The sequence below is a fragment of the Hemitrygon akajei genome, chromosome 6, assembly GCF_048418815.1.
Source record: "Hemitrygon akajei chromosome 6, sHemAka1.3, whole genome shotgun sequence".
Taxonomy (NCBI): domain Eukaryota; kingdom Metazoa; phylum Chordata; class Chondrichthyes; order Myliobatiformes; family Dasyatidae; genus Hemitrygon; species Hemitrygon akajei.
In genome coordinates this window covers 147,891,399-148,379,002 of record NC_133129.1, presented here as the reverse complement: position 1 = coordinate 148,379,002, position 487,604 = coordinate 147,891,399, and the positions used below count along the sequence as shown (strand labels likewise).

General features: G+C 40.2%; 5 protein-coding genes and 1 long non-coding RNA gene across 10 annotated transcripts in view; 2 read left to right on the top strand and 4 right to left on the bottom strand.

Moving 5' to 3' along the window:
• Positions 1–24,182: 24,182 nt before the first annotated feature.
• copb1 (COPI coat complex subunit beta 1) lies at positions 24,183–77,040 on the bottom strand. Of its 2 annotated transcripts, none has more exons than XM_073049504.1 (22): positions 76,864–77,040; positions 70,538–70,668; positions 68,014–68,243; positions 66,626–66,795; positions 64,027–64,141; positions 63,269–63,361; positions 60,208–60,345; positions 59,530–59,649; positions 59,218–59,325; positions 58,974–59,120; positions 57,963–58,108; positions 56,732–56,828; positions 53,403–53,560; positions 52,507–52,627; positions 51,041–51,268; positions 49,918–50,097; positions 48,677–48,821; positions 46,140–46,259; positions 45,489–45,634; positions 43,363–43,452; positions 25,028–25,183; positions 24,183–24,889 (listed from the first exon to the last, which is right to left on the bottom strand). In XM_073049504.1, the coding sequence occupies exons 2-22, from the start codon at positions 70,626–70,628 to the stop codon at positions 24,830–24,832; spliced, it is 2,859 nt and encodes a 952-aa protein (XP_072905605.1). In that variant the 5' UTR covers positions 70,629–70,668; positions 76,864–77,040; the 3' UTR covers positions 24,183–24,829. The 2 variants fall into 2 exon arrangements, with proteins under 2 accessions (XP_072905605.1, XP_072905604.1); XM_073049503.1 differs by having other exon boundaries at positions 76,868–77,039.
• Positions 77,041–113,954: 36,914 nt separating this feature from the next.
• psma1 (proteasome 20S subunit alpha 1) lies at positions 113,955–134,506 on the bottom strand. Its single transcript, XM_073049502.1, has 10 exons — positions 134,370–134,506; positions 132,219–132,263; positions 125,743–125,844; positions 124,391–124,494; positions 117,658–117,746; positions 116,789–116,859; positions 116,178–116,307; positions 115,984–116,063; positions 115,632–115,736; positions 113,955–114,196 (listed from the first exon to the last, which is right to left on the bottom strand). The coding sequence occupies exons 1-10, from the start codon at positions 134,370–134,372 to the stop codon at positions 114,137–114,139; spliced, it is 789 nt and encodes a 262-aa protein (XP_072905603.1). The 5' UTR covers positions 134,373–134,506; the 3' UTR covers positions 113,955–114,136.
• A 6,239-nt stretch (positions 134,507–140,745) lies between these two features.
• On the bottom strand, positions 140,746–146,526 carry LOC140729583 (uncharacterized). The gene is made up of 4 exons (XR_012099363.1): positions 146,416–146,526; positions 145,461–145,544; positions 142,166–142,358; positions 140,746–141,022 (listed from the first exon to the last, which is right to left on the bottom strand). It is a non-coding gene; the product is annotated as an uncharacterized lncRNA (long non-coding RNA).
• A 1,658-nt stretch (positions 146,527–148,184) lies between these two features.
• On the top strand, positions 148,185–351,580 carry pde3b (phosphodiesterase 3B). 2 transcript variants are annotated; one of them, XM_073049501.1, is made up of 16 exons: positions 148,185–149,150; positions 276,938–276,991; positions 299,683–299,940; positions 300,415–300,572; positions 320,410–320,528; positions 326,144–326,351; positions 332,854–332,933; positions 333,428–333,582; positions 334,849–334,986; positions 337,062–337,173; positions 341,807–341,920; positions 344,963–345,162; positions 346,404–346,607; positions 348,314–348,475; positions 348,922–349,186; positions 349,488–351,580. In XM_073049501.1, exons 1-16 carry the CDS (start codon positions 148,275–148,277, stop codon positions 349,724–349,726), a joined length of 3,342 nt encoding a protein of 1,113 aa, XP_072905602.1. In that variant the 5' UTR covers positions 148,185–148,274; the 3' UTR covers positions 349,727–351,580. The 2 variants fall into 2 exon arrangements, with proteins under 2 accessions (XP_072905602.1, XP_072905601.1); XM_073049500.1 differs by having other exon boundaries at positions 348,311–348,475.
• Positions 351,581–368,682: 17,102 nt separating this feature from the next.
• cyp2r1 (cytochrome P450, family 2, subfamily R, polypeptide 1) lies at positions 368,683–404,126 on the bottom strand. The gene is made up of 3 exons (XM_073049499.1): positions 404,048–404,126; positions 375,633–375,962; positions 368,683–370,851 (listed from the first exon to the last, which is right to left on the bottom strand). Exons 1-3 carry the CDS (start codon positions 404,061–404,063, stop codon positions 370,676–370,678), a joined length of 522 nt encoding a protein of 173 aa, XP_072905600.1. The 5' UTR covers positions 404,064–404,126; the 3' UTR covers positions 368,683–370,675.
• A 78,222-nt stretch (positions 404,127–482,348) lies between these two features.
• The window catches only part of calca (calcitonin/calcitonin-related polypeptide, alpha), a 7,009-nt gene continuing 1,753 nt past the window's right edge, over positions 482,349–487,604 (top strand). Inside the window, exons 1-4 of one of the 3 annotated variants that reach the window (XM_073049496.1) lie at positions 482,349–482,472; positions 483,842–483,931; positions 485,217–485,351; positions 486,125–486,600. In XM_073049496.1, the coding sequence (XP_072905597.1) occupies positions 483,846–483,931; positions 485,217–485,351; positions 486,125–486,323 (420 nt within the window). In that variant the 5' untranslated portion in view covers positions 482,349–482,472; positions 483,842–483,845 and the 3' untranslated portion in view covers positions 486,324–486,600. Of the gene's footprint in view, positions 482,473–483,841; positions 483,932–485,216; positions 485,352–486,124; positions 486,601–487,604 lie in introns of those variants that run through there. The other 2 variants (XM_073049497.1, XM_073049498.1) reach the window with 2 other exon arrangements.

Sequence of the window (487,604 nt, the reverse complement as noted above, 5' to 3'; positions counted from 1 at the left end):
AACCTATCATATCCGCCTCCACCACCTTCGCTGGCAGCTCATTCCACGCACTCACCACTCTCTGTGTAAAAATCTTACCCCTGACATCTCCTCTGTACCAAATGTTGGTGGAGCTACAATCATTCAGTTAAACTGAGAGTAGACCATCACATTCCATATGCATGCTTTGTGAAAGGTGAACAAGTTCTGAGGTAGATTGAGTGACATATTAAGGGATGACCAAGATCTGATCTCCTTTTCAACATGCAATATTTTGTAGCTAGCCCAGGTTCTGCTGAAAATGTCAATGATGGATTCATGATGGCTGTACCATTGACAGTGAAGCTGGAAGTTGGTGTTCTTGCTACAATGCCTGAATATTGTCCGTGTTGTTCTGAACTGGACTGCTTCTGTTTCTGAAGAATTGAAAATGGAATGGATTTTTGTTCAAACAACAGCCTTATAATAAAGGAAATGTCATTAATTAAATAATGCTAGGAAGGTTGAGACTTGTATTTAATACAAAACTCAAAATTGAATACAAGACTTAGTCTTGCTAACGTTATGTTCTGTGATTGAAGTTGTTGGCTTGTAGCTTGTTATGACCTCGTCTGTGGTATGCAGAGGCAATAAGGTTTGTTTGATAGATAGGTCTTCACAAATTTCTCTGTGAAAATTCAGCCCTAAATGGAATTTGCATTACTAACACCTTCAATAATATAGTGATGGTATACTTTGTGGGGCACTAAGGTATTGGCCTCAATACCTCCTTGTGCAATTGGATTCTCAATTTCCTCACTTGCAGACTCCAGTCAGTTTGGATTGGCAACGACACCTCCTCCACGGTCTCCATCTGCATCATAAGGATGTGTGCTTAACCCTCTGCTCTATTCACTTTACACTCATGACTATGTGGCTAAGCACAGCTCCAATGCCATATTCAAGTTTGCTGGTGCCATCACTGTCGTGGGCCGAACCCAAGGTGGTGATGAATCAGCATGTAGGAGGAGACTGAACATCTGGCCGAGTGCTGCCACAACAACAACCTCTCAATCAATGTCACCAAGACCAAGGAGCTGCTCATTGACTTCAGGAGAAAGAAACCAGAGGTCAATACACCAGTCCTTGTCAGAAGATCAGAGTTGTAGAAGGTCAGCAACTTTAAATTCCTTGGTGTTATTTCAGAGGATTTGTCCTGAGCCAAGCACGCAAGCTCAATTATGAAAAAAGCACCGCAGCGCCTCTACTTGCTTAGGAGTTTGTGGAGATTCCACATGACATCTAAGACTGTGACTAACTTCTATAGATGTGTAGTGGAGAGTATATTGATTGGATGCTTCACAGCCAGGTATGGAAACACCAATGCCCTTGAGTGGAAAATCCTACAAAAAGTAGTGGATACAACCCAGTCTACAACATGTAAAACCCTCCCCCCACCATTGAGCACATTTACATGGAGCATTGTTGCAGGAAAGCAACATCCATCATCAGGGACCCCCACCACCCAGGTCACTCATGCTCTCTTCTCGCCGCTGCCATCAGGAAGAAGGTTCAGGAGCACAAAGACTCACACCACCTGGTTCAGGAACAGTTGCTACCCTTCAGCCATCAGGCTCCAGAACCAGAGCGGATAACATCACTCAACTTCACTCACCCCGTCACTTAACTGTTCCTACACCCTGTGGACTCACTTTCAAGGACTCTTCATCTCATGTTCTCGATATTTATTGTTTATTTATTTATTATTATTTCTTTCTTTTTGTATTCCGACTGTTGTTTTCTGTATCCTGCTTGAATGCCCAAGCTGGGCAACCTTTCATTGATTCTGTTATTCTATAGATTTATTGAGTATGCCCACAAGAAAATGAATCTCAGTGATGCATATCATAACATACATTACATGTACATGGGGGCAGTTCGAGAAATCAATGTTCATGCCATCAGAGCAATACCTATGTCAGGCTGCTGTTTATTGTTTACAGCTCAGCGTTCAACATCAACATCCTCTTAGTATAAATCAGCAAGCTTCGAAACCTGGGTCTCTGTACCTTCTTCTGCAACCGGATTCTTGATTGCTTATCTGTAGACCACAGTCAATGCAGAGTGGAAATAACATCTCCTCCTTACTGACAATTGACACCTGCACACCTCGAACATGTGTGCTTAGGCCACTGCTCTACTCTCTCTATACTCAAGATTGAATGGCTCGGTACAGTTCAAATGGATTCCATAAATTTGCTGATGCCACAACTGTTGTTGGCAGAATCTCAGATGGTGATGAGGAGGTGTGCAGGAGTGAGATAGATTAGCTTGTTGAGTGTTGACACAACAACAACCTTGCACTCAATGTCAGTAAAACCGAGGAATTGATTGTGGACTTCAGCAAGGGAACGTCGAGAGAACATACACCAATCCTCATCAAGGGATCGGTAATAGAAAGAATCAACAGTTTCAAGTTCATGGAAATCAACATCTCTGAAGATCTATTCTGTGCCCAACATATTGATGCAATTATGATGAAGACACAACAGGAGCTATACTTCATTAGGAGTTTAAGGAAATTTGGTATGTCACCAAAGAGTCGAGCAAATTTTTACAGACATGCAATGGAGAGCATTCTAACTAGCTTCCACTGTCTGGTATGGAGGGGCCACTGCACTGGATTGGAAAAAGCTGCAGAGGTTTGAAAACTAAGCCGGCTCCATCATGGGCATTAGCCTGTCCAACATTGAGCACATGTTTAAAATGTGATGCCTCATAAATGCAGCATCCATCATTTAAGACCCCCATCACTGAGGATATGCTTGCTCCTTATTACTACCATCAAAGAGGAGGCTCAGGAGCTTGAAGTCACACACTCAACATTTTTGGAACAGCTTCTTCGTCCACTATCTGATTTCTGAACAGACTGTGAACCAACCCATGAACACTACTGCACTATTTAATGTATTGTACTGTACTGCTGCTGCAGCACTACAAATTTCACAATGTACGTCAGTGATATTAAAGCCAATTCGGATTCAGATACTAATTCTGACCTTTAACTCAGGCATACTGTTTTGTTGTAATCTTAACTGGCTAATTCTGAGCTCTCTTGAACTTGGAATGGAGCTATAATGCTTATAACTGAAGTTATACCAATTTACATTATTAATCTGCTCATTTACTTTAATCACCTACATTCAAGCTTGACCTGGTCCTTGGCAGATAATTTAGACAAATTCTGCCTGCCTCTGTCTATAATCTGAATACTAATTCACTGGGTTTGCTTCAGCAGCAATTGTCTCCTGAAGTTGTGGGAGTCTGATCTGTATCAATATAAAATCCCAATTTAATGATCTGACATATTTATAAAGGTGAAAGAGAAAGGAAAAGGAGAATAATCGGCCATTGTTCTTCCATTCACACACACAACTAATGCATATTTTTCATTTTCTTTTGAGATTGTAGGAGCCATGCATCTGTTCTCCATCTGTATTGTATTCTGTGTTACGCGCTTATTATGGTAGCTAGTCATGTGGGTGGTTGTGTGGTAAAAGAGAGGAATACGTTATGTGCTCATGTTTTATTCTGGTTAGTTTTAGAGCTGGGACTGCTGGGTGTCATATCTTTTGTTGAACGTTTAATTCTGCTTAACTTCGCTTAATTACATTTGCCATCACTTAATTCTACTTAACTTCAACTAAGCCCGCTTAAGTATGTTTAATATTGATAGTTTCATCGTTTCAAGGTTGTTTTACTAGTTGCTAAAAAGGAGTGAATGAATTTCTTTGACTTTTTGGAACATTGGATTGATCAGAAGGCACATCATATGAGATAACTATCCGTGTGGTCACCAGCAGCGGCATTGGTTTGTTCAAGTTGCCGCTACAGATATTGTTCAGGCTTTACCCTGACTGTTCCCTTTGGAGATCAATTTTGTAACAAGTCTGGAACTATTTTTTGGAATTACTTTATAGATTGAACAGAAGATCTGAAAATGAATTCAAAATGACTGTAAAACAATTGGTTAAATATTCCATGGAAACATAATTAACAGGAATATACGGTAAGTAAATAAAAGTAGCAGCTATATGGCTCTTGAACCAAAGGGAATAACTTCACTTGACCCAAGACTGAACTGATCCCACAATCTATGGATTCACTCTTTAGGATTCTTCAATTGATGTTTTCCATATTTTTTGTTTATTTATTATTATTATTATCATCTTTTTTTGTATCACACAGTTTGTTGCCCTTTGCTCATTGGTTGGTTATCTGTCTTTATTGTGTGCGGTTTTACATTGATTCTATTGTGCTTCTTTGTTTCTACCACGAATGCGCGCAAGAAAATAAATGTACTTTGATAATAGTTATACTTTGATTAAAACAGGGATAGGGCTGTGAAAATGAGCATGATAACGGTGCCAGGTTACTGCCTTTCTCCTTCACCCGGCCAAAGAGAGGGCTTGAATAGCTTTATGATGGGTAGGTTCTCCTTCAGGTGGTTCATAATCCAGACTTGGATGGCACCATTCCTACACTGCTGCTGCAGCTAAAGACTGGAACTCCCTATCCACTGCTACTATGAGAATGCAGTCATCTTCTCAAGGACAAGTTGAGATGTCATTATTAACTAGCTTTGCCAGTGCTATCAATGCTCTGAAAATAAATAAATAAAAGCAGCAAACATTTAGCATAATTCTGTGTTTGTTCCAGGATTAACTTTTTTTCGGTTAGTACCTTCTTCAGTCAAGAAGCATTCATCGTTCCTCTTTGACTGCCTAACCATTGATGAGCAATACTCTTTGTGTTTGTTGTTTTTTTAACCTTTTACAACACAAAGAAGCGTGGGAGGCTGAAATGAATCACTTGGAGCACATAATAAAAGATGAACTCTCAATTCATTTATCTGATGCATATCAAACTGAAAGGCCAGAGGGAATAATTGGTTGCTGCCTTTACTTTTTGTGATTTTTCAGTTAATTTAAAAAAAATACTCTGTACAGTTTTTGGCTTAGATCAGTCATATTAGAAGCTGGCCTAGAACACAGTGGAAGCCACATATTCCTCCATCTATCTTATTAGCTTATGAATTCAATGCCTATAAAAACTTTTCACCTACTTCCTTGGAAGTTTTCATGTTTTATTGTTTTACAACATTGAATCACAATGGGTTTAATTTGGCTTTTTTGACACTGATTAGCAGAAAAGACTCTTTTGTGTCAGTGAAAATGAATTTCTACAAATTGGTTGAAATTTATTACAATTATTAATTACAAAATAAATATTGTATAATCACTCAGCTCTTCAAGTCAGTATTTAGTAGATGCAACTTTGGTAGCAATATTACAGCCTTGAGTCTGTGTGGACAGGTCTCTATCAGCTTTACACATCTGGACTGTAATCTTTTCCCATTCCTCTTTATAAAACTGCTCAAGCTCTGTCAGATTGCATGGGGTTTGTGAGCAAACAGCCCTTTTCATGTCTAGCCACAAATTCTCAATTGGATTGAGGTCTGGACTCTGACATTAACTTTGTTGCTCTTAAGCTTTTCTTGTGTAGCTTTGTCTTTATGGTTTGGGGTCATTGTCGTGCTGGAAAACAAATCTTCTCCCAAGTCGCAGGTCTCTTGCAGACTGCATCAGGTTTTCCTCCAGGATTTCCCTGTATTTGTTGCATTTAATTTCCATCCATTTTTCCTGTCGAAGGAGATTACATTTTTCTATTTGGTAGCGATGTCCAGGGAGGAGCATCACCTCTGGTGGTGGGCTTGACGTATTCAGTGCTCATGCACCTTTGGTTCCCACCTGCCACCCAGCTCTCACCTGTGGCTCCAAGTAACTGTTTCCATGCGACAGGGGCCACATCCCGGTACACCATTTCGACAGGCGGGCTAAACCAGGTGAGGGTAGCTGGGAACCTCCAACCCCAGTGAGATAAGGATATCCTTTTCCCAGCATGCAAAGTCAGATCCAGTGAATTGGGCGGATGAGATCAACTGCAAGATGCAATGGCCAAGAAGGTGGTGCTCCCACACTTCATGGAGTGTGAACGGCATGTTAAGGCACAGAAGCAATCGTGGTAATCCACTACAGCCAAGGAAGTCTTTAGTCATGATGATTTTTTTGTACTATCAGACCAATGTTTTTGAGGCCGAGAGAGTGGAATTGCCCCAGTGCAATGGCTTTTTCACTATAAAACTCCTCCTGCACAGGTTACATCATCGTCGGAAACGACAGACAACCAGCACCTGAGGCCAATGTCAAACAGGCTCCAGATGCAATCAACATGCATGGAACAGCACAGCCCGACACCTTTCATTTCACCCTTCATCATCTTGGGGGATTTTAACCAGGCTAGCCCGAAAAAGTCACTAAACAGTTATCATCAAGAAATTACTTGTAGTACCAGAGGAAATGACACACTGGACCACGTTACGCTAAGGTCAAGAGTGCTTACCGCGCTATTCCACGGCCACACCTCAGACAGTCTGGTCACCTGGCTGTACTTCAACTCCCTGAGTATAGGCACAGATTGAAGACTGCAGCACCAGTTGTGAGATCCAGGAAGATATGGACAAAGGAAGGACAGGAGCGCTTTGAATTGGTGGACTGTACAGTATTCAGGAATTCTTTATCAAATCTGGATGAGTATGCCGCAGTTGGTACCAACTTCATTAAAACCTGTGTGGATGAGTGTACGCCTATGAAAACTTCATGTATATTCCCAAACCAAAACCTGGGGATAAACCAGGAGGTTCGTCATCTGCTGAGGGCTAAATTTGTGGCATTTAAGTCTGGCAACCCAGGCTTGTACAAGAAAAATGGTGTGACTTACGGAGGGCTATTTCGAGAGCGAAGAAACAATTTGAGCAAGGTTGGAGGTGACGTCGAATGCACGTCAACAGTGGCAGGGTTTGCAGGACATTACTTCCTACAAAGCAAAACCCAATGGCATGAATGGCAGCTGAGCTCAATGCCTTTCATGCCCGCTTTGAAAGGGAGAACTGTGAAGATCCCTGCTGCACCCAGTCACCCTGTGATCTCTGTTTCGGAGGCCATCGTCAGGCTATCTTGCAGGAGGGTAAACCCTTGCAGGGTGGCAGGCCCCAATGGAGTACCAGGTAAGGCTCTGAAAACTTGCTCCAACCAACTGGCAGGTGTATTCAAGGACATTCTCAACCTTTCATTGTGACAGTCGGAAGTTCTCACCCACTTCAAAAGGGCAACGATTATACCAATGCCCAAGAAGAGTAGCGTGCTTTAATGATTTTCATCCATTAGGACTCACACTTATGACAATGAAATACTTTGAGAAGTTGGTCATGGCCGGAATCAACTCCTGCCTCAGCAAGGACCTGGACTCACTGCAATTTGCCTAACACCACAATAGGTCTATGACAAAGAGAATCTCAATGGCTCTTCACACGGCTTTAGATCAAATACAAACACCTATGTCAGGATGCTGTTCGAAAAACAATAGCTCAGCATTCAACACCATCGTTCCAACAGTCCTGATCAATGAGGTACAGAACCTGGGTCCCTGTACCTCCCTCTGCAACTGGATCCTCGACTTCCTAACCAGAAGACCACAATCTGTGCGGGTTGGTATTAATAATTCCTCCTCACTGACGATCAACATTGACACATCTCAGGGATGTGTGCTTAGCCCACTGCTCTACTCTCTCTATATCCAGAAATGTATGGCTAGGCATAGCTCAAATGCCATCAATAAATTTGCTGATGCAACCATTATTGGCAGAATCTCAGATGGAGACAAGAGGGCATACCAGAGTGAGATATATCAACTAGTTGAGTGGTGTTGCAGCAGCAACCTTGCACTCAATGTTAGTAAGACCAACGAGCTGACTGTGGACTTCAGAAGAGGTAGGTGAGGGAACACAAATCAATCCTCATAGAGAGATCAGAAGAGGAAAGAGTGAACAATTTCAAGTTCCTGGGTGTCAAGATCTCTGAGGATCTAACCTGGTCCCACCATATCACTGCAGCTATAAAGAAGGCAAGAAAGCAACTAGTTTGAGGAGATTTGGTTTGTCACCTAAGGCACTCGAAAAGTTCTACAGATGTACAGAGGAGAACATTCTGCCAGGCTGCATCACTGTCTGGTATGGAGGGGTGCAGGTGCTACTGCACAGGATTGAAAGAAGCTACAGAAAACTGTAAAATTAGTCAGCTCCATCTTGGGTACTAACTTCTGCAGTATCCAAGAGAACTTCAAGGTGCAATGTCTCAGGAAGGCAGTGTCCATTATTAAGGACCCCCATCACCCAGGACATGCCTTCTTCTCATTGTTATCATCAGGAAGGAAGTACAGAAGCCTGAGGGCACACACTCAGCAATTCAGGAACAGTTTCTTCCCCTCTACCATCCGATTCCTAAATGGACATTGAACCCATGAACACTATCTCACTTCTATTAATTCTGTGTTTGCACTATTTTTTAACTATTTAATACGCATATACTTACTGCAATTGATTTGCAGTACTTACTTTTTCCTCAGTTATCATGTATTGCATTGTACTGCTAATGCTCAGTTAACAAATTTCAGTACATATGTCAATGATATTAAACTTGATTCCCATTCTGATCTGGCTGAGTGGTGCCATAACATCAACCTCTTACTCAATGTCAGCAAGACCAAGGAGCTGATTATTGATTCAGGAGGAGGAAAACAGAGGTCCATGAGCCAGTGTTCATCAGAAAATCAGAGGTGGAGAGGGTGAGCATCTTTAAATTCCTTGGGGTTATCCAGAGACAGAGAAGCAGTTTCAGCGACAGGTTACTATCGATGCAATGCTCCTCAGACAGGATGAAGAGGTCAATACTCCCCAATGCCATTAGGCTTTACAATTCTACCGCCAGGACTTAAGAACTTTTTAAAAGCTATTAGTAATGCTTTTTGAGATAGTGATTTAGATGCATATCATATTTTTTACTGAGTTAAGTATTGTATGTAATTAGTTTTGCTACAACAAGTGTATGGGACATTGGAAAAAAAGTTGAATTTCCCCATGGGGATGAATAAAGTATCTATCTATCTATCTATTTCAGAGGACCTGTCCTGCAAGTACGATTATGAAGAAAGCATGGCAGTGCCTCTAGTTCATTAGGAGTTTGCATAGATTCAGCATGATGTCTAAAACTTTGACAAACTTCTATAGATGTGTGGTGGAGAGTATATTGACCGGCTGCATCACAGCCTGGTATGGAAACACCAATATCCTTGAACAGAAACTCCTACAAAAGTAGTCATTACTACCCAGTCCATCACAGGTAAAGCCATCCCCACCATTGAGCATACGGCCATGAAGCATTGTTGCAGGAAAGCAGCATTCATCATGAGTGATCCCCTCCACCCAGGATGTGCTCTCTGGTCAGCAGCATCTATGAAAAAAAGTACAGTCGATGTTTCAGACCAAAACCCTTCGGCAGGACTGGAGGGAAAAAAAAGCTGAGTAGTAGATTAGAAGGGTGGGGGGGAGTGGAATTAAAATGGGTGGCCACTGGGAGATCCTGCTTATTCTGGTGGACAGAGCATAGATGCTTGGTGAGGTGGTCTCCCAATCTACATCAGGTGTCATGGTGTGGCCTCTTGTTACTGTGTTCATGCTCCTGATGTGGCCTCTTGTATATCGGTGAGACTTGATGTAGATTGGGAGACCACTTCGCCGAGCATCTATGCTCCATCTGCCAGAACATGCAGGATCTCCCAGCGGCCACCCATTTTAATCCCACTTCCCATTCCCATTCCGATACGTCCATCCATGGCCTCCTCCACTGTCGGGATAAGGCCGCCCTTTGGTTGGAGGAACAATATCTTATATTCCATTTGGATAGCCTCCAACCTGATGGTATGAACATCAATTTCTTAAACTTCCAGTAATGCCTCCACCCCACCCTGCACCATTTCCCATCCCCTTGTCCGCCCATTTCTTCCATATAGTGCTCCTTCCCCCCGCCCCCTGCCCCCTCCCCCGCCGGCCTTTTTTCTTTCTTCCATGGCCTTCTGTCTCTTTCACCAATCAACTTCCTAGCTCTCGGCTTCATCCCTCCCCCTCCAAGTTTCACCTATCGCCTGGCATTTCTCTCTTCCCTCCCCTCACCTTTCAAATCTACTCCTCAGCTTTTTTTTCTCCAGTCCTGCCAAATGTCCATAGATGCGGCCTGACCTGTTGAGATCCCCCAGAATTTAGTGTGTGTTGTACGGATTTCCATCATCTGTGGATTTTCTCTTCTTGCTGCTTCTATCAGGACTCAGACCACTAGTTTCAGGAACAGTTATTACCACTCAACCATCAAACTCTAAAACCAAAGGAGAGAACTTCACTTGCTCCATCGTTGAAACATTAGGGATCTGGAGCAACAGCTAGATGACCATCGTCTTGTATGGGAGAGTGAGAACGCTGATCAGAGTTACAGGGAAGTAGTCACCCCTAAGTTGCAGGAGACAGGTAGCTGGGTGACTGTCAGGAGAAGGAATGGGATAGTGAATTGGCAGTTCACGCAGAGTACCCCTGTGGCCATTCCCCTCAATAATAAGTACAGGTATACCGTTTTGGATACTGTTGACCTTCCAGGGGAATGCCACGGAAACCAGGTTGCTGGCACTGAGTATGAGTCCAAGGTGCAGGAGGGAAAGAGGGAGAAGAGGAGAGCATTTGTGATAGGGGACTCACTAGTCAGAGGAGCAGACAGGAGATCCTGTGGACGTGGACTGGCTACCCGGATGGTACATTGCCTCCCAGGTGCCAGGATCAGGAACATCTCGGATTGCATCCACAACATTTTCGAGGGGGAGGGAGAGCAGCCAGATATCTTAGTACATGTTAGTACCACTGACATAGGAAGAAAAAGCAAAGAGGTCCTGAAGAGAGAATTTAGAGAGCTAGGCAAAAATCTGAGCAGCAGGACCCCCAGGGTAGTAATTTCTGGATTGCCATTTGTGCCACGTGCCAGTGAGAGTAGAAACAGGATGATTTGGCTGAGAAGCTGAGAAGCAGGGCTTCAGGTTTTTGGATCATTGGGATCTCTTCTGGGGGAGGTGACGGGTTGCACCTGAACCTGGGGGTGACCAATATTCTCACAGGCAGGTTTGTTAGAGTTTTTTGGGGAGGGATTAAACTAAATTTGGTAGGGGGATAGGAAACTGAGTGAAGGGACTCAGGATAGGACGGATAGTGAAAAAGCACAGACAGCATGCAATCAGACTGTCAGGAAGGGCAGGCAGATGATAGGTCATAATTGCAGCCAGCAGGGTGAGTATCAGTGCATTAGGGATGTAGAATCAAAAAGGGTAGCAAATACACTACACAAAATGTTATATCTCAGTGCATGGAGTGTAAGAAACAAAGTGGATGATCTTGTTGCAGTTTTACAGATTGTCGGATATGACGTAGTGGCCATCACTGAATTGTGGCTGAAGGATGGTTGTAGTTGGGAGTTGAATGTCCAAGGATACACCTTATTTCAATGGGATAGGAAGGTTGGCAGAGGGGATCACGTGCCTCTGTTGGTAAAGAATAGCATCAAGTTATTAGGAAGATGTGACATAGAATCGGAAGATGTTGAATCCTTGTGGGTTGAGTTAAGAAACTGCAAGGGTGAAAGGACCCTAATGGCAGTTATATACAGGCCTCCAAACAGTAGCTGGGATGTGGGCTACAGATTACAACTGAAAATAGAAAAGGTGTGTCAAAAAACAATGTTATGATACTCATGGGAGATTTCGACATGCAGGTCAATTGGGAAAATCAGGTTGGAAATGGATCCCAAGAGAGTGAGTTTGTTGAATGCCTACGAGATGGCTTTTTAGAGCAGTTTGTTGATGTGCCTACTGGGGAATCAACTGTACTGGATTGGGTGTTATGCAATGAACAAAAGGTGATTAGAGAGGTTAAGGTAAAGGAATCCTTAGGAAGCAGTGATCACAATATGACTGAGTTCAACTTGAAATTTGATAGGGATAAAGAAGTCTGACATAGCAGTATTTCAGTGGAGTGAAGGAAATTACAGTGGTACGAGAGCGGTGTTGGCCAAAGTAAGTTGGAAAGAGATGCTGGAACGGATGATAACAGAGTAGCAATGGCTTGTGCTTCTAGGGAAAATAAGAAAGGTGCAGGTTAGATGTATTCCAAAAACAAGGAAATACTCAACTGGAAAAACAGTACAACTGTGGCTGGTGAGGGAACTTAAAGCTAATGTAAAAGCGAAGGAGAGGGCATATGACAAAGCAAAAATTAGTAGGTAGATAGAGAATTGGGCAGCTTTTAAAAACCTACAGGGAGCAACTAAAAGAATAATCTTTTCTCTCCTAATGAACTATGAAAGCAAGTTAGCAAACAGTATCAAGGTGGATAGAAAAAGCTTCTTCAAGTGTGTAAAAATAAAAGAGAGATGAGAGTGGATATAGGATTGCTAGAAAATGAGGCTGGAGAAATAATAACAGGGACAAAGAGATGGCAAATGAACTAAATGTGTATTTTGCATCAGTCCTCACTATGGAAGACACCGGCAGTGTGCCAGTGTTAAAGAGTGTGAGGGAAGAGAAGTGAGTGAGTTAATATTTCAAGGCAGAAGGTGCTCAAAAAGCTAAAAGACCAAAGGGTACACAAGTCACCCGGACCAGATGAACTGCACCCTACGATTCTGAAAGAGGTAGTAGTAGAGAATGTAGGGGCATTAAAAATGATCTTTCAAGAAACATTGAACTCTGGCACGATTCCAGAGGAACAGAACATTGCAAATGTCACTCCACTCTTTAAGAAAGGAGTGAGGCAGCAGAAAGGTTAGCTTGACCCCAGTAGCTGGAAAGATGTTGGAGTCAATTTTTGAGGATGAGGTTATGGAGTACTTGATGACACAGACAAGATATGACAACATCAACTTGGTTTCCTTAAGGGAAAATCTTGCCTGATGAACCTGTTAGAATTCTTTGAGGAGGTCATAAGTAGGATACAAGAGGGGGCCCTCAGTACCTCCCTCTGCAATTGGATCCTCGACTTCCTAACCAGAAGACCACAATCTGTGCAGATTGGTGATAGCATATTCTCCTCGCTGACGATCAACACTGCTGCACCTCAGGAGTGTGTGCTTAGCCCACTGCTCTACTCTCTATATACCCATGACTGTGTGGCTATGCATAGCTCAAATACCATCTCTAAGTTTGCTGATAATACAACCATTGTTGGTAGAATCTCAGGTGGTGATGAGAGGGCATACAGGAGTGAGATATGCCAACTAGTGGAATGGTGCCGCAGCAACAACCTTGCACTCAATGTCAGTAAGACGAAAGAGCTGATTATGGGCTTCAGGAAGGGTAAGACGAAGGAACGTATACCAATCTTCATAGAGGGATCAGAAGTGGAGAGAGTGAGCAGTTTGAAGTTCCTGGGTGTCAGGATCTCCGAGGATCTAACATGGTGCCAACATATCGATGCAGTTATAAAGAAGGCAAGACAGCAGCTATACGTTATTAGGAGTTATGAAATTTGACGTGTCAACAAATACACTCAAAAACTTCTATAGTTGTACCGTGGAGAGTATTCTGACAGGCTGCATCACTTTCTGGTATGGGGCGGCTACTGCACAGGACCGAAAGAAGCTGCAGAGGGTTGTAAATCTAGTCAGCCCCATCTTGAGTACTAGCCCTCAAAGTACCCAGGACATCTTCGGGGAGCGGTGTCTCAGAAAGGCAGCATCCATTATTAAGGACCTCCAGCACCCAGGACATGCCCTTTTCTCACTGTTACCATCAGGTAGGAGGTACAGAAGCCTGAAGGCACACGCTCAGCGATTCAGGAACAGCTTCTTCCCCTCTGCCATCCGATTCCTAAATGGACATTGAACCCTTGGACATTACCTCACTTTTTTAATGTACAGTATTTCTGTTTTTGCACTTTAAAAAAATCTATTCAATATACCTATACTGTAATTGATTTACTTGTTTATTTATTATTATTATTATTATTATTTTCTCTTCTTGATTATGTATTGCATTGAACTGCTGCTGCTAAGTTAACAAATTTCATGTCACATGCCGGTGATAATAAACCTGAGTCCGATTCTATTCTGGGGATGCAGTGCATGTTGTATATTTGGGCTTTCAGAAGGCCTTTGACAAGATGCCCCACGTATGGCTGCTTACCAAGTTAGGAGCCCATTGTATCACAGGAAAGTTACTAGCATGGTCAGAGCATTAGCTGATTGGTAGGAGTCAGTGAGTGAGAATAAAAGGATCCCTTTCTGATTAGCTGCCAGTGTGTGGTGTTTTGCAGGGGTCAGTGTTGGGACTGCTTTTTCTGTAGTGTATCAATGATTTAAGTAATGGAATAGATGGTTTTGTTGCCAAGTTTGAAGATGATATGAAGATTGGTGGAGGGGCAGGTAGTGTTGAGGAAACCGGAAGGCTGCAGAAGGACTTGGACAGATTAGGAGAATGGGCAAGAAAGTGGCAAAGAAATACAATATTGGAAAATGCATGGTCATGCACTTTGGTAGAAGAAGTAAATGTGCAGAATATTTTCTAAACGGGGAGAAAATCCAAATATCTGAGATGCAAAGGGACTTGGGAGCCCTTGTGCAGAACACCTTGAAGGTTAACTTGCAGGTTGAGTTGGTGGTGAGGAAGGCAAATGCAATGTTAGCATTCATTTTGAGAGCTCTAGAATACAAAAGCAGGGATGTGATGTAAAGGCTTTATAAGGCACTGGTGAGGCCTCACCTTGAGTATTGTGAACAGTTTTGGGCTCCCTGTCTAAGAAAAGATATGCTGGCCTTGGAGACGGTTCAGAGGAGGTTCACAAGTATGATTCCAGGAAAGAAATGATTATCATATGAGTGGTGTTTGATAGCTCTGGGTTTGTACTTGCTGGAATTTAGAAGGGTGAGTGAGAGATCTCATTAAAACCTTTCTAATGTTGAAAGGCCTAGACAGAGTAGATGGGGAAAGGATGTTTCCCATGGTGGGGGAGTCTAGGACAAGAGGACACATAGAGATTAATTGAGTACACCCACAAGAAAATGCATTTGATGGTTGTAAATGGTGACATATATGTGACTTGTTAATAAATTTATTTTGAACTTTGAAAATCAGCTTCAGCAATAGCTCCCTATAAGTGAGCTGATCCATTAAGTGAGGATTCAATAATGGCCAATGACATGTTCAGGAGTCTATATGCATTGAGGCAGCCCTGACACTGCACAACACACCAGTGTGGAGAACTGGGTTTTCTGCAAAAGTGTTAGTGCTTCTCTGGCAGCAGCAGCAGCCTGGCCACTGACTCGTGGTCAGACTTCTCCAAATCCTACTCCATCAAGGGCTGGGTCAGAGTGGGAGGAAGAATGGATTTCAGTTCATGGGGCATTGGCACCAATGCAAGCGAAAGAAGGATCTTCCTGTTCAAACGTGCTGAAATCTTTCATTTTGTGAATCAAATTCACATGCAGATATGCCTTAAAATTCTGTACTTGGGGGCTGGGTTCTGGTGAGAGGAAATGAAATGCGGGCCTGTCAACAAATACAACCCCACTTATTCAGAATCTGAAAACAAAACTTTATCCAAATATACACATTCTTTAACAAATTAGATAAATTAATGCCAGAAATAGAATAAACAAAATCTGATCTATTGTCATGGTTATAAAACAACTAAGATCGGGAATTAAATGTTCCAGCATGTTTTAAAATTCTAGGATGGGCAGACTGGAAGAGGAACAGTAAAGAATGGGATAAAGTTAGCGAGAGAAGGATCCAAGTTCTGAAAATTAATCCTTAAAATCCATTTGGGTAGAGCTAAGGACCAGCAGGGAACAGAGGACATTGACTGAACTTGTCTGCGGGTCTCCCATCTGTAAAGATAATGTAGGGTGTTGTATTAATCGGGAAATGAAGTGACAAGAGTAAAATTATTAAGGGGAGGGCTTCAATCCGCATATAAACTGGGCAAACCAAATTTGAGAGAAATGATGTAAAAGGCAAATTCATGAGATGTAGAACATGAAACAGTACAGCACAGCAACAGGTCATTTCATTCACAACGTTGTGCCAGACTAGTCACATTAGTAACCAAATGCCCAAAGGAGCTAATCCCACCTGCTGACTATATATATACTGTGCGTGTGTGTGAGTGTGTGTGTGTGTGTGTGTGTGTGTGCGTGTGTGTGTGTGCGTGTGTGCGTGTGTGTGTGTGTGTATGTGTGTGTGTGTATATATATATATTCTTCCATTACCAGTACATCTGTGTGCCTTTCTAAGAACATATCTTATCTGTCTCCAGAACCTTTCAGTGGGTGAGCAGTTAGGGAACAGTGACCACAACTCCTTAATTTTTAGGATAGCTATAGCAAAAGGTAGGCATGGTCCTTACGGGAGTCTTAAATTGGAGTAGGGACAATTACAAGGGCATTAGACAGGAACTAAGAAGAATTATTTGGAAACACCTTTTCTTTCTGGCAAGTCCACATCAGACATTTGGAGGGTGTTTAAAGATTAATTGCACAGAGTACAGAAGAGGTATGGTCCTGTTAGAAGGAAGGAAGGACAGGGATGGAAAGATAAGAGAATGTTGAATGTCCAGAGAGATGATGAATTTAGTCAAGTAGAAAAAAGGAAAAGTGTGTAAATCTTTGGAAGTTAGGATCAAACAGAGCACTTGAGGATTATGAAGAAACTAGGAAAGAACTCAAGAAGGGAATTAGGAAAGCCAGGAGAGGCCATGAAAAGTTCTTGGGAAGTAGGATTAAGGTGAACCCCAAGGCATTCTATACATTCATCAAGAGCAAGAGGATAACTAGGGACAAGGTGGGACCACTCTAGCAGAAAATTTACTTGGATGTGGAGAATGTGAGTGAAGTCCTTAATGGGTATGTTACTTCAGTACTTGCTAAGGGAAAGGATGTGGAGAATCAGGATACCAGTGCTGAGTGCACTGAGGGCATTGAGAGATCAAGGAGGAGGAAGTGTTGGTTCTTCTAATGAGTATTAAGGTAGGTAAGTCTGCAAGGCCTGAAGGAATTTACTCCAGGTTATTGAGGGAGGCAAGAGACGAGTTTGCTAGGGCTATGACCAGTATGTTCATGTCTTCTCTAGCCACAGGCAAGGTCCCGGAGGACTGGCAAGTGGCTAATGTTGTATGTCTTTTTAAGAATAGAATAAAGGAAAATTCTGGAAACTAGACCAGTGAGTTTCATGTCATTTGTAGGGAAATGACCTGGATGAAAATGTAGATGGGCGTTTTAGTACATTTCTGGATAATACCAAGATTGGAACAGTTGTGGATAGTGTAGAAGACAGGCAAAGGATACAACGCAATATAGATCAGTTGCAGATGTGGTCAAAGAAATGGCAGATGGAGCTTAACAGATATATGTGAGGTGTTACACCTTGGTAGGGAAAATCCAAGGAGACGGTATACTGTTAACGGCAAGACCTTAAAAGTGTTGTTGAGCAGAGAGATTTTGGGATCCAAGCTCATAGCTCCTTGAAAGTGGCTACACAGGTCAATAGGGGTGGTTAAAAAGACTTAGGGAATGCTTACTTTTATCAGTCAATGCACTTAGTTCAAAAGTCAAGAAGTTATTTGCAACTTTATAGAACTCTGGTTGGGCCACACGTGGAGTATTGCATACAGTTCTGGTTGCTCAACTATAGGAAGGCTTTTGAGGCTTTGGAGAGGGTGTAGAGGAGGTTTACCAGGATGCTGTCTGGTTCAGAGGGCATGTGCTGTCATGAGAGTCTGGACTAACTTGAGTTGTTTTCTCTGGAGTGGCGAAGGCTGAGGAGAGATCTGACAGAGGTTTATAAGATTATGAGAGGCATAAATAGACAATGAGTATCTTTTTCCCCAGGGTAATACCAGAGGGCATGCATTGAAGGTGAGAGGGGATGTGAAGGGTAAGTTTTTTACATTCCAGTGCTGCCTGGGATGGTGGTACAGGCAAATACATTAGATGCTTTTAAGAGATATTTGGATAGGTACTGCACATGAATATGAGGAAGATGGAGGGATACAAACATTGTGCAGGTAGGAGGGATTAGCTTTTGGGTGCTTTTGATTTGCTTTTTAGCTGGCTCAGCACAACATTGTGGGCAGAAGGGCCTGTTCCTGTGCTATACTGTTCTGTGTTCTAACCACCACAAGAAGTGCATTCCCAACACCCATCACTCTGTTTTAAAACAAACAAACTTGCTCCACACATCTTCTTTGAACTTAAATCCTCAACCTTAAATGCACGCCCTTTGGTATTAGACATTTCAACCCTGAGTGAAAGATACTGACCACTCTATCTATGCCTTTCATAATCTGTAAACCTCTATCAGGTCTCCCTTCAGCCTCCGCTGCTCCAAAAATAGACACAACCCAGGTTTATCTGACCTCTCCAGAAAGCACATGCCCTCTAATTCTGGCACTCTGATTAACTTCTGCACCCTCTCTGAGGCCTCGACTTCTTTTCTATAATAGGGCAATCAGAACTGACTGCTGTACATCAGGTTCAGCCCTACCTGAGTGTTAGAAAGCTGCAAGATAACTTCCCAACTCTTGAACTCAATTCCTTGAGGAATAAAGGTAGGCATGCCATATGCCTCCTGTACCGCACTCTCAACCCATGTAACTACTTTTAGGTAACTACTAACTTGGACCCCAAGAACCCCCTGCATATCAACATTGTTAAGGGTCTTGTCGTTAACAGTGTACTCTGTCTTTATATTTTGATCTCCCAAAGATCAACTCTTCATATTTGACCTTGTTAAACTCCATCTACTATTTCTTCACCCAAACCTGCAACTGATATACATCCCGCTGTATCCTTTGCCAGTTTTCTACTCTATTCACAACGCCAATTTTTGCATCATCTGCAAACTTACTAACCCACCCATCTATGTCCTCATCCTGATCATTTGTATATATGACAAACTCCAGAGGTCTGAGTACAAATCCCTGTGGAACACCGCCAATCAGAGACTTCCAGACAAAATAAGTCCTGTTGACCATAAGACTTAGGAGCAGAATTGGGCCATTCAGCCCATCGAGTCTGTTCTACCATTCAATCATGGCTGATTTATTTTCACCCTCAAACACATTTTCCTGCCTTCTCTCCATAACTCTCGAAACCCTTTCTATTCAAGAACCTATCAATTTCCATTTTAAACATACCAAATTACTTACCCTACCTACCTGCATGGCAATTAATTCCAGATTCACCGCCCTCTGGCTAAAGAAATTTCTCCTCATTTCTGTTCTAAACAGATATTAATTTATTCTGAGGCTGTGCCCTAGACTTTCCCCACTACTGGAAACGTCTTCTCCACGGCCACTCTATCCAGGCCTTTCATTATACAGTAGTTTCAATGAAGTCACCCCTCATCCTTCTAAATTCCAGCTAGTGCAGGACCAGGGCCGTTAAATGCTCCTTGTATGTTAACACTTTCTTCCCTGATGTCGTTCTCATTAACCTCCCTTACATTCTTGCTTTTATATTTTAATCCACTTGAAATGAATACTGACAGTGCATTTGCCTTCCTTAACTGGCTACTCAACCTGCAAGTTACCTTTGAGAATCCTCCACTAGGACTTCCAAGATTCTTTGTACTTCCAGTTTCTGCATTCTCTCCCCATTTAGAAATTAGTCCGTGTCTTTATTCCTTTTCCCGAAGTACATAACCATACACTTAGTGCAAGGAGTGATGTGCTGGCGAGGAAGGCCCCCTGAGGTGCAGACACTCTGGCTAGCCACAGCTGACGTGAGCATTTCCCTAGCCAGATCCAACTCGCGTAAAGCTGCAGAGCCTGATAACGTACCTGGTCGTGTGCAGAGGAACTGGACAGTCAAGTTAACATAGGTTCAAACAGACATCTTCACTATCTATCTGGAATAGTCCACTGTCCCACAGGCTTTAAGGCAGCCATCATTACCCTGGTGCCCAAGAGGGCAATGGTAACCTGCCTTAACGACTACAGTCAGAGGCACTGACTTCAATAATAAAGTGCTTTGAGCAACTGATTATTGAATGCATTAAATCCCAAATTCCTGCTACACTGGAGCACATTAAATCCCATCTTTCTGCTTCACTTATTGTTCAGATGAGTCTACTGGTGATGTCATAGCCTCCACACTCCACTCCGCCCTGTCCCACCTAGAATTAATGCTTCTTTCACCAGGATGCTGTTTACTGACCAGCTCGGTGTTTAATATGATCATCACTCAGAAGCCAGTGGGTAAACTGTCCTCCTTGTGTCTCAAACCTCTCTCCGTAAGTGGATCTTGAGCCACTTGACAGAAAGACCAGTCAGTTCATTTTGGCAGCAACATCCTTAGCTTCATGATGCTGAGCACTGGCACCTCCCCCAGGAGGTGGAGCATCAGGTAGGATGGTGTGAGGTTAAAGACTGGAGTCTTAACGTGGACTACAGGGGTGATTGTGGACTTCAGACAAGTGCAGTCCTCATTGCACATAAATGGCTTCTGCATGGAGTTAGCACACATAACAAATGATCTCACTTGGTCCCTCAATGCCACCTCTTTAGTCAAGCACAGCACCGTCTCCACTTCCCGAGAGGAAAGTTCTCTCTCTACCCCCTCCAACTCTAACCAATTTTTACAGGAACACATTCCAAGGCATCTTAATCCAAGACCCTTCAAAAGATTGCAAGAACTGCTGAGCAAATCATTGGGCTCTCTCTTCCCCCATCCAAGATATTTATCAGCGCACTGCATACAAAGGGCCCTTAACATTGTCAATGAGCCCTCCCATCTGTCCAACAATCTCTTTGACCCCTTACCATGATGCAGGAGGTACCATAGCTTCAGGATAAGGATTGTTAAAATAGGACAAAGCTTCTTCCCTCAGGCTGTGGGACAACTGAACTCCCTGCCCACATCAAAAATGAAGCACCAGTAGTGTTATACTGTCGTAAATGCACCTTTTATTTATGAAATCATTTGTGGTGATATTACTTTGTGTTGTGTACCTTGGTCCAGAGAAGCACTGTTTCTTTTTAATGGCAACAAACTTGAACTTACCTCTGTTCTATTCCCTAAATGGATGTTATGAAGAAAGCTGGTGGGGTGAAAGTTGAGAACCAGAGGAACCTTGTAATTGCTTTGTGTAGGAAGAAAGGCAGACAAAACAGAAATGTAGCAATTAGAACAGGTGATAGTGCCATAAGTAGAGTGGAGAAAATCCAGTTACTGAAAAAGTAAGATACTACAAATGGAAATTTTGCAGAATGGTTTCAGCAAGTATGGTGACAGGAGGCATAATTGAGGTAACTGTGGCATATTACAGCTCTCTGGACTAAACAACAAATTTGATTATTTCAGTTAACCAGCCTTTCCAAGTTGTCTGAACTGGAAGAAACATCATCAACTTGCAACAATAACTTAATTTTACCCTTCATGACTTCTCTCTAAACTGTTGGATAGTTGTAGTATTTTTTTTATTTGTTTTCAAAATGCAGACTTTTGCATTTCAAATTCCTCCTCTCTCCTTATTCATCTATTTTAATTTCATTCAAATTGATCAGTTGTAATGAACATAACCTCTCCTCTTTCATATAGTTAGAACACAAATCATTTGTTGTTCTTGGATCCAACACTGTTAAAATGACCTAATAACTTGTCGTTGGCTTCACAAATCCAGAAAAAAGATCAATACATGATAATTTCCTCAGCACGTTGATTAACAACATTATACTTTAGTCTCAGACGAGATATTCTACTGCAAGAATGGCCTAATTTACCTAAAAGACATTCAGACGCATCATACAAGTTTTTGGCAAACTTCCAAATATAGTGCCCTGCAGAACTTTGTGAATGTCTTAGTACTGAACCTCTGCATGCACTTTAGATGAGACTGCTGCACTCTTACTTTCCTTTATCATTGATTATGAATTTTTGTTCATTTGGATGCAATATAATGTAATACTAACCAATTTGGAGTGAAGCACAGACCACTGGTGATTCATGGTTAGTCAACATGTTTTTCAGTTGGGTATTACTTAAAAGGAGTTATTAGGTATAGGCTATAATTGTAAATCTATTTCAGATTTTCTGTAATATTGATCATGTTAGCATGCAATTTGTGATGCTATATTTAGCTGCCAGCCTGTCTTTATAACCTATCCAGTTCCTTCCTCTAGGGATTCAGGATAATGTGATGCAAAAGTCAACTGGAAGTACCTGATAAAAGGTATATCAAAGATTGCCAAGTGAGGTCAGATCCGTATCAGAAAGCAATAGTAATTTTTTTTTGCATTTCATTAATCTGGTGTGTGGATTCAGAAATGCCACAAATGTTGATGTACATTTCAAAGCTGTGCTGTAGTGAAGGAAATCGAAATATAGCATTCAATAGTACATCACTGAAAAGCAAACATTTCCATTGAGAAGACCTCAGAAGAAAGTAATAGCTGAGCATTGGAAGATGAGGCATCTTTTACAGATAGGATGGAAAGTATATTTAAATATTTGGGAGAAGAGCAGGTTGGAATTTGTGGGCAGACAAGAGAAAAATAAATGAGCAGTGTAAAGTAAGGGATGTAAGTAGAGGGTGTCATGGAAATATATTCAAAACATTCTAGAAGAAAAGGCAGGTTTGCAGCCTATTGCAAAGGCAACACCACTACTGTGAACAAAATCAGAATAAATCTATGGGTCAAAATTTCACTGAAAAGAATGGACAAGAACTTGGAAAATACGAAGGAAACTAATGACCATATGGTTATTTTTATTGGAATATCAAAATGCAAGCTTCCTATATTTCACTGTGTATACTGGGACTTGATGAAATAATTTCTGTAATGAAAATTTATTAACATTCAAATTGTGAAGTTTTAAAATTTGTCATTAAAACTTATCTGGTTCACTGTTAACCTTCAGGGAAAGGTTTGCTATTTTTACCTGATCTGACCTATTTGAGACTCCAAATCCAGAGCAGTGTAGTTGATTCTGCCACTGCCCTCTGAAATGACCGAACAAGCATTCAATTAAAAGGAAATCAGTGACATACAAAAAATGCTGGCCCAGCCAACAATGTCCTCATTCAGCAAATGACCAAGTAATCCTATCAAAGCCATTGATAATTTCAGCAAAGGAAACATAATTGGAATATCTCCAGGTTAATGAGTTGTTCTGTATGATTACAATCTGAAAATGCTTCTGAAAGCATTTTTTTTTCTGTAAAAAAAAGAGCAAAGGGAGGGAATATTAAAATACCAAGCACCTGCAAGGCTGAAATAATTGAATATGTATGTATAAAATAATGAGAGGGTTCTGCTCTAATGACTCTGGAACTCAAATTCCAGTTAAAAGAGAAACTGATCTTCAGACAAAGTGAAAGGATTAATTGCTAAGATGCTTATTCTATTTCTTTTCATAATTGCTATTGAAACTTAAATTTAAATAGTATACTGTTTGTTTAGTTATATAATCACATCCTAGCTGTCCTCTTACAGACTGGCTAATTCCTTATTTTTGATGTACTTTTAAAAATGAAATGACTTGTACAAATTGATCAAAAGGCTTCTTTTTAGATAAGGTTATCTACAAACAAAGGACTTACAGAACTATTTTTTTACAGATACTTCCAATTTATGAAGTTAGTTAATTATTATTAAATTTCTAATTAGACTTAAATTGTTATGTTTTTCCTACTATCACACCACCATTTACATTGAGAATCTTTAAATTTCAGCCAAAAATCTTAGTGGGATTGGAAATGCTGCTGAGCACAGGGCAAATGCAAGAATTTTAAGTCATGATCATCAAAATATCTACAACTGAGATACATCTAAATTTTCTGCACGTAAAATGGTGATTCATCTTAATAATCAATTATTGCTTTTCTGGTTGTGCGCAAAGAAGGGGACTCGAGGGCAAGCATATGAATTTAAATGCGCACACTTTGGGAGGGGCATATTAAGGACATATTATACAAATATGTGCTCCTAGATTATTTTCGCATTTGGAGTGGATTGTTGCATGCCTCATCTGCTCCCTCTTTCCTGTGCACATGGCTGTCAGGACAGGACAGATATCGTTAAGAAGTATGCCAGTGAGTAGACTGATAATTATGTCTGAACAACAAATACGTCAACACAGGGTGTAAATTATCAGTTTATGGTGCAGTTGTGGAAGAGTTGATACTGGTTTGATTCGGACATACTTTTTGAATGAGGTAAACAAACATAAGTTCTACAAATCAGGTAAAAGCTCTGCCCTTTTTTTTATTATAATATGTTGCATCATTTATATAACATGTAAAAAAAGGTTAACTCCTTAATATTTGAGATTGCTATACATTTCAAAGTAACCTCAGTTACACCATTTATCCTTAATACACTGTGCAGATGGCACTGCTGTCAGAATGTAGTTTGAGATTCAATAAATATCCACTGTATTGATTTTAAGAGGTGGGGGGGGGGGAAGAAGAGGGAGAAAAAAGCACTTTCAAACTGGATTGTTACATCTTGGCCAGAGGTAAGTATTCACAAGTAATATGGGCATGACAATTTTCCATCTTTTGGTAACCACATTCTTCACAACAAATATTCATATAAGTATCTCAACTCCCAACACCAGATGAACAATGAACACATTGAGAATTTATCTTTATTATAATGGATAAACTTTAGTGTAAAACAAGAATGTCTGCAGCAAGACAAAAAAGACAAAATGAAACGATTCTACAGTCTTTTGAATTGTATAATAGAAGCTTCATTTTATGGAAAAGTCAACAAATCACAAGCTCTCTTCAGCATATTCAGCATCTATGATCTTGTATTAGATAAACTTGTAGATATTGATGGATTAAACTAACATTAATTTAAGCGCACTGGTGTTTGAAAAAACTGCTATGCTTTTACTTTCTTCTGGGACAGGTTGATCTTATCACCCAAACTGAGAGCCATTCCCTGCAAGATAAAGTGAACATAGTAAATTGGAAATAGTTTACTAGGTACAGATATATCAGTGTTTCATTTTAAACCTAAATGTAGCTTATGTTTCTTTAGTTACAAGAATCAGACACAAGACTTCATTTTACAACGTACCTGACTCTTTGCTCGAATGCGTATGTGACCAGTCACGGGAGCATCAGGTCCAAGATGAACTGGACTTTCTATGCTAACATTTGCAAGTGCATCTTCTCCAAATATGGATCGTGCATAGAGGTTGGCAGCCATAAAACCACAGTAACCAGAAAGTGCCTGAAATTAGAAAAAATGTAACAGTATCAAACAATTAAATGTATCTAAAAAAAACACTACTGCAAAGAAAATCCCTGGTCAGAAGAATAGGTTGATGTGTAATTATGAAGTCTACTAAATATCTGGGAAAATTGGAGAATAAAATGGTTATAAGTAAATGTAATTTATTAAAAATACAGTAAGAAATTTACACCCAAGTGAATTTCTAAACAATGCCTTTTAAATTCCAAAATATATCAGAAAGAATACTTAAGAAAAAATATTCCATACCAGTACCTCCTTCATCAAATAAAGATTCCTCACTGCCATATCTGACAGAGTCCTTGACAATTAGTCCTGTTGCCTATATAACTTCACTTCTTCAGCCTCTTCACACCAGAATGATATTAAGATTCTCAACCTCATCTTCTGCTGCAGTCTCCATATTCACCACATTTCTGGCACCTTCACTAAGATATCACCATGAACAGATAAACTCTCCTCTCTGGACACCACTCTAACAACACTGTTCACTTTGCAAACCCAAACTCATTCCACAAGCCAAATTCCTTTGTAGGCAATGACAATTTTTCTAACTTATCTATTATTTATGGCTCCAAAATATTACAGAAGGAAGAGCAATTAATGATTTCTTCTTTTAGATTAGTGGAATGTATTCAATGTTCACAATATGGTCTCTAGCACATTTTGGCAACTTCACTGAAGACAGAAAAAAAGCATTTATGTTACCTAACTTGCAAATTAAAAAAAAGAGTGGGATGCCTCTAGCGTACCAGCAGAAAGCCAGCTATGTAAATAACCACCCAGGTACATCCTGTTCACAAGATAATTACAGTTTAGTCCATTTATAATCAATAGCAATACAACAATGACATTTACTATTAATTGCTATTGAAATTCACTTGGGTGTCAATGCCTAGTTTGGGTTTAACCTGAACCAGGCAGTTCCAGATCTCAACAGCTTTGGTCCAAACATTCCAGAGATGTGATTACAGTGACTGCCCGAATGTAGCAGCAAAATGTAGCAGCTTGATAAAGTTGAAGTGAAGAGGCAGAATAAAACATTTGAGTGGCTAGAGCTATACTCTGCACAAGCCCTTGCACATCGCTACAGACATTTCTCTAAGCAGAGTTTTAAACCCAGCCACCTCCAGGTGCTGCACTAATGATACTTCTTCCATCATAAGGTTAGAAGTGAGGATGTTTATCGATTGTTGCACTATGTTTAATTATACTTGTAACTGCAAAGGATGTAACCACATACATAGTTTTCACATTCAATGGCATTACATTCACCAGTTAGGTCATCTAGTCACAACTGATGATAAACTTTGGAAAAGAGTACACTTTATGTTTCGGGCCCGCCAAGACCCTTTGGCAGGACTGAAAGGGTCTTGACCCAAAAAAAAAATCGGCTGCATTCTTTTCCATAGATGCTGCCTGGCCTGCTGAGTTCTCCAGCATTTTGTGTGCTTTGCTTGGATTCCCAGCATCTGCAGATTTTCTCATTTGTGATGAGAAACTTGATTGGACCAGGCAAATACCATGGCAACAACAGATCAGAAGTTGGGTAACTCAACTCCTGACAAATTAAGGCTTTTCCATCACTTACAAGACTGAGCCAGAATGGAATACTCTCCACTTGGATGAGCGCATGTCCAATGATTCTCAAGAAGCTCACCACCACCTACACCTTAAATAGCACCCCATTGCCTATCTTAAGCATTCACTCACTCATTGCCAGTACAAAATGCATTGCAGTTATGTGACAACATTTCCCATGCCCACAACTTTATCATCAAGACAGAGCCTGTAGCTGCATGGAAATATCAAGAGCTGCAGCTTCTCTGCAAGTCGCACACCAAACTGAGTCAGGAACCCATCATCGGTCCTTCGTTATCACGGGATACAAATCTTCTAACTCCCTGCCCAAAAGCATTCACAATGACAACTGTAGCTCTGCAAGATGACTTCACAAGATTGTGATATGGGCAATAGATGTTGTCCCTGACAACAATACCCAGATCCATAAAAATGAACTATCACAGATTAAGACAGGATGCCCTTTGGTTTAATCTTATTAATTTCTTCCCCTCCTCTCCCCCCTGACATCCGATTTCTAAATAGACATTAAGGTCATCACACTATCTCACTTTTTTATTATTTGTTTTTGCACTATTTTTAATGTAACTATTTAATATGCATATATACCTACTGTAATTTTTATTTAAAAATTTCTATATTTATCATGTATTGCATAGTACTGCTGCTGCTAAGTTAATAAATTTCGTGACATATGCTGGTGTCATATGATTTTGAATCAGAATATACTGATTCTGATTCAAAATTATGTATATTGCAACTAATTTGAAAGTCTAATAGAAGCAGCATGCTATGCATTCCACTGCATTTAAAATCTCTATCTCTGATTCTTCATCTAGGGATTTAAATTCTCAATCTTAATTGCAGAACTAAGTTATCCTGTACTGAACTGAGTAGCTCTACTCAGGTCTTTTTAAATGCCCATATTATATTTATTCATTCCTAATTTTCAAAGCTGTATAAAAGCACAAGTGGACCAGTGTTGTGGTTTTTGTATCAACCTGCTGTCATCCACAGTTACTCAGCCATATAAAATAGGAGAGGGGGGGGGATTGATTTTTGCAAATGACTACCAAGCACTTTCACAGCCCGTACTTTAATTTATCCTTGATTCCTTTGGCTCTATTCTAAACATATTCCCTACCTGTAACATGTAATCGAGTGCTACTCATCAAAATATACAAAATGTTCAGTTTTAAAAATAAAATTATGCAAAATATATTTCAAGCCAAGAATTGATCTTTCCAAAATGAAATGGACTGAACACTGCCAATCACAGAAATTCATTGTACCAATCTCAGAGTCATCACCCTCTCACCTAGGTTTAGGAGAACCCAAATAATTGCCACTGTAACCAGTCAGCACCAGCCCACCACTCCCAACAATGACACCAGCCCAGTTATAACCGTTTCTATTTCCTGTTTACTTGTGCATGTTCACATATTGCTAAAATAACAGGTCACAAACTCATCACACAAAACCTGAAATTATTAAATTGGACTCTTATTGTCACAGGATAAAATGCATTAATGTTACTGATATCAGAATGACACTCTGTTACACTTTTTACTAAAGCCAAAGCTGAAGGCCCATCAAATTGACAAGTTCAAAACCAATCTCTCAAATCGAGTCCAGCACGCACTTCTTTAACAAATCCACTGGGTGGCGGTGCAATACAATGTTCAGATCAACTATACACATGCACTCAATGGCCACTTTACTGGGTACACCTGTACACTTGCTTATTAATACAAATATCTAATCACCCAATCATATAGCAGTAATTCAATGCATAAAAGCATGCAGACATGGTCAAGAAGTTCAGTTGTTGTTCAGACTAAACATCAGAATGGGGAAATAATGTGATCTAAATTACTTTGACCATGGAACAACTGTTAGTGCCAGATGAGGTGGTCTGAGTATCTCAGAAACTGCTTATCCCCTGGGATTTTCACACAGAACAGTCTTTAGAATTTACAGAGAATGGTGCAAAAATCTAGAAATTTCAAGCGAGTGGCAGTTCTGTGGGTGAATACACCCTGTTAATGAGAGAGGTCAGAGGAGAATGACCAATCTGAATGGTTTCCACTCCAATTTGCCTACCAAAGCAAAAGATCTAAAGCAAATGCCATCTCATTGGCTCTTCACACAACTCTGGAACATCTGGACAGCAAAAATGCATACATCAGGATGCTCTGTATCAATTACAGCTTGACATTTAACAATATCATCCCCTCAAAACTAATCAGTGAACTCCCAGACCTGGGCCTCAATACCCCCTTGAGCAATTGGATCCTGGATTTCCTCACTTGTAAACCCCAATCATTTTGGATTGGCAAAAACATCTCCTTCACAATATCCATCAGCACAGGAGCACTGCAGGGATGTGTACTTAACCCCGCTCTATTCGCTTTACACCTATGATTGTGTGGCTAAGTACAGCTTCAACACCATATACAAGCTTGCTGATGACACCACTGTTATGGGCTGTATTAAAAGGGGTGATGAATCAGCATACAGGAGGGAGATTGAAAATCTGGCTGAGTGGTGTAATAACAACAACCTCTCACTCAATGTCAGTAAGACCAAGGAACTGATTGTGGAGTTCAGGAGAGGGAAACCAGAGGTCCATGAGCCAACAGTTACTTCCTCTCAACCAGCAGGCTCTTGAACAAAAGAGGATAGGTACACTCATTTAAGGACTCTGTTATATTGTTATTTCATGCTCCTTATTTATTGTTATTTATTTATATCTGCATTTACAGTTTGTTTAGTTTATAGTTCCTGATGTTTACAGTTAAAGTTCTACAGATTTGCTAAGTATGCCTGCAGAAAAAGAATCTCAGGGTTGTATGTGGTGACACCTATGTACTCCGATAGTAAATTTTACCTTGAATTTCGAGACTGGTTTGAGCTGGCAGGAAGGCAACAGTAACTCAAATAACCATGTATTACAAAGTAGTGTGCAGAACAGCATCTCTGATCGCACAATGCATCGAACCTTTGAAGCGAATGACTACAACAGCAGAAGGCCACAAACATACTTAGTGGCCACTTTATTAGGTATAGGAAGTCTTCTAATATTGCAGTATTCCTTCAATCCGGTTCCTAAATCGATTTTCAAAACCACCCATCATAACAGCATTAGTCCCATCACCCAATCACCCTCAAAAATGGCAAAAAAATTAATGCCTTTTTATTTCATTCCACAGATCTTGGTATCTAATTATTAAATTCAGTTCCCAAGTAAAGTTCCTTGGAATCCCACAGTTAAAGAATCTCCTCATATTTTCCCTAGGTACAGAAGGAACAGAAATTACATGCTAGAGGGATATTTTTCTACTGCCCATCCAACTCTTTCATAGCTCATCGAGTCTGCTCTGCCATTCCAACATGCTGATTTATTATTTCCTCTCAAATATATTCTACTGCTTCTCCCCATAATCTTTGACACCCTTACTAATCAAGAGCATTTAAACCTTGGCTTTAAATACACCCAATGACTTAGCTTCCACAGCCATTTGTGCTAATCAAAGTTCAAAACATGGATTCAAAGTTCAAAGCAAATTTATTAGCAAAGTACATGTACGTCATCATACACATCCCCGAGATTCATTTTCTTGCGGGCATATGCAATAAATCCATAATAGAATAATAATGTTAATAGAATCTTGAGGACATGCCTGCCCCAGCACGCAAAGTCAGCTCTGGCGGACTGGGTGGGTGAGATCGACCACGACATCCGATGGCCAGCAGGGTGGTTCTGCAATGCTCTGTGGAGAGCAATGGGCTTGACAAGGCAACAGAAGACATCATGGTCATCCGCTGCAACCAAGGAAGACCTCAGTTTGTGAAGCTTTACTGTACCACTGAACTTGGACTTCTGAGGTCATGAGAGTGGAACTACCCCAGTGCAACAGCTTTTCTGCTTTTAAAAATCTCTCCTGCACAGATTTCCTGTCAATGTCGGACAACTACCAGAATCAAAGAAAGACCACATCGGCTTGGGCGTTCAACCAGTGTGCAAAAGACGACTGTGCATATACAAAAAGAAAGAAATAATAATAATAACCAATAGATATCGGGAACATGAGATGAAATGTCTTTGGACGTGAGTCCACAGATTTAGGAACATTTCAGTGATGGAGTGGAATTATCCCCTTTGGTTCAAGAAGCTGATGGTTGAGGGTAATAACTGTTCCTGAACTTGGTGGTGTGAGTCCTGAGGTACTTTCTTCCTGATGGCAGCGGTATGAAGAAAGCATGGTCTGGGTGGTGGGAGTCCCTGAAGATGGATGCTGCTTTCTTTGGCAACGCTCTGTGTAAATGCACTGTGGTAGGGAGGCTGATACTCGTGATGGACTGAGCCATATCCACTACTTTTTGTAAGATTTTCCATTCAAGGACATTGGCGTTTCCATACCTGGTTGTGATGCAGCCAGTCAATATGCTCTGCACCACACATCTATTCCAGTTCATCAAAGTTTTAAATATAATGCTAAATCTTCGTAGACGCCAAAGGAAATAGAGGCGCTGCTGTGCTTGCTTCATAATTGCACTTATGTGCTGGGCTCAGGACACGGCTCCCAAAATGGTAACACCAAGAAATTTAAAGTTGTTGACTTTCTCCACCTTTGATCCTCCAGTGAGGACTGGCTCATGGACCTCTGGTTTCCTCCTCCTGAAGTCAATAATCAGCTCCTTGGTTTTGCTGACAGTGAGTGAGAAGTTGTTGTTGTGACACCACTCAGCCAGATTTTCAATCTCCCTCCTAAGTGCTGATTCATCACCACCTTTTATCAGCCTATGACAGTGGCATTGCCAGCAAACTTGAATACAGCACTACAATTGTGCTTAACCATACAGAGTAAAGCGAGTACAGCAAGGGCTTAGCACACAGCCTTGTGGTGTACTTGTGCTGATGGATAATGTGCAGAAAATGTTGCCAACCCAAACTGACTGGGGTCTGCAAGTGGGGTAATCAAGGGTCCAATTGGACAGGGAGGTATTAAGTTCAAGGTCTTGAAGCTTACTGATTATTTTTGAGGGGATGATGGTATTGGATGTCCATAAAGAGCATCCTGATGTTCAGATATTCTAGGGCTGAGTGAAGAGCCAGTCAGATGGCATTTGCTGTGGACCTCTTACACACCGGTGGAAAATTGGAGTGGATCCAAGTTGCTTCTCATGCAGGAGTTGATATGTTTCATCAACAACCTCTTAAAACACTTTGTTACTATGGTGTCTACTGCTACTGGACAACAGTCACTGAGGCAGGTTACAATGTTCATCTTAAGCACCGGTATAATTAAAGCACGTTTGAACCAAGTGGGTCCCTCAGACTACCGAAGTGAGAGGTTTAAGATCTCACTGAACACTCCAGCCAGTTGATCAGCACAGGTCTTCAGTACTTGGCCAGATACCTGTCTGGGCAGGATGTTTCTCAGGGGTTCACCCTCCTAAAGGCTGCTCATGCATCACAGAATCATTGATGACTGTGGGAAATCATGATGGTTGCACCATTTTTTTTTTGTAATTTATTTTTTGTTGAAGTTCATCATCAAACAAACATTTCCATAAGATGTATTTCAGACATTGTACATATATATCATATAAATCACAAATCTCCACAGTATTTATCTGAGGTATACACTTATAGAAAAGAGCGGAAAGAAAAAACAAGCAAAAGGAAAAAACTATGTACAAGTAGGGAGTGCTTTTTTTTACAACATATTCATTGATCTGTGAGAATAAAATCAGGCCTATGAGGCATTATGTAGTTAAACCATTTTTCCCAGTATGAATCAAATTGTTCCAGCTTATGATTAACAGATGCTGTTATCTTCTCAATTTTGTAAATGTCCATTGTTAATTTCCATCCATGCATTTAAAGTTGGGCTCTCCTGTGATAACCATTTCCTAGTAAGAGTCTTTTTACCAGCTACCAACAGTATATTCATTAAATATTTATCTCTTTTCAACCATTCTTGAGGTATATATCCAAAATATATAGTCTTACTCTCTAAGGGTATTTCACATTTAAAGATGTCTTGTAGGGCATTGTGTATCCCCCTCCAATAGTTTTTGATAACAGGGCAGTCCCAAAAAATATGATAATGATTTGCATTTTGATTTCCACAATTTCTCCAGCAAACAGGGAGGTTACTATCATAATGGGATTTCTGAGAGCGTGTAATAAAATATCTTATCAAGTTTTTCCATCCAAACTCTCTCCATTTCTGTGAACTGGTACACCTCCATTGATACCTCCATATTATTGTCCATTCTTCCTCAGATATAATTATCCCTCCTTCCTTCTCCCATTTTGTTTTAATGTATGAAGTCGAATGTGTTTTAAGATTTGACAACCCCTTATACATGCTTGAAATGATTCTACTACTGTTATCTGAATTATATGCTTTTCTAAATAGCTCTATCAAGCATGTACTTGCCTTGGTTACATTTTTAAGCGTCTTATTAACATATTGTCACATCTGTAAATACCGATAAAAATTTTGTTTTTCTAATAAGTTTCTCTTTAAGCATTTCAAAACTGAACTGTGTTCCTCCTTCTATTATGTTGCAAAGAACTGTTATTCCTTTAGCTGTCCAGTCCTTAAATCTAGCATCCAATTTTATTGGTGTAAAATCCGAGTCATATGCACACCATTTAAGAATTGCAATATCTTCCTCTAGATTATATTCTTTAATAGTAGTTTTCCATATTTTAAGAGTCAATTTCACCCATGGATTATCAATATTATTTTTGTACCTTTGCCGGTTGTTATCAGCCAACATTGCTTGTATGGGGATGGGAAGTACCGGCTCCTCAATGTTTTTCCATTGAGTGTCATATGATGGGTTGCACCAACATATCACAGCTCTCAACTGTGCTGCAAAATAATAATCTCTAAGAGAAGGTAGGCCCCATCCCCCCTTTTCCTTTGCTAATTGCAAAGTTTTGAGACGAACTCTAGGCCTTTTACCCTGCCAAATATACCTTGATAGCAACTTGTTCCATTCATTGAATTGATTTTGATTAATCTCTATTGGTAGGGTCTGAAAGAGATATAACAGTCTGGGCAGTATATTCATTTTAATAGACTCAGTCCTTGAACTGAGACTGAAAAAAGGAATCAGGTTCCATCTTGCCATATCTTCCTTAATTTTTTTATATAAAGGCTGATAATACATTCTGATAATTTTGCCAAATCTTTTGGCATAATGATGCCCAAATATTTGAAAGACTCTGTGTGCCATGCCCAGGGATATCTACTTTCAATTTCTCTTGGTGGGCTATAGTAATATGAAAGTAATTGGGTTTTATCTATGTTGATCTTGTATCCTGATAATTGACCATATTGTTCAAAGGATTGCATCAATTTAGGTAAACAGTATGTTGGTTGCCCTAGATAGATCAAAATGTCATCCATGTAACAAGCCAATTTATGCTCTGTCCCTTTAATAGTAATTCCCCTGATACCTTCATTTTGTCTGATGTATTGAGCTAATGGTTCCAGATATAATGCGAAGAGCAGCAGTGACCATGCACAACCCTGTCTCGTCCCCCTTTCTAAGGTAAGACTAAGGTAATACAATTCTATGAATTGTATTTACTGCTTTTTTTTTCAGTTTCCATGCCAGTATTTTCATAGATTTTGATCCACTTTCATAATGTCTCTGTTTCAGAAACATTAAATTTTTCCTGATTTATTGCGTAGCCGAACTATTAATTTCATTCCTAATTCTTTTAATTTCCCCTAATGTATCCTGTGCCAAATTCAATTTGTGTTTTTCTCTAGTTCCTTCAGCCTATTTTGTAATTCCTCTAATGTTTTATTCCTTATTTTTTTCTTATATGAAGCTATCGCTATAATTTTCCCTCTTTAGACAGCCTTCTGAGTATCCTATAAAATGGGAAGTGAAACCTCACCATTATCATTAAATTCTAGGTAGAGACCAATTTCTTTTTTAATTTGTTTCTTAAAGTGCGGATCATTGAGTGGACTTGAATTTACTTTCCAAATAGTATTCTTTGGTCATAATCAACAAATATATAGGTGCATGGTCACTTATATCTATTGTCCCAACTCCACAGGTGTTTATTTTGCCCTTTTCCACATGTTATGAAATAGTCTATTCTTGTATATACAGAATGGGGAGCAGAATAATGAGTGTAATCCCTTCTGTCGGGGAAAAGGTCCTTCTTTCTTATGTAAGGATTTTGTTTCATAGGTTTTTCTATTGGAAGAGTCTAAGTTTGGTTGTAATTGTAAATTTAAGTCTCCACCACATATCAGGAGACCTTCTGTTTCTGCTACCATAATATCAGTAATTTTCTGAAAGAAACCAATATCACTTCCCGGGGGTGCGCATATATTCAATAGAGTAACTGAATTTCCATCTATATTTCCCCTTACCAGAATATATCTGCCCTCTTTATCTCCCATTTCAAATACTTTTTCAAAATTTAGCTTACTTGAGATAAGAATAGCAACTCCTCTCCTATGTCCTGATTTATATGAAGAGAAAAACAAATTAGTGAAGCCCATTCTCTTTAGTTTTCTATGGTCATTATCACTTAAATGAGTTTCCTGTAAATATACTACATGGGCTTGTTCTTTTTTCATTTTGGATAAAATTCTATTACATTTGATTGGATTTAATAGCCCATTGACATTAAAAGAAATTAATTTTACTCTGTCCTTAGCCATCTGTATTTATCTGTCAATGTATCATTGAAATTTGCAGAATAAAACTTAATCGATCTACTCCCTGAACAAATAAGAACCAAGAAACGCAAATAATAACAAAAATAGCAACGAACGTGTGATTCCAAGGCTGAGGTCTCTAGTAGATGACCCTGTGTCATCTACTAGATGACGGCGTGTCATCTGATGCGGCGCATGTGGAAGGGTATCCAGGACATCACCAATTACAGGACAACATCACCTGACTGTGCAGGTGATGCCTCCCTCCCAGATGCGCTGAATAACTTCTACGCCCGGTTTGAGGTGGAAAATGACGTGGCGGCGAGGAAGTCCACCCCTCCTACAAATGACCAGGTGCTGTGTCTCACCGTGGCCGACGTGAGAAGAACCCTGTGCAGGGTCAACCCACGGAAAGCTGCTGGACCAGACAACATCCCTGGTAGAGTGCTCAGAGGATGTGCAGACCAGCTAGCAGATGTTCTCACAGACATCTTCCACATCTCACTGAGCAGCGCCACTGTTCCAACATGCTTCAAGGCCGCCACCATCGTCTCCGTGCCGAAGAAGTCTTCAGTGTCCTGCCTAAATGACTACCGTCCTGTTACACTTACATCCATCATCATGAAGTGTTTCCAGAGGCTCGTCATGAGGCATATCAAGACCCTGCTGCCCCCCTCACTGGAACCCCTGTAGTTTGCGTACTGTCCCAACCTCTCAACAGATGACGCCATTGCCACCACCCTCCACCTGGCCCTAACCCACCTGGACAAAAAAGACACATACGTTCGAATGCTGTTCATAGACTTCAGTTCAGCATTCAACACAATCATCCCTCAGAAACTGTTTGGAAAGCTGAACCTGCTGGGCCTGAACACCTCCCTCTGCAACTGGATCCTAGACTTCCTGACTGGGAGACCTCAGTCAGTCTGGATCGGGAGCAGCATCTCCAACACCATCACACTGAGCACGGGGGCTCCCCAGGGTTGCGTGCTCAGTCCACTGCTGTTCACTCTGCTGACCCACAACTGTACTGCAACACACAGTTCGAACCATATCATCAAGTTCGCCGATGACACGACCGTGGTGGGTCTCATCAGCAAGAACGACGAGTCAGTTTACAGAGAGGAGGTAACGGACTGGTGCAGAGCCAACAACCTGTCTCTTAATGTGAACAAAAGAGATGGTTGTTGACTTCAGGAGGGCACGGAGCAACCACTCCCCGCTGAACATCGATGGCTCCTCGGTAGAGATCGTAAAGAGCACCAAGTTTCTTGGTGTTCACCTGACAGAGAATTTCACCTGGTCCCTCAACACCAGCTCCATAGCAAAGAAAGCCCAGCAGCATCCTCATCACATTCTACAGGGGTTGTATTGAGAGTATCCTGAGCAGCTGCATCACTGCCTGGTTCGGAAATTGCACCATCTCGGATCGCAAGTCCCTGCAGCGGATAGTGAGGTCAGCTGAGAAGATCATCGGGGTATCTCTTCCCGCCATCACGGACATTTACACTACACGCTGCATCCGCAAAGAAAACAGCACTGTGAAGGACCCCATGCACCCCTCATACAAACTCTTCTCCCTCCTGCCATCTGGGAAAAGGCTCCGAAGCATTCAGGCTCTCACGACCAGACTAAGTAACAATTTCTTTCCCCAAGCTATCAGACTCCTCAATACCCGAAGCCTGGACTGACACCTTGCCCTATTGTCCTGTTTATTATTTATTGCAATGCCTGCACTGTTTTTGTGTACTTTATGCAGTCCTGTGTAGGTCTGCAGTCTAGTGTAGCTTTCTCTGTGTTGTTTTTTTTAAACGTAGCTCAGTCTAGTTTTTGTACTGTGTCATGTAACACCATGGTCCTGAAAAACGTTGTCTCATTTTTACTATGTACTGTACCAGCAGTTATGGTCAAAATGACAATAAAAGTGACTTGACTTGACTTGACTGCGTTGAGCTAGAGGAAATGTCTAGCTGTGGAGGATAACCCCTCCTACTTGTGAATTGAGGGCCCCCATTGCAGTATTCATAAAAGTCAGTGAACAAATCCATTACACAGAAAAGATTTCCCTGTGTACTCCTCATATATATATATATATATATACACACACATATTACATACATACACATATATGCACACATATATAAGTGAGCGAATAATAAAGAATAAGAATTAAGTAATATAAAATCCACATTATAATAAGTATTTCTCAAAATAGGTATATCACTGTCTACTTTTGCTTCCGTTTAGCTTCTTAACATTTTTAAAGTTAGCCAAACCTTATGGCTCTTCTGGAGGGGGTGAGGTCTGTCTTTGGAAAACTCCCGGTCTCTTCCTGATATACTTCTCTTGGCCTCCTTCCGTCTCAATTCTCGCACTATTTCCCAAGTGGAGTGGGATAATTCCTCTGCCAGGCGTTCCCTCGGTTTGATCACGCTGATGGGCGACCCTCTGGCCTTCATGTCTGTAGTCGCCTCTTCCACTGTCTGGTACAACCGCATCCCATCTTCATAAAACACTCGAAGTTTAGCAGGGTACGGAGTTTGAAATCTAATCCTTTCTTGCTTTAGTACTCGCTTTACTTCAGAGTATTCTTTACATTTCTGCAGGACCGTGGGGGGGGGGGGGGGGTAATCTTGGTCGAAATATATTATCGTCTAACCTCTTCTTACCCCAGGCCCTTCGTAGAATCTCCACCTTGGTACTGTACCGAAGGGATTTAATTCTTATTGAGCATGGCTTATCTGCTCTATCTCGGGTTGGCTTCGGGATGATCGCGCGATGCGCTCTCTCGATTTCCAGCTCCATAACCGAGGGAAGATCCAGTGCGTCCTGCAGCAACTTTCCGACAAACTCTGTCATAGACAAGCCCTCCGCTCCTTCGGGAACATTGTATATTCTGATATTTTTCCCCCGTGATCTTCCCTCCAGGTCAAGCAGTTTACCTTCTTGGTGATTTAATATTTTTATCGTCTTACTCAGTATCCGTTCCACGTTTTGAACACGATCTTCCACCTTCTCAATTCGAGTCTCTGCCGCCGCTATTTTTTGATTGACGCTGGCGTGCTCTGACTTCATATCATGTAGCTGCTGCTTTATATCTTTCTGGAACTCCCTTATCTCTTTCAGAATTTCAATCATATTCGCCGCTTCGCCTGAACGAGGCCCAGTGTCTGCCTCACTAGCAAGCGGTCAGGTAGGAGAGCCGTTCACTGCACTCCTCTCAGCCGCAGGCTCAGCAGTGTCGCTTTTCATATTTCTATTCTTTTTCCCCATTCTTGCCCCTCTTTTCAGTTCAAATATTTTTTGAAAAATTCTATATTTGATGGGTTAACGGGGCTTAATACACGTTTTTCCGGAAGAGCTAGTGACTTAAGCTGCCATTCTCAATGATGATGTCACCGGAAACCCGTTGCTCCATGTTTTGACAAAGAAAGTGGGGATAGAAGGCATTGAGCTCATCTGGAAGCAAAACCCTGTTGTTGCCCATGTTGCTTGATTTTACTTTAAAAGTGATAACATTCAAGGCCTGCCACAACTGTCCTTCCTTGATTCAAGTTTAGTCTGGTGAAGGTGCCACTTCACCTGTGAGATAGCTTTCCAGAGATCGTACCTGGACCTTTTGTAACTTTCTCGTCACCAGATTTGAATTCCTCTGATCTGGCCCTCAGCCAATTGTGGATCTCATGGTTCATCTAGGACTTTTAGTGGAAATATACTCTGAATGATTTTGTGGGGATACCCTCATCTACAACTGCTCTAATAAAGTCTCTGACAACTATGGTGTATTCATTCAGATCTATAGATGAGAGCTTGAATATGGCCCAGTCAACTGATTCGAAGCAATCCCATAGCCACCTCTCTGCCTCCCTGTGACCATGTCTTTGTTGTCCTAGTCTCTGGAGTTTTGCTCTTTAGCCTCTGCCAGTATGCAGCTAGAAAGACAGCCAAGTGATCAGATTGCCCAAAACGCAGTTTGGGCATGGAACTGTAGGCATTCTTTACCCTAACAGTGGTCTAGTGTGTTGGGACCTCTGGTGCTACAGGTTATATGCTGATGGAAATTGAGCAGAGATTGCTTCAAACAAATCTGGATGATGTCCCCGACTATAATGTGAAATGTGCCTGGATGGATTGTTTCTTGTTTGGAGACAGCATCGTGCAGCATCTCAAACGCTTAATTGTAGTCAGCCGCAGGTAATATGTAAACTCCAGTGAGAATTACGGATGAGTACCTACTAGGTAAATAAAATGGATGGCATTTTATCTTTTTGTATTCAAGGCTGGGGAGCATAAGTTCAACAATACTGCCACTTTGGAGCACCAATAAGAGTTTATCATGAAACACACAACTCCACCTTTTGCCTTTTCTGAATCAGTAGCTCGGTCCTTCCTGTGAATTGAGAGGCCTTCAGGTACTGTATCTTGTATGCTGGGTGTAAGCCAGGTCTCAGTCGAACATAAAGCACAGCAATCTTTCATTTCCCTTCGATACAGCAATCTTTCCCTCAGGTCCTCAATTTTGTTCTCCAGCAACTGGACATTTGCTAACAAGATGTTAAGTAGAGGGGGTCTCATTCCTGTATTTCAGCCTCACTCCTAGCCAGGCTGATGAACCTTCGTCTGGTTAAAGGATACCATACCTGCTTGCTTGAGAGTAAAGTCCACAGAATCTTTCAGAAGATCTTGAAATCTGTAGTTCATTAAGTTGATTTAAAAGTACATTAGCCTGCAGAATGTCACCGTGGTTCACCAGCACCATCTTTCACCTCATCACCAGCTCTGGCTAAAGATATTCCTTCTCATCTCTGTTCTAAAGGGATGTCTTTTTATTCTGATACTGTGCCCTTTGGTCCTGGATTCCACAATCATCCTCTCCACATCCACTCTATCCCGTGCCTCCCAATATATCATATGTTTCAATGAGATCAACAAATCTTTGATCTAGTTACCAACTTCCCCAATTGTCTTTCCTTCCAGCCTTCAGAGTGAAATTATTCCCAATCTTTCACTTCCACCTCCAACTGGTGCATTTATGTGGATTGGTAGATGGGTGGCACGGTAGCAAAGTCATTCAATTCCACAGCTGTCTGTAAGGAGTTCGTGCATTCTCCCCAAAACTGCACGGGCTTCCTGCCACATTCCAAAGACATGCGTCTTAATTATTCACATGAGTGGAATTAGGCAGTGTGGGATCTTTGCGCCTGGAAGGCCTGTTACTGTGTTATATCTCTAAAATAGCAAATTTGGACCAGTATGAAGTGAATCTTGCATTTAGGCTTTGTACTTGAGAAATGGAACCAATTGCAATGAATTGGCCCAGATAATGCAGGCTAATTCTGTAAGCCCCAAACTGAATCACTGACAATCACTCATTTGATTGCATGGATAGAAAAGTCCATATGGTTTTGATCCAGGTAGAGCATTACAGTACCAAGATTTCCCAATATACAAGTACTGCAGGATTGGACTAAAAAAATTACTGAAAGAAGAATGCATCAGGTTGGCAGACAGTTCCTCTGCAAAAGCAGAGCATCACTATAAGTTTCTACAATGAAGCATTCCACCAACACCAGAACAATTAATTAAATACAACTCTCTTGGTGGTACCAATTAATTTCATATGTTTGGGTTGGTCTTCTGCATCTGAATTGGCTAAATAAAAATGAGGCAACTCAACCAGCAAAATTTCATCTGTTGCAACACATACAGTAAATAGAACAAATAATATGGCTTAGCCAGGGGAAGTTTCTTGGTACCAGAATAACTGCCTTCCAACAACAGAATGTGAAATGAATCCTGACTTAATGAACATGAACAAAAAACATGTTGACTGAAAGATTTAGACATGCAAGTTACAAAATTCAGTTTCACTGTAACCAAGAAACAACTTGCTCACTGTTATTCACAGTCTGACCTTGGAAATGCTCCTTTAGTGTTTTAATAGGTTCTGCCTCAGATGGTCATCCTGAATGCAGTATTCAAGAGCCAGGATGTTGAGAAAACTATAAAGTCAATTAAAAGTTAAATCATGTCTACTGCTCTGCTCATGCTGTTTTATCTTCCTTATTCATAGGACACTGCAAATGCTGGAATTTGAAACAAAACTCTGTTAGAGGAAATACAAGAGATTCTGCAGATGCTGGAAATCCAAAGCAACACACATAAAATGCTGGAAGAACTCAGCAGGCCAGGCAGCACCTATGGAAATGAAAGAACAGTAGACATTCTGAGCCATGAGCCTTTGTCGGGTCTGGAAAGGAAGAATAAGAAGATGGGGAGGGGAATGAAGTAAGAAGCTGGGAGGTGATAGGTGGAAAATGTAAAGAGCTGAAAAAGGTATCTGATAGGAGAAAAGAATGGACCATGGGGGGAAAGGGGAGGAGGGGCTCCAGGAAGAAGTCAGAGACAGGTGGGGAGAAGAGTTAAGAGGGAATTGAAGAGAAGAGACAGGGGAGGGGACATAATTACTAGAGAATGGAGGAGCAACAATTCATATTCCATCTGGATAGCCTCCAACCTTACAGTGGCTTCATTGTGGAAGAAGAGGAGGCCATGGACAATCTGTTGGAATGGGAATGGGGATTGGAATTAAAATGGTTCACCACCAGGAAATGCTACTTTTTGCAGATGCAGCAAAGGCACTCGACAAAGCGGTCCCTTAGTCTACATCCATCTCATCAATGTAGAGGAGGTCACATCAGGAGCACCAGATATAGATGCACAGGTGAAGTTTTGTCTCACCTGGAAAGATTGTTTGCGGCCCTGAAAGGAGGTAAACGGGCAGATGTAGCACTTTGGCTGCTTGCAGGGACAAGTGCAAGACGAGATTATTGGGGAGAGACAATGGACAAGGGAATCACAGAGGGAGTGGTCCCTGTGGAAAGTGGAAATTGGATAGGGTGAAGGGAGGTAGAGATGCATTTGGTGGTAGGGATCCTGTTGAAGATGGTGGAAGGTGCTGGATGAGGAGGCTCACAGGGTGGCAAGTGAGGACAAGAGGAATTTTATCCGTTAGGGCGGTGGGAAGATGACATGAGGGGAGATGTTTGTGAAATGGAGGAGATGCATGTGGGGGCAGCATCAATGGTGGTGAAAGGGAAACACTGCTCTTTGGAGGAGGAGGACATCTTTGACATCCTGGAAAAGAAAGCCACATTCCGGGAGCAGAAATAAGAGGAAATCTGCAGAAACTGGAAATCAAAGCAGCACACACAAAATGCTGGAGGAACCCAGCAGGATAGGCAGTATCTATAGATAAGAGTAAACAGTTGACATTTTGGCTGAAACCCTTCATTAGGGCAGATCCACCAGGGATGAAGGAACTGAGAAAAGGGAAATTCAACCTACTGTGTTCCTCCAGCATTCAGTTTGTTTTTCCAATATTTATTAGCCTTGTTGATTCCTGTTAATGATAGGTTGATTATGCTATTTAAGATTTTAGCTACCTTCTTGAGTTGAAAACCATTGTAGTTCATGTGTTGCTTAATTTTTCCTTCCTTCTGAAGAATTTGACACCTCTCCATTTTGATAAAATAACCTTTCACCGTAGTTCTTTGCCTTCCTTCACAACCAAGGTCATACCAATGTTACTATTACTTCAGCACTTTTGCTAACACTTTATCAAAACTCTCTTGAAAATGCCAATGCCTAATTTATGAAGCATAAGTATTAAAACAAGAAAATTCAAATCAGGTATTTGCTCAAATTATCAGAATTGTGCCTCATGAATCAACTGCAATGAACTGGTAAAATTGGGCATGGACGGATATAAATGGCAAAACGAACAAGGAAGAGCTCAGACTTTCCAAAAAGCGAAAAAAACAAATCACACCCGAGTTGCAACTCAAACATCTATGTAGTACATACCTTCTCTGGAGTCAAACACTTCATGTTGGTAGATTTAAGAATGTGCTGCAAATATTCATTTAGATCAGTAATGTTCGTATTAACTGTAACCTTGAAACAAAACAAAAACACAAATTAGGGATCATCCACTCAGTTATCCAAGAAAAGTCATTTTAACCTATGCAAGTTAAAGTACACAGAGTCTACAGAAGTAAGGCAAAGCAGTATCAAGTTTGTGGACCCTCTACAGATTACAGAGGAGGAGGTGTTTGTTGTCTTGAGGCAAATTAGGGTAGATAAATCCTAAAGGCCTGACAAAGTGTTCCCTCAGAACCTGTGGGAGGTAAGTGCAAAAATTGCAGGGGCACTAGCAGATATTTAAATTATCCATAGTGAAAGGTGAGGTAACGAAGGATTGGAGGCCAGCTAATGTTGTTCTGCTGGTTAAGAAAGACTCCAAAAATAAACCAGGAAGTTATAGGCCAGTGAGTCTGACATCAGAAGTGGAGAAGTTATTGAATGGAATTCTTAGGGACCAGATATATGAGTATTTGGATAGACATGGACCGATTAGGGATAGTCAGCATGGCTTTGTACGTGTTAGGTCATGTCTAACTAATCTTATAGAATTTTTCATGAAAGTTACCAGGAAAGTTGATGAAGGCAAGGCAGTGAATGTTATCTACATGGACTTCAGCAAGCTCTTTGACAATGTCCGCATGGGAGATCGGTCAGGAAATTTCAGTTGTTCAGCATTTAAAATGTAGTAAATTGGATTAGATATTGGCTTTGTGGGAGAAAGAAGCCAGACAGCGGTAGTAGATGGTTGCCTATCTGACTGGAGGCCTGTGACTAGTGTGTGCATAGGGATCAGTGCTTGGTCCATTGTTGTTTGTTATTTACAATGATCTGGATGATAATGTGGTAAATTAAATCAGCAAATTTGCAGATGACACCAAGGTTGAGATTGTAGTGGACAACTAGGAAGACTATCAGAACTTACAGTGGGATCTCAACCAGCTAGAAAAATAGGCTGAAAAATGGCAGACGGAATTTAATGCAGTTCAGAATGTTGCACTTCAGTAGAACCAACCAGGATAGGTCTTACACAGTGAACGGTAGAGCAATGAGGAGTGCTGTACAACAAAGGGATCTGGGAATACAGGTCCAAAATTAATTGAGAGTACCGTCACAGGTAGATAGGGTCATTAAAAAAGCTTCTGGCACATTGACCTTCATAATACAAAGTACTGAATACAGGAGATGGGATGTTATGTGTAAGTTGTATAAGATGCTGGTGGGGCCTACTTTGGAGTATGGTGTGCAGTTTTGGTCACCTACCTACAGGAAAGATGTAAATAAGTTTGAAATTGTACAGAGAAAATTTACAAGGATGTTGCCAAGAATGGAGGACCTGAATTATAAAGAAAAATTGAATAGGTTAGGACATTATTTCTTAGAACGTAGAAGACTGAGGAGAGATTTGATAGAAGTATACAAAATTATGAGGGGTATAGATAGGGTAAATGCAAGCAGGCTTTTTCTACTGAGGTTGGGTGGGACTACAACTAAAGGTCATAGGTTAAGGGTGAAAAGTAAAAAGTTTAAGGAGAACATGAGGGGAAACTTCTTCGCTCAGAAGTTTGAGAGAGTGGAGCAATGCGAGCTTGCTTTCAACGTTTAACAGAACCTTGGATAGGTACATGAATGGGAGGGGTACGGAGGGCAATGGTCCCAGTGCAGGTTGATGGGAGTAGGCAATTTAAATGGTACAGCATGGACAAGATGGGCTAAAGGGCCTGTTTCTGTACTGTACTTTTAGAACCATAGAACACCACAGCACAGAAACAGGCCCCCCAGCCCATCTTGGCTGTGTCAAACCACCCCTCCGCCCAGTCCCACCGACCCGCATCCAGACCACACTCCTCCAATCCATGCACCTGTCCAAGTCCCTCTCAAATGCCAAAAGTGAGCCCACATCCACCACCCCACCCAGCAGCCCACTCCACACTCCCACCACCCCTCATGCAAAGAAGCCCCCCCCCCCCAATGCTCCCCCCAAACACCCCCAACCTATGTCCTCTGGCCCTTCCTTCCCCCAGCCTCAATAGCCTTTCTGTGACTATGACTCAATATAATTTCCCTACCTTGTTTTCCCATTCAAATTCTGCCCACATCTGACGGAACTCGGCATCGGAGCACAATGCAGGCTGAATATAGTCCATGATGTCAATGTGAATGTCACTCAGTACCACACAATTTCGGTCACTTGCTGCCCCAGATATATCATAAACTGGAAGCACAAATAAACAGAATTCTGTCAAGTAGCTCAATTCTTGAAAAGGAAAAAAAATCTTTCCTATCAGCATCACAGAGTAAAGGGGCCAGATTACCTGTACCTACTATGAAGCACCCATTTCAATGCATAGTTATCAGCTCTCTGCAGATCAAACCTTACTTACAAACTAGGGGCATTTCACAGTGGTTTCTTAAAATACTAACCCATTCTTCTTAGGCACATGGGGGGGAAACTTGTGAACCCTCCCTGTGGACTGTGCTAAGTATTGATGGACCACAAATTGATGTCAACAGTGACCTGACATTGTTCCATCACCAAATGCAAAAAGCTGTCTCCTTAGATCACAATTTGAATCTCTCAATTCTTTTCAAAGTACTAAAATAGGTGTTAAAGGGAATCCAACAAATCATCTGTCAACGAGACAGGAAATGTATCTCCCAGTACATTTCTTCAGATAATAACACACCAATTGTTCTGATTAAAGAAAATTCCTTCTCACCTATATTACCAAAAATGATGCCATTTTCTGTCGAAGCTACTTTGACATTTGCCTTGATATTAGCAAAATCGTGAGGAGCAAGAGTCAGGGGTGAAGGCTTCTCGACAAGCTTAAGATCACCTAGCAAAAGAAAAACAAGCAGAATCCATATCACAAACTCAGGAAATTCTACAGCTGCTGGAAATCCAGAGCAACACAAAATGCTAGAGGAACTCATCAGACCAAACAACATCTATGAAAATGAATACAGGGCCTATAAAAGGTATTCACCCTCTTAAAAGTTTTCACGTTTTATTGTTTTTGCAAAATTGAATCACAGTGGATTTAATCTGGCTTTTTTTTTTACGCTGATCAACAGGAAAAAAAAGACTCGTGTCAAAGTGAAAACAGATCTCTTCAAAGTAATCTAAATTAATTACAAATATAGAGCACAAAATAATTGATTGCATAAGTATTCATCCCCTTTAATATGACACACCAAATCACCATGGGTGCAGCCAGTTGGTTATACAAGTCACATAATTAGTTAAATGGAGACCTACTTTTGGAGACTTGAGTGCAGTCAAGGTGTTTCAACTGATTGCAGTAAAAACACACCTGTATCTGAAAGGTCCAACTATTGGTGAGTCAATATCTTGGCAAAAACTACACCATGAAGACAAAAGAACACTCCAAGCAACTATGTGAAAAGGTTGTTGAAAAGCACAAGTCAGGAGATGGATACAAGAAAATTTCCAAATCACTGAATATCCCTTGGAGTACAGTTAAGTCAATCATCAAGAAACACAGCTGTAAATCTGCCTAGAGCAAGCCATCCTCAAAAACTGAGTAACCATGCAAGAAGGTAAGTAGTGAGGTAGGCCACCAAGAGACCTATGACCGCACTGGGAGTTACAAGTTTAGCGGCTAAAATGGGAGAGACCGTACATACGACAATTGTTGCCCAGATGCTTCACCAGTCACAGCTTTATGGGAGAGTGGCAAAGAGAAAGACACTGTTGAAAATTCTCATGTATCTCAGCTAGAGTTTGCCAAGACGCTTGTGGGAGACTCTGAAGTCAGCTGGAAGAATGTTGTATGGACTAATGAAACCAAAATAGAGCTTTTTGGCCATCAGACCAATGCTAAGTTTAGTGCAAGCCAGACACCACACATCAAAGACACACCATCCCTACCATGAAGCATGGTGGTGGCTGCATCATGCTGTAGGGATGCTTCACTACAGCAGATCCTGGAAGGCTTGTGAAAGTTAGAGGGAAAATGAATGCAGCAAAATACAGGGAAATCCCGGAAGACAATCTGGTGCGGTTTGCAAGAGAACTGCGACTCGGGAGATTTCTTTTCCAGCAAGACAATGACCTCAATAACAAAGCCACAGCTACACTTAAAAGCAAAAATTAATGCCTTGGAGTGAACAAGTCAGAGTCCAGACCTCAGTCCAAATGAGAATTTGAAAAGGGCTGTTCACTCACATTCTCCAAGCAATCTGACACAGAGCTTGAGCAATTTTGTAAAGAAGAATGGGGAATAATCACACTGTCCAGATGTGCAAAGCTGAGAGACCTATCCACACAGACTCAAGGCTATAATTGCTGCCAAAGGTGCACCTACTAAATACTGACTTTAAGGGGGTGAATAGTTGATGCAATCAATTATTTTTATATTTGTTTTAATTTAGATCACTTTGTACAGATCTGTTTTCACTTTGAACAAACGAGTCTTTTTCTGCTTATCAGTGTCACAAAAGCTGAATTAAATCCGCTGTGATTCAACATTGTAAAACAATAAAACAAGAAAACTTCCAAGGGAGGAGAATACTTTTTATAGGCATTGCAAACAGTCAATGTTTCGAACTGAAATCCTTCATCAAGATTTGAAAGCGGAAGATGCTAGAATAGAAAGGTAGGGTAAGGAAAGCTAGGTGACAGGCAAAGCCAAGTGGGTGGGGAAAGGAGGATTGAAGTAAGAAGCTGGGAGGTAATAGGTGGAAAAAGAAAAGGAAGGAGTAGGGGCACCAGGGGCAGGTGATGGATAGGTGAGAAGAGGCCAGAATGGGGAATGGAAGAGGGAATGGGGAGGGGAAAATAAACCTGAATTTAGAGAAATCGATGTTCATGCCATCAGGTTGGAGGCTACCTAGTAGGAATATGAGGTGTTGCTCCCCCACCCTGAGAGTGGCCTCATCATGGCAAAAGAGGAAGCTATGGACCAACATGCTGGAACAGGAATGGGGAGAGGTATTAAAATGTTGGCCATCAGGAAATACCGCTCTTTGTGGACTGTGCAGGTGCTCGACAAATTTCCCTCGGGTCTGACCAATGTAGAAGAGGCCGCATCGGGAGCACCAAATATAGTAGATGACCAACAGATTTGCAGGTGAAATGTTGCCTCACCTAGAAGTGTTGTTCATATCCACATCTCTAACAATTGTCTTTCTTTCTTAGGCTGTTGTTCATGCAGCAAAGTATCTAAAAAAGTTAGGTTACAAACTGCTTTTCAAACCAAAATAAAAACTTGCGTTAAGTGTTAAAACCTACCCAATGTAGCTAGTTCCAGAGTGCAGTTCTGAAGTGTGTCACTTGTTTGATTGACCACAAGTACATCAAGTACAATGTCATACTGATTAACATGTACGTATGCTTCTGCGTATACCGGATCTGAGAAACCAGTCAACTGTGTAACCTATAAATTAAAAATAAAAATTATTAACCTAGTATTCCTTTAGGGATGGAAACACTCTGAGCATTCAAGAAAATTAATTACTCAGTTAAATTTGGTTGGATGGTTAAATTCAGTGTGCAGTGTCAAAACAAAGAGGTCACAGGCAGTTACGTAAGCAACTCAACATTACGACTGTTGTTGGTTAGTCCAAAATTGAGGCCTCTCGATGCAAAATTTTACAAATTATTTATGCAATGGCATAATGTCTATAAATGAAAAGGAAAATCTAAATTTAATGAAAGAAGTGACAAGTACAATATTGCTTGCTATCAATTTGTGCATATATGTCACACAAACTTCAGGCAATTTAGAGTATGGGAACAAAATAGAATTTCGAGATTCAGCACTCCATCAATAACTCATGGAAATGTCACTACAAGGCATCGCCAACTGCACAAGTTGGTATGTTTAAGGCACTGTCAGAAAATGATATAAATATTCCCTCAATATTACTAACTACATCACAAAGCCTCTGCAGAGACATATTTGTGACTGGTGATTGCATTTATGCATTTCATTTTCTTCTGTTGTAACATCTCATTAAATACAAATTACATTCCTTAATGTTTTTAATTGAAAACTAGATTTTTATACCTTTTCTCTCCCCAACATAACTTAAATTTATATTTCTTTCTAGAAGTTATATGAGATCGTATTCAACAACTAAAATGTTTCCTTCTCAGTCCTTGTATTGCTAAAAGTTAGTCCTCCAGACAACTCCAATTACAGATTTGGTTGCAGTTTCAAACACAAATGGCAATGTAGCTTCAGGTGTACTGGAGCACTACCAGTTGCAGGTTTCCCTCCAAAGGACACACAATCCCACTTTTGAAGTATTTTGCTGTTCCATTATTGCTGTTGGGTCTAAATCCTATAACCCACTTCCCAACAAGATTGTGGGAGTATCTTCACCTGAAGAACTGCATCAGTGCCACAGCAGAGCATTGCTCTTCTTGCCAGTGATAGATAAATAAATAAAGGGGGCCAGGCATTACCCGTTGCAAGGACAACAGGCAGCTTCCAGTTAGAAATAATCAATCAAGTACTTTCATTGTACCTTACTGAGCTTGGAGGCCAAGGGGTCAGAAGCTTCTTTTCGTTGTGTGTTACCCATTGCAGCTAATAAGCTGAGCTGAAACTGGTCTTCTTTAGAAGTCATTTCATTCTTGGCCATCAGCTGCACGAAGGAAATGGGATCGTCTGCCTGCACAATTACATTTCTCTTTTCTGACTGTTTCTAATTGGAGCAAAAGAAAAAGGAAGAAAATCATCAGAAGACATTTAAATATACTTCATCAGTAGTGAAGCTATCCATAGCATCAAGTACCAACACACAAGAGACCCTCTTAGTGAACTGTAACTCAATGTATTTAAGTAAACTACTTAAGAACTTTTTAAAAGCTATTATTAATGTTTTTTGAGAGGGTGATTTTAGATGCATATCATATTTTTACTGAGTTAAGTATTGTATGTAATTAGTTTTGCTACAATAAGTGTATGGGACATTGGAAAAAATGTTGAATTTCCCCATGAGGATGAATAAAGTATCTATCTATCTATAAATATGATTATATTAATAATAACCCTCTCTTACCACCTTTTGTTACACTGAAACATCTCAAAGCACTTGACCAGGGACATTTCACTTTTTAAATGCTAATTTTCACTACGGATCAGCATGTTTCAATTTAGATGAAAATTCTTTTTTCAGAACTCTACAGAAAGAACACTGTAATTTGAATTCTAGCTTTTAATTTACATTTGGAGTTTTTAAGATTAAAATCACTTTACTAGCATGTATATTTGCCTCACAAGGGATCACCACATTATAGAGGGGTTATGTTCCTAGAATATGGCTACTTTCACAATTTTCTGTAACACAAAGCCACGTTTTCTGCATATGGGTCAATAAATGTGAGTTGAAAATAATCTTGTATGAATTCATTATAAATTCTGTAAGAGCAAAATCTATTCTGCATTTAAATTTCTAAGTAGTGATTTGTGATTTCTGAAGGAGTGAATTTCTATAAAGAGCATAGAGGGGTTACTAATAAAAACAGAACTCTTTGACAATAGTGACCTAAATCAACAGCACTGTACTTTCTTTCAGTACAAAAATACTCAAGGGATTACGCAGGAGAAAATCCAGAAATGTTATGAATCCTCCATGAAAACTTTACCTTCTGAGAAAGTTTCTCTTCTTCCAGTTTGGCTGACAGCATTTGAGAGAGTGATTTTCTGCATTCTTTATTGAAAATATCACTCATCAGAGGGGAACACTCTGCAAGAACTTTGAGGCAGAGCGAGATACGGTCCACATCATCATCAGTGATTGGTTTCTTTGGGAGTGATGATTTACCAAGGTGCAAAATGGTAGCCATAATGAGCATAGACTCTGCAACAAAGCTCTTAAAAAAAAAAATGAAAATTATTTAAGACCCAAAAAACAGAAGGAGGAACAGGCCAAATTATTTAAGACCCAAAAAACAGAAGGAGGAACAGGCCATATCATTCAATATCATGGCTAAATTTCTGTATCGACTACACCTTCTTGATCTATTTTCACATTTCTCTACGCCCATGGTGGCCAATCATTTGTCAATTTCACCTGAATATACTTCTCCAAACATCCACAACCCTTTGTGGTAAGTAAATTTCAGTGAAGCAATCTTTCATTCCTCGTTTTCAAGTGTCAACCATTCGTTCTCAGCTCCTCATCCTATACGTAAACATCTCAAGCCCTCTGAAGAACTGAAGTCTTAATGTAATTACCTTTTCCTTTTTAAAATCCACAAATTGTTGGCTCATTCATCTCAATGTCTCTTCACTGCAGCCTACTATTGCCTGGCATCTATCAGATGAATCTTTGCTGCACCCATCTCAAAGTACTAAAGCCAAACTTTGTACTCCAGGTCCAGTGTCATCATAACTCCATATAAATGAAATCAGACTTTCTGGGACTGGAACCTCAAACACCACTTGATATTCTTCCAGCCAAGCTGAAGATATATGCTAAAGAAAGGATCTATTCTGTATAAGCAAACTACTCTGGCACAATAAGCACTTGGGTTACCCAACAATGTGGAAAATAAGCCAGGTAAATTCTATACATAATAATGTAGTACAAACCCAATGTTAATCATTACAGTCCGTAAGTCTAATTTTAATGACCAGAAAAATGCTTAAGCAGTCTTGACATCACTGATTAACACCATTAAGCATCACCTTAGCAACGACCTACTTCTCAACGCTTAGTTTGGATGTTACTATGGCCACTGATCTACAGGCCATGTTACAGCTTCACTCCTCAATTCTATTGGTGAAATTACAGTGAATGCTGCACCAATTCCTTTTTCCAATATGTCTGCTTTATCCACTGCTACCTTGTTCATTCAGTTTCTCCACCCTTACTTCCAGAATTTTAAAACTGCGTACTTCAAATACAAATCCCTGCAGATGGCTAATGTTTACCAAAAATTGACAATTAACACATATTTTGCTGATAATATTCAACACAGATAAATATTCTTTCAATATCATGCCTTTAAAAAACATATATCAGGTTTAAATACTTGCAGCTTATAGAGACAGTGGAAATTAGTTTCCTATTTCTTGAATTTTCAAAAGAATCCTGATTATTACTTACATTTTGCTTCTTTTTATCTTGCATAAGTACCATATAACGTAAAGATATCTTGGTCAATGTAGTCGCAAGGGCACCAGCCACGAAGAAATCCCCATCCAGCAGGAATCCACGGAGAGGTGGTCTTTAAAAATTCATACATATTTATATAAAATTAATGTATCCCAATAAATATAGTGTGGAAGGAATTATTATAGCATATAGCAATGCCCAATTAAATATTAAATAAAAAACAAATACTTCAGAACTAAATATTTACTGCTTCTCCATGTAACAGATAGCATGAAAACAGATTAGAAGACTGAAATCTACATGCCGACTAACATTAAAAAATGAAGATGTGTCCATTGAATAAATGTATGCAATACAAGCCATTCAGTTGGGAAAAAACACATAAAAGCAACTTTCTTTGACCAATAAGTCCTCAATGCTTAAGATTATACTTGTTCTCAAATTGCCAAGATGAAGATCTTTATGCAAACAGTTACGTTTGAAACCCTTGGATCAATCAGTAAAATTATGCAAACACAATCAAGTCCTTACATGTTTTCCAATGAATTGTACATTGTTACTTCCATCTTCAGTATCTCCTCCACCAAGAAATTTCATTCATTGTGCTCAATAAATAAATTGTTTTAGATATTCTGCACTGTTTCAAAATTAGTATGAGAGGAAGAGTGATCCTTGAATCCAAAAGCAAAACTTCCACAAATTTGACAGATAAACTGCAGAATACAGATACAAAATATTTCTAGATCGTTTGCATCCAAATCTTCAAATTACTATTTTAATGGATGGGAGGCTGCTAGTGTCAGAATCAATTTCAGAAATGAGTATTTAACTTTGTCCTTTTAATATGATGGTAGTTGTACACATATTAGAAAATATTCTAGTTTTACCTGTCTTCATCCTTTTTGGAAGGCCTTGCACTAAGGGCACTCTGAGTTGCATAGGTTCCCATCTCCGTCACAAGTTTTTGTGTGGGAACTACCTGAATGTCATCGTCCATTTTCAGCTCACCAGCTTCCTTCTTTATCTCAGAATCAACAATTGGAATCTAAAACAGATTCAGAAAAATGCAAATAAATTGTTTTATGGTATCAAGTGCCCATATGTATTTGCACGATACTTCTATAAAGCATTTCTGCATAATGTTTGTTTTTAAAGAAGGGAAATCACTATTAGAATCACATATTCAGTTTAACTGAAAAAATCTTCCTTCAAGATGTTTCAGAATCAGGTTTATTATCATTGGCATGAGTCATGAAATTTGTTAACTTAGCAGGAACAGTACAATGTAATAAATGATAATATAGAAAGAAGAGTAAATCAATTACAGTACGTATATGTACAGTGGCATGCAAAAGTTTGGGCACCCCTGGTCAAAATTTCTGTTACTGTGAATAGCTAAGCAAGCAAAAGATTACCTGATTTCCAAAGGGCATAAAGTTAAAGATGACACATTTCTTTAATATTTTAAGCAAGACTACTTTTTTTATTTCCATCTTTTACAGTTTCAAAATAACAAAAAAGGAAATGGGCCTGAAGCAAAAGTTTGGGCACCCTGCATGGTCAGTACTTAGTAACACCCCCTTTGGCAAGTATCACAGCTTGTAAACGCTTTCTGTAGCCAGCTAAGAGTCTTTCAATTCTGCTTTGGGGGATCTTTGCCTATTATTCCTTGCTAAAGGCTTCTAGTCCTGTGAGATACTTGGGCCGTCTTGCATGCATTGCACTTTTGAGGTATATCCAAATTTTCAATGATGTTTAGGTCGGGGGACTGTGAGGGCCATGGTAAAATCTTCAGCTTGCGGCTCTTGAGGTAGTCCAATGTGGATTTTGAGGTGTGTTTACAATCATTATCCTGTTGTAGAAGCCATCCTTTTCTCATCTTCAGCTTTTTTTTTTGCAAATGGTGTGATGTTTGCTTCCAGAATTTGCTGGTATTTAATTGAATTCATTCTTCCCTCTACCAGTGAAATGTTCCCCGTGCCACTGGCTGCAACACAAGCCCAAAGCATGATCAATCCACCCCCGTGCTTAACAGTTGGAGAGGTGTTCTTTTCATGAAATTCTGCACCCTTTTTACTCCAAACATACCTTTGCTCACTGCAGCCAAAAAGTTCTATTTTAACTTCATCAGTCCATAGGACTTGTTTCCAAAATACATCAGGTTTGTTTAGATGTTCCTTTGCAAACTTCTGACGCTGAATTTTGTGGTGAGGACACAGAAAAGGTTTTCTTCTGATGACTCTTTCATGAAGATCATGTCTGTGCAGGTGCAGGTTTTTTTGGTCTTCCAGACCTCAACTTGACCTCCACCATTCCCGTTAACTGCCATTTCTTAATTACATTACGAACTGAGGAAACGGCTACCTGAAAATGCTTTGCTATCTTGTTATAGCCTTCTCCTGCTTTGTGGGCATCATTTATTTTAATTTTCAGAGTGCGAGGCAGCTGCTTAGAGGAGCCCATGGCTGCTGATTGTTGGGACAAGGTTTGAGGAGTCAGGGTATTTATAAAGCTTTGAAATTTGCATCACCTGGCCTTTCCTAACGATGACTGTGAACAAGCCATAGCCCTAACAAGCTAATTAAGGTCTAAGATCTTGGTAAAAGTTATCTAAGAGCTCAAATCTCTTGGGGTGCCCAAACTTTAGCATGGTGCTCATTTCCTTTTTTCCACTCTAAAATTGTACAAAACAAGAATAATACACTAGTCTTGCTTAAAATGTTGAAAAGACTGTTTCACCTTTAACTTTATGACTCTTGGAGATCAGTTCATCTTCTACTCACTTAACTATTCACAGTAACAGAAATTTTGACCAGGGTGCCCAAACTTTTGCATGCCACTGTATATTATTAAATGGATTTATAATAGTGCAAAACCAGAAATAATATACATTAAAGAAAGGTGAGGTAATGATCGTGGGTTCAAAGTCCATTTAGAAATTGAATGGCAGAGAGGAAGAAGCTGTTCCTGAATTGCTGAGTGTGTACCTTCAGGTTTCTTCTGAATCTCCTTCCTGACCATAACAATGAGAAGAGGGCATGCCCTGGGTGATGGAGGTAGTTAATAATGGACATCCTGTGCAGTAGACGCCAACCGCCCCCCCCCCCCCCCAATACCAGACAGTGATGCAGCCTGTCAGAATGCTCTCCACCATACATCTATAGAAGTTTCCAAGTGTTTTAGTTGACAAACTAAATCCCTTCAAACATCTATTGAAATATAGCTGCTGGCTTGCCTTCTTTTTAGCTGCATTGATATGTTGGGAGCAGGTTAAATCCTCAGAGATCTTCACACCCAGGAACTTGAAATTACTCACTCTCTCCACTTCTGATCTCTCTATAAGGATTGGTTTTGTGTTCCCTTGTCTTACCCTTTCTGAAGTCCACAATCAACTCTTTCATACTGACACTGAGTGCAAGATTGTTGCAGTGACACCATTCAACAGCTGCTATATCTCACTCCTGTATGCCCTCTTAACTCCATCTGAGATTCTATCAACAATGGGTATAGCATCAACAAATTTATAAATGGTACTTGAACTATACCTAGCCACACAATCATGGGTATACAGAGCAGAACAGTGAGCTAAGCACACACCCGAGGTGCGCCAGTGTTGATCATCAGCGAGGAGGAGAAATAATCACCAATCCGCACAGACTGTGCTCTTCCAGTTAGGAAGTCAAGGATCCAATTGCAGAGGCCAGGCTTTGCAGCTTATCGATTAGGACTGTGGGAATGATGGTGTTAAAAACTGAGCTATAGTCAACAAACAGCATCCAGACATAGTTGTTTGTATGTCCAGGTGATCTAAGGCCATAAGAGCCATTGAGAATGTATCTGCTGTAGACATCAGGTGACTTTGTTCAATGCTGTCTTCTCCCTTGCAATCATACTTAGAGAATAAGAGCACACAAGAAATAAAACTGCTATCTGAATTAACAATTATTAATACAAATAACATTTTGCAACTGTATAATTTCAGATGCTTCTGTAGATTTTTGGGTTTTTTTCATTTCTGAACTTCAGTTACTAATTTCAGAGATTGGGCTTGGGTCAGAAAGTCAATTCTACACATGAATTTAGATTTTAACTAGTAAAAGGGAAAATCATGAGTGCCCTGTATTCTTTTTGTGAATGTCCTGGTACCTTACTTGTAATGCAACTGGAGCATGGCATCCTAGATAACAGAAAAAGCATTTGAGTTTTCCCCACATACCTCACCTAATGACCGACGAACTTCAGTCATTACACTCTGAATGTCCTCTTTAGAGCTGCAATATTCACCCAAAATCCAAAGCGCTCCCCTGTATATCCTGCAGTAAAAACAAAGAAAAATCCAATGAAAAAGCAAAACTGAAATAAAGAAAGATGCTGGAAAACTGAAGTTAAAACATTGGAAACACTTAACAGTTCAGTCAGCACATGGAATAACAGAATGAACTAAGATTTAAGGTCAGTCAGAACCATATATGAAATAAATTGAGAACCACAAAATGGTGCTTCGCTTTCTGGCATGTCCAGTCAAACTCTTGGAATGACTACTTTGTTATGAATGTTCTTTCCCAGCAATAAAATCCGAGGATACTTCTTGATTTAAAAAAAACACCAGTTGCTGAGGAGTGGACTGAACCAAACTTAGTTATTCGGTCAAAAGTTAACTGAAATCAGAACACACTTGGCACAACATGGATCATGAAAAGATCAAAAGGTCTGAAAACGACTTCAGAGTCTCTTCACAGAAAAATTCGAACAGTTTATTTGAACTTGTTCATTGGTTACAGTAATTGTCAGTTTCTGCTTTTTATGTCCAATTTTTTAAACAAGTGAATTTGCTGTGGATTATAATTTCATTCATTTGCTAAGCAATGTTTGTGAAGATTAAAGAAAAGCAATCTGGTCCCTAACTACAACATCTATGTGGACACAAAAGACAATAGATGCTGCAAACTAAAGGAACAATCTACTGGAGGAACTCACTTGATGAGCTATGTTTCTCCAGCAGAATGGTGATTGTTACAATGTCTGTGTTACTGGACCTACATTTCACACTCCAGTTGTAATATCCAGATCACAACCATCTAAAAAAAAATTTCTTTGAATCCTGAATGAAGAGCATTACACGAAAGCAAATATACAGTATGTCATCTCAACAAATAATTTTGGACAAATTAAGGCAGGATTTTCAACTAAGCATCCAAATGGCAATTGAACATGATCCATCTACAACTAAAACTTTAAATCACATAATCAAATGATTAATTCAAGCCTGGTCTTACAAGAAATACTTGAGGTGCACATTACCATGTAAACCAAAAGTTTACACCTTTGCTCAGCCATAGTTTAAACACAAATATATACTGCAAGAATAGAAGTTAAATTTTACAAAATCAATAGTAAGATACATTTTATTTCACAGATAGCTTCTATTGCAAGAAAACTTTACTTACTTGACGGATTTAATGGCATGGAATACCTCCAACATTTTCTCCACAATAACTGGACGAAGGCCTTCAAACCTCTGAATGGCTTCTCGCACAAACTCAAGAACGTCAGCAGCAGCTGCCTCATTGGTATCACTAAGGAACTCCATTAGCTATGGTAAAATCAAGTTGGGAAAGTACATATTATCAGAGCAGCAAATTAAATTACTCTGCAACTTCCTGTTGCCTCATTTAATACAGCTTGAAACATCCATTAGTTGTGAATGTGTTAAAACAGACAGCATCATTCTGTGAGATATTTGTATAATCAGTAGGATGTTGACATAACTCCCTTTGTCTTTCAGTTCTTTGCACCTAAACACCAGAGCCCAAAAGGGTCAGGAACATTCAAGATCTACAACTAAAACAACATTACTTGACTACACCCATCAATACAGTTTGAAGCTCTTTAGTTTGTAGTCAATATATTGAAACAGAAGATGCTATTTTCTCAGTATTTTTAATTATTGTAACAAAATGTGAAATATGTGCTTGCACAGACCCTATGATGATCCTTACCTAAAAAAAATGCAGAACTGCTGCTTGTTGTTAAACAACTTAACAATAGTAATGCGTCCATATAAATATATGTACTATGTGAAGTGCACTTGAGCTAAAATTCTGTTCTCATACTATCTACTCTAAAGAGACTGAACACAACCCTTGGGTGGTGTTGGCAGAGCAGATCTTGGTGTGATGATGTAGAAGCAATTCTTGGACTTAGGAAGACAAAGGCAATTACGAGCTACACCCTGTCCTTGACATACACCCAACTGATCACACAGCATAATGGCCAGAGAATAAAATCAGGCTTGCCTTTGAGGCCTACAAGCAATGTCCTTGCCTCCAATCATTCCATGGCCAAGTCCAACTGAGAATACAAGTACAATTAAACACTTTTGGCTAGACTAATATGAATTACTAAGAGGTATCCTGCGGAAGAAGTTTTTAGGAAATAAATAACTTATGCTCACATACCACTGGGATAACATTTCCAGCCATGTCAGGAAAACGGACACTGCATGAATGTAACGTCCTGACTAGAAGCTGTCGGTATTTGTCGGTGTCTTCATGTTCTGACACATTATTTGTTTTGATGACTTCTTTCTTTAGAACTATGACAAGCTGCAGAGAACAAACACGCACTGAATTTGTCAAAAATGAATCTCTGAGATTTGAAGTTGACAATAAGTAAAATGACTCAGAAGTTCAAAGTTTGTACCTCTTCAACGTTACGAGAAGAAACTAAATCTAGTGCCAGCTGCAGTGTTTTCTTGCGAACCTCCAGGTCTGTGGAGGTCAGAACTCGCAGGACATCCATCACCAAATCCTGAAAAGATTTTTTTTAAACTTAATTAGCATGGGGAATGAAATTTCTTTATCTTAGTTTTAAAATGTCCATGAATAAACCAATTGGAAAACAATTTCATAACAATAAGTTCATTGACATTGATTTGCTATGGATTGTTCACAGTGTTTGAAGCAATAAAGAAGCATAATGGTCTCAATTCAGCCGAAGCACTAGGCTTATTACCTGTAGCACCCTCTCATGTGTGGGATGCTCTCGTAGTTCAATCAGGCGATCAAGAACTATCAGTTTCACATTGTTGTCACTCTCTTTGATAATCAAATCAATGTAGCACTGAGCAGCAGCCTAGAAAAAGGTATACCAAATTCACAATAAATTATAAAATGCCAAAAAGAATTTTCCTCAGAACTGTCAACTATGCATGCATTTTTATCACACTGGCAGAAAATTGAGAGGCCATGGATGAAAAAAAAATTCTGTTTGGAATTTTGTACTGGAGATTGGGAAGAGTTAACTGCCTGGTTGTCTCTCCAATAAACAGAAAAATGCATTTTGGCTTGCATAAAACAACCTATTCTTCGTAACAGAATGTGAAAATACACTATATTTTAAAAAATATGATCAATGCACTTTGTGAATAATGATTGGAGAAATTTAAGTTTAACTTTTACAAATGCAGCCAGAATTTAAAAGCCTTCCTTGAAATGCTTTCTTTATAGACATGCACAAGGCCACTTCTTCTCCTCTACCTTTCAGGAACTAATAAAATAGCATATTTTGGAAGAAAATTTGATTCATTCAACATAGATTAACATTATACTTTCTTTGGTTGATACCTATACTTTCAATCATTATACCAAAGCTTTTACGACTTTTCAGCAAATGTACCATAAAATTCAGTACCTTGATAGCAGTTGGGGCACTTGAGAGGGTAACTAAAGTGCCAGCAGCTTCATACTTCACTGCAGGGCTCGAGGACTGGAGTAAGTTATAGATGCAGCGAATGAAACGGGCTCTCTCTGTGGGATTGGCATGGCACACCTAAAACAGCATTAACAATTTAACTTATATGTACTAAACATTGCAGCTCGGCTTATATTGAGGAAAGCCTGTTACCAACCATCTGCATGCATTCCCCCAAATGGACTTAGCTAATCCTGATAGCCCACAAGTAAGTGGACAAGCCTTGGGTGGTTCACAGGTCTTAAACCTGGATAACTTTCCTAGGTTACATTCCTTTGTCATGGAGTGCCTTACATGTAGATATTTTGAAAACATTAAAATCAAGCAAAACACTAAAAAATTTTTCATTTTAGGAGTTCACCAAAACATTAAACAAACAGGCTAACTGATTTAAATGGTGATAACTAGTGAGAGGACAAAGCTAAATCCTACTCAAGTAACGGGACAGGACAAGTTACCGAGGTAACAATGGGAGAGCACTTTGGGATATGTGACCAGGTTTCAAATTATTTCAAACTAGTTATGGAAAGGGACAGAACTGGGCCACAGGTTCAAGTGCTAAACTGGGACAGGACAATTTTTAATGGTATTGAGGCAGGAACTTGCAAAGTTGATCGTAAAAGTTTTTAAAAGTGAGATAATGAGAGCTCAAGATTTGCATATTCCTGTTAGAGTGAAGGACAATGTTGGCAAGATAGGAAAACCTGGTTAATGATGAATACTGAACTCCTGGCCAGGAAAAAGGAGACAGCATGAGTCAGGTACACGCAATTGTGATCAAGAGAACCTCTGGACTATCGAGGACGCAAGAGTGTACTGAAGAAAGAAATCATAAGGCAAAATGAGGCACAAGATAATTCTGACAGTGATCAGGAAAGTCCAAATGAGATTTTATGCATTTTAAGGAAAAATGAAATCAGAGAGGATATGGTCCATCAAAAACCAAAGAGGACAACTTTCTGTGGAGCGCCAGGAGATGGGCAAGACCATTCATGAATATTTATCCTTAATGAATACTTCTCCTGTTTTTACCATGGAAAAAGACATGAAGACTTTGGCACTAGAAAAATTCAAAGGGGAAATTTTGGGGAAAGTCTATATTACAGTAGAGGAGGTACTGGATAATTTAAAAGACATAAAGGTACACTAATCTCCGGGGCATGACTGGGAGGTAGCTTGATAAGAAATTACAGGAGCCCTAGCTGAAATATTTGCATCATCATTAGATATGGGTGAGGAGAGCAAATGTGATGCCATTATCTAAGAAGATTGGCAAGGAAAAACATGGGATCTGCAGACCAGCAGGTCTGATATCTGTGGCAGGAATACAAATACACCTAGTGAATAGGGCTTGTCAACATTTTACAAACGGAATTGAATTTTTTGGTGATGTGACCAAGAAAGCCAATGAGGGCAGGCACATGACGTGGTTTCTATGGATGTCAGTAAGACCTTAAGTAAGTTTCCACAGGGTAGGCTGCTCTGGAAGGTTAGATAGCATGGAATCTTGGGAGGACTGGCTTATTCAATACACAGTTAGCTTTATGGTAGAAAATAGGCAGTAATGGAGGAAGGTTGATTCTCAGACTAAAAGCCCAGTGATATGTCTCAGATGTCAGTGCTGGGCCCATTATTGTTTGTCAACTATATCAATGATTTGGATAAGAATATACAAGGCATGGCAAGCAAATTTGCAGATGACACTAAAATAGGTTGTACAGCTGACAATGAAGGTGATTATCAAAACTTACTGGAGTATGTTGCAACTAAGTGGGCAAAAGAATGGCAAATGGAGTTGAATTTGAGAAAGTCGGAGATTTTGCAATTTGGAAGTTCAAATCTGGATGGATTTAAGAATGAACAACAGGGCCCTGGGGAGGGCTCTTGAAACATAATTACATTATTCCCAGGAAACAGAGTCACAGGTAAACAGAGTGGTGGGTGGTAAAGGCAGCATTGGGAACACTGGCTTTCATAAGTCAGGGCACTGAGTATAAAAGTTGGGAGGTCATAGTGCAGTTGTACAGGGTATTGGTAAGGCTGCACTTGGAACACTGTGTTTAGCTTTGGTCACCCTGCTATAAGGAAAGTGCTATTAAACTGGGAAGTGTGTAGAAATGATTCACAATACTGCTGGAACTGAAGGGAGTGAATAATAGGGAAAGGTTGGATAAGCTAGAAATTTATTCCTTAGAGCATAGTAAACTGAGAGACGATTCTTCAGAGGTATATAAAATCATAAGAGGCATGGTTAGGGTGAATACACTCAGTCTTTATTCCAGATTTGTTGAATGAAGAACTAGAGTGCATAGATTTGAGGTGAGAGATGAAAGATTTAAAATGAACTTGAGGAGGGACACACACATTCACACCTTTGTGGAATGAAATGCCAGAGAAAGTGGTTAAGGCTGCTACAATAACAACTTATAACAATTTTAAAATAATAGTTGTATAGGTAAAAGGACTGGAAAGATTTATAAGGTTAAAAGGCCAAACACTGGCAAATAGAACTAGCTTGGATGGGGATGGGGTACCTTGCTCAGCAAAAATCAGTGTGCCAAAAGGTCTGTTTCCATACTGTGTGACTCTATGCGCAGTGCAGGAGTCTGGTTCCATGTGAGCAGTCATAAATCTGCCAGTAAAACTCAGCAAGCAAGATAGGAACCTCTGCATCTGCATTCAACTCCCAAAACTTGCCAGCATTCCTGACAGACTGAACAGCTGTTACTCCCTTTTATTTCAAGGATCATTTGTTTGCATATTCTTCAACTCCAAGCCAAAAAAAGGTCAGATTTTCCTTATTCCATATAACAATTACAGCACGGAAACAGGCCATCTCAGCCCTTCTAGACCGTGCCGACGCTTACTCTCACCTAGTCCCAGTGGCCCACACTCAGCCCATAACCCTCCATTCCTTTCCTGTCCATATACCTATCCAATTTTACTTCAAATGACAATACCGAACCTGCCTTTACAGTTCATACAATTTTTGATTATTTACCTTGTAAATCAACTCAACTATAACCAGTTGCAGAATGTCTCCAAAAGTATGAACCTGATCAATGCAAGTACTCAGGTAATCCAGAGCTCGGTCCTAAGAAAACATCACAAAATTATATTAAAAATTATTTGCAGAATTCCAGTAGCTAAATCTAGATCTGATAACATTGCAGCAATAGTTTGCAGATTCCTTACACACAAAACAAATGTTTTTTGAATTTGTCTGTTAAATATTCAAAATCTCTATTTCTTTCAATTTTATAACATATTCACTATGGAGAAAGTATGATTGAATGCATTTTCAGAGCAAAGTATCCAAATTTAATGGAAAAATAAAATATCAAAATTTGGTACATCATAGAAGTGAACTTTTCATGTTTAGATGCACCTTGCTCCATAAATACACATCACCATTTAGTCACATTCCTGACCATTTAGCAATATTCTTTCCCAGCTCAGGGAATCAGAGTTCAGGGTTCAATTCTGGCACCATCTGTAAGGAATCCCTCTCCCTGTGGAATATGCGGGTGTTCCCCACGTGCTCCAGTTTCCTCCCACAGCCCAAAGCGTATCGAGTAAGTTAATTGGTTATTGTAAATTATCCCATAATTAGGTTAGGGTTAATCAGGATTGTTGAAATTGCTGGGATGGCGAGGCTTGAAGGGGTGCAAGGGCTAACTCCGTGCTTTGTCACTAAATAAAGCTTTCACTGACTTAATAATTTTTGACCATAATTTGTCAAAGACACAAGTATTTCACCTGATCAGCATGGATAAGCATCATGAAAGCATTCCGTTTACAACTGGCATCTTTTTCATTCACCAAGAAATCATGAATCAACTCAGGAGCGTCAGGAATAAGGTTTTCAAAGTTCCTACAAGAAAGAAAAAACAAAATGATATCCAACTTCGAAATGCAATGAAAACCTAGCTTTTACTTTTCCAATTTCTTTTCTCACAAAAAAATAACATGTTAGCCTTCAATATTTTGTGAAGCTTGCTAACAAAAAAAACTGAAATTAATTGATCCCACAAGGGAAAAAATAGTTCCCAATTTTGTAAGCTATCCTGGTGAATCTTTTCTACATCGTCTCTAGCTTTATCACATCCTTCCTGCCCAGAAGTGCACACATTCTAAGTGCAATGTGCCTCAAATCTTGTATTCAACGCCCCAACCAATGAAAGCAAGCATACTCATCACCTTATCTGTCTATCTCATTGCTCTCAGGGAACCTATGTACATGTATCCCTAAGCCTGTGGTCCTCAACATTCTCCAGAGCCCTGCCATCCCTGCCCTGGTTTACTTGTCAAAGTGCACTCTGATTTAAATTCCCTCGGCCATTCCTTTCATCAGTTTTGCAGGTCTTGATCCTGTGGTAACCCTAGACAACCTTCATTGTCCACCACACCGCAAATATGACAATCATGCCACATTAATTCCCATCCAGATCATTAATATATACTCAGTGGCCCCATTACTAGGTACCTCCTGTATCTGTTCAGGAAGTTCGTGGTCTTTTGCTGTTGTCGCCCATCCACCTCAAGGTTCGACATGTGATGCTCTTCTGCACACCACTGTTGTAACATGCAGTTACTTGAATTACAGTGCCTATAGAAAGTATTCATTCCCCTTGGAAGCTTCCATGGTGTATTGTTTTACAATGTTGAATCAGTGGATTTAATTTGGCTTTAAGGTGCCACGAAAAAGATTTGACACTAGCCGAAAAAATACCATACTGGATCAAATTAAAAGCCTGCCAACACTCATCAATTGGCAGAGATAACTGGAGTGCTGCAATTGCCAATAGCACGCTCGATACATCAACAAGATAAACTGCGAGAAGAGTGGGCATTATAGAAGGGAAAACAGAGAACATCCCAAAAACGAAAGCGTGAACGTAAGGATCCTCAATCAATGGTTTCCTATTGTAACTGGATAAGGTGTGTGCAGCAGTGGACCGATTTAAAATCTGAGGAGCTATCTAAGAAGCTGGTCATGAAATTTTTAAAGCAACAGATAGTTGGGTTTTCTTAATGGAAATATAGGCATCATATTAAATTCAAGGAAGTACATGGCGAGAAATATGGTACTGATGCTCTAAGGGCAGAAACATGGAAAACTGCAAAATTCCTGAAATTGCTTCAAAATTTTGTGCAAATGATATTTACAATGCCAATGACACTGGCCTTTTTCTTTAAGCATGCTCTTGTTTCTCTTGGCTACAAATATACACCATTATCACTTCAAATAAAGCAATGTAACACATAATGGATTGATTATCTTGCCTAGCGCTGATTGTTTATTTATTGAGATACAGCACAGAAATGACCTTTCTAGCACTTCAAGCTGCCCTGCCCAGTCATCCCCCAATTTGACCTTAGCCCAATCACAGGACAATTTAAAATGACCAATTAACCTACCAACCCATTTGGCTTTGAACTGTGAGACGAGGAAACCCACACAGTCACGAGGAGAACATACAAACTCCTTAAAGGCAGCAATGGGAATGGTTTATTTACCAGCAATCAAAAGAACACGGCAACGTACACAAGATGAACTCCTCCGTCGATAACTTTTCAGAACTAATACATAGTTTTAAATTACTGTAGTTTTGCTAGCGTTCTTTCTTTTTGTGTATTTCATTTAAATACATAATTTGCTACACAGTTAGATGGCAATTTGTCTTTTTGTTTTACTTTTCCATAAAACTTCAGCTAATTGGGGAAGCTACTTAATTGGTCCAGATGTGTCCCAATTAACCGGAATCCATGTATTTGCATTAACGAGAAAGTGTGCAAGTGATTCTAATGAAGTAGCCACTGAGTGTAAATTGATGACAAACAGCATAGGACCCAGCAATAACACCCGCAGCACACCACATGTCATAGGTCTTCAATCCAAAAAACGTACTACCCACTAACTCTGACCACCAAGCCAACTTTGTTTTCTATTAGCTTACCCTGAATACTATGTCATCTACCTTTCTGGTACAGCCTACCACAGAGGACTTCATCAAAGGCCTTGGTCTACAAATAAATTGTACTTCAACACATCCTAATAAATAGTTTAACTTCAAGCTAACTAACTAGCAAATTTAATACACTAGTACCATCTATTTCAAAAAATATATATTACTGCATCATTTTAACCAGAAGAAAAAATTCTCTATTTATCAAATCATAAGAAATCATAAATTAAGACAAAGTAGCCACATCTGTAGTGCACAATTTTAGCTGAAGTTGTTCAAGAAACCCGATAACCAGATCCTGACCAAAGTGACATCGGATGCACAAACAATTAGATCCTCAGTTCAACAGCTGTCACCAACTTGCCTCACCTCATGCTGTATTATTTTACCTGTATATGGTGTAGATGGCCAACACAGCATTTCTTCGTACGTAACTGTGTCGATGTTCCAGGCAGGCACGTATAGCTGGCATCAGTGGCTCTAAAAGCTCTGGTTCTTTCAATTTGCACAAAAATCGCAGAGTAGACCCTCGAATAAACTCATTTGGGTGTTGTAGGTCCTAATGAATTTTAAGCAACATCTTATTAGTACTACTATTAGATGCTCAATTACATTGGCACTTATTCAGTAAAAAGAGCCATGGGGTCTTCAGTTTCCACAAAGCTATCATTTGTCACCCAAGGTGAGTAAATTAGCATAAAAGAACAAGAAACTTCAAACAAAAATTACATTCTGAACAAATCAATTTTTAATAAACTCTGATACTCACTTAAAGCCATCCCACATCCCAGGTCAAATTAATTGCTATGACAAATTTCTGCTAATCGCTTACCTTCAAAGAAAAATTTTGTTCTAAAAATTTTTTTTAAGCAACAGGAAACATACAAGTTTTATTTTATTTTTAAGAAAATCTAAATCATAACCACTCATTGCTTAACATGCTCCCCATTTTGATTTTTGAGTCTGGATTTCTTAGTTGTTCAATGTGGATGGGTATTGCTGCCTAGGACTGATTACTGTTGATGAATATACTGCATACAAAAATGGAATTTCCCTTTAATTGTATCATCAGAGATTACAATTAGATGGATCAGTTATTGGCTATAAACTTATACATTCTAATTTTTGAATGTTTCCAGAACTCTGCCATCTTTCTACCCTTGTATACAACAAATAATGTGCAATTTTTAAAACAGATCAAAAACAAAATCAAAGATTTCAAGAAACTATCAATGTACAATTTTAAGTATTTTACAAATAACAGTACCAAGGACCAGTTCACCAAGTTTCCTCAACAAAGAACTCTCATGAAAACTTCAGATCCTGGCAAATCCTATTTTCTGATGAAATGTGGCTTTAGTCCAAAATTTCAAACTGATCTTTTAATAAATCTTTCATTTCAAAACTCAGTCTTTGTTATTTTAAAGCAAACTAAAATAAAACAACATTTTAGCAACAACATTCACTAATGCTGGAATTTCAGCAACTCATTTTGATTTGTTAGATATCAAGAATAATCTGGAAACAAAACTATACACTAACAAAATGTGCTTTTGTAAGATCAAAGGTGGCAGTTGTTTTTCCACATAGTGCAAAAGGTCTTGCAAACGCTGCCAAACTATTTTAATGCATTCTCACCTTTTTCTAATATTTCTTAGAAATTAAGTTTTAATGAAAAAAACAACTTATGATACAAGTAAAACTGATGCTTTTGACAGTATACTATTCAAATTTGTATATTTCAATTGTTACACTGAAAACAGAAATATTAATTTACCTTTCTGTAGGCATCACACACAAGTATCATCTCCTGCAACAACTTGCCATCGGCAGTGGTCTTAGGAACAATCTCCCAAAAGACAAGCAGCAGTTTTTTGATTGTATGATCTTGTAGTGGCAACACAAACCGAATGATTGTCATGAGGAGCCCTGGGAGTTTCTCGCCATTCAAAATCATGATGATCACTTTTTTCAAGGCATCAGTTTTAGTCTTCACATCTCCCTTTTCTAGGGTGGTGGGACAAGTGATGGAAAGACGTAGGGTTAGGTTAAATAAAAAGCCTTAAAGACTATTTAGTTTCATAAATCTCTGCAATGTAGGAGACCATTCACTTCATCATGCCTGTACCACATCTTCCAAATAACTTTGCATATACTGCTTCCAATGTTCCCACAGCAGATCTCCTTATATTATTCACAAAGTGCTTTTCAAGCAGCACATTCTAGCTCATAACAATTCCAAGTATCTACCCATATTGATTCTGGTCCAAATTCACTGCCAACTCTAATTACAGAAGCAAACATTTTCATTGGGCAGTTAAAATCCAATGGTTGTGGTTGCATACAGGTTACATATGGTAAACATGGGAGCTGTCTTTATCAAGTAAGATGGTTTTTATGACAATGCTGTCGGTAATCCATTATCAGGTTCTTAATTCCAGACTAATTTAATTAAGTGAATTTAAAATCTCCAGGCAACAAGCTGATATTTAAACTACCTTGACTTGAATTTGCAAAAGTAACTTACTCATTAAACAATCATAAATCTACTATAAAATTCAAAGTCTGTATACAGCTCAAGATAATTTTGGTGAACTAAACAACAAAGTCAAGATCCCAACCTCAGATGGTACAGCTAGAAAGAGTATACTGTTCTTCCTCCCCCTAGAGCACAATACATGATCATGCACAGTAACTCACTCTCAAGTAGTAAAAACAATGCTTATTCTGAGGCAAATATGACAGGACCCAAATAAACTAAGCTTCAGACTTAGAAACATAAGAAACACAGAAAACCTACAGTACAATACAGGCCCTTCATGTGCTGAACATGTACTTACTTTAGAAATTACCTAGGGTTAGCCATAGCCCTCTATTTTTCTAAGCTCCATGTACCTATCCAGAAGTCTCTTAAAAGACCCTATTGTATCCACCTCCACCATCATCACCGGGCTTCCATGAAAATCCAGTTATGCAAGACACCAAAACGTTATACAAGCTAGCCTCATAAACTTAATCCCAATACACCTGGAATTAATTTGAACTTATCCTGAGTCACAATAAAGCAAACAATTGCTCAGTCATCCAAGAAACCCATATGGTTCATTCATGTTATTTGGGTATTTGCTATCACTCTGGTCTGACTTTTATCTGGTTCCACACCACAAATATGGTTGCCTCAACATCCACACTAGATGAATTAATATAATTTAAACTATTGAAATATTACACTGCCACAAAATATAAGCTTGACTTAATATGCAAAATACTGATTTCTAGCTGCCCCACATGATGAATAAATATATACAGCTGAACTACTTATATTTTTTCTTCCTGTATTCACCAGAGAGATTTCCAGGATCCTTTTGTTTGTACAATTAGAATTATTGCCTTAAATAAATATTTCACAAATTTTAGAATACCCAGATGGTCCCTTTATCCAACCACCAATTCATTATAGTAATAAGGTCTTTTAGATAGATAGATAGATACTTTATTCATCCCCATGGGGAAATTCAACTTTTTTCCAATGTCCCATACACTTGTTGTAGCAAAACTAATTACATACAATACTTAACTCAGTAAAAAATATGATATGCATCTAAATCACTATCTCAAAAAGCATTAATAATAGCTTTTAAAAAGTTCTTAAGTCCTGGCGGTAGAATTGTAAAGCCTAATGGCATTGGGGAGTATTGACCTCTTCATCCTGTCTGAGGAGCATTGTATCGATAGTAACCTGTCGCTGAAACTGCTTCTCTGTCTCTGGATGGTGCTATGTAGAGGATGTTCAGAGTTATCCATAATTGACCGTAGCCTACTCAGCGCCCTTCGCTCAGCTACCGATGTTAAACTCTCCAGTACTTTGCCCACGACAGAGCCCGCCTTCCTTACCAGCTTATTAAGACGTGAGGCGTCCCTCTTCTTAATGCTTCCTCCCCAACACGCCACCACAAAGAAGAGGGCGCTCTCCACAACTGACCTATAGAACATCTTCAGCATCTCACTACAGACATTGAATGACGCCAACCTTCTAAGGAAGTACAGTCGACTCTGTGCCTTCCTGCACAAGGCACTTCTGAAGTTGAATATCTTATTACTGCATAATTCTGGTGGTTGGAGAAAGGGGAATTTCCTGGTTTGGCATCATCTACAGATCAATATAAAAACAGAATCCACTCTCCTACCACCTATTAGAAGGCTTTCTCATCAGAATAGAGCATTTGCTTGTTTCTCTTATGGAAAAGATCCAAGAAAATTGGTGCTTCTACCATTGCTGATAATAGTACGCAAATACTTACCTAAGTCTACTTTTAGATTAATTTCATTTGGAGGCTCAGAGTCCAATGAGACATTTATGAGTGTATAGCAGACATTTTCTGCAGCTGTCATGTTGGCAGCGTTTGGAGACTATCTCAAAAACGTAGACAATCTATGGATGGAAAATAAAATAAATTAACCAGTTCTGAGGGAACAGATAAAAACAAATCTATAAACTCACTACCTCAGTAAAACTTCTTCAATCCAGCACAATTAGAATTTTAGTAGTGCCAGATCAGTAGATTTTCCAGGCGTTATTATTTTAATGGCGCATCACATATTTAATTCACTTTTTTTTTTAAAAACTGTTACACAGTCGAATGATACATTTTCCAGTCAATCCCAAGTTTAAGGGAAGAACGGGAAACAGAACCAGAAACATTTTATGGGAGTACAGCAACAAAAAACAGCAAGTTTGAAGACAGCACAGAAAATGGAACCCTGATGATTGGGGAGTGTGGGATACAGGGCCCCAGTGAGTACTTCAGTTGTCAGCTGGGGAGTAATAGGTACGTAATCATTGGTGCCTTTTATCCTGAATAAAATACGAGAGTTGTTGAAGAAGAATGACAAGAACATCCATGTCAAAGTCTCTGAGGAAAACAAAGAGAAATATAAAGCAATGGTCACAAATCACTCAGTTTTTACACCTTACAGTTGAACTCCACCGGTTTAGTGAGATTAGGCATATTTTAGAACAAAGACAAAGACAAAAATTTAACACAAGGAAAGAGAGATACCTATTTAAATACTCTGTGAAACAGAGGCCAAAACCATTCCAAATTCTGCTTGGTTGAGAACCTTTAGCAAGATGGAGAATTCCACAGTATGCCAATTATACTCTTTTCCATAGACGCTGCCCAGCCTGCTGAGTTCCTCCAGCATTTTGTGTGTGCTGCTCAGATTTCCAGCATCTGCAGATTTTCTCATTTGCGACCAAAGGCATACGGGTTAGTAGGCTAATTGGTCACACAGGTATAATTGGTGACAGGTGGTCACTGGGCCAGAAGGGCTTGTCAGTTAAAATAAATAAATTTCGCAACCTATCAAATATGAACTGTCACATAGCAAGCAGGTTTCTCTGGACACCACAACAGCATACATTAAAAGAATGCACAATGCATGCCCAGTAATAATTGGCAAATGTTATAAATCCAAAGGATCTGCAAAAGGTAAGGGAACTTTGTGGTGCCACAAAAGCCTTGACATTCATTTTAATGAGGCCCAGTTCATTGTTTCAGGTAAAGACAACATTCCCAACAAGGTAACACACATTGGGTTTGAACCCACATCCTTTCATTTACTGTAGATCATTCAAAATGTAGCATTCAAAGGTATACAGAGTTTCTGGAATTCTCAGCATAAGGTTTTAGAAAAAATACTACTTTTGACGTTTATATGTTCTGTGGATGAATGTAGCTGCTCAACTGTATTCAGAAAAAAATGGCACAAACACCTACATATATTTGTGATTGGAGCTGAACGATGACAGCAGCATGCTGAAAAATCTATGTGATGGAATTTAGATTTTTCCCGTACTCCTATACATATTTAAATCACTCATCTGAAGCATTTACATTACTGTGCAGTTATAATTTATAAAAAACCTATTTATTCCAACTCAAAAATTCTCCACTATATGATTTGTAGCTCCTCTATCAAATAGCTTAAACTTTCTCCAGTTTTGCAGCATTACAAGTAGAAATAAGGCCACTTGTATTGATCCTGCATTTTCTAAATTCCATTCCCTCCAGTTTCCTCATGCTTCCAATGGAGGTTTGAATGATTCATTAGCAGTGACCAACTAAAAACCATGTCCCTTTTATCATTCTCCTTTGTACAACCAACAGAAAGTTGAATACAAAGATTAACATTTAAGTATATCCTGACTGCATAGAAACATCAAATTCCTGAAGAATTATGAAACTCATTAAATTTTCATAATTTCTCAAACATGCTGAACAGAATCTCAATGGGGGGGAATAAGAGGAAGGCAAAATTTGAAATGGGAATTGAAACAAATATCATTATCTAGGGCAATAATTATTCTCAGTGAGAAAAGATTCCAGTGAAAGGCTTAAAGTAGTTATCTTGCTAAATGCTACCTGATCTGCAGATCTTGCAAAATTTCTCTCCCCCCCCCCGCCATTTTTCATCTAATCAATACTAAAATCAAATTTTAAAAATGAAATCTATTGTCATCTTCAGAACCTTTGACCAAGCTCTATTTCAAATCACATCCTGTAAAAAATAAATGATATAATCTTGTACATTCCACTATTTTGTGTGTACTACTCCAGATTTCCCATATTTTTGACTTCTATTGAGTGCCAATTAAATAGGCTGCTTTATTCTAGATGGTATTGAGTTCCTTTGCTCATGCTGCAATCATCCAGGCAAATGAGATATATTCTATGATGCTCCTAAGCTGTCCTTTGGAAATGGTGTCAGGATACTACACAAGTCTCCCGCTGATGGAGTTGCAACCCCTGGTATGCTCCTGTAGTGCTTGTGTATGGCTGGTCGACCTAAGCTTCTGGTCACAGTCATCCCCAAATACTGATGGTAGGTGACTGGACAATGTAGAGCCATCAAGCCTTGAGAGGAGGTGGCTAGATTCCCTGTTCTGAAGATGGCCTCTACCTGGCAATGTTGAATTGTTACTGTTACCTTCCAGTTATCAGCTGTTGCCAGAATGTTATGTCTTGCTGTATGCAGGCAACAGCTATTTCAATTTTGAAAAAATATGCAAATGTAATTGATAATAGTGCAAATTGTGCAAACGTCCACCTCTGACCCTGTGATGGGAGGGAGATCACTGATGGAGCAGCTGAAGATGGTTGGCCTAGGACATTGCAGATAGAACTGCAATACTGTACTGCGGTTGATAGACCTGCAATAATCACAACTATTGACTCCAGTCATTGGACCTCTTTCTCTGTTGATCTGAGTTTTACCAGGTTGCCCTGATGCCACACATGATAAAAAAAAAAGCTGCATTATTTTAAATTAAAGAGTATTTTAAAGTTAAGGTGTCATTAGATCCAATGGAATTCAGCAAGCACAAGATTAATGATTTAACAGGACATGCTGCGAACCAGAATATGGCAGGAGAGTTAACTCAAGTTAATGCAGAGTGCAAGACAAGAAGTTAAATGGGACCATTACAATTACCATCTATCCAGTGGTAAGTGGGGTACAGGGAATGGCTTTCACAGTGTGCAGAAATGCAAGTGGACCGGCTTGATGATTTAAGATGAGGATTCTAAAACTCATTTTAGGGTCAGAAACAAAAGAATTTGATTTAGCCTTGGAAATGTTAGGGAGCAGGCTGGCAAGGTTGAAATAGAAGAGATTCTACAGAAGCTGGAAATCCAGAGCAACACACACAAAATGCTCGAGGAATGCAGCACAATTAATTTGTTTTTCCCAATAGTTACAACATATCCTCAACACAACAATCCATTTCAGACTAACAGTTCTCCACTCTATAGTCATATGCCTCACTAATGATCCCTTTAACACATTTTCACCCTATATCCTGGAGTAGGTCTCTCATCCCCTGATTTCCAAACACAAGCAATGAAGTAAAGGATTCATCAACATGGCAAAATTGGGGCAGCTCTAACAGCATTCAAGAAACTTGACGTAATTCTGAAAAAGATGATTTAGCTTGATTGGCACCTATCAACTATTCTAAACATTACTCAAACGACAATCAACATATTACGGCTATAGCAACCCACCATGGTCACTTCAAGAACATCTCTTCCCCATAAACACAACCAATTGAAACGGTCAAAACTGCAATCTGATGGTCATAAATAGGACAGAGAGGGACAGAAAGCAGTGTTTAATGGAGGTAGAAAGGAAGGTCAGACAGATAAAGAACAATATAAATTCAGGACAAAGGCAAGGGCAATCGTGAAAGGAAAACTGTTCCAATGAACTCCAGGAAAGGTTCAAAGTTAAAAGTACATTTATTATCAATGCGTGTATACATTATACAACCTCAAGATTCATCTCCTTACAGGCAGCACAAAACAAAAGAACCTATAAGAAAGGTACCGACAAATACCCAATGTGCAGAAGGAGAAAACAAATCATGTGAACAATAAAAGTATGCAAAAAGCATTTAGATGCCTGGAGTACTGGGGCAGGACAACAACATCAGCCTCAGTTCAGCACGTAGCGCAGAAAACATCACAGAGCCTGCAGACACCAAGTCCGGAGCAGGCCAAAGCTTCAGCGCAGCAAGTAGCAGAGTAAACATTGCAGAGCAGCGAGCAGAACCAGCCCAACCCTCGCCTCTGGTCCCGACACCCTGCCTTTTCAATCCATCTGGTCTGGCGTTTAAATTGTCCAAACACCGGGCCATTCCTTGCTCTAGAACCCGGCCCTGTTGCTTCAAAATATTCCGGCCCTGGATCACGTTTCGGCCCTTAGCCAACCTTTCTAAATCAGCCTGGCGCTTAGATCAATGAAAAAAGTGTTATTAATATTTAGTTGTATTTCTTGTTTTGTTAACTGCTAGTATTTTGTCGCTCACCTTCAGCAACGCCAACTTAAACCAGAGGAGCAAGAAACAGATGAATTCAGATACAAATCCTCGGTACAAAAAGATTTACTAATTCATTACATTAGCTCACCGCACACAAGCAAAATAAAGCATATTAGACAATGCATTTAAATACACAGTGGGAAATGCAAACAAATCCAGAATTTGTCCATATGCGACATGACATTAAAACAGCCATTAGCCATTTGTGAACTAGAACACACTAAATGGTGGAGGAACTCAGCAGGTAGGCAGCATCTGTGGAAAAATGTACAGTTGACATTTCAGGCTGAGACACTTCACAGGACTCATTATTGATTAGCCGTTTGCGGCTCATCTCATTACGGACTTCAGCACAACCTTGACGAAACACAGAAGTCTGGAATGATGTGGATGTCAGATGCCAAGTCATTGTCAGTGCATCTGATCCCACTCCAGCACTGGATGTGCTATTAAGCCTGCTGTTAGATGATTAACACACTAGAGAGATGGGCCCAAGGCACTCTGTGACGGACTATTTACATTTGCGCCAAGTCTTGTCAACAAACTAAAATACCGCGAACATTTCAATGTGGTCACCATTTCCATGACGGACATCATGCAGTTCTGTTTGAATCGTTTTACTTTATTTATACTAATTTGCTAAATTTCAATATATTATTTTAATACATGAATAGTTTTGAAATCTCTGACATCACAGAGCCTTGGAGTACAGCAAGCTGTCATGAATCAGTGGGAAATATCAATAGATCTACAACTGGAGCCTCTGCAGCACACTGCACAAGGATCACAGTATTTGCCTCTTGCAGGTAACTATACCTTTCACAGAATCATGATTTGATTCTCTATACCCAGGAAAGCTAAGTGCAGAACTGGTGAAAAATAGAGAAGTCTGGGCAGTAAACTGGGTTAAGTATGATCTGATCCATATACATAGTAAACAGAGGTTAAGTTGAAGTCTCAGAGTCTCCTTCAGCTCAGTAATAAATTTGTCCAACCAGTGCAAAAGAGAACGGAAAATAATGAAGAACAAAAAGAAACAAGAAAATACAAGCCAGAGACATGATCAAAATTGCAATGGTGGGACTTGATCACAACTTGAATCACCAAGTCACAAAGGAGTTATCCAGTGAAAAGAATTATTGATGCTAACCAATTTTATTATGGCAAATACAGAACATTTAGAAGTAAACTAAAGAAATATGAAAAACAGATGGGTGATTCAACATAAACAAGTCTTCAACAGAACGAATCCCACCCCCCCCCCCCATATAAGAAAGAACTCATGGCCCCCTTTGAAGAAAACGGCACTTTCACTAAATGAATGATAGGCTGGCAAAACACCTTCAGGTTTTAAGTTTGTTAGATGTGTTCTTCTATCCCACGATTCATCTCTTACAGAAGCTTGAGCTCGCCTATTTAATGCTTGCTACTTCTTAGGGCAAGGGACGGTTTTACAACACAAAATGTACTAGATCTACAAAGCCACATAAAAGCAATAACAATTAAAGAGTGGGGGTGGGGTGGGGCGTCTTTACTCCGGTCAACAACTTCTCACTGTAACAACACAGAAGAACCCTAGATCCTTTCCAGAGAGTCTTTAACGCACACCCCAGCTCCGGAGAGCACCGTTAACGCCGAGAGTAGGCCGCGGTTCCGAAAGCTCCACCCGCCACCTTGGGCCAGGCTCGCAGCCGGCAACAACCACTGCCGCCGAGGTGCGCACCGGAGGCCGCGCGATTACTGCACCTACTGTCAAGACTAGGGAGGAGGACAGAGTCACTCGGAGCCGCTCTCCCGATCGCCCGCGACTAGCACTCAATCCCCCGCCGTGTATCCGGACCCACTTGCCACCTCCTCCGGCTGACGTGGAACTGCAACCTCAACAAGGACGGTGGCCGGCAGACGCACGAATGCAACGCGTTGTTACCGGCCACGTCGCAGTTCCTTCAAGAACTCCGTCAGAGCCGGCAGGAGTGTCAGTCACTACGATTCGAATATATAAACTCGATGGCGTAACTTTTAAAACTCAGGTGCCTATTGATTCACTTTTTCGGATTATTTCTGTCATTCAGTGCAGTAGGAATAGGGATTCTATAGAGGAGGAGGGAGGAGTTTCTGTGAAAGGGTAAGAGACACTCGGATGGTATATTGCCCCCCAGGTACCAGGGTCAAAGATTAGGATCACAGCATTCTGAAGGCGGAGGGCGAACAGCCGGAAGTCGTGGCACGGTATTGGTACCAACAGCATAGGTAGAAAAAGGGATGAGGTCCTGAAAAGAGATATAAAGAATTAGGCAGAAAGCTGAAAAGCAGGACCTCCAGGGTAGTAAGCTCTGGTTTACTGCCTGTGCCACTTGCCAGTGAGGGATGATTTGGCAGTTGAATGTGTGGCTGAGGAATTGATGCAGAGGGGAAGGTTTCAGATTCGTGGATCATTGTGATCTCCTCTGAGGGAGGTATGACCTGTTTAAAAAAAAGGACAGATTACACTTGAACTCGAAGGGGGTGGGGGCAATATCCTTCCTGGCAGGTTTGCTAAAGCTTTTGGGGAAGGGTTTAAACTAATCTGGTAGGGGGATAGGAGCTAGAGTTAAAGGCTGAGGAAGGCGCAGTTGGTATACAAGTATATGCAATGTGTAATGAGGCCATGAGGAAGGGCAGGCAGATGATACGGGAAAATTGCAGTCAATGAGATGAAGTGTATCATGGGGGCAGAATCAACAAATGTGATGAATACAGGACTAAAGGTGTTATATATGAATGCACACCGCTTACGGAATGAAGTAGATGATCCTGTAGCGCCTTTAGAGATTGGCAGGTGTGATGGTGTGGGCATCACTGAGTCATGACTTTAAAAAAAGACCATAGTGGGAGCTGAATATCCAAGGATACACCTTGTATTGAAAGAACAGGCAGGTGGGGGTTGGATGGCTCTGTTAGTAAAAAATGAAATGAAATCCTTAGAAAGAGGTGACATAGGATCGGAAGATGTATAATCCTTGTGGGTAGAGTTAAGAAACTGCAAGGGTAAAAAGGCCTTGATGGGAATTTTGTATAAGCCTCTAAACAGTAGCCAGGATCTGGGGTACAACTTACAATGGGAGATAGTAAAGGCATGTAAAAAGGGCAATGTTACGGTAGTCATTGCGGATTTCAACTACCAGGTAGCTTAGGAAAATCTGGTTGGTGCTGGATCCCAAGTAACAGAATTTGTAGAATGTCAGAAGGATGTTTTTTTAGAGCAGTTTGTGGTTGAGCCCACTAGAGAAAAGGCAATTTTGGATTGGGTGTTGTGCAATGAACCAAATTTGATTAGGGAGCTTAAAATAAAGGGACTGTTAGGAGTCAATGATCAGATTATGATAGAATTCACTTTGTAGTTTGAAAGGGAAAAGCTAAAATCAGATATATCAGTATTGCAGTGGAGTCAAGGCATGAGAGAGGAGTGGAACAAGGTTGATCTGAAATACTAGCAGGGATGATGGTAGAGTAGCAGTGGCTGGAGTTTCTGGGAGCAATTCAGAAACCACAGGATGATGCATTCCAAAGAAGGTTTAGTATTCTAAAGGGAGGAAGAGGCAACTGTGACTTGACAAAGAAAGTCAAAGGCAGCATAAAAGCAAAAGGGAGGGCATATAATCGAGGCACAACTGCGCAAGCCCGTGGACATCAGCGAGTTAGACCGGCGGGAAGGATTTAAAAGAAGATAGTTTTTTTATTAGAGTCTTCGAGCACAACAGCACTGAAACCGGCCTTTCGGCCCTTCTAGGCAATGCTGACCAGTTTTTTGTTTTCACATCCACCTGCAACATAGCCTTCATACACCTCTCGTCCATGACCTCACCCAAATTTCTCTTTAGTGTCGAAGTCGAACCCACATCCACCACTTCTGCTGGCAGCTCGCTCCATCATTCCACACTCTCACCAAGCTCTGAGTGAAGAATTCCCCTTCAGATTCCCCTAAAATATTTCACCTTTCACTCTTAACTGTCCAATGCACTGGGGGGGGGGGGGGAAATGAAGACGGGGAGGAGAGGGAAGGCAGTAAGGGGAGGGGTGGCCAAGTGAGGAGAGGGAAACAGAGGGGCATGTTTATACTTACTATCTTTCAAAAAAAAGTAATTGTTTGAACTTACTTGCTGCAAACTGGAATACCTGTACATTCTCAACCAAATTGTTGATAGAGATGACAGATAGCAATGTTGAAAGTTCAAAGGAAATTTTATTATCAGAGTACATATATGTCACTACATATAACCCTGAGATTTTTCCTCAGGGGTTTGATGAGGCACAGCTGTGCAAGCGCATGGACAACAGCGAGTTAGAGAAGCGGGAAAGATTTAAAAGAACGACAGTTTTTTCCTCAGCAGTTTGATCAAGACATGACTGTGCAAGCACCTGGACGTCAGCAAGTTAGACAGGCAGGATGGATTTAAAAGAATGCATTTTTTCCTCAGCAGTTTGATCAAGGCACGACTGCACAAGCACGTGGACGTCAGCATGTTAGACCAGCATGAAGGATTTAAAAGAAGACAGCTTTATAGAGCAGGTAAAAGAGTAGAGGGACACAGAGTAGAAGGGCTTTGGTTCAATGGGGCTTTGATGATAACGGGTCAAAGTGTGAAGCTGGTGTTCTGTACTGGGTGTCAGATGTGTCAAACTGCAGCTCCTTAGGGACCGTGTTAGGAACTGGAGATACAGCTTGATGACTTTCGTCTGGTTGGGGAGAGTGAGGAGGTGATAGAGAGGAGTTATAGGCAAGTAGTCACACCAGAGCCTCGAGAGACAGATAAGTGGTTAACAGTCAGGAGAGGGAAGGGCAAGAATCAGATATTAGAGAGTACCCCTGTGGCTGACCCCCTTAACAATAAGTACTCCTGTTTGAGTACTGTTGGGGGGGGGGGGGGAACCTACCTGAGGGAAGCAACAGTGGCTGTGCCTCAGGCACAGAGTCTGGCCCTGTGGCTCAAAAGGGTAGGGAAAGGAAGAGGACGGCAGCAGTGATAGGGGATTCTATAGTTAGGGGGGGTCAGACAGGCAATTCTGTGGATGCAGGAAAGAAGCACGGATGGTAGTTTGCCTCCCAGGTGCCAGGGTCTGGGATGTTTCCGATCATGTCCACGATAGCCTGAAAAGGGAAGGAGAACTGTCAGAGGCTGTGGTACATATTGGTACCAACAACGTAGGTAGGAAAAGGGAGGAGGTCCTGAAAACAGACTACAGGGAGTTAGGAAAGAAGCCGAGAAGCAGGACCTCAAAGGTAGTAATCTCAGGATTACTGCCTGTGCCACGCGACAATGAGTATAGGAATAAAGTGAGGTGGAGGATAAATGCGTGGTTGAGGGAATGGAGCATAGGGCCGGGATTCAGATTTCTGGATCATTGGGACCTCTTTTGGAGCAGGCGTGACCTGTACAAAAAGGACGGGTTGCACTTGAATCCAAGGGAGACCAATATCCTGGCGGGGAGGTTTGCTAAGGCTAATGGGGAGAGTTTAAACTAGAATTTCTGGGGGGTGGGAACTGAACTGAAGAGATGGAGGAAGGGGCGGTTGGCTCACAAATAGAGAAAGCTTGCAGGCAGTGCAAGAGAGAGGATAGGCAGGTGATAGAGAAGCGATGCTTTTGGAATGATGGTTTGAGCGTTCCACCAGCATTTTGCCTGTGTTGCTTCTCCCTATAGATGCTGCCTGGCCTGCTGCATTCCACCAGCATTTTTTGTGTGTTGCTTGAATCTCCAGCATCTGCAGATTTCCTCGTGTTATGGTTTGAGATGTGTCTATTTTAATGGAAGAAGCATCATGAACAAAGTGGCTGAGCTTAGAGCGTGGATCAGTACTTGGAGCTATGATGTTGTGCTCATCACAGAGACTTGGATGGCTCAAGGGCAGGAATGGTTACTTCGAGCGCCAGGCTTTAGATGTTTCACAAAGGACAGGGAGGGAGGCAAAGGAGGTGGGGGTGTGGCACTGTTGATCAGTGATAGTGTCACGGCTGCAGAAAAGGAGGAAGACATGGAGGGATTGTCTACAGAATCTCTGTGGGTGGAAGTTAGGAAGAGGAAGGGGTCAATAACTCTATAGGGTGTTTTTTATAGACCACCCAAGCCAGCTGGTGGCACAGCGGCATCAGCGCCGGACTTCAGAAGCGAAGGCTCCCAATTTCGAACCCAGTCGGCCAGCCCCAGGCACGCTTTCCATCTATGCCAGTTGAGCACCAAGCCAACCACTTAGCCTCGTAAAAAACAAAGGTCGAGTCCGGAGTGTTCATACTGTGATTCGGTTAATCCGAAAGGAGACCAATCCTGACACCGAGCACCAGACAAGAGTGGCTGACTGTCTGGTGTGACAAGCTATGAAAATGAAATAGACCACCCAAAGGTAACAGGGACATCGAGGAGCAGATAGGGAGACAGATTCTGGAAAGGGGTAATAATAACAGGGTTGTTGTGGTGGGAGATTTTAATTCCCCCTATATTGATTGCCATCTCTCTAGAGCGAGGGGTTTAGATGGGGTGGGGTTTGTTAGGTGCGTTCAGGAAGGTTTCCTGTAGATAAGCCTACAAGAGGAGAGGCTGTACTTGATCTGGTATTGGGAAATGAACCTGGTCAGGTGTCAGGTCTCTCAGTGGGAGAGAGTTTTGGAGAAAATGCTCATAATTCTATCTCCTTTACCATAGCATTGGAGAGGGATGGGAACAAACAAGTTAGGAAAGTGTTTAATTAGAGTAAGGGGAAATATAAAGCAATCAGGCAGGAACTTGGAAGCATAAATTGAAAACATGTTCTCAGGGAAATATACAGCAGAAATGTGGCAAATGTTCAGGGGATACTTGTGTGACGTTCTGCATAGGTACATTCCAATGAGACATGAGAAGGATGGTAGGGTACAGAAACCGTCATGTACAAAGGCTGTAGTAAATCTAGTCAAGAAGTAAAGAAAAGATTGAAAAATCTAGGTAATGGTCTAGAAAATTATAAGGCTAGCAGAAAGGAGCTTAAGAATGAAATTAAGAGAGCCAGAAGGGGCCATGAGAATGCCTTGGCAAGCAGGATTAAGGAAAACCCCAAGGTAATTTCTAAAGTAAGTACATGTTTGGCACAGCATTATGGGCTGAAGGGCTGGTATCGTGCTGTAGGTTTTCAATGTTTCTGTAATATAGCAAAACTTGATGTGTAGTTAGAGGATACAAAGCTTTTAAAAACCAACAGAAGGTAAATAAGGAGAGAAAAAATGAAATATGAGGACAAGATGGCCAATAATATCAAAAGGTTACCAAATATATAAAGATATATAAAGAGTTAAAGAGAAGCTAGAGTGGATATTAGATGCAGGAAAATGATGTTGGAGAGGTAGAAATAGGGGACAAAGAAATGGCAGATGAACTTTATTTTGCTTCAGTCTTCACTGTGGAAAACACCAGAAATATGCCAGAAATTAGAGTGTCAGGGGCAGAAATGAGTGTAGTTGTTGTTACTAAGGAGAAGGTACTTAAAAAAGTAGAAAGGTCTGAAGATAGATAAATCGCATGAACCTGATGGATTACACTCCAGGGTTCTAAAAGAGGTAGCTGAAGAGATTATAGAGGCATTAGTAGTGATCTTTAAAGAATCACTAGATTGTGCAATGGTTCCTGAGGACTGAAAAATTGCAAATGTCACTCCACTCTTTAAGAAGACACAAGAAAGGAGATTATAGGGCAGTTAATTTCAGTAGTTGGAAGATTTTGAAGTCCATTATTAAGGATGATATTTCAGGGTCCAAAGTCAGCATGGTTTTCTTAAGGGAAAATCTTGCCTGACAGTTCTGTTAGAATTCTTTAAAAAAATAACAAGCAGGATAGACAAAGAAGTGTCAGTGGATGTTGTTTATTTGTATTTTCAGAAGGCCTTTGACGAGGTGCTGCACATGAGGCTCCTTAATAAGCTTTCACAGGAAAGATACTAATATTGATAGAAGAATCAATTTCCACTTTAGATATACCCAATGACTTGTTCTCCACAGCCATCTGTGGATACTAGCATTGATAGAAGAATGGCTGACTGGCAAAGTGAGAATAAATGCTGCCTTTTCTGGTTGGCTGCCAGTGACTATAGGAGTTGGTGCCAGGACCACTTATTTTCACATTATATGTCAATGATATTGATGATGGAATTGATGGCTTTGTGGCTATCCTTTTGAATGGTATGGAACTAAGTGGAGGGGCAGATCATGTTGTGGAAGCATTAAGTCTGCAGAAGGATTTGTGCTGATTAGGAGAATGGGCAAAGAAGTGGCAGATGGAATATCATGTAGGGAATTGTATGGTCAGGCACTTAATCAGAAGGAATTTACTAAATGGGCAGAGAATTCAGAAATCAGAGGTGCAAATAAACTTGAGTATCCTCATGCAGGATTGCCTGAGGTTTGAGTTGGTGGTAAGGAAGGCAAATGCCATGTAAGCATTTATTTCAAGAGGACTAGAATATAAAAGAAAGGATGTAATGTTGAGGCTTTGTAAGGCATTGGTCAGAGCATACTTGGAGTATTGTGAGCAGTTTTAGGACCCTTATCTGAAAAAAAAATGTGCTGGAATTGGAGAGGTTCCAGAAGAAATTCACAAGAATGATTCCGGGAATGAAAGGAATCATTCAGAGTATTTGCTGGCCCATATTAGAACAGTGATGGAGGATCTCATTGAAAACTATTGAGTATTGAAAGGCCTGGATAGAGTAATCCGGAGAGAATGTTTTGTATAGAGGGGATGTCTAGGACTTGAGGGCACAGCCTCAGAACAGAGTGACGTCTGTTTAGAACAGAGAGGAGGAGGAATACCTTTAGCCAGAGGGTTGTGGATCTGTGGAATTCATTGCCACAGATAGCAGTGAAGGCTGAGTCATTGGATATAACTAAAGCAGAAATTGATAAGTTCTTGGTTAGCCAGAGTGTCAAAGATTACAGGGAGATGACAGGTAAATGGGGTTGAGAGGGTTAATAAATCAGCCATGATGGAATGGTGGAGCAGACTTAATGGGCTGTAGGGTTTAATTCTGCTCCTATGTGTTATGTAGAAGATTGGCTAACTGGGAGGAGACAAAGAATGGGAATAAAGGGGGCCTTATTTGGATGGCTGCCGGTGACGAGTAGTGTTTTGCAGGGGACCATGATGGGACTGCTTCTTTTCACATTGTATGTCAATGATTTGGATGATTGATTGATGGTTTGTGGCCAAGTTTACAGATGATACAAAGAGAGGTGGTGGGTCAGGTAGTGTTGAGGAAGCAGGGAGTCTGCAGAAGAACAGGTTAGGAGAAGAAGCAAAAATGTGGTAGTTGGAAACAGTGAAGGGAAGTGTTTGGACATGCACTTTGGTAGAAGGAATAAACGTGTAAACTTTTCTAAATGGAGCAAATCAAAACAGGAGGTGCAAAGGGATTTGGGAGTCCTTGTGCTGAATTCTCTAAAGGTTAACTTGCTGGTTGAGTTGGTTGTTTGGAAGGAAAGTGCAAAGTTAGCATTCATTTCAAGAGGACTAGAAAAGAAAACCAAGGAAATAATGCTGAGGCTTTATACGGGACTGATCGGACTATACTTGGAGTATTGTAAGCAGTTTTGGTCACCTTACCTAAGAAAAACTGTGCTGATACTGTAGAGGGAATGAAAGGATGAATGTATGAGGAACATTTGATGGCTCTGGACCTATACTCACTGGAGAATCTCATTGAACCTTTATGAACATTGAAAGGTGTTAATAGAGTGGATACGGGGAGTCCAGAAATTGCAGACTCGGAATAGAGTGTGGAAGATAGCAGAATGAGCATCAAAATCAGGTTTAATATCACTTGCATATGTCATGAAATGTGTTGTTTTGCAGCAGCTGAACCATTGCTATACATATAATAATAATAAAACTATAAATTACAATAAGAAGTACATCTAAAAAATTAAATTAAATAAGTAGTGCAAAAAGAGAGGAAAAATAGTGAGTTAGTGTTCATGGGTCCACTGTCCATTCAGAAATCTGATGGTGGATAGGAAGAAGCTGTTCCTGAAACATTCAGTGTGGGTCTTCAGGATCCTATACTTCCTCCTTGATGGTAGCAATGAGAAGAGAGCACATTTGGGTGATAGGAATCCTTAATGATGGCCGCCGCCTTTTTGAGGCATCACATTTTGAAGGTGTACTTGATGCTGGGGAGGCTTGTGCTCATGATGGAACTGGCTGAGTTTACAACTTTCTGCAGCTTTTTTTCAATCCTGTGCAGTGGCTTCTCCATACCAGATGATGAGACAATACATCTGTTGAAATTTGCAAGTGTCTTCGCTGATATACCAAGTCTCCTCATACTCCTAATAAAATATAACCATTGTTGTGCCTTCTTTGTAATTGCACCAAAATGTTGGGCCCAAGATAGATCTTCAGAGATGTTGACACACAGCAACTTGAAACCACTCACCTTTTTCACTGCTGATCCCTCGATGAGGACTGGTGTGTGTTCCTCAACATCCACTTCCTGAATACCACAATCAATTTCTTGATTTTACTGATGTTGAGTGCAGAGTTGTTGTCTCAACACCATTCAACCAGCTGATCTGTCTCACTCCTATATGCCTCCTCGTCACCATCTTAATTTCTACCAACAATAGTTATGTCTTCAGCAAATTTATAGATGGAATTTGAGCTATGCCTAGCTATGTAGTCGTGGGTGTAGAGAGAGTAGAGTAGCGGGCTAAGCGTGCCAGTGTTGATTGTCAGAGAGATGTTAATTCTGATCCACACATACTGTGGTCTCCTGGTGTAGAAGTCAATGAGCCAAATGCTGAGGGAGGTACAGGGCCCCAGGTTTTGGAGCTTGTTGATTAGAACTGTCATGTTGTGTTGTAATGGATTCACACTCTGCAGGGTTGCATTACATGTATGTATTCATCCTTAATTTTTAATCGGAAGGCCACAGTCAGGTGCCTCTTTATCAAAAATTAATTGCACTTTAATGAAATTTTCACTTTTTCATCCAAAGCAGCTCTATCATCATTAAAATACATGTATTCATACTTACACTTTCCATCAAGGTTGAAATCTATATTGTAATATCTGGTGCTAACATTGGATACTACTGTCACCATTGAATAATCATTACTTATTAACAAGGCTGAATATTCCACACTTCTACAAGCTTATATTCCCAATAGACTTTTAGTGATGGAATATATATAATTTTTTAGTGTGCCATTTATAGAAATACACTGCACTGCCCCTCCCTTTAAAATAAATTTTACCATTTTTCATTTTCATTGAACTTATTGCTTCTATATATCACGAAAATGTATACACATGATATTAGAATTGAACAAACTTTAGATCTGTCTTGCCATGTGTTTCATGAAGTTATGTAGATATTCTATGAATCTAATTTCTTTTTCACCTCCATGTACAGGAAAAACTTCAAAACTTGTCTAAGCAAGTACAGTCAACATACAAGTTCTGAAGGCATGCTAACTTCTGCTGTTTGAATCAATGTTGCTCTGGAGGTATCAGTCTCACTATTGACTCTGGTGGAGCCCACTGACAATTCCAAATAGCAGTTTTCTATTTCTCTGCACCTATTTTATGAAGAAGTTCCACAACCTGGACACAATCATTGGCCTGAAATCTTACCTCTTTGAAACTTGATGAGATGACAAGTATGACAACGTTATTATCTACGCAGACGCAAGGAAATCTGCAGATGCTGGAAATTCAAGCAACACGCACAAAATGCTGGTGGAACGCAGCAGGCCAGGCAGCATCTATAGGAAGAAGTACAGTCGACGTTTTGGGCTGAGAGGGTCTGAGAGCTGCCTGGCCTGCTGCATTCCACCAGCATTTTGTGTGTGTGTTTCAATGTTATTATGTAGTTTGGTTTTAGTAAGTTCAACCTTGCTTGCTGTTGATTGTCATGAAATAACAAGCTCAAGTTTTATTATCATACAATCATACAGGAATATAGACAAATGAAATACTATTCCTCCGGGCCAAGGTGCAAAACACATGCCCAAAAGCACAGAACACATAGCACAAATAGCACATATGGTTATGACTAAAGAAAAAACATACTGTCACAAAGAAAAAGAACTCCTCCATCATGTACCCAGAGTATAATGTGGAGAAGATCAACATTTTGAGAGAAATTTTTCAAACACAGTAATACTTCTAATTAAAAGATTACAATCCTTTTAGTATACTCTTCATTAGAACTTCTTTGATTATTCTTACAGACTGTTCACCCCAAGGATGCCACCTGGTGATAGGGCTTATTTGATACTGTGATTGTTTCACTGCCACGATAAAATTGATTCCTTGCAAGGGTTTATTTCCTGTGGCAAACCATGTGTAGCAGCCATACATCTGTTTCTTGTCTGTACTGTATTCTGTGTTGTACATTTATTATGGTAGTTAGTGGGGGTGTGGTAAAAGCGAAGAGTTGCATTACTTATTCATGCTTTCAGTCAGCGTTTGAAAACATAGAAAACCTGCAGCACAATACAGGCCCTTCAGCCCACAATGCTGTGCCGAACATGTACTTACTTTAGAAATTACCTCGGTTTACCCATAGCTCTCTATTTTTCTAAGCTCCATGTACCTATCCAGGAGTCTCTTAAAAGACCATATCGTATCCACCTCCAGCACCATCGCTGGCAGCCCATTCCAAGCACTCACCACTCTCTGTGTAAAAAAACATACTCCTAACTTCTCCTCTGTACCTACTTCCAAGCACCTTAAATCTGTGCCCTCTCGTCTTCGCCATTTCAGCTCCGGGAAAAAGCCTCTGACTATCCACACAATCAATGCCTCTCATAATCTTATACACCTCTATCAGGTCACCTCTCATCCTCTGCCGTTCCAAGAAGAAAAGGCGGAGTGCACTCAACCTATTCTCATAAGGCATGCTCCCCAATCCAGGCAACATCCTTGTAAACCTCCTCTGCACCCTTTCTATAATTTCCACTTTCTGTAGCTTGGTTAGAGTCAGTCAGAGTTAGAGAAAACCAGGTAAGATTTCTTCTGCTTAATTACACTTCCCATTGCTTAACTTTGCTTGAAATAATTTAATTATGTTTAACCATGCTGAAGAAACCTTCAGTATGTTTAATCTGCTAAAACTGTTTAAAAATAACACAGGGGCAAGCAGAGCGGCCATTGTGTGAGTGGGCCAGTGTTCATTCCTCACCTGCCAGGGCACAGTTGGTGCAGTGAGAATGGCTCCAGGGCAGTGTTTTGTTCTGTGTGTGAGATGAGGTCTCCCAGATAACCACATTTGTACCAGTGCCCCCATCTGCTGCTCCTCAGGGAATGTGTTAAGAAACTGAAGCTGCAGCTCGATGACCTTTGGCCCATACTGGATACTTAGGAATTGACAGATTGGAGCTACTAGGAAGTAGTCACCTCTAGGTTGCAGGAGGCGGGTAACTGGGTGACTGTCGGGAGAAGGAAGGGTAATGGGCAGCCAGTGCCGAGTACCCCTGTGGCTAATATCCTCAATAATAAGTATAACACTTTGGATACTGTTAAGGAGGAAGACCTATCAGGAGGGAGTCGCAGTGACCGCGTCTCTGGCACTGAATGAATCAAGGTGAAGAGAGCCGCAGTAGTGATTGGAGATTCCATGTTAGAGGAATAGCGCGGAGATACTGTGGGCATCCAGGTGGTATCTTGCCTCCCAGCTGACAGGGTCAGGGATGTCTCAGATTGGGTCCTAGGCATTCCAAAGGGGGAGATTGAGCAGCCTGAAGTCTTGACACATATTGACATAGGTAGGAAAGGTGAGGAGATCCTGAAGAGAGATTTTAAGGAGTTGGGTAGAACACCGAAAAGCAGGATGTCCAGGGTAGTCATCTCTGGATTGCTGCCTGTGCCACACACCAGTGAGAGTAAGAACAGGATGAGTTGGCAGATGAGTGTGTGGCTGAGGAACTGGTGTGGCGAGCAGGGCTTCCAATTTCTGGATATTTGTGATCTTTTCTGGGGAATTTAAAGATTAGCATGGATGACATTGTGGGCATGACTGAATCATGGCCAAAAGAAGATAATAGCTGGGAGCTTAACATCCAAGGATACACATTGTATTGAAAGAACAGGCAGGTAGGCTGAGGTGGTGGGGTGGCTCTGTTGGTTAAAAAATGGAATTATTAGAAAGAGGTGACATAGGATTGGAAAATGTAGAATGCTTGTGGGTAGAGCTAAGAAAGTGCAAGGGTAAAAAGACACTAATAGGAGTTACAGTATATACAGGCCTCCGAACTATAGTAAAGATGTGGTCTACAAATTACAAAAGGAGATGGAAAATGCATGTCAAAAGAGCAATGTTATGATAGTCATGGGGGATTTCAATATGCAAGTAGACTGGCAAAATCTGATTGGTGCTGGATCCCAAGAGGGGGAATTTTTAGAATGGCTATGAGATGCATTTTAGAGAGGCTCATGGCTGAGCCCAAAAGGGGATAAGCTATTCTGGACTGAGTGTTGTGCAATGAACTGGAATTGATTAGAGAGCTTAAGGTAAAGGAAGCCTGGGGGGAAAGTGATCATAATATGATAAAATTCACCCTGAAATTTGAGAAGGAGAAGCTAAAGTCAGATGGATCCATATTACAATAGAGTAAGGTGAATAAGAGAGGTATGAGAGAGGAGCTGGCCAGAACTGATTGGAAGGGAACACTAACAGGGATGACAGCTGTGGTGAACTACATATACCTGTCTGGACACGCCCCCCCCCCCCCCCCGCTGACTGCTCCTGTGGCCCCTCCCACTGACCGTGGCTCCTCCCACAGACCCCGGTATAAAGGCGATTGAGGATTGAGCCCTGCCCTCAGTCTCCAGGATGTAGTATGGTGGTCAACTACTGCTTGTTCTTTCTTCCAGTCAATAAAAGCCGATATCTCACCTCACGTCTCAGAGAGTTATTGATGGTGCATCAACAGCACAACAGGAATGGCTGGAATTTCTGGGAGCAATTCAGAAGCACAGGATAGATACATCCCAAAGGAGAAGTATTCTAAAGGCAAAATGATGCAACTCTGGCTTACAAGAGAAGTCAAAGGCAACATTAAAGCTAAAGAGAGGGGATATAATAAAGCAGAAACTTAGTGGGAATTTAGAGGGTTAGGAAGCTTTTTAAAACCAACAGAAAGCAACTAGAAGTCATAAAGAAGGAAAATATGGAATACGAATGTAAGTTAGCCAATAATATTAAACTGCATACCAAAAGTTTCTTCAGATACATAAAGTGTAAAAGAGAGGTGAGAGTAGATATTGGACTGCTAGAAAATGATGCTGGAGAGGAAATAATGGGAGATAGGGATCTGCTAGACGAACTGAATACGTATTTTGCATCAGTCTTCAATGTGGAAGAGGCTAACAGTATGCTGGAAGTTTGAGAGTGTTAGAGGGAAGAAGTTTGATGAAGTTGCTAGGGAGAAGGTATTTGGGAAACTGAAAGGTCTGAAGATAGGTAAGTCACCTGGACCAGATGGTCTACGCCTCAGAGATTGTGGAGGTGTTAGTAATGATTTTTCAAGAATCAATGGATTCTGGCATGGTTCTGGTGACTGGAAAATTGCATACTGTATGTCACTCCACTCTTCAAGAAGGGAGAGAGGCAGAAGAAAGGAAGTTATAGGCCAGTTAGTCTAATCTCAGTAGCTGGGAATATGTTGGAGTTAATTGTTAAGGATGTAGCTTCAGTGTACTTGGAGGCACACAATAAAGTAGGCCAGAGTCAGCATAGCTTCCTCAAAGGGAATTCTTGCCCAAAAAATCTGTTGGAATTCTTTGAAGAAATCACCAGCAGGACGACAGAAGAAAATAGGTGGATATTGTGTACTTGGATTTGCAGAAGGCCTTTAACAAGGTGCCACACATAAGGCTGCTAACAAGTTAGGAGTCCATGGTATTATAGGTAAGATACTAGCATAGATAGATCATTGGCTGATTGGCAGGAGGCAAAGCTTGGGAATAAAGGGAGCCTTTTCTGGTTGACTGCCAGTGACTAGTGGTGGTCTACAGAGGTCTGTGTTGGGACTGCTGCTTTTTGCATTTCTTTAGCCAGAGAGTGGTGAATCTGTGGAATATGTTGCCACATGTTGTTGCCAGTGGGTATATTTAAGGCAGAGGTTGATTCATCGGGGCATGAAGGGATACGGGGAGAAGGCAGGAGATTGGGGCGGAGATGGAAATGGATCAGCCATGATGAAATGGCAGAGCAGACTCGATGGGCCAAATGGCCTAACTCTGCTCCTATATCTTATGGTCTTATAACCATACTTTGTTTAATCTTTCTTTATAATTTGTTTAATCCTTACTCATAATTTAACCTTTGGATTACTGGTATTATTCAATTATAACTAATATGCATTTCCTCAAGGCCAACATAACTTTCCTTAACGGTTTTCTCAGAACTACTGACAGACCTCTCAGCTTTGTTTAGCTGCCGCATAACATCTATCCTGTTGTTCTCCAGTCTACTAGATATAAAGTCCAGCATTCCCATAGCTACAGGGATTATGTTCTGCACATTGACTGTTTCTAACAGTCCATACGTTTACAGTATATCTTCATGACTATTTGGATCTGAACTGCTTGCTTTACATCATTTTGGATATAACCTGTTCTACAGTTTTATTAAACAGTAAAAAGGGCCCAAAGGATCATTGGCGGCCCGAGTCACCCCAACCACAAACTGTTCCAGCTGCTACCATCCGGGAAACTGTACCGCAGTATAAGTGCCAGGACCAAGAGGCTCCGAGACAGCTTCTTTCACCAGGCCATCAGACTGATTAACTCACACTGACACAACTGCATTTCTATGTTACGTTGACTGTCCTGTTGTACATACTATTGTTACGAATGTGCCACAACTCTGAGGGGCCGAAGGGTACAAAGTCGCCCCCTCCTTTTCGAGAATCACAAGATCGCTATTAATTCGGGTCTGGGACCCAGGAAATGAGAGAGAATCCTCAAGGTTTTTGGAATGTGTCCTGGCCCCTCAGCAAGACAAAGCCATGGATAACGGCCATTGTCTCTTGGAGACAGAATTGTGTATTGAGTACTGTACTATTCATTGAAGCCCTCAGGGAATGACCAGAGTGGGCTGGTTGAGGGATTGCATCATCCCAACCTGATTGACATCTGAGACCCCGTGAGTAAGGATAAAAGAGGGTCTGGGGAACAACCCCTTTAGACTCACCAGGAGAAATGCTAGAAATCCCGTGACAGCGTTTAATAACGACAGCCGGTGGAGGGCTCACGTGCGTCCTTTCCCGTTGCCTGGGATTGGGGCCTTACCACGGAAGAACGGCTTAGCTAAAGAAGAGGCCACCAACGAAATTTCGAAGGATCGACATCATAAAAAGGAAAAGCTGGCAAGTTTCTAAAATCTCTCTCTCTCTCCAACAATTGAAAACCCAGTGGTCCCCAAAGGCTGAAGCCTGTATGAACTGCATGAACTGAGTGACTTTTATATTTCCATCGGACAATACATTATCCCCTTGACAACGATAGAGCTATTTCTTATTGATGATTATTATACCCGCACTTTTAGATTTAGTATTGACGACGTATATTATCTGTATGTTTGCATTGATATTATTTTTGTGTATTTTTATCAATAAGTACTGTTAAAAATAGTACCATCAGACTTCAACAGACCTCTCTATCTTTGCTGGTAAATGACCCAGTTACGGGGTTCGTAACAACTTGGGGATCTCGGCTCGAGATTTGATACCAAATTGGAGGGCCAGTGAATCGGGCTTGTAAGTCCAAACTTGGATCTGGTTGCGCGGGTAGCCAGACGGGAAACCAGCAAAGATGGACGTGGGTGAATTTATAGAAAACCCGACTCTGGAGCGCTAGAGGCGGCCACAAAGTCGGAATTGATAAATATTGCGAAAGGACCAAACCTCACAGAGGTGAGGTTGTCAATGAAAAAGCGGGAGGTGCAGAGGGCCATAACTCAGTATTATATTGTGAAGAATGTGTTTTCGGCTGAGGTATTGGAAAATATCCCTGAAAAGGTACCAGCTAGTGGGACGGCTCAGTTAGAGTTGGAGAAATTGAGGCTGGACGTGGAACAGAGGAAGAGGGAGCATGAGCTCCAGCTAAAGCAGCTGAAAAGGAGAAAGAGCAGGACAGAGCTGAGAAACAAAGGGAGCATGAAATTCAGCTAAAACAGCTGGAAGCAGCTGAGAAAGAGAAGGAGAGAGAGTATGAGGAGAAAGAGAAACAGAGGCAACATGACTTGGATATGGAGAAGTTAAGGCAAGAGCGAAGAGTTCAAGGGTCAGACCGAGAGGAGCGGTTTAATGTTAGTCAGGAGTTGAGGGTAGTACCTCCGTTCGAGGAGACGGATGTTGATAGTTATTTCTTGCATTTTGAAAAGGTGGCAGTGAATCAGAAGTGGCCCAAAGAGCAGTGGGTGGTGTTGTTACAAAGTGTGTTAAAAGGGAAGGCACAACGGGCATATGCGGCGTTGTCCATGGAGGAGGAAGAGGCGGAGAATTATGAAAAAGTAAAGGAGGCCATTCTCCGGACCTACGAATTGGTACCTGAAGCGTATAGACAAAAGTTCAGAAATTTTAAATAAGGGTGGAATCAGACGTATACCGAGTTTGCCTATGAGAAAGGTGTGCTCTTGGATCGCTGGTGTGCAGCAGAAATAGTGGAAGAGGATTTTTGGCGTCTCAGGGAGTTAATTCTGATTGAGGAATTTAAAGGTTGTGTTTCGGATGATATCCGGATGTATTTGAATGAGAAGCCGAATAAGTCCATCTCTGAATTTGCTAGGTTTGCAGATGAATATGCCCTAACCCACAAGACAAAGTTTTCCTCGAATAAAAGTTACCAGAGAGACTGTGGGAACGGTAGAGAAAGCTCGCCGGCTGAGGCAGAGGTCCCGCCGGGAGCTAGTGGTAAGATTGAGGAGGAGAGGCAAGACGGCAGGAGAGGTCCTGGCTTGACCTGTTTTAATTGTGGAAAGGGGGGACATATTGCCTCTAGGTGCCTTGCTCCGAGGAAGGAGACAGGAAAATGGAAAGCAGCAGTCCCTATAGGATGTGCTGTGGTAATCAGTAAATCGACGAGAGAGCCCCAGGTAGACAGAGTACGAGAAGGGTCTGAGCAATGTATTTCAAAAGGAACCGTGTCTGTGAGAGAGGGAGACACACCAGTTCCAGTGCGGATCTGGAGAGACACGGGAGCGGAACTGTCATTGATTAGCAGTAAGGTACTGGATTTTGGTCGCAAGACGGGAATGGTAGCTTTGAAAGGAATAGGAAAAGGGACAGAAACGGTGCCCTTGCATAGGATCATTATAAATTGTGAGCTGGTATCTGGACCAGTTGAAATAGGGGTGCGATCAGAATTCCCGAGAACTGACGCGGACGTCCTTCTTGGTAACGATTTAGCCAGTGGTAAGGTTTGGTCAGCAATGAAGCTGACGAGCCAGCCTGTGAGTGTTGAGGTCCCGCCCCTAGATTCCAAGATCTACCCCGCATGCGCGATCACTCGCAGCATGTCAAGAAAGGCAGCTGAGAACGAGAGCAGTTTAAATCCGGCCAGTATCGATTTGGCCGAGACGTTTTTACCGATCCTGGTTTAGAGGGTGGTAAAACGGAGAGTAGTAAAGTGAAAGAGAGTAAGGGAGAGGAGGTAGTCCTGCCCTTAGCCAGGAGAAAATTTATAGAGGCACGAAGTAAAGATGAGAAACAAATAAGGCTGTTAAAAGGTCCAGAGTTGGACATGGATGATCTGTCTGGTTTGGCAGAACTGTTTGAAGAAGTTGAAAATTCTAAAGGTGTTCCCGATAATGAAATGAGGGCAGTCCTAGATGAAAAGGATGCCATTACCTTGAAGAAGTCTGCTGGGTTAGCAGATGAGGTTGTTTCAGCCCACGGGGTTGAGTTTACTCCGGAAGGGAGTTGCCCAGAGTGTAGCTGGGAGGATCAGGGGAACTTAGAATTTGAAAAGGGTACGGGTATTGAAAGCCTGGAAGAGGCAAATGTCCCATTTGAATGTGTTCAAGATGTGGACGCACGTGGTACTGAACCTAGTAATGGAGCTCAGAAAAAGGCTGAGGTATTTGATTCAGTTGAAAAGGAATGCAGTCCTTGTGGGTCAGATGGACTTGGTTCAGTGAAGAAAGGGTTAACCTTGGTAATAGTGGGAAATGAGAATTCCCAGTTGTTTGTGTTGGAAGGTGTGTTAAAAGTTAGTGAGGAGATAAAGGGTGGTGATGTGAATCTTATTATTGAAGGAAAAGGGAAAAGTGTAGTTCCTAAATTGAATGAAGAAAATTTAAAGTCTGGATTGGTGTCAGAAGCAGTAACCAGGCTACAGAGACAATGGCTTGGTAACGCAGTGCCTGCGAATCAATTACAGGTTGAGTTGGAATGTAAAGGTGCCCCACACACTATTGTTATTCAAGAGTGTGGTGTGAAAAAGCAGAATTCGAAATTCTGTTTGAACAAAGAGTTTAAACTGAAAACTAATAGCCTGAAGGGTCCTGAAGAGAAAACTAGCAATTTGCTTAAAATTAAAGAATTGTGTGGAAATTCGGAAAATGGTCTAAGTTTGGAACACATTGTTGATAAAATAACTCCTATGAAAGGAGCGGGTGAAAGCCTATTTCACCATGGTGCACAAACTCACCACGTGGGAGTTAACTGGAAAAGGGGCGAGGGTTGACGGGCTGCCATTTTTAAATAGCAAGATCCGGTTTTAACAGATTTTGACAAAGCAGGTGAATAATAAAGACAACCCCCATGGAAGATTGACTGTTAAGTTTGAAAGTAACATAAAGATTAGTATTTGCATGAACTTTTGTAGTATACACGTAAGCTAAGATCACAACTCTTTAGTTTTTGTTTGCTGAAGGAAAGAAATAAAAATAGGTGGTTATTAAATTGGAGTCTGATGCTACAAGACTTTAGTAAGGTACAAGATGTTAAGATATTAAAGGAAGTGACAATGTAATCATTAACTGTTTAGATGCTGAATTGAATGTATAACTGTATTACTCTGTAGTGAAAAAAACTCTTTTGTATTGTGTTAGATTCTAAAATCCTGTAAGACTCTGTATTACTTTGTTTTTACCGATGGTAAAAACGCTTTGAAGGAAGGGGGTGTTACGAATGTGCCACAACTCTGAGGGGCCGAAGGGTACAAAGTCGCCCCCTCCTTTTCGAGAATCGCAAGATCGCTATTAATTCGGGTCTGGGACCCAGGAAATGAGAGAGAATCCTCAAGGTTTTTGGAATGTGTCCTGGCCCCTCAGCAAGACAAAGCCATGGATAATCGCCATTGTCTCTTGGAGACGGAATTGTGTATTGAGTACTGTACTATTCATCAAAGCCCTCAGGGAATGACCAGAGTGGGCTGGTTGAGGGATTGCATCATCCCAACCTGATTGACATCTGAGACCCCGTGAGTAAGGATAAAAGAGGGTCTGGGGAACAACCCCTTTAGACGCACCAGGAGAAACGCTAGAAATCCCGTGACAGCGTTTAATAACGACAGCCGGTGGAGGGCTCACGTGCGTCCTTTCCCGTTGCCTGGGATTGGGGCCTTACCACGGAAGAACGGCTTAGCTAAAGAAGAGGCCACCAACGAAATTTCGAAGGATCGACATCATAAAAAGGAAAAGCTGGCAAGTTTCTAAAATCTCTCTCTCTCTCCAACAATTGAAAACCCAGCGGTCCCCAAAGGCTGAAGCCTGTATGAACTGCATGAACTGAGTGACTTTTATATTTCCATCGGACAATACATTATCTCCTAGACAACGATAGAGCTATTTCTTATTGATGATTATTATACCCGCACTTTTAGATTTAGTATTGACGACGTATATTATCTGTATGTTTGCATTGATATTATTTTTGTGTATTTTTATCAATAAATACTGTTAAAAATAGTACCATCAGACTTCAACGGACCTCTCTATCTTTGCTGGTAAGTGACCCAGTTACGGGGTTCGTAACACTATTTATTATAAATTACTATAAATTGCACATTGCACTTTTAGACAGAGACATAAAGATTTTTACTCCTCATGTATGTGAAGGATGTAAGTAATAAAGTCAATTCAATTCAAAGTGAATATATTTTAAGATATTAATACTGAAATCCATTTTCAATATTTTTGCTCAACTCATCAAAATGTTGATATCACTTATGTTTCCATCTAAGTGTTTATGATGTCAGATATCTTTCTTTCATTGTGCAAGTAGAACGCATGATTTCCTTTTTCAAGTATTCTTTATTTACATATACAGTGAACGGTTAAAGTCACAGCACACATCTATTTAGTATAGCTCAGGTCACATCTCTCACAATCTTGTTCGTGTCCATTACCCTTTCTCACTCTCTTCTGCAAGTCAGTCAAATTGCTTTCCACGTACTACATTGCCTTTACTGCAAAATCTTCACATTTAGATTATAGAGGGGAATATATTGTTCAAGGGAATGTATACATCAGAGGCAAAGCCAGCATTTATTGTTCATTTCTAATTGCCAATTTCATGAGGTAATAAAGAGTCTACCGCTCTTTACAAATCATATATAAATTAAAACAAGGAAGGGTGCTGCTTTACTGTCCTTGGAGAATATTAAAGTTCAAAGTAAATGTTATTATCAAAGTACATGTAGTTCACCATATACTGTGGTGTACTGTATTGTGGGGTATATAGGTTGCCCAGGGAGAGGTAGTACCCCTGGTGAAGGGGTTTGTTGTGCCCATACTGGGGAGTTCATTCACCTTTGGTCCCCACCGGCCACTCAGCTCTCAACTGTGGCTCCAAGTAGCCGCTTGCACGCGACAGCAGCCACACCCTGGTATACCGCTTTGACAAGCAGGCAAAACCAAGTGATAGTAGCCGGCGGCCTCGCAACCCGATGAGACAGGGACATGCCTGTCCTAGCATCTGAAGCCAGCTCCAGCGCACTGGGCAGATGAGATCTACAGTGAGATCCAACAGCCAAGCAGGCAGCTCTGAAACACTTTGATGAGAGCAAAGGACATGACAAGGCACAGATAACATCATCCACTGCAAACAAGGAGGACCCCAGTTTGGAAGGGTCTCAGCCCGAAACGTCGACAGTGCTTCTCCCTATAGATGCTGCCTGGCCTGCTATGTTCCACCAGCATTTTGTGTGTGTTGCCCCAATTTGTGAGACTTGTTCGTACCTCTGGACCTGGAGTTCGAGAGAGTGGAACTGTCCCAGTGCAATGGCTTTTCCACTTTAAAAACTTTCTCCTGTCGCCATCAGACACGATGGACAACGAGCACATCGTTGTATCGTACATTTACTTAACTATTTAAATTTAAACTCTTATTCTGTGTTTTGGACTCACATAACAGATCAATAGTTTAGACTTCTGGATGAGATCCCACACCTTTAGATAACCCAAGTGCTGTCATACTCCTGTTAGTTACCTTCTGGATGTCTACATCAATAATCTCCACAGACATTCTCCTTTTCTAAGAAAAATTAACGTACTTTACAAACACATGCCGACCCTCTGATAAACTGAATAATGTCTCTGTTCTACCACTCTGTCTTTACATAATGACTAAAATTTCCTCAAATTTCTGTTTTATGGTTCCTCACATTTTCCCTTACAGGAGGGACAGTGTTCATTCAGTCCGTCATCCCACAACTATTTCTCCTTTGTGTCACATTGCCCACACCCTTCTAATTCTGCCACCCAGGGCAAGTCATTTCTGCTAATTAACCTCCCAATGAACATGTCCTTGGAATGCATGCAGAAACCAGTGATTCCGGAGCGACCCACATCATCATAGTGAAAATATGCTAACTCCACTCAGAGAGTACTGAAGGTTAGAATCAAACCCATGATACTGTATCTATTAGGCAGCTAGACAACCTGCCACATCATTGTACCTTCTTGTCAGTTAGAATAAGTGATACATAGTCCTTAGTTTTTCTGTTTTTGTGTTTCTCGAATAGCACTTACTTGTCTAATTTTCTGACCTAAAGTAATAAGGTTATAGGGTTATTAAGAAGGTAAAGATGAAATATAAAAGTAAGCTAGTCAATAATATTAAAGAGGATACCAAAGGTTTCTTCAGATATTTAGTGTAAAAGAGAGGTGATAGTGGATATCGGACCTCTGGAAAATGATGCTGGAGAGGTAGTAATGGGGGACAACAAAATGGCAGATGAACTGAGTAAGTATTTTGCACCAGTCTTCACTGTGGAAGATACTAGCAGTATAGTGTAAGCTCCAGGTGTCAGGAAGCATGAAATGTATATAGTTACCACTACTAGGGAGAAAGTTCTTGGGAAACCGAAAGGTCTCAAGGTAGGTAAGCCACCTGGTCCAGATAGTGTACACCTCACAGTGCTGAAGGAGGTGGCTGAAGAGATAGTGAAGGCATTAGTAAAGATCTTTCAAGAGTCACTAGATTCTGGAATGATTCTGGAAGACTGGAAAAGTGCAAATGTCACTCCACTCTTCAAGAAGGGAGAGAGGCAGAAGAAAGGAAACTAGGCTAGCTAGTCTGACCTCAGTGGTTGAGAAGATGTTGGAGTCAATTATTAAGGGTGAGGTCTCAGAGTACTTGGAGACACATGATAAAATAGGCTGTAGTCGGTATGCTTTCCTCAAGGGAAGATCTTGCCTGACTAATCTGTTGGAATTCTTTGAAGAAATAACAAGCAAGATAGGCAAAGGAGAATTGGTTCATGTTGTATACATGGATTTCCAGAAGGCCTTTGACAAGGTGCCACAGATGAGGCTGCTTAACAAGCTATGAGACCATGGTATTACAGGAAGATTCTAACTTGGATAAAACAGTGGCTGATTGGCAGGAGGCAAAGAGTGGGAATAAAGAGAGCCTTCTCTGGCTAGCTACAGGTGTTCCAGAGGGGTCTGTGTAGTACTGATTCTTTTTATATTATATGTCAATGATTTGGATGATGTTCTGACATTCATTCTTCTAATCCCCAGAGAGTATTTATGAATGATTTCCAAATCCTGTGACTTTCAATGTATTATGATGAAGGGAGTAACCTGTTTACATTCTTTAGGTTCAATATGGTCAGATTCGATTTTTTTAACTGTATTTCCCTTTATTCTGTTTGTACACATAAATCACTTGTTTTTAAGCACCATAGTACCCATTACTTCCTCTAATGTAAAAATGAATATAAATTAAGCTTGCTAAAAAAAAGAGGACATGAGTTGAGAGTTAAGGGGCAAAAGTTTAGGGGTAACACGAGGGGGAACTTCTTCACTCAGAGACTGGTAGCTGTGTGGAATGAGCTTCCAATAGAAGTGGTAGCGGCAGGTTTAATATTGTCATTTTTTTTAAAATTAGATAGGTATATGGACAGGAAAGGAATGGAGGGCTATGGGCTGAGTGCAGGTCAGTGGGACTAGGTGTGAGTAAGCGTTCGGTACAGACTAGAAGGGCTGAGATGGCCTGTTTCCGTGCTGTAATTGTTATATGGTTACATAAATGCTTTGAATCAAGGCTATTTAGAAGGTTACAGCCATATAATGCCTGCTCCATCTCCAACAGTGCCCTTAGGTCAGCTGCAGAGCAGCAGAGCCAAGCAGGAAACAACATCTTCTTGTAAATCTCCTTGCTAACCTTTGATTTAAATAATCCTGGAAGCACACCGTGCGCCTAATCAGTCATCTTCAGTTGTCTCTCCCCCAGCCCTGACTCCCTCTGCTGGTTTATGGCAGGCAGGTCAGTGTTATCCAAAAACGAGCAAGCAAAGCCAATTGTATCTCAATCACAATCTATTACACTGCACATTCTAGGATGAAACCTCCCTGGACAGAATTACAGAGTTTACAACCACTCTGAAATATGGAATATAACATTCACCAACTCCTGGACTGACATATCCTGCTCAACCTCTGAAAAAGTTCAGAGAATTATATTGTACAATTACAGAACTAGTTTCTAACAAAGCACACAGATGTGTCAATTTACAGAACCAGTTACTCACAAAACACACAGATATATCAACTTAAAGTCACATTTCTGGTGCTTTTTTTTGCCATAAAGGGATATTAACTTGGGAGTAACAGATGCTGGTGAGGCTGGAAAATCATCACCAAGTAGAAAAGGTAGTGCTGTTGTCCCACAGGCAGGAACAAAGTTATCCCTGTCTCTGTCATGATCCAGAAGCAAACTGCGATGCTGGAACTAGTGTAACGAAAGGTGAACAGATCTATTTTCTACTTGTACTGTGTGAGTCACGCAGAAATTCACATTTTCTAGGATGTCTCAGACCATTATCAATTTCTATCCAGGAGAGAGTAATTGAACAAATCTGTTAATCTTAACATGAGCTCTCAATTATTGCACTTCCCTGAACAAAATTACTTCAGGAAAGTAAGGGAGGACAAATCAGGATGTTTTGCTCAGGCCTTCCTGAGGGATTGGAGTGCACATTCAACCACACCATTCGTTTCAAAGTACAAAGTTCAAAGTAAATACGTCATCACATACAACCCTAAGATACGTCTTCCTGCGTGCATACTCAGCAAATCTATAGAACAGAAACTATAACAGGATCAGTGAAATACCAAATAGACCATAGAAGATGACAAACTGCAAATGCAAATATAAATAAATAGTAATAAATAACAAGAGCATGAAATAACAAGATAAAGAGTCCTTGAAGTGTGATCATTGGTCATGGGAACACAGATGAGTGTAGTTTCCTCTTTTGTTTAAGAACCTGATGGTTGAGGGGTGGTACCTGTTCTTGAACCTGGTGGTGTGAGTCCTGAGGCTCTTGTACCTTCTACCTGATGGCTTTAGTAGGATTTTCTATTCAAAGGCATTGGTGTTCCCACATCAGGATGTGATGCAGCCAGTCTATACACTCTCCACTAAACATGTATCAAAGTTTGTCAAAGTGTTTGATGTCATGATGAATCTCTGCAGACTCCTTAAGAAGTAGGGGTGCTGTCGTGCTTTCTTTGCAATTTGTATGATGGGTCCAGGACAGGTCCTCTGAGATAGTAACACTGAGGACTTTAAGTTACTGACCTTCTCCACCTCTGATCCCCTGCTGAGGATTGACTCATGGACCTTAGGTTTCCCTCTCCTGAAGTCTACAACTAGATCCTTGGTTTTGCTGACAGTGAGTGAGGGGTTGTTGTTATTACACCATTCAGCCAGATTTGCAATCTCCCTTCCGTGTGTTGATTCATCACCACTTTTGATATGGCCTAATTCTGCTCCTGTGTCTTATGGCCTTATGGCACAGATATTTCATAAATGATGATGCAGTCCTGGCCAACAGAATGAAACTGGCTGAAAGCCCTCATATAATAAATGCCAGGGTGATATTCGCGTAGATTATCCCATAACTATTTGATGAAAATTGGAGAAACTATAACTCTGCAACCCTGCAGAATATAGTGGGTCCCTTTGATCAGACAAGAGTCATTATATTATGTTTTTCAGACTAGTTAGTCATGGTTTATATCCATTATATTTTAGAGACAAGATCTTGTATTGTTTCTGCAGGATGATTGCAAGTAGCTCCCCAAAATGCAAAAGAAGCACTTCCACCCTGCTTGTCTTTTGTAAGGTCCGGACAATTCAATTTGATATTTGGGCATTTAAAACATCAAGTCTCACTGTTCAACGCTGCACAGGTTAGATTCAATAACGCTGCCTTTGATTCAATAATGGTCGAAAGTGAACAGGCAGAGTTTTTGACCACGCTGATATTTGTGAAATTACGTAGTGCTTCTTCAGCAGTTTCACCATAATTTTTCTCATTTGTTTTCAAGGCACAGTAGCATAGTGGTTAGTGTAATGCCATTACAGGGCTAGTGACCTGGGTTCAATTCCACTGCTGTCTTTAAGGAGTTTGCACATTCTCCCTGTGACTGCAGGAATTTTGCGCAGGTGCCCTGGTACCCTCCACATTCCAATGACTTATGGGTTAGGGTTTATATGCTATGCTGGTGCCAGATGTACGGTGACACGTGCGGCTACCCCAGCACACCCTCGGACTGGTGGTGTTGACGCAAATGACACATTTCATTTTATGTTTCTGTGTTTCAATATGCACATGATAAATAAAGCTAATCTTCTTTTCGAAAGCAGTTGGGTATTCAATCCGTCCAGGTAATGCACTAACTCCGCAGAGGAATGAATTAGTGTCAGGTCGTCTGAATCACAGTGAATTAATCACCTACTGTTCTAAAGTCGGTGCTAGCGTTGCTGAAATGTATCTTCATTCTCCGGAAGTAAATTCCATTTGGCATCTAGCTGAAGCAAGATTGACAGGATGGCAATGAAATATTCGCAATAATTTAATTAACCAAAGAATTTCATGAGCTGTGCCACCTTGACTGAGACAGGTGATTGCATTCATTGTGCTCTCAGTCCGCTGCACACCTTGCCCTATCAATTTAATAGCCTAGTTATTGCAATGATCTTGGCAGGAACATGCCTTCAGCTTATTCCACCCCAATTCCAGATCACTACAAGCTGGACATCACGCTCTGTTATTGTAAGTCCTGAGATCATGAAGCCATCCATGAAAGGCGTGGCATAGTTTGACCCATGCAAAATCTGGCGCATGATGTGATGGTGCTGTTAGTCTAGACAATGACATCAGTACAGTTCTTTGTGGGTGTTAATGCCGAAGAAGACGTTTAATTCTGGATCTATCTCCGGCTGCTGGCATTATAAATACGAGGGGTGATTGATAAGTTCGTGGCCCAAGGTAGAAGGCGTCAATTTTAGAAAACCTAGCACATTTATTTTTCAACATAGTCCCCTCCTACAGTTACACACTTAGTCCAGCGGTCGTGGAACATACGGATCTTGGACCTCCAGAAAGTGTCCACAGCAGGGGTGATAGATAAGTTTGTGGCCTAAGGTAGAAGGAGATGAGTTATACAGCTCTCGTTACATGAACATCCAGTTCAACTCCTTGACTGATTATGCAGAAAGTTTGAAGTTAATAACTCATCTCCTTCTACCTTAGGCCACGAACTTATCGATCACCCCAATGAGTTATTAACTTCAAACTTTCTGCATAATCACTCAAAGAGCTGAACTGCATGTGCATGTAACGAGAGCTGTATAACTCATCTCCATCTACCTTAGATAACAAACTTATCAATCACCCCTGCTGTGGACACTTTCTGGAGGTCCAAGATCCGTATGCTCCACGACCGCTGGACTAAGAGTGTAAATGTAGGAGGGGATTGTGTTGAAAAATAAATGTGCTAGGTTTTCTAAAATTGACTCCTTCTACCTTAGGCCATGAACTTATCAATCACCCCTCGTATTCCACTTGTCAAGGTAACAAATAAATCTTTTGCAATGGATAAAATATAAGCTTTTAATTTTTACGCAGAAACTTACTCTGACCTCATTGTTGATGCGCAGCTTCATTGCCATGTTTTGCTTTGCAAAAGGTGCTGCCAAGTCATTCCTTTCCTCTCCACTCCACGTGTCTCGAGATAATCTAGTTCACGCTCAACTGTGGCAGATGGGAGTGGCTGCTGCATTCAAGTGAATCTTAGCTTTGATATTCTTTTTCTTTCTACATTTGCCTTGAAGATAGAAGATTGTATATCCAACATGGGGTGCATGTTGTGGAACACTTTTTTTTTGCTTTGAGAGCTGAAGATTTTTCAAAGTTCAATTGCATCTTTTCCATCCTGTTGTAGCCATATAAAACAGAGCCCTTTCCTTTCTCTTCCACCAGAGCCAGAATGTAACTACTGCCACCATACCTCAGTAGAAATTGAATTTCTCCCAAGCAGGAATTCTATCTCCTGCACCTGAAGAGATACCTGATAGATTGATGCAAGGAGGCACGTCATAAGCTTCTCCTTACATATGAGTAACAACACATACAAAATGCTGGAGGATCGCAGCAGGAAAGGAACAGTCAACGTTTTAGGCCAAGACCCTTCAACAGGTCTGGAAAGGAACAGCGAAGAAGCCAGAATAAGAGGATGGGGGTGAGGGGGTGAGTGAGGGGGGCGGGGGGGGGTGGGGGTGGGGAGAAGGGAAGGAATACAACCTAAAAGGTGATTGGTAAAGCCAGGTGAGGGTGAAGCTAGGTGGGTGGGGGAGGATGAATGGCAAGAAGTTGGGAGGTGATAGGTGGAAAAGGTAAAGGACTGAAAAAGAAGGAATCTGATGGGAGAGGAGAGTGGACCATGGGGGAAAGGGAAGGTATAGGGGTACCGGGGGAGGTGATATGCAGGTGAGCAGAAGAGGAGGTAAGAGGGGAGGCAGAGTGGGGAACAGAAGAAGTGGAAAGGGAAAGGTGGAAAATTACTTTAAGTTAGAGAAATTGATGTTCATGCCTCCAGGTTGGAGGCAACCCACACAGAATATGATGTGTTGCTTCTCCAACCTGAGAGTGGCTTCACCATGCCTGTAGAGGAGGCTGTGTACCAATATGTGGAATGGGTGTGGGGATTGAAATTAAAATGGTTGGCCACCAGGAAATCTGTTGTGGACAGTGTGAAGGTGCTTAACATAGCGAAGCCCCCAGTCTACACTGGGTGTCACCAATGTGAAGAAGGGTGCACCAGGGACACCGGCTACAGTAGATGACACAACAGACTCATAGGTGAAGTGTTGCCTCATCTGGAAGGACTGTTTCGGGTAATGAATGGAGGTGAGAGAGGAGGTGAATGGGCAGGTGAGCACTTCCTCTGTTTGCAGGGGTAAGTGCCAGGAGGGAGTTTAGTGGGGAAGGACAAATGGACAATGGAATCAAGGAAAGAATTACAGTATATACTTTATTTATGTGCACTGCCACAAGTTACACAAATGTCACTGATTCCAGCTGCAAAGTCACTGTTTTGTTTTTGCATGCTTTATCTGGAGATAAATTTCGTCTCCACTCCTTATTTTTCTTTCTCTAGTTCAATGTCACATTGAATGTTTTTCAACTGTTTTTCATAAGTAGAGTATTTTTGCACTATTGCATATCATCTGCAATTGACCTACTTTTCCACTAGTGTGACACTTCCTTAATAAAAACTACATGAAGGTTGTTGATGGTATCTACCACAACAGTGGATGATGGTTTGCGGTGACATCGCAGATTTTTTAAAAAGCATATGTTCTTTGCAATTTAATTCCTACAGATTTTAGACTTCTCAAAATCTGGTTGCACAAAAGCAGTTAGTGTTTTGCCTCACATAGAACTGTTATTGAGGATTTGAAGGCCAAGTCAGTTCCCGCTGCAGATCTTTTCAGATTGCAACAGCAGCCAAAATGGGTAAAGGAGCGGTTCTGACCACAAGATTAGATTGAAGTGTCTGGCATGCTCCTGTAATATTGATATCTTCATAGATGATGACTTCCAAAATCTGTTTGTCTTTGGTCTCTGAAAGGAAGCCTATCACAAATGCCAGTGGTTGTAAAATAATTTAACAAGAAAATTTGTAGATGCTGGAAATCCAAAGCATCACACACAAAATGCTGGAGGAACTCAGCAAGCCAGGCAACATCCATGCAAAAGAGTAAACAATCAATGTTTTGGGCCAAAATCCTTCAGGACTGGAAAGAAAGAGGAGAAGTCAAAGCAAGAAGATGGAGGGGAGGAGAGGAAGAAGTACAAGGTGGCCGGTGAAAGGTGAGACCGGGAGTGGGGAAGGGATGAAGTAAAGAGCTGGGAAGTTGATTGGTGAAAGCGATAAAGAGCTGGAGAAGGGGGGATCTGAGGGGAGAGGGTAGAAGATCGTGGAAGAAAGGGAAGGAGAAGGAGCACCAGGGCAGTTGAAGTGGTTGAGTTCGGTGCAGTAAACATGTTTAAAAGACAGCTGGACAGGTACATGGATTGGAAAGATTTAGAAGCTTATTTGTCATGTTCTTGAAGATGTGATTAGCTTGGATTCAGGCATCTTGGTCAGCATTTACCAACTGGGCCCCAGATGGCCTCTTTCCTCGTTGTGTAACTCTTATGGACTCACACTCTGGTTTATTATTACTGGCATGTGACATGAAATTTGTTAACTTAGCAGCAGCAGTTCAATGCAATACATAATCTAGAAGAGAGAAAAAAATAATAATAAATAAAGAAATAAATCAATTACAGTATACATACATTGAATAGATTTTAAAAATGTGCAAAAAACAGAAATACTGTATATTTAAAAAAAGTGAGGTAGTGTCTAAGGGTTCAATATCCATTTAGGAATGGATCCTGAATCACTGAGTGTGTGCCTTCAGGCTTCTGTACCTCTTACCTGATGGTAACAGTGAGAAAAGGGCATGTCCTGGGTGCTGGAGGTCCTTAATAATGGATGCTGTCTTTCTGAGACACTGCTTCCTGAAGACGTCCTGGGTACTTTGTAGGCTAGTACCCAAGATGGAGCTGTCTAAATTTACAACCCTCTGCAGCTTCTTTCGGTCCTATGCAGTAGCCCTCTACCCCATACCAGACAGTGATGCAGCCTATCAGAATGCTCTCGGTGGTAAATCTATAGAAGTTTTTGAGTGTATTTGTTGACATGCCAAATCTCTTCAAACTCCAAATGAAGTACTGTATAGCCGCTGTCTTGCCTTCTTTATAACTACATCGATATATTGGGACCAGGTTAGATCCTCAGAGATCCTGACACCCAGGAACTTGAAACTGCTCACTCTCTTCACTCCTGATCCCTCTATGAGGATTGTTATGTTTTCCTTCATCTTACCCTTCCCGAAGCCCATAATCAGCTCTTTCATCTTACTGACATTGAGTGCCAGGTTGTTGCTGAGGCACCACTCCTTGAGTTGGCAAATCTCCCTCCTGTACACCCTCTTATCACCACCTGAGATTCTACCAGCTCTACGAGATAGCATCAAACTGACAATGCAAACAACCGTCCAGGTATGTTCTGTTGACAGAAATGTGAATACAAGCGGACTGGTTACACCTGAACAGTCTATTCTCAGTCATTAACATTGTAATGAATCTATTGTTTATAGTGGTAGGAAGTGGAACTTAATCACCAATGACCAACTGACTGATGTCCACTTTAGGTTTTGCCTTTACCGCTCTGTTCCAGACCTCATGATAGCCTTGTTCCAAATATGATATGAAGAGCTAAATTCCTGAAATAAGCAAAGAGAGTCTGCCCTTGATATCAAGGCAATATCAAGCTGAGATGGCATCAATGTTCACCAGCAAAACTGAAGTCAATGATCATGAAAGGAAAAAACTCTAGTGGTTGGTGTCACAGAACATAGATCAGTGCAGCATCATTTGGCCCTTTGGCCCACAATATTGTGCCAACCAATTAAAAATGGCACCGAGATGATTATGCCTGCGATCAATGCAACCTACGGCAATGTTTTGCACAGTCCAGGAAACTACTTCTTTTACTTCTTCTTTGAAATATGATTCTACTACAATGCTGCATGCAATTGGATCCTGTGATTTACATTTTGATGGTATGTTTTCAAGCTGATTGAGTCATCTGGTGCTTTGCTGTTTCCGAGGCAGTTCTGTGAGGTTGGGAGCGGAGGGTGTGGCCTGGTTGCCTGGACTCTTTTGCGGTTCTTCAATTGAAGCGTTGAGCGAGGGTGAGGTTGATGAAGACAAGAACGAAGTGCGCTGAATCATTCACTTCCAAAATCCCCATAGCCTTCCCATCACTTTTAAGGTATGAACTGGAAAGGATATAAAATACTCTCCACTTTTATGGATGAGTGCATTACTAGCAGTTCTTAAACTGGACATCATCCAGGATAAAGTAAACCATTTTAGTTGCAGCACATCAGCAGGCAAGAATTTAACCCCTCCATCACCAGTGTGCATTAATTGTTGTGTATCATCCACAAAATACAGCAAGTTTTCTCACCCAGCAGAGTACAGTATTGCCTCTCAAAGCAAGCCAGTACCTTCTCAATTTGGAATAGCATTTCTTCTCCTTCATTATTCCTGGGTCTGCACTCCTGACTCAGCAACAAAGTGGGAGTATCTTAGCCAAAGCACAGCAGCAGGTCAAGGCAATAGGTCACCAGCACTTTCTGAAAGGCAATGAGGGATTGACAACAAATTTTGACCTTGCCAGCATTGGCCAGTGCACAGAATAGTGGATTAAAAACAAAACTTCCACTGGGTCCAACACTTCTGACATCCACAGCAAACTCTCCAGATTTTATCAGCTTTTCTTTTGAGTCATTGTTTCCAAATTGCATTTATGTTCAATTACTCTATCAGTCTTGATAACCCAAACATCTACATTGTGCAGACCAAATACATAACTCATTCTGTAAAATATTTTACTTCAGTATATTCCAAAATACCTTAAAACATGAATTTGCATTAAAGATTTAAAGAGGAGAAAATATCAAACATCCCTGCTACAATCTCTGAAACATGTTAAGTGGTAGAATTGACTATCTCAACAGCAAATTCCTGTGTAGAACAAATACTCTTAATTTCAAAGTTTCAAAAACAAGGTGATCTATGTATACCAGCAATCTAATTTACATCAGTTATGTCCAAATTCACTTTTCTTCCTTTATTCATTACTCTATTCAAATTTAATCTGTTCTAATTAGCAGTGAAATAAAGCTTAAATAAACGGTTGGTTTACTTTGTTTTGTAAAGTTCGGCATTGAAAGCTAAAATTAAATTTCAATCCAAGCCCTATTCAACCACCAGTTATCAACAAATCCACGCTGAGATGAAATTTTATTTTACTTTCCAAGGGTTCCATTTCAAATTGTTCTGAGGGAACAGTCCATGGTATTATCTAATGTACAATCTAATGCAGATTAATCTCCCATTATCTAAGGATTAATTTGATTTCTGTCCCACATTTTGTGTAAATCATATGGTGCTTGATTTGTGATAAAGGGTTTCAGCTCAAAGCATCAATTTAATTTCTGTGCGTTGATGCTGCCTGAATTTCAGAGTTCCTCCAATATTCTGTGTATGTTGCTCCAGACGTACGGGATCTGCAGGCTAATTGCTGTCCCTGCTTTTATTCTGTGCTAAATGCCTTACATTCAATGAAATCTCTGCAACTTCCCATACCTTATCTGTTTTTCGGCAATGGGACATACATTGCTTCTTTCAACTAGAGAATGTTTTTTTTAAATCTATTTGCTTCCAAAACTTGATTGCATGTTTAATGATTAATCAGTCTTTTCTTGGCTTGACTTAAATAGAGGGTTGATTCATCCTTACTTTTATTTTTACACGTTTTTTTGACTAATTCAGCCAATTATGCACTTCTTAGAAATACCCCAAATCATTTCCTTGTAAATGGAAGTATATACTCAACACACACTTTACAAACAGGATAACATTAAACCATTTGAAAATCAATGTCACCAGATTACTGTTGAAACAATAAAACTAAGTTTATTGACAACACTGAATTGGCCAAAATTTTGGAGGTGGATTAAGTCATGGGATTCCTAATAGTCTTCTGAGAGCAGACAATGTCTATATCCTCAAAAAGCAAACAACAGAGCAGAAACTACACTAATTTCAAATGGAAACAGAATAATTTATCCAAAATAAACAGCAATAATGAGGATACTTAAATGTAAGTTAAGTGCATAAAATCATTCTCCATCATTTATATCAGTGGGCCTTTAAGCATGAATGACAGAATCACAAAATCATCCTCCTACGCTGTTGTTGGAGATATCATTGAGGTAGCAAAGATTCCCACTTCCAAAATCAAAGCTGCTTACTGTTACCGCTATTTAATCAAGAATGAAGATCACAATGGGAATTTAGTTCTTTGTGACAAGCATGCTGCTTTTAATATTTACATAGTTTGTTTTTAATCAAGGTAAGGTTTATGACTGCAGGGCAAATGGCACCAATGTCAGTGTATGTAAATTGTGCAAAGACTTGAAAGGAAAAGCAGCAGTTCAATATGAACTTACAGGTTACACATCATAGAAGACGTATAGCTTTAGAATTTATTTGTCCAAAGAATACTAATCTCAAAAAACACAACAAGCCTCAATAAAATTTTATTTTGGTGCATGATTACAGCCAAATCCTCAATAGACATTCAGATATTCTTTCAGTGAAGCTAGCTAGACCATGATCAGAAACAGGAAATAATACATTCCATACCCTCCCACTCCCCCTGCTAAATGCATGGCACTGAGAACTGTCCTTTTGATGTCCTAATTGAGAGCTACCAAGTCAACACATACCTGCTATCTGGCTCAAATTTTATCTCATAATTCACAGGCTATCTATTCTTTTAATCTGTTAGCTCATTAATTATCTGGCAAATTTGAAATGCCAATTTGACTAAAAATGTCTGTGATAACTTGGTAGGCCAACTCAAATCAGAAGTAGTGTGGAATTATATTATTTTTATGATACTTGAGCTTATCTAGCACTTGCTTAGTAACATTGCAGACAAACTTGCACCATAACCCAATACAAGTGATATAAACGAGAGAATCTGCAGATACTGGAAATCCAAGCAACACACAAAAATGCTGGAAGAACTCAGCAGGCCAGGCAGCATCTATGGAAAAAAGTACAGTCGACATTCCAGCCTTGGAGTTCCTCCAGCATTTTGTGTGTAACAGTGATATATTTGTTTGCATATCCATTATATTATTCCAGTTGTATATTAATACTTTACTATACTGTATTAATCTTATAAATTCTTGCAGTGCAGTGATTTCTAATTTAATGTTGCCTATATCCTTCCAGTCTTTCACTTTTTATGTGCATTTAGGAAACATAAGCAAATATCTGGGAGCAGGTTGATACCAATGATGGAAGCTATAACAGGAGATAAGTAGTCACTGCACTAACATAAGATTCAACAGATTTTTAAACGGTACTTGCATAGATGAATAGGCAATATTATTTTCTCTGTGCAATAATCCAAATTACTTCAGAATTAAAGAAATACAAAGAACACACGGCTACGCCTCTAATTTAAGTTTGTGCAGATTCCGCAAGTCATCAATAACTTTGACAAACTTCTATATACGCACAGCAGAGAGTATCCTGACTGGTTGCATTACACTCTAGTATGGAGTTAGTATGGATATTCTGTTATATCCAATAACAGAAAAGCCTACAAAAATACAGCCCATTGAATCAGAGGAAAACCCCCCTCACTATTGAGCACTTCCACAAGGAGCGCTGCTGCAAGAAAGCAGAATCTATAAGCCCCACCTTCCAGGTCACTCTCCCTTTTCATTGCTACCATTGGTAAGGAGGTATAGGAGCCTTCGGCCCCACACCATCAGTTTCAGGAACATTTATTATCCTTCAACCATCAGGCTTGTGAAGTTCACTCACCTCAATGCTTTACTGATTTTACAACCATTGAAGGACACTACAACTCATTTTCTCAGCATTATTTACATATTATTAGTTTTTTGTGACTTTGCACAATGTCTTCTTTTCTACATTGATTCTCTGTCAATTTTTGTGTGTAGTTTTTCATTGATTCTATTCTATTTCTTTGTTCTACTGTGAATGTCTGCAAGAAAATGAATCTCAGGGTAATATAGAGTGACATATACACACTTTCATAATAAATTTACTTTGCAGTTTGAAGCCATGATGATAAATGATCAATCTATTTAATCATTGAAAAAAAATATAGGCTATGGTAAAATCCATTAAAAACATTGCTTGACGATGAAGCAATTCCCCAGAAAATATTGACGAGAAAAGCTACTTTAGGTTTTAAGAGGAGGCAAATATAGTGCTGCAGAGTGTAACTGAGGTCCTGGGTTTGCTTTTGTTGCTTCCAGCAAAAAAAAAAGCCCAGATATTCTTTTAGTGTAAACATTAATGGGTCTCTCCAGTAAACTCCTAGTGGAAGAAATGGGTCCTGAGTTAGAAATTACACGTTTATTCAGTAACTAGAAATGATAAACCCATCTTCTGCTGAAGAAAGGATGGGTATGGTTAAAGATAAAATTCAATGAAGTGGGATTCTTCCATATGTAGTGAAATGAAGAAATCAAAAAAAGCCTTAAGAAATGCCTGTTGAGAAGGGATGAAATTATAGTTCTTATAAAATTCAATGAATATTTATTTTGAGATACCGCATGGGATAAGCCCTTCGAGCTTTGCCACTGAGCAACCCCCAATTTAACCATAGCATAATCACGGAACAATTTGTAATGAGCAATTAACCTATACATTATGCCTTGGGACTGTGGGAGGAAACCAGAGCACCTGGGGAAAAATCCATTCATTCTGGCGGGAGGATGTACAGACTCCTTACAGATGGTGCCGGACTTGAACTCTGAGCTGCAACACCCTAAGCTGTAATACCATCATGCTAACTGCTATGCTACTGTGACATGAATAACATGAATGAAATTCTATGAAAAGGATTGGTAGCCTTCACTAAAACTACAGCTGGGTAGTTGTTCACTTCCTGTTCCTCCAGCGGGCTTATTTACCTGACAGGGCACTGAATACCTGTGCAAACCAGCTGGCTGGAGTGTGCAAGGACACCTTCAACCTCTCCAAGCTGAAGACAAATCATATTGATGCCCAAGAAGAGCAGGATGGGCTGGCTCAACAAGCTGTTTCCATAGCAGCAACCTCTTGTGCCCAGCTTAACTCGATATCGTCAGTCTGCAAATACCGGCTGCTAATCAAGGATAAAAGCTCAACACCAAGGGCAGGTCTACCAAAATTACTCCGATCCTACTTAAAATCTACTAACTCAAAAATAGGGCATTATTCTACTGACTCATTATTAGACATAGTTACTACGAGATGCAAAGTTTACATCTTCTCAGTTAAGCTTTGCAACTATATCAGATATGACTTTCATACAATAATTGTCTAACCAAACATTTGATATTCTATACCAAAAAAAAGCTTGCAACTTCCAGTAATACACAAGTTTATTAGTTTCACAGATGGTTTATGTTGATAGATATCAAAATCTGTATAGAAAAAAGTCAATTATAGTATTCTTTTATCCTCATTTTATTTAAGTACAAGTTTCTGAATGCCCTGCCAAAGCTGTGTTGTAAATACAGTTACAAAGCACAAAACAGACAATAGATTAATGTTCCATTGGTTCTTCTGGTTTTTCAGATGAAGGGGCATCATCAGATGGGGCTGCCTGTAAGACATTTTTCTGATATTAGTAAAGTAGAAAAAGTCTACACTTCAACTAAAACTTACAAACTTGAATTTATATCCTCAATCAGTAGAAAATATTTACAGTCATAATTCTTTATCAAGTATTTCAAAAGCTTTTTATAGTACTTAAAATTTATATTGAATCAGTAACAATAAAATTCACCACTACATATTAAAGTAAAAATAATCACTTTGGGATCAAATCAGTTACATAATCAACACATCAGAGATTTGAAGAGTCAATAATTTGTTCAAATATTTAAAAAACCAAAAATGTTTGAGCTGATAAAGTATGACACAATGCTGCTGATTGGTCAGGCAGGCTGCTTCACTGATAGGACCAAAGGTTCTTTTAAGAAAATTTTTGAGACAATTTTAAGAAAATTGTGTAAACTTAAGTCAGGAAAGAATAGTCTCAGTTGCTTAACAAACTTTCAGTGGTGATATGCAGTGCAATTTTCTCTGCAAAATATTTATTATCTAAACCTCTAATCAAGAGTCTCTGGTGTATCATCTTAATAAAGAGGACCTTTTGATTTAAAAATATACAGAAATTGCAAATAGTCTAATACATTTTTGGCTTGCAGTTTGTGACATAGAGGTATGCTTGTGCAAACATCTGACACTGATTGGCCATAGACAGTCCTTCCAGGCGAGGCGACACTTCACCTGTGAATCTGTTGGGGTTATATACTGTGTCTGGTACTCCCGGTGTGGCCTCCTGTATATTGCTGAGACCCGACATAGATTGGGAGACCGCTTTGTCGAGCACTTATGCTCCTTCTGCCAGAAGAAGCGGAATCTTCCAGTGGCCATCCATTATAATTCCACTTTCCATTCCGATATGTCTATCCATGGCCTCCTCTACTGTCGTGATGAGGCCATGCTTAGGTTGGAGGAACAACACCTTATATTCCGTCTGGGTAGCCTCCAACCTGATGGCATGAAAATTGATTTCTCTAACTTCTGGTAATGCACCCCCCCCCCCCCCAACTCTCCTTCACCATTTCTCCAACCCCTTTTCCCTTTCTCACCTGCCCATCATCTCCCTCTGGTGCTCTTCCCCCCCCCCCCCCCCCCTTTCTTCCATGGCCTTCTGTCTCTCTCACCAATCAACTTCCCAGCTCCTTACTTCATCCCTCCCCCTTCAGGTTTCACCTATCACCTTGTGTTTCTCTCTCCCCTCTCCTACTTTTAAAATCTACTCCTCAGCTTTTTTTCCTCCAGTCCTACCGAAGAGTCTCGGCCCAAAATGCTGACTGTACTCTTCCATAGCCTGCTGAGTTCCTTCAGCATTTTGTGTGTGTTGCTTGGATTTCCAGCATCTATAGATTTTCTCTTGTTTCAGAGCAGTTTACAGTATGCTTACAATTACATTTGGAGTGTGCAGCGATACCAATACTTTCTGTGCATACCTTTCTCTGAGGCCTTTCTTCTAAGCCTTCCAAAAATGGTGCGACATCTTCATCATCGTAAATAGTGAAATCAATGTCTTTACCCACAATTCCAATTGAGACATTCTGAAGGAAAGTACATTTTCAAATTCAGGCAATGCTGCATGAGCTTAACATTATTCAAACTCCAAGACTAAATTAAAATTTCAGAATTTTACAACTCAATTGAGAATTAATAGATTAGTACTTACAACTATTTTATGTTTTAGTATAAAATCAGTCCTTAGCTATAGCTTATGTGTAGTAAATTATATTTAATGTTCAATTTAAAAAAAACAAAAATATTTAATTATACTATTGGCAAAACTAATACCTTTGTAGCAAGATTCTGATCAGCAGGGAGTGTTTCCCTCAAGGCTTGAAGACCATGTTTAACCAAATCATTTAAGTCACCTTGTGAGTACGTGGAAGAAGAATAAAAACAATAATGAATAAAACAGTGAATAAAATCAGTGACGAATAAACAGAATAACAGAGAAAAAAAAACAACAAATTTTTCACACTTACAGTCCTGGAATTCTTCCATTTTTCGCTCAAGGTAAGTTCGAGCAGATTGTGAACGAGCACCAATTGACATAGCCTTACAGTCAAAGTAATTAGCAGATGGACATGTTTGGAATATGTGAGGGCCCATGTCCTTAAAATAAAAAATGAAGGTTGGTTTAATCAGACAAGCTAAAGCAGAAAGTAGCTCCCAGTGCACTATGAAAGCTTAAGTTGTTATAATTTTATTTTATTTATATTTAGAGAAAGCATAGTGTAACATATCCTTCTGCTCAATGAACCTGCACCACCCAATTACACCCATGTGACCAATTAATCTACTAACGTGAGTGTCTTTGGAATGTGGGAGGAAACCCACATGATCACCAGGAGAGCATACAAACTCCTTACAGACAGCAGCAGAAATGAACCTGGGTTAATGAAGTTGTAATAGCGTTATGTTACACTACCATGCCACCCACACTTGAAAACACATTTAAATATTCAAGTTCCTTTTCATCACATAGTCAGTGACAACATTAAGGCCCACATGCATTGAAATCAATCATCTTGCTCTCAGTATATAATTACTCTGCTTTAATTAGGTTAAAGTTAGAGCAATGATTGTAACTTACATCATAACCAGCGATAAGCAATCCCACACCATATGGTCGCCTTCCGTACCGCTGTGTAGGAATTTGAGTTTCCAAAAGGTTAAAGAATTGTTCAATGAATTCCACATCAACCCAACAGTTCCTAGTAATATTTATTTGAAATTCAACTGCACTTACCAACTACCAATGTAACAAAGAAAAGGAATATTAAAACATAATGTTACTTTTCACTTGGAGAGGACTAGAATATAAAAGAAAGGATGTAATGTTGAGGGTTTATAAAGCACTGGTGAGGCCTCACTTGGAGTATTGTGAGAAGTTTTGGGCGTCTTATCTAATAAAGGATGTGCTGACATTGGAGAGGGTTCAAAGGAGATTCACAAAAATAATAGCAGGATTGACAGTCTTGTCATATGAAGAGTGTTTGATGGCTCTGGGCCTCTACTCACTGGAATTCAGAAGAATGAGGGGTGGCCTTATTAAAACCTATCGAATTCTGAATGGCTTCGTTAGGATGTGGAGATGTTTCCTATGGTGAGGGTATGCAAGACCAGAGGACACAGCTTCAGGATACAGGGACACCCTTTTAGAATGGAGATGAGGAGAAATTTCTTTAGACAGAAAGTGGTGAATCTGTGGAATTCCTTGCCACAGGTAGCTGTGGAGTCCAAGTCATTGGCTATATTTAAGGCAGAGATTGATAGATTCTTGATTAGTCAGGGCATGAAGGGATACAGGGAGAAGGCAGGAGGTTGGAGCTTAGAGGGAAAATGGATCAGCCATGATGAAACAGTGGAGCAGACCTGATGGGCTAAATGTCCAAATTCTGCTCCTATATCTTAGGGTCTTATAAAACCAAATGTTTCAGTCCATTTATATCTAAAGGATACTGCTTCCAATCAGGCCCACAAGACGTGATACTGGCAGCGGTCTGTCAAACACAAACCTTGAATCCAAACATTCCTGACGCATGAAATTGCTGCAGCAAAAGGATACAAACATTATAAATTACAAGCATGGACCATTAAGTAAAGATATAAAGCATTATTAAATCAGTAATTTGTGATTGCTTTAAAGACAGATAGAGCAACTATTGTTTACCCCCGTCTTCCATTTTCACTCTACCCTAACCAACCTCCACTTTCTCCTTCCTGCCTGAAGCAAAAGTTGGCAAAGGATTTTGAGAAGAGCAATCAATCAACAATAAAACTGAAAAACTTCTATAAGCATAACATGTTAGGAGACAAAGGATAAAAAGAAATGCAAACTAGGTCATAGTTCAAAATGAATCATGTGAAAAGAACTGCTTATATCAATTAAACAGCTTATTACCCCTTGTCTCCATGTTCCCAATTTTCCTAGAATATTAACATATTTCACTTTTCTAACGCTGATTGACATTGGCACATCAAAAATTACCAACAGGTAACTTAACAAAAGAAAAATACTACATGAACGAAGTGCTGATAATTAAACCCTAGATAGCAATGTTAACACAATATTTTTATGACAAGTTATGTGCCATGTAACACTGTTAGGCCAAAGCACGGCCATTTATAGTCCACAATTTAATAGTAAGTTCTGAAGGAGGGTTTTCCATTTGAAATGTTATTCATTTCTCTCTACAAATGCTGCCTGCCAGTGTTTCCAGCATTTTGATGTATTTTTTTAAAATTATATAAAGTTGCAAGAAAAAGTTTGTGAACCCTTTGCAATTACTTTTTCTGTGTTAATTACTCTTAAAATGTGGTCTGATCTTCATCTATGTCACAGTAATAGACAAACACTATCTGCCTAAACTAATAACGCAAACAATTGTACCTCTCATTAATAACGTGGTGACCCACTTTCTGCGCAGGCTAACCAGCTCACAAATAGCCAGCATGCGGGGGAAGACTTTGGTAATGCACCTCTGATGTCATTTCCGCCCGGAGAGGGCGGGCGCTAGGGATAAGCGCCATGAAGTTTGAATAAATTAGTCTCGAAACGGCTTACCGACTGCGTGTCATTATTTCAGCGCTGTGTAGCACATCGCTACGTTGGTGACCCCGACGGTCCAAACGGGATTTGGACCAAAGATGACCGACTCTTCATCTGTTCACGCAGTTTCGCTAAAACTGCCGACTTTCTGGACGCTGCGACCACGCGTGTGGTTTAGCCAAGCAGAAGCCCAGTTCCACATTCGGCAGATATCTTCTGATTCCACACGTTACTACCACGTGGTGAGCGCCCTTGACCAGGAGACGGCCACCCAGGTTGCGGATTTCATACAGTCACCCCCGGAAGAAGGCAAATATGAAGCATTCAAAGCGCTGCTCATTGGGACTTTTGGCCTCTCACAGTGTGAGCGAGGTGCCCGCCTGCTTCACCTGGACAGTTTGGGAGACAGACTGCCGTCAGCATTGATGAACGAGATGCTGTCCCTGGCTGACGGACACAAGCCCTGCCTCATGTTCGAGCAAGCGTTCCTAGAGCGGCTGCCTGAGGACATACATCTGCTGCTGGCCGACACCGATTTCAGCGACCCCCGGAAGGTGGCGGCCTGGGCAGACGTGCTGTGGAAAGCCAAGAGGGAGAGTGTGGCGTCCGTCGGTCAAATTACCAGGCCACGCGCCCAACAGCAGACCAGACCAGGCCCGGCAGGGGGGCGCACACAACATAGAGGCAGGAGTGAGGAGGCCAGTGAACAGTGGTGTTTCTACCACCAGCGGTGGGGCACAAAATCCCGCTGTTGTCACCCGCCCTGCAAGGGCCAGGGCCAGGGCCAGCTGCCGCTAATGACTATAGTGGCTGGCCACCAGGACAGCCTCTTGTACGTCTGGGACAAACAGTCGGGACGCCGCTTCTTGGTCGACACCGGAGCGGAGATCAGTGTCTTGCCCCCGACGGGGTACGACACCCGCAACAGGAAGCCAGGACCCACCCTGAGGGCTGCAAACGGCAGCACGATACGGACCTACGGCACCCGCACAGTGCAGCTGCAGTTCGGCGCCAGCCCGTTCACGTGGGACTTCACACTGGCCGCCGTGGCCCAACCACTCCTAGGGGCAGACTTCTTGCGAGCTCACAGCCTGCTGGTCGACTTGCAAGGGAAAAGACTGGTAGGTGCCGAGACTTTCCAGACGTTCTCCCTGGGTGAAGCCAAGTTGCCGGCCCCACACCTGGACTCCATCACACTGTCGGACAACGAGTTCACCAGAATCCTCCTGGTGGACTTTCCATCGATTCTGGCTCCGCAGTTCATGGCAGCCATGCCCAGACACGGGGTACGGCACCACATTCCGACCCAGGGACCACCCCTCCACGCCCGCACACGAAGGCTCCCCCCGGAAAAGCTCCGCCTGGCGAAGGAGGAGTTCAAGAGGATGGAGGAATTGGGGATCGTACGAAGGTCCGACAGCCAATGGGCCTCCCTCCCTGCACATGGTGCCCAAAGCAGCCAGGGGTTGAAGACCATGCGGCGACTACCGCAGTCTGAACGAGGCTACCACTCCAGACCGCTACCCCGTGCCGCACATACAGGACTTTGCAGCAAACCTGCACGGGGCAAGAATCTTTTCCAAAGTAGACCTCGTCCGGGGATACCATCAAATCCCGGTGCACCCTGAAGACATCCTCAAAACAGCACTCATCACCCCGTTCGGCCTGTTCGAGTTCCTCCGAATGTCGTTTGGCCTGAAGAATGCCGCACAGACGATCCAGCGGCTAACGGACGTGGTGGGACGCGACCTGGACTTTGCGTTCATCTACTTGGACGACATCCTTATAGCCAGCAGTTGTCGGCATGAGCATCTGTCCCACCTCCGCCAGCTCTACTCCCGCCTGAGTGATTTCGGCCTCACGATCAACCTGGCCAAATGCCAGTTCGGTCTCAATACCATCAACTTCCTGGGCCACAGGATTACCAAAGACGGGGCAATACCTCTGCCTGCCAAGGTAGACGCGATCCGCCACTTTGCCCGGCCCAACACAGTCAAAGACCTGCAGGAGTTCGTAGGTATGGTGAACTTCTACCACTGTTTCCTCCCCTCAGCAGCCTGTATCATGCGCCCTTTGTACACCCTGATATCGGGTAAAAGCAAGGACATTACTTGGGACGAGGAGGCCGTGGCCGCTTTCGTTAAAGCCAAGGAAGCCTTGGCAGATGCCGCGATGCTGGTGCACCCCAGAACAGACGTTCTGACCGCCCTCACAGTGGACGCATCCGACACAGCAGTCGGTGGGGTGCTGGAGCAGCTCATCGAGGGGCGCTGGCAACCCCTGGCGTTCTTCAGCAAGCACCTACGACCACCCGAACTCAAGTACAGTGCTTTCGACCGGGAGCTGTTGGCACTGTATCTGGCAATCTGGCATTTTAGGTACTTCTTAGAAGGCAGGCCGTTCACCGCGTTCACGGACCACAAACCATTGACCTTCACGTTCACGAAGGTGTCCGATCCCTGGTCAGCTCGCCAGCAGCGACATCTGTCCTACATCTCTGAGTACACGACGGACATCCAGCCTGTCTCGGGAAAGGACAACGTCGTGGCGGATGCACTCTCCAGATCAGCTGTCCAGGCCCTATCCCTGGGGGTGGACTATGCAGCACTGGTGGAGGCCCAGCAGGCAGACGATGAGATGCCCAGCTACAGGACCGCAGTCTCGGGTTTGCAGCTGCAGGACTTTCTCGTAGGCCCAGGTGAGAAGACCCTCCTGTGCGACGTGGCTACCAGCCAACCTCGCCCCATCGTCCCGGCAGCCTGGAGGCGGCGAGTTTTCGACTCCATACACGGTTTGGCGCACCTATCTATCAGGACAACCGTCCCGCTGGTCTCCAGCAAGTTCGCGTGGCATGGACTTTGCAAGCAGGTCAGTGAATGGGCCAGAATGTGCGCGCAGTGCCAAACAGCCAAGGTGCAGCGGCACACTAAAGCCCCGCCGCAGCAGTTCGAACCCACCCACCGGAAGTTCGACCACATTCATGTGGATATCGTGGGCCCCCTAACAGTGTCCCGAGGAGCGCGGTACCTCCTAACTATGGTAGACCAGTTCACGAGGTGGCCAGAGGCAGTCCCGCTCACCGACACATCTGCCGATTCCTGCGCCTGAGCACTGATCGCAACCTGGGTAGCACACTTCGGGGTACCAGCCCACATTACCTCCGACAGAGGCGCCCAGTTCACCTCCAGCATATGGTAGGCTGTGGCCAACCTGTTGGGAACACAGCTACACCACACAACTGCCTACCACCCACAGTCGAACGGACTGGTGGAACGCTTCGGCTCTCATGGCCCGCCTGAGAGGACCTAACTGGATGGACGAGCTTCCCTGGGTCCTGCTTGGAATTCATACAGCGCCCAAAGAGGATCTGCACGCCTCGTCGGCCGAGTTGGTGTACGGCACGCCCCTGGCCGTCCCAGGAGAGTTCATACCAGCCCCAAGGGGGCAAGAGGAAGAACCCGCAGCAGTCCTGGACAGGCTACGCGAAAGGCTCGGCACCCTGGCCCCTGTACCAACTTCACAGCACGGACGGACCCCGACCCATGTACCCACAGACCTGCAGAACTGTAAGTTCGTGTTTGTACGAAGGGGCGGACACCGGGCACTGCTACAGCGGCCGTACGAGGGGCCATTCAAGGTGATCAACAACAACAAGTCCACATACGCTCTGGACAATGGGGGGAGAGAGGAGGTTTTCACGGTGGACCGAATCAAACCAGCCCATGTGGACTTGGCGCAGCCAGTCGAGGTTCAGGCACCGCGGCGCAGAGGCAAACCTCCCAAACAGAGGCTGATCCAGACTGTGGACATTGGGGGGTGTATTGCCGGTTCTGGGGGGGGGGGGGGGGGGTTAAGTGGCGACCCACTTTCTGCGCAGGCGAACCGGCTCACAAATAGCCAGCGCACGGGGGGAGACCTTGGTAATACACCTCTGATGTCATTTCCGCCCGGAGAGGGCGGGCACTAGGGATTAAATGCCAGCGCCATGAAGTTTGAATAAACTAGTCTCGAAACGGCTTACCGACTGCATGTCATTATTTCAGCGCTGTGTGTAGCACATCGCTACAGTACACCAGTTAAACATTCACAGTCTAGGTTCAAAAAAGTATGTGAACCTCTGGGGTAGTGCCCTCTACAAAAGTTATTGGAAGTCAGATATTCCAATCAATGAAATGAGTTTAGAGGTGTGGGTTGTAGAAGTGCCCTGCTCTATAAAAAGACTTGCAAATTCAGGTCATTATTGGTGCCTGCTCTTCTCAAGAAAAATCTGTTCATGTGCACCATACCTCAATCAAAACAACTTTCAGAGGACCTTGGAAGAATTGTAGAGATGCATAAAACTGGAAAAGGCTACTATAGCATTTCTAAAGACTTGAATGTTCATTAGTCCACAGTAAGAGAAACTGTCTACAAATGGAGGAAATTCAGTAGTTACTACTCTCCCTAGGAGTGGGCATCCTGCAATGATCACACCAAGAGCATAATGTGCAATGTTGAACGAGGTGAAAAAGAACCCAAGGGTACCAGCAAAAGACCTGCAGAAATCTCTAGAACTTGCTAAAATCCCTATTCATGTGTCCATTATAAGAAAAGTACTGAACAAGAATGGTATTCATGGAAGGACACCATGTAGGAAACCACTGTTCTCCAAAAACATTGCTGCACGTCTCAAGTTTGCAAAAGACCACCTGGATGCTCCACAAAGCTTCTGGGGACAATGTACTGTGAAACAGATGAGACAAAATTGAACTTTCTGGCAGAAATGCACACCGCTGTTTGGAGGAAAAAGGGCACTGCATACCAACACCAAAACCTCATTTTATCTCATCGTGGAAGGAGCATCATAGTTTCAGGCTGCTTTGCTGCCTCAGGGCCTGGACAGCTTGCAATCGTTAAGAGAACAATGAATTCAAAATTGTACCAAGATACTTTACAGGACAATGTCAGGGCAGCGCATCTTCACCTGAAGCTTAATAGAATTTGGATGATACAACAAGACAATGATCCAAAAGACAAGAGTACATCAACAACAGAATGGATTAAAGAGAAGAAAATTTGTGTTTTGGAATGGCCAAGTCAGAGTCAAGACCTTAACCAAACTGAGATGATGTGGCATGACCTGAAGAGAGCTGTTCATGCAAGGTATCCCAGAAATATTGAACTGAAACATTTTTGTATAGAAGAATAGTCTAAAATTCCTCCTTGCCATTGTGCAAGTCTGATCAGCAGCTACAGGAAACATTTGGTGAAGGTTATTGCCGCTAAAAGATGTTCTACCAGTTATTAAATACAAGGGTTCACATAATTTTTCAGTCTGGACTGTGAATGATAAAAACAATGCATTCAATAAAGATATGAAAAGTACATTTGTTTGTGTGTTACTAGTTTAGGCACATTGAGTTTATCTATCATTGTTTTTTGAATAATTAATGCAGAAAACCAGATAATTGCAAAATGTTTACAAACATTTTTTGCAACTGTATTTTTCCATAGAAGTTGACTTAATTGCTCTGTGCCTCGTTTCAGGATGAAAGACAATTATTACAGAATTGTAATCAATATTGTATATTTTAATATCATGACAAAACAATGATTGCAACTCAATAAATTATGGACAGATTGACCTAATGTTCAAATACTTACCATAGCAGTCGAGCATCAGCTGTGAGACCAGCAATGGAGATGCCAATATGACTGTCAACATGGAGTACTTTTTTTTGGTGAGCAGCCAATTCTGATTGAGCTCGCTGTAAAACAAATGGTTCAAAAGGTGACTACAATGAAAAATTAGCAGTATAAGGAATTATAAACAAAGAGGTTAACAAAAGGGAAAAAATGGTGGAGAAATTTAACAAGTTGTGATGTTTATTAAAAAATGAAGTAAAAGTTACAGATACAAATATATCCTTAATCTTACAAATCCCAGTTTCCTTAAAACTTGAAAAGGTGACTTGCCCAAATAAAGAATCCTGAGGAAGATTTGAGTTCTTGCCCTGAAATCCCACTGATTTCTATTTCTTAAAGATGGTCACTCAAATTGTTGGTGCTTTTAAGTACACATAGGAATCCAACACAGATGATAATGATGATCATTTTAATGTAAGTAACTGACCACGCAACATCTTCCGTTGGACTATGCTGCAATTGCTGTTTCACAGACTAATCAAAAGTCTAAATTTGGATTCTTAAATCTCTGCAATGGTTTGATTTGTTTTACTTGTTTCAATCTCTAAGACGAAGATTGGTAAACTGTTCATCAGATCTTCAGTTTGAATTTCTCTATAAAGACCCCTGTTGGAAAAGTATCCAGGTGGAAAGATTCCCTTTTGGCTCACTCATTAAGCACCAACATTTGGATCAGGAGTGCCTGATAAACTGAATTGTAAACCATCAAAAGAAAAGAGGGATAAATATGAAAGAGGCAACTGAAGGAAAAAAAAACATTTTAGATTAAGTGATACGTACTAACAAAGGTTTACAATAGGCATCCGTTAGTGTTGATGCATGACCTAGTTGATAAGGCAACGGTCTAGTGATCTGAAGGTCACTGGTTCAAGCCTCAGGTTTAGAATAAATTTGTTTTATTTAAACACAATGTAACTCGATTATGTTCGTCATTTTAGAATTATGTAACTATTTTGAGTAAAGCAGGCCCTATCCAAAAAGCACAGCGCTTTAAAGTAGGACTTGAAATTATGAGGTGGTCTTGTATATCAGAAACACTGCTACGGACTTGTTGGTCTAACTGGTGTATTTTAATGCTCTAAATGTGTAAGATTAACAATGATTGTTTTTTCTATTTTAGTTAGCCTTTATTCAACAATCCAAAATAATTACCACCTTAGATGCAAAACCATTTTGTCACCTTTGATTTTTGGAAGTTTATTTACATTTATTCAAGTTGCTTGAAACAGAATGAACCTCTTTCTGAAGCAAACAATTAGCACAGAGAAACAGTAAGGTTACTCAATATTGTTATATGTCCACATTTTTACCTTTAAAGCTACTAGAACCGCATGTGTTTTTGATTTGAGCCCCACAGTTGCTGAACCTTGTTTCACTGCCTCCATGGCATATTCAATCTGATGTATACGCCCCTAAGAAGCAAAACAGTATTCAACAAAATTAGCTTAAATTACAAATTTACACCAGTATTGATTCACACTATTTCAAAATAATCTTATTTCCAGAAACAGTGAACAACCATTCAAATCCATTCAAGTTTCAAACAACTCCACATTAAAAAAGGCTCCAATTTGGGTCTTTCTCATCAGAAATTACATCTTCTGGCATCCAATCCTTACTCATAATTCATCTCCAGATTAATTTTGTTATTCATATTATCCTTATTTGACTATTTCTCATCTGGAAATTTGGTAACTCCTTACCTGGTGGCAGTTTGCTCTTGCTGTTGCATTCAATCAAATTGATGCTGCATAGCTTACCAAGTGTGCCCATAGACTTATACTAGGCCAAGTCACATTTTTAATTTATATGGCCTTATGCAACATCATCCAAATGCATGACACCCATCGATGACACCTACTCTAGGCTCAATCTCACAATGTTGCCAAGCTCCACATCTGCACTTGTGGATGAGCCGCAATTTCCCACAATGAAATGATGGGAACATGGTGAGTGGAGAACTGGATGCTGGTTAAAAACATTGTGGCCTGTATCCTAATCCACAACAAGACCCATTGCTTCTTTGCTTGTGAACCAATACTGACCTCTGGATCATCAATACCCACATCATTCAATCCCAGTGGTTCTGTGCCTTCACCTATCTACACTTCACCATCAGGGTGATACATCACTTCAAACCCACTTAATGTCCCTTAAAAGCAATCAGGGATGGACAACATCATGCCGCGTAACCACAACATCCACATCACAGAAACCAAAAATAATGTTTCAAGAAAATAGTTGAAGCACACATTACAAAAAGGAATGATTAGTTGAAGAGAAGTGAGCATGGGGCAAAAACAAAATGCCAAAAAACTACTGGACCAAGTAGACGATTTGTGTGCTGTAGGTTCAGTGTAATTATTTACATCTAATTTGAACATTATAGAAATTCTGAATTAATATTTCTATGTTAAAATAATTACTGACTTACACATCTGAATATAAAAAAGATCTGATCCAATTTGCCTAAATTGTAGTCTTATTTTATATTATTAACTGCATGCAATTATTTAACCTTCATTAACAAGCCACAAATATTCAGTGAAGATGTCATCCAGTATCATTCATCATGCATTTTTTTTTGAAGAGGCAAGTCTTTGGATTTTCTCTTTAAATTCAGTGAGCAGGAGCTGGAACTTTGAACTTGAGGCAGGAGTTTTTAAAAGAGGCAGTTCTCTGTTTATGGTCTACATCAGTACCAATCTCATAAGGAGGAAGGATGACAAGGTAATGCAAAGGGAGTTGAATGCTAATTTAGAGGACAGGTCCTCCAGGGTGGTGATCTCAGGATTGCTACATATACGAAGTGCTTGTGAGACAAGAAATGAGGAAGTAGTGCAAGGAGCCAAAGAGATGGTTCAGGAGGGAAGGCTGCAGTTTTTTTTTACTTCATTGGGCTCTTTTCCAAGTAGGAACTGTACAAATGGGATAGTTTGCACCTGAACTGGAGTGGGACCAAAATCCTTGCAGGAAAGTTTGTTTGTGCTCAGAGAACTTAAGAGTTGCAGTAGGGTGGGAACCAGAATGGAAGGGCAGCAATGAAGTGGCTGTGGTTAAAGTACATGTTAAGCTTATGATTAAAAACAAAAATCAAATGGTTGATGACCATAATGGGACTAATGCTCTGAGATGGCTTTTTTAAAGCAAGGGCCATTGTAGGTAAGGCAGGTGAACATAGAACATGGATATTCATTTAGAATTAAGAGGTAGTAGCCATTAGGTTGTATGTGGGGCAAAACTGGCAAATCAATCTTCCGAGATTCCAATGTTTAGACATGGCAGAAGGTGGGGTATTAAAAGGGGAGGGGTGGCATTACTCATCAAGGAAAATATCATGACAGTGCTTAGAAGACATAGTGGAGGGCTTGTCTACTAAGGCAAATGGGAGGAACTGAGAAATAAAATCTAATGACCACATAAATGTAGATATTATAAACCTGCCATAATCAGTGGCATTTAGAGCAGCAAATTTATAGAGATTATTCAAGACTGTTTAATATAATTTCCAGTACACAAGTGTAGAGGACAAAATAATTGTTACTCCTGATCCAATGCAGCACAAAAAACACAATAAGATAAAGAACATAACAAAAACAATAAATATAAATACACTTTATATACGGTCACATACTGATTCTACACTCGTGAAGTAATGCTAGGCACAAGAGTGTATGTACAGAAGGTGACTCTCAGGAAATGATAATGTAGTGGTGGTGCGGGTGTGGAGGTGATGATAATCCTTACTGCTTGGGGAAAGAAATGTTTGCATCTGGTGGGCCTGGATTGAATCCTCCTTGATGGGAGAGGGATAAACAGACCGTGAGCAGGGCGTGTGGGATCATGACATAACTGACTCTTTTCTGGCATCTCTTTGTATATATTTCCTTGACGATGGGTAGGTTGGTGCTGGTGATGTGTTGGGCAGTTTTGACTACCCATTTTAGAGCTTTCCAGTCCACCACGGTGCAGTTTCAGTACCAACAGTCTCTACTCTGCATCTGTAGAAGTACATGCATATAGATGTGCATTGTCCAGCTCTATTCAGCCTCCTCAGAAAGTAGAGCGTTTTTGACTATGTAGAATATGATCTGGGACCTTGACAGGTCGTGCAAGATGTGCACTCCCAAGAATTGGAAACTGTTCACAGTTCCCACTGTTGTGTCACTGACAAAAAGGTGTGAGTTCTCCTGAAGTCAATTGCAAGAAAAATAAGTTTGACAGTAGGTGATTTTTAACATTCCGCAAAGGACTGGATGGGATAGTTTGTAAAATGTATTCAGGGAAGTTTCCCGAATCAGTATACAGAGATCCTAACTAGAAAAAGTGTGACACACACAAAATGTTGGTGGAATGCAGCAGGCCAAGCAGCATCTATAGGGAGAAGCGCTGTCGATGTTTTGGGCCGAGACCCTTCCTTCATCAGGACTAACTGAAAGGAAAGATAGTAAGAGATTAGAAAGTAGGAGGGGGAGGGGAAATGCAAAATGATAGGAGAAGACCGGACGGGGTGAGAGCCAGAAAGGTGATTGGCAAAAGGGATACAGAGCTAGAGAAGGGAAAGGATCATGAGACGGGAGGCCTAGGGAGAAAGAGAGGAGGAGGGGAGCACCAGAGGGAGATGGAGAACAGGCAGAGTGATGGGCAGAGAGAAAGCAAAAAAAAGGGAGGGGGAAAAAAACTAAATATAACAGGGATGGGGTAAGAAGGGGAGGAGGGGCATTAACGGAAGTTAGAGAAGTCGATGTTCATGCCATCAGGTTGAAGGCTACCCAGCCGGTATATAAGGTGTTGTTCCTCCAACCTGAGTGTGGCTTCATCTTGACAGTAGAGGCCACGGATAGACATATCAGAATGGGAATGGGACGTGAAATGGGAGCCTTACCACCATTCAGGGCCCCAGACAGTCCTTCCAGGTGAGGCAACACTTCACCTGTGAGTCGGCTGGTATGGTATATTGCATCCGGTGCTCCCAGTGTGGCCTTTTATATATTGGTGAGACCCGAGGCAGACTGGGAGACTGTTTCGCTGAACACCTACGCTCTGTCTGCCAGAGAAAGCAGGATCTTCTAGTGGCCACACATTTTAATTCCACGTTCCATTCCCATTCTGATATGTCTATCCATGGCCTCCTCTACTGTCAAGATGAAGCCGCACTCAGGTTGGAGGAACAACACCTTAAATACCGGCTGGGTAGCCTCCAACCTGATGGCATGAACATTGACTTTAATGCCCCTCCTCCCCTTCTTACCCCATCCCTGTTATATTTAGTTTTTTTCCCCCTCCTTTTTTTTCTTTCTCTCTCTGCCCATCACTCTGCCTGTTCTCCATCTCCCTCTGGTGCTCCCCTCCCCCTTTCTTTCTCCCTAGGCTTCCCGTCTCATAATCCTTTCCCTTCTCTAGCTCTGTATCCCTTTTGCCAATCACCTTTCCAGCTCTCAGCTTCACCCCACCCCGTCCGGTCTTCTCCTATCATTTCGCATTTTCCCCTCCCCCTCCTACTTTCAAATCTCTTACTATCTTTCCTTTCAGTTAGTCCTGACAAAGGGTCTCGGCCCGAAACGTCGACAGCGCTTCTCCCTATAGATGCTGCCTGGCCCACACATTTTGTGTGTGTTGCTTGAATTTCCAGCATCTGCAGATTTCCTCATGTTTGCCTAGAAAAAGTGTGATACTGTATTTTTAATCAGGGAGCAGTACAGAGCAAGTGACAGAGAATATGTAGGGGAACACTGGACCTAGTGACCATAATTCCCTTACATTCAAGGTAATTATGAAGAATGATAGGACTGGTCCTTGGGTTGATATTCTAAATTGGAGTAAGACCAATTTTGAATCCATCAGAAGATCTGGAAAGTGTGCATTGGGATAGGTTGTTTCTGGCAATGGGATGCTTGCTAAGTGGAAGGCTTTCAAAAGAGAAATATCTAAAATACAAAATTTCTACATTTGTGTTACAGCAAGGAACAAATAAAGTGCTTGAGGAGTATAAGAATCCAAGAGAACACTTAAGAGAGAAATCAAGGCCTACATAAGGTATGAGATTGCTCTGGCAGACAAGGTGAAGGAGAATCTCATGGGCTTCCACATATTTATTAAGAGCTGAAGGATAGCAAGGGAAAAATTGGTCCACTTGAAGATCAGTGTTGTCACCTGTGCATGGACATGAGAGATGGGGAAGATCTTAAATGGATTTCTTGCATCTGTATGTATTCAGGAGATCCACCCAGTCTACAGAACTGAGGCAAAACAGTAGTAAGGTCATGAACCATATCTGGATTATAGAAGAACAGGTGCTTGGTGAATTGAAGCAAATTAGAATGGATAAATTCCAAGGCCCGATGCCCCTGTGCTCCCCCCGAACATCGAAGGAGTCTAGTGCAGAAATTACAGGACCCTGGTAGAGATATTTAAAATGGGTGAGGTGCTAGAGGACTGAAGGGCAGCTAATGTTGTTCAAGAAAAGCTTTAAGAATTAGTTAGGAAATGATAAGCCTGTAAGCTTGATGTCAATCATGAGTAAATTATTGGATAATATTATGAGACAGGATATTCAAGTATTTGATAGAGAGAGCTAGCTAGGATTGTCAACATGACGTTGTGCATGGTAGGTCATGTTTTCCAAGGAGATAACCAAGACGGTTGAAGGAATGGTGGTGTATGTTGTCTATATAGACTTTATGAGGCCTTTGACAGAGTGCAGCATGGGAAGCTGATTCAGAAGATCAGTTGCTTGGTATTCAGGGGATGAAATAGCCAAATGGATTCAACATTAGCTGAGTGGGAAAAGCCAGAGAGTGATTGGCGGTCTGTCTTTTTGAATGGAGGCCTGTGACTAATAGTGTGCTACAGAGATCAGTGCTGGGTCTGTTGTTTATCATATGTATTAATTATTTAGATGATAATGTTGTAAACTGGATAAGCAAATTTGCAGACAACACCAAGATTGGAGGTGTAGTGGACAATGAGGATAGCTATCAAAGCTTGCATGGTTATCTTGACCATCTGGACAAATATGGTCCTATAAATAGCAAGTGGAATTTAATGCAGACAAATAAGAGATGTTGCACAGAGGGAAGACAAACCAGGAAAACTTACAGAGTGAATGGGAGAGCTCTGAGGTAAACAGTAGAACAAAGGGACCTGGAAATACAGATTCTTAACGCCATGAAAGTGGTATCACATGTTGGTAAGGTTGTAAAGAGAGCTTTTGGCATATTGGCTTTCATAACCAGGGCATGAAGCACAGGAGCTGGGATGTCATGTTGAAGTTGTGTAAAATTTTGGTGAAGTCAAATTTGGCACATTGTGTAAAGTTCTGGTTACTCACCTACAGGAAAGATATCAATAAGCATGAAAGAGTACAGAGAAAAGTTACAAGGTGTTGCCAGGACTTGAGGAGCTGAGTAATAAAGGCTGAATAGGTTAGGTCTTTATTCCCTGGAGTGCATGAAAATGAGGAGAGATCTTCTAAAGCTATATAAAATTAGGTAGGTGAAAGCTTGCAAGCTTTTCCCCATGAGGTTGAATGAGATCTAGAGATCTTAAGTTTAGGGTGAAAGATAAAATATTCTAGAGGAAGCTTCTTCACTCACACAGAGGTGCGAGTGTACTAGAAGGGCTTGATTCTGTGCTGTAGTACTGACTTTATAACAAACTGAAGCAAGCTTACTCCATTATGATTTACTATGCAGAAATGCATCATTGCATCCATGTATGTAACAATCTGATTTCACTGTAAAACTGTAATGAAATAGAACATGGCCGTAAAGGCACATTTTCTTACCTGTGGACTCCAAACTGTGACATCATTATCATACTGATTACGGAACTGTAATAAATAGCAAAAGATTAGTATATTTTTACAATGACTAGAAGATTAACAGTAACTATTTTTGAATAATTATTTTGTATTTAAAGATAGTCTGCAGGCCATCACCAAATTTAATTAATATTCAAAGTTTTTTATTTACATTTGGCAATCATATTTTCATTCTAGTTCTTAATAGTTATCCATGGAATCTAATCTGAAAACTGAATGTAGCAGTTTCTGAACTTGCTTTAGCACAATGACAAAACAATGTTAATATGCATAAAACTATATAACATTTAATCAAAACATGTAGCCTTAAAGGAAGTGTATCATTTTGCACGTGAAAACTGAAAGGCAACCCAGTTTGGATTTGGAAAGTCTGCAGTATTGGTGCTAGGTTTGTATATTTTAATTAATGCAAGCAGAGCTCAAGTCTAATAGAACTTGAAAGCAAAGTGGTTAAAAAGTCCAGTAGATGACTGTACTTCATGCTCCTTCCTTCAGAGAAGCCTTAGCCACAAACCTACCCTAACTTAATAAATCTGAAGCAAAGCAAAATAGTCCTGAAGGAGGATAAAATAAAAATGTATGTGTGCACGCATAAATAAATAATTTAATTGGAGGATTATCTCTTATGACGACAACTTACAATATTTACTATTATTAAGGCACAAAAAGACATCAAATTCCAGTGGCCACGTTACAAAAATCACAGGCTGAATCTATTTAGTCCTTCAGGCCTTGACCATTTTATAATCATAATTGATTATCCACTTCAGTAGCTTGATCCCACCTTTGCTGCATATTAACTTTGCACATTAAAGGGATCAGTGGATGGTTTACCTTCTCCTAGAAATATATATTATTAATTTATCTTGTCAACAAGACTAAACAACAAAATTGATGTATGGCTTAAATTGACTATACTCAGCCACTAGTTAACTAAGAGAAAAACTGGAACTGATATAATTGAATTTTGAATAAGTGAAATGAGTATTAATTACTGCCAAATAACCAATCAGGCATTAAAAGATTACTTCTATAAACATGGATAGTGCAGTGCAGTCAAAAGATCAATCCAGGTTTCTCTTTCTATTTCAATCAAATCTGGTTCCATCTTTTGCAAATTAACAATGTTTTCTTTCCCAATTTGGAGTTGGCAAGAATTTTTAAATGTGATTTTAAATGCTGAGTGTCTTCAGGGTCCTGTACCTCCTCTTGGATGGTAGTAATGAAAAAAAGGAGCATGTTTTGGGTGACGGAGAGTCCTTATTGATGGATGCCGTCTGTTTTGAGACATGGCCTCAACTAAACCTATTTATTTATTTAGTCTATACTGCTCCTAGACCTGGACCCGGAATTAGAATGCCTCATCATTCCAACGTGCCTTGTTGAACACCATAGTGCTCCTTCTTAAAACTTTACTTCAAAAGTCAAATTCTTAGGTGAACTAATTATTGACCAAGATACAACTTCAATGACGAGCAAGTTTTTTTTATTTGCTTATACTAGACAATACGATCCATTGAATCAAAACGTTAAAAAATATATAAAGTTGAAACTCCACATGGAGTACAAGTTGACAGTCGCGTTGGTCTACTGAAAAAAAGGTTTATATTTTGAAAATTAATTCACTGGAGGTGAAACAGACATTTTAAATGTAAATTACATGAGCTCCATAAGGAAACGAAATATGAAAACATCTTGATTGGGGACGAGTTAGCTTTCATTTTCACATTATTCACACCGAGTATTTGTTAAGTATTTCACGGCATTGCAAAAAAAAACCCAAACCAGGCAGACTTTGTTCCACGTCCCGGGTTCCGAATATCAAACAGCCGGGACGCCAACTTTCAGCGAGTTTCCAAGAACTGGTGCCGATGCCTAGGCCGTCGCCCCGGGTCGGAGGGAGAGCTTTGCGCCCTGGCACCGGCTCCCAGCCGCGGCCTAAGGCAGCCGCTACAACATGACTCGGCACAAATCCGGCGCCAGAGCACAATGCAGACCAAACCGAGCGGCCAACACCACTCAGCCCGAGCGGTCATCGCGGACGGTACTGCGACCACGAACTCGATGTCCCCCATGACTTGCAGACAACACCAAAACCCACCGCCCGCTTCCTACCATTTTACCACCGCTCCGCCGTTGCCTTCCCGCATCAATCGGAAGAGCGATAGGCTCGTCGATTGATTAATTCCGCCTGGGCGCCAGCCAGGAAACTAAATAGAGACGAATAATCGAACGTCCCTGTTCGCTCTCTTTCTCGGGATCTTTGGACTGGAGGAGAACTTGGTTCACTCTGCTTCTGTGTTGGCAAATGAAGTCAATGTGGAATCGACAGATTCTGTCACAGGTTGTGCAAATGGCGCCTGAATGGGTGGGTCATTGTTTAGATGGTGGTGTATTCCTGACACTGGGTTTCTCCTGAGCTCCCAGTGCCATCTCTGTAAATCTCAGCGCAGTACATGCCCTTCGGCCCAGAATATTATGCTGATCTTTTAACTAACTCCAAGATCAATCTAACCCTCTCCTGCAACATAGCCCTCGTTTCCCTTTCATCTATGTGCCTATCAAAGAATCTATTAAAAATCCTTAATGTATCTGCCTCTACCACCACCCTTGGCAGTTCGCTCCATGCACTTACCACGCATTGTGTAAAATAAAATCCTGGTAAATTTCCTCCAAAGCTTCTACATTTTTCCAATAATCAGGCGACAGAACTAAACACAATAATTACGTGTGGTCTAACCAAAGTTTTATAGAGCTGCAGTATTCCCTGTGGCTCTTGAAATGACTCCCCCGACTAATAAAGGCCAACATACCATATACCTTTTTAACCACACTATCATCTTGTGTGGCAACTTTGAGGGATCTATATAGGTGGATTCTAAGGTCCCTCTGTTCCTTCTCACTGCTTTTAGTCATGCCATTAACATTGAACTTTGCCTTCATGGTTGACCTTATAACGTGTATGAATTCACACTAAACTGGATTGAACTCCCATTTGCCTGACTGCATGCAGTCAATGTCCCTTGGTAACCTACAACTACTTTCTACACTATGTACACCACCAACAACCTTTGTGTCATCTGCAAACTTACTAACCCACCCTTCTACTTCCTCATCTAAGTGATTTATAAAAACTATAAAGGGCAGGGGTCCCAGAACAGATCCCAGCAGACACCTCTAGTCACTGACCTCCGGGCAGGATATGTTCCATCTACTACCACCATCTCCTTTTGCGGGCAAGCCTATTTCAAATCCAAACAGCCATGTTTTCCCTGGATCTCAGGTTTGTCTTTCTGAATGAAACTAGTATGGGAAACATTGTCAAACTTCCTATTAAAATACATATGCACTACATCTACTGCTCTACCTTCAACAATTTGTTTTGTCACTTCCTTAAAAAATTAAATCAGGCTCATGAGGCTCGACCTGTTCCTCACAAAGCCATGCTGACTATCTCTAGTCAGTTGAGCTTTTCCAAATGCTCATAAATCCTGTCTCTAAGAATTCACCTCAATAGTTTGCCCACCACTGACTTAAGACTCAAGACTATCCAACCCCATTTTCTGTTCCCCACTCTGACCTTTTACCTCTTCTCACCTGCCTACTACTCAACCTTGGGTACCCTCCTCCTTCTCTTTCTCCTGTGGTCCACTCTCCTCTCCTATCGCATTCCTTCTTCTCCAGCCCTTGAGATTTTGCATATGCATTTCACCTATCATTTTCCAGCTAGCCTCCTTCCCCATTCCCCCACCCCACCTTTGTATTCTGGTGTCTTTGCCTTTCCTTCTCAGTCCTAAAGAAGGATCTCAACCCAAAATGTCAACTGTTTATTCATTTCTATAAATGCGGCCTGATCTGCTGAGTTCCTCCAGCATTTTGTGTGTGTTGCTTAAAACTCGCAGGTCTGTAATTCCCAGGGTTATACCTATTACCTTTTATGAACAAAGGGATAATATTTGCCACCCTCCAATCTTCTAGTACTACTCCTGTGGCCAGTGCTGATACAAAGATCATTGTCAAAGGTGCAACAATCTCTTTCCTCAGTTCCCATGATATCCAGTGGTAGATCCCATCTGGCTCTAGGGACTTGTACAACAAAATGTTTTACAAAAGTTCCTACACATGACCTTGACATGTTCCAGAGTCAGGATCAGGTTTAATAACACTGGCATATGTTATAAAATATGTTGCTGTGCAGCAACAGTACATAATAAAAAAACTATAAATTACAGTAAGAAATACATACTGTACTGCACAAAAGTCTTAGGCACATAAAACTAGGGCGCCTTAGACTTTTGCACAGTACTGTATTTGTCAATGTGGAGTGGAGAGTGAGTTTATAAATCTGGCAGGAGCAAAGGGATGTTGAGAATGGTGAGGGTGGAGTGCTGTGGGAGAGGTGTGGGGCAGGTGGCAGAGAAGGAGTGCCAGGGCGGGGCTGGCACTGGTGCAGACACACCCAGCCCTGAGACACCTGGGAAGGTAATTTGGTTCCAAACAATTGATTTATTGATCACTACAGAATGTCTCTCTGGTGCTTCCTGCCCTCTCCTCTCTCCCTTCCCCTTTTCCCAAACATGATTCCCCTATACCTGCCCCCTTCCCACTCTCAGTGCACAACAGAACCCCATATCAGAATCAGATTTATCATCACTCCTATATTTTATGATTTTTTTTGCTGCAGCATTATAGTGTAATACATGAAGTTAATAGACTACTGTGCAAAATTTGTAGGCAACCTAACTGTATATATGTGCCTAAACCGTTTGCACAGCACTCTTCACAATTCATGTTCTTACTTGCACAGTTTGCCTCTTTTTCACTTTGGTTGTTTGTCAGTCTTTGTCTGTTGCATGAAATTCTATAGCATTGCTTTTATTTTTGGTAAATGCCTGCAAGAAAACAAAACTCAAGGTAGTATATGGTAATATATACATACTTTAATTTGGTATCCCTGAGACTTGGAAGTGAGGAAGTTCACACACAAATACACAGTACTGTGTTCTCACTCATTCCACTGCTGATCCCTTGATGAGGACTGATGTGTGTTCCCTCAACATCCCCTTTCTGAATACCACAATCGGTTCCTTGGTTTTACTAATGTTGAGTGCAAGGTTGTTGTTTTGACAGCACTGAACTAGCTGGTCTATCTCTCTCCTGTATGTCTCCTTGTCACCATCTAAAGTTCTGCCAACAGTTGTTGTGTCATCAGCATATTCATAGATGGCATTTGTGTTATGCCTAGTCACACAGTTGTGGGTGTATAGAGAGTAAAGCAGTGGGTTAAGCACGCATCCTTGAGGTGCGCCAGTGTTGATTATGAGCAAGGAGGAGATGTTATTTCCAATCTGCCCTAACTGTGGACTCCCAATGAGGAAGTCAAGGATCCAGTTGCAGAGGCCCAGGTTTAGCCTGTTACGTGTTAAACTAACATTTAGCCTATTTGTCCTAACCTCACATTCGCCAAAGTCCCTCTCACTGGTGGACATTGAAGGGAAGTTTCCATTAAGGAACCCCCCCACCTCCTCCAACTCCAGGCACATGTTTCATCTTTTATCCCTGATCTGTCCTACCCTCATTCTAGTCATCCTCCTGTTCTTCATATATGTACAGAACACCTTGGGGTTTTCCTTAATCCTACTCTCCAAGGCCCTCTCATGTCCCAGAAAATGTCATCGCAAAGAAGAACCAACAGTGCCTCTGCTTTCTTAGAAATTTGAATAGATTTGGCAAGTCATTAAAAACTTTGAGAAACTTCTATAGGGGCACAGTAGAGCATATCCTAACTGGTTGCATCATGGCCTCGTATGGAAATGCTCAGGAATGAAATAAGTCTACAGAAAGTGATGGATACACTCCAGTCCATCATAGGCAAAGCCCTGCCCTTCATTGAGACCAGTACCAAGAAGCGCTGCCACAGGAAAGCAACATCCTTGGATCTCCTGGACAATACCAATACTTACATTAGGCTGCTGTTCATTGACTACAGCTCTGCATTTAACACAGTCATTCCTAGAATTCCGATCAACAAGCTCCAAAACCTGCGCCTCTGTACCTCCCTCTGCAAATGGATCCTCGACTTCCTCACCAGAAGTCTACAGTCTGTGCGGATCGGAAATGACATCTCCATCTCACTTATATTCAACACTGATGTGCCCCAAGAATGCATGCTTAACTCTATGCTGTACTCTCTCTACACTCCTCCACGTGTGGCTAGCTATGGCTTAAATGCCATCTATAAATTTGCTGATGATTACAACTATGTTGGCAGAATTTCTGGGATGATGAGAAAGTGTACAGGAGCGAGATCAATCAGCTGGTTAAGTAGTGTCGCAGCAACAGTTATGCGCTCAACATGAGTAAGACCAAAGAATTGATTGTGGACTTCAGAAAGGGTACAACAAAGGTACACACACCAGTCCTCATTGAGGAATCAGAAGTGGAAAGGGTGAACAATTTCAAGATCCTGGGTGTCAACATCTCTGAGGATCTATCCTGGGCCCAACATATCGATGCAGTTACAAAGAAGGCACAACTGAGGCCATATTTCTTTAGCAGTTTAAAGAGATTTGGTAAATCACAGGTGGATTTAATTTGGCACCTTTGACACTGGTCAACAGAAAACTCATTTGTGTCAAAGTGAAAACAAATTTCATAAATTGGTCTAAATGTATTACAATTATTAAACACAAAACAATTGATTGCATAATTACTCACTCCCTTCATGTTAGTATTTAGACCTTAAGATAGGAGCAGAATTAGACCATTTGGCCCATTGAATCTTCTCAGCAAAATAGCAATTATAGCCTTGAGTCTGTGTGGATAGGTCTCTATCAGCTTTGCACATCTGGCCACTGCAATTTTTCCCCATTCCTTACAAAACTGCTCAAGCTCTGTCAGAAACACACAATACACTGCAGATGCTGGGGTCAAAGCAACACACACAACACGCTGGAGGAACTCAGCAGGTTGGGCAGCTTCCGTGGAAATGAGCAGTCGTTTTGGGCCGAGACCTGACGAAGGGTCTCGGCCCTAAACGTTGACTGCTCGTTTCCACGGATGCTGCCCGACCTGCTGAGTTCCTCCAGAGTGTTGTGTGTCAAGCTCTGTCAGATTGCATGGAGGTCGTGGGCGAACTGCACTTTTTAAGTCCAGCCACAAATTCTCATTTGGATTGCGATCTAGTCACTGACTTGGCTACTTCAGGACATTAACTTTCTTGCTTTAGGCCATACTTATGTAGCTTTGGCTTTTTGCTTGGGATCATTGTCTTGCTGGAAAACAAATCTTCTCCCAAGTTGCAGTTCTTTTGCAGACTGCAACAAGTTTTCCTCCAGGATTTCCCTGTATTTTGCTGCATTCATTTTACCCTCTACCTTCACAAGTCTTCTAGGGGCTGCTGCAGTGAAGCATCCCCACAGCATTGATGCAGCCACCACCATGCTTTACAGTAGGAATGGTGTGTTTTTGGTGATGTGCGGTGTTTGGCTTACGTCAAAAATTGCGTTTAGTCTGGTAGTCATAAAGTTCAATTTTGGTTTCATCAGACTATAGAACCTTCTTCCAGCTGACTTCAGAGTCTCCCATATGCCTTCTGGCAAACTCTAACAGAGATTACAAGTGAGTTTTTCAACAGTAGCTTTCTCTTTGCCACTCTCCCATAAAGCTGCGACTGTTGAAGCACCCGGGCAACAGTTGTTGTTTGTGCAGTCTCTCCCATCTCAGTCATCAAAGCTTGTAACTCCACCAGAGTCATTATAGGTCTCATGGTGGTCTACCTAACTAGTCCCCTTCTTGCAATGTCACTCAGTTTTTGAGGACGGCCTGCTCTAGGCAGATTTACAGCTGTGCCATATTCTTTCCATTTCTTGATGATTGATTTAACTCTACTCCAAGGGACATTCAGTGACTTGGAAACTTTCTTGTATCCATCTCCTGACTTGTGCTTTTCAATAACCTTTCAACAGAGTTGTTGGACCTTCCAGATACAGGTGTATTGTTACTACAATCAATTGGAACACCTTGAATGCACACTGGTTGATCTCCATTTAACTAATTATACTGTATATGTGACCTAAAACCAGTTGGCTGCACCAGTGATAATTTGGTGTGTCATATTAAAGAGGGTGAAGACTTAGGCAACCAATTATTTTATGTATTATATTCATAGTTAATTTAGATCACTTTGTAGAGATCTGTTTTCACTGACACAAAAGTGTCTTTTTTGGTTGATTACTGTAAAAAAAAACAAATTAAATCTACTGTGATTCAATGTTATGAAACAATAAAACATGAAAATTTCCAAGGGAGGAGGGCGAATACTTCTTAAAGGCACTGTATATATATTATAAATTATAGTTTTTATTATCATGTATTGCAATGCACTCCCGTGGCATAACAACAAATTTCACAACATATGCCAGTGATATTAAACTTGATTCTAATTCTGATTCCATCAACAAGGACCTCCACCATCCATACAATACCCTCTTCTCATTACTATCATTGGGCAGGAGGTACAGGAGGCCTGGTTCCCACACCACCAGGCTCAGGAACATTTAGTACCCTACATCCATTACAGTCCCAAAGTTCCACATCTCAGAACGGATTCCACAAACCACAGACTCTCTTTCAAGTTCTCATTACAATTCATGTTCTCATTTGCACAGTTTGTCTTCTTTTTCACATTGGCTGTTTGTTAGTCTTTGTTTGCTTATGCAGAGTTTTTCATGAAATTCTTTTGTATTTCTTTTATTTCCTGTAAATAACTGCAAAAAAAAACAAATCTCAAAATAGTATATGGTAACATACTCATATTTTGATTTGATATGCCTGATACTTTGGAGTGAGGAAGTTCACTCACAAATACACAGCCCCATATCTACCTCTAGGAAGAAGAGAATATGTCAGAAGATCTCGGAGACATAATCATTATCATTTTGAAGATAGGAAACAAATCCGAATGTGGTAACAGAAATGTCTCCATGATCAACAATAGAGAAAGTTATCATGAGGATTCTTCTCAATTGTCATCTCCAAATAGCCAAAGTTATACTTCCTTAAATGCAATGTCAATTCTATTGATCTGGAGGCACAGGATATGACTTTCACTCTGCCAACTCCAAGATGAATGCAGGGAGCAGCATCAACCACTCTAGCTGGTGACTAGCAACTTCACTAAAACTTTTGACTCTAGAGCACCCTCCTCAGTTTTAGCTATCTACAGAAATCCGTCACTTTTCCCCAATATTTCATGATGATATGCAAACTGATGCAAATAAATGTGTCCACAACAATTCCAGTTTGGTGTGAATGAAGTTGCCCCAACTGCCCTAACTCTTCTTAATGTTCTTTACAGTGCTAGACCTACCCTCCAACAATATTCCAAATGGAATGGAACTATTCCACAGAACAAATGGGAAGCTGATTACTTCATACTGCGTCAGGTTTAATTACCTGAGGACAGCTGCCTATTTCTGCTGCTCATCCAGAGGATAATTTATTGTTCAAAGCAATAGCAAGAATTTTGTGAAACTGGATGCGTATCAACTTCCTATGAAGTTCAACTTGTATGAAAGGACTTTCATCCCTGGAAGGAATGCTTCTAATGCTGACACAACCTGGCAATGAGTTTCAAAATAAATATAAAGTACATCACCAATGCACGGTGTAAAAATAAGTGAATGAAATACAGATGTCAATCGACATCTGCAAAAACAAGTATGAGGTGCTGTGCTCATCATTTATCAATTTAACATTACAATAAAATGTACTGTATCTGGTACAAGAGAATGTTTAGAAAAATGCCACTCATTGTGTCCAAGTCACAAAACAGATTATGCTGCTGGGGTAGGATGTACCACATGCCCATCAGTTTGATTGTGCAGTGATGTATACTGTTGGCATCTTACCTGAGAGGATCTGGAAGATCGTAACACATTACAAACATATAATTTCCAATTCCATATATGGCTTCCTCAGGTATAGTAAGGCATTCCATGAGTCTGTCCTCGAGAACTGTCCATTAAATGATTGTTAGAAATGAACAATTTCAATGAGGGTTGATGATAAGGAATACTTATCCATTGTGTTTTCCCTGTGTAGCTACAATAGAGCAGATTTGGAACGTTACATATGCTAGTTTTGATGGCCGTTAATTATCAACATAGAAACATAGAAAATCTACACCACAATACAAGCCCTTCGGTCCACAAAGCTGTGCCAAACACGTCCTTACCTTAGAAATTACCTAGGGTTACCCATAGCCCTCTATTTTTCTAAACTCCATGTACCTATCCAGGAGTCTCTTAAAAGATTCTATCGTATCCGCCTCCACCACTGTTGCCGGCAGCCCATTCCACGCACTCACCATTCATTGCGTAAAGAAACTTACTCCTGACATCTCCTTTGTATCTATTTCCAAGCACCTTAAAACCAACATATGATATTTAATACTTTACAATGTCAATGGAAAAGATTTGCTTTGCCAGTTTCCAAAGCAAATCTCATAATTGGCCCCCCAATCTGAACAAGCGGCTGTGTTCTTAAGGACAATGTACATGCTTGATTACCGCAGGGAAGTGTGTTACCATTTGTTTCTGGATTTCTTTTTAATTAACTTGTGGCTACTCTTATTCCATAACACCTGAAGACGTTTGCATTTGTGCAGCTAACTTAATTGAAAACTGCTTTAAAAACTTTTTGAATTTTTGTGAAGTCAGATTGCTGTCAGTTATGTTTTCTACATCCCAGGGAGCCATGTATTCACATCCATCCAGTAGCCAATGCAATTTCTTGCCAACCAAGGCCTTATGATTCCTTATGCTCTGAAGTGCCTGATGGAAGATGAACAGCACATGAGATGATGTTGAAGGCAACCTATTGGTGGTGGTTTTTGTGACGTATAAAAGCTCTGTGATTATTCAAAGTATTAAAAGCTAGCTGTTTACTGAAACACAATATTGCTCACTAATACAGTACCATTATACAGCCGTAACTTGCTTTGTTTTTAATATACACAAAATGATAAAGCTACTGAATGCAACTGTTGTAAAATATCTGAAAATATTTGTGAAAAACTAACCTTCCTCTCAATTCCTCATGAATCCCAAATGAACATGAAACATGAACAAAATCTGAATGATAGAAAATCCTTAGCAGCTCTGTTTTTCTTTATCAATTATCTGTTCCTGGCATCTGAAATTTATGAAATCTGGTCACAAGGACATTTAAGTTTCTTTGAGCCAAACGCAGGTCGCAATAAATGATACCACTTTTATGTCAGTTAACGCGATTGCGTCTAAAGTATGCGTCAAGCAGAACACAATGATTTGTATGATACCTTTGACATTCAATAATCTTTATTCAGTCTGGTAGTGCGTGGCGATCTGCAAATAAAAGCGGTAGCCTTGAACAAGTTACATGATGGAATTCTGGGTCATTCATGGAAACTTGGAAAGACTGAGTCGGAATTAACATCTGGGCAATCAATGTGCAGCGGCATCGATAACTCTGTATTCGCAATAGGCACTAAAACAAAAGGCCAAATGATCGTCGCTCCAGTGTTTCAAATTAGTAGAAGCCACCTGCTATTATTTTGCCTCATTTAGCATTATCTATTCGGGCTTTGAGGAGAAACCTCACACAAATCTATCTATGCTGTATTTACTTAACTCTGAAAAACAGGTGACTGAATAATAAACCACTTTTATTCGCTTCCTAAAGAACTGAGATGTTTGCTAAAAATCCAACAAATGTGAGGTTACACTTGTTGGGTCTTTCCTAAAGAAATGCCCAAAATGTGACATTTATTAAGTACGATATTGTGTTTTCGTTCAGCAAGTTTAACTCACATAACGTATGACAAAATAAATCACATTGACCTGCGTGGCATTGTGAAAACCTACTAACTTTAATGTGGTTCGAGGGACTACGCTATCTGAGCCAATTTCTATACCGAACAACTTTGGAATCCTCCTGGCGGCGCCACATACATTGCAAAGGCCAGACACTGGCCTCTTAACCGAAGCCCTTCCCTCTCCCCCCAACAACGTAGATTAAACCACGTTTAAAAAAAAACAACTTTTGATATATGAAAGTCACGCGATATTGACTTTAGCTGTCAGCTGAGCAAGCCAACTGAGGTGTTCACTTCAGTGACATTTCTTGAATTGCGTTCAATATAAATATAATAAACACCGAAATATTTTGTCTTTGAAATATTGGGGATTAACTTCATCATCCATCGGCGGCACAAACGTTAAAATGAATTTTAGTTCCGAAGTGCTGTGCACTTATTGAGGACTGAGGACACTTACGGCAGCAGGTGCAGAAAGAAGGCCTGGTAGATCATCGGGGACACCAGTCACCCCAACCATAAACTGTTTCAGCTGCTTCCGTCTGGTAAACGGTACCGCAGCATTAAAGCTAGAACCAACAGGCTTCGGGACAGCTTCTTTCGACAAACCATTTGACTTTCAAATTCACATGTTTGTACATTGCGACGGAGTCATAACGCAAAGATTTTTACTCCCTCTCTTTGTGGGATGGATGTAAGATTTAAATAAATTCTAATTAAAATGTATTCGGCTCATGCTCGTGGTTTAACAGAAGATACCAGCAATTATTCAGAATTGTTGATAAAGAGCAAATATGTTCCAAAATCAGCTATGTATGAATGCAGTTTATAGTTCCACTACAAATGTGCAAATTTCAAGTAAAAATCCATTTAAAATTAACATCGATTGAGTACCTATTTGAAACAAATTTATGCTGAGTAACAATCCTGATGGAGTATTCGAAGCATATATTTGAGTATTTAGATGTTTGAATATGTATTTGCATTCATTGTTCTAAATTACTGTATTGTTAGTACTGTATAAGAACGTTTTCGGTTGTGAAGGAGTAATAGGTTGAAGAGAGTTTTAATTGTACAGGTGGAATCCTTGTCGATACACTTTATAATAATTTGAAGTTTTGGTTATCCTGGTTTCAATCTTTTCGTATTTTTGACTGATTAACCCACTTTCTTGGCGTTTGTCTCAGCTACTTCCCTGTTGGCAATACCACATCAAGTTCTCCACAACTTAACTCAGCATTTGCATCCTAGGTCCTCGGACACATCTTTCCCAAATTCCCGCACGCCTTTAGCTGGCCATTTCAAAATTGTTGGGGAATGATTCATTCAGGGCGACATTGTCCGCTTACTTTAATTCTGCCACCAGCTTTCTCTCTGTCTTTGCTCCATTAACGGCATAGTTAGCGGCCCATATTTTAGCCATAGGATTCCACCTTATCATGAAAAAAAAACAAAAATTCAAATGACAAATCACTGACCAGTGAACTTTGTTTATCTCTCTGCAGACGCTGCCTAACCTGCAGAGTAGGCACTGCCTTTTCTGTTTTTATTTCACCTATAAAAGGCTGATCGGAACTTACAACTAATTTTGCCTTCAGTGTTCCTGCAAGGCTTCTTCTTTCTCCACCTTGCTCGCATTTTGAGTCTATTTTGCATTCAGCATTATATATTATGAATGTATATCCGCAGCTAAGGATGTGCAAAATCGATACAAGGCCTGAGCGCGCGGAATGCTATTTTTACGATGTCCCAAAAAATCACTGGAAGCTGGGTGCAACTGACTCTTCTAAAATCTTTCGTAGGCTAATAAAATTTGAAACGATTAAAAAAAATGCAAATGACATTTGAAGTACACATGAACTTCAAATGCAATTACCAGACGACATGAAGATCACGAAAATTGTAGATGAAATATTAGCTTGGACAATTAACTCACTGAATTTTTCTCATGAGCAGTAGCGAAATACTTAAAATACGTGGAAATATTTCACATTCAATTAAAAAAAAACACTCCGAACTGAATTTGTACCCCAAAAATACGCAGGGTGCAGTGGGCCACATCTGTAATTAGTCGCGGAGAGTGAGGATCATTACATGCACGTGTTTTTACCCTTTGACGCACTGATACCAGACACCTTAAGAATATGCAAAATCTAATATAAGCCGCTTTAAAGATAACTTCACTGACACCATGTTGCATATTTCGAAATGCGAAATGTACAAATAGCAAAGGTGAGGAAAGTGAAATCAACTTAATGAAAAAAACACGGTAGGTCAAAGGAAGAAAAAAAAAATAACCCTTACTCTCATTCCGTGTTTGAAAATGACACAGACTAGAAAGGGCTGATTCTTCTGTGAAATACTTCTATTTTCTTTTACATATCACCGCGCCTACAACTGTGGGTTTTTGGAGGCTTTACTAGATCGTACTGGCAACCTTATTGCGAAAAGTTTATAACGAGAATGTTTTACTATTCTAACTCACACACAAAGGTTACTGGCATCCTGACAACCATTCTGTAACCGATCGTTAGAACAGCTTGCAGCACTTTACACAGCGATTCAGAGGGCTGTAGTGATGAAATCGTTTACGCAAGCTATTGGCAGTTCACTGCAAACAGAATATTCCGTAATCGTGCAATCGAAAACGGCAGAACGTTCGTTCTTTTTAAATGTTTCACTTCCTTTTTCATCGCATCTTTTTTTTTCACTACACGCCCTGCTTGAGTTTAAAAAACAAACAGTATGTTATCAATAATAACAGTATTTTGAAATAATCGAATGGTAAAGATCTTTTTATTAATTCGACCAGTGTTGTGATTATCTTCGGACATTTTACAATTAGAGGCATCAATCATCAACAATCATTTCACAAACGAGAAGATCTGCAGATGCTGGAAATCCGAGCAACACCCACAAAATACTGGAGGAACTCAGCAGTCCAGGCAGCATCTATGGAAAAAAGTAGTTGACGTTTCGGGCCGAGGCACTTCGGCAGCGAACCACTTTGTCTTTGTCTACTCTGCTACCTAATTATACTTGTAACGGTTTAAATTCATTTTTTCAACATCCCGAAATTATGAGAGCCTGCTTAAAATACACGATTTTGTAAACTTTACTTTTGTTTGACATTTATCTCGGAAAACGCTATGTACTTCCGAGGTAGCATTCTCAGGGGTATTGACTTTAAGATGCTTTGTCCGATGGAATAAAAATATTCCATGGCATTATTCCCGACGGTCTTCAAAGCAGATTACCAGGTCACTTATATGATTGCTGATTGCGGGTGTTTGCTATGGGTAAATTGGCCACTGCCCAATAACAACATTTCAAAAGCTGTGACTCGCAATGAGGTTTCATCAGATGTGAAAGGTGATGCATAAATGGAATTTAGTTCGTATTTCAAAACATTAAAGGGACAGAATGATTATATTAAAGCTGATTTTCTTCAAAAGCAAATACTGTAATGGTTCATATTTGACCGCTTCCAAATTAAATCCAGAAGTTTGCCTTTCGAAATGTCTGACAACCCAGGTCAGAGAAGATATTATCACGCGGCGGAGTAGAGTTTCAGTTTTATTTAATTGAGAAAGATTTGAGTTGATTAAAGAGGAAAAAAAAACACACACACACACATTTAAGCTCTCGCTCCCATATCCGGAGGAACTGGCGCTGCCGAGGTCGCCTGTTCCGGAGTTCCGTTCAAGCGGGCGCCAGGCCGGGGACGGGGACGGGGACGGCCGACGCTCGCGCGCGGCCTGCTCGAGAGCTCCACGCGAGGCAGGCTCGCGCGGCTGCGAGGTGGGCGGGAGCTGGTGACGCACGCGCTGAGCGAGGGCTCCGCGGAGCTGGGGGCGACAGTGAGCTCGCCCTCTGTGTGTTTATGTCCGCGCGCCGGTGGGAGCGCAGGATGCGCGCCGCGCGCTTCCTATTCTTCTGAAGACATTTATTTACTTGATTTCTCCTTTGCCCTCGTGGAGTAGCTGAGCGAACTTGGGGGCCGGAGAGAGAGAGGGGGGGGGGAGAGGAAAATACGGAAAGGAGAAGACGGGGCGGGGTGAGGGAGGGAAAGGGGTTGGAATTGGGGGAGGAGACGGTTAAAGATACCCAAGTGCGTGTGCGTAATAACACACGAAAGGACGAAGGAAAAAAAACCCTTAAACATGGCGATGAGGAACGAGGGGGATTCGGCAGCGCACAGTACCAGCAACGCCAAGTGCCAAGAGGAGAGCAGTCGGAACGGTTATGTGAAAAGCTGCGTCACTCCTTTGAAACAGGACCGTGGGTTTTCCGTCTGCAGGTGGTGTAACTTGGAGAGGCTCGGTTTAGCGCGCCCGAAACTTCCAGCCTTTTACGTCGGGGGCGGCTGCAGCGCCTTTGCAATACTCGTGCTGTCCATCGTGGCTAGGAGATGCCTGGACGAAGAGTTTCTTTCATCCTTATTGCAGACTTTCCAGTCGGCGTGGGCGATCGTATTCCAGTCCCTGAGCCCTCTTTTTAGCATTTGCTGTGCCTTCTTTTGGTTGACATTTTATTTAAGGAAGAGCAAAAGGGAAAGTAACACGGTTTGGCTCCTGTCATTGCCACCATGTTGCTACCTCGGAGATTTTTTGGTGGTGCAAGTTTTATTCGGGGAGGACCAGATGTTTCTTTGCAGGTTGCTGGCTCCAGCTGCGGTGCTGGGTTGTGTGGGATTGTTGACATTACTCTCCACTTTGAAAGTGAAACAGAGCGTCCTGATCTTGCTGTTCTCCAGTGTTGTTAGGTTGGCATCCATCACCAGTTTGATCGCTCTACCAGCAGCTCTGCGACCCCTCTTGGCCTGTGGGGTCGGGATGGTGGGAGCTATCATTGCTGTGTATTTTGATTACTTATTTCCTAGGGAAGCCCGTCGCAGGACTGCCCCAGAAGAAAAAATACCTGTGATCAAGCCCCGCAGACGGTCGAGTTGTGTATCTTTGGGAGAAACGTCAACCAGTTATTATGGTGGCAGTAAGATGCCGAGGAGGACGTCTTTGCCTTGCATATCGAGAGAGCAGGTAACATTTCCAGACATCAACTTTTTTTTAAAGATCTGTGTAATTTCATTATGAAATGATTATAAACATTGGCGGCAATGTTTGTAAACATCTCATAAACAATAGCAATTTAACATTGGTGCTGTAATCATCAAGAGATCCTGCTTGCTTCTATAGTTTGCAAAATATTTTGTGACGGAAAGCTACACATTATGTTTTGATTATTTAAGTTAGGCAAGTGTATACGTGAAACCTACCACGAAGGAATGTTGTATTGAGTGGCAGGTTTTAATTTTTTTTCCAGAAACATTTTTGGTAAGGTACTACTTAAAATTACATTAAATTGGTTAAGTAAAAGAAAGCTAACTTATCGGCTACAGTTCCTGACTTGAAAGTATTATTTGAAATAGTCCGTATATTTTGCACAGAATACTTGTATTTTATTGTAACCCACAACTACAATTTAGTGAAAACTTACAAATTCCTGTCTACAAATCAAAAACAAAACATTGTCTAACATATGGCAATTGCCTTAATCTTTTGTGGTAATGGATATCTTTCCCTCTTCAGAAAGTAAGCTATTGCGATATACAGTACTGTAAAATGTTAAGTGTTAGCATAAGCTTTAGTTTGGGTATGTCTTATATCCTAAAGTCAACTTAAAATGCTGGCAAAATGTTGGACAATATAAACTTTGAGGATCAATTCAGTTGAAAGAAAGACTGAGAGCAGTGATGTTGGGAGATAGCATTTTTCATGACACCTTCTGTACTTAAATATGGTAAATTATTTTATATACTTGAGCAATCTGACAATTCAGTTCATTTGATTGGCACAGTATGGGCTTTGAAACTTGTGAACAAAGCAACTGAAATAACTTTTTAATAGTTGTACAGATAGCATATGGTGATGGCTGTGATGCTGGATGCTTCAGTGTCTTTATTTTGCTTCTCAGTTTGCAGTGAGTGTGAGATATTGTTAACTTAGCCATATTATAAGAGCTTGGATAGATCAATACTGCAATTCAAAGGAGTTGAAGAAAATAACTATTGTATCAGAATGTTATACTTCTGGTGTAACATTCTTTTTTTCCCCACTTGTCTTGAACCTGAGCTTTAGCAATTATAAAAGAATGTTTGTAAAAACAAGCTTTTCAGATATGGAAATAATTTTAAGATACCTTTTGTGTTCAGCATTGGGAATTGTCAATGCAGGAATCTTTGAGAAGACTGCTTATCCCATTGTAACCTGTCAGCCAAAAATGAACAATGTTGTTCTGAAGTTCAACCTTGTGATTTTCCTGCTAAATGTTAAATGTACTGAGAGTTTGTTTCCACCATCCCTTTAGGGCAATGTTTTTAGAACCCCACTACTCCTGAGTGAATCTTTTTGTCCTCAACTTGCCTCCAGTTTTCTCATGTGTTAACAGACTGTACCCCCCCCCCCTTGTTTAAACTTCAGTTAAAATAACGTTCAGTCCTGTTTGTTTCAAAAATATAATCCCAGTCTAGACACTCACTCATAATTTCCCAACACTGTCAAAAATTATCTGAGGTTTCTTTGATACTCTGGTGCCTTAGCACCCACATTTGTAGACAGAAATCTATTCGTGAATGTAATTAGTTTTTTTATATACAGTTCTGACCCTTGTACTCTTGTATTTGCCACCTTTGAGTCCACCTAAGCAGTCCATTCAAAGAGGTTTTTCTGAAGCCTCTCATCTTCATCCATATTAGTCGCTGTCAGTCAGTAAAATACTGGCTCTGTATTGTTCCTGTTTGTTCTGGAACCCCACTGCAAACGTTGGGGCATCTTGATGGCATTGAATTCAATGAAATTACTGTTCATCATTGCACTTTGCCTTTTTGCACATCGGTTTCTCACGGTCAATTTTAATCAACTTTCCCTTGGATCCCAAGAGGCTTTACTTTTCTGATTAATTTGCTACATGGATGAAAAACAGAAAATGCTGAAAAATGTTCATCAGTTGAAGCAGCATAAATGGAGAAAGAAACCCCACTTCAGGTCAGTTGTGCTTCTCCAGAACTACATGATGGGCTCTGTCAAATGGCTGGCTAAAATCTACGTACATGGCTCCAGATGTACCATCTTCTTCAACCCTAACATTCTTCAAAATGTGTAATCAAGTTCGTCAGTTGTGACCTTAAAATTCATGTTGTGATTAACCTTTTTTTTCCTCTATGTATGCTTCCAGAAATAGTTTTCCAGTGGTTTTCCTACAGCAATGTTTTGCCAGCTACTATCCAGAATATTACTCTTTAAGAATATTACTGTCTATCTGTCTCTCTCTCTCTCTTTCTCTATGTCAGTAAGACCAAGGAGCTGGTTATTGACTTCAGAAAGAGGAGATCCATGAGCCAATCCTCATTTGGGGACTGAGATGGAGAGGGTCAGCAATTTTAAGTTTCTCTGTGTTTTTATTTTGGAGGATCTTGCTTGAGCCCAACGTGTAAGTGTAATTACAAAAAAATGCATGGCAGCACCTCTACTTCCTTAGAAGTTTGTGAAGGTTTGGCATGACATCTACAACTTTGACAAACTTCCATAGCTGTGTGGTGGAGAGGAATTTGACTAGTTGCATCACAACCTGGTATGAAGACGCAATGCCCTTGAATGGAAAATCCAGCAAAAAGTAGTGGGTATGGCTCAGTCCATCAGGGCTAAAGCCCTCCCCACCATTGAGTACATCTGCAAGGAGCGCTGTTGCAGGAAAGCAGCATTCATCATCAGAGGTCCCCACCACCCAGGTTATGTTCTCTTCTCCCTGCTGCCATCAGGAAGAAGGTCCAGGAGCCTCAGGATCCACACCAACAGGTTCAGGAACATTTATTACCCGTCAATCATCAGGCTCTTGAACCAGTGGGGATAACACTCAACTTCACTTGCCTCATTACTGAATTGTTCCCACAACCTATGGACTTGCTTTCAAGGGCACTTCATCTTATGTTCTTGATATTTTTTGTTTGTTTATTTATTATTAATTTTTTATTTTGTATTTGCATCTTGGTTGTTTGTCCACCCTGTTGGGTGTGACCTTTCATTAGTTCTGTTATAGTTCTTGGATTTACTGAGTATGCCCACAAAAGAAACAGATCTCAAGGTTGTATATGGTGGCAAATATGTACTTTTGATAATAAATTTCCTTTGAACTTTGTTTTGTGCATTTAGACTTAGAGAACCAAAAAGTGTAACTAACCCAGTTATCTTATTGTTAACCTTCCCTTTGCACTGTACATGTATAAGAAAGATATGACAATACTTACCCTCTTTGCCTTCCTAATTTCCCCTTTAAATTTCACCTTTTCATTTTCAATAATCCTTTCAGCGTTGAATCATTTCATGACTTTTGCTTCTGTGTTTATACTTTTCCATAATTAAATCTAACAGAATTATAACTGCTTTCTAAAGCAATTCCCATTACCATTCATTCCTTGTCTTGTCTAGGTTGCTTCCATGCATTAGACTATATCAGTTTACCATATTTATTTACATTACTCCTTGAACATGGGTATAAACAATTATGCTGTCAAAACTACTTGCTCTTTTTTTTTGTATTACAGCCTTTTATTTTTTTCTGGCTGAAAACATTACTCTGCCTCTTTTATATTTCCTAAACCCTGTCCTTTTGCATCCATTTTTGAAATAGCTGACAGGTTCCCACTAATCTCTCTGCCAAATTGGGTTAAACCCATTTTAATGGCACTAATAAGCTGCCATTTCAACATTGATTCTTTTCTGTTGAGGTGTAGCTGTCTATTTCATCAAATCCCCAGCTTCTCCAGATTCCCTCCCAGTGCCCCAGAAGTATTAAACCCTTTCTCTGTGTTTGTCTTTTCTGCCACTCTTTCATTTGCCTTATCTTCTCAATCACTGTGATCATTGGTGCCTAGCACCTGTAATAATGTGGAGATCCCATCTTGGAAGTTGTTTCTTTTTAGCTCCTTATCTGATGAATAACATCCTTTTCATATAATGGATCCCAGTTAATTGGGACAAATTGGGACCAGGGCATTTTGACCCAGTTAAATGCTGCTCCACCTAGCTGAAGTTTCATGAGAAATAGTTAAAAATGTATATGAAATGTTTAAGTGAGTAACAAATGATGTATTTAAATAGAATAGAGATCAAATTAGAACACTACCAATACCCCTAGTCCTATAAAGCTGTATTAGTGTGATAATTATCAACAGAGTAATTCATCTGCACTGTTCTTTTGACTGTAAATTGAACAAAGTCAGCACGGACACCTTGTAGACTGCCTTCATGCAATGCTTTAAACAATTGCATCGTCCAAATCTTCATTTTCATTGCAACATTCAAAATGATTGTCAGTACCTTTGTAATTCCTAACTTGTTGAGGTAGGAAATTGTTGAATTTTATTTAATTAGTGAGACAGCGTAGAGTATCCCTTTCTAGCCCTTTGAGCCATGTCACCCCAGCAACAACCAGATTTAACCTTAACTTAATCATGGGACAATTTACAATGATCAGTTAACCTGACTGGTACATCCTAGGACTGTGGGAGGAAACTGGAGCTCCTGGGGAAAACCCATGCATTCATTCCACAGGAAGGGCAAACAGAGATTCTTTACTGAGGACACCACAATTGATGCCCCCAGTTGTCATAGCGTCACGCTAACTGTGACACTACTGTGGCTGCCGGCCATTTTTGGCATCTCCATGTCTGAATGTTTGAAATTGTGGTGAGCAAAACAGTTCTGAATTGTCTCGCTGCTTATTTCTCGCCAGCTATCAGTGATGACAATCACTGTTTTTTGAACACAAATGCACGCAACTGATGCTATTTAAAAACTGATTGATCTAAGCATGCTGTGGTGTCTTAGCGGCTACGTAAATGCATACAACTGACGCTAGTTTAGAAACTGTTTGGCAACAGTCTCCTGTCCCAATTAGCGGCATAGTGTCCCAAAGAAAGAAATGGAATCCCAGCTATTTACTCAATTTAGTTTTTTGTTAAGGTTTGTCCCAAATAAATGGCTGCCCCGATTAACTGTTGGCCCAATTAACTGGAATCTACTGCATTTGATCTTGGTAATGGTAATTGTTTTTTTTTCCTGGACCTCTGCTATTCATCTAAAGGTTCTGAACTTGCTCTGTGATGTTCTTGACCCTGCTGGTAGAAGGCAACAAATTATTTAGAATCTGGTTTATGGTTACAGAAATGTCTTCCCTTTGACTCTTTAATTGCTTCTTATTGAAGCTCTGTTCTTGCTGCTTCTTGGCTGTGCAGTTGTCAGTTGAGGGACCACAGAGCTGGCTCTGCTGTATTTCCCAAAGAAGTATTTCTTTTTGTATTATTCAGAGATATATATATTTTAGAGAGCACAAAGCACTTGGAGGATTTCTGCATTGTATGCCTGGTCCTTACGGTTTGCACCAGAAAAAGAGATGCTGTGATTCTTGTCACAAATGTATAAGGATTATGTCTTCTTCCCATTGCTGCACAGATGGGTTGCTCTGAGTCACCACGCAACACCTTTTGTGTGCTGCACTGAATTCCCTCACTTAGCAAGTTTCTAAATTTTGGATTTGATTCATGCTGTGATCTCCACAGCCTTTTTCCATAGGAGCCTTATTGAGGAGGGAAGTCATGACTTAAAGATAGCACTTCTGTTATGTTATTGCTTAGATTTAATGCATAGGAAATTATCTTCAGTGGAATTATTATTTGAGGACTTGCTTTGGAATAAAGTGAACAAACATCAACACATGCAACATTGTGGTTACAATGTTATACTGAATCTTATAATTGGAGATATGTCACGGACATTTTGCTGAACGATTTCTACTGTTAGTCATTTATTGGCCATTCCTTTCTCACTAAATTATTTCTCTCCCTTATAACATTGCAAACTGTTCATTTTATACCTGGCCATACCTGGCAGCTGGAAGTCCATCGGACTTGCGTTTGTCTTTGATAATTACGCTTTCAACTGCTATAGTTTTGCATACACTTCAAAGCTTTTTTGCTAAAGATCTTACCATCTTTTTAAAAACTCTAAGGCCTAACTCTAACCATATTTTTAAATTGGCTTTCTATGCTTTATTTGGCATGTATTTTCTTTTTACCTGTTTAAGTGTTACGTTGCTTTTCACAAAGATGTACCAGGTTAGTGGAGTTGAGCTACTCAAGTTTCTGTCATAGGTAGTTTGCATTCATTTGCTAGGAGAATGTTAAAGCAGATTGTCTGATATATAATTCTCCATTCTCTATTTGTGAATAAATGAATACCTGGCATCCAGCTTCGTTTAAACAACTTGAGGAAATAGCTTTGCATGCAGCAGATTTAATTGAAAATATTAGTATTCACGTTTGGGACTGTTTAAGACTAAATAGAGGAGTAAAAATAATCACAAACCTCTCAGGGTTTTTAGAAGGAATTAGACTAGCTTTGTTCGAAACATGCAGTGAAATGTGTTGTTTGCATCAAATTAAATCAGGAAAGATTGTGCTGAGCAGCTCACAAGTGTCACCGTGCTCCGGCACCAACGTAGCATGCCTACAACTCACTAACCCTAACTGTGCATCTTTGAAATGATGGAGGAAACCGGAGCACAGTGAGGAAACCCACATAGTCATGGGGAGGACTTACAAAATCCTTACAATGTTGGGAATCAAGCTCAGCCCTTACAATTGCTGCTGGAAGCATTTTGTGCTTGAGAGAAAGATGCTGTAAAACAATTGCACTAACTTTGATGCTGCTGTGCTACCCTTTGGCATTGGTAGCCTGTCTAGTGTAGCTGCTGTCATTGGTAGTCATGTAGGATTTTTCTTATTTGGTTTCTCAAGGACAATCTTAAATGACAAGCTGATCACAGCTGTTAAGCAAAGGGAATGAAACAATGGTCTTTGAAATCATGCTGCTGAATTAGATGAACTTTGTGATTGTGTAATTGATTTCACTGTCTTGTTCGTATTGTCATCTCAAGAAATTTTATTTCTGTTGGCCTGAAAATGAAGTCCATTTGGTGCATGATTTTTAAAACATAGTGAGCTTTGTTAGTATTTGGTGGTGTGTCTCTTGTTTCCACTATCTTGTAGTAGATGGACCAGATTAGAATAAACTAATTATTCCCTTTAGCTAGTCGATTGCCACTTTTTTTTCTTTAAGTAATTTTATAATGCAGTGAGGCCCGACCAACATAAGTCTGAGGTGAGATCAGTGTCTCAATATATGCACTCAATATATCTGTCACTATAAGTGATCATTGACTATTTTGATTAGTTTTGGGAGGAATATTTGGATGTTGCAGAGGAGCCAAGGTACTATTCAGAGATTCTAAAACATTATATGAAATGTGTATTTTAAAATGCATATTTGCAAGTTGGTTGGTTGCTATCTGTTGCAATGGAAGTATCTTCTTTATGTCACCAACCTTTCTTTGTTTTTGATAATTTGAACAAGTAATTACCAAAGTAAATACTTAAGCTATTTATAGAGCTACGTGGGCCTTTAGTCCTCATGAAGGGTCTCAGCCCAAAACATTGACTATTCATTTCCCACTATAGATGCTGTCTAACTTGCTGAATTCTTCTAATAGTTTGTTTGTGAGTGTGTGTGCGCGTGGTGTTCCAGATTTCCAGCATCTGCAGTCTCTTTTGTGTATCCCCATATTTTCTTTATATTTATCTATTCCTGATAAATGTCATTGGAATGGTCAGCATATTTTGCTTATCCCTGATTTATCTTTAAGTGCTTTGCTAAGTCATTGTGGAGGACAGTTAAGAGACATGTAGGCTGCATTGGGTAAGTTGTGTTAGTTTCCTTCCCTAAAGAACTTTGGTGTACCATATTGCTTTTACAACAGTGAAAATATTTCATGGTGACCAGTACTTATGTTATCTTTTCATTTTAAATTATCTAATTCATTGAACTTGTATCCCCACATACAATGTTGGGATTGAGAGGTCTTTAGATTATTCAATCAGGCCTCTGGCTAGCTGGTTGAATAACTGAAATGCTGTGCTTTAATATTAATTAATATTTAATTAATACTTTAATATTCTAATTGCATTTTTGTTTTTGTAAAAATTAATGCGGCAGCATTGATGAGGCTTACCTGACTGACATTAGTTTCTTCAGTGGTTTTTAGCTTTGCTTGAGTGATGATTTGTTCCATGTATTTTTTTTTTTTAAAAAGCTAAAACTGTTAGAGTATAAATTTTTTGGTGATATCGTCACTTTATAGTTCTTTGTAATTGATGGTCCAACTAGTGGACACATTTTGTGCTTGAGAGAAAAAATTCCTTGTAGGATCAGAAATTCTTGTGCGTGCTATTACTAATAAGTATAAGAACTCATTAAAGTATAGATAAGACAAGAGTTATGATTCATGGCAAATTGTGCAGTTTGTTTTGCAAAAACCACGAGTGTCAAAAAAGTTGTGGTATTTGTATTGCAAAAGCAAACTCAAAAGTTGTGACCACAATTGTGCAGAGATCCTGTAAGTGGGATAGGTTGCTATTAATGGCCTTATTGAAACTAGTCAGCAACTGATGCTTCAATTTAATGTTCTATGGAAAACTTCCACAGAAGTCTAAGTTAAACTGAGAATATTGTGTAAACAAAAAAAAAGCATTGAGGATCAAAGCTACGTAGTATGGTTGGCAGAGAACAAGTGGAACAAAAGCTTGGCCAGGGAGGTGATTTTTAAAGTGAACCAGAGAAAAGAAAGCGGGTTTAAAAAGGAATTTCTATAACCCTAGGCCGAGAGAGCTGAAGCATATATATCATTAGTAGAACAAAAAGATTATAGTGGTGTTTATTGAGCCAGAATTCTGAATGGCAGATTTTGGAGGACTAAAGATTATTAGAGATAGGCATCTCAATGAGAGAACCCATAATATTTTCAGAGGATTCAATAAAGAATGCACAAATTGCATCGTTCTCAATTGCTTGTGAATGATGCTAATTCTATAAATAGCTGGAAATTTGAGATGTGTCTGACAGCAGAGAGAAAGATTGTTACCTTTGAATTTGTTTATAAATTTCTTTAAAATTAGTTTTACCTACTGTTTTTGAATTTAAAGACATGAATTATTGGAAATAGCCATTGAGCTGAATGAACAATTGATGTGTTTTGGTGATGCCTGAGCAAGGGAAAATCTGGTGGAACACTGGAAAAATTCTTGATTTCACTTGAATGTTAGCATCTAATTTTAATGTGCACTTAAACACAACTGCTTCTAATGCATAAAGTTCAGTCCGCAGTACTCCAATGTACTGTGCTGGCTTAGATTCTGTATTCTCTTGTGTGGCTTGAACTTTGTCTTTTGAGGTGCAAAAGTAAATCAAAGTAAATGAAGTCTTCACAAGAGGTCAGAAAATACTATTTCTGGTAAAGTGGAATAATGCTTAACCTTGTCAGAAATGTTGTTACCTTTAAGTATGAAGTGTTGACCTGTTTAAGTGAAACCTTTGTTAAAAAATATACACAGTGCATTTATCTAGAAACCATTAAGCTGTTGAGACATATATAATCTTATATTTGTATTAAGCAAGCACATATGATAGACTGTGATATAATGAAGCAGTAATGAAATCTCTGGTTTCTTGGTGTTCCTGAATTATTCAGCTTTTCTCTCCACAATTTTTGAGATTATCATCAGACTGGTTCATCTGGTATATGCCATTAATGCTAACTTAATTGATTTTTGCATAGACTGTATCATTACTAGATTGTTGTATTTGATCTTCTAAACATAACGTAAGTTATAATAATTCATTTCAACTACATTTGGAATAAATGAAACATTCTGCCCCCAGATGTGCCCCCAGTATTATAACTTAAGAGAAATCTTCTTGGTGTTCGAAAAGTGACCTGTTTCCAGTGATATGCATTTTATATGATAGCTTGGCCTGAAAGCCACCTGTAATTGATTGTTTAGTTATTTTGCATTTACATTTCACTGCCATTGATTCTATTACCTTAAGCCTTCAAAAACTGTTTTATGTTCCATTAATACAATTGATGAAAATAATCATCTTGTGAAGTATTTGGACATTTCTCATTTGCATGAAGAATTTGTATTTTCTGATAAAACTGCATTTATAAGCTGTTCCTTTGTTATTTGTCAGTTATCTTCGTGTTTGTAATCATAAAGATTTCACATTTTTGTGTTCATTGCTGAACAATTTGAATGTATGATCGAGACTGGCATTCCATGGTAGCTTAAGAATATGCAGCACTACCTGAACCATTGTCTATTTGTTTCAGACAATAACCTGAAGTTTGTTTGTTTGTTTGTTCAGATGGGATAAAAACATCCTTAAAGTGTGTCAGTTTGTGTGTGGTCTATTTGATCGTATTGGAGTCAAATACGATCTTCTCCTTGTTTTCACCCATTGTGCATATGAAATTTGAACACAGTAACCACAGTAATAATGACCAGATGATGGCTGATGGATTGCTCTTCAAGGTCAAAAATAATAGTTGATCTGTTTGGTTATGATAAGTAAATTGGGTGTGTTCTCTGACTTTTGCTACTCATTAGAGAAGCTGAGTCATTGAAGGAATAAGAAAGGAATTTAGTTCACGCACGTGTGGCAGGTAGAAGAAAAATGGTAATTTTGTCATTATGTAATATGGTAACTGAGTTATATGGTCTCATTGTCTTTCTGGCTTAGCTATTTGCTTTTGAAAGCTATTATTCAAAAGCTATTTGCTTTTGAATAATTTTAATGTTATCAGGGTAATTGCTGTGCAATTAGCAATTTTAATTTGACTTCCCATTCCCATTCCAATATGTCTGTCCATGGCCTCAACTGCTACAATGAGACCATGCTCAGGTTCAAAGTCAATTTATTATTAAAGTACATCTCAGTCACCAAATACTACCCTGAGATTCATTTTCTTGCAGGCATTCACAGTAGAACAAAGAAATTCAATAGAATCAGTGAAAAACTACACCCAAACAAAGACTGATAAGGAACCTTTGTGCAAAAGGCAAAATGGCAAATAGAAAAAGATACAAATAATAATAAATAAGTAAATAAATAATACTGAGAATATGAGTTGTAGAGTCCTTGAAAGTGGGTCAGTAGTTCGTGTTCAATAATCAGCTCAGTGTTGAGGTGAAAAGAGTTATCCATGCTGGTTCAGGAGGCTGATTGTCAAAGGGTAGTAACTGTTCCTCAGCCTGGTGGTGTGGGACCAATGGCTCCTGTACCTCCTTCCAGATGACAGCAGTGAGAAGAAGGCATGGACTGGATGGTGGGGGCCCTTGATGATGGATGCCACCTTCTTGTGGCAGCACTCCTTGTGTATGTATTCTGTGGTTGGGAAGGCTTTTCCTGTGATGGACTGGGCTGTATCCATCACTTTTTGTAGACTTTTCTGTTCCTGGGCATTGGTCTTTCCATACCAGGCCATGATGCAACCAGTCAGAATACTCTCCACTGTGCATCTATAGAAGTTTTAAATGACATGCCATATCTGTGCAAATTTCTATGAAAGTAAGAGGCACTGTTATGCCTCTTTTGAAAAAGCACTTACTTGCTGACCTCAGGAAAGATCCTCTGATATGATAACGCCAAGGAATTTAAAGTTGGAGGAGGTTGAAGGAGTGAAACCTCATTCTGTCTGGGTAGTTTCCAAACTGTCATGAACATTAGCTTCTCTGAATTCCAGTAGTTTCTTTCCCTTTCACTTCTCTCTTTTTCCATTCCCAATTCTAGTTTCCCTCTGACCCCTTCTCTGCTCTTCACCTGCCCATCACCATCATCTGGTTCCTGTCCTTCCATTTTTTCCATGGTCCACTGTCTTCATCAGCCCCTTACTTCTTGCACATCCAACTTTTTACTTTATCCTCCCTTCCTACCCACCCACCTTTCCCCTCACCTTGTTTCACCTATCACCTTCTAGCTTGTACTTATTCCCCTCCCCCACTGCTGCCTTATTCTGGCTTGTTCACTGTTCTTTTCGAGTCCTGATGAAGGGTCTCAGCCCGAAATGTTGACTGTTTATCCCTCTTCTAGATGCTTCCTGACATGCTGAGTTCCTCCAGCATTTTTGTCTGCTCAAGAGTTATAGCATCTGCAGAATCTCTAATGCTGTTCTCTAATATGTTTAGAATAAAATAGTCTGTTTGTTATGACAGTGTGTATAATAGTTTCTCATCCACGTAAATCTACTTTTACTTTGATTATTTTTACCTACCTCCTCTTAATTTTCTTTCTCCCATATAACTGCATAATTCCCCTTGAAAACAATAATCTCTATCACACTAGTTTGATTGAATCAACTGGAAATCATGGTAACCGAATATTTTTTGATCTCAAGGCTACTAATGGGAAGGGCAGCTCCATGAAATGTTTTCTTTTTGTAGGTTGTCTAATATGTGTAATCAATAGGATGGATTAATATAACTTTCTGAGATCATTTTTAGTCTATATTTGTGTTAAGATTTATTGGGTTTATTTGTATAATTATGAAGAAGAGTAAGTTTAAAATAATATGAATAAGTCATTGAAGCAGTTTGAGATTTGCTTTTTGTTGTTGCTGCAGGAAGAGTTGAGTGATTGTCTGATTATGGTATTCTTTATCTCTCATTGAATGCAAAAACTGAGTTCTCTGGGAGAACTCAGTAAGTCAGTCAGCATCTTGGAGGGAAAGAAGTGTAAGTAGACTTCAGGATTGAGACCATGCATTGGAACTGAGAGGAAACAGGAAAAATTGCCAGTATATTGCAGACTAAAGTGGAGTGGGATAGAGGCTGGTAAGTGATGGGTAGAACCAGATGAGAAGGGGTTGAAACCAGGTGGAAGAAGGAATATTGATGAACAAAGGGGAAGAAAGCTATTTGGACACATGCAATTATGTGGGAGAAGTGGGTGTGAGTTGCCTGAAATTGAATTTTCCAGTATTCATGTTTTTGCATTGTAAGGTGTCAAAGTGAAATATGTAATGTAATTTTTTCCAAATTGTGTTTGGCCTTACCATAGCAATGGAGAAGGCACAGGGGGAAAGAAGGTTGTTAAGTGAATGGGAAAAGCTAATAATACAAACTGCAATCTTCAGATTTGTATTGACAGGAGACTGAAAATCTGGTTGTGATGCCTCAACAACAACCTATCAGTCAACATCAGCAAAACCAAAGAGCTGATTATTGACTAAAGGAGGAAGAAGCTGGAGGTCCATGAGATAGTCCTCGTTTGGGGATTGGAGGTGATGAGAGTCAGTAGCTTTAAATTCCTTGGCATCATCTATCGGGGACTAGCATGCAAACATCATCACAAAGAAAGATTTTGCCTCTAATCTCTTAGAAGTTTGCATAGATTTGGCATGTCACCAAAAATGTTGACAAACTTATATAGATGTACAGTGGAGAGGATCCTAACTGGCTGCATCATGGGCTGGTGCCCGTGAACGGAAAATGCCGCAGTAAGTGGCGGATGTTTTTATTTTTTTTGTAAATGCCTGCTAGAAAATAAATCTCATGGTAGTACGTGGATGGTAATGTATTTGTACTTTGATAATAAATTTACTTTGAACTTTACCATTTATAGTATTTCAAGATCATTAAAGCTTTTAATTTAATTTTCTTCATCCAACATTATTTTGGTGACTTATCGTATCTAATATTAACTTTCACAAGTTTTATTCATATTTGAGATCTGCACATCATTAGTGAGGCAGGGATTTATTGATCTGCACTTGGTGGCTCAGCCTTGATGCAATTAAGTCTTTTTGTTGGCATTTCAGACGTTTGTTAATGTGAATGTTCAGAACCAGCTGGGTTTTCGTTAGTAATTTGTTAGCATTATAGTTTTTGTTTACCTCACTTGATTACAAGTTACTTTTCCAGATTTGTTTTCTAAATGGTCAGTTTTTGCAATTCAGAATTACCTAGGAGGGAAGTGCCAAAAGCAAGTTAAGCAAGGAATAAAAGAGGAAAATGAGTAAAAGTTTTGGATTGTAGTTGCTGATTGGAATATTATCTGTCTATCAGATAAACCAGTGAAATTATTTGTGTTAGATATGAGCTTCTAAATGATATCCCTGTCATATTATTAAAAAGATGAGAGTGAAATATACAGTTTAGGTTACTTTGGTTAGTATTGTTATATCGAGTGGGCAGTCAGAGACATTTTTCCCAGGGCAAAAATGGCTAATACAAGGGGGTATAATTTTAAAGTAATTGGAGGAAAGTATAGGAGGATGTCCAAGGTAAGTTCTTTGCACAGAGACTGGTGGGTGTGTGGAATCTGGCACCGTGGGTGGTGGTAGAGGCAAATACATTCAGGGCACTTAAGAGGCTCTTTGACAGGAACATGGATGGAGGAATGGAGGGCTACATTGAAGGAATGGGTTAGATTGATATTAGAGTTAGTTAAAAGGTTGACACAGCATTGTTTGCCAAAGGATCTGTTCTGTGATCTATATTACCGTATTTATTCAGATGTACACTTGAAAAGCTGTTATCAGGTGAATTGTTCAGTGACTTGACTATGTGAGGGTACTTAATGACTTGTGTAATATTTTTCTGATTTGATGTCACAGAGATCCTATTTTCACATTTCATCCATGCTTCAGAATGAAACATCCAGTTTTCAGGGGTGTCAAACTCATTTTAGGTCACGGGCCGGATTGAGCAAAATGCAGCTTCAAGCGGGCCGGATCAGTCGGACGCGTGCGAACGCAGCTTTCGTTGCCTCCGTTTTTTCAGCCTGCTCTCATGTGTCTCAGTCTCTGCTATAACTACAAAGTGTTTCACTTTACAAATTCCGTTTCTTATGAAGAAGACTGCCGAATAAACACTAAAAACCCTGAAAACTTGGTACCTGAATAAACTCAGCATTAGCCATATCATATGCCATAGGCGCTTCGATTACTGGGGCCAGCTTTAATAGTAATTAGATATTATCTCGCGGGCCAAAGATAATTCCACCGCAGGCCGGATTTGGCCCGCGGGCCTTGAGTTTGACATATATGATCTAGATCAATAGATAAAATCATTACACATTGAAAATATTCTCAAGTGCTTTGCAAAAATAATTTTTAGGAACTATATAAAGGTGTCCTGTACTTCTAAGAAAGTTTAGAAGGAAGTCTTTTAGCACCTTGTAAGGAAAGAGTAACTTGTATGATGTATCTGAATTTGAAAATCATGTTTCCTGAAATTATGCACCAGTCCATAGAAGAGGCTTATCAACTTCAACAAGGACATCTTTCACAGAGTTTACTTAGAAGTTAATTCTTGGGTACATTGATTACATTTCCTGAAAAATAAAATTTTTGAAATAAAATTTATGACACATACTTTTGACTGTAAGCTTTCTCTTTTTGTATTAATATCAAGCAAATATCCAAATATCTGAAAATGCTCTGGATTTGAATGCCATTTCATTCTTGCTGATATTCTTGATGCCCTATTCTGCAACAGTGCCTAAATTAAGTTTATAATTGGCTACATGGAACTTTAGACAAATGGTGGTTGTCAAAGACATTTCTATAAATGTCAGTTCATTCATTTTAGTGCATTATTAATGATTAGTTTTTAGTCATTTAAACTGACTGAATACTGAAAGGTCTGGATAGAGTGGATTTGGAGTGGACATTTCCAGTATAGGAGAATCTATAATGCAAAGGCAAAGCTTCAGAATAAAAGAATGTTACTTCAGAACTGAGATGAGGTGGATTTCTCTGTCCAGAGAATGGTAAATCATTTCATGAAGTGCTGTGGAGGGGAAGTCATTGGGTGAGTTTAAGACAGATTAATAAGTTCTTGATTTGTCAGTTGGCTAAGTGTTTAATTGGAAGAATAGGATTCAGTTACAAAAAAACCCAAGATTGAATGGCAGAGCAGACTAGGTGGTTGATTTTATATCTTAGGGTCTTACAGTCTCATCAGTAAGTCACCTTGTTTCATATTGCATAGTTTACTGATATCTTCAGAATGTAATGTTAATAATTTTCCATATGCCAGTTACCTCATGCTATTGTTTCCTAACTCGTGATGAAACAACATGCTTTTCTTCTTCCTTAAGTATTATAGATAAGATGGGTATTCTCTAAGTACCACTTGCTGTGGCAATTAAGCTTTTTATACATTTGAAATTTTAGAATTACATTGGTTGTCATGCACCATCAGAATATTTCTTGTAATTTCTTCGGATGAATATTCAATGATTCCCATTTCTATTTTACAATAACGAGGTGGCCTATAGGGAAGAAGTCATCTCTCTGATACAGTGGTGTTAAGAAAATAACCTCTCCTTCAATGTTGCAAATGCAAAGGAACTGGTTGTGGAGTACAGGAGGAATGGAGACGGGCTAGCTCCTATAGACATCAATGGATACGAGGTTGAGAGATTAAACAGCTCTAAGTTCCTGGGCATCAACATCGCCGAGGATCTCACATGGTATGTACACACCAGCTGTGTGGTGAAAAAGGCACAACAGTGCCTCTTTCACCTTAAATGGTTGAGGAAGTTTACTATGGGCCCCCAAATCCTAAGAACTTTCTACAGGGGCACAATTGAAAGCATCTGACTGGCTACTTCACTGCCTGGTATGGGAACAGTACCTCCCTTAATTGCAGGATTCTGCAGAGAGTGGTGTGGACAGCCCAGCGCATCTGTAGTTGTGAACTTCCCAGGATTCAGGACATTTACAAAGACAGGTGTGATAAAAGGACCCGAAGCATAATTGGGGACCCGAATCACCCCAACCACAATCTATTCCAACTGTTACCATCCGGGAAGTGGTACTGGAGCATAAAAGCCAAGTCCAACAATATCCGGGACAGCTTCTTCCACCAGGCCATCAGACTAATTAACTCATGTTGATTTGAGTGAGTGTATTTCTATGTTACATTAACTGTTCAATTTATTATAAACTATTATAAATTACTATGATTGCACATTTAGAAGGAGACGTAACATAAAGATTTTTACTCCTCATGTATGTGAAGGATGTAAGAAATAAAGTCAATTCAATTTAATTTGAGGTACACAAACAAAATCTAAACAAGCATATACATTTGAATGGACTGAGGTATTTCATTCTAAGCTTTCTTGGAGCAACATTTTCATTTTCCTCATGTAGTAACTTATCTTTTTGCATTGAATGGGCAGTTAAGTAGACAGTGTCCCAATTTATCATTTTAAAAAAAAAAAAATTAGAGATATAACACAGTAACAGACCCTTCTGGACTAATGAGCCTTTGCTGCAAAATTACACTCACGTGACCTATTAACCTACTAACTTTATATAAATTTGAATACTGATCTATTTATTCTAAGTGAAAAATCAACTTCATAAAACCAATTTTATCGTGGTCTAAAATATAATTTACTGTTGTGTACAATTTAAAATCATGTGTGAATTTTTTTTTTAATTTTTTGATTAGTTTTTCAAAACATTTTACAAAATTAAAAACCCCAAATCCCAATGAGGAGCATTAATACAGTGCAAGATTAAGCATACAATAACAATATGCTACAAAGGAAGAGAATTTAACAAAAAAGGACCTAAATTAAAGACAAGTGAGCTTAGTGTCCTCCCCAAGCCCCACAACACAAGAAAAAAACAACAACTCCAGACCAACCACCACACAGTATAAAGAGTATAAGTCTGGACAGTCAAACTCCCAGACTGTGAATACACTTAGCAACAGAGGATAATAATGCCTACTACCAGGAAAAAAAGGGAGCTGAAAGCAAGGGACCGAAAAGAAGAGAAAAAAAAGAAAAAAAAACCCTAGTCAAGAGGAAGGTTATGAAAGTACTCCATAAAAGGTCCCCAGACCTTATGGAACTTTAGATCCGAATTAAGAACTGAATAATGAATTTTTTCGAGGTCCAAGCAGGCCATAATATCGTTAAGCCATTGCGCATGAGTGGGCGGGGCAACATCTCTCCATCTAAGGAGGATCAAGCGTCTCGCCAGGAGAGAGGCAAAGGATAGTATTTGGCATTTGGTCGGACCCAGACATAAATCTGTCTCGCCCCAAAAACCGAACAGAGCAATTAAGGGGTTAGGTTCTAGGTGCTGATTCAGAATACCCGATAATGTAGTGAAGACATCTTTCCAGAATTTCTCCAAGCTAGGACAGAACCAGTACATATGGATGAGAGAGGCCACGCCCCCTTGCATTTATCACAGAGCGGACTAATGCCAGGGTAGATTTGAGATAGTTTAGATTTAGACATATGGGCTCTATGAACAATCTTAAACTGTAAGAGGCAATGGCGAGCACGAAGGGAGGTTGAGTTAACCGATTTGAGAACTGAGTCCCAGCTTTCCTCGGATAAGGAGATATTTAAATCCTGCTCCCAGGCCATTTTAATTTTATCCACGGGGGCCCGTCGTAAGGCTGCTAGTTTATCTCGGATAATTGAAATTAAACCTTTACCTAGTGGATTAATGGAAAGAAATAGGTCCATAGCATTTTTCGCAGGCATTTCAGGAAAGTTAGGAATTAAAGGAGCAGTAAAGTGTCGGATTTGGAGATATCTGAAAAAGTGAGCGTTAGGCAGGTTGAACTTAACGGAGAGCTGCTGAAAAGAAGCGAAGCGATTATCAATGAAGAGATCTTCAAAATGTCTAATGCCCTTCCTGTACCAAACATGGAATGCTGAATCGTACGTAGTAGGTAAAAAAAGGTGATTATGTGCGACAGGGCTAGAAACGGAAAACCCCTGGAAACCATAGCATTTCCTGAACTGAGCCCATATACGCAAAGTGTGTCTAACCAGAGGATTAGCTATTGATCTGGGCAGACTGCTAGGGAGTGCAGAGCCAAGAAGTGCAGATATAGATAATTCTTTAGTGGAGCTCAACTCCATTGCCACCCAGTTAGGGCACTCGGGTTGACCGTGGAAGAAAGACCAGAAGGCAGCACAACGTATATTAGCTGCCCAGTAATATAAGCGAAAGTTAGGTAAAGCCATGCCACCCTCTTTTTTAGATTTTTGGAGGTGGATTTATGTGTGAATTTTTAACTGTCATGATAGTGTGTTGTACTAGAATCATACGAACATATGAACTTGAGAGTTAGGTGCAGCAGTAAACCATTAGGCCCCTCAGGCCTGCTCTGCCATTAGTTAGATCAAGTTTGATGTTATAAAGTCACCTTTATCTTCCAGTCTACCCATAGTAATTTTTGTTCCCTTAATGTGAATCTATGTATTTCTGCCTAAAAAATTAAAAGACTCTGTTTCCAACAATGTTAGGAGGAAGAAAGACCTCTGATCTTCAGGGGGAAAAAATATCATATCATTGACTTAAATAGGCGACTCCTTATTTTCAAATAGTGACCCAAATTCACAAAACAACACATCCAGCTTATAAAGACCATTTAAGATGTTTTGCATTTCAAATAGGCTCCCTTTCATTCTTCCAAATTTCAACAGATGCAGTACCAGTTGGTCATTTGATGATGTTAGCTTTGGGAGAAGTAGATCAGGGTTTTAGGGATGCAGGAATTTTAACCATTTTATTGTAAATCATTGTTTTCCCATTTGCTTGGAGGACATTTAATTTCTGGTTTAATCAGAATTTATAAGGATAGAGTGCATGTTGTTAGCATCTGTTTGAGTGACTGAAAATATAAAACAGTTTGCATCCTTATATACTGATTTTGAGAAAATGCTGATAATGCTGCCTTGAAGTGTAGACTTTGTGATGGAAGTGATAGAATGATTCTTTTGGATAAACGGTTCTGGGATTTGGAGACAGATGAAAGATTACATATTTCCAAGTCATAATTAAGTATTGCTTTGTGGGGAGCTTGGAGGTGGTGGTATTCCCATGTACCAGCTGCTTTTGTGATGGAAGTCACTGATATGGAAAATGCTGTGAAGTAACCATAGTGGAAAAATGCATTTTGTAGATGAAACACACTATAGCTATCGAGCTATGATGATGACAGAAGAGAAAAATATGTATTTTGCTAGATTTAAGTGGGTTACTTCATCTTGGACGTTGTGAAGCATCCCAAAACATTTTGTAGTGACGCTTATTCAAAACAGTGATGGTATTCAAAATCAAAGTAAAATTTATTGTCAAAGTTCATACTTGTTACCATGAGATTCATTTTTTTTGCAGATGTTTACAGGAAAATAAAGAAATAAATAGAATTCATGGAAAATAAACTACATAAAGACTGACAAACTAATGTGCAAAAAGAAATAAATTGTGCAAATAAAAAAGTAATATTGAGAACTTGAGTTGCAAAGAGTCCTTGAAAGTGAGTTTGTAGGTTGTAGGTTGTAGTTCAGAGTTGTGGTGAGTGAAGTTATCCATGCTGATTCAGGAGATTGCTGGTTGTAGGGTAATAACTGTTACTGATCCTGATGATGTGGGACTCAAGGCACTTTTGTCCTTATCTTCCCTAAGTATTTTCTAAAGTATACTTGAAATTTGGTACACCATACTTAATATCCTAAGGACAAAATGTTACCCATGATGATGCAGTTGAGATGCTTATTTGAAGAACACAATGGTGGTTAATTTTTAAATTAACTCTTGTTGCAGTTGCAATGAATCTGCGTATGTTCGATTTTTGACATTTTTTGCATCTTTAAAACAATTTGTGTTTAATGATGGTAGATACAAAAAAAGCTTGTCAATATTGAGTAAGGTAGGCAGCATTTTTGGAGTGGGAAGTAGAAATGTTTTAGGTTATTTACCTTTTCCTTAGTAATCTGTTTCCAGCAACTCAAACATAATCTGGTGATCATTTCTGGTACTTTCTATGTTCATTATATGCATACTTTGCTTTTATTTATGTAATTTTGTTACTTTTCTCATTATTAAATATATCTGTACTGTAATAGGATAATGCCTTATGAAATTAGTTAATTATTGATACAATCAACAGAATTTTTACAAACAATATCCTGACACTATTTTTGATACAGCCACTAAACCTTGCTTTTTCATTTATTGGTATAGTGGTTAATTTTATCTTTTGGTCTTGCTTATTTCAATAACCCATGATTCTCCACGTGGTCCAAAAAACTGTCATTTTCTTTAATTTTCTAGGTAGATTGGGATCTGTGGAGCATGTTTTCACCAGGGTAGTGGGTATATGGAACAAACTGCTGGTGGAGATGTTAGAGACGGGTACAATTACAGTATTTAGAAGAAGAAAAATGGTCATGGATATATATGTAAGGGGAATGTTTGGATGCATATGGGCAAAAGAGAAAAATGTGATCAGCTTAGAAGGGGATCTTGATTGATTGGATAAGTTTGGCTGAGGAGCCTTTTTCCATGTTGTATATAACTCTATGAATCTATAAATGTATTTAATGTCTTAGCATTCTTAGTTGTCTAAGGTAAAGATTTCCAAAGATTGAGATTCCTCTGAAGGAGGAAATTTTTACTAATTTAGTCTTCATTGGATAGCCCCTTGTGCTGCTCCTCATTCTCAACTTTCCCACCAGGAGAAAAATATTTAATGCAACAACCATATGAACACCCTGAGAATCCTATACTTCAGTATTTTGAACCCCACTAAGTAAAGGTTTATTTTGCTTCATTTGCTTACAATAGAAGCATGTTGTTCTTGCGGAATCACTGAAGAGAATTGCTCAACTGCCTCCAGTGCAACTACAGTCTTCCTTAAGAGAGGAAATTGCTGGAGTCTTGATAGATTTTTGTATTGTCACGGGTGAGGTTCCAGAAGATTGCTTAAGGAACAGCGAGACAGCAGAGACATTAGGAAATTTACAGATCAGTAAGTCTTGCATTAGTTGTAGGGACATCATTAGAGCAGATTCTTAGGGATAGGATCTACCGTCATCTGAAAAAGAATGTACTTAACAGAAATAGAATGGCTTTCTGCTGGGGATGTCATGTTTTAGAAGTGGTTGAGTTTTTGTGGCGGAGACAAAGATGGCTGATGAGGACAAGATGGTGGATGTTGTTTAAATGGACTTGAGTAAAGCTTTTGACAAGGTCCCGCCTAGTAGGCGGATCCAGAAGCCTAAGCACAGCAGATCCATGCTGACCTGGTAGAATGGATTCAAATTGGTTTGGCCACATTGAAGATCGTGGCACAAGAATGTTGTTCTGACTGGCGGTCTGTGACCCATGAGGATCAATGCAGGAACCTCTTGTTATGCATATATAAATAAATTTAAAAAAAAATATGATTTGAACAAACATGTAGGTGGGCTGATTAATAAGTTTGCAGATTACCCAAAATTTGGCACTGTTAGAGAAGGAAAGGAAGATTGTAAAATAATTTGGGTGATTTGGAAATGTGGCTAGAGAATAGGGAAGATGGAGATTAATCTGCACAAATATGGATCTTGCTCTTTCAGAGATTAAATATAAGAGGAAGGTATGCAGTGAATTATAGGATCCTGAGGAGCACTGATGTACAAAGGAATATTTGGTTGCAAGACCATAATTACTTGAAAGTGGCAACACAAGTAGACAAGCTGATAAAGAAGACATGTTGCATAAATGCCTTCATTAGATGAGGTGCTGTGTATTAATGTCAGGAAGTCATGTTGCAGCTGTATAAAACTTCCATTAGCCCACATCTGAGTGTTGGTCACCACATTACTGGTTTTGGAAAAAATGCTGCAGATGTTTACCAGCATGTTGCTCAGATGAGAGAATATTGGGTATCAGGAGAAGTTGTATGAACTTAGATTGTTTTCTCTGGAGGGCTAACCTGCTAGTACATAAAATTATGAGAGGCACAGACAGGGTAGATCTTTTTCTCAGGGCAGAGACATCAGATTCTGGAGGACGTAACTTTAAGGTGAGAAAATAAAAGTTAATAGATTTGTGCCGCATGGTTTCTTTTACACAGTGGGAGGTGCTTGGAATGCAATGCCAGAGGAAGTGGTGGAAATGACTACAAGAGAAATACTTAAGTGGCATTTCGATAGGCACATGGCCGGGCATGGAATGGAGGGGTATAGACCATGTACAGGCTGATGAGATTAATTTGGTTTGGTATTCTGGTTGGCATAGAGATGGTGCACCAAAGGGTCTATTTCTGTGCTGTGCAGTTCTATATTTTATGCAAGTAAGATGACCTAGATTGTTATAGTTACCCCGTTTTGGTTTCCCATTACAGTGTTGTCCTTGTTTTTCTCTGGTGTCTTACTCTTATCTTTCAACTAACAGCAAAAATTATTTTTAATTATCTCAATACTTGCCATGCTTTTATGTTTAATTACTGTGTGCCCGAGGACACCCAGATTATTTTGACCATGAGCACTTAATAATCTGGATATTTTGACCTTTTTTCCTTTGAACCAAGTAGTTGAAGATATAACTTTAAATACTCCTAACCTACAGGTTTTAGTTTTTACCTCTCTTTTAGCAAGAAGAGCAATCTTGCTTAAATGGAAGGAGTCTACCCCTCCTACACATCTTCAATGGCTACGTGATATTATGTCTTATTTAAATTTAGAAAAGATCCGCTGCTCAGTCTTAAATTCGAAACAATCTTTTTATGATATCTGGGGACCTTTCCTAAATTACTTTTCCAATTTATAAAGTTGAACAGTGCACAGGCTTTTATGTATATTTTTATCTTCTCTTTTTAAGTGAATGTCTATTTTTTCTAATTATCCATTGTCATCCATCAGCTTTTTTCTTTGGTAGTTGGTAGGGGGTTGACTTTTTTTTTTATATAAAGAATTTCTTTTGTGATGTATGACTTATCTTTAAATTTTTGATTACAGAGTGGTATACCTTTGTGTTATGCTATAACATTTTGATCAATTTTATTACAATATATGAATGTACACAAGTTATGTTGAGATGTATCTATGTGTTGCACTCTGTAAATCTTGTTTTTTTTTCTTCTGAATAAAAATATTAAGAAACCAAGTAATTAACTGCAATGTCTCAGAAACATAGAAACCTAGAAAACCTACAGCACAATATAGGCCCTTCGGCTCACAAAGCTGTGCCAAACATGTCCTTACATGAGAAATTACCTAGGGTTACCCATAGCCCTTAATTCTTCTAGCTCCATATACCTGTCCAGGAGTCTCTTAAAGGACTCTATCATATCCGCCTCCACCACTGTCACCGGCACTTACTCCTGATATCTCCTCTGTACCTACTTCCAAGCACCTTACAACTGTGCCCTCTTGTGATAGCCATTTCAGCCCTGGGTAAAAGCCTCTGACTATCCACACGATTAATGTCTCTCATCATCTTGTACACCTCTATCAGGTCACCTCGCATCCTCTGTCGCTCCAAGGAAAAAAGGCCGAGTTCACTATTCTCTTAAGGCATGCTCCCCTATCCTGGCAATATCCTTGTAAGTCTCCTCTGCACCCTTTCTATAGTTTCCACAACCTTCCTATAGTGAGGCAACCAGAACTGAGCATAGTACTCCAAGTGGGGTCTGACTATGGTCCTACATAGCTACAACATTACCTCTCAGCTCCTGAACTCAATCCCACAATTGGTGAAGGGCAATGTACCTTATGCTTTCTTAACCACAGAGTCAACCTGTGCAGCAGCCTTGAGTGTCCTATGGACTCAGACCCCAAGAACTCTCTGATCCTCCACGCAGCCAGGAGTCTTACCATTAATACTATATTCTGTCGTCATGTTTGACCTACCAAAATGAACCATCTCACACTTAATTGGGTTGAACTCCATCTGCCATTTCTCCACCTGTTTTTTGCATTCTATCAATGTCCTGCTGTAACCTCTGACTGCTCTTAACACTATCCACAACACCTCCAACCTTTGTGTCATCAGCAAATTTACTAACCCATGCCTCCACTTCCTCATTCAGGTCATTTATAAAAATCATGAAGAGAAGGGGTCCCAGAACAGATCCCTGAGGCACACCACTGGGGACTGACCTCCATGCAGAATATGACCCGTCTACAATGACTCTTTGCCTTCTGTGGGCAAGGCAGTTCTGGTTCAACAAAGCAATGCCCCCTTGGATCCCATGCCTCTTTACTTTCTCAATAAGCCTTGCATGGGGTACCTTATCAAATGCCTGCTGAAATCCATATACACTACATCTACTGCTCTACCTCCATCAGTTTGTTTAGTCACATCCTCAAAAAATTCAGTCAGGCTCGTAAGGCATAACCTGCCTTTCACAAAGCCATGCTGACTATTCCTAATCATATTATGCCTCTCCAAATGTTCATAAATCCTGCCTCTCAGGATCTTCTCCATCAACTTACCAACCACTGAAGTAAGACTCACTGGTCTATAATTTCCTGGGCTATCTCTACTCCCTTTCTTGAATGATGGAACAACTTCTGCAACCCTCCAATCCACCAGAACCTCTCCAGTCCCCATTGATGATGCAAGGATCATCGCCAGAGGGTCAGCAATCTCCTCCCTCACCTCCCACAGTAGCATGGGTTACATCTTGTCCGGTCCTGGTGACTTATCCAACTTGATGCTTTCCAAAGGCTCCTGCACATCCTTTTTCTTAATATCTACATGCTCAATCTTTTCAGTCCTCTAAGTCATCCTGCCAATTGCCAAGATCCTTTTCCATAGTGAATACTGACGCCAAGTACTCACTAAGTACCTCTGTTCTTTCCTCCGGTTCCATACACACTTTTCCACTGTCACACTTGATTGGTCCTATTCTCTCATGTCTTATCCTCTTGCTCTTCACATACTTGTAGAATTGCTTGGGATTTTCCTTTATCCTGTCCCCCAAGGCCTTTTCATGGCCCCTTCTGGCTCTCCTAATTTCTTTCTTGAGCTCCTTCTTGCTAGCCTTATAATCTTCTAGCTCTCTATCATTACCTAGCTTTTTGAACCTTTTGTAGGCTTTTCTTCTTGACTAAATTTACAACAGCCTTTGTACAGCATGGTTCCTGTACCCTACCATCCTTTCTCTGTCTCATTGGAACATAACTATGCAGGACGCCATGCAAATATCCCCTGAACATTTGCCATATTTCTTCCGTACATTTCCCTGAGAACATCTGTTTCCAATTTATGCTTCCAAGTTCCTGCCTGATAGCCTCATATTTCCCCTTACTCCAATTAAACGCTTTCCTAACTTGTTTGTTCCTATCCCTCTTCAATGCTATGATAAAGGAGATAGAGTTGTGATCACTATCTCTAAAATGCTCTCCCACTGAGAGATCTGACATCTGACCATGTTCATTTCCCAATACCAGATCAAGTACAGCCTCTCCTCTTGTAGGTTTATCTACATATTGTGTCAAGAAACCTTCTTGAACACACCTAACAAACTCTACCCCATCTAAACCCCTTGCTCTAGGGAGATGCCAATCGATATTTGGGAAATTAAAATCTCCCACCATGACAAACCTGTTATTATACACCCTTCCAGAATCTGTTTCCCTATCTGCTCCTCGATGTCCCTGTTATTATTGGGTGGTCTTATTAAAAACACCCAGTAGAGTCATTGACCCCTTCCTGTTCCTAACTTCCACCCACAGAGACTCTGTAGACAATTCCTTCATGCCTTCCTCCTTTTCTATGCCATGACATTATCTCTGATCAATGGTGCCATGCCCCCACCTCTTTTGCCTTTCTCCCTGTCCTTTCTGAAACATCTAAAGCCTGGCACTCAAAATAACCATTCCTGCCCCTGAGCCATCCAAGTCTCTGTAATGGCCACAACATCATAGCTCCAAGTACTGATCCACGCTCTAAGCTCATCCGCTTTGTTCATAATACCCCTTGCATTAAAATAGACACATCTCTAACCATTGGTCTGAGCGCATCCCTTCTCAATCACCTGCCTAACCTCCCTCTCGCACTGTCTCCAAGCTTCCTCTATTAGTGAGCTAACTGCCCTTTCCTCTGTCTCTTCAGTTTCATTTCCACCCCCCAGCAAACCTGGTTTAAACTCTTCCCAATAGCCTTAGCAAACCTCCCCTCCAAGATATTGGTCCCCCTGGAATTCAAGTGCAACCCGTCCTTTTTGTCCTGGTCACTCCTGCTCATGGCACAGGCAGTAATCCCAAGATGACTACCTTTGTGGTCCTGCTTCTCAACTTCCTTCCTAACTCCTTGTGGTCTAGTTTCAGGACCTCCTCCCTTTTCCTGCCCATGTTATTGGTACCAATATGTACCATGACCTCTGGCTGTTGTCCTTACCATTTCAGGATATCTTGGATGTGAACAGAAAAATCCCGGACCCTGGCACTTGGGAGGCAAACTACCATCCGTGCTTCTTTCCTGTGTCCACAGAATCGCCTGTCTGACCCCAAACTATAGAGCCCCCTATCACTGCTGCCATCCTCTTTCTTTCCTTTCCCTTCTGAGCCACAGGGCCAGAGTCTGTGCCAGAGACGCAGCTACTGTTGCTTCCCCCAGGTAGGCTGTTCCCCTCAACCGTACTCAAACAGGAGAACTTATTGTCAAGGGGTATAGCCACAGGGGTGCTTTTTAGCCTTTGACTCCTGTCCTTCCCTCTCCTGACTATTACCCACTTATCTGTCTCCCCAGGCCCTGGTTTACTACCTGCTTATAGCTCCTTTCTATCATCTTCTCTCTCTCCTTGACCAGACGAAAGTCATCTCCAGTTCCCTAACATGGCCCTTCAGGAGCTGCAGCTCGACGCACCTGGCGCAGATGTGACCGTCCAGGAGGCTGGGAGTCTCTCTGGCCCTCCCTCATCTGACACTGAGCACAGAAAACTGGCCTCACGCACATACTTCCTGTCTGTATTCTATTTAGGCCACCTACCTCACCTCAACCTGTTATTGCCGAAGCCCCATTGAGCCAAAGCCTTCCTACTCTGTCTCCCTCTACTTTGTCGCCCGGTCCTCAGATGCCCGCTCTATAAAGCTGTCTCCTTTTTAAACTTTTCTCGCTGTTCTCACTGGCTGACGTACACACGCTTGCGCAGTTGTGCCCTGATCAAACCACTGAAGAAATAATCGTTTCCCTTTAAGCTCTGTATTAATTAAATGTAAGATATTATCCAATATATTTGGTTATTTATGTCAAAAGGCAAGCCTTTTCATAGTTTTTATTTTGATTGAAAATGTTCAAAGTACTTTTCACTCTTTATTTAGTTAACATAAATTTTATCAAATATTTGTATTTAATTTGGGTTTGCATTAATCTTAAAAATATATTTTGACCAGTGTGATCATATATATCTGAGAATTTATTTGCTTGATATTTTTTTGACAAGAATTTGAATTTTCTTAAGAAATGAGATTGCTGGATGAAATACTATTTACAGTCGGTGTCTTATTTTGTCATTACTATGTTTAAGTTGCATGTAGAACTGTGAGTTCTGTTACTTTGTTTGAATTTATAAACTAATCTCACTGAATTTTGGGAATATTTTAAGTTAAAGAAGATGTCCCAAATCTGAGTTTTGGGTTAGAAAGCCATATTAAATTATGTTGAGCTGTAAAGAACTTTGTTGGTAGGTTTTAACACTGAAGGATTCAAATAAAGTATGGTAACTGCATTTGCATTGAGTTTGTGAAGATGAGCTTTTCTAGTGGGCGTTTGCCTTTAATGCAAAGCTTGATTTATTTATATTTTAAATTTTTTTTACCCCCCCCCCCCCCCCAGGTGTATCTAATGTCTTTCAGCCTTTGTTTAGGGCACCATGGTAGTGGTTAGCACAGTGCTATTACAGTTTGGAGATCATTTCCGGAGTCATCTGTGAGGATGTCTTCCTTATGGAACACCTGGGTTTTCTCTGGGTGCTCTGTTTTCCGTCCACATTCCAAAGATGCACCTGTTAGTAGGTTAACTGGTTGTTGTAAATTGTCCCGTGATTTGGCTAAGTTTAAATCGGGGTGGCTGGAAAGGCCTATTCCACACTGTATCCCAATAAATAAAATTAAAAATAAGCTTGATGATTTGTCTTCAATTTTTAAAAACATTTTTTGTAGTGTTTGATTATAGTCCTAGGAAGCTGCTTTACAATGTTAGCACTTCTTTAAAAGTGATTGATAGGAGGAAAACACTTGTAAATTGTTTACTTGATTAATAAACTTTTCTTGGGCTTCCAGCCAGGTACAGGTATTGATTATAACCAACGTTTTGATGACAAACTCTGTTATCTTCTCACAAATGAGAAAATCTGCGGATGTTGGAAATCTGAGCAACACGCAAAATGCTGGAAGAACTCAGCAGGCCAGGCAGCATCTAGGAAAAGAGTGTAGTCTCTTGGTGAAAGAGGCAGAAGGCCATGGAAGAAAGGAAAAGAGGAGGAGCACCAGAGGGAGGCGATGGGTGGCAAGGAGATGAAGTGAGAGGGAAAAGGGGATGGGAAATGGTGAAGGGAGAGGGGCATTACTAGAAGTTTGGGAAATCGATGTTCATGTCATCAGGTTGGAGGCTACCCTAATGAAATATAAGGTGTTGTTCCTCCAATCTAAGTGTGGCTTCATCACGGCAGTGGAGGAAGACTGCTACGCCTAGGGTCTACTCTCTGTCCACCAGTAAAAGCTGGATCTCCTGTTGGCCTCCCATTTTAATTCCACTTCCCATTCCGATATGTCTTGCAGGTATCACTCCCTATGCGACACCCTCGTCCATCTTGTCCATTTGTCCCTCCCCACAGATCTCCCTCCTGGCATTTATCCTTGCAAGCAGAACAAGTGCTACAGCTGCTCCTAAAACTCCTCCCTCAGTACCATTCAGGACTCTAAGCAGTCCTTCCAGGTGAGACAACACTTCACCTGTGAGTCTGTTGGGATCATATACTGTGTTTGGTGCTCCTGGTGTGGTCTCCTGTATATCGCTGAGATCCGACATGGATTTGGAGACCGCTTCGCCAAGCACCTATACTCTATCCACTAGAAAAAACGGGATCTCCCAGTTGTTAGCCATTTAAATTCCATTTCCTGTTCCCATTCTGATATGTCAGTGATTGGCCTCCAACACTGTCGTGATGAGGCCATTCTTGGGTTGGAGGAACTACACCTTGTATTCCGTTTGGGTAGCCTCCAACCTGAGGGCTCCTCCCCCCTTTTCTTTTTTCCATGACCTTCTGTCTCTTTCACCAATCAACTTCCCATCTGTTTACTTCATCCTTCCCCATCCAGGTTTCACCTATCACCTTGTGTTTCTCCCTCCCTTCCTCCACCTTATAAATCTACTACCTAGCTTTTCTCTCTAGTCCTGCCGAAGGGTTTCGGTCCGAAATGTTGGCTGTACTCTTTCCCTAGACATTGCCTGGCCTGCTGAGGTCCTCTAGCATTTTGTGTGTGTTGCTCTGTCATCATCTTCAGGGATGATGGTATGTCTAGACTGGTGGAATTTATACCCTCATAGTCCATCCCTCCTGATTGGATGAGGACAAACTATCTGGTTTCTTCTCTCCCACCTTGTTTATAATTGAATTCCAGTTCATATTTAGAACTAGACCTTCATCTTTATTAAAATTCTTTTCCTCTAGTTTTATTTCAATGACTTCTTATACCAAGCAGTCCCAAAAGCCATTGCTGTGGCACAGTAGCTTTGTGCTGTCGAAGTCAATCCTATGGCTATTGCGAATGCAGGGGTCTGTTACTGCTGATTTTCTCCAGCTAACCCAAACGGATACACCACCTGTACTCCTTGATGCGGGATTCCACAGTACGTCCCATCTGGCCGATATATGCTGCTCCGCATTCACAGCGAATCCTGTAAAGGCCAGCCAACTTGAGCTGTAGGCCATCTTTGACTCATGTAAGTTGTTACTTGAGTTTCTGTATCAATTTGTGAATGGTATTAATCAGTATTACTTAAGAATCCTGGTGATCCTTCCAGAAGCCGTGGAAATCAAGGGAATATAGGCAGTAGTGACAAGTTCCTCCTTGTTGTTAGGTTTCCTGTATTTTTCTGTCAGCCCTTTTAAGAGCTGGATTGATTTCCTTCACCTTGTAGCCATTCTGTAGGAACATTGTGCGTAATTGTCTAGATCCTTTGCTTGATTATTTGCTTTATTGGTGGTTTAGGCAAATGGCTACAAAATTTAACATTGCCTAAGTATGGCAGTGCTGGAAAGAAATTTGTCTTTTGTAGGAACCTCTGCCCCCCCGCTCTTACAGTGGAACATTTAAATGTATAGTAATTTGTACCTTCATGTATTAAGGGAAATCAAACATTTAAAACTGTAAGATATAGGAGCAGAATTAGGTCATTGAGCCTGCTCTGCTATTCCACCATTGCTGACCCATTATCTCACCAACCCCACTCTCCCATCTGGCTCTGTCCTACTATTCATTTGTTTTTCCACAGCTCTTGCAGTTGTCTTGCTTTTTATGGCCTTGTAGGTCCATTTTGTCCCTTGCTTGATTAGCACAGCCATCTGAACAGGAAATGTGAATTGGAATTCATTGTCAGGTGGCATACACTCTGGCCCATTCTTTGACAGCCCTGATGAATGTCTGAATCTGTTCAAAAATTCTTTTAGATCTAGAGGGACCTGAATAACTTTAAGGCTTCCAATTTTAATTGCTGATGACTTAAAAAAACAAAAAATAATTTTCTCTGATAGTTAAATGGCTCAAAGATCATCTGCTCGGTCTATTTCTCATTCCATTAAGGTTTGTCATGAAATTGAACAATTGCCAAATGTAGAACCATTTCCTTCAAAGCATCCTGAAGCCGTGTTCTTCAAGTCAGAAAGACTATTGACATAAAATAATAACGCGTAGGATTACCAAAGAATGGTAAATCATTTATCGCCTCACCAGCATTTGCATCTAATACTCTGTCTTCTCCCATTTCCACCATTTCAAATGTGATCCATCACCCCCCCCCCCCCCCCCACCTCTGCTGTGGGGACATGGGACTACGGAGGCTGGAATCTGTAGAAGCATGCAAAATACTGGTGGATCTCAGCAGGTCAGGAGCATCGTTTGTGTTGAGATGGGTCCTTGTTGAGAGCTTATTGAAATGGGTCAATACAGATGATGGGTTTGGACCAGAAATGTTGATGCCCATCATTCTCTCCATTTACTGGGGTTTGAGGATAGAGAGAAAAGGAAAGATTGCCAATATATAGTACCACATAATGGTATAGAATAGAAGTTTTGAGATCATAGCTAAGACCAGATAAGGATGGGATGATGGGCAGAAGTACAGAAAAGTTGGTTCTTTCAGAGTGCTGAAAGTGAAGGGGAAAGGAAGCAGTGTCTGCTGGCAGAACTCGGTTGAAGGTGGCAAAAATTGCAGATGGTTGATGGAATGGTAGGTAAGGACAATGGAAATATTCTTTTTTTCTGCCTGAGAGCAAATGGGTTGAGAACAGATGTGCAACATGTACAGGAGACTTGATCAACAGACAGAAAGGTAAGTTTGCAGTTAAGGCATAAGGAAGAATCTAACCGTTTTAATCAGGGAAGTCTTATCATTACAGGTATTGTGTCAGAGACTACAACACGGGAAATTGAATGATATCTTTAAAGAAAAATGTGTTGAGGTGGTTATGGGAAGCTAGGCTTATGCTGGATGATATCAGTCTTGAAATGGAGATCCAAAGAAGTCAGGGAAGGGGCAATTCGAATGCCGATCATCTGAAATTGACACCAAGTAAAAAATTGGTGATTAGCTTTCTGATTGATTTTAAGTGTAGAGAGCAACATCAATACTATTATCAATGCAACAGGAAAAAAAAGCTGATAGAATCAGCCTGAATAAGATTAGCATGAGCACTGTTCCACAGATCCAAATAAAGGACCAACGTATCTTAGCTGTGTATGGTCCCCATAGCTGCTTGGAGATGGTGAATTGAGTTGATAGTGAGTTGCTTAGAATTGAAGGGCCCTGGGACCACCCTTGTATATGGTTTGCAGGTATGAAGGTATGCACTAGGTGAAGTTAAGCCACACACACAATGCTGGAGGAGCTAAACAGGTCGGGCAGCGTCTGTTTGGGGGAAATGACCAGTCACTATCTTGAGCCAAGACAAGACCCTACATCAAAACTAGAAATGAACAGAAGCCATTTCCGTGAACAGAAGGTCATCTCTCTGTCTCTCGTCCTCTCCCCCTCCACCCCCCCGCCCCCTGATCTGGTGGGAACCTCATTTGAGCATTGTATTTGGTGTCACTGATGTAATTACGTTTTAGGCTTGACTGATTATGTACATGTTGAGAAGAAGACTGAAAATCAATAATCTTGACTGGTATTAATTTAGTGGATTGTTACCTTTACCTTTATATGATTTCCCAGTGAATTTGATGCATAGCAGAGGCAATTTATAGCAGTGATGCTGAATTAGGTGTTACATTTGCATTTGGGAATCATGATTGATTGTTCTGAGTTTCCAAAGAGGAACAATACATTTTGGTAGACTTTGGATGGAACTTGCAGGATTTGAGAGCTGCTTTCAGGAAGATTTTGAAGAATGAGGAAGGGAGTTAATTGAATCTGGTAGGGGTGGGAGAGAACTGTGAACAACTGATATTAAGGATAGCAATTGAATGGACCTGGTTTGAGGGATGGTTCCAAGCTGTGAAGCAAAGCAAGGGTTGCTAATAACAATAAAGTCCAGCAGTTAGGGACTGGCTTAAAATTGTTCTAAGCTAGTGAAGAGTGAAATAAAGATTTTAGTTTGTTCATTCAGTTCTCTTCTTGAAAGGCTCAGAATCAAATGAAATATTGAAGGCTAAGATCACCATTTGTCATGGATGTCAGCTTGGCTTGTTGAGCAGAGCTGGAATGGCACAAGTCTGGAGTTGAACTGTTTGAAAAGAGAATAGCCAACACGCATATAACCACACTGATTTATTTTTTTGTTTTTTCCCAACTACTGTATAACTGCATAGGTTTTTTTTAAAGCATATTTGCTTAAAGAGTTCATAAAATGCTTTTGGAATGTTTTGAAATATATGAAAGGTCATCTTTTCATGAATCGTATTTCCCCGTTCTTTTCTTGTTTGCTAAGTACACAAAATGTATCATTTTGATAGTTACTAATTGTAAGGGATTTAAAACCCTGTCAGTTGTGGTGCCAAGATTTTCAGGAGTTTGTCAGATGTGGTTAAAGTTAATGTAATAAAATATCTTGTGACACTTCAGTTGGTGAAGTGCCAGTGGAGGTTGTCCTTATTGTACTTGAATTTTTATTAAAACCTTTTTAGTGATAGTGTTTAAATATTATTTATACTCAGTTAACTACCCTAACATTGAAAACTGGTTTGGTGGTTGTCTAAGTAAGTTGTTTATTAATTCATAAATTAATACTGTAGATAATATTAAAATGTAATTTGGCTACTTGGGATAAACTAAATCATGTATGTTTTAAAAGCTGAAATTGTTGAATGTATAACTGTCTTAATATGTGGTCTTGTCTGTAATTTCATATTGCAGTTCATGTTACAGTGAGGGTTTGTCTTGCATCATAGTCTTCTATAACGTGAAGCACATCATCTGCGCCTGTGTCAAAAAATGCAAGTTGAAAAATAAAATGTTATGCTTTTATATTTTTAAGCAAACTCCATGAGTGTGGTTTATTTGGTATCTCAAATTTTTGGGTAATAATTTGTAAATTTTTTAAGGGCAAATTTCTATAACCTGAATGGCCATAACATTGGAATTGCCTGTATATTTGTTGATTCATAATATGGAAACCTGAGAAGAGTTTATTCATGTTTTGGAACTTAATATTTAAGTAAACACTGAAGTTTCTGTTCTTATAGCTGTTAAAATTAGTTTATATTTGTTATAGTGCCTCTTTTGAGTTCCTTCCACAATCTGCCATGACATTTCAAATTAGTTAAAATCATTAACCAAACTAATGTGTGTGTGTGTGTGTGTGTGTGTGTGTGTGTGTGTGTGTATATATATACATACGCACACACACACACACACACACACGTACGTGCACACACACACACACACGCGCGCACACACTCTTAAAGAACAATAAAAGAACAATAAACACCTAAAACATTGTGACTTGGAGTCGTAGTGTAATATAGCATGGAAATAGACCCTCCAGTCCATCTTTTCCATGCCAGCCAAGGTGCTGACCTGAGCTACTCTTATTTGCCTGCATTTGGCCCACATTTCTCTGAATCTTTCCTATCTATACAGCTGTCTAAATGTCTTTTAATGTTGCAATTGTACCTGATTCCACCACTTCCTCTTATAGTCTGTTCCATTTACCCTTAGTGTGGGAAAATTTTGCTTTCCAGGACCTCTTTAAATCTTTCCCTCTCATCTTAAACTTATGGGCTCTAGTTTTAGATCCTTTACCCTCTGCAGTAATCTGTAACTGTTCACCTCAGCTATGTCACTCATGATTTTTATTTATCAAGGAAAACAACTTGGTTTATGCAGATCAATCTAACGCTTCTGTCCCCAGATTGGCCTCCATTTTTCTTTTATCTGCGTGTCTATCTAAAATTTCTTAGTGTCCTTAATATATCTGCCTTTATCACCACCCCAGGCAATGCGTTCTGTGCACTTACCACTCTCTGTGTTTTTAAAAAAAAATTACCTCTGACTCCACCCCCCAGTTGCTCTACTCCAATTATCTAAAGATTATGCCTTCTCGAATTAGTCATTGATGCCCTGGAGAAAAAAGGTGCTGGCTGTCCACTCGATCTGTGCCTCCCATCATCATCTTGTACACCTCTATCCATTTACCTCTCATCCTCCTTCATTCAAAGAGAAAAGTCCTAGCTGGCTCAACTTTTCCTCGTAAGATATGCTCTGTTATCTAGACAACATCCTGGGAATCACCTCTGCACCCTCTCTAAAGCTTCTACATTATTCCTATAATGAGCCAACCAGGACTGAACACATTACTCCATGTGTGGTCTAACCAGAGTTTTATAGAGCTACAACATTATCTCATGGTTCTTAAACTTTGTTCCCAGCCAATGAAGGACAACACACCATATGCCTTATTAACCATCCTATCAACTTGTAATTTAATTTTGATGGATCTTTGGATGTGGATCCCAAGATCGCTCTGTTCCTCCACAGTTAAGAATCCTGTCATTAATCCTGTATTCAACCTTCAATTTCAACCTTCCAAAATCAACAACTTCACACTTTTTCAGATTAAATTCCATCTGTTACTTCTAGCTCAGTTTTGCATTCCGTCATTGTCCCATTGTAAATAATATAAGGGATCTATTTTTGGAAGAAAATAGCTACAGAAATTTTACTTAGAAAGCAAAGCAAGTCTGTATTGGAGCAATGACAGGTCGCAATGTTTTGGGTGTTTATTGTTTTAGAGAATATTGGAAGCATCATAATTGTTTAATGCTTATAATGCTGACTAATCAATTGGCTTTGTTTCCAGTTTTCTTATTATTTCAGTAATTCTAGAATATGTAGATTTTTCTCTTTTTTGACTTTTATGATTTTATTTCTGCTTTTAATATTTTGTTCACCTAGCATTGCTGCTTTTCAAGGTAAAATAAACAATTTGGAGCATTTGTGACACTGCTAAAGGCATATTGTGAATATGAAAGAGAACTGAGTATCTCTCAATTCAGTTGGATGCATAATTATTAAAGCTCTCAGTTTTATTTTCTATAAAGAAGGAATGCCTATATCTGCTGTTTGTATTTGTTGTCTTCATGCTGCTTAACAAGAAATGGAGAAAACCATGATTACCTGGACCTTTTATTCTGAAGTTTAAATAATCAAATTACAAAATAAAAGCAATTGTTTCTCTTTAATGTAAAGCGGAGAAAAGCCCCATTTTCTGAAATTAAACAGTAAAATTGCGGTCTCAGGATCAGTGAGGAAAGGCTAACTTTGAGGAGATGCGAAAGGATTTAGAAGGAGTGGATTGGGACAATTGTTTTATGGGAAGGATGTAATAGAGAAATGGAGGTCATTTAAAGGTGAAATTTTGAGGGTACAGAATCTTTATGTTCCTGTTAGGTCGAAAGGAAAGGTTAAAAGTTTGAGAGAGCCATGGTTTTCAAGGGATATTGGAAACTTGGTTTAGGAAAAGAGAGATCTACAATAAATATAGGCAGCATGGAGTAAATGAGGTGCTCGAGGAATATATAGAATGTAAAAAGAATCTTAAGAAAGAAATAAGCTAAAAGAAGATGCAAGGTTTCTTTGGCAAGTAAGGTGAAAATAAATCCAAAGGATTTCTACAGTTATATTAATAGCATAGGGATAGTGAGGGATAAAATTGGTCCCTTAGAAAATCAGAGTGGACAGCTATGTGTGGAGCCAAAGAGATGGGGGAGATTTTGAACAATTTCTTTTCTTCGGTATTCACTAAGGAGAAGGATATTGAATTGTGTAAGGTAAGGGAAACAAGTAGGGAAGTTATGGAAACTGACAATTAAAGAGGAGGAAGTACTGGCACTTTTAAGGAATATAAAAGTGGATCAATCTCCGTGTCCTGACAGGATATTCCCTAGGACCTTGAGGGAAGTTAGTGTAGAAATAGCAGGGGCTCTGACAGAAATATTTCAAATGTCATCAGAAACTGGGATGGTGTTGGAGGATTGGCGTATTGCTCATGTTGTTCCATTGTTTAAAAAGGGTTCTAAGAGTAAACCTAGCAATTATAGGCCAGTAAGTTTGATGTCAATGGTGGGTAAATTAATGGAAAGTATTCTTAGAGATGGTATATATAATTATCTGGATAGACAGGGTCTGATTAGGAACAGTCAACATGGATTTGTGCGTGGAAGGTCATGTATGACAAATCTTATTGAATTTTTTGAAGAGGTTACTAGGAAAGTTGAGGAGAGTAAAGCAGTGGATGTTGTCTATATGGACTTCAGTAGGGCCTTTGACAGGGTTCCACATGGAAGGTTAGTTAGGAAGGTTCAATCGTTGGGTATTAATATTGAAGTAGTAAAACGGATTCAACAGTGACGGGATGGGAGATGCCAGAGAGTAGTGGTGGATAACTATTTGTCAGGTTGGAGGCCGGTGACACCCTATATGCAGATGATACTAAGATAGGTGGCGTTGTGGATAATGAAGTAGGTTTTCAAAGCTTGCAGAGAGATTTAGGCCAGTTAAAAGAGTGGGCTGAAAGATGGCAGATGGAGTTTAATGCCGATAAGTGTGAGGTGCTAGATTTTGGTAGGAATAATCAAACGAGGACATACATGGTAAATGGTAGGGCATTGAAGAATGCAGTAGAACAGAGTGATCTAGGAATAATGGTGCATAGTTCCCTGAAGGTGGAATCTCATGTGGATAGGGTGATGAAGAAAGCTTTTGGTATGCTGGCCTTTATAAATCAGAGCATTGAGTATAGGAGTTGGGATGTAATGTTAAAATTGTATAAGGCATTGGTAAGGCTGAATTTGGAGTATTGTGTACAGTTCTGGTCACCAAATTATAGGAAGGATTTCAACAAAATAGAGTGAGTACAGAGGAGATTTACCAGAATGTTACCTGGGTTTCAGCACCTAAGTTACAGAGAAAGGTTGAACAAGTTAGGTCTTTATTCTTTAGAGTGTAGAAGGTTGAGGGGGGACTTGATAGAGGTATTTAAAACTATGAGGGGGATAGATAGTGTTGACGTGGATAGGCTTTTTCCATTGAGAGTAGGGGAGATTCAAACAAGAGGACATGAGTTGAGAGTTAAGGGGCAAAAGTTTAGGGGCAACACGAGGGGGAACTTTACTCAGAGAGTGGTAGCTTTGTGGAACGAGCTTCTAATAGAAGTGGTAGAAGCAGGTTTGATTTTGTCATTTTAAAAAATTGGATTGGTATATGGACAAAGCGTTCGGCACAGACTAGAAGGGCCAAGATGGCCTGTTTCCGTGCTGTAATTGTTATATGGTTATATAAATTAATGTTTTGTGGATAGACTTATTGTAAGAGTTCAAGTGAATATATTTTTAATTTGTGGTAATTTAGTAATAATTCAGACTGAAGATTTGGATAACATCCACTCTGGCATTTTTGAAAGTATATACACAAAATAACATTATCATAGCCACTTAGAAAAATTGTTGGATTGCAGTAAAAATGCATCTGGAAAATAATCCGTTACTGTTACGTGGCATCTATGCATCTGCAGTTCCACACTCTTGCATTTGGTTCTTTTTCTCTTTGAGCAACATGGTGGGCAGGAATTTTATCTTGTGACTTATTGTTGTCATTCACATCCCAAACATGCACTTTGTTCCTCCTGTTATTTTCTCTCTTGTATCAACTTGTAATATGGGGTATGATTGAATGAAATGGAAGGCACTCTGATGAACTGCAGAAAGCTAATTGACCCTTCAGCTTGCTTCTCCATTTAGGAAGATTTAAAAAAAAATCTTGACCTCCAACCACTACTGTCCTTCCCGTGTACAATTTGATACGCTAGTAGTTTAAATGTCTGTCCACCTCCAACTTGAGTATATTCAGTGACTCTGCATGCATCACAATGAAAATACTGGAGGAAATCAACAAGTCAGGCAACACCTAAGGAGGGGAATAAGCAGTTGATATTTTGGGCCAAGACCCTTCATCAACACTTATGTTAATAGTTTTAGTTTTGATGTTCCCTCTCAAACTTTCATTAACTTTTGTTGTATTCTGGTCTTGGCCTCCTTTTTGAATCCATATTGGAATAACAAAAGAACTAGAGCAGAGGGCCAAGAAGTAATCCAGATTTTAGTGTAGTGTTCATCTTTTGAATAGAACTGGACTAAGATTGGGAGAAAGACCTGCTTCAGTTGTACATGCACTTTATCAAATTTGTATTTTGATGATGTTCCTCAGTTAGGATATTTTGACCAAGGATGGAGTATGGTACAGAATTATTATTGTGACATTGGTCTGAAAGAGTTGAAGCATAGAAGAGTACAGCACAGCAAATGCCTTTTGGTCCACCATGCCTGTGCCAACCATGTTGCTATTTGAAACCAATTCTATTTGTTTGCATGTGGTCTCTGCCAAGTCACATGCCTATCTAAATTGCTACTGAAATTTTACAATATTATCTGCTGCTGCTGTGACCCCCTTGGCATTGTGTTCCAGGTACAGACCACTCTATAGAAAAATTAACTTGCCTGACAGATCTTCTTGAAACATTTCTCCTCTGATTTTAAAGCTATCTTCTTTTGGCATTTGGCATTTCCCACTGAGAAAAAGACTGATTATCTGTTTCTTTCATAATTTTATATATTTCTATCAGGTTGTCCCATTAGCCCCTGCCACTCCAGAGAAGACAATGTAAGCTTGTCCAATTTATCTATATAACTAGTACTGTCTAATCCAGGCAACATCTTGGTGAACCACTTCTGTATCTTCTCCAAAGAAATATTAAACATTAGATAAACATGTTATCTTATTTCTTATGTTTAGAAATTTGACAGATGATCTCCAAAGGAATTTCTTAAGAGTAAATGTAGAGAAGGCAATTCCTCTGGATGTGAAATGCAGAACAAATCTTAAAATGGAGGCAATTGAGATGTGAACGTGTGGTCCATACAAAGTGCAGTAGAAATGTTTTCCATTGTACTCAGAAAAAGCTGTGGATGTTGGATTTAGTCAGTTCCCCCACACAAGCTTTGTGGGTGACTGAAATTTATTTGGTTCAAGTATCAAAGACAGGTAGAATCTGTAATAATCTTTAAAAAATGATCAAATGAGTCTGAGTGACCAATGATCCTAGTTTTATCACATCATGAATATTTCTAAGTCTTTTCTGTAGTTCAGTCCATCCTTTACCTGGATCATTTTGTGTTTGGTGCCTCAGTGAATTGTTGTCCCTGAAGTATTGTTTCCTTTCCTAATATGAATCCCATTGTCTTCTAAAGTGTAGCTTCTCTTCACACACCAGTCTAGGCATATAGTCATGTGAGATGTTTATCCTTATGCCATTTGGTGTGTGAATGGGCAGTAATCCACAAATTATTCTAGAATTTCCTTCCTAGCTCTGGCTATATCTTTTACTGGGCCTCTTCCCCAGCTCTTCTGTAATTTGTGATTTCTGATGTTTACTATGACAGGTTGTTCTTCCTCCTTCTGTTTTAATGCCTTTTCCATTTAAAAAAAAGTAGTTACCCTGTCAAAAATCCTCCTGATTGTGTTTGCTGTTTTTCATAATTTAAATTCTGAATTAAACGAAGCTCTTAGCATGCTAATCACTTTCTTTGTATTTCCTCCAATTCACTTGGTCACTTAATTTGTATTTCAGCCATTCCTCTTACCCCCCCCCCCCCCCTTCCTCCTTGTCCTGTTAGATAGCAATGCAGTTTACTTTTGTGACACAGCTAATTTAGGTAGTTATTCCTTTTGGATTTCCTCTCATCATCCTAGGATCTTGTCACTTACACTGATTCTGCATCTGTGATTTCTTGAGTAATATATCCAGATCTTCCTCACAGTCTTACTGATATTTCAAATTTTTAATCATGCTGCACAGCTTAATTTGATTTTATTTAGTTGCTTGGTTTTTTGTATAACATACTCTCTCCCTTGATTACAACAAATTTTTATTAGCCTTTTTACAGAGTTCAGATTTTTTGTCATTTTGTGTGTTAATTCTTTATTAACTTAATCTTCATTTTAATTAAATATTAAACTATCTGTACAGGTAGTCCCCGAGTTATGAACGTCTGACTTACGGACAACTTGTACTTAGGAACTGAGGAAGGAGAACGCCGTCCGCCATCTTAAGTCGGATCGCGACGCCATCCGCCATCTTAAGTCGGATCGCGACGCCATCCGCCATTTTAAGTCATTGCCATTGAGTGTTTAACTTTGTATTTGGCTTAAATTTTTCTTAGTAAGATTCGCCCTGATACCGCCCTCCCATTCCGGTCGGCTGGTGGTGCAGTGAGATCAGCGCCGGGCTCGAGTTTGATCCAGTGACAGACCGCTCCCGTGCCGGGTTGATGTCGATCCAGTGTCTCCTGTACCATCTGTGCCGGTCGAAACTCGACCTCGTACAAAAAACACTGCCACCTCCAGTTTAAATTCCCACGCGGAATATTGTGGAGGATCAAATACCCAAACCCAGCGCAGTCCCCACTTGTCCCATTTAGCCTGTCTCAGTGCGGTGGAGTTTCGGACCTGGAGAATTCAGTACGGTGGTCCTTAGGACCCAGTGGACCTCGAGAGCCGGCACAGCCCAGGACCTGCCGCCCGCAGTGTTTGTTCCATTGACGAGAAGCGATCGTGATTGAAAATAAAGTGGAAATAATAAAGCGTTTGGAAAGAGGTGAAACGCCGTCAGTCATTGGAAAAGCATTAGGCTACAGTTGGTCAACGATCGGAACAATTTTAAAGGATAACGGATAAAGTGAGAATAATGGAGCATGTGAAAGGCCCTGCCCCGATGAAAGCTACAAATATTAAACAATGCAGTGGTTTAATTATTGGAATACGTACGTTTCTTAAGTGTTTTATATGCATAGAAAGGTAAAATATATACTATATACTAAGACAAACATTTGACTAACTGATGCTAAATAATACCGGATGTACTTGTTCCGACTTACGTACAAATCCAACTTAAAGACGGACTCAGGAACGGAACTCGTACGTAACCTGGAGACTGCCTGTATATAATTGTTCACTTTTTCAATGTGAGTCATGGTCTCCATTTCTTTCACTGTTGACACTGCTCTGATTCTTCATGTTTTAGACCCTTTCTCCAGTCCATTTCCCTTTGGTTGGTGGAAGTGAGAAAGAAAGCATCTGGCCATGGAGAATCTTTTTCAATTTTCATCAGTTCCAACAAGATTTCAACACTGGACATGCTTTCTTTTGCCCTTTCCTTTCACTACTTCAAAAGAATTGCTCTGACATTCCTACCAACCACTGTCATGGACCTTCTCATGCGTCCTCAGGAGTTGTCATACTTGTCTTTTAACCTCATACTTTCCCTCTGTCTAGTTTAGTGTACTGCATTTGTTGTTCACCAGGTAGTCTCCTCTGCATTTGCTTTCCCCAACATAGATTGGGCTGTGACTTTGTGGAACAGGTGAGGGTGAGATTCAAGGGATTGCAGATGCTGGAGTCTTGAACAATACAACAATCTGCTGGAAGTACTCAGCAGGTTCAGCAGCATTGATGGGAGGAAAGAATTTTTTGATGTTATAAGTGGAAATACTTCATCAGGGACAGAGAATGCAGGGGTGAGATGGCTCTCTATCTCTCAGTTCTGATGTAGGGTTTTTACACAAGATGTTAACAGTTTCTTTCCTCCCACTGGTGGTGCTCAACCTTTCTAAGTTTTTTCCAGCAGGTTGTGTGTTGCACCTGAGGGGTGACGTCACAAAGGTTGTAAAGTCCTGAGGAAAATAGGTGAACTTAGTCTTTTTCTTAGAGTAGGGAAGTCTGAAGGCTAGAGGGCATAGGTTTCAGGTAAAAAAGGAAAAAAATTAAAGCATACTTATGGGGCAACTTCCACACAGAGTGTTGTAGGTATATAGAATGAGCTGCCAAAGGAAGTATTGATGGGTACACTTAGCATGTTTAAAAGACAGGTTAGATCGATAGGAAATATTTTGAGGGATATGGGCAAACACCTGCAAATAGAATTGGCTTAGAAAAATACCTTGGTTAGAAACGTAGAAAACCTACTACACAATACAGGCCCTTCAGCCCATAATGTTGTGCCAAACATGTACTTAGAAATTACCTAGTGTTACCCATAGCCCTCTATTTTTCTAAGCTCTGTATACCTATCCAAGAGTCTCTTAAAAGACCCTATTGTATGCCTCCACCACAGTTGTCGGTAGCCCATTCCAGCACTCACCATTCTCTGCATTAAAAGACAAAAAAAATTACCCCTGACATCTCCTCTGCACCTCCTTCCAAGCACCTTAAAACTGTGCCCTCTCGTGTTAGCCATTTCAGCCCTGGGAAAAAGCCTCTGACTATGCACATGATCAATGCCTCTCATCATCTTATACACCTCTATCAGGTCACGTCTCATCCTCTGTCACTCCAAGGAGAAAGGCAGAGTTCACTTAACCTATTCTCATAAGGCATGCTCCACAATCCAGGCACCATCCTTGTAAATCTCCTCTGCACCCTTTCTATGGCTTCTGTATCCTTCCTGTAGTGAGGTGACCAGAACTGAGCACAGTACTCCAAGTGGGGTCTGACCAGGGTCCTATATAGCTGTAACATTCCCCCGGTTGATGAAGGCCAATGCACCATATGCCTTTTGAACCACATGGTCAACCTGCGCAGCAGCTTTGAGTGTCCTATGGACTCGGACCCCAAGATCCCTCTGATCCTCCAGACTGCCAAGAGTATTACCATTAATACTATATTCTGCCATCATATTTGACCTACCAAAATGAACCACTCACACTTATCTAGGTTGATCTCCATCTGCCACTTCTCAGCCCAGTTTTACATACTGTCACTGTCCCGCTGTAACCTCTTACAGCCCTCCACACACTCCACCCCAACCTTTTGTGTCATCAGCAAATTTATTAACCCATCCCTTCACTTCCTCCTCCAGGTCATTTATAAAAATCATGAAGAGAAGAGGTCCCAGAACAGATCCCTGAGGCACATCACTAGTCACCAACCTCCATGCAGAATATGACCCGTCTATAACCACTTTTCGCCTTCTGTGGGCAAGCCAATTCTGGATCCACAAAGCAAAGTCCCCATGGATCCCATGCCTCTTTACTTTCTCAATTAGCCTTGCATGGGTACCTTATCAAATGCCTTGCTGAAGTCCATATACACTACATCTGCTGCTCTACCTTCATCAATGTGTTTAGTCACATACTCAAAAAAATTCAATCAGACTTGTAAGGCACAACCTGCCTTTGATAAAGCCATGCTGACTGTTCCTAATCGTATTATGCCTCTCGAAATGTTCATAAATCTTGCCTCTTAGGATCCTCTCCATCAACTTACCAATCACTGAAGTAAGACTCTCTGATCTATAATTTCCTGGGCTATCTCGACTCCCTTTTCTTGAATAAGGGAACAACATCTGCAACCCTGCCAATCCTTCGGAACCTCTCCCATTCCCATTGATGATGCAAAGATCATCGCCAGAGGCTTAGCAATCTCCTCCCTCACCTCCCACAGTAGCCTGGGGTATATCTCATCTGGTCCCGATGACTTATCCAACTTGATGCTTTCCAAAAGCTCCTGCACATCCTCTTTCTTAATGTCCATATGCTCAAGCTTTTCATTGCGCTGTAAGTCATTCCTACAATCGTCAAGGTCCTTTTTCATAGTGAATATTGAAGCAAAGTATTCATTAAATATCTCCTCTGTCTCCTCCAGTCACATACACACTTTTCCACTGTTACACTTGATTGGTCCTATTCTCTTACGTCTTATCCTCTTGCTCTTCACATACTTGTAGAATGCCTTGTGGTTTTCCTTAATCCTGCTTGCCAAGGCTCTCCTAATTTCATTCTTAAGCTTCTGCCTGCTAGCCTTATAATCTTCTAGATATCTATCACTACCTAGTTTTTTGAATCTTTCATAAGCTTTCCTTCTTGATTAGATTTTCAACAGCCTTTGTACAGCATGGTTCCTGTACCCTACCATCCTTCCCATGTCTCATTGGAACGTACCTATGCAGAATGCCACACAAATATCCCCTAAACATTTAACACATTTCTGCTGTACATTTCCCTCAGAACATCTGTTCCCAATTTATGCTTCCAATTTCCTGCCAGATAGCCTCACTCCAATTCCCTTTACTCCAATTAAACACTTTCCTAATTTGTCTGTTCCTACCCCTCTCCAGTGCTATGGAAAAGGAGATAGAATTGTGATCATTATCTCCAAAATGCTCTCCCACTGAGAGATCTAACACCTGATCAGGTTCATTTCCCAATACCAGATCAAGTACAGCCTCTCCTCTTGTAGGCTTTTCTACTTATTGTGTCAAGAAACCTTCCTGAACACACCTAACAAACTCCACCCCATCTAAACCCCTCACTCTAGGGAGATGCTAATCAACATTGGGGAAGTTAAAATGTCCCATCATGACAACCCTGTTATTATTACAGTATTCCAGAATCTGTCTCCCTATCTGCTCCTCAATGTCCCTATTACTATTGGGTGGTGTGTATCTATGTAAAAAAAATCAGTAGAGTTATTGACCCCCTTCCTGTCTCTAACTTCCACCCACAGACACTCCGTAGACAATCCCTCCGACTTCCTCCTTTTCTGCAGCCCTGACACTATCTCTGATCAGCAGTGCCAAACCTCCACCTCTTTTGCCTCCCTCCCTGTCCTTTCTGAAACATCTAAAGCCTGGCACTCTTAAGTAGCCATTCCTGCCCCTGAACCATCCAAGTTTCTGTAATGGCCACCACATCATAGCTCAGTACTGATTCTCACTCTAAGCTCATCCACTTTGTTCATGATACTCCTTGCTTTAAAATAGACCCATCTCAAACCATCAGTCTGAATGTATCCCTTCTCTATCACCTGCCTATCCTCCCTCTCACACTGTCGAAAAGATTTCTTGATTTGTGAGCCAACTGCCCCTTCCACTATCTCTTCAGTTCGGTTCCTGGTTGACGAGGAACATTTGGGCCTAAGGGTCTGTTTTCATGCTGTTTATTTGTATGACTCTTGACACATCAGTTCAGATATCAGACATGATCCTGAACGTCTCCTTAATTTTCATCTCACTTTCTTGAATCTTTTTCAATGTTGTGTCCTGCGCTATTAAAATGAGTCCCAATGCAAGGAATCTACATTCAGAAACAATAACACCTCTTTTGTCTGGAAATGTAGTGTTATTAACTCAGTTTTGAATTGTCATACTTGGGTAAGACCTGATGTAAGTTGGGAGACTGGTTTGTTGAGCACCTCCGTTCCTTCCACCATTTAAATACCTGTCCCTGTTCCCATTCTGACATGTCAGTCCATGGCCTCCTCTTGAGCAATTCCTCATACTCTGTGTACGTATCCTCCAACCTAATGGCATAAATATCGATTTCTCCATTCAGTTATTTTGTTTTAATTTTCCCCTCCCCCTTCCCTCTTCTTCTATTCCCCACTCTGGCTTCTTGCCTCTTCTCCTCATCTGCCTATCACCTCCCTCAGGTACCCTTCCCTCTTTCCTTTCTCCCATGGTCCACCTGCCTATCAGATTACTTCTTTTCCAGCCCTTTACCTTTCCTACCCACCTGGCTTCACCCATCACCTCCTAGCTAGTTGTTCTTCCCTCCCCCCCCCAACCATTTTTATTCTGGTATATTTTCCCTTCCTTTCCAACCCTGAAGAAGGGTCTTGGCTGAAACGTTGACAGTTTATTCATTTCCATAGATGCAGCCTGATCTGCTGAGTTCTTCCAGTGTTTTTTTGTGTGGTACTTTGGGCAACTTGTGCTTGTCTTCTGTCAGTACTGTATCTGAATAGGCCATTTCTGCTTGTAATCCTACTTTACTCTTTTGATTAATATTGTCTGGTGGCATTCTGAACATGTCTTGCAGCCTTCCTGTCAGCCACATACCACAGGCAAGACTCATGGGTTTTTAATTTACATCTTATTATGTGGTCTTGCCTTATCAAAGGTATTCCTTTTCATTCTACCCAACCTTCTCTTTTCTCTGCTACAGGAAGCTAGCTTTGTTTTCTCACTTTCCAGTTCTGATAAAGGTTTTAGGACCTGAAATATAAAACTTTCTTTTCCTACAAGTGCTGTGTGACCTGAGTGTTTCCAGCAAATACTATTTTTGTTAACTTAGTCATGTAGTTCTGGGGCTTAACTGTGGAAAAGAAGAATTATTTCCAAATTAAATATGTTAAAACCTTGACAATGCTTTGTGGAGAGTATTATTACCAGTTAAAATAAAGTGTTTTTGAAATTACTTGATTGGAGGAGCTGTGGATTGTTTTCCAATTCTACAATAGTAACATACAGTTTACAAAGCTGATGTAAAAACTGAGAGACTCTATAAACCACACACACAAAATGCTGGTGGGACACAGCAGGCCAGGCAGCATCTATAGAAGCACTGTTGACGTTTCGGGCCGAGACCCGTCGTCAGGACTAACTGAAAGGAAAGATAGTAAGAGATTTGAAAGTAGTGGGGGGAGGGGGAAATGCGAAATGATAGGAGAAGACCGGAGGGGTGGGATGAAGCTAAGAGCTGGAAAGGTGATTGGCGAAAGTGATACAGAGCTGGAGAAGGGAAAGGATCGTGGGACAGGAGGCCTCAGGGGAAAGAAAGGGGGAGGTGGATAGCACCAGAGGGAGATGGAGAACAGGCAGGGTGATGGGCAGAGAGAGAGAGAGAGAGGAAAAAAAACAAACAACTAAATAGGTCGGATGGGGTAAGAAGGGGAGGAGGGGCATTAACGGAAGTTAGAGAAGTCGATGTTCATGCCATCAGGTTGGAGGCTACCCAGCCGGTATATAAGGTGTTGTTCCTCCAACCTGAGTTTGGATTCATTACCGGCTGGGTAGCCTCCAACCTGATGGCATTCTGCTGTCAAAATGAATCCAAACTCCGGTTGGAGGAACAACACCTTATATACTGGCTGGGTAGCCTCCAACCTGATGGCATGAACATCGACTTCTCTAACTTCTGTTAATGCCCCTCCTCCCCTTCATACCCCATCCCTGACATATTTAGTTGTTTTTTTCTCTCTCTCTCTGCCCATCACTCTGCCTGTTCTCCATCTTCCTCTGGTGCTCCCCCCACCCCTCTTTCTCCCAAGGCCTCCTGTCCCATGATCCTTTCCTTTCTCCAGCTCTGTATCACTTTTGCCAATCACCTTTCCAGCTCTTAGCTTCATCCCACCGGCTCCGGTCTTCTCCTATCATTTTGTATTTCCCCCTCCCCCCACTACTTTCAAATCTCTTACTATCTTCCCTTTCAATTAGTCCTGACGAAGGGTCTCGGCTTGAAACGTCGACAGTGCTTCTCCTTATAGATGCTGCCTGGCCTGCTGTGTCCTACCAGCATTTTGTGTGTGTTGTTTGAATTTCCAGCACCTGCAGATTTCCTCGTGTTGACTATATAAACCTGACTTGAATCTCACATTTCCAGCATTTAGTTTTACTGTTTTCTCCCTTGTAATTTGGACTATATTTGTTGTCTTCTGTTTAGATTCCAAAACATAATGGCCATTCCTTTTCAGCCTGTACTATCAGTTTTTTGGTTTCCACCCGTATCACAGATATTCTCCCCTATGTTTCTTTCTCCAACTTAACCCAGACAAACTGTCATATATTTGAAATGTTTACTTGCAATTTCTGCCACTTCAAGAATATATAACTAGCTGGTTTGTATTAAATGAAACTTCTTAAGAAAAAATTTCAGAAAGGTATAAATATTTTTTAATTGCTAGGAAAGCATATCCTGTGTGAAATAGCATTCCTTGGTCAATCAGGATAGCAGACAACAGTTAGTAGATGGAAAAAAAATGGCTGACAGTGGATGACTCTACAATTTAATTGACTTTCTTTTCTTCATTCACTCATTATGTAAGTGTCTTTAATTTGCAGCACATTATACACATTTGAGAGGAAAGGAAATTGTGGCTTTATCTATAATGCTCTTTGGAATTTGTTTAGAATCTCTTAAAATCTGAAACAGAAGCAAAGTGGCTAGTATCTCAATGGCAAGTTCTTAATTTCCTGTTCTGAGGGATTCAGCTAGTACTTTATGTGAAGCTAATCTTTCCAAACTAGTGCATATAGGGCTATTGGAAAATATTTGTTTTTATTTTCTTTATACATTGGAAGCTTGAACTTGTAACAAGTCAAACTTTGGAATGTTAGCTTTGATTGAAACATTGACAGAAGTAGGACAGGAATGTAACTAGAGAGTCAGTAGCTTATTGAAGAATGGCTTAATAATTTTCATTAGGAATTTCTCATGTAAATAGATCAGTTAGAGCACAAAAAGAAGTAAAATGCAACCAAGAATGCATTTGTTAAAAAATATCTTGATTTATTTAGGTTAAAATGTGTTATCTGGTTAACTGCATGAATAATTGGTGTAGTACATTCACAAGATAGAAACAGGATGCAGTGACTGCATTGTCAGACTGCTTATGTGAGTGCAAACAGATGAGGCATTGCTCGAGCAAGCACTCAAGAACTTCACTGTTGCCTTGGAAACTATTTGCGTCATGATCACCAGCAATTAGCTTGCTGGTCTGTTATTTTTGAAAGCACTGCAGGGCTTATTGAGACTGCAGTTGCTGACGGTGAAAATAAGTGTCTTTAGACGTGCTTGTAGCTCTTAACCTAGTTTCATAGTTATGTTCACCCTTCATTGCACTTTTGCCACTTTCTCTTCTTTCTCTGTACTTTGGCTTTGATCCTTTGAGCTTAGTCACATACCAGTTAGGTTGCATTGGTAGCAGCAGAATTTGAATTGAATCGGTGAGCTCTTTTAACCAATTCATGCCCAAGTCTAAAATAAAAGTCTTTTTCGTCTAAAATAAATTGTTCTGCAGAGATCTAGCAAGTAATTTCAAAAATAGCATTTACCTTCAACAAAAAAGGTTTAATTTTATGACTTTCTTGAAGAGTATAGGTAGTTATTGTTAAGTTCTATTCATTTCCTGAATGTTGATATTCAGGTCTGCCAATGCAGATACACGCAGAGAGCACTGTTTGCTATTTTCTAAATACATTAAGATTTCTAATGAAAAGTGCAGCTGGGAGGGTTTGTTTCTTCTGTATTAAGTACAACTAAAACACAATTTAGTGGCCTTTACAAAAGTTACACTCACAGACTTGACATCAAATGCATGTTTGTGGAACCACAACCATGCTCAGAGATAGTGATGCAGGGCTGCTTTTTCCAACAGGTGTCTAACATGATGACAGATTGCATTGTTTTGCCCTAATGTTTGGTTCATGCATAAAATTTTGTGCTGGCAAGTTTTGCCATAATCATATATATGGCAGAATATATATGGATTCTGGTTAATTGGGCCATTGGTTAATCGAGATAGCTATTTATTTGGAACAACTCTTAAAGAACAAAAACTAATCAAGAAAATAGCCAGGATTCCCTTTGTTTATTTGGGACACTGTGCCATGTAATTGAGGCGGGAGACTATTGCTGAAGTTTCTAACTAGTGTCAGTTGCATGGACTTGTTTAGCCATTTAAACATTACACTATGCTTTGAGCATACAGTTTTAAAATAGCATCAGTTGTGTGTGTTTGCATTCAAAAAGCAGTGATTTTTGTCATTGACAGTTGGTGAGAAATAATGAGTAAGACAGTTCAGAATTGTTTTGCTTACTGTGGTTTCAAGCATTGAGGCTTGGAGATGCCAGAAATGGCCAGGAATACAAATGAAAAACAATTACACTACTTCAAGTTAGTAACTATGAAAAATTTTAAGGTATTGACAGTCATCTTGAATATTACAATGAAAATGAAGATTTAGAGGATGCAGTCGTTGAAAGCATTGTTTGAAGGCAGTCCATTGTCTACACTGACTTTGATAATTTACAATCAATCAAAAAGCATGGCAGCATATACTAGATAAATTCCTCCATTGATAACTATTAGGAACCACAGTTTTAAACTACTGTAGTAGTATTATTAATGTTCTAATTTGTTCTGTATTTCCTTTAAATACATAATTTGTTACAAAGTTAAATGCTAGCTTGTCTTTTAGGCAAGTTTTTTACTATTTCCATGAAACTTTGGCTAGATGGGCCAGCGCTTAAAATTGGACAAAAATGTACTGGTCCGTATATGTGCCAATTAACCAGAATCCACTGTACTTTGTTCCAAATATTAAATTATAAATTAGTGGACCCAAACTGAAATTCCAAATCGTAATGCTGCTGAATTCTTTGTAGTAGTATTCCTTAACATCAATTTCTTTGTTGCAAATTGACTAGACTTGGGAAGAAATAGTATCAAAATCCTCAGTGGCAGACTCTAACTCTGAACCAGGCAGTTTTGAAGAAATGTGGAGTACTTTTCTGACATTTTCTATCATTTGAACCAGGAGGTGGGAATTAGATTTCTTCCCACCCCATTCTAACAAGCTTTGTAAGCAAAGCTGTACAGATAGTTATAAATGTTCTGCTATTGAATTGTGCAGCTTCAAATGGTTAAATTTGAGCATGATTTTGGATAATGCTCCTCATCAAAATATATTTAAATATTTTCTAATTTGGCTTGGATTTTATATAGTTCCTGTTAGGAGCTGAAGGTATGATCTGTGTTACTAAAACAAAAAAAAATCAACAGATTTCTGAGCAGTGTGGTTTGGATTTCAAAGTATGCTAGTTCATGTTTGATACGTTAGAATTAGTGACAATGGTTCCTAATTTCTAATAGAAAATTTGAAGGAGAATTGTATTGTGTCTGTATTTTTAAAAAAAAGTTAACTCTTTGAAGTTTCAAATATTTGTTTAAATCTACTGTTTCATTTGAGCTTCCTACTTGTTGTTCATATTTGGGGAATGGCCAGGAATGTTTTATTTTAAATAGGGACATGATTGCTTTTGAACAGCCCAGGATACCCAGATGATTATGTATTATCCTTGTTATGGAACAAGCGTTATTCAGGATTCAGTTTGAGATAATATTTGAACATCTTGCTTAAAATTAAACACCATAAGTGTTGGTTACAGAATGACTGTAAATTTACAAGTTTCTTTCTGTTGTCATACACTCTGGACTCAGTTTTATTTCTAGATCTCTTTTCATAGCTATCTAATGCTAGGATGCTCATAGAGGTAAGCTGGATTTGGCTGATTGTCTACACTTATCTGGGCTGGATGCAGAAAGCTAATGAATTGACCCTATAGATCCAGGAGGCAGAAGGCAACATGAAGTTAGTTTTCCTTGGGATATAGACCCAGCATTATTGCACTCTGGGAGCAGAATATTGTGGAGTCTTGTGATGGAGTGGCAGAAACGTTAGCTGAATTTCTTTAGAATTGATGGCTAAGCATCGATTGAGGAACCAGTGCACTTTCCATTGTTCTGAAAAGGAGAAATTTTGTGCAGATAATGTTTCCTGTGTTAATTTAAGATGGTGTAATTGAGGTATACAGTGTGTAGTTAAGTGTTGCCTACGTTTTGTCTATATGAATTTCCAAGGCTGTTGCTCTTTGTTATTAACACAGAATACAATATATTTTGGTCATCGGTGCCTCCATTAAGTGAATGTAAATTTTTTTCATTAATCCTTTTTAGCTTACTTAGCTGTGTTCTAATTGGCTTAGAATTTTGTAACTTTTCAATGGATGCATTTGCATTCTTTCCAGAGATTCTAAGATAACATTTTATTTTTTTTTGCCATTGTTTTGATTTCAGAAATTGTTGATGCATGTTATTAGTTATGGATGCTTCACTGGTTTCCTGTGACTCATGTGTTGAGTGTGTTTGTTGCATCTGCCAATGTCACACAATTTCAAGAAATAGATAATCTGCCAGAACTAAGTAGATCTCTTTCAATTATTTGTCGGCTTTAAGGCAGTCTTATAGACTGAATGAATTTCAGTTCTTTTCGGTACAAAGTGCCTTCATCTCTTTTCATTTGATGTTAATATATCCATTTGTGCTTTCAAATCCTATCCAACCAGAAATTTTAACATGATATTCCTAGCTAATTCCAAAAGCTTAAGCTTTTGATTCCAAAAACACTTTGTTTTTGATAGGCTATACAGGACGTTAACAAAAGCTGCAATCAAACTTACTGGTAACTTTCTTTGAATAGTATTATGAAATTCAGTTAATTTGACTAAATGATTACCTCTTTTGATTTAATTGTGTCTTTAAATCTTCATTGGTTGATAAACCACAGGAGGCCAATATGTCTGAGCTGAAAGAGCCAGTCCCACATCCCTACTTTTTCCATCAAAGTTCTTTTTACCTGGGAAAAAATTACAAACTATTGCTAAGGATGTGGTCTCTTCATGCAGTTGCATTCATTCATGTTGCATTCACACGATATGCTTTGAGGTTATCTAAATTTTCTTTTTTTCTCTCACCCTTGTGTACTGCTATGCTTGTTCTATTTGAAACTATTATTTCTTTAATAAGTGCTATTGACAAGTGTTCTACACTGTCTGCATTATGTCGGTATCAAGTATTGGCAGGAACAATTTTGAGATGATCAGCAATAAATAAAATTAAGTTGTTTTTGTTTTGAACTATAGTGTATCTAGCCAATTCGTTGATGTTTTCTTTATAATTTTCTTTAGATAATGTTGCAATTTTAAAATTAGAAACCAGAATTATTTATAAGCAGCATCTTATTGTATGATTCAAAAGAAAATATTTACATATGAATACTTTTAATAGTTGCAATCAACATGGAGTTTGTTTTCAAAGGAGATTCAGCTGAATGCAACAAAAGCAATGTTTGTCTCTCATTTGTTCTAAGATGCTGTGTGTCTGTGATGGGTGACATTTGGTGTCTTTTTGTAATTTGAATAATATTGAATGAAAAGGATATGATTCCTTAGTTTCATGCTTGTCATGTATCTGATTCCAATTTACTTTGTTTTTATTGACTCATAAATGGATAGCATTTACACTCTGAAGTGTATTAATTGAAGAGACGAAACAGGGCGAGAAATTGCTGAAAGCCTATGTTATGTCTTTGCACTTCAAATATAGCAACAAAATATGTACTGATAGTGTTTCTTTTGCCAAAAATCTTAATCTTATTCAACAAAGCTACATTCTTGCATTTTTTATATGTTCCTACAAATGACTATGATTTCCTCCATTCAAATATATTGAAGTATGTGGGAACAATTTAGTACTTTGAGATAATATCAATTGTCTTTAAAAACATCCTTCTTTATGTTTCTGTTTGCTTTAAAAAGTGATTAATGGTTTAAAGAAAAGTAAAAAATGGAAAAGCCATCAAAAAGCGGTGGATACAGGATAAGCTCTCTGCATCATTGAGCACATCTACAAGAGCGCTGCCACAAGAAAGCAGCATCTATCATCAAGGACCCCCACCATCCAGGCCATGCTCTCGTCTCACTGTTGCCATTTGGAAGGAGGTACATGATCCTTGGATTCTACACCACCAAGTTCAGGAAGAGTTATTACCCTTGAACCATCAGGCTCCTGAAACAGTGTAGATAACTTTAATCACCTGAACACCAAATAAATTGCATAACTTGTGGACTCACTTTCAAGCACTGTACAACTCATGTTCTCAGTATTGTCTATCTATTTATATATTTTTTGTGTTTGCGGAGTGTTTTGTTAGTCTTTGCGTATAGTTTTTCATTGATTATATTGTATTTCTTTGTTCTACTATGAGTGCCTTCAGAAAAGTGAACCTCAGGGTAGTATGTCGTAACATACACTAGCCTGACAATAAATTTACCTTGAGCTTTGGGTAATGAATTGGCTGAAGTTGAGAGGAGCCTTGTAAATCTTTTTTAATTGGATCAAGTGTTTGATGTGTCTTAATGGTAGCACATTTTCTTCCCAGATGGGAAGTTAGATATTGAGGCTTCATTGGATACCCGCATGCATAATTTACTGAAATATGACAGAATAATTAAGTTTGATCTTAATGCCTTATCATTGCAAGGGATATATGACCAAGGTTTCCTTAATATATAGCAGAGGGCTACAGTTTTTATGGAATAAAAGCCTATTGTAATTGCTTATTTACCATTAAATTGAGGTTTTTTTTCCTTTTCTCAAGGATCTTTGATACCCTAGGAATAATTCCATCCATGTTTTCCAAACTGAAAGCTCAAAGCTTTAAATCTTACTTCTATGCAGATTGAACAAGTTATCTGATGCTTCTGTTTAAATATTGTGTCTCATTGAAATAGTATGTAAAGGACCTGAATGCTCCCTATTTGTGTTTGTGACTAGTACTTCAGATTTGGTTAGCCAGAAGTTCAGTATAATCCTGTAGCTGAATACAGAAGTTTCAAACTTTAATCTTGGTACCAGGCTGATCTACAAAGGGTATACTGGATTTTTATTATCAAATCTAGGTTATTGTGGACTCAGTGAAGACAGAAGTTTCTTGGCAATTTTTAAAATGAGGTATAAGCTCTTTGCTTCAAACATCCTCCTTAAAAGCAAACAACTGAGTTTTCATCTCCATATTATGTCAGATTTTACAAGAAAAGTAATTTGGTTCGTTTAGTAATTTAGTCCAGACACACATCTGGACATAAAGAGTAACAATTGTCACCAGTAACAATTTAAATTACCAAGGCATAGCAAGCTGCAGACCTGGAGCTGATGGATGGGAATAGTATACGTAGATAGGAACTTAATGGTCAGCATGGAAGTAGCCTGTTACTGTATATTTTACTCTGGTACTAGAGTAACTTTTATTTTGTATGAACATTTTTGCAAATGATAACAAGAATTATCAAACAAATTTTGACACATGCTGCATGAGGAGATAGCAGCATGCAACCAAAGGCTTGTCACACATGTTTGTTTTAGAGTATTCTTAGATGGTAAAATGGATTTGTGTCTTAAAATTGAGACCTTGCATAATTTGGAGTCAATGTAGAATGAATGGCCTGAAGGTGAGTGCTGGGTGATTAGAACTTGCCCCTTAAAGGCAAGGTTAACAAGTTTTTGATAACTTGGCAGTGATATTTTGCATAAGAGCTACTGATGAGTTTCCTTGAAGTATTTGTCTAGAGGTAACAAAGTTGTAGAGTTTCTACAGGCTAAAAGAAATAAAATGATCAGTAATATTTTGAAATGTATATGCTCGGTAGTGCAAACTAAAAGATTTACATGTCCATATTGAATATAGGCTGACCAAATATGATCACTTTAAATTATACCTTTAAACTAAGCAATATTATTTTAGCTGCCACAATATCAAATTGCACCAAAGACAAATTTACATTATGTTCAGTATTGTTAAATACGTGGTGTAACTTTATTGCTGCATAATAATTTGTAATGATATAAGGATATCATTTATTATGGTTTGTGAATGTTTAGTGATATTTTGCAAAAGCAAAATTGTTGCTATTAATATAACAATAAATAGTAATCTATTGTCATGAAGTTTATTCTCTCACCCCCCCCCCCTTAGATTCATTTATAACTATGACTTTTGTTGGTAAAATGCCTTCTTTTAATTTTGATCCAGATTCGACTCATTACTTATATAAGCACTGGCCAGTTTTGAAAGTATTGTCTGTACCTCTATGTAACTTGGCCGTCTTCCCTGGCAAGCTGTGTAATGAAAATCTACTTTTCACTTTTGCAAAACTTCATCCAAACTCAGCTTGAACTATCTAGCAATATTATATTTGCTCGACGTTTTTTTTTCTTTGAATTAAACGATCTTTGGAAAGACTTTTATAGACCAAATTAGTTTTGAGCTGGATGATGATTTGGTCTTTCCTATATATTGGAGTTCAATTTACTGAATACTTGTATTGAAATAAATTTTAAAACAGTACACATGCAAATGATGTTTCATTCAATTCTTTTTTAGATTTAATTGATTCATTCAAGTAGTTAACATATATTAAAAAACACAAAGAAGAAAAGGGAGTCAAGTGGTTATGCATTTGCGTAAGTTTTCTCTGAATAGGACAGTCTGGTGGTTTGGAGACACCTGTTTCAAATCTTGGTCTCTCCTGGTAATCATGAGTTTGGATTAACCTGATTGAGAATTCTTTATGTGAATTAACTGGAATGGGACACATGATGATCCAACATAAAAACATACTGACAAACGAAGTAAAAGTTGCAAAATCCCAACAGGATGGGCAGCATCTGTATGAAGAGAAACAGAACTGCCATTTTAAATGAAATTTAAATAACCCAAAATGTAAATCTGTCCTTTCACACATGTTGCCAAATTTACTGAGTTTGCAGATTATTGGTTTTTATTTTAGGTTTCTGCAGCTATTTGCCTTATCGGTAGAAACATGCTGATAGCCAAAATGTTTTTTTATTTGTGTGGGAATACAGTAGTGTCATTGCCAATGATACAGAGGTTTCATTAGGAAGATAAAGTATTTCAATTCAGAATTTATTTCCTGATGGGAACAGTGATCATTTGTCACATTTCTTGGTACACTTTAGTTCATTTAGGAAGTTTATCTCAAAGGACTTCTGAATTAATTTTTGTTGGTATATCAAAGCAAGCTTGCCCCACATATTACTTACATCTATTTTTACCACTTTATTGTGCTGGTCTTTGTTACTCACTAAGTTCTGGAGTTTTCAAAGTGTGGGTTTCATTCACTTTATATTAACCTTCATTAAATTAAAGATTTTTCACATTTAGACACAAAGTATTTTAACTGTCAGGAAATTTGGTACAGAGGCAGGTGATCTCATTTGCCTGTCATTCATTTTAAAAGGTGTAAAAATGCCGCCATTTAAAAATAAGTGATGAATGGAACTTGTCCAATTTTGATATGTTTACTCATAGATGGCAAACTTGCTTTTCTCAGTGATATTGTTTATATCAAATTCTTTCTCTTTGGAAGTAGGTTTACTGAAAACTTGCACCTGACCAGTCTGAGAATGTTTTCATTTGAGCACATTCTAGATTTGTGTTGGAAAGTGCTGTACTTTTGTGAGTGCATGAATTCCTCTGTGCTGTTTCCAGAGGTCAGGGGAAAGGCAAGAATCCCTGCTGAGCAGAAAAGTTGGTTCATCAGGAGTCCATGATTGCCTTCAGTAAACAAACATCGACACTCATATCAACTTGTAAGTTTATACATTATAGGTAGTTTCACTTCAGTCATTTTGAGTACTAATGTAGTATTGGCCTGGACTTGAAGCTTGATTTCCAGTTTAGCAGGTTATCGTTGCCTGTGACCGAAGCTGAAGTTGAAATGTTGCAGCTGATTAAACTTGACTGCAAATACAAACCGAAAAACCATTTGTTGCAACCTGCTGAAAATGTTATTATATAAAAATATTAATCAAAGCGAAACAAATATTGTGCAGATAATCTGCCAGTTGTCTAGTGTACAATAGATGAGCTTTTTGACAATTTGAACACTTAAGATGTTTAAAAATAGTTGAATTGAGTTTGGAAGTAGAAATATTTATTTGTTGTTATCATTAGTTATGCAAAATAAAATGGTTTGGTGATAGACTTGTTGATTGATTTTAAGCAGTAAATTTACATTGATAATATCATATTAAACTCGGTGAGGGGGGATATTTTGTGAAAAGTTTTTAAAAATAGAATTAATTTACTGAACTATCAGATGACAAATATGGGCTAAGTAAATGTGTTGTTTACTTTTGGGATAGATGCAATCTGTTGTTTTCTCTACGTGGCAGCCCTTTAGGTGGAGCATTGATGACAGGACCAATTGACTGGTTTCATTTTTTTTAACGGCAATCTCTCTTTTGAGTTGTCAGTGCTCAATAATCACAGTTTAAGAATTCTACTTGATTTTTATCCAAGTGTATTTCTTAGCCAAAATAAATAAGACAATTTCTGCTCTGATATCTGATTGCTGAGCATTTCTACAGTATTTTGCAAGAATCTTCGACAAATTGGCACTCTAGTGCGTGTGCTCTCTCTATCTCTCTCGCTCTCTATCATGCTCTCTCTAGCTCTATCTCTATCTCTCACATGCACTCTCTCTTGTGATCTTGCTTGCTTGCGCTCTCTCTCTCCCTCCCCCTTCTCTCTATCTATATATAAAGATTTTTGCAAAGTACTGTAGTAATTTTATTTACATTGTACTGCTGCAGATAAAATGTGACATATGAGTGATGATAAACCTGATTCTGATATGTGTTTCTTTTGTGGCCTGAGAGTGGGAAGGGGGCAGGGTCAGAGGAATCATGGTTGAGGAAAAGTGTAAGGAAGAGGGAAGGGTGTGGGAAGTACCAGAGAAACATTTTGTAATGATCAATAAACCAATTGTTTAGAATTAAATGACCTTGCTTGGTGTCTCAGGGCTGAGAGTGTCTGCACCTGTGCCACCCCCTGCCCTCGCACTCCTTCTTTGCCACCTGTCCCACACCCCTGTGGTGCTCCACCCTCCCCATTCCCTACATTTTTTGCTCTCACTAGATTTACACAATTGCTCTCTGCTCCACGTTGACAAATACAGTACTGTGGAAAAAAAACCTGAGGCACCCTAGCTATATATATGTGCTTAAGACCTTTGTACAATACCATATGCAGAAGTTGACACTACATGTTCTGTGGTGGAACATATATATTTCAGTGACTTAACTTCAAAACCTCATTTTGGCTGTAAGGCACTTTGGAACACTGAGGCAATACAATTGAAAAATGTGAGGTACATTTGTTCTCGGTTTATTGAAGTTTGTTTGGAGGTACACAAGTATTCCAGATTACTCCTGTACAATGTATTAGCTTGGGAGTCATGAAATTGGTCTTTACACATACTGTTAATATCATATAGTTATTAGGTTCTGAAGTGTAAATGAATAGTCAGTTACGATTTTTAATTGAAAGAAGAGAACAGATACAGCTGAGAATTGAACTCAAGTTCAGTAACTCAAATTGTTTTTTGATGTGAATGTTTTAGTTTCTTTGAGAAATTCACTTGTGGTTTTAAGAGTTTATTTTTCTGCTTCGATTTTTTTTTGTTCTGAAGAATAGTTGGCCCAACCCTCCTGTGTTTGTCAGCTACGGGAACTACTGCAGAAACACTTCTGCACCAAAGGCTGTTACTAGGCGACTGCTGACGTAAATTCATGCTGGAGATGAGGTTTGTGTGTTCAGCTACTAAGGACAAATTTACTGAAAAGGACAAAAAGAGGGGCTATTTGTTATTGCACAAATCATCAACTTAACTTCCAAGGATAGTACTTTTTTAAAAAAGCATACAGCAAACTGTGCAGAGACCATACCATACTTTCTTCACTGATACCAAATTTGGTTTTGTTAGGAATAGCCTCAAAATAATTATTCACCCATCAGTGACGCAGCATAACTCCGGGCTGAAAACAACAATACCTTAAATCCATTGCAGAGATTAGTATCAGATTTATGTAAATATGCCTATTAAACTTAGACTCTTGAAAAGCAAAAGAATCTTATGGGGAAACACTTTTAACCTGGTGGCTTTCAATTAAGTTTTAGGGACATTTTTATGGGCATATAATGTGTGTATGCTTTTACAGTCAATTTAGCAAACACTAATTTTCTTAGTGCTTTGCATTACAGTGCATCAATGCAAAAAAAATTGCTATCAAAAATGTAGAATAGTTTTGAAGTCTGATGTCTTTTAATGTGATCTTAATGATCATATTCTCAGTTTGATTTCAATTGTGATTGTAAAAATGTGCGTATAATAATAGCCATTATGGTATTTGAGTTGCAACGATATGAACATATATAATTCAAGAAAATGAGATGATGTACAGATATTTTAACAACCCTCTCTACCCCATCATCTTTTCCCAAACCCCATTTTCTCCCAATAAACCACGTTTCTTGTCTCAGATAGAAAATTCCTAAATCTTTCATGTTTTCTCCATTTCTACTGTTAACATTTGAAGTTTGTAGTATCCTTTTGTTGATTATGTTAAGATGCCTTTTGGGGACAGTATTTAATGTTTCCAAGCTGTCTCATCTGGCTACATATCCCATTCACTATGTTATTCAAAGTGCTCCAGTGCCAACACCTCTTCTCATAAGCCACACTTCAATCACTTCCTACCCCAACTCTTAATCCCCTCCTCCTCCCCTACCCCCCACCCCCATTGCAAACTATGCAAATACAAAAAGTAATACTAAATAAGCAACAACTATCGAGAACATGAGATGAAGAGTCTCATTATGATAAAATGTGGGAACAGTTCAGTGTTGGAGTAAGTGAGTGTGATGTTGAGGGGTAATAACTGTCCCTAAACCTGCTGGCATGGGTCCTGAGACTCCTGTATCTCCTTCCTGATGGTAGCCTGGGTGGTGGGTGTCTTGCTGATTGATGTTGCCTTTTTGTGACAGCGTTCCATGTAGATGTGCTCAGTGGTGGGGGTGTGTGGGGAGAGAGGGCTTTACCCATGATGGATGGGGCCATATCCACTACTTTTTGTAAGATTTTCCATTCAAGAGCATTTGTGATTCCATATCAGGCTGTGATGCAACCTGTCAGTGTATTCTGTACTGCACATCTGTAGAAGTTTGTCAAAGTTTTAGATGATATGCTGGATCTTGACAAACTTCTAAGAAAGTAGAGGTGTTGCAGTGTTTTCTTTGTAATGGTACTTATGTGCTGGATTCAGGATCCATCTTATGAAATGGTTGTGCAAAAGAATTTAAAGTTGCTGATTTTCACCACCTCTGATCCCCCAATGGGGACTAGCTCATGGATCTCTGGTTTCATCCTCCTGCAGTCAATAATCAGCTCTTTGGTCTTGCTGATATTGAGTAAGAGGTTGTTGTTATGACACCACTCAGCCAGATTTCAGTCTCCCTCCTATATGCTGATTCATTATCACCTTTGATTTAGCCAATGGTAGTGGTGGTGTCAGCAAATTTAAATATGGTATTGGAGCTGTGTTTTGCTGCACAGTCATAAGTATATAAAGTGAGTAAATCAGGGGCCCACATGTGCTGATGGTAATTGTGGAGGAGATGTTAATCTGAACTGACTGGGGTCTGCAAGTATGAAAATTAAGGATCCAGTTGCACAAGGAAGTATTGAGGCCTTGGTCATGGAGCTTATTGATTAATCTTGAATGGGTGATAGTATTGAATGTGAAGCTATTTTCAGTGAAGAGCATCCTGATGTACGTATCTTCACTGTTCAAATGTTCTAAGGTTTAGTGAAGAGCCAATTAAATGGCATCTGCTGTTGACCTCTTGTGACAGTAGGTAAACTGGAGTGGATCCAAGTCACTCTTCTTGCAGGGGTCGATCTGTTTCATGACCAATCTCTCAAAGCACTACTGTATACAAGTGCTACTGGACGATAAACATTGAGACCAGTTACCACATTTTTTTGGGCACCTGTATAATTCCCCCAGTCTCCTGTCACTCAGACAGAATTTCCTTTCTGGCATTTTAGGGAATTAATAAAATTTGAATCCACTTTCCACTGCCTTTAGTTTGGAGTGCAACCTAATTCTTCTTATCTAATTTACTAAAGACCACTTTAATTATGACCACCTCTATTAAATCTCCCATTGATCTTGCCACTTTCATGGATGGCAACTGTAGTATCTCACAGCTCCTCCAGTAACTGAAATCACTCATTGCTTTTCCATTCTACTAAATTTCCTCTGCACCTCATTTTGAATTCTTCTGTGTGTGATATTGAATTGGACGCAGTGTGTCCAGTGAAACAAAATGTAATCAGGACTTTGTGGACTTCAAACATATTGTCTTTTGTAGTCACTGCCTCTATTAATAAAGCTGAGGATTTAAATTGTGTTTTAATGCCTTCATAATTACGTGATAGTGTAAATTAATGCATATAAACCTTCAGGGTTTTCTGATCTCTTGGCCTTGCTGAAATTGTATCATTCAGTTTATAGAGATTCTCATAATTTCTCTTGCTTGAATGGTACTTGTTTATGTTAAATTAGAAGTGCCAGGTACTGTATATTAACAGAATCCATTTACGATCTGAAGTCTTTAATTGTTCTTGTTTTTGTTCACTTAAATGCCAAGCTTTTATGTTTTCTACAAATTCTGAAATTGTGCCAGGAGGAACAATTAACTTTGACTAATATCAAAGGAAGTTGGTTGTCAGTAGTTCAGAGGCAACAGGTTCACAGAGTCATTAGTATATATCCAAATGTTTTAATGCTGACCGCTGCAGCATGTTGGTCACTGAGGTTTCCATTCAGTGTGATAAACAATGTTTCTCTTCTATGGTCTGTGTTTCATACCAGATCTTTCATCCACATTGCCACTGTCCCTTACTTGCTGTGGGTTTCTATCTTGCCAAGTGCTCTTTATTAAAAATAAAAGGCCTTTTGCGCATCTACATGCGCAAGATTATCTGTTGTTGAATACAATGAGTTGATCAAATGTGATTTGTATTCAGTAAATGTTATATTGGCTGTTCTATATTAACTCATGTTTTTTATAAGTAGTAATTTGTCCTGCCCATTATTCTTAATAAGCTTGTCACTAACATGTGCAGCCTGTATTTATCTGGTTTATCTCCCACAAATTAGGGTTGCAACTGCTCTTTGACGTCTCTCCTATATCTGAATATTGAAAGAAATGGGCAAGACCAAACTTAATTTTCAGTCTTACTTCTGGTTCACAGTAATTTTGATCCTCTTTAACCTTCAAGCTGATATTCAGAGTCACTAATAGGACCAAGCCATTATGACTGGGCTTCAGTTATGGACATGACTGCTCATTGTAAAATACAGTGGATTCTGGTTAATTGGGCAGTCAGTTAATCAAGGAAGATATTGATTATTTGGGACAACTCTTAAAGAACAAAAACTAATCGATCTAGGATTCCCTTCATTTATTTGGGACATTATGCTGCTTAAATGAGCCAGGTGACTATTGAACAGTTTCTAACTAGCATCAGTTGTGTGGACTTGTGTGGCCATTAGACACCACACCGAAATTAGAGCGATCAGTTTTTAAATAGGGTCAATTGCATGTGCTTGTGTTAAAAAAGCAGTGATCTTCGTCACTGATAGTTGGTGGGAAATAAGCAGTAAAGCCATTCAGAACTGTTTTGGTCCCTGCGATTTCAAGCATCAAGGCTTGGAAATGCCAGAAACTGCTGTGAGAGAAAATTAAATGATTTCACTACTTCAACAAGTTAGGAACTTCAAAGAATCTGAAGATATCAACATTGTCTTGAATGTTACAATGAAAATGAAGATTTGGAAGATGCTGTTGTTGAAAATTGTATGAAGGCAGTCCATTATCTACACTATATGTAGGTGTCTACATTGATTTTGTTCATTTACAGTCATTCGAAAGCACATGGCAGTGTCTGTCGATAACAACTAGGAACTAATACAGTTTTATAGTACTGCAGTAGTATTGATAGTGTTCTAATTTGTTCTATATTTTATTTAAATACATAATTTGTTAGTCAGCTAAACAATAGCTATTATTGGGACAGCTCTTAATTGAACTAAAATTTACTGGTCCTAATGAGTCCCATTTAATCAGAATCCATTTATATAGTTTAGTTTTCATGTGATATGAAAAGCTCAGCAAGGTGTTTTGCTTATTCTGGGACTCTTTATAAAAACAGCCTCAGGAACTCTCTTCAACCTGGATGACAATTAGTAACACAACACAATAGTTGAAGACCATTTTAGAAGAAATAGTATTCACAACCAAATTAAATAAAACCATAATTATTGAGTCTGGAACTGACCAATGCATAGATAAAGTTATCACCAACAGGTAGGCTGACGCACAAGTGAAAATGAGCAGTTCTATAAGGGTGAGAGGATTGATCTTTATGTTAAAGAATAAGGAGTCAGAAGCTCACCTATCACCAAAGAGGATATGGCCAAACAATCTAGAGTGAGTCAAGCGGTGTCACGGTTCAAGGCGGACAATTGAAGGAGATAATAAAATAAAGGAGATTTATATAATTAAAGAACATGTTTTAACTTGTGCATCTATAAATGGTGATTAAAGAAAACACTTCAAAATTTGAAGATTAATCAGTGTGAATATTGACATAACTGCACACTGCTGTAACTTGGTATGGAACCATAAGCCAGAAGTGTGTGAAAGCTCAGAATCATAGAAATAAATGAAGACAAATGAAGACCTGTTGCCTGTAGGTTTTAGGTGGCAGGGAATAATGGAAGAATTCGAATATATTCCAAATATTCCAAAGTATGGGGTCGGGCATAATAATAGAATGCATGACCCTGGAATGAATTTATTTTTGCTACATTGGTCATTAAGAAAATAATCTGATCGTGTAACATTCCATAGTTTCGATAGTTTCTGTTTGGACAAAACATGTTGGTATGGTGGCACAGCAGTTAGTGAAGTTGTTCATATTTGATTATGATTGGCACATGCAGTTTCTCTCTGTGACTGCACAGATTTCTTCCAATTTCATCTTGTAATCCAAAGATGTGTCGATAGGTTAATTGGCAATTGTAAATTACTCCTTGGTGTAGGTTAATGGCAAAAAGATTTGTGAGCAAGTTTAAGCAGGTGTGAGAGAAATTAAGTTTAATGGCAGCAGAGAAAATAAGAGGAAGAATTTGACAAATGGGATGGCTACCCAAGGAGCTGGCATGAACCTTTAGCATCATGTAACCTTAATCTTGTGTTGTCAGTATCAAAAAATGATGAATAGTAGAAGAGTTTTTTTAAAACTCTCATTGCCATCCACCTTCAAGTGGGAAAACAGAAAGGTCATCTAGCAGGTACAGAATGTATTTAAGGATTGAGTCATAGAAAATTTATTGAGCGTCATAAATAACCATTGACTTGGAGCAGTTTCTCTAAGCTATAAAATAATGATGCGCTCCATTAGAAATGCTAATGCATCAAAGATTCACGATGATTCAGTCTAATTCAGGAGCAAAAAGTGAAGGAACAGCAGTTAAAACTGCAAGTATCAAGCCACAAACTGCTAAGAGAGGAAAGGCTCATTTATACTTGTGCGCATGGGCTATGCCGTAGCCTACACTGTAGGTTTGATTTTCACTTCTGTGTAGCTCTATGCTGTAGTTAGCATGTGTTGATGTGCGCCAAATCGTTAGTTGGCGGTGGGGTTTCTTAGCCACTGTGTTGAGTTTCTTCATGAGAGACATGGACGAGGAAGTGCATTTCAAACATTTTCACATTGACAGGTAGATTTGATGATTTGGTTTCTCTATTTCGCATCAGTGTACAGTCATGGCGGAGAAGAAGCAATCGGAAATGTAATGCTACCAAGCAGACCAATCACAGTTGTTGTGGTCTGCGTCACCGCAACGCGTGAGTTACTTTTTTGGGGAGGTGCACATCACCATACGGCGTAGGGTACGAGGTACCTATGGTGTTGATGCGACGCACAAGTGTAAATCAGCCTGAAGTCAGCCTGCATTGCACTGAAACCTCTGGTCAGGCAGAATATACTTTGTGTCCCTCTGTTCCAAGCAGCCATATTTCTTTGGACTTGCTAATGAAGGTTCACCACTTTATCTGTCTGTGCAGCTACCGTTGGGGATGCCGAGTCATGTACACTGAAGTCACTGTTCCTGAGAACTCCCCAATGTTCTATCATTCATTGTGTATGTCTTGCCCTCATTACAACTCCCAGAGGGCATCAGTTGACAAATATCAGGATTAAATTCCATCTGTCTTTGTTCATTTGCTCAACAACTGATCAATAGCTTTCTGTAGCATAAGCTATCTTCCTCATTATTAATACCATCAATTTTTGTGTCATCTGCAAACTTCCTATGTTCAAATCCAAATTGCAAACATATATAACAGTGAGAAACCCAGTACCATTCCCTGTGATCATTTGTTATAGGCTTACAGAAACAAAAATGCCCTTTTCCATCACCCTTTTTAACACAAAGCCAGTTTTGAACCCAGTTTGCAACTTCCGTTTGATCCAGTTAGTTTTAATCTTAGGGACCAATTACAATTTTGTTGAATTTCTTAAAATGAAATCCATGTAGTTATTTCAGCTGCATTTCCCTCATTGATTGCTATGTCTTTGAAAATTCCATTCAAATTGCACCTTACATTTCTCTGTCAGACCTCGAGTGATTCACTCCTTTGTCTTTCTCAGCATCCTGGGATACATTTCAACAGGTTCTGATTATCCATCTTTCAGCCTTCTAATAAATCTCCAGCCACCTTTTCCATGTTAACCTGATCTAGAACTCAACCATCCTTTTCCCTGAATTCTCAGGCTACAATAACCATCTTCTTAGTGAATGCAGATATGAAGTATTTATTTCGGATTTTACCCAAGAAAGCCAATTCTGTGTATATTTTGTCCATGACCCTACTCTTTTCTGTTTACCCTCTTGTCATCATGAGCGGCATGGTAACATAGCAATTAGTGTAACGCTTTGCATTGCCAACAATTGGAAGACTGACGTTCCAGTCCTGCCAATGAGTGTAAGGAGTTTTCACATTCTCCCCATGACTGCGTGGGTTTCTTCTGGGTGCTCTGTTTTCCTGCTACATTCCAAAGACATTCCTGTATATTAGACATAGTAAGTTGTAGGCATGTCATGTTGGTGTTTGAAGCCTGGTGATACTTGCAGGCTGTCTTTAGCACAATCCTCGGACTGTGTCAGTTGTTGATGCAAGTGATGCATTTCACTATATATTTTGATGTGTGTGGCAAATAAAGCTAATATTTAAATCTCTTTAATCTGTCCTTAATACACTTAGAAAATGCTCGTGGGATTTTCTTTAATCTTATTTGCCGGTGATATTTCATGTTCTTTTTTGTATGCCCCTTTATCTTGTATACCCTGAAGGATCTTTGTTTCAGTTCTCTGTACATGACGATTCACCTCTTTCTATTTCTTTTCCCATCTCTTGATGTCTTTTGATTTTTTTTGATGTTTCTTGGAATAGCTGTTCTTGCTTTTTGAGCCCTTGGGGATAAATAAACTCAAATTTACTTTTTAAGAGTCCCACTTTTAACGGATCCACTTTATTGCTCCCAGTCTATTTCTGCTAAGCCCTGTTATGATATTGAAATGGATTTTTGCTCAATATGCAGACTATCTCGATGGTCACTATTTAAAAAACCATGATCCTCCCAATGACGAATTAACCATTTGCCCAACCAATTTTAGCAGCTTCATCAGTTTGGCACAATAGGTTTTGGTATACAATAAATGAGACTACTCTGAAGTCTCTGTCTTGGAGGCCAATGTCAGAACGTCTTTTGTGAGGATAAAGCTTTGCAAAGTTTCAGGCCCTGGTAGAATCTACATCAGGCTACAGCAAAATCTAAGACAGGTTGCTGTTTATTGATTACAGCTCATGATTCAACACCATCATACCCTCAGCATTAATCAACAAGCTCCAAAATCTGGCCTCTGTACATCCCACTGCTACTGGATCCATGACTTCCTCATCAGGAGACCACGGTCAGTGCAGATCGGAAATAACTTCTGATCTTCACTGAGAGTCAAAATAGGTGTACCTCAAGGATGTGTGATTAGCCCATTGCTCTACACTCTTCTGCACCCAGAACTATATGGCTAGGCCCAGCTCAAATGCTATCTATAAATTTGCTGATGACACAACTGTTGGCAGAATTTCAGATGGTGATGAGGAAGTGTACAGGAGTGAGATAGATCAGCTGGTTGAGTGGTGTTGCAGCAACAAGTTTACACTCAGCATCGGTAAGATCAAGGAATTAATTGTCGACTTCAGTAAGGTGAAGTTGAGGCAACACACAGTAGTTCTCGAGGGATCAGCAGGGGAAAGGGTGAGCAGTTTTCATGTTCCTAGTTGTCTGCATCTCTGAAGATCTATCCTGGGCCCAAGATATTGATGCAATTACAAAGAAGGCATGACAGCAGCTTTTATTTCAGTAGGAGTTTGAGGAGATTTAGTATGCCACCAAAGACTCTTGCAAATTTCTACAGCTGCACCATGGAGAACATTCTACTTTGTTGCATGACCGTTAGTTTTGAGGGCCACTGTACAAGATTGGAAAAACTTGCAAAAACCCAGCTCCTTCAAAGGCATCTGCCTCCCTAGTGTTGAGGGCATCTTCGAAAGGTGATGTATCACAAAGGTTATCACATTAGGGACTCTTACCACTCAGGACACACCCTCTTCTCGTTGCTACAATCGAGGAGGTACAGGAGCCTGCAAACACACATTCAACATTATAGGAACAGCTTTTTCCCCTCTGCCATCAGATTTCTGTATAGACAATGAACCCATGTACACTACCTCACTTTTTTCTTTTTTTCCTGTCCTTTTGCACTACTTATTACACTTAGTTCAATTTAATTATATATTCTTATTAATTTAGAGCCTTTTATGACACTTTATGACAAATTTTATGACATATATCAGAGATATTAAATCTGATTTTGATTCCGGTTGTGATATCGTCCACACTCCTCAATGATCCATGTTAGGTGCCATATTTTAATCGTTATGATAGACATGAGACAGCAGTTCATGAGGAATACAGATTTGCTGCTAACACCAAATGCCATTCTAAGCCGATTTTTGGTTTTCTACATCTACTTTGGACATTTAGTTAAAATGGAACTACTATATAACATTTAGGAGCAGCTTCAGAGTGGAGATTAGACTTTTTCATGTCTTGTGGCATCCACTCCTACCAGTACTGCCCAAGGAAGGTGGTTACTATGAAAGAACTCTCTCACTTAGGCTCTAGTGCTCTTTTGCTCTTGTGAAACACTTAGCAAGTTCCATTGGGCTAAGAATGATCATGGGATGTTCAATTCCAGTGCTTGGTTGATTTGGACTTGTTTGTCTCTTAACGTGAGTCAGCAAAGCAGTTGGATACAACTAAATGGTTTATTTGGCTATTTTAGAGAGCCGTCGAGATTCAACAAAGTTGTTTTGGGTCTGTAATCAGATAAATCAGGCTGGATAAAGTTCTTAAATTCAAGGATGTTGGTGTATCACCAATGTGTGCCAATTATCTTGCAATTTCATTATCACATTCATTCAGACCAGCTTGTTTGAATGATTAGAGGCTTCATTTGCAAGACAATCTGCAGAATATGGGATTGTTCTCCTTGCTGTGAAATATGTTGGTGTGATTTGATACAACTGTTTATAATTATGATGAATCTAGATTAAGCTGGAGTGATGAAGATTGCATTGTTGCTGAATGCAACAGACACAACAAATAACTACTTTAGATTTTGCAAACTTTTTTTGTACTTGTCCAAGTATTAGTGGACACTTAAATGGGGTTGGGGGAAAAGGGATAAAACTATCTTCATGTGTAAAATTATGCTGAATAATATAAAACGGTAGTGTAGGAAGGGTAATGGGCAGGTGAGAAGGAAAGCTATTTATCATACTGTAATAATGTGTTTCTTATATGTGTTTATGTATGAATTTTGCTCTTGCTTTTCCTTCCTGGCATACTTCCCCATTCACAGTATATCTACACACAGACCATTTAAAATAACATGTTTTTCAGAACCAAAGGTTTAAAAATCAAATTTCTATTTTTCTTTCACAATAAACAGTGGAAACTGAAAAGAAATGCCTTTACATTTGGAATGACAAGGTGCCATTGGGATGCACCCCATCAATTAATGCTTGAGATACATATTCAGCCTACATTTTCATGTTGAAGTGTTTTGTTAAACTATTATATCTGATTTTATTTTTGAGGCTATTTTTTTCTTTTGAGTCCTCATTTTGGCAAGGAAAGAAACTGATGACATATTTTAACTGACTTCTGTCAAGCAAGTTGATACATTTCTGAGTGAACAACATGTTGAGTGAAAGCATGTTGCATTGTTTTGGTACTTGTTTTCAAGTCAAAATATCTGAGAAGTGTGAAACCTCATAGTGCAGGTATTTTTAAAAACCAAAGCTTATTTGAATGCAATAGATCAAGCTGTGGATGGCTGTTTAAAAGCCACAATTCTGATTAAGTAGCAGGAATTTCATCAGTTCCTGTTTGTGTAGCAATGGGAATTCAAACCTGAAAAATAGGGCTAACATCGTAGTCTTAGTTTTCAAAAGTGTTATGTAATATTTCTGGGCTTAATTTTAGTTTTAATTATATTTTGAGCAGCCCAAAAAAGTTCTGTAAAGGTTATTTACTGGGTTCAGAGAAACTGTACTCAATTGTAATAGCAATGTATTTGCCATCAAATGTTCACAAGAGTGTTTCCTGATGAAGGATCTTGGGTTAAAATATTGACTATTTACTCATTTTCATAGATGATTTCTGACTTGCTGAGTTTCTCCAGCAGTTTGTATGTGTTGCTGTGGATTTCTAACACCTGCATAATTTCTTGTGTTTACATTTGACAGTGTTTATCACTTGTTTATTACTTTTTAAAACTGATTATTACTTATTTAAAAAAAATAATATAAAATTACTCTGATCATGGATGGTGAATTTCAAAGCAGATTTTTCGAGGTTTTTTTTTCTGAGGGATATAAATCTCTGTAAACTCCATCTCAGTATATCACATGCAATTTAATGATTTTATTTTAATTGTACCAACTAATTTGCTTGGGAATTGGTAGCAGCAAATATTTTGATCCTGGGTTTATAGAACATAGAACAATACAGCACAGTACAGGCCCTTTGGCCCGCAATGTTGTGCCGACCCTCAAAACCTGCCTCCCATATAACCCTCCACCTTAAATTCCTCCATATACCTGTCTAGTGGTCTCTTAAATTTCTCTAGTGTATCTACCTCCACCACTGACTCAGGCAGTAAATTCCACGCACCAACCACTCTGAGTAAAAACCTTCCTCTAATATCCCCCTTGAACTTCCCACCCCTTACCTTAAAGCCACATCCTCTTGTATTGAGCAGTGGTGCCCTGGGGAAGAGGCACTGACTGTCCACTCTATCTATTCCTCTTAATATCTTGTACACCTCTATCATGTCTCCTCTCATCCTCCTTCTCTCCAGAGAGTAAAGCCCTAGCTCCCTTAATCTCTGATCATAATGGATACTCTCTAAACCAGGCAGCATCCTGGTAAATCTCCTCTGCACCCTTTCCAGTGCTTCCACATCCTGTCCATAGTGAGGCGACCAGAACAAGACACAGTACTCTAAATGTAGCCTAACCAAAGTTTTATAGAGCTGAATCATTACCCCTCGACTCTTAAACTCTATCCCTCGACATGAAAGTTAACACTCCATAAGCTTTCTTAACTACCCTATCTACCTGTGAGGCAACTTTCAGGGATCTGTGGACATGTAACCCCAGATCCCTTTGCTCCTCCACACTTACAAGTATCCTGCCATTTACTTTGTAAACGTTTAAATGCCTGTTTGACCTAACAGGTATTGCCATGTTCTTGACAGCATATACAGGGATTCCTCTTTACTGTAGGTTTCTGGTCCCTCCCCATCATTGAGCCCATGGACATAAAGCATTGTTGTAGCAAAGCAACATCCATTATCAAGGACCCTCACCACCCAACTCAGTAGTCGGGGGAACAGATGGAAGATTCTGTGGGCATGAATGGGACACCCAGATGGTATGTTGCCTCCTAGATGCCAGGGTCGGATCACGTCCACAACATTTTGGAGTGGGAGGGAGAGCAGCCTGATTCTCAGTACGTATTGGTACCAATGATATAGGAAGGAAAAGCAGAGGTCCTGAAAAGAGCATTTAGAGAGCTAGGTAGAAAGCTGAGAAGCTGGTGCAGGGGGTAGGGCTTCAGATTCTTGGATCATTAGGATCTCTTTTGGGGGAGATATGACCTGTTTAAAAATAACGGGTTGCACCTGAACTGGAGGGGAACCAATATTCTCATGGGCAGATTTGTTAAGAGCTGTTGGGGAGTGTTTAAACTAGTTTGGCAGGTGGGTGGGAACTGAAATGAGGGAACTCAGGATAGGACAGATCATTAAGGAAAGCAAAGATAGCATGCAGTCAGACTGTCAGGAAGGGCAGGCAGATGATAGGACATAATTGCAGCTAGCAGGGTGAGTATCAGTGTATTAGGTATGCAGAATCAAAAAATGGATAGCAAGCACAGTACTCAAAGCATTGTATCTCTTGGAGTATAAGGAATAAGGTGGATGATCTTGTTGCACTTTTACAGATTGTTGGGTATGATGTTGTGGCCATTACTGAATCATGGCTGAAGGATGCTTGTAATTCGGAACTGAATGTCCAAGGTTACACATTGTGTCGGAGAGATAGGAAGATTGGCAAAGGGAGTGTCGTGTCTCTGCTGGTAGGGAATGTAATCAAATCAGTAGAAAGAAGTGACATAAGATTAGAAGATGTTGAATCCTTGTGGTTGAGTTAAGAAACTGCAAGGGTAAAGGACCCTGATGGTAGTTATATACAGGCCTCCCAATAATAGCTGGGATGTGAACCACAGATTACAACAGGAAAGCAAGGTAGCAAACAATATCAAAGTGGATAGTAAAAGCTTTTTCAAGTGTGTTTTTAAAAAAAAAGAGAGATGAGAGTGGATGTAGGACAGCCAGAAAATGAGGCCAAAAAAATAATAATTGAGCCCAAGGAGATGGCAGACGAATTAAATGAGTATTTTGGATTAGTCTTCACTGTAGAGGACACTAGCATTGTGCCAGATGTAGAAGGGAGTGAGGCAAGAGAAGTAAGTACAATTACTATTACAAAAGAAAAGATGCTCAAAAAGCTGAAAGCCCTAGGATACATTTGCAGATGATACGAAGATAGGTGGCATTGTGGATAATGAAGTATGTTTTCAAAGCTTGCAGAGAGATTTAGGCCAGTTAGAAGAGTGGTCTGAAAGATGGCAGATGGAGTTTAATGCTGATAAGTGTGAGGTGCTACATTTTGGTAGGACAAGTCAAAATAGGACATACAGGGTAAATGGTAGGGCATTGAGGAATGCAGTAGAACAGAGTGATCTAGGAATAATAATGCATAGTTCCCTGAAGGTGGAATCTCATGTGGATAGGGTGGTGAAGAAAGCTTTTGGTATGCTGGCCTTTATAAATCAGAGCATTGAGTATAGGAGTTGGGTTGTCATGTTAAAATTGTACAAGGCATTGGTGAGACCAAATTTGGAGTATTGTGTACAGTTCTGGTCACCGAATTATAGGAAAGATGTCAACAAAAATAGAGAGTACGGAGGAAATTTACTAGAATGTTACCTGGGTTTCAGCACCTAAGTTACAGAGAAAGGTTGAACAAGTTAGGTCTTTATTCTTTGGAGTGTAGAAGGTTGAGGGGGGACTTGATAGAGGTATTTAAAATAATGAGGGGGATAGATAGAGTTGACGTGGATAGGCTTTTTCCATTGAGAGTAGGGGAGATTCAAACAAGAGGACATGAGTTGAGAGTTAAGGGGCAAAAGTTTAGGGGTAACACGAGGGGGAACTTCTTTACTTAGAGAGTGGTAGCTGTGTGGAATGAGCTTCCAGTAGAAATAGTAGAGGCAGGTTCGATATTGTCATTTAAAAAAAAATTGGATAGGTATATGGACAGGAAAAGAATGGAGGGTTATGGGCTGAGTGCAGGTCGGTGGGACTACGTGAGAGTAAGTGTTTGGCATGGACTAGAAGGGCTGAGATGGCTTGTTTCTGTGCTGTAATTGTTATATGGTTATAAATCATCTGGGCCAGGTGAACTGCACCCTAAGGTTCTGAAAGAGGTAGTGGTAGAGATCGTGGAGACATTAGTAATGATCTTTCAAAAAATCATCGGACTTTGGCATGGTGGCAGAGAATTGGAAAATTGCATATATCACTCCACTCTTTAAGAAAGGAAGAAGGCAACAGAAAGGGAATTATAGACCAGTTAGCCTGACCTCAGTGGTTGGGAAGATGTTGCAGTCAATTGTTGAGGATAAGGTTATGGAGTACTTGGTGACACAGGACAAGATAGAACAGAGTAGGCATGGTTTCCTTAAGGGAAAATATTGCCTGATGAAACTGTTGGAATTCTTTGAGTAGATTACAGGTGGAATAGATAAAGGGAAGGTAATGGATGTTGTATATTTAGAGTCTTAGAAGACTTTTGACAAGGTGCCACACATGAGGCTACTTACCAAGTTAAGAGCCCATGGCATTACAGGAAAGTTAATGGCATGGTTAGAGCATTGACTGATTGGTAGGAGGCAGCGAGTCGGAATAAAAGGATCCTTTTCTGGTTGGCTGCCAGTGGCTAGAGGTGTTCTACAGGTGTTGGTGTTCAAACTGTTGCAGAAGGACAGATTAGGAGAATGGGCAAGAGAGTGGCAAATAAAATACAATGTTGGAAAATGCATGGTCATGCCCTTTGGTAGAAGAAATAAATGTGCAGACTATTTTCTAAACAGAGAAAATCCAAAAATATGAGATGGAAATGGACTTGGGAGTCCTTGTGCAGAACACTCTAAGGGTTAACTTGCAGGCAGAATCGGTGGTGAGGAAGGCGAATGCAATGGAAATTATTATTTTCACTTATTTCAAGAGGTCTAGAATATAAGAGCAGGGATGTGATGCTGAGGCTTTATAGGGCACTGGTGAGGCCTTACCTTGAGTATTGTAAACTTTTTTTTCCAGCCCTGCCAGAGGAGGTTCACAAGGATGATTCTGGGAATGAAAGGATTACCATATGAGGAACATTTGATGGCTCTGGATCTGTACCGAATGGAATTTAGAAGGATTGAGGGGTGGGGGGGGGGGGGGGGCGGGATCTCATTGAAGCCTTTCGAATGTTGAAAAACCTAGATAGAGTAGGTGGAAAGGAAGTTTCCCATGATAGGGGGGATTCTAGGACAAGCGGGTACAGCCTGAGGATAGAAGGACGTTCATTGAAAATGGAGATGCGGAGAAATTTCTTTAGCCAGAGGATGGCGTATTTGTAGAATTTATTACCTCAGACAGCTGTGGAGGCAGGTTTGTTGGGTGTATTTAAATCAGAGCTTGATAGGGTCTTGATTGGACATGGTTATGGGGAGAAGGCCGGTGAGTGGGGTTGGTGGAAGGATCAGCCATGATTGAATGTCATAGCTCTTGGATGAGCCAAATAGCCAAATTCTGTTCCCATGTCTTATGGTCTTATAATTTCACTCAACTTCACTTGCCCCAGCATTGAAATGTTCCCACAACTTATGGACTCACTTTCTAGGACTCTTCATCTCAAATTCTAAATATTAATTGCTCATTTAGCTATTTTTTTCTTTCTTTTAGTCTCGAACACTTATTGTATGTCCTGTTGGTGTGGTCTTTCATTGATTCTATTATGGTTATTGGATTTATTGAATGTTTCTTGAAGAAGATGAACATGTACAGTTGCAAGAAAAAGTTTGCGAACCCTTTTGCAATTACCTGGTTTTCTGCATTAATTACTCATAAAATGTGGTCTGATCTTCATCTTAGTCATAATAATAAACAACCACAATCAGCCTAAACAAATAGCACACAAACGGTTGTACTTTTCATGTCATTATTGAGTACATTGTTTAATCATTCACAGTTCAGGCTGGAAAAAGCCTCAAAGCACTCCGCTACTTTCTTGACAATAGACCTCACCAGTTCCCCAACACCACCACACTTATCCGGTTGGCAGAACTGGTACTCGCACTTAATAACTTCCCTTTTGGCTCTTACCACTTTCTCCAGACAAAGGGTGTAGCTATGGGCACTCACATGGGCCCCAGCTATGCTTGCCTCTTTGTTGGTTATGTGGAACAGTCTATGCTCCCCAACTTTTCCTTTGCTACATTGACGACTACATTGGTGCTGCTTCCTGCATCCATCCTGAGCTCGTCAATTTCATCGACTTTGCCTCTAACTTCCACCCAGCCCTCAAATTCACTTGGTCCATCTTGGACACTTCTCTCCCCTATCTCAATCTTTCGGTCTCCATCTCTGGAGACAGACTGTCCACTGTCATCTTCTGTAAACCCACTGACTCTCATAACTACCTCGACTATACCTCTTCCCACCCTGCCAAATGCAAAGATCCTATTCCCAGTTCCTCCCTCTCTGCCACATCTGTTCCCAGGATGAGGCTTTCTGTTTCAGGACATCTCAAATGTCCTCTTTCTTTAAGGATTGTGGTTTCCCATCTGCTGTCATCAGTGATGCCCTCACCCGCATCTCCTCCATTTCCCACACTTCAGCCCTCACCCCATCCTCCTGTCACCACAACAGGGACTGTGTTCCCCTTGTCCTCACCTACCACCCCACCAGCCTCCAGATCCAGCATATTATCCTCTGCAACTTCCGCCACCTTCAACAGGACCCCACCACTAAGCACATCTTTCCCTGTTTACCCCGTCTGCTTTCCGCAGGGATCGTTCCCTCCGCTACTGCCTGGTCCACATGTCCCTCCCCACAGATCTTACTTATCCCTGCAAGTGTAAGTGCTACATCTGTTCCTACACCTCCTCTCTTACCATTCAGGGCCCCAAACAGACCTTCCAGGTAAGGCAACACTTGTTAGTCTCTTGGGATCATCTATTGCATCCGGTGCTCCCGGTGTGGCCTCCTCTACATCGACGAGACCTGACGTAGATTGGGGGATCGCTTCGTCGAGCACCTCCGCTCCGTCCGCCACAACAGACAGGATCTCCCGGTTGCCACCCACTTCAACTCTGCTTCACATTCCCATTCGGATATATCCATACATGGCCTCCTCTACTGCCATGATGAGGCCAAACTCAGGTTGGAGGAGAATCACCTCATATACCGTCTGGGTAGTCTCCAGCCCCTTGGCATGAACATTGTTTTCCAACTTCCAGTAATTCCCTCCCCTTCCCTTCCCTCATCCCAGTTTCACTCTGCCCGACCTGCTGAGTTCATCCAGCTTGTTGTACGTGTTGCCTGGAAAAAGTATATGCACCCTTGTATTTAATAACTGGTATAATCTCCTTTAGCAGCAATAACCTCCATCAAACATTTCCTGTAGCTGCTGATCAGACTTGCACAACCACAGCCCTGACATTCTCCTGTAAAATGTCTTGATACAATTTTGAATTCATTGTTCCATCAATGATAGCAAGCTGTCCAGGCCCTGAGGTAGCAAAGCAGAATGTCAGGGTAGCGGTTTATCACCTAAAGCTTAAGGAGTTGGATGATACAACAAGGCAATGATCAGAAACACAAGAGTAAATCAACAACAGAATGGTTTAAAAGGACAAAAATTTGTGTTCTGGAATGGCCAATTCAGATTCCAGACCTTAACCCAAATGAGATGCTGTGGCATGACCCGAAGAGGGCTGTTCATGCAAGGTATTCCAGACGTTATTGATGAACTGATACTGTTTTGTATGGAGGAATGGTCTAAAACTCCTCCTCACAGTTGTGCAAGTCTTATCAGCAGCTACAGGAAAACGTTTGGTGGAGGTCACTGCTGCTAAAGGAGATTCTACCGGTTATTAAGTATAAGGATTCACATATTTCCCGGCCTGGACTGTGATTGATTAAGTGATATATTCAATAAAGAAAAATTGAGTGTAGTTTAAGCATATTGTGTTTGTCTATTATTGTGACTTAGATGAAGATCCAAACACATTTTATGAATAATTAATGCAGAAAATTGCAAATGGTTCACAAAGTTTACTTGCAGCTGTACATAGTTTGATATTCAATTTACTTTGAAGTTTGAACTGGTTTTATAATGTTGATTTGGGAAATTTGGTTGATTCTAGTATCTGCCATGAGGTGGCAGTGCTGCTGCAAGAAATATTGATCTTTTTTTCTCAAAATAAGTGAATCAAAGATGTTCTAGACTGTTTTGTGCAATTTTAAAAAATGTCTGATTATTTAAAATAGCTAGTTTCTGTTGACAATTTGTTCAGGTGCAAGTATGTGCTTGTGCAATATTGGCGACAGCATGGTGCAAGAGATCTGATTTTATTAGCACAACTGAACTGACTGCCACAGTTATATTACTGCCTTATTATTTACATTGAGCTATATTTATGAATTGGGATGTTGAGTAAGATATTAAAATATAATTGAAGACTAGTTGTACAATTACTTTAAAGTGAGAAGTATGCCAAATTTAAATTAAATGTGTTTTAAATCTATGGCTAAACAGTGATAAATGGCAATATTTCTGAATGTTGCAACAGAAAGCGCTTTGCCATTAAGTGCTATTTTATTTACAATAATTATCATGTTGAAATCCCTCTGTGGGCTGAAGTCTTCCTTTCTAAAACCTCACCAAATCTACTATTGTCAGTTTTATGTACATCTCTAATTTACGGTGGCAACCTATTGGTAATCATAACCAAAGAATTTTTTTTTTACACTGATTGTTTTGCTTGTGCACTGAACTGACTGACTTCAGTTTATTTTTTCAGATATGGATTTAGGCGGATCTGTAAAGCCACTATGATATAGGTTTTCATACATCCCACTGCTTGGGAGTTATTCCAAACATGTTGCTGCCCAAAGAAGGGTTTCTCATCACCTGCAGGTGCTCCCTTCCTTCATTTTCTGTCACCTCTTTCCTTGCCCCTTTCCCCTATCACGTTCTTGCTTAGATCCATGCCATGTGGAAGGAGTATTTTTGAGCAACTTTTGAGCTTGTTCATTTGAAAGAAATTGTAAGGGGTTAACACATTAAAATGGGGGATGTTGGCTTACAGACTGTGTATGAGTAGAGAGTTTAGTTTTTCCATTTCAGTGGTTTCATCCTTTTGTTGCTATTAATATTTTGACAGATTTATTGGGACATTGTGCAGAAATAATCTGGACAAATCACCAACAAAATAAAGAAAGGCAACATAACTGAAAGAGTTGGAGCAAGATTAACAATGAAACATTAAGTTGAATGGAATGAAAAATTCAACAGTTTGACACTTGCTATTGGAAGAATTTCATGTAATAATGCATTGTGTTTATGAAACGGATTGACTGAATTAGAATGTCATTTGTAGCATTGGATGTTTAGGTATGGTGTCACTACTGAGACAAGACTGCAACTTGCCTGTGATTATTAGTTAAACATTCCAGTTACGCCTTTTGAGAATATAGAGAAGGGAAAAGAGTTACTGGAAGCTCTTGAATTAAGACTAAGGGAGGACTTAATTTTCTTATAAAGGTTGGTTATTATTTCTTGGTTTTAACAGTGTATTAGCCGCATGTACCTATGTAAAGATTATTGAAGGAGTTACTTTAATGTGAGAATTTCATCTTACCTACAGATGTTTAATATATTTATACAGGAAATTTTGCATGCCAGTTAATCTCAGCAGAATGGATGTACATTATATTCTTAGATCTTCTAAAATCGCCCAGTAGACCAAATAGGCTTAATTTTAACTTTCCTCATTGAAAATTGATTAGATCCTTTTGTTTTCAGATCAGTTTTTGAAGTGGACCTGACACAAGTACTTTTGCTCTACCTGAACTACAAGAAAAATGGTATTTTAAACTAGAGTTGCAGGCAAGTGGGAACTAGAGTAGCAGGTCAGCAAAGGAGTGGTTGTGAAGAAGGTAATGTTAAGCATACTACATTCAGAGACAGAAACTGAAAAGCTGAGTATGTTAGGATGAATGTTCTGAGGTGTGCCTATTTCAGGGCAAGGACTATTTTAGGTAAGGCAGATGAACACGGAGCATGGATAAACACATGGTGTTAGTTTCCCCATGAATTTCCCCATGGGGATGAATAAAGTATCTATCTATCTATCTATCATGATGTTGTCGCCAGTATTGAGATTTAGTTGCGGCAGGGGCAGGATTGGCATAATTTTCTGGCATTCTGTTGTTTTAGATATGATGGGAGGGAGGTTATTAAAGGGGGAAGAGAGGCATTACTCATAAGCAAAATTGTCATGGCAATGCTTAGAGAGGACATACTGGAGGACTCATCTACTGAGGCAATATGAGTGGAACAGAGGAATAAGAAAGGGATGATCACGTTAATGGGTTCATATTATAGACCTCCCAGAGGAGTAAATTTGTTGAGACAGTTGCAAGAAAAATAAGTCTGTGAGAGTAGGGGATTTTAAATTTCTGCATATTGACTGGGACTACCATACTGTAGAACAACTTGGTGGGATACAGTTTGTCAAATGTATTTAGGAAAGTTTCTTTAATCAATATGTAGAAGTCCTAATTAGAAAGGATGCAATACAGTACTGGATTTCCTCATTGGGAATTACTATATATTCTGTCCCTCAGAATGTGTGTGGAGAAACACTTTGAACTTAGTGATCATAATTCTATTAGTTTCAGTATAATTATTGAGAAGGATAGACTGGTTATCAGGTTGAAGTTCTAAATTGGACAAAGGGTAATTTTGATGGCTTCAGAAGAGCTCTGGCAGGTGTCGATTAGGACAGATTGTTCACCACCAAAGTGATGCTTTGTAAGTGGGAGGTCTTCAAGAGTGAAATATTGATAGTACAGAACTTGTATGTTCCTGTTACAATAAATGGAGAGGCTAACAGGTTGAGAGAAACTTGGTTTTTAAGATATATTGAGACCCTGGTTAAGGAGGAAACACAGAGTAGGTGTAGACCATTGAGATCAAATAAGGTGCTTGAGGAGTATAAGAAATGTAAAAGAATACTTATGAGAGAAATCATGAGGGCTAAAAGAGGACATGAGGTTCCTGTGCTAGACAAGAGAAATCTCAAGACCATTTATAGTAGCAACCAAAGGATAGCAAAGGACAAAATTGGTCCTCTTGAAGATTAGCTTGATCATCTGTGCATGGAGCTGAAAGAGATGGGGGAGATCTAAAATTATTATTTTTTTGCATCTGTATTTACTCAGAAGACAGACACACAGTCTATAAAACTGAGGCAAAAAGGGAGTGAGGCCCTGGGCCACAACAGTGTTACACAAGAGGAGATGTTTGCTATTTTGAGTCAAATTAGGGTGGATACATTCCCAGGGCTTGACAAGTATTTTCTTGAAATTGGAGGGGCAAGATATTTGAAACATTCTAGGCCACTAGTGAGGTGCTGGAGGAGTTGAGCATTATTAAATGTTCCGTTGTTCAAAAAAGCTCTCAAGACTAAGCTGGGAAGTTATAGATCTGTGAGCCTTGTGTCATCTGTGGGTAAATTATTATAAGGTGTTCTGAGGGACAAGATATATAGTACTTGGATCCACAGGGCCTGATTATTGGTAGTCAACATGACTTTTTGCATGATAGGTTACATAAAGCCAATCCAATAGAATTTATTGTGGAGATTAATAGGAAGGTTGATGAAGGAAAGCTGGTAGATTTTGTCCATGTGGATATTCATAAGCCCATTGACAAAAGACTTGCATAGGATGCTGGTCCATAGGTGAAGTCGCTTGACATTCAGGATGAAGCAGTCAATTGGATTCAACATTGCCTTAGCGGGGGAAGCTAAAGAGTGTTAATAGTTTGTTGCCTCTGTTACTGGAGAGCTGTGAGTAGTGGTGTGCCGCAGGGATAGATGCTGAGTCCATTGTTTATCATATATATTAATGATTTGGGTAATAATATGGTAAACTGGATCAACCAGTTTGTGGATGACACCAAGGTTGGGTGCTAAGTGGACAGTGAGGAAGGCTATCAAAGCTTCCAGTGGGATCTGGATTAGCTGGAAAAATGGGACTGAAAAATGGCAAACGGAATTGACTGCAGGCAAGTGAGAAATATTGCGCTTTGGAAGGACAAACCATGGTAGAATATACACAGTAAATGGTAGGGCACTGAGAATCAAAATCAGAACCAGCCATATCACTGGTATATGTTGTGAAATTTGTTGTTTTACGGCAACAGTGCAGTGCAATATATAAGAAACTAGAACTTACAATAAGAAGTATATGTATATTTATAAAATATTAATTGAGTAGTGCAAAAACAGCAAACAGAAGGGGGTTAGTTTCATGGGTTGGTTCATTGTCCATTCATAAATCTGATTGTGGGGTGGTAGAAAAGAAGTTATTCCTAAAATGTTGAGTGTCTGTTCTCAGGCTAGATAGGACAGATAGACCTCAGTATGTGCGGTTGGGAGACTGTAGGTCTGACACGGTGGTCAGCAGCACAGGAGCGCCGCAGGGAACTGTACTCTCTCCGGTCCTGTTCACCCTGTACACATCAGACTTCCAATATAACTCGGAGTCCTGCCATGTGCAGAAGTTCGCTGATGACACGGCCATAGTGGGGTGTGTCAGGAATGGACAGGAGGAGTATAGGAAACTGATACAGGACTTTGTGATATGGTGCAACTCAAACTACCTGCGTCTCAATATCATCAAGACCAAGGAGATGGTGGTGGACTTTAGGAGATCTAGGCCTCATATGGAGCCAGTGATCATTAATGGAGAATGTGTGGAGCAGGTTAAGACCTACAAGTATCTGGGAGTACAGTTAGACGAGAAGCTAGACTGGACTGCCAACACAGATGCCTTGTGCAGGAAGGCACAGAGTCGACTGTACTTCCTAAGAAGGTTGGCGTCATTCAATGTCTGTAGTGAGATGCTGAAGATGTTCTATAGGTCAGTTGTGGAGAGCGCCCTCTTCTTTGTGGTGGCGTGTTGGGGAGGAAGCATTAAGAAGAGGGACGCCTCACGTCTTAATAAGCTGGTAAGGAAGGCGGGCTCTGTCGTGGGCAAAGTACTGGAGAGTTTAACATCGGTAGCTGAGCGAAGGGCGCTAAGTAGGCTACGGTCAATTATGGAAAACTCTGAACATCCTCTACATAGCACCATCCAGAGACAGAGAAGCAGTTTCAGCGACAGGTTACTATCGATGCAATGCTCCTCTGACAGGATGAAGAGGTCAATACTCCCCAATGCCATTAGGCTTTACAATTCAACCGCCAGGACTTAAGAACTTTTTAAAAAGCTATTATTAATGCTGTTTGAGATAGTGATTTAGATGCATATCATATTTTTTTTTTACTGAGTTAAGTATTGTATGTTATTAGTTTTGCTACAACAAGTGTATGGGACATTGGAAAAAAAAGTTGAATTTCCCCATGGGGATGAATAAAGTATCTATCTATCTATCTATCTATCTACACCCCTGTGCCTGTGATGGAGTTGGCTGAATTTGCAACCCTCTGCAGCTCTTCTGATCCTGTGCAGTGGCCTCTCCATATCAGATTGTGATGCAACTAGTTAGAATGCTCTCCACGGTACATCTATAGAAATTTGTTGGAGTCTTTGGTGACATGTCAAATCTCCTCAAATTCCTAATGAAACATAGCCGCTGATCTGCTGCCTTTGTCCCAGGATAGATCTTCAGAGATGTTGACTCCCAGGAGCTTGAAACTGCTCCCCCTTTCCACTGCTGAAGCCTTGATGAGGACTGACTGGTGTTTCCTCGACTCCCTTTCCTGAACTCTGCAATCATTTCCTTGGTTTTACTGAACCTGAGGTTGGGAGAGACCATAACTAGAAGTCATAGGTTTAGGTTAAATATTTAAGGGCAACCTGATGGGGAATTTCTTCTCTTAGATGGTGGTGTGTGTGGAACGAGCTGCCAGGTAAAGTGGTGGATGTGGGTTCAATTGCAACATTTAAGAAAAGTTTGGATAGGTACATTGATGAGGGGGGTATGGATGGCTATAGTCTGCATGCCTGTAGATGGAATTAGACAAAAAAAAGTTGGCACAGACTAGATGGGCTGAAGGGTCTGTTTCTGTATTGTAGTGCTCTATAACTATGACTTAATTTTATCAGAATTAAGCATGTGCAGATGACCCTCACATTATCGGGGGGGGGGGGGGAAAGGGGGATGTTTTGCGTTTCTATAAAACGCTGTACAAAATGCTACCTATAGTGTTTTTTTCTGTAACACCAAGTCATGTCATCTGTTATTCCATTAAGAGGTGAAAGTTGAAAAATTAACCTTTGTGTTAATTAAGTAATCGTTTTGATCCCTGCCACTGTCTGTAAAGAGTTTGTATGTTCTTGGTACAGTTAGGATGTATGGTTACTTGACAGATAGACCTCAGTATGTGCGGTTGGGAGACTGTAGGTCTGACACGGTGGTCAGCAGCACAGGAGCGCCGCAGGGAACCGTACTCTCTCCGGTCCTGTTCACCCTGTACACATCAGACTTCCAATATAACTCGGAGTCCTGCCATGTGCAGAAGTTCGCTGATGACACGTCCATAGTGGGGTGTGTCAGGAATGGACAGGAGGAGGAGTATAGGAAACTGATACAGGACTTTGTGATATGGTGCAACTCAAACTACCTGCGTCTCAATATCACCAAGACCAAGGAGATGGTGGTGGACTTTAGGAGATCTAGGCCTCATATGGAGCCAGTGATCATTAATGGAGAATGTGTGGAGCAGGTTAAGACCTACAAGTATCTGGGAGTACAGTTAGACGAGAAGCTAGACTGGACTGCCAACACAGATGCCTTGTGCAGGAAGGCACAGAGTCGACTGTACTTCCTAAGAAGGTTGGCGTCATTCAATGTCTGTAGTGAGATGCTGAAGATGTTCTATAGGTCAGTTGTGGAGAGCGCCCTCTTCTTTGTGGTGGCGTGTTGGGGAGGAAGCATTAAGAAGAGGGACGCCTCACGTCTTAATAAGCTGGTAAGGAAGGCGGGCTCTGTCGTGGGCAAAGTACTGGAGAGTTTAACATCGGTAGCTGAGCGAAGGGCGCTAAGTAGGCTACGTTCAATTATGGAAAACTCTGAACATCCTCTACATAGCACCATCCAGAGACAGAGAAGCAGTTTCAGCGACAGGTTACTATCGATGCAATGCTCCTCTGACAGGATGAAGAGGTCAATACTCCCCAATGCCATTAGGCTTTACAATTCAACCGCCAGGACTTAAGAACTTTTTAATAGCTATTATTAATGCTTTTTGAGATAGTGATTAGATGCATATCATATTTTTTACTGAGTTAAGTATTGTATGTAATTAGTTTTGCTACAACAAGTGTATGGGACATTGGAAAAAAAGTTGAATTTCCCCATGGGGATGAATAAAGTATCTATCTATCTATCTATCTATCTATCTATCTATCTATCTATCTATCTATCTATCTAATGTTAGTGCGTTTCCACCAGAAGAATGCCAACACTTGTGGGCTGCCTCCAGCATAATGCTTCGGCTTTGTTGGTCATTGATGCAAAATGATCCATTTCACTATATGTTTGGATGTACATACATGTGACAAATAAAGCTAATCTTCAATCCAGGTTCCAGCAGCCACTTTTTGATCTTTCAAACGTTTTTGACTATAGATCAAGTGGAACTGTGGCAGATAGTCATGTTTGGCTGTCTACAATGTTTCCTTAAGGTTAAGCAACAGCAACTTTCAAGATCTTGAACATTAACAGAAGTGCAATTAAATAAAATGTTGGCCCTCTACTAGAGTGGATCAAATAAATAAGGATGTGGTCAAAGAGGTGGGATTTAAAGAGTTCCTGGAAGAGAGAAGAGTAGAGATGTGGAATTCCAGGATGTGAGCTGGTGAGAGTCATGACTTTTGAAAACCAGCAATGAAGAATTGATCTTTTTACACATTAGAAGATGCAAGAGATGAGAATTGAAAGAAATAGGAAATGCAAGAAGATTTTTAAGTGGAAGAGTGAAGTCAATAAGGCACTGAATATAAGCAATATTTTAAAACAGAAGTATTATCAAAATAGGAGCCATTGAAGGGAAATCAATTTAATAATGGACGTATATACTTAATATGTTAGCTTTAAAAATGAATGCAGAAAAAATGGAAAGATTGAATAGGTAGAACTTATGGTTAATTTTGTAAAATTAATTTGAGTTCTTGAATTGTTTTTCTAATCATCTCAGCTATTGCCTTTTTCATTCTCTCAGAATGATATTAAGGAAAGGCAAATTGCATAGATTTTCTGTTGTCAGCATAAGTTTTTATTGTCAACCAACAAGTCAGCACATTTCAGCCCTGTCTAATACTAATAAACTTCTTCCCAGATCTTGCTCCCCTCCATCATCACAAACTAAAAGTGAAAGTGTCAACTGAGATTGGGATTTGAATTCTTATCTTCTTATGCAAGTGCCTGATGATACTGTGTTGTAGCGACCATGCTTTAGTGTTGTAGCTACAAGCCACCTGACCATATCATAGTTTGACTTGAGTGAGCTCAACTGTTTTCAAAATAACCTAGATTCCAATCCTTGCATAGTTTGAGTGGTTTAACAGTTGCATCATCACTAAGGGAATGCACATGGTGTAATTTATCCACTATGAAAGCTAATCATTTGATAAAAATAATTGTAGAAAGGTGAATTTTGTAGGTAAGACTTCTTTCATGACTTCTGGTCATCTCATTAAACTTTGGAAACAGGGTTACTTCTGTGATGTGGAAAATATGTTCATTTTACAAACTAAATGGCTGATGAGAGTTAACAAAAAAGAGTTGATGTTTTCATGCTAAATATAAAAATGATAGGTAGGAAAAAGTACTGTGCTTGTTTTGAATTGTGCCAAGGAAACTTTTCTATTGTTTAAGACATTGTTATCTTTCAAAAGGTGGTGGGGTGGAACTTATTGTGGCGTATGTATAAAGTGTATGCAATAGTAAGATCTAAGCATTGAATTCTTCTTAAGTTGAGTTCTAAGCATGTTCTCCACTAAAGGAGGCACAACATGGTACAGATTTCTGGTCTGTCAAATTTCTGTTGCGCAGAATTCTCAGCCTAGTTTTTCTCCTGACTCTCATAATCTGTAGATTTGAAGCTGTAAAGTAGTGGTCACCAACCTTTTTAGGCCCAAGATCCCCTACCTCAGCCTTAGTGAAAGGCAAGATTGACCCCAGATCAATTAGTTACATGCTTGCGCACCGGGGCAGAAAAGACCGGAAGTAAAACCCTGCAACCCGGAAGTAGAAATAATGTATGTACACCAGGGATCACCACCCTTTTTTGCACCGTGAACCAGTTTAATATTGACAATATTCTTGCGGACCGGCCGATGGGAGGGGGGAGGGGTTGGTGTTAAACACGACGGGAATACAGCAGTACTCGTAGGGGGCTCCTTATGTCCAGTCTATTCCGCAATTTAGTTTTCATGGCTCTCGGCACTTGGCTTCTGTCCTGCTTGCTCACGTTTTTTCTGTTCACAAAACTCAACGGGTTTGTCTTTAAGTGCAGGGTGCTTGGACTCAAGGTACTGAAGCAGATTTGAGGGCTTCATTGCCTCATTAGACAGCCTCCCAGCCCGAACTGCAGCTTCCTGCCCGCCTGCCGCCAGACACCTTGGCCAGTTGCTGCTGGTCGTGGGTGGGGTGAGAGGACAAGGTATCCCGTGCCAGGGCCGCGGCGGTTGCAGTCCGGAGTGAGCGACCGACCGAGTGAGGAGTGCGTCCGCCCCCCCCCCCAGTAGGATCTATCGGCCGACAGAAGTTTGCTTCAGTAGATCGCAGCTCTACAGAGTAGGTAGCTGCTCTGCTACTTACAAAACTCTGAGCCAGAATTAGGTTGTCTGTGGATATTTTAGCACCAGGTTCCCCATGAACATTCGGTGTGGTAAACAGGTTTAGAGGTGGTGCCCATCCGTCCGCGCTCCAGGCCAGTAGCAACGGTACTTCCCGCTGGCCGCGTGAGGCCAATCAGTGATCCCTGGCGTGGGGGTATCACTGCATTTAGGTGACTGATGACTTCATGTGTGTTCAAATACAACAATGGGTGTGACAGGGAATAAGGAAAGGTGCAGCTGACTCATATCATTTCCTCGCGGCCAGGTGGTTGGGGACCACTGAACTACACTGTGTAGTGTGGGGGAGCACACTGGGCAGAAAGAATGGAACTAAAACCCCGCAACCCAGAAACAATCTCTCAACAGTATTTGTGTTATAATTTTCAATTTTTTTTCGGGATCTACTGGGAAAGTCTCAAAGATCGACTAGTCATTCGCGATCGATGGGTTGGCGACCACTACTGTAAAGTAATATGTCCACTGTCATAATGGACCAACTCTTTGGTTAGTGGATTAAAGGTATGAGTTAATAAGTACTGACATATAAATTAAACTGATACATGGGTGAAGTTTATTAGAAATGAATTGATATTTAACTTGTGTCAATGAGTTAAATTAAAATTAAGAACTTGTTCTTAACACTTGTATTTAGAAGTTTCCTGATTATAGCAGTATTTTAGTTTTTTTTTACTGTGCCTGCTATCATTAAGTTGAACATTTTTTACTATCAGAGTTGACAGGATTGTTCTGAAGTATTTTGGTGTAAGTGATACTCAATCAAGTTCAAAGACTGTTGCTACTAGCTGGAAAATTAAACTTGGAAGCTTATTTTAATGTATTACAACAAATGTCTATTGACCTTAAAGCATTAATACATATTCCCTTTTATTTTAACAATTAATGAGGCTCCAGGAAATTGTTTCATTTTGGTCCATGAGCAGTGTGGGTGGGATCTATTATGACGTTACTGGCCCTTTTCCAGCACTTTTCCGTGTATATGATCTTGATGGTGGGTAGGTTGATGCATTGGGTGGATTTGACTGTCCATTGCAGAGCACTTCTGTCCACCGCAGTACAGTTTCTATACCATGCAGTGATGCAATTTGTTTGAATGCTCTCCAGTGCTAATCTGTAGAAGGTCATGAGTATTGATGTGCATAGTCCAGCTCTTTTCAGACTCCTGAAAATGAGTTTTCTTGATTGCGTACAATGTGTTCTGGGACCATGAGAAATTATGTGAGATGTGCACTCCCAGCAGTTTGAAATTGATCACAGTTTCCACTGCTGTGTTGCTGCTGTAAAAAGGTGAATGTGATGAAAAGCAGAAGGATACTTGCAGAAACAATCCAAATGCACTGGAATCTAGAGAGGTCATACCAAATTATATAGTGTTAGTCACAGAAGAAGTGGAGCCTTGTGTACTTTTCAGGTTACTATACTTCAGGAAGATGATGTAGAAGTGATTTAAAAGAATTTTGCCTGGGCTGGAAATGTCTAAGTTGGAATTATTTACATTGGTACAAAGCAGACTGGAGTAGGATTTAACTGTAAAGTTTTAGAATTATGTTAAGCCTAAAATGTAAGCAGCAAGGGTCTCTCTCTGGGAGGATTATAATTGGGAAAAGGAGCAAAATATTAACTTAATTTTCAGGAGAAAAAGGGCTATTTGGAGAATATAATTTTACTTCATGTATGCTGGGAAACTGGAAATGTGCCAGAAAAGGTGGTGGTGGAAGAAGTACTCACTATTTTTTTGTTATCTGGATGACCATTGAAAAGCCATAACTTGTAGGGCTCTGAACTAGGAGCTATGAGGTGGAATTAAGCCCAAACCTGTTTTTGACTTGCATGAGCATTGTGAACAAGATGGTGGCCACTTCAGCTGTAAAATTCAAAGCATCAGAATTTTAGAAATGTGATGTCAAAAATATTATTGTGAATAGATCCTGTTCCTGCCTATAGATTCGAGACAGAACAATTGGAATCAATGAGCCTTTGCCCTATCATGTTTTCTCGCTTTTGAGGAAATATTTTGTTTATCTGTCCTGTATATTGAAAAATCTGTGCATGGAAAACATTTATTTTCATTTGGAAACTGGAGCTGTTTTTTCTGTGCAACAGTAGCATTACTTTTTCTAGCATATAGTAGTTCACGTTTGAATAGGGCACTCCTGCTAGAAGTATGCCATTGTGGGATAAAGTTCATCTTTGACGCAATAGTATTGACCTTTCTCAGCTGTGGCATTTTTGTGATTCCTGCAAACATGTTTTTGTTATTAGGCAGAGTTTCTTCCCCCAAGTAAGGGCACCAGTCCAGGAAAATAATCTGTAAGTTACAAAATATCCAAGACTGCTTGAAAGGAGGAGGAAAATGCTGTCTAGTTGTGTTTTACATGAGAGACAAAGTAGCTTTTAATGTTATCTGTTGTGGAATGAAGTGTAAAATTGGCCAAATGAATGCAATAAATCAGGACTGAAAGGAGACTACATATTTATTTTGAGTGATAATCTCAAAAAGAATGCAATCATTTCATTTATTCTTCCTGCGGATAATATTTTAGTTTGTGCAGTTAAATAATGAAAATATTTGATCAATTTTGTCAAACTATCTGTAAGAGAAGCTGAAATGTACTTCTCGCTGATTTGAATTGACCTCCCCAATAAGCCAACAACATCCCCAGAATCTCCAACCACTGTCATCAGCATTGGCATTTCCTTCCATTCTTTGCTCATACCCATCAGTCCCTCGTGTCCTTTGCTTTTTCCTTCCTCACTCTTGTACCTCACCCTTCCTGATGTGCCCCTCACTAACATGACCTGAATGAGCTTTTCGTCCCTTTCAGTGTTATTGCTTTCTTGTATCCTTGTACACTTTCCTTCTCATGATCCAGATGATAGAAAACTATTCATTCTAATCAGAGAAATGACACGTTAATATCTGTTTTATGATGTGATTCCCAGCAGAATACAGGTAGTCCCCGAGTTACGAACGTCCGACTTACAGACAACTCGTACTTACGAACTGAGGAAGGAGAGCGCCGTTCGCCATTTTAAGTCGGATCGCGGCGCCGTTTGCCATTTTAAGTCGTTGCCATTGACACTGTGTTGAGTGTGTAACTTTATATTTGGCTTAAATTTTTCTTAGCAAGATTCACCCTGAACCCCCCCCCCCACCGTTCCAGTCGCCTAGTGGCGCAGTGAGATCAGCGCCGGGCTGGAGAACGGGGTTTTCCAAGTTTGAACCTGTGACAGACCGCTCCTGTGCCGGGTTGATGTTGATCCAGTGACTCCCCTACCATATGTGCCGGGTTAATGTCGAGCGCGCAAATCAACCTCGTAAAAAAAACACTGCCACCTCCAGTTTAAATTCCCACACGAAATATTGTGGAGAATCAAATACAGTACCCAAACCCAGCACAGCCCCCACTTGTCCCATTTAACCTGTCTCATTGCGGTGGACTTTCGGACCTGGGGAATTCAGTGCGTTGGTCCTTAGGACCCAGCAGACCTTGGGAGCCGGCACAGCTTGGGACCCGCCGCCCACAGTGTTTCTGTTCCATTGACGGGAAACGATCACGATCAAAAATAAAGTGGAAATAATAATGCGTTTGGAAAGACGTGAAACAGCATTGGTCATTGGAAAAGCGTTAGGCTACAGTTGGTCAACGATCGGAACAATTTTAAAGGATAAAGTGAGAATAATGGAAGATGTGACAGGCCCTGCCCCGATGAAAGCTACAAATATTATTAAGTAACGCAGTGGTTTAATTATTGGAATACATATGTTTCTTAAGATTTTTTCTAAATGCATAGAAAGGTAAAATATATACTATATTCTAAGACAAACGTTTGACTAACTGACGCTAAATAATACCGGATGTACTTGTTCCAACTTGCGTACAAATCCGACTTAAAGACAGACTCAGGAATGGAACTCGTACATAACCCGGGGACTGCCTGTATAGAACAAAAGGTGTTTAGCTCAAGGAAGCTTAGAAGAAATAGCAGGTGGAAGAGTTATGTGCAACTAAGTATCTGCATTAAATATTACTTTGACACCTTTTGGATACTCTGTTCCATTGGTATCTTTTCAACATTTAAAGCTGTTGCTTTATCTCATCATCTTTGTTCACTCATATGATGCAAACATGAGGTTATATACAGTATAGCTAAGCATGAGTCGTCTTCATCCAAGTTATCTGCATATTACAAGGGGAAAAAAATGGCAGTAACTGCTAATTTACTTAAATTGGACTTGCAGGGGAATGGGAACCAGAATGCCAGAACAGTTCGTGGAGAGGTTGTGGAGGCAGTTGTTGGTAAGACCTCAAAGTTAAGAATCGACAGGTTGAGCATGGTGTGACAAAATTGAAAAGGACTGAAGGTGCTATATCTGAATGTGAGCAGTATATGGAATAAGGTAGATGAACTTGCAGTGCTGTTGCAGATTGGCAGGAATGATGTTGTAAGCATCATTGAATCATGGCTGTAAGATTATAAGCTGGGAGCTTAATGTCCAAGGATACAGATTGTATTGAAAGGATAGGCAGGAAGGCAGAGGGGGTGGTGTTGCTCTGTTGGTAAAAATAAAATTAAATCATTAGTAAGAGGTGACATAGGGCCAGAAGGTGTTAAATCATTGTGCATTGAGCTAAGGAACTGCAATGGTAAAAAAACCCCCTGACTGGAGTTGTAAACAGACTTCCAAACAGTAGTAAGTATGTGGCCTACAAATTACAACGGGAGATAGAAAATGTATGCTAAAAGGGCAATGTTACAGTAGTCATTGGGAGACTTCAATATACAGGTAAATTGAGAAAATCGGTTTGTTGCTGGATTACAGGAGGGGGAGTTTCTAGAGTTCCAATGAAATTGCTTTTTAGAGCAGCTCATGGTTGAGCCCACTGGAGGATCAGCTATTCTGGAGTGGGTGTTGTGCAATGAACAAGAATTGATGAGAGAACTAAAGGTGGAAGAATCCTTAAGAGGCAAGTGATCATAATATGATTGAATTCACCCTGAAATTTGAGAAAGAGAAACTAAAGTCAGATGTATCAGTATTATAGTGGAGTAAAGGGAATTACCAAGGCATGAGAGAAGAGATGGCCAGAATTGATTGGAAAAGTACACTGGCAGGGATGATGGCAGAGCAACAATGGCTGGAATTTCTGCAAGCAGTTTGGAAGACACAGGATATATACTTCCCAAAGAGGAAGAAGTACCTAAAGGAAAATGACACAACCATGGCTAAGAAGAGAAAAAGCCAACATAAATCCAAATATAATAGATCAAAAATTAGAGGGAAGTTAGAGGATTGGAAACTTTTAAAAATCAACAGAAGGCAACTAAAAAAGTCATTTAGAAGGTAAGGATGGAATACGAAAGAAAGTTATCCAATAATTATTAAAGGAGATACCAAAAGTTTCTTCAGATACATGAAGTATAAATGACAGATCAGAGTGGATTTCGGACAGCTGGAAAACGATGCTGGAGAGGTAGTAATAGGGAACAAGGAAATGGCGGATGAACTAGATAAGAATTTTGTATCAGTCTTCATTGTGGATGACACTAGCAATGTGGTGGAAGTTCCAGGTGTCAGGAGGCATAAAGTGTGCAAAGTTACCATAAACAGACAGAAGGTTCTTGGGAAACTGAAAGGTTTGAAGGTAGATAAGTCCCCTGTACGAGATGGTGTACATCCTTGGGTTCTGAAAGAGGTGGTTGAAGAGATCATGAAGGTATTAGTAATGATCTTACAAGAATCACTAAATTCTGGAATGGTTCTGAAAGACTGGAAAATTGCAAATGTCGCACTACTCTTCAAGAAGGGAGAGAGGCAGAAGAAAGATACTACAGGCAAGTTAGTCTGACCTCAGTGGTTGGGAAGATGTTGGAGTTGAATATTAAGGATGAGTTAGGTCTCAGGGTAATTGGAGGCACATGATAAAATAGGCCGTAGTTAGCACAGTTTCCTCAAGGAAAAATCTTGCCTAACAGATCTGTTGGAATTCTTTGAAGAAATAACAAGCAGGATAGACAAAAGAGAATCACTTGATGTTGTGTACTTGGATTGTCTAAAGGCCTTTGACAAAGTGCCACACATAAAGCTGCTTAATAAGCTATGGGCCCATGGTATTATAGGAAAGATTCTCGCATGGATAAAACTGTGGCTGATTGGTCAGAGACAAAGAGTGGGAACAAAGGAACCCTTTTCTGGCTAGCTGCTGGTGGTAAGTAGTATTCCCACAGGGGTCTGTGTTGGGACCAGTTCTTTTGTTATGTTTCAGTGATTTGGATGATGGAATTGATGATGGCTTTGAGAAGTTTGCAGACAATATGAAGATAAGTGGGGGGTAGGTGGTTTTGAGGAAGTAGAGAGGCAACAAAAGAAGCAGCAGATGGAATATAGTGTCAGGAAGTGTATGGTCATGCACTTTGTAGAAGAAATGAAGGGGTTGATTATTTTCTAAATGGAGAGAAAACGGAGATGCGAAGAGTCTTTGGAGTCCTTGTACAGGATTCCTTAAAGGTTAATTGTATGTTGAGTCTGTGGTAAGGAAGGCAAGTGCAATGTTAGTGTTATTTCAAAAGGACTAGAATATAAAAGCAAGGATGTAATGTTGAGACTTTATAGAGCACTGGTGAGGCCTCACTTGGAGTATTGTGAGCAGGTTTGGGCCCCTTACTTTAGAAAGGATGTGCTGAAACTGGAGGGGTTTCAAATGAGGTTCAAAAAAAGGGATTCCAGGATTGAATGGCTTGTCTGAGAAGAGCTTTTGATGGCTCTGGGCCTGTATTCATTAGAATTCAGAAGAATGAGGGGTGACCTCATTGAAACCTATTGAATGGTGAAAGGCCTTGATAGAGTGGATGTGCAGAGTATGTTTCCTATGGTGGGTGAGTCTAAGACCAGAGGACACAGCCTCAGAATATAGGTGTGTCTGTTAAGAACTGAGGTGAGGAATTTCTTTAGCCAGAAAGCAGTGAATCTGTGGAATTCTTTGCCACAGGCAGCTGTGGAGGCCAAGACATTATGTATTTTTAAGGTAGAGGTTGATAGATTCTGGATTGGTAGGGCATTAAGGGATAATTGAGAGGAAAATTGAATCCGTCATGATGAAATTGTGGAGCAGAAGTGATGGGCCAGTTGTGGATAACACATCTACTAAGTTGCAATTTAAGGGTCTAAAGAAAGATAAGGAATGGCTGACAAATAGAGTAGTAGCAGGAAGGCAATGCAGGAGTCTCCTGCAGTCAACTCTATCCAAAACAGATATGCCACTTCAGATATTATTGGGGAGATGGCCAATATCGTGGTAGTGTGGATGGCTCTTGATGCACAGGAAGGCAAGAAAAGAATGGCAGAGCTATAGCAGTAGCAGATTCCGTGGTAAAGGGGATAAGACCATTCAGTATAGGTGCAGAATTAGGCTATTTGGCCCATTGTGTCTGCTCCACCATTCCATTGTGGCTGATTTATTATCCCTCTCACCCCACTCTCCTACCTTCTTTCTGTAACCATTGACAACCTGACTAATCAAGAGCCTATCAACCCCTGTTTAAAAATATGCTCAATGACTTAGCTTCCACAGCTTCCTGTAACAGTGAATTCCACAGATTCACCACCCTTGTCTAAAGAAATTCTTCCTCATCCATGTTTTAAATGGACATCCCTCTGTTCTGAGGTTACGCCATATGGTCCTAGCCTCACCCACTATTAGAAACATCCTCTCCACCTCCATCCTCTCTGTGCCTTTCAGTATTTGATGGGTTTCAATGAGATCTTCTTTCCCTTATTCTTCTAAACTCCAGTGAGTACGGGCTGAGCCCATCAAACGCTTCTCTTATGTTAACCCTTTCATTTCTGGAATAATTCTTGTGAACCTCTTCTGGATCCTCTTCAACGCTACCACATCTTTTCGTGGGTAAGGGGTCCAAAACTGTTCACAATAATCTAAATTGGTCTGACCAATGCCTTATAAAGTCTCAGCATTACATACTTGCTCTTATATTCTAGCCCTCTTGAAATAAATGCTAGCATTGCATTTGCCTTCCTCAACCTGCAAGTTAACCTGTAGGGAATCCTGCACAGGGACTCCAAAGTCACTTTGCACCTCTGACTTCTGAATTTTCTCCCCATTTAGAAAATAGTCTACACCTTTATTCCTTCTACCAAAGTGCATGACCATACTGCCACTTCTTTACCCATTCTCCCAATCTGTCCTGCTGCAGATTCCCTGCTTCCTCAACATTACCTGCTCCTCCATCTATCTTTGTATTATCCGCAAACATCAATTCTTTCATCCAAATCATTGACAGATAACGTGAAAAGAAGCAGTCTCAATACAGAGTTTTAGTCACTGGCAAAGCCCTCTTTGCCTCCTGCCAGTCAACCAATCTTCTATCCATGCTAATATCTTTCCTGTAGTACCACGGGCTCTTGCTTTGTTAACAGCCTCATGTGCGACACCTTGTCAAAGACCTTCTAAAAATCCAAGTAAATAACATCCGCTGACTCTTCTGTGTTTATCCTGCCTGTTATTTCTTCAAAGAATTCCAACAGATTTGTTAGGCAAGATTTCCTTTTAAGGAAACCATGCTGACTTTAGCCTATTTTATCATGTGCCTCCAAGTAGTCTGAAACCTCACCCTTGTTTCAGTTCTTACTATGAATGTAAATAAGTTCAGGAAGCTTGCAATTAGCCTTTTTTTTGTAAAGTGCAAACAGTAAATCAAAGTTAAAAGCGCAGACTGCTCCACAGACTGAGATTGTACTGTATACTCAAGAGCCAAATGTTAAAACGATGGGGTTGTGTTATTTGCCTTGCATCAAGCCATGCAACATGGGTAAGTTATTTGCACCATTGTGACTTGAGTTGCAAGCTGGCAGACCAGGCAGATGTTGTCACTTATCATATCAAACAAAGTTACAGGTTTTGGCCAACAATAGTTTTTATGTACTTGCCATATTTGTGTACTCAGAGATAGCCCTGACTAGGTGAGAGTAAGCGTTCAGCACGGACTCGAAGGACCGAGATGGCCTGTTTCCATGCTGTAATTGTTATATGGTTATATGGAATGGAAAAAGCTGGGTGGGTTAAGACCAGGAGCCCAGAGGAGTATTGGTAGTGGTGGAAAAGCCAATCAAAGAGGAAGGAAGATAAAGCAGCAGTCATTCTATGTCATGTATATTTGCAAGAAAGAACAAAGTGCCTGGAATCACAGTGTAGAAATAGCAAAGCTGTGGAAGGAAAGGGATGAATACAAGGGACATTGAGACATTATACAAATAGAACTGGACATAATGAAAGAGCAGTTGGAACACTGATGGAGGGGGGTAGAGAGAAACGTGGATGAAAAACAAGCGGAATAATTCGAACAGTACAAAAATGAATTGGTCTGAGATCTGGGCAGACTGAGAGGTAACTGGGATAAGGCCCAGCAGGTGGGTACTCACTGGGCAGCAGCTAGGGGAATAGGTGGTGAGGTAAATTCGGAAGCACTGGACCAGGAATTTGATAAGTGGGGAAGTACCCTGTACTGCCTGTGGGAATGGCACCTATAGAGACCACGCTGATAAGCTTGGAATCCCAAGATCCCAGCCACCCACTCACACTCATCACCACTGTCCACAAGCCTGTCACCCCAGGGAAAAGGCAGAACTGCTCTCACTTAAAGTTGCGCGTGGTGATGCAGAATCTTGGTTTACGTTAGAGGAAGTGATTGAAATCCAAAGATGCACCCAAAAGATACATACATATTGGTAAACGCCTGAGAAATGTGTCAGACACTATGACTCTGGGGATGCAGGATGGAACATGGTCAACCATTGGGAATGCCAGCAATGAAGATAGATATTGAAACATTAAGGAAGAAGTAAGGCAGTGACTTGGAGGAGAAGAGAGTAACTGGGGAATGATAATGTCAGTTATTTGGAAGGCCAATGAACCTGCATGGACTATTCAGAGTGGAAATATCTGGACTATGAAGAATACTCAGGACTGGGCAATCCAGTCTTCCTGAAAACGCTCAAGGAAGGGCTCAGCTCAGCCCACCAGGAGGTTTTAGACATACCTCTAGATGGGATTCACCTAATCCACAGTAGTTTCATTGTCCAGGAAAATACATTGAAAGAAAAGTAAGAGGGATCGTAAAGTAGCTGTAGTATATATAGCAGGTGTGAAGACACAGGGATCTTTGTTTACCACTGATCTGGGCACTTAGCAAGGGACAGAGGTGAAAATAAGTGACAGTTGAAGGCAGTATCCTAACAGGAAGGGGACATGAGAGTCGCCCATCAAGACAGGTAGAGACCACAACAGAACTTGTCCCCAACCCTGAGCGCTCTCTCTGTCCAATCTGACTGCTGACTAGATTATAGAACTAGTAAAGAAAGTCTCAAGGTCAGACAAATAGCTGGTGGCAACCCCCATAGTCAGCACTGGTGACCCATGGATGTACATAACATGCATTGTTAGGGGGCTGGCAATGCGATATGTTAGTGGCATTGGTACCTTCAACTGACCTACCCTTGCCAACTAATAGAGAGGCTATTTATATTACTGATGTTGGAGGAAGAACAGTGAGGGCAGAAAGAAATGAGTCACAGATACGTAGAATTGGTGGAGTGCAGCTTCAAGTGTATTTATGGGTCTGTCCAAAAAGTGAGGATACTATCCTTGGAATAGACATACTGAGGGAGGTAGGAGCTGTTCCAGATTTCAGAATAGGAGAAATAACATGGACATGTTGGGGCAGCAAACATGAACAACCCATGGAGTACACAGCTTAGCCAGCATATCCGCAGCTGCTCCAATCATCAGGAACTGGAGCCTGGATGGAGTCTATGGGTTACTTTGTCAGCAGTTCTCACAGGTGTGGGCTAGGCACAAGCAAGACTGAGGTTGTGTGAAGATAAAACTAGTTAAAATAGAGAGGGATTTGCATAAACCCTATAAACAGTATCCCATAAAAGCTAATGTGCTGACAGCTGTCCAGAGTATAATGAAGGAGTTAAAACACCAGTGGAAAATAAGAGGGACCTTGTCAACCACTAACTCATTTAAATGGGCAGTAAAGAAATTAGTTAATGATTAACTACACTGCTCCCACCCCAATTGTGACCAGCCCTGCCACAATCCTGAATGGCCTTTCGATAACATTTTCTCAGTCCTGGACATTTCTAATAGATTTTGAGGGTCCCATTAGCACCTGAGTCCCAAGAGTGATTTGCCTTAACCCTGAGTGGGCAGCAGTATACGTGGACCAGACTCCCCCAGGGATTCCACAATAGCTGAGCCATTTTTCATAAGCACAGACTTTGGAAATCTCAATTTAATATCCTATCTCTCAACCATCTTACAATATGTAAGTGATCTACCAGTTGCTTCAGAGGATAAAGCAAGTCACTTAGGGGCGATAGCCAGTGTTTTAGAAATACTGTGGGATGAGGAATTTAAAATCAGCCCATACAAGGCTCAGTTTGAGAAACAAACTATACAGTACAAACTACACAATTTCGCAGGCGCTGATGACATGTCAGATGACAGGCATTTGACAATCAGCTCCATACCATGCCCAGTTAACATAAGTGGACTGATGAAGGTAATTCGTCTTTTCAATTACTGCCGTAATTTCATACCAGGGTTCTCAGCACTACTGGCTCTGATACAGGTCTTAAAGGAGAGAAGCCCCCTCTGGAGGAAGTAAAATGGGAGCCAGATGAGGAAAAGGCTTTTATAGATAATCGAGAAAGTCTTGATCTCTGCATCTCTACTAGGATTACCCAATGCAGCTCGCCCCTTTCACCTTACTGCAGCAATGAGAGAGGGTATTACAATGCAGTAATGGTGCAGGCCCTTGGGACAAAAGAAGACCCAGTGGCAAGTTATTCAACAAAGTAGTCACGTGCTGTAGCAGGATTTCCCTGCTGTGTAGCAGCATTAGACTGCACAGTGTGGACAGTGCGAGTAAGTGAACCGATTGTGATGATGGGACAACTCGTATTAACACTCCCCATACCATTGTAGTGCTCTTAAACACAAGGAGGCTGAGAGCAGTCACCAACAGTGGAAGAGCAGCTTTGGAGGAAGTTTTCATCCCCAAAGACAACTCAGTGACAATAGTAAGGGGCACTGGAATGAACCCTGGAAGCACCATCCTAACAGAGGGGGAGGTTCATAAATACCAAATGGAAATATAACAGGAGGAAGATATCAGTATGAGGGAAGATATCAGTATAAGGGGAAGGAGGGGAACATTTTTATAAATGGGTCTCGTCTAGGAGGTACATAGATGGAAAGCCACACACTGGATGGGCTGTGGTGAAGGAAACAAGTGAGGAATCAGCTGCAAGAGCATTGTCAGGAGGTTGCTCAGCTCAGTGGGGGAACTGGTAGCTCTGATAGATGCACTGCATTTACAGTAAGGGCAGATGAGTAAAATGTATATACTTATAGCAAGTATGCTTTTGGGCTGGTGCACGATTATCTGATGGTGTGCAAGGTAAAGATTTGTAAGCTGAACTGGGGTAGGTATTCAGCACGGTCACCCAATATAAGAACTGCTGGAAGCAGTGAGGTTTTCAGCAGAGATTGTAGTGATTAAAGTAAAGACTCACTAGAAAGCGGAGAATAAAGAGCAGAACGGAATAAGTAGGCAGACATCAGGGCAAAAAGGGTAACAGAAGAGTAAGAGCCAACTGAAATAGCAAGTGTGCAGGAAGAAACTACTGGAGCCTGTTTAGTAAAATTAATATGAAGAGGTGGAGGCAGTGGAGAAGAAATGGAGGAGAGAGGGAGCAGCTGGCTGTTAGACTTGTAGGGAAGCAGGAGTTCCAGTAGTCCCACCATGCATTAGGCAGATACTACAGAAGTTGTGTTATAGTATAATTCATCAGGGAAGGCACAGCATGATCATGACCTTCCGGCAGGCCTGGTGGTGGCTAGGGATGGGCAGAAATGTATGTTGCGGTTGTATAATTTGCGTCCAGCATAATCCTGTTAAGGTCATAAAAGTGCAATTGGCAAACCAGCCACGAACAAGGAGTATCTAGAAAAATATTCAGATTGACTTCATGCAGCACCTGCCAAAAATCAGGATGAAAGGCTACTCTCTGGTGATCATAGATCACTTCACCTGGTGGGTGGAGGCTTTCCCAACTAGAGATTGTACCACCAGCACAGCGGTATGGATTTTAGCTCAGGAAATCCACCCAAGGTGGGGAACCCCAGCCCAGGTAGACTTGGAGCACATTTCATTGGGAAAGTGATGAAGGAAATATGCAGGCTGTTAGGGGTTCGACAACGATTCCATGTACCCTATACCCTCAGAGCTCAGGAATGGTAGAAAGAATGAACCACAGAATCAAATCTGGCTTAGCTAAAGCTATAACAGTGATGGGAAAGACATGGGTTGATGTATTGCCAGGAATCATGACGAGATTACGAGTAACCCAAACACCATGCTCTTTTGGAGCCCCTACAAATTACTGATGGTGCAAGCAATGTGATGCCCTTATGGGGTGATTAGGGGATTACTGGAAGTTATTGGGATGAAATGACCCAGTATGCGATGGACCTCTGTAACCAGCTTAAATTGTTGAGGGGCTGAGCGAGAAAACAACACCACATTGCTGATCAGAGAGAGCTAGAGGGAGAGAAGATGATCCTCCCACAGCTATGATGCCAAGTCATGATAAAGGGAGCTGCCTGAAAAGGCGGTGTTCACTCCCAGGTGGATAGGACCACAGATGGTACTTTGGACAAATGACACTTGTGCTTCTGTATAGACCGGGCAAAGCAACCAGAGAACACTGGACTCAAGTTAAACTGTATGACTCATCTTGTCACTTTCGCAGACAGAACAAGGGATCAAGTCCACCCATTAACAATATCATTACAGAAAATCTAAGTGATGAACGTTAGCCTGCTGTGTCACATTTGACCACACTTGCTGGAAGTAGACCCACAGATGAAAGAGAACGGAAATGTAAATGCAGGAGGTCGAAAGATAGTCTGTCAGTGAATTGTAAATAAAGTTTAAAGTATAACGATAACTATACTTTGTAATGAAGACTGGTTCTTTGATGTAGATAATTAGTTGTATAGACCGCAATAGAAAGATACTAGGTAAAATAGATGGGAAGAGATCTGAGTTCAGGCAGAGACACCATAACCTTGATGGCAGGGCAGACTGGGAAAGACAGAAGAAATTGCACACATGTCAGAAGGCAGCCATCCCAGCTGAATGGGGAGTGAACACAAATAAGCTGGGCCCTTTCATTAGTTGGGCCAGCAATCAAAAGGAGAGTCCTGGGAAGTGTACCATGGGCGAGGTTCTTGCAGCTGCTTGAATAGAGACCACCCCAAACCCTCCTGTAGATTGATCAATAAGTCTGGTTGTCAAGATCACTTTGATAATCTGCTGCCTCAAACAAGTTTACCTTGCTGTGATCTTGCCTGCAAAGTAACTACTGACAGCCACTACTGTTAGTTTTAATCAGATATTGAAGAGGTGAAGAAGATCTGATCAAATTTCTGTAAAGTTTGATTGCCATCCCTGTGCAGTCTTGTAGATAGCAAGTTAGGGATGCTAGATAGTGTAGCTGTAAGCACACATAATTTAGTAATAGGGAAAGGGATCTGATGAAGGGCATTTTTTGCTGCCCCACTTAATCAGATCCCCCTCATAGTTTGGACTTCCTGGGATAGATTTCTGTCCAAGGCCCAAGAGAAGGGTATATTAGTGAGTATTCTAGAGTTATATGAGTGTAGCAAATACTTATTCTAACAAGAACCAGGCTTTAGTTTTTATTGTAAGTGTAAGCAAGCTCAGGAAGCTTGAAATTATCTTCAGTTTTGTTTTGTAAAGTGCAAGCAGTAAATTGAAGTTGAAAGTATAGACTGCTCCTTAGACTAAGAGTGCATATGCAAGAGCCAAAAGTTAAGATAAAGGGGTTGTGTTAATTGGTTTGCATCAAACTAGGCGACATGGCGAAGCTGTTTGCACCATTGTGACTTGAGTGCAAGCTGGCAGACCAGGCAGATGTTGTCAGTTATCATATCAAACAAAGTTGCAGGTTTTGGCCAACAATAGTTTTTATGTACTTGCCATATTTGTGTACTCAGAGATGGCCTGACAATAATAATAATTTTAGGTGTTTAGCTCTGTTGTTGGAAGGTTTTAGAATATTTGTGTTAATCAGTTTCTCCCAAAGGCATTTGGATCTTCAGAGGGGCCTATTAATTACAATGGGCTTCGGCACTGTATTTCAGAGGAACCATTTGTCAACCCAAAGTATTGAAGTAAACAATGTCATTGTAACTATAGAAATTATATTGAATCACCTAGTGTTATCTTTGATCTTAAGGGTATAAATATGTGATGTTCTTTTGCATTTGTGAGCCTCTACCGTGAGTGTCTGCAAAATGATGCCTGCTTGCTGTGCTGTGAGTTCCAGATCGTCTTTGACCCACATAAGCTATGACTTGAGCTTCCTTATGGGTTTGTGGATGGTATTAATCCAGTAATTCTTCAGGATCTTGGTGATCCTTCCAGATATTGTGGAAATATAGGGAAGATAGGTGGTAGAGATGGGTTCCTTTTCGTTGTTAGATAACCTAGGGCTTGAGTCTCTAGCATTTACAGATTCCCTGTGAATGTGGAGTAGCATATATTGGACAGACAGGACGCACAGTGGAAGCCTGCATCAAGGAACCCAGGAGGTATATCTGTTTGGGTTACCCAGAGAAATTGGCAGTAGCAGAGCACTGCAGTCATAATGGCCATAGGATTGATTTTGATGACACAAAACTACTATGCCATGCCAAAGGCTTTTGGGACCACCTGGTAAAGGAAGCCATTGAAATAAAATGAGAAGAAAAGAATTTTAACAAAGACAAAGGTCTTGCTCTAAGTAAGAACTGGAATTTGATTGTAAGCAAGGTGGGAGAGCGGAAACCTGATTGGAAGAGAACTACTCAATCTAGAGGAATGGACTATGGGGGTATAAATACCACTGGTCTCGACATACCCAGGCATTATCCCTGAAGAAGACAGTAGAGTCTGTAATTGAAATGTTGGTTATAATTGATATCTCTACCCAGCTGGAAACCGGAGAAGATTTTATTCGTCATATAGGTCAGGAAAGCACTAGATCTTTTTTCATATTTTGTACCTATTTCAAAATTATCTCTCTTTCTTCCTCTGGTTTGCCATCTGTGACAGATATTTGAAGTAGTTGCTTGTTCAACCAACTTGATTACACAGTTATCCAATACCTGTGTTTCCATTGAATTCTAACAGCAACAGGTGTTGGAATAGGGGAGAATGTTTTGGAGACTTTTAAGGTTCAAAATAAATTGTGTGTATGTCACAATATACTACCCTGAGATTCATCTTCTTGCAGGCATTCACAGTCAAAGAAATACAATAGAATCAATGAAAATCTACACACAAAGACTAGCAAGCAGCCAGTGCAAAAGAAGGCTAACTGTGCCAATGTAATAATAATAATAATAATAATAATAATAATAATAATAAATAATTAAATAACTCTGCAAACATGAGTTGAAGAGTCCTTGGAATTGAGTCCATAGACTGTGTTCAGTGATCAGTTCAGTGTCAAGGTGAATGAAGTTAGACACACTGGTTCAGGAGCTTGATGGTTGAAGGATAATAACTGTGCCTGTACCAGGTGGTATAGGACCTAAAACTCCTGTACCCCCTTCCCAATTGAGCGAAACCGGGCATGGCCTTGATGGTGGGAGTCCCTAATGATGGCTGCTGCTTTTTGCGGTAGCACTGTGTGTAGTCGATTGGGAGGAATTTTTCTGTGATGGACTTGGGCTGCATTTACTGATTTTTTTTTTGTTGTGGGCTTTTCACTTCTTTGGCATTGGTGTTTCCACGCCAGGCCATGATGCAACCAGTTAAGGTACTCTCCACTGTGCATCTGTAGAAACTTGTTAAAACTTCAGATGAGGTGCTGAAATGGAGCAAACATCTAAGGAAGTAGAAGCTCTCCCTTGCCTTCTTTGAAATGACACTTATCTGCTGGTCCTAGGACAAATTCTTTGATGTAATAGCACCTCTCCCTCTCTACCTCTGACTCCCTCATGATGACTAGTTCATGGATCCCTGGTTTCTTCCTCCTGTAGTCAATAATCAGCTCTTTGGTTTTGTTGATGTTGAATGAGAGGTGCTATTCAACCAGATTTGCAATTTCCCTCCTGTATGCTGATATGTCACTATCATTGATTCAGCCAACAATAGTGGTGTCGTCAGCAAATTTAAGTATACATTAGAGCTGTACTTGCCCTCACAGTCATAAATTAAAGTGAGTAGAGCAGGGGGATAAGTACACAACCCTGTGGTGCATGTGTGCTGATGGTGATTTTATCAAGATGAATGTCTCCTAAAACTGTGACGAATATCTGTAGATGTGCGGTGGAGATCACAGCCTGTTATGGAATGCTTTTGAATAGAAATACCTACAAAAAGTAATGGATACAGCACAGTCCATCAGAGGTAAAACCCTCCCACCATTGAGCACATCTCCATGGGGTGCTGTCACAGGAAAGCAGTATCCAACATCAAGGGCACCAACAAGCTCTTCTCGCTGCTGCCATCAGGAAGGAGGTTCAGAAGCTTCAGGGCCCACACCACCAGGCTTAGGAACAATTAATTATCCTTCAACCGTAAATCTCTTGAACAGAGGTGATAACTTCATTCATTCCAACACTGAATTGTTCCTACAACTTATGGACACACTTTCAAAGACTCTTCATCTCATGTTCTCAATATTTATTGCTTGCTTGCTTGTCTATCTATCTATCAATTAATTATTTGTATTTACTGTGAATGCCCACAAGAGAATGAATCTCAGGGTTGTATATGGTGAGTGACGTAAATGTACCTTGATAATAAATTTGCATGTCCCAGCACTGACCCTATGGACACCCCAGCCTTCAGTTGGAGAATTAACATCCAGCCATTATCCTCTGCTTCCTGTCATTGAGCCAATTCTGAATCCCCCTCACTTGCTCCTTCTGAAACCCATGCAACGTAACCTTCTAGATCAGCCTGCCATGTGGGACATTGTCAAAGGCTTTTGAAGTCCATATCTGCATAGTTAACAAGAATTTTTATGAATTATCAATTAACCTTATTTTGTGGTTTTCAGAATTTGCCCAGATATTTTTAAGCACTTAACCATTTATTGAAAATGTAATAGCAGGTGTTAAATTGTGTGTTATCTTCAGCTTGTGATGGCCCATGGGAAGAATCAATTTTATAGGACTGCAGCTGGACATTTGATTAATAACAGGAAGGTTTACACAATAAAAGTTCACACCTCTTCAGTGCTAAGTCTGTCAATAAACATGGAATTATGAAGGCAAAAAGCTTTTTCACTGAACTGATTTAATTTTTAATGAGATGGTATAGAAATTTAATGTTATTGTAGCTGAAACATTTGATTTAAATCTCAAAATTGCTGTGGTCTGTTGGTTGTACTGATTTTCTACCATGGCCTTCCATTACCTCTTCAATGCTTCTGCTGTGCATGAACTCTACTCAACTTTTTTTTGTGTATTGTATAATATCTATATGCACTTTCAGTGACACTGTCAAGAAGGTTGGCAAAATTGAAGCAGATAAAATAAAGGGATCACTGGCAATCTGTTACCTTTTGGAAATTGAACTATGTTTTTAAAGAAAAAAAGTATTGCACCTTCTTTTCAACCCCCATCTGCCAAATTACATTTTATGTAAATAAATTAAATGCTGTGAATCTCAGACATCATAAAATCAGTATCGTAATAATACTTCCTCTTGATAGTTAAACTGAAGAGTTTTAGTTAAAATTCAATGCAAGCCAAAAGTATGGTGCAAAACAAAAAGAGAAAAAATGAACAACTTGAACAAATTGAACAAATGAATATTTTTATGTGTTTAATCTAAAGCAAGAATATAGAAGAAAAAATGTTCAAGAAGAATTGAAAAGACTTTAAAGAACCTGTCATGAACTAAAAGTGAAAGGTGGAAAAGAGCAATAAGAGAAATTTGCAGTTAATTTTATTATATTTTCTACGCGAGGTGTGTAGAAACATGTATGATAGGGCCAGAGATTGTTTTGCCATTCACTGTGATAATGGCTGCTCCACCATCTCATTATCATATTCCTGCTCGCTCCCTGCATACCTTAATGCCTTGTCTCTAGCGATAGACTTACCTCTTCCTTAAATATGTAAGTGACCCCTGCATTATAGCTGTTTGGACAATAGTAATCCATCCTTACAGAAGTAGCAAATCTACCCAAAAATTTGAGATTATGAAATTTGCTCTTGTAAAATAAACACAAAATAATTGTATTTTTCAACTAGCATTTCTTGATGCATGCACAGATGATCTAACTTATTTTGTATACTGTGTGTATTCAAAAATAACTCCTTCACCACCCTTTTTTAGGAGAGAGGTTGAAAATCCATTTGAGTGGTGCCACAACAGCAACCTCTCATTCAATGTTAGCAAAACTAAAATGCTGATTAGGACCACAGGATCTCCATAAGTCATGCCTCATTCAGGGATTGGAGGTGGAGAGGATCAATAGATTCAAATTCCTTGGTGTTAACATATCAGAGGATCTGTCCTGGGACCTGCATGTAACTGCCATCGCAAAGAGGGCATGACGGTGCCCTACTTTCTTAGAAGTTTGTGTAGATTTGGCATGTTACCAAAAATCTTGACAGACTTCTATGGATGCACAATGGAAAGTTCTAACTGATTACATCACAGTCTGGTATGGAAAACCCAATGCCCAAGAATGGAAATGTCTACAAAAAGCGGTAGATACAGTGCAGTCCATCACAGGCAAAGCCCTCCCCACCACTGAGTACATTTACATGCTGAGCTGCCACTCTTCTCACTAGTACCATCAGGAAGGAAGTACAGAAGCCTTAGGTCCCATACCACCGGGTTAAGGAACGGTTATTATCCTATAATCATCAGATTCCTGAACCAGTGTGGACAACTTCAATCACCACAACTCTGAACTTATTCTATAATCAACAGATTCACTTTCAAGGACTCTACAACTCGTGTCTTCAGTATTTTTTATTTGTACTTTGTCTTCTGCACATTAAATGTTTGTTAGTCTTTATGTATGGTTTTTTCGTAGATTATATTGTTTTTATTTACTTTTCCTGTAAATGCCTGCATGAAAATGAATATCAAGGTAATATATGGTAACATATATGTATTTTGATAATAAATTTACTTTGAACTTGCAACATTTTGCAGCTGAATAAACAGAAGCAGCATTCTCAATTTTTTAAAGAGGTTTTGCTGACCTGCAGAGGATTTTTTAAAATGCGGAACCTTTTTTGTATATATTCAAAGAACCTGTCCTCAATGCTATCAAATGTTATGTTTTTTTTGTTAACTGTAGTGGTTTTAATAATGGTGTTGCTAATGAGCATAGAAGGTTGATGATTAGACCCTTGTTGGAGATGGTCATTACATATATGTTTTCTGATGTAAATGTTACTTGCTATTTACCAGTCCTTAACAATGTTTTTAAGGTCTTGCTATGAGCAGACTTTGATAGATTGAGTCTTTGAGGAGTTGTGAATTGTGCAATGATTAGCAAATTCCCCCTCTTCTGCTATATTATGTGAGGGTCATTGATGAAATAGTTAAATGTTTTAAGGCCTAACACACTGCCCTGGTGAAGTCGAGCTGTGATGGGCTGGGGCTCAAATAGTTAACCTCCAACTACAACAGCCATCTCCTGTGGTTCATGGAGAGAATATTTTTCCCTTGTTCATTGACATCACTTTTGCCAGACTACACAAATTTTGCCTTATTGCCAACAGCTGTCATCTTGGCATCACTTCTCGAACTTGGCTCTTTGGTCCATATTTGGATCAAGGTTGTAATCAAGTCCGGAGCTGAGTAATCCTGTGAAATCTACGAAAGGCTTAGGTGTGTAAGCGCTACTGGATAATACTTTATATTACTTTGCAGAGCAGATTGATAGGATTTGTCCTGCTTTTTGTGAAGAGAACATTACATAACTGGGCACTTTTCCACATAGACTTGTAGATATCAGGATAGTAACAGTACTGGAACTAAGTGGCTTGAGGTGCAGCTGTTTCTTGAGTCTTAAGTTGCATTATTGCTTCTGGACCTTTATCACATGGAGTTAATCAAATCAACTGGCTTCTGGGAACAGGGAAATGCATCGACCACTTGGTTCTTGTGACTGAACTACAATGTGAATGCTTCAGCTTTGGCTGTTGATTTCACATATTTGATAGTGATCAAGATAAAAGTCTTGATTAGTCCACCTGGATATGATTGGGCCTGTCCTTAAAGTTATCCCAAGATAAGAAGTGGTTTCCGGCACTCTTTTGACTTGTACAAACGCTGTCTGTGAACACTGCAGCTCAAATATGCTGTGCCTTGCAATACCCCAGCATGGTTCATCCCCTGAACAAGCCTCACCTACACCTGTCTTCTCACTGTCAGCAGCAATAGTTCACCACAGTTTGCTTCCTGAAAGATGTTGTAAGTAATGATTTTAGTTGATCCTTTTGATTTACCAGTAAGCTGTCGCACATCTTTGATAATGGCATCTTAAACCAGAAACTTTTTTGCTTAATATTAAATTGTAGCTTCAAATGAAATGTATTAGTATTTTAGATTTAAAAATACATGTTAGTGCATTTAAAATTCTACTACAAAAGTGATGGTGATGCAGGCTATTTCAAAGAAAACTAAGGAACTTTTAAGTTGTTAAGTGTTTGATACAGTGCAGTACAGTTATTGTAAATATGTTTTTGGATGCATTTGTGTTGCATATTTTCTGCTAGTAACAATAGTGTGAAAACAACCCCAATTGACGTAATGGGGCCTGATAATGTCTTTGAATTCAATGACTGACGTTACTTTGTGGTTTCGGTGGCTATTTTGAACTGTGCACGAATTGTAAATATACCAAGTAAAGAGAGTGTCCTTCCCGTCTAGAAACCCACCACAAGAATTAAAACTAGTAGAATTAACACATTTCATTTTTTTTTAGAAAATTGTGTGCATTTTTAAACATTATTTGTATCAGGCTGTACTCTGGGATTTTGCTGGGTGATTTGGAATAAACAAGACTTGGAAGAAAAGCTTTCTTGGGTCTTTCATGCCATCAGCTGGCAAATGTAATTATGTTGAAATACGTTAGCTATATTTTTTAGCATTGATCATGGATATTGCAAGAAATCTCAGTTATTCAAAAATAACTAATAGTTAAGGATATGTTATTATAAACTGAATTGTGAAAGGGGAGAAGGATAAAGTGAATTAAATGGAAAAAATGGGTAAGAGATAGGGAAGAGAGGAAGAGGAATCAAGAATGAGAATAATGAAAAGGAATGGATGCTGACATAAACACGAGATTCTGTAGATGCTGGAAATCCAAAGTAACACACAGAATGCTGTAGGAACTGAGCAGGTCAGGCAGCATCAATGGAGAGGAATAGGCAATTGAAGTTTATTCCTCTTGACTGTTCATTTTCTCCAAAGATGTTGCCTGACCTGCTGAGGCTGAGACCCTTCATCAGCCTGAACGGTGACTATTAGTGGATGCAAAGAGCATGGGAATAAGGAGGGAAAATGTTTCAAATGTTGGCATATCATTAATTTTGGTTTGCAGGGTGCCAAAAATTAACTAGACAGACCAGGAAAGCTGAAGAATCTCTCAAAGATGTGGAGTGGTCCTGAATAATAAATTTTCTGTGAGAGTGTCTATAATAAATCCAATAGAGAATCTTTAGCAGTTGTCTGAATAAATTAAAAGTGTGACTGACCACCATAAAATAATTGAGTTTAATAATAAAGGTATTTCTCAGACAGTCTGAGAAAGTAATGGAAACTACTTTTTTGCTGGTGTAAGAGCTCAGGTGAGACTCTTCTGTTGAACAAATTTAGTTGGGCTGATTGGTTGTTGATTTAGACAAACAGGTTTTGATGCTACCTTGTAGAAAAAGTAATACATCTGCAAAATGTTGAGGGTTCGATTCTCCCACAGATTATGGATGTACTTATATTAAAAAGCAGATAGTGAACTGAAGGGGAACCTGGGAACTTGACATGACGCGGGTGTTGAAGGAAGTTATGGTATGGACTCAGACTCATGCCTCCACATGAGCTTGAATGCAGGATTATTAATTTAAGATTTATGTCTGAGTTGTATGCAGTCTTATACTGTTTTAATTCTGTTCTTCTATACCAGCTGACCACTAAAGGGCAAATCTTCAAACACATGAGCCACTCTTAGTACTTCCATCTCTGACTTCAATCTTCTGGGTTTAATTTTCATTTAGAGATGACCTTATAATATTCAAAAGAAGTTATGAACCTTTGATTGGAACATCTTCAAAAGATGATGTTAAAACTCATCCTCTTCAAAAATAAACACCTTCCAATATCCCATGGCATTATTTTGTAGGTGAGGTAGTGAATTCTCCATGCTACTATCCTTTATCACTTTGGATTCTTGCTTGATCTTCGTAGTTTACAATCAGCATTTAAGTTAAGAGATATCTTGAAAGAATATTGTAGATAGGTGTGCAGAATGGTGGAGTGTACTTCATGTATTCTGAGTAATACTTAAGTGGTATACATAAAAGTCCAATTATGTATTTGGGACAATCAATGACGGTGCTGCTGCCTGACAGTTGCAGTGGCCTGGATTCAACCGTGATCTCTGGTGATAGTGTATAGAATTTGCACTCTGCATCAATTTCTTCTGATTGTTGTGGTTTCCTCCTCCTCTCCAAAGGTGTAGGCTGGTAGGTTAATTGACCACTGAGTTGCCCTTAGTGTGTATGTGAGTGGTAAAATCTAGGGGAATTGATGAAAATGCAGGGAGAACAAAAAGAAGTGTAAGGTTGGTGCAAGTGGGTGTTTGATAGCTGGCATGGACTCATTTGACTGAAGGGCCTTTTTCTGTAATGTATGAATCTGACTTTATGATTCTGTATTTATCCTCCAAAATGTGGATCTTGTCTTGAAAGAGAACTAAAATAATTTTTGTTGGATTTGAATGTTGTTGATTTATGAATTACTGGATAAATACTGTTGAACTGTGGTGCCTCATGCCAAGTTTAATTCAATGTTTTTATCAAATAGCTTGTGACAGTTTACAAACACAAATAGATTGTAGCTTTCCAATGGCAAATGTAAATAATAAATCATGAAAAGTAAGCCATCAGCCCTGTATAATGAAATGAGGATGAACAATGAAATTGTATATTTCACTACATACAGGAAAGCTGCCCAAAAAAAGCAGTCTGCAAACATGTTTTTTTTTACACTTCAAAGATTCTCGATGTAATTGTCATTGTCAAGCTTCCTGCCTGATGCAATTGATTCTTTTAATGCTATCATGTTACATTTCCCCTTTTGACTTTTGCTTTTGTACTTCTGTAACTGGATTTGATCTGTTCTGCCTGTATTTGCCACTGGATGTCAATCAAAACTTTAAATACTGCTAAAAGTCCGATTTCATACAGAGCAGTGTGGGCAGATTTTGGATTAAAGGTGAGTTGGCAAGGAAGTCCTCTTCTGGGTTCCATCCATTGCCATCTCATGAGTTCATGACAGTAGTTGTAGGCATGACCACTGCTCATCCCTCAGTGTGATTAAATCTTTCTCATTCTGAGGATAATGAGGAGTTGGTATTGTGTGGCATACTAATGTTATCCTCAATGAAGTTCATGTGCATAATAAAATATTGTGATACTAATAAGATATTCTTCTCATCCAGTACACTTCCCAAATAAATACTGACACCATAGATGGTGTTGGCTATTGAGTTTGAGTTTTACTTAGGGCTAGTTAGTTGCAGTTGTCATACAATACATGCCACATATCTAATCATATTTGAACATGGTATAGGTTTTGCTGCATGCTAACATGGATTCCTTCGTTTTCCAAGGAGTTGTCGTTGGTGTTGAACATTGTGTAATTATGAATGACATCACTAAAAAGATTGTAAGAAAAAAGCCAGCTGGTTGAGAATTTCATATGGTGTTGAGAAGGCACACAGGAGTGCGTTAGATTACCTGGTTGAGCGTTGTTGCAGCAACAAACTTGCACTGAACATCAGTAAAACCAAAAAATTGATTGTGAACTTAAGAAATAGTAAGACACGGGACTGCGCACCAGTCCTCATGGAGGGATCAGAAGTGGAACGGGTGAACAGTTTCAGGTTCCTGGGTGTCAACAACTCTGAGGATCTATCCTGGGCCCAACATATTGACACAGTTCTGAAGAAGGCACGATAGTGTCTATAGTTCATTTGGAGTTTAAGGAGATTGGCATGTCACCAAAGACGCTGGCAAATTTCTACAGATGTACCATGGAGAGCTTTCTAACTGGCTACATCACCATCTGGTGGGGGGATGGAGGCACTGCATAGGATCAAAATGTTGAGCTGCGCAAAGTTATCAACTGAAGCATTTGCCTCCCCAGCATCCAGGATGCCTTCAAGGAGCATTGCCTCAAAAAGGTGGCATCGATCATTAAGGACCCCTATGCACGCACTCAATGATTCAGGAATAGTTTCTTCCCCTCTGCCATCAGATTTCTGAATGGTCAATCCATGAACTCTACCTCACAACTTTTATTTTCTGTTTTTTGCACTTCTACTTATTTAATTTAACTTGTAAAAATATATATACTTACTGCAATTTACAGTGTATTGCCTTGTACTGCTGCTGCATTACAACAAATTTCACGACATATGCCAGTGATATTAAACCTGATTCTGAAGAAACAATTTGGCTGGGACATAGAAAATACTCTGAGGAATTTAAAGTTTACTTTAGGCTGGACTGATTCCTGTGTGCAATGTATGATTTAATATCCTCAGGTGAGGTCACAGCTCCTACTTACATTGCAGGCTCAGCAGTATTCAGGTGTTAGCTGAAAATTGTGGAATGCTGGTGTGACATAACTGCTAAGTAATGACCAGGCAAGAGAGAGTCCAACCATATAGAGGACTGACCATTTGACTAAAATCTTAAGTGGGCCAGCAACACAAATACTTTGGCTACAAGAGCAAGTCTGAGTATATTGGGGAAAGTGACAAATGTCTTGACTTCCCAAGACTTTTCCACCATATGGAAGTTTTGCCTTGAATTTGACGGAATAATCTTCAATTGCTTGGTGGTTCAATTGCCCAGGGCAAAATGGTCCTTTCATTCACTACCAATTCCTCCATTTAAAGCACGTTGCAGTTTGAATAGCTGACACCAACAAAATGCATTGTAGCATCATGGTCAGGGTTTTACAACCTCCCAAACAGTGACCTCTGTCACTGTGAATAACTGTAATAGGCAAGTGAAAAAGATATAGCTGACATAAACTATCCTTGCAGTAATATTATTTTAACAGGAAATATATTGCTGTAACAGATGGCATGGTGGTATAGCGGTTAGCACATCACTTTACAGCGCCAGCAATCACAGATTAGAGTTTGATTCCTGCTGTAAGGAGTGTGTACTATTCCACCCCCCCCCCCCCCGTGACTGCATGGATTTGTGCAGTTTCCTGACACATTTCTAAGACGTATGGTTGGGGTTAGTGAATTCTGGACATGCTATTTTGACACCTGAAGTATGGCGATACTTATTTATTTACTTTTTTCTATATTATTATGTATTGCACTGTACTGCTGCCACTAAGTTAACAAATTTCATGACATATGCCAGTGATATTAAACTTGATTCTGATCTTGATACTTGTAGGCTGTCAGTACAATCCTCACTGATTTGATTTGATGCAAATGACCCATTTTACTGCCTGTTTCGGTGTACATGTGACAAATAAAGCTAATCTTTAATTTAATAATCAATTTATCACTGTGGGATCCAAATGCTAGAACTCCTTTCCTAACAATGGGTGTGGGAGTAAGATTAGCAGTAGTTCATCCATATTTTCTTTAGAGCATTTACTAGTTGGAACATCTGCTGACCTTGCAACAACATCCTATGAGGAAATAGTGAAATCATAAAAGGAGTATGTGCATACAACCCAATAATGGTATAGATTTTATGTTGCTTTCCAAAGTTAATGAAGTTTGTGTTAATGTTTAGGTTGATCTGATGGTTTAGATTTTATTTATTTCCCCATCACCTATCTGCTTTGGATAGTAAGATGCAACTTGTTTAAGGAGCAAAAGTAGAGAATGCTGAAAGTTTTCAAGACAAATAATCTGTGGGAAAGATGCTGAACAGGTATTTCAGGGTGGCACAGTAGCATAATGGTTAGCACAATCGCTTTTCAGCATCAGTGATCGGGGTGTGACAAATGCAGCTGTGGTAGGGATTTTGTATGTTCTCCCCATGACTGTGTGAGTTTCCTCTGTGTTCTAGTTTCTTCCTGCATTGCAAAGACATTTAGTTGGGGTAGGGAGTAGTGGGCATATTAGATTGGCACCAGAAGCATGGCAATACTTGTGGGCTGCACCCCAGCACAGTCCTCAGACTGTTGTTGAGGGAAAATTACAATGCCAGCGAAATACAGCAATTTCAATGCTTTGATGTTCAGATAACAAATAAAGCTAAACTTTAATCTTTAGATTGAGAAATCCTCATCTGAATTGGAGAAGTAAGAAAAAAAGGGTCTTAATTTGCAGAGTTGGGGAGAAATTATCGAATATCAAAAGGACTAGATAGAGTGGATGTGGAGAAGATACCGTATTTCCTATAGCAGGGGAGTCTAGGACAAGAGGTCACACACAGCCTCAGAATACAAGGACATCCCTTTCGAACAGAGATGAGGAATTTCTTTTGCCTGAGGGTGGTGAGTGTGTGGAATTCATTGCCATGGAAGGCTGTGGAGACTAAGTCATTGGATATATTTAAAGCAGAGATTGATAGGTTCTTGATTAGTAACAATGTCAAAGGTTACAGGGGGAAGGGAAGAGAATGGGGTAATAAATCAGACACACAGGAATGACAGAGCAGACATGATGGGCCAAATGGCTTAATTATGCTCCTATGTCTTATGGTCTAACTAGGTGAGGTATTCACAAGCTTTAGGTTTGCATTGCAGCCAGTGGAGGGTGTGCAGTTTGTTATCTGCTCTGAATGTCACTGCAGACTAAATTTGTCTAGGTAATAATTTAAAAATTGGTATTTAGAGACAAAAAATAAAAATGGTTTGAAACTGAAAGGTGGACGCATGCCTGAGGCAAAAAAAAGCTGTTGCTTGCCATTGTAAAGACTACAGGGTAACAAGAATGCTTCAACTATCATGGGTTAAAAAAAATCATTGACTGACATCTTTGACTTGTCAGTGGAAGCAAGTGGTCCTTGATCCCAAGCACTTCAATCTCTCTACTCTTTTAGTATTATGGTGTGACAGATAGATTTCCAGATAGTCTGGCATATGATTTGCATTGTCTGTTGGTTGATAGTTAAAGTTGTATTTTTTTCAGAGTTTTTGAGAAAGCTGATATTTGGAAAGCTCTGCCATTATTGAATAAAAGGAGCTAGGTGAGGTTTTCCCGAGCTTTAGGTTTGCATCACAGCTAGTGGAGATTGTGCAGTTTGCTTTCTGCTCTGAATAAGTATTCCAGAACATAAAACAGCCTAGAACAGGAACAGACCCTGTGGTCTATGATGTGTGTGCTAAATGATGCCATGTTAGACTAAATTTCTGATATCTGCTCATGATTCATGTCCTCCATTCCCTGTGTATGCACGTTGGCTCTGACAGCTGTCCCAGACACCTAACACTCTCTCAGTTTATATATTTAAAAAAATTGTCCCACATGTCTCCTTCAGGAAAAATATTTCTGACTGTCTAACCAGTTTCTGTGTCTCATAATTTTATAAACTTCCTTCAGGTTTTCCCTCAGCCTCTGACAATCGACAGAGGAAAAAAATAGTCCAGCCTCTCCCATTATCGTCTAATCCTGAAAGCATACTGGTAAATACCATCTGTACTGTTTCTAAAGCTTCCACATTCTTCCTGTAATGGGGTGATCAGAATTGCACACAGTACTCCAGATGTGACCTACCAGAGATTTGTATGGCTGCTACGTTCAGATTCAGACTTATTTTTGACACATGCATCGTAACTTGCAGTGAAATGAATTGTTTGCATTAACAACCAACATGATATAAGGGTCTGCTGGGGACAGCCTGCAAGTGTCGCCATATGTTCTGGCACCAACATAGCATACCCACAATGTACAGCAGAACAGCAGCAAAACAAGGTAATAACAGTGAAGTGTTAAGTATTCAGGCAACAGTAAATATATGTGAGTTAGGCAAGGGTTTTTATAACAAATAACATGTTTATTAAACAAACCCCCCAAAAGTAAACAAACACTAACATAACCGGAAATCAGCTGCTGTGCGGCAGCTTAACAGTTCTTAAAGCGATGCAGCTCAAACAATTCTTAATGCGATGTTGCAAAAACTGTTTTTTAAAATGATATTGCCAAAAGTTCAAAATGCTCACAGGCCATTTAAAAGGAGAGACTTTTTAAGGCGATTTAAATTCTCTTCCATGTCGTTTTGTTTCGATCCCCAGCGTCGAACTCTTCCCACGAAGAATTTTATGAAACGTAATGGCTTAAAGGCACTGACCTTTCATTTATCACACTGTCTTCAATCTTCTGCTATCCCGCAGAGATTAACACGAGAACAGTCAATGAATTCCTTTCGAATAAGGATTAAATAAGGTCGAACCCTTTTCACCGTCAAAATTCGATTCTCCTCGATCTTTAACTCCCGAACTCCGAACTTCACTCTCCACTAGCGGTATTGTAAAGAAACTGCTGGCAATGACCTTTTAAACTTTAGGCATTAGATAAAACTTCATCTTTCAACTAAACTGTGTCATCACATTAAATCACGCAGTGGCATGAAGTCAACTTGGCAAATCCAGCCACGAACTGCTCCTCCCCACAGGGTGGGGTCTTCCTTTTATACCCTGTAAAAAAAAAACCTATCACATGATCTCTACTGGCGGGAAAATGACGTCACTCCACCATCACAAGACCATTACCTCAAGTCCAGTATAGCTTCAACCCCAGTCACGTGACAAGGGTACCACTGTCACGTGTCACGAGTACGTAACACCTCCCTCCAAAAAAACATTTTTGGTCTGACAAGAACAAAAATTTTAACAATTACTTACAAGAAAAACAAATGTATAAATCATATAACATACATAATATACAATACCATCACATAACATCTTACAACTCACAATACAGTAGGAGTGTTACAATTGAAAAAAAAACCACTCCATAAAAAAAATTACATTGTACATTCAACATCGAGATAGACAATCAGCAACCACATTATCTTTACCTTTAACATGAGTTATCACAATATTGTACTCTTGTAACATCAAACTCCAATTTAATAATCTTCTGTTTTTGTTTTTCATCTTACTCAGAAAAACTAACGGATTATGATCAGTGTAAACAATAAGTGGTTTTTGAGTTGTACCAACATATACCTCAAAATATTCTAAAGCTAAAACAAGAGATAACAATTCTTTCTCTATTGTCGAATAATTTCTTTGATGCTTATTAAATTTCTTAGAAAAGTAAGCTACTGGATGATCAACCTCATCACCCTCATTCCTTTGCATTAATACTGCTCCCGCAGCCTCATCACTAGCATCTACAGCTAATGAAAAAGGTTTTTCAAAATCAGGTGCCTTAAGCACAGGTTGTTGACATATCATTGTTTTCAATTTTTCAAATGCTTCTTGACAAGGCACTGTCCACACAAACTTCACATTCTTCTGCAAAAGGTTAGTTAATGGAAGGACAACATTAGCAAAATTCTTACAAAATTTTCGATAATATCCTACCATTCCCAAGAATCTTCTGAGAGTTTTTTCCCCCGTTGGAGTGGGAATCTCTAAAATTGCCCGAACTTTTGCCTGAACAGGAGCTACCTTACCTTGACCCACAACATAACCAAGGTAAGTCACAGTGGCATGTCCAAATTCACTCTTAGCTAAATTAATAGTTAAGTTAGCTTTTGAAAGCCTTTCAAACAATTTCTCCACCGCAATAATGTGTGCTTCCCAAGTATCATTTCCTGTCACTAAATCATCAATATAAGCATCAGTATCTTTCAGTCCCTGAATCACAGAGTTAATCATCCTCTGGAAAGTACCTGGGGCATTCTTCATCCCAAATGGAAGAACATTATACTCATATAACCCAGATGGAGTTACAAATGCAGAAATCTCTCTACCTCTGTCCGTTAATGGAACACACCAATACCCTTTAAATAAATCAATCTTTGTAAGGAACTTTGCTTTTCCAACTTTATCTACACAATCATCTACTCTAGGAATTGGATATGCATCTGTTTTCGTTACAGCATTCACCTTCCTATAGTCCGTACAAAACCTAATACTACCATCTGGTTTTGGCACCATAACACATGGCGAGCTCCAATTCGAGTTAGAATGTCTAATAATATCATTCTCTAACATGTATTTAATTTCTTTCTCAGCAAGTTCACATTTTTCCATGTTCATCCTATATGGATGTTGTTTGATAGGTTTGGCATCTCCAACATCTACATCATGTGAAGCTATAGTAGTCCTTCTCGGAACATCTGGAAACAAATCCTTATACTTAAAAATTAATTCCTTCATCTGCTGTTTCTGCTCTAGCTGTAAATGTGCTAATTTCTCATCCATATTTTCCAGAATGGTTGAATTAGGTAACCTAACAGAAACAATGTTGGATTTAGAATGAAAGTCAGATGAATCATCTATCATGTTCCTAGTTAAATCAAACTCATTCTCCCTAACCACAACAGTCACAGTATCAGATTGTTTCTCATAATACGGTTTAATCATATTTATATGGCAAAGTTATGTTGACCTTCTACGATCTAGAGTTTTTATTACATAATCCACATCATTGATTTTAGACACAATTTCATAAGGACCATGAAATCTAGCTTGTAAAGGATTTGTCTGCACTGGGAAAAGAACCAACACCTTATCTCCAGGCTTGAACATCCTCATCCTAGCTTCTTTATCATACCAAGTTTTCATTTTCCCCTGAGCCAACTTTAAATTTTCCTTGGCTAAGCTACAAGCTTTATGTAACCTGTCCTTAAATTTCAAAACATAGTCCAACAAATTAGTGTGTACCTCCTTACTAATCCACTGTTCTTTCAATAAAGCTAAAGGTCCTCTAACTCTATGCCCAAACACAAGTTCAAATGGACTAAAACCTAAAGATTCCTGTACTGATTCCCTTACTGCAAATAAAAGTAAGTTTATCCCCTCATCCCAGTCACTTTCATTTTCCACACAATATGTCCTAATGATATTCTTGAGGGTAGAATGAAACCTCTCCAAGGCACCTTGCGATTCTGGATGATATGCAGACGAAGTGACTTGCTTAGCTCCCAATTTATAAACTATCTGTTGAAACAATCCAGACATAAAATTACTGCCTTGATCAGTTTGTATTTCCTTAGGTATTCCAAAATAAGTAAAGAATTTTACAAGAGCCTTTGTCACAGTTTTAGCTTTTATATTCCTAAGTGGTACTGCCTCTGGAAACCTAGACGAAGTACACATGATAGTCAACAAATACTGATAACCAGTTTTTGTCTTTGGTAATGGACCAACACAATCTACAATAACTTTAGAAAACGGTTCACCAAATGCTGGAATAGGTTGTAATGGAGCTACTGGTGTAACCTGATTTGGTTTACCCACAATTTGACAAGTATGGCACGTTTTACAAAACATCGCCACATCTTTTCTTAGACCAGGCCAGTAAAAATGTTTTAAAATCTTGTCCACAGTTTTCCTTACCCCTTGATGTCCACCTAAAGGCACACTATGAGCTAAAGTCAAAATCTCATTTCGATAAACTTCAGGAACAACTACCTGGTAAACAACATTCCATTCCTCACTTGCAGGAATTGTAGGCGATCTCCACTTCCTCATCAACACTCCTTTTTCCAAGTAATATCCTAGTGACACCTTCTCAATTTCACTACCTAGTAAAGCTTGTTCTCTCAATTTTATAATCTCAGGATCTCTATTCTGCTCTGCTACCATCTCCTTCCGAGACAGAGATAAATCTTCATAGTCAGACATACTCCCAGAATCTTGTTCAAACAATGAAGGTAAGAAAGTCTCTGACACATCCTCAAAACTCGAATCCTGAGTTGAACAGTCATGAGTAACAACCTCATTCTGCACATCAATCTTTTTAGCCATAGCTCTAGTCACAACACAGGAAAAATCTGTGTTAGAATTCATCTCTGGTTCCTCTGACTCCATTGTCAAATGCACTTCAGGAAAAACTTGTCCACCTGCCAAGTCATTACCTAACAATAAAGAAATACCCTTCACAGGTAAACTATGCTGTAATCCTACTTTAACAAATCCTGTAACTAACCCTGACTTTAAATTTACTTTATGTAAATGTACAGGCATAAAATCACTCCCAACACCTCTTATGTAATTTACCTCACCAGTATCACTCTCTTCATTAAACTTCAACACACTGTCTAACATCAGTGATTGAGAAGCTCCAGTATCCCTAAGGATTTTTATTGGCGCCAGAGTAGATCCTTCTTTCCAGGATACAAACCCTTCAGTTATAAAATGATCATATCCCTTTCTAACTTGGTCAGACTCTAACAAAGCCTCATTTGTGTTTACCAAACCCTGTAACTTTCCAGGTGCTTCAGTATGTTGCAGACAAGCATCTAGAACTGCTTCTCTTTCTTTTTCAATTTGAAACAGTTAGCTATTACATGGCCAGGCTTCTTACAATAGTTACAAATAAGACCAAACTGTCTTTCCTTCACAGGTTTTCCTTCCTCCTTACCTTTCTCATTAACCTCTGATTTAATTTCTGATTTACCTTGAGTCTCCATGTTATTTTTCCTCTTAAAAATTCTGCCCTGAGGGATTTTATTCTTATGGATTAAAACATACTCATCAGCTAATCTAGCACAGTCCTGCAATTTATCAGTATCCCTCTCATTTAAGTAGGTCCTTACTTCAATAGGAATGCTTCTTTAAATTCCTCCATTAAAATCAGCTCTCTCAATGTATCATAGTCCCCATTTACATTTTTAGAAGAAACCCATCTCTCAAAACACATAGCTTTATCATAGGCAAATTCCACGTAAGTCTTTTCCACAGACTTCTTCAAACTTCTGAATCTTTCCCTATAAGCTTCTGGGACTAATTCGTACGCTTTGAGAATATGCATTTTCATAATATCATAAGCAAGTGCTTGCGCAGCAGTTAAAGCTGTGTAAACTTGTTGTGCTTTACCTTTAATTACACTCTGTAACAACACTGACCATTTATCTCTCGGCCACTCTGACATCCGAGCAATAGTTTCAAAATGTTGAAAATATCTTTCCACTTCTGTTTCACTAAATGGAGGGACCAATTTAATTTCTTGACTAGCAACAAACGGTTTTTTAGAACCAGAAGACTGTTTCCCAGACCTTAATTCCTCCATTGCATATTCAAATTCCCTCTGGTTTTGTGCAGCCTCTAATTTACAACGCTCTAACATCATTTGTTCGATTTGCAACTGCATCTCCAAGTCACTTATTGGAAACGACTCTAAAACCGAATCATCAAAAACACCCGAATCCACATAGTGAGACACGATTTTTCTCTGTATAACAGCCTTTGATGTAGTCTGCAAAATACCTTTAAGTTGCAATCTACTAGCTATCACAGACACCTCAGTCTTTTTCGCCTTCGCTAATAACTCCGTGCCTGGCGAATCCAGAAACTCATCAATATTCATCGTTGCCGAATACCACTCACAAGCCAATCAAACAAAAGAATCGAGTAATCCCCGTTTCCAAAACACCGACTCAAAAGTTAACAAGCATTTAAACTCAAACGATCCATCCCGGACGAGCCCCCATATTTATGTTACGTATTCAGGCAACAATAAATATATGTGAGTTAGGCAAGGGTTTTTATAACAAATAACATGTTTATTAAACACTGAAAACAAACCCCCCCAAAAGTAAACAAACACTAACGTAACCGGAAATCAGCTGCTGTGCGGCAGCTTAACAGTTCTTAAAGCGATGCAGCTCAAACAGTTCTTAAAGCGATGTTGCAAAAACAGTTTTTTAAAATGATATTGCCAAAAGTTCAAAATGCTCACAGGCCATTTAAAAGGAGAGACTTTTTAAGGCGATTTAAATTCTCTTCCACGTCGTTTTGCTTCGATCCCCAGCGTCAAACTCTTCCCACGAAGAATTTTATGAAATGTAACGGCTTAAAGGCACTGACCTTTCCTTTATCATCCTGTCCTCAATCTTCTGCTATCCCGCAGAGATTAACAGTCAACGAATTCCTTTCGAATAAGGATTAAATAAGGTCGAACCCGTTTCACCGTCGAAATTCGATTCTCCTCGATCTTTAACTCCCGAACTCCGAACTTCACTCTCCACTAGCAGTATTGTAAAGAAACTGCTGGCAATGACCTTTTAAACTTTAGGCATTAGATAAAACTTCATCTTTCAACTAAACTGCGTCATCACATTAAATCACGCAGTGGCATGAAGTCAACTTGGCAGATCCAGCCACGAACTGCCCCTCCCCACAGGGTGGGGTCTTCCTTTTATACCCTGTAAAAAAAAGAAGCATGCCCCTTTCCCACCCATTTACACATATAGACAGGCTTCTTGTACTCACTGCACTGACCAGTGAAGGGAAGCATACAATTTATCTCCTTTAGGCGACTTTCATAGAGTACTCTGGTTAACTATCCATCTGAACTATAAATAAACATTAAAAAAGCAGGTCATATTCTGGTGTTAAAATAATGCATTGTGACTCCACTGGAATTTGATATTCTTCAGCCTCAGTACTGGCTAACATGGAAATATTTAGGCACCTGGTTACATCTTGCAAAACAATTATCTTTGGCAGGCACTTCTTGGAGTCCCCTTTACTGAGTTTTCAAAGCCATTGAGTTAATCAGTGATGAAATAATCGCAGTATGGTCTACAATGCATTTCTTGAAAAATTCTAACAGTAAAATTATAAGACAAAAATATCTACAAATGAGAATCTGCAGATGATGGAAATCCAGAGCAGCACAGCACAAAATACTAGAGGTCCTTAGCAGGTCGGGCAGCATATATGAAAAGGAATGAACAACGTTTTGGGCTGAGACCCTTCATCAGGACTGGAAAGGAAAGAGGAAGATGCCAGAATAAGAAGGCAGTGGAAGGGAAAGGAGAACAAGCTAGAAGGTGAAAGGTGAAGCTAGCTGGGTTGGGGGGAGGGTGAAGTAAGAAGCTGGGAGGTGATAAAAGGCAAAGGGCTGGAGAAGAAACAAACTGATGGGAGAGGAGAGTGGACCATGGAAGAAAGAGAAGGAGGAGGGGAATCAGGGGAATTCGGACGTAGTGACTCTCTGAGTCCAAAGTTGCAATTGGTTTTTTTTTGTTGCCTTTTTTATGATTGTAAGACATTGCTGGATATTAAGAACATCAACAATGGTAGAACTACCCAATAGTGAATTGCTGGATAATGATGGAGCTGGTCTTGTTACATATTGTGTTGCTGCCTGCTTCAGCCACCCAGGCAGTGCGCAGTCAAACAAATGTTGAAAATGATTGGTTAGGACGTCTTTTTTTATGACCGCAAAACCTAGTTGTACATTGAGCATATAGAATACTATGAGTTTGGTTCACTTGTTCATTGGCAAAACCGACAGTGGGTTAGCTCCATTACCTTTATTGTTCCGCGAATTGCATCGGAGTTACCTGTTGCAGTCACCTGTGATGGAGAGGCCAGTGCTGGCTTTAGGTTGCTGGATTCTGTACAAGGGCTGGCCCTTTCTGTCAGTGCTGCCCTTCAATATTCGCTCCCCGGAAGACGTGCTGGATTGCTTTCGTCTGTGGCTGCACTTGCCCAAAATGAGGAACTGTTGAGGTTTGTTCTTGCAGAACCATGGCTCCAGCAAGCTATCTATGCACCATCAATCAACAGGCCTTGAGACTCACAGACTTGGGCTGTATTATTATTATATATTTTTTGTAAATGTATATTTTTATGCTATCATAATTCTGTGTACTGTGTGTAACTGGCCCCAGAGAAATACTTTAGTTTGGCTGTGTTCCTGTGTATGATTTAATGACAATTAAACATGAACTTGATAGCCAGATGAGGAAAAGACATAGGAGGCTAGAAGGAAATAGAAGAGAGAAGGGGGAAGAGGAAAAAATTTATGGGAAGGAAATTCTGGAAGTTTTTTTTCCCACCTCCCCTTCCCTCTTTTATTCCCCACTCTGGTCTCTTAGCTCTTCTCCTCACCTGCCTACACCTTCCCCTCCTAACATTTCTCCCATGGATCACTCTGCTCTTTTTGTCTCCAGCCCTTTGCCTTTTCCAATTATCACCTCCCAGCTTCTTCATCCCCTCCTCTACCCTCCTGGCTTCATTTATCACCTTTTAGCTTGTCCTCCTTGCCCCCCCCCTCACCACCTTATTCTGGAATCTTCCCCTTTCTTTCCAGTCCTGATAAAGGGTCTTGGTCCAAAACGTTGAATGTTGATACTTTTCCACAGATGATGCCTGACTTGCTGAGTTTCTGTAGCATTCTGTGTGTGTTGCAAAAATGATATCTTCTGTTTTTTTCTGTAAATTCTGGCCATTAGGCTTGATATTACAAATTAGGACGCCAGAAGTAATTTACTTATGACAACAAATAAGGAAGTGTTTCTATGATTTTTCTGATATTCTTGTGTTTGAGTAAGTGGGTGAGTGGCTAATGGATGCATCTCAGTATGTTCGAAGATGGCATAGCCTAAACTGTTAAGTGCAGAAACAGCTATACCACCTAGTCCTAGTCCTGTGACTAGTGGTGTGCCACAGGGATCAGTGCTGGGTCCATTGTTATTTGTCATCTATATCAATGATCTGGATGATAATGTAAATTGGATCAGCAAATTTGCTGATGATATAAAGATTGGTGGTGTAGTGGACAGTGAGGAAGGTTTTCAAAGTTTGCAGAGGGATCTGGATCGGCTGGAAAAATGGGCAGAAAAATGGCACATGGAGTTTAATGCAGACAAGTGTGAGGTATTGTACTTTGGAAGGAAAAACCAAGGTAAAAAATACAAGGTAAATGGTAGGGCACTGAGGAGTGCAGCAGAACAGAGGGATCTGGTAATACAGATACAAAATTCCCTAAAAGTGGCATCACAGGTAGATAGTGAAGAGAGCTTTTGGTACATTGGCCTTTATAAATCAAAGTATTGAGTATAAGAGTTGGAATGTTATGGTGAGGTTGTATAATGCATTGGTGAGGCCGAATTTGGAGTATTGTGTTCAGTTTTGGTCACCAAATTACAAGAAGGATATTAATAAGGTTGAAAGAGTGCAGAAAAGGTTTACAAGGATGTTGCCGGGACTTGAGAAACTGAGTTACCGAGAAAGGTTGAATAGGTTAGGACTTTATTCCCTGGAGCGTAGAAGAATGAGGGGAGATTTGATAGAGGTATATAAAATTATGATGGGTATAGATAGAGTGAATGCAAGCAGGCTTTTTCCACTGAGGCTAGGGGAGAAAAAAACCAGAGGACATGAGTTAAGGGTGAAGGGGGAAAAGTTTAAAGGGAACATTAGGGGGGCTTCTTCACCCAGAGAATGGTGGGAGTGTGGAATGAGCTGCCAGATGAAATGGTAAATGCGGGCTCACTTTTAACATTTAAGAAAAATTTGGACAGTTACATGGATGAGAGGTGTATGGAGGGATATGGGCTAGGTGCAGGTCAGTGGGACTAGGCAGAAAAATGGTTCGGCACAGCCAAGGGCCAGAAGGCCTGTTTCTGTGCTGTAATGTTCTATAAATCAGTCTTCCTACATCTTGATATGCAAGAATATTTCTTTGCCTCTTCTTTGAAACTGGTTCTTTGCAGTCTAAGTTGAAACTTAGTTTTATCGTAGCCACATGCAAATCAACACGACATTTCAAAACAAGTTAATTTGTTCACAGTGGTTTTCCCATGTCCATCAATAATCTATTAATAGCATTTTATTTTTTATCTTACAGATGATCCTCTGGGATTGGGACTTAAAGCAGTGGTTCAGGAGTTATCAGTATCAGGTTAGTAACTAACATGCAATGACTGCCTGTAGACCTAAGAATATGCTGTACATGATGAACATTTTGTTTAAAGAAACATGATCCTGTATTATTAACTTGTGTTTTAAGCTTTGTACTCTTTTGAAAGTTGTATTGTTATACCTTTGTAAATTCAAAAAACCAGACAGTTTGTACATATAGCTGGAATGGTGATGGTCCATTTTTCAAATCGGCAGTTTTGTTTGTTAAGCTTCAAACAGTGCTGTCAACTTTGTGTTTTTGTAAGTAATATTTAAGAATCTCTTTTAAAAAATACATTTCTATAGCAATTTTGATTTTGTTGGTTTGTTTAATTTTGGAGTCAGAAATTGAACGTACTCTGTTTATCAGAATCTTCTATTTTAATGTTAGCTTATCTTATACATTGGAATAATATTGTAGTTTGTCAATATACTATATGGCAGTGAATCAAATGTAAAAACCAAATGGGATTAAAATTGTGTTGCTTCAGTGTAGCTTGGTTTAACCCAGCCTATGAGACAAGGTATAATTTTATGACCTTGTATTTGCATTTGTGTTTATTAATGTGTATTGTTTGTGTGTGTGTGTGTGTCTCCCTTTTGCTTTTCCCCTCCACTCTTCTAGAATATTTTTCCATGTTGGTCCGTCCTAGTGTAGTGTCTTCTCTATGGTAACAAATCCAGTGACCAGTAACTGGTATTGAATTAGTTATCATGAAGAGTTACCACAGGATCTGGATGGCCTGGTTATATGGCTCACTCTTCATTAAACCGTGCAGTGATGAGATCATAGTTTCATTGCTGAAGGAATGCCAGCAGAAAGGAGTTTTATTCTAGGACCCCAGCAGCATGCAATCGACCCTGCACTCTTTGACCCATCTATCTTCGTTGTTGAGCTCTTCACATCATTTCATCAAAAGTGTGATTATTTGTGGATGATTGCATATTGCTCAGTTTGGTTCGCATCTCCTTAAATAACGTAGCAGCCCTTAGCTTACTCAGAGTAAGAGACAGGGTTTGAACTGATAGGAGGAAATAATGTTCACAGCAGATAAATGATGGCATGATAAATAATGGCCACATCCTCTTGGTATTAAATGGCATACCCTTGGCAAATCTATTCTGATCAATGCTTTTAGTGCAATCGATACTGGAAATGCATCTGAGCAGACTGCATGTATATGTGGTTAAAAAATCCGAAACACGGAATTCTGCTGCATATCATGAACTTCTGACTTTTGCAAACAATCTTTATCATTCAAATGATTCATATCAGGAGTTCAGATTTCAAAGTAAATTTATTATGGAATTATGTGTATGTTACCATTTACTACCTGGAGATGCATTTTCTTGCAGGCATATACAGGAAAAAAGAAACACAATAGAATTTTATGAAATACTAGACATAGACAAACTGACAGACAGCCAATGTGCAAAGAAAGACAGCCTGTGAAAATAAAGATGATACTGAGGGTAAGAGTTGTGAAGAGTCCTTGAAAATTAGTCTTTGAAAATCAGTCTGTAAGTTGTAGAATCAGTTCGGAGTATGGTGATTGAAGCTATCCATGTGGAAAAGGGACCCGCTCTCGGGCCTCATGACCAGCTGCTTTTTGATATGCCAAGGATGCGGCCTGGAAGAAGAGCATACCTTCAGGGTGCCAGATTTTGTGGCTCTGGAGGCGGGTGGATTCAAAGCCAATGCCGCCATCTGATGTATCGTGGGGAGACAAGATCGTAAGCAGTGAGCTGGCTGCTGACTGTGTGCTCAGAGACTTGAGATCTTTGGGCACAGAGCTCAGAAAAAGCAATGCAACAGATTTTTAACACCATAAAATCAGCAAGTTGCTTTGTTATGTCTCCCCTCTTGCTGTGAAACAGGGTCACCTCTTTTTCACTTATTAGGGAGAGAGAAAACCTCTGGTGTGTCGAATTACTGGGTGAAGGGGTAGTCTTTGGGGTGCTGCAAGTCTTTGTCTTTATTGAAACTTTGCTGCACGCTTGAGTGCTTGATGGAGGGCACCGATGTTTTTTTGCTGGTGGGGGAGGGAGGTTATTGCTTTGCTGCTGCTTATGCATGGGAGGGGGGAGTTGGGAGGGTCTTTGGGATTCTAACATTTAACTGTCATGCATTTTTTGGGGAACTCCTCTGTTTTCATGGATATTTGCGAAGAAAAATAATTTCAGGCTGTATATTGTATACATTTCTCTGACATTAAATGTACCTATTGAAACCTACCTATTGTTAGTTCAAAAACCTGATGGTTGTATGGTAGTAGCGAGAAGATGACTTGCCTTGGATGGTGGGCGTCTTTGATGATAGATGCTGCTTTCTTTTGGCAGCACGCCATGTAAAGGTATTCAGTGGTGAGGAGGTTGGAGAGTTTGAGGTAGCGCATGCAGTTTGTATGAATGACAGTTGATTAAAATGACATAATTCCTTACAATACCAATGACCTGGGTCCAATTCCCACCATTGCTTGCAAGGAATTTGTACACTCTTCCCATGACCGAGTGGATTTCTGATGGGTGCTCCAGTTTCCTCCCACTCTCCACAGATGTACCGGTTAGTAGGTTAATTGGTTAATGTAAATTGTCTAATGATTAGACTAGGGTTAAATCGAGGGATTACTAGGCAGTGTGGGTTGAAGTATCAGAAGGGCCTCTTTCGTGCATCTCAATTAATGCATGAATAAATTGGTGGGGGGGGGGGGAACCTCTAATAATTATCAGCAACACACACAAAATGCTGGAAGAACCTAGCAGGTCATGCAGCATCAATGAAGATAAATAAACAGTTCACATTTCTGGCCAAGACCATTCTTCAGGACTGAAAAGGAAGGGGGAACATGCCAATAATTATCAAGTAGCCTAATTGATTCACATACATATTTTAAAAATATTTTCCCCCTAAAGACTTCCTGTAATTACAGTACATTACAAGATGAATAGCAGTGCCTTTCTAAGATTGCTATAGATGCACCCCTCAAACTCGCAACCTCTTCTGGTGCATGACAGCTGGCACCTGGAATTACATAATTTCATCTCCTTTGTGTGCAAGACTCTCCAAATCCGTAGTCCTACATGTACTCTATAAACTGGCCTTTTCTGCAGGTTTCCACTTCATTCAATCCAATAATTGTGCATTAAGATGTTGCAGTTTCATGCAGTGAAATTCCATTCCTTTTGATCTGTTTCAAACTCCTTGTTCCTGACAGGATTATCTTAAAATCTACTTCTTTAAGAATCGTACAGCTCAGAAGCAGGCTCCTTAACACACTGTGTTTATGCTGGCTATTAAGTATTTAAATATATTCAACCCCGAGAAGTTGTTACTTGACTTTAATACCTGCTCTTTAATCTTGTAAGTATGGTCCTTCATTCAAAATTCTCTTTCTACTGGAAATATCTCACCACCTAGCCTGCCATGACCCCTAAGGAATATGTAGTGTATATTTGAATGAGGTCATCTTGTTACTACTTAAGTTTAAAGAATATAGATCAAATTTCTTTAGCTGCTCATGATTGGACAATCCTGGAATTATAGACTGTTGAAGGCAAAGAAAGATGTAAAGTGGATCTTTGGCCCACTGAGTTTATGTGACCATCTACCATCCACCTACATTAATCGAACATTAATCCTATTTCATCTTCTCCTCCTGCATTCCCACTAACTTGCACCTGATTCTATCACTTAACAACACATTGGGATTTTTTAGAGTGGCCAATTAACTTAAAATACTCCACACTTGGGAACATTTTGGGAAAAACTGGGGTGCTTGGAAGAAATCACATGGTTCCAGGGAGAAGGTGATACTCACACTGATATATTGAACTAGACAGTAATCACACTAGCTGCAACATTATGCTGTCCATTCCATGGGTTAGCCATATGAATATCTTTTGCATCTTAGTCAGTATTCTTTTTTAAATATGTGGTCCAAGCCTGTGCACTGTACTCAGTGTGGCCTTTTTCGTACTTGTACAAATTGTGTTGCTCTGTTTCTAAGCTCTAACTTTCTTACAGTTACAGTTGCCTATTACCTTCCTAACGATTTGATATATCTGCATCCTAATCTTTTGTGATTTATGCACAAAATTGCCTAGTTCCCTTATACTTCATGATCTCCAATCATTCTCCATTTAGGTAATAATAATTAGATTCTTTATCCTGGTTCATGAAGACATTGATTCCATGTGCTGCCTTAACCATATTATTTGTCTGTTTGATGTCTTCAGGGATCCATGAACTAGGGTCCTTGTTCATCCTCACATAATACATTACCTTATATTCTGCATGATTAAATCACATCTACCTTTTCTCTGGCTGTTTCATCACCCAGTCCATCATGGATAATGCCCTCTCCACCATTGAGCTCATCTACATAATGTGCTGTTGCAGGAAAGCAGCATCCATCATCAAGGGCTCCCACCATCCAGGTCATGTGCTTTTCTTGTGCTGCCATCAGGAAGACCTGCACCATTTGGTTCAGGAACAGTTGTTACCCCTCATCATCAGGCTCTTGAACCAGAGGTGATAACTTCACTCAACTTCACTTGCACTATCACTAAGCTGTTCCCACTGAATTAGACTCACTTTCAGGGATTCTTCTTCTCATGTTCTTGATATTTATTTCTTCTTCTATTTTGTTTGTCTTTCTTTTTGTAGTTGCATAGTGTTTTTTGCACATTGATTATTGTCTGCCCTTTTGGGTGTGGTTTTTCATTGATTTCATAGTGTTTCTTGTATTTACTGTGATTGTCCACAAGAAATGAGTTATATATGGTGACATATGTACAATATACATATACTGTATTTTTAATTATTATTATATTTTAATTTTCTTATATTACATATTGCATTGAACTGGTGCTGCTAAGTTAACAAATTTCATGATGCATGCCAGTGATAATAAACCTAATTCTGATGATAAATTTATTTTGAACTTTGATTTTACCAACACATGACTACAATTCTGTTCCTGAAGATCGCCCACTTCACTGTTAATGCCATCATTAATATTCCTGTCATTTATGAATTTATTAATCATACTTCCTTCATTTGTATTCATATTCTTAACATCACTTGTCCAAATTAATTTCATTCTTTAGAACTTTTTCCAATTATTTCTCTACCACTGATGTTAGACTCACTGACTTAAAATTATCTGGCTTATTCTTGTTGCCCTTTTAAGGTACCACATTAACTGTTCTCCAGTCATTTGGCATCTTGCCTGTGGCAGGCAAAGATTTGAAAATTCTGTCAGAGCCCGAGTAATCCTTGCCTTGTCTCGTATATCTTGGACCCTGGGCAATTGCCTGGTTTAATGCCCAGAATGATTCTAATCACAAGGGTTTCAATGCTAATTGTTTGAAAATTGATTACGCTTTTAGCTATAAAGTCTAAGCACTCTTTGAGGAGGTATGTTCTGTGCTCAGCAAGGGCCTTATCTGTATCCCCCTTCACCTGCACCTCAGTGAGTTATGCGCCTTCTGTGATGCCGAGCTCTTCTTCCATTACCTGTCTTTGAGCCCATTCCTTTGGCAAGAATTCCCCACCCCGTATTGATAAACCCTTCTCCTCTTCTTGGACACCCCGCTCTGGTTCTCTTCTGCTCTGGATCTTTTCATCTCTAATTGCCAACAAGGCGTCAAATAACTCGACTTCAGCGCTCCCTTCTCCTTTTCGAACCCTTACCTCCTCTGAACGTACTGCCCTCCACTCTCTCTGCACAAATCTCAAACTCACCATCAAACCTGCAGACAAAGGGGATGCTGTTGTAATGTGGTGGACTGACTGCTTTGCTGAGACCAGAGAGCAAATATCATGCACCACCTCTTACTTACTCCTTGAAAAGGACCACACTCAAGGTCAAAAGGACATTGTTTCCAATGCCATGACCAATCTCATCATCTCTGGAGATCTCTGATCCAAAGCCACCAACCTCATAGAACGTTTAACCCTTCATTGGTCATTTCTACCTCTTGCGAAGATCTACACACTTAACTCTGCAAGTAGGCCCATTGTTTCTGCCTGCTTCTGCTGCACTGAACTTGTGTCCACGTACCTTGCCTCTGATTTTATTCCCCTTGGTTCAAGCCCTTCCCATCTACAATCACAATATTTCACATGCTCTCAATCTCCTCAATAACTTTTAATTTCTTAGCCCTGTTAAATTCATTTTCACCATGGACGCTAATCCCTGTGCATTTTTGTCTCTCTTCAAGAAGGCTTTGACAACAGATGAACCAGTTCCACTCCATTGCCACACACCTGCGACTGGTTAAATTGATCCTCACCCTCAGCAATTTCTCTTTTGGCTCCTCCCACTTCCTCCAAACTCAAGGTGCAGCTAGGGGCACTTGCATAAACCACAGATATGGCTGCCTTTTCGTTAGCTATGTGGAACAGTCCATGTTCCAGGCCTTCCCTGCTAATGCTCCCCAACTCTTTCTGCATTACATTGATGTCTGCATTAGTACTGCTTTATTTACCCATGTGCAAGTCACGGCAATGTCAACAATTTTGCCTCCAACTTCCACCCTGCCCTTAAATTCACTTTTTGAGCTCTCCACCTCGATCACTAGAGACAAACTGTTTACTGATATCTTTTATAAACCCACCGATTCCCACAGCTATTTTGACTATATCTCTTCCCACCCTGTCCCCTGTAAAAGTGCTATTCCCTTTTCTCAGTTTCTTCATCTCAGCTGTATCTGTTCTAGGATGAAGCTTTCCATTCCAGAACATAAGAGATATCCTCCTTCAAAGAATGGGCTTTCCCTTACTCCATCATTGATGTTGCTCTCACTTGCATCTCTTTCATTTCCCGGACATTTGCACTCATCGATCTTCCCACTTCCTTAACAGGGATATAGTTCCTTTTGTCCTTACCTACCACCCCATGAGCCTCCACATCTGGCATATCATTCTTTGCAACTGGTGCCATCTTCAACGGCACCCTACCACAAAACACATCTTTACCTGTCCACTTTCCGCAGGATCGCTCCTTCCGTGATCTCCTTATCCATTCATTCCCCCACACTATTCTCCCTTCTGGCAGTTATCCCTGTAAGCAGCAGAAGAGCTATACCTGTCCATTCATCTCCCCTCTTACTCCCATTTCCTTCCAGGTGAGGCAACACTCCACCTGTGAATCTGCTGGGGTTGTCTGTTGTGTCCAGTGCTCCCAGTGCAGCCTCCTCTACATTGATGAGACTTGTCATAAAATAGGAAATGCTTCATTGACCACCTCCAAACCATCTGCCAAAAGTTGGGACTTCCCGGTGGCCAAACATTTTAATTCTGATTCCCAGTCCTGTTCCAACATGTTGGTCCATGGCCTCCTCTTGTGCCAAGGAGAGGCCACCCTCAGAATGGAGCAGCAACACCTTATATTTCATCTAGGTAGCCTCCAACCTGTTGGCATGAATATTGATTCCTGTAAACAAATTTCCCCTACTATTCCTCTGACCTCTTATCTCTTCTCACCTGTCTATTGCTTCCCTCTGGGTCCCTTTCTCCTTCCAATTCTCTATCAGATTCCTTCTTCTCCAGCCCTTGATCTTTCCCAACAACCTAGCTTCACCTATCACCTTCCAGCTAGATGCCTTCCCATATCCCCCACCTTTTTATTGTGGCATATTCCCCCTTCCTTCTCAGTCCTGAAGAAGGGTCTCGGCCCAAAACACTGACTATCTGTTCATTTCCATAGATGCTGCCTGACCTGCTGAGTTCCTCCAGCATTTTGTGTGTGTTTCTATAAATGAAGCATAAAATATATACTTTTTTTTACAAGAAAGAACCTGATTAGAATTAAAGTACATTTAAGTGCAAAGTGATCAAATTGATTATAGTGTTGCTGAGCTGCAGTGATTAGGATTTTGCTGGTTGTTTCAAGAACCAAATGATTAAAGGAAAATGGATGTCCTTAAACCTTGTGGTGTGGGAATTCATGCTTCTATACCTCCTGCCTTATGGTAGCTGTGAAAAAATGATAGGGATGTTGTTCTGTTTGCACCTCCTCTAGACTGACCTTGTTTCCTTACAATCTCCTGTTATTTTACCTTGCTACCATGGAGTTCCCTACCAGCATGCTCATTTCTTATCTACCTTTTCTGCATCTTTCAATTTGTTTCCTTCTAACTTTTCACAGTTTAAATAACAAGTAATGGACCTGAGCAAACAACTATCTTTTGATGTTTCCTGTCCTAATGACTATTCTCACTCATCTTTTAAACAGCAGCTATATTTATGATGACTGCTCATGATCCTGTCATCTCGTGACTCTTGTAACATTGGAATTTGATCTTTAACACTGCATAAAGTTAGTCATATGATATGTCACCATGTTCTACATGTAGAACATTCAGCTAAGGCTGAAAAGGCACTGATGTGGCATACTTGGAGTATTGTGAGCAGTTTTGAACCCTTTATTTAAGAGAGGATGTGCTGACTTTGGAGAGCGTTCAGAGGAGGTTTGCGAGAATGATTCCAGGTATGAAAGGCAGCAATTCAAGGTTCTGGGCCTGTACTCAGAATGTGAAGAATGTGGGAGGATCTCATTGAAACCTATTAAATGTTGAAAGGCTAGCTCGGTAGAGTAGATGTGAAGAAGATGTTTCTTTTGGTGAAGGAGTCTTAAGACCAGAGGGCACAGTTTCAAAGTAGAGGGACATCCGTTTAGAACCGAGATGAAAAGAAATTTCTTTAGCTAGAGGGTTCTGAATCTGTGGAATTCATTGCCATAGGTGTCTGTGGAGACCAGATCACTGGGTGCATTTAAGGCAGAGGTTGATAGGTTCTTGTTTGGTCAGGACGTGAAAGATAATGGGAAGAAAGCAGGAGAGTGAGGTTGAAAGAGAAATGAAACCACGATGAAATGGTGCAGCAGACTCTATGGGTCAAATGTCTACCTTAACAGGGATAGAGTTTCTCTTGTTCTTACCTACCACTGCATGATTCTCCGCATCTTCCATCCTCTCCAAAAGACATCTTTACCCCCCCCCGCCGACTGTCTCCTTTCCCCATCACACTCCATCTGTGATTCCTTTGTCCATTCATCCCTCTCATTAATCACCCTTCCAGCACTTAGCCCTGCAAGTGGCTGAAGTGCTACACCTGCCCTTTCACCTCCTTCCTCACCTCCATTTAGGGCCCCAAGCAGTCTTTCCAAGTGTGGCAGCACTTCAGCTGCGAATTTGCACCAGGACCGTAGGCCTCCAGAACCCTCCCATCCATGTATGTATCGAAATTTCTCTTAAAATTTGAATGAACTTGCATAAACCACTTGTTCCAGCTTGTTCCACACTCTAACTTCCCTCTTCGTATAGGAGTTCTCCTGCTTCTGTCCTTAAACATCTGAGACTTTGAGTTGTAGTCTCACCCAACATCAGTAGAAAATGTCTGCATGTCTTTACCCTATCTATACCCCTCATTATTTTGTTTTCCTCTATTAAATCTCCACTCAATTTTCTATGTTCTAAGGAGTAAAGTCCTAACCTATTCAACCTTTCCCTATAACTCAATTCATCAAGTCCTGGCAAATCTTTGTAAATTTTCTGTGCATTCTTTCATTCTTATTTATATCTTTCCTGTAGGCAGGTAACCAAAACTGCGCATAATACTCCAAATTAGGCCTTGCCAGTGTCATATACAATTTCAGCATAATATCCCAACTCCTGTACACAATACATTGATTCATGAAGGCATTATGTGTCAAGCTTTCTTTATGATGCTATCTACCCATCATGCCACTTTCAACAAATTATAAATTTATATTCCCAGATCCCAGTTCTGCCAGACCCCACAGTGCCCTACCGGTCACTGGGTAAGACCTGTCCTCGTTGGTCTTCCCAAAGTGCAATACCTCACACTTGTCTGTATTACATTCCATCTGCCATTTGTCAGCCTATTTTTCCAGCTGGTCCAGATCCTGGTGCAAACTTTGATAGTCTTCCTTGCTTTCCACTACACTCCCTAATCTTGGTGCATCTGCAAATTTGCCTGTCTAGTTTATCACATTATCCAGATAGTTTATATAGATGACACTCAGTAATGGACCCAGCACCAATCCCTGTGGCACACGACCAGTCAGAGAGGCAACCACCTACTACCTCTCTCTGACTGCTCTCGCTAGGCAAATGTCTAATCCAATTTACTAGTTCATCTTGAATGCTAAGCGACTGAACCTTCTTGTCTAACTTCCCATGCGGGCCCTTGTCAAGGCCTTGCTAAAGTCTACATAGACACCATCCACTATGCTTCCTACATCAACTTTCTTGGTAACTTCCTCGAAAATCTCTATAATAGTGGTCACCAACCGTTTTAAGCCCAAGGCCCCCTACCTCAGCCTTAGTAAAAGGCAAGGTCGACCCCAGATCAATTAGTTACATGCATACGCACCAGGGCAGAAAAGACAGGAAGTAAAACCCCGCAACCCAGAAGTAGAAATAATGTATTTATACATAATGTATTTCTACAGGGGTACCCACCCTTTTTTTGCACCACGGACCGGTTTAATATTGACAATATTCTTCTGGATCGGCTGACCCAGGGTGGGGGGGGGGGGGGGTGTTGTTAAACACAACGGGAATACAGCGATACTCGAAGCAGGTTCCTTATGTCCAGTCTATTCCGCAATTTAGTTTTTGCGGCTCTCACCACGTAGCTTCTGACCCACACTGCTCACGTTGTTTTGGCTGAAAAAACTCAGCGGGTTTGCCTTTAAGTGCAGGGTGCTTGGACTCAGGGTACTGAAGCAGTTTTGAGGGCTTCATTGCCTCATTAGACAGCTTCCGTGGCCGAACTCCAGCTTTCCGTCCGCCCGCCGCCAGACGCCTTGGCCAGGTGTGGCTGGCCGTGGGTGGGGTGAGAGGACAAGGTCAGGGCTGGAGGTCCCTGTGCCGGCGCCACGGTGGTCACAGTCCAGAGAGAGTGATCGACCGAGCAAGGAGTGCCACCCCCCTTGTAGGATCTATCAGCCGACAAAAGTTTGTTTCAGTAGATCGCAGCAAGGTAGCTGCTCTGATACTTACGAAACCCTGAGCCTGAATTAGGTCGTCTGTGAATATTTTAGCACCAGGTTCCCCACGAACATTCAGTGTGCTAAACAGGTTTAAAGGCAGCGCTCAAAGGCCAGTAGCGACGGCACTTCCTGCCGGCTGCCTGAGGCCAACCAGTGATCGCTGGCGCGAGGGTATCGCTGCATTTAGGCGACTGATGACCTTGCGTGGGTTCAAGTTCAACACTGGGCTGACAGGGAATGCGGAAAGGTGCAGCTTACTCATATTATTTCCTCACGGCCCGGTGGTTGGGGACCACTGAATTACACTGTGTAGTGCGGGGGAGTTACACGCATGCACACTGGGCAGAAATGACCGGAAGTAAAACCCCGCAACCCGGAAACAATCTCTCAACAGTACTTGTGTATTTATTTTTCATTTTTTTCCGGAATCTACTGGGAATGTCTCAAAGATCGACTAGTCGATCACAATCAACGGGTTGGCGACCACTACTCTATAAGATTGGTCAGACATGACCTACCATATCCAAAGCCTTGCTGATTATTCCTAATCAGTCTGGGTCTATCCAAATACTCATATATCCAGTCCTTTAGAATATCTTCCAGTAATGTTCCCACTACTGATGTCAGGCTCACTGGCTATAATTTCCTGGCTTATTCTTAGAGCCTTTCTTAAACAATGGCACAACATTAGTTATCCTCCAATCCACCGACACCTCCCCCGAGGGTGTTTTAAATATCTCTACTAGGGACTCTGCAACTATGCCCTAACCTCCTACAGGGTCTGAGGAAACACCTTGTTCAGGCCCTGGGGATTTATGCACCTTCATTTGCCTCAAGGCAGCAAACACCACCTCCTCTATAATCTGTTTTGGGGTCCATGACCTCACTGCTGCTTTCCCTCACTTCTGTAGGCTCTTTAGTAAATACACATTCATTTAAAAAATCCATTTAAGATCTCCCCCTTCACCACTCCAATCTTCCAGAGGATCAATTTGAAAACATTAGGGTAGGTACAGCGGCGTGCAAAAGTTTGGGCACCCCTGGTCAAAATTTCTGTTACTGTGAATAGCTAAGCGAGTAAAGGATGACCTGATTTCTAAAAGGCATAAAATTAAAGATGACACATTTCTTTAACATTTTAAGCAAGATTACTTTTCTATTTCCATCTTTTACAGTTTCAAAATAACAAAAAAGGAAAAGGGCCCAAAGCAAAAGTTTGGGCACCCTGCATGGTCAGTACTTAGTAACACCCGCTTTGGCAAGTATCACAGCTTGTAAACACTTTCTGTCGCAAGCTAAGAGTCTTTCAATTCTTGTTTGGGGGATTTTCGCCTGTTCTTCCTTGCAAAAGGCTTCCAGTTCTGTGAGATTCTTGGGCTGTCTTGCATGCACTGCTCTTTTGAGGTCTATCCACAGATTTTCGATGATGTTTAGGTTGGGGGACTGTGAGGGCCATGGCAAAACCTTCAGCTTGCGCCTGGTGAGGTAGTCCATTGTGGATTTCAAGGTGTGTTTAGGGTCATTATCCTGTTGTAGAAGCCATCCTCTTCTCATCTTTAGCATTTTTACAGACAGTGTGATGTTTGCTTCCAGAACTTTCTGGTATTTAATTCTTCCCTCTACCAGTGGAATGTTCCCCTTGTCACTGGCTGCAACACAAGCCCAAAGCATGATCGATCCACTCCCATGTATAACAGTTGGAGAGGTGTTCTTTTCATAAAATTCTGCACCCTTTTTTCTCTAAACATACATTTGCTCATTGCGGCCAAAAAATTCTATTTTAGTTTCATTAGCCCACGGGACTTGTTTCCAAAATGCATCAGGCTTGTTTAGATGTTCCTTTGCAAACTTCTGACGCTGAATTTTGTGGTGGGGACGCAGGAAAGGTTTTCTTCTGATGACTCATGAAGGTCTAATTTGTGCAGGTGTCACTGCTGAGTAGATCAGTGCACCACCACTCCAGAGTCTGCTAAATCTTCCTGAAAGTCTTTTGTAGTCAAATGGGGGTTTTGATTTGCCTTTCTAGCAATCCTACGAGCAGTTCTCTGGTAAAGTTTTCTTGGTCTTCCAGACCTCAACTTGACCTCCACTGTTCCTGTTAACTGCTATTTCTTAATTACATTACGAACTGAGGAAACGGCTACCTGAAAACGCTTTGCTATCTTCTTATAGTCTTCTCCTGCTTTGTGGGCATCATTTATTTTAATTTTTAGAATGCTAGGTAGCTGCTTAGAGGAGCCCATGGCTGCTGATTGTTGGGACAAGGTTTGAGGAGTCAGGGTATTTATAAAGCTTTGAAATTTGCATCACCTGGTCTTTCCTAACGATGACTGTGAAGAAGCCATAGCCCTAACAAGCTAATTAAGGTCTGAGACCTTGGTAAAAGTTGTCTGAGAGCTCAAATCTTTTATGGTGCCTAAACTTCTGCATGCCACTGTAAGTCCCTGGGGCCAGAGAGAATATACTCTGGGTTAGCATAGGAGATCAGGAAAGAGATTGCTATGCCTTTGAATCAGAATCAGATTTATTATCATCAGCATGTGACGTGAAGTTTGTCACCTTAGCAGCACCAGTTCAGTGCAATAGATAATCTAGCAGATAAAAAAATAATAAATAAAATAAAAATAATAATACTGAACAAACAAGTAAATCAATTATGTATACTGAATCGATTTTTCAAAAGGTGCAAACACAAAAATACTATATATTTAAAAAAATAAGTGAGGTAGTGTCCAAAGATTCAGTGTACATTTAGGAAGAAGCTGTTCCTGAATCGCTGTGTGTGTGCCTTCAGGCTTCTGTACCTCCTACATGATGTTAACAGTGAGGAAAGGGCATGCCCTGGGTGCTGGAGGTCCTTAATAATGGATGCTGCCTTTCTGAGACACCACTCCCTGAAGATGCCCTGGATACTTTGTAGGCTAGTACCCAAGATGGAGCTGACTAGATTTACGAACTTCTGCAGCTTCTCTTGGTCCTGTGCAGTAGCCCCTCTGTACCAGACAGTGATGCATCCTGTCAGAATGCTCTCCACAGTACAACTATAGAAGTTCTTGAATGTATTTGTTGACGTACCAAATCTCTTCAAACTCCTAATAAAGTATAGCCGCTGTCTTGTCTTTATAACTACATCAATATGTTGGGACTAGGTTAGATCCTCAGAGATCTTGACTCCCAGGAACTTGAAAATGCTCACTCTCTCCACTTCTGATCCCTCTATGAGGATTGGTATGTGTTCCTTCGTCTTACCCTTCCTGAAGTCCATAATCAGCTCTTCCGTCTTACTGATGTTGAGTGCCAGGTTGTTACTGTGGCACCACTCCACTAGTTGGCAATGTTCTTTAGTCTTTACTAGCCACAGGAATAATACTCGAAGATTGGATGGTGTCAAATGTTATTCCTTTGTTCAATAATGGTAACGGGGATATTCCTGGGAATTATAGATTTGTTGATCTTAATTCAATGGTGAACAATATGTTGGAGAGGACTCTTAGAAATGCAATTGACAAGCATTTGAAGAAGCACAGTCTGATTAGTGATTAGCTTTGAGGGAGTGACAAAGCAAATTTATGTAGGTAAAACAGTGGATTTTGTGTATATCGACTTTTGTTCCCCATGGTGGGCATATTCATAAAGTCAGGAGGCATAGGATCCATGGAAACTTGGTTGAGTGGATTCAGAATTGACTAACCCATAGAAGGCAGAGAGGGTGGTAGTAGATGGAGCATATTCAGCCCAGAGGTCAGTGACTAGTGGTGTTCTGTGGGGATATTACCTGAGACTTCTCATTGTGATTTTTATAAATGACTTGGAGGAGGTGGAAGGGCAGGTTCGTAAGTCTGCAAGTGACACGAAGGTTAGTGGTGTTGTGGATAACGTAGAAGGTTGTCATAGGCTATGCCTATTCGTAGTAATAATTTTTGCTGTGGGACACAGTCTTTATCTGTCCAATCTATCATTTTATAGACCTCTTAGGTAAGATACAGAGCTGGGCTAACCATTGGCAGATAGAGATAACTTGGAAAAGTTGTAAGATCAGACATGATTGCGAAGTGCAAATTTAATGACAGGATTCTTAGTAGTATGGAGGAACACAGGAACTTTGGGATCCAAATCCATAAATCTTTCGAAGTTGCTGCACAATTTGATGGAGTGGTTAAGAAGACATGTGGTGTGCTGGCCTTCATTTTTCAGGGGATTGAGTTTAAGTGCCACAAAGTAATGTTGCAGCTCTGTAGGATCCCATTTAGACCACAGTTGGAGTATTGTGTTCAGTTCTGGTTGCCTCATTATAAAAAGTACATGTAAATTTTAGATGTAGAGATTTTCCAGGATACTGCCTGGATTAGAGAGCATGCCGTATGAGGATAGGTTGAGTGAGCTTGGACCTTTCTCTTTGATGCAAAGGGGGATGAGGGTTGACTTCATAGAAATCTATAAGAGATATAGAAAGAGTGGACTGCTAAAGACTTTTTCCTAGGGTGGAAATCACTAATACTAAGGGGCATAATTTTAAGTTGATTGGAGGATGCCGGGGGTGGGGGGGACGGGGGGGGATGTCAGAGGTAGTTTTTTTAAAACACAGAGAGTGGTGCCTGGAACACACTGCCAGGGGTAGTGGTAGAGGCAGATACATTATGGACACTTAAGAATCCTAGATAGGCATGTGAATGACATAAAAATGAAGGCTATGTGGGAGGGAAGAGTTAGATTGATCTTGGAGTAGGTTAAAAAATTTGGCACATTGTGAGCCAAAGTGCCCGTATTGTGATGTGCTGATCTATGTTCTTTGTTCATGGTCACTGACATGAAAAATCATAGAATTTCTCTGCCACAGGTAGATACTATTTAGTTCATTGAGTCTGTCAAATAATGTTCTGAAAACATTGTATCTTTCAGTTTATACTTGAGCTTGATGGAGGAAGTTCTTCAGAATTAAAATAATTAATACAATAATATAAAGCCATATGGTGACGGGCTGGCATCATGTGATAATACATTCACTTTTGTTATTTACAGATGATGCATCATGGTTAAACGCAGCCTGCAAAAAGTACTCTTGGAATTTGTTATGCAGTTGTCTGCAATATCCAGTGTTACACAGCTTCAAGGGCAGGCCAGACACACACACCTCTTCTCTTTCCCCCCCCCCCCACTTGGAGTATTGGTGTTAAGCTTAAAAATGTGGCAGGTAGTTTTTTTATATTCTCCATACAGAGAGTCATTCCAGAACTTTATTGACTCTTCAACACCCTTAAGTGCAGCTTGCAGTTGATACAAAGGTTGCAGGTGCTTTGAATGAACCACTCAAAATGCCTTCATCTTCACCATCCTAGCAATATTTTGGTGACTTGTTCTGAGAATAACTTGCTTTGTTAGATGTAATTAAATTTGGTCCTCACAAAGTGTTTTTTTGCCATATCATTGATTATGGAACAAACATATAATCTGGCTTTTTCTTTGACATGCAAATATGTTTTAGCATCTATGAACCTAAAATGACTGTCAGTTTCTACTGAGTTATATAGATGATCATTATTTCAAACTTTTTCTATTTTAACGAAGTTGATGACAGACAGTTATTATATGATTCTTACTTGTTCATGAGTAAAGTTTAGAGACTGGGTCTCTTTTCCTAGATATTAAATTACTAGGAAATTATTAATGGTCAGATCAAATTACCTTCTTTTGTACATTTACTGGAATCAGCTAACTTTACATTGGTACATTGAGTGAATCTTAAATCAAATTGAAATTAGGAGCTGTTATTCAAATTCAAAATTTTGCTGCCAAATACAATATGTAACATTGCAAGAGCAGAAAATAATCACTTGAAAGTTGAATGAAGATACCTAGTGTAAAATTCCAAAAGGATCCAAAAGAATTGGGATAGTGACAAAAAGGCTTGAAGTTGAAATATCTGGAAATCAGAGCTGATCAACTATTGACCCACGGTTTTCACGAAATGATTTGGAAGGTAACATGCAGGTGTCCAGCTATGATGTTCACCCTTGAATTCATGATAAAGTAACTGGGATACTTAGATTTGACTGAAGTAAGCAGCAAGACCCAAAATACCCATCGACTCAAATATCCTGCAAAATGGTAGACCACAGCTATTTTGAAAAGAAGTCCAAATTATTGGCTGAGATGAATCAGAATTACTGGCAGAAGTGAATCAGTGAGAAGTGGGGGTTGGCATGTTGGAATTCAGATTGCAAGAATTTGTGTGTGGTAATGAAACTGCCACGTCTATAATCAGACATGGTTGTGATTACCAAAATTAACGAGGTTTACTTTTGATAATATGCAGCTCTCTTTGACATTTGCCCTCAAATGAGAAGATAGATTAGTGTCTGATTTGTGACAGGTACAACCAAGTGCAAAAAAACTGTAAATGCTGGAAGTCAGAAGTAAAAAGGTATAAATGCTAAGATTACAATAGATTCATCAGCAACAGTTGAGTAAGAGACCTGTCATCAAACTGAATAGTGAAATAATGCAGTGATAAATCTAATGCACACCCTCAGCATTCTGCAGAAGAATATGTTACTCACTCCATCAAGGTTGTCTTTTTCTTGGTGATATTGTCAGACTTGTGTTCAGTTTTATTGTGCATTTTACAAGAGGTAAATATTGTTGATTGGTTTGAAACATTGAATCTAGCATGCTGTGTTTATTTTCTGTAAACTATTAGACTTTGATCAAATGTTCTTTGGATTTTGTTCAGTTACATTTATTGTCTTTCAAAGTTGTAAAATTGCAGGCATTAGGTGCAGTGTGTTATTTGAAACAGAGATTTGAGAATTCAGAACAACCCTATTAGGTTTCAGTGCTTTGATTCACACAGTCGGCCCTCCTTATCCACAGGTTCTGCATGCGTGGACTCAACCAACTGTGGATCGGGAAAACCCAAAAGTTCTCTCTCCAGTACTTATTGTTTGAGCATGTACAGACTTCTTTGTTGTCCAGCATTACATTAGAGAATCAGCAGTTTGGTCCTGAGCAAGGTTACATCTTGTATATAATTTGAATTTGAAACCCCATTGATTTTAACAGGGCTTGTAGGAGACAGATTTTAGAGCTAAAAGTCAAGTTATTTTAGTTAAAGGTAGATTATTATTTTTTTTTTACTTTGGGATAATTAATCAAATTTATTATGTGTTTTATATGTTCTTATGATTTAAAAATCTTTTCACACTTTATTAATTTTGCCTCAATTGTATTTAAGTATTTCATTGTTTGATATATTAAAATTTGCTAGGAGTTGTCATCAGTTTTGGAGCAGTGCCTCTTTTCGAGGCTGCCCAAGGCCCTGTTGCTACCCAGACTGGATCATGAACTTCAAGGTACAAAAGACCAAAGAGAGACATTCTGAACATCTGGGCCAAACAAATGCAAATGTGTGGGGCTGGCAATTTTAGGCACCAAGTATGGTCATCCCAATAGGCTGGAAGTCCCATTGTCTTTTAACTCAATCACATCTTAATATACTGTATGTTATACTGTTCTGTCATGAGTAAACTAAATCCACACCAGCTATTTTTCACAGAAAATATTTTTTTCTCTGTGAAAATTAGCTGATGTGAATTTAGTTCACAGCTGGCTAAAGAAAACTGCCCACAAAGCAACATATTGTGTGTCGACTGGTTACCTGCAGGCCTAGATGGTTCATGCCGTTCAACAGCTACGATGCAGTCAAATTGTTTGAGCTGTCCATCCCAGCTGACATACAGGAAACCAAGAAACAGAAAGCAGGAAACAGAATTGCATTTCCTCAGTTTCTGTGAAGTAGCACAAAAACTGAGAAAGAAATGAAATGTAGAGTTGGTGGGTTCAACGCCAACAATAAGAAAGAGAGGAAAAGGAAATCGAAAATAGAGGAAAAGAAAATTGAAATTATGAAACAAAATAGAGGATTGGAAAGGTAAGATGATTTTAAAATTTTGCACTTTAAAGATATTCAGAATATTTACAGCAAAAAGCATTCCATTATCTCAAAGTGCAGGAGTTTGTGGGCAGTAATTTATAGCATATCATAGTATATTTTGCTGCAAATGCAAGTTTAATTTTATGTGGATGACTTTAAATGCCACATTCTGTATTATTTCAAAACAACCATAATCTTCATTGCAAATTTAGTTCAGTTTAACTATGCTAGTAGAGCAACCTTGTGCTTTTCAATGCATCTTAGTGGTAAAGCATACATTGTAGGCTTAGTTTTCACAAAACCTATGAGAAAGCATGGCTTCCTGGACAGAAGTAGCTGGATTATTTTGCATAACTAAATTAATGCTGTTAGATTTACCATTATTTTAATGGCAATGTATGAGCTAGTAACTTCCTCCCTGTTCTTTAAATCATGATAGCTAGGCCTGGCTTCTGAAGTATTGGACAACTTAGTTTACAAATAAATGACAAAAGCCCTGCATTTATTTTGAAGCTTAAAATGAAGCTGCATCAGTGATATGCTAATTTGTCTCCCTTGTCATATATCTTTCAGTTGTTCAGCTGTTAGTGATAAGTACAGATTCTGTATTGTAAATTAGATTTTTTTGTTCTTTCTGATACATATTCACTGTGTGCAAATAACACTCTTGAGTTTCATCTCAATTCTGAAGCTGCAAAGGCAAAATGAAATTGAGTGTAATGTTAGATATTTGATTTAAATTACTGGTATAGAAATATCTACATAATCATCAATTATGATTTACAGCCTGAAGGGCACAAAGTTAATGTTATTTAAATTGCATCATCGGTTGTACTTCAGCAATAACTTTATAATTTTCCATTTCCTGAAGTGTTCCTGCATGTATCTTCTGTTTAATTCTGTGATGTCTGCTCCAGAATATTTCACCTTTGATGTATTGCTCTTCTGAGCCCATTGCTTTTATTTCTATTTCTTACCAAAAAGAGAATTTCTTTGATGCTGTATAGGGCCAGGTTTACCTCGCCCTTTGTGACAGACTTTTTGTTCAGTTTGTTCTTGAATGTATAGATGCTGCGATACTAAGCCTGTAAATTCTGTTCACTTGCTTGCCTTTTCAGTAGTAAGAAAACAATTTTGTGTCATAATTAATGTGTGGTTAGAATATGTGCAAACAAGGGAAAGGAATAATACAAGGGAACATCTAAAACAAGTTAAGCTGAAAGAATAATTAAAAATAACAGTAATTCATGACCCAAATGAACCATAGCAGAATCTTTTGCATCAGCAAATGGCATTGTGTGTCCAGGAATAATGTCCATTGTTTTCTTTTCCTTGGGTCAGCTACTTCCATTAACAGTAGATTGGAACAACTGTATTTCATATTGGGTACTGTACTCTTAGAGGTGTACATATTTTCTGATGTTCTTTGATGACTCTGCCATAGTTGGATGCATCAGCAAGGGAGATGAGGCAGAGTACAGGGCTGCGGTGGGAAACTTTGTCACATGGTGTGACGAGAAACATCTGCAGCTTAATGTGAAAAAGACTATAAGGAGCTGGTGGTGGACCTGAGGAGGGCTAAGGCACCGGTGACCCCTGTTTCCATCCAAGGGGTCAGTGTGGACATGGTGGAGGATTACAAAAACCTGGGGATACGAATTGACAATACACTGGACTGGTTAAAGAACACTGAGGCTGTCTACAAGAAGGGTCAGAGCCGTCTCTACTTCCTGAGGAGACTGAGGTCCTTTAACATCTGCCAGACGATGCTGAGGATGTTCTACGAGTCTGTGGTGGCCAGTGCTAACATGTTTGCTGTTGTGTGCTGGGGCAGCAGGCTGAGGGTAGCAGACACCAACAGAATCAACAAACTTATTCATAAGGCCAGTGATGTTGTGGGGGTGCAACTGGACTCACTGATGGTGGTGTCTGAAAAGAGGATGCTGTCCAAGTTGCATGCCATTTTGGACAATGTCTCCCATCCACTCCAAAATGTACTGTTTAGGCACAGGAATACACTTAGCCAGAGACTCATTGTACCGAGATGCAACACTAAGCGTCATAGGAAGTCATTCCTGCCTGTGGCTATCAAACTTTACAAGTCCTCCCTCAGAGTGTCAGACACCCTGAGCCAATAGGCTGGTCCTGGACTTATTTCCACTTGGCATAATTAACTTATTATTATTTAATTATTTATGTTTTATATTGCTATATTTCTACACTATTCTTGGCTGGTGCGACTGTAACAAAACCCAGTTTCCCTCGGGATCAATAAAGTATGTCTGTCTGTTGCAGTTTATAATACTGTCAATCAAATCATCTTGAGAACAAGCCTCAATTTTATGATAATTGCCTGAACAGATCAGCATTTTTGTTGCCCATCCCTAATTGTTGCAAAGTTGATGGTGAACCAGCACCTTCAAGTGCTACCATCTTTCTGAGGCAGTTTCCCACAGTACAATGAGAAAGGAAACTTTAGTATTTCGACCCTGTGACATGGGTGGTGGTGGGGATGGGGGAAGGGAAATTAGTGATATATCAATTGATGAATGTGTGTGGCTCAGAGGGTAATCTATAGGATGTAGTGTTCCCATACACTTGCTGTCTTTGTCCTTCTCAGTGGCAGAGATCTTTGACGATAACAGCAGTTTTAATTTATATAATGCAGCTCAAAGCCACCCAAAGCACTTAATATGATTATGTTCTTAAAAATATACATACTTTCAACCATGCTTGGAGCTTGTTCAGAGATGTAGATTCTCAAAGGAATTGTGATCTGCAACTTTGGGATTGTATTGTTTTATTTAATTGCACTTAGGCGAATCCCAAAAGTTTCTGTTAATTTCATGGTAGAATAATGGGAACTTGGATTTTGCAGTCATTGCAATTTGGGGACTGCGTGATTTGGGAATTATTTTAATACGTGTTGTTTTGAAATTGCTCTCAGTTTTTGAAATGAATAAACTGGCATGTGAATTAATAGTTTTTGATATGTGTGATAATACTAATTGCTTATTGTCATTAATGTTGTTCAGTGTGTCTGGAAGGGAATAAACAGATGACGTTTGGGACCAAGACCCTTCATCAAGACTGGGCTGATGAACAGGCCCAGTCCTGATGAAGAGTCATGGCCTGAAATGTCAACTGTGTAATTCCTTTCCATAGATGCTCTCTGAACTGCTGAGTTTCTCCGGTGTTTTGTATGTGTTACTCTGGATTTCTAGCATCTGCAGAACCTTGTGTTTGTGAGGTCTTTCCTGGTTTCCAGTCCATATTTAAAGAAGGAAAGAGCAATATTTATTTGAAATTAATCAGTTATGTATCTTGTAGCTACTTGTGAGATTTTTTGCTTTGGGAAAAATACCTGTATTAGAAGAGTTTTCAGGTTAACAGTGTTAACTATTTGACTGTGAAGCACTTAGATCAGGGGTTCCCAGCCTTTTATATGCCATGGACCAATATCATTAAGCAAAGAGTCCATGCACCCAAGATTGGGAACCCCTGAACTCGATACATCCTGAATTAATTAAAATCATATACATCTTCAAATGAGCTCTAGAAAAATAGGACTGCTTTGGACTAATGTACGTTGCAAATTCAAATAACTTTCAGCAAGATCCAGATATATTTATATTGGAGAAAAGTAACTATTACAGTACATTGAAATTTTACATGCCCTGAAAGTAGTAAATTGTGTAAAAATGTACTATGAAAATCTTTTCTTTGTTCTTGCCACAGAATTCTAGTAATGGCTGTGGAGTGGATCTTGCTGTTATGGGTGAGGCACAGAGCTTGGTTACAGACCTTCTTGCTGACCCATCAGTCCCTTCCAATATCACTTCATCTCTGCGAACTATCAGCAGTCTAATTGCATCCCAGCTCACGTATTCTAATACACACAGGCCAAGAGTGAATCCTCTTACATCATTCTCCGACTCTTACACCTGTTCAGAAATGGAGGACTCTTCGGATAAAGGGGAAAGAATTTTTCCAAAGGTTAGAAAAACTTAATTAAAGAGTTCGAGTATAAACTACATTACATTGTTATGAATATTATTGTTGTATAATAGGTGCCTGTAATTGTAACCTTTGAAAAAGTACATGGAATTTGCTAGGATTTCTGACTTTATTTTCCTGAATTATCATTTAAATCTTGTTGTATGTTGTTATTGTTAATCATGTAGATGTTTTGATGCACATTTACAGATTCAGTTTCATAAATTTTTCTTGGGAGAGTTCAGTTTTAATTTTTTTTCCTGCTATACCTCTCTTAGCAATTTAATTTTATCAAAAGCTGCCTAGAAATAACTGTCTCCAAGTTTTCTATCTGTCCTGTTTAGTAAGTTGTTAGATTTTGCTCACTCACCTCAATTCTGTATCCTGCTGATCCATGATACAACTATATCTCCAAAAAAATTGGAGTTGTGACTAAGTCCATTGGATTGTTAACATCACTTATCTTTCAATTAGCGTTTGAGAAGAAGTCTACCAACTGGCCAGCTAAGAAGAAATACAGGAACATGGACAACCACCACATCAGCAACTGGCTTGCCAACAATGGAGCCTGCTCCTCTTAGATGGGATCGGAACAATGGAATAAAACCATACCCAGAGAGTGGTTCAGTGAGGTAATTTAATACATACTATTTTTGATGTCCAATAATGTATGGCAAGAAAGTGATACCACAAGTTGTGAATTGCACGAAACCAGTGGTTGGTTTGAACAGCTCTGCCAACCATTACGAAACTTGCAGTTAACCTTTCTGGAAGTTGTTGCTCTGCAATGTTAAAGGTACATACCACAAAGAGGTACCTACCGTATTTTCTTTTCTATATTGGCTGACATTTCGAAAGAGAGAACTGGTAAGATCCATGTGGCTATTTTTTCTGTCCTTAACCTTTTATGTTTTTCAAGTACTTGTTTAGTACACTTTTCATCATTTCTTAGGAACATGGTCTCTTTCATTGTTACAAGCATTATATTCCTTATCATTATAAAGTAAAAAGGATTTTTCTCATGTCTGCATACCACAGTTTCATTTTGTTCCTCTTGGTTCAGTTCCATTATACCTACATCTGTGACACTTCATCACTTAAATAGCTTTCAGTTCCCTAGCCCCAATCGCCTTACTTTCTCTATTGACATCCAGTCCCTAGACACTTGTATCCCCTCATCAGGAAGGCCTTAAAGCTCTCACTTCTTCCTTGACAACAGACCTAACCAGTTCCCCTCCACCACCACCCTCCTTCAACTAGCAGAAATTGTTCTTACTCTCAACAATTTCTGTTTTGGCTCCTTCTGCTTTCTCCCAACTAGAGGTGTACCCATGGACACTCACATGGGTCCCAGCTATGCTTCCCTTTTTGTGGCTATGTGGAACAGTCTATATGCCAAGCCTACATTGGTAATGCTTCCCAACTTTTCCTCCGCTACATTGATGTCTGCATTGATACTGCTTCCTGCACCCATGCTATGCTTGTCAATTTCATCAACTATGCCTCCAACTACCACCATGCCTTCAAATCTACTTAGTTCATCTCTGACACTCTCTCTGCTTCCTTAATCTCTCTGTTTCCATCATTGGAGCCAGGCTATTCACTGATATCATTTATAAATCCAGTAAGTGCAGAGAAGGTTCACTAGGTTAATTCCGGGGATGGGTGGGTTGATGTATGATGAGAGGTTGAGTAGATTGGGACTCTACTCATTGGAGTTCCGAAGAATGAGAGGCGATCTTATTGAAACATATAAGATTGTGAAGGGGCTTGATCGGGTGGATGCGGGGAGAATGTTCCCAATGATGGGTGAAACTAGGACTAGGGGGCATAATCTTAAAATAAGGGGATGCCGTTCCAGGACTGAGATGCGGAGAAATTTCTTCACTCAGAGGGTAGTGGGGCTGTGGAATTTACTGCCCCAGAGAGCTGTGGAAGCTACTACACTCAATAAATTCAAAACGGAGATAGACATTTTCCTGGATAAAAATGGCATTGGGGATACGGTGAGTGAGCAGGTAAGTGGACATGAGGCTAGGTTTAGATCAGCCATGTGATCTCCTGGTCCAGTTTTCGATAGCCTGGATGAGTCGGAGAGGAATTTTCCAGATTTTTTCTCCTCAATTGGCAACTCGTTTTTTTTTCACTGGGTGATCACATGGGTTTGGGCGGGATGAATAATAAAATAAAATGGGCGGCATGGTGCCCTGTTGGTTGGCACTGTTGCCTTGTGGGATTTGGTGAAAACTAGAGTTAAGATTGAATCAGCCATGATCTTGTTGAATGGCGGAGCAGGCTTGAGGGGCCGATTGGCCTACTCCTGCTCCTATCTCTTATGTTCTTATGTTCTTAAGTCTCACATTTATCTTGAATATAGTTCTTCCCATCCTTTCACTTGTAAAAATCCTGTAGCCTTCTCTCAGTTCTTCTGTCTCCGCCACATCTGTTCTCAGATGGTTGAGGCTTTCCATTCTAGAACATTGAAATGTTCTTTTTTTTTTCAAACAATGGGATTTTCCTTCCAATACTTTCAATGCTGCCTCATTCACATCTCCTCCATTTCCCACATATTTGTCCTCACCTCATCTTCCTGCTCTCATAATAGGGATAGAGTTACTCTTGTCTACCTCACTAGCTTCCATATCATTTGCCATAACTTCTACTATCTCCAACGGTAATGGGGATGGATGGGAGGAACCCTTGACAATGCTAAGGACACTGAGTACATAGCGCTCCTGATAAATATCGCAGATGGGTGGAAGAGAGACCCTGATGATCCTTTAAGTAATCCTTGCGATCCTCCGTAGGATCTTATGGTCAGATGCCTTGCAATTCTCGTCTCTTACAGTGATGTTGCAGCTGATCAGGACACACTCAATGATGTTCAATGGCACACTCAATCCTCTAAAAATTGATCAGAATGGGGTTTGGGTAGCATCACTTGCCTCCATCTCCTCAGGAAGTGGAGACACTGCTGTACTTTCTTGACCAAAAAAAGATGGCGTTGAGGGACCAAATGAGATTATCCATTATGTGCACTACCAGAAACTTGGTGCTCCTAACTCTCTCCATGGAGGAGCTATTTATGTACAGTGAGGAGTGATTAGCCTGCACCTTCTTAAATTCCACAATCATCTTTTTAGTCTTGTCCATATTGAGACTCAAGTTGTTGTGCTCACACCATTCCACAAGATGCTGCATCTCCTCTCTGTACACTGCCTTCTCATCATTGTTGCCCTCTCCCTCCCCTCCTTTCTTTTCCCATTCCCATTCTGGTTACCCTCTCACCCCTTCTCACCTGCCTTCTGAACCTTGCTCTGGTTCTCCTTCTCCTTCCTTATTTTTCATGGTCCACTGTCCTCTCCTATTAGATTCCTCCTTCTTCACCTCTGCCATCTATCCCCTCCTATCTTCTTACTTCATCACCCCTCCCCCACCCATATACCTTCACCGTCAGTTGGTGTCATCTATCACCTGCCTCCTTGTACTCCTTCCCCTTCCCACACCACCGTATTCTGGCTTCTGTCTCCTTCCTTGTCCTGATGAAAGGTTTTGATTCAAAATGTTCCCTTCCATGAATGCTGCCTGACGTGGTGACTTCCTCAAGCATTGTGTGTGTGTTGCTCAAAATTTCCAGTATCTTCAGAATTTCTTGTGTTGATAATTTCTCTCCTCACTTTTAGGTCTTATGCTGATAATTTGGAATCTGATTTGTAGTTTATTACATAACTAATGATAATCTTTTTAATAACTGAACATAGTGCTGAACGCATTGCCAAATTAAACTAAATCTCTTCTGCCTGCACTTGATCAATATCCCTCCATTCCCTGCATTGTCACATGCTAATCTTAAAAACCTCTTAACCACCAATATCGTATCTGCTTACACTACTACCTCAAGCAGCTGATTTCAGGCACCTACCACTCTTCACAAAAGTACTTGCCCTGCACTTATTTTTAAACTTACCTTCGCTCACCTTTAATGCATGTTCTTTAGTACATGACATTTCTATTCTTGGTCCAAAAGGTTTGACTTCTACCGTATTTCTTCTTCTTCTTCTGACTTTTTAATAGTGGTCAGCAGTCCAAATTAAAGGTGCATTACTGCCATCAACTGGACTGGAGAATGGTGGAGAGAACTCTGCGAGGGGGTGGGGTGGGGCTATCTACTTCTCTTTCAAATGTAAGCTAAATTACCCCAAAAGCCCTATAGATTGTAAGTAATGAAAGACCATTCTGTGAATTAAGTTAGAGTTACTCCCATAGCTTAAGAACGTTTTTAAATGAAACCTACCAACCCCAAAAATTGTAATGGTGTCTGCATTTGATTTCTTTCAACCTTACATGCTTCACACTGTAATAGTATATGTTCAACTGTTTCACAATGATGACAAATCCTACACAACCCAGAATGATGTTTTCCAACAAGATATAAGAAATAATGATGTGCTCAATTCAAAGGAGTGTCGAAATAATTCCTTTCCTTGTTTTACCCCCTTCTCCTATAAACCCAGAAGTTTTATGTATTCTCTTAAGTTGTCTCCTCTTATGCCCATTATCCCACAAGTTTTGCCATAAATCCCTAATTCTTCACCCTACCAACCCCTTAGCTTCTGATTTGCTATATCCACTGCTTACCTTTTAACAGCCTTTTTAGCTAAGCAATCAACCCACTTAACACAAAATGCTGGCAGAACTCAGCAGGCCAGACAGCATCTATGGGAGGAGGTAGTGACGACGTTTCGGCCCAAAACGTCGTCACTACCTCCTCCCATAGATGCTGTCTGGCCTGCTGAGTTCTGCCAGCATTTTGTGTTTTTATTTATTTCCAGCATCTTCAGATTCATTTGTGTTACCCACTTAGATAGATAGATAGATAGATAGATAGATAGATAGATACTTTATTCATCCCCATGGGGAAATTCAACATTTTTTCCAATGTCCCATACACTTGTTGTAGCAAAAACTCATTACATACAATACTTAACTCAGTAATAATATGATATGCATCTAAATCACTAACTCAAAAAGCATTAATAATAGCTTTAAAAAAAAAAGTTCTTAAGTCCTGGCAGTTGAATTGTAAAGCCTAATGGCATTGGGGAGTATTGACCTCTTCATCCTGTCTGAGGAGCATTGCATCGACAGTAACCTGTCGCTGAAACTGCTTCTCTGTCTCTGGATGGTGCTATGTAGAGGATGTTCAGGGTTTTCCATAATTGACCGTAGCCTACTCAGCGCCCTTCGCTCAGCTACCGATGTTAAACTCTCCAGTACTTTGCCCACGACAGAGCCCGCCTTCCTTATCAGCTTATTAAGACGTGAGGCGTCCTTCTTCTTAATGCTTCCTCCCCAACACGCCACCACAAAGAAGAGGGCGCTCTCAACAACTGACCTATAGAACATCTTCAGCATCTCACTGCAGACATTGAATGACGCCAACCTTCTAAGGAAGTACAGTCGACTCTGTGCCTTCCTGCACAAGGCATCTGTGTTGGCAGTCCAGTCTAGCTTCTCGTCCAACTGTACTCCCAGATACTTGTAGGTCTTAACCTGCTCCACACATTCTCCATTAATGATCACTGGCTCCATATGAGGCCTAGATCTCCTAAAGTCCACCACCATCTCCTTGGTCTTGGTGACATTGAGACGCAGGTAGTTTGAGTTGCACCATATCACAAAGTCCTGTATCAGTTTCCTATACTCCTCCTCCTGTCCATTCCTGACACACCCCACTATGGCCGTGTCATCAGCGAACTTCTGCACATGGCAGGACTCCGAGTTATATTGGAAGTCAGATGTGTACAGGGTGAACAGGACCGGAGAGAGTACGGTTCCCTGTGGCGCTCCTGTGCTGCTGACCACTGTGTCAGACCTACAGTCTCCCAACCGCACATACTGAGGTCTATCTGTCAAGTAGTCCACTATCCAATCCACCATGTGAGAGTCTACTCCCATCTCCGTTAGTTTGTGCTTTAAGATCTTGGGCTGGATGGTGTTAAAGGCACTAGAGAAGTCAAGGAATGTAATCCTCACAGCACAACTGACAGCACTTAACACTTCTGTGTGCAGGGACCCATAAGAAGCAAACATATAAACCAATATATACAAAATGTTTGATGAACTTCCAACAGTAAATTCTGGCTGACTGCTAGAATGACCTGTTTTAAGACTCATCAAAACTGAAAAGGAATATGCATAAATTACAACTTTGGATGGACAAATTTCCTCCCACCACAGTAAGCCCAAAATGATGCATCATTTTGTATGTACTGATAAATGGTTAATAAATTGTTTTGGTTATAGTTACCTGTAATTCAGGCAGAAAAGCAGCCACACCAACATCCCCAGTTAAATTACCTTTTGATCCATCTGTAAAAATGGTTAACTGACCATAATAATTTTCTTTAATATATTGATGAAACAAAACAGAATCCTTAAGACTTTATTATATTGATTAACCTAAGATCAACTACATTCATTAGATAAAATCAAGGTGGGGTTACTGGGAAGCTACAGTAGGACATAATGGTGTCTACCCTATTTTTGTCTTTCAAGTTAATAAATTTCCGTCAGGTCTCCTTCAAATGTGCTGCTGCAAAATTTTTTAGTATCAGAGGAAAATCTGGCAATTCCTGATCCAGGGTTGGATTGGAGGATGGGGTGAATACAGGCAGGTGCTGAAGGTTTGATTAGAGCCAGAGTAGGTAAACCAGCAATTGGGTTATGGATTATAAGTAAATGAACCTGGCTGTGATGAGTGCAGGTGGAAGATATTGTTGGGATGGTGGGTAGTCAGTTCAATTAGGTAGGTTAGGTGGGTCATATTCTCAGGGCTAGTCTGGGGCTTGCTGCAGGTCATTCTCTTTAAATAGCATATCAAAACATGGTCTCTTCAATGGAAAACCCATGATGCGTGTTCTTTGTAACATTCTTAGGCAAGGCTTCAATATAGAATGATGTCATCTCACACAGCTCGTATTCCAGTGCAAAATGGCAGCCTAAACATGAGAATAGCAATATTTCAATGTCAAATATGGAATCTTCAGGCAAAATGAGCACTATAAAACTGAAATTTGAGGTATTGTCTTTCCATATTTCTCATCCCTGAGTGCATGATTTCACATTTCACCAGAGTTAACAATGTTGTAGTCCATAGATACTCTCATTCCAATTATTACATTTCAAGTTCTATAAAATTTGCAGCATTTAAAATGTTGCTCCCTCTATCTTGTTAATTTCTAAAATTTGAAAATGTTAAAGATCCAGAACTGACCACCTTAAGCCATGTCTTGGTCCAGAGTACAGTTGGCCCTCCTTATCCATGGGGGATTGGTTGCGGGACCCCCTGCGGATACCAAAAAACGCAGATGCTCAAGTCCCTTATATAAAATAGTGTAGTATTTTCATATAACCGATGCACATCCTCACGTAGACTTTAAATCATCTCTAGATTACTTATAATACCTAATACAATGTAAATGCTATGTAAATAGTTGTTATATTGTATTGTTTGGGGAATAATGACAAGAAAAAAGTCTGTACACGTTCAGTACAGACGTGACCATCATAGATTTTCTGGGAACGCTTGGCATCAGCCGATCCCAATTCTCCCATGATCTTTAAGTTCTTGAGGTTGTAGCATTTTACATAGCTAGCCAGCCATTCCTTACTAGCCTTAAACTCCTTCCTCTTGCCCACAGCACAAGTAGCGAATGAACGAGACGCAAGGTGAACAGTGCTCAACTTCTGGGTTTTCCTGATCCGTGGTTGGTTGAATCTGCGCATGCGGAACCCGCGGATAAGGAGGGCGGACTGTACATCCATCCATCACATGGCATTGCTACCTATAATAGAGTAAATTTTATTTACTCCTCACTGCCATTTTCCACATTTCAGTGAATTCTTCTGTAGCTTTTGCAGTCCAGTAAATCAAATTTCCTCTGCCTTCAAAACAAATAACATCATTAATTCTCCATTAATTAATTCCTCCTGCTTATGCATTGTGTGGGGTCATGAGAATGACACGGTTTGGTCAGAGCTTGAATGGGAAAAGGGGGTGCTGCTGGTGAACAGAAACTTGAAGGACATTAAATTAGAGATCTGCCATGACATGTAGATACTCAGGAGAGTGAGTGTTGGGTAATTGTCACTGAAGTGTCCTTTGGAAGACAAAGGGTCATTATCAGGTCAAATACGAAATAGAATGTCAGCAAATAACTTCAGAGGACTTGAGTTGAATTCCCAGTATGGTTCCTAAGTCAGACACATACTCATCTTGCAGGCACTGTGAAAGCTTTTGGCAGGATTGGCCAGCAAACAGCATGAGTCATTGAATACAAATAAAAATCCTGGTCTATGCAGTATTATTATAGCATGCACTTACCATTAATATCACCAAAATTCAGAATGGGTTTCACTGTGTTGCTCAGCTACAAAAGCCCAAACATAGACCAAAGAGCTGAATTTCAGTGATAAGGTGTAATTTTCTGGCCTTATCATTGAGCATCATTTGACTTTGTGTGAGATCAAGAAGCCCTGGTCAACCTGAATATCAAGGAAGCATTGTGATTTGGTTTGAATCAAATGCCATTTCAATGAAGATGCTTGTGGTTGCTGGAATTCAATCATCTTTGTCTCAGAACATCACTTTGGAAGTAGCTTAGGACTGTGTCATAAGCCAAATGATCTCTGCTTTTTCTTTAGTGACCTTTCTTCTGTCATAAGGTGTATAAGATGATGAGAGGTATTGATCGTGTGGATAGTCAGAGGCTTTTTCCCAGGGCTGAAATGGCTAGCATGAGAGGGCATAGTTTTAAGATTCAGGATTCAAAAACTTTGTCATTCTAACCGTACATCAGCTCTGCAGGGCAGAATGAGACAGCGTTTCTCAGGAGCAGTGCAATCATGACATAACAAACGCAACACTAAATAATAAACATAACAATAAATAGTAAAACCCAATAGCCACATCTCAGTTAAAAACAAGTTATAAGTGTCCAGTGCAAGTTAAAAGTGTCCAAAGCAGAGTCACGTAGAGCAGCTTGTAAGTAGGTACAGAGGAGATATCAGGGGTAAGTTTTTTACGCAGAGAGTGGTGAGTGTGTGGAAGGGGCTGCCGGTGATGGTGGTAGAGGCGGATATAATAGGGTCTTTTAAGAGACTCCTGGACAGGTACATGGAGCTCAGAAAAATAGAGGGCTATGGGGTAAACCCTAGGTAATTTCTCAGGTAAGGACATGTTTGGCACAGCTTTGTGGACCAAAGGGCCTATATAGTTTTATATGTTTCTATAATGTCTGAAGTGGAAGTTTTCATTGATAAGTGTGTTAGAACTTCATTCCTTGGAAATGCAGCAGTTCATGACTACATTCAGCAAAATCTATCCAGTGCTCAGGAAGTAACATTTCCACCACAAAATTGCAGGTAGTGACCATCTTTTTAGAGTGTTGGTCCACCTACTCCTAATACCACCCACAGTGGCATTAATTTTTTGAGGAAATAACAGGCATTGTAGACAAAGGAAAGTTTGTGGATGTTGTTTACTTCGATTTTTATGAGGTCTTTGATATGGTACTGTAAATGAGGAACTTAACAAGCTAAGAGCCCATGGTATTACAGGAAAGGCACTAGCATGGACAGAAGTTTGGCTCACTGGCAGAAAGCAAAGAGTGGGAATAAAGGGGGGCATTTTCTAGTTGGCTGCCTGTGACTAGTGGTTATGGGGGTTAATGTTGGGTCCACTACTTTTCATGTTATAAATGAAGGATCTGGATGATGGAATTGATGGCTTTGTGGCCAACTTTGTGGATGATACAAAGATAGGTGGATGAGCAAGTAGAGTTATGGAAGCAGGGAATCTACAGAAGGATTTTGACAGATAAAGAGAATGGGCAGAGGTGGTAGGTGGAATACAGTGTAGGGAAGTGTATGGTCATGCACTTTGGTAGAAGGAATAAAGGCACAGATTATTTTCTAAATGGGGAGTGAGTTTAGAAAACAGAAGTGGAAAGGAACTTGTGGAAGATTCTCTTAAATATTAACATGCAGGTTGAGTCTGTAGCAGGGAAGGCAAATACAATGTTAGCATTTATTTTGAGATGACTAGAAAATCAAAGCAGGGATGTAATGCTGAAGCTTTATAAGGTGTAGTCAGACCACAGTTGGAGTATTGTGAGATGGCATTGGAGAGGGTCCAGAGGAGATTCACAAGAATTTTCAGAAGGCCTTTGAGAAGATGCCGCACATGAAGCTGCTTAGCAAGATAAAAGCCTATGGAATTACAGGGAAGTTACTAGCATTGGTGGATCATTGGCTGGTCGGCAGAAAACAGAGAGTGGGAAGAAAGGGATCCTACTCTGACTGGCTGCAGGTTACCAGTGGAGTTCCACAGGGCTCGGTGTTGGGACCACTGCTTTTTGCGATGTATGTCATTGATTTGGACTATGGGATTAATGGATTTGTGGCTAAATTTTGCCGATGATGCAAAGATAGGTGGGGGAGCACATAGTGCTGATGAAACAGGGAGCCTGCAGAGAGACTTGGATAGTTTAGGGGAATGGGCAAAGAAGTGGGAAATAAAATACAATGTTGGAAAGTGTATGGTCATGCACTTCGGTGGAAGAAATAAACGGGCAGACTATTGTTTAGATGGGGAGAGAATTCACAATGCAGAGATGCAAAGGGACTTGGGAGTCTTTGTGCAAGATACCCTAAAGGTTAACCTCCAGGTTGAGTCGGTTGTGAAGAAGGCGAATACAATGTTGGCATTCATTTCTAGAGGTATAAAATATAAGAGCAAGGATGTGAGGTTGAGGCTCCTTAAAGCACTCGTGAGACCACATTTGGAGTATTGTGTGCAGTTTTGGGCTGCTTATTGTAGAAAGGATACATTGGAGAGGGTTCAGAGAAGATTCACGTGGATCATTCCAGGAGTTAAAGGGTTTCCATATGAGGAACATCTGGCAGATCTTAAGCTGTATTCCCTAGAGTTCAGGAGAATGAGGGGGGGATCTCATAGCCTGAACAGATTAGATATGGCAAAGTTATTTCCCATAGTAGGGGATTCTAGGACAAGAGGGCATGACTTCAGGATTGAAGGATGTCCATTTAGAACTGAGGTGTGGAGAAATTACTTTAGTCAGAGGGTGGCAAATATGTGGAATTTGTTGCCACGAGCGGCTGTGGAGGCCAAGTCATTGGGTGTATTTAAGGCAGAGATAGATAGGTTCTTGATTAGCCAGGGTATCAAAGGGTATTGGGTGAAGGTAGGGGAGTGGGGATGACTGGAAAAATTGGATCAGCCCATGATTGAATGGTGGAGCTGACTCAATGGGCCGAATGGCCTACTTCTGCTCCGAAATCTTATGGTCTTGTGGAGAATGATCCTGGGCATGTATGGGTTTACATATGTGGAGTGTTCGATGGCTTTTGGCCTGCACTCACTGGAGTTGAGAAGAATGAAACTTACCGAATGTTGAAAGGCCTGGATAGAGTGGATGTTGAAAGGATGTTTCCGATTGTGATGAAGTTGAGGGGCAGAGGGCAGAGCCTCAGTATACAAGGATATACCTTTAGAACTGAGGTGGGGTGGAATTTCTTCAACCAGAGGGTGGTAAGTCTGTGGAATTCATTGTCACAGATGGCTGTGACAATGAATCTCTCTACCACACTCCCACACACGTTTTTCTATTGATCAGTATTAAAAAAGCCAAATTAAATCCACTGTGATTTGATTTTGTAAAACAATAAAGTATGAAGACTTCCCAGAGGGGTGAATTTTTTTTATAGGTATCATAATACCATAGGCACTCAAATATCATTGAAATATTAAATATACAGCAGACAAAATGAAGACCACCATCAACTGTAAACTCAACTGGACAAGCTACTAATATTGTGGTTACAAAATCAGGTCAGAGGGTGTGTATTCTCCAAAATGTTATCTGCTTACCTGATTGAGTGCTGCTCCAAGAATTATTGCATTGCACTAACCAGAATAATACATGCTGCCTGATTGTTACCCTTCCATGCCCTATATGTTAATTCCCTCTAACACTGCAGTCCAGCAAAAAAAAATGCATTGCAGTTCCCCTCTTTGACTATTCAGACAGCTTCTCCCAAACCTGCAACTCCACCACATAAATAGGACAACAGGAACCTAAGCACCTGCAAGTTTCTTCTTAGTTCCTGTACAATCTTGACTTGGGAATATCTTGACATCTCTTTATTGTTGCAAGGTGTTAATATTGAACATAGAACATTACAGCATAGTACAGGCCCTTTGACCCATGACGTGCTGACCTTTTAACCTACTTTAAGATCTATCTCACTCTTCCTACATAGCTATCCATTTTTCTATCATCCATTTGCCTATCTAAGAGTTTCTTAAATATCCCTAATGTATCTGCCTCTAACATTATACCCAGCAGGATGTTCTGTGCACACCCACTCTCTATGTTTAAAAAAACCTTTGACACACCCCTGATTCTTTCCTCCAATCACCTTTAAACTATGCCCCTCATATTAGTAGGAAGTCATGGAAGTTTCTACCTAAAAGCATTTGAGAGGTTCAAAAGGTGGCTCAGAATCACCTTTTAAGGTGATTTTGAGCTAAGGTAGTTTAAGGAATCAGCTATAGTGTTGGGGAGCTAGGAGTCAAGCCATTTATCACAGAATATCCAACGTCTGGCTGTTTTGCAGCCATAGTATTGTGTTTCTTGTTTAATTCAATTTTAGGTAAATTTCATGGAGGTCATGAGGTTTAAGCACTTAAGAGATGAGAATAAAGGACAGATCAGAAAGAGAATCTTTGGCTCATAGAGTCAATGCTGACCATCAAAGAATCATATATGATAAGGAAATTGGGAGCACCTGAGGAAACATGTGGCATGTGCAAATTTTGTACAGCATCGGAGGTCAGGATTCAACCCCATTTTCAGGGGCTTTGAGGTAGTAGAGGTCCTCGAGAAATGTCACTGTGCAAACTAATAGATCATTCATACGGTCCAGGTCATTTTGCAAGCTACTTGAGTCGGTTGTGACAACTTCTGTTTGAGCATTGATAGGGATATTTTCTACTGCAATTAAACCTTATAGTTTCAATATAACATTTTTAGCTGATTTATTTTTAATTCACAAGCAGCATGCTGCTATCTATTTGTTTTCACTACATTCTCTTGAAGTCTGGGTTAGATTATCCATTGTCAAATTGGAAGAGTAAAATATTTTTCCCGGAGAGAATCTGAAGAATATTTTTCTATTTTTTGGAATATTTTGTCATAGACACTGGAATTTGAAAATTGCTTCATGAAATTGGCAGCATTAATATCATAAGAAATATGAAGTTCATTTTCTAATATTTTCAAGACTTTATACTTTTATTATTGTTAAATAGCTTGTTTACCATTATGAATGCTTCTTAACTTTCAGAATCTATTGGGTGAAGTGAAGTTAAATTTCTCCGAAGAGAGATCATTTGAAAGATATTTCTAATGTGTATTGCTACTGTTAATTTTGTTTGGCTAAACGAATTTCAGAAGTTGTTCTTTAAAAAGTTTAATTTTAATTGAAATTGGTTAAGGTTCAATGATTTTAATCTTATGGTTTTGTTTAATATTATTGGAACACCAGAGCATGATATGGATGTCTGATGATGGAATAGGGAAGTCTGATCCAAATGCAAAATTCATTACTGAAACACTGATTTCTATCTTTGTTGCTATGTTCAACATGATACCTCCTAAATTTTGCTGTTCACTGCAACTAGTTATTTGGGTAAATGTTCGAAATCATCAGATCCAGATCAACATTTGCTCTTTTATTTTAATGTTGGCTGTGATGAATTCTGAGCACTATTCTTACACTTCTTTGGCAGAATATTTAATATATAGCTGTACAAAATATGTTTTGCTTGTATTAACAATGTTGAAGTCATGTATAGATATTTGAACAGAAGGCTGAAAGTGAGTGTTGGAATGAGGCAGATTCAGGGTCAAGATGATAGAAACTTAGAAAACCTACAGCATAATACAGGCCCTGTGGCCCACAAAGCTGTGCCGAACACGTCCTTACCGTAGAAATTACCTAGACTTACCCATAGTCCTCTATTTTTCTGAGCTTCATGTACCTGTCCAGGAATCTCTTAAAAGACCCTATCTGCCTCTACCATCGTCGCTGGCAGCCCATTCAACACACTCACCACTCTGCGTTTAAAAATAACAACTTACCCCTGACATCTCCTATGTACCTACTTCCAGGCACCTTAAAATTGTGCCCTCTCGTGCTAGCCATTTCAGCCCTGGGAAAAAGCCTCTGGCTAACCACACAATCAATGCCTTTCGCCATCATATACACCTCTATGAGGTCACGTCTCATCCTCCGTCGCTCCAAGGAAAAAAAGCCAAGTTCACTCAACCTATTCTCAAAAGGCATGCTCCCCAATCCAGGCAACATTCTTCTAAATCTCCTGTGCACCCTTTCTATGGTTTCCACATCCTTTCTATAGTGAGGCAACCAGAACTGAGTGCAGTACTCCAAGTGGGGTCTGACCAGGGTCCTATATAGCTGCAACATTACCTCTCAGCTCCTAAACTCAATCCCACAATTGATGAAGGCCAATGCACCGTATGCTTTCTTAACCACAGAGTCAAACTGTGCAGCAGCTCTGAGTGTCCTAAGGACTTAGACCCCAAGATCCCCCTGATCCTCCGCACTGCCAAGAGTCTTACAAGTAATACTATATTCTGTCATCATATTTGACCTACCATCCAGGTCATTTATAAAAATCACGAAGAGTAAGGGTCCCAGAACAGATCCCTGAGGCACACCACTGGTGACCGACCTCCATGCAGAATATGACCTGTCTATAACCACTCTTTGCCTTCAGTGAGCAAGGCAGTTCTGGATCAACAAAGTAATGTCCACTTGGATCCCATGCCTCCTTACTTTCTCAATAAGCCTTGCATGGGGTACCTTGTCAAATGCCTTGCTGAAATCCATATACTGTACACTACATCTACTGCACTTCCTTCATCAATATGTTTAGTCACATCTTCAAAAAATTCAATCAGGCTCGTAAGGCATGACCTGCCTTTCGCAAAGCCATGCTGACTATTCCTAATCATATTATGCCTCTCCAAATGTTCATAAATCCTGCCTCTCAGGATCTTCTCCATCAACTTACCAGCCACTGAAGTAAGACTCACTGGTCTATAATTTCCTGGGTTATCTTTACTCCCTTTCTTGAATAATGGAACAACATCCGCAACCTTCTAATCCTCCGGAACCTCTTCCGTCCCCATTGATGATGCAAAGATCATTGCTCCCTCGCCTCCCACATCTCGTCTGGTCTCGGTGACTTTAACCAACTTGATGCTTTTCAAAAGCTCCAGCTTATCCTCTTTCTTAATATCTGTATGCTCAAGCTTTTCAGTCTGCTGTAAGTCATCCCTACAAATGCCAAGATCCTTTTCCATAGTGAACACTGAAGCTAAGTACCTCTGTTCTTTCCTCCAGTTCCATACACATTTTCCCACTGTCACACTTGATTGGTCCTATTCTCTCATGTCTTATCCTCTTGCTCTTCACATACTTGTAGAATGCCTTGGGGTTTTCCTTAATCCTGTCCACCAAAGCCTTCTCACGGCCCCTTCTGCCTTTCCTAATTTCTTTCTTGAGCTCCTTCCTGCTAGCCTTATAATCTAGATCTCTATCATTCCTAGTTTTTCTGAAACTTTCATAAGCTCCTCTTTTCTTCTTGACTAGATTTACAACAGCCCTTGTACACCACGGTTCCTGTATCCTACCATCCCTTTCCTATCTCATTGGAATATGCCTATGCAGAACTCCATGGAAATATCTCCTGAGCATCTGTTCCCAATTTATGCTTCCAAGTTCTTGCTTGATAGCCTCATATTTCCCCTTACTCCAATTAAATGCTTTCCTAACTTGTCATTTCCTATCCATCTCCAGTGCTATGGTAAAAGAAATAGAATTGTGATTGCTATCTCCAAAATGCTCTTCTGCTGAGAGATCTGGCACCTGACCAGGTTCATTTCCCAATACCAGATCAAGTACAGCCTCTCTTCTTGTAGGCTTATCAACATATTGTGTCAAGAAACCTTCTTGAATACACCTAACAAACTCCACCCCATCTAAAACCCTTGTTCTAGAAACATGTCAATTGATATTTGGGAAATCAAAATCTCCCACCACAACAAGCCTGTTATTATTACAACTTTCCAGAATCTCTCACTATCAGCTCCTCGATGTCCCTGTTACTATTGGGTTGTCTAGAAAAAACACAGTAGAGTTACTGAACCTTTCCTGTTCCTAACTTCTACCCACAGAGATCCCTCCATGTCTTCCTCCTTTTCTGCAGCCGTGACGCTATCACTGATCAACAGTGCCACGCCCCCACCTCTTTTGCCTCCCTCCTTGTCCTTTGTGAAACATCTAAAGTCTGGCACTCGAAGTAACCATTCCTACTCCTGAGCCATCCAAGTCTCTGTAATGGCCACAACATCATAGCCCCAAGTTCTTGTCCACACTCTAAGCTCATCTGCTTTGTTCATAATATTCCTTATATTAAAATAGACACATCTCAAACCATCGGCCTAAGCGTGTCCCTTCTTGATCACCTGCCTATCCTTGCTTTTGTACTGTCTCCAGACTTCCTCTGTTTGTAACCCAACCACCTCTTTCTTTGTCTCTTCAGTTTGGTTCCCACCCCGCAACAATCCTAGTGTAAACTCTCCCCAATAACCTTAGCAAACCTCCCCGCCAGGATATTGGCCTTCCTGGGATTCAAGTGCAACCTGTCCTTTTTGTACAGGTCACTACTGACCCAAAAGAGGTCTCAATGATCCAGAAATCTGAATCCCTGCCCTCTGCTCCAGACCCCCAGCCACGCATTTATCCTCCACCCTACTCTATTCCTATACTCACTGCCATATGGCGTAGGCAGTAATCCCAACGTGAGTACCTTTGTGGTTCTGTTTCTCAACTTCCTTCCTAATTCGCTGTCGTCTGCTTTCAGGACCACCTCTCTTTTCCTGCCTATGTCGTTGGTACCAATATGTACCACGACCTCTGGCTGTTGTCCTTCCCACTTCAGGATATTGTGAACACGATCAGAAACATTCCAGACCCTGGCACCTGGGAGGCAAACTACTATCCATGCTTCTTTCCTGTGTCCACATAATCACCTGTCTTACCCCCTAACTATAGAGTCCCCTATCACTGCTGCCATCCACTTCCTTTCCCTACTCTTCTGAGCCAGACCCTGTGCCAGATGTCTTGTGTCTAGAGGCAGAGGTAAAACTAGAATACTGAACACATATTTGATATTGCTGTTTACTCAGGAGGAGGATGGTGTCACAAGGAGTGCAGAAGAGGAGATAGAAGATATGATGATTGGGATGAAAACAGAAAGCTGTGCTGGGAACACTGGCTATGCTTAAAGAAAAAAAGTCTCTTTGTTTAGGTGGGAGGTATTCTGGAAAGGTGAGGGAGTTGGTGGTGGTGGTGATAAGAATTCTATTAGTTTTTAAATAGTCAGGGAGAGAAATAGGACTTGACCACAGATTGAAGTCCTAAATTGGTGGTTAGGATGAGATAATGCAGAACTCAATTGGGTGAGATGCTTTGCAGTTAATGGGAGGATTGGAAAGTTGGATGCCTTTAAAAGTGGGATAGGCGAAGTTCAGAGCCACAATGTTCAGTTTGAATGACAGTCAAGGATTAGCGAACCTGGCCAATGGCGTAATAAGGGCATGTGCCAGTTATAGCTTTAAAAGGATGTTGCTAAACACAAGCAAGTGGTTAGCTCAGTTAGGCATCTTGGTTGGCATGGACAAGTTGTGCCAAAGGGGGTTGTTTTCCATGCTGGATGAAGCTATGACACTAAATAGGTTAGAATAAAATGTTTTATCACAAACATTAAGACAAGAAATATTCTAAAAGAAATTATTGTGGAAGCCATATTGCAATTTTTTTTAAAGTAATAGTGGTTTTGGAAAATGGTAATTTAGGGCCATACAGTATTTTCTGTGATATGAAGTTATAAGATCCTCCAATATTACTAGATGTTGAGAAATTGGGACACAAAAATACAAATTCATCTTTAAAAAGTCCCCAATCTCCATATTTCTCAACTTGTTTGGGAATAAAAGACGGTAATAGTTAACTGGATGAACTGTCAGTAAGTCAATTCTTATACATAAAAGCTCTTGCAGAAATTTGGAAGTGGTTACACTGTTTGAAGAAAGCTAATTATCCAGGAAAACCAGATGGGGTTGTAAACATTTTGGTTTATATTTTACTAACTCGATGGCCATTTTCTAAGCTAAGTATCCTCAAAATGAGCAGTCTTCTTTTATGTCAGGATCACTAGTTTTATTTGTGCATATTATTGTCTGAGTTTATTGAATCCATTACAGTGTGTTGTCTAATGATGAGGGTAGTAGTTGCAAAGGAAACACTTTTTTTTTGCAGCTTAGTCAGCACTTAATAAATAATATACCTAATTCAGTTACCTGTTTTAAAAAAAAAAGTCCAATTGACAATCTTCTTAACTGAAAATGGTGAATGATCTACTGACGCTATCTGTTGAGGTCTGGAGTCTAATGTGATATCTGGCAATTAACCTTGTCTAGTCTGTTTAATGTTGATATGAGAAATGGTCTACATTTAAATTTGCAGGACAACTTTAAAATTTACTAACAGTATAGTCTTTTAGTCTTGCATCACATTTAAATTTGTGATGTAAAACTAAATAATTATACTGTTAGTAAATTTCTGGCTTTAAATCAAAAGTGCCATTTATAAAATCATCTTTTAAGAATTACAAACATTTTGCAATGGTGCTTTTGCTGTGGGATAAATATTTATTATACTTGACAAAATGCAACATTTTATGTTATGAGCAGTCAGGTATCAGCATTCATTCAATACCTCATAGAAAACACATTCTATCCTCAAGGCATACAGTTGTAGTTTGAATGTGAACGTGGAAAATAAGTTGACAGTTCAGTAATGCTTTGAGGAAATGCTACATTGTTGGAGGTGCCATCAGTAGAAGAAGCACAAAATTGGATAAGTCTTAGAGGCACCAAATATTATTTACCCTCTCTGGTGAAAAGAAACATTTAAAGAAGAGCAGGAGTGTTTTCTTGTATGTTTTGAACAATATTAATTTATTCTGTTTGTTGGATCTTGTTAAAGCTCAATTTGCCTGTTGGATTGAGCTTTTTACCAGCTGCAAATGTAATTCAAAAAGGCTTCTTTTACATTAAGTATCGTTTGGGCCTAAGATTTTGCACGCATAAAATTGCAAGTCTTCCTTTAATTTTTCTTGAACAGGTCTTTCTATTTGATGTTGATGTGATAATTTTTCTCAGAAAGAAAGCCATGGGAACTTTTAAGTGCCAGAAGTTAGCAATTCTTGATCTTTCTTTTAATAATTTGTAATTGTTTGTGAATTCAATTGAATTTTGTTTGTTGCTGTTAATAGATTTTTAAGGAGTGAAATGTCTGAATGCGTCATTTTGAATCACTCTGGAAATTTAATCAGTTAACTTTTGGGCGGAAGTTATTCATACATACTTGACATAATTTCCACTTTGGGTATATACAGTATGGTGAGCACTTCAGGAGAAATTCAACCTTATTGTCTCAGGAACACTTTTCACTGAGCATTTCTAGGACAAAATAGTCTTCCCAGTACAGTTCCAGAGTGGGAGCTCTTAACTGGAAAATCAGTTAATTAAAATTCAGTAGGCAACCTCCACTCCTTCACCTCCTCGATGTCCATATTGCTCCCCACCTCTATCATTGCTTAATTTCTTGATTTCCCTCAATCTATCCACAAGTGCTTTTATTTTCAATCCCCCACCATCTATCAATTTATGTACCATTATTTTTCAGGCTTTATATGACCTGTGGCTACAGACCATTGTTAACACAACCTCTATTTCAAATGCCAGGACACACCTTTTCAAAGTTTAAAATGTGCAGTGTTTGGTCATTGATGTTCACTCAAGACCTTACAAGACTTTAGGGACTAAGTGTTTAAAGTTGTCTTGTGTATTGTAATTGTACAGCACAGAAACAGGCCCTTGGGCCTATCACATTCACACCAACTATCAAGCAGCTATCGAGTCTTTCCTAATTTTTTTTAACTCTTGCATCCATATTAATTCCACATGTCTTATAAGAGGGATAGTTATAATAGCTAATTAGCCTAGCCTCCAGCATATCTTTACAATGTGAGAGGACATTGGCGCACATGGTAGGAAACCCATCAAGGCATGAGGCAATCATGCAAATTCCAACCTGATAGTATCCAAGTCAGGATCAAACCTTGATTTCCAAATTTTGCACTTTTTTTTGTTCATTAGTATATAAAGCAAAGATGATTTGAATTTAGAATTTTTTGCTTGACTTATTTGTTGGTTTTCTCTTTTCAAGTTCTTTAGGTGTTGGTTCACAGGCAAATGGACCTTCCAGTTCAAACTTGTTGACAATTCCTAAATCTCGATCTGCATCCTTATCTTTAACATCTCACCATCTTGGGCCCAGACGAGCAGGTAACAAATTTTGTTTCCTTTTAAAATCACTTTTGGTTGCTCTTTATAAAACTAAAATAGCAATCAGGAAAGAAGTTGCCGCTTAAAATGTCTAGGATCTACAAGCAGCTTAAAATGAGAACTTACAGAATGGTCTTCGTATGCAAAGCTTGCACCTTTTTGGATATAGGCATGTAGGGATGTGTAAATATCAAAAGAGAGCACTGCTATATTTTTTCTTTGTATGGATGAATATCAAGAGTAAAGTGGAAAAACAGAAAAAACTTGATTTCATTTAGTTTAAAATAAATCCTGTTTTCAGGTCACTTGACACCTACTTCTCTGCTTTATGACTAGTTTCCTTTTGCATAAATGATTTACCAGTTACCTGGCCTTTATTTTTTTAAAGCTGTCTTAGTCAACAGGATGGATCATTAATACTTTTCCAGTGGGGCTGCCAAGTACAAACTTGTTGAAAGAAGCATAAAAGCATTATCACTGTTGCCTCTGGCATGATTGAAAGACTTTCTCATTTAACTTATCACTCCCTGATTCAGACTTATCCGGGTGTGGTATTCAATGTTCCCTCTAATTGTAATGACCAGTGTGTGCAAAAATCTTGTGCTGTGTAATTTTTTGCCTAGTGACAATATCATGTGCACACTGAATTTTATATATTAAGGTATTCATTTTAACAGCAAGCACAACATTGTCAATAGGAACTTTGATCTCTGGGTTTGATCGTTTTCACTCTCATTCAGCTGCACTCTCACAAAACATACTTAGCAGGCTTGTAGTGGGTAATGAAAGATTTTTTCACCAGAGCTCTTGCACACTGTGGTTTGCTTGTTAAATGACACTTTAAAAAGTCATGCTTACAAATATCACTCCACTTCTTCCCACTTGCAAATTTTCCAGCATCGTGATGGTACACGCATGTCACACCAGTTTCTGTATTTATTGTACGTCATAAGCTTTCGATATAACAATTTCTACTGTTTCATTAAGTCATTCTGCTTTATATGAGCTAGCAGTTCTTTTGTGCTTCACGCCCTTTTCTTCTTTGGAATTCAATATAGTGAATCAATAAAGTGAATCAATAATTTCTTCGATTAAAAAAACAGTATAAGTAAGCCAGTTCTAAAATCTGCAGACAATTCATCGCAAACTCCACATTGTCAACACCGTCCGCATCAGAAACCAGAAAATGAAATGTGATTGTGTACAATTGTGAAATATATTAAATATGCCAGTGAGGTAGAGGGTGACATGCAGTTTAAATTCCTTTGTGTGCTGGTAGCAAACAATGCATTGCACACATCTTAAAACAGTGTTTCTCAACTGGGGTTCTGTGAGAGATTGTAATTTAAAAAAATAAAAATCATTTTCTGAACATTGTACATTGCGCAATGCTAGAGCTCGCAGTGGTGGGCTGTGACCAAACAGTCCCATTAGCAATCTCAGCCTAGTATGGCAGAGTGCAGTTGGACCATGTTCATTTGGTTAAGTCCATTCTCAGTTTTCAATGCGAGATAGGGGAGGTCATTGATGATTGGTCAGTGCTGTATTGCACGAAGGGGAGGACGGTAGTCTGATAATTGGTGAGCACTGTATTACACAGAGGGGAGGATGGTAGGCTGATGGTGTGCGCTGTTGAGCACTGTTTTACATAGAGGGGAGGACAGTAGGCTGATGAGCATGAAGTATGTTTTCTGAGCTTTGAATGGACTCTTCCAACTTGGGTTGTGATGTCAACCACTCCCTCCTGGATTACCTTCCCTAACTTCCCTTAACGTGCTGCCGATTGATTTATGGGTGCAAATAAACTCTACTGGTGTAGTAGAAAACTAGAGGGAAATTTTCATTCTAAAGAAGAATGTTTACATGCCGCAATTCAACTGCTGGCGTGCCACAGATAACATATTTTCATATTTTGTGCAGTTTTCTCATTTAGTTATTTATTATGCCATTCTTATGCAACAATGGACACAACGAAAATTCAGTCTTTACAATGAAAGCTACTTATCAGTGGATTTTACATGGACTGGTGATCTGAGTTGTCCTATTCCATTGTGCTAGTCTGTGGTAAGCAACTTACAAATGCCGCAATGGCTCCAGCAAAATTGTAAAGATACTCAACTACAAATCGCAGCTATATGACATGTAAAATTTCTGATTATTTTAAATGATATTGGAATCTTAAAATAAGCAGAGTAAAGCTTTTGTTAATAAAGTTGCAGTCAGTAACAGGGTTCAGGAAGCAAGTTATTTAGTAGCAGAATTTATTACCTAGAAAAGGCAAAGTCACACAGTTGGTGAGAACCTAATAATGCCAGCACGTTATAGTGGGTAAAATGCTAGGACAAGATACAATACAAGAATTTAAAAGGTTTCACTGTCAAATAATATGATAAGTCGATGTATTGATGACATGTCACATGATGTAGAAGAGATTTTGTGTAATAAACTGAAAAACAACAAATTCTCTGTCCAGATTGACGAGTCAACAGATATCATCAATAAATGTCATGTTGTAGTATTTAAGTGATTTGTAAATGATGGTGAAATTCAAGAAAAATTTTTCTGTTGCAAAGAGCTGCCCAAAAAAAGCAAAGGCCAAGATATATTTAATGTTTGGTCTTTATATCTGGAAGCAAAAGTTCTGGCTTGGAGGAACTCTGTTTGCACCTGTACTAAAGGTGCCCCATCATTGGTTGGTTCCAAGAAATAAACATTGCCACAACACACTGTGGAACTTGTGTGGACTTGCATCATATTTGCAACATCTGTGCAGGGCATGATTCAGGTCTTAACCAGAGAATTGAGGCTGCCTTCAGCATTAAAGTGTCAACCCTATCAGGACTGCTACCTTGAAGTTGGAATTGTATATCTCACAGTTAGATTCAATTTTCACAATTACTGCCTGGGTCATGTGCTTTGATTTAGCAGGGACTTGGGCAGGTCAGAATCAGTGTTATTTCGAATCAGAATCAGTTTTATTATCACTCACAAATGTTGTGAATTTCTTTTTGTTTTGTGGCAGCAGTAAAGTGAAAAGCATAAAATACTCTTAAGTTACAATAAAAATAAAAAGTGCAAAAGGTGGCAAGTTTCTGTGTGAGGCTGTTTGGGGAATTATGAAGTATTCACATTCAGAACTACTACAGTTGAAATCTGCAGCCATAGATTTAAATTTGGCCACATGGAGAGCATTTAAAGGCATTAGGTATGCATAACCATATCTCCTTAACATAAATATTTTTGGAATCTATGATCCCACTGACTTGGCCCCTCCCCAATCTCTGTCTTTGGCCCCACCCCTTCTGTGCTCCATCTTTGTGCACACCTGATACAGCAGCACCAAGCCTTTTGTATTCTCCATTGTTTGTTTTAGAAGAGCGTGGCCTCTGTGTCTCTCCTTTCCATCCCAACAGTTTGCTTATCTCCATGCAGTTATGGTTGTCTAATTCCTTGAATCTTCACATGCAACCAATATTCCCAGCACCACCAGTCAGCTTCGTGTCTAACTGTTACTTGCACATCCAAAACCATTATGATGAATTTTCCAAGTTCACGTATGTATCTTTTCTGTTTTTTTTGCTTGTTAAGTGATAGATGTATCTCACCAGGCACTGTAATCTTTTTGAAGTTAGTAACACTTAAAAAAATGTTTTTACTATTTATATTGTTATAAACACAATAACCCTAAAATTAATAGTATTCAAATTTCCAGGTTACATTGTATTGGAATGTACTGTGCCATATTTGTAAACCAGATTTTCTATAATTAACTCTGTTTATCAACAAATAATTTCCTTAAATTTCTGATGTGCAGAATTTAGCAATGCAAGATGGGCCTGGCATTTTGGGTATAAAGTTATAGGGAGCTACAGCAGAGAAACAGGCCTTTCAGCCCATCTAGTCTGTTCCGAACTATTATTCTGCCTCATCCCATCGACCTACACCTGGACCATAGCCCTCCATACCACTCCCCCATGCATTCCACACTTTTACCAGTGAAGTTCCCCTTCAGGATCCCCTGAGATAGTTCACCTTTTACCCTTAACCCATGACTCTAGCTCTAGTTTCGCCCAACTTGAATGGAAATAAACCTGCTTGTGTTTACTGTATCTATACCCCTCATAGTTTTGTATACCTTTTAGCATATTTCCCCTCATTCTCCAATGTTCCAGCCTATTCATTCTTTCCCTGTATCTCAGGTCCTCCAGTTCCAGTGACATCCTTGTAAGTTTTCTCTGTACTCTTTCAACCTTATTGGTATCTCTCCTTTAAGTAGATAACTAGAAGTGCACACAATACTCCAGATTTGCCTCACCACCATCTTATACAACTTCAACATGACATTCCAATTCCTGTACTCGGTGTTTTGATTCATGAATGCCAATGTGCCAAAAGCTCTCTTTACAACCCCATCTACCTGTGGTACATCTTTCAAGGAATTATGGATCAGTAGAATACAGCAATCAGAAACTATCTAAAGCACATGCTTACAAAAACTTGTGTTATTAAGAGTGTAAGGTAACTGCTAAATACAAACAAAGCAAAGGAATTTATTTCTTTTGAATGCCAATAAATATTTTATTAAAAATTGAGTTTTAGAATTTGGTACAAAATTAAGTTCATAGTATTATAATAGTAGCGAGAAGAGGGCATAGCCTGGATGGTGGGGGTCTTGTGCCAGTGCTCCACGTATATGTACTGGTTACTTTAAATTGTTCATTTAGTATCATATACCCATTAGCTAATACACACAGAAGGAAGTAGTGCTTTATTGCAGACTTGTGTTAGGCTGCTTGGAATTGGCTTTCAATTCCTAAAATACAGAAAGTTCAAATGATGGGTAACCAGAAGCTTGAGGTTGGAATGAAAAGTTCTACAAAGCAGTGACCCAAACGATCGGTTTGTTTTCTCTAATGCCAAATTGGATGTAGTGCAATGAAATGCTGCTTCAGCTGGGAGAAGTGTTTGGTCTTTAAATAGTGAGAAGGGAAGAGGTAAAAGGGCAGTTTTGCAACTCCAACATCTCTATGGGAATATTTCATACAGATTTCATCACTCTAATGGAATTTTATTTTTGGCTTTCACATGATGAAAACAATTGGGACGTGAAGATTACTAACTGTTAAAATGAATTGCATTTTTCACATCTAAACTATTTCCGCAAAATTATAAATGGGCAAAGTGTGCTGCCGTGGATCATATTGTACCCTAAATGTAACGTGGTTTAGGTTGTCTTTTAATCCATTTTCGGTATTTCAGGTTTTAGGTAGTGGAGTATAGTGCCACATATTGATGAAATGTGGATTTACATCCTTAGTTTATCCACACTGAGGAGATTACAGTGGATGCATGACAAGACCAGTACATCAAGTGGAGAAAAAATTTCTGAGAGAGAACTTACTATGTTGCACACTTGGTGCATTTGGTTCAGAATAATTTTGACAGAGGCCCAGATGTATAATTTACTACTGATTCTGCTTAAGTAGTTAAAGTACAGCAGAAAATATTTGAAAATTTATTTGGAATTAAATATACATTTCCTCAAGCTAGAGATTTTGAAATAAAATATTTGTGATATAGTTTGATTCAACTGATGAATCCTCTTTTTGTTCTAGGTACTTCTCCAAGCCTCAGTCCTGTGAATTCCCCAACTCATGGACCAGGGGCAATGGCAAGCTTTAATCGCTCACCAGTAGAATTTCCTGATACTGCTGATATTTTGACCAAACCAACTGTGAATCTTCATAAACCAATTGGATACACATTTAGTTCTCCAGAGTTTCAACAGTCAGCTAGAATATCAAGCACAATACTCTGCAGCAGGTACATGATACATTACTGAATGTGTGTGCTGAAAGTTGAGTGTGATTTCTTAAAAAACAAAATAGAGAAGAAATGAACATTTCAAGGGAATAAAATAATATAACTTTATTCCTTCATTTTACCTTTTTGATAGAAAATACATATGATACAGTTTTGATTAAGTTGATAATGTTATGTTCAAAATTTCTAAGAAATTCCACAAGGTTTTTAACAAATGCTGCACTGATATGGGATACCTATACAAGAACTTGTACAGTTTTTTTTTAATTTTTTTATTAGTTTTTCAAAACATTTTACAAAATTAAAAACCCCAAATCCCAATGAGGAGCATTAATACAGAGCAAGGTTAAGCATACAATAACAATATGCTACAAAGGAAGAGAATTTAACAAAAAAGCACCTAAATTAAAGACAAGTGAGCTTAGTGTCCTCCCCAAACCTCACAACACAAGAAAAAAAACAACAATTCCAGACCAACCACCACACAATATAGAGAGTATAAGTCCGGACAGTCAAACTCCCAGACTGTGAATACACTTAGCAACAGAGGATAATAATGCCTACTACCAGGAAAAAAAGGGAGCTGAAAGCAAGGGGCCGAAAAGAAAAAAAAACCCTAGTCAAGAGGAAGGTTATGAAAGTACTCGATAAAAGGCCCCCAGATCTTATGGAACTTTAAATCCGAATTGAGAACTGAATAATGAATTTTTTCGAGGTCTAAGCAGGCCATAATGTCGTTAAGCCATTGCGCATGAGTGGGCGGGGCAACATCTCTCCATCTAAGGAGGATCAAGCGTCTCGCCAAGAGAGAGGCAAAGGATAGTATTCGGCATTTGGTCGGACCCAGACATAAATCTGTCTCGCCCCAAAAACCGAACAGAGCAATTAAGGGGTTAGGTTCTAGGTGCTGATTCAGAATACCCGATAGTGTAGTGAAGACATCTTTCCAGAATTTCTCCAAGCTAGGACAGAACCAGTACATATGGATGAGAGAGGCCACGCCCCTCTTGCATTTATCACAGAGCGAACTAATGCCAGGGTAGAATCGAGATAGTTTAGATTTAGACATATGGGCTCTATGAACAATCTTAAACTGTAAGAGACAATGGCGAGCACAAAGAGAGGTTGAGTTAACCGATTTGAGAACTGAGTCCCAGCTCTCCTCGGATAAGGAGATATTTAAATCCTGCTCCCAGGCCATTTTAATTTTATCCACAGGGGCCCGTCGTAAGGCTGCTAGTTTATCTTGGATAATTGAAATTAAACCTTTACCTAGTGGGTTAATGGAGAGAAATAGGTCCATAGCATTTTTCGCAGGCATTTCAGGAAAGTTAGGAATTAAAGGAGCAGTAAAGTGTCGGATTTGGAGATATCTGAAAAAGTGAGCGTTAGGCAGGTTGAACTTAACAGAGAGCTGTTGAAAAGAAGCGAAGCGGTTATCAATGAAGAGATCTTCAAAATGTCTAATGCCCTTCCTGTACCAAACATGGAATGCTGAATCGAACGTGGTAGGTAAAAAAAGGTGATTATGTGCGACAGGGCTAGAAATGGAAAACCCCTGGAAACCATAGCACTTCCTGAACTGAGCCCATATACGCAAAGTGTGTCTAACCAGAGGATTAGCTATTGATCTGGGCAGACTGCTAGGGAGTGCAGAGCCAAGAAGTGCAGATATAGATAATTCTTTAGTGGAGCTCAACTCCATTGCCACCCAGTTAGGGCACTCAGGTTGACCGTGGAAGAAAGACCAGAAGGCAGCACAACGTATATTAGCTGCCCAGTAATATAAGCAAAAGTTAAGTAAAGCCATGCCACCCTCTTTTTTAGATTTTTGGAGGTGGATTTTATTAATTCTAGAGCGCTTATTCTGCCACAGATATGACAAAATAATAGAGTCTAAGAAATCAAAAAAAGATTTAGGAATAAAAATTGGGATAGATTGAAATAAGTATAAAAATTTGGGGAGAACATACATTTTGACAACATTGATACGACCTACCAAGGACATAGATAGAGGTGACCATTGGTACAGTTCTTGTATAGTTCAGGTATGACATATGGAAGTCAATTTTAAGGGCGAGAAAGTAAAACTGATTGAGGTTAGAAATGGAATTGGATGCACATCAGCACTGGCCGGGTATGCAGACCATTATTTACTACAGAGTGAAACTTAACTTCATGGGTGCCTTCACTCCCAGATGACCTCAATATCTTTTATGCATGCTTTGAAAGGGAGAATAAAATTACGTCTGTGCTGATCCCTGCTGCATCTATTGACCTTCTGATCATGGTCTGGGATGCCAACATCAGAATACCTTTCAAGAGGGTGAACCCTTGTAAAGCAAGGGCCCTGATGGTGTACCTAGTAGGGCTCTGAAAACCTGTGCCAACAACTAGCTGGAGTGTTCAAGGATACCTTCAATCTCCCATTGCTGCAGTCAGTTTCCCACTTGCTTCAAAAGGTCGACAATTATACCAGTGCCCAAGAAGAGTAGGATGAGCTGCCTCAATGACTATTGCCAAGTGGACTCACATCTACTGTGATGAAGTAGTTTGAGAGTTTGGTCATGGCTAGGATCAACTCCTGTCTAAACAAGCACCTTGGACCTGCTGCAATTTCCTATCGCCACAGTAGGTCTACAGTGGATGCAATCTCACTGTTTTTCCATTCAGCCTGGAGAATAGTACCTACACCAGGCTGCTCTTTATTGATTATAGCTCAGCATTCAACGCAATCATACCCTCAGTTTAAATCAACAAGCTCCAGAATCTGGGCCTCTGTACCTCCCACTGCAACTGGATCCTCACTGGGAGACCACGGTCTGTGCAGCATGGAAATAACACTTCCTCCTCCTCTTTGACACTCAACACTGGTGCACCTCAAGGATGTATGCTTAGCCCACTGTTCTACACTTCCTCCACCCATGGTTGTGTGGCTGGGCACAGCTTAAATGCTGTCTATAAATTTCCTGGAGACACAACTATAGTTGGCAGAATTTCAGCTCGTGACAAGGAGGCATACTGGAACCAGATAGATCAACTGGTTCAGTGGTGTTGCAGCAATGTCAGTATAACCAAGGAATTGATTGTGGACTTCAGGAAGGTGAAGTCGAGCAAACAGACACCAGACCTCATTGAGGAAAGAGTGAGAAGTTTCAAGTTCCTGGGTGTCAACATTTCTGAAGATATACCTTGAGCTCAACATATTGATGCAATTACCAAGAAGGCATGACAATGGCTACTTCTCATTAGGAGTTTTAGAAGAATTGGTATGTCATGAAAGACACCTGCAGATTTTTACAGATGTACTGTGGAGAGCATTCTAACTGGTTGTATCACCATCTAGTATTAAAGGGCCACTGCACAGGATCAGAAAAAGCTGCAGAAAGTTGGAAACTCAAGTCAGTTCCATCATGGGGAACTAGCCTTCTCAGCATCCAGGATATCTTCAAAAGGTGATGCCTCAAAATGGTGGCATCCATCATTAAGGACCTCTATCCCCCAGGATATACAGGTAGTCCCCGAGGTATGAACGTCCGACTTACGGACAACTCGTACTTACGAACTGAGGAAGGAGAATGCCGTCCGCCATTTTAAGTCTGATCGCAACGCCGTTCGCCATTTTAAGTCGTTGCCATTGACACTGTGTTGAGTGTTTATATTTGGCTTAAATTTTTTCTTAGTAAGATTCACCCTGACCCCACCCCCGTTCTGGTTGGCTGGTGGCGCAGTGAGATCAGTGCTGGGCTGGAGAACGGAGGTTCCTGAGTTCGATTTAGTGACAGACCGCTCCCGTGCCGGGTTGATGTCGATCCAGTGACTCCCGTACCATCCGTGCCAGGTTGATGTCGAGCTCGCAACTCGACCTCGTAAAAAAAACCTGCCACTTCCAGTTTAAATTCCCACGTGGAATATTGTGGAGGATCAAATACCCAAACCAAGCACAGCCCCCACTTGTCCCATTTAACCTGTCTCAGTGTGGCGGAGTTTAGGGCCTGGGAATTCAGTGTGATGGGCCTTGGGAGCCGGTGGAGCTTGGGATCTGTTGCCCGCAGTGTCTCTGTTCCGTTGACGGGAAGCAATTGTGATTGAAAATAAAGTGGAAATAATAAAGCGTTTGGAAAGAGGTGAAACACCATCGGTCATTGGAAAAGCTTTAGGCTACAGTTGGTCAACGATTGGAACAATTTTAAAGGATAATGGATAAAGCGAGAATAATGGAGCATGTGAAAGGCTCTGCCCCGATGAAAGCTACAATTATTACTAAGCAACGCAGTGGTTTAATTATTGGAATACATACGTTTCTTAAGTGTTTTATATGCATAGAAAGGTAAAATATATACTAAGACAAACGTTTGACTGAAGCTAAATAATACCGGATGTACTTGTTCCGACTTACGTACAAATCCGACTTAAAGACGGACTCAGGAACAGAGCTCGTACGTAACCTAGGGACTGCCTGTACTCCCATCAAGGAGGAGGTACAGGAGCCTGAAGACACACTCAATGTTTAAGGAACAGCTTTTCTTGTGCCATCTGATTTCTGAATGGTAGATGAACCCATGAACACTACCTCAGTTTTTGTTCTCTTTCTGCACTGCTAATTTAATTTAAAAGAGAAAAATATGTGTTCATTAATTGTAATTTATATTTTTATTATATGTATTGCAATGTATGGCTTCCACAAAACAACAAATTTCATGGCATATGCCAGTGATATTAAACTCCTAATTCTGATTTCCAACTTTTTGAAAAAGTGCTCTGTGGTCTTTCATACTCACTTTATAATAGATAGGGATTGCAGTTTCAGATTGGTTTCTGTAATTTGACATCTTTGATAGTTCAGTTTTGATAGAGTGTCAGCCTGATTTCTACTTCCTTGCAGTCATGCTAGAACCCAGAAGCTTATGATTCAAAATAAGGTTTTACCATAGCTCGAATTATCTGGCCAGAAGCCAGAGTTTTTAGTTGAAAAGAATAGGAATTCTACATCTCTCAGACCTGACAAAAAAAAAATCAAGGTTCTAATATATTCGGTTTTTGTTTTGAAAAACCGCTCTCACATCCTTAAAAAAATATATTGAAGAAAACACCAGGGCAAGATACGAGGGGTGATTGATAAGTTTGTGGCCTAAGGTAGAAGGAGTCAATTTTAGAAAACCTAGTACATTTATTTTTCAACACAGTCTCCTCTTACATTTACTCACTTAGTGCAGTGGTCGTGGAGCATACGGATCTTGGACCTCCAGAAAGTGTCCACAGCATGAGTCATTGATAAGTTCGTGGCCTAAGGTAGAAGGAGATGAGTTATACAGCTCTCGTTGGATACATTTGCAGTTCAACTCTTTGAGTGATTATGCAGAAACTTTGAAGTTAATAACTCATCTCCTCACACAAAATGCCGTGGAACACAGCAGGCCAGGCAGCATCTATAAGGAGAAGCACTGTCAATGTTTGGGGCCGAGACCCTTCGTCAGGACCCGACAAAGGGTTTCGGCCCGAAACATCGACAGTGCTTCTCCTTATAGATGCTGCCTGGCCTGCTGTGTTCCACCAGCATTTTGTGTGTGTTGTTTGAATTTCCAGCATCTGCAGATTTCTTCGTGTTAACTCATCTCCTACCGTAGGCCATGAACCTATCAATCACCCTGATGAGTTATTAACTTCACACTTTCTGCGTAATCACTCAAAGAGTTGACCTGTATGTTCATGTAACGAGAGCTGTATAACTCATCTCCTTTTACCTTAGGCCACAAACTTATCAATTACCCCTTCTGTGGACACTTTCTGGAGGTCCAAGATCCATATGCTCCATGACCGCTAGACTAAGTGTGTAAATGTAGGAGGGGACTATGTTGAAAAATAAATGTGCTATGTTTTCTAAAATTGACTCCTTCTATCTTAGGCCACGAACTTATCAATCACCCTTTGTACAATTAGGAATCATATTTGCATGATTTTGAAAAAATCTATTTTTCTTATTCAATGTTTTATAGAATTTTTATTCCAAATCTTAGATAAATATGGCTGCCTATCAACTGATAAAGATTCTAGTATAAACTAATGCTATGTTTATTATTAAAGAAGTTTCTATTGCACAGTTTAAAAATGCATTATTCCTTGAGCAACATTCCCTGTAAGTTGAGTACTTGCTGCACTATCTTAACTGTGGTTGAGACAAAGTGGAGTTTATTGTTGTATGCATAGGTACACGCCATGCTTGATGTTCTAGTTCTGACTTTTAGCCACAGGCCTAAGGTACAAGTTTTATTTTGCCTTAGAAGTGCAATAAATACTAATATTTCCCAGATTGATTATAAAATAGACAACGCAGCTTTGAGCTGTTTTACATTTAGGCTCTCTTTTCAAATCTAGATTTTAAGAAAGTAAAACCAATTCTTTATTTTTTCTTTAAGTACATATAAAGAGGAAAATAAGTATTTATGCATTTTGTTCATTTTCTCCCCTATGTATTGTTTGTTCTTTCACAAAACTGTACTAGTTGTGGCCGGCATGTGACTAGACCTGTTCAAAATACAGATTTACAAACAGTTGCAGAATCACCACATGTCAAGAAACCAGGTACGTTCATAAACAAAGTCTGTATTTGTGAATGTTAAGTATTCCCCTCAAAAAAACACTTTAATTTATGTTCCACTACTGATGTAAACTGTTTTTATTGTTATAATTTAGTGTGATATTAGAGGGATTGTTCATTCCCCTTGTTGTCCAGGGATAATACCATTCATTTTAAAAACCTGTATTTTCTGGCCTGGCTGCAACATTGAAAAATCTCACAGTTGAGATTTTTTAAAAAATTAAAAAGAGTGTTTTAATTTCAATAGAACTAGTTCAGAAATGTTAGAGATGCCTTTGAAAAGTTAGAAAACATAATTTATGTTCAGGATAAAAATATTAAATAATATTCAGCAGAATTTTAAAATATTTTAAATTTAACTACTGTAATTTGCTTTTACCAAGAAAAAAATAAGTCCATGATTATAACAAAGTATAAACCAATTTTTAGAAATATTGAAATTTTGAATATGAAGAATATGCTTTATTTTTTTTTAAAGATGAAGGTACTGAAAATGCTGCTAGTAGCAATGAATTGAAGGAATCAAAGGATACAGTGGGGACAGAATATAAAGATCAGCAAGAGAGCAAAAAATCCAAGAAATTTACAAATCATGAGGATCAGCTGATAGAACAACAGAATAATAAATCTGGGGTAAGATGCTCTTTAGCTTTTATTTACTGGTTTTGCAGACGTACATTGAAATTTATTCATATTTGTATCTATGGACAGCTTAAAGTATTCCATTTAGTCTCCATTCTTGTGCAACAATTCATTAAACATCAATTGCAGCACTGATACTAAGAAATTTTAAGTATTTTAGATTATTTCATGTGCATTGAAGTTAAAAAAAAATACAGGTGATATGAAATATTTTTAATGAATCTTTTCAAACAATTTTAGTGTGTATGTTAAAACATCACTCTGAATTGTAAAAGTTAAATCAAAAATTAAAGCAACTTTATATTGTGTATGTAGTTACTAATGTAGTGTCTTTCACATCCTCAGGACTTCTGGAATTCTTTATCATATATTATGTATTTGGTAGACATAAGACAAATGTAGAAGATAAATCTACCTCCCATCTGGAACTGAATTAAAACCTTGCTCCAACTTGGCATTCTCTTAAAGAAACTTACCAAGAAATTTATTGTAGAAGGATCGTTGGTGGGGTAGAGAGAGGTTTTTCAGCACAAATGGGCATGGGGTGTTGTTTGCAAGATGCATTGTTTCTGCTTAATTAAACTAACATTCTTTATAAACTGAGTGTATTTCCTGAAGGTTTGGTTGACACAAAATTCATGGTATTTTGTCAGTTTGGGGAAAGTTTTAAATGGGGAGTTGGCAAGTAAGGAATAGACAGAGTTGCCTGAGATCTGTTCCAGGGCAAAGGACAAAAGATGCAGGTGATTACAATTATAAAGAAACATGGTAGTTAATAAAAATAGATAACCATTAACAATTCCATTTTAGAGAAAAGAGGTTAAACACTGAGACTGCTGAATTTATTTTGATTTTGAAGGTTGTAAAATGTCTTATTTAAACATTTAAATGGGAGGAAGTGGAATGGAGAATTTATAATGCAAATGATGGAAATCAATATTATTTATATGAAAATATAATATTCAAGTGATCACAGGTTATGCTTTTGCTCTCCCCTGCAGAGATGCAGTATAAAATGATAAAATAGAAACAAAAATGCTGTTTCACCAGTGAGGAGGGATTGAGGCCTTGAACACTGCGAAGGATGGGGGTAATAGTATAGTGATTGCATGGGAGTGAACAATGTAACAGTTGGGTGTGTTCAGGATGGTAGTTAACGAAACAGTATTTGACACAGTTAATCTTCATAAAGTTACTTTTCAAAAAATGCTTTTTAATGATACTGCAACACCATCATTGATTTTTTTAAATCAACAGCAAGTTCCAGACCTTTCGCTTGACTCAGCAGATATAGAAGACACTGGGCTGTGCATGGATAAACTAAATAGTTGGAATTTTCCCATTTTTGAACTTGTAGAAATGACTGGAGGACAGTCTGGAAGAATTCTTAGTCAGGTTAGTTCTGCTTATGTTTTATTTTTGTTAATGATTTGGCATGTATTGTCATTGTTCATAAAGTTTTAGCAACACATTCAAAATGCTGGAGGAGTTTAGTTCGCTTAACTTTAGTTCATAAAGTTTTGTTCACTTACAAAAATGTCTAATATAAAACAAAATTCTCAATCTATTTTTTAAAAATTGTGCTTTCTTATCAAAATCTATGTGAGTAAACATATTTCAAGGTGTTTATTGATGTTAGGAATTGAGTTTTGGAAGCAGAATGAAAAAAACTCGTGCTGCGAGATTGCACATCTTGCATGAGTGACTGGAGGAAAAAAATCTACTTCATAGTCTTTATTTTGTCTTCAAATATCTAGGTATAAACAAGGCAAAAACCTAACAAAAGTTTTTGGGTTAATAAATTCTAAACTGCAAACATATTTTAAAATGTATTTTTCCAAAATATGTTGATGAAATATTGAAATACCAACAGGTAATGTTCACATGCAAAACCAAAGTGACAAGTAGCTTTCAAAGAGCCAAATAGTACTATTTTATGAAATATTTATGTCTGAAAATTAATTTGTAGCCCTGATGTAAAACCAGTATCGAGCTCTGTGATAGTGGAAGGTCTTGTCTAGACTTCAATCAACATTTTGTAATAGGCATGCTAAATTGGGTATGAGTCAGAGCAATGATGTCATTATCATGGAGCAAGAAGCCTAGACATGATCCAGCACTACTTCACTATATAATTTTACTAGGGAATCCAAAATGTCTTTTCCTGGCTGACCTTGTCATTGGGAGCAATTGTGAAGCACTTTTTGAAGAAAGCATCATTGATGGACATGAAATTATGATGTCAATAGATTAAAGATATCCAATGAGGGTTTTTGTTGAGATTAAATACATAATTTAATAACTGCAGTTTCAAACCAATATTGTTCAAAATATCTGTGTAATTAAATGGAGCAAGTAACGTTTCCCTGGAGTGGAGAGATGGCGGATTCAGGCTATTGAATATTTTAGTGTCCTTTGTTAACTGCTTGAAGGATAATGTATGTTTGAAAACATGAGTAAATGAGAGTTTTACACAAAAAAGAATGGCAAGGTTATACTTCAATTCTTTAAAGAAAGTTGTAAACAAGATACTTATAAATTTGGTGGATATGTCTTTTAATAGGAAATATTATAAATTGATGATCTTGCATATGTTACTGCAGGGAACTTGAGTTTAAATAGAAAATTATACCAACTGCATTCTCAGTACACTACGTTCTCATGCATTTGGTATCCATAGGGTATTGTGGGTGCCAGTTGCATAAATATGTCGATTGTGTGAAAATTGCTCAAAATAAAAAAAAACTAGTACTGCACACATAAATTTTTAATGGAATTGCCAAACTATATTTTATCTTTCTCACTGGTTATGAATATATCTATAAATTGATGAGGAACCAGTTTGAATTCTTTTAGAACTGTGTGGTTTTTCACCTTTTTGCTTCAGTCTTTTTGATATTTCCAGTTTCTGCTTCAATGTTAAATATAGTTTCACTTTATACTTTTGCCAGGAGTATTCTTATTCAGAGTCATGGATAGATGTGGGAAAGATAATAGTTTATGAAACAATTGGAAACTACTGCCTCTTGTAACGTGAGGGATTCAGGACAGTCTGTTATGTTCTTGGCAGTGCAACATGGCATGCCAGGTTCAAATTTATTTTTTGAAAAATGTTTTATGAAATTATTTAATATAGTTTTTGCAGATTACATGAGAATTCTGTTTGCATAAATACCAGATTTTTAAAAAAAGTTTACTGTAATTTGTGGCTCATATTGTGTAGGATGTGATGAACTTTGAATGTTATTCAAAAAGTTCTTCACGATTGCTGGCAATGATAAAGTCAGCCAGTAAAATACATTTTGGGCTTCCCAAGTAAACATATAGCAGTATATTTTATAATTAAACAAACTAATACATGTATAGTAATATTCCAGTTATTTGTATTTTTAAACTGATTTCATTATATCTCCTTTTTCAACCAGTTTCTGCATCAGCTTTATAACTGACAAAAAATTTGCTGTTTTTAGGTCATTTATTCTCTTTTTCTTGATACTGGCCTATTTGAACTTTTCAAAATCCCCGTTCGAGAGTTTATTAACTATTTTAGTGCACTGGAAAATGGGTACCGTGACATTCCTTGTAAGTATTAATATATTATATTTACGGTAGATAAAGTATGTTCCTATCTGTAGCATTGCTCTTTATTAGTCAGAGAAAATAGTTATTATCTAGCTTTTCTCTTACTATTCCATTGCTTTTTATTCCTAGTTCTGCTTCTTTCCCATCTTACTTTAGTATATCGTTCCCCATTTTGATTCTGCCATCTGTCTTTTCTCTTAGTACTTTTTAGGTTTGAAGGAATGAGTTACCTGGTCTGAAAGTGAAAGAAAACCCTCAAAATTCCAGGATGAAGTTTTTGTAACAGTAGCAGGGAAATTGTTAGTCTCTGTATGTTTTTTTTCTAGCACTTGTAATTTTCTATCTTTTGGCTCTCCTTGTCTTCCAAAGCTGCCTTTTCTTCCACTAATTTGCCACTTAGTCTTGCTGGTTATTCACTTTTCCCTTATTAGTGCCTTCACTTCTCACTTCATCCCTTTAAACTCAAAATTTGAATCCCAACTTTTCTATCCTCATTTTTATCCTCCTAATTTTTTATCTCAACTCTTCCAGGCCCATCTATTTCGTTCATAAGGGATATCATTTTTCTTATTTGTCAGTAACAGTATATTCTATTCAATACATAAATTTTCAAAATCAACACTTCTTTAAAACTAAAAATGAAAATGTTCCAAGGACTGGTAAAGCCAAAAAAAGGCTAAAATGAATGTGAGATTATAATAATTCCTTTAAATTGGTGATAACATCTCCTCACTGAAGATCAACACTGGTGCACCTCAGGGCTGTTTGCTTAGCCCACTGCTCTACTCTCCCTATACCCATGACTGTGTGGCTGGGCATAGCTCATATACCATCTATAAGTTTGCTGATGATACCAGCCATTGTTGGTAGAATCTCAGATGGTGATGAGAGGGCGTACAGGAGTGAGATGTGCCAACTAGTGGAGTGGTGTCGCAGCAACAACCTGGCGCTCAAGATGAAAGAGCTGGTTGTGGACTTCAGGAAGGGTAAGACAAAGGAACATATACTCATAGAGGGATCAGAAGTGGAGAGAGTGAGCATTTTCAAGTTCCTGGGTGTCAAGATCTCTGAGGATCTAAGCTGTTCCCACCATACCGATGCAGTTGTAAAGAAGGCAAGACAGCGACTATACTTCATTAGGAGTTTGAAGAGATTTGGTATGTCAACAAATACACTCAAAAACTAGTGGTGTGCCACAGGGATCAATGCTGGGTCCATTGTTATTTGTCTTCTATATCAGTGATCTGGATGATAATGTAAATTGGATCAGCAAATTTGCTGATGATACAAAGATTGGAGGTGTAGTGGACAGTGAGGAAGGTTTTCAAAGCTTGTAGAGGGATTTGGACCAGCTGGAAAAATGGGCTGAAAAATGGCAGATGGAGTTTAATTTAGACAAGTGTGAGATATTGCACTTTGGAAGGACAAACCAAGGTAGAACATACAAGGTAAATGGTAGGGCACTGAGGAGTGCAGTAGAACAGAGGGATCTGGTAATACAGATACAAAATTCCCTAAAAGTGGTGTCACAGGTATATAGGATGGTAAAGAGAGCTTTTGGTACATTGGCCTTTATAAATAAAAGTATTGAGTATAAGAGTTGGAATGTTATGGTGAGGTTGTATAAGGCATTGGTGAGGTCGAATTTGGAGTATTGTGTGCAGTTTTGGTCACCAAATTACAGGAAGGATATTAAAAGAGTACAGAGAAGGTTTACAAGGGTGTTGCTGGGACTTGAGAAACTAAGTTACAGAGAAAGGTTGAATAGGTTAGGACTTTATTCCCTGGAGCGTAGAAGAATGAGGGGAGATTTGATAGAGGTATATAAAATTATGATGGGTATAGATAGAATGAATGCAAGCAGGCTTTTTCCACTGAGGCTAGGGGAGAAAAAAACCAGAGGACATGAGTTAAGGGTGAAGGGGGAAATGTTTAAATGGAACATTGGGGGGGGGCTTCTTCAGATAGAGAGTGGTGGGAGTGTGGAGTGAGCTGCCAGATGAAATGGTAGATGCAGGCTCTCTTTTAACATTTAAGAAAAACTTGGACAGTTACATGGATGAGAGGTGTATGAAGGGATTTGGTCCAGGTGCAGGTCAGTGGGACTAGGCAGAAGAATGGTTTTGCACACCAAGAAGAGCTAAAAAGCCTGTTTCTGTGCTGTAATGTTCTGTGGTTCTAAAAGCTGTAGATGTACTGTGGAGAGCATTCTGACAGCCTGCATCACTGTCTGGTATGGGGTGGGTGGGGGGGGAAGGTAACTGCACAGGACTGAACGATGCTGCAGAGGGTTGTAAATTTAGTTGGCTCTATCTTGGGTACTAGCCTAGAAAGTAACCAGGACATCTTCAAGAAGTGGAGTCTCAGAAAGGCAGTGTCCATTATTAAGGACCTCCAGCACCCAGGGCATGCCCTTTTCTCACTGTTACCATCAGATAGGAGGTACAGAAGCCTGAAGGCACACACTCAGCGATTCAGGAACAGCTTCTTCCCCTCTGCCTAAATGGACATTGAACCCTTGAATACTATCTCAATTTTTAATAGATATTATTTTTGTTTGCTGCTCAATTTTTAATATACATATACTGTAATTGATTTACTTATTATTATTTTATTTTTCTCTTCTATATTATGTACTGCATTGAACTGCTGCTGCTAAGTTAACAAATTTCATGACACATGTTGATGATAATAAACCTGATTTTGATTCTTAAAAATGTCCTGATGCTATATTATTTTCTACCTGAATAAAATTTTACCATCAATACTTTAGATTTTCTCCATACTTTGTGTTTATTTGTGAAACTTAAAAGAAATGTATCGTTGATAACATTATACTTAATTTAATGACACAGATCTAGTCAGAAAAATCCTGGAATAGGCAGAATTCATGAAGTAGTGCAAAATTGTGAAAAAATATAACATTTTGATTTCCCGTAAATACTGTGGCACTTCCTTTTGTTTTTAACTGCCTTTTTGTTAATCTGCTTTTCTAATTCCTTTTCATTATAATCATTAATTATTGCTCTTTATAATTGGTTTTTCAGTTTCTCATATTGTAATACTTAACACAAAGGACAATCATTATCCACCAATTAATAAAACTTTATTTATCCAGGGAGTAGATAAGATGTCAACAATAAGGAAGGGCACATATGGCTTTCATGAAATCAAATTGTGGAACAAAGCCATGGATTGAAGACTGTAACAATAACTAAATCTTTTGTTTTAGTAGTTTTGCTTAAGGATTGAATATTTATAGAGTAAATAGAATAATCTTCAGAACACCAGAGTAGAATATTTTTGCATCTATCAATGGGAGCAGACAAGGCCTTAGATTTTATCTTGTATCAGAAAGACAGCTTCTCCAACATTGCACCACAGTCTTAAGTTTAAATCATTTTGCTCATGCCTCTGGAGTGAGATTTGTAACACACAATACTTCAAGTCATGAATGCTATTCACTTAGCAAAGTCAATTAATAAATGAAGGAGCACTGAATAGAAGGATAGGCTGATAAAGATGGATGAAGTAGGATTTAAGGAATGCATGAAAAGCAGAATTGTCATCTTAAGCCTTGCATGTTAAAATTGTCTGCTTTTATGCTGAAAATTTCAAGTCATTTATTTAAACAAGTCAAGTCGTTTTTTATTGTCATTTTGACCATAAACTGCTGGTACAGTACACAGTAAGAACGAAACAATGTTCCTCCAGGACCCTGGTGCTACATGAAACAACACAAAACTACACTAGACTGTGTGCGACAATTCAAAGCTACACTAGACTACGTAAAATAACACAAAAATTAAACTAGATTACAGATCTACACAGGACTACATAAAGTGCACAAAATAGTGCAGGGCAGTACAATAATTAATTAATAAATAAATAAATAATAAACAAGACCGTTGGCACAGTACAGGCCAAGTTTCAATATAATAATAAATGATGTAGATGTCAGTCTAGACTCTGAGTATTGACAGTCTGATGGCTTGGGGGAAGAAGCTGTTGCACAGTCTGGTCGTGACAGCCCGAATGCTTCGGTACCTTTTGCCAGATGACAGGAGGGAGAAGAGTTTGTATGAGGGGTGCGTGGGGTCCTTCACAATGCTGTTAGCTTTGCAGGTGCAGCATGTGGTGTAAATGATTGAATAGAGATACACCAATCTATATACCTTCCATAAATTTATTTGCAGACAATTAGCAGACCTTGCACAAGCAGCGTGAACAATTGGATGGACTAAACTTCAGCCCCACATTGAAATGATATTTGCAAAAAAAGTATACATCTACTTAAACCCAGCAAAGGGAATTCAACCTGAAGTAATAACTCATTTTCATTTTCCACAAATGTTGCTTGATCTGCTGAGTGTTTCCAGGATTTTGTTTTCCCAGACTTACAGCTTCTACAGTCTTTTTAAAATATTTTCACTTGTATCTATGCTAGGCAGAGAAAGGATATACAGAGACTGGATAGAAATGCTATCGAATAAATAATTTTTTTAGTTTTTCAATGAAGAGTGAAATGTTTCATATCATTTTATAGTGATGCTAATGCATCTTTAAGGAGACAAGAATGCCATTACTTTTGTTTTTATTTCACCCGTGGTCTTGTTAACACTGTTTTAAATAGATCACAACCGTGTCCATGCCACTGATGTGCTTCATGCTGTTTGGTACTTAACGACAAGACCTATTCCTGGATTCCAACAAATAAATAATGATCATGTGACTGGAAGTGATACAGGTATATGCTTTACACATAATTCAAAGAATTAATACAATTTTTGCCTTGAGGATAAAACAAAGTTATTTGATGATTAATGAGTTCTTGTTTAATATTGACTTTTGCCATTTTAATTGTTTTCTCAGAACTTAGTTAATTCATCTTCGCTGTAGTATTAGTCATGCTTTTTATGGGCAGCTTGAGAATTCCTTCAGCAAAATAAATTTCTGTTTTGAAATTTAAGATGTGAGAAATTAACTTAATCACCATAAAAATTCAAAATGTGTAAGCTGAGGTTTGGAATTTGCAGCAGGGTATGCCTCAAGGAAAGATTTTCCAAAGTGTCTCTTAATCATTATAGTGAAAACCATTTGTTCTAGCATTGCTGCAATCAAGTATCAGGTCAACTCTTTCGTTGTGTCAAGCAAATCTTATCCAGCTGACACAAGTGCACAGGTGCGTAGTGTTAGCATAACACTATTATGGCAACTGTGACCGGAATTCAGTTCCTGCTGCTATCTGTAAGAAGTTTATACATTCTCCTCATAACCTTATGGGTTTCCTCTGGGTTCACCAGTTTTCTCCTATATTTCAAAGATATATGAGTTAGTAGATAGGGTTATTGGTCACGTGGGTATAATTAGGTGAATTGGGCTTATGGGCTGGAAGGGCCTGTTACCGTGCTGTATTTCTAAGTTTAAAAAATAATTTAAAAATAAGAATCAATCTATTTTTATTTTAAGTTATTATTAGCAAATATTTAACTTAATGTTTTGCTGTTTACTAAAAGTTTTGAGCTTACACAATTAAAGTAAAAGCTGAAATATCAATACACTTTAAAAGTTATTATTAATTTGGAATATGTGGGGACATAAAAAATTAGATATTTTTAATGAACATCTTCTTTGCTTTAATTCTATAGCTCTTTTGTATGCTACAGAAATGAACCCGCAGTTGTAACGTAATATTTTAGAATGTTTTATGCAAGACTAATTTGTAAAGAGTGTCTTAAGTTCATATCATCTCGATTGTCCCTTGATTCAAAAATTTGTCAATGATATTAAAGTTTAAGGCTGCAGAAAAATGTTTATAAGCTGAGATACACACAACATTGGCAAATTACATCAAATTTAGAGAATAATGAGGTAATAAATTTGGTGAAGACAAAAGAAAAAGACATGGCAAACATACTAAATGGTAGGTTATTAGGAATGGTGGTGGAAAAGATTGTAGAGTGCATATTCATAGCACTAAATGATCTGCTACCTTCAAAGATAAGGTGAATGAGATTATCACAAAGAATACTAGAACTTCATAAATAATTCTGTATTTTTGTTCACAAAGGAAATTATAGCAGATGAGAAGGCGCAGCAGAGGTTTATGACTTTTTTGACAGAGCTAGAAAATATTTTCTTGAACAGCATGAATGGATGTGTTTTTTTATTTTCCTTAAATATTATAGAGGAGATTTAAACTGAAAGAGGTGAAAAGAAAGGAATTTTTTTATTGACGGGGCATATAGATTTATGTCTGTTGTAGGCATAAATGAGGAGTTGAGAATTTCCCTTTCTACCCATGAGATGAGTGTGGGTCTGGAACTCAATGATATGTGAACTACAATGAACAGCTACTGCATGAACTGAGAGCTGTGCATGTGAGCTATCTAATCAGCTCTTCTTTTGCCCGCACAGACCTCCTTATAAAATTCGAGTATTAAAAAGTGTTCTCAATGGAGTCCAGAGTCTTTAATATTGCGGTTAGAAACTGCTGCTATTACCAGTCTGCCTCCTTCCATTACTAGCCTTCCCCCAACTCTAGTAACTGTTGAACAGCTTAAAGCCCTTGGGGATTTCTCAAGCTTTTTGACAGAAGATTAACAGCAAATTCCCTGTTGTGCTTTGATGTTAAATTCTGCTTGGTTGGACCTGGCATAGGAACAACAGGCTCATTCATGTAAATGGATTTACCAACTGCAAGGGAGGGGGACAAGTTTAGATAGTATGCAAACACGAGGAAATCTGCAGATGCTGGAAATTCAAGCAACACACACAAAATGCTGGTGGAACACAGCAGGCCAGGCAGCATCTATAGGGAGAAGCACTGTCGACGTTTCGGGCTGAGACCCTTTGTCAGGACTTACTACCTTTCCTTTCAATTAGTCCTGACGAAGGGTCTTGGACCGAAAGATCGACAGTGCTTCTCCCTATAGATGCTGCCTGGCCTGATGTGTTCCACCAGCATTTTGTGTGTGTTGCTTAGATAGTATGCATTTGATTTGAATTAACTAGGATTATTTATTTGTATGTTTATAGTTTTTAAATTAATTGTGTTTGTTAATACTTGAGTGTTTCTGAGTGTTCTTGACATTCAGAAGTGTTAAAAGCCTTTGACAGCTCACTAAGCTACTCATTAAGCCAACTGAAAAAGCTGTCAGAAAATTTCAGCCATTTCCTTTCAGAGCCCACCTGCATGACAACATTACATCATGCAAGGGCCTACTGTGATACAGGGCTTCAGCAATTTGGATCTGGATGGATGGCCAAGTTGACTTCATACCCAAAAAATATAAATACATGGACAATATTGTATCAGCACTGAATGTATGACTCATTTTTTCCAGTAAATTTTGGCTTGATACCCTCTGTAACTGTAGTGGCAATATATATATTTACAAAAGAGCACTTCAAGTCTTTTTAAAGTGCAAAGAATGCAATGTTAATAACCGCACCGAAATAGCATTTTTTTGAAAACCCAAACACTGCTACTATATTAATTAAAGGTTTTGCAGCAAACAATACCTACGATTGGACTAGATTGTATAATGAATCATTTTCTCTGTTTATGTTCTTTTTCATAACTACACTTCTAAACAAAAAATGGTTCTATTTTAGAGGGCTATAGTGATAACTTTACTTTTATCAACAATATGATAAAGTACTCAGTGATTTGCAAGGAGTATTGACTTTCTACCATGTTTGAAAATTTTATGAAATTGTCAGTGTACCTGACTGAGAATAAACTAAAAAGGCTATGTTGCTTAATTTAAATATATTTCATTTTTAGATTCTGACAGTGGAATATCTCCAGGCCGGATTGCATATATATTTTCCAGAAGTTGTACTATTACAGATGACAGCTATAGTTGCCTTGCATCAAACATCCCTGCTCTGGAGTTGATGGCACTTTATGTTGCAGCTGCCATGCATGACTATGATCATCCTGGGCGTACTAATGCATTTTTAGTTGCAACAAATGCACCTCAAGTAAGTGAGTCTGATCTAAACATAGATTTAATAGGAATTACTTTAAAAAAATTAACAGTACCAGATGTAAGGCCTACTAAGTCATATTAGATTCTGACTACATGCCTAAGTTTGTGTGTGGAATTAAATGACTTTAATCAAAGTTTAAAGGGCAGCCTGTTTTAATATTCTAGTACTAGTTCAATTTATTGATCTGATCTTTAATTTCCAAATTTTAAGTACTGTCCATTTTGGATACAAGACCAAATAAATTTATTCATCGTATACAACAGCACAAATTGTATCTTGCTGTTTAATAATTTTAATGTGAATCAAGGTATGTTTAATTTTTTTTTAGGAACCTTCACATAGAAGTTGTCATTTAACATACCTAAAGATACCGTTATAACGATGAGACAAACCTTTGTACTTAAAATGGAAATGGAGAATATTGTTAACAATGATGAGGATTTTTTGTACAGATGATGAGCGATTGTTTCAATTTATTTAACAGTTCTGCATATTATTCATCTCGTGTGCAATGTGGAATTCTGGGCAATTTAAACCTATGCTTCTAATTTCTAAATCTCAAGACCAATATAGAAGTGAATAGTGCATAGAGAGCTCCTCCCTATTTTCAACTATGAAACGTTGATTATTTGGAGGCATCAGGAAGACTTTTTACTGTGTAATGCAATGAATAACATTATGATTAATTTTGTATTCTGCAAATATGTAGCGAATGCAGAATAAGTTTGACAACTTTGTAGTTTTTAATGCTTCAACCCAGAAGTTTGTGTTACAGTATTATTTGCTGCAAAGGTTGAAATTGAAGTGTGATGGGGATAATCCCTTATCTAATAACTTACTTGTGTTTGAGGTTTGATTGTGTGTAAGTTGGAGTTGATTTTCAGTACATTCTGATACAGTGCTAAGAGACCTAACTAAAGTAGGATAGGAATAGAAAAGAAAATTGCTAACTTTTAGGTAAAGTGAGACTGAAAAATAATGAGAATTGAAATCTGAACAGACTTCAGTTTTGTTGACATGTTTTATTAAGTACAATAAAGAGACTGAAGATTTTATAAGTTAAATTAATAATTGATTCCAGATTGCTTTTCATACTGCATTGTTATATCTTCATGATATTAATGATATTTGAAGTCTCAATGTAACAAGATTTTGCAGTTGCAAGTATGTTTTTTTTTGTGATGCGTACCTTTCTGCTTTTATAAAAAGTCAATTCTTTTAATAATTTCCAGGCTGTCCTATATAATGACAGATCCGTCTTAGAGAATCATCATTCTGCTGCGGCATGGAACTTATTTATGTCTCGTACGGAGTTCAACTTCTTGGCAAATCTAGATCATGTTGAGTTCAAACGGTTTCGTTTCTTGGTGATTGAAGCAATCTTGGCTACTGATCTGAAAAAACATTTTGATTTTCTTGCTGAGTTTAACTCCAAGGTTTGTATACTTGGCAAAATGCCTGCTAGGCAAGAAATTTGCTAGGGTGTAAGTGAGCTTGGAAAGAAACAAATTAATTGTTATTTCAGTTTATAAACAAACAGATTTTTCTTCAATATTAGTTAATTGGAATTGGTTTAATTTTGTCACACGTACTGAGATACAGTGAGAAGCTTGTTTTGCATACTTTTTATACAGATCAAGTATTATACAGCGTATTCTGATAGAACAGATAAAACAATAACAATGCAGAACAAGGTGTAACAGCTACACAGAGGGAGTGTATTTCAGGTAAACAGTTAAGATGTAAAATCAAAATGAGATAGCTTGTGAGGTCAAGGATCCATCTTATACTAGGGAACCATTCAAAGCTGCCCCTGAACCTGGTCATACAAGCTTTCAGGTTTCTGTATCCTTTGCCTGATGGAAGAGGGGAGAAGAGAGCGGGTCTGGAAAGGGTAAGGTGTTTGATTATGCTGGCTACTTTACTGAGACAGCGTGAAATACAGACAAGGCTTTTGGAGGAGATGTCAGCTTCCGTGATGTGCTGAGCTGTGTCCACAACTCTGCATTTTCTTGCGGTTACATGCAGGCCAGTTGCCATGCCAAGCCATCATGCACCTATGTAGCATACTTTCAGTGGTGCACTAATAAAAATTGTCAGGGGTTGACAGGGACATATCAAATTTCTTTAGCTTTCTGAGAAAGCAAAGGCATTGGTGAGCTCTCTTGGTTGTTATGTCCTTGTGTTGCACTAGGACACTCTATTGCTGATCTTTGCTCCTAGGAACTTGTAGCTCCAATCATTACAAGTGCCATTTTGTCAATTGAAGTGCACGATATTTAAAGTGAGTTGAGGACAAAGGTTTGTAGTTTCACAATACCTGTGCATGCATGAATGTAGAAGTAATTGGCATCTTGACAGTTGTTGGAGGATGTTTCTCAATCAGTACTTCAGAGGTTCAGAGTCAGAGTTATATCTGTTTCTCAAATACACAGTGAACAACGTTCAACAGATTAGAGGCGTTGAAAGAGCAAGATTTATTCCACTAACTACAAATTCTGGGAATTGACACTACATTAACTGAATTGGAATCAGAATGGAAATGTTGGATTTTTTTACCCTCCCCTTACTGTTGAGGCCTTTTGTGGTCACAGCTGAACACAGGTGAAGCTTTTTTTTAATGAGTTTTTACAATGCAACAAAACAAAAAAACAATTTAAAAAAAAAGGGTTATACAGTGCAAAACCAAACATATCAAAGTGAAATTCATAACAATTAAGCAAAGCACCCATAGTAGAATCGTGTAAAGTTAGTTACCACCCCACCCTCCCACTACCCAACTCCAAGCTAACCTTATGATATATTAAAAAAGGTTAATCAGAACTATATCACCACAGAGCTGTATTTATAAAAAGAAGATAAATTGCCTACTACACATTAAAAAAACCCATAAATCTTAACTATAAGAAGCTGGAAATAAGGGATCACACAAGTAAAGCTTGAACATAGCATCGTCTGTTCTTCTTCCTTGAATACAATACTGAGGTTCGGTTTGCTTGATGGACTAATGGAAAGGGCTTGGTAGGATTCTTGTACTGTGACAGTTGCCATTAAAACCAACATTTAAACAATATAACTTGCTCCAAAAAACAATGATGAATTAACGTTTGAAATTTTTGTGTTATTGGCTGTATTGAAGCAGATAAATGAAGTTAATAATCCAGGAATTGATTGGACCAATGAGAATGATCGTTTATTAGTGTGCCAGGTCTGCATAAAGTTGGCTGATATCAATGGCCCTGCTAAGAGAAGGGAACTGCATCTACAGTGGACAGAAGGCATTGTGAATGAATTCTATGAACAGGTGTCAGTTATTTTTCCTTTATTCAATGAAAATGCATGTTGTATTTTGAGACACACCACTGATGATGCAGTGATAACACAGTATTTGTTTTGTTTGTTATGCATTATTGAAATGTACTAAGTTTTAGCATAGTTTATACTTGTATCTATTTGTGTGTATGCTAATATAATAGTAATTGCTATTTATTTAATGCAAATCCATTAGTAGTGACATAGAATTATACTGGTACAACATGGAACAGGCCCCTTGGCCAACTTATCCATGTCAACCAAGTTGTAAACTAATCCCATTTGCCTGTATTTGCCCTATATCCCTCTAAATCTTTCCTATCCATAGGCCTGTCTATATGTCTTGAACTTGTTTCCATATCAAATTTATTTCATCTTATGTATTGGAGTCTTACTATTTAATATTAGAGGATTTCTAACATCATTTTTATTACACAGGGAGATGAGGAGGCAAGTCTTGGGTTACCCATTAGCCCTTTTATGGACCGTTCTTCACCTCAGCTGGCAAGGCTGCAGGAATCTTTTATAACACATATTGTAGGGCCTCTGTGCAACTCATATGAGGCTGCAGGATTACTACCAGGTCAGTGGGTGGATGATGAGGATGTTGATCCAGAATGCGGTGAGGATGACGACGATGACGATGATGCAGAAGAATTAGAATTTGAAGATGAAATTGATGACGATCTTCATCTACCAAGAAGTAAATGCTTGTCAACTTAAAACAAGTTTTTAGTAATAGTAAATTTGACATTCACTTTCATCCTCAATTATCTTACAGAATGTCCTTTAAATTGAGACTAATATAAAGCACTTTTTTTGTGTGATTTACTATGTTGTGGGAATTTTAAAGTGGATTGTTCCTGATTTTACTGAACAAAACCAATAGAGTCAACTTCGAAAACACATCAAGATTAATAAAATATTTGTAATTATATTTATAAATTGGTTTATGAACGATTGGTAAACTAGCAAATAATATTTTAAATTCATTTTATTAATAGGGCAAAGGAGAAAGGGGAAAAGGAGACAAAGAATCTTCTGCCAGATAATGCACCATCTGACTGAAAATCATAAACTGTGGAAGAAAGTAATTGAAGAGGAGGAGCATGAACAGCAATGCAAGTCAGAGCTAAATCTACAGCAGACAGATAATTCATCTTTACCTCAAACTTCAGATGAAATCCAGGTAATTGAAGAAGCGGATGAAGAGGAAGAGAAACAACAAGTTGAGGAAAAATAGTGCTGAATAAGTAATATATTGCTGACATTAGAAACTGCTGTACTTTTTGTTAAAAAGGCCTTATTACTGTGAGAGGGTTCTGGCACTCACCAGGACCCCAGTTCTATGCACTTTTACCCATGGAAATATTTGAGTTTGTATACCATGAAACAAAGCCCTTTGTGCCATTTGGTGTCCAAGTGTTTTCGTTATGATGCTGCCTTGCAGAATAAAGAGTGCTCATTTTCCATGCGGTACTGGAGGATGTTGCAAAAACTTCAACTTAGCAACTGCTGTTACCAAAGTGAACTGAAAGTTTACCATTTTCCGTTAATAAGGAGGAAGGTGGATTTTAAGTGGGTATCACATGCCCAGCACCTGTCAGGTGGACTTGAAAATTGCAGGTTGTCCCTGTAGGCGTTCAGAATGGAATACTGCGGTCAAGAGCCTTATTAGAAGGACCCTTGTATTTTTTTTTCTCCAAAAGAATCTGATTCAATCCAGGTAACAGATATTAAATCCTTAACTCATTATATGACTGAGAAAATATTAGAGTAACTGAAAATTCAAGCTGCATCATTTTTCTGATGTCTTTTCATGTTGTGTACAATTTTTTTTGTTGTTTTTTTGTGCTGGAAGTAATCAGAAATGTGCAGTGGCCAAGCATTTCAGTTTGCTCAAACATCACCTTATAATTGTTCTGTAATAGAACGTTGGCATGACATTAATGATGAAAGGTATTTCTTTAATAGTATGTTTTTTTGTCACTGCAACTCAGGATCATGCAAAGATACATGAAGCAATGCCGTTGAAGATATGCAAGTTGTGGGTTGGGGAAGTCATTGACAAACTATACAGCTTCATTGATTTCTATTTAGATAGTTCAATTGGTCTTTCAAGTCATACATCATAAACAAACATCCTTACATATCCACGTTGCAAGTAGTAAGTTGGTTATTGCACATCATCATACTGAAAGGCTGCTGTGTATTGCAGTCATTATACCAGTGAAGAGAGTATACTTGCCATGAGATTTCAGTATGATGGAATATGGCAGATTTGCGTTATGTGTGTTTCCACTACTTTTTTTCCACAATATAAATTCTAGACATTCCACAAGGGCATCGTACCTGCTCAGACGTATTTATCTGCAAACTTATCCTATGTAAAGATGGTTGCAAAAAAATGCATGTACAGCTCTTACACGATATTTGTAAATTAGTTTAGGCTGCAGGTATGTAATTTTCTTATGCAGACTGTACAAAATAGTTACCAACAGTTGTGCACCTTTTTTTCATACCAAACAGATATTTTCGATTATGCACAGATAACTACATTATATAAAAATTCATCTGAAATCTTTGTATTAATGGATTGTATCAGAATGCATTTTGTACATATGGAGCAGTTGATACAAGTAGAGAGACAGTAATAATCCTAAGCTAGAAATTTTTAGTAGCAAGAAGTTGGTCTGTAATAGTGACAGGAAATTGTATTGTTCCTTAATTTCTGCAACAATATGTTTGTGTGCCTTTTTACAGCCACCTACAATATTAATAATCAACCTCAAGTTGACATGGAGTCAACGCTGAACTCTGTCCTATTAAAACTGAATCCTTAAATTTGTATACTGCTAATAAGCATGTTATATTATCAGACAAACTCCTCAGTGACTGATGAGGAGCAAGGAAGTGGTACTATATTATAGTATAGTACTTGACTGACAAAATAAGGAAAAGTTAATCAGACTAAATGCTCCAAACATGTTTGCCAAATCTTGTGTTAGCTATGCACTAAATGCTAAAAGTTAAACACCTCATAACAGCACATTCTGTATGTAATTTATTCCATTAAAATTCTCATGGTTTTTATGTATATGTATATATGTGTATATTTTGGTATATGCATGTATATACAGTTTTATGGTTATTCACCATTTTGAGTCTTAATTGTGTTCAATTTTAAAAATGTGACTAGGTAAACATATTTTCAGAAAATATTTTAGTGCAGAAAACCGCTACACATTTTCTGTTAATATTTAAGATTACTTAGAGCAATCTATTTGCTTTATAAATTAGTATGTAATTTTTATATTTTGAGTGTACTTTTAAAACACTGCCCATGTTTGGTATGTTACAGCCTTTTTAAAAAATGGTAATATGGTACATCATTTTCTTGAATTTACTGAAATTATTCTCTAAATTCTTTGATCTCTTGGAAAGCATTTTGTACTTCTGGTTTTCTTTTTAAATATTTTTTCTTATAATATTTGATTGAAAATAGTGGTTGGTTCTATCAAGAGAAGACAGTATTTTGATCATTTGCTACCACATTTATCAAAATAGGGTTATTTAGATGATGTGCTATTGAAAGCTGTCTTATAATAGGACACAGGTATCAAATAACACTTCTAAACATTACTTTTGCTAATTTTTCATTTATTTTGTAAATGTAACTGCTTTAACTCTGCCACTGAATGATATGCCTGAAGTCAATTTCCTTGCATTTAAATTAATAGATTTATACAATTTACTAACATATAATTTACTAAGTTAAATTCATCTTCATTTATCATTTAATTTAATTGAAATTATCCTAATTCCACAAAGAAAACTTAATCAGTATGCTGTTAATCACTGAATAAGAAAATTTTATCTACAACTCAATCCCCATTTGAAACCGCAGTATGGATAAAATTATTTATCTTGTCATCACAACAGCTATGGTACTTCTGGTGCAAGCAAAGATTTTATAATTGTGTTTATTGATTCTATTCTCATCTTTTCAATCTTTTTCACCTGCTTAACTATGCATTTGATACAGTCTGTCTAAGCAAATTCACTCATTTTTGGCACTTACATTTTTTTGTACCAGTTCACCAACAGTGTTTTGTCATGATAGATTAATTTCTCTGTATCAATTTTGCATCTGTTGTTAGCTAAAATAGTCAAAAATAGAATAGCTTCCAATTTTAATTGTCACAAATCTTTCATTGTGACTGGATCATAAGGTATCTGCTTAACTTGTCTCAAGATATTTAAATATGATATAGTAGAGGAGGCTAGGGAAATAAAAAATAGAGGTGTATAGACTTATGTGAACTTTTCCTCATGGCAGAATTGTTGAAGACAATTTCAAGACAAGAAAAGTCAGAAGTTCAAAATTATTATCTTAAGTATGTATACCATGTACAAGCTTGACATTCATCCTGCACTCATCCACAAGACAATAGAATCCATGTAAAACCACATACAACAAAGACCACCAAACAACCAATGTGTAAGAGGACAAATCACGCAAATAGTAAAAAAAAGTAACAACACAGAACATGAGCTTCAAATCCCGAAAGTGAGTTCACATCTACAAAACCATTTAAGCACTGAGGCGAGTGAAGCCTGTCCAGGAACCCACTGGCTGTAGGGCAACAACTGCTCCCAAACCTGATGGCATGAGACCCAAGACTCTTGTACTTCCTGTCCAATGAGGGAAGAGAGGGATATGTGTCAAATACTCTCTTCTCACATCAGATGGAAGGTGCAGGAGTCAATGATTTTAATCTGGCTTGATGCTTTAATTGTCTCAGAGTAAATGGGGCTGAGCATGGGTTCACTTACTGCTGTTGGGCTTCATTGGGCCTCAATGCAGCATCCACCCCCAGCATAGGCCATACATGTATTCTCGATAGTCAAGTTTGCCAGATCCTTAGGAGGCTGTAAGATTGCTAGTTCATTTAGATGGTACAAAAATACATTTCTTAAAGGGAAATTACAGGCTGCAGATTGCAGTGATCATAATTCAGAGAAGTATATCTAGTAGAGTACCTGGAAGTTTTGTGAGCTGGCCACAAAACGTTACCATATGTTGCCAGGACCATCTAGGTTAAGCCACTGTAAAGAAAAAGAGGTTCGGAGGTCAACCGAGGAAGATTAGTTGAATGCAGAACAAACTGCCTCATAGAGGCAGGTACCCTGAAAGAGGCATCTGGACAAGTACTTGAATTACAAGTACTTGAATAGTAGACTTGTGGAACATGCTAATTGGGATTAGTAGAGATATCAGTGATTGCCACATGTATGATGGTTGGAATGGGCAAAGTTGTGTGGTTCTGTTGTTCATAAGATGGCTATTCTTAGCTCTAGATAATAAAATGCAGCAAGCTGGAGCTATACAACATTGAACCAAGCATTCATCCCACTCATCCACATCGACCATTGAACACCGATTCATATTAATTCCATCGTCTGGCACTTGACCCAACCTTCAATGTCTGGGCAATTCAAGTGCCCATCTATATACTTATGAACTGCTTATTTAGTACATTACAGATACTCACCATTCTTGGAGGAAAAAATGCCTCACAGATCCTCTCTATTCACCTATTATCTACTTGCCTTTGTCTCCCAACTCCACTGTTTCCCTGCCTGGCTTAATCTCCCCACCATATTTCACCCTCCTCTGTCTCCTGTCTCACCACTTCCCCTCTATACTGGTTTTCTTCTTCACTGTCATTTCTCATCCAGGATTTTGACCTCAAAAGTGAACATTCCTTCCCACTCCCTTCAGTATTTGGAGCTCTTCTAGAAAATTGTTGCTCAAGATATCAGCATTTGCAGTATCCTCTCCCCTAACTATCCTTTCCTTGCCCTAAGTCTGTATCCTACTTTTATCAACTCCTTATAAGGCATAAAGTTTTTTTTAGTGCACTCAGACTGTATCCTCCATAATTTGATATACGTCAATCACATCCCTTAATTTTCTCTGCTCCTGGGAAAGCTGACCTAGCTTCTCCTTTCTGCCCTTGAAACTGAAAAGCTCCATCCCAAGGTGAATCTCCTCTACACTCCTTGTAGCTCCATTGCATCTTGTAATATGGTGGCCAAAACCGAGAACTGAATGCACTACTTTAGTTGACATCTGACCAATGTCTTATAAAGTTGATGCAGATTCTCCCTCTTGTATTTGGTGTCAATATCCCACATGCTTTCTTAACCACATTATTTACCTGTACTGCCACTTTCAATATCACTGTTTCTCAGTACTCCCTAGGACCCTATCATACATGGTATATATTTTAGTGTCAATAGTATTCCCAAATTACATCACCTTACATTTATTTGAATTGAACTCCATCTGCTATTTCTCAGTATCACCCTATAGCCTAAGACTACCTTTCACATCTGAATCCCAGCACTGATCTCTATGGAACATCACTAGTCAAACAACGCTGTACCCATCACCTTCTGTTTTTTTATTGCCATGTCAGTTTTGGATCCAGTTTATCAATTTGCCATGGATCCCATGGGCTTAACTTTTTGGGCTAGTCTCCCATGTGGGACGTTTTCAGAGATTTTACTGAAATCCATGTAAGCCAAATCTACTCACTGTCCTCATCAATATACTTAACTTTTCAAAACATTCAGACAGGATTTATTCTTGAAAAAGCTATGCTTGTGATCTCTGATCAGCCCCTACTTTCCCAAGTGTCTATGACGTCAAATGTTCTTTTTCCAGTACGTTCCTTGCTTCTGATAGGTTCACAGTTCTGTAATTATGAGGCTTTTTCTTTCTACCCTTCTTGAAAACCACGCCACATAATGCAATCCTGTTTCTAATGATTGTAATGAGTTAAGTATTGTTTACTCTTTGCCGTAAATGCTGCTTGGCCTGCTGAGTTCATCCAGCATTTTGTGTGTGTTGCTAAGAACTGTTAAGGAATGTTCTCTTAGGTGGATTGCTTTTGACCTTGGCCCTGATCAAGTAATGGAATCATTGAATTATGGAATTTAAAATTAAGACTGTTTTTGTTTCTGAGTTTGCTCTGACCAATTACAAACCAAATTCCACCGGACTATGTTTTCTGAAATAGGTATACTGAAATTTGGCTTTAAACATTGATAGAACAGCATTATTAGAAAAGCTTTAGCTTCCATTTCTCAATGGAATAAGTTCCTGTACATTATTTCTTGTTTTGCCACACAACAGAAAACATTTCCATGTTTCAGGCAGCTTCATCCCATAACAAAATGTTTTCAACATCAATTTCTCGTTTTATAGGTATATACAAAAAAAACTTCTTATTCCAGTGAAAAAAAATGTGATTCCTAGATATTTTCTATATTATTCAGAGTACTACTCTTGAAGAATAGTGATTACCCCTGGCTAGAAATAACCTGCTAGTTAAATTCTACTCATGAATGTCTTCATTTATAAATATGGAAATGGTTTTCCCATTAATCTAATGAACATTTAGTACATTGGGATGTGGGGGTTTGACTTAAAGATTTATCTGATTAGAGCTCTGCTGGACCTGAGAATTTGGGAATTAAAATTTTGGCCTTTCCAGCTTCCAAGGGATTTGAATTTGGTTCCAAATACTGCACTAGATCAATTAATGTCATAATGTTTTGGATATTGTTCTTTTGAGTTTAGGGTTCTGACATTCAAAATAGTTAATTTACAGTACTATACCACCTTATGGCATATGAAAGGGCCAAATGTTACTTGTGCAGCAACTGAAATAGTATGTTTGGTATCATGACCATCTAGTGCTTCCGACCTCCAACACCATTCTAGCACAGAGATCTAAGTATACAGAGTATAATTGTCACTTCTGTGTTAATATATTGATTCTGAATGAAAATTGGATTATTGCCACCATAAGTATTACAGTGTTCATTTTGTGAGAAAGAAATTAAGTATTAACAAGCGAACAAAAGTATTCAAAGACCCAAGATATATCCTGACTCGAGGAGAAACAACACATCGCTGTTCATATGTAGAGTCTGAGCTTTACAGGTGTGGATAGGAAGATATATGATTTGTAAATTAACTAGTAATCAACTTCAAAATAATCACTTTCCAAAAATAAGTATTAGGGCATTATAGAATGTTTGCAAGTGAAGCAGGTTGTTGTAACTCATGTGTCCATGTTGCCTAACACTTCATCCAGAATGTGGAGATTATGATAAACATTACAAACAGCTGTGATATTTTAGAGGTAACTTGATCTTTGCTTTTGTTACATTTTCCATCAAGTACGATCTGTGCATTTAACTTCTGGAACTTGCAAAAGCATTACGCTTTCATTTTAGTTGAAAGGAACGACTGTTGTGCTTCGTATTGGCGGTATCCCGTTGCCAGATTGTTAAATTCACAAAATCCATAGTCATCCATATGCCTTGCCAGGTTGAAGTTTTGGTCAGAAAGTAAGAATGAGCTGCAAGATCTATCAGCTACTAGGATTTTAATTTATTTCAAATAGCAATTTCACATTATTGTTCAAAAAGTAAATTATTATATGCGTGTCCTAATATGCATATTTATAGTGACCAAGCAATTACGGCTTTGCACAATCCAAAAGAAACTATTATATAGATAGAATTTCAAGAGTGATTATAGAATTGAAGGACTCAGCACTAGTATGAACCATATAGACTAATCTTCAGTTACTTACAGATGTTAAAAAGCCCTTGAGAAAAATTAAATTGTTACCATGTTATGTCTATTTTAATATTTGTGTATGTGTAACAAGTCAGTAACTTTGTTAATATTAATTGGTTTGGCACAACATAGTTCATGTGTTGTACTGTTTTATGTTCTATGTCCTAATATTACCATTAATTCTTTTTCTTAAAAACACCAAGTAAACGTGTAAAATGTATCTTGACACACTCAAAATTTAGATTTTCTTTGACTCCTGTCAAAAGTTGGTAAGGCCATATAATTGTTAAATGTATTTGAAAGAAGCAATTGTTATGTATTTGCTGATGGAAACCCACGTGTAAAATAGTGTATAATGTTTATTTTATCTAGAAGGTAAATATTTTCTCATTTGTAGTCCCAGAATAACTGTGTAGAAACCTATATCCTGTCTAGCTTTGGAAATGGATTGCTGATTCAGAAGCATCACTTAGTCAGCATCTGAAACTCCTCATTCAATAACTTTCTGGAAGCACCCTCTCCAAATAGCCTTCAGTGGTTTAAAATTTCAGTTTAGCTTCAAATTTTGGACAGTAAAAAGGATGGGTAGATTCAAATCCCAAAAATGAGTGAAGCCTTCTGCAACTGAACTATTACTTTGAAATTTAACAGCATAAACACATTTCCCATTTCGTGTGAGAGTTAATGTGTAAGAAAGCAGTAGAGAGTTTGAAAATCAATATTTTCAAAGCCCAATTGGTATAATAGTGATTTTTTTTTTATTCCTAACCCTTTGGGATCATTGAGGTTTCCTATGAAATAAAGATATATTGGCGTTTCTTTATGAACAGGAAATAGACTCAATAAAATTTGAAGACTGCAGAAGAGCGATGTTTGACCTTATTACTCTCAGATTGCAAAGGTGAGAACTGCAAAATCAAACTGGTTAACTTTGCAATATACTGAGCTGCAAGAAAAACGTTGAATCAGCAAGTGAATTAGGTCTACTTTGAACATTGCTAATTTTGAGTCTTTATCAGTGATTTGTTTTAGAATTGTCCAGCAGAGGTTGTTCTGGGCTTAATTTTAACACTGATTAGCTGAAGTAGCAACTATAAAATTTTATGTTTATTGGACACAATTTTGCAGTTTTGTTGAAAAAGTGCAGATAATGGAAATTTGAAACAAACCGAAAATGCTAGAAATATTTAACAAAGCAGCTCTATGAAGAATGAAGCAGAATTAATATCCATCTTCAGTTCTCATACAAGGTCATCTGCCTGATACATTGTCCTGTTAAGTATTAGTTCCTTAAGGTTGTTATGGCCGGTGGGGAGGGTAGTGGGTATAAACTCCCACTATTAAATTCTCCCAATGACATGCACCTCGGATAGCCTCTGACAACCAAGTCCGAAAGGGGCAAAAGTGAGTTAAAACCAGTTGCTTCAAGCAGATGGGGCTCATCAGTCGTGGTTGGCAGCTCATCCAGGAGAAAGAAAACCCTGATCTCAAACCTCCGCTGTCTTGCAGCTATATCCCACATGGAAGGCTTCGGGAGTAACCTGAGGAGATATATGGAACTGGAGTTCCTAATGCAGTCCTACGTTGAGTTCAACACTGACTGGCAATTCTTGCGATGCCACTGATACCAATTTTTTATCAGTTTCTGCCGTTCCTTTGGATTCATTAGCTATGTGGAGAAGGGAAGCGTGATGCATGGGTAATAGCTTGCTCTTCATTTTGTACTGCCCTGGCTTGCATACTGGCTTACCTATTGATAACCAATATGCACCATCCATAGTTGAAACAGACCAGCAGAGGACCTCATTCCAGCAAAGCATTTATGGTATTTTATTTCCTATAGTTTTACAGTCTGAGCCTATGGATTTAATCAAATTTATTGTAAAATTACTTGGTATTTCACAAGGCAAAAATAAAAATCTGACAGATGACAGTATTTTTTAAAGTATCTTTGTTTTTGGAAAATGTGGTAACCAGTTAGCACAAAGAGATTAAAAACATAATTAATTGTTATACTTATGTTGATTAAGAGATTGTCAGATTGCTGGATAAGTTTTGGTTAAATACCAGTTGATTTAATATGTCTATCCAACAAGTTCAATTGAACCTTGACTTTTACCTTTTCTGAAATACGACCTTTCTCACTGGAGCATTAAGCATCATTTTAATGTTTATGCCTTGTGGAATTGGAATATATTTTCTTTTATTAACTAATGCAGAGGAATTTGACCACTGATCCACAAAATATCTCCAGAGCAATCTTGCAAAGTAATTTCTGTTTTGACCATACACTTGAGGAAAATGTCACTGTACTGTTTGACTTTCCAGTTGCTTGCTACACCTGCATGTTGGCTTTCAGTGACCTGTGTACAAAGACAACTAGGTTGCTTTGAAGATGAATATTACTGAATTGCCCATCAGTTATACTTTGCATTTCAGTTCTGTACATGAAGGGATTTGCATTTTCTCACTCTATATATGCATATAGTTTTTAGAGATACAGCTTGGTAAAAGGTGCAATGAACCCTCACCATCCAATTACTCACATGTGACCAATTAATCTATCAGGCTATATGTCTTTGGAATGTGTGAGGAAATCAGACCACCTGGCGGAAACACACTCTGTCAAACTCCTTTCAGACAGCAGTGGAATCCAAACCCGGGTCACTGGTGCTTTAATAACATTACGCTAACCGCTACGCTACCATGCTGCCTCGTATTGTGTCTGCCATTTTTTTTTCCAAGTCACAGTCCCACCTAGTTTTTCATCATCAGCATTTGGTCCATAAGCCAAATCAATTTTACAGATGGTTGAGTCTCAAGCACGTTTCCCTGCTGTACCCTTCTGATGGTAGCTTGCTAGCCTGAGAAAGATAATTGTATTCTCACTCTGCTTTTGGTCTGATCACCAATTCTCAAGTCATATCTTTTATTAACTGTTGCTTTGTTTGCTCAAACTTTTTTTTTCTTCAGACTTAGTGGGACCCTATTAAAAGTTCTTTTAAAAACGCAAATACATATTGTCCACTAGTTCCTCCCCTTCCCCTCCTCTCAATCAATTTGAGTCAAATTATTTTTTCTGAATCAGATTTATTATCACTGATTTCTGATAGGAAATTTGTTCATAAAATTACTATAAGTTGGCATAATAATGAAGGAATAATAAGTGTTCATTGTTTCATTTAAGGTTTATTTTTCATAAATCCAAGGAAGCTTTTCTCAATACTATTATTTTCAAACTGTTCTTTTGTTAGTTCTTCACAACAGACTCCAAAAGTTCCCTCACCAGTGATGTTCTGCCTTGAAGTTTTCAGCCCATCCTGACCCCCCCAGAACCCCCCCCCCCCCCAGCCAAAATGGCGCCGGTGAACCACGGCAATGTTCTGCAGGCTAAGTATAATACTTCAAAAAATACTTTATTAAATTACTGTCATTGCAATCTGCCGTTTGGTTATAAATCTGAAGTAAGAACACAAGAAAGCAGGAGCAAATTATAGGCCACCTAGTCAGTTGAACCTCCATCATGGGCATTAGCCTCCCCAGCATTGAGGACATCTTCAAAAGGCGATGCCTTAGAAAGGTGGCATCCATCATTAAGGACCCTCATCACCTAGGACATAGCATGGCATCGCTACTTATAATAAAGTAAATTTTATTTATCTGCTCACTGCCATTTTCCACATTTCAGTGAAATCTTCTGTAGCTTTTGCAGTCCAGTAAAATCAAATTTCCTCTTTGCCTTCAAAACAAATAACATCCTTAATTCTCCATGAATTAACTCCTCCTGCTTATGCATTGTGTGGGGTCATGAGAATGACACGGTTTGGTCAGAGCTTGAATGGGAAAAGGGGGTGCTGCTGGTGAACAGAAACTTGAAGGACATTAAGTTAGAGATCTGCCATGACATGTAGATACTCAGGAGAGTGAGTGTTGGGTAATTGTCACTGAAGTGTCCTTTGGAAGACAAAGGGTCTGTGTCATTATCAGGTCAAATACGAAATAGAATGTCAGCAAATAACTTCAGAGGACTTGAGTTGAATCCCCAGTGTGGTTCCTAAGTCAGGCACATACTCATCTTGCAGGCACTGTGAAAGCTTTTGGCAGGATTGGCCAGCAAACAGCATGAGTCATTGGATATAAATAAAATCCTGGTCTATGCAGTATTATTATAGCATGCACTTACCATTAATATCACCAAAAGTCAGAATGGGTTTCACTGTGTCGCTCAGCCACAAAAGCCCAAACATGGACCAGAGAGCTGAATTTCAGTGATAAGGTGTAATTTTCTGGCCTTATCATTGAGCATTATTTGACTTTGTGTGAGATCAAGAAGCCCGGGTCAACCTGGATATCAAGGAAGCATTGTGATTTGGTTTGAATCAAATGCCATTTCAATGAAGATGCTTGTGGTTGCTGGAATTCAATCATCCTTGTCTCAGAACATCGCTCTGAGAGTAGCTTAAGACTGTGTCATTGGGCAAGTGATCTCTGCTTTTTCATCAGTGACCTTTCTTTTGTCATAAGGTGTATAAGATGATGAGAGGTATTGATCGTGTGGATAGTCAGAGGCTTTTTTCCCAGGGCTGAAATGGCTAGCATAAGAGGGCACAGTTTTAAGGTGCTTGTAAGTAGGTACAGAGGAGATATCAGGCATAAGTTTTTTACTCAGATAGTAGTGAGTACTCCCTTACTACTACTAAAGAGGAGGAGGGGAAGAAACCTGAAGACACACACTCAACATTTTAGGAACAGCTTCCTCCCCTCTGTCAGCAGATTTCTGAATGGATAGTGAATCAATCCATGAACACTACCACCTTATTTTTGCTCGCTCTTTGCACCACTTACTAAATTTACCTATCTATATATATTTCTTATTACAATTTATAGTTTTTAAATGTATTTCACTGTACTCCTGCAAAACAACAATAAATTTAACACTTTTTAAAATTAAATCTTGGTTTTAGGGAGTCTGATGGCAGGGTGGAGATGCATCTCTGTCAAAGGATGTGTGAGGTGCTCCTTGCCTCCACAAGCCTGGGCAAGGTGTAGCACCTGCTTAGCCCCCCCAGTTAGGGTCACGTGAAGCCATGGGAGCAGATGGCGCATGGTTGTATGAGCTTATGTATGATAAGTTTTGGCTGTGCAACCACTGACACCAGGCAATCTCTGAAGAATATTGATAATGGCTGGTGTCACCTCTTGTAAAGACACTGCCCAGAAAAAGGCAATGGTGCCAAGAATAATCATGGTCATAGATAGAGAAGAGTAAGAGCAGTGTGAAGGGGTTCTTCCCCACAGGAAAGTTAAAGACAGATGACAGATTGAAGCCCATGATTGTCCTTGTCATACAACATGGCACATAATAATGATAATAAATAGCAGGCAGTGTTGATTACTCCCGCATGCCAGACTCTATTTAAGTAGCTTGTGCATTTGCATTGGTTTATTACTGTTGCATGTACTGGGATACAGTGAACGCTTTTGTTATGCATGGCATCCAGATAGATACCAGACATAATTTACATTAAGGTAGTAAAACACAGAAAAGAATGGGGAATTGCAGAAAAAATGCAGTGCAGATAGTCAAAGGGAAAAGGGCCACAACAAGGTAGATTAGGAGATGAAAATAGATGAGGCTGCATTTATAATTCAGTTTCTTGTGGTCCTGAGTAGAGAAGTTACCATGAAGCTGTGATATATTTAGATAATGTTTTCCATGACATGTCTATGAAGATTGGTAAGCACCAACAGGGACATAGTGAATTTCCTCAGGCTTCTGAGGAAGTACAGTTGTTGGTGTGCTTCCTTGACCATAGTGTCTGGACGGCTAGACCAAGACTCCACCCCAGGTAGCAGGGAAAGAAACAATGCAGATCATGGGTAGAACTTGTTTAATATTGCAGTCAGCATTATCTGCATAAAAACGGTATTTTTCATTGTAACATAACAGCATTTTTTTTCACAAAGGACATTTACTAAAACAAAGAAATCTACTTACCATCCTAACTTTCTGTTTGATTTTCACTGGTGGCTTGGCTAACATTACACCATGGAATTCCTATTTGGCTGCCATCTAGTGGTAACTGGATTGCTAAATTATCTCCAAGGTGACTATTTCATCACCATTCTCATTCTGTTCATTATTTCTATCACCCTTGTATTGAATTTACAACAACATGCTATTCCTTGCTTAAGACTGATATGAAGTACCCATTTAGAACCCCAGCAATACCTTGACCCTTCATTAAAAGCTCTTATGTTCCTACTATCCTCTAATTATTTATATGGTTATAGAAAGCACCTGTGTTAACTTTACGTTACCCCACACTCTTCCTTGCTTGAATTATCTCTTCACTGCCTCTCTCATTGATCATTCACCTGACATGAAGCAAATAACCTCATGATTGTCATTATTTCCTTATCATTAAAGGGGTTCTGCCTCTGATTCCTTTCCCATTCCCTAATATGGGATTCCATTAACCTGAAACACCCGCACCTTAAATGTCACACACAGTTCAATACATTATTTGGTCCTACTTTATCTTTGCCATATTGTTTCTCATCTCACTGAATTTATTCCTCCTTCGATTAGGGTGTTTTAGATTTACCCTTCACTCATCCACCAGAAACAGATCTAAGGATGTCTTCTATGCAGAGCTAAAAATCTATTTACTAAGGTTATTCTTTCAAATACATTTCAGAAAATATTTTCTTCCTTTCCCATTTATTCTAATACTCCAATTAATATTGGGGGTAATTGAAAGCTCAAGTGCTTAACTCCCCATAACTTCTGCCATCTCCAATGGGATCCCACTAAGTGGCTCCCTTGCCCATTCGTCCCTCCTGGTAATTATCCTTGGTGGAACAAGTGCCACTTCTGCCCCTAAACCTCCTCCCTCACTACCATTCAGGGCCCCAAACAGTCCTTCCAGCTGAGGCTACACTTCACCTGTGAGTCTGTTGGGGTCATCTACTGTATCCAGTGCTCCCGGTGTGGCCTCCTGTACATCGGCAAGACCCAATGTAGATTGGAAGCTGGCTTCACCAAGCACATATTCTCCTTCTGCCAGAAAAAGCGGGGTCTCCCAGTGGCCACCCATTTCAAGTATACTTGCCATTGCCTTTCTGAATGTCAGTGTTCAATAGCTGTGATGAGGCCACACTCAGGTTGGAGGAACAGCACATTGTATTTCATCTGGATAGCTTCTAAGCTGATGGCATGAATATCAATTCCTTGAACCTTCAGAAATCGTACCCTCTCTGCTCACTTTTCCTGTTTGCCTCTCTTACCTGCCCATCACCTTCCTGTGGTGCTTTCCCCCTTCCCTTTCTTCCATGATTTTCTACCCTTTCATATTAGATTGTCCCTCCTTCAGCTCTTTACCTCTTTCACCAATCAACCTCCCAGCTCTTTATTTCACCCCCCTTCCCAGTTTCACTTATCACCCTGTACTATTTCCTTCTCTCCCCTCACCTTCTTGCTCTGACCTCATCTTCCCCCCCCCCCCCACCCCGTTCTGATGAAGTGTCTTGGCCTAAAAAGTCAACTGTTTACTCTTTTCCATTGCTGCTGCTTGGCCTGCAGAGTTCCCCCAACATTTTGTGTGTGTTAATAAAGGATGTTGCCAGGACTTAAGGGACTGAGTTGTAGGGAAATATTAGGCAGGCTAGCACTTTTTTCTTGGAGAATAGGAGACTGAGGGGTAATTTTGTAGAGGTAGATAGGGTACTCACAGGATTGGGAAATCAAGGACTGGAGAGAGACGGGGAAAATGCATAGGAACTTGAGGGATAGTTTTACACAGAGGCTGGCATGTATCTGGAAAGATAGCTGAACAGGAAACGTTTAGAAGGATTGAAGCGAAATACACACAATTGCGATGAACTTGTATGAGTATCCTGGTCAGCATGGACCCTAACCCTAACCAAAAGGTCTGCTTCTGCTTTTGTGCTGTTTGGCTGAATGACTCTAAGTCAGTTCACTGATGGGATGTTCCTTAAAATATGTAAATACAAGACTAATAAAGGCCACTGAACATATTTATAGAAATTACCAGCATTACATAAAGGATGCCATTAGAACACTTGTATCGCAACTAGTACCATAATGCTTGAGCATCATATTACTCCTGAGAAAGCTTCTCTCATTCTAATCAGAAAGGCGAACAAGGTAAAAGAATGTTAATATGCTTCTAGGTATCATATCATTTGGCTACAATACCCAACTATCACAGAATAAGTGATACAACATTATTCCTAAAACATACTAGTTTGGAGCCTATACATAGATTTGCATTGTCATTAATCAGAGCAAATTTTAGCTATGTTCCATAAATTGTCTGTTATTGTAGGCCAAATGAAAAACAGTTCCAGTTGTTACATGTTAATTTGCGAAACTACTATCACTGTAGAAATATGAATATATATGTTTTAATTAGATCTTTTTCAAGGCCAGAGAATTTTTGGTTCACTGGCCTTTAAAAAGATGTAATTAAAACATAAATGTTGCTCCCCCCAGCTTTTTTTCCACTGAAACAATATGTTTGTCTATGAATATTTATATCTAAGTTACATAAATGGTTTAATCATTTAATCATGCTGTTATTGAATTAAATTTGCAAGATTACAATGTATCAAAAGATATCCAACTTAGTGTTACTGTTTATCTTTTACATGAACTAGTCTAAATCCCACATATCTGACTGGCATACATATTTTTATCTTCCTTTCAACCAACTTGTTCTCAAAACTAAATGCACCACTGAATTGCATGACCTTACCTTGCTTTATGTCCTTGGTCTCTACAAATAATTTTACACCTGAGCTATTGATGTTTAGGTTTATTTTAAATAATCCAATTGTTTTTTGAAAGGTAAGTTCTAAAGTACCCAATGAAATAGTTCATGTCTTATGCAGAATGAAGCTCTATACTTATATATCAAGAATTAAAACCATAGACATACGATTTTGGATCTCACATAAATTAAAATGATTACTAATCGGAATTGATGAAGCAAACTAATGGAGTAGCAAAACAAAGAGTGTAACACCAGTGCTTAAAACTCAGTTACAAACATTATTAGTACATTAGTAATTGAACATGGAGTGTTTTTTTTAAATCTTGTTTCTACTCCTACCTATTAAACAACATGGTCTCAAACAATGCAGTGAACTACACAATAAACACTTTAATAATTACTAGGCAACAGCAGATACATTGTTCCAGAAAACTTGTAAGTACTTTTACTGGAAGTGTGAGTGTGGATAAGAATGCTTTGCTTTTCTATATTAGATTAGTATCCTGCCTTCACCAAGTTAACAAAAGAAACTATTTCCTCTCATCAAGGCAGGAAGGATATTTAGTATTTTTAGGCTGGCCTTGCAATTGCTTCAGCAATTGAGACTACAGCTGGCAGCAGTTTGGTAGTTAATCATATAGATTAACCAGAATGTTTAAATGGAGAAAAATATCAAATTTCCTCAAATCTACATTAAGTTTAGCAAACTATTAATTTTAATAATTTTTTTTATCAGTCTTGCTAAAGCATTATAAATTATGTGTTTTATTTACAAATCAAGGGAAGGTGATGTAGCTATAGTACTGTAATTTTTAAGGGAGTGTCAAATGTCAGATGCAGTGCAAGTCTTATAATTGAGCACCCTCAGGACCTAGATTGCTGGCCCTACAGATTTTCTAGATTATTGAACATCACTCTTACTATTATTCTATACTCTTACATGTTACACAAAAGTACAATAAATTTTCCAGTGATCCTAGTGCTATACAAGCTCTCTGAACCCATTGTACTTTGACTTTGAACCCTTCTTATGCTTTTGCCCTCTTGCATTCTCAACCCTGACCCTACCTCCAGCCCAGTCCAGACCCTTGGTTCTTGTTGCACATTGCACTTACACTCTAGATCTCCGACTTAGATTCTGGACTGATGAGGGTGCCAGATGTGAAACGTCAGGGATTCTGAACAATCCGATAATAGATTATTGGAATTTTATTGTACTTTTATAAGTCTTCCCTGGTTTACAAACCACTTGGGAGACTGGTGGGATGGATTTACTAGTTCCTGCAGCCATCTTTTGCAGGGTAGCAATGGGATGTTTTTGGGTGTCTTCTCTTCCAAGCAGATACTCAATAATTGAGTACTAGGTGCAAAACTAGAATTGCTGGGCAAATTCATTCATTTACTCAAGTCAGTGAGACTGGCTGGCAGTCACTCTTCCCATGCCTACTCATCTCCTGTCACAGCCATTTCTGCAGTCCTCTCCCACAGACTGATTCCACTCATTTCCAACTAATGAACACTTCAGGTTACAAGCAATTCTGAGGAATGGAACTCTGTCATAACCTGGAGAACAGAAATACACATATTTTTGGATGTTTAATACAAAAGAAATCCAATATAGCATTACAGCCATGAGGTTATTGCTAGCTTCTTCAAAGAGTAAAAAATGACTGAGTATTTGAAAGTGTGTGGATCCTTAGTTTATAAATACAGGCATAGGATAACAAAATACAGAATGCTATCCCATATATATCATCATTTAGTCAGAATATTATATCCAATAGTGGGTACTAAAATTTATAATTTATGTTGTGCATTACGAGGGGTGATTGATAAGTTCATGGCCTAAGGTAGAAGGGATCAATTTTAGAAAACCTAGGACATTTATTTTTCAACATTGTCCCCTCCTACATTTACACACTTAGTCCCGTGGTCATGGAGCATATGGATCTTGGACCTCCAGAAAGTGTCCTTAACAGGGGTGATTGATATGTTCGTGGCCTAAGGTAGAATGAGATGAGTTATACAACTCTCGTTACATGCACATGCAGTTCAACTCTTTGAGTGATTATGCAGGAAGTTTGAAGTTAATAACTCATCAGGGTGATTGATAAGTTTGTGGCCTAAGGTAGAAGGAGATGAGTTATTAACTTCAAACTTTCTGCATAATCACTCAGAGTACAAGTGTTTTTACTTGAAGGATGATTGATAACCAGACACATTAGAGAGCACTGGCAAAGGAATCCATTGTGTAATTGGGGAAATTATTTAATGTGGTTGTAATGAAATGCCTGAGCAACTGGTGAAAACATTCAATTCTTAACTTGAAAAGAACTAGATATAGAGATATTAAGAAGGAAATCTCCAGCTCCAGCCCTTCCAGCTACTCTGCAATTCAATACAATCTTGGCTGATCCTCCATGTCAATCCCATATCCCCACTCTCTCTGACAATCCTTGATGTCTTTTGTGCCTAGAGATGTAGCTAACTCCTTCCTCGTGTATTCTGTGGCTTGGTTTTTAGCACCTTTCATAATAGAGTTCCACAGATCCACCAGTCAATGACTTCTTATTTTATCTCAACCCTAGCTATCTTACTCCATATTCTGTGATTTCTGGATCCAGACCCTACAGTTACACCGTCCTGTCATAATTTTATATGTTTCAATGAGATCCCACCCCATCCTTCAACTTTCTCATTAATACAGACCTATACGATTTTCTTTTCATTATCTATACTCCATTTATGGTAAGCATACCCTTTCTTCGCATAAGGAGACTGAAAGTGCACATGATAGTCTAGGTATTGTTTCATGAGGATCATGTAATAAAGACATCTTTACTTCTGTATTCAAAATATCTCGCAGAACAAAAGCAACACATACAAAATGCTGGTGGAACACAGCAGGCCAGGCAGCATCTGCAGGAAGAAGCATTGTCGACGTTTCGGCAATTTCCTTGTGTTTGCAAAACAAAAGTCTGTGATTTCTTTTCTTGATGCTTGCATTACTTGCATATTTGCTTTCAGTTCACTCATGACCTTGCACATTAATATTTTAGTCGCTAAGTCACTGGGTTTCTGTTTTCCTGACAGAGGTGGGTAACTTAGCATTCCCCATTTTTGCTCACTTACTCAACTTGTGAAATCCCGTTAAATCCTCTGTTCCACGCGGAGTCATAATATCATGTTTGTCATAAGATTAAGGCACAAATTGTACAGTACAAAACAGAATTTGGATATTCCTGATTCTAAGGAGTTTCTTCTTTTTCACTACGATGAAATTATGTATTTGATAAGTAACTACTTTACTATCATCCTTAGCAACAGGTGAGGTACGAAACAATTGAAGAAGAATTAATGTTGTTCCTCTGTTTAAGAATGGCTCTAAAACTAAACCAGGAACTTATAGGCTGGTGTGCTTGACATCAGTAGTGGGAAAGTTATTGGAAGGTATTCTAAGGGACTGGATATATGTGTATTTGGATAGGCAGGAACTGATTAAGGTAGGCTTTGTGAGTGGTAGGTCATGTCTAATCAATTTTATAGAATTTTTGAGGAAGTTACCAAGAAAGTTAATGAAGGTGAAGGCATGGACTTTAGTAAGGTATTTGACAAGGTTGGTTGGTCAGGAAGGTTCAGTTGCTTGGCATTTGAGCTGAGGTAGTAAATTGGATTAGACTCTGGCCTTGCAAGAGAAGCCAGAAAGAGGTAGTAGATTGTTGTCTCTCTGACTGGAGGCCTGTGAGTAGTGGCGTGCACAGGGATTGATGCTGGGTCTATTGATGTTTTATCATTTATATCAATGATCAGGACGATAATGTGGTAAACTGGATAGCAAATCTGCGGATGACACCACAACTGGAGGTATAGTGCAGCTTGCAGCAGGTTCTGGACCAGCTTGAAAAATGTGCTTAAAATGGCAGATGGAATTTAATTCAGAGAAATGGAAGTGTCGCACTTTGTTAGGACCAACCAGGGTAGGTCTTACACAGTGAACAGAAGGGCATTGAGGAGTGCTGTAGAACAACAGGATCTGAAAGTACAGGTCCATAATTAATTGAAAATGGTGGCACAGGTAGATAAGGTAATTAAAAAAGCTTTAGGCACATTGACCTTCATAAATCAAAGTATTGAGTATACGAGATAGGATGTTAAGTTGAAGTCGTACAAGACATTAGTGAGGCCTAATTTGGAGGATTGTGTGCAGTTTTGGTCACCTACCTGCAGAAAAGATGTAAATAAGGTAGAAAGAGTACAGAGGAAATTTACAAGGATGTTGCTGGAAATGAAAGATCTGAGTTATATGGAAAGATTGAATAGTTTAGGACTTTATTCATTGGAACATGAGGGGAGATTTGATAGAGATGTACAAAATTATGAGGGGTACAGATAGGGAAAATGCAACCATCTTTTTTCACTGAAGTTGAGTGAGATTACAACTAGATGTCATGGATTAAGAGTGAAAGGTGAAAAGCTTAAGGTGAATATGAGGAGGAACTTCACTCAGAGGGTCATGAGAGTGTGGAACGAGCTGCCAGCACAAGTGATGCATGTTAATCGATTTCAACATTTGAGATAAGTTTGGAGAGATTCATGGATGACAGAGGTATGAAGGGCTACGGTCCGGGTGTGGGTAAATGGGACAAGGTAATTTAAACGGTTCGGCATGAATTAAATGGGCCAAGGGGCCTGTTTCTATGCTGTACTTTTCTATGACCCTAACATTCTCTTATCAGTGTCTTTCTGCTGAAATAAGATATGGATGAGGCTGTAATGTCATTCCCAATTTAGGCTTCAGATTTGGAATAGGTCCTGGTGGAAAATGAATATGAAATCTTTGTAACAGCATGGTGAAAAACAGAAATAGCTCCATTCTTGCAAGTTGTTCTCCAAGACAGTGTCTTCGACCTACAAAATGTAAAATTGAAAACAATTTATCCAACTTCTTTTTTAAAAGTGAAACTTGTTAATTGTGTATTAACACTATTTCTTCTCCAATATATTAGATATTATGAAATTACTTCTACTCATATACCACTAAAATCATGAAAAATCTTGTACATTACATGGCAGAGTATGTTGTGGAAGTAATGATGGGAATGACAGTGGTTGCTGTAATTTATGCCTTAATCTAGCAGCATCTTCTGTTAAGTAAACATACAATCACATTCAGCAGTTGTTCCCACAATGTACTGCTGCATCATAAGCTACCTATTTGAATACAATGAACAATATAACATGTTATTGATATCATAGGTATGGATTAACCTTGCCACAACAACAGCCCTTTAATGGCATTATAAGTCTAGATCATTGATAAATAATCTCTCCAGCATGGAAAATTAACTCTCACAAGAGGTACCAAGGTAGTGTAGCGATTAGCATGATGCTGCTGTACTCGGGACATCTGAGTTCAGAGTTCAATTCCGATATCGTCTGTAAAGAGTCTTTTTAGGTCCTCCCCATGGAACGTCTGGGATTTCCCCGGCTGCTGCAGATTCCTCCCACAATCTGAAGGCGTACCAGGTAGGTTATTTAGTTACTGTAAATTGTACTGTGATTAGATTAAAGTTCAATCATGATTAATTAGGGTTGTCGGAGGTTGCTGGGATAGTGCGGCCTAACCAGAGTTTTATAGAGCTGCATCATTACATTGCGACTCTTAAACTCTATCCCTCAACTTATGAAAGCTAACACCCCATAAGCTTTCTTAACTACCCTATCTACCTGTGAGTCAACTTTCAGGGATCTGTGGACATGTACCCCCAGATCCCTCTGCTCCTCCAGACTACCAAGTATCCTGCCATTTACTCTGTACTCTGCCTTGGAGTTTGTCCTTCCAAAGTGTACCACCTCACACTTCTCCGGGTTGAACTCCATCTGCCACTTCTCAGCCCACTTATAACCATGTAACAATTACAGCGTGGAAATAGGCCATCTTGGCCCTTCTAGTCCGTGCCGAATGCTTACTCTCACCTAGTCCCACTGACCCGCACTCAGCCCATAACCCTCCATTCCTTTCCTGTCCATATACCTATCCAATTTCAATTTAAATGGCAATACTGAACCTGCCTCTACCACTTCTACTGGAAGCTCGTTCCACACAGCTACCACTCTCTGAGTAAAGAAATTCCCCCTCGTGTTACCCTTAAACTTTTGCCCCCTAACTCTCAACTAATGTCCTCTTGATTGAATCTCCCCTACTCTCAATGGAAAAAGCCTATCCACGTCAACTCTATCTATCCCCCTCATAATTTTAAATACCTCTATCAAGTCCCCCCTTAACCTTCTATGCTCCAAAGAATAAAGACCTAACTTGTTCAAACTTTCCCTGTAACTTAGGTGCTGAAACCCAGGTAACATTCTAGTAAATATTCTCTGTACTCTCTCTGTTTTGTTGACATCTTTCCTATAATTCCTATATAATAATTTCCTATATACACTAATGCATCCTATCAATGTCTCTCTGCAATCTTCAACAATCCTCTACACTATCTACAACACCACCAACCTTTGTGTCATCTGCAAACTTGCCAAACCACCCTTCTACCCCCACATCCAGGTCATTAATAAAAATCACAAAAAGTAGAGGTCCCAGAACAGATCCTTGTGGGACACCACTAGTTACAACCCTCCAATCTGAATGTACTCTCTCCACCACGACCCTCTGCCTTCTGCAGGCAAGCCAATTCTGAATCCACCTGGCCAAACTTCCCTGGATCCCATGCCTTCTGACTTTCTGAATAAGCCTACTGTGTGGAACCTTGTCAAATGCTTTACTAAAATCCATGTAGATCATATCCACTGCACTACCCTCATCTATGTGCCTGGTCACCTCCTCAAAGAACTCTATCAGGCTTGTTAGAAATGATCAGCCCTTCACAAAGCCGTGCTGACTGTCCCTGATCAGACCATGATTCACTAAATGCCCATAGATCCTATCTCTAAGAATCTTTTCCAACAGCTTTCCCACCATAGACGTAAAGCTCGTTGGTCTATAATTACCCAGACTATCTCTACTACCTATTTTGAACAAGGGGGCAACATTCGCCTCCCTCCAATCCTCCGGTACCATTCCCGTGGACAACGAGGACATAAAGATCCTAGCCAGAAGCTCAGCAATCTCTTCCCTCACCTCGTGGAGCAGCCCAGGGAATATTCCGTCAGGCCCCCGAGACTTATCCGTCCTAATGTATTTTAACAATTCCAACACCTCCTCTCCATTAATATCAACATGCTCCAGAACATCAACCTCACTCATATTGTCCTCACCATCATCAAGTTCCCTCTCATTGGTGAATACAGAAGAGAAGTATTCATTGAGGACCTTGCTCACTTCCACAGCCTCCAGGCACATCTTCCCACCTTTATCTCTAATCGGTCCTAACCTTCACTCCTGTCATCCTTTTGTTCTTCACATAATTGAGGAATGCCTTGGGGTTTTCCTTTACCCGACTCGCCAAGGCCTTCTCATGTCCCCTTCTTGCTCTTCTCAGCCCCTTCTTAAGCTCCTTTCTTGCTACCCTATATTCCTCAATAGACTCATCTGATCCTTGCTTCCTAAACCTCATGTATGCCGCCTTCTTCCACCTGACTAGATTTTCCACCTCACTTGTCATCCATGGTTCCTTCACCCTACTATTCTTTATCTTCCTCACCGGGACAAATTTATCCCTAATACCTTGCAAGAGATCCTTAAACATCGACCACATGTCCATAGTACATTTCCCTGAAAAAACATCACCCCAATTCACACCCGCAAGTTCTAGCCTTATAGCCTCATAATTTGCCCTTCCCCAATTAAAAATTTTCCTGTCCTCTCTGATTCTATCCTTTTCCATGATAATGCTAAAGGCCAGTGAGCGGTGAACACTGTCCCCCAGATGCTCACCCACTGAGAGATCTGTGACCTGACCCAGTTTGTTACCTAATACTAGATCTAGTATGGCATTCCCCCTAGTCAGCCTGTCAACATACTGTGACAGGAATCTGTCCTGGACACACTTAACAGACTCTGCCCCATCTAAACCCTTGGAACTAATCAAGTGCCAATTAATATTAGGGCAGTTAATGTCACCCATGATAACAATCCTGTTATTTTTGCACCTTTCCAAAATCTGCCTCCCAATCTGCTCCTCGGTATCTCTGCTGCTGCCAGGGGGCCTATAGAATACCACCAATAGAGTAACTGCTCCCTTCCTGTTCCTCACTTGCACCCATACTGACTCAAAAGAGGTTTCTGCTACATTACCCACCCTTTCTGTAGCTGTAATAGTATCCCTGACCAGTAATGCCACCCCTCTTCCCCCTTCCCCCCCTCTCTATCTCTTTCAAAGCACTGAAATCCAGGAATATTGAGAATCTATTTCTGCCCTGGTGCCAGCCAAGTCTCTGTAATGGCTACTACATCATAATTCCATGTATGTATCCAAGCTCTCAGTTCATCACCTTTGTTCCTGATGCTTCTTGCATTGAAGTACACACACTTTAGCCCTTCTACCTTACTACCTTTACACCCTTTATTCTGTTTCTCTTTCCTCAAAGCCTCTCTATATGTTAGATCTGGCTTTACTCCATGCATTTCTTTCACTGCTCTATCGCTCCGGGTCCCATCCCTCTTGCAAATTAGTTTAAACCCTCCCAAACCATGCTAGCAAACCTCCCTGCAAGGATATTGCTCCCCCTCGAGTTCAGGTGCAACTCATCCAATCTGTACAGGTCCCACCTTCTCCAGAAGAGATCCCAATGATCCAAAAATCTAAAACCCTGCCCCTTGCACCAATTCCTCAGCCACGCATTCAACTGCCATCTCCTCCAATTCTTACCAGCACTATCATGTAGCACTGGCAGCAATCCTGAGAACGCCACCCTTGAGGCCTCGTTCTTCAGCCTTCTGCCTAGTTCCTGAAACTCACACTTAAGGACCTCATCCCTCCTCCTGCCTATGTCATTGGTACCAACATGTATTGCTTTCCCTCTTGTACCAGGATGTAATGCACCAGCTCAGAGACATCCCGGACCCTGGCACCCAGGAGGCAACACACCATGCAGGTGTCCTTCTCACGTCCACAAAATCTCCTGTCTGCTCCCCTGACTATAGAGTCCCCAATGACGACAGCTCTCCTCTTCTCCGTCCCACCCTTCTGCATCACAGGGTCAGACTCAGTGCCAGAGGCCCTGCCACCGTGGCTCACACCTGGTCGGTCATCCCCACCAACAGTAGCCAGGACGGTAAACTTATTACTCAGGGAAATGGCTACAGGGGTAGCCTGTCTACTCACCTTCGCTTTCCCCCCTCTGACTGTCACCCAAGAATCTGCTTCTGGCAGTCTAGGTGTGACTACCTCCCTGTAGCTCTCATCTATGACTGCCTCATTCTCCCTTAAGGTCATCCAGCTGCTGCTCCAGATTCCTCACACGGTCTTCCAGATCGCCCAGCTGCAAGCACTTCTGGCAGATGTGACTCTGCGGGAGAGGGGAGTTCCCCCAAGACTGCCACATCTCACAGGACAGGCACATCACTGTCTCAGGAGGCATTGTAAAGATGAATTGGGAACAAGCTTGTCCTCCACCTCTTCTCGTCGAAGCCTTAAGTCAAAGCATCAAAGCTTCACTCCTTCACTGGCCCACTCCCTCACTGGCCGCTTTCCACAGCCAGTGGAAAAAAGTAAATATGTCACACAACTTACCAATAGAAAATGGAACAAATGCTTCTTTCTTCACAAATTGCCCATTTTTGTCTAGGAATCTTTCAGGACAAAATAGATCAGGAGAATTCCAATATTTTTCATCAAAATGTACAGAATAAAGATTTGTTATAACTGTGGTTCCCTTTGGAATGGAATAACCCCGAACAATAGTGTTCTTGGAAGTTGCACGGAAAATACCAAGTGGTGCTATGTTGCAGTATCTCAGAACTTCATGCAATACTGCTTCTGTGTATGGCATCTGTGACCTGTTTTCCAGGGAAGGTATTTGGCTTTTGCCCACAACAGTGTCAATTTCCTGATGCACTTTTTCTGTAAAATAAAAGAAACAAGAATCTTAATGATTATGTTTCAGCAATTAAATTGGAAATTATTTTTGTTCAGGTAGCACTTTAGAATTGTTACATAAACACTAGGGACTGTGGAAATAAATAAGGCAGCAATGGTCAGAATGTATATTAGATGTTTCCCCATTGTCTAAGCCTTAAATAAACTATTTTCCCTTTCCTGTTTTCCATCAATTCATCTGTTATTTAATATTACTATAAATGACAACACCACCTGATTTGGTGTCATATTTTATCCTCATTCCCTTGTGGCAATGATGAAAATGAGAACTCAAGGTTCCCTATACCAGATAAGAATAAATTGTATACAGCTTTTAATTTACAATGACTTTTCTATATCTGCCATAAACTAAGTTTGCATAGGTGTAAGTGTTGTTTCAATGGAAAATCTATATATTTTTTATGCTGTGCTGATATGAATGATTGTTTTTACTTCTATGAAATTTGAGTTAAAATTAATTATGCATAGATGTTTTTTCTAGTAAATTAACTCAAGTGAGCTTTAGTTTTTAATTGTTTGAACCTAGGTTGACAGTCATAGTCTCTTCGGCTCAAAATCCACACCAAACAGTAACCACCCATTTAAACTAATCCAACTTCCTCTCTCTCCTGCCGATCATCTACACATTGTGAAATGTGACTACCAACCTGCACCACTTTGGGATATGGGAGGTAACCACAGCACCCACAGGAAATCCCTTACAATCACAAGGAGAATGAGCATTCTCCACACAGATGGCACCCAAGGTCAGGATTGCACCTGGGTCTCTGGTGCTACAGGGCAGTAGCTAGCTCTACTAGCTGTGCCAATATACAATAGGGATAAAACTTTCTCAGAGGGAAGAAAATAGTTAAAATTCACAACAGAATTAGTAACAAAATAGTCCAACTTCCTATAATTTCTGTGAGATATCTGTTTGAATACTGTGTTCTCACCTTGAATGTTTGGATACAGTGCCATGTACAAAATTGCCCATCTAAGTGCATTAGTTGTAGTCTCTGTTCCAGCTATAATGAGTTCTCCAACAGTAAAAATTAAGTTTTCTTTTGAAAAGGAAGATTCAGGATCATTAATATTCTTTTCTAGTTCATCCAAATATGAATCAATGAGATGCCGAGGTTTTTGAGAGATTCTGTTTTGGGAAAAACGGTGTATTATCTTTCGCAAAAAGTCGTAAACTTCAGCTGCATTTTTGAACAAACGCCGATGTTTTCCAAATGGCAGTAGCCCAATCCAAGGGAAAGCATTGTACAGAAATGCCCAAACACTGGCAGCCAATTCAACATTTTCACTAAATATCTCAATCATATGCTGATAATCGGTGTCATCATATGTGAACCGCTCTCCAAAAATTATCAGGTTTGTGATGTTGGAAACTGCATTAGTTACAAGGCACTTGGCGTCAAATGGCTTTCCTTTGTAGGTGTCAACAGCATCCAAAAAAATCATACATTCCTCAGAAATTTTGTTTTCAAAGCTCTTTTGACCCGGTCCAAAGCAGCGAAAGCAATTCACAGTGACCTTACGATGGTCAGTCCAACCACGACCATATTTGGAGTTCAAAAGCCCTAGGAAGTTTCCAAAATTAACAACATAATATACTTTAATTAAAATGCAAGTTAGTAATATTGATTTGCATAAACTACTTTTTTCCACTCCAATCAAAGAGTTTCAAAGGTGTTAATTTTTTGGGGAATGATGTGAGTAATGTCCATATCCCCACAACTGAAATCTCATTCACTGGCTTCAAACAGTTTGTTATACTTTATTGTACTGGACATCACACTCCTGATGAATGCAAACCACTTGTGATGTTGAACTTGAGTGCTACTCCATTAGACATTTTTACTATTTTCTATTTCCATCCATGGCATTTTAATATTCTACATACAGTAGATCGAACTCTAAGTACATTTAGGTCACCACTCTTAGTTTTTTGACAGTTATTTTCCATTTCAGGACACGAGTTTACCTGCACTGAAATTCATTAGCCCATTCACTCAGTTATTATCTCTCGTAATTTAATGCTGCTTTTCACAATGCTATGGATTTGCACCCCCAAAATTGCAGATATCCCAGCATCACTGAAGATCTAACCTGGGCTCAACATATTGATGCAATTACAAAGGCACAACAGTGGCTGTATTTCATTCAGAGTTTGAGGAGATTTGATATTTCAAAAGTAAAGACACAGTATACTGTAAAGGGCAAGACACTTAACAGTGCCGATGAGCAAAGATCTTGGGGTCTAATTTCATAACTCCCTGGAACTGACTACATAGGTTGAGAGGGTGATTAGAAAGGAATTACGACATGCTTGGCTTTATTAGTTGAGGCAATGAGTTCAAAAATCTGGAAATTATGATGTAGCTTTATAAAACTCTAGTTAGGCCACATCTGGAGTAATGTATACAGTTCTGGTCGCCCCACTATAGGAAGGGTGTTGAGGTTTTGAACAGGGTGCAGAAGAGGTTTAGCAGGAAGCTGCCTGGATTAGAGGGCATGTGCTATAATGAAAGGCTGGTCAATTTGGGTTGTTTTCTTTGGAGTGGTGAAGGCTGAAGGGAGACTGACAGAGGTTTATAAGATTATGTGAGGCACATAATGGACAAACAGCATCTTTTTCCCCAAGGTGTGAAGATTTAATACTGGAGGGTGTGCATTTAAGGTGAGAGGGGTTAATTTTAAGAGATGTCAGGGGCAAGTTGTCTGGAATGCATTACCTAGGGTGGTGGTAGATGCAGATAGATTAGAGGGTTTTAAGAGATGTTTGGATAGGCCCTTGAATGCGAGGGAAATGGAAGGATATGGACATTATGCAGGCAGAAGGGGTGAGTTTAGATGGTCATTTGATTACCTGATTGGTTCATCACAATACTGTGGGCCAAAGGGCTTTTGCTGTGCTGTATTATTCTATGTTCTATGTCATCAAAGACTCTGCCAAATTTCTACAGACAGACCATGGACAGCATTCTCACTGTCTGTATCACCAACAGCTACTGCACAAAATCTGAAAAAGCTGCATATAAGCTTGCAAACTCAGCCAGCTCCATCATGGGCAGTAGCCTCCCCAGCTTCAAGAACATCTTCGAAAGGTGATGCCACAAAGATGTGGTGCCCATCATTAAGAACCCCCATCACCCAGGACATGCCTTCTTCTCATTGCTACCATCAGGGAGGAGGTACATGAGCCTGAAGACACATGTTATTTTAGGACGAGCTTCTTCCCCTCCACCATCAGATTTCTGAATGGACAATGAATGAATTCATGAACACTCCCTCACTTTTTTTGCACTACTTACTTAATTTTTTGTATGTTTGTTGTAATTTATTTAATGTATTGCACTATACTGCTGTCACAAAACAACAAAAGTTTCACATATGCCTGTGATATTGAAACTGATTCTGATTCTCTAGGTCAGTGCTTCTATCCTCTTATAACTGGCTTCCTAAAGTGCAGAATTCACAGCTGTCTGGATTAAACTCCCTCTGCTATTTCTCTGTTTTTACACACACACACTACCACCACCACCACCCCCCCCCCCCCCAGCACTGAGCCTTAGGGGTTCCTGCTGGTCACAGAACTCCAGTCTAAATAACACTCCTCCAACTACACTCTCTTCTAAAGCCAAGTTAATTCTGAACCCAATCTACCAACTTCCCAAGGAATCCCAAGTGCCTTAATCTTCTGGAACAGCTCACCATGAGGGATCTCATCAAAAGCTTTAAAAAGTATATATAACTCAAAAATTACGCAATCAAGTTTGTAGGACATGACTGCCTCAGCAAAACGTCATGCTGAATCTGTTTTTCCAGCTGTTAGTTGATCCTATCCCTAAGAATTGTCTTCACTTCTGATGTAAGATGCAGCAGCTTTTAATTTCCTGGTTTCTCACTTCTGCGGTTCTTCTCCAGTCCTCTAGGACCTCACCTGTGACTAAAGAGGGTACAAAGAAATCTGTTGAGGCCCCAGCAATCTCTTCTTTTGATTGTCTCAGTTACTGGCCCTGGGGACATTAATGTTCTTGAAGACCCCTACGCTGCCTTGTCACTGATGGTTGCATGCTCTAGAATACCAGCATAACTCTCCATGACCTCAGTAGCTTAGGCATGTTGATATACCTTGGTAGTCCACTTAGTTTTATTCACAACGAGGATGAGCTTGCTGGGAAATGTCAACAGTTCTGCATTTAGTTGTCCGTAACTGTCAAATAATTTGGTTCTTCCCCATAAAATGATATTGTGAACCTGTTGGTTGAGCTCTGTGGATAATTTCAGTGACACTGAATTTCTGTAATGAAACACAAATGCTGCAATTATACAGAATTTATTGCTGGGAAATTCACCTACTGAATCTGCTCGAGATTAGACTTGAACAGGATCTGAATACACAGGATTAACTGTGAGGGAGAAGGTATATCCAAGGTAATCAACACTTTCTAATATTTTAATTTAATGATTTTTTTTACAAGTAGTTTAATTTATTTAATTTTTAGAAATTTAAAATTTTATACATACTTCACAATTTTTTAATGGTCATTGAATCAACAAGAGATGTTCAACAGCTGTGGCAGGGCTTGAATGCTATCACTTTTTGCAAAGTTAAATTAAACGACATGGGAGACAGCAGGGCTTCACTTCCAGGTGAGCTCAATACCTTTTCTGCTTTCTTTGACCATTAGAATATGGAGAAAACATTGCAAACCCCACATCCCCCATGATCCTATGATATGTCTGTGAAGCTGATGATGCGGACTGCCTTCAGGAATGTAAAGCCACGGAAAGCATCTGGACCAAATGGCGTACCTGGCCACGTACTAAAGACCTGTGCTGACCAACTGGCTGGAGTGTTCATAGAGATATTTAACCTCTTGCTTTGGCAGTGTGTGATGCCATCCTGCTTTAAGCAGGCTTCGATTACACTAGCGTCCAAGCAAAATGTGGTGATCTGCCTCAATGGCCCAGTTGCACTTACATCCACAATGATGAAGTGTTTTGAGAAAGTTGGTGATGAAAGAAATCAACTCCTGCCTGAGAAGCAACATGGATTCACTACAATTTGCCTACCAGAGCAACAGGTACACACCAGATGCCATCTTATTGGCTCTTCACTCAATCCTGGAACATCTGGACAGCAAAGAACATATGTCAAGATGCTCTTTATTGACTACAGCTCAACATTCAATACCATCATCCCCTCAAAACTAATCAATAAACTCCAAGACCTTGACCTCAATACCTCCCTGTGCAATTGAATCCTGGATTTCCTTACTGGTAGACCCGAGAGTTCAGATTGGTACCAATATCTTCTCAATGATCTCCATCTGTACAGGTGCACCACAGGGCTGTGTGCCTAGCCCCCTGCTCTACTCACTTTACCCCAATGACTGTGTGACTAAGGACAGCTCCAATACCATATTCACGTTTGCTCAATTCACCACCGCTGTGGGCCGAATCGAAGGTGGTGATGAATCAGCAAGCAGGAGGGAGATTGAAAATTGGGCTGAGTGGTGTCGTAATGATAACCTCTCACTCAATGTCAGCAAGACCAAGGAGCTGATTGTAGACTTCAAGACAGAAATCCATGAGCCAGTAATCATTGGAAGTTCAGAGGTGGGGAAGGTTAGCAACTTTAAATTCTTGGGTGTTACTATTTCAGAGGACCTATCCTGAACACAGCACATAAGTGCAATGTGAAGGAAGCATGGCAACACCTCTGCTTCCTTAGGAGTCTGCTGAGATTCGGCACAAAATCTAAAACATTGACAAATTTCTATATATGTGTAGTGGACAATATATTGACTGGCTGCATCACAGCCTGGTATGGAAACACAAATGCCTTTGAACAGAAAATCCTACAAAAAGGTAGTGGATTTGGTTCAGTACATCAGGGTAATGCCCTCCCAACCATTGAGCACGTCTACATGAAACGGTGTCACAGGAAAGCAGCATCAATCATCAGAGATCTCCACCATCCAGGTCATGCTCTCTTCTTGCTGCTGTCTTCAGGTAGAAGGTACAAGATCCTCAGGACTCGCACCACCAATTTCAAGAACAGTTACTGCCCCTCAACCATCAGGCTGTTAATAAAACAAGATAACTACACTCACTTGTCCCATCATTGAAATGTTCCTACAACCAATGATCTCACTCTAAGGACTCTTTGGCTTATTATCTCATGTTCTTGTTATTTATTGCTATTTATTTATATTTGCATTTGCACAGTTTGTTGTCTTCTGCACTCTGATCTTTCATTGATCCTGCTATAGTTACGATTCTATAGATCTGCTGAGTATGCCTGCATATATATGTACTTTGATAATTAAATTTACTTTGAATTCTTCAGAATGTTCACAAGTTTGAAATCTCCAACAGCTTAAACAGGTAGCTAAATCGGAGATGCAGCCTGGCCTAAGTATTTCCAGCATTTTCTGTTTTCATTACTGGCAGATTCATACTAGATTTTTCAATTTCATTTGCAGAATATAAATTATTCACTGTGCTGAGATGTGAATATGCATTCCCCTCCAAGTTCCACGCACTTCTTATTTGTCAGTCCTATATTGTTACTGTGTCTAAATCCTGCAACTCCAGAGCCAGCATCACTGTGGGGAAAACCCTCACTAAAAGGTCTGCAATGGGTTAAGCTGGCAGCTTACCATCATTTTCTCAAGGACATTTGAAAATGAGCAACAAAAACTGGTCGTGCCAGTAATGCTCATTCTGAACATGAATACCTAAAGGAATCATTGGTCACAACCTTTAGATTATTAATCCAATTAAAATAAACAGTTCAGCACACTTTATTTTTTATCTCCATGACTATAACACTGCAGCCCTCCAAGACTGCTTCAGCTATTCTGCTGCTGAAATGCTTGTTCATGCTAAACTTGATTCATTCAACAGGCTCCTAATTGGATGCTGTAATCTTGAGCAAAAGACAAATGCTGGAGGGTCTTGGGTGTTGAGCAGCATTCCTGTTTGGTTTCTCTTGATCTAAGCCCTTTAAGCTAGAGACCATTTTCAACTTCTGAAGTCCTTATCTTAACATATACCTTCATCCACTCACGTGTCTCATTTAGCTTCAGATTTTAAAAATGAACCTCACTTTAAAATTCTCACCATTTGTTTTCAAATCTTTCTGTTCTCATCTTTGTAACCTTGCTGCCTAGCATCACTGTGGGAAATTCTGGCCCTTTAATTATTCTCAAATGTAATCATTCCTTTGTTGTGACAGGTACATTCAGCTGTCAGGCCTCTAAATTCCGTAATTTTCTTTCAAAATTTCTTTGCCTCTTCATCCCTCTTTCAAAATGTTTGTCAAGACTTCCTCCAGCCACAATTTTAATCATCTGCTCACTGGTCCTTATGAATTTCATTGTCAATATTTTTAATAACTCTCTTGGGAACTTACTATACATACTGTATATGTACTTGCCATATACAGTGCCTATAAAAAGTATTCACCCTCCCCTGGAATATTTCATTTTATTGTTTTACAACATTGAATCACAGTGGATTTAATTTTGCTTTTTTGACACTGATCAACAGAAAAAGACTCCTGTGTCAAAGTGAAAAAACATCTTTACAAAGATATCTAAATTAATTACAAATATAAAACACATAATAATTGATTGCTTAAGTATTCATATCCTTCAACTCAGTATTTAGTAGATGCACCTTTGCAGCAATTACAGCTTTGAGTCTGTGTGGAGAGGTCTCTATCAACTTTGCACATCTGGACACTGCAATTTTTGCCCATTCTTCTTTACAAAACTGCTCAAGCTCTGTCAGATTGCAAACCCAACCACAGATTCTCAATTGGATTGTGGTCTGGACTCCGATTTGTCCACTCTAGGTTATTAACTTTGTTGTTTTTAAGCCATTCCTGTGTAGCTTTGGCTTTATGCTTGAGGTCATTGTCATAGAACATAGAATAGTACAGCACAGTACAGGCCTTCCGGCCCACAATGTTGTGCCGACCCTTAAACCCTGCCTCCCATATAACCCCCACCTTAAATTCCTCCATATACCTGTGTAGTAGTCTCTTAAATTTCACTAGTGTATCTGCCTCCACCACTGTCTCAGGCAGTGCATTCCACACACCAACCACTTTCTGAGTAAAAAACCTTGCTCTAATATCCCCCTTGAACTTCCCACCCCTTACCTTAAAGCCATGTCCTCTTGTACTGAGCAGTGGTGCCCTGGGGAAGAGGCGCTGGCTATCCACTCTATCTATTCCTCTTAATATCTTGTACACCTCTATCATGTCTCCTCTCATCCTCCTTCTCTCCAAAGAGTAAAGCCCTAGCTCCCCTAATCTCTGATCATAATGCATAATCTCTAAACCAGGCAGAATCCTGGTAAATCTCCTCTGTACCCTTTCCAATGCTTCCACATCTTTCCTATAGTGAGGCGACCAGAACCACACAGTACTCCAAGTGCGGCCTAACCAGAGTTTTATAGAGCTGCATCATTACATCGCGACTCAAACTCTATCCCTTGACTTATGAAAGCTAACACCCCATAAGCTTTCTTAACTACCCTATCTACCTGTGAGTCAACTTTCAGGGATCTGTGGACATGTACCCCCAGATCCCTCTACTCCTCCACACTACCAAGTATCCTGCCATTTACTTTGTACCTCTGCCTTGGAGTGGTCCTTCCAAAGTGTACCACCTCACACTTCTCCGTGTTGAACTCCATCTGCTACTTCTCAGAGCACTTCTGCATCCTATCAATGTCTCTCTGCAATCTTCAACAATTCTCTACTTTATCCACAATGCCACCAACTTTTGTGTCGCCTGCAAACTTGCCAACCCACCCTTCTACCCCCACATCCAGGTTGTTAATAAAAATCATGAAAAGTAGAGGTCCCAGAACTGATCCTTGTGGGACACGACTAGTCACAACCTTCCAATCCGAATGTGCTCCCACCACTATGACCCTCTGCTTTCTGCAGGCAAGCCAATTCTGAATCCACCTGGTCAAACTTTCCTGGATCCCATGCCTTCTGACTTTCTGAATAAGCCTACCATGTGGAACCTTATCAAATGCCTTACTAAAATCCATGTAGATCACATCCACTGTACTACCCTCATCTATATGCCTCGTCACCTCCTCAAAGAACTCTATCAGGCTTGTTAGACACGATCTGCCCTTCACAAAGCCATGCTGACTGTCCCTGATCAGACCATGATTCTCTAAATGCCCATAGATCCTATCTCTAAGAATCTTTCCCAACAGCTTTCCCACCACAGACATAAGGCTCACTGGTCTATAATTACCCGGACTATCCCTACTACCTTTTTTGAACAAGGGGACAACATTCACCTCCCTCCAATCCTCCGGTACCATTCCCATGGACAACGGGGACATAAAGATCCTAACCAGAGGCTCAGCAATCTCTTCCCTTGCCTTGTGGAGCAGCCTGGGGAATATTCCGTCAGGCCCCGGGGACTTATCCATCCTAATGTATTTTAACAACTCCAACACCTCCTCTCCCTTAATATCAACATGCTCCAGAACATCAACCTCACTCATATTGTCCTCACCGTCATCAAGTTGCTTCTCAGTGGTGAATACCGAAAAGAAGTATTCATTGAGGACCTCGCTCACTTCCACAGCCTCCAGGCACATCTTCCCACCTTTATCTCCAATCAGTCCTACCTTCACTCCTGCCATCCTTTTGTTCTGTACATAACTGAAGAATGCCTTGGGGTTTTCCTTTACCCTACTCTCCAAGGACTTCTCATGCCCCCTTCTTGCTCTCCTCAGCCCCTTCTTAAGCATTTTCTTGCTACCCTATATTCCTCAATAGATCCATCTGATCCTTGCTTCCTAAACCTCATGTATGTTGCCTTCTTCCACCTGACTAGATTTTCCACCTCACTTGTCACCCATGTGACTTCACCCTACCATTCTTTATCTTCCTCACGGGACAAATTTATCCCTAACACTCTGTAAGAATCCCTAAACATCGACCACATGTCCATAGTACATTTCCCTGAAAAAACATCACCCCAATTCACACCCGCAAGTTCTAGCCTTATAGCCTCATAATTTGCCCTTCCCCAATTAAAAATTTTCCTGTCCTCTCTAATTCTATCCTTTTCCGTGATAATGCTAAAGGTCAGGGAGAGGTGAACACTGTCCCCCAGATGCTCACCCACTGAGAGATCTGTGACCTGACCCAGTTCGTTACCTAATACTAGATCTAGTATGGCATTCCCCCTAGACAGCCTGTCAACATACTGTGACAGGAATCCATCCTGGACACACATAACAGACTCTGCCCCGTCTAAACCATTGGAACTAATCTGGTATCAATCAATATTAGGGAAGTTAAAGTCACCCATGATAACAACCCTGTTATTTTTGCACCTTTCCAAAATCTGCCCCCCAATCTGCTCCTCGGTATCTCTGCTGCTACCAGGGGGCCTATAGAATACTCCCAATAGAGTAACTGCTCCCTTCCTGTTCCTGACTTCCACCCATACTGACTCAAGAGGATCCTGCTACATTACCCACCCTTTCTGTAGCCTTAATAGTATCCCTGACCAGTAATGTCACCCCTCCTCCCCTTCTCTATCCCTTTTAAAGCACTAAAATCCAGGAATATTGAGAATCCATTCCTGCCCTGGTGCCAGCCAAGTCTCTGTTATGGCCACTACATCATAATTCCATGTATGTATCCAAGCTCTCAGTTCATCACCTTTGTTCCTGATGCTTCTTGCATTGAAGTACACGCACTTTAGCCCTTCTACCTATACACCTTTATTCCGCTTCTCTTTCCTCAAAGCCTCTTTATATGTTAGATCTGGCTTTACTCCATGCACTATACTTGTAGTTCTCGCATGACCTTTATCCTCCTCCACCTCACCATCTGCTCTAACACTTGGTGGAAGAGAAATCTCCCATGTTGCAGTTCTCTTGCAGACTGCACCAGGTTTTCCTCCAGGATTTCCCTGTATCTCGCTGCATTTATTTTACCCTCTACCTTCACAAGCCTTCCAGGGCCTGCTGCAGTGAAGCATCCCTATAGGGTGATAGAGCCGCCACCATGCTTCACAGTAGGAATGGTGTGTCTTTGATGATATGTGGTGTTTGGCTTATGCCAAACATAGCATTTAGTCTGATGGCCAAAAAGCTCAATTTTGGTTTCATCAGACTATAGAACCTTCCTTCAGCTGACTTCAGAGCATCCCTAATGCCTCCTGGCAAACTCTAGCCAAGATTTCATGTGAGATTTTTTCAACAATGGCTTTCTCTTTGCCATTCTCCCATAATGCTACGACTGGTGAAGCACTTGGGCAACAGTTATATGTAGTCTCGCCCATCTCAACCACTGAAACTACTCCAGAGTTGTAATAGGTCTCAAGGTGGCCTTCCTCACTAGTCCCCTTCTTGCACAGTCACTCAGATTTTGAGGATGGCCTACTCTAAGCAGATTTACAGCTGTGCCATATTCTTTCCATTTCTTAATGATTGACTTAACTGTACTCCGAGTTATTCTGTGACTCAGAACTTTTTTTGTATATATCTCCTGACTTGGGCTTTTCAAAAACCTTTTTGCAGAGTTGCTTGGAGTGTTCTTTTGTCTTCATGGTCTAGTTTTTGCCAGGATACTGACTCACCAGCAGTTGGACCTTCCAGAAACAGATGTACTGTTATTATAATCAATTGAAACACCTAGACGGGTTGCTCTCCATTTAACTAATTATGTGACCTAAAACCAGTTGGCTGCACCACTGATGGTTTGGTGTGTCATTTTAAAGGTGGAGAAAATACTCGTGTAATCAATTATTTTGTGTTTATATTTGTAATTAATTTAGATCACTTTGTTTTTCACTTAGACACGAATGAGTCTTTTTCTGTTGATCAGTGTCAAATAAAAAGCTGAATTGAATCTACTGCGATTCAATGCTGTAAAACAATAAAACATGAAAACTTACGGGGGGGGGGGGGGGGTGTGAGTACTTTTTACAGGCACTGTAAATACAAATCATTGTTATTCCTGAAAAATGAAAAAACAAACTGTACCAGTCTACGTGTTAGTTTTTGTCTCCTGATAAGTAACTGTGGTTCAGCATCAACTACCTTTCATCATTTCTAAACTTCGTGTCTCGGCAAAAACCCATCATATATTTCTGCTTTCATAAAAAGCACCCTTTATTGCAACCCTGTGTTTCTTTTCTCCTCTGTTCATGAAAAGATCAAAACTTACCAGCTCAGTTGTGGATTATCTGCAGAAGATAATTAATTGAACATGGAACATAGTACAGCATAGTACAGGCCTTTTGGTCCACAATGTTTTGCCAATCTTATGCGCTACCCCAACCCTTCCCTTCCACATAGCCCTCTGTTTTTCCTTTATCCATATGCCTATCTAAGAGTCTATTAAATGTCCCTAATGTGCCTCTACCTCCACCCCAGACAGTGCGCTCTATGTAAATACTACTCACTGTGTAAAAAAAATTACTTATTCCTCCTATACTTTCTTCCAACCACCTTAAAATTATGTCCCCTCATACTGATCATTGCTTCCCTGGTAAAAACGGAACTGGCTGGCTACTCATTCATCTTAACACCTCTATTGTCTTTTCCCATTCTCCCTTGGTCCAAAAAGAAAAGCCTTGCTTGCTCAACCTTTCCTCATAAAACGTGCTCTCTAATCCAGATAACTGACAGCTTGTGATGAATATCTGCCACAAATCTTCCTTTTGCAAGGGGATATTTACAGTTAACAGCATTTACATACTTCAATGCATCATAGTCCAGCAGTAATGATACATTTCTTTATCAAAGCTTGCACTTAGGCAGGTTGAAATTGGATCTGACCTGCCCAGCAGCAGCAGGCTGAGCAATTGAAGATGTGTGCCAATCCATGACATTGTGGTTCACTCAAGTTTTCATAATCATACAATAATGTGCTGATTCAGTTTAGTACAGGGACATACTTGTTTTGTACCAAGGATTAAATTTAGTTACCATACACATGTATTATGATTTTGCTGTGGTGTGTTGGCATAGTATGCAACAAAAACAATAACATTCAACAATTATAAAGAAAAAATTAATTGAAAATGTTAGACATAAATACCAGCATGTATTTACAATGTAAACAGCATTATAAAGAATGGCTTAAAGTGCTTATAGTACCGTGCAGTGACTGAGGTAATCAATAAATGGGCTTGGGGCCAACTAGAATATTGATTGGATTAACTGCCTACAGGAAGAAACTTTCAAGATAGCATAAAGTTTTTGTTCTACTAGCCCTGTAGCACTTGTTGGAAGGGAGCATTAGGAAAAGGCAGTTTGCTGGATGGTTGGGGCATGTCCACATTTTATTCTTTGTGGACATTATTGGCAAGGGGACCAATGTAGAGTTAGCCATGCTGGTACATATTCTAGAGTTATAGACCAGACCATTTAATAATGCCAAATTGGGATATAAATGAATTGGATGTTTATTTCCAACAATCCGATAGTTTGATAGTCAGCATGACTAACATTGGGTCTTTTAATTACAGATTTATTTGATTATTTGAGCTTAATTCTACAGAGGTTACTTTACAACTCTGCTAGTGCATTCAGATCAAAGGGAAGTATAATGCAGATGTATAATCCCTATTTTTGATTAAAATTATAGTTACATTTAGATATATTTCTTGTTAAGTGATAGATATTATGGAAAAAGTCAAGAGTATGATGAAATATTCTTCACTTGGCCGGATTCAAGAAGTTAATCACCATCCAGGACAAATAAGTCCACTTGTTTGACATGACTGTAACTATTTGAGGCCTAAGTGGACTCATTTAGGCTACCTTGATGGTATCTCCCAAACCTGCTAATTCTACGACCATGAAGGTCAAGGAAGGCATCACCACTAGCACATGGTTATGCACCTTGTTTACTTGGGAATAGTTAACTGGTCCTTCATTGCTGCTGGGTCTAAGTCCAACAGCAATGTGGAAGCACCTTCATAAGAAGAACAGCAGAAGTTCAGGGTGGTACTTTGCCACCACATTTTCAAGTGGGGCAAAGAGCATGAGGACATACTCCTGTAGGGCAGTCAGACAGCAGCAACACACACACTACCAAGGAGACAAGTACTCTTAATGCAGAGTAATTGAAATCCTTCATTGATTTCTCAAAGTATTGCTCAAGAAATCTTCTCTCATGCATTCCATAAACCCATCTATACTGATAAATTTTTGCAGAGACTCTGCAGTTTAAAGTATCTGTTACATACACCATTTATTTTGCAATTTACATTATGCACTGCATTATCATTACTTTTCAGAGGCCCATTGACAACTTTCACAAATGTTTTCATCCCTTGCTTTTTCTTGGCTTCATCTAAACTGTTTTTAATTTATTTTCTGAGCTGCTGCCTTCATCCTATTGCTTGGTGCTACCCAACTTCTTTAGCGTTTTGCTTATTTATCTAAAGGTTTTGTATCCTGCAATATTTAATTCCCACCTTGATTACTTTCCAACTAAAGTATGTCTCTACAACAGCCAGTGTAGTCCATGATCCCAAGTGTGTGATCCAGTTTTGAGATGGATAGAATTATCTAGAAAGCATTGGTATAATATACTCAGGATTTATTACATTCTTGCATGATTAACATGTAGAAAACATCTTCTAATTTCTCAGCAATAGTTGATAAGATTCAGTACAGGCCAAGTGATGCCTATACATTTGAAAGCCAGAAAGAATATACAGCAACAGAGAAATATCAGGTATATGAAAACAAGTTTTTTTTTGAAGGTGGCAGGAGGTCATCGGATGAGTTAACGAAGGACATGGGATGTCAAGCTTTATAAATGGAGATAGGGTATAGGTTGCAGTAAATTACACTGAATTTCATTCTCATCTTTTGTTATTACAATTTAGAAAGGATATGAGGGCAACCAGAACTTCAGAAGAGATTTACTACAATAATTCCAGGGCTGATGGATTATAATTCCATATATATTCTAGAAATATTAGAGTTGCTTTTCTCAGAACAGTGTTTTAAGAGATCTGATAAGTGTTTGAAATCATTTATAAAAGAAAATGGTTCCAAATGTTAATGAACAATAACCAGAGGGCACAGATTTAAGAGAAAATGACACAATGAGTGAAACGTACTTTATAAGTGATTAGACTTTATAATATACTGCCTCCTAGGTAGGGTAAAGGATGCATTTTTAGCAATATGCCACTGCAATGTATTGAATAAAAACTTCAGAACACGGACAGGCACTCAGTGGCCGCTTTATTAGGTAGAGTTATATTCCTGCTCATTAATGCAAATATCTAATCAGCTAATCATGTGGCAGCAGTTCAATGCATAAAAGCATGCAGAATGGTCAGTTGTTGGTCAGACCAAACATCAGAATTGGGAAGAAATGTGATCTAAGTGACTTTGACTCTGGAATGATTGTTGATGCCAGACAGGGTTGTTGATCTCCTGGGATTTTCATGCACAACACTCTCTGGAGTTTACAAAGAATGGGGCAAAAAAAAAATAATCCAGTGAATGGCAGTTCTGTGGGCAATAACACTTAGCTAATGAGTGAGGTCAGAGGAGAATGGCCAGACTGGTTCAAGCCAAGAGGAATGTGACAGTAAATCAAACAACCACGCTTTAAAACAGCAGTGTGCAGAAGAGCATCTCTGAACGTGCAACACGTCAAACCTTGAAGTGGATGGGCTACAGCAGAAGACCATGAACGTACACTCAGTGGCAGCATTATTCGGTACAGGAAGTATCTAATAAAGTGGCCACTGAGTGTATATGGTACAGCAGTAGAAAAGCCAGGGAAGATTCAGTGTAGAGTAGGATGCATTGTCCTTTTGAAGACCTTGATTGGCTGGATGGACTTCTGGACTGCATTATTCTGTGACTGTATCATAATAAGCAATAAGTTGACAATCAGCAGACTTACAGCATTTTTGTTCTTAGAATTAAAGAGCAGCATTAGAACTCTTTCATAACTAGTTGCCATAAGTTTATTTTTGAATATAAAATCAATTTTTTTTTTACAGACCTCAAAATTATAGCAAATGGTGCACGTTGTTGCAATTTTACTAGTGCACCACTGGAGGGAACTATATTCAAAGGAATTCACTTTATGGAATTTGCCTCTGCATTATATTCCTCCTCCTGAACAATGGTTTTTCATCAACCTTGTTTACAAAGCCATTGACAGTATCTGAGGTCCATTACCAATGCCTCTGTTCTCTCAGCCCCTCACCAGTAGATAAGACCGATGGACTTCCCCGCTCCTCACTTTCCAACCTAGTATATTACGGTATATATATTCAATATATCATGACATCATGGAATATTGGTTGGAAAAATGGGGAAGGAAGAGAGGAGAGAGCAGGAAGCACCACAGACATTCTGTAACAATCAAAAAACCAGCTGTTTGGAGGGCCTTGCCTGGTGTGTCTGGGCTGGATGAATCTGCACCCTGGAATTCCTTCTCTGCCCCCTGTCCCACATCCCTCCTGTAACACTCTACCCTCGCCACTCCCAACATCCTTTGCTCCCACCAGATTCACAAACTTGCTCTCCACTCCATGTGGACAAATACAGTACTCTGCAAAGGTCTTAGGCATCCTAGCAACAAGACTTTTGCACAGTACTGCACAGTGTCAGATAATTTGATTTATCTGTCTGTATTAGTTGCCACAAGTGATATCAGTTCAGATTCCCTCCCTCCCCTTTTCTTGTTTTATTCCTTGGGCAGTGAAGGACATGTCTAGCCAAACTTGCCAGGCACGTTTTCCTTCTCTGCACGTTGCCACTTCCACATTCTTTTGTTTGCTTTTTACCCACACTCTTCCTCTCTGTTCCCATGCACTCATTTACACCTACCACCACAGTCACCCAAGAAACTACATTTGATCTTAGCCAAAAGGCCAAGAAGCAAAAAAAATGTCACCCCAGTTTCACCTCATCAGAAAAACCTCACCGTATCCCATCCTTCCTACATCTTAACAAGTTTCTTTTGTCTCATTCCCAGCTGTGATGGGAGAGGATGTTCAAACTAAAATGTTAACTGTGTCTCTTTGTGCAGGTGTCCCCAACTTGCCAATTATTTGCAGCATTTTCTGATCTTTGGGGGTGGCACGATAGTGAGGTGTTTAGCATAATACTGTTACAGTACTAGTGACCTGGGTTCAATTCTGCCACAGTCTGTATGGAGTTTGTACAATTCTTCCCATGACTGTGTGGGTTTCCTCCCACATTCTAAAGGCCTATGGGTTAGTAGGTTAATTGGTCACATGGTGTAAGTGGGCAGTGTGGCCTCATTGGATCAGGAGGGCCTGTTAGCACTGTTTGTCTACAATATATAAAATGGATTTCCCCAAAATAGATACAGCAAAGGTTTCCTTCCCCAACTATTCTTGACAAAAGAAAATTACCTGAGAGGTGTACATGGTTACAATAACAGAGCAAGAAAACTGATCCTTGAGCAGTGCACACATTTATTATAGAATATGGTAATCTCTTTGGCAAATCGTGTTGCAATATCTACCAACAGTATATCATAGTGTGATAGAATATGAGAGTATATACACTGCCTGATTCCCAAAAAGGGGAATGAATACTCAAAAGGTGTTTTGGTAATAACAAGTGGTAGGTAGATTTGAACCTATTTAGGGAAGAGAGAAGAGTCTATAGATTCTTGACATAGATTTTCAGATCCTACGTGGAAGATCTTAGTGGAGTGTTGGAAAAGAGGAGACTTACACTCTATCAAGGATAGTAGGTGACCCAACAGCCACATGATGACAAGACAATGGTATCAGATTCAGGCATATTACTGGCATATGTCGAGAAATTTATTATTTTGTGGCAGCAGTACAATGCAATACATAATAATAAAAAACTATTAATGACAAGAAATATATAAAACATTAAATTAACTAAATAGTATAAGAGAAAAAAAAAGTGAGGTTGCGTACATTGTTCATTGTCCATTAAGAAATCTGATGGTGGAGGGGAAGAAGCTGTTCCTGAAACATTGAGTATGTGTTCTCAGGCTCCTGTAACTCCTCCTTGATGATGAAAGGGCATGTTCTGGGTGATGGGGGTCCTTAATAATTATTTACTGCCTTTTTTGAGACATTGCCTTTTAAAGGTGTCCTGGATGCCGATGAAGCAAGTGCCCATGATGGAGCTGGCTGAGTTTACAACTTTCTGCAGCTTTTTTCAATCCTGCAGTGGCCCCTCCATACCAGATGGTACTTCAGCCAGTTAGAATGCTCTCCCCAGTACACCTGTAGAAATCTGAGAGTCCTTGGTAGCATACCAAGAATCCTCAGACTCCTCGTCAAATATAGCTGCTGTTGTACCTTCTTTGTAATCGCAGCAATATGTTGGGCCCAGGATAGACCTTCAGAGATGCTGACACCCATGAACTTGACACTACTCACCCTTTACACTGCTAATCCCTCAATGAAGACTGGTGTGTTCTCCCTTGACTTCCCCTTCCTGAAGCTCACAATCAATTCCTTGGTCTTATTGACATTGAGTACAAGGTTGTTGTTGCGACACCACTCAAACAGCTGATCCATCTCGCTCCTACAGGCCTCCTTGTCACCCAATAATAGTTTTGTCACTGGTAAATTTATAGTTGGTGTTTGAGCCATTCTTAGATGCATAGTCATGGGTGTACAGAGTAGAGCAGAATGCTAAGCAAGCACTCTTGACAGGTGTCTGTGTTGATTATCAGCTAGGAGGTGTTATTTCCAATTTGCACTGACTGTGGTCTCCTGATGAGAAAGTCAAGTATCCAGTTGCAGAGGGAGCCTTTGGAGCTTGTTGATTAGAACAGAGGGTATGATCGTGTTGAATGCTAAGCTACAATCAATAAATAGCAGCTTGATATACAGTAAGTATTGCTATTGTCCTAGAGAAGAGCCAGTGAGATTGCACCCATTGTGGTGATAGACAAATTGCAGCAGGTCTGGGTGTTTGCTTAAGCAGGAATTGATTCAGGCAATGACCAATCTCTCAAAACACTTTATAGACCATAAGATTTAGGAGCAGAATTAGGCCATTTGGCCCATCAAATCTGCTGCACCATTCAGTCATGGCCGATCCTTGTCTCCCCTCCTCAGCTCCACTCCATGCCCTTCTCCCCGTAACCTTTGATGCTGTGGCCAGTCAAGAACCTATCAATCTCTGCCTTAAATACACCCAACAACCTGAACTCCACAGCAGCCTGTAGTAACAAATTCCACAAATTCACCACCCTCTGGCTACAGAAATGTCTTTGCATCTGTTTTAAATGGATGCCCCTCACCCTAACCCAGAAAGGATCCCTCACCCAGTCATACACTTGTGTTGAAAGGGAGGTAAAATACTGTTCAGTTTTGTTCTGCAGTTCTTCCAGGTGGTTTTCAATAAGACTTGAAACTTTCTAATCCTTCACTCTGAAGCCCAAGTAGCAGTGGAATCATTTCAAGATTTCCTTTTGCAATACGATTTTTTCAAGTCAAGTCAAGTCAAGTTTATTGTTATTTCGACCATGAACTGCTGGTACAGTACACGGTAAAAACGAAACAACATTCCTCCAGGACCCTGGTGCTACAACACAAAACTACACTAGACTATGTGAGACAGCACAAGGCTACACTAGACTACATAAAACAACATAAAAACTGCACTAACTACAGACTGCACAGGACTACATAAGGTGCACAAAACAGTGCAGGGCAGTACAATAATTAATAAACAAGACAATAGGCACAGTAGAGGACAAATTACAATATAATAATAAATGATGTAGATGTCAGTCTAGACTCGAGTATTGAGCAGTCCGATGGCTTGGGGGAAGAAACTGTTGCACAGTCTGGTCATGACAGCCCGAATGCTTCGGTACTTTTTGCCAGATGGCAGGAGGGAGAAAATAGAACATAGAATAGTACAGCACATTACAGGCCCTTTGGCCCACAATGTTGTGCCTCCCATATAACCCCCCACCTTAAATTCCTCCATATACCTGTCTAGTAGTCTCTTAAACTTCACTAGTGTATCTGCCTCCACCACTGACCCAGGCAGTGCATTCCACGCACCAACCACTCTTTGAGTAAAAAACCTTCCTCTAATATCCCCCTTGAACTTCCCTCCCCTTACCTTAAAGCCATGTCCTCTTGTACTGAGCAGTGGTGCCCTGGGGAAGAGGCGCTGGCTATCCACTCTATCTATTCCTCTTAATATCTTGTACACCTCTATCATGTCTCCTCTCATCCTCCTTCTCTCCAAAGAGTAAAGCCCTAGCTCCCTTAATCTCTGATCATAATCCATACTCTCTAAACCAGGCAGTATCCTGGTAAATCTCCTCTGTACCCTTTCCAATGCTTCCACATCCTTCCTAAAGTGAGGCAACCAGAACTGGACACAGTACTCCAAGTGCGGCCTAACCAGAGTTTTATAGAGCTGCATCATTACATCGCGACTCTTAAACTCTATCCCTCGACTTAAGAAAGCTAACACCCCATAAGCTTTCTTAACTACCCTATCTACCTGTGAGGCAACTTTCAGGGATCTGTGGACATGTACCCCCAGATCTCTCTGCTCCTCCAGATTACCAAGTATCCTGCCATTTACTTTGTACTCCGCCTTGGAGTTTGTCCTTCCAAAGTGTACCACCTCACACTTCTCCGGGTTGAACTCCATCTGCCACTTCTCAGCCCTCTTCTGCATCCTATCAATGTCTCTCTGCAATCTTTGACAATCTACAACACCACCAACTTTTGTGTCCTCTGCAAACTTGCCAACCCAAACTTCTACCTCCACATCCAGTTTGTTAATAAAAATCATGAAAAGTAGAGGTCTCAGAACAGATCCTTGTGGTCACTAGTCACAACCCTCCAATCTGAATGTACTCCCTCCACCACGACCCTCTGCCTCCTGCAGGCAAGCTAATTCTGAATTCATCTGGCCAAACTTCCCTGGATCCCATGCCTTCTGACTTTCTGAATAAGCCTAACATGTGGAAGAGTTTGTGAGAAGGGTGCATAGGGTTTCCTTTTAAATCCAAGAATTTTGTCACTTTGAAGTCAAAACATTTTCCTCAGGGCCTAGCAGAGACTTGTTCAACTGGTTAATATGATAAAAAAATGTCTGCTAAGTAGGCTAGTTTCTGTAGCCATTCTTCATCTTCAAAGCACCCATCAAAATTTGGCCTAATATTTTCTTGCAAGTACGCTCACAATTCACCTTTCAGCTCAAACACCCTATTGAGAACTCTTCATCTGCTAAGCCACCAGATTTCTGTATGTAGCAGGGGATTGGTGTGCTCTTTGTGCAGGTTTTCTCAACTTTGTTTTAAACATTCTCGAGTAAACTGTTCTTTGTCTAATAACGTTAACCATTTTTGTAGCATCATCCAGAACTTTTTAAAAAATTTCATCACCAAGAGTTTGTGACATCAGTACCTCTCTGTGAAGAAAGCAGTGCGTTGTGACACCGTCAGGATTTTCTCTTTTTAAACAAGACAAATGAAACCTCTCATGGAGTCAACCATTGATGGGACACCATCAGTACAGATGACAACACAGTCCCTCCAAGATAGTCCTCTTGTTTCCAGATTTGAAGACTGAACATTAAATATCTTGGCCTTGCTTTTTTTGGGCAGCTGTTTGCAACAGAAAAGGTTTTCTTGAATTTCACCATTATTTACAAATCATACAAATGCTACAACTCGACATTTATTGGTGAAATTTGTTGACTCATCGACCCGGACAAAGAAGCTGTTGTTTTTCAGTTTATCACACAAAACCTCTTCAGCATCATGTGACATGTCATCAATATGTTGCCTTATCATACTGTTTGACAGTAGCCGCCTTCTCGCACGAACAAAATCCATGCAAGAGCCCATCCTTGAGCTACTATATGCGGATGACTGCACTCTTCTCACGTACACAGAGGATGCACTACAGGCTACGGTCACAGTTTGCCAAGGCTATTATGGCTTTTGGGTTAACAGAAAGTCTGAAGATAACAATGATGTTCCATCAGAAGCCCCCTCGTGGTGTTTACAATGCACCTCAGGTCACCCTCTCACCGCTGTTGAGTCGTTCACCTACTTGGGCAGCATCATCTCCAGTGATGCTTCAGTAGTAAGAATCGTTGACAATCAAATTGTCAGAGCCAGCAGTGCCTTTGGGCAGCTCCAGAAGCGTGTAGAAGAACCACCAGCTGCGCCTATCCACAAAAACGCCACAACACTGCTGTACAGCTCTGAAGGCTGAGTTTTGTACCACAAGCAAATCCACTTGAGTGCTTCCATCAGCGCTGCCCCCACCCCATCATGGGTATCAGCTGGTGGGACCATGTCTGCAACAACGAGATCCTGGAGAAGGCTCAAATTGCAAGCACTGAAGCCACTTACTGCTCAGGCTGTTCCGGCTGGCCAAGCCACATGTCTCACATGGACAACTGCAGGTTACCGAAAGCAGTTCTCTAGGGAGAACTCTCTCAGGACAAGGGAGATTGTGGTGCACTGTGCAAAAGGTTCGAACACCAACTTAAGCAGCAGGTCTCAGGCAAATATCAAGGTCAATAAGTGGCAGGATCTGGCTTGTGACAGAGACCGCTGGAGGACACAGGTCCACGGCGCAGCCAGGAATTTTGAGGAATCCAAAAGAGCAACTGGTGAAGAGGCAACTGACTGGGAAGAGGAGGCGCAGGAAGGATCCTACTACCCAAATGCCCACCGCTGCGAGTGCCAGAATCAAGCATTGCGTGAAGTTCAAAAACTATGTTTTTTTTTTAAAATCACGATCTCTCGCAGAACCCCCAGCGACCTCCAGCAGAGCCCTAGGCTTCTAGGATCCCCAGTTGAGAAACCCTTGTCTAGGCCTTCCAACATTTGAAAGGTTTCATTGAGTTCCCCCACTTATCCTTCTAAATTCCAGCAAGTTCAGGCCCAGAGCCATCAACATTCCTCATATGATAATCCTTTCATTCTCAGAAATCATCCTTGTGAACCTCCTCTGAACCCTCTCCAATGCCAGCAGACCTTTTCTTAGAGGAGGAGTCCAAAACTGTTCACAGTACTGAAGGCGAGGCCTCACCAGTGCTTTATAAAGCCTCAGCAACACATCCCTGCTCTTATATTCTAAACCTCTTGAAATGAGTGCTAACATTGCATTTGTCCTTCTCACCACTGACTCAATCTGCAAGTTAACCTTTAGGGTGTTCTGCACAAGGGCTCCCAAGTCCCTTTACGTGTCAGATTTTCGGATTTTCTTCCCATTTAGAAAATAGTCTGTACATTTATTTATTCTATCAAAGTACATGATTATGCATTTTCTAACACTGTATTTCATTTGCCACTTTCTTGCTCATTCTCCTAATCTAAGTCCTTCTGCAGCCTACCTGCTTCCTCACTACTTTCTGCCCCTCCACCGATCTTCATGTCATCCGCAAACTTGGCAACAAAGCCATCTATTCCGTCATATAACCATTGATATGCAGCATTAAAAGAAGCAGTCCCAACACTGACCCCTGTGGAACACCAGTAGTCACTGGCATCCAACAAGAAAAGGATCCTTTTATTCCTATTTGCTGCCTCCTACTAATTACCCAATGCTCTAACCATGCCAACAACTTTCCTGTAGTACCATGGGCTCTTAACTTGGTAAGCAGCTTCATGTGTGGCACCTTATCAATGGTCTTTTGAAAATCCAAATATACAACATCCACTGCATTCCCCTATATTTATCCTACTTGTAATCTCCTCAAAGAATTCCAACAGGTTAGTCAGGCAAGAGTTTCCTTTAAGGAAGCCATGCTGACTTTGTCCTATCTTGTCCCGGATGAAGTCAACGACAATTGTGGCATATTTGTTCAGATTCAAAGGTGACTACCTGAATATTGTCCACTCCACCAACTCAAAGCTGCCCTGTAACCACTCCTTCACCTCCCTTGTCCATACCTTCTTGGTCCTTACCACTGGTGCTGTGCCCTTTAGTCTCTGCCTCTACGCTAGGCATAGAAGTACAGCCAGGTGATTGGACTTTCCAAAGTGCAGGCATGGGATGACAATTAAGTATTCTTCATGGTTGTATAACAGTGGTCAAATGAGCTGGCTTCTCTGGTTCCACTGCTGATACATTAGTGGTAGCTGTTCAGAGACTTCTTCAAGCTGGCCTGATTGAAATCCCCCACAATGATAGGGAAAACAACGTTTAATTCTCCGTAACTTCCGCCACCTCCAATGGGATCCCACTACCAAGCATATCTTTCCCTCCCCCCCTTTCTGCTTTCCGCAGGGATCGCTCCCTACGCAACTCCCTTGTCCACTCGTCCCCCCCATCCCTTCCCACCAATCTCCCTCCTGGCACTTATCCTTGTAAGCAGAACAAGTGCTATACCTGCCCTTACACTTCCTTCCTCACCACCATTCAGGGCCCCAGACAGTCCTTCCAGGTGAGGCGACACTTCACCTGTGAGTTGGCTGGTGTGGTATACTGCGTCCGCTGCTCCCGGTGTGGCCTTTTATATATTGGTGAGACCCGACGCAGACTGGGAGACCGTTTCGCTGAACACCTACGTTCGGTCTGCCAGAGAAAGCAGGATCTCCCAGTGACCACACATTTTAATTCCATGTTCCATTCCCATTCTGATATGTCTATCCATGGCCTCCTCTACTGTCAAGATTAAGCCACACTCAGGTTGGAGGAACAACATCTAATATACTGGCTGGGTAGCCTCCAACCTGATGGAATGAACATTGACTTCTCTAACTTCCGTTAATGCCCCTCCTCCCCTTCTTACCCCATCCCTGACATATTTAGTTGTTGTTTTTTTCTCTCTCTCTGCCCATCACTCTGCCTGTTCTCCATCTCCCTCTGGTGCTCCCCTCCCCCTTTCTTTCTCCCGAGGCCTCCTGTCCCATGATCCTTTCCCTTCTCCAGCTCTGTATCACTTTCGACAATCACCTTTCCAGCTGTTAGCTTCATCCCACCCCCTCCGGTCTTCTCCTATCATTTTGTATTTCCCCCTCCCCCCACTACTTTCAAATCTCTTAGTATCTTTCCCTTCAGTTAGTCCTGACGAAGGGTCTCGGCCCGAAACATCGACATTGCTTCTCCTTATAGATGCTGCCTGGCCTGCTGTGTTCCACAGCATTTTGTGTGTGTTCAATGATAGGGAAGACTGTTTCGTGCCTGCCGGTATGGTGCTCAGCAATTCCAGTTTTTGCCTAATGTTGGTCAGAGGTGGAGTGTACACCGCTACCACGACGATGGCGATACACTTCCTCGACAGATAAAATGGACAACACTTGACAATCAGAATTGTATGCTAGATGTTCCAGGTCAGGTGAACAAGATTGAGACACAACCACCACTGAGACAGAATCACCATGATGAGTTAATCATAATGAACACTCCAAATTCTTCATCTTTAAAGTACTGAGCTGTCCTGCCTTTTCGGTAGATGGTGAAACAAATAAATACAGAGGTTCACACTAAATAACAATGCAATCTCAGGGACCAGAAGAAATTTCAACATCATCCATGAGTAGTTAAGGCCAGAGAATATTTTCAAATAACTGCACCAGGAAGCCTCTACACTATGCAATTCATCACATCTGCTCTTGACCTGATCAGAAAACATTCTACTGATAGCCTTCCCTCTTTCTTCAAGGAGAAAGTAGAGCACCAATGGAGGCAACAGGAACTGGTTAGGTGTGTCTAGATGTTTTTTTTCAGTACAGATGATCATAGAAAGTCAAAGCCATCAGTCAGCCATTAACCTTGAGGGTATCCAGATTCCCCTATTCCGCTCCTTTAAACACATAGACTGAAGTTTATATTTCTTCTTTACAGACGTCATTATCTATTCTTTCCACAATTCCTTTCAGATGCCCAAGATCTGTCACATGCCCAGTCAGCAGAGGATGCGCAAGATGGTAATAGAAGTGACAACACACAACTGAAAGCACAGGTATGACCATCAGCTCAGACACAAGAATACAGAAGAGATCTCCATGTGTTGAGACGACACCAAAGACAAATGGACTACAGGCAGGATGGGACAGCATCGAATGGAAGGGATAATGGGGATAGGAGGATGTGAGAGGGAGGGCTTGCTGCAGGGAGCAGCAGAGCACTACAGTGACGACTTTAGTGAGTTAAGCTCCAGCAGTAAGTATATACAGTATACAGTATCCAAATCCCTCAATTGTCAGGAAGATTGTTCAGTGGAGAAGTTGTCACCAACCATACAGAGGTGGAAGCTCATCCAATCAAATTTGAAATCATCACTTGTGCTGTCTGTCTACGAATCCGGTATTTGCAATGACCGCCAGAAGTAATTCTGTGACAACCCTGAAAGCAGCTCATGATTTGTGTCGGTTTTGCCGATAGGGTGGTGGGGCGCAGTTCTTGATGCTCAATAACGTGAGAGGGTAGATGTGGTGATGGAACTCCTTAATAAAATTTTTAATGTTTAATCAGTACTTGACTGTCATATAATCTTCCTGATTTGCACATTTCTGGTGGATGTCAGGTCTGTTGATAATTATTCTTTTAACAATTTGCTCTCTTGTCATTTTGAGTTAGAATTGTAAGCACAGGCATGAGCAGCATCTCAAAGATTAAAGTGGTCTCAGAACAAGCATGGAAACTATTCAGTCCCATTTTACTTAACTTGCCATCTACTCTTTTTTCACTGCTGAGTTCTCATTCACATTCATACCTTTCAAGGGAAGTGCAAAATAAAAAAAATGGGAAAGATTGTTTAAGGCCAAATTTCAGATGCAGAAGCTAGTGCATTGTCTTTTTTTAAATTAATTTTTTAATGTTTCTACACAACAGAAAAAAAGCCCACCAACAAAATGGAGATTTATACAGTGCAAAACAAACGTGTCAAATATACAATTCATAACAATGCAGAAAAAGCACCCAAAATGAAATCATATATAGTATCCTCTCCATCCTCCCACTACAAAACTCCAAGCCAAGCATTACAATGTAAAGAAAAGTTAATCAGAGCTTTCGTCACCACAGAGCTGTAAATATTTTTTAAAAAGTATAATGCCTACTACCTAAAAGTATAATGGATTTCACATTAAAAAACTTAAAACTTAACCAGAAAAAAAGCTGAAAGTAAGGGATTGTAAACCTTTAATCTAAAGAGGAATTGTGAAAATATTCAAGAAAAGGTCCCCATACCTTATGAAACTTTATGTCCGAATTCAGAAGTGAATAATGAATCTTTTCAAGGTCTAAGCAGGACATAATGTCTCTAAGCCATTGAGCATGAGTAGGTGGGGCAACATCTCCACACCTGAGAACTAACCGTCCAGCCAAAAGAAATGCAAAAGATAATGTTTGACGTTTAGTCGGACACAAATGCATGTCAACTTCACCCAAGGTGCCAAAAAGAGCAATCAAAGGGTTAGGTTCTAAGTTGCAATTAAGAATATGGGATAAAGTTAAATTTCTCCAAACTAGGACAGGCCCAATACTTATGAATACAAGAAGCCTCGCCCCCTTAACATTTATCACAAAAGGGACTAATGTCAGGATAGAACCGCGATAAGTTAGTTTTAGACATATGAGCCCAATGTACAAACTTGAACTGCAAAAGGCAGTGGCGAGCACATAAAGAGGTTGAGTTAACTGATTTAAGAATTGAATCCCAAACCTCACTGGACAGAGAAATATTTAAATCATACTCCTAGTCAGTTCTGATTTTATCAAAGGGGGCACACCTCAAGGTTGCTAACTTATCAAGAATAGAAGATATTAGACAAATTTAGTTCCTAAATTTGTCTGAAAACAAATCTAGTGTCTAAAGTACTCAAACTTCTTTCCTTGTAGTCAGTATACTGGACTTGATTTTAGTACTAATTTGCTACCATTGCAAGCTTTTATGTTCTTACTTTTATCTGCATTTCTAAACTGTTTTTAAATACATCTCTAATGTTACAAATTTAATACTAGATTTATAAGCGATGAGATAAAGATAGACTACAAATAATTATACATTTATGGCAAATGGTATTTGTTACATCTGCTTACCTCCCATGTTTGTCATTTTTTTGAAGAGAGGCAGAGATGGCCTATCTGCAAAATTATCATTCTGGTGAACAAGGCATTCCTTGACTGCATCATACCCATTGACGATAACAGCTGATATACCGCCAAGGTCAAGACTGAAAATCTGTTAAACAAAAAAGTAACATTTTAAAATTAAGGTATCAGTTAAGCATTCAGTCACAAAATAATGCTGAAAAGAACCACTTGCCATTTTAAATATACAGGTAGATTATCTTGGAATTGATATTACCTTTTACTTACATTCAATGCAGCTAACTGAAATTAGAATTTCTCCACAAGTTGATCACTTACTTCTTAATTTCACTCAACAATAGAAGGGTTTAATATTCTATACTTTAAACCAAAGACATTGTGTTGATCCATTTAAAAATTAAAATGGTGCAACAAATATCTTTGTACTTTTTGCTTACTTTTATTGTAATTTGACACAGGATATAGTTATTAAGGCAAGGGATCTGACAGTTGGGGAATGAATGCCTTGTTCTGAGCACTGTAATCTTCAAGTTATGCTTCATAGTTTTTACAGGAAAGGCAAGTATTTGGAGTGGAGGCCCAATCCAGCCCTGTTAGATGCAACTCTGATTCCAATGACAAAGAAACTAAATATGTAAATATGAATCAAAAAAGACTTGACAATTTACATTTGAGATTATGTGTGAATCCAAGGGAAAAGTATCAAGAACTCTGTACATAATTTCATAAAATGCCACGGGGTCCAGAATTATATTAAACATAATCTCCTTCAAAGAAAGGCTAGGAATTTTATCTCTCCTGTTGATAAACTAACAGATTGTGAAACAGGATGGAATAATACTAGAGGGGAATCAAAAGTTCATCTGGAATAATTAATACAGATTTATGGTATTGTTCTTATCAAACTGGAGAATTGATAAAGTGTAGAAAGTATGATTAATATAAATATTCAGGATTATTTGGCAAGTTGCAGCTACTTGGTATTAATTGGACAGTATTAGGAATAAGGTCCTTTATAACCCACTGCCCAACCTGCCATTTATCCAACTCCCCCCATAAAAGTTGACAATACCGCCCTTGAAAATGTAGACCACTTCCCTACCTTGGCAGCATCCTCTCCTTAAAAGCAGACATCGACTCAGAGATCATCCGCCACCTGAGTAGTACCAGTGGAGCCTATGTAAGATTAGGGAAGAGAGTCTTTGAAGACCATGTCCTACAGATCTAAAACTTTAGGTCTATAGAGCTGTCACCCTTCCTACATTACAGTACAGAGCGGAATCATGGACCACCTACAGTAAGCACTGAAGTCCCTGGAAAATAACTACCAAAGATCCTTATGAAAGACTTTGAGGATCAGCTGGAAGGACAGATACACTAACACCAACATGAACAGCATTTCCACCATGACAAATCAACACCAATTCTAATGGATAGGTCATGTAATCTGGATGACTAAATCACATCTCTCCAAAAAAACTGTTTACTTCAAGTTGAAGGAGGGTCAGCAAGCCCCTGGCAGGCAAAGGAAACTCTTCAAAGATAAAATCAAAATCAGCCTGAAGAAATTCAAGATTACGTCGAAAAATTGGGAAGACTTTGCACACAATAGAAGGACCTAGAGGAAATCTGTTCAAGAGGAATCTCCATGCAGTAGCCAAAAAAGCTATTGCAGTTACTTGGAAATCGGATACATATTTAAGTATAGATCATTGGAAGAAAGAAATTTATGGCTGTATTCCACTTGAAAAAATTACATAATTTAAGAGATAAATATGAAACATTTTTGAAAATTTGGCGCCCTTATTTACAAAAGATAAGACTAAATATATAGGTGCTCCGAAGATGAAATAATTGGTTACTTGGGGAAAGAAATAAATATATATACTAAAGTTATTACGAACTCCATGGAGCATGTGGGGATCTTCCAATATCCAGGCATTCCTTTTGTTTTCTTTCTTTCTTTCTTTTTTTCTATAGGGATGTTAGGGGGGAGGGGGGATGGGTAACACATATTTTCTTTTTCACACACTTTTATTCTGTAACTATTTGAAAAAACAATAAAAAAAGTTTTAAAAAAAAAGAAACACAAGCACATTTAATACAGAGAAAGCAAAGGTCTTTCCCTACACAGATGCTGTCTGACCATTGAGATTCCCAAGCATTTGTGTTGTGTGAAATCACAACTGAAGATTTTCTTCTTTAAAATATTTAAACAGAAAAATACATGGTGAATAAATGTCAGTGAATTCCTCAAAAAAAAAGAGGAATCTCCATCACATGGAAACAACTTCTGCTGTGCTGCAGAGAACAAGGGCAGCTACAAAAGGAAGGACTGAACAACCAAAAGACCCAACCCCTGACCACATCCACCATGTACTCCTGCCCACACTGTACCAGAGTGTGTACAGCCAACTGATAACCCCTTAGAAGTGCATCATACTCAACTTCAGTGATTGCACTACTACCACTAATTACATGGTTAAATAACTGATGACATTTAGAAAGCAGCATGTTTCTACATCAAGGATAAATATTTGGATTTATCCTTGATGTTTCAAGTCCTCACAAATATATTAAGCTGTACAAATTAATAGTTCATTGTGAATCCCCTGGAAGGTGAACTTGTTTGCACCTAGGATTCACTTTCTATTTTTAGCAACCTTTTGGAGAGGACATGACACACTGGAGATTAATAAAAAAAAAAAATCAGGTAATGTATTTAATTGGTGACCAAGTTGATGTCACATTTTTTTACATTATCTCCCACTTGCCTGCCAGTGCAAATTCGGAAACCCACTACAAAACCGGCTTTGTAAAATCATTGGCCAATATAGTCATTATTTAGTACAAATTCAGTAAACACAAATCTTGTTTGACGGTCTTGATTGTGAGATTTGATGCAGACTGATGGGGTTCAAAGGTAGTTATGCAAAGCACTGTAATGATTGATATGGTAATCAAGTTTAAAGGGCCTTTGACAATACTCCACATAATAAACTTACTAGCAAAATGAAATCTCATAGAATTAAACAGTGATATTGTGGATAGAAAATTGACTAAACAATAGGAGGAGTAGTAATGAATGATTACTTTTCAGACTGGAAGCTCAATACACAGTGCATCGTAGTATTCACCAAGGTCTTACTAAGACATTTTTTTTGATATTTATTAAATATATGGTGGGGACATGTACAAGTTTAGTTTAGAAAGAGTTTTGGCATCTATGACCCTTCTCACCCTAATCCAGTAAGATCATCATCTGAACATAAAATGGATGGACACACCTACATGCATTGGACTCATAATGTAAAGGATGAAGGCAACTTTAAATTTCTACACACAATCCTGCTTTAAAATTTCTAAACTTAAAAGTTCATCAAAATGACAGAATAGACAAGGTAGTATGTTTGCCAATCAGCAAAGTAGTTTATAGCTGACTGCAAGTTCTGGGTCACTGTATTTATTCTGTGCTCTGCTGGAAGACCCAAGGAGATGCAGAAGGGATCTACTCAAATGCTACCATTGCTGTTAACTGGAAATATATGGAGAGACTGAAATACTGGTGTCAGTGTACTTTGAGCAAAACAGATTAAAAAGAGCAAGAAGTTCAAAACAAGACCCGAATATGCTGTAAAAAGTCAACAGGTCAAGCATCATCTAATGAAATGGAAACATACTTAAAATTTCATTTTGAAGACTGGTCATCAGAACTAAGAAAGAGTGAACACCTTAGTTTTAAGTTACTGAGAGGGCAGAATGAGTTTAGATGAAATAAGGACTATTTCTGCACAAATCAGTAAAAAGCACATAAGCTTGGGGAACAGCATCTCATCTTCACTGTGGGGATACCAAAGAAGCTAGGACCAAATATTGAATTCAATAACTTCAGGGAACTCAGTTTTACTGTTTAAATCATAACTGGCTGTTTTGTATCAGTTTTTCCTTCCTTCATTAACCTGGACTGTCTTGTTGAGTAATTCCAAAGTCTCTGCAATTCACAGCTCTCATCTTGGTTTTCGTTCTCACTCTCCCCTCATTGATCTAGCAACCAGATTGCTGTAACAGCAGTTTTGTATAATGACGACTCTGGTCTCATCCTATCAGATATTTCCGATCCATACATCTATAAGACCATAAGACATAGGAGCAGAATTAGGCTACTCGGACCATCAAATCAGCTCCACCCTTTCACTCATGCCTGATTTATTATCCCTGTCAATCCCATTCTCCTGCCTTCTCTCTGTAACCTTTGATGCCCTTGCTAATCAATAACTATCAAACTCAGCTTTAAATACACCCAATGACTTGACCTCCATAGTCAGCTGTGGCAAGGAATTCCACAGATTTATCACACTTATCACACTCTGGCTAAAGAAATTCCTCATCTCTGTTCAAATGGGACATCCTCGAATTCTGAGGCGGTGTCCCCGGTCCTAGACTCATCCACTTAGGAAACATTCTCTCCACATCCACTATATCCAGCCCTTTCAAAAGTCAAAAGGTTTCACATCAAGTCAAGTCACATTTTACTATCATTTCAACCATAACTGCTGGTACAATATACAGTAAAAATGAGAATGTTTTTCAGGACCATGGTGCTACATGAAACTGGACAAAAACTACACTGAACTATGTAAAAACAATACAGAAAAAAAACTACACTAGACTACAGACCTACCCAGGACTGCATAAAGTGCACAAAACAGTGCAGGCATTACAATTAATAATAAGCAAGACAATAGGCACAGTAGTTGGCAGTAAGTTGGTGTCAGTCCAGGCTCTGGGTATTGAGGAGTCTGATGGCTTGTGGGGAAGAAACTGTTACATAGTCTGGTCATAAGAGCCCGAATGGCAGGAGGGAGAAGAGTTTGTATGAAGAGTGCGTGGGGTCCTTCATAATGCTGTTTGCTTTGTGAATGCAGCGTGTAGTGGCGTGTAGCAGCATGTAGTGTCTGTAATAGCGCGAAGAGAGACCCCAATGATCTTCTCAGCTGACCTCACTATCCGCTGCAGGGTCTTGCGATCCGAGATGGTGCAATTTCCGAACCAGGCAGTGATGCAGCTGCTCAGGATGCTCTTAATACAACCTCTGTAGAATGTGATGAGGATGGGGGGTGGGAGATGGACTTTCCTCAGCCTTCGCAGAAAGTAGAGATGCTGCTGGGCTTTCTTTGCTATGGAGCTGGTGTTGAGGGACCAGGTGAGATTCTCCGCCAGGTGAAAACCAGGAAATTTGGTGCTCTTAACGATCTCTACCAAGGAGCCGTCCATCTCTTTTGTTTTGTTCACATTAAGAGACAGGTTGTTGGCTCTGCACCAGTCCGTTAGCCGCTGCACCTCCTCTCTGTATGCTAGCTCATTATTCTTGCTGATGAGACCCACCACGGTTGTTTCGTCAGCAAACTTGATGCTGTGGTTTGAGCTGTGTGTTGCAGCACAGTCATGGGTCAGCAGAGTGAACAGCAGTGGACTGAGCACACAGCCCTGGGGGGGCCCCCCACCGTGCTCAGCGTGATGGTGTTGGAGATGCTGCTTCTGATCCGGACTGACTGAGATCTCCCAGTCAGGAAGTCTAGGATCCAGTTGCAGAGGGAGGTGTTCAGGCCCAGTAGGCTCAGCTTTCCAATCAGTTTCTGAGGATTGATTGCATTAAACGCTGAAGTCTATGAACAGCATTCGAACGTACATGTCTTTTTTGTCCAGGTGGGTTAGGGCCAGGCGGAGGGTGATGGCAATGGCGTTGTCTGTTGAACGGTTGGGATGGTACGCAAACTGCAGGGGGTCCAGTGAGGGGGGCAGCAGGGTCTTGATATGCCTCATGACAAGCCTCTGGAAACACTTCATGATGATGGATGTGAGTGCAATGGGACGGTAGTCACTGAGGCAGGACACTCAAGACTTCTTTGGCACAGGGACGATGGTGGCGGCCTTGAAGCACGTTGGAATGGTGGCGCTGCTCAGGGAGATGCTGAAGATGTCAGTGAGAACATCTGCCAGCTGGTCTGCACATCCTCTGAGCACTCTGCCAGGAATATTGTCTGGTCCAGCAGCCTTCCGTGGGTTGACCCTGCCCAGGGTTCTCCTCACATCGGCCATGGTGAGACACAGCACCTGGTCATTTGGAGGAGGGGTGGACTTCCTCGCCACATCATTTTCTGCCTCAAAACAAGCATAGAAGTTGCTCAGCGCATCTGAGAGGGAGGCATCACCCGCACAGTCAGGTGATGCTGTCCTGTAGTTGATGTCCTGAATGCTCTTCCATATGTGCCGCGTGTCACCGCTGTCCTGGAAGTGGCTGCGGATTCCCTGGGCGTGTGCACGCTTTGCCCCTCTGATGGCCCGGGACAGTTTGGCCCTCGCTGTTGTTAGGGCTGCCTTGTCGCCTGATTTGAAGGTGGAGTCACAGGTCCTCAGCAGCGCACACCCCTAATTTTTCTGAAGTCCAGTGAGTACAAGCCCAGAGCCACCAGACAGTCCTCATACATTAACCCTTTTCACTCCCAGGATCATTCTCATGAAACTCCCCTGGAGCCTCTCCATTGCCAACACAACCTTTCAAAGATAAGGAGCCTAAAACTGCTCAAAATACTCCAACTGTGGTATGACCAATGACTAATGAAGCCTCATCATTACATCCTTGCTTTTATATTCTAATACTCTCAAAATGAATGCTAACATTGCATTTGTCTTACTTACTACCAATTTAACCTGCAAATTAACCATTACAGCATCCTGCACTAGGTCTTTTATGTCCCTTTGCATCCCTGATTTCTGAATTCAATCCTTCTTAGAAAATTTTCTATGCCTCAATTCCTTCTGTCAGACTGAGTGACCATACACTTTCCTCCAATGTATTCCATCTGCCACTTCTTTGCACATTCTTCTAATCTGTCCTTCCGCAGCCTCTGCTTCCTCACCTACCTTTGTAATATCTGCACACTTCACCTCAAATCTATCAATTCCATCCAAATCATTTACATATAGTAGAAGTTTAATTGTCATTCAACCATACACATGAACACAGTAAAAAAAAAGCATTCCTCTAGAGCCAAGATGCAAAACAGTACCAAGTCACACACCGCGCATATAATTAAGATAGTGGAAAAACATACAGTCCCAAAAAAATATAGCCCATGTCCCCAGGTGTCATGACCTGTAGATTGAAGATGCATTGGATGTTGTCCTGGATCCACGTTTCTCAATGACCAAGCTCACAGCAGTACTGATCACATGCTAGGGCAACTGTAGATGAATGTACTCCAGCTTGTCTTCCACTAAGCGACCACAGGAGGGCAGCACTGACAGGAGACCCTCTCACAGAATCCAGCGGTGCCTCTGCTCTCTCCCACACTGCCTCTGGCATGACCTTTCTTGGGCAGCTGCAACAGGCAACGCCGTGGGATGACAGCATGGTCTGTGCAACAACTGAAGACATGCAGCTCCCCTGCTGTTGGTCTTACCAATGAACTAGTGAAATGCACTTGAGTATGCTACCTTACCAATGTCCAATAAGGTCTTGCGATCTTAAGAGAAACATCCTAGACAATCATTTACACTATATGTTGGACTGCGCATCAGCACTAACACCTTCTTCCTCGGCCGGCTGTAGTAGGCAACAACATGATGTGTCACAAATCCAGCTCCACCATTATCAAGCAACTCGCTAATGGGGCAGACCTGTAGTACTTGATGTTATAAATATCCAGCAATGCCTTGTGATCGTAAAAAAAAAACTTGAAGGATGAACAAAGTAACAGGAAAAGAAGTAGTCCCAACATAAACCCCTGCAGAGCACCAGTATTCACTGGCAGACAGCCAGAAAAGACTCCCTTTAGTCTCACACTCTGCCTCCATTCAGTCAGTCAATCTTATGTCTATGCTAGTATTGTTCCTGTAATACTATAGGCTCTTATTTTATTTAGCAGCTTAATGTGCAGCACCTTGTCTAAGGCCTTCTGAATATCCAAGTAAACAATATCCACTGACTCCCTTGTCTATTTCCTCAGAAAATTACAACAGTATTTGTCAGGCAAGATCTTTCTCTTAAGGAAACCATGCTGACTTTGCTTATTTTATTGTGTGCCTCCAGGTACCCCAAAACCTCACCCTTAATAATGGACTCTAACCTCTTGCCAACCACTGAAGTCAAACTAACTGGCCTATATTTTCCAATCTTTTGCCTCCCTCCCTTCTTAAAAGAATGCAGGAACATCTGCAATTTTCTGTTCATCTGGAATCATACCAGAATCTAATGTTTCTTGAAAGATAACCACCAATGCTCCACAATTTCTTCAGCTACCTCTTTCAGAATCCTGGAGTGTGGTCCATCTGGTCCAGGTGACTTATCTATCTTCAGACCTTTCAGCTTCTGAAGCACCTTCTCCATAATAATTGCAACTACACTCACTTCTGCACCTTGACACTCTCAGATTTCTGGCACATAACTAGTGTCTTCCATAGTGAAAACTGATGCAAAATACTCATTGAATGTCTGCAATTTGTTTGTCCCCCATTACTACCTCTCCAGCGTCATTTTCCAGTGGTCCAATGTCCATTCTTGCCCTTCCTTTACTCATAATATCTGAAAAAATTGTGGTATCCTCTGATATTATTGGTTTGCTTACCTTTATAACTTTTCTCTTATTGTTTTTGGTTGCCTTCTGTTGGTTTTTAAAAAGCATCCCAATTCTCTAGCTTCCCACTAAATTCTGCTATATTATATGGCCATTCATACTGTATGATCCTTTCCTCTCCAAAATCCTCTGCAATTTAAAACTAATTTGTTTACTAATAGTGTCTTCATCTAGAAATGCTAATATAGCTTCCCAGAGATGCTGCCAGATGTGCTGAGAATTTCCAGGATTTTCCTTAAGAAACAATTTGATACAGTTTTTTTTCCAAATCATATGTAGCAATAAAAAAGCTCTTTCCCGAGGCAGAAATGCCAGCAAACAAATGTATACATGGATTCTAGTTAAACATCTGACAAGATGCTTATAGTGGGCTGATACAGAATTTTAAAGCATGTGGCATCCATGGAGAATGGCAGGTTGGATTCAAAACTGCTTTGGGCCATAGAAAACAGGGGGAAATGGAGGATTGTTATTCTGACAGGAGGTCTGTAACCAGTGTTGTTTCAAAATGACCCATGCTGGGACTTCTGTTGTTTGACATGCAAGTAATTTGGATGAAACTGTAGATATGGATAGTGTGGAAGTATATCAAAGGAAAGAATGTAGATTAGTTGGGAGTATGAGCAGAGAATGGTGGATGGAGTTTAATCTGGACCTGTATGAGGCGTTGCACCTTAGGAGATTAAATGCAAAAAGAAATTGTAGAGTAAATGAAATTATCCTTTGGGTACTGAAATGCAGAAAGATCTTAGTTGTAGTTCTATAGCTCTCTGAAAGTGGCAACACAAACAGCTAGGGTGATAAAGGTGACATACAGCATACTTACCTTCATTGCTGAAGGTGCTGAGTATAAATCATGAAGTCATGTTGCAGCTGTAGGAAACTCTGGTCGGGACATGTTTGGATATTGTTTGCAGTTCTGGTGGATGTGGAAGCTTTGGAAAGGATGCCCAAAAACTTGCACTAGGATGTGGCTTAGATTAGAGAGCATTAGTTAAAAGGACAATTTGGATTGTTTTCTCTGTAGTATCGGGGACTAAGGAGTGATATGACAGAAATTTGTAAAATTGTGAGAGGTACAGACAGGATAAATTTTCAGAGTATTTTTTCCAGTAGGAGGGAAGTATCAAATAAGAGGCATAAGTTTGAGTTAAGAGGGGTAAAAGGCGTGTTCTTTTTACATATAGAGAGTGGTAGTGCCTGAAGCATGCTGCCGGGGAGGTAATGAAAGCAGTCAGGGCAGTAACATTTAAGAGATATTTAAACAGGCAGGTAATGGAGGGATATATAGTAGATCATATGCAGGTACTGTAGATGGGATTAGTTAAAATTAGCGTGGTCTGTACAGACATTGCAGGTTGCTGGGCTATGCTGTCCTATATTCTACGTTAATCAAAGGATACAGTTGTAATATAATTAGAAAATGAGTAAGAGGGAAGATAAAAGATATAAATGGTTGTGAACTGGAATACACTACTTGGAAGGCAGGCTGAAGCAGATTCAACAGTAATAATCTCAAGAATATGATACAAATTCTCCAGAGAAAAGCAATTAGTTGGGTATCAGAGAAGTGAAATTAATTGAACAGCTCTACAAAAGCAGCAATATGTACTCGATTATATTCTTCAGTACTCTAATACTCTACGGGTGGTGTTCTAATGTATTAATTGATAAATCGATCTAGCATAATTACATTGCATTAAAACATTATTTTCCTTGACATCATTGCTTATGTCTTCCATTTATGAACGATTGTATCATCTAATTATGAGAGAAGCAGTATCTTTTTTTAAATTCAAGATAGCTTGAGTGTTTCCTTCTGAGCCAACAGATCAAAGAATATGTTTAAGCCTAGATTGACGGTTTTGAATAATGCAGTACATCTTTTGTGTAACAATAGCCGTGGTGGTGTAGCAGTGAGTGTGACGTTATTACAGCTTGGAGCGTCAGAGTTCAGAGTTCAATCCCAGTGTCATCTGCAACGATCTGTTAAATTTATACATTCTTTCCGTGGAATGCGCGCGTTTTCTTTGGGTACTCTGGCTTTCTCCCACAGTTCAAGGACATACTGGTTAGTAGGTTAATCGGTCATTGTAACTTGTCCCATGATTAGGTTAGGGTTAAATAGGGGGCTGCTGAGTGGCTCAGATCTCTAAATGAATAGCAGGCATGCTAATTGATTGCCTCTTACCTTATATGAGGGAGCTATTTATGATCAAAGACTTGATATAACAGAATCATTTTCAAATATGAGAGGTGCCTCATCTTCAATATTTGCGGCTAACAAATGTTACTACATAAATGTATAATCCAGAGAGAGTGGAATAATAAAGCAGCAAGCATATTTCAAGAGTGCAAAGACTGGGAGGAGGTTGAGGGTTTGTGAGTCGTGTTTGCGGTGGAGTCAAGGACACAAAAGCTCAGAATTTCCTCTCCTTGCCTGGCAGAGGTCTCATGCTCTCTCTAGGCCCCTGAAGAATGTTTTTGGATGGTCCTTTACTGGGGTTATGAATGGATATGCTATGAAAATCTGATCTGTCTTTTCAAACAGAAAACCTACCAGAAATCTTACTACAAAACTTTTCCCTCAATAAAATCAAGAATTAGCAGAAAACTGGGCCATTTCAGCTTAACTGCTTCTCAGTTCTTATCACAATAACCATATTGTAGCGGTGTGCTACACGCAGCGCTAAAATAACGACACGGAGTCGGTAAACTGCAGTCAAAGATAAAATTTATTCCGACTTCACAGTCTTGCTTTAAAGCCTCCCTCCCCCGCCGGATGCCTCGAGAGGCACGTACTGACACCCCCTCAGGCGTTCTCCCTTTGTTGCGGACCTAGCCTTTGTGCCTGCACGCTGGCTAATTGTCAGCCGGTTCGAGTGTGCTAGTAATTGGGTCGCCACATAACCCCCCCCCCCCAGAACCGGCGATACACCCCCCAATGTCCACAGTCTGGGCCGGACCCTGTTTGGGAGGTCGGCCTCTGCGCCGCGGTGCTGGAAACTCGACCGGTTGCGCCATCCACATGGGCCGGTTTGAGTCGGTCTACCGTGAAAACCTCCTCTCTCCCCCCAACGTCCAGCACGAACGTGGACCTGTCGTTTCTGATCACCGTAAACGGCCCCTCGTAGGGCCGTTGCAGCGGTGGCCGATGCCCGCCCCGTCGTACAAACACAAACTTACAGTTCTGCAGGTCTTTGGGTACGCAGGTCGGGTGCTGCCCATGCTGCGAAGTGGGTATGGGGGCCAGGGCACCGAGCCTCTCGCGTAGTCTGCCCAGGACTGCTGCGGGTTCTTCCTCGTGCCCCCTTGGGGCTGGTATGAAACCCCGGGAACGACCAGGGGTGTGCCGTACACCAACTCGGCCAACGAAGCGTGCAGATCGTCTTTGGGCGCCGTGCGGATGCCGAGTAGGACCCAGGGAAGCTCGTCCGCCCAGTTAGCTCCTCGCAGGCGGGCCATGAGAGCCGACTTTAGGTGACGATGGAAACGCTCCACTAGTCCGTTCGACTGTGGGTGGTAGGCAGTGGTGTGGTGCAGCTGAGTCCCCAACAGGTTGGCCATCGCTGACCACAGGCTGGAGGTGAACTGGGCACCTCTGTTGGAGGTAATGTGGGCTGGTACACCAAAGCGGGACACCCAGGTGGTGATCAGTGCCCGGGCGCAAGATTCGGAGGTGGTGTCGGTGAGTGGGATCGCCTCTGGCCATCTTGTGAACCGGTCCATGATAGTCAGGAGGTGCCGCGCCCCTCATGACACTGGCAGGGGGCCCACGATATCCACATGAATGTGGTCGAAACGCCGGTGGGTGGGGTGGAACTGCTGCGGCGGGGCCTTGGTGTGTCGCTGCACCTTGGCCGTCTGGCAGTGCATGCACGTTCTGGCCCATTCACTGACCTGCTTGCGGAGTCCGTGCCAAACAAACCTGCTGGAGACCATCCGGACGGTAGTGTGGATGGAGGGGTGGGCCAAGTTATGAATGGAGTCGAAAACGCGTCGTCGCCAAGGTGGTGGGACGACGGGACGGGGCTGGCCGGTGGTGACGTCACAGAGTAGGGTCCTCTCACTTGGGCCTACGGGGAGGTCCTGGAGCTGCAAGCCGGAGACTGCGGTCCTGTAACTCGGGATCTCCTCATCTGCCTGCTGTGCCTCTGCCAGCGCCTCAAAGTCTACCCCTTGGGAAAGAGTGTGAATGTTAGGGCGAGAGAGCGCATCCGCCACGACATTGTCCTTACCCGAGACGTGCCGGACGTCCGTCGTGTATTCAGAGATGTCGGACAGATGGCGCTGCTGGCGGGACGACCAGGGATCGGACACCTTTGTGAATGTAAAGGTAAGCGGTTTGTGGTCCGTGAATGCGGTGAAGGGCCTACCTTCTAAGAAGTACCTGAAATGCCGGATTGCCAGGTATAGCGCCAACAGCTCCCGGTCGAAAGCACTGTATTTGAGCTCGGGTGGCCGCAGGTGCTTGCTGAAAAACGCCAGGGGTTGCCAGCGGATGAGCTGCTCTAGTACCCCACCGACTGCCGTGTTAGATGCGTCCACTGTGAGGGCGGTAGGGACGTCCATTCTGGGGTGCACTAGCATCGCGGCGTTCACCAAGGCTTCCTTCGTTTGAATGAAAGCGGCGGCGGACTCCTCATCCCAGGCAATGTCCTTGCCCGGACCCGACAGCAAGGCGAACAGGGGGCGCATGATCCGGGCAGCTGAAGGGAGGAAGCGGTGGTAGAAATTAACCATACCTACGAACTCCTGAAGGCCTTTGATCGTGGTGGGTCGGGGGAAATGGCGGACCGCATCTACCTTAGCGGGCAGAGGGGTTGCCCCGTCTGTGGTAATCCTGTGGCCCAGGAAGTCAATGGTGTCGAGCCCGAACTGGTATTTGGCCAGGTTGATTGTTAGACCGTAGTCACTCAGCCGGGCATAGAGTTGTCAGAGGTGGGACAGATGCTCCTGACGGCTGCTGCTGGCTATGAGGATGTCGTCCAAATAGATGAATGCGAAGTCCAGGTCGCGTCCCACCGCGTCCATCAACCGCTGGAACGTCTGTGTGGCATTCTTCAGGCCGAACGGCATGCGGAGGAACTCAAAAAGGCCGAACGGGGTGATGAGAGCCGTTTTGGGGACGTCGTCCGGATGCATCGGGATTTGATGGTATCCGCGGATGAGGTCTACCTTGGAGAAGATCCGTGCGCCGTGCAGGTTTGCTGCAAAGTCCTGAATGTGCGGCACAGGGTAGCGGTCCGGTGTTGTAGCCTCGTTCAGCCTGCGGTAGTCGCCACACGGTCTCCAGCCCCCTGTCGCTTTGGGCACCATGTGCAGGGGGGAGGCCCATGGGCTGTCAGACCGCCGGATGATCCCCAATTCGTCCATCCTCTTGAACTCCTCCTTCGCCAGTTGGAGCTTGTCCGGGGGAAGCTGCCGAGCACGGACATGGAGGGGTGGTCCCTGGGTCAGGATGTGGTGCTGTACGCCGTGTCGGGGCATGGCTGCCACGAACTGCGGTGCCAGAACCGATGAGAAATCCGCCAGGACCCTGGTGAAGTCGTTGTCGGACAGCGTGATGGAGCCGAGGTGAGGGGCTGGCAACTGGGCCACACCCAGGGAGAACGTCTGAAAGGTCTCAGCGTGAACCAGTCTCTTCCTGGGCAGGTCGACCAGTAGGCTGTGAGCCCGCAAGAAATCCGCACTCAGAAGCGGTTGGGCTACGGCGGCCAGTGTGAAGTCCCACGTGAACTGGCTGGAGCCGAACCGTAGCTGCACCGGACGGGTGCCATAAGTCCTTATGGTGCTGCTGTTCGCGGCCCGCGGGGGGGACCCGGCGCCCTGCTGCGGGTGTCGTAACTCGTCGGAGGTAAGACGCTGATCTCGGCACCAGTGTCGACCAAAAACCGGCGTCCCGACCTGCTGTCCCACACATACAGGAGGCTATCCCGATAGCCAGCCACCGTAGCCATCAGCGACGGCTGGCCCTGGTGTTTCCCGGGAAATGGCAGGGCGGGCGACAACGGCGGGCTTCTGCGCCCCACCGCTGGTGGTAGAAACACCATTGCCCGTTGGGCTCCACACCCTGGCCTCTGGGTTTAGCGGGCTCTGCGGCCGGGCCTGGACTGGTTTGCTGCTGGGAGCGTGGCCGGGTGATCAGTGAGATGAACGCCCCACTCCCCTTCTTGGCATTCCACAGCAAGTCCGCCCGGGCTGCCACCTTCCGGGGGTCACTGAAATCCGCGTTGGACAGCAGCAGGCGTATGTCCTCGGGCAGCTGCTCCAGGAATGCCTGCTCAAACATGAGGCAGGGTGTGTGTCCGTCGGCCAGAGACAACATCTCATTCATTAAAGCTGATGGAGGCCTGTCTCCCAAGCCATCCAGGTGCAGTAAACGGGCAGCTCGCTCACGGCGGGAGAGCCCGAAAGTCCTTATGAGCAGGGCTTTGAATTCCGTGTACTTGCCGTCCGCCGGGGGAGACTGTACGAACTCTGCGACCTGAGCCACTGTGTCCTGGTCGAGGGAGCTCACCACGTAGTAGTAACGGGTGTCCTCTGAGGTTATCTGCCGAACGTGGAATTGGGCTTCTGCTTGCTGAAACCATAGGTGAGGTTGTAGCGTCCAGAAGCCTGGCAGTTTCAAGGAAACCGCATGAACAGATGCGGCGTCGTTCATCTCCAGTCCAAAAACGTTTGGACCGTCGGGGTCACCAATTGTAGCGGTGTGCTACACGCAGCGCTAAAATAACGACACGGAGTCGGTAAACTGCAGTCAAAGATAAAAGTTTATTCCAACTTCACAGTCTTGCTTTAAAGCCTCCCTCCCCCGCCGGATGCCTCGAGAGGCACGTACTGACACCCCCTCAGGCTTTCTCCCTTTGTTCCGGACCTGGCCTTTGTGCCTGCACGCTGGCTAATTGTCAGCCGGTCCGAGTGTGCTAGTAATTGGGTCGCCACAATATAACCATATAACAATTACAGCGCGGAAACAGACCATATCGGCCCTTCTAGTCTGTGCTGAACGCTTATTCTCACGTAGTCCCACTGACCTGCACTCAGCCCATAACCCTCCATTCCTTTCCTGTCCATGTACCTATCCAATTTTACTTTAGATGACAATATCGAACCTGCTTCTGCCACTTCTACTGGAAGCTCGTTCCACACAACTACCACTCTCTGAGTAAAGGAATTCCCACTCGTGTTACCCCTAAACTTTTGCCCCCTAACTCTCAACTCATGTTCTCTTGTTTGAATCTCCCCTACTCTCAATCGAAAAAGACTATCAACGTCAACTCTATCTATCCCCCCTCATAATTTTAAATACCTCTATCAAGTCCCCCCTCAACCTTCTACGCTCCAAAGAATAAAGACCTAACTTGTTCAACCTTTCTCTGTAACTTGGGTGCTGAAACCCAGGTAACATTCTAGTAAACCTTCTCTGTACTCTCTCTATTTTGTTGACATCTTTCCTATAACTCGGTGACCAGAACTGTACACATACTCCAAATTTGCCCTTACCAATGCCAATCAAGGAGAGTTAAAATCTTCATTTACATCAGAAAGTGTGTAATATCTTTATTTCATGTGTAAAATAGAATAAATAAATTTATTAGTATGTTATACTGTTGTTTGTTCATTCACTTATACAAGTAGTTGTACCTGATTGATTTATAGTACACTATAACAGTTCAGAAAATTCTGCCCATAGACTTTTGAAGAAAGTAGTATCATACAGCACCACAAAATACATCTTATAGCCAATGTTTGGAGTAAAGGCTGATAGGGTGCATTACCCTGTATAGTGAGCATGCTTGTGGAGAGTCAAAAGGCTTTACTGTGTCAAGGAATACCCATTCTTTCATAACAATAGGGTTTATACATCTGATCCAGTTACAACAGATCACACAGGATATGATGTAGGATTTCGCAAATAAAATGACATGAGGCATTTTATGTTTAAGAAAAACTGTAATAACTCATTTATTGTACTCCAAACACAGAACACCAACAGTTCAGTAACAGAACTTCGCAGAATACGTCATCACGTCAGACCAGTCTCTTAAAGTGAACTCCACCTCAATGTTGGCGGTTCAGAATTACGTACGATTCCTCTAATTACATTACCCTACAAAGATACCAGAGAACTGTTCTGGTAATGGAATTTAAATGTCATGAGAAAATGGTTGGAATCTTCCTCTTTGGTGAAGGCCACTGTTTTGCAGTTAAGTTGCACACATTCATCCACACACCAGTTCAGATTGATTGATTTCTTGCTGCATTAAGTCTTGAGCAACTGCCTTTTATGAACAGATGCAAATGTAATTAAACATGAGCTACTAAAGGAAATGGCAGATATACTGTAGGTGCAGTTACAATGTTTAAAAGATACTTGGACAGGAGCATGGACAGGGAATGTTCAGAGCAAAACCAAGGCCAGCATGGACGAGTTAGGTCATTGGGCCTGTTTCCATGTGGTACAATGCTGTGAATCAGAATCTAAGCACATTTACTGAAACTCTGATGGAACAAAAGTCATTAAGGAAACAGCTAAAGACAGTTGGACTACACTGGGGTACTTTGGGTAGGCCAAGAGGTTTGACCTTCAACAACCACAACCTCTCCTTTGTAAATGGCTTGACTGCCATCAGGACTAGACTCCACTGGCTCTGAATCTGGAGGCAGCAATGAAAGAATAAAAGAAAAGATTCAAGATTGTTTAATGTCATTTCCAGTACGCAGGTGTAAAGGAGAATGAAATAATTATTATTCTTGATTTGATGCAGCACAGAAAACTCAATATAGAACACTATAATAAAAACTCAATAAATACAAATACACCAGATAGCTTATATACATAGATTGATTATATGTCCATAAAGTGACACTAGGCACAGGAGTGTCTGTACATAAGGTGACTCTGACAGGAAATAATAAAGTACAGGCATCCCCCGCTTTACGAATGTTCGCTTTACGCCACTTCGCTTTTACGAAAGACCTACATTAGTACCTGTTTTCACTAACAGAAAGAAATCCAAAGGGAATTTTCGCTTTTATGAATAAAGGTGAAAAGCAAAAATAGTGTTCTGCGTTTGTTTTGCAGCGAGCCGTTATAGAGGCAGCGTGCACCCCGAGCAACGAGAGTGGTGCTGCCAAGCTCCATCCCCGGGAACTACACTCAGCATCTCAGCATCAAGCCGCCACAGCTTAGAAACGTGCCTGTGAGCATCTGTGCTTTATCTCGATGTATTTTGTGCACCTGTTAGCAAGTTGTGTCCTAAGGTATCAGAAAAGCCTAACAGAGCTCGTAAGGGTGTTACGCTAAGCGTAAAACTGGACATAATTAAGGGTTTTGATCGTGGTGAAAGAAATAAAGACATTGTGCATGCATTGTACTTGCCTGCGTCCATCATTGGTACTATTTACATGCAGAGAGAAAGAATCTTGAAAGCTGCCAATGTTCCTATTGGTTCTGCTCGTAACAAAGTGGTCTCTTTTAGTCGGCATCCACCACCCCAACCTCCGACGACTCAGCCTAACACACCATCATCAGTGTGCTCGCTGTCTTCCCGATTCCGGTAAGTGAAACTACACTGTACATACATTACTACTTTATATAGGCTGTGTATTTATTATTATCATTCTTGCTTTTACTATATGTTAGTGTTATTTGGTATGATTTGGTAGGTTGTTTTTTGGGTCTGGGAACGCTCAAAAATTTATAAATTAATATAAATAAATTAATATTAATTATAAATAATATAATAAATTATAAATTTATAATATAAATTAATGGTAATTGCTTCTTTGCTTTACGCCATTTTGGTTTACGAAAGTTTTCATAGGAACGCTCTACTTTCGGATAGCGGGGGAAACCTGTAGTGGTGGTGGGGAGAGTTAGTGGGTGGAAGTGTTGGTCAGCTTTACCGCTTGGTGAAGGTGGTCTTAGCGTGGATGCTATGTAGCCTCCTCCCTGACAGGAGTGGGACAAAGAGTTCATGAGCAGGCTGGGTGGGATCATTTAGGATGTAGCTGGACTTTGTTCTGGCACCTTTCAGTAAACATGTTCTTGATGGTGGGTATGCTGGTTCCGCTGATGCACTGGGCAGTTTTGACTACCCACTGTACAGCCCATCGAATCCCCCCTTCTCCAGCCCCTTATGTCTTTCACCAATCAACTTCACAGCTCTTCACTCTACCTCTTTCCCTCTCCTGGTTTCACCTATCACCTTGCACTTCTTCCTCCCTTCCCCCCACGTCCCTGCTCTAACTTCTCATCGTTTTTTCCAGTCCTGATGAAGGGTCTCGATCCTCTGTTTACTCTTTTCCATAGATGCTACCTGGCCAGCTGAATTCCTCCAGCATTTTGTGTGTGTTGCTCGGGAGAGAGAAAAATACTTGATGGTTCCTTGTTCACAAGTCAGGAAATTTGGGACTTCCATGTTCAGGTGCAAGTCCTGAACTTGCTGGCCCAGCTTTTGCTAATGATTTCCTGGCTATGCTCCAATGTTGAGCAATAGGGCATGAACTTGCTGCAATTTCTCAGCAGACATTTATGGCAAATAGCTCGTTCAAAGAATCTATACCAGGTGTAAACAAGCCCATTCATTTGAATGAAGTGGAACAACTGCAGGCAAGAAGTGCAAAGTTTTTCACATTGCTGAAAAGTTTTTAAATGCTTTGAGGTGTTACTTAGTCTTTTAATTTTTATATATATTCAATAATTTTGAAGATATTTTTGTTTTGATTCTACTTAAAAGGTTTCTCAATGTCAGAACATTCTGAAACATCCGGTTTATCTAGGCATGACAAAGCCAGCTGTTAAGCAAACTGATGTGCAAGCTTTGATCTGGCCGTCACTTGATATTTATACAGGTTTGCTTCTGCAAGTTAACAGTTGCAGATTTGCAAAGAGTAATTTGTGCTACGTGTAGCAAGTTCTACCCAAAGTGTGATTCTTTTAACATAGAATCCTTCATTTTCTGAAGCAATCATGTTAAGAAATTACAATACACTGATTTTTTTCAGGACCACATATTTTGCTAAGCATGAATTATAGCTTTGTGCAACTTTAGAAACTCATTTAAACCTAATGGTTGGATAGATTTTTGCAGAGTAGGGAATTAAAGGTTATGGGGAAAAGGCAGGTAGGTGCAGATGAATCCATGGCCAGATCAGCCATGATTTTATTGAATGGCAGAGGAGGCTCAATGGACCGGAAGGCCAACTCCTGCTCCTATTTCTATTATTCTTATGTTATAAAACACAAGGTTTCAATAGTATTTTAAAGCAAGTCTAGATGGCAAATATAGTAGCTTGAGTTCAAGTCAATTCATGTAATTTCCTTTAATTGTGCTGCAGGAGGCTACAAAATGCGTAGTATGTGGAGAAGAACAGAATCCAAATGAGAGCAACTTTGAAATTTTTTGCAGCAAATTACATACATGCAGAAATGTCACAGTTTCATGGAAAGAATGCCCCATGTTAATGTGTAACTGAATCGCTTTGTGAGGAGAATAACTAGTTTTGAACACAAATCTTCAAGACTATGGATAAGTGGTTGTCAAAGGCAGCAACACTTGCACTGTCATTTGCTTTCTTCATTTCAACGTCATAATGTGAACTGAACTGGCTGGATAGGCTTCTCTGAGTTTGGAAAAATCCTGAGGCCAAACTGATTAAGGACGTCAGATATTCAAACTTGCATTCTGCACACACATGCTAGGCTCCAGCCTTATGGTGGAAGGTGATGTTCACAGCAACCTTTTCAGTCTGCTACCCATTTAATTATCCATCTCTGTTTAGGTCAACAAAGCTTGATTTCATCCATTAATTGTGATTATTACTCTATCCATAGCATACTGCTTTGAACTTTTATATGGTTATATATTGGAGATCCTGGAGAATAACACTTAGCTTTCAGGTACAATATTATTATTCTTGCTGAGCCCTTTTACACTGAACCAGATTTGATCCTGTTACATGACAATAACAACCTTTAGGGATTGGGCAACTCTGTCAAAGGTTGTGTTACAAACCATTCTTAGTGTCAGACTTTTAATTCCATTGTTACTCTTAAAGTTTCTTTAAGGTGTTGTTCAGCAGGGTGAAGTACTAAACTAACATTTCAGGAAAGGAAGGAAATAGTAATTCCTGTGAAGTTTCTACGTTTGACTGTGACCTAATTGTTTCAGTAACTATTGAGGGCTCCCACATCCAATCTCTCTCCGATGTATATTACTGTATCAATACCTCTGGTTGGCCCGTGCCCTTCTACATCCTCCCTCTTCCCACTCCCTGTCGGAAAAGATGGACATGAAAAATTTTTTGGCTGTTGTAGAGAATTATGATTTTGTGTGACTACTGCATGGTCAGTCTGTCAGACAACTCTCGGTTGTTGTTCCTTCAGCTTATACTAGTCTCGATGTAATAGAGCAGGAGGCTACAGGCACAAAGATCAGAGTAAGAGTTGGATGATGAATTAAAATGGCAGGCAACTGAAAGACTGTGTTGCAGCCTTTCAGATAACATTGAATTATATAACTTCAGTTAACACGTCCTTCCTTGTATATAAAAACTTTTACCACCTACCACTTGTTTTTATTATCCTCCCCATGCCTAGCCTAGCCTGGCCTTCTGAACACATCCCGGTGTACCTGAACTCCATCATCAACATGTTGCTTAACCATGGTACAGTGTCCCAGCTGCCCCACGATTTCATCAGAGAAATTCCTTTGGATGTGCCATATTTCATCACTACCTTAACTTGTTTCTCTTTCTCAGGTCTGACAAGAGTCCCTCATCTGAAACTTAAACTGTTTGTCTTTCCACAGATGCTAAAAGACCTGTTCAGTTTTATTTTCATTTTATGGTTTTATATTATATTGGCTCTGTTTTTCTTATCCTACACATTTCAAGCTGCTGGGCTGCAGGTACAGCCCCTTTGTTCCCTGCACCTCTCCCTACCATCACTCCTACTAAAAACAAATTCACAGCTCCAGGTCACCTCTTGGTTTCCACCCAGCTGACAGGAATCACCTGCACTCTATTTAAACCCAGCTCTCATCCAGAACTTGGTTCACTCATTGAATCAGTCAATCTCAATAAGTTGCTCCTAGCCTTCAGTTACCTTGATGAGTTAAGTATCTGTCCTCTCCTGTTCTGTGGCCATCCGTGGCTTGTTATTTTGCAGTTTATTAGTAAAATATCATTTACAGCTAAATTGTCTCTAATACTTTGCTTTTGGGTCAAGCCTCCTCTAGGTTTCCAGACACACTCTTTGCAGTTTTGACAAAAGACTGCAAACTTAAAAGTATCCATTGTTTCACTTTCTACAGATACTGCCTGGGCTCGAACATATTCATTCCATTGCAAAGTGTTTTAAAAGATTCTGCTCTTGTTGCCTTTATCTCTTTTGTGTTCCACTTCGAAGGACTTAATTTTCAAGAGGACCTTTAATCCTCCAGGTCTTCCATTGCTGATTATTCTGCCCAACCTAATCTTCTTCCTTTCTTCGCCATTCTCCTTCAAAAATTCTACCCAACCTATACTAGTGACTTAAGTTTCACTCTCCCATCAACTTTAACTGCTACGACTTTTTTCCCCATTAAAGGCCCTAAAATACACGAGGCTCGACTTCACACGGATGCCATGGACTTGATCATCACTTGGCAGCAAGATAAATAAAGTACAAAGGTCCCTCCTGTTTTTTCTCCAAAGTTCACTCTTGCAATCGGACACAAGGGAACTGGTTCTCAACAGAGGATGAAATCGGCAGTAATAAGGTGACAATTTTGGAACGAGAAATGAATTAGAATGATTAACTTATAGTGTCCGGGCACACCTACAAAAAAGTTCAATTGTTTCAGTACCTGCCCATGAACTTCACTCTGTTTTTTCATGAAGACATGCGGCTCGGTGACGAGGGAGAAGACGCTTCCTATGAGAGGAAGGGCGGCGGGTCCAGGCGGGAAACCCCGGGGTCTCCTCTGCTTCAGCAGATGGCGCACCAACAATAGACTCAGCAGCAGCAAGTGCAGGGTACCCAGGACGGTGCAGACGTCCGAAATAGAGGGCGCGTAGCCCAGCCACGGTGACCCAGTAGCCGACATCACTCAAACGCGTTCCGCAGTCAAATCCTCTCCAGATGTTGTCTTCGCCCATCTGTCGCTAGTCCCGCCTCCGCGTCTTTATTGGATAAACTCCCAAAGGCTGCGTCTTTCTGATTGATCGACAATTGTTGTCAATCCCCCTCGCCGGTGTATTGGTTTTCATTTGGATTCTCCTCAACGGGGAGCTTTCTGGGGGAGTTTGGTCCGCATGGACCTGGAAGTCAGTGGGGCAGTCCAGGACTGTTGACCCGATTGTCGTCTTCTCGGTGCCAGAGTCTTCCTCCTCCTCAGCAGTCTCTTGGGTTTAGACACGACGTTCATTTCTCTTCTGAGGTGACTAATGAGCCGAAAGTGGGAACGGAAGCCTGCTACAGGTGGAGCAGAGGTGGCTGGTGGTGTAAACGGACGGAGCACCTTTTCTGCTATTTATAGAGGGCTTCTGTGTGCCCTTATTGCATAGACCAAAGATTGTCAATCCTGTTCCAAATGCTCCTTCTCTAGTAATAGCCAGGAATTCCCAAGAGTCAGTAAGGATGTTATATTTTTTCAAAGAAGCACCATCCTTCAATCTTTCCTCTATCAACTGCCACTCCTTTTCCATGCCGTGCCAGAGTGCTCACATCTCTTAAACTGCCTCCATAAATATCAATCAAGATGTAACATAACTCCCATGGATGACTTGAACACTGTTGTCCAGAGTCATAGCAAAGCCAAGCTGAACCCACGCTTTCTGTCTGTGCTGTACTAGAAGCAGAGACATAGATCTACAGACACCGCTTGATGAAAGTGTATTGGAGTATTAACGTGGAGCTGTCTATTACTACTGCATATAAGGAAGAAAGAATGCCAGATACTGTAAAACCCTTTGTGGTTGGTTGAATTTGGTAGACCATCAGCTCTTTCATAACCGACATGCATATGAGGGCAGTGAGAAACAAAACCTGTAAAAGACCATATCCCACCCTGACCAAAGAATTCTGACGTTTGTGTGTACTTTTTAACCTCTGTCAGATAAACTAACATCCAATGTTATCCAATGTAGCACACGAAATGTTATATCTGATGGTGGACCTTCACCTGTGATGTATGAGCAATTAGGAACACTGCCGCAACCTAGTGTTCGATGTCCTGGTTGTCAAAACTCGTCAAAGGTGGATACAACGGGAGAAATCTGTTGATTTCAATTGTTTAGGTCTTGGAGCATGGCATCTCTTGAGAAATTTCAATGCAACAAATCTAGTGGAGCTGTCTGGTGCAGTCTAGGTGCCACTGAACCAACCTCAAAAGGAACAACAGGAACTTCAATGATTGTCATGAAAAAATTAGATATGGCAAAGTTATTTCCCATGGTAGGGGACTCTAGGACAAAAGGGCACGACTTCATGATTGATTAGAACAGAGATGTGGAGAAATTACTTCAGTCAGAAGGTGGTGGATCTGTGGAATTTGTTGCCACGAGTGGCTGTGAAGGCCAAGTTACTAGGTGCATTTAAAGCAGAGATAGATAGGTTCTTGATTAGCCAGGGCATTAAAGGGTATGGGGAGAAAGCAGGGGAGTGGGGATGACTGGAAGAATTGGATCAGCCCATGATTGAATGGTGGAGAGGATGCAATGGGCCGAATGGCCTACTCCTGCTCCTATATCATTTTGTCTTTTGGATTCCTGCCAAACTGGCCATTCCCTTTTATCCCTTCTGAATTTTAGGACAAGATACAAGAGCTTAAAAGCCATATGATCAAATTCAAGAACAGTTTCTTCCTTCTGAAATAACTGCCGCTTTTACATCTACGTACTTCCTGGTGGTGCTGTCACCTTCTGAAACGTTTGTGTACCTCTTCTGTTCTTATCACTTCAGTACTTCCTTTTGCACTACCTCAGTTTACACCATTGTTTTGTACTCATCGCTGTATTTATTGTTACCTTATACAGTGGATTCTGGTTAATTGGGTCATCAGTTAATCAGGGTAGCCATTTATTTGGGACAACTTTTAAAGAACAAGAACTAATTGAGAAAATAGCCGGGATCCCATTCGTTTATTTGGGACTCAATGCCACTTAATTGGGCAGGAGACTGTTGCTGAACAGTTTCTAATTAGCATCAGTCATGTGCAATGTGTGGCTTTTAGACACGACACCATGCTTTGAGTGAACAACGTCTAAACAGCATCAGTTTCATTTGTTTGTCTTCAAATAGCAGTGAATGTGGTCACTGATATTTAGTGAGAAGTAAGCAGTAAGAAAATTCTGAACTGTATTGCTCACTGCAATTTCAAGCATTCAGGTTCAGAGATGCCAGAAAAGGCTAGGAGCGAAAATGAAACAATTTCACTCCTTTAACGTGTCAGGGAATTTGAAGAATTTGTAGGTATTGACAATCACCTTGAATGTTGTAATGAAAATGAAGAGTTGGAGGGTGCAATTGTCAAAAGCAGTGCATGAAGGCTGTCCATTATCTGCACTAGATGTCTCTGCTAATTTTCTTCATTCACGATCAAAAGAATGTGACGCAGAGGAATTCCGCCATCTGTAAGTATTAGGAATTAATACACAATTTCATAGAACTGTAGTAGTATTGGTAGTGTCTAATTTGTTCTGTATTTCATTTTAATACATAATTAGTTATTCAATTTCTCTTTTTGAACTATTTCCATGAAGCTTTGGCTAATTGGGGCAGCTGCTTAATTGGGCCAAAATGTACTAGTCCTGGCATGTTTCAATTAACCAGAATCTTATGTATAGTATTTAATCTGTGTACTTCATGAAAGCAAGGAATTTCATTGCTCACTGGTGTATGTAACAATAAATTAATCTGGTTGGATCAGTTAAGTTCTTTAACCATATAATATACTATTACCAGTGGAAAAGTTATCAGCTCCAGTGATATCTGCAGTGCAGTACCTGTCAGTTTTTGCACTTGTAATAAATTCTGTCATTAAAGCTTCAAATTAAAATCAAACTTCTCAGAATGATTAGCTGTCTATTTTGAGAAAAGAAGAGTAATTTATGTGAATCAACAATGCCATTCCTAATTGAAGATATTATTCTGCCAAGAATGACAGAATTTAATTTACCCTTTGAATGTACAATTCAATTGTTCTTGAAAGGGATTGCGCCCAATACCATGGCATGGCCTAAATTGATACTGAGATTCACATTTGAGATCCTATCAATTCATGGTGAAGTATGTTTGTAACGTTCTCGCTCGGGTGTGACGGAACCCGAATTAAACGTCGAGGTAAACCGTAGTCAATGAAAACAAGGTCGCAGTAAGATTAACCATTTACTGTTCATTCTTCACATTAACGTATGGTGAAAACTGTTGATAAAACAATACAAGATTGGTACAGTGTTTGTTTCCTTCTAAATATCACATTTACATCGTGAATACTTGCAAAGGTAAAACTACAATAACTACATTACATTAAAGTGCAGCATACAGTCAGAATCTACCTGCTCCATTGACTGCTTTAAATACACTTCAACACAAACTATCCCAACTCTTTAACTAATGAAAACATAAACCTTATCGACCATCGTTACTTTTAACAGAATCAGCGTTAACATTTTAATTCAACATATCGATTATCTCATGACTTACAACGTTGCTTTCACTGTGTCTCTGGTGCGTAGAGAACAACCTTAACTTGCGCTGAACTGCCACATGTGAGCGCCCCCCCACCCTTGTGTTTATCCCAAACCGGTATTTTCCCACAAGACGCGGCGAAACCGGATGTGACGTCATCGCAGCCGTGATATATTACAGACAAATGAATTTACTTAAACAATCCTAACTTTAACTAAAAAATGCTAACAAACGAATTACTAAGCGAAAATATTATAAACTAAATAACTGCCATAAAGGCAGCACACTCCCCGCTTGACCTTCGTAAGGTCACAATGAACATAATACAAAACTTCAGTCTCTAAATCAGTCATTAGGTAGAAGTAGAATGACTTCTGTAACTGGCCTTTGGTAAATTTTCACATCGCCTTGGTCGGTAGTTTTCAACTCGACTTTCCTGACATGTCCATCCCTACTAGGGAATGTTGCAGTGATTCTGGCCATTGGCCAGCAGTTGCGGGCGATTTGCTTGTCCCTGAGCAGGACTAAATCTCCAACTTGAAGATTCCTGCGGGGTTCTGTCCACTTTGTCTGTGTTGCAACGAAGGTAGATATTCCTGTCTCCAATGAGACCAGAACCGATTTGCCAGGGCCTGGACCTGTCTCCATTGCTTTGTGTACAAATCCTTATCAGAGAAGTCCCCTGGTGGAGGGGCAGCTCCTGCCTTCTGCGTAAGGAGCATTGACGGCGAGAGTATGAAGGGGTTTTCCGGGTCAGAAGACACGGGTAGGAGTGGTCGTGCATTTATAATGGCTGTGACCTCTGCCATTAGTGTGCGCGGTACCTCATGGGTCAATCGGGTGCGTTGCTGCATCTCAGGTTTCCTTTTCAGGGTTTTTTGCAAGGGCGTGAACCGCTTGACTGCCTGCTCTTTGTTGTTTGGCAAGCACTGGCGTGGTTCTCTGAAAGGCAGTGGGGCGACCCCACTATTTGCTTTGTCTCTGAAGACCTTGGTGTCCTCTGTTTTTAAGAAGATGGCGTCTTGAGCCGATGGAGCAAGTTTATTATCGTGCTCCATTTGAGCGAAGACTGACTGACCCAGCATCTCGTCAGTTACTTTGCGCTTGTTAAAACCTTGTTGTGCTTCCTGGACACACATGGAACTTGTGCGGGGTTGAAGAATCGAGTGGCGACTACTCTCTAGCACATTGGTCTTGAGTGTGTTAACTGTCGGTTTGTGTACTTTGCCAAGGCACACCTCTCCTATCACCACCCAGCCCAGATCCAGGTGTTGCGCAAAGGGGGCGTCGTGTGGTCCATTGACCTGCTGCCTAACCTTGTGTACCCGGAGAACATCCCTCCCTAATAGCAGGAGTATTTCTGCTTCTGGATCCAGCTCTGGGATGTGTTTGGCGATGTGGTGGAGATGTGGCTGGTGTAGCACCGCACTTGGTATCGGGATCTCAGTGCGGTTATTCAAGATTTCATCGCACTCTAAGAGTGGAGGGAGACAGATGAGGACTTTACCATCCAGGGACTTGATCTGGAAGCCTTCAGCCTTCCTTCCGTAAGTTTTCATGTTGCCTGAGCAAGTTCTAAGGTAGTATGGGAACTGCTCACTCTCAATGTTGAACAAGTTAAAGAACTCTGGACTGACTAGCGAGCGATTGCTCTGATCATCCAGAATTACGTAGGCTTTGATGGCCTTGTCTTTGGCTCCCTTAGGGTACACCTTAGTGAGACAGATCTTTGAACAAGAACGGCTTGCCTGAGCTTGACCGCAAACTTCTGTACAGCTTGAGCTGACAACAGTTGTCCTGGAGTGAGCTTCTCCCTCCCCACCGTCCTGTTGTGGGGGTGAAGGAGCGTTGTCGGTTCGCGGTAACGGGCCGGGATGCATGGCCCCATCGTGTTTAGTGCTATTACATTCCGGGCACTTCACGGCGATAGTACACTCTCTAGCAAAGTGAGAGGTTGAGGAACAGCATTTAAAACATATTCTTTTCTCCTTGAGAAGGGCCTTCCTCTCTTCAAGGGGTTTTTCCCTAAACGTTCTGCATTTCTTGAGGGGGTGGGGTTTGTTATGCAATGGACATTTCTTGCTAGGGTCGTTGTTAGTTGTAAAGACATCAGTCTTAAGCGCTGAGACTGGTTTATTAATGTTGAAATTATTCAAAGAGGATTTATCTGGCTTGGTGTAAATTGTACTGTTTACTGGACCTATGAGGCTAGGATCATTTCGCTTCTTCGCCTCCTTGCACACAAACCTAGTGAAATACTCAAAGGGAGGAAATCGACCTCTGTGATCTTCCTTGTACTCTGAGGCAATGGACAACCACCTGTCCTGCAGCCCAAATGGAAGTTTGTCCACGGGTTGTCTAATCCCGGTTGGAGTGTCTCGGTATACTAGACCAGCTGAGTAGCCATCTTCTTTGGCGCCTTGAATCTCCATGAGTAAATCTCCGAATTCTCTTAGCTTAGTGTGGTCTTTAGCTGACACCTTAGGAAAATTTCCCAAACATTGGCATAGCGCCACTTCAATAATTTCGGGGGCCCCATAGCCCTCCTGAAGTCTCTCCCATGCTTTCTTCAATGCTAGCTCGGGTTTGTTGATGTACACTGAACGTATGCGTCTCACCTGTTCGCATGATTCTTTTCCCAGCCATTTCGCCATAAGATCCAACTTCTGGGTTGCTCTGAGCTGGACTCCGTCGATAGCGTTGGTGAATGTGGAGTGCCATGCACGGTAATTTTCAGGTTTATCGTCGAACTGGTATAGTCCTGAAGTGACGAGACCCCGTTGTGCTAAATACCGTGCTACGGGTTCGACTGCAAGTGGCATGCGGGCTGAGGAAACATGTCTGCGGGTATACGACTGAGGGCGTACATCTGTTATGGAACTTGCTGTTCTGGACTCGGTCTTTGCCTCTCTTCTCCCCAAATCTGGTAAGTTTGGTGTTGAGAAGTACTTGTCGTGAGCCCTTTCATTCCTGGATTCATTGCGGGGTTGCGAGGGTAAATTGTCTTCCTCGGATGGATGTGATGCAGTTGGGCCTCTCTGAGACTCCTCGTGAAGTGGGACGTTATCAAATAAGTATGGAGAGGAAGAACGAGACTTCCATTCTATTTGAGATTGGACATAGTCTCTTGTGCGTTCCAACCTGATCTTTTCTGAAGTAGATTTTCCGTCAACCGGATCATGCATTTCTTCAGCATCTTCTATTAACTCTGCTTCCACCCTGGCAGCTTCTGCTTCTCGTTCTAGCTTCATCACTTCTAACTTTGCCTCTACCCTTTTTCTTTCCAACTGGTTTTCGGCTTCTCTGGCAGCCTGTTTCCTCTTGTTTTCGGCTTCTCTGGCAGCTGCTTCCATTTTTATATCTACTTCTCATTTGGCAAAGCGCGCTCGCACATTGGCGACTTCTGCTTTAGCTCTTGCTTGGGTGACCTTACTTGATGCCCTACTGCCCCTGTCGCAGGATGGCAACAACTTAATGCTGGACCGAGTTGTCATTGCCGCACTTGAAACACCTGATAATGCCGCTTTTTCACTGTAACGTTCTCACTCGGGTGTGATGGAACCCGAATTAAACGTCGAGGTAAACTGTAGTCAATGAAAACAAGGTCACAGTAAGATTAACCATTTACTGTTCACTCTTCACATTAACGTATGGTGAAAACTGTTGATAAAACAATACAAGATTGGTACAGTGTTTGTTTCCTTCTAAATATCACATTTACATCGTGAATACTTGCAAAGGTAAAACTACAATAACTACATTACATTAAAGTGCAGCATACAGTCAGAATCTACCTGCTCCATTGACTGCTTTAAATACACTTCAACACAAACTATCCCGACTCTTTAACTAACGAAAACATAAACCTTATCGACCGTCGTTACTTTTAACAGAATCAGCGTTAACATTTTAATTCAACATATCGATTATCTCATGACTTACAGCGTTGCTTTCACTGTGTCTCTGGTGCGTAGAGAACAACCTTAACTTGCGCTGAACTGCCACATGTGAGCGCCCCCCCCCCACCCTTGCGTTTATCCCAAACCGGTATTTTCCCACAAGACGTGGCGAAACCGGATGTGACATCATCACAGCCGCGATATATTACAGACAAATGAATTTACTTAAACAATCCTAACTTTAACTAAAAAATGCTAACAAACAAATTACTAAGCGAAAATATTATAAACTAAATAACTGCCATAAAGGCAGCACAATGTTTGTGTTTACCTTGGCCCAATGTAGATTTTTGATGCTGTTATTATAATAGCATGTGCTATCCAAATACTACATTTGTAGTGCCAGTTCATAAGCTTAATGTTCAATCAGAGCAACTACTGAAGAAGCTCGTATTAATAGTTTTACTAGCATTTGCAATGAACTTGGCCATGATACCAAAGTGACAGTGGACACATTATTTAGTTCCAATAGCCTCCCCTCAAATATGAACAAGACAAAGGCCAATAATTTGGCACATTTTTTGAATTATTCTTCACTTACACAAGAGAATATCATGGTAAATTCATTTGAACTGGTTGGCAAGACAAGCCTGATGCCCATCTGAAATCTTTATTAGAACCCACACTCAATAGGACAGATCAAAGCTGAACAGACATTTTGCTATTTTGTCAAGAAAGAATCTACAGCTGTTTCCATTACATCTCAGTAGAGACGTCCAGTGATTTCAAGGTGATGACAAGTCATATAGACTGGTGAGTTACACTGATTTTGTATCATATAATTCTGAAGTATGCAATGATATGCCAAATAGTTTCTAGCTATTTGTTGGGTTAATTCTCAGCAGAATTATCTTATGTTTTTGTTAACTATACACTCAATTTTCTGTATGGATACCTTTTGTAGTCCTCTGGAGGTAGCTAAGGTAACTGGAGAATGAGACTAAGTTGGGGGCAGTGAGTGGTGACAATACCCAATCTTATCCTGATGCAGGGTTTCAACTCAAAATGTCATCCAACACTTTGCTTTCATAGATGCAGCTTGGCCCATTGTGTTCTTCCAGCAGATTATTTTTTCCTCTCCATCTTTCAGGTTTCTAAGCCTTATTGCTGCTGATTTAAAAAAAAAACTTGTCAGTAATGATAAATGCTGTTGGTTGTACAAAAGTAAGTTAAAGGAGCCCATTACAAATAAAACTGTAAACATTTATGCTTTATTTGCTTTTGCTTTGTCTTAAATACATGATGCCATATAATTCTACAGAGTTATTGGTATATACCTTGTTCGGAAGATACACTAAGCACGGAGTTCCAGGACGGAATCAAATTCTATCTTTCCACATATACTTACCTGAGAACCACAGGATTGTGAATGAACAATGGACATTGGAATGAGGCCAGGTTGTCCTTAGGCAACAGTCAATTCTGTTCATAACCAACCTTTCAAAGTATTTCATCACAATAGATGTGAATGCTAATGGCCAATAGTCACTGAGGCAACTCACCCTGCTCTTCTATGGCAGTGGTATGATTGATGCCATTTTGATGCAGGTGGGAACTTCTACCTGCAGCAGTCGGAGGCTGAAGAAGTCCTTGAACACTCCAGCCAGTTGGTTGGCGCATATTTTCAGTATCCAGCCAGTTATATCATTAGGGCCTGGTGAAGGTGTGTGATGAACTTAGAGCATGAATCAATGTAAGGAACTATGATGTGGATTGACAGAGGGACAGAAATAGATGCTTAAAGTTACAGGGTTTTGATATTTTCGAAAAGGTAGTGGAAGTAAAAGTGGTGGTTGGGGTGGTGCAATGCAGTATCAAAACTGCACTCATATGGAGGGGGCATATAGAGGGCTCATCCAATAAGTCTATATGGGTGGGGCTCAAAAATAAGAAAGGTACAATCACTGTGATTGGACTATACTACAAACCTCCCAATAGGAACAGGCCACATTGAGAAACAGGTTAAGAAGGAGCAGGATTTGGTAGGGCATCCAGGAGGGCTTCTTAAACCAAAACGTAGACAGTGTAACAAGAGAGGGGCTGTTCTGGACATGATGTTGGGCAAAGAGCTGGCCAGGTGAATGAACTTTCAATGAGAGAATGGTTAGGGAACAGTAATCTAAACTCCTTAAATTTTATGATAGCTATAGGTAAGGATAAGTATAGACATTGTGGGAGAATATTAAATTGGAGCAGGACATATCATGAGAGTATTAGGCGGGAACTAGGGAGAATTAATTGATAACAGCTATTTTTGGGCATGAAAATGACATGGAGGATAGGGAGATTATTGTGGAGCTAATTTGCTGGGGCATTTTGAGATAGAGGTAGTTTTGGGTCTCTTAAAGATAATTAAAATGAACGTCCCCAGGGACTGATGAGATATCCCCCGATATTGAAAGAGGTAAGAGATGTGATTCATGTCCTTTCTAGCCACAGGTGGACTGGTGAGTGTCACATGTTATTCTATTATTCAAGAAGGGAAATAGGGTTAGTCCTGGAAATTATAGAGGTTTTGGAGAGGATGCAGCAGATGTTTACCAGAATGCAATCTGGATCAGAGGGCATCTGCTAAAGGAGAGATTAGACAAACTTGGGTTTGCTTCTCTGGAGTGACGAAGGCTGAAGGGAGATCTAATAGAGGTTTATAAGATTATGAGAGGAATAGATAGGACTCAGTATCTATTTGCCAGGGTTGAAATGTCTCATAACGGAGGGCATCCATTGAAGGTGAGAAAGAGCATGATGCATGTGGCTCGTTTTTGCATGATGTGGTCATTGCCAGGAATGCCCTGCCTGAGGTGGTGATGGAGGCGATGAAGATGCTCTTAGATAAGCACATACAATAGACAATAGGTGCAGAAGTAGACCATTCGGCCCTTCGAGCCTGCACCGCCATTTTGAGATCATGGCTGATCAATTACTATCAATACCCGGTTCCTGCCTTGTCCCCATATCACTTGATTCCCCTATCCATAAGATACCTATCTAGCTCCTTCTTGAAAGCATCCAGAGAATTGGCCTCCACTGCCTTCCGAGGCAGTGCATTCCAGACCCCCACAACTCTCTGGGAGAAGAAGTTTTTCCTTAACTCTGTCCTAAATGACCTACCCCTTATTCTCAAACCATGCCCTCTGGTACTGGACTCTCCCAGCATCTGGAACATATTTCCTGCCTCTATCTTGTCCAATCCCTTAATAATCTTATATGTTTCAATCAGATCCCCTCTCAATCTCCTTAATTCCAGTGTGTACAAGCCCAGTCTCTCTAACCTCTCTGCGTAAGACAGTCCAGACATCCCAGGAATTAACCTCGTGAATCTACGCTGCACTTCCTCTACAGCCAGGATGTCCTTCCTTAACCCTGGAGACCAAAACTGTACACAATGCTCCAGGTGTGGTCTCACCAGGGCCCTGTACAAATGCAAGAGGATTTCCTTGCTCTTGTACTCAATTCCCTTTGTAATAAAGGCCAACATTCCATTAGCCTTCTTCACTGCCTGCTGCACTTGCTCATTCACCTTCAGTGACTGATGAACAAGGACTCCGAGATCTCTTTGTATTTCTCCCTTACCCAACTCTACACCGTTCAGATAATAATCTGCCTTCCTGTTCTTACTCCCAAAGTGGATAACCTCACACTTATTCACATTAAACGCCACCCGCCAAGTATCTGCCCACTCACCCAGCCTATCCAAGTCACCCTGAATTCTCCTAACATCCTCATCACATGTCACACTGCCACCCAGCTTAGTATCATCAACAAATTTGCTGATGTTATTTTCTATGCCTTCATCCAAATCGTAACGTAAATGGTAAACAGCTGTGGTCCCAATACTGAGCCCTGTGGCACCCCACTAGTCACCACCTGCCATTCACCGCTACCCTTTGCTTTCTATCTGCCAACCAGTTTTCTATCCATGTCAATGCCTTCCCCCCAATGCCCTGAGCTTTGATTTTACCCACCAATCTCCTATGTGGGACCTTATCAAATGCCTTCTGAAAATCAAGGTACACTACATCCACTGGATCTCCCCCATCTAACTTCCTGGTTACATCCTCGAAAAACTCCAACAGATTAGTCAAGCATGATTTACCCTTGGTAAATCCATGCTGGCTCGGCCCAATCCTATCACTGCTATCTAGATATGCCACTATTTCATCCTTAATAATGGACTCTAGCATCTTTCCCACTGTCAGGCTGACACGGTAACGTCAGGCTGACAGGTCGATAGTTCTCTGTTTTCTCCCTCCCTCCTTTCTTAAAAAGTGGGATAACATTAGCCATTCTCCAATCCTCAGGAACTGATCCTGAATCTAAGGAACATTGGAAAATGATTACCAATGCATCCGCAATTTCCAGGGCCACCTCCTTTAGTACCCTAGGGTGCAGACCAGTAACTGGGTAGGAAATAGAAGAACATGACCATTGCATTGGCAGAAGGGATTAGTTTAACTGAGTATTCAATTACTAATTTAATTAGTTTGGCACAACATTGCGGGCCTGCCCTATGTTGTTCTATCAATAGCACATCAAATGACATATTTACTCAATGTGCCGGCTTGTGGAAATTTTTTTTCACAAAATTCTGAGCCATTTCAACATTTCATCAGTTGTCAACAGCTTTTGGCAAACTATTACAAAATGCAGGGTATATAGTTGCAGAGGAAACCCTTGTACTTATTATCTGTTATATCTGTTTTGTTGGAATATTCACATAACTATGTACAAAGAGCAAGGACACTTTGTCAACTTATTGCAGAAATTGTTTTAAATGTGAGTGGTAAAATAGGCTTAAAATGAGCGAAGTTCAGAGCTATGTGACTGAATCAGGTGACTCATACCATTAATCTTTATCTTTTTGAGATTAGAAATGACTCCAAAACACATTTTAGGCTTTAATTTTACACTTTTTTGGTTTTTCCTTTTATCTAAAAATGTTGAAGGGAGAAATAAAATTCTTTCCTTGTTTTTTTTCCTTTGGTTGCTATTGCAGGATGTGACCTTCTGACTTCATTATCTCTCTTTTTATTTACTAATGCCATGGAGTAAGTGATCAAATAATGGACTTGTAACAAAGTTTACAAACAGAGATGTGTCATTAAAAATGAAAGCCTAAACTTGGCTGAGTCAAGGTAAAAAGATCATGTCTCAAGAACGTGAATACCATAAGTTATGAACAAATGCTGGAAAAAAACCCAGCAATGCTATGGAGAACAGGCAAATGAAAGCTACATTTAGTGATCTACATCACACACTAGTGAACATCTGCAGTGATGCATCTTCAGACTGTTATAGAAGATATTAATGTTTATAACACAGGTTGAGTATGTATCAGTAAGCCAATAGTTTGTTCAAAACCATCTGGTGACTTTATAGTTTAAAGTCAAAGTAAACTCTATTATCAAAGTACATATACTTTACCATATATAACCCTGATTTATTTTCTTAGCAACATTTACAGGAAATAAAGAAATACAATATATACAGAAACAAAGCCTGATTAAAAACCCCATGTGCAAAAAATGATGAATTATGCAAATAATTAAAAAAAAGAGTACGAGTGGTAAAGGATCCTTGAAAGTGAGTCTGTAGGTTGTAGAAATTATTCAGTTGTGGTGAGTGAAGCTATCCACATGAGTTCAGGACACTGATGGTTGTAGGGTTGTAGGACATAGGACATCCTGCCAGATGACTCTGAGATAAAAATCAAACTCTTGTAGTTTGGATGATGGCAATGCCTCGACAGAGCCTTCATACACAGTCAGAGTCTCATTATCATGGACTGCTGTTCTTCAGGATACTATGACAGAGCCTATTTTCAGAAAAGGTCTAGAAAGAAACAATGTTTATTCATGATATTCATCCCATGAAATCTTGGAAGATTGGAATCTGTGTGAATACTGTGTAAATACTGCCCCCATGTAATCAGCTACCGGCAAGAAATAACAGATCCTACACTGCATACAATTATAAAGTATATTTACACATTTCAGCTTTATTGAACAGTTTGGCGGGAAAAAAAAGATCCATTCCAATTAATCCAGTCCAAATGTGCACATAAATTGGAGCTCATCTTGAAGTTGTCTTTAATTCATACACTGTACCCATAGTCTGTGTGAAAGCACACACCACCTTCTGAATGTCGCTCGAAATCCATCTCGAACAAACAGGCTCCCCCTGGGAATATTGGCCCTTCCTCCTTGAAGCCATTCATCTGTACAAAGCACCTTGTGTAACAGGGGTGGCATCCTCAGCCATCTTTCATAGAACATAGAATATAGAAATCTGTAGCACATTACAGGCTCTTCGAGCCACAATATTGTGCCGACCACGTAACCTACTCTAGAAACTTCTCTATTATTCTAAGCTCTATGTACCTTCCTAAGAGGCTCTTAAAAGACCCTATTGTATCCACTTCCACCACTACCACCAGCAGTGAATTCCACACACCCACCACTCTGTGTGGAAAACTTACCCCTAACATCCCCTTGGAATCTATTTCCAAATATCATAAAACCATTATGATTCATAAAACCACCATTGTGTTAGCCATTTCAGCCCTGGGAAAAAGCCTCTGACTATCCACACGATCAATGCCTCTCATCATCTTATACAGCTCTGTCAGGTAACCTCTTATCCTCTGTCGCTCAAGGAGAAAAGGCCAAGTTCACTCAACCTTTTCTCATAAAGTACGCTCTCCAATCCAGGCAACATGCTGGTAAATCTCCTCTGCACTTTCTCTATAGTATCAACATCCTTCCTGTAGTGAGGTGACCAATACTGAACACGGTACTCCAAGTGGGGTCTCACCAAGGTTTAACATTACCTCACGGCTCTTGAACTCAATCCCATGGTTGATAAATGCTAACACACCATATGCCTTCTTAACAACACTGTCAACCTGTACAGCAGCTTTGAGTGTCCTATGGACACGGACCCCAAGATCTCTCACATCCTCCACACTGCTAAGAGTCTTACCATTAATATTATATTCCGTCTTCAAACTTGACCTACTAAAATGAACCACTACACACATATCTGGCTGGTCCATGTGTCACTTCTTAGCCCAGTTCTACATCCTATCGATGTCCCATTGCAATCTCTGACAACCCTCCAGACTATCCATAACACCCCCAACCTTTGTGTCATCAGCAAAGCCATGTTGACTATCCCTAATTAGATTATGTCTCTCCAAATACCATAAATCCTGCCTCTCAGGATCTTCTCCAACAACGTGCCCACCTCTGAAGTCAGACTCACTAGTCTATAATTTCCTGAGTTATCTCTACTCCTTTTCTTGAACAATATTTGCAACCCTCAATCCTCTGGTTCTTCTCCCGTCCTTATTGATGATGCAAAGATCATCGCAAGAGGCTTAGCAATCTCCTTCCTCACTTCCCATAGTATCCATGCGTATATCTCATCCAGTCCCAGTAACTTATCTAACTTAATGCTTTTCAAAAGCTCCAGCACATCCACTTTCTTAACGTCTATATGCTCAAGCATTTCAGTCCACTGTAAGTCATCCTCACAATTGCCAAGATCTTTTTCCCTGGTGAATACTGAAGCAAAGTATTCATTAAGTACCTCCATTACCTCCTCCAACTCCATGCACATGTTTCCACTATTGCACCTGATTGGTCCTATTCTCACATGGCTCATCCTCTTCTTGCTCTTCAGATACTTGTAGAATGCCTTGGGGTTTTCCTTAATCCTGCTCACCAAGGACTTCTGGCCCCTTCTGGCTCTCATAATTCCATTCTTAAGCTCCTTCCTAGCAACCTTGTAATTTTCTAGAGCTCCAACAGTACCCAGTTTCTTGAAACTTTCGTAAACTTTTCTTTTCTTCTTAACTAGATTTTCTACATCCTTTGTACACCATGGTTCTTTAACCCCACCATCCTTTCCCTGCCTCAATGGAGCATACCAATGCATAGCTCCATGCAAATGTTCCTTGAACATTTGCCATATTTCTGCTGTGCATTTCCCTGAGAACATCTGCTCCCAATTTATATTCCCAAGTTCCTGCCTAATAGCATCATACTTCCCCCACCCTAATTAAATGTTTTCCCAAATTGTCTGCTCCTATCCTCTCCAGTGCTATGGTGAAGGAAAAAGAGTTGTGGTCACTACCTCTGAAATGCTCTCCCACTGAGAGATCTGACACCTGATCAGGTTCATTTTCCAATACCAGATCAAGTACAGCCTCTTCTTTAGTTGGCTTATCTACATATTGCATCAGAAAACTTTCCTGAACACACCTAACAAACTCCACCCTATGTAAACCCCTTGCGCTAAGGAGATGCCAATCAATATTGGGAAAGTTAAAGTCGCCCATCACAACAACCCTATTATTACTGAACCGTTCCAGAATCTGCCTCCCTATCTGCTCCTCGATATCTCTGTTACTATTGGGGGGTGTATAAAAACACCCAGTAGAGTTATTGCCACTTTTCTATTTCTGAATTCCACCCACACTGACTCAGTAGACAATCCCTCCATGACTTCCTCCTTTTATGCAGCTGTGACACTACCCCTAATTAGCAATGCCATGCCCCACTACTTTTACCTCCCTCTCGTTCTTTTTGAAACATCTGAAGCCTGGCACATTCAGCAGCCATTCCTGCTCCTGAGACATTAAAGTCTCTGTAATGGCCACAACATCACAGTTCCACATATTGATCCATATTCTAAGTTCATCCACCTTCTTATAATACTCTTGCATTAAAATAGATACATCTCAAACCATCAGGCTGAGTGCATCTTTGTTCTAACATTTGCCTATCCTTCCTCAGACAAGTAGGTGTCTCTACTTGTGCTCCCACCTCCCCATCCTCTGCCTCTTCACTTCAGTTCCCACCCCTCTGCAAATTTAGTTTAAAGCCTCCCCAATAGCAACCCTCCCCGCCAGGATATTGGCCCCCTCGAATTCAAGTGCAACCCATCCTTATTGTACAGGTCACACCTGCCCCAGAAGAGGTCCCAATGATCCAAAAATCTGAATCTCTGCCCCCCGCTCCATTCCCTCAGCCATGCATTTATCCTCCACCTCATTCTATTCCTGGACTCACTGTCTCGGGGCACAGGCAGCAATCCCGAGATTACTACCTTCAAGGTCTTCCTTTTCAGCTTCCTTCCTAACTCCCTGTGTTCTGCTTTCAGGACCTCCACCCTTTTTCTCCCTATATCGTTGGTACCAATATGTAACACGACCTCTGCTGCTCACCCTCCCATTTCAGGGTATTGTGGACGCCCTCAGAAACATCACAAACCTTGGCACCTGGGTGGCAAACTACCATCCTTGGTTTTTTTTTGTGCCCTCAGAATCACCTCTCTGTCCCCCTAACTAAAGAATCCCCTATTACCTCTGCCATCCTCTTCTGTTGCCTACCCTTCTGAGCCACAGGGCCAGACCCATTGCCAGAGGCACGTACACCCCAGGTAGGTTGTGCCCCACAACAGCATTCTAAATGGGGTACTTATTGTTAAGGGGAACTGCCACAGGGGTGCTCTCCACTACCTGACGCCCTACCTTCCCTCTCCTAATGGTCACCCACTTATCTGTCTCCTGTGGCCCTGGGGTGATTATCTATCTGTACCTCCTGTCTATCACCTCCTCACTCTCCCTAACAAGCTGAAAGTCATTGGGTTGCAGCTCCAGTTCCCTAACACGGCCTCTAAGGAGCTGCAGCTTGATGCACCTGGCACAGGTGTGGCCATCAGGGAGGCTGGGAGTCTCCCAGACATCCCACACCTGACACCCAGAACAGAAAACTGGCCTTGCAGTCATATCCACCATTCCTGTTACAGGGGGTAAAAAAAAGTTATTTACCCCACAGGCCCGTCCTCACTGAAGCCCTTTTCCTCCTGTGTCCTCCCAGCTCCTACCAAAAAGACCTCAACCCACAACAGTGTCTGTCACAGAAGCCTCTCCGCCCAGCATTCTCTAGAACCTTCTCCCAATTCCACCATCCTGATTGGCTGTCACAACATTCCTAAGTTGAGCAACATAGCCCCTTATCTTTAACTCAAACCCAAACATGCTAAAAGCAGAACAGACCACTCTTACAGAACAGCTAAAGTGAAATACCTACAGCATAGCAGGAAAAATCTAAACCAGGGTGTTACATAATAGTTGTGGAAACTGAAAGCTCTCTTTTTCTCATCCTCATTTGCAAATGAAGTTTTCATTGAGTATTGAGTAATTTTACACAGAAATCACTCAATCATGAATATTTCAGGGATCTAATTTTGGTTTTCATTACAGATAGCCTGCCTTTCCATTAAGTATGTGGAAGTCGACCACCAAGATCCTTGTGATGTCTTCAAGATTGTCCTCGGAAAGATCAGAGGCATAAAGCTGAGTACAGATGATGTGTGGCAAACTAGTTCAGCATGATCTATTTCTCTGTCTTTGAAAACAGAGAACTTTGGAAACAAAGTACACCTTGTAAAATGGTTAGAACCCTCTTTGAATGTCATGCATCTGTTGCTCCTAGATTTTAATCCACCTGCAGAACTCTTATCATTTATGACAGGAAGCTCAGAGACCTTGGCCTGCACTGCACTTTGTGCATCTGGATCCTGGACTTCCTATTGGATCACTGACAGGTGGTAAAAATGGGCTCCCTCACCTCTGCCCCTTTGACCCTCAACGCAAGGGCCCCCCAGGGTTGTGTCCTGAGTCCTCTCCTCTACTCCCTTTACATCCACGACTGTGCTACCACACACAACTCCAATCTGCTGATCAAATTTGCAGATGACACGACATTGATCGGCCTTATTTCTAATGGAAATGAGACAGCTTACAGAGGAGAAGTTGACACCCTGACACAGTGGTGCCAAGATGACAATATTTCCCTCAATGTCGGAAAAACAAAAGAGCTGGCCATGGATTACAGGAGGAGTGGAAACAGGCTTGCTTCAATCACCATTAATGACTGCGGTTGAGAGGGTGAGTAGTTTCAACTTCTTTGGTATACACATCATCAAAGATCTCTCCTGGATGGTACACACCGGCTGTGTGGCAAAAAAAAGCACAACAGCATCTCTTCCAACTCAGGTGACTGAAGAATTTCAGCATGGGCCCCCAAATCCTCAAGACCTTCCACAAGGGCACTATTGAGAGCATCCTGACTGGCTGTATCACTGCCTGGTACAGGAACTGCACCAACCTTAATCACTGGGCACTGCAGAGAGTGGTACGGACAGCCCAGCACATCTGTGGATGTGAACTTCCCTCCACTCAGGACATCTAAAGCAGCAGGTGCAGAAGGAAGGTCTGGAAGATCATCGGGGACACCCGTCACCCCAACCATAAACTGTTTCAGCTGCTTCGGCCTGGTAAACAGTACCACAGCATTAAAGGCAGGACCAACAGGCTACGGGACAGCTTCTTTCTACAAGCCATTAAACTTATAAATTCACATGTCTGTACATTGCAACAGAGTCATAACAAAGATTTTTACTCAACAACACACACAAAATGCTGGTGGAACACAGCAGGCCAGGCAGCATCTATAGGGAGAAGCGCTGTCGACGTTTTGGGCCGAGACCCTTTGTCAGGACTAACCGAAAGGAAAGATAGTAAGAGATTTGAAAGTAGTGGGGGGAGGGGGAAATGCAAAATGATAGGAGAAGACTGGAGGGGGTGGGATGAAGCTACGAGCTGGAAAGGTGATTGGCGAAAGTGATACCGAGCTGGAGAAGGGAAAGCATCATAGGACGGGAGGCCTCAGGAGAAAGAAAGGGGAGGGAGCACCAGAGGGAGATGGAAAGCAGGCAAACAACTAAATATGTCAGGGATGGGGTAAGAAGGGACGGAGGGGCATTAACGGAAGTTAGAGAAGTCCCTCACATTGTGGGATGGATGCAAGATTTAAATAAATTAAATTCACTATGGATGGTGATTGTTTTCTTTATGACAAGTGACCACCTCCAAATTGATAAGTATGCCTCTCTCAATAAGTACCCTCACCAATTGTTTCCCAGAAGATCCAAGAGAGAAACTCCTCTATCAGTGCTCTTGCTCCTTAACCATCCTAATGTTGCTCATAGCTGGCTATTTCATTGACAAGTTTAGAGGAATTACATCAAAATTATTGTCAAAATAAAGGAAACCTCCTTATTAGGTTGACTGTTATGCCTCTCCAGAGTGGATGCTGAGACCAGAATACAAAGGATTTGTGGTAGGTAAGAATCAGATTTCAACTGTATGATAATTTTAACAGCCACAGTTCTTCCTTTTCTTCCTCCATCTCCCCCAATGGTTTAGTTTTGGTTCTAGTCTCTTAGATTGCATTACATTTTTATTTTGAATTATCCACTTGTGCTTTTGTCCATAAGGGTACATATATATCAAAAAATCCTTATCTTTTCATAATTATGCATCAGTTTATCAAGAACGTAATCATTACCTTCCAAATATGTCATATTTTTATGTGTAAAGGGCTGCTCAGTGACAAGTCTACTGGTGCTGCTTCACAGTTTGAACCCATGCTGTGTGAAGCCATAAACTACATGAAAAATCTGTGAAGTAAATATGCCTCTAGGATAAGAAAGTCAGTCTAACAAATGTAAATGAAGTGAGGATATATTCACCCTATATTGTTCCCACAATCACTCAGGACTTTACTTTCCACAATGGGGACGGAATCACCAATGTTATCTTTTGTAACATAAACTAATCGGGGGAAAAACACCCAAGCTGGGAAACAGATCTACTAAGCCTTTCCTTTTCTTTAGTGAGGCACGCACATACAACATGTAATGACTTATATCATTCACATACTTCTTACCTATAAACAGTAAACAAAGAATACTTAATCAAACAATATATTTACTATATTACTTAAATATTATTGAAATACTTCTCTCCTCCTCGCTTAGCTATAAACTCCAACTCAGTATAGAATGCATCTCAACATAAGTATGCAACGTAATTTTTATTGAGATACAGCATGAAATAGGTCTTTCAAGCCTCACCACCCAGCAATTTCCCAATTTATTCTGAGCCTAATCACAGAACAATTTACAATGGCCAATTAACCTATTGTTACGAATGTGCCACAACTCTGAGGGGCCTAAGGGTACAAAGTAGCCCCCTCCTTTGTGAGAATCGCAAGATCGCTATTAATTCAGGTCTGGGACCCAGGAAATGAGAGAGAGACGTCCAGAATACACAGGGTTTGGAATGTGTCCTGGCCTCAGCAAGACGGAACCATTGATAATGGCTATTGTCTCTTGGAGACGGAATTGTGTATTGAGTACTGTACTATTCATTGACGCCCTCAGGGGATGACCAGAGTGGGCTGGTTGAGGGATTGCATTATCCCAACCTGATTGACATCTGAGACCCCGTGAGTAAGGATAAAAGAGGGTCTGGGGAACAACCCCTTGAGACGCACCAGGAGAAATGCTAGAAATCCCATGACAGCATTTAATAGCGACAGCCGGTGGGGGGCTAGCGTGCGTCCTTTTCCCTTTGCCTGGGAATTGGCGGCCTCACCACGGAAGAACGGCTTTAGCTAAAGGAGAGGCCACAAGTGACCGGCCACACCAACGGAACTCTCGAAGGATCGAAATCATAAAAAGGAAAAGCTGGCAAGTTTCTAAAAATCTCTCTCTTGACTCCAACCAAAGGCTGCAGCCTGAATGAACTGAGTGACTTTTATATTTCCATCGGACAATACATTTATCCCCTAGACAACGATAGAGCTTATTTCTTATTGATTATTATTATACCCGCACTTTTAGATTTAGTATTGACGATGTATATTATCTGTATGTTTGCATTGATATTATTTTTGTGTATTTTTACTAATAAATACTGTTAAAAATAGTACCATCAGACTTCAACGGACCTCTCTATCTTTGCTGGTAAGTGACCCAGTTACGGGGTTCGTAACACTATCAACTGGTATTGGACTGTGGGAGGAAACTGGAGCACCTGGAGGAAACTCACACAGTCATGGGGAGTACAGGTAAACTTCTTATAGGAAGTGGTGGTAACTGAACCTGGGTCTTCTGTACTCTAAAGCGCTGTGCTAACCACTATGCAATTGTGTCACCTCATCGAGGAGTTGCCTCTGTGACTACAGGATTTGTTCTGACAGCTCTGGACATATTTCTTCTCCAACAATTGATTCTGCTCTCCTCAACTGATTGAAGTGTCGTCTCCAGATGACATTGGGCGCAATCTCTACTGTGTAAGAGAGTGGTCCAGTTCTGTCCTTAATCTCTCGACTACCTATTTTTGGCCATTTCTGTAGACCCTTGCCAGGACTGCTTAAGTAGGACTGAAACCTTGAACTTCTTTGCTTGGGGAGCCCTCAATTTGTCACGGCTGTTTGTCCTGCACACTCCTTCTGAGACTGGGTTTAAGGAGATCCAAATGTGAGCACAGAGGAGGACCCAGGAACAGCGTAGCTGGTGAGTTGTTGGATGTGGAGTGTTCTGCATTGCAATATGCAAGGAGGAAATTGGCAAGCTCCTGATTCTGTCTGTGTAGTATATTCTGCTGACATCACATTCTTTAGATTCTGGACAAGCCTTGTTTTCACTAACAAGGATCTGGTATGTCAAGAGCATAAATAAAAGGTAATTAGCAAGAGAGAAGGGAAAAGGAAATTGCTTTACTCTGTGTTTTCATAACAAGATAATCAAATAACCTCTAGGGAAGGGCACAAACAAGCTAATTGGTTCAGTGAAGGGGACACATTGAATGACTGCACATAGCACTTTCTAGCTTCTTATGTCATGTCAGTACAGTTCTATTCCATTCCACTTTTTAGTTACAATTCTTCAGTAGCTAAAATTTCAATGTGGAAAACAAAGATTTACTAAAATCATTACATTTCATAACATGATTAAATTTACCATTCATCTGGATTTTGTGTTTTTAATGCTTCCTCTGAAACTTTTACTTGAACTCTGCCAGCTCTCTAAAACTAGAGAGCATAGGTTCAAGGCGAGAGTGGGAAGGCTTAAAGAGGAGTTCAGAGGCAAGTTTTTCACACAGAGGACAGTGAGTATGAAATGAGCTGCCAGAGGAGGTGATAGAGCAGGTACAATTATAATGAATAAAAGACATTTGAACGGTACATGGATAGAAAAGGTTCAGAGTATTCTGGGTCAAATACAGGCAAATAGGCCTAGCTCAGGAAGGTAACTTAGTCAGCATCGACAGGTTGGATAACTCTACAGCTCAATGAATCTAATGTGAATTTTACACTTGTGCAATGCTTCGATTTTGACATGAGCTATGATAATATTTTATTAGCTGAAATATTTCTTACAGATTTCTAAGAACCTACCAAGAAATAAGACATAAATTGAAATCCAGACTCTGCTATTTCTGATGAACAACTAACTGTCTGGATAGTTTTCAGTTTTTGTATCATTTGTCTTGCACCATTTTCTTCATTTTTTTTCTTAAGATATAGAAGCAGGCTATTCAGCCCCTCAGATATTGCTGATGTATGGATTGGAGAAGCCTTCTCATTTTTAATAAATAATATGTCTGGAATATAAAAGCATTATGAATAGTTACTTCAATGATCTATTATACTATTTTACATTTAAGACACACAATCAGGTCTTGATTTTTACAGTTTTGACTAATTTAAAATCTTAAAGTATATCACTGATAGCCTATCTGGAAAATTATAATTTTAGCAGTAACACTCTGTGCCAGCTATAAATATCTGCCTTACAGAATTTTACATCTACATAAATGGGACAAAGAACAAAAGCGGCTCACAGTTACATGGCTGGCAATGAAGATTTTTTAAGATCAGAATAGGCCTGTTTTTGTAATTATTACTCATTTTGCTTTGTTTCGATTTTATAGAACAGTGAATAGAACAGCACAGAACAGGCCACTTAGCTCACAATATGGCGTTAAACCTAATGATGATTTGTGCCAAGGATTCCCAACCTTTTTAATGCCATGGGTTAATACCATGGGGTCCAAGGACCCCAGGTTGGGAACTCCTGGTTTATACCAATTACCCTCCTCTTGTTCATTATGCATATCACTCCTATTCCCTTCATATTCATGTGCCCATCTAAAAACCTCTTAAAATCCAACAAATTGCCTGCTTCCAGCACTGCCACTGCTAACCGATTCCAGCCACCTGCCACTCTCTGTGAAAAAAAACCTGCTCCTCATGTCACCTACTAACTCACCACCCCCCCCCCCCCAACTCTGAAAGCATGCTCTCTGGTGTTTGACAATTTCACCCTGGGGAACAGATTCTGATTGTCTACCCTATCTACACTTCTCATTATGCCTTTCATATCAAATTTCCCCTCAGCCTCTGACAGTCAAGGAAGAATAAACCAAATTTGTCCAGCCTTTTTTATAACTCATAAGGACAATAACTTGATACGCCTCTTCTGTACCTTTTCTACAATCTCCACATCTTCTCTGTAAAAGGGTGATCAAAACTGCATACACTACTCCAAGTGTGGACTGGCTAAAGTTTTATATAGATATATCATTACTTCCTTACTCTTATACTCAACATACCTACCAATGAAGACATGCATTCCATATGCCTTTCTTACAATCTATCCACTTTTGTAGCCACTCTGTGAGCTATTGACCTGAACCCCAAGGTCCTGTTGTACCTCAATGCTGACTGTACACTTCCTCCTTCTATTTCACTTCCCAAAGTGTAACAGCTCACAATTGCCCAGATTAAACTTCATCTGCCACTTCTCTGACCATATCTGTAACTGATCCATGTCCTACTATATTCTTCAAGTCATTTACACTGTTTACAACTTTATCAATCTCGGTGTCAACCACAAAATTGCTAATTTTCCCATCTATACTTTCATCCAAATCATTGATAAATATAACAAGGAACGATTTTGTTTACAAACTTTTAATCCAAATCATTAATATCACGTTACAAATTTTTAACAAATCTTTTATGGAGATCAAAAATTCAATAACCAAAAATATCCAAAGCTATTATGAACTCCATGGAGCATGTGGGGATCTTCTGATATCCAGGCATTCTTTCTTTCTTTCTTTTTTTCTCTTTTTTTTCCTCCTTCTACAGGGATATGTTAGGGGGGAGGGGTTAAGGGGAGAGGGGAAGGGTCGATAATTTTTTTTTCCTTCTGTAACCATTTGAAAATTCAATTTAAAAAATTTATTAAAAAAAGTATCCATTTTGCAGAACATCAATAAAAAATAAAATTTATTTCTAAATGTAAACAATAATCAAAAAGAAAAATAAAATCAAACATTCCCTATTACTGTCAATTCCTGTAGAGCTCTCAGAGTAAAAGCATGAATATTTGAGCTTAAAGCAAAAAGTTTTTGAGGAAATTGAAAGCTGCAAGTGGAGACACAAGAATACGAGAAAATAGGAGCAGGATAAACCATGATGCCCTTCAAGCCTGCCCCATCATTTAATATGATCATATGGTGATCTATCCTGTCCTCAATTCCACTTCTGTGCCAATCGGTCAAAACCTCAATTCTTTCACCTTCCAAATGTCTACCTCCACTTTAAATACTTCCAATGATGAAGGTTTCATTACATGGCAGGGCATAGATACACCAGATGCTGCATGAGTAAATTACTGTGTACCTCAGTTTTAAATTACTGGCCTGTTAGCTTGTAGTTATGTCCCCTTGTCTGAAACATTCCCACAAGTGAAACCACTACAAAATCTATCCTATCAAACCCCCTTAGAGTTTTTTGAATAAGGTCACCTCTCATCCTTCTAAACTCTAAGCAATGCAGGACAAACCTGTGTCACCTCTCCTTGTGGGACAATACTCTCAATCCAAGAATTAGCTCCTTTGTAACATCTCTGATGTTACTGTATCATTTGTTTTATATATAAGACCAAAACTGTAAACACTGTATCAGATATGGCTGCACCAACACCCTGTATATTTGTAATAAAACTGATTTGTAATTCCATCCCCTTTATATTAAAAGGTGGAAAATGGAGAGAATCATTACATTACTATATTTACAACATACTTTGAAACAGACTGCTGGGCCATCTATTCAGGGAAAAGTTTTGGGTTAAGCATTTTCCTTTAAAAATGTATTACCTAAATATAAATTCACAGTTAATCAGCTTCATGCAAGCCAGCTATATAATGAATATACCAATAAATTAATTTTACGACTAGTATCAAGATTTGAAAATCCTTACCATTGCCAACATCTGCTGAAATGCGGTCATCTATCTTTAGGCACTAATGGGGTGAAATTGCACTGTGTGATAATAGCATACGGTGCTATTGTGTTCCTATGAAAATCCTTTGCTTGCTCTTTTAATGAAGGCATTAGCTGATTTGTTTCAAACTATTATATCACCTGTGGCGTCGCTCATGGTGAATTGGGTGATTTATTGTCTTATAATGATAAGAATGTGATACCACGTTGCCCACAGTGGACAGTATGTATCAAAGTCAGGAGCAATTCTCAATTGCAGTTCAGTCTTGCAGTGCATAAAGCTGACCTTGTGTAATGAAGTGAGATTACCCCACTTATTATTGATACATAGTATATGGGAACAGAAGGGAAGACAGGAATCAGGGATAGAGCAGATGGAGGCAGAATAAGTAGAAATTAGCATCAGATGTAAAGATATTACTCCCTATTGTCTTGAAAGGCAAAGCTTATGTGTTGGTTTAATTTTCTAAACAGTTTTGATTCAGAAAAGGTTTCATTAGATTGGAGAATAGAAAATGTTTAATTAAGAAATCTGAAAATAGGGATTTACAGCCTATTTATCCTACATATATGTCAAGAAAAAAGTTAGCAGCTATTATTAAAGGCATTATGAAAAGAAACAAAGTACTCACACAAATAAATATGGTTTATGAAAGGGCATTCATGTTTGACAGCTTATTAGAGGTGATTGAAGATGTAATAAGCACTGGGTAAAGGAGAAATAGTAGATGTAGTATACTTAAGTTTACAAAAATATCTGATTAATGCCACTTCAAGGTTTACTGTGGAAAATAAAAGTCGATGTAGGAGTTAACACGTTAGTGTATACACCCCTCCCTCAGGGTCCCCTTCACCTCCTCAAAATGTTCCCATCTGCCAATTTATTGGGCCCATATCTAAGAGAGGATGTGGTGGCATTGGAGAAATTCAGAGGAAGTTTACAAGAATGATCCTGGGAATGTAATGATTAACTTTTGAGGAGCTATTGATGGCCCTGACCCTGTACTCACTTGAGCTTAGAAGAATGAGGGGAGATCTCATTGATACCTACTGAATACTAAAAGGCCTAGATAGAGTTGGCATGGAAAAGGTGTTTCTAATACAGGTCCATAATCCCTTATCTGAAATTCTGAAATCCAAAAAGCTCCAAAAACCGAAGTTTTTTTTCGCCAACAGCTGACGTCACTCAGGTATGACATGGCAGCACTAGCAGAGGCCGCCAGACATCAGTTGTGGCTCAGTGCTCGTACTGGTTACACGCGCATTTGCTGTTCGCTGATATTTTGTGTTCACTGTTGACTTTGTGTTTAATTCCACTGCGAAAATGTTAAAAAGAGCTGCAGATACCCTTATAGGTAACACTAAGAAAAAGAGAAGGAAGCATCTATTATTATCAATAACGCAGAAAGTGGAGTTATTGCAGAAGCTTGATTGTGGTGTGTGTGTGTGGTGTCTTACTGAAGAATATGGTGTCGGAGCTACCACTGTATTTGATTTAAAGAAACAGAAAGACAAGTTACTGAAGTTTTATAGTGACAGTGACGTTCTACATTTATTCCAATAAGTCATTTACCATGTGTTTGATTCGGGTCATTTGAAGCAATATATTTTTATGTTTTATTGAATGTTTTTGTTGGAAATAAAAAAAAATTCATCATTATTCCCTAAACAATACAGTATAACAACTATTTACATAGCATTTACATTGTATTAGGTATTATAAGTAATCTAGAGATGATTTAAAGTATATGGGAGGATGTGCATAGGTCTGGAGCTCCGTTGGGTCCTAACATCCACCCGCACTGAGACAGGTTAAATAAGGGACTTGAGCATACATGTTTTTTGGTATCGACGGGGGGTCCTGGAACCAACAAGGAGGGATTCTGAAATCCAAATAATTCTGAATTCCGAAATGCAACTGGTCCCAAGGATTTTGGTTAAGGGATTGTGGACCTGTAGGGGAGAGTTTAGGACCAGAGCACACAGCCTCAAGATAGAAGGACATTCCTTTAGGACTGAGATGAGGAGGAATTTCTTTAGCCAGAGGATGGCGAATCTGAGAAATTCATCTGCACTGATGGCAGCGGAGGCCAAGTCATTGGGTATATTGAAAGTGGAGGTAGATTTGTTCTTGATTAGTAAGCACACCAAAGTTATTGGGAGAAGGCAGGAGAATGAAGTTAAGAGGGGAAATAAATCAGCCATGTGATTGAATGGCAGAGCAGTGGCCTAATTCTGCTCCTGTCTCTAATGGGTCTTATTTCACTCCATTTTTCACCTTTCTTTGTTCTGATTTCATAATCTGCAGACCTTTGTTGTTCCCACTTATCACTTTCCAGCTCTGTCACTATCCTCATCCTTCCCCTCCCAACTGACTCCATCTGCTGATTATCCCCTTCTCGCTGGATCCATGAATCACTTCCCAACTCTTGCTCATACTGGCAGTCTCCCCACTACTCTTTCTGTCCGGGTCTACGGTCTTGACCCAAAATATTGACTGTCCATTTGCCTCCAAAGATGCTATCTCACCTACTGAGTTGCTCCAGTAGCTGTTTTCCTTGCTTTAGACTCTAGCATCTGCAGCCCCTTACGACTCCATTGGTGTGGACTGAAGGTTGACTTGAAAGTGAGATATAGAGAATAGGCATTTTCTTTTTTCTATTTTGCAAGATGTATTGAGTGGCATGTCACAGGTATTAGATCCAGGCTAACCTTTCAGATTTATATGAATAAATTGAACGAAAGGATCAAAGATATGGCTGCTAAACTTGTTGATGAGTGAAAGGTTGATGAGTCAAAGTATGCTGTCAATAGGACATAAGAGGCTACAAAGAGATACAGGTAATTTAAATCAGTGAACAAATATCTAACAATGGCTTATATGATGGGAAAATACAATAGTTCCATTTTCCAGGCAAAAATAAAAAAAATGAAGCACACTATCCAATTGTTAGAGATTGCAAAGCTCTGCGATGGAGAAGGAGTTCAGTGGCCATGTACATAGTTCACAGAAAGCTAGTGTGTAGGAATAGCAAGTAATTAGGAAAGTCAACAGAATGCTATTGTTAGGAGAAGAACTTGAAAAAAAATAAAAGTAGGGAGTTTATGGTTTCGTTGACATGAAACAAGTTTGCTTTTTTGTAATCTTGAATCAAAACATTGTCTGGCTATTTTCCTACGTGGATGCTGACTGATCCAGTAAGTTCCTCCAGCATCACACCTGTCTCTGCAGATTCCAACACCTGTTGTCTCTTTTGTCTTTATTTGCTTTCTGCTACTGCTGCCTCGCCTGCTGAATCTTTTTTAAAAAAATAATTTTTGTTCGTTTTCCAACATCTGCAGTTTTCTTTCTACATTTTCACTTTTTATCATGTTCACAGCTTGCCAAACTTAACAATTCCACCTCAGATGAACGAACATTTTCTTGATGTAAACTCATAGTGTTGGGCCTCTGACATGGCGGTTATGTGTTCCCCCGACTTCGAACAGGTAATGAACAAATGTAGGCCATTCTGTTTGTCTCTGGAGTTCTCATCTGTGATGCTGATTGCTGCTTATATACCATCAGTGACTGACTCTTATTAAGCTCTTGTGACATTGCACGATGTCATCTGCAGACAGGAAATAGCCCATCCTGACATATTACAAATTATAGTCAGAGACTTCAACCAGGCCTGCTTGAAGAAAATCCTTCCTAACTATCATCAACATATGCTGTAACATGTAGCACCAGAGGTCCCAGCATATTAGACCACTGCTACACTAAGATAAGGAATGCCTGATGTTCCTTGCCCAGACTGGATTTTGGTAAACTGGATCATTTGGCTGTCGTCCTCTGAACTGAATACTGGCAGAGTCTAGTAAAGCTCCAGGCATTAGGACAACTAAGAGGTGGCTGTGTGAGGCAGAGGACCAATTACAGGCTTGCTTTGAGTCAGTGGACTGGGCCATGTTCAAGCACTCATCTGGAGATCTGAATGGTTGTAATGAACTTTATTAAAACAGCTGAAGATGAGTGTGTCCCCACTAAATCATTGAAACATAGAAAACCTACAGCACAATACAGGCCCTTTGGCCCACAAAGTTGTGCCGAACATATTGTTACCTTAGAAATTACCTAGGGTTACACATAGTCCTCTATTTTTCTGAGCTCCCTATAGCTGTCCAGGAGTCTCTTAAAAGACCCTATTGTATCTGCCTCCACCACTGCCGCTGGCAGCCCATTCCAAGCACTCACCACTCTGCGTAAAAAACTTAACCCTGACATCTCCTCTGTACCTACTTCCAAGCACCTTAAAACTGTGCCCTCTCATGCTAGCCAATTCAGCCATGGGAAAAAGCCTCTGACTATCCACACAATCAATGCATCTCATCATCTTATACACCTCTATCAGGTCATCTCTCATCCTCTGTTGCTCCAAGAAAAAAAGGCCGAGTTCACTCAACCTATTCTCATAGTAACTAAATCATTCAGAGTCTTCCCCAATCAGAAGCCCTGGATGAACCATGAAATCCAAAATTTGCTGAGGGCTAGATCAGAGGCGTTCAAGTCTGGAGACCAAGAATGTTACAAGAAGTGCAGGTATGATCTTTGGAAAGCCATCTCTGGGGTGAAGTGGAGATTCTGGATGAAACTGGAATCAATGAGGGATGCTCAACAGCTGTGGCAGGTTTTGAATGTTATGACCTCCTACAAAATTAAATCAAGCGACATGGGGGACAACAGGGCTTCACTTCCAGGTGAGCTCAAGCCTTCTATGCTCGCTTTGACCATCAGAACATGGAGGAACCATTGCGAACCCCAACATCTCCCAATGACGCTTTGATTTCCGTATCTGAAATTGACATGCCGGCTGCCTTCAGGAGGGTGAATCCAAAGAAAGCATCCAGACCAGTTGGAGTACCTGGCCATGTACTAAACACCTGTGCTGACCAACTGGCTGGTGTGTTCACTGATATCATAAACCTCTTGCTTTGGCAGAGTGTGGTACCCACCTGATTCAAGCAGCCTTCAATTATACTGGTGCCCAAGAAGAAAGTGGTGACCCTCAATCACCCTGTTGCACTTACCCCACATCCACAGTGATGAAGTGTTTGAGAGGCTTGCAAAGAAACATATCAGCTCCTGCCTGAGAGGTGACTTGGATCTGCTCCGGTTTGCCTACAGGAGCAACAGGTCCACAGTAGGTGCCATCTCATTGTCACTTCACTCAACCCTGGAGCATCACAGCAAAGATGCATCTATCAGGATGCTCTTTACTGATTGTAACTCAGCATTTAATACTATCATCCCCACAAAACTAATCAATAAGCTCCAAAATGTTTGCCTCAGTACCTCCTTGTGCAATTGGATCCTGGATTTCCTCACTTGTAGACTCCAGTCAGCTCAGACTGGCAACAACATCTCCCCCATGATCTCCATCTGCACACTTGCACCACAGGGCTGTGTGCTTAGCTTCATGCTCTGCTTGCTTTACACCTATGACTATGTGACTAAGCACAGCTCCAATATCATATTCAAGTTTGTTGATGACACCACTGTTGTGGACCAAATCAAAGGTGGTGATGAATCAACATACAGGAGGGAGACTGAAAAATTGGCTGAGCGGTGTTGTAACGACAACCTCTCAATCAATGTCAACAAGTCCGAAGAACAGATTGTAGACTTCAGGAGAGGGAAATCAGAGGTCCATGAGCCAATCCTCATCAGAGCATCAGAGGTGGAGAATGTTAGTAACTTTAAATTCTTGGGAGTTACTATTTCAGAGGACATAAGTGCAATTGTGAAGAAAGCATGGCAATGCCTCTACTTCCTTAGGAGTCTGTTGAGACCAGACATAACAGCTAGAACTTCAGCAAACTTCTATATATGTGTGGTGGAGAGCGTATTGACTGGCTGTATCATGGCCTGATACCAATTTCTTTGAACAGAAAATCCAACAGAAGGTAATGGATTCAGCCCAGTCCATCAAGGTAGAGCCCTCCCAGCCACTGAGCACATCTACATGAAACATTATCATAGGAAAGCAGCATCCATCATCAGAGATCCTCACTATCCAGGCCATGCTCTTTTTTCACTGCTACCATCATGTAGAATGTACAAGAGCCTCAGTACTCACATCACCAGGTTCAAGAGCTTTTACTATCCCACAACCATCAGGATTTTGAATAAAAGGTGATAACTATACCCACTTACCCATCCACTGAGATGTTCCCACAACCAATGATCTCAATTTAAGGACTCAGTATCTTGTTATTTCATGTTCTCATTACTAATTACTATTTATTTATATTTGCTTCTGCTCAGTTTGTTGTCTTCTGCACTCTGGTTGATAATATAAGAACATAAGTATTAGAAGCAGGAGTAGGCCATCTGGCCTGTCGAGTTACTCCACTTTTCAATAAGATCATGGCTGATCTGGCCATGGACTCATGTCCACCTACCTGCCTATATCTGTCTTTCATTGATCCTGTTATAGTTACTATTCTATAGATTTGCTGAGTATGCTCACAGGAAAATGAATCTCAGGGTTGTGTGTTGTGACATACTGTATATGTACTTTGATAATAAAGTTTATTTGAACTTTGGACAAGCATTATTGCTAATTTCAATCCATACAGGTATGAACATGTTTTACCAATAAAGTTCAACGTTACTGCCATTTCATATTATGGATCGATTACCAGCAGCAAATACAAGGTACCTGTGTGTCACATGCTAACAAAACAAAACGTGACTAGATATTTTAGTGTCACACATTTTTTCATATAATATCAGAGCATGATTTGCGATCTGCTAGCGGGCGAGGAACTAGCTTGTACATACTCTATTATGAGAGAATCTTTTAGTAAGACAGGATGCTGGAGATTAGCAACATGAAGGCAGTAAAAGTTAGTGAAGTGGGGGATCAGAGACTGCTTTTCTTTCCCAACTCAGATTTAGTTCTGTCCTTTAAATTTTTTTTAATATGTATCTCCCTAGCCATGTTTCACAAAGCAGAGGTGCAACACTCTCACTGGGGCTCATACACTAATTTGCTAACTCTGCTAACAGCCACATGTCTCAGCAGTGAAAAGCCCGCCTTTCATAAGCAATACAAGTCTAGGGTTAGTATGATTTGGGGTTCAACCAAACAGCAACATTAGGATGTTCCAATTAAAAGAACCTTCATCTAAGTGAATGCTGTGTAAATACTGCCCATACACAGTCAATCATACACCAGCATAAAATGATAAAGAAAGTAAATTTACCAGTTTTCAACTTTATCAAATAGTTAACAAAGAAAGAAAATGAAATATAAATGGGCCCATTACAGTTAAACCTGTCTAATTGTGCACATAAATGTGGAGCTCATTTCTGTAGCAGCTGGGTGTATTGATTTATTCACAGTGCTGAATTTTCATCACCATGCACAAATAGAACTTTCCGTCTTGGAATCCTCTGCCTTGCGAAGCACTCAGTGTAATCGGGTCTCCCTTTTGGGTGGGATCCTACAGGTGCTCTTCTTTCCTCAGCTCTCACCAGAAGACCTCAGACCAGAACACTGTCTTTCAGAAAACTCTTCCTGCCCAGCTCTTGACAGAGGAAGCTAAACTGAAGAAATTGCACTCTTGTCTGCAAGCCAATTACTTGTAAAACCTCCCACTCATGTGGCCTCCGTGTTCTTCTGCCTGAATTTGTAAGGTTTTTTTCTCTCTTAAGAGGATTTATTGGAAGAGAACTACATTAGCACACTTCCACAAATCATCTAAAATAAAGAGAAGGGAAAACCTCTATTAAATAAAATGTCCATTATTGTTGCTTAATGCTTTATAGTTCAATAGATATTTCTGAAGCTATTGTTTCAGGGTAGGAAATGTGGGATCCAATTTACCCACAGTCAGCAATGTGATAAATGCGATAATATTTGTGTTAGTTGAGGGATAAAAATTCCCATGATATTTAGGTTTCCACTAGTATAGATGTACCATCCTGCTCTTCCTCCAAATGGTGTCAACATCTGGTAGGTGAGAGGAAGAACCAGCAACAGTTGAGGAGAACAGAAGGAACTGAGAGTAAAGGAAAACAGTGTGCCTGGAAATGAATGAAGACAAGAAGAACAATAGCAGAAATTCAGTTAAATGGCAAGAAGCAAACAATGAGACAACTTGCCATAACAACAGGGGATGAGTTACAGTGCATTATTTCATTTACTGAGGACTACTTTTGGTGAGCACAGAAGGTAAAGTGTCAAATTTGTTGATTCATATTTCTGTTACTTATTGTAAGTGCTTAATTTGGTCATAAGTTTTTTAGTGGTCAGCTATTGCACTTGGCAAAAATGAATCAATTAGGTATCCTTAAAGCTAAGATGAATTCAAATTGAATTTTATCGATAAACAATATAAATTTAGGTTTGGCAAATCATGCTTTGTGATTTGGCTTGATTATGTGGATATTTTTGGAGATATTCTGAATGAATACATCTGCAATAGATTTTTTTCTTTATGAAACTCTAGTTAGATGGCATTTGGAGTATTGCCATCAGTTCCAGACACCCCATTGTAGGAAGGATGTCAAGGCTTTAGAGAGGTTTCAGAAGAGTTTTACCAGGATGTTCCCTGGATTAGAGAGCATGTCCTAAAAGGAGAGGTATTCTTTTCACTGGCAACACACACAAAATGCTGGTGGAACACAGCAGGCCAGGCAGCATCTATAAGGAGAAGCACTGTCGACGTTTCAGGTCGAGACCCTTCATCAGGCCTGCTGTGTTCCACCAGCATTTTGGGTGTGTTGTTTGAATTTCCAGCATCTGCAGATTTCCTCTTGTTTGTTCTTTTCACTGGAGTGGTGGAGGCTGAGGGAAGATCTGATAAAGGTTTATAAGATTATGAGAGATAAAGATAGAGTAGACAAACAGTTTATTTTTCCTAGGATTGAAATGTCTAATACCAGAGGGCAAATGTTTAAGGTGTGAGGGGCTAAGTTCAAAAGAAATGTGTAAGGCAGGTTCTTTTTCACATAGAGTGACAGGTGCATGAAATACCATCACAAGAAAATCTGCAGATGCTGGAAATCCAAAGCAACACACACAAAATGCTGAAGGAATGCAGCAGGCCAGGCAGCATCTATGGAAAAGATAAACAGTTGATGTTTTGGGCCGAGATCCTTCATCAGGATACATCAGATCCCGATGAAGGGTCTCAGCCCAAAATGTCAACCGTTTATTCTTTTCCACATATGCTGCCTTGTCTGCTGAGTTCCTCCAGCATTTTGTGTGTGTTGTGGTGCAGGAGATGCCCTGCCTGGGGTGGTGTGGAATCAAGTACGACAGGGGCATTCAAGAGGCTCTTAAACATGTCGCGTAAACATGAACAAAATTAAAAGATATGGGTCGATGTTCTGCAGGCAGAAGAGATGAGCTAAGCTGTCCATTTCATTACTAATGTAATTAGTTTGGCACAGCATTATGGCTGTAGGTGCTGTTCCTGTGCTGTACTCTTTTAAATTCTCTGTTCTATTCTTGGGTTCCTCAAGTCTAGGATTGAGATGGAGTACAATTTGAAGATACTCGCTTGAGTGTGAGCAAAGAACATATGGGCAAATTGCTTCAGACCTCAGTCATATAGCTTAGAGATACCTCAGAGCAGATTGGAAGTTTTGTGACAAATAGTATTAAATGTAATGGAAATCTGAGTGGAGCGAGTTATGAGAAAGTACAAATTGAAAGTATGAAGCAGCTGGGAGGATACAAGTAAAGGCATTTTTAGAAGCACCTATTGTTTGCTGCTCATAGATAAGAAAGCTTCCAGAAGGATAGGAAACGTTATACAAAGATTAGAAGGTTCAGTAATTACTGGGATGAAAAGTATAATTTCCATGTAGGATAAAGAGTCCTATATGCTACATTGTTTATCTGGGACATGACTTTAATCTGCTTGAAAGGGTATTAGAGACTAAAGTGGAAGTCCTAGTTAGATTCGTTCACATTGGGACCAAAAAAATTGGTAAAATCAGGCAATAGATCCTTTGGAGATTAGCAGCTATTGGCCCAATCAAATCGACAGAGGAGGTTCCACACAGGTCGGTGCAAGTGATTTAAAAAGGAGGATTTGAGGGCTTTCAGTTTTTTCAAGTGCCCAATCGAATCAAGATTCATTAGCAGTGGCAAATAAAAATAAGGCAGGGATAAGGGGAGTGGCCATTGTTGGAGTGGACCAACTTAGGTGAATACAAACTTGTCATTTATTCATCTGTTAGTACATAGTTAGTGCAGTGAGAATGGCTTCTGTGGCTGTGTTGGGTTCTTTGTGTGAGATATAGAAATTCTGGGAGACCTCCAGCCTCCTGGAACCAGGTGCACCGAGCAGCAGCTCCTCAGAGAACAGGTTAAGGACCCAGAGCAGCAGCTTGATGACCTTCGGTTCATATGAGAAAATGAGGAGGTGATAGATAGGAGCTACAGGGAGGCAGTCACCCCTAAGTTGCAGGAGACAGGTACTTGGTTGACTGTCAGGTGAGGGAAAGGAAATGGGAAACTTCTGCAGAGTACCCCTGTGGCCACTTCCCTCAATAATAAGTATATCGTTTTGGATACTGTTGAGGGGATGACCTATGGGGGGGGGGGGGGGTCTGTGGACATGAAAGAGACACCCAGTGTGTTGCTGCCCAGGTGACAGAGCTAGGGACATCTTGGACTGGGTCCACGGCATTCTAAAGTGAGAGGGTGAGCAGCCTGAATTCTTGGTGCACATTGGCACCAATAACATGAGTACAAAAAGGGAGGAGGTCCTGAAGAGAGAATTTAGAAATTTGGGTAGAAAGCTGAAAGACAGAACCTCCAAGGTAATAATCCCTGGATTGCTGTCTATGTTGTGTGCCAGTGAGGGTAAGAAGAGGATGATTTGACAGATGATTGCGTGGCTGATGAACTTGTGCAGGGGACAGGGCTTCAGATTTATGGATCATTGAGATCTCTTCTGAGGAAGCTAGGATCTGTACAAAAAGGATGGGTTACACCTGAACCGGGGGGGGGGGGGGCAATATCCTTTTCGTCAGGTTTGCTAAAGCTGTTGGGGAGGCTTTAAACTAATTTGTCAGAGTGGGACATGGAGTGATAGGGGTGATGATGGGGCAGTTGGTATTCAAGCTGATTCAGAGTGTAGTGACACTGTCAGTAAGGACAGGCAGATGATAAGGCAAAATTGCAGTCAGTGGGAGGAGCTGCAGTGTATCATGGGGGTAAAATTAAAAAGGGTGATGAATGCAGTGCTGCAGGCGTTATATCTCTATGCTCACAGTACACAGAATAAGGTAGATTATCTTGTAGCACAGTTAGAGATAGGCAGATATGACATTGTGACCATCGAGTCATGGTGCAAAGAAGATTATAGTTGGGAGCTTAACATCCAAGGACGCACATTGTATTGAATGGGCAGGCAGGTAGGCAATAGACAATAGACAATAGGTGCAGGAGTAGGCCATTCGGCCCTTCGAGCCAGCACCGCCATTCAATGTGATCATGGCTGATCATCCACAATCAGTACCCCGTTCCTGCCTTCTCCCCATATCCCTTCACTCTGCTATCTTTAAGAGCTCTATCTAACTCTTTCTTGAAAGCATCCAGAGAATTGGCCTCCACTGCCTTCTGAGGCAGAGCATTCCATAGATCCACAACTCTCTGGGTGGAGAAGTTTTTCCTGAACTCTGTTCTAAATGGCCTACCCCTTATTCTTAAACTGTGGCCTCTGGTTCTGGACTCCCCTAACATCGGGTAGGCAGAGTGGGTCGCATGGCTCTTCTGGTAAAAAATAAAAACAAATCCTTAGAAAGAGGTGACGGAGATACAGAAGCTGTAACATTCTTGTGGGTAGAGTTAAGAAACTGCAAGAGTAAAAAGACCCTGATGGAAGATATGGACAGGCCTCTGAACAGTATCCAGGACATAGCTATAAATTACATTGGGGTATATAAAAAGCATGTCAAAAGGGAAATGTTACAATGGTTATGGGGTATTTCAGTATGCAGATAGATTGGGAAAATCAAGTTGGTGCTGATTCCCAAGAGAGAGAATTTGTAGAATTGTACAAGTTTTTTTTTAGAGCAGTTTGTGGTTGAGTTCATGAGGAGAAAGGCTATGCTGGATTGGGTGGATTTTGTGTAATGAACTAAATTTGATTAGGGAGCTTAAGGTAAAGAAACCCTTTGGAGATAGTCATCATATTATTATATAATTTGCCCTGCAGTTTGAGAGGGAGAAGATGAAGTCAGATGTATCAGTATTACAGTGGAGTAAAGGGAATTACAGAGGCATTAGAGAGTTGCTAGCAAAGTTGATTGGAAGGAACACTGGAAGGGATGATGGTCGAAGAGCAATGGCTAGTGTTTCTGGGAACAATTTGGAGTATGTAGGATAGATATATCCCAAAGAAGAAGTGTTCTAAAGGCAAGTTGATGCAACTATGGCTGACATGGGAAGTAAAAGACAACATAAAACCAACAGAGGGCATACAATAGAGCAAATATTAATGGGAAGTTAGAGGATTGTGAAACATTTAAAAACCATCTGATGGCAACTAAGAAAATTCATAAGGAGGGAAAAGATGAAATAGGAAGGTAAGTTAGCCAATAATATTAAAGAGGATACCAAAATTTTTTGAGATATATAAAGTTTAAAAGAGAGGTGAGAGTAGATATTGGACCCCTGGAAAATGATGCTGGACAGGCAGTAATGGAGAACAAGGTAATGGCAGAAGAACTGAATGAGTACTATGCATCAGTCTTCACTATGGAAGATACGAGCAGTATGTCAGAAGTTCAAGGGTGTCAAGGTGCAGAAGTGAATGCAATTGCTATTTCTAGGGAGAAGGTGCCTGGGAAGCAGAAATTTCTGAAGGTGGATAAGTCACCTGGACCAGACAGTCTACAACCCAGCATTCTGAAAGAGATAGCTGAAGAGATTGTGGAAGGATTAGTAATGACCTTTCGAGAATCGCTGGATTTTTCTATGGTTTAAGAAGACTGGAAAATTGCAAATGTTTATCCACTCTTTAAGAAGGGAAGGAGGCAGAAAAAGGTAAATTCTAGGCAAGTTAACCTAACTTCAGTGGTCAGGAAGAAATTGGAATCAGTTGTTAAAGATGTGATCACTGCCTGACAAATCTGTTGGAATTCTTTGACAAAGTAACAAGCAGATAGATAAAGGAGACTCATTTGATGTTGTGTGGTTGGATTTTCAGAAGGCTTTTGAGAAGGTGCCACACATGAGGTTGCTTACAAGATAATAACCATGGTATTGCAGGAAAGATACTAGCATAGATAGAGCATTAGCTGATTGGCTGGAGGTAAAGTGTGGGAATGAAGGGAACCTTTTCTGATTGACTGCTAGTGACTACTAGTGTTCTGTCAGCATCTGTGTTGGGACTACTTCTTTTTACATTATATGTCAATGATTTGGACGATGAAACTGATGGAATTGACAAGTTTGCGGATGATACAAAGACAAGTGGAGGGGCAGGTAGTGTTGAGGAAGAAGAGCAGCTGCAGAGGCCGTAAACAGATTAGTCAAAAAGGGCAGAGAAGTGGCAGATAGAATATATCGTTGGGAGTGTATAGTCATGCACATTGGTAGAAGGAATAAAGGATAAATTGTTTTCTAAATGGGGAGATAATTCAAAAATCCAAGATGCAAAGGGACTTGGGAGTCATCGTGCAGGATTCCCTATAGGTTGAGATGGTGGTGAGGAAGGCAAATACAATGTTAGCATTCATTCTGAGAGGATTAGAATATAAAAACAAGGATGTATTGCTGAGGCCTTATGAGTCACAGCTTTGGGTTGTTAGAGTATTCATAAGGACCCTGAGTTTTTTGCTGTTTTTTTAATTCTCTGCATTTTATTAACTATAATTATAATGTATTGCTGCACTTCAGGATTTTTATATGTAATAGTTAGGTTGTCTCTAGTTCACAATTAAGTTCTAGTTGTCCTTGGACACTTCCAACTAATTCTTCTTGAGACCTTGTAGTAGGAGGCATCTGTTGGTCAGGGTCATCCATGGATGTTGTATCAAGCCAGAGCAGTACAATATGGAGAACAAACTGTTGCCCATGTAGCAAGCTCCCATCTTCCGTAGATGATGAATCCAAAGGAACAGCAGGGACTGATACAGTTTGGCACAAGAGGCATCGCATGAATTGACAGTCAGCATTGCCAGCCAATGTAGGACTGCCTTAGGGACTCCAGCTCTGGACTTTTCTCCCAAAGCCTTCCCCATGAATAGGTATAGCCGCAAGACAGCAGAGGTTTGATATCAGAATTTTTCTTCTCCTAGATGAGTTGCCAACCATGGCTGATGAGCCCCATTCACCTTAAGTGACTGGTTCTAAGTCACCAGTAACCTGCTTTTGTCCTTTCTCCTGTCAGTAGAAGCAGTTCTGCCGGGCTTAGTAACTAAGCCACACCTGAAGGCAGGAACTGGACTTGGTTGTCAAAAGCTATTTGAGGCCCACGCTACTGGGAGCGTTTAATAGGTAGTGGTAGCTTATACCCATTACCACACCCTGGCGATAACAACCTTAGGACTTTTTAGATGTCCAATTAAGTATTCTTAGACGTCTGCCTCTTAACAGAATGGTTACTTGTAAGTGTGTAATGAGTTTGGGTTTTAATTAGCTGGGTACTGATTCCTTCATGCCCTGGGTGTATTTAATGGGGCAATGGTAACCCATCAGGGCTCAGTGATCCTGATCCTTGCCTAGAAATGTTTTGGCCAGGTTGTTCCAAGTTATCCAAGACCTTGTAAGTTCTATTCTCTTTTGTTAATAAAATTCCTAGTTTTGCTGAACCATTCTGAGCTATGTTCCCTCTAAGCTGTGCGCATGTACACGCACAGACACATTTTTCAATCAGTGCACAAAGGAAATTAATGTGCACACTGTTACGTACCCCGTAACTGGGTTTACAGACCAGCAGAAATAGAAGAATCTGTTGGAATCTGGTGGTACCGAAAACTAAAGGTCTTTATTAGTAAACTACACAATACAGTATCGAAAATGCAAATATACATATAAAACAGGTTAGCAATAATAAACATAGAAGTGTAGGAATAATAATCAACAATAATAAACAAGCTCTATCAATGTCTAGGGGTAAATGAATTATCATAAGAGAATATAGAGTTCAGTTCTTGTGTGCTGAGGTAGTTGCGGTTGTTGTATTGTAATTTGTTGGGGGGCGAGAGAGAGTGAGCAAGAGATTGAGCAGCTGCAGCCAGCAAACCTTCTGATGTATTCTGATTCTGTTGTACCGTTGTGGTCATTCGATTATGACCCCTCCGTTCTCAGCTAGACCGTTCTTCTGTGGTGGACTCGTCACTCTGGCATGAGTGGACACACACACAAGCCCCCACCGGTCCTGCCGTCACACTGTGAGCTTTGTTGACCGATCTCCTGATTTGGTCCTCGAAGCCCCCACCTTCCTGTGGGTGCACAACACTCGGTCAGTGTCCACTGGTGTGTCTGAGGGTGTCTCTCAACACCTGTCTTTTATCCCCACTGGCAGGGTATCAGCCATCCATCAATTCAAAATGACCATGTCCATCAAACTAGGCCACTCCTGCTGTCTCCTCAGGAATGTTAACGAGCAAAGTAACGTCCTTGTAGCGAAAGGTAAACAGTCAGTGAAGAAGCCATAATACATAAATCAAATGTGTGTGTCTCTCTCTTATCTGTAGCAGATGTTCCTGCCTCTGTTCATCTCTCTCTCTCATTAGCAGCATAGTAATAGCAATAGTTCATAGTTCTCTGGGGGGGGGGGGGGGGTGGAATGGTTAACTCAGCACCCCATTTCCATCAGGTCTGTTCAGCACTCATAACACCCCCATCCATCAAGGAATTTTCACCAGGGTGAAAATTAACTAGTAAAGCACACTACAGAGTCTAATATAATACAGAAGTGGTCATTAACTACAAGAATAATACAGATATACTTTCAAATTAACACCTGGATAAACAATCAGCAATTACATTGTCACTCCCCCTTACATGTTGTATTTTAATATCGAATTCTTGTAACAACAGACTCCAACTTAATAACCATCTATTTTTATTCTTCATGTTAGCCAAAAATACCAATGGGTTGTATTCTTAGCTTAGGTGTATATTACAAAGTGTGAACCAAACATGTGTGATTATAATGTAGTACATTACAGAAGTTTGAGCAAATACTAATCTATATTTCATTTTTTTAAACTTAACGTTCAGTCAATCTACTATGACATTGTCTTTGTCTAAAAAAAGAGTCAAATTCCTGCAAAACCAGATCCTGTTATTCAAAGTGGCATTTGGTCAACCTTTGCCTCTTTTCCACTTAACTCTCATGTGGTTAGCTGGTTTATCAGCCCAGATTAGGCCTTCACAGACTCCCTTCACAGGTGCTAACATATCACCAATGTTTTCCAAACTAAGCCCATTTGCTAAATTTCCGCACCACTCATTAATTTTACGCAAGTCATTAATTTTATCTTCAGGATCTTTAATTCTATTAGTTTCCAGTTTAACACATGCAGGTGATCCCTCTTGGTCAAAACAACACTTCAAGTTTTGTCTCCCCAGATCACATACTGGAACAACATCACCAAGTTGTTTATCCTTAAATTTCAAAACAAACTGTATTTGATTCACAGGCACCTTGTTAACAAACCATTGACCCTTCAGCATGGTTACCACTTCTAAGACCAATCCAGACTTCAAATTTTCCTTATTCAAAAGTCTAGGAACAATACTTTTCCCTTTTCCTTCAATAATATTTGCATCACCAGCTTTCATCTCATCACCAACTTTTAACACAAGTGACTGAGAATCCTCACTTTCCACTGGTGCCAAGGTTAACCTTTTCTTCACTGAACCAAGTCCATCTGACCCAAAAGGATTGCATTCCTTTTCAACTAAGTCAGACCCCTCAGACTTTTCCTGAGCTTCAACACTAGGTTCAGTACCCTGTGAATCCACAGATACCTTCACAACCTGAACACAGGCATATGGGACATCTGCCTCTTCTAGGCTCTCAATACCAGTCCCAGTTTCAAATTCTAAGTTCCCTTGATCCTCCCAGTTACTCTCTGGGCAACTCCCATCCGGAGTAAACTCAACCTTGCGGGTTAAAACAATCTCGTCTGCTAACCCAGCAGACTTCCTCAAGGTAGCGGCATTCTTTTCATCTAGGACTGCCCTTATATCATCGAGAATACACTTAAATTCTTCAACTACAACCAGCTCTTTCAAGCTACATAGATCACCAGTGTCCAACCCTGGACCTTCTAACTGCCTCATCTGTTTCTCATCTTGGCTCTGTGCCTCCCTAAACTCCTTCCACACTCCAAAATGTCCACCTAGGGGTATCTTATGGGCCAGGTTCAAAATTCCGTTCCTTGACAACACTAAATTTTCCTTGTCTCTCTTACTTTCCTTAGCTCCACTATTCTCCGTTTTACCACCCTCTAACCCCTCTTGGTACAAGGTCAGTAAAAACGTCTCTGCTAAATCAACACTGGGCTCATTTAAACTGGTTCCTGTCTCAGCCGCCTTTCTAGACAAGCTGCGAGTTACTGCGCAGGCGGGATAAATCTTGGAATCTATGGGCGGGTCCTCAGCATTTACAGGCTTGCTTGTCAGCTTCACTGCTGCATACACGTTACCACCTGCAAGATCATTACCGAGTAGGACATCCACACCACCCATCGATAGTTCAGACCGCACCCCTATTTCGACTGGTCCAGATACCAGGTCACATTTCAGAAATATTCTGTGCAAAGGTATGGCCTCAGTCCCTTTCCCGATAACTCTTAACACGTTTACCTCCCCAGTCTCGGTCTCAGCACCGAAGTCTAACACCTTCCTTAGAATCAATGACTGACCAGCCCCAGTATCTCTCCAGATCCACACTGGAACTGTGGTTTCTCCTCCTTCACAGATACCATCCCTTCCGAAATAAACCTCTCACACCCCTCTTGGGCTCTATCTAACCTCACCTTCCTCATCGGTCTGCTGACCGGCTCAATGCAAAGAGTCGGAGTTGTCGTCTTTCCTTTTCCTGTCTCCTTCTTCGGAGCAAAGTACTTAGATGCTATGTGGCCAGCTTTCCCCACAATTATAACACGTAAAGCTGGGAACCTTCTTGCCAGCCTGCTTTTCCTCCTCCTTACCTTTTCCGGTAGTCCCCGGCTTATTCTCTGCCTTAGCTGGTGGGCTTTCTCTACCGTCCCTTCTGCCTCTATGGTAGCTCTTATTTGGGGGGAATTTTGTCTTGTGGGTTAAGGCATACTCGTCTGCTAACTTGGCAGTCACAGACAGAGTCTCTGTCTCCTTCTCGTCCAAGTACATCCTCATACCCTCAGGGACACAACCTTTGAACTGCTCAATCAGCATTAGGTGTAGCAGTTTGTCATAATCTCCTGCTATGAGTGCTGAACAGACCTAATGGAAATGGGGTGCTGAGTTAACCATTCCCCCCCTTTTGAGAACTATGAACTATTGCTATTGCTATGCTGCTAATGAGAGAGAGAGAGAGAGAGAGAGAGAGAGAGGGAGAGATGAAGAACAGAGGCAGGGACATCTGCTACAGATAAGAGAGAGAGGAGACATCTGATTTATGTATTATGGCTTCTTCCTGGATTGTTTACCTTTCACTACAAGGACGTTACTTTGCTCGTTAACATTCCTATGGAGACAGCAGGAGTGGCCTGATTTGATGGACATGGTCATTTTGAGTTGATGGATGGCTGATACCCCGTCAGTGGGGATAAAAGACAGGTGTGGGGAGACACCCTCAGACACACCAGTGGACACTGACCGAGTGTTGTGCACCCACAGGAAGGTGGGGGCTTCGAGGACCGAATCAGGAGATCGGTCAACAAAGCTCACAGTGTGACGGCAGGACCGGTGGGGGCTTGTGTGTGTGTCCACTCATGCCAGAGTGACGAGTCCACCACAGAAGAACAGTCTAGCCAAGAATGGAGGAGTCATAACTGAATGACCACAACGGTACGACGGAATAAGAAGACAACGGAAGGTGTGCCTGCTGCAGCTGTTACATCTCTCTCTCTCTCTCTCTCTCTCTCTCTCTCTCTCTCTCTCTCTCTCTCTCTCTCTCTCTCTCTCTCTCTCTCTCTCTCTCTCTCGCAAATTACAATACAACAACTGCAACTACCTCAGCACACATGAACTGACCTGAACTCTATATTCTCTTATGACAATTCATTTACCCCTAGACATTGATAAAGCTTGTTTATTATTGTTGATTATTATTCCTACACTTCTATGTTTATTATTGCTAACTTGTTTTATGTGTATATTTGCATTTTTGATACTGTATTGTGTAGTTTACTAATAAACACCTTTAGTTTTCGGTACCACCAGACTCCAACGGATTCTTCTATTTCTGCTGGTCTGTAAACCCAGTTATAGGGTACGTAACACTCCAACGACCCCTTTTGAGGCACATCAATGCTCACAATATATTTGAATCTCACAGGCAAACTCTAAATATGTGCGGTCCCATGGCTTTCTCAAACTCCGGAACTTCTGCTGGTATGCCTCTGGAACCAACTTGTAACTCCGCAGTATAGCCCTTTTTACTTCATCATAATCTTTAGACTCATCCATAGCCAATGCCAAATACGCTTGCTGAGCCTCCCCCCTAAGTACACTCTGTAACAGAACAGCCCACTTCTCCTTAGGCCAGTTCTGATTCAAAGCAACTTTCTCAAAATGGAGGAAGTATCTATCGACATCCATCTCCTCGAATGGGGGTACCAACTTAATTTCCTGACCAATCCAGAACCCCTTGTTTGGGTCTACTGCCTGACCCCCTTCCTGCAATGCCTTAAGCTTTTCCAGCTCAAACTGCCTCTCTTCCTGTTCCTTCTCATCCTCCAGCCTCCTTACTCGAAGCTCATGCTCATGCTCATGCTCCCTTTTCTCGTTCTCATCAGCCAAACTTAATTTTTCTAACTGTAACTGAAGCTCATTCTCGGTTGGTTTCCTCTCGGGAAACAGCTCCAATACATCTGACAGGAACACATCTCCGGATACATAATATGCAGCTATTGCTCTCTGTATCTCCAACTTTCTCATCGCTGGTTTCACCGCCGAGAGATTCAATTGTCTTGCAATACCCAACAATTCCACCTTTCTGGCATCCTGTAATGTCCCCGTAGTTGGTTCTTTTAAAAATTTGTCAATCTCCATCTCTTCTAGTTTCCTGTCTGGTTATCCACACAATCAGATCAGATAAGGGACTTCTATTCTGATTCACCGGCCCCAGAATTTGTTATTCAAATCCCGGATGAGCCCCCAATTTGTTACTTACCCCGTAACTGGGTTTACAGACCAGCAGAAACAGAAGAATCCGCTGGAATCTGGTGGCACCAAAAACTAAAGGTCTTTATTAGTAAACTACACAATACAGTATCGAAAATGCAAATATACATATAAAACAGGTTAGCAATAATAAACATAGAAGTGTAGGAATAATAATCAACAATAATAAACAAGCTCTATCAATGTCTAGGGATAAATGAATTGTCATAAGAGAATATAGAGTTCAGTTCCTGTGTGCTGAGGTAGCTGCGGTCGTTGTATTGTAATTTGTTGGGGGGCGAGAGAGAGAGAGAGTGAGAGATTGAGCAGCTGCAGCCAGCAAACCTTCTATTGTATTCTGATTCTGTTGTACTGTTGTGGTCATTCAGTTATGACTCCTCCATTCTCGGCCAGACCGTTCTTCTGTAGTGGACTCGTCACTCTGGCACGAGTGGACACACACACACACGTCCCCACCGGCCCTGCCGTCACACTGTGAGCTTTGTTGACCGATCTCCTGATTCGGTCCTCGAAGCCCCCACCTTCCTGTGGGTGCACAACACTTGGTCAGTTTACACTGGTGTGTCTGAGGGTGTCTCCCCACACCTGTCTTTTATCCCCACTGACGGGGTATCAGCCATCCATCAATTCAAAATGACCATGTCCATCAAACTAGGCCACTCCTGCTGTCTCCTCAGGAATGTTAATGAGCAAAATAACATCCTTGTAGTGAAAGGTAAACAGTCAGTGAAGAAGCCATAATACATAAATCAAATGTGTCTCTCTCTCTCATCTGTAGCAGATGTCCCTGCCTCTGTGTTTCATCTCTCTCTCTCTCTCTCATTAGCAGCATAGCAATAGCAATAGTTCATAGTTCTCAAAAGGGGGGGGGGGGATGATTAACTCCGCACCCCATTTCCATCAGGTCTGTTTAGCACTCATAACAACACAAAAGGCTAGTTACCTAAAATAATGTAGTAATTAATGATTATACTTATTGAAAATAATCTTTTAGCTAAATGTTTCTTTTAACTAGTCAGTTAGTTTTTCAAATACCACAATGCACGTCACTAATTTACATCACCTCACCTTTCCTGTTCCGGTTTGTATAACTGCGTCACGGCGGCAGCCATCTTTGGCAGACAGTGTTCATATCATAAAGTTTACAAAGAGCTGTTTCAAATCCTGTAGATAGCTTACTAAGTTTTTATTGAAAAAGATGTTGATTCACTATGTCGAATTCAAAAGAAGCGAAGGGCGTGAAGCGCAAAAGAACTGCAAAGTTGTTTAAAGTGGAATGGCTTAACAAAATAGTAGAAATTACTACACCGAAAACATCACAGTAGATACAAGTTTGCTGTTGACTTTTATAAATAGTCTTTGTGTTCATTTAGAATAAAGGTTTCCTGAAGATGAGGTATAAGAATAGTCAGCTTTTGATCTCTCCACAATTGCAGATTGTGACTTCACATTTGGCAATGAACAAATTAATGCCTTATATGTAAAATATCATGATTTTCCAGCTGAAAGTACTGTAATAGTTAGACAGTTTAATGATTTGAAATTTTCCACACAAGAAAAAATTAAATCCAAACTGATTTCAAACTTTGCTCAAATGGTAGCATTTCTACTTTAAAATGAACAGTTTTGCGACCTTGCACAGTTGATGGACATTGGGAGAACCTTTCTTGTGTCTAGTGTGGACTGTGAGTAAGGTTTTACCCTAATGAATCGACTCAAAAACAAGCTGAGAAACCATTTAGGTGAATGTCATTTGGATATGTTATTGAGAACCAAAAGTTATCAATTGAATGGAAGTTGTATTAGTCTAGACAGAGTTTACAAAGAGTGGGTAAATGCCAAAGACAGGAGAGAGAAAAAAAAACTGAGTGTTAAATATGCATGTTATTTTGTTGTTATTCTGTGCAGTTTTATGTCAAATGTTTTGTAAACCTACATAAACTGTGCCATGTGTGCATTCATTGCTCACATACTTTTGTCACAGGAAAAAAATTTGCACAACATAAGATTTTTGCACACACTGACTACTAAAAGTTAGAGGGAACATTGCTTCTGAGTCTCTGTGTGAACCTGCACCTGGGTCCGAAGATGTAGCGTGACATTCTAAGGCACTGGAGAGGCCTCACTTGGAATATTGTGAGCAGGTTATCTAAGAAAGTATGGCCTGGCATTGGAGAGGGTTCAGAGGAGGTTCAAGAGAATGATTCTGGTACTGAAAGGGTTATCTATATGGAGCATTTGATGGCTCTGGGCCTGTATTTGCTAGAATTTAGAAGAATGAGTGTATCTCATTGAAACTTATCAAAAGTTGAAAGCCGAGATAGCATGGATATAGAGATAATGCTTCCTTTTGTGGGCAGTTGTGGAGACCAGGCCACTGTATGCATTTCAGGCGGAGCTTGATAGATTCTGATTAGGCAGGCATGAAAGGTTACAGGGAGAAGGCAAGGAATGGGGTTGAAAGGGAAAATGGATCAGCCATGATGAAATGTCAGAGCAAACTTGATGGGCTGAATAACCTAATTTTAGTCCTATGTCTTATGGTATTAAAGAACAGAAATCCTAGGGCTATAACCTCTCTGACATATGAAAATTTGTGCAGAGAAATGCATATTGGGAAGGAAAGCATCAAAAAGCATAGAGTATGGACAATGGTTGGGTTTACTGATGGTAGAATATGACTACTAGTGCCCTGCAAAGATTTTAGCTATTCACATTGTTCGAATAATTTTGATGACAAGATAGAAAATCACATAATCAAGCCTGACAATGACAAAATCATTGCAAGTAGCGTAGAATTGGTAGAATAACATTTTAAAAGATATTTGTAGAATAAGTGATCAGGTAAAATTGTGGCAAATGGAATTCAACAGAGGCCCTTGAAATGTCATCCACTTTGTTCCAGAAAAGGATAGCTAGGCTTGTACATTTTGAAAAACAGGGAACTGTGAAGATCTAATAAGGCATTGGTTTTCATGTGCTTAGATCAACAAAATGACCAGATCTGGCTAAGCATCTTAATAAAATAATAGGGTTACAAACGGAATACAGTACTGTTTTTAATCTAAAGAACTAGAATACAAGTAGAAGTTATGCCAAAGCTTTACAATTCCTTTGTTGAATTGCACTCTGGCATTATAAGCAGTTCTGGATACCTCTTGGTGAATATGCTAGCTTTGGAGGGAGAGGAGCATAGATTTACTAGGATATTATCAAGGCTTAGGTTATGCTGAGAGATTAACGTCACTGGGAAGCAGAAAGTTAAGGATAAATTACAAAAGGGTTTCAAGGTTTTAAAGGGATTGCTTAATTGGAAATCAGGACATATCCAGTGGTTGGCAAGTCTAGGATTACTGGCACACTCAAGAAGTTAGGGTTAAGATTCTCAGCTAGGGAAATTAGGAAACATCCTGCACAGGGTCTGGTTGACATTTGGATTGATCTTATTTTTATTAGTTCAAAATGGTTCAATGACGTCTACCATTTATTGCCCATCACTAAATATTTCTGTGCAAATAACAATATTGCAGTGTCAGTTGTTAATCTTAAACTGGAAATGCATGCTGTTTTGTTAACTAAAGCTATCATGGGATCATGGGAAAGCAAATTCGTTCATATGATGTCCAGTCTTAGATCAGTCACAATTTCATTAAATAGACATACTGTAGATCAGTACTGCACAATACAGGCCCTTTGGCCCACGTTGTTGTGCCAACTTTTAACCTATTCCAAGATTAGTATAACCCTGTCCTCCCACCCAGCTCTCCATAAAGACCAGAAAAGATCAAAGAACTTATTCTTGTCCCTATTTATATGGATTTCTAGAAGATGTTTATATAGTATCTTACAAGAGTTTGTTGGCAAACTTTGAAGCTCTTGGAATCGAAAACAAATTATTGAGCTATTTGTAAGTTAACTGATCTGCAGGAAATGATAAATAGAAATTAACAAATATTTGTAAGGCACGATGCAACAATAAGCATTCGAAAAGGATATGTGTTGGTGTCTTAATGACACAAAGCACTTAATAACACCATCTACATAACTACATATCCCTGTATGCATTTGATACAAGAAGGAAAAGCATTATACCTACTGCTCCTGGATGCATAAAATTACAAAGATATTTCAATATATTAACTGAATGGGCAAAATTTTACCAAATAGATATCAGTGTAGGGGAATATGAGTTTATTTGGACCTAAAATCATATGGTAAATTGCTCCTAATTGAATAACATTTTAAATTTTGGAACACTCTATTATCCAAAGCAACTTTGGGATCCATACAAAATGAAACAAAACATCTTTCACATGTAATGAACATGACTTAAATGACACTGAAATGTTTGCTTATAACAAAGTAGTGATTTTGATAGGATTTAAATAAAAATCATTTTCACTGCTGGGGAGCATAGAACTGGAGAATGAAGTCTATAAATGAGAACTAGTTCTTCAGGAGTGATATTGGTGTTTTCTCCTATATGGAGAGAGTGATGGAAGTTTGACCTTTACATGAAAAAGGCTATTAATCATTATTGACCTTAATATTTTATACCTCACATTGAATGATACTTCTTACACAGAGATACAAAAGGATAATTACAGCATCTTGGCAGTGACCGTTACATTCAAGTTGTATTGTAATAATTTAATGAAACATTTTAGCAGAAAGGAAAAGGAAATTTTCATATATAATGACTAAGGGTCTTCTACTAACCAGGACGCATACTCAATATGATGGAATAGCATAAGTGTGAGATGAATGGGGGACTGTACAATTCCCGGATCAGATAAGATAGGATATTAGATGCAATGAGAGGATATCTCCTATGGCATCAAATTTAACTGTTCCTAGCTCTTGAAAAGGAACATTGTGCAGATTTTCTGTAGTGTTTTGATCTCCACTGGAGAGTGGGCTTATGTGCCCTCCTTATCCAATAGAGGTGAAATATCCAGAGGAAATTGCTGGTGTTGTCCTGACCTGGCATTGTGAGTTATGTCTGTGCCATCAAACTGTACAAAAATATTACCACATCCAATGGACAAAATATTGATTAGCTGAGTAAACTAAGGCTTCTTCATAATGCTTAACTGGGTGGATTCACTTACAGGAGTTTCCAGAATGGAACCTGTCAGGCTGCCTGATGGAAAGCTGCCACTTTTACTAAATTAAGACATTGTGTATCACAGTAAATTTCCCTCATCAATAACACTTCCACCTCCCAATAGGGCTAATTCCATTCTAAAGTCTGGCCAATGTTACAAAAATTGTAATAGTTTGAGTTTTTACTTGATTTTGTGATAAAGATTCATCTCAGCACCAAGAATCTGTACAAATCTGGTATCAAATATTTGACTCATCCCCAGATTAATAAACTAAATGAATGGAGGCGTAATCAATGAGATCCTCCAATGGCAAATCTCCATGATCTTGAGTCATTTCTCTACTGTCAGCATTTGGACAGTTCCACACTCATTCAGCAGGTCTGAAATGAATGGATTACCAAAGTATTTGAGAGCCAGAATCAGACATTCATTCATTCATTCATTCAGAAAAAAATACATTCCTTTAATGAAACAAGGGATTAATGAACGAGCTGAGAAGGCCAGTATTCCTCTTCAGAATGGGAACAAAAAGCTAGAGACAGCTATATTGAGGTCAGACTAAGATGTGAGATACAGTTAATAAAACAGGCTCAAATTAAGGTCTTGATGCTGTTGCAAGAAACTTGCATGTTTAACTGAGCATATTCTTTTTTTAATTATTATAGCTTGGAAGATCAGGCACCTGTTGGTCCATACCTGCATGGAACATCCAGTCGATTACAACCTTTATTAAGACAACAGGACCCAGGGACAGAGAGTCCAGATAGAATTTTGTATTCACCGGTCACCGAAACAACGCTGACATTTAGCATAGTGTTGAAACACTGTTATTAAAGGAGTTATGAGGAAAGCGATACTGATTTCCTCGTAGGTTAACTACCCCATGTTATACTTGATCATTATTTTCCCACACTGCTTATTTTAAAAAAAGATACAGATAACCTAATTAAATACTCCAGTAAAGGAAATCAATAATTCTGAATAAGAGGAAGAGTTTCAGCAACTTGGTCATGCATCATAGTGGCGCAGTGAGTAGATTTGCTGTCTCATTGCACCAGACACCCAGGTTCGATACTGACCTCGGGTGCTGTCCGTGTGGAGTTTGCACGTTTTTTTCGGTGACCGGTTGCTCCAGGTTCCTCCCACATCTTAAAGGCATGCACTAGATCCATTGGCCACAGTGTGGCATTGAGCAGCAGAATTTGTGGGAAACTTGAGGGGAATGTGGGGAGAATGTCATTAAAGTAGGGTTAGTGTAATATGACTTTTGGCAGTTGGTGCGGACTTGATGGGTCGGAAGGTCTATTTCACCGCTATACCTCTCTATGGTTCAATGAATTCTCTTTATATATAATGTGGCTGATTAATGAACACAAAGTTAGAAGTCCGAATCCAAGCCAAAATCAATGAATCCAGAAGGCAAAATAAAAATGAATGGCTGACTAGTTTCTCTTGTGGTTGTATTAATACTAAATTCAAATCAAATAAATCAAATGTGTAACTCAATCAGTGAAAGGATTCTGATTCAGACACTAAAGGTGGTCGTTCTGGATGAAAGGTTCTGATCCACGGCACTCAAATCAATATTTATTGACGGAAATTTGCAGAATTTGATCATGTTTAGACTTAATTCGAGATTAATACTACTGAAAAATACTGCAACATTGAAAAGTCGCCATCAAATAGATCACAGTTAACTGAGGCACACAAAGTTATGTTAAACGTTAATCACACCTTAGCCAGGCTTCACGCTATTTATATTTTGATTAAATTCAACACGAACCGAGTTTATAGCAATGTTCAGATTGAACTGTAGTGCATTTACCTCAGAGAACCCCAGTTAATTAGAGATTTTATAGAGCTTTACTCGCATTTGTGCAATAATGCGAAAACGTGCCTGAAAACATTCAAAGATTACCCTTCAAAACCATTCTACACATTTTAGAAAAGACATTTCCCATGGCTTGATTATTTTAAAACATTAATGAAAATTAACGGGTAGACTTATCTAAGTCTACTCTCTGATAATGTATTTAAATATATGTTTTCACTATAGCAATATCGACTCGGATTCACTTTACTACAAATCACACAACCCCTAACGTTAATTAGAAAAAAACCTGGAACACACGGTCTCTAACTCAGCAAAACCGTCCTAACGCGCCCCATAAGCGTATTATCAAACAAAATCACAACGAAGAACCATCAATACTGATTTAAAACATCGTCTGATTAATACTTATGGTTTCATAATTAGCACCAAAAAGCCAGGAAGATGGCAAAATGAACCAATTTCGGAAGCATATATACTGGGCTTGTTTTCCACTGGAACAACTGCACATACGCTCTTTGCCAAGTGTGTTGCTCCCGAGAAAAAACGCCTCGGATCTTGAGGAAACCCAGAATATTTATGAGCACTCGAGTTAGTCGAGTTTTTATTGCCTTACCGGCAACAACGTCCCTACTCTCGAAGGCTATTAGTTCTCTTAATGATATTTACATTTTATGTTTAACTTTACTTAGACTAACAATGCCAAATAAATGGACTTTATCATTCTGGACAGATTAATCCCATGAAATATCGTTTGCTGAAGCTTTATTGAATCATCCCATTTCCTTTCCATAGTTCATGTTGTATTTTGCCCCAATAAAGTAATTATCATTATCCGCATCCTGCAGCTGTACGGAACTTAGGTATCGAGAGCGCTAGACAATAAGAAGCACACAAAAATAATCCGCTGTCATTAAGTTAATAGACAACTGAATACACATCCCCATTGTTCAACCTAACCCCACTGCTCCAGAGAGCGATTTCTTACGTGCGGTCCCTATTTCAAGAAAGTGGGGAGGTTTCGACCTTTCAGCACCATGGAGAGCTCACGGAGCTGGTCCACTTTACCATCAACCTCGCCTTTCTAACCTACAAGAATGAGCGCCTGGAGCCCAGCCTTCCTCTGACTCTATAATTTACGAGCGCAGTTATTTCTGTGTGACTTAGCTCAGCTGCTTGGAAGCTCAGACACTCTAATGGATCACTAAAATGACGTAAGGCGCACTTGCTTGTCAAACGCATTATGACACGATTGTTATTCATGAAAGGAAACTGAAAGCTATGGCAAAATAAATAGTTCTCTTGAGTGTTTCCGGATCAATCAATTGAAGCCAGTCCAACCTGCTTAATATATTAATTGATTAAATTAACCACTGTGATTAGATGCTCCCTATTTAATTTTTATATTAGCGATTGTCCAAGTGCGGAAATTTTACAGGTCTGAGAAACAAAACGACCTCGATAGAGTTGAATGAGTAGAACTGCAATGGAAATTGCTATAAACACACAAAAAGGAGATGGGCGACAACAGAAGCGAAGCGCAAACATTTATTTCTTGCGACTTGTACTAAGATGAGTTTGGCTTGCTCTCCCGTTAACTCATTACTCCTGATATGAATTCATACTCAACTTTTAAAAACTTAAAAAATGCATTTATGTGTCAAATATCATTATATTCAAATTTAGCATATTCTAATTTTATTTCGTACTGTGCACATAAAGAATTTTCGGCGTATAACACGTATATGACAGAGAGGGCAGTTGTAATGATCCAAATAACAAACTATTATTCTCTTAACAGCCTGAGTTTGCATTTTCAAAAGTTGCGTTTCTGAACAACGCAAATAAATTTTTGAATGGATATGCAATGTCTGTATACCTTAGTTGAACCTGTTTTCACTTTTTTAACACAACCGGAAAGCCTGGAAACAGTGCAGATTACTTTTTTCATGTTAGTTCCAGCCAGAGTAAACGAGGCGCATTATTATAGTACTTTTAAAGAAACTAAACTATTGTGTTTCTCCCCCCCCCACACACACACACACACAACCACAGATTTGATTTTGCATTTTGAAGTCGAAAGCAGCTTTGCAAACACGAGTATCCAGTGAAACAGATGCGGCAGAAGAACACGGTTGCAATAAAATAGTAGAGCAGGAGGTGTCGCTCTGCACAAAGTGACCAATCTGCTTTCTTTGCAGACCAAGCAGTCTGTTGGCATTTAGAAGTCACGTAATGTTGCTTTTTTCGGAACTATAAAAAACTAATTGATCGAGATGATTTTCTAGACTGTTCATTAATCGTGCGATTTGCTTTATGTTAAATGTCCTCAAAGCCTGTAAACCTGTATTGACAGTTTCACGTGATATATAACTTTGTGAATGAGGCTCCGTCGAAAACCGACGTCATTAGCAGGGCTAGACATTAGCCCCACGCTGATTGGCATAATCTTGCAAGTTAGATTTATGATTGGCAGACTGTTGACGATCGAACACCCACTCACTGAACACACAAAGAGCCAGCGGCGTTGGATATAAAAGGATGAACACTGAGCACCCAACAGCCAAGCTAAAGCCAAGTTAAGAAGAAACTTGCTTTCTTATTTCTTCTCAAAATCGAGTCTCAAGGTAAGGGATACTATTCCGGTGAACTGTTCTGCATGTTTAGAAAATATGTAAAATTGTTCGTAATTTTGTTGGCATTACTTCGGGTTTCCACACTTCCATTATTCTTCTGCAATTATGTTGAAAATTTGGTCAGTCTTAAATTATTCGGGGTAGGGTCGAGATGTGTTCATTCAATCTACTAAACGACTTTTGATGCTCTTTTAACTAGAGGTTGCGGGTAACTAATTGGAAGTCAGATTTAATGTATATTTTCCGTGAAACATCAAATTCTGTCATCATGCGCAAATGAATCTCACTATAGCCTATAAGGTTTAGTTTTCTTGATCTTGGTTTCCGGTGTGTTTTATTTTTTGCATGTTTGATTAAATTACTTTGAGAAATAATTATCATAACCAAATTTGACACGAACCACTTGGTAATTTGTTATTTCTGGCATCAGATTTAGCAAACACTAGTTATAAAATAGTTCAAAGAACAATTTGAAAAGTAAGTTTGTGGGAATATTTGGAAAGGTTACCCTGTGGTTCGTGCAATGATTTATTTTAGCTTCTACCTGTCACTTTACACTTGCTTGGAGTTCCGCCTCCCTCTGTTCAAATGATAATTTAGGGTAGTGATCTTAAAAAAGTATGAGCTGAAAGGTGTAATGGGAGCGGCAGTCAATTTCAGTAAATTATTGGTACCATTTATTTAGACATGCGTCCTTGCTATTTAGTTGAACTTTGAGGAGTGTGATGCTGAACTGTAATACCATCAGTAGCATTGATAATTCATTATACAATCCATTACTTGACCGGGTAACTCCAGTATTGTCAAGTTGCATCGATTGCGTGATATGCAACAGTGCAGCTGAAGAAGTGGAAGCATCGGGGAAAGACGCGGTCAGCAATGAGACCATCTTTCTCCGCATACACTCAGTGATTGATGCAAGAATTCGAGTTAACGGTACGATTTCATAGAAGCAGACAATGCTGAAAATGCTAGGCTGGCCAGGCAGCATTTGTGGATATGAAATCGAATTTAACCATTTCTCTTTCATAGATCCCACCAGAGCTGCTGAGGGTTTCAGCATTTTTATTGTGTTGGTTTAGATTTTTTTTTCAGTTTTCCAACATTAAGCTTGTCCACGTCTTTTCTACATTCTCCCATATATTGCCTCTTATCCACTGCTGCTTATTGGATCTCCGCGTTGGGCTCTATGCCAACAATTACGTGTTTCATCCGGAAAATGAATTTACATCCCAATATCATTTGGACGAAATAATACCAAATGTCCTATAGTGGCGCTGTAGTGTGATTTTTTTTTCCCCTGAGAGGTGCGGCGCATTGGACTATTGACTGGATAACAATGCATTTGTCTTTTCTTCAGAAGCATGGTTCTCCTCAGAATCTCCGCTTTCCTTGTGGTTTACGCTGTTTTCACATGTCAGATAAACGGCTCCCACGCAGTCCCACTCAGGTAGGCATCAGATTATTCTCTGCAATTTTATATAATTTTACTCCGATCTGTTTTGGGAAGAAGTGTTTTAGACCACACTCAGAATTTCATCTTGGTAATATAGTGGTGCAGCAAATGATTGAAATATTCTCACTTTGGTAAGATTTCATGGAAGTCTGGGGGGGGGGAAGGGAACTGAATATTACACTTTTTAGTCCATTTGAGGAAACTAGACAAATAATATGGCCATGTTTAAACGATTTACTGTTCTCTATTACTGTAATGAGTTAATTCTTTCGCAAAGTCAAATAGAAGGAAATCAGAGGCTGAATTTTAGAAGTATTGAGTAGGGAGAGAAAGCCGACAAAGGAGTTGAGTTTGAGAGGAATTCCAATAATCTTTTTTAGTGAAGTAATCTGTGATAACGATTATGTTTACATTAATTGCAAACTCAGTTTTTGTTGTAGTCAAGGTTTCGGGTTTGGTAGGAATAAGAGAATTAAATTTCGGGTTTCATGTATGAAAGTCTCAGCCTGGTTCACCTGGGGCCACGCTTGCTTACGAGCCAAAAGGTTTCCGGTTCAAGTGCTAACTCCCGAGCCTGATTCTATAGTGGAGTGCGGAAACATCTTTTTGCATGAGTCCCGGTCTGCTCTCAAGTGGATGTGAACGATTCTTTACATAGAGATCCAGGGCATTATACTCAAATCCATGCATTCCTCTCTTCGCATTGCAAGAGGGAATTGCTGTCATCTAACTGACCGCAGGTGTTCTCGACTTTATGACAGCGAATGCTCTTTAAAACTAGTTCGTGGATTAGGGCTTTGTGAAAGGTGCTATTTATTGGCAAAGAACGCTCCACACACCTGGGTGACCCGGCCTGCCTCAATGCAGTGAAGTACAGTACTTGGCAAGAGATGATCTTATAGCGGCAGTGAGATGAATGCCCAGGTAATTAGTCTTGTTGACTGGACGTTAAATAATACTATCCACCTGAGTGGTTAGCAGAGATTTGCCTCTCTTTGGAAAGTCAGTCCTTCCTCTAGCGCAGTATCTCTCCACTGCAGAGTGTCTGTGGTAGATTATGTGCTCATGTATCTGGCGTGCTTCTACAGTGCTGACTCAGCAGCAAGGTGCCACCACGGCGCGCATAAATCAGACATGCCTAATATAATATCAAAAGACATATTTAATATTGAGGAGTTTCTTTTCTGTCAAAGAATGATCTCGGTAGCAGTCTTATTTACCGGTTTTGCACATAAAGTTAAATGTATCAATGACAACTCATTGTGATGTTATTGCTTAGAGCTATGCTGGAGGCATCATCAGACAGGGTGGTGCTCAATGACTACGAGGTCCAGCGACTACTGAATGCGCTCGTAAAGGAATTCGTGCAGATGATGGCGGAGGAAATGGAGCAACAAGTACCTGAGGCCAACAGGTAAGGGAAGGCGTTCATCTGCATGACTCTGGAGGTCTGGGCACCCTTTGTGAGATTTTGTTTGGCATCCACTCACACTAGTGTGCCACAAGCAGAGTCATCAATATCAGCGGAGTTTGATAACTAAGACAGCAAAGGGAAAGTCTCGATATATTGTTTTCTCGATTGAACAGTCGCAGCCAATTCTCGGTATTTACAGTATTGTGCCATTAGTTTGGCTCCTCGCGAATCTGCTGGGATTATTCCACACAAGCCAACACATAAGGGGGTGTTTGAAATGTTGAGCGAATGCATAGAAATATTTCACAGGAGGATTGTGGTTATAAGGTATGATTTTAACAACCAGAATTACGCTAAATAGAAGTTGAGTTTTTGTCATAACATTGCATGAGAAAGAATGGAGAAATTAAATTCTGCTTGCAAATAAGTTTTTAAAATATTGAATGATTATGATGCATGTATCACCAAACATATGAAAGGAAATTGTGTTAGTGATGATTAAAAAATGCACGAATAGGCTTTATATGAAGCTGTTATTTTAAGTTTCGAATTGATAGAGACCGAGAACCGCATGGCCATCTTTTTTGCACAGTACTTTGATATAATAAGATCGCTCGGTGTATATAGTAAACTGCGATTGCCCAGTAACAGTAATGTTGCATGTAGCAGTTGTTCGTTAACTGAACTGTGATAGCTATGCGAACATTATCAATAGCTGAGCTGCATGACCCGCATGCGTCGTCATGAGATTGTTTTTGCATGTTTTTCTACAGCTTGGATAGACCTATTGTGAAACGTTGCACAAGTCTGAGCACTTGTGTGGTGGGAAAGTTGTCCCAGCAATTGCACAAATTACAAAACATCCAGCGCACTGACGTAGGAGCGGCAACTCCTGGCAAGAAAAGGAACATTCTCACTGGGCTGGAAAGCGACCACTATGCAACCTACGGAGAGCCATTTGAAAGCGCCTAATCGTTTGTTTTGCTGCATGGATCTCAAATGCTTGAGCGATAAAGAGCCCAATAAAGTGCTGTGCTTATTTTCATCCCAGTTTGTGACATAGAACATTAGGCATGGACATAAACTAGAATAGTAGCTTAATCTAACTAAACAATTACCTTAATATCAAAGTTGATTTTCTCATTATATACTTTTTGTCATTCTGTGGCTAAGTAGTGTGCCATTAAATTGAATGCTTCTTTGTGCATGAAGTGGCTATTTGTTCAATAAACTTATTTTTCTACCAGGAGTTATGTTCTATGAGATTGAAGGTTTTTGGCTGCAATGGCTTAAGCAGCTTGTAAAATATTTCATGTTTATCAAGACCACCCCGATTAGATTAGCAATTTTATGAAATGTCCAGTTACCAGTGGTATTGGTAATTCAGTCAACAATGCATATCTTAATTTATATTCCAGTATCACGCTTAATTGTAAGACTAACAAATTTTGACGTGACTTCAAAATCTATGTGTTTTATTTCTACCATAAATGAAGCAATTTTGATCGGAGAGATTAAATAGTGTAGTTTTAGACTGTTAACACAGGGACAGCTCTCACAGTATTCAATGTGAAATAATAAACGGTAACTGAAAACAAGCTATAATTGATACCAGGTAAGAAATAATCTTCTTGATTGCTTAAACATATATCCTCCACCCCGTACGATTGGGCAGTGCTCCTGTTGTAGAATCTTCCTTCATCAGAACACAAGCCCATGTTCTCGTGTGTGATCTGAGTCCAATAATATAAACGTCATACATTCCAGAATGACGAAAGCACCATGATATCCACTCAGGGATTTAGCAAATTTCCTGAGTGGATCTCAGGAATATGACTTATATATTCCGAGCCCATGAAATAGAATTACAGCATATAACGTTAAGCATTTCGAGTTAGCTACACAAAGGCAATTAACACGAACTTCTTTAAAACAACGTTTTCATTACATGTTATTTGACTACCTGATACGATTAAAAGGGGGAAAACACACTTAAGCTCCTGATTAAGCACACGAAGGCGGGTCGAGTGAGAAATACATTCCCCTTGGGTGAGGTAAAGGTGGGTGGGAAGATCGTACGGAGCATAAACACCGACATGACCCTTCCGCCGAATGGCCTGTTCCCGCGTGGTCCACTCTTCGTAAATGCGTTCACCGTATCATTGATCAGAAATGTAGGCGCCGAATCGTTCAGCAAAAATAAAACGGCTCGAAGGGGAGGGCAATTGCTTGGCCACCCTAGTGTCTGCATTT

Excerpts from the sequence above, each read along its gene's own strand:
- copb1 (XM_073049504.1), bottom strand. The coding sequence starts at position 70,628 with ATGACAGCTGCAGAAAATGTCTGCTATACACTCATAAATGTCTCATTG. Across the intron at positions 59,121-59,217 it reads CTTCTCGTAACGTTGAAGAG|CTTGTCATAGTTCTAAAGAA; the intron begins GTACAAACTTTG and ends TGTTCTCTGCAG. Across the intron at positions 53,561-56,731 it reads TTCGTCGGTCATTAGGTGAG|ATTCCAATTGTTGATTCTGA; the intron begins GTATGTGGGGAA and ends AATCTGTTTTAG.
- psma1 (XM_073049502.1), bottom strand. Across the intron at positions 125,845-132,218 it reads TCACAGTTTGGAGTCCACAG|GGGCGTATACATCAGATTGA; the intron begins GTAAGAAAATGT and ends TTTGCTTCTTAG. Across the intron at positions 116,308-116,788 it reads TGCTTATCGCTGGTTATGAT|GACATGGGCCCTCACATATT; the intron begins GTAAGTTACAAT and ends TTTTATTTTAAG.
- pde3b (XM_073049500.1), top strand. The coding sequence starts at position 148,275 with ATGGCGATGAGGAACGAGGGGGATTCGGCAGCGCACAGTACCAGCAAC. Across the intron at positions 341,921-344,962 it reads TGTGACTGGAAGTGATACAG|ATTCTGACAGTGGAATATCT; the intron begins GTATATGCTTTA and ends TTTCATTTTTAG. Across the intron at positions 348,476-348,921 it reads TGAATGAATTCTATGAACAG|GGAGATGAGGAGGCAAGTCT; the intron begins GTGTCAGTTATT and ends TTTATTACACAG.
- cyp2r1 (XM_073049499.1), bottom strand. Across the intron at positions 370,852-375,632 it reads ATTTGTTCCATTTTCTATTG|GTCGAAGACACTGTCTTGGA; the intron begins GTAAGTTGTGTG and ends TACATTTTGTAG.